General features: G+C 49.5%; 5 protein-coding genes across 8 annotated transcripts; 2 read left to right on the forward strand and 3 right to left on the reverse strand.

Moving 5' to 3' along the window:
* Window positions 1-10,703: 10,703 nt before the first annotated feature.
* On the reverse strand, window positions 10,704-74,980 carry LOC146339171 (leucine-rich repeat-containing protein 36-like). 2 transcript variants are annotated; one of them, XM_084812466.1, is made up of 12 exons: window positions 74,917-74,980; window positions 70,111-70,136; window positions 68,990-69,038; window positions 63,783-63,949; window positions 37,490-37,541; window positions 35,983-36,450; window positions 31,580-31,703; window positions 27,549-27,708; window positions 24,613-24,782; window positions 21,280-21,382; window positions 11,806-11,920; window positions 10,704-10,999 (listed from the first exon to the last, which is right to left on the reverse strand). In XM_084812466.1, the coding sequence occupies exons 7-12, from the start codon at window positions 31,583-31,585 to the stop codon at window positions 10,792-10,794; spliced, it is 762 nt and encodes a 253-aa protein (XP_084668592.1). In that variant the 5' UTR covers window positions 31,586-31,703; window positions 35,983-36,450; window positions 37,490-37,541; window positions 63,783-63,949; window positions 68,990-69,038; window positions 70,111-70,136; window positions 74,917-74,980; the 3' UTR covers window positions 10,704-10,791. The 2 variants fall into 2 exon arrangements, with proteins under 2 accessions (XP_084668592.1, XP_084668591.1); XM_084812465.1 differs by lacking the exons at window positions 35,983-36,450; window positions 37,490-37,541; window positions 63,783-63,949; ... (1 more) ...; window positions 70,111-70,136; window positions 74,917-74,980 and having other exon boundaries at window positions 10,711-10,999; window positions 31,580-31,782.
* On the forward strand, window positions 66,676-160,011 carry KCTD19 (potassium channel tetramerization domain containing 19). The gene is made up of 17 exons (XM_084812900.1): window positions 66,676-66,792; window positions 74,075-74,863; window positions 75,207-75,503; window positions 78,224-78,374; window positions 80,601-80,792; window positions 83,307-83,438; window positions 87,771-87,993; window positions 96,849-97,009; window positions 113,910-114,013; window positions 117,370-117,512; window positions 127,538-127,621; window positions 145,106-145,211; window positions 154,595-155,231; window positions 156,901-157,080; window positions 158,212-158,366; window positions 159,318-159,419; window positions 159,869-160,011. The coding sequence occupies exons 1-17, from the start codon at window positions 66,676-66,678 to the stop codon at window positions 159,980-159,982; spliced, it is 3,687 nt and encodes a 1,228-aa protein (XP_084669026.1). The 3' UTR covers window positions 159,983-160,011.
* A 2,324-nt stretch (window positions 160,012-162,335) lies between these two features.
* Window positions 162,336-297,349, reverse strand: PLEKHG4 (pleckstrin homology and RhoGEF domain containing G4). Its single transcript, XM_084812901.1, has 23 exons — window positions 296,951-297,349; window positions 247,837-248,034; window positions 241,476-243,591; window positions 224,534-224,749; window positions 222,284-222,407; window positions 220,470-220,563; window positions 219,389-219,475; window positions 202,206-202,322; window positions 199,906-200,004; window positions 198,523-198,671; window positions 190,010-190,148; window positions 189,359-189,481; window positions 185,906-186,103; window positions 173,421-174,319; window positions 171,027-171,276; window positions 169,792-169,881; window positions 169,459-169,683; window positions 168,892-169,062; window positions 167,922-168,099; window positions 166,179-166,295; window positions 165,852-166,097; window positions 164,527-164,726; window positions 162,336-164,133 (listed from the first exon to the last, which is right to left on the reverse strand). The coding sequence occupies exons 1-23, from the start codon at window positions 297,347-297,349 to the stop codon at window positions 164,128-164,130; spliced, it is 6,441 nt and encodes a 2,146-aa protein (XP_084669027.1). The 3' UTR covers window positions 162,336-164,127.
* Window positions 297,350-303,281: 5,932 nt separating this feature from the next.
* On the reverse strand, window positions 303,282-318,211 carry LOC146339174 (uncharacterized). The gene is made up of 4 exons (XM_084812902.1): window positions 318,125-318,211; window positions 313,463-315,305; window positions 305,581-305,764; window positions 303,282-304,787 (listed from the first exon to the last, which is right to left on the reverse strand). Exons 1-2 carry the CDS (start codon window positions 318,209-318,211, stop codon window positions 313,524-313,526), a joined length of 1,869 nt encoding a protein of 622 aa, XP_084669028.1. The 3' UTR covers window positions 303,282-304,787; window positions 305,581-305,764; window positions 313,463-313,523.
* Window positions 318,212-340,918: 22,707 nt separating this feature from the next.
* On the forward strand, window positions 340,919-414,259 carry FHOD1 (formin homology 2 domain containing 1). Of its 3 annotated transcripts, XM_084812339.1 has the most exons (25): window positions 340,919-341,204; window positions 360,087-360,193; window positions 360,887-360,951; window positions 362,969-363,145; window positions 375,761-375,828; window positions 376,321-376,426; window positions 380,562-380,656; window positions 381,154-381,265; window positions 383,867-383,961; window positions 384,047-384,190; window positions 384,278-384,486; window positions 384,830-384,943; window positions 386,217-386,240; window positions 387,288-387,341; window positions 396,193-396,308; window positions 396,469-397,325; window positions 398,098-398,250; window positions 398,474-398,656; window positions 399,155-399,274; window positions 400,273-400,434; window positions 401,771-401,961; window positions 406,412-406,604; window positions 406,882-407,038; window positions 407,795-407,965; window positions 408,472-414,259. In XM_084812339.1, exons 1-25 carry the CDS (start codon window positions 341,004-341,006, stop codon window positions 408,552-408,554), a joined length of 3,957 nt encoding a protein of 1,318 aa, XP_084668465.1. In that variant the 5' UTR covers window positions 340,919-341,003; the 3' UTR covers window positions 408,555-414,259. The 3 variants fall into 3 exon arrangements, with proteins under 3 accessions (XP_084668465.1, XP_084668466.1, XP_084668467.1); XM_084812340.1 differs by lacking the exon at window positions 362,969-363,145; XM_084812341.1 differs by lacking the exons at window positions 362,969-363,145; window positions 386,217-386,240; window positions 387,288-387,341.
* The last annotated feature ends 45,459 nt before the right edge of the window (window positions 414,260-459,718 follow it).

Here is a 459,718-nt window from a genome sequence, read left to right on the forward strand (position 1 = left end):
GCACGCCAGGCCTTCCTGTCCTGCGCTCTCTCCCGGAGTGTGCTCAAGTTCATATTCATTGCATCGGTGATGCTATCTAGCCATCTCATCCTCTGCCGTCCCTTTCTCCTTTTGCCTTCAGTCTTTCCCAGCATCACGGTCTTTTCCAGAGAGTTTTCTCTTCGCATTAGGTGGCCAAAATATTTGAGCTTCACCTTCAGTATCTGTCCTTCCAATGAGCAGTCAGGGTTGATTTCCTTTAGGATGGACTGATTTGACCTCCTTGCAGTCCAGGGGACTCGAAAGAGTCTTCTCCAGCACCACAGTTTGAAAGCATCAATTCTACAGCGCTCAGCCTTCCTTATAGTCCAGCTCTCACAGCCATACGTTACTACTGGGAAAACCATAGCTTTGATTAGACGGACCTTTGTCTGCAAGGTGGTGTCTCTGCTTCTTACTATGCTGTCTAGGTTTGCCATAGCTTTCCTCCCAAGGAGCAAGCGTCTTTTAATTTCATGGCTACACTCACCGTCTGCGGTGATCTTGGAGCCCAAGAAAGTAAAATCTGTCACTGCTTCCATTTCTTCCCCTTCTATATGCCAGGAAGTGATAGGGCCAGATGCCATGATCTTCGTTTTTTTAATGTTGAGTTTCAAACCAGCTTTTGCACTCTCCTCTTTCACCCTCAACAAGAGGCTCTTGAGATCCTCTTCGCTTTCTGCCATTAGGGTGGTATCGTCTGCATATCGGAGGTTGTTGATAATTCTCCCAGCAATCTTAATTCCGACCTCTGATTCATCCAACCCGGCGTTTCTCATGATGTACTCTGCATATAAGTTAAATAAGCAGGGTGACAATATGCAGCCTTGTCGTAATCCTCTCCCAATTTTGAACCACTCAGTTGTTCCATGTCTGGTTCTTACTGTTGCTTCTTGACCCTCGTACAGGTTTCTCAGGAGACAGGTAAGGTGGTCTGGTACTCCCATCACTTTAAGAATTTGCCACAGTTTGTTGTGATCCACACAATCAAAGGCTTTAGCGTAGTCAATGAAGCAGAAATAGACGTTTTTCTGGAATTCTCTTGCTTTCTCCATGATGCAGCGAATGTTGGCGATTTGATCTCTAGTTCCTCTGCCTCTTCGAAACCCAGCTTGTACTTCCGGTAGTTCTCGGTTCGCATACTGCTGAAGCCTAGCTTGTAGGATTTTGAGCATCACCTTGCTGGCATGTGAAATGAGGGCAATTGTACGGTAGTTTGAACACTCTTTGGCGTTGCCCTTCTTTGGAATTGTAATGTAAACTGACCTTTTCCAGTCTTGCGGCCATTGTTGAGTGTTCCAAATTTGTTGGCATATTGAATGCAGCACTTTAACAGCATCATCTTTTAGGATTTTAAATAGCTCAGCTGGAATACTGTCATCTCCACTAGCTTTGTTGTTAGTAACGCTTCCTAAGGCCCACTTGACTTCACTCTCTAGGATGTCCGGTTCAAGTTCAGTGACCGCACTATCATGGCTATCAGGGACATTAAGATATTTCCTGTATAGTTCTTCTGTGTATTCTTTCCACCTCTTCTTAATCTCATCTGCTTCTGTTAGGTCCCTGCCTTCATTGTCCTTTATCATGCCCATCTTTGCACAAAACGTTCCCTTGAGATCTCCAATTTTCTTGAAGAGATCTCTAGTCTTTTCCATTCTGTTGTTTTCCTCGATTTCTTTGCATTGTTCATTTAAGAAGGCCTTCTTGTCTCTCCTTGCTGTTCTCTGGAACTCTGCATTCAGTTGGATGTATCTTCCCCTTTCTCCCTTGCTTTTCGCTGCCCTTCTTTCCTCAGCTACTTGTAAAGCCTCATCAGACAGCCACTTTGCTTTCTTGCATTTCTTTTTCTTTGGGATGGATTTCGTTGCTGCCTCCTGAACAATGTTACGGACCACCGTCCATAGTTCCTCAGGCACTCTATCACGTCTAATCCCTTCAATCTATTTCTCACCTCCACTGTATATTCATCAGGGATATGATTTAGGTCATACCTGAATGGTTTAGTGGTTTTCCCTACGTTCTTCAATTTAAGCCGAAATTTTGCAACAAGAAGCTCATGATCTGAGCCACAGTCAGCTCCAGGTCTTGTTTTGACTGACTGTATAGAGCTTCTCCATCTTTGGCTGCAAAGTACATAATCAATCTGATTTCGATATTGACCATCTGGTGATGTCCATGTGTAGAGTCATCTCTTGTGCTGTTGGAAAAGAGTGTTTGCTATGACCAGCGTGTTCTCTTGGCAAAACTCTATTAGCTTTTGTCCTGCTTCATTTTGTACACCAAGGCCATGCCTGCCTGTTATCCTGGTGATTTCTTGACTTCCTACTCTAGCATTCCAATCCCCCATGATGAAGAGGACATCTTTTTTTGGTGTTAGTTCTAGAAGGTGTTGTAGGTCTTCATAGCTGATCAACCTCAGCTTCTTTGGCATCAGTGGTTGGGGCATAGACTTGAATTACTGTGATGTTGAATGGTTTGCCTTGGATTTGTACTGAGATCATTCTGTCGTTTTTGAGATTGTACCCCAGTACTGCTTTCCCCACCCTTTTGTTGACTATGAGCGCTACTCCATTTCTTCTAAGGGATTCTTGCCCACAGTAGTAGATATGATGGTCATCTGAATTAAATTCGCCCATGCCTGTCCATTTGAGTTCGCTGATTCCCAAGGTATCGATGTTCAATCTTGCCATCTCATGTTTGACCACCTCCAGCTTACCTTGATTCATTGATCTTACATTCCAGGTTCCTAAACAATATTGTTCTTTACAGCATCAGATTTTCTTTTCACCACCAGACACATCCACAGCTGAGTGTCCTTTCGGCTTTGGCCCAGCCGCTTCACTCTTTCTGGAGCTACTTGGAAATACCCTCTGCTCTTCCCCAGTAGTATATTGGACACCTTCCGACCTGAGGGGCTCATCTTCCGGCGTCATCTCTTTTAGCCTTGTGATACGTTCCATGGGGTTTTCTTGGCAAGAAAACTGGAGTGGGTTGCCATTTCCTTCTCCAGTGGACCACATTTTGTCAGAACTCTCTGCCATGACCTGTCCGTCTTGGGGGCCCTGCATGGCATAGCTTATGGCTTCACTGAGTTATGCAAGCCCCTTCGCCACAACAAGGCGAAAACAAGTGATCCATGAAGGGGATCAGGGCCCAGAGAAAGGGTCAAAGTGAGTTTGCATATGGAAGGGAACGAAAGAAATGAGTTTTAGAACAGAGAAAGATCAGAGTGGGGAGGTGTAGACTACAAAGAGGACCCCCGCCCCCCGGGTCAGGTCCATCCTTAAATCCTGGGGATCCCCTTGCAAAATTGTTAATGTGAAGCACTTTTCCCTTTTCAAAAAATTTATCCATGGTGTTATAGCATTATTCCAATGGGGGACTGACAGCTGCTGGGGACATTGTGTTGCTGTTTGATTCCCCCCACATTGTACTTGCTTGTACCTGATGTTTTCACTACTTTCCCCATTCTGTCAACGTCTTGGTCAGTTTCATCCCTGCGCTCATCAGCTGCTCCCCCCCCCCCGACTTTAATTTCTTCATAGCACTATTCCGCTATAGCGTAAGACTGACAAAAGAAAAAAAAAGTCCATTTGTGCAAATGGCTGGAACACAAACATTTTTTTAAAGGTGGGAAACCAGTGACAGAGCCTCCAAAATACTGTTTGGGCACTGTTAGGGGGGCTCCACTGGTGAGGGGCAGCCACTCTAGCTCAGCAACTCACTCAGTGCTCCCCTCAACTCACGATGGATTGGGTGTCCTGGGTTTGGATGACACACCAACCCATTATGGTAAAACAAGCCCTAGAACAGGCCATTGGTTGTTGCTGTGGCTTGTTTAAAAAAATTAACCCACCTTGCAGGAAACTGTCTAGGTTCAGATGACATGATAACCCATAGTGGGTTATTTACAACAACAACTCACGAAGGGCTGTCATGTCATGTGAAGCCAGTCAGAAAGAGACGGAGACCTGGTTTGCACAGATGGCTTGGTAGCTGTACCATGCATGATGGTTGTATGCCAGCTGGATTTCCCTAATGACCCTCACTGGCACAGCTTGCCATGTTGTCCAAGCCTGGGCGGCATGGCTTGTTTGAGGAGGCAGCAACCCTCGAATACATGCAGATTGCTTACAGGTAACAGTAGTTCTTTGAGTGGTCATCTGTGCATTCACACATATGGGCCCTGTGCCTGTGCGGAGACTTGTTTGGGAAACTTCTACAGCTGACAAAAAAATGTTTTGGCAGGAACTCTCCCCCACCATCCACTGCACATGTCCCATCAGGTTCCCGCCCATCTCCTCAGTTCCTTGAGACCAACTGACCTCATTCCGAGGAGAATTGATCACTCCAGCATAGACAACAGTAATGACATCAACACCGAAGTGGGGACGGTGGGTGGGTTGTGCGAATACACAGCACTCAAAGAACTACAGTTACAGGTAAGCAACCTGCCTTTCTTCTTCATCGTCTCTGCATCACACATATGGGCAAAGCTGACTTACTGGAGGTGGGTAGGTGCCCTATTGAAGGATGGAAGACAGAACTGAGCGACCACAGTTACAATCCTCTCACATACACACATCGAGCTGATAGTGAAAAATGAATGTCAATGGTCTCAACCATGTTGCAGCTCTGCAGATGTCTGGTAATGATATGCCTCTTCCAAATGCCATTGATCTCGAAACACCTCTGGTCAAGTATGCTCTAACAGGGCCATGTATGCGTAATCCAGCCAACTTGCAAGATAAACTGATGGCATGTACAATCCAAGCTGCAAAACCCTGACAGGACAAAACGCTGAGAGTGTGGATTCCAACTGACATGATGGCAAAGGAAAAAAGGTGGGCAAAACAATATCCTGGTTTATATGAAAACTAGGTAACACCTTAGCAGAAATGCCAGATTTGCATGAAGTACTGCCTTATCTTTTTGAAAAATGAGGTATGGAGGATCAGTCCTTAAAACACAAAGTTCACTAGATCTCTGTGCCATGATCCAAGAAAGAAGTCTCAGATCCACAGTGGCTAATGGCTCAAATGGTTTGGAAGTTAACATTTTTAACACAACCGATAAACTCCACTGTGGTACAAAACGTTTAATTGAAGGCACCTGATTACTGAGTCCTCGTAGAAACATACACACAACAGGGTGTGTAAATGTTGAAAAACCCTCAATGGGTAGATGGAAAGCTGTAATAGCTGCCAGGTATGCCCTGATCGACAGTAGCTTCAGTCCCCTCTCAAACAGCATATGCAGGAAGGTAAGTATAATGTCTAAGGGAGCAGAGTGTGAATCAATGTCCTTTGAGGCCACAAATTTAGAAAATGCCTCCCATTTGTTTCTATAAGAGAGTCTTGTGCTCAGTTTTCGAGCCACCTGTAACACCTCCTGCACCTTCCCAGAAAAAGACACTACGGCGGACTAAGTCTCCAAGCTGTAAGTTTGTGTGTATGCAGGTCAAAGTGATGGACCCGGCTGCTGTCCATTGTCAGTAATGATGGTATTGACTGGAGTCTGTAAAAATGGCCTCTTGACTGTTTGATTAGCATGGTGAACCACAGTTGTCTGGGCCACCACAGCACTATCAGAATGCAGCTCACCCAGTCCCTCCTGATCATTTGTAGAGCTCTTGGTATCAGTGGAAATGGTGGAAACAAGTAAAGGAGGTTCCCTGACCACCAAAGTTGAAAGGCGTCCCCGAGTGACTACTTTCCCAGTCCTCCTCTTGAGCAGTATTTGCGACAAATAGTATTCTGAGCCGTCGTGAACAGGTCTATAACTGGTGTGTCCCATTTGCAAAAGATGTTCTTGAGGGACGATCTCGCCAGCTGCCACTCATGGGATACTCGAGGAGTTTGGCTTAGAGAGTCTGCTAAAAGATTGTCCTTGCCTGGTATATGGAGGGCCATGAGGGTGATGTTCCTTGCAAGAGCCCAGTCTAACAAGTCTTTGTCATTTTCACCACTGTGCTCGATCGGGTGCCACCTCATTTGTTTAGATGCCAGAGGACTGACATATTGTCTGTAAGCACTTGAACATGCCTGTGCGTGAGTTGTGTCTTGAACTGTAGCAGCCATATCGGGGGTCAGACTAAGTAGCCTCATACTTCATGTTCTTGCTGAGCTCTTTCTCCCTTGAATATATTGTTGTAAGCTGACGAGACACAGGAATTTCTTATCTTGTCAGCAAAGGCTAAGGTCATAGTGATATGTATATCATGTTCTCTGCTGTTCTCTGCTTATCATGGCTACCCTGTAACCCATTTCTTGTATTATAAACAATGGTGCTAAGAAAAGAAATGTTGAGGACTGCAACCCCACACGGGAGGGAGAGGAGGAGCCGTTTCCTGTGTGTCACAATATCTATAAAAACAATGTGCTGATGTAAATTGGGGCTTCTGGCTCTTTGGAAATGATTCCAGCCTTAAGCCCGCACGTTAAATAAAGAAACTCTTTTTCCTTCACTCCGTGGTCTCTCTGACTCTGAGTTCTGCAACAGAACAATCTAAGTGCTTTCTTTACAGCTGGTAACTCTTAGGCATTGATGTGTAAACATCTTTCAGTGTCTAGCCAAACCCACAAGTCTGGAGATGGCCACAGTGAGCACCTCACCCCAAGCGAGAGACATCGGTCACCAACCATGTGTCAGTATCGGCGGTGAGAAAGGCATTCCTTGATTCAGATTGAGTGAGTCCATCCACAACAGCAAGCTGTCTGCCACCATTTTGGGGATCATCAATCTGACCCGATGGGCACTGTCTCTTGGATCAAATGTCCAGAAGAACCAACTCTGTAGGCATCTCATCCGGAGCCTCACGTAGGCGACCACATACACTGTTGATGCCATCAGACAGAGGAGCCTCTGAACATGGAATGCCATTGTAACACCATCTCAAAAAAGACTCTTGGTGAGACTTACAAGAGTATGCAGCCTGTTGAGAGGAAGACAAGCCCTTGCTGCCATAGAGTCCAAAATTGCCCCAATGAACGGGATTATCTGTGTAGGTTCAAGGTGTCACTTGTCTTCATTTACTGAAAAACCCAGGGAATCTAGAAGACTTCTGATCACGGAGACATCCCAAGAAAGAAGATTCTTGGACAAGGCCACTGCTAACCAATTGTCCAGGTAAGGACATATTTCTATTACAAGGCGCAAACTACAGCAACACATTTGGTAAAAACTCTCGGAGCCGTCAACAAACCTAATGGGAGCACTGTGGACTGGAACATCTCTGTCCCGATAATGAAACGGAGGTATTGTTGGCAATTTTTCCATATAGCAATATGGAAATATGCGTCTCATAGTTCCACCGCTGTGAACTAGACGCCATGAGCCAGAAGAGGCATTACTGTGGCTAACGTGGTCTTTTGAAATTTTGTGGTGCTGTTCTTCTGGAAGGTAATCACAGAGGAACTGAATCTTTTCCCATATGAAAAGTTGATATCTGGACATCATGGCTTGGTAATTGGCTGCTTTAAGTCCCAAAGCTGCAGAAGAGTAATTCGCCTGCCCAACAGGTCCAAACGCCTTCCCTTTTTATCAGCAGGAGAAGCGTGAATCTTCTGAGACTTACTTTGTGAAGACTCAACAATAATTGAATTAGGGTAAGGAAACGTAAACAAAAAACCTGCATTGTTCTCCTGCAGCTTCCACAGAGATTCCAACCTCTTCAAAGTGGGAGCCATTGAAGAAGGGGACTTCCAGGAATCCTTGACCATCTGCAACAGAGTAGGCAAAAACGGGATAGAAACCAGTACTGACAACTCGGTATACACAATCTCAAAAACTGGGTCTTGTAATTTCTCTATAGATTGTTGGGTCTCAATCCCCAATGGTTGTGCCATCCGGAGAATTTGATCTGAAAAATGAAAAAGATCTTCCGAAGGAGATGCACCTTCCTGTGCACTCTCTACATCATCTGGTGAATATGTCAAGGGAGGAGCTGTTGAAACTGAAGAAGAATCAAATTGGCAGTCCTCTATAGATTGGAGGGATGTCACATCCTTGTGTGTCACTGTACTAGGCTTTTCCCTTTGGAGAGGACCTGGAGACGTATGTCTCGCAGGAACTGATGATTCTCTATTCCCTGCAGGAGAGCAATTTTTCAGAGGAGAAGACTGAGGAGGTACCGGAGGAGGAGGAAATTAATCTTCCTGCGGTGGCCTTTATAGTGATGCCTCTGGTACTCAAGCATAATGTGGAGAAGTGGCCACAAGATAGCGAGTCCATTCTGGAAAAAATCTCTAGGATCTCGCCAATCATCATAAGCATAACGCACTCGAGGTGGATGTAGCCAGTCATAAGGCCTACTATATTCCCTTATAGGTGAACATGACCTATAGCATCTGTCCCTTTTGTAATGGTCAGTATAGGGAAAATCAGACCTAAATGACTCAGGAAAGAAATTCCGTGTAAGGCGTTCCCTTGGTACCGATCATGAAGATGGCTGCGTACGTTGAGGAGAAACTTGAGGTGCTGTCAGGGGAGATAACTCCCTTATTTCCCCTTCAGAGGTCGATGCTGTCAGCAACTGCTCCTGCAACAATACCTATGGGGGTCTCAGTACCAACATCGATATTGATGGAGCTTTCACAATTGGAGAGTCCAGCAATGGCGGTGGTGGCAGAATTTGAGTCGGCTGAGCCATAGTCTCTTCCAAAGTTCGTGCTTCACGTGCTCTAGGCTTCTTCCTTTTCTTCTCCTCAGTAGAAGAAAAGGCTTGGGCTTTCTAGCCTTTTTTGCAATTTTCTTCACTGTTGAAACAGCAAGAGAGTAGCCAGGTGTAGGTGGGTCCATCTGACCTGTGGTTCGATTTGGGGACTTAAGAGAGTGGAGATGAAGATGTCTGTGACTTCCCTGACATAGCCGCAGGCTGCGATTTGTCAGTCTTTGAAGTAGAGTCCACAGCTTCCAGTGCCTTTTTCCACAACAAAGCCTTTAAGCAGTCGGAACAATGGTGCTTAGTTTGCTTTGTGAAATTCATACTTGTGAAATTCATACAATGGCAGGTTTCCACCACATGAGCTTCCCCCAGGCAAGCAAAAACAAAGAATGTCCATCAGTGGGGGGTAGTTTGCTGCTACACTGAATGCATTCGCAAAAGGCGGCCTTAACAGCCATACACACCTTTTGGCAATCCAAGACTGCAAAAAAGAAAAGAAGTCTACAAACAACACTAACAACTTTTTTTTAGGAGAGAAGAGAAAGAGAAGAAAAAGGAAGAAACTACCTAAACTACCTCAGCACTAGCAGATAATTTTTTTACTATGATGAAGTCCCCAGTGACATGTCCTTTCAGAAAGGCAGTCGAAAGGGAACTGAGAAGATGGGCAGGAACCCTCTGGGGCATGCGCAGTGGATGGTGGGGGAGGGTTCCCGCCAAAAAATGTTTTTCCTCAGCTATAGAAGTTTCCTGAACAAGGCTCCGCACAGGCGCAGAGCCCATATGTGTGATACACAGAGACCACGAAGAAGAACCCATGGGTTGTTGTTGGGGTATTTGAGGGTTGTTGCCCGCCCTTGCCCAAGCTATGCCACCTGGGTTCAGACAAGACAGTAAGCCATGCCAGCAAGGGTAATTAGGGAAATCTGGCCAGCATGCGACTGGCAGAAATAAGCCACCATGGCTTCTCTTATTGCAATTGTGTGAACCAGCCTAGAGAGAGCCAAGGAAGGGGACACAGGTATCTCTTTTTCTCTGGGGATCTGATGTGGGACAGTGGATCTGCTGACTGTGTGCTTAAGCTGTGTGCTTCCACACAGCTTCTATAAGTGTAAACACAGTATTACAAAATCCCATCAGTCCCTCTCCAGTGGTGTCTCCTCCAAAAGGAAGTCTGACATTGGCAAGTGCTGCCCCTGGAACTTCTCATCGCTTGGGGAAGCAGGGTGGAGCTGCTGCACATTCCTGCCTTTGGAACGAGGAACACACCTTGCTGCTCTTACACTCCTCTTGATGCGCTTGAGCCTGATCTTGGCCTGTGGACTCAAGGGAAGGTTTGGGAGAGAGGTGCAGGGAGGGGAAGACAGGCCAAACTCTCCAGGACCTGCTGCTGCTGCTGCTACCTCCACTCGCCACTCATTATCTTTTTATTCTCCCCCCCCCCACTGTTTCTACTTGTGGTGGCAAAAGGACGCCAGCCAACGAGGGAGGAGCCTTCTATCTTCTGCACTGCAGCCACCCTTCTGTACCAGTACAGACTGGGATAGGGATGAGAGGCTGGGGAAGTGGGAGGGAGAAGAGGAAAAAGAGACATCTGTACTGATATACCCCAACTGGTTGCCAACTGAAAGGAGCCCCAGCATGTATTAATGTAAGCCACTGGAAAGCTAGTCTGTGGGCTTTGTTCAGGCATGCAGGCCAAATATAGAAATGTGGGCTGAGGCAGGCATCCAGTTCCACATTGCATAGCAATGTGGATAGCAATGTGGAGCTGAATAGCAGTTCCACATTGTCTAGGGAGGCCGTGGAGTCTCCTCTTGCCCAGCAGTGATCCAATAACATGTTTGGGGATTCTTCCCCAAACATATTTTGGGGGTTTAGGGTGTCCTCGGAGGTTTAGGGTGCCCTCAGAGTAATCTTTGGACAGGATGATCCAGTGAGCCCCTCCTAGTGGCACAGTTAATGCACAAAGAAATCACATGAATAAAAGCAGCAAATCGTAGACACATCAACTCCCAATGTGATTTGACATTTCATACTATACTTATGTGAAAACGAAGTGCAATTTATAAGGCCTTCAACATGGGGAAATGATTCTGTGCTTCCTGTCAGAGAGGACAGTTGGTCAAGAGTTCTGGACTGGATAGTGGGCTGCAGCCAAAGGCAGAAGAGAGAGGAGGAGGGGATGTCCTCTCCAAGGAAGAAGAACTGCCAGGAGCGGTGGTCTTCTCCAAAAGAAGGGCTGTTTTGGCCACGGAGGGGCTGTGCTCTCTATTCAGTTGCTGCAGAAGGAAGTTGTTTGTGGAAACAAGAGACCTGGCAAGATGGGCAGAAACAATTAAAATATGCCATGGTTGACTGAGCTGAGCATTTCTGAAGGCGCTGCCCTTCCTTTGACTCCCAAATCAAAGAAAAAACCAAAACAAACAGGAGCTTCTTGCTTTAATATTTGGTATACAAAGGACAAGACTTTGCAAGTCTTTACTACCCTTCAAAGTACACAACTCAATTTGATATTTTCAATTTATATTTCATGAGTTGCCTCAGAAATTAAAAACATACAGAAAATGTGATGCAAGCAGGCTTATACTGAACTCCCTCTGGGTTAGAATATTGACCCAGATAGGATATTCAGCCCCAATCCCGTCAAAACCTGCCAGAGCAGATTACTCAAAACCACTTATTTCTGTTTACACTCATCTTCTTATTGGCTTGAATTAGTACTTTTTAAATTTCACCAATGATGGAAGGTCTGGGCTGGCTGAGTACCCTCCTGAGGCCAGGCCTCAGCCATGCAGAAGGTGCTCCAGCAATTGAATTGGGCCCTCGGGTCTGGACAGGAGGGGTTTCCCAAGACTTGCTGTGGATTTCATGCCCAGGGCTTTCATGCCATTAGAAGTGTGGTGCAGCAATGAGAAGGTCAGAATGTGACCAGGCAGACCGCACTGGAAATCCCCACCCAGCAGCCATGAAACTTGCTGGGTGGCACTGGGCTATTCACTCTCTCACAGGGTTGTTAGGAGAATAACAGGAGGGAACTCTATACACTACTCTGAGCTCCTTGGATGAAGGGCAGGAGAGAAATGGAATGAATGTCACTGAAACACCCAGAGTGAATTTACCTTTGGCTCTCTTGTAGCAAACAGATGGTCTCCTGTTGCTTTTGAAGCTGCTGTAATTCAAAAGTTAAGACGTCCACTTGGGCATTCAGCTGCTCATTTCTACTTATCAATTCATCTAGAATAAAAGATCAGTGCATGAGCAAAGCTAGAGCTGTGCTTGATCAAAGGCAGAGAAGAAAAAGAGAACAAAGTGACCCTTGGAACATCACTTTGTATTCTCACTATTATTATTAAAAAATATTTAAAAGGATTTCCTGGATGATATGGATTACCTCAGTCCACTTCAATCTGACTTCAGTTCCAGTTATGGAATGGGCACAGGCTTGGGGGATGATTTATGGTGGGAACTGGTCTATGTTATCCCAGAAAGATTCGTCTTGTCCTCTACATGAAACTGCTGGGAGAAGCTGTCCAGGGATTTGAAGTGTGGTGTCCCAGCTTTTCCATTTAATTCCAGGGAGGCTGCTGAAGTGGGGAATCCGTGCCTGGGGCAGTAATGGTCTGGATGGGGGCTAATATACTGGCATTTAATCCAAACAAGGTAGCAGTGCTCCTGGCTGCAGGATTGCCAACCAGCAAATAAAAAATCAGCCTGTCTTAGATGGGGTAGCACTCCCGTTGAAAACTCAGGCTTGCAATCCAGGGGTGCTCTTGGATATGGCTCTCCTTCTGGGTTCTCAGGTAGCAGCTGAGAGGAGTGCTCGTGATCAGCTTAGGCTGGTGCGCCAGCTGCATCTGTTCCTAGTGCAGTTACATCTGGCCATGGGGATGCATGCCTGCACTGAATACTACAAGGTGATCTAAAAAGTGGCCAGAAACTTCAGCTGGCTCAGGATGCTACAGTTGGAGTGTCGCTGGAGCGAGTTCTTGGAAGCATGCAACTCCCTTATTAGAACAGCTGCATTCTCTTCCAGTCCATTTCGGAGCCCAAATCAATGTGTTATCAACTCTTAAATGACTCAAGACCAAACAAATAAATAAATAAAATCTTTTTCTGCTGCTTTTAACCACCCACTGAAGGCTCCTCCTCTCTCAGCTGTTGCCATCAGTAGCCATTCCAGCAAGCTGTACTGAGGGAGATGGGAGGGGGAGCAGGGACATTCCACCAGCCCAGCTAACTTATTTTCCCCCCTCTTCCCTCCCCATCCCTTTTCATTTGTATGACATGTCTTCTTAGATTGTAAATCTGTGTGCAAGGACTGTCTTGTTTTATTGACTGATTGCTTTACTGATTGCTGCAGGAACCTTTTTGGCTGATGTGTGGGATAAAAATGTTTTAAACAGCTAATAAATGATTGCTGAATCTGTTGGTTTGGTTTTCTCATGCATTCAGTTTTTAAAAATCTTAAGTTCTTGCTGTCTTGAATATGAAGAAATTTGCAAATTTTGGTAAATTATTATAACAAATCAACCAAAATGAAATCCTCACCCATCTGCACTGGCCAAATTCACTAGGTATATGGAGAGAACCATGTTGTGCCTGCCTGCCTGCCATATAGCTGTTAAACGATGAGCTTGTCAGAAAAAAGAGATGGCAGGCCTAATTCAGCACCAGAAATATAGTTGAATACAACAGGGATTGAAGCCCAGATTTTTAAGAGCAAAGCACTCTAAGCCTTGGGTCTGGATGGATTAATCTGTCACATTCAGTTTCTCCTACATTCAATTTTTTTAAATCTTCAGATATGAAGAAAAATATGAATTTTGGTAAAATCTTATTAAAAACAAACTGAAACAAAATTTTCACCAGTTCTTAAAAGGCACTAGCATGGATGGATGTCATAGTCACACCGTATACCTATCCCCTCTTCTGGTTCTTCCTCCAACCAGATTGTTCTTGATTGCCTTACCAGCTTGCCCTCGGGTCTGGTGGTGCTGTTGCTGAATGCCAGGTCAGTCCAAAACAAAATCTCCCTCATCCATGATTGTGGATGAGAGGTCCAACCTCATGTGCATTACTGAGACCTAGGTGGGGGAACTGGGAGGGGCTAGCCTCTCGCAGCTGTGCCTTCCTGGGTACTTGGTGCAGCACTGACATCAATCTGAAGGTCAGGGAGGGGGGGTTGCTGTGGTCTGTAGGAATTCTATCTCCCTCATATGCTTACTGTCCATTTGAAGGCCAATCTTAAATGTTTGTACCTTGTGTTGAGTACCCAGGTCAGATTAGGGATTCTGCCAATGTACCGCCCACCCCGGTGCCCTTTGGACTCCCTGCCTGAGCTGACGGAGGTGGTCTTGGATTTCATAGACTCATAGAATAGTAGGGTTGGAAGGGGCCTATAAGACCATCAAGTCCAACCCCCTGCTCAATGCAGGAATCCAAGTCAGAGCATCCTGGACAGATGGCTGTCCATCCTGAATGCCTCCAGGGTGGGAGAGCCCACCACCTCCCTAGGTCAATTGATTCCATTGTTGTATTGCTCTAACAGTCAGGACGTTTTTCCTGATGTTTAGCTGGAATCTGGCTTCCTGTCACTTGAGCCCATGATTCCGTGTCCTGCACTCTGGGATGATCAAGAAGAGATCCTGGCCTTCCTCTCTGGGACAACCTTTCAAGTGCTTGAAGAGCACTATCCTATCTCCCCTCAGTCTTCTCTTCTCAAAGCTAAACAGGCACAGTTCTTTCAGTATCTCTTCATAGGGCTTTGTTTCCAGTCCTCTGATCATCTTTGTTGCCCTCCTCTGAACCCTCTCCAGCTTGTCTGCATCCTTCTGCCAGTGCGGAGCCCAGAACTGGACACGGTACTCCAGATGAGGCCTAACCAGTGCAGAGTAGAGGGGAACTAGTACTTCACATGACTTGGAAGCTATACGTCTATTAATGCAGCCCAAAATAGCATTTGCCTTTTTTGCAGCCACATCACATGGTGGGCTCATATTCAGCTTGTGATCAACAACAATTCCAATACTCTCGCTTGTAGTCTTGTTGAGCCAAGTATCACCCATCTTGTAACTGTGTATTTGGTTTCTTTTTCCTAGGTGCAGAACTTGGCACTTATCCCTATTAAATTTCATTCTGTTGTTTTCTGCCCAGCACTCCAGCCTATCAAGATCACTTTGAATTCAGTTTCTGTCTTCCAGGGTCTTAGCTATCCTGCCCAATTTTGTGTCATCTGCAAATCTGATCAGCATTCCCCGCACCTCCTTATTCAAGTCATTAAAAAAATGTTGAAGAGCACTGGGCCCAGGTCTGAGCCCTGTGGTACCCTGCTCGTTACCTCTCCCCAGTTTGAGAAGGTCCCATTAAGAAGCACTCTTTGAGTCCGATTCTGTAGCCAACTGTGGATCCACCGGATTGGTGTTTCATCTAGCTCACTTTGAGCTAGTTTGCTTATCAGGATATCATGGGGCACTTTGTTAAAAGCTTTGCTGAAGTCAAGGTATATTATGTCTACAGCATTCCCACAGTCCACAAGGGAGTTTACTTGATCCAAAAATGAGATCAGATTCGTCTGGCAGGATTTGTTCTTGACAAATCCATGTTGGCTTCGGGTCATCACGGCATTGTTTTCAAGCTGCTTCCAGATGGATTGGCTTATCATCTGCTCCAGAATTTTCCCAGGATTGATGTCAGACTGACTGGTCTGTAGTTCCCAGGTTCCTCCTTTGTGCCCTTTTTGAAGATAGGGACAACATTAGCCCTCCTCCAGTCATCTGGCAGTTCACCTGTCCTCCATGATTTCTCAAAGAGAATAGACAGATTTTAACCCAGATGCTTTCAATTGGGCTACCAAGCTCATCCTCCTGTATTTCTGTGCAGAGATATGTATTTTTCACATATAGTGTGACTCCACCTCCCTTTCTGTTCCCCCTGTTCTTTTTGAACAAGTTATATCCTTCAACTGCTGTATTCCAGTCATGAGAGTCACCCCACCAAGTCTCAGTTATACCTATCAAGTCATAATTTCCCTCCTCTATTAAGAGTTCAAGTTTGTTCTGTTTGTTTCCCATACTCTGGGCATTAGTGTATAGACATCGAAGACCATGTGCTTTATAGTCTGGCTTTCTTCGTACATGTTTCCAAAGACTATTATTGGGTGCTACTAGAGCTGTTCTCTCCATTGTGGTGCATGAGCATTCATCCATTGTTACCCCCAACTGTACGTCTCCCTCCCCCATAGGATTCTGTTTAAAGCCATCCTGATGAAGTTCTTCGCGCTGTGGCCAAACATTCTTCCTAGCCTTTGTGAGGTGCAACCCGTCCCTTGCCAACAGCCCATCTTCCAGGAAGTATAGCCCGTGGTCCCAGAATCTAAATCTCTCGCGCCAGCACCACCTTCGTAACCAGTCATTCACCCGGAGTATTTTTCTTTCCCTTTCTATCTCTCTTCTAACTACTGAAAAGATGGATGAGAAAACTATCTGGGCCCCAAAGTTCTTGAGTTTCCTTCCCAAAGCTTCAAAGTCTGACGTGATTTCTTCGTAGCTCCGCTTGGCAGTATCATTTGTTCCCACGTGGATGAGAAGAAAGGGATACCTGTCAGTGGGCTTTATGAGTGCAGGCAACCCTTCAGTCACGTCTCTGATCTGCCCTCCCGGGAGACAACACACCTGGCAAGTCCACGGGTCTTCACAACATACTTGGGTCTTGATCCCACGCAGCAAGGAGTCTTCCACTACTACTACTCTTCTCTTCTTGTTGTTTTAGGCCTGGGTTTCATTGTCTCTGCTTGACTGACCTTCAGCCTCTTGCTCACTCTCATGCCAGTTCCCCTGTGATTCTTCCTCTGCAAGCTGTCCTCCAGTCTCATCCTCAAGTACCTGGAAGCAGTTCCACAGCTCCACTGCTTCCACTGATACAGAGTGGCTTCTAGTTCTTCTGCTCTGTCACCCTTTTCCAAGGAGTATCCTCTACTTCATTTTTCCTCACCTCAGCAGTTTCCTCTTCTGCCTCAGCTTGCTGTTGCTCTTCAAGCTTCTGTTCTTCACTTTGCTGCTGTAGTTTCACCGTTCTGTCCAAGAACTCTTCGTGTTCTCTTATTCCCTGGAGGGTCGACAGCCGCCACTCCATTCCTCTTACTTTTTCTTCCAACAGCTTGATCAGCTTGCACTTGTTGCACATGTAGGCCATGTTGATCTCAGGCAAGAAAACAAACATGGCACAGAGCTTGCAGGTCACCACCACTGGAGAGTCTTTTCCTTCCTGAGTCTCTATTCCCTTTATGTTCCTAGCTTTCTGATCGTACTGGAATAGCCTGTCAGGAGCGCTCTGGCGGCTTCTCCCAGTAGATTCCAATAGCCAACTCAAGACACAGACGAAAGGATTTCTTTTCAAAGCTTTAATCCTTTTAAATTAGAGCCAGTGTGGTGTAGTGGCAAGAGTGTTGGACTAGGAGCTGGGAGATCCGGGTTCTAGTCCCCACTCGGCCATGGACGCTCACTGGGTGACTTTGGGCCAGTCACAGACTCTCAGCCCAACCCACCTCCCAGGGTTGTTGTTGTGAGGATAAAATGGAGAGGAGGAGGATAATGTAAGCCGCTTTGGGTTCCTTGCAAGAGGAAAAAAGGCGGGGTAGAAATGCAATAAATAAATAAAATAAATACAACTGAATGACTCTTTCAGATGCGAATCACCAGCGACTAAGCAAGGAACAGCAGGGTAGCCTAAGTTTCAAGTAGTCAGTTGATCCCCGTTTGAGTCACTTGAAGACCCAGAACTTATGGGCAAGGGAGAGATCCTCCCTCTTTCCCTTGGGTCCATGGGAGGCAGCCGTTGCTTGCGTGCCAAACGGGCGCTACGTCTCCTTTCTGCGCCCTCCATCGCTCGTCGCTCTTTGCGTCTGCGTCGAGCGTCTAAGAAGCCCCCCTCCCGCATTCCCTCACTACCCAGGTCACTCTCTATCTCTGGAATGCTGGCAGGAGGAATCTCTGCCAGGTGCTGAGCCTGTGAGGGATGAGCTGGCCCCTCTCCCATGGATAGCTGTTCCTCCTCAGAATCCGAACTGCTTTGAGGCTCTCTGGGCTCAGTTTCCACCCTGACATCGCCTGTGCTTTGTCCTCTATTCACTGGAGGTTAAAAACAGAGTCCCACTGGTATGGAAGTGTGTGTTACAAGAAAAAGAAATTTTTAAAAACGAAAACATGAAAAAAAAACATTAGGGGCCTCCTGCTGAACTCCCCTGGCCAACTCCTGTTTGCTCACTCTCTGGGAGCTTGCTTCCTTGTATAGCCCCTAGACCAGTTGGAGCAGCTTCCTCTCCTCTGCTCAGCTAGGAGACAGGAAACAGGAAACAGGATTTGGTGTTGAGGACCCCTAGAATGATGGTTCTGGGGGATCTCAACTTCTATGCTAAGGCTGCTGGATTCACGGTGGCTTCATGGATGCCATGACAACCATGGGGCGGTCTCAACATGTAACTAGGCCATCACATGTAAGAAGAACAAACTTGATTTGGTTTTCTCGACTGGGCAGAAGGATGGTGATCTGAAAGTGGAGGAATTAACATCTATCCCATTGTCATGGACTGATTACTTCCTGTTGAGGTTTAGACTCTCAGAGGCCTTTTCCCTCTGCAAGCATGGGGGACGCACGAAAATGCCCTGCCCACAGCGGCTAATAGATTCCAGAGGGCTCTGGGGGATTTTCGTACTGGTAAGGCTGGTGCTCCTGTCAAAGCCCTGGTCACTCTGTAGAATACAGAGATGACTCGGGCAGGTGACATGATCACTCCAAAGCACCCTCTCCCTCTGAGCAGAGCCCAGGCAGCTCCTTGGTATATGCCTGAGGGCAATGAAGCAAGAGGGAAGAGGGCTAGAACACAGGTGGAGGAAGACTTGCGCTGCATCTGACCGAACACAGGTTAGAATTAGTTATCAAACCTACTCTGTAGCAGTGATGGTGGCAAAAAGGGAGTTCTGTTCCACCACCATTGTATCCTCTCAGTGTCATCCAGTGGAACTTCCCCAAGTGGATCATGGGAAGAGAAGACTGAGGGGAGATAGGAAAGTGCTCTTCAAGTACTTGAAAGGCTGTCCCAGAGAGGAAGGCCAGGATCTCTTCTCCATTAGCCCAGAGTGCAGGACACGGAATCATGGGCTCAAGTGACAGGAAGCCAGATTCCAGCTGAACATCAGGAAAACCTTCCTGACTGTTAGAGCAATACGACAATGGAACCAATGACCTAGGGAGGTGGTGGGCTCTCCCACACTGGAAGCATTCAAGATGAGGCTGAACAGCCGTTTGTCAGGGATGCTCTGACTTGGATTCCTGCACTGAGCAAGGGGTTGAGCTCGATGGTCTTGTAGGCCCTCCAACCCTACTATTCTATGATTCTATGGCCTGCTGCAATCTGGGCCAGGGAGAGAGATGGTGGAACCCTTGATAGCATGCTGAGAGAAAGTTGCACAACACTTTGAAGATAAAATCACTCAAATCAGTCTCAACTTGGACACCACAGTTAATGCAGTTCCAATAGTAGAGGTGTCCAGAGCACTTTCTGCTTCAGTTTTATGGGATGAGTTTCAGTTGCTGAGGCCCGTGGATATGGACAAAGTGCTTGGCCAAGTCCAGTTGACCACCTGTGTGCTTGACCATTGCCTTTCATGGCTTATTACATCTAACTGGGCTTGGACGTCCAGCTGGGTCCAGGAGATAGTAAATTCCTCCTCGAGAGGAGGTGGTACCAGCCTCTTTAAAGGAGGCGTAATCAGGCCACTCCTCAAAAAGCCTGACCTGGATGATACTAACGATAGGCCAGTAGTCAACATCCCCTTCCTGGACAAAGCGCTTGAGCAGGTGGTTGCTCCAGGCACTCTTGAATGAAACTGATTATCCAGACCCATTTCAATTGGGCTTCAGGCCTGTTTTGGAATGGAAGCTGCCTTGGTTGCCGTGGGATGACTTTTGCCGAGAGGGACAGGGGAGTACAATCCTGTTGATTCTCTTGGGACCTCTCAGCAGCTTTCGATACCATCTACTGGAAAGGTTGTCTGGGTTGGGAGTTGGAGATACTCTGCTGCAGTGGTTCCACTCCTACTTGGATGGCTGATTCCAACAATTGGTGCTGGGGGATTGTTCCAGCTATACTATGGGGTTCCACAGGGCTCTGTTCTATCCCCCATGGTGTTCAACATCTACATGAAACCACTGGGGGCAGTTAACTGGAGGAGTGGGCTGAGGTATCATCAACATGGGGATAACACCTAGCTCTACCTCTCCTTTTCTTCAAATCCACATGAGGCAGTGGGTTCTGGATCAGTGTCTGGGCACAGTAATGGACTGGATGAAGGCCAATAAACTGAGAGTCAATCCAGACAAGACAGAGGTACTGTTAGTGGGTGGTTCATCTGCCTGGCTAAGTGATGTTCAACCTGTTCTGAAGGGGGCTGCACTCTCCGTAAAGGATGAGGTTTGTAGTTTGGGGGTGCTCTTGGATCCAGCATAGTCACTAGAGTTACAGGTAGACTTGGTGACACAGAGCAACTTTTATCAGCTTACTGATTTACCAACTACGTCCTTATTCAAAGTAGGACAGCAATATTGTTAACCGACTGGCCAATGTGATCATATTATGCCGGTCCATTTCTGGGCCCAATTCAAAATGCTGGTGTTAACATTAAAAGCCCTAAATGGCTTGGTTCCGGGCTACCTGAAGAACTGTCTCCTCCCATATATATCTCCCCAGGCCCTAATATCATCTTCAGAAGCCCTTCTCTGGGTGTCCCCACCAAGTAAAGTGAGGCTGGTGGCTACTAAGGAGAGGGCCTTTTCTGTTGTGGCACCCCAGTTTGGGAATGCCTTCCCCAGAGAGGCTTGCCTGGAGCCTACATTGTGTCTTTTTGGTGCCAGATGAAGATGTTCTTATTTTCTGAAGCATTTTAGTCTTTCAGTTTCTGGTATTTTTAAATCTGCTAGTGCATTTTAAATCTTTACAGTGCTGCTGGTTTTTATTTTGGTTTTATACTGTAGTTTTACACTTTTAAAGTTTTATATTATATTTTATCATGCTGTATTTAATGGTGTTAATTGTTGTGAACTGCCCAGAGAGCTTCAGCTAATGGGCAGCATAGAAATATAATCAATCAATCAATCAATCAATGGTGCAAGTCTCTCTTCCCCAACTAAGCAGACACAGCTCTTGGCCAAGCTCAGCTACAAGTGGGTTTGGCTTCACGCAAACCCACAGATGCCTTTTTGAGGCATCCGTTTTAGAGGGGCAGGATTTCTTCGTAGTTTAAGCCTGCAATCTGGAAACTCTGAATGGTACCCTGGCCTAAACAGATGTTTGATACTGACTTAACCTGACCCTCTGGGACTAGCCCAAGTCTTCAGCTGGACACACTTTAGTCTTGCAGATGGGGTACATGAGGAAGTGCATGTAAGTAGCAGTTGCAGGCTTTGCTAAATATGTTAGGCTGACTGATGCTAAAACTCCCCTCAAAAGAGGTGTGGGGCAGCTGTGAAGAGTCTGGCAAGAAAAGCCCCTCAAACCAATCCTCCTTACAATGAGCAGGGATCAGTCTGATTAGACTTACTGTAAGAGAGCGAGTATATTCTGCAGGGGGCATGGTTTGAAACAGCAGCAGCAGCTTCCAAGTCTTCTTCCTTGAAAGATGGCACCTGGCCTTTATCCAGCTTCTGTTTGAGAGGGGGGGAGAGCAAGAAGATTGAGCAGTTCTTTGAGCATCTCTACACCATCCTAAAATCCTGCATTTGAAACAGGGCTTTCTGCTTCCATTTTAAATGCAGGATCATGATGGACCCCCTTTACTCATGCAATCTTCCCCCCTCCTTCCCCCTGTCCTTTCCCCCCTTATCTGAATCTTCCATATGCTTCCATCGGTCCAGCTCCTCTTATTGTGGCTTTCGTTTTTCACAGAGGGAACTGAAGCGGAACCCAAGTGCTGTAATTTGATAGCTCATTAACTCAGATCTTTTAAAAAATGGAATAAAGATCATTTAGTGCAGGAGACGCCCTGGAGGTTGCCAACATCATCTAAAGGGCTCGCAAACTTCCGTGAGTAACCAATCTCAATAGCAGGATATAAACTCTGTGTGAAGAAGCCGGAGCCAACCCATTATACACAAATGAATGTAATGATACTGCAACTTACTAATGAAAAGAAATTGCAGGAAGCTGTGATCCTGAGCAGAGGAATGGTGCACTGTTGGTGTGTGTGTGTGTGTGTGTGTGTGTGTGTGTATGCATGTAACTCTCCCTGTTGGCTGGTTTTCTGCTCAAAATCATTCCCCAGCAGTCACCACTAGGGATGTACAGACTGTGTAAAATCCGCTCCGTCTGTGTTTTGCGGATTGCCAGGTGCCTTTTGTTCATCGTCCATCCACAGACGGATGCGAATATTTTTTTCCATTATGCGGAAAAATACGCAAATAATTACGTAAGTATTTATGTAAGTATTTACATAATTTACCTTAGTACGTAACATTTAGCATATTGTCCCCCATTCCATTCAATGTTTCCTCAGCAGAAACTTATGTATTTTCCTACGAATTTATATGCGTAAATTTCAGGAAAGTAAAAAAAAATCTGAAAGTCCACGGACTCTGCACGGCCTGAGGGGGTAATTCTGCAGTGGTCTCTGCAGGATGGATTTTTAGAAATCTGAGCTCATTTTAGTCCATCTCGAATTTCTCCAGCATTCCTAGTCACCACTTGCTCGTTACCTACCTTGTCTCTTCTTTCAGCCCATATCTGCTTGCCCAAGTTAAGTACACATACTTTTATAGTATGTGTGGTTTCTTTAAAAGGAAATTACAATTTGGGGGGGGGGGCGGGAATAAATGTTACTGATGTTCACAAAATAAAAAAAAATGATTTCATTAGAAAACCTTATTTTAATGGAAATAAAACTGCTAGACAGGAAATAGATGGAAAAACAGAAACTAATTATATTTCCTATTAAAAACAAAAACTATGTTCTTATTTATAAAATACAAGCTATTTTAAAAGACTATCAAGAATACTATACTTGGCCACCTGATCTTGATACATTTTCGCAATGAAAATACCTTGGGAGGAAAAAATTAGATTAAACCAATTAAATTCACTGCAAAGAATTTCACATGCAATTAACCATTTGGAAATAAATAAAATTCCAAGCCTACATGTCATTACTGCCATTATGTAAAAGGACACATGACTTTAGCTCCCAAGTTTGGGACTTTGTGAAATGAACATGTAAGGCTAAATCAGAGCTAGGGATGTGCAGATTTTATTAAAACCATTCTGTCTGTGTTTTGCGGATTGTCAGGTGACTTTTGTGCCATCGTCCACTCATTGACGGAATCAGATATTTTAAACCAGAATGTCATTCTACTTGCACCAATGTGCATTAGCGCTAATGTGCACATGTGCAAATGCTCTAATGCATATTAGTTAATGTGAACTAGCACTAATGTGCATTAGCGCAAATCCCCCCAAAGTGAAAAACAGTCCGCAAGTCTGCAGAATCCACATGGATTCTTAGAAATCCAAACTCATTTGAATCCGTTGCAGATTTATCCCTACTCAGAGCCCAGAGGATGGAGAAAAGCGAGCCTGGCTGCCATCTTTTTGGCAGGAAAGGCACTTGAGTTAATGGGTTTTTATAGGAATATCTTAATGGCCATTACAAAAATCTATCCTTTACTACTGTTTAAACCACGTATTAAAATAATGTCATACCTAAATATATTCACTCAGCCACACCAGTTTTATGACTGAATTGTTTTATGAACTCCATATACACAGTAGGGATGACTGAGGCCCATTCTGACTAGATTGGGAAACCCTCCTGTCTACTGGGCCTGCCCAATGTCCTTAATGTAATCTTGGCTCTTGGCAATGGCAGTGGGGATAAGAGGGAGGGCAGGGACACATGAAGCCACCCTGGAAGCAGTAGTGTGAGAGTGTATCTGTCCCAGATTGCAAGGGAGACCTTGCAATGTGTTGAACTAAAGAGGTCTCCCCATTGTTTCAAGTGGCAAACAGATGCCATCTTGCAATCCTATGAAAAGTCTTGCTTTTCAGGGCTCGTTCCCTGGGTCTAACTCCCTGTCAGTAGGAGTCATGTATGGTTTTCTACTCTCTTGTATAGTTTTCTGAGACAACAGGCATTCTGTCTACTGCACACAGGAGCTGCTTCCTTGTGCAATCCCCGAGACTGGTCACCCCGATGGCTCATATATCCCATTCTCTAACTGGCTCCAGACACCTTGCCGCTCTGTCACTTAAGTCTGCCTTTGAAGAGCCAACCTTATTGCTCACAGCTCCAGGATATGGACACGCAGGCGCCTTCATTTGGGGACTGATGTGCTGGATCTCATCTTGTTCCAGGGTTGTACCCCGTCCCCAGATACTCAGGGCTGTGGTGATGACCAAGCATTCCAGTTGGTGTCCCTCTCCTGTGCCCAAATTGTGGTTCCCAGCATGTTAGGTAGGACTTATTTCTCAAGAAACTGCACCTTCAGGTCTACATTGTTCAAAATCAGGCTGTGATACAGCCAAAGTACAGGAAGGAGTGACCTCATATGGAACCTGACCCATGAGAAGGTGTCTGTGCGTGAGATCACGGAACCAAATAATGTTGCTAATATCATGGTGTTTATTTTATGGCAAGACTTGGCATCTCTGAGCTTCGTTATGGGTTTGGCCTCAACAAAGGCCAACAAACCTTTGTTATGGGTTTGGCCAAGCTGATGATGACCCACAGATGTCATAGCCTCTAAGCTGGATGGTCCAAAATCCACCAATCCACCTCAACTATACAAGAGTAAAGATTCTCTCATAAAACAGAGCAAACGTGAGGGGCACCACTAGTTATTTTATCTAATGACAAGAGAAGGGAATCCAGGGTGAAGGCACATACCATAGGTTTGTCCACACTGTTCAAGTGCTGAGAATATTCTGGTTGTTCTCTGGGAATCCTGTAATTGATTCCTGCTGAATTTGGACCTGGAGTGGTTATGCTAGCTGAGTAAATCTCCTGCTGTGAAGGAGCAGCAGCCATCAAATATGTGAGCAAGTCTCGTGCTGGAGCTACAGGACAACATAAATACAAGCAGGGTTCAATATCCAAGTTGATCAGAGATACATTTTAGGAGTTTTAGAAATATGAAGTGAGAGAATGCTGCCATGCCAAGTGCTCCAGCCATGCTCCTCTAACAGGACATTCCATTCCACTCTCCTTCCCATTTTTTTTTTCCACCAACAAGCAACTCACATTCTGTAACTAATGAGCATTCTCAATCCTCAGAGGGCTACTTGAGGCCGGGGGACGGGGGGACAGGATGGGACAGTATTTTTCCTTAAGATTTTTTGCACTTCTGAAAACTTCAGGGTTCTTCCAAACATAATTTTGTTTCTCAGTGGTCCAGGTTTGGCTACAATTACCCCAGGGGTGGGGGTGGTTCTCAATGGAAAATTGCCTTAGGGCATCCTGGAGGAGTGCTCAACTATTTACCCCAATATTGCTGAGACTGGTCACCAGTTATGCCCCTGAGCCAAATAGGACATAGCTGTGTGTTTCTTTGTGAGGACGCACTCAATTAGTTAGGTTGCTTGCTGCCACTGCCGCCACAGTCACTCAGTCCTCAAGGCCAAAGACCACAGGATGTGACCAGGCCACGGGGCTATTTCCACTAGCAATTTACTCTGAGCTGGCTGCGTGTGGAGGGTGTTAGGGATACATGACGTTGTGGCCATCCAGCAGCCGCCCCTGAGCTTATCAGGGAGAAACCGGATTTCCTGAGACTGCTCAAAGTCCAATTCTTTTCCTCAAGCTGGGTTCTCTGCAGTAGAGTTGCTGTGTGCCCCAACCCCTGAATTGACCTCGGGTGTGCTAGCCCTGCCCAGGGGTGTGCCTTTCACCCTGATCCCGGTCAAGGGATGTTTCCTGTTTCCCACCCCTGTAATTCCCAGAACAAACCAATTAGTGTCTCCTCAGAAGTAACATTGTGCTCAATGAGGCTTCTCTCCCAAATGCCCACATCAGAAGTAATTAATCCCCCCCATTACAGTGATCAAGCGCAACAACAGTATAGAAAGACTGGGGCTCGTTGGGAGGCTTCTCTCTCAGTTGCGCACATTGGAAGTAATCCCCCGCCCTGTTACTGTGATCAAGCACAGCAACAGGCTACAAAGGTGTCAGGGTGGACACTGAGCCCATAGAATCCCAGAGTAGTTCTGACTCTGAGGAAGAGCAGTCGCTCCTGGGAGAGGAGCACGCTCCTCTTTCCCAGGACCAACAGCTGACGGAGATTCCTCCCACCCGCATTCCTAGTTTAGTTAGCAGTCCAGGGAGTGACCAGGCACAGATAGCAGACTTGGTGGATGCGCGACGCAGACGCAGAGAGCGGCGCCAGATGGAGGGCGCAGAAAGGAGGCGTAATGCCAGGTTGGCGCGCAAACAACGGCTGTGCCCAGAGGATCCAAGGGGAGGGACTCTCCCTAGTCCTTAAGTTCAGGGGTCTGCCAGTAATTCCCTTTCAAACGGGGACCAACTGTTCCAACGTAGGGCATAGGTACTGTGCTGCTCAGATCTAGTTGCAATCAGTATAGTTGTTAAGTTATAAAAGAAGAATAAAGCTTTGAAAGGAATTCCTTTGTCTGTGTCTGGACTTGGCTACTGGATTAGACTGAGAGAGACCTCCAAGGAGCCCTTGACAAAAGGGGTGTTTCCTCCCATTGTGTTGAATGAGGCTTGCCCTTTTAATGCCCACAGAACTTACAGAGAACCCCCTCAATTGACAAGGCACAGTGTGTTCTCAAGGCTCCAGTTCTCCTTTGTTTGGTTTATTGCATTAGGAAGAAACTACTTCCACCCTTCCTTATAGAGATCCTGCAAGTTAAAATGGGGGCTGGTTTCTGTCTTTGTGTTTACTGCTCTTTCCCAGCACAAGCATATGTGTGTCTACTCAGAAATAACTCCCATTGTGCTCAGTGAGGGCTGCTCCTGAAATGCAAGTGCATCTGGACTTTCAGGGAAAGGAGAAAGGGGGGGGAGAGGGGGAAGCCTCTCTTACTGGTTGAGTAGCCCCTGCCAGTCAGATGACATTCATGCCAATCCCCACACCCACCAGGAAGTATGTTCTGTGAAGCGATTTTTATTGCTCTGGAGAACCTGCTTGTGGAGCCCTGCTCACAGCAAAGCCAATTCCTTTTTAAAAAATCCAGAGCTCCTCTGTTAGCTTCTCCTTCCATTGTCGTGGGAGCACGATCCAGGTATACTGGTGGGAAGCGGCAGCAGGTACAGTGGTTTGTGACTTTTAAGTGTGTGTGTGTGTGTGTGTGTGTGTGTGAGAGAGAGAGAGAGAGAGAGGTGGCCATTTTCCTCTTTACTTTTTTTCTTCTTCATTTACTCTTCCATTTTTGCCCTTCTCCTCCTTTCTTCTTACTCTCCACCCTTAAGAAAGATCCCTAAAGACAAGTATTTGCACGTGAGCGTGAGTGAGAAAGAGCGGTAGGGTGGTCAGAGGCAAAAGAGGCTCTTGCACCTGTAGCAGTTGGTTTTGTGCTGTGGCGATCAGACCCCCACCCCCGCCTTGTATCCAGGATTCTGGTCAAATGACAGGCCTTTTAGCCTGTTTGCCTTCTTGTGGTTCGTTGCCCTTGGCTTCCCCTGCTGATAGCTCAGACTACTCTTGGCTCCACTCGTTGGCTGTCTTGACATCTGCCCTGCCTCCCCAGTGGACCCAGCTGCCACTGGGCCAGGTGGTGGCATGTCTGGTGGAATTTCTCCCCATCTCTGAAAGGCAGGTGGTGTTGGGCACTTTATGAATATGGTGTGAGTCTGAACAAGCATACCGATAAAATCCTTGTTGAGGAGAAGGGAGCCCGATCCATTCCAGTAGCGATCCACTAGTTCCAGGAGTTGCCGCAAGACCACAATGACAAGAGAACCTTTCTCTGTGCTGTTGGGACTTTCTGTCCAGAGCCGGACATTGCTCTGTTCTCTGGAACAATGCTAGAGAGAAAGAGAGAGAAAGAAAGGTAAAGGCAAAAATCTGCCATATCTGTATGAAGGCATTTTGACAAACATCTAAAATGTGTGCATGTTCAAAGATAATGACTCCAGAGTAAAAGGGAATTTCCAACAACGTATGAGATACTGTCTCTCAAACAGGTCATGGACATTCTGTGGATTTTGTTCTGTCAACTTTGTGGCTTGGAATTAAAAGAGAAAGGGAGGGGACATAACCATAACTTTCCCCTGAAATTTCAAGTAAAAACACACACAAAAAGTAGGCATTTAGAAAAAGTGCGTGTGTGTGTGAGAGAGAGAGAGAGAGAGACAGACAGACAGACAGAGAGACAGAGACAGAGAGAATGTAGAATTATCAGAGTTTCAGGCCTACTCTGAGTTGTACACAAGCTTCTCTTAGGTGTTTGCCAGCCTAGACTTTACTCCCAGGAAGGGTCTCTTTGTTTCTTTTCCATACATTTGGGTTGACCTGCTGTTCTGAAGGTGGAGAAGTTACACGTGATTCCACTGTCATGGACGGGTCACTTTCTAGTTAGGTTTAGGGCTTCTTCACACTGAGCTTTTATCCTGCGATTGAGATTGCTCCTTCATGGAAGTTTGCATGATCTTTACATGATGCTGTGAACCTCCAAGGCATCTCCTGCACTAAATGCCCTTTGTTCCGTTTTTAAATAGATCGCAGATAATGAGCTATCAAATTACCCTGTTGTGTTCCGCTTGCGTTCCCTCTGTAAAAAGAGGAAAAGCAGCAAGAAGAGGAGTGAGATCAGTGAAAGATATGGAAGACTCAGATACGGGGAGAAGAAGTGGGGAAGGGGGGGAAAGGAAGCGGGTGAAAAAGGGAGTCGCGATTCTGCATTTAAAATGGAAGCAGAAAGCCCCGTTTTAAATGCAGGATTTTAGGCTGGTGTAGAGATGCCCTTAGACTGGCTGCCAGTATGGGCCTCCACAGGGGTGGTGGATCAATTGAAATGGTTTGCCCCAGGCACTTGATGGATCTGAACTGCTTCCTGAATGTTCTTGGGGAGTTTCCTGCCTTGTTAGTCAGCAGTACTGTTGAAGCCTTGGTTGACCCGTGGAATACGGAAATGGCCAGGGCAGCTGACAGTATTACTCCTAGGCATCATCTCCCCACTGGTGGAGCTCGATCAGCTCTCGTTTAACAGGGAGCTGAGGACAATGAAGTAGGAGGGACAACAACTAAAGCACCAATGGAGGAAAACCTGGACACATCATACTGAACACGGGCTAGAGTCTAATTGGAGACAGACTCTGTGGTGGCAAGGGCAGCAAAGAGAATTTATTTCTCTGCTAGCATCGCATCCCTCCAGCAAAGGAGATCGTTACCTTGTTGTGGTGCTAGACCTTGAGCACCTCAGTGACGTCATGAGCTAAACCGTGAAGGGACACCCAAGATGGGAAGGTCATGGCAGAGAGGTCAGACTAAATACGATCCCTGGGGAAGAAAACGGCAACCCACCCCAGTATTCTTGCCATGAAAACTAAATGGATCAGTACAACCAGAGATATGTCGGTATACCATCGGAAGATGGGACTCCCAGGTTGGAAGATGGTCAAAATGCTACTGGGGAGGAACAGAGGATAAGTTCAACTTGTCCCAGATGTGATGACGCAGCTAGCTCAAAGCCGAAAGGACGGCTAGCAGCCGATGGTGCTGGTGGTGAACGACGAATCCGATGTTCCAAAGATCAACACACCATAGGAACCTGGAATGTAAGATCTGTGAGCCAGGGCAAATTGGATGTGGTTATTGGGGAGATGTCAGGATTAAATATAGACATTTTGGGTGTCAGTGAACTGAAATGGACTGGAATGGACCACTTCACATCAAATGACCACCAGATCTACTACTGTGGACAAGAGGACCACAGAAGAAATGGAGTAGCCTTCATAATGCATAATAAAGTGGCTCAAGCAGTGCTTGGATACAATCCAAAAAATGACAGAATGATCCCTATTCGAATTCAGGGTAAGCCATTTAACATCACAGTGATCCAAATATACGCCCCAACCACAGATGCTGAAGAAGCAGAAGTAGATCAGTTCTATGAGGATCTGCAGCACCTACTGGATAGTATGCCAAACAAAGATGATATTTTCATTACAGGAGACTGGAATGCTAAGGTGGGTAGTCAAACGACACCTGGAATTACAGGCAAGCATGGTCTAGGAGAACAAAATGAAGCAGGACATAGGCTGATAGAATTTTGCCAAGACGACTCACTGTGCATAACAAACACTCTCTTCCAACAACCTAAGAGATGACTTTATACATGGACTTCACCAGACGGTCGACACCAAAATCAGATTGACTACATCCTTTGTAGCCAAAGGTGGCGGACATCTATGCAGTTGGTAAAAACAAGACCTGGAGCTGATTGTAGTTCAGATCATGAACTTCTTATTGCACACTTTAGAATCAGACTAAAGAGAATAGGGAAGACCCGCAGATCAGTTAGATATGAGCTCACTAATATTCCTCATGAATATGCAGTGGAGGTGAAGAATAGATTTAAGGGACTAGATTTAGTAGATAGGGTCCCGGAAGAACTATGGGCAGAAGTTCGCAACATTGTTCAGGAGGCGGCAACAAAAAACGTCCCAAAGAAAAAGAAAACCAAGAAGGCAAGATGGCTGTCTGCTGAGACACTGGAAGCAGCCCAAGAAAGAAGGAAAGCAAAAGGCAACAGTGATAAGGGGAGATATGCCCAATTAAATGCAACATTCCAGAGGTTAGCCAGAAGAGATAAGGAATTATTTTTAAACAAGCAATGTGCGGAAGCGGAAGAAGATAATAGAATAGGAAGGACAAGAGACCTCTTACAGAAAATTAGAAACATCGGAGGTAAATTCCAGGCAAAAATGGGTATGATCAAAAACAAAGATGGCAAGGACCTAACAGAAGCAGAAGAGATCAAGAAAAGGTGGCAAGAATATACGGAAGATCTGTATAGGAAGGATAATAATATTGGGGATAGATTTGACGGTGTGGTCAGTGAGCTAGAGCCAGACATCCTGACGAGTGAGGTTGAATGGGCCTTAAGAAGCATTGCTAATAACAAGGCAGCAGGAGACGACGGTATCCCAGCTGAACTGTTTAAAATCTTGCAAGATGATGCTGTCAAGGTGATGAATGCCATATGCCAGCAAATTTGGAAAACACAAGAATGGCCAACAGATTGAAAAAAATCAACTTATATCCCCATACCAAAAAAGGGGAGCACCAAAGAATGTTCAAACTATCGAACAGTGGCACTTATTTCACATGCCAGTAAGGTAATGTGCAAGATCTTGCAAGGTAGACTCCAGCAAATCATGGAACGAGAATTGCCACATGTACAAGCTGGGTTTAGAAAAGGCAGAGGAACTACAGACCAAATTGCCAATATCCGCTGGACAATGGAGAAAGCCAGGGAGTTTCAGAAAAACATCTATTTCTGTTTTATTGACTATTCTAAAGCCTTTGACTGTGTGGATCATAACAAATTGTGGCAAGTTCTTGGTGGTATGGGGATACCAAGTCATCTTGTCTGCCTCCTGAGGAATCTGTATAACGACCAAGTAGCAACGGTAAGAACAGACCACGGAACAACGGACTGGTTTAAGATTGGGAAAGCAGTACGGCAGGGTTGTATAATCAGATAATCATCTGGATGATACGGATCATCTAGACCCATTTCAATCGACAGTGGTGGCACTTGGAGCATTAAAAATAGTATAGGAATGATTAATAGCCATACAAGAGCTTACATCACTCATACTTCATTATGAGCAGGACCAACCCACAATTGTCCATGTGCCCCCTTCCCCTCATACGGAACACAGTACTCACATTCATGTTTGGCTCTTTGAAGCAATGCTTTATCAGGGTCACTGGAGTCTGTTGGCTGTTGATGTTTTTAAACTCCACTCTTGAAGGGCTAAGAGAGCGGCTGGCTGGAGGGTCTCGCCCTTTCCTAGACACAGACATTAGTGTTGACACTGACTGTGAATTCTCAAGTGGCACCTCGCTCAACCAAGGATGGTGCTTTGACAGGAAATCTGCAGTTTGTGGAAGTTGGATCAGTTAATGGAAGAAAGACAGGCTCATCCTACTCATGAGATACGTTTATGAGCCTAGGCTTTGTAAGCTGCCTTGAGTTCACTTGGTGAAAACAGGCTGGGTATATGGTTTTCAAATAAATACATCAATATATTCCCAACCATGAGCAACCAGCCAGGTTCAACCCCTCCAACATCACAGGAGGGAGTGGAATTATTATAATAAAATGAACATCCAGATACTGTTTGGAGCAAAGAATGTCATGAAGACCCTCTACTGCTTGCCTGCAGGCTTAAGACAGCAGGGCACCTAGCATGAAAAGCACTGTGGGGCTCTGTGCCCACTAACAGGCTTGTGGTCACAAGCTCCCAGCTGGTGGAGAGTGGGCATTTGGGCAGCTGACAGACTTGCAAAGGCTTTTGCTGGGTGGAGACCCAGCACAAGCTCCTGCAAGCAGCTCAGGGCCATCAAGCTCGCTCACTCCCCTACCCTCCCGCCCAGGACTCATTGCATGCTTCAAGTTCCCTGCATGCAAGGCCTGAACACTGCTTTCTACCTTTTGGATACTCAGTGTGCCTGAAGAACCTCAAAGGTCTGCACCATCTCGAGTATTCCACTTACAGTTTTAGTAGCCATAATTCTGAGGAAGGTGACGGGGGGATGAACGCAGATTTACAGGGGGATGAAGGCACACTCCTCTGTTTTATTTGGATACCTCCCAGGTCTGCAACAGCAGAAACCAGTCACCTCAGGCCAAATGGAACACCTAATAAGCAGGTGGGGTGGGGGGTGGGGAGTGGGAGATATGCATCACAGTGGTGGGGGAAGCTCTGAAGTGTCCACATTGCGGTCAGTCTGAATGTATTTATTTGGTTTATTATCCACCCATCTGGCCAGTTACCCGGCTACTCTAGGTGATGTACAATACTAGTAACAAATTTACATAGTCACGTATCTTTCCTTTTCAGGACTGAGCTCTGAAAAAGTGATTCTGCAAGTTTGCAGTGATTCTGTACAGTGACTCTGCACAATGCTGATAGGCTGATGCCCGTGATGCTACCAAGACACCTTGCCCTGCTCAGATAAGTTTTGCACTTTAAAAAAAGGTTTGCTTTATAAGGTGTCAAATGAAGAGATAAATTAAGCAGCACTTGATTTTTTTTTAGAAGGCTGACTGCTCATCCAAAACATGGGTGGAAGTGACAGGACTGGCCGCTGAGCCAGGGTTCCCTTCACTGGTATGAATGAATGCCCGTCATTTCAACACTCTCAGTCAGCCTTCTCCAACCTGGGAGTTGCTGCCTAACACCCCTCAAGGACACCCAACTGGGGAAGGGTGATCTAAATTAGCCAATTTCCCATGGAAACTGCCTAGACTGAAAACAAATTGCCATTTGTTCTTGACTTCCTGCCACCGTTAGAACATAAATGAAACAAAAATGGAATTTAGGCCCACCATATCCTGATTCAAAATTCTGGTGGCCATGTCAAAACCCTCCATATGTTCAATGGATCACCCACATGTTCATTGTGAACCAGGAAGTGGAAAGAAAGCAGCAGCCACAGACAGAAGACTGGAAGACGCTGCCCAGACATGATGGGGCAACTCACTACATGGCAAATATATGGGTCCCTTCAAAATGGGTCCCATGGCTGTTGGAGCCAAGTATTGAAAATGAAGGGGATCCGAGTAACAGTAACTACTCACAGTTCAACAACACTGGACAAAAAGAATGCAATCCTATACTTCTCTTATGCCCGCTAGAGTGGTATGGGTTGCCAAATAAACCTTTTTGCACTTGCAAATCCTGAAGATATGCTGGTGTTGGAGATCTATGCTGGTGTAGCACCAGCACTATACTGGAATCTTCTGTCAGTGGAACCCCAGGGCCAGCACAACTCTGCTGGCGTAGAGGTGAAAATGGGGCAACAAGGCACGGAAGAGGAGGAGGATTTCGCTGGTATTCTGCACTCCCTAAGATTCCCGTCCTGCCCCTCCTGACGAAGTAACTTTATGCTGGCAAAGGAGGTGATGTACATTAAGACACTTCCATGGAACTCAGTGAAGAGCCCCAAACCCTTCCCTTCCCATGTCTGCCTCCAGAGCCACAATCAAGCATTAGGTGATGCCGTTTCCTATGTCGGGTGCCACATTTTTGTTCTGGCAGGGCTGAGTTGTACAAACTGCATGCCAGACACCCTAGCCTACAAACTATCATGATTTAGGGTGGCCCAAGGCTTATTGTGGAGGTCACAGTCCAACTTCCTTACTCATTTATACATTTTTTGGCTATTGTTCACATGGGGGCAATATGGTTCATAGTGTTTTGCACCCAAATGAAGCACTGGGCCAGACATGATGCTGCAGCATCTCATAGAACACACTCTCCTTAAGGCATGGGTATATTATCTGTGGTGGCCCCAAGCTTACTTGTGGGGTGCACACCCCCAGTTTGTTATTCATTTCAACATATACTAGCAATTACTAGCAATTATCGACCAAAAACAACAGTTGTGACTAGAAGTCATTCTTGTGGATCTCAACGGACTTAGTCCCCTGCCCACAGAGATATAGGAGATGGCAGCCGGGGCATCACAACCTTCCCTTTCTTATTGAGGAAGCTCACTCAGTTGTCTGAAATTTTCATGGGAACTTGGAACAAGGAACTAGGAATTCATAACCATCAGCCGCATAGGAACACTGCTAAAACATAAAGACTGTTGCCCCTGTTGATTTGTCTTGCCTTGAGAACTCCCTCCTTTGCTGATGCTGCTCAATGACATCTTTGTCTGCTTCACCACTGGATGGTAATGGAGGTTAATAGGTTAACTGCTCACTTCCGCTGTCTGTCTTCTGGACCTGAGTCCCAGTGGGAGGATTCTGCAGCCCTTGGGTGGTCCTCCACCCCCACCGCCCCGACCAGGGCTTCAAGTCTGTATGTGCTCCCTCATCTGGCCAGTGGGGCTGCAGTAAGGCTAACAGTAAAGCTAACAGGGATGAGGGGTGGGGAACCCCCTCACGGGGGTTAAGCACAGGCAACTGCACAGGGCCATATTGGCCCTCTCAGTCCTGACCTAGATGGCTGGTTAGGAACGGGAGAGAATGCCACAAGCCAAATTAATGTCACCAGGATTAAATCTGTCTGTGCTATACACCAACAAAATAAAGGGAGGCCCTCTCTGCTACCTGTCCTATTGTTAGAGAACTGAAAACTGTCCTGGCCAGCAGTTCACAGAATGGGAGAAAACTTCATGACCGGGTAGTAAGCAAAGCATATTGTATCTATGATATTCAAAAGGGGGCTCAAGCTACATCTGGGGTTCTGTCTCATGGTCCTGAACCTGCCTACCTTGACTGATGTTCTGACTGATGTTCTTGACTGACTTCTCTGCATATTTATAATGTGCCCATCTGCACAGTTAAAAGGGCAGATTCTCATTATTTTTGATGATGAAAGAGTTTCTCTGCAACTTTGGTGTGGCAAAGCAGTCCTTCTGAATGGTCTCACAAGGGTGGTAAGATGCAAAAGAGGATAAGGCTCCTGCACCTTTAATGATGGTGTAGAAGAGAGAATTTCAGCAGGTGGAACTGAATGCCCTCTTCCAGGTGCAAGATAGAGCCTTGTCCTCTTCTGCATCTGGCCACCCCAGCTCCAACATGTAGAGCATTCACAATCATCCCCTTGTGAAAAAATCTTTGAAGCACAGGTTCAGCCAAGGTGCAGTGAACTGCAATCCCACCACCTAACGGTTCAGAAGAATACATCACCATGCCAAAAAGGGCATAAGGGCAGATCAATAAAGTCACCACCATGACAGAACTCTTTTCCTAATTCTCTTTTCTTTTTTTCCATTCATGTCTTTAATTGCTCCAGTTTTTTGCCCTCATGCCTTTCTCTGTACCTGATTTTTTTAGCAACAGTTGTACTGTTGAACATCTGTATGTGAAAAATGACAGGACTAAAAGAAACTCTCAGTATCGTCAGGAAGTTGAAATTTTGGGTGGCTCAGAGAGGGCAAGAGAACAAAGTATTTTTCTCCTTCAGAGAGACTAAGGCAGGATACTTGGAGGAAATGAAGAATGTTTCCATGTACTGCTTACTGATTTGGGAAGTCGCCCCACACAGATATGCAGAATCTTGAGAAGTTAGGCACCAAGAAACAAATGCACTCAGACAGTTGTCAGGCTTTACCTGAATTGTGCTTCAAAGGACTAGTTGCATGATCTGAATCCATTTCCAAGTGCTGTCCCAAGAAATCTCCACAGAAGGACTGGGGAGCAACCAGGACTTCATTAGCAAGCCTCGAGGTGTAATTACAGAGATAATCTGCTGCTTTCCTGTCACTGTAAAGTTTCTTAACCAGCTCCCTGCGATGAGCAGAAGATGGCAGGTGCAGATACTCATAACTATCTGGCCTGTTGTCTCTGGGTAACTCATAGGGGTTGTTCTTCCCAGTATCATTCAGATTCAGTCTCCTAACTGGAGAAACATCCTCGCTGAGGTCAAGAATATCCAGCTTGTGCCCTGTTTCTCTTTGGCCTGGAGAGAAGTCTTCAGAAAAGGACACCCGAAATCTTCCCTTACCAGACCCAGGTCTGCTTTTCACTTGGGAGCGCAAGGAAGCTTGTGCTTGCAAGGCTGAGGAAAGTGGCTTCTGTTCTACAAAGGACAACCAAAGTACATGAATTAACTGACATCATTAACAATACAAATAATGCGTAATTGATTGTTTATAACTATCACAAGATGTTTAATAACACAAGAACATAAGAAGGGCCTTGATGGATCAGAGCAAAGATATATCTACTCCAGAATTCTATTCCCACAGTGGTCAACCAGAGGACCCAATGAGAAGTCCACAAGCAGGACATGTTCCCCAGCAAGTCCTATTCAGAGATGTCCTGCCTCTGATACTGGAGGTAGCATATAGCCATCAAGACTAGTAGCCACTGAGAGCCTTATTCTCCATGAATCCCCTTCTAAAGCCTTTGAAGTTGTTGGCCATCACTACAACTTGTGGTAGCAAATTCCATTGAAGAAGTCCTTTATTTTACCTGTCCTGAATCTCCCACCACTCAGCTTCATGAGATGACCCCATTGGGTTCTATTATTATGAGAGAGGGAGAAAAACTGTTCCCTATTCACTTCCTCCATACCAAGGATAATTTTGTACACCTCCATCATGTCTGCTCTTATTTGCCTTTTTTCTAAGCTAAAATCTCCCAAATGTTGTAACTTTTCTTCATAGGGGAGTTGCTTCATAGAGGAGTTTTGATTGGCCCTTGCAACACCTTTGCAGTTCTATAGCTTGCTTGTAGTTAATAAACTTTGCTGGGAAGAAGTAGATGAGTACTAAATGTAAGAACAAAAAAAGAACCATGCTGGATCAGACCAAGGGTCTATCTAGTCTAGTGCTCAGTTTACACAGCGGCCAACCAGCTGCCTCTAGGAAGCCCACAAGTAGGACATAAGTGTGAGAGGACCATCCCAGTCATGTTCCTCAGCAACTGGAGTGCAGAGGCATATTGCCTCCAGTACTGGAGGTAATGTATAGCCATAATGACTAGCACCACTTCTGCTTTTTGTGAGAAGTGGTGATATAGCAACAACAGGAACTAAAAGGAGAATTCTGACTCCAAATGCTGAGAATGAACATAATTTTTCTCAGGTGGGAAGAGTGAACAAGTGACACACTCACCATTGTCCAAGGAGTTGTGACTCAGAAACTGTCTTGCATTTGCATTGTCTAGCTGTAAAATATTACAAAGTTAGTATTCTATACAATGATCAGAGTTATTAATGTATTTAACCTACTTTCAAATATGAATGAAAATTAATATCCCCAACCTAGAGCATGTCATAGTAGATTTTTGCACAGCTTTGCTATACGTATGTCCTGAGCATCATGCTTTTCAGTGTCTTGCCCCAGGACTTTCCCCATTTTGGTCATAGTGTTTGAGCCAGGAGGGTGTAGATCTCAGGGCAGTCCTAGACATTACAAAAGGCATGAGGTTCCAAAATAATAACTACAAAAGAAACACAAAAACCAGAGACAGCTGCTGAAAACAGCCTCTGTGACCTGGTTCACATATAACACTAAGCAATGGTTTATTTAACCTCTGGGTTGTCATGATATGCAAACCCAGCCATGCCAACAACCTAGAAAGAGAACCCATGGTTTGTTGTTGGGTTGTGAACTTTGTGTTGTTTAAACTATGGGTTGTCATTATATGTGAAGCCAAAACCATGGGTTATTGTGAGTTTTTTCACCAGACTATGTGGCGGGCAAGAGTAGTAACCCCTCCCCCAGCTATTCTATATGCCAATACTACAGTGTCACAAAGGCATACACACCTGCCAAAATGCCTATAATGTAACATGTGTGACAGGTGTATATGAGTATCTTTGATGTACTCATGTTTGAAGCTCTCATATAGACCCACAGCATGTAATTTCTGTAATTCTGGTCATGTAAACCAGTCCAGAGTTTCCTGCCTTTAGTTAGCTGCCTTGTTGTGGCGAAGGGGCTTGCGTAACTCAGTGAAGCCATAAGCTATGCCGTGCAGGGCCACCCAAGACGGACAGGTCATGGCAGAGGGTTCTGACAAAATGTGGTCCACTGGAGAAGGAAATGGCAACCCACTCCAGTATTCTTGCCAAGAAAACCCCATGGAACGTATCACAAGGCTAAAAGAGATGACGCCGGAAGATGAGCCCCTCAGGTCGGAAGGTGTCCAATATGCTACTGGGGAAGAGCAGAGGGTATTTCCAAGTAGCGCCAGAAAGAGTGAAGCGGCTGGGCCAAACCTGAAAGGACACTCAGCTGTGGATGTGTCTGGCGGTGAAAAGAAAATCCGATGCTGTAAAGAACAATATTGTTTAGGAACCTGGAATGTCAGATCAATGAATCAAGGTAAGCTGGAGGTGGTCAAACATGAGATGGCAAGATTGAACATCGACATCTTGGGAATCAGCGAACTAAAATGGACAGGCATGGGCGAATTTAATTCAGGTGACCATCATATCTACTATTGTGGGCAAGAATCCCTTAGAAGATGTCCTCTTCATCATAGGGGATTGGAATGCTAAAGTAGGAAGTCAAGAAATCACCGGGATAACAGGCAGGCATGGCCTTGGTGTACAAAATGAAGCAGGACAAAAGCTAATAGAGTTTTGCCAAGAGAACATGCTGATCATAGCAAACACTCTTTTCCAACAGCACAAGAGGCGACTCTACACATGGACGTCACCAGATGGTCAATATCGAAATCAGATTGATTATGTCCTTTGCAGCCAAAGATGGAGAAGCTCCATACAGTCAGTAAAAACAAGACCTGGAGCTGACTGTGGCTCAGATCATGAGCTGCTTCTTGCAAAATTTCGGCTTAAATTGAAGAACGTCGGGAAAACCACTAAACCGTTCAGGTATGACCTCAGTCATATCCCTTCTGAATATACAGTGGAGGTGAGGAATAGATTTCAGGGATTAGACCTGACAGACAGAGTGCCTGAGGAACTATGGATGGAGGTCCGTAACATTGTTCAGGAGGCAGCAACAAAATCCGTCCCAAAGAAAAAGAAATGCAAGAAAGCCAAGTGGCTGTCTGATGAGGCTTTACAAGTAGCTCACGAAAGAAGGGAAGCGAAAAGCAAGGGAGAAAGGGGAAGATATACCCAACTGAATGCAGAGTTCCAGAGAATAGCAAGGAGAGACAAGAAGGCCTTCTTAAATGAACAATGCAAAGAAATCGAGGAAAACAACGGAATGGGAAAGACTAGAGATCTCTTCAAGAAAATTGGAGATCTCAAGGGAACGTTTTGTGCAAAGATGGGCATGATAAAGGACAAAGAAGGCAGGGACCTAACAGAAGCAGATGAGATTAAGAAGAGGTGGCAAGAATACACAGAAGAACTATACAGGAAAGATCTGAATGTCCCTGATAGCCATGATAGTGCGGTCACTGAACTTGAGCCGGACATCCTCGAGAGTGAAGTCAAGTGGGCCTTAGGAAGCATTAGTAACAACAAAGCTAGCGGAGATGACAGTATTCCAGCTGAGCTATTGAAAATCCTAAAAGATGATGCTGTTAAAGTGCTGCATTCAATATGCCAACAAATCTGGAACACTCAACAGTGGCCACAAGACTGGAAAAGGTCAGTTTACATTCCAATTCCAAAGAAGGGCAACGCCAAAGAGTGTTCAAACTACCGCACAATTGCGCTCATTTCACATGCCAGCAAGGTGATGCTCAAAATCCTACAAGCTAGGCTTCAGCAGTATGCGAACCGAGAACTACCGGAAGTACAAGCTGGGTTTCGAAGAGGCAGAGGAACTAGAGATCAAATCGCCAACATTCGCTGCATCATGGAGAAAGCAAGAGAATTCCAGAAAAACGTCTATTTCTGCTTCATTGACTACGCTAAAGCCTTTGATTGTGTGGATCACAACAAACTGTGGCAAATTCTTAAAGTGATGGGAGTACCAGACCACCTTACCCGTCTCCTGAGAAACCTGTACGAGGGTCAAGAAGCAACAGTAAGAACCAGACATGGAACAACCGATTGGTTCAAAATTGGGAAAGGAGTACGACAAGGCTGCATATTGTCACCCTGCTTATTTAACTTATATGCAGAGTACATCATGAGAAATGCCGGGTTGGATGAATCACAGGTCGGAATTAAGATTGCCGGGAGAATTATCAACGACCTCCGATATGCTGACGATACCACCCTAATGGCAGAAAGCGAAGAGGATCTCAAGAGCCTCTTGTTGAGGGTGAAAGAGGAGAGTGCAAAAGCTGGTTTGAAACTCAACATTAAAAAAACTAAGATCATGTCATCTGGCCCTATCACTTCCTGGCATATAGAAGGGGAAGAAATGGAAGCAGTGACAGATTTTACTTTCTTGGGCTCCAAGATCACCGCAGACGGTGACTGTAGCCATGAAATTAAAAGACGCTTGCTCCTTGGGAGGAAAGCTATGGCAAACCTAGACAGCATAGTAAGAAGCAGAGACATCACCTTGCCGACAAAGGTCCGTCTAATCAAAGCTATGGTTTTCCCAGTAGTAATGTATGGCTGTGAGAGCTGGACTATAAGGAAGGCTGAGCGCCGAAGAATCGATGCTTTCGAACTGTGGTGCTGGAGAAGACTCTTACGAGTCCCCTGGACTGCAAGGAGGTCAAATCAGTCCATCCTAAAGGAAATCAACCCTGAGTGCTCATTGGAAGGACAGATAATGAAGCTGAAGCTCCAATATTTTGGCCACCTAATGCGAAGAGAAAACTCCCTGGAAAAGACCCTGATGCTGGGAAAGATTGAAGGAGAAGGGGACGGCAGAGGATGAGATGGCTAGATAGCATCACGGATGCAATGAATATGAACTTGAGCACGCTCCGGGAGAGAGCGCAGGACAGGAAGGCCTGGCGTGCTATGGTCCATGGGGTCACGAAGAGTCGGACACGACTGAACGACTGAACAACAACAACAACAACAAAACATGACCACATATGTTTCAGTCATATAATGAACCAACCCTAATGGTATTAGCAAAAGGAGCAGGGTTCATGAATATTACACATTTTATATTTACAAACTGATATAAAAAATGGATTGGCATAATGTTGGGAAGGAAAGACCACCTTCTCAATATGAAGACAACTATTGCTAGAGCTAACGCGACTATAAGGGAGAGAGTTCTATCTTAAGCAACAGGAACCTTGTTTACAGAATAAAGCATCTGCCAAAGTCTGCTTACTGGTATGTGCCTTTGGAGATTATGGTGCTTGTTTTCTTTGGCTGACTTGCTGGCCTGCAGCATGGGAACTGATGAAGTGTCTTTCTCATCATGGTATGACATATGGTGAGAAGCTAAATAGCTTGTTCTTGATTCTGCATTAAAAGGAGAAATAACTATTGCCACTCACTGTACTGTTCTGGACGACCTAGAACTAAAAGGCAAGCCATTTGGGTCTTCTACACTGTTGGTGCCTGTCCATTTCTATTCCACTCTTACAAGAGGCTCCTTGTGACATACTGAGTGTCCTTCAGAGACTCCTCGCCCTTCTCCTTACCCTGGCAGCCCAGGGGGTCACTAGGTAAACTGAATTAAACAGGTGTCTAGTTGCTCCTGTTATGCCACTAGATTGTAGGGCTTAGTGGTACAGCCAGAACACCTAGATATACTTTCAAATTAAAACACCCAAAGATTCAACAGCAGCAGCAACCTATTGAGTTAAAGGGCTTCTTCATACAGAGCTTTTATCCTGCTATTGAGATGACTCCCTCATGGAAGTTTGTGGGCTCTTTACATGATGCCATGAACCTCCAGGGCATCTCCTGCCATTTTTCCCAGCCTATCCCATGTTTTCCCCAGACACACACACAAAATGTATTTTTTCCAGCCCATAGAAGAGGAGCGCCATGAAATTCTCTAATAGCGGAAGAAACTGCTGTGTCTGGTTGGTTGTGGGCTGCGCTCTCTCCATGCCTGCCATGTAAATGCTTGAGCACATTTCTCGATTGGAGGGGGAAGAGGGCAATGAAGGGAGACAGATCTGATCCCCCTCCCCACCAAGCTCAGAATTGATGTCCTTCGTTGAGTCAGAGTACCCCATTAAGTTCAATGGGGCTTACTCCCAAGTAAGTGTGCCGAGGGGTGCAGACTTACAGTACAATCTTATGTCTACTCAGAAGTAAGCTGTAGCTTTCCTGGGGGCTGCGAGGAAACAGTAGAGCACAAGTTAAGAGATGAAAACAAGCCCCCCCCCCCGCTCCTTTGCACACATGCCAGGGAGGGAGGCGCTCCTTTGATTCCCTCCACCTTTAAAGTCACTACAACGGCTTCTGACTTCCCTCCGCTGTGGAGGAGTGGAGGGATGGGCGGAGCCATCAATCATGTTACAGGAACCTGTCTTGATTTTTCTGTGCAGCCATGAAAAGGAGGGAAACATTATGAGAGATGCCTGTATACAGGGCCAGTCTAAATCCCAGAAAGGATCCGGAATCAAAAGGATCAGTTTGTAGTGGGATAAAACGCCAGGTGTGAAGAGAGCCAAAGGGTAGTAGGACTCAAGTATTATGGAGAAGAGCTCTAACTGGCAAATTAAGTTACAACTCTGCCAGCTTCCAGTCTCTGCCCACCCAACTCCCCCAGATGGTTAGCACACACTTTTTACAGTAACTTGGTTGATATAAGACTATTTAGAACACATCAGCTTAATTAACCACAGGGTTATTAACAACATCCATAGATCCAGAGAAAAAGACTTGTCCTCGGTGTTAAGACAGGCAGGTAGGTGATATCCTACATGACACGAGAAGTTCCAAGGCATCATGTAGTAGGTTTGGACTAGAAATTAAATGCCCTTCTCTCCACCCTTCTAGCAGAAGATGCAGTGGGCAATCCAGGGTGCATAGCTTCTTGCTAACTCCAACTGAAGACCCTTAATACAAACTTGGTTGTACATCTGGAGGAACTTGCCTACAAAATTGATGCAATGGCACAACCTGCTTTAGGATATCGAGCAGGGGTGAAACAACGATCAACCCATGTACTTTTGCCCCTCAGGAAGAGGGGTTCGGATTTGGGGTGAAAGAAAAGTCAGTCATAGCAAGATGGACTACTGCCCCTTAGGAAGGCCAGTATCTGACAAAGGTAGCTTTCCCCAGCTCTCTGTGACCTTCTTAGACTACCTCCATTATGAGACGCAACATGTTTCTCATGATGTCAATAATCGCTGAGGAACAGAAGTAGAAGGCTGTTACCCTTGTGTCCTGCTTATGACCTTCCTGGAGACATCTGGTTGGCCACTGTGGGAAAGAGGATGCTGCACTAGACGGACCTTTGGTCTGATCCAACTTCAGGGATCTTCTTTTGTTACATCTCATGTCCTTTTGGAAACGTCTTTATTTCTAGAATTGTCATTTCAGCACTCTAAACTGGAATACAAGGTGAGAGATTGGATCTCCTGATGTCTTTTTCTTTGCAGCTCAGAGGGGGGCTGATTTGGATTGGGTCCCTGAAGTTGGGTGAATGGGAGGGGTTAACCTTTTTCCCCTGCACCATTTCCCAGATATATATCCACCCCACACTCATATAACTCTCATATTTACACCAACAGAGGTGAATTAAACTGGTGGGTGGGGCTGGAGTTACATTATTTGACTGTACGGGTGGTGGCAACCTGGAAAGTACATGAAGAACTTCCTTGTTTATTTCTGTTCCCTTCCTTTCTGACATACTCATTGTGTAAACCCTGCTGAAATAATTGCCAACTGAAATAAAATGATTTGTTTCAATGGTGACTGCACAGGGGAAGCTCCCCCTTTGATGATGTTCAATGTCACAGAGTCATACAACCTACCAGCACATGTTCTGTTGCTTTCTGTATCCAAATTGGGTGCTGCAAAGCTCTCTTGAGCTAGCACTTGACTCCTCATTGTATTTTCCCTACAGTGGCAAGCCAAAGAATGAAGACATCCTTGAGTATCGCACGCTCCTCTACCCAAACTGTCTCCCACCCCAAGGAACACCCCCTACCACCAAAACCATGTGGTTGAATCACAGAATGGTAGGGTTGGAAGGGTCCTGCAAGCCCATCGAGTCCAACCCCGTACTCAATGCAAGAATCCAAGTCAGAGCACCCCGACAGATGGCTGTTCAGTTTCATCTTGAATGCTTCCAGTGTGGGAGAGCCCACCACCTCCCTAGATCATTGGTTCCATTGCCATATTGCTCTAACAGTTGGGAAGTTTCTCCTGATGTTCAGCCAGAATCTGGCTTCCTGGAACTTGAGCCCATGATTCCGTGTCCTGCACTCTGGGATGATCAGGAAGAGATCCTGGCCTTCCTCTCTGTGACAACCTTTCAAGTACTTGAAGAGCGCTATCATATCTCCCCTCAGTCTTCTCTTCTCAAGGCTAAACATGCCCAGTTCTTTCAGTCTCTCCTCATAGGGCTTTGTTTCCAGTCCCCTGATCATCTTCGTTGCCCTCCTCTGAACCCTCTCGAGTTTGTCTGCGTCCTTCTTAAAGTGTGGTGCCCAGAACTGGACACAGTACTTCAGATGAGGCCTATTCAGTGCTGAGGGAAATTAGTACTTCCTGGGATTTGGAAGCTATACTTCTATTAATGCAGCCTCAAATAGTGTTTGCCGTTTTTGCATCCACATCACATTGTTGGCTCATGTTCAGCTTGTGATCGACAACAATTCCAAGACCCTTCTCACTTGTAGTGTTGTTGAGCCAAGTATCCCCCAACTTGTAACTGTGCATTTGGTTTCTTTTTCCTATGTGCAGAACTTGGCATTTATCCCTATTAAATGTCATTCTGTTGTTTTCAGCCCAGTGCTCCAGCCTATCCAGATCACTTTGAATTTTCTGTCTTCCAAGGTATTAGCTATCCTGCCCAATTTTATGTCATCTGCAAATTTGATCAGCATTCCCCGCACCTCCTTATCCAAGTCATTAAAAAAATATGGAAGAGCACTGGGCCCAGGACTGAGCTTTGCGGTACCCCACTCGTTACCTCTGCCCAGTTTGAGAAGATCCCATTGATAAGCACTCTTTGCATCCGATTCTGTAGCCAACTGTGGATCTCTCTTCAACCTCTGTTGATTTTGAGTGGGGCAAAGACCAGACTGTGGTTGTGTATTTGTAAATTGCCTCCTAGCCCAAGGCAACTCTGCTTCATGACCACTGTTTTCCAAAGCTGCTTCCACACTAGAACCCTTTAGTGTTCCTGAAGCATTGCTTCGCTACAGTCAGCTGGAAACAGAATTCAAACATTGGTTCCATGCAGCACTTAATACAAGGCTATATTCCCAGTAAAAATCTGGCAGTGTATGTCTGCTGTCAAGAACCTACTATATAATTACTTGGAAGTAATTCCCATTCATCAAGGAGCCCACTTTCCCCTGAAACTGGCCCTTTAATAGTTTTCTCCTTGCCATTTTCTTTTAAAGCATTCTGCTTCTCAGCTATTTGTTTCTTTCTCTTCATCATAGCGTTCCTGAATCAACCCTCAGGGAGCAATCCTATTGGGATAGTAGACTGCCTCCAAAGTCGGAGGCGGCCAACTATCCAATGCAGGGTGGGCGGAGCACTGAGGGAATCCTCTCCTGCACATTCTGTCGATTTTGGCTGTCTAGCTGGGCACTTCAGAGTGGGCGGGGGGAGGCTGCATGGTGCATAAGTGCCGTAACTAGGCTTCCACGGTCTCCTCCCCTCCCCTGAGAACGCCCCCTTTTTGCCTGCTCTGCACTGTGTTTATGTGAGCGCAGACGGGGAAGAACCATGCCACTGCCTCCGAGCTCAGTTCCCAGAAATTGAAAAATCCTATGTCGTCTACACAGTCTACTAGAAGCCATGAGATTTCTCTCCCCATCAGTTCCTGTTCCATGAGGAGGTATGTGGGGGGAGGGGTGGACAGGGGGGAGGTGAACTACTGGATTTCTCTTTGAAGGGTTCCTCTTTGCAGCTAAAACAATTTCTCATTATGTTTTATAAAATAAAAATCTTTAACTTTAAATATCTTTAGCATATCCCTATATCCATAGCGTACAAAATTAAAAATATATACATAAATGCATTAAATAAAAAATACAATCAATAAGCGATTTATTATGATTTCAGGAAATCCAGGTTAAAATTAAAAAATCCACAGTTGGACAATACTTTACATAAAGCCACAAAAGAGTGTGTAAGCTTTCAAGTTCCCCAGAACTCTTCATCAGGCTGGATGGTATAAATAAATAAAAAAAAAAGGGGGGGGGGAGACACACCAACAGAGTAGAAAAAGTAGGCCAGATGTTGTGGCCATCATGAGTTCTGCAGCTTAGACTCAGGGTCAAGATGGAGACTGCAGACTGAATAAATGAGTTTCTGGTAGATGCTGCAGGAATCAGATTATACCTGGCACTCTGGGACAAAGAACCATTCTATTCCTCCATATTATACATATATTATGTCTAGTCTCCAAGTATGTATACTTCCCTGATGTTTTCCTATGGCTCTTTGTCAAACTGTCAAGTTTTACCAGCTTCACTTGTTCGCAGGTTTCCCAGAGCCGTTTTATCTTCTTTGGCCTTTTGTCAGATTTCCAGTATTTGGCAAAGAATAGCAACTGTCAATTCAGGCAAGAGGGGGGTTGGATTTCTTTAGAACAAAATGACTTTATTTTGTTTATTATTCATTTACAAAATTTTACCCTGCCTTTCCTCTCCAAAAAAGGAGTTGCTCAAAGCAGTTTACAAAATAAACATAAAATAAGCAATCATTAAAACACAGAAACACGCTAAGTTTCAGCAAAAACATGAAAAACCAAACTAATAATTATATGGGGTACTGTTACTGAAAAAGCCCTCACGCTCCTTTTGACCAACCATGCCCTTGAAGGCAATGGCACATGCAAGAGGGGCATGCCAGATAAGCAGCAGCTTATCTTAAAGGACAGGCCAGTTCAAATGGAAGAAGAGAGTCCTTCAAGTAGCCAGGTCCCAAGCCATTTAGGGTTGTAAAGGTAGTAACTAACACCATGAATTGCACTCGGAAATGAACCCAGTACAGCTGAGACAATAAGGGGGCCACATGGCCCCAGCACTATGCCTCAGTCAATATTCCAGCAGCAGCAACATTCTACACTAATGGAAAGTTCTGAGCTGTTTTAGCAACGCATAGAGCGCATTACAGTACTCCAGTTGAGATGTAACTAATACATGTAGGGCCACGGTCGGGTCTGGCCGTATCAGGAACACAAGCAGTTGGTGCATCAGCCAAAGCTGAGCAAGGGCATTCTTGGCCACAGCCAATCCTGGAGTATCCCAAGCTACGAACCTAATCTTCTAACGGAAGTAAAAGCCCATCCAGAACAGGACCAGTAGGCTTCCAAACAGATAGCACCCATTTGGCCAGATTTTATTTCAGTTTGTTCACTATTATTGAGTCCATCATCGATTCCAAACACCAATTCAGGACCTCCACTGCCTCCCCAGAATATGATGGAAAGGAGATCTAGAGCTGATAATCATCTCTATACTGATGAAAACCCACTCTGCATCCCTGGATGATCTTTCCCAGCAGTTTCATGTAGATATGGAAAAGCATATGGGGCAAACTCAAACCCTGCAAGACCTCAAGAAATGTGAAGACCTGGAAACTCCCCTGAAAAAATATTGTTTTTCCCCATAGGACCAATTTTTGACCCATCCCACCTCCAAAATGAACAACTTCGGACAATGAAATATTTCTTTAAGAATGTTGAATAAAATGTTTAAGACAAGGTGCTCATATATTGCTACCCTGCCTTTACTCCCCCAAAAATGATTTCTAAAAAACTACATTATAGGACTACTTTTATAAGAAGTCTAGAGATGTAAGCTTCTGGAAATTTTGAAGCCATGGGGGAATTTAAAAAAAAAAATCCCCTTGGTAAGATTCACAACATAGTTACCGTTTCCATTCCTTATTAAAATTATTGATCTAATCATAGACAGAGATGCTCCAAGTCACGCTCAGTTTCCCAACATGTGACAAGAGTCACCATATCATAACGTGTGAAGAAAATATGCATTCTTGAAACTTCGGTGTTTGTTCTATAGACTTCTGTGTTTCTGGGCTTGTTCCAGATAGATGCTGTAGCAGTCAATGAATGTAGTTCTAAAAGCCATGCGTGAGAGAAACACTGTAGGTTATCTTGCCAATGCCACCACATGCGATGGAACAATGTGTGTGGGTTATGCCACCTACGTTTCTTTTTCTAAAACAACTTTTAGATGTGGATCTGTGAGCCTCGCTGCCACACTTAACAGAGTTCTTAATTAGACTCACCATTAGGAAATGCTGCCTCAGCTATAAAACCTTTAACCACTACCACAATAAAACCTCTGTATCTAAAAGAAATTCAGTACCTTGATTCCTGTAGTGTAGGCATAGGGTTAACACCACCACTAGAGACATTTCAAAACGAACAAAAATTAAATGTTTATTAAAGGGAATTATTTACAAAAGGGAGTAAGATGTCATTCTTCAAATAATAAGTTGAGATTGCTTAAAGGTTCTTAAATTAACTATGCTTGGTTACTACATCTCCCCCCCCCCCATGCTTTTTCCAGCAGGTTGGAGAAGCATACAAGGCTGTTTTGTGGGGAGCAGGGTTGGGGAGCTAGAATGCTCCAAATATTGTGATGGGATTTAATATGCCAAAGCAACCTCTATCTCATTAATGGAGTGATCATAGCTCGGTGTTAACAGCATGGGATTTGCACGTGGAAAGTCCCAGCTTCAGTCCCCACTGTAATGATATGTGTTTGTATTTGGCTGTGTTGTATGGGGGGACTCATTTGAGTGTTACACTGATTGGTATAAAAGGATTAATCTGATTCTGTAAGTATGTATTGTGACTCACTCAGTAAAAGCTGTCTTTGCAACCTCGTATTCGAAGTGTTCTGTTTAAGCCCAAGAACACCAAACATTACATTGTGTCAGAAGTGCAAGGAAATTGATCAGTTGAAGTCTCCAGAAAAACTGTTATTTGAAGGTAATGTAGCTGAAAATTGGAGAAAATGGAGGCAAGGATTTGAATTATATTGTATAGCAAGTGGAGCTGACAAAAAAAGTGAGAAGCGTCAAGCTGCTTTATTCCTGCATGATGTGTTTCAGGGATTAGGATGTTTGCCAGGTCAGTATGTAATGAAAACGAATCCACAGATAACACCAGTACTGCCTGCTTCTCGTAAAGTTCCAGTTATGTTAAGGGTAGGGATGGCGGAGAATTCCACCATGGATTTCAGTGAGGCCGAATGCACTGGCAGTCGGCCCCCTGAAATCCGTGGCAGAACGGCCTCCCCCCCCGCCCCCCCCGCGAATTCCCCCTGGGACGAAGCTTACCTGGGGCGGATGTTCCGGACGATGGCGGCTCCGGCGGCTGGTCTTCTTACCGGCTGCTACAGCCATTTGTATCCTGGTCTTTCCTGTGATAGGCTACATAAGTATTTACATAGCCTATCACGACAAGCCAAGGGAAAAAAAAAAAAGGTGTACGCAAATGGCGGTGGCTATGGCGGCCATTTGCGTTCCCTATTTTTCGCCGTTTTAGCCTACGTAAATATTTACGTAGGCTATTACAGCGAAAAAAAGGGGAAACACAAATAGCATAGTGGGCGCTATTTGCGTTCCTTTTTTCCCCACCGTTTTAGCCTACGTAAATATTTACGTAAGCTATTACGGCGGGAAAAAAAGGAACGCAAATAGCGCCCACTACGCTATTTGCGTTCTCCTTTTTTCCGCCGTTTTATCTTACATAAATATTTACGTAAGATAAAATGGAGAAAAATAGGGAATGCAAATGGCGGCCGCCGTAGCCATTTGCGTACGCTGTTGTTGGTTTTTTTTGCCCAGCCGTGATAGGCTACGTAAGTACTTACGTAGCCTATCATGGCAGCCTGACTGGATGCAAATGGCGGCCGCTACGGTGGCCGCCATTTGCGTCCGCAGCAGCCCGTCCGCAGCCGGAACGCCAGCTGCGGACGGCCCTGGCCGGCTACTCCAAGAGCTGCTGCTGGCCGGGCAGAATTCCGGGGGGGAGGACCGGATTGCCTCCCCCCCTGTCAAGGATTCTGAGGGGAGAGACAGAGCACCTCCCCCCCACCGTGAATCAATTCCGCAAAAAGGTGACTTTCGTACATCCTTAGTTAAGGGAGAAGGTAGAAAGAGAACTTAGAAGAATGAAGCAAATGGGTGTGATTGTTGAGGTGGAAGAACCTACAGAATGGGTAAATTCAATAGCGATTGCGGATAACCCTGGTAAAGATCAACTAAGAATTTGTCTGGATCCAAGGGATATGAATAAAGCCATTCATAGAAAGTACTTTTAGTTACCAACAGATGAAATCACTAGCAGATTGGCAGATGCCAAATTGTTTTCTGTGTTGGATGCTAGTAATGGATTTTGGCAGATACAGCCGGACGAGAAGAGTTCCAGATTATGTACTTTTAATACACCTTTTGGTAGATATAGACTTACTAGAATGCCGTTTGGTATTTCATCTGCTTCTGAAGTATATCAAAGAGCAATACAAGAAGTCTTTGAAGGATTAGAAGGAGTTATGTGTTATATTGATGATATCCTGATATGGGGAAGGACACAACAAAAGCATGATGAAAGAGTTATGCAGGTTTTAGAAAGGTGTAAAGCAAGGAATTTAAAACTAAATGGAGAGATATGCAAATTTTCTATGACTGAAAGAAATTACTAGGAACATATCTTAACTGCAGAAGGAATAAAACCTGAAAGAACTAAAATTGAAGCACTAGTTGAAATGCCAAGTCCTCAAAATAAGGGAGAATTACAGAGATTATTGGGTATGATTAATTATTTGGCTAAATGTATGCCAAATCTTGCTAAATTGACAACTAATCTGAGACAACTTTTATACTGGGGAAGCGGGGGGAGTTTGAATGGACAAAGGTCTTTTCCAGGGAGTTTTCTCTTCGCATTAGGTGGCCAAAATATTTGAGCTTCAGCTTCAGTATCTGTCCTTCCAATGAGCAGTCAGGGTTGATTTCCTTTAGGATGGACTGATTTGACCTCCTTGCAGTCCAGGGGACTCGTAAGAGTCTTCTCCAGCACCACAGTTCGAAAGCATCAATTCTTCGGCGCTCAGCCTTCCTTATAGTCCAGCTCTCACAGCCATACATTACTACTGGGAAAACCATAGCTTTGATTAGACGGACCTTTGTCGGCAAGGTGATGTCTCTGCTTCTTACTATGCTGTCTAGGTTGGCCATAGCTTTCCTCCCAAGGAGCAAGCGTCTTTTAATTTCACGGCTACACTCACCGTCTGTGGTGATCTTGGAGCCCAAGAAAGTAAAATCTGTCACTGCTTCCATTTCTTCCCCTTCTATATGCCAGGAAGTGATAGGGCCAGATGACATGATCTTAGTTTTTTTAATGTTGAGTTTCAAACCAGCTTTTGCACTCTCCTCTTTCACCCTCAACAAGAGGCTCTTGAGATCCTCTTCGCTTTCTGCCATTAGGGTGGTATCGTCTGCATATCGGAGGTTGTTGATAATTCTCCCAGCAATCTTAATTCCGACCTCTGATTCATCCAACCCGGCATTTCTCATGATGTACTCTGCATATAAGTTAAATAAGCAGGGTGACAATATGTAGCCTTTTCGTACTCCTTTCCCAATTTTGAACCAATCGGTTGTTCCATCTCTGGTTCTTACTGTTGCTTCTTGACCCTCGTACAGGTTTCTCAGGAGACAGGTAAGGTGGTCTGGTACCCCCATCACTTTAAGAATTTGCCACAGTTTGTTGTGATCCACACAATCAAAGGCTTTAGCGTAGTCAATGAAGCAGAAATAGACGTTTTTCTGGAATTCTCTTGCTTTCTCCATGATGCAGCGAATGTTGGCGATTTGATCTCTAGTTCCTCTGCCTCTTCGAAACCCCGCTTGTACTTCCGGTAGTTCTCGGTTCGCATACTGCTGAAGCCTAGCTTGTAGGATTTTGAGCATCACCTTGCTGGCATGTGAAATGAGCGCAATTGTGCGGTAGTTTGAACACTCTTTGGCGTTGCCCTTCTTTGGAATTGGAATGTAAACTGACCTTTTCCAGTCTTGTGGCCACTGTTGAGTGTTCCAGATTTGTTGGCATATTGAATGCAGCACTTTAACAGCATCATCTTTTAGGATTTTAAATAGCTCGGCTGGAATACTGTCATCTCCGCTGGCTTTGTTGTTACTAATGCTTCCTAAGGCCCACTTGACTTCACTCTCGAGGACGTCCGGCTCAAGTTCAGTGACCGCACTATCATGGCTATCAGGGACATTCAGATCTTTCCTGTATAGTTCTTCTGTGTATTCTTGCCACCTCTTCTTAATCTCTTCTGCTTCTGTTAGGTCCCTGCCTTCTTTGTCCTTTATCATGCCCGTCTTTGCACAAAACATTCCCTTGAGATCTCCAATTTTCTTGAAGAGATCTCCAGTCTTTCCCATTCTGTTGTTTTCCTCGATTTCTTTGCATTGTTCATTTAAGAAGGCCTTCTTGTCTCTCCTTGCTATTCTCTGGAACTCTGTATTCAGTTGGGTATATCTTCCCCTTTCTCCCTTGCTTTTCGCTTCCCTTCTTTCGTGAGCTACTTGTAAAGCCTCATCAGACAGCCACTTTGCTTTCTTGCATTCCTTTTTCTTTGGGATGGATTTCATTGCTGCCTCCTGAACGATGTTACGGACCTCTGTCCATAGTTCCTCAGGCACTCTGTCTATCAGGTCTAATCCCTGAAATCTATTCCTCACCTCCACTGTATATTAATGGATTATAATTGTTGTGGCAAAGGGGCTTGCATAACTCAGGTCAAATCAGTCCATACTAAAGGAAATCAACCCTGACTGCTCATTGGAAGGACAGATACTGAAGCTGAAGCTGAAATGTTTTGGCCACCTAATGCGAAGAGAAAACTCTCTGGAAAAGACCCTGATGCTGAGAAAGACTGAAGGCAAAAGAAGGGGACGGCAGAGGATGAGATGGCTAGATAGCATCACTGATGCAATGAATACGGACTTGAGCACGCTCCGGGAGAGAGCGCAGGACAGGAAGGCCTGGCGTGCTATGGTCCATGGGGTCACAAAGAGTCGGACACGACTGAACAACTGAACAACAACAAGGGTTATATACCGTGCATAAATACACTCTCCAGAACTGAACATGCTATTCCAGTAATGCTACCCCGCTTGTTGTCTTGTACATAGGTCAAATTTTATCTTCATGCAAAATGACAATTATGGTATGAAACAAGACAGAGCCCAATGTAGGGAGCCTCCATAGGGAGAAAACTGCAGTTGATATAAAGGGAAGTTGTTTACTTGTTCTCTAATATTCTGCATTGTACAAAGTGTTCCTCAGTTCTGATCTTACTTATGCATGTTCTTAATTCCTATTCTTCTTGCACAGCAGCAGCCATTTGATATAGAAATATAAACAGATATAATGAACTCATCAAAGGAATTACAGACTAAAAAGGCACTAGACAGCACTATGCTGTCCTAGCTCAGCATAGGGCTCCCAGTGTCTTGCTTCATCTGGGATTCAGTTGTCCGCTCTGGACGATGGCTCAGATGAGGAGGTGTATCATGGCACAGACAACTGGAAAAGGAGCTTTAGTGGCACAACCAGCACCGCAGATACCACCTGGGCCTTTGGGAGTGAATTCCGAACCGTAGGGAACAGCCCTGCAGGCAAAGCACTGACAAGTTATCCCAGCACCCTCTGGGAGCTCTGCATCCTCAAGAGTGGCGAGTTTTCTTTGAAGGGCCAGTGTTCTCTCCTGCCGTCTCTGGCTTCTTCTAGGTGGTGAGGACCTGGGGAGATGGAGGAGCTAGTCCTGTTTCGGTAGGAGAGCTGGAGTCAGTTCCAGAGCTGTCCTACTCTGTAGGAAGGTTGGAGCTGGTCCCAGCGGTTCCTTCACAGAACAACTGACACCACAACACTCAGAACAAGCAGGTGTGCAATTCAGATTGTGCTTTCTACATCTTTTGCTGTCACACAGTCCTTTACATTTGCATCGTATTACTGTGATGATGTGGGCCGGTGCAGGTGACAAGCTCACTGTAAGTGGCTCAAGCCCATTATCTTTACAGATCCATCGAAAGTCCTCTGGCAGGAGGTTTTCCGATTTTCCCATCCAGGTTTGTACTTGGTAATGAACTCACAGCGAGTGGTATTGTGCTGCTGAAGATGCTGGTGGAAGAGTATGCACGGCAACAGTAGAGGTCCCAAATACTGTCTTTCCCCAGAAAGGTATGTATCGTAGTGCATTTAATGTTTCACCTTCTTTTCCTTTGTACAGAGAAGTGCATTTTCTCCTGCTTTGGTAATGTCGTCTTTAGATGATACTTTGCTGAATACTTTGGCCTGTTCTAAAAAGAGGTTATCAGTCTGAAAGTTTCTTTAAAACAATTCCTTTTCCAATGCCAAATAAATGCAATGTGCTGTTGCATCCACCAATTGCATGAATGAAGAATGTGACGAAATCTCTTGCCCTAGTTCTTTCTTTATGAGCTGTATGTCCCATATTTTTTGTGAGTGCTCATGTTGTCTCCTGACATGAAGGCCTGGAGTGCTATGGTCCATGGGGTCACGAAGAGCCAGACACGACTGAACAACAACAAGACCCTGGTGGATGGCTGGAATGCTGCAATCACCGGGACATTGGACTGGGTGGCTCTGAAATGCCCTCTCCCCCTGAACAGGGCTCAGACTGCACCATGGTTCACCCTACGGTTGTGAGCTCTGAAGCAGGAGGCGAGACGGCTAGAGCGCTGGTGGAGGAAAACTGGTAGCTTCAACCTACCACGTGGTGATAGGAGCAGCAAAAAAGACTCTATCGCAGCCGTACAGTGCTATCCCAGGAGGATGTTCCAAGTGGTCCGGAAGCTGGTCAGTCCAGTTGTTTCGGAACCAATGGAGCATTCCAAGGTCTCCTGTGATGAGTTTGCAAAGCACTCATCACGGATCAGGAGTGCTATTCCGTGCACTGTGGATGCAGTTAGTGAAAAAGTGGTCAGTGGCAGACTGGTTGTGTGGAATTGGTTCCAACTTCTTCCTTCTGAGGAAGTGGACAAGGTGCTTTCATCTTTAAGGCCAACCACCTGCTTATTTGATCCCTGCCCATCTTGGCTCATTATGAGCTGCAGGGAGAGACTTAGGGAGGGGATCCAGGCTGTGGTGAATGCCTCCCTTGAGGAAGGGGTGATGCCATCGGCCCTCAAGGAGGTGGTGATAAGACCACTGTTAAAGAATCATAAAATCATAGAATAGTAGGGTTGGAAGGGGCCTACAAGACCATCGAGTCCAACCCCCAAGAAGCCCTCCTTGGTTCCCCAAGACTTGAACAACTTTTGCCCGGTCTCGAATCTGCCATTTTTGAGTGGGTGGCGGCTTTGCAGTTGCAGACACACTTGGAAGAAGCCGATTATCTGGATCCATTTCAATCAGGTTTCAGGCCTGGGCATGGGACAGAAACGGCCTTGGTTACCTTGGTGGATGATGTGGGAAGGACTCTGAATAGGGCCAAATGCTCTTTCCTTGTTCTCCTCGATCTCTCAGCAGCTTTTGATACCATCAACCACGGTATCTTCCTGGACCGCCTGGAGGGGTTGGTCACAGGGGACACTGTATTACTCTGGTTCTGTTCCTTCCTCTCTGGCAGGTACCAGACGGTAGTTCTGGGGGAGGAGACTTCAGACCCTTGGCTGCTCACTTGCGGGGTGCCACAGGGTTCTATTCTCTCCCCGATGTTATTTAACATCTATGTGAAGCCGCTGGGGGCTATCATCAGGAGGTTTGGGGTGCAGTGTCGCCAATATACAGATGACACGCAACTCTGCTTCTCATTTAAATCCTCACCAAGGCTGGCTGTAGAAACCCTGTCCAAGTGTCTGGAGTCGGTGAGTGGCTGGGGAAGGAATAAGCTGAAACTGAACCCCAACAAAACCAAAGTACTTTTTGTGGGAGACAAGGGGAGGTTGGGGGATGTTGACCTGGTGTTCCTCTTTGATGAGCTTCTGCCGGGCTTTGAAAACCTGGCTGTTCAGACGGGCATTTGGGGTGGGTTAGGGTGTTTTTATAGAGCAATGTTGTTTTGTTCAGTTGATTATGTAAATGTGTTGTATTTTGTGTTATTTTATTATATGCCGCCTTGAATGGCCAAGTAGTCAGACAGGTGGGTGGCTAATAAATAAATAATAGATAATAAATAAAACACAATTTACCAGCCGTTCACTGTGCATGTCAATGAAATGTTGCTTGTTTGCTTTGTTTCTTAAAAAGTTATCTTTCTTGGAGAGGAATGGCATATGTTCTATGAAGGCATCAGTCACATCCTCCTTTCCTCTAGATCGTTTGTGATGGCTCTTATCTTTTATTGATGGGTTATTGTTATATCCATCAAAAACTATTACTGGGTGGCAGTAGTTCTTTGTTATGTACTCAACATATTTATCACAGATCACTTTAAATGTTCCTCCTCTGTGCCATGGAAAGTGATAAGGAGTGAACCACCATCCAGAACAATTTTAGCATCTTCTAAAGATTAATCAGGCATTTTACTGTTCACTAAAGCCCAAAGTGTTCCTGCTAGATTGGATTTCTTTGGATCCGCCATGAAACCTGCCGAGTCAAACATTGATGGTGGGCTCTGACAAGTCCTGAATATTTTCTCCTTTAATTTCAGCTGCTAAAAGTAAATATCGAAAGGTTGTTTGGGGATCGATTTGTACACTGTCACCATCTACTGATAGGTCCCTCCTTGGCTTCAGTGTGACAGCTTGTCGAGATTTCTTAAAGGTGTACTCAGAAACATTCTTATCACGTTTGTAATAATTTCTTCTCCAACCTCCTTTGCTTTGTCCACATTAACACCCTTTCCTGCACTAATTCCATTTGCAATATTCCTCAACATCCCATCTTTACTGTTGATAAAAGGGATAAGAGGCTATTGGCACATTGCTTTGTTCAAGAGACAGTCCCAAGGCTAGAATTCATACAGAGTCACAGTCCTAGCAATATATTGCAAGTCAGAGTCTTAAAGATATAAGGTTCAAGGTAGCCAAGAGTTCAAGATTCACGGCAAGTCCATGCAAGAAAGTCTTCTGAGCAATTTAGGGCGCAATCCTATGGGGATAGGTAGCTGCCTCCAAACTCGGAGGTGACTGCCTATCCAATGCAGAGCGGGAGAAGCAGAGGGGACTGTTCCCTCCACACTTCTCCTGCCCTGCATTTGCGGCTAGACAGCCAATTTTGGCTGTCTAGCCATGGGAAGGCAAAGCACGGGAGGAGACTGCCAGACAGCACATAGGATGTGTTGTACCAGCATTTCCACCTTCCCTGCCCCAGAATGCCCCCAGAACACCTGATTTTGGCCACTCCGCGCTCCTCTACCGAGTGCAGAGCATGGGGCCGTTCCGTGCTGCCTGTGAGGCAGCGTGGAAAGGGCGAAGACCAGTTGTCCAGGAACCGACCTTGGAGTGCGGGCTCTGAAGTCAGTTCCTGGAAAACCACATATCCTATGGCTGTCTAGCCGCTGACCAGTAGCCATAGGATTGCTCCCTCCAGACGTTTTTCTCAGCAAAGGCTCTTTAACCTGAGCACTGGCTTAAATACAGGGAAGGCCTGCTAAAGCCCCCCTTCTGACCATCTATCCTGACACGGGAATGTAGCGAGCACTATGTAAGGTAGTACAATGTCGAAGAGGACATCTCTGTTCTGCCCTCTTCACTTGACACCTTAACCTGAGTGACACCAATGAGCACTGCAGAATCTTCCTACTGCTCAGTTCTCACACTCCCAGGCTGTAAATTAGAGGCTTCATTCAAGGCCGACTCTTGCAGCTGTGGCTGATAGGATCATCTTCTTTCAGCCTCAATCAGATGGGATGCTAGGCAAAGCTGAGCTCCCAGGCCCCGAGTTTCTCATAACTGAACTGGGTTCCCAATCATCCTGCTCTAAGTTTGAATCAGATTCTAGCTTTAAAGTCATAGGGCTGGGTCTAGGCTGAAACAAGGTATCGGGTCTCTGTTCTCATCATGCTCGAGGATGATGACCCAAAAGAGGGTCTATGACCCCCCTGGCAAAGGTGAAGTGCAGGCTGAAGGGGCAGGAATGCAGCTTGAGATCGATAGGCATATGGTCAAGGAACACCTAGTGACTTTGAATGAGTGCAAATCTCCAGGGCCAGATGAACTGCATCCTAGAGTAATAAAGGAACTGACAGAAGAACTCTCAGAACCGCTGTCTATTCTCTTTGAGAAATCCTGGAGGACGAGGGAAGTGCCAGATAACTGGAGGAGGGCTAATGTGGTCCCTATCTTCAAAAAGGGTAAAAAGGAAGAACCTGGGAACTACAGACCAGTCAGTCTGACATCAATCCAAGGGAAAATTCTGGAGCAGATGATAAAGCAATCCATCTGGAAGCACCTTGAAAACAATGCCGTGATTACTCGAAGCCAACATGGATTTGTCAAAAACAAGTCCTGCCAGACAAATCTGATCTCATTTTTGGATCAAGTAACCTCCCTTGTGGACCGTGGGAATGCTGTAGACATCATATAACTCGACTTCAGCAAAGCTTTCAACAAGGTGCCCCAGGATATCCTGATGAGCAAACTAGCTCAAAGTGGGCTAGATGAAACAACGATCCGGTGGATCCACAGTTGGCTACAGAATCGGACTCAAGGAGTGCTTATCATTGGGACCTTCTCAAACTGGGGAGGGGTAACGAGTGGGGTACCACAGGCCTCAGTCCTGGGCCCAGTGCTCTTCAACATTTTTATGAATGACTTGGAGGAGGAGGTGCAGGGAATGCTGCTCAGATTTGCAGATGACACAAAATGGGGCGGGATACCTAATACTTTGGAAGACAGAAACAAAATTCAAAGTGATCTGGATAGACTGGAGCGCTGGGCAGAAAACAACAGAATGACACTTAATGGGGATAAATGCCAAGTTCTGCACCGAGGAAAAAGAAAACAAATGCACAGTTACAAGATGGGGGATACGTGGCTCAACAACACGACAAGCAAGAAGGATCTTGGAATTGTTGTCAATCACAAGCTGAATATGAGCCAACCATGTGATGTGGCTGCAAAAAACGCCAATGCTCTTTTGGGCTGCATTCATAGAAGCAGAGCTTCCAAATCCCGGGAAGTACTAGTTCCCCTCTACTCAGCACTGGTTAGGCCTCATCTGGAGTACTGTGTCCAGTTCTGGGCACCACACTTGAAGAAGGATGCAGACAAACTGGAGAGGGTTCAGAGGAGGGCAACAAAGATGATCAGAGGACTGGAAACAAAGCCCTATGAAGAGAGACTGAAAGAACTGGGCATGTTTAGCCTTGAGAAGAGAAGACTGAGGGGAGATATGATAGCACTCTTCAAGTCCTTGAAAGGCTGTCACAGAGAAGGAGGCCAGGATCTCTTCTTGATCATCCCAGAGTGCAGGACACGGAATAATAGGCTCAAGTAACAGGAAGCCAGATTCCGTCTGAACATCAGGAAAAACTTCCTGACTGTTAGAGCAATACGACAATGGAACCAATTACCTATGGAGGTGGTGGGCTCTCCCACACTGGAGGCGTTCAAGATGAAGCTGGACATCCATCTGTCAGGGATGCTCTGACTTGGATTCTTTGCACTGAGCATTGCATTGAGCATTGGACTGCATTGAGCACTGGACTCGATGGCCTTGTAGGCCCCTTCCAACCCTACTATTCTATGATTCTATGATGCTGCAAGGAAGGATCCTTGAAAGTTCAAGTCAGACAAATTCAAGCTAAAAAGAAGGCAATGGTATTTTTTCAGAAGGGTAACTAACCAATGAATCATATAATCACATTGAATCCCACTCCCTCAACACTTTGTAGCCTTTTGTAAAAATATATATTTTGCCAGAAGGTTTTGAAATACAACCTTTTACAAGTTGAAATACAACGGACATTGAGCAGAATTTTGCTGTGATTCACATACAGAATATGGTCTACATCTCCAGTTTACTTCCTAAGTTTTGCATGTTACTATGCAAAAGTAACACTTAGCTATATATTTATCCCTCTGCCCCCAAAAACTTACTCCACAACTTTCAGTCTTCGTAATCAAAACTGGACTTCAAAAAGAGGTACATGCATGGGAGGGAGGATCTGGAGAAAAACACATGTTCTATAGGAGAAGCTCCATCTGACCTTAAAAGTGTAGGGATCTGTGGTTCTCTTTTGATGATATAGGCCAACTGACGAGTCTATCTATCCAAACTGAGCACGAACCGAATAGAAGGTTCAACAATTCATGAGAACAAAACATGCCTCTCCATAGCAACAGCTGGTGAAGCCCTTGAGTTTGCAGTGAAGTCACAATCCCCCTCTCGCTAACACATCCAGAAACACACCACAGGGTCATGAAGGAAGGATGAAGACTTAGATCTACCATCAGTAAAAAAAGAAAAAGGTTCTCACTGTGGGGAGGGTCCCTGGAGGGGCGTGGATGCAAAATTCCAGGGATGGTGTTGTCATGTGTCCTCATTCACATGGGTATGTCAACTTCTGTACATACATGTGTAATGCACAGTTACAAAACAGGGAATACTTGGCTCAAAAATACTACAAGCGAGAAGGATCTTGGAATTGTTGTAGATCACAAGCTGAATATGAGCCAACCATGTGATGTGGCTGCAAAAAAGGCAAATGCTCTTTTGGGTTGCATTAATAGAAGCATAGCTTCCAAATCCCGGGAAGTACTAGTCCCCCTCTACTCAGCACTGGTTAGGCCTCATCTGGAGTACTGTGTCCACTTCTGGGCACCATACTTCAAGAAGGATGCAGACAAGCTGGAGAGGGTTCAGAGGAGGGCAGCAAAGATGATCAGGGGACTGGAAACAAAGCCCTATGAAGAGAGACTGAAAGAACTGGGCATGTTTAGCCTTGAGAAGAGAAGACTGAGGGGAGATAGGATAGCTAGGATAGCGCTCTTCAAGTACTTGAAAGGTTGTCACAGAGAGGAAGGCCAGGATCTCTCCTCGATCATCCCAGAATGCAGGACACGGAATCATGGGCTAAAGTTACAGGAAGACAGATTCCGGCTGAACATCAGGAAAAACTTCCTGTCAGAGCAGTATGACAATGGAGTCAATTACTTAGGGAGGCGGTGGGCTCTCCCACACTGGAGGCATTCAAGACGAGGCTGGACAGCCATCTGTCAGGGATGCTCTGACCTGGATTCCTGCATTGAGCAGGGGGTTGGACTCGACAGTCTTATAGGCCCCTTCCAACCTAGAATTCTATCCTAGAATAGTAGGATTCTATGATTCTATGACCAATGTGGGTCGTGGGCTATTAACTAGAAGTGTGGTGTGCAGACAGGAGACTTATGCATAATGCTCTTAATAAAATGGGGAACAGCTACTTCTAAAATGGGGAAATGGGTTCAAACATGTGTTCAACACTGGCTGACTGGTCTAGAAGGCGGGGGCGCTTCGGCATTAGACCACTTTGCCCGTCATGGCTTTTGACTGGACAATGTAAGGGTACTGTCATGAATCAGTCATCGGAGTGGTGGCATGTTTTCCCTGGACACAGGCAAAGTCTTCTTTAAATTAATGTATATTCTATGGTTTCTTTGCCTCTGTGGCAATTCTAGAGCCTTAACAGCATTCCTGGCAGCTCTCAGGCTTTGGATTCCAGAACAAAATGGATTCGTGGGCCAAGGTGTCAGGGATATGTCAAGTAAATCAATATTGCATGATCCACATAGCAGGAAGCCAGCACATTTGGAGCTCCTCTGTAACAATGTGTAGGATTCACAAGCTTCCTTCTAACCGGGAGAATTTAATGCCCCCTTGCGGAAGATCCTCACGAATTCATGTTATGTTTAAAGCAGTGACTGTACTCTCACCTGCCTCATCTGTTGGTTAAGAAGTAGGAAGAAACCCTGCAAGTGACACCCTGACTTTGGGCAGCATTCCCTGCCCAGGACACCAGAGAGAAGGGTGCTTGCAGACAATGACTGCATGGCTTAGGAGAATAACTGGAAAGACAGGCTCTGTCAGACGGTGAGTGTAGCCATGAAATTAAAAGACGCTTGCTCCTTGGGAGGAAAGCTATGGCAAACTTAGACAGCATAGTAAGAAGCAGAGACATCGCTTTGCCGACAAAGGTCCGTATAATCAAAGCGATGGTTTTCCCAGTAGCAACGTATGGCTGTGAGAGCTGGACTATAAGGAAGGCTGAGTGCCGAAGAATTGATGCTTTCGAACTGTGGTGCTGGAGAAGACTCTTTCGAGTCCCCTGGACTGCAAGGAGGTCAAATCAGTCCATCCTAAAGGAAATCAACCCTGACTGCTCATTGGAAGGACAGATACTGAAGCTGAAGCTCAAATATTTTGGCCACCTAATGTGAAGAGAAAACTCCCTGGAAAAGACCCTGATGCTGGGAAAGGTTGAAGGCAAAAGAAGGGGATGGTAGAGGATGAGATGGCTAGATAGCATCACCAATGCAATGAATATGGATTTGAGCATGCTCCGGGAGAGAGCGCAGGACAGGAAGGCCTGGCGTGCTATGGTCCATGGGGTCACGAAGAGTCAGACATGACTGAACGACTGAACAACAACAATCCCTGAGACATCTGCTCTCTTAAGGATCAGTGACTGCTAATAGATAGCACTGGAAACAACTCTCAGAGGTTTCCACAGACAACAGAGATCCCCGCTTTCACCCAGATCTTTGGTGGAATGTCACCAATGTTTAAAAGTTAGTTTTCCTGTTTCCACTTTTAAAAGGCATCAGAGCAAGCAACAACTACACTTAAATAGACCCTGATCCTCAAAAGCAAATATATGACATGGGGGCATGAAGCAAGTAGGGCACAGAAAAAGACAGATATACATTCTTTAAGGCAGGGGTATTGAAACTCTTTTAGCCTGAAGGCCAAATTCCATTTTGGGGAAGCTCTCAGGGACCACGTTCCAGTCATGGGCGGGGCCAAAGGCAAGAGGGGCGAGGTGAAAAATACAAAAATTAACAGCTTAAAGCTCTTCCTGCCACTTTCTAAGCCTTAGGGGAAGCACTTCAACCTTTTAGAATGGGAAGAAAAACTGCACAAAAACTGGGAGACTGCCAAATGATTGGTGGCTGGGGGGGAAGGGGTGGGTCATCTGGAGAGCCCTGCATGGCCAGAGGGACCCTAGTGGCTGGATCTGGCCCCTAGGCCTGAGCTGTCCACCCTGACCTTAAGGGCCCTCGTAAGTACTCCAAGTGAGCCTCAAAACAGCAAGTGCCCTTCTGCTGCTCCCGTAAGCAGCCACTCACCAGACCAGGTGGCCCCACGCTGAAGCAGCTGGTTGGAACAGAATGGCAATTGCGAACTGCCACTTCAGACAGGGGCCCAGTAGGTGGTGGGGTGCAGACAGAGAGCATCCATCACCGTTCTTTGCTTCTTTTCTCACCTAGGTTTTCCGGAGCTTGTAATCTGCAGTGTGAACAGCCTGACTCCTTCCTGGTATGGAGCCGAACCGCAGGTCTAGAATGCTTGGAGGCAGGCTACTTCCAGCAAAGATGAAACGTGATTATAATACAAATTCAGATGTTGTAATGCCCATAAATATTCAAGACCCTGCATAGAGAAAACACAAGGATGCCATTTTAAAAGGTAATACTGAACTCGGAGACCAGGCTCCTCTTGACTCCTCCACCCGAGTGACCCAGAGGCCTTCTTTCTGTACAGCTCCTCCACAGAATGCATCGGTGTAGAAACCTGTATCATGCCCACCCGCACACATCTTCTATCTACGCTGAATGCTTTGCTTATAGGGAAGATGCTCAATTTTTGTTACTCCTTTTGCACGTTTTCTAGCTCAATAATGTCCTTTTTTGGCACTGTATTCCAGATGGAGCCTCACCACGATGTTATAAACGGGCATTATGTAAGGGCGAGCCAGTGTGGTGGCATGGCTAGCACGCTGGACTCAGACGTCGAAGATCAACGTTCAAATCCTTGCTCAGTTAGAAAGTTTACTAGGTGACTATAGGCCAGTCATCCTCCCTCAACTTAACCTACCTCATAAGGTTGTTATGAAGTTAAAGCGAGAGGGACCATGTACACTAACAAGCTCTTCAGTTATCCCTTTTGGAAGGAATGGGAGGGGGGAAGAGATGATAGATGTTTATACTGACCATTTATTTTTCAGTCTGTTTCTTAATAACCCCCAGCATGGCATTTCCCTTCTTCACCACTGCCCACAGCATGCTGAATCAATACTTTCATTGAACTATCTTCCACAACGCCAAAATCTCTTTTCTGGTCAATCACTGCCAATTTAGAACCCAACAGCATCTACGTGAAATTAGGATTTTTTGCTCCAATATGCATTACCTTGTGCTTGCTTAACTGAATCTCATTTGCCCTTCTGCTGCCCTTTCATTTAGTTTTTAAGAGTCCTTTTGGAGCGTCTCACAATGTGTTTTAATTTTAGACATCCTAAATATTATTAATTACATTTCTATACCACCCCATAGCTAGAGCTCTCTGGGCAGTTTACAAAAGTTAAAACATTAAAATAAAATATACAACATTTAAAAACCATTTACATAAAAGCATACGGACAACATAAACAAACAACAGAAAACTAAAAACAACTTTGAACTATTTTTTTAAAAAATCCAACAATAAAACAACACAGCTTCAAAACAGTATACGAAGGTCAGCAGAAGGAGCAAGAGTTCTCAAGCGGGGAGGCCTGCCGGAATAATGGAGGCTTCAGTGCCTTCTTAAAAACCTTCGAAGAGGCCAGCAAGCGCATCTCAACCGGCAGGTCAGTCCACAACTGAGGGGTGGCAAAGGAAAAGGTCATGTTGCGTATGGCTGCCAATCTCACATTAGGCAGCCACAGCAGAGCCCTCAGAGGACCTTAGGTGGCAGAGTGGGACGCAGGGGAGGAGGCCAATTGCATAGATTAAGTAGCACCTGTCCCAATTCAGGATCTTTGGGGCCACACTACTTACTTCCTACCCCCTCTTGTGAAAGCAATAAATGAATTCCTCCCACCCGCTTCCTGTTATTTAACGAGTTGCTTAACGTAACAGGACCCACCCTTTTCTTGTCCCCAGGGACATGTAAATCAGCTAAATTGTCCTCTCAGGGGGCAGCACCCTCCTCCTTCCCGCGGTTGCTCCTGCCTCACTTCTGAGCAGGGCGCTGGAGCAGCTTCCCAAGCCAGTTAGAGCTGTTTGAATTTTTTTTCTTTTCCATGACTCCTCTTCTGCTCCTCTCGGCCTTTCTCTCTTAGTGTGAATTTTTTAAAAACCCCTCATTTAGGAGCTAACAAGGGGAAAGAGGGTGAACAGGCTTGCACCTGCAATGCCAGGCTTCTCCCCCGAGGAAGACAGCCCTAGAATGTCATGCAACTCCCCCACAGGACTGCCGAAGGGGACCATGGGGGCCTCCATGATGAGTCTGTCTGCCCGGACAAGGCCTCCCTGGAGACAGCCAGCCACCAGCAATGGCCGGTTCTGTTCCCCCGCAGCACAGATGGACGTAACAAGAGCAGGACAGGCCTAGCAGTGTCGTATCCTGACCCTGCTGAGACCAACCCGAGGGCACTGGCAGGGTAAATCTGGGAAGGTCTCCCTTCTCTCCCTGACAAACCTACGCCCGCCCCCAATCACTGAGGGTCAGGCGCTTCACCGAGATAGTTGCGCAGGAGGAGGGGGGAGTCCTGAGCTCTCCCTGCAACAGGCCTGCACCACTTGCAGGGCTTCTGATGTGGCCCAGCCCTAAAGCCAGCAGCATGAACCAGGGATACGAGTCCTCGCCCTCACCACCTTCCCTCCCGCTGTTGGGAGCCACTGTCCCACACGAGAGAGTTGACATTTTCATTCCCACCTTTTCCGGTCACCATTTTAGGCACTCTGCGTGGAACAGTCTGGACAAACAAGCCCACCCCTGCCAAGTCAAAGGGGGCGCCTGAGGAAGGCAGGGACTCGCCCCCCCCAATAAGAAGGGAAAAACGGCTGCCCAGCACCCAGATCCCAAGTGAGAGGCAGCCAAGGCTTCTGTCCCGCAGTTTCCCCAGAAGGGGAAGGGGGGGGGCTTGTCCACAGAGGAGGCTCCAATTCAGACTTCATCTGCCCTCATGCTTTTTCAAACTGAGGATGTTCCAGTCTTGCTTGACAAGGCTGCAAAAACCTTGGCCTCGAGCTCCTCAGGTTTGTATACCAGGTCTACGCCTCTGTTGTTTCTCAGTGAGTAGACCTGGTGTCTGAACAATGTCTTTCCACCCGCCATTGAAATCTTCAACTCTTTCCCTGACTCCTTCCACTCCTGCAATGGCCCTTGGGCCAATGGCCGCTACTGGGGCCATTGGCCCAGTTAATACTGGGGGGCGGGGCGGGGGGGACCTGCTCAGCTTGCAGCCGACTCCTAGGCTCTCCTCTGTAGGCAGCACGCAAGAGATTCAGGTACTTTCACAACAAGGTTTATTTCTACAATACACGAGAAAACACTAATTTCTGAGGAGCTGCTTGATACACTGTCTCAGCTCCAAGGCCTGCACTAAGACAGAGATGGGGAGAGAGTCCACCTGCGACCCCTTCTAGCCCATAATACTTTGCACTGCTGCAACAATCAACCTCCTCTCGACTGAAAAACAGTGGTGGCACCAAGAAAAAAAACTCTGGGGGTGCACAGGTGGGGCAAAGTATATTTGTAGGTGGCTGAGCTGTGTCCCGTGAGTTAAGTTCTCTGAAAGAAAAATAATGATGTATGTCACACTAAAACTGTCATTCTAAACTTTTTTTCTGAAATAAATGGGAAAAAAGTTATTTTGGGCCTACACCACAGAAGGGGAAATTAATTTTAATTTTGAAAAACATTAATTTGTGGTTAATTTTTTTTTACTATGAGTCACCCCATACAAGTTAAGGCAGGCAGGCGGGCAGGCAATAAGCAACATTAGCATTATTTTGTAATTAATCTGAAACGTTATTATGTTAGTATCAGTGAAATGAGCAATTTATGATTGTAATGAAGTCCTATTATAATGTTGCTGTATTACTGTTTTATTAGCTGCTTTGGGCATTTTTTGTGGAAAAGCGGCATATAAACTGAATGATGATGAGCAAGCAGCAACTGGATTATTTTTCGGTGACACAGTTTCCTTAAACTTATACAGGGTGCTGAGCTTTAATTATTCACACACTTTCTTTTCAATGCAAAATTCAGTTGCAAAGGGAGAAGGCACAGACAGCCAAGAGGTCCACAAGTTGGATGAAAGAGCGCGCGCGCGTGTATATATATATATATATAATTTTAGAAATAGAAGCAAGCAGATTTGATCACCATTTGGGCATTCTTAATTGAAAACGCACTTTCTAGTCCATCAGGTAGTAGAGAAAAAGATTTACCCTAAAAATTACAAACCAGGTATGCCCTGGGTGTGTACTCCAGGAGTCACTAAAAACAGCTTTCTGTCAAAGTGCATTGACCCCCCACCTCTTTTGTTAGGGGCCTAATTATCCAGTTTCAAACAAGTGGCAGCCCAGGGTCATTCTGACGACACACACCTCTGTAACCATCTTGAGCCCTCCCATCAAGAGAGGGCCATGAGCCCCTTCACCGCATTATCACCACCGCTACCTTCTTGATAAATCCTCCCAGAGGAAAGCAGAGAAATCCCTTTGTGAGGGTTACAGTGGCTCAGTGATGAAGCTGGAACATTTGGCACATTCTCAGAGACACTTCTTTTGTTCCCTACATCCCACCTCAGAGACCAAGTTCCAAGCTGCAGCCCAGACTGAGCCTTCCCCAAGTGGAACCCCAACACACACGTTAAACCCTACGTCAAAAACACCATGTGAACAAGAAAATTTGGAAATTAGGTACTTCCTTCAGGATGTGGTTATTCAGTGCCGAGACAGTGTTACGAAGTATGCATGGGTGTCCGTATCACATACATGTACCAAACACATACCTGAGGGATCCTTTGGTGTTGAACTCTGGGCACTTAGGAAAATGTGATACCCCCCAAAGCTGAGAGTCAGAGACCACAACAAGATCTTCGAAAGCAATTATTTGTTTTATTAAAGAATTTAAAATGAATTAAAATAACTCATCAGGGGAATTAGAATCATATATTAACATGGGGAAGGTTAAAGATAATCAAGCATTTAAAGTCAATCGTGAATCTAGGTACACTGGGATTTATAGAAAATCATGCGTGTGTGTCCAAAAGAGAACAGTTTTAATTTCTAGTAAGGGGTGTGTGTGTGTGTGTGTTTAAAAGAAGTTTGATAAATGTGCAGCACCTCAAAGAGAAGTTTTAACTCCTAGCAAGGGGTGTGTGTGTGTAGTGATCATGGAGGAAGGCGGAGAAAGTGTGGGGGAGGGGGGGAAAGAAGTTTCAGCTAGGGATAATTTGAATGGGGGGAGAAACAGACTTTTTTTGGGTAATTGTGAGAGTTTGGAGGAGGGGGTTAGAGCAAATGCAGGGGTTTGGGAAGTAAGTAGATGGAGAGGCATAGAAGAGCAGCAGGGAGCTCCAAAGGCAAGGGCTTTTGGAGTTTGGAATGGGATGGAATACTAGGAAACAGGGAGGAAAAGATAATAATTGGAATATGGACTATTTAGAAGGAAACAGAAGATAAAGCAAAGATTTACCTCTCCAAATCTGCTAATTTGTGAAGTGATAGGAAGCTCTGTTGAACTCCTTCTGTGGAAAAGGGCAACAGGAGAAGGGGGGGTTACTCTTCTGAGCAGAAAGGATGGAAGGAGTCCTCTTTCCTTCTCTCCCTCCCTGTGTTCTATGAATTTTGGTTACTGTTTTTATCCTCTTCTCTCAGGATTTAGTAATCAAAATAAAAGCAAGTCTTCCTTCTAAGATTGCTCATGGATGTTGGAAAATGGATTTTTAGGTGGCAGATATTAAAGGGAAGTTGAGCAAGACAGCCAGGGGGATTTTAGTGATTCTCTTAAACATAAGATGACAAAACAGTCATGTAGGCATCATTGTTTACACAATATTGGGTTGTCAGGGTTCCCTTTATGACCTGGACCTGGGTGTTAACCACAACAGTTTACTCATAACTTAAAGCAAGCAAATTACAACTAACGGTATTTACAGAATAGAGCTGAGTGATACAAAAGAGAAAATAAAGGTTGAAAAAAATACAAGTTCCTCTACCCTAGCTGCACCTAAGACTTCTCTAGGATGCTTCTCCCTGCTCTGGTCTTCCTGACTCTCCCCTGGCAATCTCCCCCTTTATATCCCTCCAAACCAAAAGTACTGTTTCAAACTTGAAGAAATGAAACTTAACTCAGGAAAATGAAACTTAACCAGGGAAATGAAACTACTCTTCTCAGGGTTACCCCCCCCCCAACAACCTCCCCCCCAGGCCTCTAGGCCTGACCTTTCTGGAGATAAATGGCTCATCAGGGTGGGGGTGGGGCAACTGCATCCCCATGCAACTTCCTGCGGATGCACATAGCTCAGGTCTCTTGCTCTTTGTCACCCAATACCCAGGAAGCAGCTGAAACCCTTGAATGCTGCCTGGGTTTGATAATAGGCTGGGTAAGGGTGAACAAACTGATGTTAAACCCAGACAAGCAGCAAAAAAGTAAAATAGCAGTAATAACAGTAACAGTCAATTGCTTGTATATAGGTCAACATGGAAACTGAAGAACTCACCTCCAAGCTAACAACCAGGTTGTTTGACAAATCTAAGAAGTGAAGATTTTTAAAGGACTTCAGACTATCTCCAAGGGAGACAATTTTGCCTTACCTGCAGGGAGAGGGACTCCACCTGTTCTGGAAAAAAATAACAACTTGTAAATGTATTTTGGTTTTTCCTACTGTTCTTAAACTTAAAAGTTTATCCCCTGCATATCAGAAATGTCTATCATACCCATTCACAAGAATGGGTCCTATCAGGTTGCCGCTCCCAAGACCCCTTGTGGTATTTATTTTATTTATACCCCGTCTACCAAAAAAAAGTCACTCAAGGTGGCTTACAATCACAAATAAAATTTGATAAATAAAACACAAATACAATATCTGAGCAATGACAGAAAGGAATTCTGTGAACTGGCAATAAACAGACTTTTAAAAAAGAAAAGAATTCTGGAGGGATACGTAGTGTCACTTTGTTGTTGTTCAGTTGTGTCCGACTCTTCATGACCCCATGGACCATAGCACACCAGGCCTTCCTGTCCTGCGCTCTCTCCCGGAGTGTGCTCAAGTCCATATTCACTGCATCGGTGATGCTATCTAGCCATCTCATCCTCTGCCGTCCCCTTCTCCTTTTGCCTTCAGTCTTTCCCAGCATCAGGGTCTTTTCCAGGGAGTTTTCTCTTCGCATTAGGTGGCCAAAATATTTCAGCTTCAGCATCTGTCCTTCCAATGAGCACTCAGGGTTGATTTCCTTTAGGATGGACTGATTTGACCTCCTTGCAGTCCAGGGGACTCGTAAGAGTCTTCTCCAGCACCACAGTTCGAAAGCATCAATTCTTCGGCGCTCAGCCTTCCTTAGAGTCCAGCTCTCACAGACATACGTTGCTACTGGGAAAACCACAGCTTTGATTATATGAACCTTTGTGGCAAGGTGATGTCTCTGCTTCTTACTATGCTGTCTAGGTTTGCCATAGCTTTCCTCCCAAGGATCAAGCGTCTTTTAATTTCATGGCTACACTCACCGTCTGCAGTGATCTTGGAGCCCAAGAAAGTAAAATCTGTCACTGCTTCCATTTCTTCCCCTTCTATATGCCAGGAAGTGATGGGGCCAGATGCCATGATAATGTTGAGTTTCAAACCAGCTCCAGTTTCACCCTCAACAAGAGGCTCTTGAGATCCTCTTCGCTTTCTGCCATTAGGGTGGTATCATCTGCGTATCTGAGGTTGTGGATAATTCTCCTGGCAATCTTAATTCCGACCAGTGATTCATCCAACCTGGCATTTCTCATGATGTACTCTGCATATAAGTTAAATAAGCAGGGCGACAATATACAGCCTTGTCGTACTCCTCTCCCAATTTTGAACCAATCGGTTGTTCCATGTCTGGTTCTTATTGTTGCTTCTTGACCCTTGTACAGGTTTCTCAGGAGACACGTAAGGTGGTCTGGTACTCCCAAACTCTTTATTTGCCAGTTTGCTGTGATCCACACAATCAAAGGCTTTAGCATAGTCAAGGAAACAGAAATAGACGTTTTTCTGGAATTCTCTTGCTTTCTCCATGATCCAGCGAACGTTGGCGATTTGATCTCTAGTTCCTCTGCCTCTTCGAAACCCAGCTTGTACTTCCGGTAGTTCTCCGTTCACATACTGCTGAAGCCTAGCTTGTAGGATTTTGAGCATCACCTTGCTGGCATGTGAAATGAGTGCAATTGTACAGTAATTTGAACACTCTTTGGCATTGCCCTTCTTTGGAATTGGAATGTAAACTGACCTTTTCCAGTCTTGCGGCCATTGTTGAGTGTTCCAAATTTGTTGGCATATTGAATGCAGCACTTTAACAGCATCATCTTTTAGGATTTTAAATAGCTCAGCTGGAATACTGTCATCTCCGCTAGCTTTGTTGTTAGTAATGCTTCCTAAGGCCCACTTGACTTCACTCTCGAGGATGCCCGGCTCAAGTTCCATGACCGCACTATCATGGCTATCAGGGACATTCAAATCTTTCCTGTACAGTTCTGTGTATTCTTTCCACCTCTTCTTAATCTCATCTGCTTCTGTTAGGTGCCTGCCATCTTTGTCCTTTATCATGCCCGTCTTTGCACAAAACGTTCCCTTGATAGCTCCGATTTTCTTGATCTCTAGTCTTTCCCATTCTGTTGTTTTCGATTTCTTTGCATTGTTCATTTAAGAAGGCCTTCTTGTCTCTCCTTGCTATTCTCTGGCAATCTGCATTCAGCTGGGTATATCTTCCCCTTTCTCCCTTGCTTTTTGCTTCCCTTCTTTCCTCAGCTACTTGTAAAGCCTCATCAGACAGCCACTTGGCTTTCTTGCATTTCTTCTTCTTTGGGATGGATTTAGTTGCTGCCTCCTGAACAGTGTTACGGACCTCTGTCCATAGTTCTTCAGGCACTCTATCAGATCTAATCCCTTAAATCTATTCCTCGCCTCCACTATATATTCGTGAGGGATATGATTTGGGTCATACCTGAATGGTTTAGTGGTTTTTCCTACATTCTTCAATTTAAGCCAAAATATTGCAAGAAGCAGCTCATGATCTGAGCCACAGTCAGCTCCAGGTCTTGTTTTTACTGACTGTATAGAGCTTCTCCATCTTTGGCTGCAAAGGACATAATCAATGTGTAGAGTCATCTCTTGTGCTGTTGGAAAAGAGTGTTTGCTATGATCAGCGTGTTTTCTTGGCAAAACTCTATTAGCAAGGCCATGCTTGCCTGTTATCCCGGTGATTTCTTGACTTCCTACTTTGGCATTCCAATCCCCTATGATGAAAAGGACATCTTTTTTGGTGTTAGTTCTAGAAGGTGTTGTAGGTCTTCATAGAACCGATCAACCTCTGCTTCTTCGGCATCAGTGGTTGGGGCACAGACTTGAATTACTGTGATGTTGAATGGTTTGCCTTGGATTCGTACTGAGATCATTCTGTCGTTTTTGAGATTGTACCCCAGTACTGCTTTCCCCACCCTTTTGTTGACTATGAGTGCTACTCCATTTCTTCTAAGGGATTCTTGCCCACAGTAGTAGATATAATGGTCACCTGAATTAAATTTGCCCATGCTTGTCCATTTTAGTTCGCTGATTCCCAAGATGTCGATGTTCAATCTTGCCATCTCATGTTTGACCACCTCCAGCTTACCTTGATTCATTGATCTGACATTCCAGGTTCCTAAACAATATTGTTCTTTACAGCATCGGACTTTTTTTTCACCACCAGACACATCCACAGCTGAGTGTCCTTTCGGCTTTGGTCCAGCCGCTTCACTCTTTCAGGGAATTCCCTCTGCTCTTCCCCAGGAGTATATTGGACACCTTCCGACCTGAGGGGCTCATCTTCCGGCATCATCTCTTTTAGCCTTGTGATACGTTCCATGGGGTTTTCTTGGCAAGAATACTGGAGTGGGTTGTCATATCCTTCTCCAGTGGACCACATTTTGTTCTCCGCCATGACCTGTCTGTCTTGGGTGGCCCTGCACGGCATAGCTTATGGCTTCACTGAGCTATGCAAGCCCCTTCACCACAAGGCAGTGATCCATGAAGGGGTAGTGTCACTAGGAAGGAGGAAAAACTGTTAGGCTAGAGCCAGACGTGGTTTTCAAAGAGTGCTTTGTGGTAGGGATTTCTTCTCATAGTGCACAGACCTAATTATTTTGTCCCACTGTGCCTTTGGTCAAAGTAAAAGAACAAAAACAAGAACCCAAAGAAGCTGTTTACAGGTGAAGATAGAATGAGTATTCATACTATAAGTAGCAGTTCTACTTTCAAATCATGTTCTCTCTGAAGGTAGAGACACAGGTAGATGTTATTGCATTTTTAATGACTGGATTATTTTGTATTGCATGCCTTTGTTGGCTGCCTTGAATATCTCCATCTGGAGAAGAAAATGCAGTGGTACGTTCCATTATAAATAATAAATTAAGATACTATTATGTGCAGGTCAAACATTCCTTTTCCAAGTTGAACTCGGGGGAAAAGGCCTGGAATTTGAAACAGAGGCCTGCTGTGCACGAGACAGGTCGGCTGGGCCCTGCAAGGCCCCCCAGGCCCCCCTCCGATCCCCACAGCTCTCTTGCCGCTTTGAAACGCTCCCCTCTCAGAGTAGCAACGCGACGAAGGCGCGACCCCTCTGCGCGTGGCACTGTCGACCACGGAAGGCGCGGCGCGGGCGCGCGCCAGCGCTCAGGCCCAGGCTGCGCGAGGCCTCCTTTCCTTCGTCCTCCACGGAGGGGGAAGAGACGCGGCAGCGCCGCTGCCTCCCGCGGGGCGCTGCCTCCGGCCAGCCTGCGAGCCCGGGCCGCTCCCCAGCCCCGCGGCCAGCGACCGCAGCCCGCAGCCCCGCGCGCCCCCACGCTCGGCCCGCCGCGCGGCCTCGTCCTGAAGCCCGCGGCCGCGCCGAACGCTCCTTCCCGAAGGCCCGGCTCCGTCCGCGGGCTGCCCCGAGTCTCGGGGGAGGCCGCCGGGCAGCGGCCGCGGTCGTCCCCTTCGGCTCAAGCAGGCTCCCCGCCCGAAGCTCGGGGGGCCCGCCCGGCGCCGCGCCTCCCGGCCCCTCGGGGAGCTGGGCGGCCCGCGCCGTGCTGGGCGGCGCCTGCTCCGCGCGCGAGGGATCCCCGGGGCCTCTCCAGAGGGGCCCGCGGGGGCCGCCCCGCGCGCCCGGGGCCCCCGCGCGGCCCGGCCTCGCTCAGCGCCAGCGCGGCCCGCGCCGTCAGCAGCCGGCGCGTTGCCGGGCAACCCGGCGGCAAACACGCGGCAGGCGCCGGCCGGCCGGGGACGGGCCGCGCGCCGAGGCCGTTGAGCCCCCGCCCCGCCCCGCCCCGCCCCGCAGGAGGGCCCTCCGCCGGCTCCGCGCCAGCATGGTGAGGCGGCGGCGGCCGTCTCCTCGGGGAAGGGCAGCCGAGCAGCCACCCACCCCGGCTCGGGGGGCGGGCTCCCACACGCTCGCCCCCGCCTGATTTCAGCGCCGGCGCGGCTCCGCTGCGTAAAGGGGGAGGCGGGGAAACAGACCGTGCCTCTGAGCATGTGCATGTTGGGTCTGGGCGGCGCGGGTTGTCTGCTGGAGCACGTTCTTGGATGAGATCGTCATCTGTGCCATCCTTTCCCCGGGGAGAGGGAAGGAGAGTGTTCTTTTAAAAAGATCGGGGGGGGGCGCACTTTTCCCTGCTCTTAATCTTCTGATTTAATTTTTCCTTTCTCAATTAGGAAGAACCAGAAATCATCCACGAATCCTCAGAAGAGCTGGTCCACCTCAATGTCGGTGGCTGGTGCTTCTCTGTTCCAAAAAGCAAAATCGCCCAGTTTCCAGACTCTCTGATCTGGAAAGAGGTTTCCGCTCTGACTCAGAATGAAAATGTGAGGTTGTTCATTGACAGAGATGGATACACCTTCAGACACATCCATTATTACCTGCACACATCCAAGTTGTCCTTCTCCAGCTGTGCAGAACTGAACTTGCTGTATGAGCAGGCGGTGCTTTTGCAGCTGACCCCTCTCTTACAGGTACCTCCTCCCTTGGGGTAATGAGAACATGGCTGCTCTCCAGGCATAAGATGTGAGAAGGATAGGGCAGAGCCTAGTCTGCAAGGCAAGGGCCTTAGGCCGACACACACAAGGCACACCTCAGCAGACGTGCCTTCCCGGGCCCCTGAAGAGGCTGGGCTGCCCTGAAACCATACTTCTGGGGGGACAGTAGAGCAATTCGTAGGACCACTCTCAGGGTCAGGCCAAGACTCTTGAGTGGTCTTTCCTAGACCAGGGGCCAGCTTGTGCTGCTCGATCATAGAATCATAGAATAGTAGGGTTGGAAGGGGCCTACAAGGCCATCGAGTCCAACCCCCTGCTCAGTGCAGGAATCCAAGTCAGAGCATCCCTGACAGGTGGCTGTCCAGCCTCGTCTTGAAGGCCTCCAGTGGGGGAGAGCCCACCACCTCCCCAGGTAATTGGTTCCATTGTCATATTGCTCTAACAGGCAGGAAGTTTTTCCTGATGTTCAGACGGAATCTGGCTTCCTGGAACTTGAGCCCATGATTCCGTGTCCTGCACTCTGGGTTGATCAAGAAGAGATCCTGGCCTCCTTCTCTGTGACAGCCTTTCAAGGACTTGAAGAGTGCTATCATATCTCCCCTCAGTCTTCTCTTCTCAAGGCTAAACATGCCCAGTTCTTTCAGTCTCTCCTCACAGGGCTTTGTTTCCAGTCCCCTGATCATCTTTGTTGCCCTCCTCTGAACCCTCTCCAGTTTGTCTGCATCCTTCTTAAAGTGTGGTGCCCAGAACTGGACACAGTACTCCAGATGAGGCCTAACCAGTGCTGAGTAGAGGGCAACTAGTACTTCCCGGGGTTTGGAAGCTATGCTTCTATTAATGCAGCCCAAAAGAGCATTGGCCTTTTTTGCAGCCACATCACATTGTTGGCTCATATTCAGCTTGTGATCGACGACAATTCCAAGATCCTTCTCGCTCGTAGTGTGGTTGAGCCACGTATCCCCCATCTTGTAACTGTGCATTTGGTTTCTTTTTCCTCGGTGCAGAACTTGGCATTTATCCCTATTAAATGTCATTCCATTGTTTTCTGCCCAACGCTCCATTCTATCCAGATCACTTTGAATTTTGTTTCTGTCTTCCAAAGTATTAGCTATCCCGCCCAATTTTGTGTCATCTGCAAATTTGATTAGCATTCCCTGCACTTCCTCCTCCAAGTCATCAATAAAAATGTTGAAGAGCACTGGGCCGAAGACTGAGCCCTGCGGTACCCCACTCGTTACCTCTCCCCAGCTTGAGAAGGTCCCATTGATAAGCACTCTTTGAGTCCGATTCTGTAGCCAACTGTGGATCCACCGGATCGTTGTTTCATCTAGCCCACTTTGAGCTAGTTTGCTCATCAGGATATCATGGGGCACTTTGTCGAAAGCTTTGCTGAAGTCGAGTTATATGATGTCTACAGTATTCCCATGGTCTACAAGGAGGTTACTTGATCAAAAAATGAGATCAGATTTGTCTGGCAGGACTTGTTCTTGACAAATCCATGTTGGCTTCGAGTAATCACGGCATTGTTTTCAAGGTGCTTCCAGATGGATTCCTTTATCATCTCCTCCAGAATTTTCCCAGGGATTGATGTCAGACTGACTGATCAGGCTGAGAAAGCTGAGATCAGGCTGAGAAAGATCAGGCTGAGAAAGGAATGCAGGAAGACAGCACTTGTGCAAATGTGGCGAAAACCTGGGCCAAATGGAAAGCCAGGGCAACACATGACTTCTCAGTTCAGGTGTGACCATAGCTGGCACAGGGGACTGCCTCTGGAAACTCGTGGGCTCCCTACTACCTTTCCCTCATGACCTCTTGCGCAGAGGTCCTCGCTGCTTCTTTTTTGCTAGCCATAATGTGCCGTGGAGAGCCACGTGTGAGAGAGAGCGAGTGGAAGTGGGAAGTGCATGAATCCAAATGGTAAGCTATGGTTAATGCTTTGCTTCCAAATCATGATTCAAACAACAGTACGACGCAAGTTTGCAAGCCCTGGTTTGGAGATCAGCACTAACCATTGTTTGGCAATTCAGATGTCCTGGTAAACTATGATGAGTGCAAACCAGGATGTGAAGAGTGTGCGAGAGGAGGGAGAGCCCGAGTCCTGAGGAGCGCTCCCAGTCTCCAAACCATGCTTCGGTGTTACATATGAGTTGTCAAGTGCCTGCTGCCAGACCATAATGAAGGACTGGTGGGTTGCTTCTGGCTTGGTGGGTCATAGGTTGTGCAAGCCTGGTTTGCCCTGACTTGCAAGCATCTGTGTCAGATGCCTCCCGGGATTTCTTTGAAAATCACCCAAGTGAGTGGGTTCCATGGCCATTGCTGATTAGTTTTGCTCTTCATAGGCGTTGGGACAGTAGAAGCCCCAGTCCAAATCTGGCCTTTTGAGGAGGCCGCCTAGTGCTGGGCCGTCTCAGTCGGCACCCCAGAAAGAGGCAGAGCAGTGTATCAAAGCTTTGCCAAAGTGAAGTAATTCTGTGAAAAAGGGAATGGGATTTTAGCTCAGAATCTTGTTTACGTTTGTGATGATCAATAGTATATTCGCCTTAAAGTTTGTGGTGTCGTTGAGGAGCTCTCCTGTTTCAAGGTTTGTATTGGAGCTGCCATCATTGATAGCAGAACCAAAGCACTGTTACATAGATATATTCCATTACTCTGTTATGAGTATCATGCATGCTAAACAGATGTTTGTCTGTCTTAAGACTTTAGACAATTTGAAGGAAGGGAAACATAATTTGCGCATCCGACCTGCTGATATACCAATAGCTGAAAGAGCATCTATGAATTACTGGAGAACACGAAAATGTATCAGCAAGCCATCCGAATTACCTCTGAAGAGCCCAGCATTTACTGGTAAAAATCCATCATAAGCAACTACTTAAGCTTAGCCAGGACTAATGTGGCAACAATAATGATCATAAGCAAAAATGCTGGATGACTTTTGTAAACTGCCACTGATATTATTAAGCTAATGTGTCCAGACAGAGAGTGATGGTTGGGCCCAGGAGGCTTGGACTCCAAGCCAGTTTCTCATAGTCATTGCAGTGCATTTCCTGGGTCATTTGTTTCTGAATTTTAGGTGCACTTTATTTTTCACTCACCTGAATTATACCAGGGCAATTGGCATGTCCCTGAAAATTCTGCAGGTCTGGAGCACTCATAGACGTACAACAATTTTAAATCTATTTTAAGATGTACAACAATTCTCAGTGGAGAGAAATTAGGTGTTGAATTTGTGAACTCTGCCAAACGGTGTGATTATGACAAACTCTTCATGCAAATGTGTATGACTGTGCAAGGAGCAACCAACAAATTTCATAAACTATGATGGAACCAAGTGGAAACAAGATTCCCTTTCAGGGCCGCCCCTGTCAATCAGCGGAGTGAGGCAGCTGCACCAGGTAGTAGCAGCCCCCTCCAACGGTTCCCCATGACCCCCCTAAGCTAATCTGCTCTGAGCCCACTAGCCCACCACAGTTAGGTGCGGTGGCATTGGAACAACATCTTCCAGTGTTGAAACAATACTCCACTGCCATTCTGGTCAGCTTCTGTATTTCAAATGGGAGTGGGGTAACATCCTTTGCCTCTGGCAACAAAATATATTGGGCCATCCCTGCTCCTTGGCTCTGCACCTCACCTTTGGTACCAGAGGACCAAGACAAAGGCAGCAGGGCAAAAGGACATTTGTCCATCAAGGTGAAAGGCTGAAATCCAGCCTTCCTAGGAAAGTGGGGTCCACTAGATAACAGCAATGTTCCAAGGGAGAGCAGGATCCATACTCAGGCTTTAACTCACCTGGTGGGGCACTTTCCCTTGGCTCAAGTTCTCCAACTGTCAAAAGGCAATAACAGGGTTTATTATGGGGACAGGCTAGACAAATATGACTGCGTTGACTGTGTTTCAGCTAACCTGATTTGAAATTAGAGAAATTGTGCATCATCTTGGGTGCTTTTATAGAAAAGTGATGATATAGTTTGAAAATACGTACAGAAATAAAGAAGTTGTGATTCTAGATATTCGCCAATTGGGAGATAGTTTCCTGGAAGCAAATGCAGGACAAGTATACATTAAATGGAGTACTGTGTCCAGTTCTAGGCACACTTTAAGAAGGATGCAGACAAACTGGAGAGGGTTCAGAGGAGGGCAACGAAGATGATCAGGGGACTGGAAACAAAGCCCTATGAAGAGAGACTGAAAGAACTGGGCATGTTTAGCCTTGAGAAGAGAAGACTGAGGGGAGATAGGATAGTGCTCTTCAAGTCCTTGAAAGGTTGTCACAGAGAGGAAGGCCAGGATCTCTTCTTGATCATCCCAGAGTGCAGGACACGGAATAATGGGCTCAAGTTCCAGGAAGCCAGCTTCCGGCTGAACATCAGGAAAAACTTCCTGACTGTTAGAGCAATACAACAATGGAACCAATTCCCTAGGGAGGTGGTGGGCTCTCCCACACTGGAGGCGTTCAAGACGAGGCTGGACAGCCATTTGTCAGGGATGCTGTGACTTGGATTCCTGCATTGAGCAGGGGGTTGGACTCGATGGCCTTGTAGGCCCCTTCCAACCCTACTATTGTATGATTGTATGAAATATACTTGAAACTAACAATGTCAACTAAACAGAAAATCCCAAATCATGCTGGGGACCAAACTGCACATGGTGTTAAATGCATCTTTGCCTTTAATGTGCAGAGGTTTTTGTTTTGTTTTTTTAAATGCAAATAGCATCAGTTTTTTAAAATTCAAATAGCCACATTTACCTCTGAAAATGGTATTAAGAGGTAATTCCCCATTAGTGCTAATGGGGAATTTCTTTCTATTGCAAATAGCAGCTTCAGAGGAGGAATTTTCCTTAGGAATGCAGAAAGGGAGGAAACAGTTAAACTCCCTTCTACACCTGCAGTGAACCTGATGACTATCAGCCCATTCCCTAAGGTAATTCAATTTGCATTTAAAAAGCCAGCACATTAAATGCAAAGACACATTTATATCACATGTTGTTTGGCCCCTGGATTTAGGTTTCCAATCCTTTGATAGCTCAGACTTTCCTGGTTGCCTACTGACATTCACTTTCCCCCTGTACTAGGATTACATGAGAAAGCTCCTCTAGGATTAATGGACACTCCGTTACTAGATACTGAAGAGGAAGTGCATTACTGCTTTCTGCCCCTAGACCTGATTGATAAATATCCTTCATTGGTCAACGATGATAATTTGTTGTGGCTATCTGACAATGCTGTGCTGATAGAATGTGATGGCAGTGAATTCCGCTTCATAGGTAAGCCTTTTCCTTGGAAAAGAGTGCTGCAGAAGACAAGAAGAGATAATCATTTCCCTGTATCTCTTCCAAATGATTATTACCACCCTTAACTACTATTATTACTTATTACGCTTACTACCCATCATTAGCCTTTAGAGGCAGACTCAGTTATAGGTAGTGGTTGAAGGGTTGGGGTCAGTGGGCTATGTGGGAAGAACAGGTCTGTCTTAGAAGGTAAGAATTGCCCTGCTAGGTCAGATCATGGTCACGCACTTTGGGACAGTAGACAACTAGATGCTCCAGGGAAGCTGAGAAGCAGAACATGATGGAGAAAGCCATCCCAGCATTTGGCCATCTTGAGTTATGCTGCCTCTGAACATGGCCTGACTTGATGCACTTTTAGCGTATCAATCCAAAGTACAACCCAGCAGCAGAATACCAAGATCCTGGAGACAAGTGCTGGGGAGGAGCAGGAGCAGCAGGCAGGAATGAACCAAGGCTCTGAGCTGGTCCATGGCAGCATGTTGCACAGCCAAAGGGACTACTGGGCCAGGGTGCCTCCTCAGAAATTAATACAGGGCAAAAGAGTTCTTAAGTTCGGAGTATTTCAAGTTTATTTTAAAATGTGTACTCCAGATTTAGCCATATAAAACTAGAGTAAATGAAAGACGGAAAGACTTCCCCTTGTTAGGGGAAGGGCATGGAGAATTAGAGTTTTAGCAAAACCAAAACCAATGCATGAACCTGAAGCTGAGCCTCAGGGTCGTGGGCAAGAAAGCCCTTGCACCGGCACCGTTGGGACCAAAAACTCGAAGAAGCTACTACCTGCCCTGTTTTTACCAAGACTATTCATCAGATGGCTCAAGCTGGAACCGCTGTCTTTATTACATTGGGCTGAATGTGATATGTACTCAAAGTACATAGAATCATAGAATAGTAGGGTTGGAAGGGGCCTACAAGGCCATCGAGTCCAACCCCCTGCTCAATGCAGGAATCCCATATACATGGGAATATAGCTTACTTCATATAGTGGAGGAACCAGGAATTTGTTTCCTGGAAAGTTCTCTGATATGGCCTGCACAGGTATAAAGCTTTCTTCTATGTCATCAGCCTCTACATTGACACTCAAGTGATACCTATAATATGTAAAAATCAAAAATATCCATGTTGGCTATAAGAAAAAAGTCCAAAAGTTATATTAGGACAAAATTTTATTAGGCCTTCCAAAAAGTAGAAGCATGTTTAATGATTATTATAACTTTCTGCACAGAGGGGCTTCAGTTTGAAACTGAGCTCAGTTCATAGATACCACCAAACAACAATTGCGCTACGGAAATGAGCCTTGTGGTTTGCTTGCACCTTCCTCCCTGCCCATCCCCTCCCCTCAAACGCTTCACCTCAGTGCACTGCTGCTGCTGTAGTGCACCCCATAGTTTGCTGTTACTCCCAAATTTGCAAGCTGTGCTTTTGCACTTCCCCTCCAAACCAGGATTTTCTCACTGCGCAGCATGGAAGCCAAGGTGGCTGAGTCTGCACACGTGTGAATGGTGGGTGTGTATGCTTTGGCTCCATCCACTGCCCGTATGGTGCCCCCAACCACATTTTGCTGAGGAAATACAGCCTGGGGTGGGAGGTTCCCCACCCCTGACAAAGCATCATTTTGACTTTACATGTGAAACAGACCAAATCCTTTTGGCCCTTTTGGATGAGACATCAGGACCCCCACCCCCTTCAAATTATTGTTTGATAATACTCAAACAATAATTTGAATTGTCTCAGTCTGTCTTCTCAAGACTGAGAAAGACAGTTGCTTGTAGGAAATGAGGGTTGATCTGCTGGGATCTCTCAGCCTTGTCTCTTTTTACCATTTGTTGATTGTAGCAGAAGTGGGAGCAGGAATTTGTTTTTTTTTCTAGTATTATTGTTACAATAAATGTCTGTGCACTCAGAGTACAGAGTGAGTTACAGTTCATATCCTGTATCTACAGAGTCTGTTGCTGGGAAACCCAGACCTTTGGGGGATTGCTGGATTTTTGTGGTGCCTCCAGCTTGGCTTGCATTTGTGAGCCAGGCCACAAGGTTTTCCCAAAATCCGGGAGCATTTTCAGTTTTTTTTTTAATGTAAATAGAAATTTCTGCAAATTGCAGCTGCAATTTGCATCATTCGCACACATTTCTATTTATGCAATTTTTTTAAAAAAATGGAAAATCCACAAACTGGCCTGACTTGATGCAGATTGAGTCAGGCCAGCTTGCAGGAAACGAGCCAAAGTCCGATAAAGCTGACAAAAGCTTAGCAGGTTACACCCTCCTGGATGTATTCCTCCAACATTCTTACCTATGTCCTCCCATCACAGTTTCCTCTCCATTGGTGCCATGTGTCTCTTGGTGTAAATGGGTCCCTAGGGAGCTCCATGTTTGCTTTCGATTGAAACTACCTGAGATGAACATGTTTACAATTAAATATGGTGGCAAGAGCCATAACATCTTGCTTCATTCTGGGTCTTTCTTCTTTTTTTTTTAAACAACTAGCTAATTTTCTTCGCTCAGAGAAGATTCTTTTGCCTGACAATTTCTCCAGCATGGATGTTCTAGAAGCTGAAGCTGAGGCGCTGGGAATCCCTGAAGTCACTGAAGCAGTAAAGATATGTAGGAGTCACCCTGGTGGGTTTTATATTGCATTTTCAGTGTAAACCATCTTTATAGTAATAGATTTCCCAGTAAAACCATGGCTTTCTGCATAAATGTGCAAGAGTATTTTACCCAGAAGCTTAGTGGTATCCACTAGGACAGGAATCCCCAGCCTTTTGGAGCTGATGGGCACAGTTGGAATTTTGAGAGTGTGTCATGGGCACTCTTAGCAAATGGCTGCCATGTGGGTGTCGCCAGTCACAAATCAATCATACATTTCCCAGAAATTGGTAAGGCTAAAAAAAAAGTAACTTGTAGCTCAAAGCCAAAAAGAAGGCACAAGCTGCAAAACACAAAGCTACTCTTTTGAAACTAGTGCTCCAATACCCATTTCACAGAAGGCAAACTTATGAGGCTCAGAGACAAGTAATTTGGCCAAGAAACAGCATAAGGTGGAGTTTGAACCCCAACTTACATAATTGCCCCTACACAGTATAATCAAATACCAGAGACATGCATTGGACTCAGTCAAAGCCTGAGCCAAATTACACCCCTTTGGACCATTTCTAATGCTTCCCGAGGCAAAGCGGGCGTCCCTCTGAAGTGTCAGAACCAAAGCTGGACAATGCGCAAAGCTTCATTTGCAATTCAGCTTTGGAAAGGCAGACAACGTGTCTCCAAAAATAAGCATATTTTGCTTTGATGCCTCTAAATGTCCATGTGGGGGAAAGGGGGAGGGAGTGGAATTGAGTGACTGACAGGTCCACCTTCAAATCATAGGGCACATTTTACCAACGGCTGTCCAATCACTATACTTAGGGGGACGGCAAGGATGGAACTGTAACATGGCCATTCTGCCAACGCAACCAGGCTTCACTGTGAAAACAACCTTACATTGGTTTTCAGTCACCATAACTCCTGACCCAAGCTCTGGGGTGGGGAACCTCTATCAGAGAAGCTCTCGGGCTGCATTTCAGTGGGAAAAGGATTAGGGCTGAAATATAAATAATACCAGCATATTTTAGCTTAAATATGGACCCATGGCCCGGTTGGAGCCCACCAGGAAAAGAGCCTTCAGTGTGGTGGCCCCCTTCCTGTGGAATTCCCTACCTTTAGAGGTCAGGCAGGCACCAACATTGTGTTCCTTCCGGTGCCTCCTGAAGATGTCATTCTTTGAAGAGGCCTTCCTTGCATGACCAGGTGTGGTTTGTTAAACTCCACTTGGTTGGGGTTTGTCTTTTTTAAAGAAATATTTTAACTCTTTTAACCATTGTTTTATTCTTTTGTCATATTGTTCACCACTCCAAGATCTTCTGATGTGGAGTGGTATATAAATATTGTAAGTAAGTAAGTAAATAAATAAATATATCTCTTTCTGCCAGTAACTAAGCCTTAGAAGAGGCATTTCAACCTCTTAGAATGGGGATAAATGTGAAAAAGCTGGAAAACCACCAAATGATTGGCAGTCACAGGAAAGGGTTGTGGTCAGGAAAAGAGGGCATGGCCATTTGGGGGACCCCAGGAGGGCTGAATTTCACACATAGGGCTGAAGTTCCCCACCCCAGCTGTAGCCCCTGCTCCTATCTTTCTGAAAATTTGCAAGTTTCTTGCCTGGAGACACCTCTATGATGTGTTGCCCAACACACAGGGGAAGGGGAAGTCAAATACTCACTCCGCTTCCCAAAGTTGAGGACTCCCGTGCCACATAAATCACTGCACCTATCATTCTGAAACATTGCAGTTCTCTTAGGACCACCTCTGTTCTGTCTGTGATTTTCAGAAGAATGGCTCTGAAGGAACATAGGCAGATAAGCATGTCCTTTTTGGATACCAAACTGGAGATGCTCAGAGAAACACAGGCAAAACAACAACCCAGACCACACACACACAAAACCCAGACGAAACACACACATAGCCCACAAAAAACCCTTAAGTAAGACACACACTACAGCAAAAATAAAAAGCCCAGGCAACGGACACATCACACCAAAAATTAACCACCAAACCGGAAAGCCAAAACAAAAAACAGGCAAAACACAACACCTCCCTCTTGCTCTCTGCTACCTCCTCCAGCCCTCCAGAAGGCTGTCTTCACAGGGGATTTCCTGCCATTTGGGAGCATTTGAGGTTGTTCGCGGCACATAGCATCATGTCCAGTATGCTGCCAATCAGCAGCTTCTGTCTTGAAAAGCCGCATTATCTGAAAGTCCTTTTACTCCGAGGGTTTTTTCATTTAAAGTAGCTCCCATGTAGTTCTGCTGCAGTGTGCCCCATTCCTCTCCATTCACTTGTGGGCGTGCCTTTGTGACATGGCATAGTGGTCAAGGGGAGGGGCTGCCCCTTCCGCCCCTCTCATTCACTCATTTTCCCCGTTGGCACTACTAGCCTCAGGGAGAGTAATTAGGGTAACTGCAGTAACTAGCCTGCCCTTCCAAAGTGCTAGAGCACTCTTTCAGGCCTTCAGAATCACGCTGTACTTCCTTTTCGCCAGTGGGGGTAACTAGTCTCTGTTTCCCTGTCATTATGTGCCTGTCTGCTGTTTGCCTGATGTTGGGTTGATTGGCTTCTCTGATGTGTTAATTCGCCTCTCCAATGTTGCATTACTTTGCTTCTCTAGGTGCTTGTCAGATCCTTGCATTACTTAGCAGCTTCACTGATGTTTGCATTACTTCGCGTTGGCTTTACTTCAGGGTCTGATTCTTGCATGTTGATTCGCTTCCCTGCTTCTTGTTGCGTTGCTTAGCTTCCCTGATGCTTGCAGTAAAAATGGCTTGGAAGCTACAACTCTGAAGTTTGCTGGAGTGGGGTGAAATTGGGGTGGTGGGGTGCTCTCAGGGGGTACCTTCAGATGCTGCACTGGAGAATCGGGGATTTTGGCTTCTTGGAAAACTGAGGGAACAGTGAGCTTATACTCTTTCCTTTGGCATTAAACAAATGCTCCTTAGGGCTTATCGCAGTAGCAATAAGCCAAGGTATTGGGGTCACAGAGCAGAGAAGCCTTTCACTGCGAGCAGGGAGAAAGTGCCCAGAGAAGGAGAAAGGGCATGTGTGGAAGCTATAACTCTGTGACAGTTTGCTGGCATGGGGCAAAATGGTGTGGGGGGGTGCTGCTCTCATAGGCAGCCTTCAGATGCTGTACTGGATAACTGGGTTGTTTCTAGAGAATTGTGGGTTAGTTACTCTCCATTCATAATAATGTAGTAGCGGGGGGCGGGGAGCCTGAACATGGGCCGGGAAACAAGTGTCTCCTAATGGCTGAGCAGCCCCTGCCTGGATGATGTTGTTCAGTTCTACTCCCCACACCCCACCCGGAAGTCTGTTCCTTTCAAGCGCTGTGTGACCCCTGAAAACCAGATTTTAAAGGTATGGTACACTCATGCTTCGTGTGTCCCTGACGGACCAAAGCCGATTCCATGAAAATACAGATAATACTCCAACATGCTTCTCATTCCGTTGTCATGAAGACCCCCCCCCCCCACGATGCTCCCCAGCCATCCTCTGCTCACCTTTTTCTTTTTTCTGGACAGCTGGGAATCTTTCAAAATGAAGTTCTGGGCTGCAGCCACCCACCCTTTTATTTTCTGAGAATGTCTCTAGGGTCCACATGGGGCCCAGAGGCATTCTTAGAAATAAAGATGCTCGCTTTGCATCACACCAGCCCTCCAGTTTTTTTAAAACAATATGTAAGTCAAGAGGAACAGCAGGGAGCCTGGTGCGCGCCAGGTGAGGTGTCTGTGTGAATTTATGTGCAGGTGCACACAGGCCGGTGTTCTTCCACAGGGGCACTGGGAGAGGCACTGATGTGTCAGGCTTCCCTAGAAGCACCTTTGCAGTCATGCGCTCTGATTTCTCCTGTTCTCTGCTTCTGTCCTCTGCAAGTTGGATGACTTGTGCTTTTTTCTTCTGTTTGCAAGGATTAATCTTATTAGGAATGTTTGAATATACACAGTCCTGCTCAGGATGGGACCGGATGACGTTCAGATCTACAAGTCTGTAACTCTGTCAACAGTTAGGGCCAACAAGCAGGCTCAAAGTTAAATGCATTTCAGAATGATTCGGCAAAAGCACCCCCCCCCCCCATACACTAATGGCATACTTGCATTGAAGGAGTGTTGGAGAGGAATTAACCTGGAACGTTAATCTTGTTAGGTGTTTGAGAGTTTTTGTCTTTGTTTCTTTTGTGATATAATATTTAGAGTTTATTTTTATGCTTTGATTTTAAAGATATTGTGACCACCTTGAGTTGGACCATGGCACCTTTCATTGGGTTAGATGAAGATGGAGATAAGTATAATGTGTAATCAGAATTTTTAATTTGTTAATTTTTTAATGTGTTCGTTTCCCATTTGTGCATTTTTCTTCCAGGAGTCTACTTGAAAGAGGCTTCTGATCTTCAAAGCTCTGAGAAAAGCACAATGATAAAGCAGCAGAGTGTTCAGGAAGCGGCACGTCTCCCTTTATACCCGATGGCACTTGGTCTCTTAGTCAAATACCCTGATTCAGCTCTGGGGCAGCTTCACATGGAGAGTACCCTGGATGGGAACAAGCTGTATATATCAGGGAATGGAGTTCTCTTTCAACACATTATGTAGGTCTTTTAGCAAGTTAGTCTGCACTCATTTCTAGAGAGAATTCTCTTTGGAGACAACTTCCTCCTCCTCCTTTCAGAATGAAAAACTCCTTCTATGGTTCCTCCTGAACTGAATATCAGAACACAACATTTCATAAGGGCTTTAGGCAAGGGTGCAGTACCTTCAGCTTGGGGTTCAAATCCAGCTCTCTCGGGTTCCCCAGAGGGCCACACCCCCTTTCCCCTGGCCACTAGCAATTTGATAGTTTCCCAAATTTTGTGCAGTTTTTCCCCCACTCTAAAAGATTGAAATTCCTCTCCTGAGACTTAGTTGCTGGCAGGAAGAGCTGTAAGCTAAAGTATGTGGGTATTTTTAGTCCCATCCCTTTTACCTTTGGCCCCACCCACCATTGGAATGTGGCCCCCTGGGAGGTTTTCCAAAATGGCTGAAAGAGGTTCAACACCCCTGGATTAGAGGAACCATACTACCAATATTATCCTTGCTATTCAGATTTTTATAAATATCGACATAAATATGAGCTAAACAAAATATTTGGATACGCACACAATTTCCTCCCTACTCCTGGCCATGTAGGCTGCCCTTCTGCCAGTAAATTTAGCACTCAGGATCATCTGCCTTTTTCTCCCTCTTTCTGGCCTCCATTGTGTTCCTTCCATTGGACCCAGCTCCTACCAAGTCATGAGTTAGCAAGGTCCTGTGGCAAGACAAGGATGGAAGTGGTGAGGGAAGGAGAAGCAAGGTAGGCCTGTGGCAACGAGATGCAGGACCAGCAACTGAGTCCAACTGTTCCCAGCCGGACTTGGGAGCATTTATAGAGCTCAGGCAGTCCCTCATGCCCTGCTGTTGCCAGTATCTTCACGGATGTAGTTGCTTATCCTTTAGCTCCCTCTTGGGAGTTTGATGGTGGTGTACAAGCCTGTTGTTCTTAAGGCTTCAGGTCCTAGCTCCACAGCAAGCCTGACACCTTCCTGAGAATAACTGCTCGCCTAGAAGGCAGAACATCCATACAACAGGCTTAAGGGTGTTTCCCCCTGATACATACAAGATCCATTTAAAATTAAACTTTAGCATTAATATATTAACAAAATAAAAACATGATCAACGTTCATCAAACATTAAAATAAACTACAATTCCTACAAAGAGAGCTGTTTATCTAAAAATGAATAACAATGGCAGAAGAGTAGCATCAAAAAGATGTCTAGGTTTCAGATTCCAAAAACCTAGCAAAATCAGGTATGTTTTTCCCTGCTTCTTGAAGGGACAGAATAGATCTAATCAGGTGATGACCCCCATAGAGTAAAATATCTCAACAGTGATGATGCCACAACAGAAAAGGCCCTGCTCCTTCGGGATATGAGCCAAATCCCAGATAGTGGGGGTGTCCAAAGTAGGGCCTCACTAGGGTGTGAGAGGACCCTTATGGGAGGACATATTCTCTGAGGTACTTTAAACTCTTGAAAAAGTGTCTTGATTACTCATGTCTGTAAATCTTGTATAGATCTGACAATGCAGTGTCAGTGGGAAGAGGAGGAAAATTTCACATGGAACTTAAAAATAACCCTTTGTTCTTCATGGCCTCTGTGCATCACACATATGGGCTCTGTGCCTGCGTGGAGTCTCGATTTGGGAAGCTTCTATAGCTGAGGAGATCTTTGGTGGGAACCCATCCCCCGCTGTCCAGTGCGCATGTCCACAGAGGGTTCCCACTTATTCTTTTTCAACCTCCATTGCATGCACCTCATAGGGAAAGCTCTCCTGTAGTTTGCATTTCAAAGTGTTTGACAAAAAGCTGAGTTTTTTTTCTTCTTTTCCTTCTTTCTATAAAGTTTTTCTTTCTGCTTCCTTATCATTTTATTTTATTTTTGCAACTCTCACAATCACCGTCCTAGGTGTATGGCCCTCAGGGCACCTTTCCAAAAGTGCATCTGCTGCAGGGCAAAAGTGCCACCCTCAGATGGGCACTCTCTCTGCCTTTTCTGCCTTGGAAGGGCATGTCATTGAGACTTGTCCTCACTAAAGTGTTCTCGAAGCAAGCAAGAAGAAACAGGTGAGATCGGTTGAAAGCTGCCCTTTGGAAAAGGGCGCTGGAATCAGGGGAGCCAGAAGATATGGCAAAGCCACCTGTTTTGTCCTCATGCAATTCACCTGCTGTGCAGGAACCTGCTCCACTAATGGGGTCATCACCCCCTCAGTGCTGTATTCCTCCAAGTACCCAAGATCCCTCTTCCGTGCTTGGTAGATCATTGGTGCTTACACTGGCAAAAAGGCTAACAAAAAAGGCGGAAGTATCTAATCAGGCTGTTCTGTCTTCTTCCCACTCTAAAGAGAAGAAGAGAAAGCCTTCTAACGTTTCGTGTGATTCTGCTCGGGATTCAGCATTGGGACCTTCAGGTCTATTCAACTCTGCGCGAGTGTCCTGTGGCTGGGATCGGTCCATATAGGCGATGTTGGCCAGCACTCGAGATGAAGACCTGACCATACCATTCGCCTCAATACAGATTTCTCGGGATCGACAATGACCAGCAATACTGGCTGCATTGCCTGCTGTTGTCACCCATTCTGACAATGCAATCGATGCAAAGGGTAGAACCCATTCCGATCATGTCTACACTGGAGGGTGAGATACAGGACCTGTCTCCGATGGAGCCGACCCCTCAGCCACCTCATCTTTATGGCCTGGAAGGTCACATTGCAGGCTGTGAACAGCACCAGCCTTCGCCGGAGTCTTTGCAGTCGTGTATCTCCAGTACTAGAGATCATGCCCCTGGTTTTTGCGAGTGAAACTGATACCAGGAATGACCCAGATACCCATTTTCAGACGGGCGGACTTTCAACATGGGATGTGCGGCACAGGAGACCCCAGGGTTGGGTTGACTGCTGTAATGAGCCATATGGCCAGGATCACCATCCTGACCCTCCCTGTTGGGGAGACAGCCGGCACCATCGACACCCATTGGCTGTGGTATCGAGACCTCCAGACCAGCTGGTCAGTACGTGCCCTTCAGCACCACTAGTACCACCATGACTGCAGAAAGAAGTTGAACCTGCTTTACCACCTGCCCAGCAACCACAGACAACCCAGTAACAGAATGTGCTGCTGGTTTTGCTGCAGCCACATGCTGTACAGTTACAGACCAACCTGCTGGTTACTCAGCCACTGTCTGCACTGACTTTTGGTGCACTGCTCGACACGGGTGGCGCTCAGTCACTCTATAGAAGTGAGGGAGAAGCGCCCACCACTTCAAGTCCCTTCAGGGGAGTCTCCAATGTCTGGAACAGAAGATGACCAGTCATATACAGCCTCAGTCTTCAAGCCCTCTCTTCATCTCCTTGCCAGATGCAGTGGTTGGCTCCAGTGAACTCGTATCACTGTTGGAGGGTCTGGGACAATTCTCCAACCAGATTCTCAGAATGGTGTAGGCTTTGGGCTTAGAGACTCATCAAGTAGTTTCCACGGTGCAAGACCCTGTTTTCACCTCTGGAAATGTGGAATCTTTCAGACCTGTGGCCATTCCTCTGCTCCCCGAGTTAGAGGAAACAAACAATCCTGGAAAGCCCGCTCTGCTGTACCCCCAAAATCTAAGTGCCTGGAGGGCATGTACTGCCTGCAAGAGGCAAATACTGAGTGCCCCTTCAAACATTCAGTCCCAAATTCAATGGTCGTTGAAGCTGCGCAGGGCAAGGCCTGTAGGGTGCACTCCTCTCCAGCTGACAAGGAGGGCAGACACCTGGACTTAATCAGAAGGAGACTATATTCTTCCTCATTGATGGGCCTTAAAATATTGAACTATGAGGCGGCAATGTTTGAGTACTAGTTATTGCTTTGGGACAAAGTGAGCCATCTTGAGCATCTTCCAGATGACAAGAAGGAGCTGGGTCGCCTCTTCCAACTGGAGGCTCTGAAGCTGTCCAGGCAGTAAATAAATACATTATTCCACCAAGTCGATTGTGACTAAAAGGTGCAAGTGGGATCCACAGCACTATGTCGCCATGCCTGGTTGAGGTCTTCCACAGGAAATCAGAAACCGTTTAGAAAATCTACCCTTTGATGGGCAAGGCTTGTTTAACACAAAAACCGACGATGCACTTGACTTGGTGCAGAAGGCCTGTACCACAGTGCATCATATGGGATTTATGTATCAGCAACTTCCCAGGCAGTGGCGCTGGTTTCAGTCATCTGCCAGTCAGTACCAACCTCATCAGCAGTCTACAGCGCAACATCAGCAACAGTGGGCTCAAGTGACTCAATTGGGGAAATTGTTTCCATCTTCAAACTTCCGGCACTGTTGAAGGAAACCTGACAGCAGGAGCAAGTGGCCCCTTTGACTCACTTCCTTCTATTTTCTCTTGCCTTGTAGCCCAAGTGCCCATTTTTTGAATGTGCCTGTCTGCTTACCATCCAGTGTGGTGCAACATCACATCGGATTCCTGGGTCCTTGCCATAGTCTGGAGGGGCTAACAGATAGAGTTCAATACCCTCCCTCCAGTTGGTTCCGTGTTGTTGACTACTTCATCCCCAGTCCTCCATATCGAAGTGCAGATCCTCCTCCAGGAGGGGGCGATCAGTCCTGTCCCACGAACTCAACTTTGGGATGGTTTCTATTCATGATACTTGACGATACTGAAAAAGGATGGAAAGCTTCAGCCAATCATGGACCTTTGACAGCTAAATCTGTTCATCTCACTTAGGAAGTTCCACATGGTTTCTCTGGTGTCTATCCTGCCTTTCTCGAGGAGATTGCTTCATCTCTATAGACCTCAAAGATGCCTACTTTCATAACACCATAGACAAATCGCACCAATGTGATGGTACAACTCCTTTGTAAAATATATAGTGAAATTATTTGTAAAATCTGTTCTGATACTGTTGGTTGAACATTTATTTATTAATACTAATTATAATTTGCACAAAAATACTCTGTTAGTCCATTGTATTATGGTTGGTTCCTTGCACTTATAGTGTTTGGTTTGAATCAGTGGTTTCGACTGCAAATCAGAGAAGTTTATCCATACATAGACGATTGGCAGTTGGTGGTGTCAATGAAAGATCATCTTCTTCAACTGATAGAGGTGACCTGCAATCTCATTCAGGAGCTTGGATTTTATATCAATGTGGAGAAATCACATCTTGTACTAGCACAGTGGATCCAATTTATAAGGGCGTTATTGAACTCCCAAGTGGGCTGCACCTTCGTACCTGACACCAATGTAAAGGCACTGACTTCCCTGGCATTGGAACTGCAGATGAGCAGATCTACCTCTGCTTCTCAAGGTCTAACGCCTCCTGGGTTTTATGGCTGCAATGACGGCTGTTGTATGCTATGCTCAGTTGTGTATGAGGACTCCAAAACTGGCTCATACACAACTTTGATACAATCAGGCCACATGTCAAACCAGGCTTTGTCTGCCCTTGGACATCAGAGACTCCCTCTGGTGGTGGTCAATACCAAGCAGTCTAACCTAGGCCATGCTGTTCCTCCAACCCTTGCCATCCAGGGCTGTGACTACGGATGCATTGCTCTCCAGGTGTGGAGCTCACTGTCTAGACCTCATGCTCCATGGACCATGGGCAGCCAATGTGGCCACACAAGAGATCAATCTGCTGGAGAAGGGCAGTGGACAAAGCAATTTCTGCATTCAAACTGGACCTGGTGGGCAGACTAATCCAGGTCATTTCAGACAACATGACTGTTGTCGTGTATTTGAACAAACAGAGAAGTACCAGATCCCTTCCATTGCTCAACCTTGTGCTCCAGATCATCAGGTGTATAGCCTCTTGAATCAGACTTGTGGCAATACATGTGGCCAGTGTTGACAGTGTCCTGGCTGATCAGTTCAGCCTGACCGTGCTGACCTCCCACAAGTGGGAGTTGAACAGAACGGTTCTGAAGATCCTCTTCCAGCTTTGTGGGGTGCCAGAGATCAGCCTCTGCCACAAGAGAGAATGCTGTTTGCACAACGTTTTGCAGCAGAGCGGGCCAAAGCCTGGGCTTGATGGGCGTTGCCTTAATTTTTCAGTGGACAGGGTGCTGTTCTATCTGTTCCCTCCCTTTCCACTGATAATCAGGATCCTAGAGAAAATCATGGCGGACGGCACCAAGTGCATTCTGGTGACACCATGGTGGCCACACCAACTTTGGTTTGCCCCACTCCTCAAATTGGCAAAGGGCCATGATCAACAGCTCCCATCATGTCCGTCTCTCCTCACAAGAGAGAAAGGCAAGATCTGACACTTGGATCTAATGTCTCTCCACATGACAGCATGGAAGATCAGGTGACGGATGGTACTTCCGTTCTGGTAGTGATCCAGGGGATCATTGATGCCATCCATAAGCCATCTACACAGTGTTCCTAATCAAGAAATTGACTGCTGTTGCTCGTGAGCAAGGTTTTCACCCATGTCGGTGCTCTTGCACCAAATTCTCCATTTTCTCCTGTCCCCTTTTGAGAAGGAACTCAAGCTGTCATCTCTAAGAGTTTCTCTTCTGTTTCTGCGTTTCACCCTCCTGTTGAGGGATTTTCCATATTTTCACATCCAACAGCAAAAAGATTCCTAAAAGGGATCAGGAGTCAGGAAGGCACCACCAGTCTGCCCTGTGGTACCAAGCTGGATCCTTTCTGTGGTGCTTCAGGCCCTTTCTTCAAGGTCTTTTTAGCCGCTGGCGACTACAGACTTCTCACTTCCGCTTCTCATGGAAGGTGGCGTTTCTAGTGGCTATCACATCTGTGTGGCATGCGAGTGAGCTTTGTGCTGTCAGAGTAGACCAGCCTTATCTCACCTTTCACCGAGATAAAATGATGCTCAGACCTAACCCTGCTTTTCTACCTAAAGTTGGGTCTGAGTTTCATCTAAATCAGGACATTGTTTTGCCTACTTTCTTCACCTCCCCGTCTACACTTCTAGAGTTGACCCTGCATATGCTCGATGTTCATCATGCTCTGGCCTTTTATAAGTCAAGGACTGAACTATTTCAGTTGTCTTTTTATCAGCCTTTTTATCTGCTGTGGTGCTAAGCCCAAAGGCCAGCCTCTCTCGACCCAACACTTCGCATCATGGGTTGTCAAGACTATCAAGTTATCGTATGAGCTGGCTGGACTCGACCTTTCTGCCCAAGTCTGAGCTCACTCTACTCAAGTGGTAGTGATGTTGGTCTCATTCGACAGGGGGTGGGGGTGCCATCCCTGAACTGTGCCATGTTGCAATCTGGTCGGCACCATCTACTTTTATTAGACATTATACACTGGATGTTCAGGCTAGAGCTGACTGTGAGTGCGTGGCACATGGCCACTTGCTTCCTTGCCAAGCCGCCATTTTGCAGGAAAATGGCAGCTCGTCCTTGTTTGTAAACATCCATTTGTGCAAATGGCAGCCATGAAGTGGCCATTTAGGCGAGATTACAGGCGTAAATGGACCATTTACGCCTGTAATCTTGCGTAAATGGCCGCTTTACAGCCACCATTTGCACAGACGGATGTTTATGAACAAGAACAAGCCACCATGTCTCCACAAAATGGTGGCTTAGTGAGGCAGCGGCTGGCTGCTTACTTGCCCGGCTCAGGGCACACCAAGCTGGGGAAGCGAGGGGATTCGCAGACTGGCATCCAGGGGGCCAAGCCAGCGATTTCTTGCCAGGCTTCAAGCCCTAGCTGGATGCCTGCAGCATCCTAGTCAGATTCATTAGAACACAATGAAAAGGTATCAGTGGCCTGGTTTGCATAGCATGTCAGGCTCACTGTGGGTTATTTATGGTGCATGCTGGATGCCATTTTGAATATGCAACCCCCAATGGGATTGCATCGTGTTGTCCAAACCCACCAATGGTGGTTATGCGAGAGTTAAACAACCCTCACATAACTCCCAATGTACGGGTTCAGACACCACACCACAACTGCATGGGGGGGTTGCATAATCAAAATGACGCCTGTCATGTGCCACGGCTCATTGTGGGTAAATAACCCATCGTGAGCCGGCGTATCATGCGAACTGGGCCAGTGTTTCTAAAAGCCACAAGGGATGTGTGTTCAGACTAGAGGTAACTGCTCTTCAGCTGTGCATAAGCTTGGAAAACAGCTGTTCCCTCCAAAAAGGACATCACAGTAGGAGATGGGCTTCACATTCAAGAGACTTTGGAGCAATTGTCCTGCTCTAAAGAAGTCCTGATAGCTTCAAAACATGTAGGGATTGCAGTCTGATACATTTGACTACACACCAATTTGGTTTTACTTCTCTTTGCATTTATGGTTAGTTTGATTCTTGTCCATATTTGCATTCCAATGAAGAGTCCATATGATTTGGTCTTTAGAAGCACAGTACAAAGGTCATAAAGGCATACATCTGATTTAATGTTGTTTTTAAATCAATAGGAAAAAAAATCCTTGTATAGCCAAGACAGTGGGAAATAGAATCTAATGCAGGGAAGCAGAACCAGGGGCCAAATCCAGCCCTCCTGGTGCCCCAATCCAGCTCTCCAGGGTTCCCCAGGTAGCCATGGCCCCTTCCCCTTGCCTTCCCCCTTCCCCCCAATCACCGCTCAATGGGTGGTTTCCCAGCTTACATGCAATCTCCCCCCTTTCTAAAAGGTTGACATGCCTCTCTAAGGCTTAAGTTACTGGCAAGAAGAGCTTGAATCTTAGATATGCAAGTATTCTTTTAAGACCCCATCCCTTTTGCCTTCAACCTACTACTAGAATGTAGCCCCCAAGAGCTTCTCCCCCCCCCGAAAAAATAATCCCTCATGCTGAAAAAGGTTCTGCACTCCTGATCTAATGGATGTCTTCAAAACAGATCTGTAAAGATAGCTGAAGTGATAGATGAATGTATTGTAAGTCCTCTTCTGTTTCTATGTAAAGGAATTGGCTAGGAAATTGTAAACTGCCACTTACACGGAGTATGTCTGAGCTTCCTGAACTCTGTGCCTATTTGGATCAAATGGACATCATATATGAGCCAATGAAGGATGCTTTAAAAATTTATCTAAAACAAAAGGCACCCAAAGATAACATGGCAAAGGGTAAGTCGGCCATTTCTAGTTTGAGCCTTTTTCTTGAGTGTTAATGGAGTCCGCTGTGTCCTTTGAGTAATGAACAATATGGAATAGTAAAAATTATCCATAAAAGGGAACGTTTGATTTGAACCAATGCTTGTTACAAAATGATTTTTACTTCTCCAGAGGCCCTAGGAATGTTTTCCTTACTTCAGGATGGCACTTCCCTCTGGAGCACATAGGCCCAGTTAATTCAATCTTGAATTATATCCTTCAATTGCTGTATTCCAGTCATGGGAGTCATCCCACTAAGTTTGAGTTACACCTATCAAGTCATAATTTCCCTCCTGTATTAAGAGTTCAAGTTTGTTCTGTTTGTTTCCCATACTCAGGGCATTAGTGTATAGACATTGAAGACCTGCTATTAGAGCTGTTCTCTCCGTTGTGGTGCATGAGCATTTGTCCGTTGTTACCCCCACCTTTACGTCTCCCTCCCCCATAGGATTCAGTTTAAAGCCCTCCTGATGAAGTTCTTCTTGCTGTGGCCAAACATTCTTCCCAGCCTTTGTGAGGTGCAACCCATCCCTTGCCAACAGCCCATCTTCCAGGAAGTATAGCCCATGGTCCCAGAATCCAAATCTCTCTCGTCGGCACCACCTTCATAACCAGTCATTCACCCGGAGTATTTTTCTTTCCCTTTCTATCTCTCTTCTAACTACTGAAAAGATGGATGAGAAAACTATCTGGGCCCCAAAGTTCTTGAGTTTCCTTTCGAAAGCTTCCAAATCTGACGTGATTTCTTCATAGCTCTGCTTGGCAGTATCATTTGTTCCCACATGGATGAGAAGAAAGGGATACCTGTCAGTGGGCTTCATGAGTGCAGGCAACCTTTCAGTCACATCTCTAATCCGTCCTCCTAGGAGACAACATACCTGGCGAGTCCATGGGTCTTCGCGACATACTTGGCTTTTGATCCCACGCAGCAAGGGGTCTCCCACTACTACTCTTGTTGTAGGCCTGGGTTTCATCGCCTCTGTTTGACTGACCTGCAGCCTCTTTCTTGCTTTCATGCTGTAATTCTTCCTCTGCAAGCTGTCCTCCAGTCTCATCCTCAAGTACCTGGAAACGGTTCCATAGCTCCACTGCATCCACTGGTGCCAAGCGGCTTCTAGTTCTTCTGCTCCTAACTGTCACCCTTTTCCAAGGAGTATCCTCTCCTTCATTTTTCCTCACCTCACCATTTTCCTCTTCTGCCTCAGCTTCCTGTTGCTCTTCTAGCTTCTGTTCTTCACTTTGCTGCTGTAGTTCCACCATTCTGTCCAAGAACTCTTTGTGTTCTCTTATTCCCTGGAGGGTTGACAGTCACCACTCCATTCCTCTTACTTTTTCTTCCAGCAGCGTGATCAGCTTGCACTTGTTGCACATGTAGGCCATGCTGATCTCAGGCAAGAAACATGGCACAGAGCTTGCAGGTCACCACCACTGGAGAGTCTTTTCCTTCCATAATCTCTATTCCCTTTATGTTTCTAGCTTTCTGATTGTACTGGAATAGCCTGTGCTTTGACTTCTTTGTTGGCTACAGAATCGGACTCAAAGAATGCTTATCAATGGGACCTTCTCCAACTGGGGAGAGGTAATGAGTGGGGTACCGCAGGGCTCAGTCCTGGGCCCAGTGCTCTTCAACATGTTTATGAATGACTTGGAGGAGGAGGTGCAGGGAATGCCGATCAGATTTGCAGATGACACAAAATTGGGCGGGATAGCTAATACTTTGGAAGACAGAAACAAAATTCAAAGTGATCTGGATAGACTGGAGCGCTGGGCAGAAAACAGCAGCATGACATTTAATCGGGATAAATGCCAAGTTCTGCACTGAGAAAAAAGAAAACAAATGCACAGTTACAAGATGGGGGATACGTGGCTCAACCACACTACAAGCGAGAAGGATCTTGGAATTGTTGTCGATCACAAGCTGAATATGAGCCAACAATGTGATGTGGCTGCAAAAAAGGCCAATGCTCTTTTGGGCTGCATTAATAGAAACATAGCTTCCAAACCCTGGGAAGTACTAGTTGCCCTCTACTCAGCACTGGTTAGGCCTCATCTGGAGTACTGTGTCCAGTTCTGGGCACCACATTTTAAGAAGGATGCAGACAAACTGGAGCAGGTTCAGAGGAGGGCAACAAAGTTGATCGGGGGACTGGAAACAAAGCCCTATGAAGAGAGACTGAAAGAACTGGGTATGTTTAGCCTTGAGAAGAGAAGACTGAGGGGAGATAGGATAGCGCTCTTCAAGTACTTGAAAGATTGTCCCAGAGAGGAAGGCCAGGATCTCTCCTCAATCATCCCTGAATGCAAGACACGGAATCATGGGCTCAAGTTCCAGGAAGCCAGATTCTGGCTGAACATCAGGAAAAACGTCCTGATTGTCAGAGCAGTATGACAATGGAGTCAATTACTTAGGGAGGTGGTGGGCTCTCCCACACTGGAGGCCTTCAAGACGAGGCTGGACAGCCATCTGTCAGGGATGCTCTGACTTGGATTCCTGCATTGAGCAGGGGGTTGGACCCGATGGCCTTGTAGGCCCCTTCCATCCCTACTATTCTATGATTCTATGATTCTGTTCACTGGAGGTTAAAAACAGAGCCCCACTGGTATGGAAGTGTGTGTTACAAGAAAAAGAAATTTTTAAAAAATGGAAAAAAAAAAACACCAGAAAAAAACACACGTTAGGGTCCTCCCCCTTGACCTTCCCTGCTGAACTCCCTTGGCCAACTCCTTTTTGCTCGTGCTGATCACTTGCTCTCTGGGAGCTTGCTTCCTTGTATAGCCCCTAGACCAGCTGGAGCTTCCTCTGCTCTGCTCAGCTAGGAGACAGAAAACAGACTGAAACTTTCTGCCCACACAGCTGCTGGGAGTCCTCAAGCCACACACACTCAATTCAACTGGAGCTCTCAGAAGCACATGGCATGCACATGGCAACTCAGAATGGCAAGGACAGCCCCCTGGGCTTACTCCAGCCCACTCACCGCTTTGCCTTTGTCTCCTGTTCCACTGCAATTCCCCTGGCCAACTCCTGTTTGCTCGCCCTGTTTGCTCGCTCTGATCGCTCACTCTCTGGGAGCTTGCTTCCTTGTATAGGCCCTAGACCAGCTGGAGCAGCTTCCTCTGTTCTGCTCAGCTAGGAGACAGAAAACTTGTTCCTTCTTTGTTGTTGTTGTTGTTCAGTCGTTCAGTCGTGTCCGACTCTTCATGACCCCATGGACCATAGCACGCCAGGCCTTCCTGTCCTGCGTTCTCTCCCAGAGCGTGCTCAATATTCATTGCATCAGTGATGCTATCTAGCCATCTCATCCTCTGCCATCCCCTTCTCCTTTTGCCTTCAGTCTTTCCCAGCATCAGGGTCTTTTCCAGAGAGTTTTCTCTTCACATTAGGTGGCCAAAATATTTCAGCTTCAGCTTCAGTATCTGTCCTTCCAATGAGCACTCAGGGTTGATTTCCTTTAGGATGGACTGATTTGACCTCCTTGCAGTCCAGGGGACTCGTAAGAGTCTTCTCCAGCACCACAGTTCAAAAGCATCAATTCTTCGGCGCTCAGCCTTCCTTATAGTCCAGCTCTCACAGCCATACATTACTACTGGGAAAACCATAGCGTTGATTAGATGGACCTTTGTCGGCAAGGTGATGTCTCTGCTTCTTACTATGCTGTCTAGGTTGGCCATAGCTTTCCTCCCAAGGAGCAAGCGTCTTTTAATGTCATGGCTACAGTCACCGTCTGCGGTGATCTTGGAGCCCAAGAAAGTAAAATCTGTCACTGCTTCCATTTCTTCCCCTTCTTTATGCCAGGAAGTGATGGGGCCAGATGCCATGATCTTCGTTGTTTTAATGTTGAGTTTCAAACCAGCTTTTGCACTCTCCTCTTTCACCCTCAACAAGAGGCTCTTGAGATCCTCTTCGCTTTCTGCCATTAGGGTGGTATCATCTGCATATCTGAGGTTATTGATAATTCTCCCGGCAATCTTAATTCCGACCTGTGATTCATCCAACCCGGCGTTTCTCATGATGTAGTCTGCATATAAGTTAAATAAGCAGGGCGACAGTATGCAGCCTTGTCGTATTCCTTTCCCAATTTGGAACCACTCGGTTGTTCCATGTCTGGTTCTTATTGTTGCTTCTTGACCCTTGTACAGGTTTCTCAGGAGACAGGTAAGGTGGTCTGGTACCCCCATCTCTTTCAGAATTTGCCACAGTTTGTTGTGATCCACACAATCAAAGGCTTTAGCATAGTCAATGAAGCAGAAATATATGTTTTTCTGGAATTCTCTTGCTTTCTCCATGATGCAGCGAATGTTGGCGATTTGATCTCTAGTTCCTCTACCTCTTCGAAACCCAGCTTGTACTTCCGGTAGTTCTCGGTTCGCATACTGCTGAAGCCTAGCTTGTAGGATTTTGAGCATCACCTTGCTGGCATGTGAAATGAGCGCAATTGTACGGTAATTTGAACACTCTTTGGCATTGCCCTTCTTTGAAATTGGAATGTAAACTGACCTTTTCCAGTCTTGTGGCCACTGTTGAGTGTTCCAAATTTGTTGGCATATTGAGTGCAGCACTTTAACAGCATCATCTTCTAGGATTTTAAATAGCTCAGCTGGCAGACTATCATCTCCGCTAGCTTTGTTGTTAGTAATGCTTCCTAAGGCCCACTTGACTTCACTCTCGAGGATGCCCGGCTCAAGTTCAGTGACTGCACTATCATGGCTATCAGGGACATTCATATCTTTCCTGTATAGTTCTTCTGTGTATTCTTACCACCTCATCTTAATCTCATCTGCTTCTGTTAGGTCCCTGCCTTCTTTGTCCTTTATCATGCCCGTCTTTGCACAAAACGTTGTTCCTTCTTAGCTGTTGCTTTTTTATTTTATTTTATATTTTAACATTTCTAATATGTGCCTGGGAAATACATTGAGTAACTCAGGGGGTCGCGGGGGGGTGCAACCATATCTGTGGTCATGGGTAGGGGGTGGTATGGCATTGGGGGATTAACAGGCCAGCTGAGGAGAAGATGGGTGAGATACCTTACGGCTATCCCCTCTTCTGGTTCTTCCCCCAGTCAGATGGTTTCTGGTGGCCTTACCAGCTTGCCCTCGGGTCTGGTGGTGCTGCTGCTGAATGCCACGTCAGTCCAAAATAAAATCTCCCTCATCCATGATTTGATTGTGGATAAGGGGGCTGACCTGGTATGTTTTACTGAGACCTGGGTGGGGGAACTGGGAGGGTTGCTCTCTCCCAGCTGTGCCCTTTTGGGTATCGATGCAGCACCAACACTGTCTTGAGGGGGGGGATGTGGAATTCGATCTCCCTCCCTAGGCTTCCTGTTCATTCTAGTGGATCTTGATTGTCTGTACCTTGTGTTGAGTACCTGAGACAGATTAGGGATTCAGCTGGTGTACTGCCCACCCCGCTGCCCATCAGACTCCCTGCCTGAGCTGACAGGGGTGGTCTTGGACATGGTGTTGAGGACCCCTAGGATCTGGAGGATCTCAACTTCCATGCTGAGGCTGCTGTATCCGGAGTGGCTCAGAACTTCATGGCCACTTCATGGGGCTGCCCCAACATGTCATCGGCCCAACACATGCAAAAGGACACACGCTTGATCTGGTTTTCTTGACTGTGCAAGAGGATGGTGATCTGAAAGTAGGGGAATTAACATCTCTCCCCTTGTCACGGTCAGATCACTTCCTACTGAGGTTTAGACTTTCAGCAGCCTTTCCCCTCTGCAAGGATGGGGGACCTATTAAAGTGGTCCACCCCTAGAGGCTAATGGATTCCAGAGGGCATTTTCCTGCTGGTATGGCTGGTGCTCCTGTCAAAGCCCAAGTCGCTCTGTGGAATGCAGAGATGACTCGGGTGGTTGATGCGGTTGCGCCCAAGCACCCTCTCCCCCTGAGCAGAGCCCTGACAGTTCCTTAGTATACACCTGAGCTGAGGGCAATGAAGCAAGAGGGGAGACAGCTAGAGTGCAGGTGGAGGAAAACTCGTGCTGGGTCTGACCAAACACAAGTTAGAGCTCATTATCAAGCCTACTCTGTGGTGGTGAGGGTGGCAAAGAGACAGTTCTTTTCCACCAGCATTGCATCTTCTCAGTGTCCTCCAGCGGAGCTTTTCCGAGTGGTTCATGGCCTGTTACGTTCTGGGCCAGGGAGAGAGACTGTGGAACCCTCGGAGCACGCTGTGACAAGTTTGCACGGCGCTTTAAAGACAAAGTCGCTCAGATTCGTCATGAATTGGACACTACGATTAATGCAGTTCCATTGGGAGAGGCGTTCAGAGCACCATCTGGTCCAGTTCTATTGGATGAGTTTCAATTATTGAGGCCTGAGGATGCGGACAAGGTGCATGGCCAAGTCCGGTCGACCACTTGTGTGCTCGACCCTTGCCCTTCATGGGTTATTGCTCAAACAAGGAGGGAATCTTTGGCTGGGTCCAGGAGGTTGTAAATTCCTCCTTGAGAGAGGGAGTGGTGCCGGCCTCTTTAAAAGAGGCAGAAATCAGGCCACTCCTGAAAAAGCCTAACCTGGACCTGGAGGACATTAACAACTATAGGCCGATGGCCAACATCCCCTTCCTGGGCAAGGTGCTTGAGCGGGTGGTTGCGGGACAACTCCAGGCACTCTTGAATGAAACAGATTATCTAGATCCATTTCAGCTGGGCTTCAGGCTTGGTTTTTGGATGGAAACTACCTTGGTCACCCTGTACGGTGACCTCTGCTGGGAGAAGGGGGGTGCAATCCTGTTGATTCTCCTGGACCCCTCAGCAGCTTTTGATACCATCGGCCATGGTACGTTCTGGATAGGTTGTCTGGGCTGGGAGTTGGAGGCACTGCACTGCAGTGGTTCTGCTCCTACTTGGATGGCTGATTCCAGAAGGTGGTGCTGGGGGATTATTGCTCTATACCTTGGCAATTATGACATGGGGTTCCACTCCTTGCTGCAAGGGATTGAGACCCAAGCATGTCGCAAAGACCCGTGGACTCGCCAGGTATGTTGTCTCCCGGGAGGACAAATTAGAGACGGGACTGAAAGGTTGCCTGCACTCATAAAGCCCACTGACAGGTCTCCCTTTCTTCTCATCCATGTGGGAACAAATTATACCGGAGCTACAAAGAAATCACGTCAGACTTTGAAGCTTTGGGAAGGAAACTCAAGAACTTTGGGGCCCAGATAGTTTTCTCATCCATCCTTCCAGTGGTTAGAAGAGGGATAAAAAGGGAACAAAAAAAACTCTTGATGAATGATTGGCTACGAAGGTGGTGCCGACGAGAGAGATTTGGATTCTGGGACCACAGGCTATACTTCCTGGAAGATGGGCTGTTGACAAGGGACGGGTTGCACCTCACAAAGGCTGGGAAGAATGTTTGGCTACAGCATGAAGAACTTCATCAGGAGGGCTTTAAACTGAATCCTACGGGGAAGGGAGATGTAAAGTTGGGGGTAACAATGGACGTAGGCTCATACACTGCAATGGAGAGAACAGCTCTAATAGCGCCCAATAATAGTGTTCAGACACATGTAGAAAGAAAGCCAGACTATGAAGCACATGGTCTTCGATGTCTATATACTAATGCCCAGAGTATGGGAAACAAACAGAACGAACTTGAACTCTTAATACAGGAGAGAAATTATGACTTGATAGGTATAACTGAGACTTGGTGGGATGACTCTCATGACTGGAATACAGCAATTGAAGGATATAACTTGTTCAAAAAGAACAGGGGGAACAGAAAGGGAGGTGGGGTTGCACTGTATGTGAAAAATACATATCTCTGCACAGAAATACAGGAGGAGGAGCTTGGTAGCCCCATTGAGAGCATCTGGATCAAAATAAATGGAGCAAAGAATAAAAGGAACCTGATGGTCGGAGTCTACTACCGGCCACCCAATCAAGGAGAAGACGAGGATGAAACTTTTGAAAAGCAAATAGCCAATGTTTTAAAGAAGCATGATGTAGTAGTAATGGGGGACTTCAATTTCCCCGATATTAGTTGGGAGACAAATTCTGCAAAACATGGCCCCTCCAGGAAATGCCTGACTTGTGTGGCGGATAGCTTCCTCCTACAGAAAGTAGAGGAAGGAACTAGAGGATCGGCTATCCTTGACTTGATCCTAACCGACAGAGATGACTTCGTGGATGAAGTAGCAGTTACAGGAACTCTGGGGGAAAGCGACCATGTTGTACTTGTGTTCTTGGTTCTAAGGGAAGCAAAAGCCGAGCGTAGTCAAACCCTGGATTTTAGGAAAGCTGATTTTAATAAACTCAGAACAGTGATCAGTAAGGTCCCATGGCAAGCGACGCTAACGAGAAAAGGAGTCCAAGATGGGTGGGAGTTTTTAAAAAAGGAAATTCTCAAGGCACAATCACAAACAATTCCAACAAGAAAAAAGGTGGAAGACAAAAGAAGAAGCCAATGTGGCTTCACAAAAAGCTTAGAGATGACCTGAAAACAAAAAAGGACACACATAGGAAGCGGAAAGAAGGCCAAGTAACAAAGGAAGAGTACAGGCAGGTAGCACAGAATTACAGGGATGGCGTCAGGAAGGCTAAAGCTGAGAACGAGCTGAGGTTAGCGAGGGATGCTAAATACAACAAAAAGGCTTTCTTCAGCTACGTGCATAGTAAAAGGCAGAGGAAAGAAATGGTTGTTCAGCTATTAAATAAGGATGGCAAAATGATAACAGATGACAAAGAAAAGGCAGAGATGCTCAATTCCTACTTTGGCTCAGTCTTCTCCCCAAAGAGGGTCTAGGAGCCCCCTGGCAAAGGCGAAGTACAGGCTGAAGGGGTAGGATTGCAGCCTGAGATCAATAGGCATATGGTCAAGGAACACATGATTACTTTGAATGAGTTCAAATCTCCAGGGCCAAAGGAACTGCGTCCTAGAGTAATAAAGGAACTGGCAGAAGAACTCTCAGAACTGCTGTCTATTCTCTTTGAGAAATCCTGGAGGACGGGTGAAGTGCCAGATGACTGGAGGAGGGCTAATGTTGTCCCTGTCTTCAAAAAGCGTAAAAAGGAGGAACCTGGGAACGACAGAGCAGTCAGTCTGACATCCATCCCTGGGAAAATTCTGGAGCAGATGATAAAGCAATCCATCTGGAAGCACCTTGAAAACAATGTAGTGATGACTCAAAGCCAACATGGATTTGTCAAGAACAGGACACAGGTCCTGCCAGACGAATCTGATCTCATTTTTTGATCAAGTAACCTCCCTTGTGGGCTGTGGGAATGCTGTAGACATCATATACCTCGACTTCAGCAAAGCTTTCGACAAAGTGCCCCATGATATCCTGATGAGCAAACTAGCTCAAAGTGGGTTGGGTGAAACAACGATCTAGTGGATCCACAGTTGGCTACAGAATCGGACTCAAAGAGTGCTTCTCAATGGGACCTTCTCCAACTGGGGAGAGGTAACGAGTGGGGTACCGCAGGGCTCAGTCCTGGGCCCAGTGCTCTTCAACATGTTTATGAATGACTTGGAGGAGGAGGTGCAGGGAATGCTGATCAAATTTGTAGATGACACCAAATTGGGCGGAATACCTAATACTTTGGAAGACAGAAACAAAATTGAAAGTGATCTTGATAGACTGGAGCGCTGGGCAGAAAACAACAGAACGACATTTAATCGGGATAAATGCCAAGTTCTGCACCGAGGAAAAAGAAACCAAATGCACAGTTACAACTACAAGTGAGAAGAATCTTGGAATTGTTGTCGATCACAAGCTGAATATGAGCCAACCATGTGATGTGGCTGTAAAAAAGGCCATTGCTATTTTGGGCTGCATTAATAGAAGCAGAGCTTCCAAATCCTGGGAAGTCCTAGGTCCCCTCTACTCAGCACTGGTTAGGCCTCATCTGGAGTACTGTGTCCAGTTTTGGGCACCACACTTTAAGAAGGATGCAGAGAAGCTGGAGAGGGTTCAGAGGAGGGCAACAAAGATGATCAGGGGACTGGAAACAAAGCCCTACAAAGAGAGACTGAAAGAACTGAGCATGTTTAGCCTTGAGAAGAGAAGACTGAGGGGAGATATGATAGCACTCTTCAAGTACTTGAAAGGTTGTCCCAGAGAGGAAGGCCAGGATCTCTTCTCGATCATCCCAGAGTGCAGGACACGGAATAATGGGCTCAAGTTACAGGAAGCCGGATTCCGGCTAAACATCAGGAAAAACTTCCTGACGGTTAGAGCAATATGACAATGGAACCAATGACCTAGGGAGGTGGTGGGCTCTCCCACACTGGAGGTGTTCAAGACGAGGCTGGACAGCCATCTGTCAGGGATGCTCTGACTTGGATTCCTGCATTGAGCAGGGGGTTGGACTCGATGGCCTTGTAGGCCCCTTCCAACCCTACTGTTCTATGATTCTATAAGGGCTCTGTTCTATCCCCCATGCTGTTCAACATCTACATTAAACCGCTGGGGGAGGTTATCCGGAGGTGTGGGTTGAGGTGCCATCAATATGCGATTGACACCCAGTCCTACCACTCTTTTTCTTCTAACCCAGCTGAGGCAGTGGCTGTTCTGAATCTGTGCCTGGGCATAGTGATGGACTGGATGAGGGCCAGTAAACTGAAACTCAATCCAGACAAGACAGAGGTACTGTTAGTGGATGTTTAGACTGCCTGGGTAGGTGATGTTCAACCTGTTCTGGAGGGGATTGCGCTCCCCCTAAAGGATCAGGTTCAGAGTCTGGGGGTGCTCTTGGATCCAGAACTGTCACTTGAGGCACAGTTGAATTTAGTGGCATGGAGCACTTTTTATCAGCTTAGGCTGGTATACCAACTATGTCCTTATCTGGACAGAGATAGCCTAGCCACAGTTATCCATGCTCTGATAACCTGTTGTCTGCATTACTGCAATGTGTTATATGTGGGGCTGCCTTTGAAAACAGTCCAGGAACTTTAGCTACTCCAAAATAGGGCAGCAAGATTATTAAGAGGGACTGGCTAATGAGATCACATTACACCAGTACTTTTCCAGCTGCACTGACTGCCAGTCCATTTCCAGGCCCGATTCAAAGTGCTGGTATTAACATTCAAAGCCCTTAACATCTTGGGGACAGGTTATCTGAAGGATCACCTCCTCCCATATGTGCCTGCCCAGACCCTAAGATCATCCTCAGGGGTCCTTGTCCAGGAGCACCCACCAGAGGAAGTGAGGCAGGTGGCTACCAAGAAGAGGGCCTTTTCTGCTGTGGCCCCCCAGTTGTGGAATCAACTCCCTAGAGAGGTTTGTTTGGCGCATATGTTGTTCTCCTTCTGGTGCCAGGTGGAGACCTTTTAATTCTCCCAGTATTTTAGCATTTTAGCTTCTTAATCTTTTAGCTTTTGTGTTTTGAGTCTGTATTTAAATCTCTGCATTGCTGCTAGGAAAATTCTGGTTGTACTGTTATATTGTGGTTTTAAGCTTTCATATTTTATATTGTTTTATGTTGCACTCTGTGGTTTTAATTTTTGTGAACCACGTGGAGAGCTTCAGTTATTGGGCAGTATATAAATAAATAAATAAGCGGTATCTGTCCCATAACCAGGCCTGAAGCCAGATTGAAACAGATCTATATCATCTGTCTCATCCAGAAATCGCCTATGCCAAGGATCCACAATTTGCACCACACCCCCTTTTTCCAAATTCATTGTTTTAGCTTCTGCCAGGGCTGTCTCGCTTTGAGTTGCAATAGTTAAAAGCTTTCTCTAGTGTAAGATCCATCTCTAGGAATAAGCATTCTCGTATAGGAGGCAGTTAAGTTTTCTCAGTTACCTGGTCTCTAATCATCTCATCCACCATATCTCTAAAGCTATATAAGCTCATGGAGGGAGCAATCCTATGGCCACTAGTCAGCAGCTAGACGGCCATAAGATATGTGGTTTTCCGAGAACCGACTTTGGAGCCCACACTCAGCGGTCGGATCCTGGAGAACTGACCTTCCCCCCCTTCCGCGCTGCCTCGCAGGCAGCGTGGAACAGCCCCGCACTCCCCACTTGGAAGAGGAGCACGGAGTGATCATAATGGAGCATTCTGGGGGGCGTTCCGGGGCGGTGAAGGCGGAAATGCCGGTACAACACATCCTATGTGTCGTCCAGCAACCTCCTCCCCCGCTCTGCCTTCCTACGGCTAGACAGCCAAAATCAGCTGTGCTTCCCTCCGTGCTTCTCCTGCCCTGCATTGGATAGGTGGTCACCTCTGAGTTCGGAGGCAGCCGCCTATCCCCGTAGGAGTGTGGTCACACCATAGAGATGTATAAAGGGCATGCTGTTATTGGCAGTTTTATGTTCGAGACCTCTCCTAATTATTCTTAATAGCATAGTTTGCGGTTTTCACAGCAGCCATGGGCTGATATTTTCATCAAGCTGTCCATCATAACCCCAAGGCCCTTTCCTGATCAGCAACCCAAGTCAGCTCAGACCCCATCAGCATACATGTGAAACAATGATTTTTTGCTCCAGTGTGCATCATGTTACACTTGCTGGCATTCAGTTGCATTTTCCATTTTAATTCCAATTCCTCCAGTCGGGAGAGATCCTTTTGGAGTTCTTTGCAATCCCTTTTCATTTTAACCTCCCTCAGTAATTTGGTGTCATCAGCAAACCTGGCCATCTCATTGCCCTAAGTCTCTCAAGGAGCAGTATACTGTAGTATAGACTCCCCCCGTTTCTCCTCATGCTGGCAAAATTTGTCGCAATTAGCTACCACATTCACTTTTGGCACATTCAAAAATGTTCTTTAAAGCAATGCATGCAGTCTCATATTCATCATCAGCAAGGGGAAGTTTGCAGACCTTCAACGCCCAAACAATGGGTAAGCAATGCACATTTTCTTGCTTGAGAGAGCTCCTTATCCCTGTCTGCAAACAAGTAATTTTCAAACATCTAAATCCAAGCGGAATGTAATTGGAGGCTCACCTGGGCTTTGAAGAAAAGATGCAGGTGGGTTCAGTGGTAAAAGAGCTATTCTTCATCACCAAAATGTTCTATCCAGTAAGAGAGGCGAGACAAACCCTTTATCTAAAAGTATATATAACAAAGCTAGCAGCTAGCAACCATACCTATTTCCTCATACAGGCAGCCTCCATTCAGCCAAATATAATCACTGTTCTCCTAAGGGTGCAATGCCCACAAAATCACACTCCCACCGCCATATCTCCCTCTGCACTCTACTGTTCCAGGGTCTGCTCCCTGTATCCCTCCATCTTGCTGTCCATTTTAAAAACATATCTCCTGCCAACAGATAATAACTGCAGGTCTAATCTTATATACAGCAAACTGGCAGATGTGCAGGTAGCTCCCCCCCTCTGTCCAACAGGATGGGCTTTGCCCTCATTTACCACCGAACTGGCTCCCTCAAAGGCAACTGGGGCAACTCTTGCAAGGAGGCAGAAGGTCCCTTGGAGGGAGTGCGGAGTCAGTGGTCTGATCGTGCAAGGTGGCAGCATTCTCTGGCCCCAGAGGTCACCCTGGAGCAGCCCCAGGTAGCAGGCAGGCAGCTCAATGGTGCAGCACGCCAATGGTTTACCTGGGAAGGTGTCTTCATCCTCTCTCAGTAGGGTGTGTGTGCCTGACGCAATCTCTTGCAAGGAGGCAGAAAGTCTCTTGGGGAAAGTCCATAGACTTAACAGATGCTTATTTCCAAATTTTAATAAGACCACATTGCTACATATGCTTTGTTGTAGGTGGCAGGCATTTTCAGTGTTGTGCTTGGCAGCAACTGCATGGAACTTTACCAAGTCTATGGCAGAGGTGGCTGCTCACCGTTGTCTCTTCAAAGTAGGGATGTCGGAGAAATCTGCAATTGAACCAAATTAGTTTGGGTTTTTATGAATCCGACCTGTGGATTCTGCAGTGGACTGGCTTTTCCCCTCTCGGGCGGGTTCCATGGACTTGCGGATCATTTTTCTAACCTTCGGGAATTTTGCACAAGTTTTGTTGTAGAAAAAATACACATTTCTTAAAAAAAAAAAAAAACTGGCTGAAAACACACATTTCCCCCATAGGCTAAAGAGTAAAAATGCTCATTTGGGGGAATTTGTGCATTTGGGGGGAATGTGTGCATTTTTGCGCATGTGAATTTGCACAAATTCGGAGACTGAAAAAAAATCCAATTCCGTCAGTGGGTGGATGACAAAACGAAAGGTGCCTGACAAATCTATGAAGCACAGACAGAACAGATTTTGCACAATCCGTCCATCCCCACTTCAGAGTGGCCTCCTCCTTCCCGTATGTAGACAACCAGCATCAGCTGAGAGAAGTCACAGTTATCCTACGATTCTGCTACATCCTGAAGTCATGATCACCCTCTGTGAGCCTCTGGAGAAAATGGAAATTTTCTTACTGTGAATTTCTGTTCTGAGCCTCATGCACAGGGCCGGCCTAAGACATTTTTGTTGCCTGAGGTGAAGGACTAGATTGTGTCCCTGCCCGTTCTCTGTACAAAAGTCAACTGGAATCTTCCTTCAACACTGGCAGTGGGACAGCACCTTCCATTCCACCTGAAGGTAGCAAGCTACGTTAGGGAGTACAGGGCAGGCCCCTTGGCCTACAGCTCTGTTCTCCAACTAGGGATGGGGGAGAATTTCTCCCCGAAACTTCGGGGGGCCGAGTGCCAACGTATTCGGCCCCCCGAAGTAGTTTCGGGGAGAAATTCTCCGCATCCCCCCGCCCCCCCCCCGGGATGGGACTTACCTTTCCCAAATGTCCCTCCCAGCTGCGGGTCCCGGCGGTGGTTCAGCAGGTCTTCGACAGGGACAGAGGCGGCAGCCGGACTTTCGACCGGCTGCCGCCGCCGCCATTCCAATAAAAGAAAAAAAAAATACGCCCCCGTGATAGCTACGTGATGATTAACGTAGCCTATCACGGCTAGATTTGCAAAGTCAGCCGTGATAGGCTACGTTAATCGTCACGTAGCCTATCACGGGGGTGTTTTTTTTTTTTAAACTTTTTATTTCGTGGCCGGGCGAGGCGAGGCGAGGCGCCTCCTCCCCGGCCTGAATTTCGGCCGGGCGAGGCGGGAAGCCACCCCCCTGGCCTGAACTTCGGGGGGAGCAGCGAAGCGCCTCCCCCCTACCACGAAGCAAGCTGCGAGACCAGGTAAGTGGCTTTCGTGCACCCCTACCTCCAACGCCTTGTGGCCACCTCCCAGCAAATGCTGACCGAGACCACTGCCTCACTCTACCTTGTGAGAAGGCTGGCCCTGCTCACTGAGGGCATTCCACCCACATTGTCTTCTGAGGTCAGTGCACCAACTCCTTCAGGAATCAGGTTTATGGCTTCTGCCATTGCTGCACATGAAGGGTGGCAGATGGGCTATTTTATAGATAGTGTTAATGTTTTGCTGTTAACTTGCTTCTGTAACATGCCAGTTGGTGCAGTTTCTGTTGGCACTTTTTTCTGCAGTGCAGGGCTGAGGGTTTGTTAGTTCTCCAGTCTGGTCTGGGAGGACAGGGTGGTGTTTCCCCCTAGAGAACTTGCCTACATGCTCCAGATGGAGGTGCCATAGAGGTAAGGAATGCCCTCCATGAGGTTCTGAGAACATGGTAAGAAAAATGCTGGTTTCCCCACAAAGTTGTAAATGTTGCAAATAAGTAATATCACAGTTTTAAATAATAAGACTGAAATTATGGATGCACTTATCTGGAGGTATGTGGCACCAAACACATACAGTGTTCTGAAAGAGTTTATTTATGATCATAATACTCTGATTTACTGCACAATCAGAATTCCACACAAAAGTAAGTAATTGTAGCAGTCTTCCAATTCATACTGGTATATACATTTCTTCCTTTTCTGAATATTTATACTTCAGCTGTTACTTTCTTGTGAAACTTAAATTTCAGTTAGATAGAAAGCGTAACTGTAAAAAATGAAAACACACTTACAGAACAAGTATATGGCCCCTAGACAGTGCTTTGGGGGCTATAGGGTATTTCAGATTCCTGGATCCAAGGTTGGAGACAGTGCTCTGACCTCAGACCCAGGCGTTGGAGCTCCCCGCCCCCTGCCCCGCACAGCCAGCGAGGAGAGAACTGCACCAGTTGCCTCTTCAAAGTCACAAAGGCAACCTCAGAGAGGGGGGAAAGGGGGCATGCCAGGAGAGGGGAGGGGACTGGGAGGCTCATTTACGAGGAATCCTCTGGCTTCCCCAGCCTCCTTCCCTGCCCCCCCCAACCCCTCAGCTAGATGGGCGAAAACGCCTATCTAGTGAAAATGCCTGTCTAGCAAAACACCCATCTAGTGAAAATGCAGGGCAGGAAGATCACAGAGCTGAAGATCGCCTCTGCACTCCTCCCGCTCTGCATAGGAGGCCCGCTAGCCTCCGAGTTCAGAGGCTGTCTGGCATCCTGGTAGGATTGCGCCCTTAGCAACTATTGTAACAGCACTAGTATATATTTCCTGCTGTCCTCTCAAAGCAGAGGCTCCCCACCACCACCACCACACACAGACACACACTAACAATTGTTCAGCATGTAAAAAACCAAAAGAAAACACAAACATCTGACAAGACTGAGAATCCACAGGGTGGAGTGTGGGAATAGAAGTCTCCTTTGCTTTTCAGTTGCTGTGATCCTGAACTTCTAGATGAGCTAGCTGAAAACTAAGACCCCCATGAGCTGAGACAAATCAGCCCTGATCTAAGGGCAAAAGGAGGGGAGGAAGAGAAAGAAAGGGAAAGATTAATGCATTGCTCAGTGGAAATGCTGTAGATTCTCTTCTGCTACTTCATAGTTCAAACACTGCACAAGTGCTTGCAGCAGACAGGAATTTTGTGGATCAGGCTGTTAATCATGTATCCGCCCACCCCCATGAACGCACACCGCTGTGCTACAAAAGCATAAATGCATTCAAAATTGTATGCTGTCCAATTTTGAATTGTGTCTTCTAGATGCAGACTGGGAAGCAGAAATAACTGCCTTTTCACTCCATCATATTGTCAAAGTGTATGTAGGAAGTCACTGGTATGCAACTTACTTACAAACTTTATTAAAGGTACCATTCTTAAATTATGTTTATGTTGCCTTTGTGTAGGCTGAACCTTAGGAACTTAAAAAGAGCCCTGCTGGATCAGACCAAAGGCCTCCCTAGTCCAGCATTCTGTTCCCGCTGTGCCAACCAGATGCACCAGTGCGAAGCCTGCAAGCAGCACAGGAGCACAACAGCACCCACCTGCTTGTTTGTGTTCCCTGCCGATTGGCATTTGGAAGCATCCCACCTGTGATACTGGAAGTGATATATGCCTATCGTGACTGAGAGCCTTCTCCAGGAATTTGTCCAACCCCCTTTTAAGGCCATCCCAGTTGGTGGCCATCGCTACATGTTGTGGTAGAAAATTCCATAGTTTGGCTATGTGCTGTGTGAGGAAGCTCTTCCTTTTGTCTGTCCTGAATCTCCCACCAGTCAGCTTCATGGGAGGACCCCCTAGGGTTCTAGCATTTTGAGAGAGTGAGAGAAACAACTCCCTATACACTCTCTCTACACCGTGCATAATTTTGCATACCTCTACCATGTTCCACCCACCCCTGTGCCTTTTTTCTAAGCTGAACAGTCCTGGGGTGGGAGGGATCTTCACAACAGTGGATGGAGGTGTGTTGGCGTATTATCCGGATTTTCATGGAATTGGCTTTGGTCCTTCAGGGACACACGAAGCAAGAAAAGCCGAGTGTACCATACCTTTAAAATCCACTTTTCATAGGTCACACAGCACTTGAAAGCAACATACTTCCAGGTTGGCTGGGGGAAGTAGAACTGAACGTCATCAAGCCAGCAGGTGCTGCTCAACCAATGACAGAGGCCTGTTTCCTGCCCCTGCCCAGGCTTCCCCCCCCCACCCTGCTACCACATTATTATCCCCAACAGCATCTGAAGGCTCCCCATGAGAGCACCCCACCAGCACAATTTTGCTCCATCCCAGCTCCCACCCCTTTCTCCTTTTCCAGGGAGCAAATACAGTGATTTAGCTGCTTCACCCATTCTCAGTCTGCCTCTGTTGCCTTCTTCCCCCTCCCCATTGAGAGGGTTTTTTTACCGTTGAGAAAATGGGAGAAGCGCTGTTTCAAGTACTAGCTATCTAGCGAGAGGAGGTGGCCAGGAGTGGGACTCTGCAGCCTCAGTATTTTGCTATATCAATAGTGATAACTAAAGAATGCAGGAAAGGGAGGAGACAAGGCACCAGGAGAAGCAGCAGCAGCACAGAAGCAGCACCCGTTGAGAATAACAGGCTTGCTTCCCTCCACAGTCCCCCTTTCCATGCTCAGTGATATGTGAGGAGACAACCAGTTACTTCCCCAACCTGGCGCCCTTGGAAAAAAAACGATGTGGAGCAAGTTAAATTAAAAATTAAACTGGGGCAATCAGCTGTTGGCTTACTTCCGAGTAGGGATGCTGAGCTTGTCTTTACCCTTTGGCAGGAGTTCTAGTCTTTGCGCAAGTGCACTTGAGGGCAATGACCCCCAAGCCCCACTGCCGCCATTCCACAAAGCAGGGATGTGGTGGGGAAAAAACCAAGGGGGCAGCCCACGTACACTGATGCAACAGCAGAACACCCCACTCCATTAAAAAACACACACACATAAGAAGTCACATTTAGTTCGGGGATATGGGGCAGACTGCACTGGAAGCGGGTGGAAGTCAGCTTACAGGGAAGATGCAGCACAAATCACCTGTGAAAAAACTCCAGGTTTCAGGCTGGAAACAGCAGCTTTGCTGCAGCATGGCCACAACGCCATGTGTCCCTATTGACTTTAAGCCACAGCAGCATCAGAGAAAACCTCCCATGTAGATGGGCCCAGATGTTCTAACTATTCGTCATAGGGGAGTTGCCTTTTTATAATTTTGGTTGCCCTTTTCTACACTTGGTCTAGTTCTACAATATCCTTCTTGAGGTGTGGTGACCAGAACTGTACACAGTATTCAGAGTGTGGTCACACCATAGAGATGTATAAAGGGCATGCTGTTATTGGCAGTTTTATGTTCGAGACCTCTCCTAATTATTCTTAATAGCATAGTTTGCGGTTTTCACAGCAGCCATGGGCTGATATTTTCATCAAGCTGTCCATCATAACCCCAAGGCCCTTTCCTGATCAGCAACCCAAGTCAGCTCAGACCCCATCAGCATACATGTGAAACGATGATTTTTTGCTCCAATGTGCATCGTGTTACACTTGCTGGCATTCAGTTGCATTTTCCATTTTAATTCCAATTCCCCCAGTCAGGAGAGATCCTTTTGGAGTCCTTTGCAATCCCTTTTCATTTTAACCTCCCTCAGTAATTTGGTGTCATCAGCAAACCTGGCCATCTCATTGCTCACCCTGAACTCCAGATGATTTATGAACAAGTTTAAAAGCTCCAGATCCTTGGTGGCTCCACTGTTTACATCACTCCATCGTGAGAACTGACCACTTATTCTTACTCTCTACTTTCTGTCCTTTAACCAGTTAGCCAGTTTTTAACCTTAGGGCCACCTTTTCTACATCAGTTTTAGAAAAGTGGCTCTAAGCATGGGATAAAAACATCCTTGGATTTGACCCCTTCACAGTGCAAGTCCATCAAAACCAAGCATATCAGGATGAAAGTTTCTTACTGACATGTTAGCTAGAATCTTTTAATGTCAGAGTAAATTCAAATCCCCCCATCCCCCAGAGTTCTGGTGATATAGTTCATATGAACCTATGAAGCTGCCTTTTACTAAGCTAGAGTCTTGGTCCAACTGGCCTGGTACTGCCAACTGGGACAGCAGCTCTCCAACAGCTCAGGCAGAGAGAGGCCTTTCCCTACTTGAGATACCATAAATAAGAAAGAGAGTTGTGGCACCTTAAAAGACTAACTAAATATTATGGCAGAAGCTTTCATGGACCTGCAACTCGGGATAAGCTTCTGTTATACCTGCAGCTCAGGATAATACTTCATGCATCTGATGAAATGGATGAAAGTTTATGCCATAATAAACGCGCTAGTCTTTAAGACAGTTTGCTGGTTTTGCTGCAACAAACATCGCTACCCCTCTGAAAATTGAGATACTATAATGCAGTGGTTGGAGCACATACTTTGCATAGATCTAGGACTTTCTGCATGCAAAGCCAATATGGCACCCACACGGATTATGGACATCATGATAATAGCATGGATGGTACATGGTTGCATATGAGATGGTTGCACTGTGATCCGTATGTTATGCTGGCCAGTTCTTTAACAGAATGCTCTGATCCATCAGCTTTAGTCATTTTCCTTGGCTAGGAGAAGAGCTGGTGGAAAGAGGATGATTTGAAAAAAAAAAACCCTCTTTATTTCAAACAGGTTATGCTTTCATTTCTTCTTAAAGGTCTTGATTTTGTTTCATTTTTTGACAGTTTCCAGAGCTGCTGTCAAATTGCAAAAAGGTTTTTTGGATTGCTTATGGTCAGAGCCTACTCATCCATGGAGATGGACAAATGTTTCGATACATCCTCAACTTTCTTAGGCTTGGCAAGTTGTTCTTACCTTCTGAATTTAAGTAAGTGAAAATGTTATCCTGTGCTATATTCTGTGATTGCCTGTTTGGTGTGCAGTGATATGAATCATATAAGCTCACGCTTACACAGTGGAATATGATTACTTGTAAGTACCAGCACATTTTAAGCAATATATAAAAAGTTAAGTACCAAGGAAACTCATTTGAGTGATCTTTCAGAATTCAGTGTAAGAGATTCCTGCCTACTGCACACTAGCTTTTCAAAGGTGGTACCCAGGTGAAAAGGGTTATCTACCTTTTCAGCAAGTCCCAGCAGACATGCACAGGACACAGCTATCTAGGATTCTGACGATGGCTTAGCGTTTTTGAACTGGAGAAATCAATGCCTCCCCTCTTATGTGGGTTTATGAGAATCAAGATCCCTGGAATTCCTTGAGATCTTCCTTCAGTCAGTTTCCATACAGAGTTGGTGAACAGCTTGTTCAGATACTGTATAGTGGATAGGGTAGGGCCACACTTAGCAAGTAGGCAATATCCTGCACAATAATTTGGACCATTTATTTGAGGAGGGGGCTCTACGGCCCTTCTATCCTTTTTACAGGACATAACTTATCATTCTTTCTTAAATCATGGGCAATCCTGAGGCCTCATCAGGAATTCTGGATTTCATCTCTCTTTCTCTCTCTCTTTCTCCAGTGACCATATAATCAAAACAATGTTAAATATCTGTCCAAAAGAAGTACTGGCAAGGCTTCTTCTGGCTATAAATAGAAAGTTAGCTTGCCTTCTGAAGTCCTCAGATGGCAAAGAGGAAACCAGCCATACTGGGACTAGCTTTGTTTTGCATAGTAGTGCGTTAGTATTAGCTGTGAAACGCTTCATTATTGGTGTGTTGAGTTGTGTTATATTAGGGCTAAACTAAAAGACAAATTCTATTTTAACACAAGGTTGAATGGAGGGGGCGGGGTTAAGAAAGAAGTTTAGGAAGGAGAGTAAAGGGGACGATTCGAAAAAAGGAAGAAGCAGGCTGGTTCGGTGGTGAGGATCAGAGGGAGGCGAAGGATGGAGGAAGGAATGGGCAGCATGGAGAAGGCAGAAGGAGCCTGGAAAGAGAAAGGGGAAGAGACAGCAGAGGCAGGAAGGGGAAGAATGGCTCTCTCCCCTTCTCTGTTCCGCACTTTCTGGAGCTGTCTTTCCATGTGGTCGGGACTTGTGGCTTTTCTCCCCAACACATACGTATAGGGTGTCATCACTTGGTGCAGAAATCCCACGACTGTACCGGGCCTTTCTGACTCCATTTCCTTCGCAGGATCATGACGTGTTCCATTCCCTGCACCCCCCCCCCTTTCTCCCTTTATCCAGAAGTTCTATATGTTTCATTTATGCAGCCACAAGATGGTGCTGTGGACTACCTCTTCTTATTGTGGGTGGTTTTTTCATGGAAAATCCAAAATGGATCTGTTTATTACTAGTTTATTTCTGTTTCAAATTAACCCACAAAATTGCTTGGAAAGGACGAGAGAGGCGCTGGAGGTTGGCAAAGTCATGTGCAGAACCTGCAAACTCTTTGACTGACTAGTCTCAGTCACAGGATAAAAGCCCCGTGTGATGACACCCATAGACACCCACAAAGGAAGACACAAGCAGAGCACACTAGGTACCACCTCCCTATATGCCACAGTATAGGGTAGGGAGACATACAAAGATCAGAAAGAGACCTACCACACACACACATCGTTAGGATCTATCAGACACTTTCCCAGATTCTTACATCTTTTAGGAAGGCAATAAGCATATTTTTCTCTCTTTCTTCCCTACTCCCCTCTCTCTTTCCTTCCTGGAGGAAAATAGCTTCCATTGGCACCAATAGAAGTCCCCCCCCCCCAGTTTATCTCCTGTGTTGTGTGCGTGCGTGTGTCTGTGTTGGGGGGGCACAGTTGTAACCCCCCTGAAAAATTACTCCCCTGCATGGCAATTAAGCTGAAGGGAGGAAAGCTTTCCATTGGCACTGCGAAATAGATCTGGGGCTTCTTGGGATGACGCTTCGCAAGGAAGAGACTAGATTGATGCATAAGCAGCACTGTCAGTGGATTTAACATCTTTCTAAATACTCTGGTGCTCCTAAATATGTTAGCAACCCAGTCCTATGCGTGTTTACTTGGTAGTAAGTCCCACTGGGTTCAGTGGCACACATGTGTCCACAGGGCTGCAGTTTATGCACTGTGCCACTCCAGTCCAGACTGTGGGTGGAGGATGTAATTTCTGAATATCCCCCACCAAAAAAACAACTAGAACCTCAGTGCAAGGGACAAACTAAGTGATTAAAGGCACAATCCTGTGTATGTTAGCTAGAAAAGAGTCCTACAACTCCCAGCATTCCCATATTGGCTCATCCAAATCTGATATTTCAAGACCAGTATTCTCATGTAACAGAAGCAGTAACGATGCATCAGCCTCTTCTTCCCCAGCTCCTGTAGTAGCCTGAGCTTCTTCTGTCTTGTTTGCAAGTCAACTTCAACAACTCTCAGGGGTTCATCCCATGGGGGTAGAAATCCGCCTCTATACCAGGGCTTTCTCCATCCAGTTTCATCGCAGGATTAGGCTCCTTTACACAATTGTTTCTGTCTTGTTATATTCCATTCCTTACCTTTTCACAGGGTGGCTACTTTTCTGTGAAAGGCCATTACACGCACAGGGGGCATCATGAAATTTCCTCCCTGGTTCCTGCCCCTTAAAACATCCCAGGGCCTTAAAACATCCCAGTGTGCACACTAGCATGAAGTGTGTGCATGTGCACACGCGCGTGCACGCACAAACACACATGTGAGTTGTTTTTTTAAAATTTGCAAGTTTAGGATCCAGTAGAGATTGAATTTAGCTTTTCATAGTTATGCCTTTTACATTTATCTTTGAAACATTAAACAGACCTTCACAAATTAATGCAATAATGTTAACTATTTTGTGTTAATGACTAATTCCATGAGTGACTCTATTCTAAATAAAATTCCAGTTCAAGTGATTGAGAGAAGAACTAGTACAGAACTTGAAATGGCATTCCATTAGGAAAGCGGAGAAACATAGGAGCAAGGGGGATGGGGCAAATAACCGAGAAGAAGAGAGCCACATTTACACTATAGACAGCCCCCACCCCACCTTGATTGCTGGTGCTTCTGGTGTGGACTGAAGTTGGATGGTCTGGGCGGAAAGGGATGGGAATGGTTCGTCTGACAAGAAAATCCCAGTGAGAGTGAGTAGAACTAAGTCTGCAACTGCAATCCTATATACCCTTACTTGGGAGGAAGTACCACTGAACTCAGTGGGGCTTACTTCTGAGTAGACATTGAGTTGCTCTGTTAGTTACTGATCATGGGTGGGAGGGACTGGGGAAGAGAGAAGTGATTCTATGAGTTTTCTTGTGCATGCCCCCCCCCGCTGCACTCCCCCCCCGCCGCCACATTCAGCGGAGGTAGCAGTGATTGGCGAAGGACAGGGACAAGGACTGAATGGGGAAGAGAGTCCAGGCAGAGAAAGGGAACCGCAGACAATATCATTCAGCTGAGCTAGCTTCAAGTGACATGATTGGCAAGGAGTGGGGGGCTAAAGGCTTCCATCAGGGGGGCGGGGGAGACAGAGAGAGATTCTGCTTTGGAGACAAAAGGCTCTGTGCCTTCAACAGCCTCATAACAGGCATGCACTCAACAGGTGTACATTTTTCACCCAGCAGGGAAATGAGAGCTGCACCTTGCTGGATTTCTGCCTGTCAGGCAGATGTGAAATACACAGGAACGCTTGCCATGGGAGGACAAAGGGTCGCACCTCCACAACAAGTGCTGGTCGAGGTTGTGCCTCCGTGGGGCCCTCACCTGTCCTGAGAAGGCCCTCCGGGAGGGTGCTTGGACTCAGTGATGGAGGCACCGGCTGGAGAGAGTTGCATGTTGCACCCTGCAGAGCAGGAGAATTTCTCTTGGGGTTTCTCTCCCTTCTGATAATGTTCTCTTTCAGTTTCTTTTCTCTTGGAGTGCAGGAGGAAGGTTGAAAAGAAATCAGGAGAAATCAGGAGAACAGCCCTAAATTTCCTGTAGGCACCTTTGACTGAAGATTCTTGTTCCATTAACTGATATACCCTGGTTGTTCATTCTATATATTCAATAAAATTTTATATACTTGAGATATTTATTTCTTTAGAGAGCAATCCTATGGCTTCTAGACAGAGTCTGGGGAGCCATAGGATATTTCAGATTCCTGGATCCAAGGTCAGAGACAGTGCTCCAACCTCAGACCCAGGAGTCCAAGCTCCCCCTCCCCTTCATAGCCAGTGTGGAGAGAACCATGCCAGCTGGCTATCCGAGGTCACAAAAGTGTGGCAGGGGGCAGAGGAGACTGGGGAGGCTGCCATATGCTGTACCCAGAGGCCTCCCCAACCTCCTTCCCTCCCCCTTCCTGATGCATCAGCTAGACAGGCAAAAACACCCATCTAGCTAAAATGCAGAGCCGGGGCAGTGCGGAGGCAAAGATCACCTCCACACTGCTCCTGCTCTGCATAGGTTTCCCATCAGCCTCCATGTTCGGAGGCTGACAGGAATCCCAACTGGATTGTGCCCCAAGTCTCTCAAATAGAACTTGTTCCAACTAAATCAGTGGTTTGCTATGGCCTTCTTGTTGTCTCATCCAAGCTTGTAAAACATGCTTAATTTGAAAAGACTCAAAAAGAGGCATTCAAATATCACCCATTTCTTCCCGTATTTGCGTTAAAGCTTTTAACGTATCCGTTCTGGATCCAGTATCTACACTGACAAAATCCCTGCCTAGTCCAGCTTTAAAAAGACCCTATTTTTCATCTTTATTAAAATGGGGCTCAAGAAGAGAAGGAAATTGGTGATTTTTCCGGACATAGCTCCTTTTCTATTTCTGTTTTATTGACTATTCTAAAGCCTTTGACTGTGTGGATCATAACAAATTGTGGCAAGTTCTTGGTGGTATGGGGATACCAAGTCATCTTGTCTGCCTCCTGAGGAATCTGTATAATGACCAAGTAGCAACGGTAAGAACAGACCATGGAACAACGGACTGGTTCAAGATTGGGAAAGGAGGACGGCAGGGTTGTATACTCTCACCCTACCTATTCAACCTGTACGCAGAACACATCATGCGACGTGCTGGGCTTGATGAAGCCAAGGCTGGAATTGAAATCGCAGGAAGAAACTAACACTCTCATATGCAGATGATACCACTTTGATGGCTGAAAGCGAGGAGGAGCTGAGGAACCTCATGACGGTGAAAGAAGAAAGTGCAAAAGCTGGGTTGCAGTCAAACCTCAAAAAAACCAAGATTATGGCAACCAGCTTGATTGATAAGTGGCAAATAGAGGGAGAAAACGTGGAGGCAGTGACAGACTTTGCCTTTCTAGGCACAAAGATTACTGCAGACGCTGACTGCAGCCAGGAAATCAGAAGACGTTTACCTTTTGGGAGGAGAGCAATGACAAATCTTGATAAAATAGTTAAGAGCAGAGACATCACACTGACAACAAAGGTCCGCATAGTGAAAGCAATGGTATTCCCCGTAGTAACCTATGGCTGCGAGAGCTGGACCATAAGGAAGTCTGAGCGAAGGAAGATAGATGCTTTTGAACTGTGGTGCTGGATGAAAATTCTGAGAGTGCCTTGGACTGCAAGAAGATCAAACCATACACCAGGAAATAAAGCCAGACTGTTCACTTGAGGGAATGATATTAAAGGCTCATCTGGAGTATTGTGTCCAGTTCTGGGCACCACACTTGAAGAAGGATGCAGACAAACTGGAGAGGGTTCAGAGGAGGGCAACAAAGATGATCAGAGGACTGGAAACAAAGCCCTATGAAGCGAGACTGAAAGAACTCGGCATGTTTAGCCTTGAGAAGAGAAGACTGAGGGGAGATATGATAGCGCTCTTCAAGTACTTGAAAGGTTGTCACAGAGAGGAAGGCTAGGATCTCTTCTCGATCATCCCAGAGTGCAGGACACGGAATAATGGGCTCAAGTTACAGGAAGCTAGATTCCGGCTGAACATCAGGAAAAACTTCCTGACTGTTAGAGCAATACGACAATGGAACCAATTACCTATGGAGGCGGTGGGCTCTCCCCCACTGGAGGCATTGAAGACGAGGCTGGACAGCTATCTGTCAGGGATGCTCTTACTTGGATTCCTGCATTGAGCAGGGGGTTGGACTCGATGGCCTTGTAGGCCCCTTCCAGCCCTACTATTCTATGACTCTATGACTCTATTCTAAGGCAAAACTGAAGTACTTTGGCCACATCATGAGAAGACAGGATACCCTGGAGAAGATGCTGATGCTAGGGAAAGTGGAAGGCAAAAGGAAGAGGGGCCAACCAAGGGCAAGGTGGATGGATGATATTCTGGAGGTGACGGACTCAACCTTGGGGAAGCTGGGGGTGGCGACAGCCGACAGGAAGCTCTGGCATGGGCTGGTCCATGAAGTCACGAAGAGTCGGAAGCGACTGTCCGAATAAACAACAAAGCTCCTTTTCTATAGCTATCCTATATCTCAAAATAACTGGCAGGATTGTACTTCCCCCTCATTACTTTGGGCCTGTTTTTTAGAATGTAATCATAACAATGTATCCACTGTATTTTACTAAAATGTTGTTCCCACCTAATTTTAACCTTCTGGTTACAATATTTTTGTACAACAATATTTTAACAATTTTATACAATTAGCTTGGAAATACCTCATTATATCCAGTACTGCTAATCCACCTTCTCTTTTAGGTTTTGGTTAAGACGCTGAACTGCAGACCAGAAGGTCAGCAGGACAGCAGTTCGAGACCCGAGTGCCGCATGACGGAGTGAGCTCCCGTCTTCAGTCCCAGCTCCTGCCAACCTAGCAGTTCGAAAGCAAGAAATTGCAAGTAGATAAATAGGTACCACTTCGGCGGGAAAGGTAACAGCATTCCGTGCACCTCGGTGTTCAGTCATGCCGGCCAAATGCCCACGGAAGTGTCTTCGGGCAGCGCTGGCTCTTCGGCTTAGAAATGGAGATGAGCACCACACCCTAGAGTCGGACACGACTGGATGGGGACACCTTTACCTTTTTATTATTTGAAAATTGACTCTAGCCTTTTTCTTACCTAAGCTCATTGATCATATGCTGCCAGTCTGTCCTATTAAACTCTGAAGTAGCATTGGAAATACTTTGTAACAAAAAAAAATGTAGTTGTGGAAGTTTAATAATCTTAATGGCTGCAATCTGTCCAAACCAAGAAATGTTTTATCTTTACCACCTATTAAATTCAGCTATGTTTTTCTTTCAGTTTTCTATAATTAAGCATATGTAATTCCTTAAGGTCTTGTAGGAATCTAATCCCCAAATATTGGATAGGTTTATTTTTAATTGCAAAACTAGCAAATATGTTGACTATATCTAATTTATTCCTGAGTTAAATAGAAAAATAACAGTTCTCTTTTAGCTGAGTTAAATACCAGTTTTGCAATTAAAAATAAACCTATTCAATATTTGGGGATTGGGTTCTTATAGGATCTTAGGCAACCCTTTGGTCCCTGGGCAAGCTTTCCAGGGAGCATAAGTGAGGAGGGAAGAAGCACCGTGGACGAACAACCAAGAAGAGGGAGGCAGGCTCTAGTGCTCAAAAGAGAAAAATGTATTGTGCTCTACGCGCTTCGGAATCTCTCCTTCTTCAGGAGCATTTTAAAGCTATTGAGTCTCTTGTTCTAAAATGCACAGTAATTCTTGCCTCTGGATGCTTGCACATGCTCTCACAAGAGCGATGGGCTTTAGGAGTAGCATGTGCAAGCATCCAGAGGCAAGAATTACCGCTCATTTTAGAACAAGAGACTCAATAGCTTTAAAAAGGCTCCTGAAGGAGAGATTCCGAAATGCGTAGAGCACAATACATTTTGCTTTTTCAAGCACCAGCGCCTGCCTCCCCCTTCTTTGCTGTGAAGCTTCCCAGGGACCCTGGGATGGCTCGGAAAACCCCTTCCAAGGTTGGAGACAACACTCCACTCTTAGAAGGGGGAGTCAGGGATCTGAGCCCCACTCCCTCACAGCCAGCACAAAGAGAACTATGCTGGCTGCCTCTCCAAAGCTGGAAATTCGACCTTAGAGAGTGGTAGAAGGGGGTGTTCTGATGGGCAGGAGGAGACTGGAAGAGGAGGAGAGGCCGGGATATGACTTATCCTGACCCTCCTCCAGCCTCCTTCCCTCCCCCTCTGCAACACTCTCGCTAGACAGGCTGAAAAGCCTGTCTGGCAAAACTACAGAAGATTGGAAGACAGGATGGCAAAGATTGTCTCTGCCACTCCTCAGCCCTGCCAGCTCCAGCCTGGCAGGGCATATTAATCTCAGAAGCCCCCAAGTTTGATGAAGCAATTTCACATTTGAGTTCTTTAAGAAGTTTTGGATATAATCTGGACCTATTCATTTGTTTGTTTTCAATTTATCAATAAAGTCTCGAACTTCAGCTCTTGTCACCAATGTTTGCCTCAGTTCCTCAGACCCCCTTCCTGAAAATATCATTTCATGCACAGAGACGTATCCTACATTGTCTGCAGGGAAGACAGACACAGAGAATTCATTAAACTTCACTGCAATCTCGCTGTACTCCTTTCATTCCATTGTCATCCAGAGGTCCAGCCACCTCCCTGGCTCATTTCCAGCTTCTGATATTTTAAAATACATTTCATTTTTGGTCTTAATATTGTTAGTGATTTGCTCCTCATAGTCCTTTTTTTACTTCCCTTAGTGTCTTTTTGCATTTCTTTTGTTCAAGTCTGTGTTCCTTTTTGTTCTCCACATTTGGGCAATCTTCCCAGTTTCTGAAGCTTCTTTTCTCTAATAGCTTTCTTGACACTGCTTGTTAACCATGCTAGGGACCTCTTTGACTTAATACTACCTTTCCTGACATGCGGTATACATTCTAACTGAGCTTCTGTTATTGTGGTTTTGCATAATCTCCAAGCATCTAGCATTTTGCTGGTCCATACTGGACAGGCTAGTACTGCAGTTATATTTTACTTCAGAAAAATTGCCTCAAACCAGGTTTGTAAAAAGATGGCATGACAAAGGGAAAATACTAGATACATGCATTCATAGAATCATAGAATTGATCTTGGAGGTCATTTAGTCCAGTGTTCTGCCTAGTGCAGGATGCAGCTGCAGCATCCCTGACAGATGGCCATCAGCCTTTCTTAAAAGACTTTGTTAAAACATTTTCTAGATTCCCCTGGTAGGAGGAGTGGTTCATGAGGTAGTTGGTGATGTCCCAGTTTCTAAACAGTGCAGTTAATAAACAATGAAGTTATTAGTAGGAGCCAGCATAGATTGGTCAAGAATAAACCCTGCCAAACTAATCTTATCTCTTTTTTAAAATGAGGTTACTATCTTCCTGGATTATGGGAATGCTATGGGTGTAATGTATCTTGATTTCAACAAAGCATTTGATAAAGTTCCCCATTGTTTGGGTTAACAAACTGGTTCTATGCATGCTAGATGGGAGTACTGTCAGATGGATTCACAGTGGTTGGAAAACCATAGTACTCATAAATGGATCCTGTCAAATTTGAGGGAGGTTTTGAGAGAATCGATGCAGGGCCCAGTACTCAGGGTGAGCAGACATTCTGAGACTACGGATGTAATTGTTACAAATGCTTCAGTGAGGTCCTTAATAATAACAAAAAATGAATGGAATAAAGAAAAGAAAAACCCTTGAAAGTACTGGAATACGGTGGTTTGGCAAGGACATCACCTGGATTCTCCAGAAAATGAAGACAATTCTGAAGGAAAGGGCTCTTGGGAAGCAGCCTTTCTCTGGCTCAGTGCCATCTGCTTCTCTCTTGAGTGTGAAGAAGCTTCCTAGCTCTTGAAAGCTCAAGGGCCATCCTGGGGTCCAAAAGTGGCATTGCAGCACACTGTTTAGAGTGCTTGGCTGCACTTAAATGGTGCTGCCATCATGCTTCTAACCAAGATTTTTTAGCATAAAAGCAGAGCTGACCGTCGCAGTGCAGCTGGTTTGGACAAACATGTCTTGCATTTTCTTTCTGGTTGACAGGGAGTGGCCTCTTCTGTGCCAGGAAGTGGTGGAATATCAGATCCCTTCCCTTGCGGAGGCCCTTCATCGAAATGACACGTACAGGTATTCCTGGGGGTTTTCCTTGATTTTTAAAAACCTGCAGATCAGCCAGTGATGCTTGGAGGAAGTGAGGGTGGTGTGGCACTTACCCAGAGGCAGGAGAGCTGAGGAGCGGAAAGGGCCACCAGCCAAGTTGGGCGGAAGAATGACAGAAAACCGGTCAGCCTTTGACGCCCTTGTTCAGCGGCTGCTGGCGACTATTGTGCCTGTTGGGGCAGAGGGCAGAGGGCCACTGGCAGACACGGAGCCAAGGGGGTTGCCGTTGCACTGGAGGGACAAAGGCAGAGGAGCACACAAGTTGGCCATCCATGAGCACAGGGGTTTCTTAAGACAGAACATGGGACGATGAAGAAACAAAAGCAGAGGAGCTTTTAAAGGAATAAACGTTGGCCATCCATGCAGCATAGGCATTCTCTTAAGTCATAGCAGCTGTTAAAAATATGAAATTTGGCCACCCATGCAGCTAAGGCATAAATAAGAAACAGTTGCATAGCAGCTGTGTAAAAACATGGCCACTGAGGCACACACTTCCAAAAGACATAAGCAATGGCTTTGAAAAAGATCACCCAAAATAGCATAGCTGTGTTGACCATAAGCAAAATTCCTAGATTCATATTGTTGCAATTACTTTAATTAGGCCAAACAAAAGACCAGGAAAAAAACACCCGCAAGCTTTTGCGATCTCCAGATTTCTTCATGAAGCAACATGTTGCAAAAAGCAGGTGGGGGTGGGGGGAGGAACAACACTGACCAGATGGTGGAGTCATGTTTTCTGCAAGTTCAGACTAGTCCCAAAGTGGCATGTGCAAGGACTGGTCTGCAGGCATTCACATTAGGGTCAGCATGTCATGTAATGGTCATGGTTATGGCTTGACCTGGAACTGCCCCTAGGTATGCTGGGAAGAAGGAGGGGGAACGTTGTATCCTCCATTTTGGGCAATATTCTCAGAAGCGTTTTCCATCCTGGTTGACGCACACAGGGTCCTTTTACTGGTGGACCACTAAACAACAAAGGGTTTTGTGGCACCTTAAAGACTAACAGATTTATTTATTCTGGCATGAGCTTTCGTGGACACGCCGCACTTCACCATGTGCATGGACAGCGTGCCCAAAAGCATGTGCCGGAATCAATAAATCTGTTAATCATTGAGGTGCCACAAAACCCTTTGTTGCTCTTGCTGCAACAGACTAACACAGCTACCCCTCTGGAGTGAGAAATTAGGCAGTTTTTAGGTTAACAACTCAAGCAAGAGATAATTTTAGATGTTGTTCTAAAAATAATAGAAGAAAATTGAAGCCACCTTTGCTAGTATTATCTAGTAGTTGGAGGAGATGAGCTCCTCCTCCCATGCTGCACCTTGGGACTAGCCTGAACTTGCAGGAAATGTGACTTCACCACCCAGTCAGTTTTCCCTCGCCTACCCACCCCCTACCCCCTGCTTTTTAACGTCTTGCTTGATGAAGACATCTGGAAGGCTTGCACATGTTTTCTGATCTTTTGGTTGGCCTCATCAAGGCATTGTTACAGCAATATGGATTTGTTAAAATTTTGAAAACAATGAAATGCCGCCCCCCCAGCCCAGAAATTATTTTTAAAATATACAAGGACTCCCAAGCACCATAAATTGTTTTTTTTAAATATGCAAGCCACCCCACAAACAAGTTGATTTAAAAAAATATACAAGGACCCCCAAGCACCGTAAGTTGATTTTTAAAAATAGACAAGAACCCCAAGCACCATAAATTGTTTTTTTTAAATATGCAAGCCACCCCACAAATACCATAAGTTGATTTTAAAAAATATACAAGGACTCCCAAGCAGCAAAAGTTGATTTTTTAAAAATATACAGGACCCCAAGCACCATAAATTGTTTTTTTAAATTTGCAAGCCACCCCAAAAACACCATAAGTTGATTTTAAAAAATATACAAGGACTCCCAAGCAGCAAAAGTTGATTTTTAAAAAATATACAGGACCCCGAGGTACCATAAATCATTTTGGGGGGTTTTGGTAATGAACAGGTAAATATATCAGACACCAGTAATTCCGTCATTGGTCCTATATTGAATGATCCAACTGGGGGAACATGTCCAGATTATGTTGTACAATATGTTTCAAGCTATTTCCGCCTAAAAGGTCTCTCCAGAGTTGACTATGGGAAGCTGGTGGGGGTAGGGAAGTTGTAGGCATATTTCCTGATTCAATAAATGACTGCCCGGTCTCATAAAAATGGTCTGATGTTGCCTGACCACTTTGGAGCTTGAGTTGTTTTGTGATTTTTCCATAAGACCAAGGTCCTTTGCTTCCATCTGATAATAGACAGTCCTTCGTCAGACCTCCTAGCCTGGCCGCAGTCCAAGTAAAGGCTAAACAGTTTTTATGTTTTAATTTTGCATGTGTCCTAAGGTATAATGAATGATATTAGCCTGGTAGCTGCAGAGAGCGCTGTGCTTTGTGGAGTCACATCACTAGCATAGCTGAGTATCCCCCCCTGAGTATCTCCCAGCAGCCCCTTTGTGTGTGGGGGGGGTGGCGGAGTGGAATCCCACCAGCTGTGTTTATAAGTTCCTTTAGAATCATCACCCCTGCAACAATGAGGGCTCAAAGCATGGTTGATACAACTTAATTTTAGTGGTGTGACATACCACCTATGTCTTACCCTGAGAACTTTTCCCTCACCCTATAAGAAATGGGCTTCATGGGGCTTTATTGCATAATGACAGCCATGGCTCTATACTAAGAGCTTCTCCACATGACCGGTTTATCCCACCACGGTACTGCTGTTTCTAATACCTGCTCAAGCACAGGCTTTGTACACTGGTTCTTTTATCTCTCTACATTCCGCTTCTTATCTGTTTGTGGGGTGGGGACAGGGGGTAGAGCCTCTTGTAAACATCGCTACTCTTGCATGACAAACTCTTACACATGGTGGGGGTATCGCGCAGCATCCTTTGTGGTACCAGCCCCTTTCCCTCCCCTGATAGGTTACTCGTTGGTGGATGGAAAGCAACCTCACCAAAGCCCCCCCCCCCCCGACATGGCTTTCAGTTCCCTGGCAGACTGCTGGAATGCCACCGTGCTGGCCGTTCCGTGTTGCACTGAGTTTGGCTGTCTCCTGATCCTGGCAGGGTGGCATGCTGCTCTGCCGCTTTTACGGACTCCCACCATGTTGTGCTGTGCAGGCAAACAATACGGAATGACGAGGAGGCAGAAGGACACAGGCGTGGTGGGGTGACACTCCTACCCCATCATCATCACTGCCATCGTCATCATAACCACACACCCCACAACCACCCACCCACAGTGGCTCATTTCGCCCTGGTACAAGTACATGGGGTGGTGCTTTCATGGCATGACCAGAGAAAATACTGTATTTTCCCTGTTCTGAAATAGCAGGGGATAAGCAGGGGGAAAGCACGAGAAAATCACTGGAGGACAACGATGTCATGTAAAGCACCCAGAAAATTCTGTGCTTGAGGAATGATGAACGCACAACAAAACCCAGGTGTAGAGACACCCTAGTAGTAGTATTTCAGTTCCTTTCCCATGCCATTTTAGCTCATTCAGTTTGACCTACGGTAACTGATCTACCCTAGTTTATAAAGGTTGGAGGCTAAACCTTTTACTTCAGAAGTTACAATGCATGTTAATTTTTCAAATTCATTATGTGGGTGGACCACCTGCATCCACACCAGGGGTGTCATTAGAAATGGGCCCACCTGGGCACGGGCCCTGGATCTTTTTTGAGCTGTGCCCAGGATCTTTTGAGCTGTCCTAATTGCCATTTTTTTTACATTTTCCCATTGACTTGCATTGGAAAACCAAAAGGGCCATAACTTTTTGAGTTTGTATGATACATACATGAAATTTGGAGGCTTGGTAGCCCCCATGCAGCAGAGGGAATCTGCCAAATCTCAGGCAGTTAGGTGCATTGAGTTTTGTGCTAATCACAGGTAAAATTTGCTATTTTCAAGAAAATGTGTCAAAGCAAAGAGCTATTTTTTTTTTGTGGTTCCACATATGTGCATGGAATTTGGGGACCTGGCAGCCCCTGTAAAGATGACTGAGCCTGCCAAAGTTCAGATAGTTAGGTCCAGTGGCTTTTGTGCTAGCCACAGGTAAAATTTGCTTTTTCCAAGAAAATGTGTCAAAGTAAAGAGCTATAATTTTTTTGTGCTTCCACATAAATTCATGGAATTTGGAGACCTGGCAGGCCCTATGGAGCTGACTGAACTTATCAAATTTCAGACAGTTAGGTCCAGTCATTTTTGCGCTAGCCATGAGTAAAGTTTCCTTTTCTCAAAGTCTAAAACAAAAAGTAAAAAATGACAAGCCACCCAGGGGATTAGAGATCCTAATCAGAAGGTGTTTAACATGACCATTAGGAGGTCACTATCCCTCATCTCTGGTGTAGGGGTTTTTTTTTGAGGTGCAAAAAAACTCTCCCTACTTTTCTGCTCTTACATGCCCACTGTTGAGAGCTTGCCTGCAATGACATTTTGAAGAGGGGGAAGGAAGAGAAGAAAGAGCTCCATGTGAAATATTGGTATTCACACCACATCTGATTTTACTGCCCCAAATTGGAACCTTTGGATTCTGCAGAAGTTTAGTAGCTTCAGTACAGCAAAGGATCCAATCAGCCTCCACAAACTTCTTTCTCTCCTCCACTTTAATTTCGCCTAAATAGCTGTAGGACTCAAATAATCTCAAAGGGAGGGTTAGGACAATGCAGCGTCATGATTGAGAAACTGCTGCGGCTTTTCAATAGGTTCTACAGTTTTAAAAAAGCTAGAAAAAGCCCTCAGCCACCTCACCTCATAAAGTTCATTTACGTATGTGCAATCGTTGCAAACCCTGTACAGCCTCCTAAATTCCTCTGAAGTACCACCTCTCTGAAAGTAGACACTTGGCTTAGGGAATTCTCTCTACCCCCACCTCTGCACACATTTCCAATTACCATTCTTCTCCCCTCCCCTCCCCTCCCCTATCCTGTTCTTTCTTTCTTCTTTATTCCACCCAGAGCATATCTTGGGGAATTCTTAAAGAGAATTCTCTTTGGTGGGCAACAGAAGTTCTGAACTGTACTTGACTTTATACAAACAGACAAAAGGGTTGGGTTTTCTCCTTCTCACTCAAGCCTTTGAGAAAAGCGGGTTCACATGGTTGCAGAGAAACAAACTGGGGCTGTTTTGTTTGTCAGTTGCCATTATCCAGCAATAGGAAGGGCTGCAGCTCAGTGGTAGGGCACATGCTTGGCCTGCAGAGGTCCCAGGTTCAATCCCCAGCATCTCCAGGTAGGCCTAGGAAAGAATCCTGCCTGAAACCCTGGAGAGCCGCTGCTGCCAGTCAGTGTCAACAATACTGTGCTACTGGGTTTTCTTGGCAAGAATACTGGAGTGGGTTGCCATTTCCTTCTCCAGTGGACCACATTTTGTCAGAACTCTCTGCCATGACCTGTCCGTCTTGGGTGGCCCTGCACGGCATAGCTTATGGCTTCACTGAGTTACGCAAGCCCCTTCGCCACAACAAGGCAGTGATCCATGAAGGGGACAGATATATATAGATACAGATATATATGCACAAATTTTTGTTATGGGCCTGTGCCCCAGATCTTTTAAGAACCTAGCAACGCCTCTGGTCCACACCATCATATTGGATGAGAAGTGGAGAATTTGATGTATATTGAACCATGACAACACCATTTCTTTTTATTGTTCCTTGGGCTGAGCTCCTGATTTAGGTTGTAAACCTACAAACTAGTCATTTAGCCTATATAATCCCATCTTTTTCCAAGAACTAAACTGATGGAATTTATTGGCACTATAAAACTGAGGATGCCTATATCAAACATAGGCAATGGAGAAAGCATTAATTTCTGACTCCATTTCCGCCATGTTTGAATTATGTTTTGTGAGGAAGGGTTCACTACTATCAGTGTTGATTTGGAGATTTTTTTTTGAAATAGCAGTCCCTGTATTCCTTCTTGCTTTTCACCAAAAACCTCCATATTAATCCATGGTTTCATTTGGTCGTCATGGATGATGTCTTATTAATTGCTTCTCTGATATGCATCCTGGTATCAAGATAGATTGGGGACACCTAGGCCCCTCCTTGCCTTTTGTGTATACTTTCATTAATACTGAATCTGGGATTTTTAGTATTGAGAATTAAATTCAAAAGTAAAGTTTGCTATTGTTTTAATCTCTGCTCATCTATGGCAACTGGTAATGTTTGAAAAGGGAAGGTCAGCTAAAGTAACAATTTCATTTAATTGCAATTATTTTTTCCATTCACCTCATATTTAATTAGGCACACTGTTTTAATTTTTGCTTAATGTATTTGATTACTGGGTTGTAATTACATTTTATCAATTTGGACATATCTGTAGGGATGGGAACTCCCAAACATTTTAGCTCTGAAATACCAGTAGGAATCCCTAAGTGTTCCTCCGAGGCTGAGCGTCAGGCAATAGCCACATTCAGGGATAGACTAGTTGACTTCTTCTGACTGATCTGCATCCTGCCGCCTTTCCATGTTCCTTCACCAACTGCATTGCCTTTTCTAAACTGGCTGTTGGTTTAGCCAACATCAAAACAATATCATCTGCAAACATATGGATCTTGTTTATTTGTGAATTAACCCTGACATCTATTACCAATGAGGAATTTTGGATCAAGTTGGCCAGGGGTTGAACTGAAAAGGATAAACATTAGAGGTGATAATGGGTATCCTTGCTTGCTGCCCCTGGTGATTTGGATTGGCGGGGAGTCCAAGCCATGAGTCCTAACTATTGCCTGATTTGGGAAGTATAATTGAATCAAGCAATTAATAATTTTCCCTCCAGGAACATTTTCTTGCTTAATTTGAAAATAAAACTTCATTCTAACCTATCGAAGGCCTTGGTGGCATATAGTGATGTTATGGTACATGGGATATGGCTTTTGTTCTTACAATGATAAATTATATTTAATAATCTCCGAATTAGATTTGCAATATTCCATCTTCTAATAAAAACCAAATTGATCTGAGGCTATATAATACAGGGCTATGTCACCAAGACTTTCAGCCAGAACAGGAGTGAATATTTTAAAGTCCTGATTTAATAATGTGATTGGACAGTACAAGTCTGTTAATTCAGGGTCCTTATCTTCATGACAATGGAATGAGAATCACATTGGAATATTATCTGGATTTTCATGGAGTTGGTTTTGGTCTGTCAGGGACACACGAAGCAAGAAAAGCTGAGTTTACTATACCTTAGAAATCTGCTTTTCATGGGTCACGCAGCACTTGAAAGCAACATACTTCCAGGTTGGGTGGGGGGAGTAGAACTGAACATCATCAACCCAGCAGGGGCTCCTCAACCAATGAGGGAGGTTTGTTTCCAGGATCCCTCCTGCTACAACATTATGATGAGTAGAGAGTAACTAATTCACAATTCTGAAGGCTAGAAACAGCGTTAAAAAGGCAGGCTAGATACTCCCCATTAGAGTCTCCCACCAGCGCAAAGAAGTCCCATTCTAGCAAACAGTCAGCGAGTTCTAGCTCCAACTCCCTTTTCTCCTTCTCTGGCCACTTCTTCCTGCTCACAATAACAGGCTTCTCCATACCTGGGGATCCCGAGACTGCGGTAGGTCACAACTGCAATAAAGCCCTTATGCGGATTTGTTTAATACCAAAGGAAAGAGGAGAATAGGGGGAAATGGGGGGATAGGAGGGAAAAATTCTCACTTTTCCCTGAAGAAGCCAAAATCCCCAATTATCCAGTGCAACATCTGAAGGCTCCCCATGAGAGCATCCCATCACCCCAATTTCACCCCATTCCAGCAAACTGTCACGGACTTATAGCTTTCAAGCCCCCTTTTCTCCTTCTCTGGCCACTACTTCCTGCTCGCAATGACAGGCTTCTCTGGTCCCATGATCTTGGGACTGTGGTAGTTCGCTACTGTGATTAAGCCCTTATGCCCTTAATGCATGCATCATAGAGAAGCAAAGTTAAGAGACATCAGAGAAGTGACTTCACACATCACAGAAGCTACATAATGCAAACATCAGAGAAATGTATAATCATGGAGGCTAGTTACTCCCACTGGCGAAAAGGAAGTGCAGTGTGATTTTGAAGGCTCGAAAGAGTGCTCTAGTGCTTTGATGTGTTGGAAAGGCAGGCTAGTTATTCTAGTTTCCTAGGTTACCAAGGACACGGTCAGGTGAAAGACCCACCCCTAGGAATGCCCCGTTCATACTGATTGTAAAGTGGAGGGATGGGCACACAGCAGCTGAGCCACAGGGTAGCCAAATTAAAGAAAAACAACGGAGTAAAATTACTCTGCAGAAATGCAGCTTCCCCAAAGGTAAACTCCAGGGTGGCTGCAGAGTGACCACAACGTCACAACGTCATGTGTCCCTAATTACTTTAAACCACAGGAGGATTGGAGAACACCTCCCATATAGACAGGCCCCTGATTTCTATATTACTTGATGCAGGATATTTGCCAGGATTGGGGGACTGCACCCTTATTCATTATAGTATTAAATAGTTTTACCTTATAAGGAACTACATGATCAGCATACATTTTATAGAAAGCACCCTGTCCATCTGTCCTTGGAGTTTTTTGTGCTTTGATCTTTTAGGGGACTTTTTGTACCTCTTCTTCTGTTATGTCCTGATTCTCACAGATTTGGTGGTCTGTAGTTATTTTTCCTAATTTGGTTTGAGCAATTTAGACCAACATTTCTAAAACTGGGGTGTCTAGAGGTATATACATCTTTGTAAAAGGGTGCAAAAATGTGGTTTATCACTTTTGAATAAAAAAATCCTTTTCCCATATTGATTTTTTTATAGCGTTGAATTTTGGGTGACTTTGTGTTTCAGTCTATTAGCTAAAAAATTAATATTTCTACTGCCAAATTCATAACACTTTTGTTTTGCATATTGGAGATCATTTGTTATCTTGTTCACTTCTAAAAGTCTCAATTCATTTTGCTTCTTAAGTAAGGCAATTTTACTACTTCATCACCCATCCTCTTATGGGCCATTTTACTGACTTCATCGCCCCAGTTCTTTAATTTCCACTAACACATTGTAATTTGGGGGAGTGTAATTTCTTAATTTAACTTAATTAACTAATAGATTTACCCCAGATTACTACTTTCATTGTCTCCTACAGTGTTCGTATGTTTATGTCTGATATATACTTGTCATGAAAATAATGTTTTATTTCTGATTCAAAAGCTTCTTGTGTTTCTTGCCTATACGCGATAATGGTTCTAATCTCCAGAGTAAGTTTTGTGTTTTTTTGGACCTAGGTGAAAAGATGGTGTTATAGGGCATGGTCTGAGACTATGACAGGCTCCATATTGGCCTCTTTTAAAATCAATCTGGAGTTATGTGAAAATAAAATGTAGTCTATTCTGGAATACCTATTATGTCTTGTGGAATAAAATGAAAAATCTTCTGTTTCCTGGATGTTTGCATCTCCATGCATTCACCAAGTTAAAGTTTTAAAGAATGTTTAAGGGAATTGAGCCTTTTACACTTGTCCCCATCTGTTCTCGCCTCTGTTTATTTTCCCTGGAGTGTCCAGAGTAAGGCCAGCAATCAAATTCAAGTCACCCCCTATTATTGTTGCCCCCATCTCAAACTTACATTTATCTAATAGTGTCAAGGCGCTGCAAAAATATTAACCTGATTCATATTAGAACAGTAAATTGCTCCCGGTGTTAACTTTTCTACCCCAGTAGACCCCTGATAAATATATGTCTTCCCTAGTATCCTTCTTCACATCCAGTATTTTAAAGCCCAAGTTTTTATGTAGGATTATTGCAACTTCTCTTGAATTAGAGGAACCTTTGGCTGCACATACCTCCCCCATGCCTGGAAAGTACAATAATTTGTCTGACTCTTTTTTATTATTTATTATTTATTTTATTTATGTACAAAAATTATATTGCATTTATTTTGCACAAGTACCCTTCATTCTTCTTCGTGGTCTCTGTGCATCACACATACGGGCTCTGCGCCTGCGTGGAACCTCATTCGGGAAACGTCTATAGCTGAGGAACTTTTTGGCGGGAACCTTCCCCCACCATCCCACTGTGCATGACCGAGTGGGTTCCCGCCTATCTCCTCAGTTCCTTTTCGAACGCCATCACAACTGCCTCTTCAGGAACTTTGTCCGCGGTTTTTTTGGACTTTAGTGTTGAGGTTCTTCTTAATCCTTCTTATTCTTGTTATCTAAAAAACAAAAAAAGTAGTAGTTTGTTAGTCTTTAGGTCTTTTATATTTTTTCGTGTTGTACGGCATTAAAAGCCCCCTTCAGAAAGGGTGTCCGCTGTGGCAGCAAGTTGCCGCCCTCTGATGGACATTCTTTATGCCTTCTTGGTCTCAGGGAGGCCCATGTAGTGGAAACTTGTCATCATTGCTAATCGTTTTCCAAACAAGCGTATAGAAATCACTCAGACAGATTGAAAGCGATTTTGTGGAAAAGGGTGCTGGAGGCGGTGGACGCCCAAAAGTCTCATGCTCCTTTGGGTGCCCCGCGGACCACAAGCATGCTGTAAACTGCTTTGGTTTCACCCCCTCAATCAACATCGGAGGTGGGGCACGCAGACGCACCGCTCCTTCCTGCCTGCATGCCACAGCTGCGCTGCTGCCCCCTCCCAGAGCCCTTTGCACATGCCCCAGCGCTGCTTCCCTGCTCTAAGCCCACTCCAGAGATAATTTCTAAGAAAAAGAAAAAGAAAGAGGCAAAAAAGACTCCTCCAAGAGCTTCGGAGTCGGAGATCCCTCCCTTTCCTCCTCTTCTAAATTCTCTGATTCAAACACTTTCATCGATACCAACAGCAGTTCCTCTGATGGAACCACTGTCTACAGCCTCTGAAAGCAAGGTCAGCAAGGCGTCTCCCATTTGACACTGACCTCATTCCAGGCCTTGGGATGGACGGCTCCATTCTCCAGTACCAAGCCTTCAAGACCAAAGATCGGAGTCACCTCGGTACAGATGACATCAATCATCTGCATTTCTCAGGGAGCCTACTGCTCAGTATCGTTCGCCGCCTCGATACTATGATGATGTTTATTCTGACCATCCTCGCTCTCTTCACCGGGAATGGGATTGGTTTGGGATGGTCTATGCCTCCCCCTAGATCTTACCAGTGTGATGACTGGAGACTACAAAGAGACTATGACATATACTTTGATCGTTCCAGGTATTTGAGGGCGACCCTGCCTCGGTATGGACCTACTGCATCGGTCGCACGACCACTGGATGATGATGTCTTTTTACCACCACCACTGGTGCCCCCATGTCTGTCATCATTGGGAAAGCCTCGAGGCCATGTAGATCAGCCTCCTCCCAATTGTCCTCTACCATCTTCTTCTGGGCAAGAGTACAACACTATGACAGGCGGAACTCTCCCAGGACTCTGTGGATGATCATCAATCTGATTCTTCATTGTATTCCTCCATTCCTCCTTCAATTTCATCTCCATGAGGCCGTGGGTACTAGGGACAGAGTGTCTCCTTTCGAAGGAAAAAAGGAAAGGTTCCTCCTGTGCAAGCACTGGGTCATTACTGACCCCTAGAGGGACGCCGCTTACACTGGCGTTTTCATGGCAGACTATAGCGGGGTGGTTTGCCATAGCCTTCCCCGGTCATGACTACCTTTCCCCCAGCAAGACAGGTACGCATTTTACCGACCTCGGAAGGATGGAGGGCTGAGTCGACCTGAGCCAGCTACCCGAGCCCTGGCTTCCGTTGGGGTCGAACTCAGGTCGTGGGGAGAGTTTCGGTTGCAATACTGCCGCCTACCACTCTGCGCCACACAAGACTCTTCTGAAGACATGGGTCATTTTTCAGAACAAATGCTATGAATGGCACAGTCTGTAGGGATAGACTTCCAACAGCCTGCAGAACACATACAAGATCCGGTCTTCAACGCCATGTATATTGAGGCATCGGTGTTGTATTGCCCCGGTCATGAGCGTTGAACTCTTAGGTTAGAAGTACCAAGATAGTGATAAATCATACTCAAAGGTTTGCTTATAAGAGCACTGTTGTTAATATGACAATGGAACCAATTACGTAAGGGAGGTAGTGGGCTCTCCCACACTGGTGGCATTCAAGATGAGGCTGGACAGCCTCTGGGATGCTCTGACTTGGATTCCTGAAATGAGCAGGGGGTTGGACTCGATGGCCTTGTAGGTCCCTTCCAACCCTACTCTTCTATGATTCTGTGACTCCATCCAGTCTTAGATCTGCAGCTCCTAAACGAGTTTATCAAACCCAGGAGATTCAGAATGACCAAATTGGCAACGATCCTTCCCCTCTTGTGAAAAGGCATCTGGTTTCTGCAGTGGACCTCAAAGACGCTTACTTCCACATTGACATAGAAGAAGCATGTCAGAGATTCCTTTGTTTTGTGATCGGTTCCGACATGTTCCAATTTCAGGTGCTACCCTTCGGGCTAGCTACTGCCTCAAGTGTGTTCATGAAATGCATGGCGGTAGTCTGTGCTCCATCTCAAGGGGATCGAAGTTTACCTGTATCTGGATGACTGGCTTCTGGTAGGCCTATCCAAGGAGTCTCTAGATTGTACCATCATAGTTGTCCTGAATCTTTTAGACACTCTGGGTCTGTGTCTCAACAAGGAGAAGTTGACATTATCTCCCACTCAGACTATACAATTAATTGGAGCGGTCTTAGACGTGAAGGCGGGGCGTGCATACCTCCCTCAGAAATGCTTGGACCAGCGAATTACTCTGGCATCCACTCTTTTTTGAGACTGAAATGCATTGGCACATGTCCTACAATGCCTCTTGGGACACATGGCAGCAACTTTGTTGGTAGTGGAGTGGACATGTCTGAGAATGAGACCTTTATAGAACTGGTTTATTCGTGCCTTCCACAATGAGATCGATGCTCGTCAAACCTGACTGCTGATTCCACCCTGCGCTGCTTCCTCTCTTTGCTGGTGAATGAATCCAGTCAGTCTCTGTCAAGGCATCCTGCTTGTACAATCTGCTCCTTCTCAAGTTCTCACCACAGACGCCTCTCTCATTGGTTGGGGTGCCCATTGTGGACCATTGCAGATCCAAGCTCGATGGCTGAGTACAGAAAGAACAGCTCGCATCAATTTTCTGGAGTTATTAGCAGTGTGGAAGGCCTTAAAAGCCTTTGTGAATTACCTATGGGGCAGACATGGCCAGATTTTAACAGACAACACTTCTGTTCTTTGGCACTTAAACAAACTGGGTAATACCCATTCCTTCAGACTGGTGGGCCTCACTATTAAGATCTACGATTGTATCGAGGGGCATCCGCTTGACAGCGATTCATATCTCTGGAGTAGACGACACACTAGCAGCTTCCCTCAGTCGAATTTATCAAGCATCCCACAAGTGGGAAATGCCTCCGATCACCCTACGTCACCTGTTCTGGAGATGGGGACAACCATCAGTGGACCTGCTTGCAAACCAGTCGAATGTGATCTGCAAAATGTTCTGCTTGAGAGCAGGAGTCGATCGAGTGTCATTGGAAGATGCCTTTCTCCTTCAATGGAGCGGAGCGTTGTTCTGTCTCTTTCCTCCATTTCCTTTGCTACAGAAAGTGATTGCGAAGATCAAGGAGGAGAAGACCACCTGTCTGTTGAGCGCACTGTGGTGGCTGAGACAACTGTGGTTCATGATCCTGTCCGACATGGCCAAAGGAAATTTTCTTCATCTTCTGCTCCAACAGAATCTAATCTCATGGAATTGAGGATGGATCCAGCATCTGGATCTGGACACTTTGAAGCTGACTGCATGGAGAATTTGATAGAACGGGCTCGAAGTTCCATGTCATCACAGGTGCAATGGGTTTTGGATGCTGCAAGGAAACCAGCTATCCGAAGGTCGTAGCGGAGGAAATAGATGATGTTTGAGAGTTTTGCCATTTCTAAAGGGTTTTGTCCTACTTCGAGTTCAATTTCAGATATTCTCTCTTCCCTCCATAATTTGTTTGAGAGCGGTCTTAAGTTCTCCTCTATTACAGTGTACGTTGCAGCTGTCTCAGTTACGAGATGACAGATACAGGGATATACAGTCCTCACTCACCCTCTCACCAAGCCATTTCTACATGTGTTACGGAACTTGGTTCCTCCAGTGAAGGATCTGGCTCCACAGTGGAATCTTTCGTTGGTGCTGCAGGGTTTGATGACACAACCCTTTGAACCTATCGTACAACTGATATCCATTTACTTTCCTGGAAAGTGGCATTTTTAGTAGCAATCACATCATCTAGGAGAGCATGTGCCCTCTGTATTGATACTCCATTTACGGTTTAAGACAAAGTTGTCTTTTGTCCCGACCTCACATTTCTTCTTAAAGTGGTCTCGGAGTTTCATATCAGTGAATCTGTTGTGCTCCCAGCCCTTTTTCCTTCACTGTCTTCGGCGCTGGAGAGGCATTTGCACAATCTTGATGTACAAAGAGCCTTAGTATTTTACAAGGCAAGGACTTAATCTTTTCGGAAACGGAAAGATTGTTTGTATCCTGTGCTAGTCCGAACAAGGGATTGCTGGTATCATCCCAGAGGTTGGCTGCTTGGATAGTTCAGACTATTGAATTGGCATACCAGCTTCTTGGCCAAGAGCCTCCTCACCGCATCCGCACGCATTCGACAAGGACCATTGCAACATCGACTGCTTTCGTGAGAGGGGTGACTTTAAAGGACCTATGCAAGGCCGTAATGTGGTCTGCCCCTTTGACTTTTATGAAACATTATACATTGGATGTGCATGCAAGATCGGATTGCACATTTGGGAGAGCGGTTCTTTCATCTGTTTTACAGTATGACATTTACACCCCTCTGGTAAGTTGGCTTGTCAATCGCCCATATGTGTGATGCAGAGACCAAGAAGAAGAAAGGCAGGTTGCTCACCTGTAACTGTAGTTCTTCAAGTGGTCATCTGTGCATTCACACAGCCCATCCACTGTCCCCTCTTCGGTGTCAATATCATCTTGATCTTGATACTGAGGGATCCTCGGATCCGAGACGAATTGTTTTTTGCGGTCTCAAGGAACTGAGGAGATAGGTGGGAACCCACTCGGTCATGCACAGTGGGACGGTGGGGAAGGGTTCCCGCCAAAACCGTTCCTCAGCTATAGAAGTTTCCCAGATGAGGCTCCATGCAGGCACAGAACCCATATGTGTGAATGCACTGATGACCACTTGAAGAACTCCAGTTACAGGTAAGCGACCTGCCTTACTCTCCTCCTTTTGATAAAGGACTAGCCCTTTTACACTGAAAGTCACTGCCTTTATTACCATCATTTCCCAGAAGCATACAGCCTATTTTTTGTTGTCTCCCCTGTAGTCACTGCCTTCTTGCAATTACCTGGGCTGAATTGGTGTCTACCAGTAAACTCAATTTATAATCTACCACCAGATTACTTTTAAATTTCTCCATCTCTGTGGAGTGGAATCAATTGTGGGGCTTGAGAGCAGCATCCAGCCCTTTAACAAAAGCCCCCACTCCACCCCACTCACCCTGAGCCAGAAGCCTAATGACATGAACTTAAAGACAGCAATATGCTAGTTTAAAAAACCCTTTATGAGTCCTTCGGAAGGCAGCTTTTACATTGCTAATGATCCAAATCCCTGGACACTTAGTTGAAATTACTTTTTGGCATTTCCATTCTTCAGGAGTCTTTTTTTCCTTTTTCTTTGATGATTTGAAGGTCCAACCTCGTGGTTTTGGGTCCACTGTGGAATCCATGGTGTTTTCTTCTTCTGCGTCTTCCTGGCTAGACAGGAGTTCTTTACCAGGGTCCATATTCATATGAATTAGAAATTCTTTAGCCTCACAGTGATCTGTGAGCACTGTTGTTGTGCTATCCATGTTGATAATTATTTTGATAGCTCCACCAATATTTTATTAACATCTTGTGAAGTTGGTTTGTGCCTTTCCCACGTTTTTGGACTGATATCTTGAAAGAATGTTTTTGCTAGTTGTTCGTATAAGAATTTATGCCCATTGTGTGTGCCTGTCAGAAGGCTGTTTTAAACTTCAAGGTTGTAAATCTCCCCTGGTTTTGCTCCTTTGCAGTTGTATTCCTGACAACATATGGGCTCTTTCTACATCTGCTCTGGAAAGTGTGAGCTCTGGCAGAGCTTCAGACAGTCATGCAATTATTAAACCGACTGCGCCACTCCCTTCTACCGATTCTGCTGGAGCCCCGAGACTTAGATTGGACCTGCAGCTATAATTCTCTAAGGATTCTATGTGCTGCTGCAGCTCATCATTAGATTTAAGCAGCCTTGTGTTCGCTTTCTTATTGAGGAGGCCTAATTCCATCACTTCATTTGTAGTGTTTCCAATATCATCTAATTTAGCTACAACTCCATCTATTTTGTCCTCAAAAGGCTTTATGGCATTTGCCCATTTCTCTTTGAGGCTTTCTAGGTGGTGAGCTATAAATTGCATAGGTTCCATACCATCTTTAGATGTTTTGGCCATCTTCCATGCCATTGTAGGGTCCTCCTTCTCTCCCTCGTCATCCAGGCCGAGAGCTAGAGCAACATTTCTTGCCCCAAAATATGCCGTGAGATCGTTATTTTTCACCTGTGAAAAATATTTTTCACCCTAGGACATCGCTGTCTTTATTCCACTATTTGTGCCTGGAGTCATTAAGACTGTCGAGCTGTCCTATAAGCTGACTGGGCTCAAACGCTCTGTCCCAGTTCAAGCTCACTCTATTCTTGCAGTAGCGACATCAGTCACATTCAGCAGGGGGTTGCCATCCTTGAACTGTGTCTTGCGGCAACCTGGTCGACCCCGTCTACTTTTGTTAGACACTATAGACTGGATGTCAGGGTTAGAGCTGACTGTACTTTTGGTCGTGCCATCCTCTCCTCTGTATTGTAGTAGGACACCGACCCACCTGTGTTGTAAGTTAGCTTGCTACTCACCCATATGTGTGATGCATAGAGACCACAAAGAAGAAAGACAGGGTGCTACCCATACCTGTAGTTCTTCAAGTGGTGTTATACTCGAACTTGAGCTTGGGTACCAAAGGTATTCTTTTTTTGGGGGGGAATTCTCTCAGTTACAAGGCCACAATGTCGGTCTCAAGCAACTGAAGGAATAAGCAGGAAACCACTGGGGACATGCGCACTGGACAGTGGGGGAGTGGTCCCCACCAAAACTTCCTCAGCTGTAGGAGTTTCCTGAAACCAGGCTCCACGCAAGCGAATGTATGAATGCATAGATGACCACTTGAAGAACTATGGTTACAGGTAGCAACCTGTCTTTCTTTTTCTGTCATAGGGGCAACTCCCCCTTCCCCTTTTTTGGTCTTTACCTCTTAAGAGGAGAAGATCAGCTATGATCTTCTTTCAAAATGCAGACAGTATATGTATGAAGGTGCGCAACTCTCTCTCAAGCCATGGAAAATGCTTCTTGTAAAGGAGGGTTGCTGAATATTGGACATGAAATGTTTGCTTTACAGATTATGGGTGCAACAACAGGAAGCTCAAAGTGAAGGTTTTCCATTTAGAAGTCTTGAGATTGCAGTGTCAGAGAAGGGATGTGAATCCAGTGAAGACCCTCAAGATGTAAGTTTATTTTCCTCTCAGTGTTATTTTATTTTAAATTAAGCGTGTTTGTATTCTCATTGGTGGAGAGAAGTCCCAACCCAGCTTCTCCTCTTCCCAAAATGCTGGAACAAAGTTGCTTCCTCCAAGTGGAGAACACGTCTGGAGTCCCACTCAGACCGTAGATGTGAGGGCCGCTTCTGCTAAAACCTTTCCTGGGCTTCAACTTAGAGGTGTTAGTTAAAGGCATGTTTGAATGCCTTTATGTTTGATTTAAATACTCCCTACACGTGCAAACACACATACACACATGATTTCATAGGGGAGCATTGAACTATACAACACACACACACTAGTTCTAGATCTGTTTTACTCCTTGATTCTGCTGATTGTAAACACTGGCCCTCAGTTACATAACATATTGAAATTTCTGAAGACCTTTCTCTGTTCACATTTCCATTCACTTGGACTTGGACTTGGGCCCCATCTACACAAGCCATTTCCTCCGGGGCCACTGCGATTCGAGGTCCTTCGGGACATATGACATAGTCACCACTTTGCAGCCTAACCGTGGTTTTCACCCGGAAAATGCGAATTTCCAAAGACGCATTTTGCTGCAATGTTTTTGGTTTGCTGCAGGTTTCCCATGGTTGCGATCTGTCTGTTTCTTCCCTGAACTGACTTCACATTTTGTGGCGGGCGTATGCTAGGCATGCCTAGTGCTTGTGTCATCTGTGACGCCCTTCACTCTTCCCTGTTCCTTCACGGCTGTGCAATTACAGAGGCACGGAGAAGCCTGCTCATTTCTTCAAGCACACTTTTGTACACCTTCTCAGCTTCGTATATTCACAAAGACTGCTTTGGAATCAGTGGCCAAGGGCCGGGGGATCTCATGGGAGCAGAAAGTCCAGGACCAACTTCACTCCAGCCACCATTTTGGAATGATGGGTAGACATGTCCCTCACATGGGCACATGCAAATCATTGTGTGAGTCTCAGGCTGGAGAACTGCCAAGCAGTTGTCATGGTAACAAAGGTGCAGACCACCCACATTTTACCTAACAAGAAATGGACAGACACCAAAGAACCCCTAAAATACAGAACAGCCACTAAAACCCAAAGTGTTGCACCCCCACCCTCCTGTGCCTGAGCAGCTGCACATTTAAAAATAATGGTAAAAAAAAGAGCAGTGTAACTGCCACAGTTTACTTTGCTTCAGTGGCCATGTGTCAGGGCACAGTGGTTTTTCCCATTGGAGAAGTCTGCAGTAAATTGCGTGTGTACCGCAGCAGAAGCTAATTCGCAGGAGTGAAGGTTGAAAGCGGTGCCATGTAGATGGCCCCTTGGAGAATTAGGAAGAGTGTGAAAATGGTTAAGTGATAGGGTTTGGTGCAGTAGAAGCAGTAGACTAGGTGTGAATTTCTAGAAAGTTCTTTGCAAGCTGGTACTCTGTCAAGTACAAATGCAGCTTGAACAACAAACCTTGGAGCTGGTTTAGAACTGGCCTGCCTTATAAATGTTCAGTGTCTAACTGCCAGAACTTTCTCCCAAAGCTTTCTGGAAGATGCAATTCTCTCAAGGTGCCAATGTGGAATTATCATCACCTTAAAAAAGCCCCCAGCAGTTTCTGTCATTCCTTGTACAAGAAGCAAAACAGTAGGACTCCATGACCTTTTTATGGCCAATGAAACTTCGGTATTTTTGGAAGATGGAGGAGAAATTGGACCATAGCAAGGCTCCCAATAATTTGAGGGAAATTTGGTAGATGAAATATGCAAGATGACCACTCCCAAACAGTGGGTTGAAATCAGTGGTTCAGTGGGTCTACTCTAAATATGATTAAGCCTGGATCCAACACAATAATTTTAAAGCTACTATTTATTATGAAAATATTGACAAATACACCCTCGAAAGATAAGTACCAACATAAATATGCAAATACAGACATATTGAGAAGTAGCAATAATAACATCACAAGCCTATGCATGTTCTCTCAAAAGTGACTCCCATTCAATTGAGTGGAGCTTAGTCCCCAATAAGAGAAAATAGAGTATATGAATAAAGACGTTATCGTGGCATTTTCTATTCCAATTATTTATCAATAAAATCCATTTCTCTTTGAATCTGTATGTTGTGTTTCCTTAGCTATGTGAGTTTGACTGAAAAGGCCACTGCCCAAACATAGCTGAAGCAGGGGGTTTGTCCCAATTCCCAGCGAGCAGCAGTGGCTTGTTTAGTTGAGATCAGCAGCTTTGTAAGCAGTTCAAAATATTCCATATATTTTAAATAGCCAAGTAAAGCAGGGATATATGGTATATTATAGTTAGTAATTTATTTTATTATATCTGAAGTTTCTTCCCAAAAGAGATGCATCAATGAGTCTTTTTTTAAATGTATAGCATCTTCCTAGAGCCTGATACGTCCAATATTTATCTTCCTGGAGATTATACATTTGTTTCAAAAGGTTTGGAGTCAAAATACCAGTGAGATGTAATCTTATAAAAGCTTTCTTTTGGAGATTACATTTTCGCCACATTTTTGTAAAACAAAGACCAAGACAACCTTCGTTATGCACTCCCCTGTATCCCTTTCCCAGTGGTAATCATAATTAAAGTTAATAACTTCCGTTTTGACAGCAAATAATACCATTAACTGACCAGTCCTTTCAGATTCATGCTAGAGATTAGACATTCTCTAGGGTTTCCTATTCAACAGGGCTCAAAATATATCCCTGGTTTAGAAAAATGGGAGGTCTTCTCCATTCTGTTTGGTTAGCCACCTCTTGAAACAAATTCTTAACCCAAAATATTTGATATTCCCACCCCAAAGAAATGTCTCCTCACAGAGCAATCCAAAAGTTTGCCAAAAGCTGGCTGAGACGCCACAGGATGTGGCAGAGATGGGGTGCTGGAGAAATCCGCAATGGAATCAAAGGAGTTTGGATTTCTGTGGATCTGACCTGTGGATTCCGCAATGGTCCGGCTTTTCCCGACTCGCATGGATTTTGAGGACTTGCACACTGGGCTTTTTTACATTACGGAATTTTATGCAAATGTAGGTGTAGAAAAATATGTAAAATAAAAAAAACACCACCCAAAGATGCACATGTCCCCCATGGACTAAAGCATGAAAATGCGCATTTGGGGGGATTTGTGAATTTGCACAAATTTGGGAAACTGGAAAAAACTCGATTCTGCCAATGAGCAGATGATGGAACAAAAGGCACCTGACAATTTCACAAAATCTGTACCTCCCCAGGCAGAAGTCCTGCTGTGCCAGTGGAAAAGAGCGCTGCCTGTGGGTGGCCTGGAGGTCCCCTGGAAAGCTCTGTGGGGGTCGATGTCCTGCTGGTGGTGTGGCCTGAAAAGGAACATCCCGTGAGTGTGAGGAGTGGCTTTGGATCCATAGGCTCCAAATCTCCAGTGTTTCCATAGCAGGCCCACAGAGCAGGCCTGCAGTTTATGCCAGCCAGGAGCTATTGTTATTTCCCCTGCAATGGTGTCAGTGGGAGGGAAAACATGGCGGAAGCAATGTGAGCGCTGTGAGCCAGCCGGGTCCAGGAAGCGCAGGCTCCTCCACCACATAATCGCCTCCTCCTCCACCCTAGGATTGCTCTGTGCACCATCGAGGGATGAGGACTAGTCCTTATTTAAAAAATGGGTGACGAGCCACTTGTTCACCCAAGCATTCAAAAACATTTCTCCTAAAGTGTTGAAAATTCTCTGGCTTTTAATTAAGCTTGTATCCTCTGGTTGCTTTTGGTGTGTTTTATTGTTCTACCTGTTTTAATTTTTGTAAACCACCTTGAAATAATTGATAAAAGGCAGTATACAAATGCTTTAAATAAAACAAACCAGGACTCAGTTCTATTTTTCAGCTTGTGCCCGACTAGAAGAGTATTCGCAATTGATGTTAATGAGGATATTTCAGTCTTTTGTACTCTTAACTTCAGTGCAAGTCTTGCTGATTTCATATGGGGCCAAAGCCAAATGCACATCGGCCCTTGCTCTCTCTTCCTTTTCTCACTCCCTTCTCTTTCTTCCCATCTCTCTCAGGATGCTTCCTGATGAGGCTTTTTCTTTTCTTTTTTGTTGTTGTCTGCATATTAGTTTGGGAAGTGTGAATTAGATCAATCTGCATTAAATTGTGAACCAAACACATTTATTCAGAATATTTTGGGATCAATGAGTGCTGGATTTCTCCCCCAGTCTTACAAATATGTTGCATAAATCAGTAAATCGAATCAGTCTTCGATGTCTATATACTAATACCCAGAATGGGGAACAAACAGAACGAACTTGAACTCTTTATACAGGAGGGAAATTATGACGTGATAGGTATAACTGAGACTTGGTGGGATGACTAGCAGTTACAGGAACACTGGGGGAAAGCGACCATGTTATATTTGCCCACTGATAGGTATCCCATTCTTCTCATCCATGTGGGAACAAATGATACCACCAAGCAGAGCTACGAAGAAATCATGTCAACTTTGAAGCTTTGGGAAGGAAACTCAAGAACTTTGGGGCCCAGATAGTTTTCTCATCCATCCTTCCAGTAGTTAGAAGAGGGATAGAAAGGGAACGAAAAATACTCTGGGTGAATGACTGTCTACGAAGGTGGTGCCGACGAGAGAGATTTGGATTCTGGGACCATGGGCTATACTTCCTGGAAGATGGGCTGTTGGCAAGGGACGGGTTGCACCTCACAAACGTTGGGAGGAATGTGTTTGGCAACAGCATGAAGAACTTCGTCAGGAGGGCTTTAAACTGAATCCTAAGGGGGAGGAAGATGTAAAGTTGGGGGTAACAATGGATGTAAGCGCATGCACTGCAACGGAGAGAACAGCTGTGATAGCGCCCAATAATAGTCTTCAGACACATGTAGGAAGAAAGCCAGACCATGAAGCACATGGTCTTCGATGTCTATATACTAATGCCCAGAGTATGGGAAACAAACAGAATGAACTTGAACTCTTAATACAGGAGGGAAATTATGGCTTGATAGGTATAACTGAGACTTGGTGGGATGACTCTCATGACTGGAATACAGCAATTGAAGGATATAACTGGTTCAAAAAGAACAGGAGGAACAGAAAGGGAGGTGGGGTTGCACTGTATGTGAAAAATACATATCTCTGCACAGAAATACAGGAGGATGAGCTTGGTAGCCCCATCGAGAGCATCTGGATCAAAATAAATGGAGCAAAGAATAAAAGGAACCTGACTACCGGCCACCCAATCAAGAAGAAGACAAGGATGAAACTTTTGAAAAGCAAATAGCCAATGTTTTAAAGAAGCATGCTGTAGTAGTAATGGGGGACTTCAATTTCCCTGATATTTGTTGGGCGACAAATTCTGCAAAACATGGCCCTTCCAGGAATTTCCTAGATTGTGTGGTGGATAGCTTCCTCCTACAGAAAGTAGAGGAAGGAACTAGAGGATCGGCTATCCTTGACTTGATCCTAACCAACAGAGATGACGTAGTGGATAAAGTAGCAGTTACAGGAACTCTGGGGGAAAGCGACCATGTTGTACTTGTGTTCTTGGTTCTAAAGGAAGCAAAAGCCAAGTGTAGTCAAACGCATACGCTGGATTTTAGGAAAGCTGATTTTAATAAACTCAGAACAATGATCAGTAAGGTCCCATGGCAAGCGATGCTAATGAGAAAAGGAGTCCAAGATGGGTGGGAGTTTTTAAAAAAGGAAATTCTCAAGGCACAATCACAAACAATTCCAACAAGAAGAAAAGGCGGAAGACAACAGAAGAAGCCAATGTGGCTTCACAAAAAGCTTAGAGATGACCTGAAAACAAAAAAGCACACATATAGGAAGTGGAAAGAAGGCCAAGTAACAAAGGAAGAGTACAGGGAGGTAGTACAGAATTGCAGGGATGGCATCAGGAAGGCTAAAGCTGAGAATGAGCTGAAGTTAGTGAGGGATGCTAAAAGCAACAAAGGCTTTGTTCGGATACGTGCAGAGTAAAAGGCAGAGGAAAGAAATGGTGGTTCAGCTATTAAATAAGGATGGCAAAATGATAACAGATGACAAAGAAAAGGCAGAAGTGCTCAATTCCTACTTTGGCTCAGTCTTCTCCCAAAAAAGGGTCTATGACCCCCCTGGCAAAGGTGAAGTACAGGCTGAAGGGGCAGGATTGCAGCTTGAGATCGATAGGCATATGGTCAAAGAATACCTCATTACTTTGAATGAGTTCAGATCTCCAGGGCCAGATGAACTGCATCCTAGAGTAATAAAGGAACTGGCAGAATAGCTCTCAGAACCATTGTCTAATCTCTTTGAGAAATCTTGGAGGACGGGTGAAGTGCCAGATAATTGGAGGAGGGCTAATGTTGTCCCTGTCTTCAAAAAGCGTAAAAAGGAGGAACCTGGGAACGACAGAGCAGTCAGTCTGACATCCATCCCTGGGAAAATTCTGGAGCAGATGATAAAGCAATCCATCTGGAAGCACCTTGAAAACAATGCCGTGATTACACAAAGCCAACGTGGATTTGGCAAGAACCTGCCAGATGAATCTGATCTCATTTTTTGGTCAGGTAACCTCCCTTGTGGACTGTGGGAATGCAGTGGACATAATATACCTCGACTTCAGCAAAGCTTTCGACAAAGTGCCCCATGATATCCTGATGAGCAAACTAGCTAAAGGTGGGCTAGATGAAACAACGATCTAGTGGATCCACAGTTGGCTACAGAATTGGACTCAAAGAGATCAATGGGACCTTCTCCAACTGGGCAGAGGTAACGAGCGGGGTACGGCAGGGCTCAGTCCTGGGCCCAGTGCTCTTCAACATTTTTATGAATGACTTGGAGGAGGAGGTGCAGGGAATGCTGGTCAAATTTGCAGATGACACAAAATGGGGTGGGATAGCTAATACTTTGGAAGACAGAAACAAAATTGAAAGAGATCTTGACAGACTGGAGCACTGGACAGAAAACAACAGCATGAACTTTAATAGGAATAAATGCCAAGTTCTGCACCTAGGAACAAGAAACAAATGCACAGTTACAAGATGGGAGATATGTGGTTCAACAACACTACAAGCGAGAAGGATCTTGGAATTGTTGTCGATCACAAGCTGAATATGGGCCAGCAATGTGATGTGGCTGCAAAAAAGGCCAATGCTTTTTTGGGCTGCATTAATAGAAGCATAGCTTCCAAATCCCGGGAAGTACTAGTTCCCCTCTACTCAGCACTGGTTAGGCCTCATCTGGAGTACTGTGTCCAGTTCTGGGCACCGCAAAGATGCAGACAAGCTGGAGAGGGTTCAGAGGAGGGCAGCAAAGATGATCAGGGGACTGGAAACAAACTAATTCCCACTGGGGGCGGGGGGGCTGTAGGCTGGAATCAAATTTTCCCACTCCTGCTGCATAAGATTGCAGCTGTGATCCATTCTATATGCATCACTGGAGGACCAATGGGCTTCTGGGGCAAGGAGCGCCTATTACCAGCTCCAGTTGGTATATCAGCGACACCCTTTCCTGGACAGGGATTGCCTGGCCACTGCAGACCTTGGCAGCCTTGTGTTTAGATGACAGTAAGGTCCTTTATGTGGGGCTGCCCTCACGCTTGGCCTGGAAGCTGTGGCTGGTGTAGAATGCGGTGGCCAGGATGTGGAGTGCCTGGCTACGCACATATGACACCAGTGCGGATGCAACCGCGCTGCCTGCCTGTTAGTCCCCAAGGTCTTGTCATCGTAACCCTGAATGCAACAATAGGAAAGAACTGCTGGATTTGTCCTGGATGGGTTGTGCTTCCCGAGAGGAACCAGGAAGTAGTTCAGGGCAACATCCAGTGCTTCTGGCCTGAGGAGAGAGTGGCCACTGCTTGAGAGAGCTCTGAATAGAAGCCCTCGTTTAAGTAAAGCTTGGAAGTTGATTTGTAAAGCAGAGACGGTTTGAATCCGTGGGGTGCAGACTTGAAATGCCTGGGACCAGGTTACTGGCAGATCGCCTTCCCCAATGCAGACCTGTGTGATCATTAAGGTCATTGGAGGAGGCTGTGCTGGGTGCACCATGGCCTGCAGGCTGCTGTCCCACAGCAGCCAGGAAGCCTTCTCTGTGGTGGCGCCCACCACATGGAGTGCCCTGCCCGCTGGTATCCAGGAGGCGCAAAGTGTAGCATGCCTTAGGCGCCAGTCAAAGACCCATTTCTTTACCCAGGCCTTGTCTGAGTGAGCATGCCTCCAGCCCGTTTGTTTGTAATTATGGTGTTGTGTTGGTTTTATGTTTTTATTAATGTTATATAAAGGTTTCAACAATTTTATGCATTCTGATCGTATTTTCATATATTTAATTTTCTTGTAAACCACTTAGAGAGATTTTTAAATATAATCAGTGGTATATAGATCTGTTAAACAAACAAACAATTTGTTGATACTGTCAAAGCCCATTTTGCTTTGTGTTATATTCCTCAACTTTTTATATATTATAAAGAATTCATTTCTGAATAAAATGGTATCCAAATAATTTCCTTTGAAACATGTTTAGGGTCACTCTGTATATTGGCTGTACTAGCGAAAATATATGTACAATAAGCCATAAATGTTCAAACATTAGAGGTCTAGAAGTTTTACACTGACAAACATGGATTCCTTCATCCCAAACATTCAAATTTAGACCCCAAAAACATCTTCCTCAGGGCATGTTCTACATGAGCAATTTATTGCACATTTGCGATTGCCCACTCACAGAAGTTTGCAGGTCCTTTACATGAGGTTGCCAACCTCCCGGACGTCTCCCATGCTTTTCTCCCACTTTCAAAAAGGTCAGAGATGAGCTGGAATTAAAAAACAACAATGTGGGATTTCACCAGTGTGTAAACCTGGCATAGCGCCATAATTTGGCCGCTAGATGGTGCTGTTTCACTGAAAATATAGAAAGCCCTGAGAAAGGGCATTTTCAGTTCCATGTCACATGTTTGTCATCTAAAGGAGCCCATCCTAATCATGCCAGGGAAACGGAAGCAGAAAGCCCTGGTAAGGCTGTGGGATTTTTCAATAATGTAGAGAAGCCCTCAGACTCTCTAAGGCAAAATGTGTTAAAATTACTGTTTGATGACAACCATCTTGCATTTTTCATCTAGCAGATTTCCCACAAACTTTGGGGAAGGTTGCCCCAGTCCAATTTATTCCCCACTCTTCAAAAGTACTGAAACAGCTGTCAGACCTTGGTCAGGGAATGCTGTTATTTTGCATCTACTATGCGGGAACCCTGATGGTTAAACCAACTGAAAAACAGTACTACAATTTGGTAGTAAAGCAATGCAGTCCTATACACGTCTACTCAGAAGACATGTAGACTGAGTTCAATGGGGCTTACTCCCAGGAAAGTGGGTATAGGATTGTGCTGATAAATTTTTTTAATCGAAAAATGTATCTTCTTTTTTGGAGCACTCACATATTGCCATGGATTTAGAGCAACACGCCAATAACTGGAGTACAATTAGAGATACACAAGGCATGGAAGAGAGTGAGAGAGAGAATGAAAAGTACATCTGTATTTCACCAACCAAGGCAGCAAAGCGAAGAAATAACTGGGAAGGATATAATCAGTCCACAGATGGGTGGGGTAACGCCTGCTCTTACAGACAGCCAGGAAGCCCGCCAAGGAAAAGAGGAGCAAAAGGCAATTTAACAACCCCCCCAGAAAACCGAGATACTCCTATCCAGAAGCTCATTTCCCTGGTGCAGGAATGGGATATGGTGAATTGCAGATGCTGTGAAGCCCAGCAGGTGCCAATGCCCAGTGGTGTCAAAGCAGAGGAAGAGCCCAAAAGAAAGGCACCGGGCCACTTGTCACCAGCCAGGTGCCTTGGGGTCACCAGTCTTGAACCCTTTAGCAACAGCTTTGCAATCCAAGCTGCAGCGAGAGTGCAAGGAAGCCTGCCAAAACCTAGCCAGTGCATGATGAGCAACCCTGAGGGTTGGCTTGTCAAGATTGGTAGACCCAACAATTTGGAGAAGACGCATCCAGTGGGAGGAACTATTGCAGTTAAGGAACTGAGTGTCCAGACACAGAGAGAGCACAGTGAGTGACCACTCCTTAATTTGCTACTTATAAATGAGCTAGGTAAGTCAACCTTGATAATGTCAACTAAGTCAGGAATAAGGAGTTGCCCTCCGTTCTCCTTCCCTTTCCCCAGAAAGCTGCGGTTGCTGGGACCTTGTGGGTGAAGGTCATGAAGCTTTGCTTCCCCCTTGCTACCTGTTCAGCAGGGCCACATCATTTGTGAGCAACCACCTCTGAAAGGGTGGTGCTTCCAGGTGAGGCTTTAACTGGGCATTCACATTGCCTCATTCACATAAGTTTATGGGGGATCCAAACAACCCCATCTTCACTTTGTAGCTCTCCTGTGTTTTCCCACCGCTGCTTCTGACTTTTCTTACCAGAAAAAAAAAATCTGTTAAGGAATGAAAGATAGAATAGCTGCATGATGCCTTCTCATTGGTAGTGTTTCCTGCATGTGGCCCACTTCTGAGTGGTGAGAAGTTTTGGGGGTTCCAGCACTTACTCAGGGTTCAGTCTCCTTAGAAGGAGGTCACTGAAGACTTGTGGCACTTCTTTCATGTAAGGTTTATTTACATGTATTTAGAGACTGGGCTGAAGATGAGGGTCCTTCACACTCCTGTAGACTCTTGTTTCCCATCAGATGTCTAAGGGATCTCCATATCAGTAGGGAATTTGCCAGGCTAAAAGTGCCCAAGCAGTTTGACCCATTCTAACAATCTCTTTTCCCAACCACAGACTCGTGGGGTTGGGGGGATCCTTGAGAGGTCAGTCTAACCCCAAACCCATAACAGTGGTGCTAAGAGCCGTCCCTCCATATGGAAGCAGCCCTCGCCACTTCATGATCCTTGGAGTGGGGGGAGTATCCCTGTCTAGTCTCTAGTGCTTGACCAGCCCACACTGGAAAGGCTGGTGCCGTCGCGGTGTTTGAAGTGGAGAACAGCAGCCACCAGTTCTACCTGAAACAAGGCAGGAGGACAATACAGAACAAACGTGGAGATGCCACAGGCTGTGGCTTGATTCGCCCTTAAGAAAGGAAGCATATGAGGGATGGCACTGTAGTCACCCTCAGTGGTTCATGTGGGAGCAACACCGGCCCTCAGCTCGTGTGACCTTTGGCGCCCTTGCAACATCCGCAGCGGTGTTCCTCAACTCATCTGTTCTTACACTGTTCAAAAATAGTAACTAAAAATAAACCTTTAAATGGTTCACAAGATGGGGTGGGGGCAGAGTTGTGGTTGGTGATTGTCACAGATCAATATCCAATAAGAACCTGCAGCATTTAGACATCTACATGCTAGCAACTACAAGAGCACCAAGGGATATATTAGGAGAAACCCAGTTGCTTTTTTTCCAGGCACAAAATATCGTGGTTCGAGTCCTGGGAGAAGGGTTTTCCCCACAACAGATGTGTACTCTTGAGGGCCAACGTGCAGAACAAAGTTTTCCTTCACTCTTCAGTAACCCTCATCCCCTACAAAACAATCTTGGATGTGGGACTGGCCATTTAAGGGCCGTTTGCATTCCGTATTCAGTATATCTTACTGAATTGTACTTGGGAGACACAATGAAGATGCAACATATTATAGCTCCTTATTCCACAGGAATACGTGCACTTCCCTATTAAAACTATGCTAACAATTTGTGTTTGTGTGTGTGTGTGTTTTAAACTGAACACATTTCTCCCCAGGGACATGCCCGGAACAAGCCGGTGCAATCCTTGATGAGCCACGTGGCGACACTGGCTTGATTCTTAAAGTTGAACACCCTCCGATTGTGGCTGGTGATGGTTCTTGTGTTTCCCATGAAGGCAGCATCCTCTACAGCACACATCTGGAAGACACTAAGCTGGCACAACCAGTGGCCAAAGGTAGAGTCCCTCATAACTCTGTATGCGTTTGGGCCTGGAAAGAGACCCCAGGAAGTTCCAAGGGGCAGCAAAGCTGAATAGGCTTTGCACCCAAGAAGTGGACAATTCTGTGCCAAAGAAAACCCGGGATTTTGTGTCCAGAGGACTCCTACAACTATCCATAACTGATTTTCCTTTAAAAAACTGGCTTGTTGCAGGAATTTAGCACATTTTGGCAAGGATTGGGGGAGGGGGGTAAAGGGAAAGGCAATGTCTCCCTGGAACCATTCCAGGAACAAAGAACTTCACTGGGTTCGTGATAGAATGGGTTACATTTTGAGGGGAATTTCTACTGCACTTGAGTGGAGTAATGATGTCTCTTTAGCATCAGGAATTGACACAAGTAGAAAGAGACGGGATCTGAGCAGCATGGAGTTGGGGCTGGACAGTTCTGGGAGACATTTCATCTGGATTATCTTGGGCAATTGGTGAGTGAACCTAATGGGGCCTGTGCCTCGGCCATCTTGCTTCGTCCTCGAGATGACCTGCTTTGCTTGCCCTGTCATGATCTTCTGCACGACGCGATTTGGATTGCTTGCAAGAGTCGGGGTGGCCAAGTAATGGCCCAGCCTTTGGGCAGTTGGGTTTGTACTAGATGAGCTGTGATTCCTTCCAACTCTGTGCTGCTGCTGATCTTTCTCCTCCCTCCTCAATGCGCACAGAACATTGAGATGTATCTGTGTGAGCCTAAACTTCACAGCTGAGTCACAGGATCCATTTGGCCTCCTGAGACTGATGCCAAGTGGGATTCACACAGAGTTCAGCACATGCTGAGGACGTTGCGTGCCTGCTTCTCTGCATGTGCTGAGCTTGCAACTCAGGACATGTTTCCTGGGCTGCTACCAACCTGCCTTGGACAGCTGTGCAGCGGCACAACCCTTGTGGGAGCTGGGCCTGTGCTACCTCCTCAGCCACAGTGACGTACGAGCCATGTGAGGAAGGACCAGCAAGGTAAGAACATTACAGGGAGGGAGGGAGGGAGGCAAGGGTGCCATTTCTGTGTTTCATTTCCAGCACCAAAATACCTGAAGAGGATGAGGCAGTCTGGCAAAGGGGCAGTTGATGGAACTCTCCAATTCCTTGCTCCTTTAGATGTTGTCTTTCTGAGCTTTCCATTGTCACAAGAGGAGATCTTTTATGCCCGGAAGTGCCACTGCTTTCTCACCGATGTCATCCTGGATTCCATAAGGCAGGAGGACCCCAAGGAAACAACGGCCAAAGTTGAACTTCTTGTGCAAAGGCTGTGGGTGAGCTGACACAATTGCCTTTGGGCAGGGGAAGGCAACGTGGGGCCCCCAGGCACCTTTCCTGGCTCCTGCCAAGGCACCTGGGCCTCCCACTTAAAAGAACAAGAACACCCCTTTCCTTGCTGGCAGCTGGGATCGCTACGCGGAGTGAGGGCCTCCAGCCGCTGCCGTCTTGATGTCCCATGATGCCAGCTGGGGCCAGTTCTGATGGGGCACAGAGACATTCTGACATAGGAATGAGGACGTGTGCGCGAGAGAGGGTGGACGTGTGTGTGTGAAAGAGAGAGCATGTCTGTGGGGGTGATCTTGAGTGCAGGAGAAAGAGAGAGGGGAAATGAGCGGGGAGAGAAGAGTTCGCCTTCTGTGAAACAGGTTTCTGTTGGCACAGGAAATGGTGAATTCAAAGGAGATGATCAGCATGTTGTGGCCCAGACCCCATGTCCGTCTTGTACACAGTCATGTGGGCAGGTTACTCATCCTTTGTGACTCACTGCTCCTTCCGTGTTACCCATTTTATGATGGTTCCCATGACACCAAATTGCCGAATGTGTCCACAGGGCCAGAAAGGTTGCCTGCCCCTGCTCTTGGGCTTGGGGAAGGGGTCTCTCCAGACTGGGTGGTAAGCTCTTGCCCCCTTACACTCTGCCACAAACTCCGCTGCCCCCCGGCAGCCTAGCAAGGCACGTGGCAAGAGCTTCCTTCCAGGTTCCAAGCTCAAATTCTGATGGCTGGGCCCTGGGCAAGTTTTGAGTACGCCAAAAGGCATGAAGCGTCTGGCCTTTGGTCCCCTTCTGCCAAGACCTCTGCAGCAGAGAGAGGAAGCCCCTGCAGCTCCTCCATGTCTTGTTTCTAACCCGGCCCAGACTATCCCCACTAACTGCTCTGCAAGAAGGAAAAGGCTGCTACGGGCAGCTCTGGAAAGCAGTGGCTGAGCAACCTCCTTTCTTGCAGAGCCTGCAGATCACAGCAAAGGAGTTTGTGGCTGACCTGCTGAAGGTGCCGCCTTTTAAAGCCGATAGTCTTGCTTGCGAGAAGTTACTGAAATGGGTTGAAGTAAGTCTAAACTTCTGATTTGCTTCCATGCATAGCGAATGGCTCTGCTGACCCAGAGCACCAGTGCAGGCCTGCCTGCTTTGTGGCTTTGCTTCTTAGAGGTGTTGGCACCCGCCTTAAACCCTGACCCATTTTTTAAAATGTGGTGGGCCATGTCTAATTTTTAATCCTATATACTGATCTTTCTCCTTGCTCTTCCCCCCTCCTTCTACACCACTCCCTCCTCCCTCTCTTCTAAAAAAACCTTAAGAACAACATGTTAGAAATGGTGGTACCACACCTGTGACCCACTTGTGATGGGGCACATCCCAGGTCTGCGTCATAGCCTTGCAGCTGGACAAACAACTCAGCGTTTGGCTTTTGGTCCACCAGCAAAACCCCAAAGGATGCCTCACAGCTTATTGCCGTACCTTCGATTGGTTGCTAGCATGTTTGCTTTTCTCTTTCAGTTTACCCTGCCATTTGCCTGGAAGTACAGTTGCTGCATTGACCTACTGATAAAAAAAGGATACCTTAAATCACTCTCTCATTTTGTCATAGGGAAATATTTACAGAAGCCTTAATAAAACCAAAGTACTATTTTTCCCCCCTGAGATAACCTGGCAGCATTGTTCCTATGTCTGAACAGGTGCCGTGTGAAAAGCTTGTAGTATGTATTAAATTCGCACATCAGGGACAGGCCTATATTCTCATCCCCGCCCCCTGCCTTCCCCCATTTGCCGGATGCAAGGATCTTTTAAGTGGTCAAAAATACGGTCCCTCCATGTGCAGTCTGAACTGACCCAGTCAGAATTCCACCACCTTGGCCTTCCATCTCTCGCTGTGCAGTGTGTAAAAGGGCTTTGAGAGAGTGAGCGAGCGAGCGAGCACCATTTTTGGAGTAAAAACACAAAGTGAGAGCGTGAGTGTCCTCCGCTCCCATTTGCAGCAGAAGCCTCAAGGCGCACCAAGACCCGCACGGCTTTCTCAAGAAGAGAAAAGATCAATGGCTGTACTTTTGTCTGGGCTGAGCCCGCTGGAAAAAGGCAGCCCCCAGGGAGGGCGTTTTTCTGTCTTTAGGGGGAGCCCAACAGAGCTGCTTCTAGGGCCAGACAGGTGGTTCCTCAAGCTCCCCAGTCGCTCTTGTAGCCCAGTTTCCACACTGTTGCCCGTTTCCTCAGCCTACGTCCTGTTGTCTGTCCACACCAGGGGCGTGGCACAGCTCCTGGCACTGTGGGAGGGGCTATTTGAAGCTCACGCACTACAACCTGTCCTGGTGGGTGCCATTTTATCACCCCATCAACCTTTTAAAAGCAATCTTTTAACTAGAGCTATAACATTTTCCTAGCTATAATACTACAATGCTGCAGTATTAATTTTTGTATTATGGTGTTATGCTATAACACAATACTATTTTTTTTAAAAAAATACTAATTTTAACCCTATTAAAAAGGGGATTACAGAAGAGCAAGGAATGGATAGGCCAGGTGCTGTCTGGTGCCCAGGCTCAACACTTGGCTGCCAGAAAAGAGTAGCCAATTGCCCAAGGTCCAGATCAACTGCACTGGCAGAACTGGACCTCCTCCCCCCGCCCCTCCCAGAGCAGCCCCTCCAGCCCGCTCTGAATGGGGTGGGCAGGGGGATCCCCCAAAATCAGGCAGAGGGAACGTTTTGTCTCATGGAAGGTCCCTTCCTCTCATGGAAGGCAGATCCTGGATCCAACCCTTAGTCTTTGGAGTTTCATTGTCAGGAAAGTGCCTGCATGCAACTTAGCCTGTTGTCAGTGGAGGCATTAGCTCAAGCAGATCCAAATTAAACAGTTATATGCCATCCCAGACTAAGTAATCCAAGAGAATACAACCCTCACCTGGCATCCCTTGCAGGCATCCTCCCTTCATCACAGGAGGCTGAAATCCCACATCCTTACTGGGCCTCCCTGCTTCCAGATTCTTGGCAGGATTAAGACTGTCTTCCTCACATGGGCAGGCACATGCTTTGAATCAAGGACTTTCTTTCTCAGCAAGTTTTACAGCCACTAGATGGCGGTGTGATCATAGCACAATGCTGCCATTACACACAGCTGATAGATTGGATTCACGTCCCTTATTGCACTATCTCCGATCTTTTTAAAAGCAGGATAAAGGTCATGAACTGCAGGAAGGGCCCTGGAGGGCGACAACGTTGTTTAAAGGACTTCTGTGAGTGGCCAATCTCGATTCCATGATATAAGCCCTGTGTGGAGAAGCTCCTTGCTTCTCCCAATGAATGGCCCCCTGGATGGTGATCTGCTGCCTGCTCTGGCCGAGGCCTTGTCTTCTGTTTGCCACCCCCCCCCCCCCAGCAGCTTGCCTTCCATCTCAATCCCCCAAACACACCTACTAGGAGGGAACTGAATGTGGGGGTTTTGAGAGACGCTTTGCACAAGCAGTCGAGCAAGTTGCCTGCCCTTGCACTTCAGTGCCTGTGAGTCCTATAGCCATCAATTCACTGAGACACACAACGGCCTCCAAACGGCTGCCACTGGAGCACACGGGGAGGAGCCTATGTGGACCAGCACTTCCCCGTGGCTGGCTGTCGCGCCAGTGTCCCGTCACCACGGGGCCAGGGCCTTTGCATACAGCCCATCTGCCGAGTGCGCCAGCTCGCCCCAGCCTTGTCTCCGCGCTGGCCTGGCCTGGCCTGGCCGTGGCTCTGCACGCCCTGGAGGCGGTGGCGCATGCTGGAGCAACCTCTCCTTTGGTGTGCCTTCTGCAAACGAGGCCCCCGTAGGTCCAGGCGGGGACAGCTTCTGGATGCGAGAGCAGAAGGAAAGCTGCCATTTGGGTTAGATTTATTTGGCAGTTGTGCCCCAGGCAATAAACAACATCTCTTGTGAAGATTGTATTTTCAAACAGACCAGGTTTCCTCTTAGAAATAACCACACAATCAAGCAACAATGCACTGGAAGTAACAACTTTTATTAAGTAATTCAGTCAAACCTAAAAAATAACATTGGGACAGGCACGCATTGAGGATCCCTGCCCCTCCCAGTTTTGAAAAATATTGCCTACACTGAGGGATGCCAGATATTGGTGAGATAACGGCTCACACAAAATTGCTCCAGGCTGCCTCCAGTTTCCCAGTAAACCCCTTCTCTCCATCAAAGTCAAAGTTAGATTAACCAAGAAATACTAGTAGGCACTTGGAAGCTTCTAGCATAATCCCCATCCAGCTGTTTTCCATACACCATCATATCACGGGGAACTGGCATTCCATTCTCGGGGGGGGGGGAGGCTGAAAAAATCCAGCTTATTTAAATAAAGATGTATAAAAAGTCTCATTCTCAGCACATCAATTTTAAGACTGAAAAAGGAATGCAATTCATAAACAAGAAGCAAGGGAAGCATATCTGAAGAGTAAAGCCGGAACAGGATCAAAACAGCAGAGAACAGTGAATGCATCCTTGAGCGGAGTGTGCGAGGCAAAAGCCTGCAGTGCCTAGAGGCCACAAATGGCATCTGCCAAGTAACTGGCACAAGCTGAGAGCCAGGGTGCCTCCGGTGGCCTGACCTGCATTGACGCGGGATCACAGAAGCGCCCTGCCCCGGCGCCTTGTGCATGACCCCCTAAGGAAGGATCCCAGCTGGGGAGGTGTGAAAGCTGGGGGTCCAGGGCTGCCTCTTCAGTCTGCTGCACATATGGAACAGAATGAGGTAGTAGAATGGACTCTACCACTTCAGGCTACAAGGGGGGCAGAATACTCCCCTATGTGAAAAACTCCCTGAAAGTTAAAAACTAGCACATCAGGGAGAAAGGCTGCCACCTGCCATGCTAGTTTTCTACTTTCAGGAAGGTGTTGTGTGTTTTTTAATGCGAAGGAGCTTTAAAAATATGATTCTTCCATCAGCACTCTGCAAGTGTTCAAGCCACCCTACCCTGCGGTGCCCCTACATGCGTACATCAATCCAAGGTTGGCGTTCTCCCCCCATCCCCTATACAAAATGCCTGTCCAAGAGGTTCATTTAGCTCCCTGATGTTCTGCCAGTCTGAGATGGGGGGCTCTTTGGGTGACAGCTACACAAGAGGGACACCTTGGCACCCATGTGGAATCTGCTAATGAAGTACTTAATAGTAAGAACAAAGCAATAAAGCATCTCCAGACCAGGCAAAACTGAACAGAGAGAACCAGCCCGGATAACAAGGTTTAACATACAGAGAACATCACTCTATTTTTAAAAAATAGTTTGTTTCCTTCTGCACTTCAAAAACTTTAAAATGTGCGGCTTGTGGAACAAAACCAGCCATTTGTAAAGGAACAAGTGACCAGCAAACGCCTCTCAAATCTGTGCTGTTTGTGCAGATGTACGACTGCCCTTATACAGGGAGCCACCCCAGGCCCACCCAATCTCTACCACTAGCCCACTGAGCCCGTGTCTCCCCCACCCCCATGGCTCACACACCTCCCACTGCTGCTCGCTGGCTCCCAGCACCCCCGTCCCAGCCACTGTGCTGCTTTTCTGATGCAGCATCCAAGGGAAACACAGCCCCTGGGGGGAGCTCAACCCACGCCATGATCCAGGAACACTACCAAAATAGCCTTTTCGCGTCCAGTGCTGTGGCCACGTTGAGTCAGCCATGGGCCCCGACAGGCACAGATCTCCCCAGCTGCCACTGTGGGCCCCTGACTGCTGCGTGGGGGGGACACACGAGCTCCATCCTCCGGGCGCCTCAGAAACACGAGAACTGCCATTCAAACCTGCAAGACAGCATCCTCCCCAGTCAGGGACTCTCACCTTGATCCACAGTGCTGGAAGGGAGGGGCTGGCCCCCTTCCTCCCCACATCAGGCACTGGCATGGCCACAAGCAAGTGCAAAGAGGCTGAGGAGCCCAGGGGCCCTGCAGGGGCCAAGCCAGGAAGGGCAGGAGGCACAGCCCGCCCCGCCCCACCAGCTCCCTGGATGATCCAGGGGAAACGCCCCCACCCGCTGATTTCCTCCGGGAGGGGCCTGCACTTCCTGCTGAATGGAGAGGGCTCCGGCCATGGCTTGCCGCGCCTCCCGCTGGGACGCCATGCGCGTGCACAACCGACAGGCCAAGAAGTCCTTGGGTGCAAGACCCAAGAGAACTGACAGGGCCCTGCTCACTTACCGCCGAAACATACTGGCTTTTGGGAAAAGAGGGTTTCCCCTCTGGTGGGGAGGCCGAGGGGGAGCCTGCCGAGGAGAACAGTGGGGGTCCCGGATGGTCACAGGAGCAATCCCGGGGGAGGCTGGAGGCGCGGCCGCTGTCGGAGCCGCTGGAGCCGCTTCCGAACACGCCCTGGGAGGATGACTCAGAGCTCTCCGTTGCTGGGTGGAGAGGAGAGGAGGCGGATCACGTCCCACACTGGGGCCACCCCGGTAGTGCCGGGCAAAGGGTCCGTGAGGCCACGAAGCCTGTCCCCGATCACTGCCCTTGCCAGGGGTGCGAGGAGTGGCGTGGCACCCCTGCTGGCAGAGCCCAGAGGGCCCCCAGAGGGCCCGTCCCGATGGATGGCCAGTGGCAAACCCAGCCCACGGGGACCAAGGCTGGTGGCCAGCAGGCAGGGGCAGGGGAGGCGTCGGCCCTGCTTATTGGGATGTAGTAAGAAGGGGAGAACCACACTCGCGGGGCACGTTGCTGCTGTCTCCCAGGCACTTCATGGGAGCTGGAAAACCCACCTGTAAATGCGTCACTCGCACCTCGAGGGCCATGGTGGCACTCCCTTGGATGGAGCCAGTGCTGAGCGATCAGTGGCCAACAGAACGGCTCACTTCAAGGGACTTCATTCCACGTCCACGTCGCAACCAGGTTTTGCTGTCTGTCCCTGGGCTGCCTATGATCTTCCTCAGACCCACTAGCCTCCCTCTCTTGAGCTGCCCAGGCCCTTTTGCTGCCTTCCCAACTCTGCCTCCATTGCCCCCGCTCAGAACCCACCAGGGCACGCACCTCATCCCAGCCACCACTGAATTTGCTGCTGTTGCTGCAGCCGTTGCAAAAATCGCCACAATCCCAGCAGAGCTGCGCTTCTGGGGGCTTCTGAGAGCACGATGCTCCCCCTGTGCCTGCGTTCCATGCGCAATCACAGCCATTTGCCACTAGCAGATTCAGCCACAGGGAAGCACAGAGGGGATGGGACAAAAAAAGGGCTGTGGGGGCAGACGTTGCCCACCCCTGCACAGTACTAAATGGGGCCGACAGCAGTTGGAACTGTGATGCCCCCGGCCACCACGAACAGCAGGTGCCCTGGGAGATCAGGGCGTGCACGGTGGCCGGCAGGTGAGGGAGCTGGCCTGCCTCCCTGTGGGGGCGGAGTGACAGCAGCACCAAGAACGCCCTTCCCTCTGCTCTATTCTGCCACGCCAAGCAGCCACCGGCAAGCGATCTGGGGGCAGGGTGGGCCACTGCAGAACCATGGTTCCTGGGCTGGGCAGAGGAGAGCAGGTGCTACGTACTGAGGGAAGGCTGGCTGCTGGTCTCATTCTCCATCTCGTCCTCCTCGACGCAAGCCCCAGCATCAACGGGATGGCTGCTGGCCAGCACGCTTGGCAGCAGGGCTTGATCTGGGTACAGGTGCAGGTTGAGAGGCCCAAGCACTGAGCAGGAGGACGGGCCACCGGCAGGCGGGGGAGCTGGCAGCCTCTTGTAGGGCCTGGCATGGTCGAAGAGGGACACAGCAATGGAGGCCCGGGTCCGTGCTCCTGCCACAAAGGAAGAGGACAACTCAGGAGCGCCCCGTGGGTGGCACTGCAGATCCCCGAGCAGGCTGAGGCCATACGTACCTCTGCCTTTCATGATGTAATCGATGGCACGGTCATGGATGGCGGCTTTGCTCGGCTTGATGTCCAGGAAAGGCTTGTTCCCCACGCCCATGGACACCATCTCCTGCATGCGGATTTCTGATGGGGCGACAAGGGCCGTGAGGGCAGTGCCCTCTCTCCCTGGGCCACCTGCCCTCTTACTTCCCAGGGCTCTCAAGCCCAGCTGCCGCCATGGGCAAGACGGGCAGAGTGCTCAGCCCCTCCCGCCATCAGAAGGGTCCCAGCCACAGGGTTCTAGAGCACATGCTGACCCTAATGGGGTGGGTGAGCGGCTCCCTGCTTCGGACCTTCTCCGAGCCACATGGGGGGTAGTGGGGACAAGGTTTGGGATGTGAGGGGGGCCGCAGCAAGCACAGCCTGGCAGTAGCTGCGTGAGGGGACAGAAGTGGAGACTTCACTCAGACTTAGTCCACCAGACCCCAGCTATCCATGGGGAAGCAACGCCCATCAGGCGGAGAAGCCTCTCCCTGGGAGCGGTCCTTGCCAAGAGCGCCCAAAGAGTCCTCAAAAGCTGGGTCCCGAGTAGGGCTGTATGAGAACCTGTGGCATCAACTTGATCTGCAGTGAGTCCATCCAATGCACAGATTTTGGACTCGGGGGAGTGGGAGGAGGCACTGCTGAGTGCCAGCTCGAGGCTTAATAGCCAGAGCACTCCGAGAAGTGGGCTTGTAATGTGAAGCAGCCCCCCTTCAAGCCAAGGGGGGAACGCTGGCAAGGCAAGCCCCAAAGTGGAGGGTGACACCGACAAGTGCTTTGACAAGTGCAGAATATGGCTTTGCGGGGCTAAAGAGAGTAGTGGGGTGGAGAGGATGACACTGACAAGGCTTTTTACAGTGGGAATGTGCAGCAGATAGACGAACTTGGGAAAGAGCACCAACAAAAATCATTTTAAACAATACGACCCCATTCGTGCGAATTTAAAGAGCCGAAAAATTTAAAAAACCCATCCCATTGCACAAAATTAACTCCCCTCCCCAAATGAGCAAATAACATATGGAATTTCTGAAATCGGGGGGAAACACCCCCCCCCCCCCCGCTAGTCTGCCACAGCTTATCGGAACACAAACTCTGTGAAATCCTGTTGGGCTTAAACAGAACGGATTTCCCAGTGTCACATATCTCTAGTTCTGAGGTCCTGGTAGCTATCCAGTGGCTCTCTCAACAAAAGGAGGCCAAGACTGGTGGTTATCAGGGATGTTGGGCGGGGGGGAGCCCCTCCTTCTTGGGACGTGCTGAGAATGGGAGAGCTGCCCTCCAAAGCACTCCATGCGAGCTGGAAAAGCAACTGGTGAATGTTGTGAAGATGTCAATAGCGGTATTGGGGAAGATTACTAAGTGCAACAAGGGACAGGCCAGCTCCTGTGCCTTGGCTCGTTGCGTAGAAGAGGGAACCCTGGCAGGTGCAGCTTTTCTCCCTTCTGAGGCACTAGACAAAGCTTTCTCCCCAGCACCCTGTCCGAAGCACAGGATAGGAACCCTGCCGCCTATTGCCTCAGGCCACCCTAGTTGTGGGGGCTTCCCTGGGGACCCCTGTGATGCCTTCAGCATGGCCCACCTTTCCTGCAGCCTCTGTAGCCACCAGGGGCTATTGTTGTGGGAGACAGGCTTTTCCTGGCAGAGATTTCATGGGCCCTATGTGACCTGTGGTCCCAGGGGAACACGCGCCTCATCCTTCCGTCTGGCAGGTAGGGAGAAAAGGCCAACCTTTGTTCCGGGCAGCTTGTTCCCACAGAATCCTGGTGATGTCACTAGTCCAGGCCTGCTTGGTCTCTGTGCTGCTGGCCTGCAGGATGTAGGTGTCACTTGACTTCCGCCGCCTAAACCAGATCTCAAAGCGCAGCCCACTCTCACCAGAGTTTTCTGTCAGGCCGATGTCTGCCGTCTGCAGAGACGGAGAGGGGAGTCAATGGCCCCAGGAGGGGCAAGTGGGCTGGGAGAGGTTAGGAAGAGGGGGGCTGTGGTTGTCTTGTGGGGCTGTGATCCCCTCCTCTGTTGGCCATGGCTGGATTTAATACTAAGAAAGGGGAAAGAAACAAGTTGGCTCCAAAATGCTCAGTCTTGGTAAGCTGGACAGGAAAGGAGACTCATGTGCTTGTTGCAGTTATCACTTGAAAATATGAAGGTGTAAAACGCCCACCCAGACTGTGACCCCCCAAGGGCCCCATAACCCCCTCCCCTAGCTCCATCGCTTGCTGAGACTGCAAAGACTGTGTGTATGCGTGTGTGGCGCCTGGCCACGATGCACGGTGCTGTGCATGGGCTCGTGGGTTACGGTGACAAGGTGCACAGGCCTGTCCCCATCTATGAGCCGAAGTGCAGCCTGACGACCTGCATGGGTGGACACGGCTCGACTCAGGACCCCCCCTGCCGTTACTTTCCCTTGCAATTCCCCCCATTTTCTCCCCCTGCCAGCTCCTTCGACCAACACAGATGGCCCGTGCCCTGCTGCGAGGTGGTGCCAGGCTGAAGCAGCAGAGGGCGTCCTTGCCTGCATAGAATCCTAGAAGAGTAGGGCTGGAAGGGGCCCGCAAGGCCCTCCAGTCCACCCCCCTGCTCAGTGCAGGAGTCCACGTCAGAGCATCCCCGACAGATGGCTGCCCAGCCTCGTCCTGGACGCCTCCAGTGCGGGAGAGCCCGCCCCCTCCCTGGGTCACGGGTTCCACTGTCGCATTGCCTTAAAGGAGTGCTTGTAGATGTAGACGTCCAGGCCCCCCTCAATGCGCCTGGGCTTGCTGAAAAGGATCAGGTCCTCAAAGAGGAAGACGTGGCGTGGGCATTTCCTGCGGCCGACGGACACGCTGAACTCATCCTGGCGCACCAGCTGTCCCTGCTCCTTGAGGTTCACCTGGGCACAGAAACCAGTGTCAGCTCCATGAGGGGGCACAGGGCCTGTGGGGTGGGCACGTGCCCTGTGGGCAGGGCAGCCAGGCAGACACCCAGTGGGTGTGGCTGGCAAGGACAAGAAGGGCCCTCCGCCTTCCCAGAGCGGCAGCCGCTTCTCAGCCAGGCGGGCAGTCCTGGGTTCCCTCTGCTGTGACCTGAGGCTGCCCCACGAGGGCCGCCCTCTGCTGCCGGCAGGGCTTCTCGGGCAAGGGGGACGTCCTGGCCAGGGCGCGGTGCCCTCACTCCTGCACTGCGGCAGGCGCCCCTGCCCCGCGCCCCCACGGGCCAGGCTGGAGGGGCGGCGGGCAGCAACCCCCACTCTCCCGCCCCGTGTCCCGCCCCCCCGAGCAGCACGCACGTCGCAGTCCCGGATGGCGTCCATGGCCAGGAGGTCGTTGCCGTGCCGCAGCTGGAAGCGCACCATCGCCGCGGCCGCGTGCAAGGAGGCCAGCTCCTGCCCCTGCGCCTCCCCGCAGCACCTGGCGAGGTCCGTGAGGAGGAGGGCGTACTTGCTCACGCGCTGGATGGGCTTCAGCAGGTAGGAGGCCAGGTCCATCTTGTCTCCCAGCTGCACCTGCTTGGACTGAGGGCCAAGGCAGAGGGGGCTGAGAACCCACTGCTGCTCCAGCCTTTCCCTGGGCAGGGAAGCCGGCTCCCGGGGGGGGGGTGGCAGGGGCAGCGCAGGACTTACCCTGAAGAAAGCGCTCCCGTGACTGGCCAGGAGCGAGTCAGACTTGGGCTTGTTTTTGCTGTAGAGTGCGTACATCCCGAACTGGTCCTTCTGCAAACGGGGCAGAAGCACAGCCCAGGTGAGGCTGCAGGCTCTGCCTGGAGGTACACCGCCGTTCCCTGCCCTGCCCTGCCCGGAGTTCTCCTCAGAAGAGGAGCGAGAGGCCCAGAAGCCCCGGGCTCCCCAGGCCAGGGACCACCACCAGCCCCACAGGGGCTTGAGCCCTCGGGGGAGGCGGCGGCAGGGCCATCCCTGTCAGAAGAGAGGGGCCTGCCTCCGAGGCAGACGCCGAGCACCCCCAGCCCCCGGGAGCATGGTCGCCTCACGCGACAGGCTGGCAGGGCTCCTGTGCGAAGGAGTGCTTGCCTCCAGAAAAGGCCTCTTCAGGAGAAAGGGCCTCCTCGGAAGGAGGCTCTGGGGAGGGAGCTCTATTGCTGCAGCTGAGCTCTGAGTGGGGTCTGGTTGGCTTCGGGCTCAAAAGCTCCCCTGGAAACCCAGCCGGCATTGGAACAACTTGGTCCATCCAGCCTCTGCGTGGGCCTGGCCTCCCAAGTCGTGCCTTGTGCCTGGTGCTCTGGTTCCTGACCTTTTGGGCCGCTCGACGACCCTGCTTCGGGACTGCGGAACGTACCTGGCTGAGGTACGGCGCTTGATCTCCTGCTCGTGATCGGGACTGCTCTACTGCATTGCTCCCCCCACTTGCTCACAAACAGCCAGGACTCAATCTAGGGCAGGACTCTCCCCAGGTACGAAACACAGCTGGCTGCCCGCGAGGGAAATGAGGCATCCCCACCATCGGTGCATGCAGATGGCATGCCGCCCACAGGATACCAAGGAAGGCATGTTCCCCGGGCGAGAATGGCTCCGGCAGGACCAGGCTGGGCGGGCAGATGGCCAGCCAGCAGCAGCCCCTCCCCTGCCCACGTCTGACAAGCCTCCGGCACGCCTCTGGGCTCCCGCTGGGTGCGCTCTGCTTCCGTTCTCTCCGCAAGGGCCTTTTCAGTCACAAGGCCTGCGAGGGCCTCTCGCACATCCGCCCAAAGGTGCTCCTGGCCCACGACGCGGCGCTGGGCTCGAGCCACGGGCTCCCCTTCCTGGCCTTCGCCCCGAGGCTGGCCCACGTCTGCATGCCAGGTGCGCCCCCGCCCCCTGGCCTGTTCCCCCTCAAGGGGCCACGAAGCAGCCGAGCGCCATACGTGTCTCAAGAAGCAGTGGCTGAGGCGCAGGGGATGGCTGCAGCAGCTCTCCACCTCTCGCAGGAAGTACTGGCTGTGGAAACCACAGAGCTTCTCCAGATTCCCAAAGATGATGCTCCGCTTCCCCCTCAGGTCTTGGGGCAGATCCGCCCGCTCCATCTCGGGGAAATAGCTCTCCATGACGTAGCGCAAGGATCGCACGTACTCCTGCTCAGTGGTCACCATCTCGTCAATGATATGCCGCAGTTTGCTGCAGGAGAGAAAAGAGGGAGCAAATTCTGCTCTGGATAAAACTGATTGGATATGTGTATGTGTGCTGTCTGTTATCTCAACTGTTTTTATATTATGTACTATATTGCATTTTTAAGGTTTTAAGAGAACTTTGGCTATTGGGAAGTAAAGGAATGCAATGAACGAATGGTGATCCGAAGAAGCTTTCAGTCTGGATTCAAGACATGATTACTTGCAGAAATGCTCCATGAAACACTGTGAAGTTATACGATATATTGTATACAACACCACAATGAATATCCTTTAAAGCTTACAACCTAGAAGCGATTGACCCCAATCTTGCAATGGTAATTTGTAAAGGATACACATTACAGTGTTGGCTACACTTCCGGGGGTCCAGGGGAGGGGCACTGGGAAGCTGTGTTTTGCACACAACAGCACCGACTGGCTGGGGAAGGCTCCGCTCACAGAATCCACTAAGAAAACCAGCCCAGCCCTTGGCCTCTCACCAGCCAGCAATGGTTGCAGCAGAGAATTGCTGGTTTGCACGACAGGACAACTTATGGTGGGTTGTCAGCCTTGTCGGAGTCAGAGGTGCTTGTTGTGACATCTAAACCCAGCACGGTGGCTGAAAGTGGGTGAACCAGGCGCAAGCCACCGGAGGATCCACGGCTTGCTGCTGGGCTGTTCGGGTGGCTCGCTTTCAGAGCGGCTCGTGGGAGAGGGCTGCAGCGCCGCCTGGCAAGAGCGGCAGCAAACCCGGCTGCTCCTCGCAGTGGCCTCCGCCCCCCCGCCTGGCGCTCCATGTCACAGCAACCAGCTTTTTCCTCCTGTGAGCAGAGCTGGCCATGTGTGTGTGCACGACTGACTCGCCTCTGGGCAAGCGTGCACAGCCCCAGTTCAGGACCATGGTGATTCAGGAGGGGGGTTTAATCTTTCCCCCTCCTGTTTTCATGCCAAAATTTGTTAACCACCCCAACAAGCCGCCCTCACCGGGTTTGGACGACACAAGGAGCATGGTGGGGGGGTGAATGGGCAGCCCGGGGCCTGCGGCTGCGGTGACTGCACCAACCCGGTCCATGTGGGAGGCGAGGGCCGGCCACCTCTCGCCCCAAGCTGTCCCGTCCCGTGGGTGGAACCGCTCAGTGGAGCAGCCTCCGTTCTGCGAGGACTTTCTCCCATGATGCTCCCAAACTCTGGAGCGCCTCCCTCCCACTGGAGTTGCGACTGGCCCTGCTGCCTGCATTCAGGAAGGGGGTCGAGAGGCGTCTTCTTAACTTGGCGTTTAAAACTGTTAGGGTGGCTTTTAACGCTGTTTTTAGGGTGTTACGATTATGGTTTTTATGATTTGGGCCTTCTGTAAACTGCCTGGATTGATCTAGAAAGGCAGTATAGAAATACTAGAAATACATATAGAAATAAGGTACTTCTCCGACTGTGGTTCGGGCTGGGCAGGATACGGAAGCTGAGGAGGCAGTGCCCTTCCTTGGAGGGCCACATGCCCAGGCCTGGCGGCACCTCTTTGCAAGCAACTCTGGCAAAGGGGCCTTTCTGTTGCGGTCTTGGCTTGAGCAACCCACCCAAGGGGCTTCCAAGCAGGGGGTTCCTAGCCCCACTAATCAGAAGGTCTTATGCAGCAATTCCATCTTTTTCTCCATACCACATTTTCTGTGTAAGACAAAAGACGGAGGCAGCAGTGGGGAAACCTGGGAGGGTTCTGAGTGGAAGATGGCAACATCCGGACCCCCATTCCATGAGCGGGCTGGGGCGGTGGTGCTGTACAAGCCTTGTCTGGAAGCACCCCATTTCTTCCAACCCCCTTGCATTGTGTTGAGCACACTGGCCTTTCCCCCAGGGTTAAGTTGCCCCCCACACCCAGCCACTGTCCTGCTGGCCAACACCCACTCCCTGCCCTTTCCCCCACCACCCAGAATTAAACAGCCCGGAGATCCAGGGTCTCTCTACACCACAAGCGTACCTTGGCTTTGTGCCACCTTTACTGCTACGGCTTTCCTCAGACTGTCGTTCAGTGGTGTGCTGCGCATGCCTGGCCTCGCCCCGGTCCCCACGCCACAGCCCCTTGGGGAATGACCATGAAGCCAATTCAAGCCTGTCCGATGGGCCTCGAGGGCCTGGGCCCGAGGAGATGGAAGCCAGGCCTACCTGCCCCAGCTTCTGGCCTCCGGCAGGGGGACGCCACTCCGCCGCTCCTCCAGTGCAATGCCGCCGGCAGCCTGGCCAGCCGAGACGAGGCGTTGCTGGGTCCCGCAGGTCCTCTCCACAAGCTCAGTGCTGCTGACTTCCAAGCCTTTGATGAAGACCCCAGTGTGGCCATAGCGGGGCGGCTCACTCAGTGTCCGCTGGCAGCTGGAGTGTGGCCTCTCTGTGCAGGGCAGGTCAAGGCTCTGGGCCTTCCTCAAGGGCCTTCCGGGAGACGGCTTCTGAGAACGGGGGGCGGGGGGGCAGGGCACCGCCTCCAGGGCTTCGGCGATGCTCTCTAGGGCGCCCTCCCCCCTGCGGATGCTGCGCGGGGGCTGCGGCGCTGCGAGGGCAGCCCTGCTGGCCCTGGGCTCAGCCTGCGGCCTGAGCTGCTCCGCAGCCCCGACAGGCTCAGCCCTGCCCACCGCTGCCTCCCCGGCCCACCCGGGGGTGCGACTGGGCCGCTTGTGGCGGGGAGCCGGGCCAGAGCCTGCAGCCTGCGTGGGCCCCTCCACGGGCAGCCGGCCCCCCCGGCCAGGCCCGGGAGACGCTCCCTCTGGCAACGGCTCCCAGGCCACCTGCAGAGACCTCCGGGCAGCCTCCAGCTTCGTCCCAAAGCCCGCCATCATCTCCTGGCACTCGGGCCAGGCAAGCGGCCACTGCACCAAGGCATGGCTGCTCTCCGGCTGGCACGCCAGCTCCTCCATCTCTCGGAGTTGGGCGTCGCTGGTTTTGGGGTGCTGCCCCTCGTAGCTCTCCAGGGAGGTGGAGGTGGCGGTGGCCGAACAGGGTCCCGGGGAGCGGCAGTCCTCCGTGCTGATGCTGGCAAGGTGGCGCGGCGCCTCCAGGGCCCCCTCGCATGCCTGCAGAGGGGGGATAGGGAAAGTGCTCAGTGCCCCAGCGTGCGGGGGGGCCTGACAAGCGAGACAGCATCCGTCTGACACACTGAGCAGGCGGCTGGGCGCGACGGTCTTACAGGCCCCTTCCAACCCCACCGTTCTGCGATTCTGTGGCACAAAGAAAAGCCAGGCCCCACAGCGCCTGGAGAGCTGCTTGCCCCACAGCCCAAGGCCACAGCCACGAGGGAAGCGCAGCCACGAGGCACATGCTCCTCTCTCGGGGGTAGGAGGGGTCTCTGGGAGATGCTCTCCAGTTCTTCTATGATGGATGTGCCGGGGATGTGCTCCTCCACTAGGGAGCCCCGCCACAGAGAGAGTGGGGAGAACCGTGGCAGATTTGGAGAAGCAGTAAGCCACGGGACAGCCGGAGCCTTCCAGGAGGGTGCCGGGTCCCGAAAGGCTGCCACTGCATTGGGACGAGGATCGCTCCGGCAGCCAACTCAAAGGAGAGGCAAAATGGAGGACACATTTTCTCACCTCCTCCCTAAAAGTGACCCCATGTTGGCGGTTTTCAGGGAAGCCAGTTTTGGGGCTTGGAAGTGTTCACGGGGGTGGGAAATGTGTCTGCCTGTTGTTGAGGCAACTGGGCAAACACTGTCTGCTCTGCCACAGTGCAGCAAAAGAGGGAACCGCAGCCGCACCTCCATTCAGAACGGGGGCAAACCTGCTTTGCTTGCCCTGACTACACACATCGCTAGATCTGGCAGGCCACGTGGTGCTGTGAGGTCACCCCATTCGTGCTGTCATCCAGTTGTCGTGAAGAGGTGCTTTCAAGGGCTGCAGACAGCATGCATAAAAGGTGCACCAGAGTGACAGCCGGGGGGGGGGGGCGGGGCTCGTGGTTCTCTGCGCCCCCTCCAAAGCAGGTTTTCTTCCCCCAAATTATCCAGACTCGACACAACACCAGTGATTTGCCCACTCATGTAACTCAGCCCAGGCTGGTTGCCTCTGCCTGTCCAGCTGTTGTACACCAGGGCATTTAGGACAGCTAGCCTAGGTTCCCTGGGGAGCAAAGGTCAGAGGGCAGCCTTCGACGCCCACTTGTGACCCTCCCCAGCCACACAGCTGCTGCAGCAGGGAGGCCTCTGTCTTGCTCACGGTTTCTTGGGGACAGAGGGAGCCAGGAATGCCAAGAAGAATGGAACAGACATCCTCAGAATCTGAGTGGGGTTTTGTTTTGTTGTTACAGGCCATGTTTCTAGCTCTCATGGCCACATATAAAGAACACCAGAAATGACTGAGCAGTTTCTGCTCAAGCCTTACAGCCAATATGCATTCAGTCTTGACAAAAACTTGGCAGTTCTTGCTGTGCTAGCGAATGGTCCATTCTCTCCGGGAGGAGAATGGTCTCCTCCCGGAGAGTTTGGGATGAGGCATCCCGCCCGTGCCACATCCCCATCTGACTCAGTCCCACCACGGAGGCTCTCCCCGGCTCCTGCCAACTGCCGAGGTCCCAGCGGGTGGGTAGCTGTGGACCCAGTAAAACCAGGAAGGCGCAGCTGGGCATGCGTGTGTCAGCCAGCCAGCCAGCCAGGAACAGGGGAAGCTGCCTTTGACTGAGCCAGACCCGGGCCCATCTTGCCCAGTGTTGGCCATGCTGGCTGGCAGCCGTGGCCCTTCAGGGTCCCAGGCAGGGTTCCTTCCCCCTTGACCAACCTGGAGAAGCTGGGAATTGGACCCGGGCCCTTCTGCGTGCAACGCATGTGCTCCACCACACCACTGAGCCACAGCCCTCCCAAGGACCTCTGTCTGCGGGAAGCAGCAGGCAGAGGAACACCCTTGTTCTTGTTATTTATTTTTATCCCATTTACACCCCGCCTTTCTTCCTCTTGCAAGGAACCCCAGGCGGCTTACATTATCCTCTTCCTCTCTGTTTTATCCTCACAACAACCCTGTGAGGTGGGTTGGGCTGAGAGTCTGTGACTGGCCCAAAGTCACCCAGTGAGCTTCCCTGGCCGAGTGGGGCTAGGACCCGGATCTCCCGGCTCCCAGTCCAATGCTCTCGCCACTGCACCACCCTAGAGGGCCGACTGGGGAGCATGTCCAGTGGCCTCCTTGATGGCGGAGGAGACCCCGTGCAGCATGACACGCCGGCCCGAGATGCAGCGTGCTCCCCTGCCCCTTGGCCTCCCCTTGGGAAAGGCCAGAGGAGCCTCTGGTGGGCTGTGGGCTGGCATCAGCAGCAGCGCGCACAAGAGAGAGAAATGCAGACTGCGGGGTGGCCCTGGGCACCCACAGGCAGAGCGCTCCAGGATGCTTGAGGAGTTCACTCATCCCGCACCTTGAAGCGGCTGGCCCACCCACCAAGCAGGGCGCGGTGGGTGTGGGAGGAGCGGCAAACTGCGCCCATCCGCTCCACTTCCAGCTCCTGCCAGGAGGGCCCCCACCGTAGCCTCTAGCGGGGCCTCTGGTGAGCCCCAGCAGCAGCTCTCCTGCCTTGGCACTTGCCACAGCAAAAGCGCAACCAGTGGGCTTTCCTAGAGCGGCCGCTTCTCCTGCCCTCGTCCCACGTGGCCAGAAGTGGCTGTGGAGCTCTCATGAGAGAGCTGTGAGATCTTGCAAGACCCGTGCGAACTCCCGTGACAGCCCCGCAAGGTCTCGTGAGAGTCCAGCGGCCGCTTCTTCCAGCTGTGCAACTCTCGGCAGAGAGTAAGGGGTGTGCGATGCAGTGCCAATGCACCTTCTCTCGCGCCTCGTTGGACTGGAAGCCTTGCACCAGGCCTGCTTTGAAGTGGACCAACTTGACCCCTGCCTTCTGGGCCATGTGTGAATTGGAACATCTCCTTTGCATTTCATACTTCTCTGAATGCAGTTCTCAGCACAAAGAAGTATCAAATGCATATAAAAGATATTTAAAATGCAAACTTTGAGATAAATATCTTTAGAAAGATGTGTTTGGGGGAAAATATAGTCAAAATATGTGTTTAATTATAAAGTTTTGTATAGATATATATATTAAAAATCACAGATTATAATGCAGAAACAGGATGGAACAGACTTATGAATGAACACATGCAAGACTGACACGATCTGGAAAGACAGTAGTTCTTTGAGTGCTCATCTGTGCATTCACACATACGGGCCCTGCGCCTGCGCAGAGCCTTTATTCAGGAAACGTCCCCAGCTGAGGAAGTGTTGGCAGGAACCCCTCCCCCGCGGTCCAGTGCGCCTGTCCCCAGCGGTTTCCTGCTTATTCCCTCAGTTCCTTGAGGCTGACATTGTGGCCTTGTAACTGAGAGAAAAGTTTACAAAAGAATACCTTCGGTACACAGCATCGAACTCGAGTGTGCCGCTGAAAAGGGGCCAGCGGATGGGCTGTGTGAATGCCCAGACGGCCACTCGAAGGACTGCGGTTACAGGTAGCAACCCGCCTTCTCCTTGGTGGTCTCTGTGCATCACGCATATGGGCGGGTAGCAGCTGGCTTACATGGGGGAGGGCCGGTGTCCTACTGCAACAGAGGGGAGGACGGCACAGCCAAAGGCACAGCCAGCTCTCGCCCTGACATCCAGTCTGTGGTGTTCCAGAAAGGGAGATGGTGTCGGCTAGACTGCAGCACGGCACAGCGCGGGGATGGCGCCCCTCTGCTGAATGCAGCTGATGTCGCTGTTGCATGGGTAGAATGAGTTTGGACCGGGACAGACAGTGTGGGTCCAGCCAGCTCGTACCACAGCGTGACATTGTTCATGCCCCAGGAAGCGAAGTGCCGAGTCCAAAGAGGCTGGCCTTTGCTTTTGCCTCCGTAACACACAAAGGGACGGGTGACAGTCTAAACCATTCCGTCCTTGACTTATAAAAGGCCAGAGTGCACCGAACACGGAGCGTATGCAGAGTCGATTCCAAAGGTGTTGCAGGAGCAGCAAGGAAAGCAGGCCAAACAATGTCCTGATTTAGATGAAACTCAGACACAGCTTCTGCTGAAAAGGCAGGGTCAGGTCTGAGCACCACTTTACCTCAGCGAAAGGTGAGATGAGGCTGGTCCGCTCTGAGTGCACAGAGCCCATTAGCCCAGCGTGCAGATGTAACGGCCACCAGAAATGCCGCCTTCCGAGAAAGGAGGCATAGGTCTGCAGTCAGCGCGGTTCAACAGGCTTTGACGTATGGGCCTTCAGCACCACAGAGAGGCCCCAGCTCAGTCCCGCAGAGCGGACTGGCACTGCCAGGTTCCTGATCCATTTAAAAAATCTTTTTGCTGTCTGACTGAAAATCCCTCAAAAGGAGGGGGAAATGCAGAAACAGAGGAAAGGTAGATCCTAAGGGATGACAATCTGAGTCCTTTCTTGAAAGGTATAAAAGAAACTGGAGAATTTGGTGTAAGGAACACTGATGTGGGTGAAAATCATGCTTACGAGCAAAATAAGAAAAAGCAGTGTTCAACAAATCCCCGGTGCTGCATGTAAACTTTTTACGCAGATTTTCTACTCCAGGAAATGGATTGCTTTTTCTTATTTTGCTCGTAAGCAAGATTTTCACCTGCGTCGGTGTCTGTTACCTGAACTTCCATGCTGTCATGCGGAGAGTTAATAGATCCGGGTGTCTGATCCAGCCCCCCTCCCTGGAGGGAAGGGACAGGTGCAGTGGAAGCCGTCAAATGCCGACCTCTTGCCACCTAAAGCAACAGGGCGAACCAAGGCTGGTGGGCCACAGCGTGAGGAGGATACACTCGGTGCCGTCCACAGCAATATTTGCCAGGACTCTTGTCATCAGTGGAAAGGGAGGAAACGGGTAAAGCAGTGCCCCTGTCCATTGAAGCACAAAGGCACTGCCTGTTGATCCCTGGCATTGGCCCATTCTGCTGCAGAAAGTTGTGCAGACTGCATTCTCTGGTGTGGCAAAAAGATCAATCTCTGGTATTCCCAGCACTGGAATGGTTGTGGAGGACAGTCTGCTCAGCTCCCATTCGTGAGAGGTCAGCTTTGTTCGACTGAGCTGGTCTGCCAGCACACTGTTGACACCAGTGACATGGATTGCTACCAGCCTGATTTGATAGGGTATGCGCCAATAAAAAATCTAGAACGTGAGGGCAAGCAGGGGAAGCGACTTGGTACCTCCCTGCTTATTCAGGCAGGCAACAACAGTGGTGTTGTCCGAAGTCACCTGGACCAATCTGCCCACCAGGTTCAGTTGGAACGCACAAAGTGCCTTTTCCACTGCCCTTAGTTCCAGGACATTGGTATGGTGAATGGCTGTGCTGGTCGACCATCGCCCATGCACAATGAGGCCCCAACAATGAGCTCCCCATCCCAAGAGTCTTTCACTTCAGAGGGCAACACGAGCCTGACTTGCCAAGCATTGAGGTCTGTATCGAAACGGTGGATAAACCAGTTCTAAAGGTGTCTCATCCGCAACTGAGCATGTTGTACAACCGCTGTTGTTGCCGCCACGAAACCTAGTAGGTGCTGGATCTTGGATGCCATGGTGGAGTTGCTCATGAGCAAGTCTACTGCCAACCATGTCAGCATTTCCACCCTGGTGTCGGGCAGGAAAGCTCAGCCAAGGAGAGAATCTAATGGTGGCCCTATGAACATTATGTTGGCAGAAGTGAGACTTGTCGGCATTGATATAAAATCCCAGCTCTTGCAGGAGGTTGCAGGTCACCCCAATCGACCGAAGGAGTTGAGTCCTTGTTGCCTGTTGCACAGGTAGACTTCGACGCCTTGCCGTCGCAAATGGGAACACACCACAGCGCTGCACTTGGAGCATGCCTTTGGGGCGGTGGTGAGACTGAAGGGCAGCGCCTGGAACTGGAAGACATCAGTATCATGGCAAAGCACAGATAGTGTTGACGGGACTCTTCTATGGTGAAATGAACTGGATCAGTTATCGAATGTCCATGAATGGCAGAAGCTCTCCGTCCTTTTTGGTACCGTGAAAAATCTCGAGTAAAAACCGTCCTGAAGATGGGTGTGTGGAACATGTCAGATTGCTCCTTTCTCGAGGAGTTTCTGAACCTCGGAATGGAGGACTGTGGATGGAGCAGTCACCCACACAGTACTGAGAGGAGGGAGGGTATCGAACTCAATCTGGTAACCCCTCTGGACTATGGCAAGGACCAAAAGTCTTATCTGACGTTGTGCCAACCAGATGTTATGTGGAGAGATGCATCCCAAAAAGGGGCATTTGAGTCAATAAATGAGGATGGATGACAGGAGGTGACTCAAAGGCTCTGCTTGCTCATATTGTCTGGTTTCCTGCGGTAATCATGGAATTTCAATGATGGGAAAGACTTTCCAGACCTACCCGCTTAAGACCATTGCTGCTGGTATTGTTGAGTTGGCGCTGGCTGGTAAGGCTGGTATTGAGCAGTAGAAGGTTGGAACCAATGGCGTTGCTTGGGCGGCTGCTGCAGCAAGAAGCCCATGCAACATGTGGTGGTATGGGCCTTCTATGCCAAGTCCAAGGCATTGTTGCTCTTAGCATTACACAGACCTTACCTGTTGAACAGCAGGTACTTGATACAGGCTCTAGTTTCCTGAGAAAGCCCAGCCGACCTCAACCAGGCGTGGCGACACAGGGTGACTGAACTCACTAAAACCTTCGAATTACAATCTACTTGATGACGCAATATATTCATCGGCTACCTGGACAGCTTGAGAGCCTCAGATTGAAAAAGGCGGCCACGCAGTGAGCATTCCAAAAGGGCCCAGCTTTTGGGTTAAAAAGCAAGCTTCTAGCCCTCACAGTTGTGGACAAAAGCTCAAAAAGGGGAATGCAGAAAGAAAGGAGGTTGGCCACTGTGCTGGCCAAGGGGCTGAGGTCAGGGTTTTGCTGCTTTGGAGAACTTGTGCCAAGAGACAGGAAAAAAGGCAATCTGAATGCGACCTGAGGAAAAGGAAGAGAGCCCGGGTTGGCACGAAAGAGACTTTGCAAGCTGCAAGGGTGCAATGTTGCTTTTGGGGGACTGAGGCTGCATTAAGGCTGGCAGTGCCTGTCCGAAAGGCTGCCTGCCTCCCCACCCCACAGCAATAATTGTGTACTTGTAAGGAAAGGGTGGCGTGTCTCCAGTGTTCACCCCACCATCCTCACAATATGACACCTGCAAAAGGCTGCCCTGGAGCCCAAAGCAACACCATTCATTTGGCTGCAGTGCTGAACAATGGAGTGTGAAGGCTGGGATGGGCCTCCAAGGGTTGATTCACATGACTAAAGAGTTTCCCTGCCATTCAGACAAGATTGCGGGGGGGGGGGGGGGATAGCTGCTTTGTCACATGGCCAGATCTATTTTCACCCTACTGTGAGGTCTGTGGAAAACTAACCTCGTCATAAGTTAGAAACAAAATAGCCAAGAAACAAGGATGGACTAAACATTAGGTGGCCCTTCCACTCTATGCTCCCCAAAGCAGAAATGCCTCTGCCTCTCATTTGCTTTGATTGTGCACAAGAGACCTCCTGCCACGTGCCATGGGAATGCCTAGCCCTTCCCATCTCTCCCGGTCACTGATGCCCAGACAGAGCAACTCTGCAACCACTCTGAAAGGAACCCGCTGCAAAACAAACAGAGGAACAACGCATGCCTTCCTCCGGGCGTCTCCAGCATGCGGGTGAGTGCAAAGCCACGGCCTGGGCCCTCGCACCCTCTGCAGCCAAACCTGAAGGCAAAGGGAGCCCGCTGGGACCCCAGCCAGAAGCCTGCTATTCGCAAGCAAACGCTGCCGCTGAAATGCCAGATGGACGGTCCCTGGTTGCGAGGGGGGAGGGCTGTTGCTGCTGGCACCGTGACTGGAGAGGAAGGGCGGGGAGCAGAGGGCCCAGCCTGCAAGGGGCAGCACCCTGTCCTCGGACATTCCGCCACAGAGAAGCAAAAGAGCACAGCCACTGCCCTCACAAAGAGAGACACACCGACACTCCTCTCAGGGATACGCCATGCTCTTTCCTCACATGCAGGAGCCGCACCAGAGGATCTTTGTGCATGTCTCAGAATCAAGACTAGCCCAGTTAGTCTCCACAAGTTCACAGCTCTGCATGATCTCCTTCAGCATTTCTGAGTGTGAGCCAGAACAACTCCGGCCTTTTCCAGAGTCAAACACAAACCAATGGACAGACAAAGCTCCCAACCCCAAAGCCTCTCACCCTGCCCTGCCCTACTCTGAGGAAAGCCCATTCCGTGGGATCTCCCACCTCACAATCTCCCACTATTGTTAACGCCCTGGTCCCCACCCCTCTTTCAACACACTCTCTGGGCAGGCATCGTCAGCCATTCTCCAAGTAGGATCGTATCCCTAAATAAGCAATAAAATATATAACTAAATCCCAGCAGACAGGAAACCACTGTGTGCGCTGCTCACTTGTCCTGTCCTGCTGGGTGGTGCCAAGAACCGCATTGCTTCCCAGTTGCTTCCAGTTTCTGGACAGTTCAGAAGCGAGGAGAGGAACTGGCTACCACATGGCTACCTGCCTCCGTGAGTGTATGTAACACAGTGTGGTCCTGAGGACGTCTTCTGAAAGAGAGTTCTTTATGCCCTGAGCAAAGAAGTACTTCTGTTTGTCTTTTCTTTGCTGCCCCTTCATTTCCTGAGGTGGTTCTGAGGTCTTGCACTGAGAGAGAGCCGAGATTCCTTTCCCCTTATTCACCCCCAGAGTATTAGACACCCTGTTCCCCGATTATTTGTTTCGGTTGTGCTCTTGTATCTCCTCCTCCTCCTCTCTTCCTCCTGCTTCAAGAATTCTAACTCTGGGTCCCCACGGCCATGTGGCACGGCACAGGACAGGCTACTATATGGCCGGCGTCACAGGTTGGGGGGGCATGCGCAGTGCGCACCCTTGAGGAAAGCACAGGGCACTTCTGACAAGGGAGAAAGCTTCCCGCACACAGGGGCCTCGTTGCCCTTCTTCAGCCAAGGGCCGAGTGCCATGGCCTGCCGCTGAGAGAAAGGCAGTCCAGCCACGGGCCACTCCAGCCCCTTCGGTGCCCCACCCACACCCTACGCCAGGTTCGCTATGTGACAGCCGAGGGCAGGCTGCGGCTTTGCCCTTGGCCGGAACACGTGAGGTCCACCCACCAAAAGCCAGGGCAAAAACAGGCTCAAGGTGCGTGTGCAGGAGGCACCGCCACTTGTATGCAGCACTCAACGCTCCTCACTGGGATGACCTGCACACAAGGACACATTTATGGGCTCCTTCCCATGGAGCTTTTATCCTGCGATTGCTCCTTCACTGACGGAGTTTGCGGGCTCTTTACATGACCCTGCCGTGACCCTGCAGGGCGTCTCCTGCTCTAAATGTCCTTTGCTCCATTTCTAAATAGATCGCAGATAATGAGCTATCAAATTACCCCTTTGTGTTCCACTTCAGTTCCCTCCATGAAAAGAGTTAAAGCTGCAAGTGGAGAAGCAAGATCAATTAAAGACAATGGAAGGCTCAGATATGGGGGGGAGGAGGGGGAAGGGGGGGGTAAAGGAAGCATGTGAAAAGGGGAGAGTCATTGTGATCCTGCATTTAAAACGGAAGCAGAAAGCCTCGCTTTAAATGCAGGATTTGAGGCTGATGTAGAGATGCCCCGTATCTTTCTACAGATCAGGGACTTGAACAGCCTCATTTTGGGTGGTGGCAAAGTATTTTGTTGCTGTTGTTAAATGGTGTGCGTGTGTGTCATATATATATATAGTCCTGCCAATCTGCTGCAAATCATAGGATCGTAGAACAGTAGGGCTGGAAGGGGCCTGCAAGGCCATCGAGTCCAACCCCTGCTCAGTGCAGGAATCCAGGTCAGAGCAGCCCCGACAGGAGGCTGTCATCCAGCTCTCGCCCAGTAGGCCCCGACTTGCCTTTTGACCGCCCCTCACAGCGCTTCCTCACACAGAGAGAATCATCGGCAGCCAGGAGGGGCACCTTGGAGGGCGCTGCCTGCGGAGGAGCTGGCCCGCTGGCCCTGCCCGTGGAGAGGGCAGCCATCGCCGAGCCGCGGTGCTTGGGTCACGCCGCAGAGCGGGCGCCAGGCACTGGGGACAACAGCAGCAGCAGCTGGAGGGCCTCTGCGTTCAGGATGTGACGGCGGCCATCGCGCAAGCCACAGGACGGGGCCCGCGAGCTGCTTCCAGGACGCCCACCAGATCTCGAGCACCCCGGCTTCTGGCTTACACATGCCTGGAGGGGCTGCGCCCCGCCAAGCCAGATTCACGTGCAGCCGCCAGGAGCCCGTCAGAGCTCAGGTTCACCTGCTTTGGATTTAGCGCCACCAGTTCTGCTAACGAGTATCAAAGTTGTCAAATCAAAATGGACGGATATATGTGGACACTTAGTATTTGTGTAATGTGTGCAGCCTGCATTCTTCATGCTTCATGGTGGGAGCTTGGAAAGTTCTAGGATGAAGAATTTCTCTCTTTGCAAGCCGGGGCGGCTCCACAGACAGCACGAAGACCAGCTTTATGCAGGGGCGGCTGGGGCTGGTGGGGATGCGCATTGCCACGTGTGCAGATCTCATGTGTGTCTCCCTTGTCACCAGGACGCCTGCCTGGAAGCCACAGTGAGGCCAGCAGAATCTCTGGGCTGCTCCTGGCCTTTCAGCCACATCTCCCCAGTCTCCAGAGCCTCCCAGCTTCCCATTCTCCCAGTTCTTATTACTACCCCAATAGGGATGGCGCAGAATTCCGCTGTGGACCCAAATGAGGCAGGATTCTTGGGAATCCGGCCTCTGGAATCCGCAGCAGAATGGCTCACTTACCTCTGCTTCCCGAGGATTTCCGGCAGAATGGCACGCTGGCTCCATATCGCTGGCGATGCAGTAATGACGGCTGCCATTACCATATCGCTGGAATACAGCCGCAAATGGCGTAGTGGACGCCACTTGCGTCCGTAAAGCGCTGTTTTTACCTAAATGGAGCCGTAAACAGCTGCAATTAGGTTAAACAGGGCTTTATGGCCACAAGTGGCATCCAATATGCCATTTGCATCTGTGTTTTTTCCCGTGATATGGTAATGGTGGCTACCATTACCGTATCGCCAGCGATACGGAGCCAGTGTGCGGCTCTGCAGAATCCTCCTGATGTGGAGCCGCACTGGAGGATTCCAGGGGGGAGGAACAGATTGCCTCCCCCCTGGGGCAGATTCTCCCATGGACCGGAAGGTAGGGAATCCACCCACCCCTATACCCCAACCAAGGAGTCTGTTTCCCCCTTGCTGACAGCAGCGCCAAGTGATGGTTTGTATGGGTGAAGGAGCCATTGGAGATCAAACATCAAGGAAAGCACTCAGAGGCCTTTTTCACATTTCAGCCAAGAGAAATCAAGTCCCTGTCAGTGACATGGGTGCTTCTGGGAACCAGCCCTCAAAATCAGAATAAATGGCTGAGAAAGAGTCAAATAGGACCTGCTTAACTGAATGGGAGCCTCTTTGGCAAAGGGCTCTTTGGTGCCCAAAGCCTCCTCCACCCAGCCGCTGCTGTGACATCCAGGCCAAGAGCCAGGGGGCTCTCTTTGGCCAGGGAAGGGTGGCAGCCTCTGACGGCTGCTTGTTCACAGCCAGGCACGCCTGGGGATCTGAGCAGAAGACATGCGAGGGGCACATTCTGTCCTGGGAGGAAAGATGCTGCTTCCTCCTCCCTTGGCAGGGCTCACCTGGTCCAAGAATTCAAAGAGCTTGATGGCCTGGTCTATTCGGCTCCTGCTGGCTTCCACTTGGTTGCAGAACTCCTGCAGCTGGCTCCTGCACATCTGCAGCTTGACCCCACAGCCTGCATGCCGCTCAGTAGAGGGGAAGTCCTTCCACTGACTTTCCATCTTCCTCAGAGCTCCCCAGCCCTTCTGGCAATATTCCTGAAAGCAAAGCCAGACTGGCAATCATGGCATTGTGTGGGAACACCGCTGAGACAGGCATGCAAATTCTTCTAGCATTTCTAGACACTGGCGATTCCAACATGGCCCTGGAGCCTTCATGGGCGTGAGGACCAGCCTGGTGAATGCACCTGCATGCCAGGACTGGGGCTCACCAGCTTCCAGAAAACTGGGGGAATGTGGGCTGAATCCAGAGGGGTGAGCTGAGGCATTCTCAACACCTGACGACGTATTAGAGCAGGGATGTCAAAATCCCTTCAGCCCAAGGGCCAAATTCAAGCCCTCAAAACCGGTGGACGTCTCCAGGGGTGCATTTCAGTGGTTGCTGGGGCAAAAGGCCACAAACAGCAGTGCACTGGAGCTGAAAGCTCTTACTGCCCAGTAACTCGGCCTTAGGAGAGGCACTTCGACCTTTAGAGCGCGGGAGGGGGGCGGTGTGAAAGCCAGGAACCACCAAATGACCGGTGGCCGTGGAAAAGGTGGTGGATAGGGGCAAGGGCAGGGGTCTGTGACTATGTGGGGAGCCCCAGGGGCCGGACTTGACTCATGGGCCTGAGGTTCAACACTCCTATATCAGAGCATATACAGTCAGGGCCAGAAATATCGGAACAAGGATAACTGTTTTGGCAGTTGGCCTCTGTACACCACCACACTGAAGTTGAAAGGAAACACACCCAGATGGGAGCCAAGTCAGGACTTTCAGCTGTAATTCAAGGGGTGTGACAAAAGTGGGGCACTAACCATTCAGGAAGGACAGCCAGTGGCATACACACACCCCCATCGTTGGTGGCTCAGAAGTAATGGAACAAATGGCTGACAAGCAGCTGCATGGCCAGGTGTGGCCTGTTTCCTGGGTACCCCATGACCAATCGAGCAGATAAAAGGCCTGGAGGTGGTTCTGAGAGTTACATTTGCATTTGGTAGCTGTTCACTGGAACTCCCAACATGAGGTCCAAAGAGGTATCCATGTGACTGAAGGAGGCCATCATTAGGCTGAGGAAACAAAATAAACCCATCAGAGAGATTGCAAAAACAGTGGGAGTGGCCAACACAACAGTCTGGAACATCCTGAAACAGAAGGACTCAACTGGCAAGCTCAGCAACAGCAAAAGGCCTGGAAGACCATGGAAGACAAGTGGATGACCGCAGAATTCTGCTCATGGTGAAGAGGAACCCTTTCACAACACCTAGCCAGGTCGTCCTTGCGGAGATAGGCATGTCATTGTCAACATCTGCAGTCAAGAGACGGCTTTATGAATGTAAATACAGAGGCCTCACAACACTGGTAACGCTCAAGAACAGACAGGCCAGATTAGCCTTTGCCAGCAAACACCTAAAAAAGCCTGCCCAGTTCTGGAATAAGATTCTTTGGACTGATGAAACCAAGATTAACTTGTCCCAGAATGATGGGAAGAGAAAAGTATGGAGAAGGAAAGGAACAGCTCATGATCCAAAGCATACCACATCATTTGTCAAACATGGTGGAGGCAGTGTTATGGCATGGGCATGCATGGCTGCCAATGAAACCGGGTCACTGGTGTTTATTGATGACCTGACTGCTGATAAAAGCAGCAAGATGAATTCTGACATGTATAGGGCTATGCTTTGTGCTCAGATTCAGCCGAACGCTGCCAAACTGATAGGACGCCGCTTCGTATTGGAGATGGATAATGACCCAAAACATACAGCAAAAACTACCCCAGAGTTTCTCAAGGCAAAGAAGTGGGATGTTCTTCAATGGCCAAGTCAGTCACCTGATCGCAACCCAACAGAGCACGCTTTTCACTTACTGAAGACAAGACTGAAGGCAGAAAGACCCACAAACAAGCAGCAGCTGAAGGCAGCTGCAGTGAAGGCCTGGCAAAGCATCTCGAGGGAGGAAACTCAGCATTTGGTCATGTCCATGGTTTCCAGACTTCAGGCAGTCATTGACTGCAAAGGATTTTCATCCAGGTATTAAAGGCGATCCTTAAGTTTGAAATGATGTTGGTTTGCTCCATTACTTATGAGCCACCAACGATGGGTGTATGTGTATGCTACTGGCTGTCCTTACTGAATGATTAGTGCCCCACTTTTGTCGAACCCCTTGAATTACAGCTGAAAGTCCTGACTTCTCCCATCTGGGTGTGTTTCCTTTCAACTTCAATGTGGTGGTGTACAGAGGCCAACTGCCCAAACAGTTATCCTTGCTCCAATATTTCTGGCCCTGACTGTACAACTAAATCCATGTAGAAAATGATTTTTACGCAATGAAAGGAATGTAAATATTGAATAAAACCCTCCCAGGACTAGCTTCCGTTCCTTGCCAGGTGAGGGTGGTCCTTCTCAGGAGGGGGTCATGGTGATTAGCCCTGTGGGCCTTCTGCATGTCGGGGTGTGGGTAAGTCAGGGGCCCCCAGATGCCGGTTTATGAGGTGAGAAATGGCACAATGGCAGAGGAAGAAGAGGCCATGCATCTGCCACATGCTCTCCACAGTACGACAGACAAGGAAGCTTCCTTGACTAAAATCTGTCAGCAGAGGCTGAGCCAGAGCGGCAAAAAGCTGGGCTTTGCCAGTGCAAGGAAGACTTGCTGCCCTGGCTGGAAAAGGGGTTTCTTCAGTACCTATTCCATTTCTCTAGGTATCGTGTGCCCACCTACTGGACGCTTTAATCCCTCCCAAACTAGCCTCTCACTTCTGTTACAGAAGACTATTTGCAAATGTTCTGTTGTTGACTGGCTCCTTCTCTCTGGTAAAAATGTCATGATATTGGAGCAGATCTTACAGTTGCTGCAGATGCTACATTGCCACCACAAACGAAGTGTTGTACTACATTACAATGCAGACCAGGGGTGAGGGGGGAGGGATCGTGTCCTCCCAGTTAGATTGCACCTGCACCATCCACGGCTACACCGTGGCTGAAAGCAAAAAGAAGAGTTCTGTGGTTCACTTAATATCAGAACAATCAGGACAATTCAACTCCAGCTGGGAATCCAACCCCAACTGGGGCTCTTTTAGATACAGCACAATTATTGTTCCCTCAGACCGCCAGGTCTGCGGTGCAGATCCCACAGCTCACTTATGTACTGGGGCACAACCAGGGCTTGCTTTGAGCCAAAGGTCACGAAGGCTTTTCATCGCTAGTGCTCAGCCCTGGAACAAAGGATGTATGGGAGCGAAGGCGTGCAGCCATCTGTGGATTTGCATGGAGAGTGACAGATGCAGTGGCAGAGACGCAGGTGGGGACAGGACTTACGCTTGCAACAAGCTCAAAGTCCTGGAACTGCTGCTGGGCTTGAAGCAGGGCCTCCAAGGCACCGTCCACCTCGCTCAGCTCCACGAGGCGTGTTTGGCCAACATCCTCTATCCAGCTGCTGACCTGTGTGAAAAGGAGGCCAAGCAGTTGCCAGTTAGGGATGAATCAAGGCCATGCTGGCCTCTAGCCAGCGCGGCCCGTCAATGCCATGACTGGGAAGAAGGTGCACCAGCTACCCAGCAGGGGAATTGCTTCCCCTCTTTATCTGCTTCGGCTTCTAACTTGCTTTTATCTCTGCCATATACTTGTGTGCTACTTTTATGGTTGATCTGTTTTAGTGTATGTATTTTTAATCTCTTTCATTGTGGTTGGAAGCGGCCCTGAGAATTTTGGTGCAGGCAACATCTAAATCAGGGATGCACAACACGTTTGGCCCCTGAAGAGCCTGCAGGTGCTGTCGTGGGTCAGGACTGCTTGAATTCCTGATGCTGCCAGCGACACCTGTTTCAAAGCTGATGGCACCCACCCACCTCCTCCTTCTCCAAATGCCTTTCCACCCCACAGAGTCTTGGATTCCTCCAGGGGGCAGTGCTTGGCCATGGGATCGGGCTTTAAATAAGCTCAAGTGCTAGCAAAACATCAGCCACAAACCTCCTGAAAGCATCTCTCAAAGGCCTCAAAGGCCATCACCAGCTCCAGGCCCCGGATGCGCTTGTTGGAAGCCAGGACCAGCCGGTGGAGGCCCTCGTCCACTTGGTTGTAGAGGGCACTGGCTGCCTCCAGGGCATCTCTGAAAGGGAAAGCAGAGCCAGTCAGCAGCTGCCACTCCAGTTTCTTACACCCACCTCCAGTGTCTCTCAGTCCCCTTGGTGAGGATCTCCATGTCTCATCATGACACTAAAAATAAAGGCTGGAGATGAGGGGAGACCGGGGTGGGGGAGGCCAAGAGAAAATGGATGACGGGGCTATAAAGGAGGGGGCCAGGGTGAGAGGAGGAGCACGCGGGCTTGTTCCCACTTTGACCAGCAACTGCGGGAGCGCTCTCCTCTGGGCACAGCAGCCCGTGAGGGGGAGAGGAGCTCTTCCCTAGCCAGTGCCTCCTTGAAGCTCATTTAGCATGCGGCTGGCCTGTGGCAGCTGCACTGAGAATATGCGACTACCACTGCTACATTCCCAGTCTTCCTGATGAAGAGTTCTGTGTGGCAGGAAAGCTTACACAGAGACCTTTACTGGTCCAATAAAAGGATTCACCTTCACCAGGGCCAACGCTGCCTTGGCTGCCTGTGCTGTGCCGAGAAGAGGCAGAAGCAACAGTCAGTTGAGCAACGGTCAGCCTTCTGTAGGGCATGCTGGCTCAATGTCTCGGAAGGGGCCTGGCAAAGCAGCGGGAAATGCCTTGGATGCTGGAGCACTGGCGCGTTCTGCTGCCCCCTGCACGCTTTCTCGATCATGTCACTCCCATTAATTGTGCTGTTGTGCAGATCCAGCCAGGCTGCCAACAAAAAGGGGACGGCTGGCATGGGCTCAGCATTCCCTGTGGGTCATCATCACTTTGCGGAGCAGGGGGGAAGCTTCCGTCGGCAAGAGCCGGACTTCTTGTACAATTCCAGGATAATTTTGGACTCATGTGTCTAGAATTTGTTTCTGGCAGGACTTCTTTCTGCAGATTCCCTTTCAGAGCCGATGGCTCTTTCCCCTGTTAAAGTGGGTGGGGGAGGGCTTTAGTTGTGCGTGGGATTGAAATAGGGTGTGTGTGTGGATCTCCCTGCATTTCAGAGAGGAATGAGGCATTCCCAGTGGAGTGAGAAACAACTCCTAAGCCAGAGTCTCAGATATGGGCAGGGACGGGGCAGCCCTTGGAATGGTCACTCCTCATGGCAGGCAGTGCCCCGACCCTGGCCTGGCTGCCTCTGCACAGCTTCTGAGACCAAGAATCCCAGCAAAAGTGCAGCTGTGGTACAGCTACAAGCCGAGACTCGGTCTAGAAGGAGACGCGCCCTCTGAAGCCAGGCCAAACCCAGTGGCTGGCAGGTGGGGGCTGGGCTGGGCTGGGCAGGGCAGGGCAGGGCAGGGCAGGGCAGGGCTGGCACAACCATCAGGGTGAGCCGAGAGCCACTCCAGTGCCCCCTGTCCAGCCCAGGCTGAGCCCAGGCAGGCAGGCAGGCAGGCCGGGCATGGTCTGAACCTCCCTCGAGGACCAGAATCTCCACGACATCATCTGGCCTCCCAGAGGTGTACCTCCTGTCACCTTGACCAAGAGAGAGGGGCCTTTGTGGACCAATGAAATGCCTCCACGAGAAAGCCCCAGCCCTCCAGCGAGGGTGGGAGCCCTGCTCACCCGGCTGGGTGCCAGGGAAGAGATGGCTGTTCCCGTACTTGTATTAGCAGTGCAGGGGCAGTGATCTTCAGTGGGATGGCCAGGGGGTGGGGTGACCTTCCCCCTCAGCAAGCTCACTGCAGCCGTGATCGTCTAAGGAGCCGCTTCCTCCAGACTATGCACCATTTTATACATTTCTATCATGTCCTCCCTCACTTGCCTTTTTCATAGGCTAAAGAGTCCCAAGTGTTGTAACATTTCCTCATAGGGGAATTTGTTTTGGTTGCCCTTTTCTGAGAGGTCAGGCTGTGCCTGCACTTCACACTGCAGATGGGAACTTGCCTGATGGAATGCTCCCCCACAGAAAAGGTTCCCTGCACACAGAATGCTAGCTTGTCAGTGAGAAGGGTGGGCTAGAACTAGGAATGGGCAGTCACCCTGCCATTCTCCCCAAAAGGGGCTCATCTTTTCATGTGTTCCAGCTGAACTCACAAAAAGCACCCAGCACACGTCCCAGAATCCCTGGCAGGAAGCTGAGGCTCCGCTGGGGACTGGGGCACCTGCTGTCCCCTGCCTCCCCAAGGTATGCTTGGGGCACATGGGGGCTGGGCACGTGGGGCTCTGCTCACCGGCATTCAGGGAGGGGTCCTCGCCTAAGCGATTTCTGCTTAGATTTTCGCCATTCCAGCTGGGCCCATTCTTCCTGACATGGGCTGGTCTACGGTCCTGCTTCAGGGACTGTCTGTAGGGAGGAGCATCCGGATGGCCACTGGAGCCCAAGGGCACAGCACGAACACTGGCCAGTTGCCTTGGATCCTCACAGGCACTTCAAGCAGAAGCTTCTACCAGGCTTGGGCACACTTAGGTAAAGTCCTAAACCCAATGTTGCCAATGCCAACATTGTCATCTTTCTGGTGCCAGGTTAAGACTGTCCTCCACTCCCGGGCATTTGAGAGCATATGATAAGGTTCAATAGGTCCTAGGATTTTTATGGTGGATTGTTTAAAATGTTTTTATAAGTTTGTATGTTAATGGTTTTATATTACATTTTTTCATGCTATATTTTAGGGTTTTGATCTTTGTAAACCGCCCAGGGAGCTTTGGCTATTGGGTGGCACAGAAATGAAATGTGCGCGCGCCTGAAGGCCCAACGTCCAGCTCTGAAAGCTCCATTTGCGAGTTTTCTCTGCACCCAGGTTGGTGCTCAATCAACTGCCCCAGTGCTGCTTGGAGGCCTTCTCCTGAGGCGCAGGCTACTTTGAAGCAGGCACAGCAGAAAGCATTTGACCTGGGCAGATGTAGGCACAGAGGAGAACCCCTCAGCGCTGCTCGCCAAACACTGACCAAACGCTCTCCAGATTGCTTGGGGGCAGTGGTGCATCTTGAGACGGGCTGGGGACCTCCCCACCCCGTCCCCCCTCACCATGGTCGGTGTGTTTTGCAAGGACAAGAGTTCTCTACTGTAAGTAGATACCCCCAACTTCCAGGCTTGGGCAGTCTTAACTGTAAAATAGATGCCTTTTCTTCATAACATCTTTTCTTTTTTAAATGTTGTCTCATACTTCCTTCATTATTCTTTAAAAGGTAGGCATATTGAGGATTTTGTAACATGGAAACTTATATTAATGTCTTTAACAAATTCGACGCCAGAAATCAAACAACTAAAACACGTTAAAGTGATATTTTGCATGCAAGCACACACGCGTTTCCCCACCGCACATGCCGGAACTCAGCAGGAGGGCTCCGGGGAGGGCTTCCATGCGCAACACATCAACATCCTGCTAGCCTTGCCCCCTTCCTTCTAGGGTGTGCAAGACACGTTGCAGGCGACAGTGGCCTCTTCAGGAGACTCCTGGCAAAGCAGCACATGGGTCTCCTCCCGTCGCACTGGCCTGCAGCAATTTAAACTCGGATTGTCTGCCTCAAATATAAACATGCAGGCTGGCTGGCCAGTTGGAGAAAATTCCCTCTTACTGCAGTCAAGCATATGAGAATCTCCCTTCTGGATCTCATAGAATCATAGAAGAGTAGGGTTGGAAAGGGCCTGTAAGACCCTCGAGTCCAACCCCCTGCTCAATGCAGGAATCCAAGTCGTATTGCTCTAACAGTCAGGAGGTTTTTCCTGATGTTCAGACGGAATCTGGCTTCCTGGAACTTGAATAATGAGCCCATTTTTCCGTGTCCTGCACTCTGGGATGATCGAGAAGAGATGCTGGCCTTCCTCTCTGGGACAACCTTTCAAGTCCTTGAAAAGCGCTATCTTGTCTCCCCTCAGTCTTCTCTTCTCAAGGCTAAACAGGCCCAGTTCTTTCAGTCTCTCTTCATAGGGCTTTGTTTCCAGTCCCCTGATCATCACCTTTGCTGCCCTCCTCTGAACCCTCTCCAGTTCGTCTGCATCCTTCTTAAAGTGTGGTGCCCAGAACTGGACACAGTACTCCAGGTGAGGCCTAAGCAGTGCTGAGTAGAGGGGAACTAGGACGTCCCAGGATTTGGAAGCTATGCTTCTGTTAACACAGCACAAAGTACATACAAAAAAATCCAGATCCAAGGAGCTCAGTGTAGCTGTTTTGTAAAACTCAGCTTTGCATGAGGCAGAAAGACAAGGTAAACACACCAAACCGGTTCAACAGCAGGGCAACAGGAGCCAGGAGCCAAGACCTTTGAAATATACCTGAGTAAATAAATGGCATGACGCCCAAAGTGCTGCACACCAACCCCTGTATACATGCTCCTCCAACAGGAGACAGTCTGGTGGGTAAGACATCTGTGTAGCTATTCTGCATTACCCACCTAGGGACACGAAACAGAACAACAGTCCCTTTAGTCCAGGACCTGCCAAAGCCGTCCGTAAAAAAATAGACACACAGACAATATTGGAGTCTGCATGTGTTTCAGGCCCATGTAGGAATACATTTAACCTGGGTAGACATGCCCATTTTGGTGACCATGTGTGGGTGCAAAACATGCCACACAAGAATGTGCAAATGCAAGAGGTTCTCACTGATTTGCTGTACTGTATGCAAGTGTGAAAAGCTGTGTCACAATGCATTTAAATAGCAAGCCCAAGTTCAAAAATGTACTTGCATTTATCGTCAGAAATGTCTCTGCTTCAATGTAATTAAACAAATGTTTTACTTCATTTTCATTCCACCCTTCCTCCAAGGAACTCCAAGAGTGGTATACACATTCCCCCTCCTCTTATCCTCACAACTATTCTGCTGGGGTAGGTTAGTCTAAGAGATGGTGACTGGCTGAAATGCATTCAGCCAGCTTCAAAGCAGAGCAGGGATTTGAACCCGTGCCCTCCTGCTCCTAGTCTGGCATTCTATCTACCAGACCATACAGGTGGTAATGGTGACCAGTTCTTCTACCCATCTTGACTATAACGTCCTACAATTTGCCACCAAAATGAGCTTTCTCCATGCATTCGTTCATGAGCACAGCCTCATTCGCAAGTCAGCCATCTTGGAAAATGGCAGCCACAGAATTCGTGCACCAAAATGGGCATGTCTACCCAGGTTAAATGTGTTTCTACGTGGGCCTGAAACACACGCAGACTAATATGTTCTCTGCGCATCTAGTTTTTTATGGAGGGCTTTGGCAGGTCCTGGACTACTGTGTTGTTTGCTAGTCCTGGGTGCGGCAGAAAATAAATACAGGTTCTGTCCCTCTGAATGACCAACATTTCATCCAGGCCAGTGTTCAGCCTGGAACAGTTGCTAGCCCTGGACACTGTGAGGCAATCAGACAAACCCACTGGGAATTTCTCTGGTACCTCCCATTGAAAGGAGTGCAGACATGCATTCCAAAGGGGCTTGCAGAAGAGAGGTTTTTGCCTATCGTGGAAGGGAGAACTCCGGAATGTACTCAGTCTTCTGTCAGAAGGAGGTTCAGGTAAGAATCCACTTGAAACTACCCCAGCCTCCATACACGCGCACCCACACATGAAGGAAGGGCTTGGGAACCAGCAGAAGCAAGAGTGGCCTCAGACTTGAATGGGGTCGTGTCAGCATGCCAGATGTAGAGTTTCCACAGAGGAGCCAATTGTGGCTTTCCAAAACTGGGATTAAAGAACATTTTGCAAAGGCAGATCATGCAGTATGAGTTGTGTATAAGCTGGAGGGGAGCCAAAGAAGGTCATCTTGTTCAGCTTACAAAGGAAGCTTCCGATTCTGTAGGAGGGCAGCTTGTCTTGCATTCCCTTCGTGCCCCATCTGGCTGGAATCCACCCAAGGTCTTCTTGCTTCTCATCCACCCTGCTAAGCTTTACTTGGGTGCTGCACAAGCCCAAGGGCGTTATCCCTAAAGGATCTCCAAGAAACAGCCATTCAAGCCAGGATTCCTCCCCCAAGGAAGAGAGCAGAAAGCAACATCCACATGGCCTTTTCCTGGCCACCCACTCCGTTCCCTTATGACCCTCCTCTGGCCTGGACAGTCTGCTCTGTAAGACCATGCTATTGACTTCAGCCATGCTTGATCCGTCAGGATGTTTAATATCTCAGTGCTGGCACCCTGCTCTGGCATATTAAGCTGAAAGGAGGAATCAGACAGAATCATGGACTGCGCTCAAATTCTAGATGTGCATGTGAAGCAGTGCCTGGCAGCACAATGGGCATGACCCTGCCTTGCCAGAGATGAGGGGGAGGTGCAAAGGCCCTTTCCCCATCCCTCCAGCCAAACTCCAGAGTCCAAGAGGCAGAGCAACTGGAGAGGGTTCAGAGCAGGGCAACAAAGATGATCAGGGGTCTGGAAACAAAGCTTGTTTCAGTCTGAGGAGAGACTGAAAGAACTGGGCATGTTTAGTCTTGAGAAGAGAAGACTGAGGGGAGATAGGATAGTGCTCTCAAAGTACTTGAAAGGTTGTCACAGAGAGGAAGGCCAGGATCTCTTCTCAATCATCCCAGAGTGCAGGACACGGAATAATGGGCTCAAGTTACAGGAAGCCAGATTCCGGCTGAACATCAGGAAAAACATCCTGACTGTTAGAGCAAGACGACAATGGAACCAATGAGCCAGGGAGGTGCTGGGCTCTCCCACACTGGAGGCATTCAAGACGAGGCCGGACAGTCACCTGTCAGGGATGCTCTGACTTGGATTCCTGCATTGAGCAGAGGGTTGGACTCGACAGTCTTGTAGGCCCGTTCCAACCCTACTATTCTATGATTCTATGATTCAACTGCTGTGCTGCAGGCGGGTGGCTGCTGCTGCTGCCCTTTCCAATGACTCTTAGGGCCGGGCGTTTCCCAGTTCGGGGAGGCATGAAGCTCCAGGGTGGGACCAGATCATACAGCAGGCAGAGCCAGAGGCACTTTGTGCGCGTGCGCGCTTCTGTGCGCAGCAGCGCCTCCCTTTCCCTCCCGCTCCCTTTCTTGGGTGGCTAGTTTTAAGTTTTAACAACGGACTGGTTTAAGATTGGGAAAGGAGTGCGGCAGGCCTGTATACGATCACCCTACCTATTCAACCTGTACGCAGAACACATCATGCGACGTGCTGGGCTTGATGAAGCCAAGGCTGGAGTTAAAATCGCTGCAAGAAACTAACACCGTCAGATATGCAGATGATACCACTTTGATGGCTGAAAGCGAGGAGGAGCTGAGGAACCTCATGACGAAGGTGAAAGGAGAAAGTGCGAAAGCTGGGTTGCAGTTAAACCTCAAAAAAACCAAGATTATGGCAACCAGCTTGATTGATAAGTGGCAAATAGAGGGAGAAAACGTGGAGGCAGTGACAGACTTTGTCTTTCTAGGCGTAAAGATTACTGCAGACGCTGACTGCAGCCAGGAAATCAGAAGACGTTTACTTCTTGGGAGGAGAGCAATGACAAATCTTGATGAAATAGTGAAGAGCAGAGACATCACACTGACAACAAAGGTCCACATAGTGAAAGCAATGGTATTCCCCGTAGTAACCTATGGCTGCAAGAGCTGGACCATAAGGAAGGCTGAGTGAAGGAAGATCGATGCTTTTGAACTGTGGTGCTGGAGGAAAATCCTGAGAGTGCCTTGGACTGCAAGAAGATCAAACCAGTCCATACTCCAGGAAATAAAGCCAGACTGCTCACTTGAGGGAAGGATATTAAAGGCAAAACTGAAGTACTTTGGCCACATCATGAGAAGACAGGATACCCTGGAGAAGATGCTGATGCTAGGGAAAGTGGGAGGCAAAAGGAAGAGGGGCCGACCAAGGGCAAGATGGATGGATGACATTTGGAGGTGACGGACTCAACCTTGGGGGAGCTGGGGGTGGCGATGGCTGACAGGAAGCTCTGGCGTGGGCTGGTCCATGAAGTCACGAAGAGTCGGAAGCGACTGACCGAATGAACAACAACAAGTTTTAAGATGCTGAATATATACTGGGCAAACGGAGCCCTTTTAAGCAAATAAGCCAATCCTTTTTCTTTTAATAATTAAAATATGTTACTCATGAGCCAGTATCTTGTCGTGCAGCAGCTGGGGAGACCAACTGCCCTGGAAGCTCTCTGGATGACTTTGTGCAAGTCATTCTCTCTCAGCCTCAGCTACATCACAGGATTGTTAGTAGGAATGGGGACACCACGCATAACATGCTGATCTCCTCAGAGGAAAGGTGGAATAGACATGGGACAATCAGAATAAACTAATCAGAGTCAATATTACTCATGGGCATAATTTGGTTCAATTTGGGTCAGAGTGTGACCTCCCTTAGGGGTGATATTGCCAGAAGCTCCTTGGAAGGCTCAGGTCAGGGAGCCGGGGTTCTGCTTCGCAGCAGCCCTTGTGTATCGGAGCCACCCAACGTGCAATGGCGCTTTCCGCCTCCTTCGCCTGGGCCTCCCCCTCCCTCTGCTTCCCACCAGCAGCAGGCTCACCTGTAGTCCTCTGCCAGAGTCACACAGGACTCTTCCTTCCTCAGGCGGGCCAGGAGCGCCCCACCCTCCAGCTGCAGCCTGACCAGCCGTGCATCATCAAGAACTGTCTTCATTAATTGCCTGTCGCTCTTTAGCAAAGTGTCAGCCTCCTGGGAAGCCAAGGAAACCACATGGTCTCAGCTCGGGGCATTCACAGTTTGACATTTCCCGCTTCATTTGCTTTCCCGTTGTGAAAAGTCTGAGAAAGAGCCTCTGCTCTGCTCTGCCCAAGCCCCTGACATCAACCTGGCTGCTCCAGCACTGCTGGCCTCCTCTCTTTGGCTGGGACGAATTACAAACCTGCTAGCCGGGCACAGACACTTTCTCTGGGGATGGCCAGTGGAGAGCAACTGGTCACTCTGCTGCGCAGTCACCAGCCAGCCAGGAGTGAGGCCAGCGGGCTGCTTTCAAGGAGCATCCCCATTCCTGCACAGCCATCAGAATGAAGATGAGGAAGCATGGCAAAGCCAGGGGCCTTTTCTCCTGCACCCCACTGCAAAGGCAGCTGGGCCTAGTCCTGGGCAAGTTCTGCCTCTGCCTCTCTGCTGCAGATTAGAGACTTCTGCCAAGGACTACCGGGCCCATCTTCCCCAGACACTGGGCAACTGTCCTTTACAACCTTGACTGCCCATTGTTTCTTGCCATGCTGACAATAATCATGATAGGGTTGGGAGTGGTTTTAGAGGGCAACGGTTGTTTCTATTTACCCAGGTGGCATCACCTTTGCTAACAGTTTATTCTGATCACTAGCAAACTGGCAGTGTAAAGTGAGGCTTGGCTCCCCACAGAAACAAAGAGCAAACCCCGATGCTGCACTCAGGCAGAAGTAGTGGGATGCAGGTGATTGTAGGCTGGTGCCCCATCGAGCAGGAAAGAGCTGGATGACTGTGCTCAAGTCTGGTGTTCCTGGCCAAACCATCATTTATTACCTTTTATTCTGCTCTTCATCTGGGAAGCTCATGGTGGCCCCCCTGCCCCACTCCCATTTGTCTTCACAACGACCCTGGGAGGAAGGTTAGGCTGAGAGATGGTTGGACTGGCCCAAGGACACACTTAGTGAGCTTCCTGGCTAAGCAGAGACTTGAACACAAACCTCCCCATTCTCAGTCCAACTTCCTACCCATGGGGTCTGCTACCTCTGCTTTCCAAGGAGTGAAGGACAATCCCTGGGACCCATTTCCAGTTCCGTTCTTGTCTCCTTAACACCCGAACAAGCCTCGCGTGAGACACGCCTGCCTTCTCATCTGACTGTGGTCCTCACAAGGCACCCCAATCCTTCTTGAAACAGGAGACACTTTGCCGCATGTCACGGGTGCCTTCAGAGGTGGGGAGGGGCAGACTCACCTCAGCCTTATTTGGCCATCCGCTGGACTCCACCGCTTGTATGGCCCCCTCGAGGAACACGCGGGCACCTTGGCATCCGTGCAGCAAGTGCTCCAGACGCTGCAAGGACGGCACGACGGCACAATGTTGGCTAGCAACCCCACCGCATAGGGACCAAGGAAGCGGCCATAGACCAAGTCAGAATCCACCCTGCCCAGTCTTATTGGCACTGCCCAGCGGCCATGGCTCTTTCCCCAGGGTTTCCTGCAGGATTCTTTTCCCAGCCCTTCCAGGAGAAGCTGGGGGCTGAACCTGGCGCCTTGTGCATGCAAAGCAGGGGCTCTGTCACGGAGCTCCAGCCACCTCCCTTGGGACTCCCAAGCCAAACAGCTCTTGCCTGGGCTCAGAGGGCAGCTCCTGGCAGGTCCCCGGGGCTCTCTGGGGTGAGTGCAATGTTACGAAGTACCCCCAAATTCTGCTGATCTGGGACAATGTGGCCTGTATCTGGATGGGGACTAGGGTTTTTTGGTCTTGGAGAAGGGCAGAAAAATAGGTCCCGTAGACGTTAAGGCCTTGCACAACCCAAGAGGAGAGGCAGACGTCTTGCATGAACTTTCTAGCCAGCCGCTGTGCTCTGATTGCCTTAATTCTTCAGTTTACACTTGCAAATTTCAGATCATGCCTCAGGACAACTACAGAAGTTCCCATCATGAAAATATTTTATGCTAATTTATAACTTTCCTGTTTAAAAATAAAGAATTCAATGTTTTTTAAGACCCTGAAAACCCAATATTGTGTAAGCAAGCATGCCTTCATGACTCTTTTGTCACCTCTGCTTAAGACCATCACCAAAAAAACCCTGGCTATCTTGCTCACCTGGACCTGTGAAAGCCAGAGATACCCCATCAACTCCCATCCTTTCCTCACATCAGGAAAGAAAGAGAAATCCCACTGTCTTCTTGTCATCCCTTGGTGTATGACACCTAAAAATCCATTTTCCAACATCCTTGAGTAATCTTGGAAAAAAGACTTGTTTTGTTTTATTCTGATTACTACATCCTGAGAGAAAAAGGATAAAAACAGCAACCCAAATTCACAGAACAGGCAGTGAGGGGGAGAAGGAAAGAGGATTCCATCAATCCTTTCTGCTCAGAAGAGCAACCCCCCCTTTCCTCCCTTCTTTCTCGCCTTCTTTCCCAGAGAAGGAAATCAACAGAACTTCCCAGCACTTCACAAGTCAGCAATTAAGGAGAGGTAAATCTTTGCATCATCTTTTATTCTCCTTCTCTCTTTTCCTCCCTTTTCCTAATATTCTACCCAATATCATACTCCAAAACTCCTAGGCTTTAGCTCTTTCTCCAACCACTTTCTTCCCCAAACCCTGCATTTGCTCTAAAACTCTCTTAATCCCCCCAAACAGTCTGTTACTCCCCCATTCAAAAATACCAAGTTGAAAGTTCCTTCTCCCCCCACCTACTTTCTCTCTCTTCCTATAGAAACACACACACACACACACACACAGATTTCCTATGCATCCCAGTTCACTATTGACTTTAAATGCTTGTCTTTAACCTTCTGAGTGTTAATATATGATTCTAATTCCCCAAATGCATGTAAAGTTCTAATTTCCCTGAAGTGTGATTTTAATTCATTTTAAATTCTTCTTTAATAAAACAAAGAATTGCTTTCAAAGACCTTGTTGTGGTCTCTGAGTCTCTCAACTTTGGGGGATATCAGGTTTTCCTAAGCGCCCGGAGTTCAACGCCAAAAGATCCCTCAGGTATGTGTTCGGTTTACATGTTTGTGATATGCATGTCCATGTAAATTAAAGCATACTTCGTAACAGCAAAGTTGCTTAGAGCACCAGGTACAGATTTCATTTTCTAAAACAGCTCAATTCGCTACCCTCATAGTTGTGCATAAGCACATGGAAATATGTGTGCCAAGTGGAACTGCCAAGGGCTGGGAGCTGCTTCCACCACAGGCTCCAAACCATCCCTGTTCTCTCTCTCTCTCTCTCTCTCACACACACACACGCACGCACACACGCCTCTGTACTTCCACACACTGTGCCCCTCCAATACTCCTCCCTTAGTCAATGGCCCAAAATTAGAAAGAAAAAAAAAACACATTTCTGCTCCCAGACTCTTAGTTTCCAAACCAGATGGAGCATGACATTTTAAAAACCTATATACGTTTCCCTGGCTGTTGCCATAATCCCAATCACACAATCTGGGCTTCTTGGACTCAGCACCTGGCGTTTTTAATTGTGGGATTCTGGACCCCTCCAAGGCCGTCCGTCAGACACAAATCTCACTCACCATCCGAAAGCACAGCCAGTCCTGATGGCAATAGGGAACAGCCCCCTCCAGTTCCAGGGGCAGCTGCGTACTCTCGATGTGCTTGTGGAGGGACTTCATGGAGGTCAGAACTTCACACTGAGGAAGAGGAGGAGAAGGGAACGTTTGTGTCAGGGGAGAGGAGAAGGCCTGCAATGTCCATTCACCCTGCTTGCTCACTTTACCCCAGCCACATTTTTCACATGATAGATGACTGCAGCTCTCACACAACAGACTAGTTGTCTGAACTGCCGATTATGTGTACTCTCTTCTGGACAGCATCTTCTGCAACATACAAACTGGAGATGTGACAAGGAACACTGAGCTGGACTGATGGCACAGCGATGCCAAGACTGCCACAACACTTCTGCTTTGTTTCATGAAGAGATGTTTGCAGCTCTGCTTTCTGGAACCCAAGAAATTTACTGAAACAAAAGAGGCAGGTCCTTGTCCTAAGGAGCTTGCCATCTAAATGCCAACAGTTGAGGAGACAACCCGGGGTGGGGAGGTGGGGGAGAAGAGAAAGAGACCAGGATAACAAGAGAAAAAGTGAACAAGTGCAGTTCCATCTCAGCTCTGTTTCTGTTGGGGATACAAAGTTAAAGGAACATGCACATAATTAGTATTTATTGCTTCTCCTTCCACTCCCAGGGTTTGAGCCAAGCCCAAGTGCTAAGCTCCACGTTCTGAGAGAAGCAGTCATGTGACCTTGGCCACATGTGGCAGCCCTTCCTTGGCTTCCACCAGGCAAGGCCCAGTACTGACCCATCACAGGAAGCTCAGGGGGCAATGAGAAATTTGCTCACTCCAGATTTGGCTCTGAGGAGCAAAGTGGAAAAGACCAGGTCACCTGTTAAAGTGCCTCAATGCAACCAGGAGAGCTGGGGGGGAAAGACAGGGTGCCTGCCTGGAACTGTAGTACTTTGAGTGGTCATCTGTGCAGTCACTAGGGATGTGCAATGCTGGAAATGCCATTCTGTTTAAGCCAGACAGGATTTTGCAGTGTTTCCGTTTCAGTAATCGGTGGCAGACTGTAGCTGATTTTTTTTCTGATTCTGGAAAAGATAGGTCGCTACCTGTGACTGTAGTTCTTCGAGTGGTCATCTATGCATTCACACATATGCGCTCTGCCCATGTGTGGAGCCTCAATTCGGGAAGCTTCTATAGTTGAGGAAGTTTTGGTGTGAACCCCCCCACACCGTCCCACTGCGCATGGCCCCAGCAGGTTCCCCCTTATTCCCTCAGTTCCTTGAGACATTGCAGCCTCGTAGCTGAGATAAATTTACAAAAGAATACCTTCAGTACACAACATCGAACTTGAGTATGTCACCGAAGAGGGGATGGTGGGCAGGCTGTGTGAATGCCCAGATGGCCACTCGAAGAACTGCAGTTACAGGTAGCAACATGTCTTTCTCCTTCGTGGTCTCTGTGCATTACGCATATGGGCGAGTAGCAAGCTGCCTTACATGGAGGAGGGTCGGTGTCCTACTGCAATACAGAGGAGAGGAAGGCACAGCCAAAGGCACAGCCAGCTCTCACCCTGACATCCAGTCTGCAATGCTTTACAGAGCTGGAAGGTGTCAGCCAGGTTGTGGCGCAGCGCAGTTCAGGGATGGCGACCCCCCTGTTGAATGCGACCGATGTTGCTATCACATGAGTAGAGTGAGCTCAGACTAGGGATGCACGAAAGTCACTTACCTGGTCTTGCAGCTTGCTTCGCGGTGGGGGGGAGGCGCTTCGCTGCTCCCCCCGAAGTTCAGGCCGGGGGGGGGGAGGCTTCCCTCCTCGCCCGGCCGAAATTCAGGCCAGGGGTAAGGCTTCCCGCCTCGCCCGGCCGAAATTCAGGCCGGGGAGAAGCGCCCCGTCTCCCCGGCCGCGAACTTCAAAAGAAAAAAACAAAAACAAAAAACGCCCCTGTGATAGGCTACGTAACGATTAACATAGCCTATCATGGCTAGATCTGCAAAGTCAGCCATGATAGGCTACGTTAATCGTCACGTAGCCTATCACGGGTGACTTTGGGGAAAAAAAAAAGCGCGTACGCAAATGGCGGCCCCCATAGGGAGCCACCATTCGCGTTCCTTATTTGGTCCCTGTAGTCTACGTAAAGATTTACGTAGACTACGGCAAAAATAAGGGCAACGCTATTTGCATTGTCCTTATTTTCGCCGTAGTCTACGTAAATCTTTACGTAGACTACAGGGACCAAATAAGGAACGCGAATGGCGGCTCCCTATGGGGGCCGCCATTAGCCGTACGCGTTTTTTTTTTTTAAAGTCACCCATGATAGGCTACGTGACGATTAACGTAGCCTATCACAGTTGACTTTGCAAATCTAGCCGTGATAGGCTACGTTAATCGTTACGTAGCCTATCACAGGGGCGTTGTTGTTTTTTTTACTTTTCTTGTAATGGCGGCAGCGGCAGCCGGTCGAAAGCCTGGCTGCTGCCCCCGCCCCTGACGAAGACCTGCCGAACCGCCGCCGGGACCCGCCGCCGGGAGGGACATTCGTGAAAGGTAAGTCTCATCCCGGGGGGGGGGGGGGGCGGAGAATTTCTCCCCGAACAACCTTTGGAGGACCGAATGCGTTGGCACTCGGCCCCCCAAAGTTTCGGGGAGAAATTCTCCCCCATCCCTAGCTCAGACTGGGGCAGACAGTTCAAGCCCAGCCGGCTCATACAACCCAAGACATGACGCGCTGAGCCGAGAGAGGCTGGCCCTTGCGCTTGCCACCATAGCAGGCAAAGAGGTGACAGCCGTAACCATCCAGTCCTCGTCTTAAACCAGGCCAGGGCATGGCAAATATCGAGCGTATGCAGGGCCACCTCCAAAGGTGTTGAAGGAGAAACTAAGAAAGAAGGCAAAACAATGTCCTGATTTAAATGAAACTCAGACACAACTTTCGCTAAAAAGGCGGGGTCAGGTCTGAGCATCACTTCATCTCGATGAAAGGCAAGATGAGGCTGGTCCACTCTGAGCACACAGAGCTCACTGGCGTGGTGTGCAGATGTAATGGCCACCAGAAATGCCACCTTCCAAGAAAGGAGGCATAGGTCTGCAGTCACCAGTGGTTCAACAGGCTTTGAATTATGGGCCTTAAGCACCACAGAAAGAATCCAGCTCAGCACCGTAGGGCGGACAGGTGGTGCTAGATTCCTGGTCCCTTTTAGGAATCTTTTCATGGTTGGATGTGGGAACATGGAAAATCCCTAAACAGGAGGGTGAAATGCAGAAACAGCGGAGAGGTAAACTCTGAAAGACGACAGTTTGAGTCCCTTCTCAAAAAGGGATAGAAGAAACTGGAGAATTTGGTGCAAAGGGCACCAACATGGGTGAAAATTTGGTTCATGAGCAAAGCTGCAAAAAGCAGTCCATTTCCTTGAGTAGGAACACTGCGTAGACAGCTTATGGGTGGCATCCAGGATCCTCTGGATCGCTGCCAGAGCTGAAGTAGCATCCGTCACCCAATCCTCTATGCTGCATGCAGAGAGTTGTCAGGTCTGAGTGTCAGGTTCTGCCTTTCTTTCTCGTGAGGAGAGATGGACACGATGAGAGGCGTTGGTCCCAACCCTTCAGCACTTTGAGGAGCGGGGCGAACCCAGGCTGGTGTGGCCACCACAGTGTCACAGCAATGCACTCGGTGCCATCTGCCTCAATTTTCGCCAGGACCTGGTTATCAGTGGAAAGGGGGAAACAGGTAGCACAGCACCCCTGTCGTTTGAAAAATAAAGGCAATGCCCATCGAGCCCAGGCTTTGGCCTGCTCTGCTGAAGAATGTCGTGCAAAGGGCATTCTCCCTTGTGGCAAAGAGGTCGCTCTCTGGCACCCCACAAAGCTGGAAGAGGCTCTTCAGAACTGATCTGTCCAACTCCCACTCGGGGGGGGGGGGATCAGTCCAGTCCAGCTGAGCTGATCGGCCAGGACATTGTCGACCCCAGCCACATATATTGCCACAAGTCCAATTTGACAGGCTGTGCACTGCAGCATAAAGCTGCAGCATAAAGCTGAGCAATGGGAGAGATCTGGTCCCTCCCTGCTTGTTCAAATACGCGACGACAGTCATGTTGTCCGAAGTGACCTGGACCAGCCTGCCTGCCAGGTCTAGTTCAAACACACAAAGCACTTTGCCCACTGCTCTGAATGCCAGAAGGTTGATGAGCTCTGTGGCTTTGTTGGATGCCCATCATCCACGGACTGTGAAGCCTGGACAATGAGCTCCCCATCCGGGGTGTGACGTATCTGTGGTCACAGCCCTGGATGGCAAGAGCTAGAAGAATGGCATGCCCTGGGTTAGAGTGCTCGGTACTGACCACCATTGGAGAGAGTCTTTGACATCCGGAGGCAGACAGAGTCTGGTTTGCCAGGCATCCTGATCAGTATTGAAGTTGCATATGAGCCAGTTTTTGAGTTGTCTTGTATGCAACCAATTGTGGTAGGCTACAGCCGTCGTCGCAGCCATGAAACCCAGGAGACGTTTGGCTTTGAGCACCGTGGTAGATCTGCTCGTTAACAGTTCTAATGCCAGAGATGTCAGCGCCTTTACTCTGGTGTTAAGAAGGTGTGGCACAGTTGGAAGTTCAGTAAAGCCCTGATGAATTGGATCTGCTGCGTGGGTACAAGATGCGATTTTTCCGCACTGATGTAGAGTCCAAGCTCCCGAAGGAGATTTCAGGTCACCTCTATTGATCACAGAAGTTGATCTTCTGTTGCCACCACCAACAGTCAATCATCTATGTATGGATAGCCCTCTATGATCTGCAGTCACAGGTGGGAGCAGACCACTGCCACGCATTTGGTGAATACCCTCAGGGCAGTGGCAAGACCGAAGGGTAGCACCCAGAATGGGTAGGTGTCAGTACCAATGGCAAAGCAGAGGTAGCGTTGGTATGATTCCTCTGTGGTGATGTGAAAGTTGGCATCTTTGAGGTCGACGGAGATGAACCAATGTCCTCGAGAGAGGAGAGGCAGGATAGACGCCAGAGAAACCATGCAGACGTTCCTGAGCGAGATGAGCAGGTTCAGCTGTTGAAGGTCCATGACTGGTTAAAGTCCTCCTTCCTCCTTCAATACCATGAAGGGCCTTGAATAAAACCCATCCTGAAGATGCATTTAAGGGACAGGCTCAATTGTCCCTTTCTCGAGGAAGAATCTGAACTTTGGTATGGAGGCCCAGGGATGGCGCAGTCACCAGCATGGTACCAAGAGGACGGAGGGTATCGAACGCGATCTGGTAGCCCCTCCGGACTATTGCAAGGAGCCAGGAGTCCAATGAGATGTTGTGTCACACTGGATGGTTGTCAAGGAAGGAGGGAAGGAGGATCCCGGCCGCCAGGACCAGCCCCAACCTCCCTGCGAGGGAGGACCACCCAGGCGGGACCCACTTCCCAAAAACAGGACTGACTAAACCTGGCCTTTCAGTCCCGCAAAATACTCAGTAGCCACCCTCTTAAGCCAAGAGGCACTGACATTAGCACTGAGGTTATGCAGAGAGATCACACCAACTAAAGGCTGAATAAAGGTTTATTACGATCAAAATAAAGGGGTAGAGGGAAAGGGAAGAATGGAAATAGCAAGTTACACAGAGGGCACAAAGCTAAATCACTTAACTATAACAGAAAGCTTCATGAATGCACACCCAAGCAAAATAATAAATCTATCTGGCCTATCCTTGCATACCTAAGTATGGATCTCCCTGGATAGCAACCAGCCGTCTTGCAGGCCCAGGACCACCAGGATGAAGGGAGACTCCATGCCTCGACCTCAGCCCACTTTTAAAGCCCAGCCCTGGCAACCCAGAGCAGATTTTGCTGCAGCCAATCACTGGTTCAGTCGCTGGGTAGGCTGCCCTGGCCTCCGAGAGGCTGGGACTCCCCACCACCTCCAGCTGTTGGCACGTTCTAGTGAGCAGGGGCTGCGTCTGGCCTTGGGAAAAGAGCCGAAGAGCCTCTAGATTACAAACAATTCCAGGTGGTTACATCCGACGTGACAGTCTGACCCGATCTTATGGCGGAAAGTGGCCTGTTATCCTTGACAATGGTAAGTGGACAGGCGTGCTCCAAAAATGTGTGTTTGGGCCACAAGGTGAGGAAGGATGGCAGGAAGTGAGTCAAAGGTGCCACTTAGTTCTGCTGTCGGGTTTCCTGCAATAATTGCAAGATTTTAAAGGTGGGAACGATTTCCCTGACTGATCTGCCTGTAACCGTTTTTGCTGATGTTGTTGTGCTGTAACTTGCTGATCAGGTTGGTGCCGAGTGGCAGGTGACTGAAGCCAGCAGTGTTGCCTGAGAAGCTGCTGCAACATCAAACCTGTATGACGTGCCGTGGTATGGGCCTTCTGCACTGAGTCAAGCGCATCATCAGTTTTTGTGTTGAACAAGCCTTGCCCATTGAAGGGTGAGTCTTCGATACAGCTTCTGGTTTCTTGTGGAAGACTCGATGACCTCAACCAGGCATGGCGACGTAGGGCTACAGATCCAACTAGCACCTCTGAGTCGCAATTGACCTGGCGGCGCAATCTATTTATTTGCTGCCTGGACAGCTTCAGAGCCTCCGATTGGAAGAGGCGACCCAGCTCCTTCTTGTCATCTGGAAGATGCTCAAGAAGATGGCCCACTTTGTCCTAAAGCAATAACTGGTACCCAGTCATTGTTGCCTCACAGTTTGATATTTTAAGGCCCATCACTGCAGAGGAACATAGTCTCCTCCCGAGTAAGTCCAGGCATTTGCCCTCCATGTCAGTTGGAGAAGAATGCACCCTGAGGACCCTACCCTGTGTGGCTTCGATGACCATTGAATCTGGGGCTGGATATTTGAAGAGGTACTCAGTATCTGACTCTTGCAGGGGGTAATACCCTCCAGACATTTAGATATCAGTGGCACAGTGCAGTGGGCTTTCCAGGATTGTTGAATGGTTTTCTCTAATGAGGGGAATAGAGGAATGGCCACTGGTTTGAAAGACTCTGCATTTCTGGAGTCGAAAAAGGGGTCTTGCACTGTGGAACCTACTAGGCCCAAAGCCTGTGCCATTCTGAGAATATGGCTGGGGAATTGTCCCAGATCCTCCAATGTTGATATGGCTTCATTGGAGCCAACAATTGTGTCTGGAGAGGAGATGGAGAGGGCATGAAGATTGTGATGTAGTATCTGACTGACAACCTTCTGTTCCAGACACTGGGGACTGCCCTGAACGGACTTGAAGTGGTGGGAACTTCTCCCTCACTTCTGTAGAGTGACTGAGCGCCACCCATATCAAGTAGTGCACCAAAAGGCAGTGCAGACAGTGGCTCAGTAACCAGCAGGGTGGTCTGCAACTGACAATGTGTGGCTACAGCAAAACTGGCAGCACATTTTGTTGCTGGGTCGTCTGTGGTTGCAGGACAGATGAAGGCAGGCTGCATCTTGTTTTGCTGAGCTGGCACCAGAATGGCACCAAAGGGCAAGGAGTGACCAGCTGGTCTGGAGGTCTCAACACCGCGGCCGACGGGTGTCGATGGTGCCGCCTTTCTCCCCAACAGGGAGGGTCAGGATGGCGATCCTGGCCGTATGGCTCATTACAGCAGTCAACCCAACCCCGAGGTCTCCTGTGCCGCACGTTGCATGATGACTGTCCGCCTTGCTCTGAGAATGGGGATCTGGACCATTCCCAATATTGGCTTTGCTCGCAAAAACTAGGGGCACGAACTCCAGTAGCGGAGGCACTAGGCAAGTGCCCACGCTTGCCCACACTGACCTGGGCAAGCATGAGCGCCATTCACAGCCAGTAACGCGACCTTCTAAGTCATAACGACGAGGGGGTCGAGGGATCGGTTCCATTAGGGACAGGTCCCGGAACTCACCCTCTGATGCACATGTTAGTGGAATGGGTTCTACCCCTTGCACTGGCTGCACCATCGGGATGTGTGAAAGCAGCACTGGCGGAGCATCAGGTAAGACCGTCAGTGCAGGCGACGGCATCCGAGTGGAAGGCACTGGCGGAGCAGCAGGGGATGATGCCGCGTGAACAGCTGCTGCCGATCCCGAGAGGTCTGCACCGAAGCGAGCGGAATGGTTGGCAATTCCTCTCACGCTGGAGACAGAGCCTGCATGGATTGAACTCGGACATGAGGCGCATGCGCAGAGTCTGAGGGACCTGAGGGGCCCAATGCTCGACACCGAGCAGGGTCACGCAGCTCCTTAAGGATCTTTCTCTTCTTCTTTTTTGAGTGTGAAGATGACAGATTGGCCTGCTTAGAGACTTCCGCCTCTTTTGTTAGTCTTTTCACCAGTGTAAGCCTCAGAGATAGGCCCAGTGTGGGGAGATCCTGTGTACTCAGGGAAGCACAGTGCTGAGGGGATGACAACCCCAACACTGGAGCAGGCTCCTGTGCGGCGGGCAGATTGTGTGAAGGCAAGATTGGCAGATCTGCCATATCTTTAGGCTCCTCAACAGATTCCAGTGCCTGTTTCCAAAAGTATGGCTTTCAGCTGATCTGGCCTGTTTCTTCTCGCTTGTTTCGAGAAGGCTTTACAGTGAGGACAAGCCTCAACAATGCGCCCTTCACCAGGGCAGAGCAGGCAGAGGGAGTGCCCGTCTGAGGGCGGCACTTTTGCCCTGCAGCGGGTGCACTTCCGAAATGAGCCCTGAGGGCCATATGCCTGGGAGGGCGATTGCAAACGTCGCCAAAAAAAGAGAAATAAATGAAACTCTAAGGAGACAGAGAGAAACACTTTATAGTAAGGAAGAAAAAAACCTCAGCTTTTTGTCAAAAAACGCTTTGAAACAGCAAAATGGCAAGAGAGCTTTTCCTACAAGGTGCGTGCAATGGTGGTCGACACAGAACTGAGGGAATAAGTGGAACCCCCTGGGGACATGTGCATGGGGACAGTGGTAGAAGGGTTCCTGCCAAAACATCCTCAGCTATAGAAGCTTCCCAAACTGAGGCTCCACACAGGTGCAGAGCCCATATGCATAATGCACAGAGACCATGAAGAAGAATGTTCTTTTTTTTTGTTGCATGGACTTGCAAAGAGCACCGATTAAAAAAATATTTAAAATACTACGACCCCATTTGCGCAAATTTAAAGTTTTGAAAAATAATTTTAAAAAGATCCCATTTGCGTAAATTGCCACTACCATTTTTTAAAAATCTGAAATCTGTGTATTGGATCGACTCGCTACAGATTGAGTCAATGCCAGCGGGAGGAAATGGAACAAAATCCACCAGGGCCAAATTGGTAAAATCCATCGAGATTTCACCTCCAAAACAGAAATCCCATACATCCCTAGCAGCTACACATATGCAATCTGCACGTGTGCTGAGCCTGATTTTGGAAGCTTGTAAAGCTGTAGACGTTTGGCAGACACCCCACCCCACTCTTTGAGGGAATGGCTCCTGCCTACCCAGTCAGTGTCAAATGTCCAACCAACACAGCAGCTATGAAAATGGAAGCCAAGTAGAAAGACAGATGCATAGCAGCATTTGCAAGACAACAAGAGCGGGGGTTGTGTGACTGCACAGGTGACTATTCAAAGAACTACAATTACCGGCAAGCAACCTGTCTTTCTTCTTAGTTGTCTCTGTGCAGCCCCACATGTGGATAGAGTAGCAAGTTCAGTTACTAGAAGCAGGGCAGGTGCTAAGGAGGCAGAAAGCTGAGCACGTCCCATCCCAAAGAGTTGTCTGACCTTGTCTGGACATCCAGATGACAGTGTGCAGAATGGCTTTCATTCTATCTGGAAGCAAACAAAAGTGAGCTGTGCTCTTACCTGTTTGTGGGCCACAGATATTTGCCATAATAAGGTCCCTCACTGCTCCTGCCTCACCCAAAACTAAGGCATTTGATGAACCTCTAGGATTACTGAAGATACATTTCTCACCAAATCCTTCAGTTATTGTACAGAGATTTAAATTTAAATTTAAAATTTAAATTTCACAAACGAATGCAGCAAACTGGAGGGAGCATTGCCACTGATATTGCAGAACTGTGTCATCTTTTGCAACACTGCAACTTTGGGGATTTTCTAGAGGATATGTTGAGGGATCGCCTTGTCTCTGGGGTTTATGATGAAGCACTACAACGCCTCCTGTCCGAGCCAAACTTGACATTTGCACTGGATCGAGAAAAGGCATCAGCCAGTGAGACTGCATAACTATATGTCACAGAACTCAGGAGAGATGCAGATGATGTAAACGCCATCTGGAGCAAGCAGGCTGAGATTTCTGGGCAGCAAGGTCAACAGAACACAAGAAATGCACCCTCCATAAAATCTGCAGATAGGCACTGGCTTAACTGTTCCTGCTCAGTCTGTGGAGACCACATCAGCGCTCTCTGTGCAGATTCAAGGATGCCGAGTGCAGGTTATGCAAGAAGAAGGGTCACCTGGAGCGAGTCTGCCGTTCAAAATCTGCCAGCACAGACCTATAACAAAGGAACTATAGCCAAGAGTCACTCCACCTAGCATCTCATGGGGTTGATTATCCACAGGGTGATGAAACTCAACAGCTATAACACATTCAGAAGGTCTGTGGCAAGGAACCTCATGATTCTGGTTGTACGCAATCAATGGCAGGAAGTGAAAAATGGAAATGGATTCGGGGTCTGGGGTATCCATAATTAACAGAGACCCCTTTTATGCACATATTTTCTGGGACCCTTGCTCCAAAGTTGTCAAGTCCGTCCTGCATTCTGTGCAATTACAATGCAAAGAAGGTCGATATCATTGGATGCTGCACTGTAGGTGTACAGAATGGCTCCTTCCAAGGGAAGCTCCCACTTAGAATTGTGGAGGGGCAGAGGAAAAATGTCTTGGGGAGAAACTGGTTCTCAACAATAGGGAATAGCGTTCAAGGAATTCAGCCATTACTACAGGTCGGTTTGCAGCAATTGTTAATAAATTTCCAAGGGTATTTTCTGAAGAATTGGGAGAATGCAAAGGGAAGGCAGTGTCACTCCATCTGGATGCATTTATTGCATTAATTTGCATGACAGCCAGGAATGTGCCTGTTGTGTTGTGGGTAAAAACTGAAGATCTTGAGCATCTCATCAAGCAAGGTGTGCTAGAACCAGTGACACAGACCCAGTGGGCTACGCCCATTGTGCTGGTCTTAAAGCCTAATGGGAAGGTGAGACTGTGTGGGGGTTACAAGTGCACTGTGAAGAAGGCGCTTAAGCAGCATCCATGCCCAGTGCCTGCTGTCAATCAGCTCCTCGCTGTTCTTGGTGGCGGGAGGGTCTTTGCAAAGCTCAATCCGGCCCCAGCATTTCAACCGTTGGTCGTTGACGATGCTACAGCAGATGCCCAAACAATAATCACTCATCGAGGGCATTCCGAGTAAAGCGTCTGTAATTTGGAATTTCTGTGGCCTCTGGACGTTCCAACAACTCATGGAAACCCTGCTTTCTGGAATTCCATGCATTGCACCCTATTTCAACGATGTCCTGCTCATGGGATCAACAGAGAAAGGGCTTGTGGAACAATTTCAAGAAGTCCGACGTCGTTTTGACACATCTGGCATTTGTGTAATAAAGGAGAAATGTGAAATTGGAACCTCCAGCGCAACGTTTTTGAGCTACCGTATTGATGCTTCTGGCATTTGGCCCACTGGCGAAGAAATATGTGCCATTCACTACGCACCTGCTCCAAAAACAAAGCAGGAACCTCAAGCCTTCTTGGGACTCCTCGGTTTCTGCCCTGTGTTTCTTCCAGGAAGGCTGCCATCTTGACCACTGCAGCGCTTGCTGGGAAGAGGAGTTCCATGGAAATGAGAATGCTTTCCAGAATGCCAAACACTTGTTGAGTTCAAATTCTGTGCTTGTACATTATGATGAAAAAACCCGCTAATCCTTACTACTGATGCTTGTGCTTATGGGTTTGGTGCCGTGCTAAGCCACAAATGTCCAGATGGTACAGAAGCACCAGTTGCTTATTATTCAAGGACTATGTCATCCGCTGAAAGGAACTTTGCACAAATTGGCAGAGAAGCCTTGGCTGTTACTGCAGGAGTCAAAAAGTTCCACAACTATCTCTACGGCCATTCTTCTGAAATACACCTGGATCACAAGCCCCTTCTAGGAATCTTCTCACCTGGTGAGCCTACTCCCTGCATACTGTCACTGCGCATGCAGCGCTGGAGCATCCTGCTCCATGCTTACGATTCTACACTTTCCTACAGACCAGGAAGGCAATAGCTAATGCTGACGGATTGAGTCGGGCACCACTTAAAATTCCAGATTTTGTTGTACCTCCTCCACTGGAAGTCTTGATGCTAGGAGCCCCTCCTGACCCACCACTTCAGACTGATCAAACTGCTCGGCTGACTGCTCCAGATCCTGTACTGGCTCATTTTAAACTGGGTATGGAGGGGATGGCCAGATGAGGAACTGCCAGAGGAATGTAAGCCATTTAAACGCCATCAGCATGGGCTGTCTGCCCAAAAGGGAAGTCTGCTATGGGGAAGCCGTGTTGTTATTCCAGATAAGGGTCGTCAAACCATCTTGACCATGCTGCATGCAGCTCATCCAGGGATTGCATGGAAGCATTGGCCAGGAGCTACGTCTGGTGGCCCGGCATTGACTCAGATATTGAAACAAGTATAAATGAGTGCAGTACTTGTCAAGCCACTGGGCACAATCCTCCAAGGGCACCTATCTTTCCATGGGGAGTGACCAAGAAGCCTTGGTCAAGAATCCATACTGATTTTGCAGGACCATTTTAAGGAAAAGACTTCTTGGCTGTGACAGATTGTTACTCGAAGTGGCTGGACGTCGTCTCAGTACCATCACAAACAGCCGCTGCAACAGCCACAGCACTGCGCCACTTCTTTGCCACCCGCGGCTTGCCTGATACTACACTCTCAGACAGCGGGACTGCTTTTACGTCTGCTGAATTTAAATCATTTGTGGACAAGAACCTTACTCGGGCTGCCACCGTGGCACCTCGTCATCCCCGGGCAAATGGCCAAGCTGAACGGATGGTGCAGACAACTGAAGATGCCCTGGAGCGCGCTGTGGGAGGAGACCGGCCAACATGCCTTGCCAGGCTCCTCGTTGCCGGCATGTTACTCCTTGCGCAACAACAGGAGTCAGTCCTGCAGAGGGACTTATGGAGCGGCGCCTAAAGACTTGCCTTGACCGTCTCCGCCCAGATTTAACGGAAGACTGGCCAAGCAAACGGGAGCAAGCTCTGGATGCTGCCTTCTCAGCTCCTGCGCTCTGCTCATTTGCCCCACAAGGTCAGGTGTTTGCTAGGAACTATGGTGCTGGGCCAAGGCTTCCTCCATCACTGAGGTTGCTGGACCTGTGTCATACAAGGTCCAGCAAGTGCAGGTGCAGGTGGGTCAGTGTGGCATTGCCACGTTGGCCAGTTGTGAAGGTGTTCTGGCCACAGTGGCTTGTCATCGGCAGAGGTCGCTGCTGAAGATCTATCTGGAACCGACGTGTTTCTCTCAGTGCCGGTCGAAGCGCCAGAACCACCAAGAGATGGGAGCAAGACTCCTTCCTTACCCACGGCAGTGGCTGAAAGGAAGTCATCTGAGCAATCTGCGCCTACCAGTCGAGTGCAGGGACCGTGCCGTGAAAGGGTGCCTCCCCCTTGCTTGGAAGACTATGATAGCTAAGGGGGGAGGAATGTTATGTATCCCGGGGGGGGGGGGGAGTACTGTGGCTTAGTTATTGCTTTGAACCTTGGCAGCACCCGTAGAGCTGGGAGTGGCAATGATGAGTGGAGCTTCTGCTAAGTTCTTCCCTTCTGTGTGTGATAAATAAAGGACAGTTGTGTTTGAGGCCTGCTGAGTCTTACAGTCATTCCCTCTACCTATACAACAAAAGCCATCGAGGTTGGTGGCCATCACTACAACTTGTGGTAGCGAATTCCATAGTTTAACTATGCACTGTGTGAAGAAGTCCTTCTTTTTATTTGCCCTGAATCTCCCACCAATCAACTTCATGGGATGACCCCATTGGGTTCCAGTACTATGAGAGAAGGAGGAAAATGTCTCCGCATCCACTTTCTCCACACCATGCATAATTTTGTACCCCTCTATCATGCCTCCCCTTCCTTGCCTTTTTTCTAAGCTAAAAAGTCCCAAATGTTGCGGTCTTTCCTCATAGGGGAATTGCTCCAGTCCCTTGATAATTTTGGATGCTCTTTTCTACATCTTTCCAGCTCTACAACAACCTTTTTTGAGCTGCAGTGACCAGAACTGTACACATCTGCCCATATCTTTGAGGAGATGATGGATAAGAAGACAGCCAGTATTCCAAGTGTTGTCCTCTGTTCCTTTGGTACAGAGGCCAATCTTAGGGACATGTTACATATTTCTGTTAAAAGATCTACAATTTCACATTGGAGTTCTTCAAGAACTCTCGGATGCATACCATTTGAACCAAGTAATTTGTTTGTTTTCAAATTATCAATAGAGTCTAGGACTTTAGCTCTTCTCACCACTAAGAATGTAAGAAGAGCCCTGATGCTGGATCAGACCAAGGGTCCATCTAGTCTAGCATCCTGTTCACACAGTGGCCGGCCAGCTGCCCAGGGGAAGCCCATAAGCAGGATATGAGTGCAACAGCCCCCTCCTGCCCATGTTTCCCAATTTTGCCACTAACTGCCACAGTTCCTCAGACTCTCTGAAAAGATTAGTTTAGGCAGGAGTATCTATCCTACATCTTCTGCAGTGAAGACAAATTGAAAGAATTTATTCAGCCTCTCCGCAGTCTCCATATCCTCCTTTAGTACGCCTCTTTACTTTCCCTTCCAACTTATTTGTTTTATCAACCCCCTCAATTTTTGAGACATTTCCTCTTGTGAAAGTAACATGACTGCATTCGGTGAAGGCACTGTGATCCCCCGCGAGATGAATTGGAACTAGGGTCACTCTGTGTAGGTCACACCTTTCCCAGGAGAGCTCACAAGCACGAAGCCCTGTTTCTTCCAGCTTGCCTTGTGAAGGCCTGTGAGGCCTTATGAAAGCATGAACCCATACTTATGGGACAAAGGGAATGTCCATCCAGTGGAGGAAACTCCCCACCCCCAGAGGTGCCCTTGCAAAAAAAGGTGACCTTTTGGGATGTAAGAACCCATGAAGATTTTTTGTAACACCATGCACCAGAAGTGCTGAGGGAAAAGAAACTGATAAAAGATCAAATCAGAAAACAGACAAAACTGAAAGGCAGAACAGACAATAAAGAAAAATTGTGTTTTTTCCTCTAGCCAAGTACTGAACAGGAATGTGGGAGCCATGCACCCTTGAGTGTGCAACTGGAGGGGGTCCCAACTCTTCTCTAACTTTAAAAGCTATGGAAATTAGGGGATGCACAGGTGTAGAACCTGTATGTGTTGCTGTACACTGACCACGCAGAAGAACTAGAAAGAATCCCAGGTCTCCTTTGGAGCTCAGATTCAAGGGACAGTGACAGAGAGTCAATCTTCCCTGAGTTTTCCTTGTGCCACCTGGCTGGCTGCACAGGACTAGCACAGGCTGCTTGTGGCAAGAAAATGCCCTCGACAAGGGGGAAACTTTTATAGATCCAGGGCAGGAAGGAACAAGGCAGCTTCTGGTGCCAAAGTTGTCTTGTGAAGGAAGAACCAACAATGTTTCAGACTCAGGAGGGCTAAGGGTGGGAAGATGGGCAGGTACGCCCCCAGTATGAAATGCACCCCAGGCCAAGAGGCTACTGAGCAGTTACTTTGGCTGGGGAAGAGGTGGTGTGCGCATACACACGCACGCACACACATGACCCAGTAGCAAAGCTTCAAGTGCCAGACTTGCATAGTGATGAATAAATGCTTCAAATTCCTAGGATTTATCAGGCCCCAATCATTAATCTGATGGTTGCTTGGGAATCATGGATACCTGTCTACCACTTCCATGTCCAGGCCCAAGTCTTTGATCCCACTTAGAACTAGCTATCCATTCGAAAGACAGTAGGACGGCGGGGTTCAGAGTGTTTCTGGGTTTCCTGGTGTAACTATGCTGGGTGAGTGCAACCAAAAAACTTGCCCTGGGAACCAAAGGTTCCACATGACGCTCTGGCTTACAGTCTGCTATTCCTTGGACAGAGGAGGAGTGGATGGAGCACAAAAACCCACAAAGAAAGGCAGGGGAAGGGTTTCTCCTGGCAACAGGAACTGCAGAGTAGTGCATGACACTGGAGAAGCCATTGTTCCCTCCTGCCTCCCCAGCCTCCAGCCCCCACAATCCACTAGGGCCAGACATGCGTTCGGAAAGCACTGCAGCGCCCTTAGGTGCCTGGATTCCCCTTGGGATCATAAAGCATCCCTTATCTGGTTACAGCGATAAATACCCCTTTCGATTTCTTCTACTGATACTTTGTTCTGCTTCTTCCAGAGTCACCTTGGATTCCGCCTCCCTGCTGCACTGATCACACGCCCTCGCCCTCCCATCTTATCCACCTTCTTCTCCTCTTTTGTTACCACCTCCCTTTCCAGTGACCTCCTGACATGACCAGGCTTTCTACTTGTCATCTGGGCTGCTTTTATCTCTGCAGGTGAGAGGCTGGTGGATTTTTTACAGGCTCCAGCCATGTCAAATTTGACTAGATGGTCTTGTAGGCCCCTCCCAACCCCACTACTCTAGGATTCTATGAAATTGGAATCAAGCAGAAGAGATTCAGATTGTCACCATTCAAGAAAACAAGGCCACAGGAAATTAATGGCCACCTTAATTGTTTTGTAATTTATAACAAAGAAATTCAGATCTGCAGCAAGGTAATACCCTTCACTCTGAACCGCTTATATAAACCAAAACTATGACAAGCATGAACTTGATCTGACATAAAGCTGCTCTGTTAGCTTTGTCCTGATCTGCGTATTTGGAGTATTGCACAATTTGGGTTCCTCTATCCTCAGCCAAGGAACTTGCAAAGGGAACACAGAGGAGACTGTGTGTGTGTAAGGGGGGGACAGGGAGCAAATGGCCATCCACACAAACCACAGACGAAATTCCAGCCCCTGAAGGACACAGAGAGACTGCTCTGCCCAACATGTTTTCCAAAGTATCCCAACCTAACTTGGATCAGGAAGCTGCACAAAACAAAAAGAAAGAAATTTGAGATCCCTGCTACATTTCATCCAGATTGTTAAACATAGAACTGCAGAAGTAGACAAGACTGAATAGTTGTAGAAGACAAAGACTGAAGTGTTTAGAGGTGAGCATCTCTCGTACCTGCACAGAAGCCAATTTCTCCATCCGGAAGGTGACATCTTTCTCCACAAGCAGCAGGACTCTGTGGATGCAGTGAGGGACAGTGTCCTGCAACAGAAAGAACAGATTCTAGAGCTCCACGGTTGGCTTTGGCACCAGTCAAAAGTCTTGTGTTACATGCAGCTAAATCAGCATCTCTTCTTTGCACAAGCGTTTCTTGGTTCTCCTTACTGACACTGGCAGCACAAGTCCTGCCTTTTTGAAAAAAGAGACAGACAAATCTGAAGAGCTGCAAAGTGTCTGAAGGCTGTCATTCAGGCAGGCCAGCCACCTAGCATGTACGGACCTTCCAGGCTGTGTGGGGAAGGGCTCATGAAAAAGCCTACCAGCCACTCTTTTTTGTGCATTTTTTACACCTGTTCACAGCCATTGCAAATAAACTGCAAGTGAAGAACTACTGATTTGGGATGATCTGGGGTGGGGTGCAAATTAATTGAGAATGTATTTTATTTGGGTTGATTTGGACAGGAAATTAGTTGGCTGACTTTGCCTTCTGGGAAATTTAAATAAAGCCTAGTAATTATTTCTAAATGTGTACATATTATAAATTAGCACAGGCACATTTTGTGCGGATTTGTGTCTATGTCTTTTAAGTGCCTCATTGCCCCCCACTCCCGTGGCTGCTGGGAACAGACAAACCATGGCCCCTCCCTTATAAGACCGGACACTGAAGGGAAACCCCTCCCCCAGCCACACCCAAGCAGGTCATCTGCATTGCCTGGGGGGGGGAGTGCCCTCCCGCTGGGGGCCCTCGCTGGCCCCTGCACCATCCTGTCCTGCTGGCACCCCCCCCCCCCCCCAGCTGGCACACTGCACTTGCAGTTGCACACACAGTCCCACAACATAGACACAATGGCCAGGACTGAAATGCTGGAAGCTCCTGCAAAGAATGGAGGATGCTGGAGGCAGCCGAGAGAAGAAGAGGCTCAGCAGGCCAGCTGGGTGGGCTCAGTGGGCCCCACCTCCCGCCTGGCTTCCCTGGTCCCCAGGAGATGGGGGCGGGAGAAGAAGTGGGCAGGGGAGTCAGCAGCCACAGTCTCACCTGCAGGATGGCAAAAGCTTTAAAGAGAGCTGGGACTGGAGAACATCGCCGGGCATCTACCAGAATGGTTAGGCCCAAAGCCTGGCACTCAGGCCTGGAAGTCAGGAAATAAAAGAAGACATCAGTTACTAGACACCCATCCACACTGCTCCAGAGGGAGCACCTCCAACAGCCTTGCAGCAGCAGCCGCCCTCAACGCGTCAATCATCTGGCCCTGTATCTTAGGGCACGCAGTTTCTCTCTGCAGCTTCCTCTCCTTACCTTCACATTTACATTCTCGTGACATCCATACCAGGCCTGCCCTATAGCTGAGCCCCAAGCAGAACAACGGGTCCTCCTGTCCCGAAGGGCCACACAAGGCAGCCAGCTTGACCTGTAGAGCAAGCCCCAGCACTGCTGGCACACTGCAGGCAGGCAGGCAGGCAGCTTGACAAGGCGGGGCGCAGAGCGGCCCAGAGGACTTTCACCTAAGACTCCTGAGCAGTCATGGAATAAGAGGCCAGGTCCTCTTATGGATCAGTAACTGGTTGAACAACAGCAGGAATAAATGGTAAACTATCCCAACAGAGGGATGTAAATAGTGGGCTCCCAAAGGGATCTGTATTGGGACCAAAGCTTTTCAGCTTCATATATGATCTGGAATTAGGAGTGAGCAGCGAAGTGGCCAAGTTTGCCGACGAGACCAAATTATTTAGGGTGGTTAAAACAAAAAAGGATTGTGAGGAGCAATAAAAGGATCTCTCCAAACTGGGTGAATGGGCATCCAAATGGCAAATGTGGTTGAATGTAAGCAAGTGTAAAGTGATGCACAGGGCAAAAAAATCCTGATGGCATCTGAGCTAGCGGTGACCGACCAGGAAAGTGATCCTGGGGTTGTGGTGGACAGCTCAATGAAGATGTCAACCCCATGTGCGGCCGCTGTAAAAAAGGCAAACTCCATGATAGGCATAATTAGAGAAGGAACTGAGAATAAAACAGCGAATATCATACTGCCCCTATACAAATCTATGGTGTGACCACACTTGGAATACTGTGTCCAGTTCTGGTCACCACACCTAAAAAAAGATGTTGTAGAGCTGGAAAAAGTGCGGAAAAGGGCAACTAAAATGTTCAAGGTGCTGGAGCATCTCCCCTATGAGGGTAGGTTACAACAGCTGGGATTGTTTAGCCTGGAAAATGTAAGGTGAAGGGAGACATGATCACGGTGTAAAAAAATATGCATGCTATGGAGAATGTTTATAGGGAGACATTTTTTTTCCTCTCTCATAAATACTACAACCTGGGGTCACCCCATGAAGCTGATTGGTGGGAGATTCAGGTTAGATAGAAGGAAGGACTTCTTCACACAGTGCATAGTTAAACTATAGGATTCGCTGCCACAGGGTGTAGTGATGGCCACGACTTTGAATGGCTTTAAAAGGGGGTGGGACAAATTCCTGGAGGAGAAGGCTATCAATGGCTACCAGTCCCGATGGCTACATGCTACCTCCAGTACCAGGGGCAGTGAGCCTATGTACACCAGTTGCTGGGGAACATGAGTGGGAGAGTGCTGTTGCGCTCATGCCCTGCTTGTGGGTCCCCAGTCGACAGCTGGTTGGCCACTGTGTGAGCAGAATGCTGGACTGGGTGGACCCTTGGTGTGATCCAGCAGGGCTCTTCTGATGTTCTTAGCAGTACCAGTAATGACGAAATGAAGCGTGAGCGCAATCCTGCAGCACTGTGCACAGTAGAAGGTCTGTTGATGCTTTATTTTTGTGGCAATATTTCTTCCTGCTCAAGCCGCTCTCCTCCCCCTCCCCCACCGTCCCACGAACCTGAGCGTGCTGCACAAGTACAGGAGGAGGCGCACCAGTTCACTGGCGCTGCAGCGGGGGTTCAGCCAAACGGCATTCCTCGCTGTGATGATGGCCACTGCCCGTCCACATTTGTCTCTGGTGCCTGAGAATAAGGATTTGGTTTAGTTTGGCGAAGTGGCAGGAATGAAGATCAAGTTCTCACCACACACAGGACGTGCCAATGAAATTCCATCCACGGGCCATAAGCAGGCAGAAATACGGATCTCGCTCTGGTCAAGTGCCCTGAGGCTCAGCTTCTAACCCTTCCAGTAAAGAATTAACCAGTGGGACTTTGTTTTGGTTCAGGACCATTTGTTGTTATCAGCCCAAATGCTGATCCAAAAGGGAAGTCTCTAATGAAACGGCATGTCATAGGAGTTTCTTCTTATGACATGAAGGCTCTCTTCTTACAGGACCAACCTCCACTGGTGAAGTGGATGGATGGAACAGAGAAAAATATTAACTTGGGAAAAAGGCAGTTTATAATTTCTCCTCCTTTGTGTCTGCAAGACTTCCATGCAAATGTGGAATCTAGTATTTGGCACACCCTTTAAAAAACCCCAGCTATCTAGCCCTTCAGACTTCAGTGCAAAGATGGAAAACCTAGGCCATCTCTGAAGCCAGAGAGGCCAGCGTGGGACTTGAGGTGGCCGCTGTGTGAGGCTCCAGTGACCTGCGCTGCTCCTTGCTCCTCCCCACACAGCCCTTCTCTCAACAGACCATTCATGCAGTTAAATTCGAATCCCACTTTTTAACCAAATGGTGCTCAAAGTGCCTAACGGCAAAAATACAAAGTAACATACAAAACAACAACCAAAACATAACAATATCAACAGGGCCCAGATCCTCAGATCCCCAAACCCTCCTTGCTCCTCCCTCAGTTCTCTCTCCAGTACTCGTTTATTTGACTTATACCATGCTCGGCCCTAGGCTCTGAAGGGCTTAGAAGTATTGGCATGTTTTACAGTTTTAAAGAACGAGCCTTATGGACTGATTAGAGTCTCTAGCCCATCAACATCTACTCTGTCTGTGGATCTCCTGGGCCTCAAGTGGAGGCCTTTCCACCACCATCTAGGGATGTGCAGATCAGCAAAACTTGAGCTTGCTGAAGTTCTCCAAATTCATCTCAAAGCTTGTTCTGACTCAAGTCTGTATCAGATTGCGAGCTTTGTTTTCTTCTTTTCACACAAAAATCTGTGCGCATTTTCATGTGCATTTTTCAAAGGTATGCATGTTGTCACACGCATTTGGGGGGTTCACAAACGACTCTGCAAGCTCGGAAATGTGCAGACTTCGACCACAGACCGTGCCCAAGTCCGTGTCCGATCCAGATGGTGTGACCTGGGCAAACCTTGATCAAAAACTAAGCGAAACAAATTTCACATGCTTCCCTCCCCCCCTTCTTGGTATCTAAGAGGCTTTTAACTGGAGATGCTGGGATTTAACTAGGTCCTTGTGCATGCAAAGCCATGCCTATTCAGCTATAGACTCCTCCCCTAACAAACAGAGAAGTGGAATTGTCCTAAATATTCCACGAAGGAATGAAAGCCAAAACTATCAAAAAGTCCTAAAATTCTGGATTTTGAAAGTGGAAAATGTTAATCAGAACATGCAGAAACCAATGCAAATTTGCAGTCTGGTCCTTTGTGCAGAATTTGGCCTTTGGGGACACACCCTGAACAGAGGGAAGGGCTTGGGTGCCACTTCACAGTATCGTGGTTGGTCTTGTGGAAGCTCTCACATTTGCACATTTTCAAAACCAGCCACATGTGAATTGGAGCCTGGACATGGAGAGAACACAAACCACCTCAGCAGGAGTCAGCAAGGCCATGGCACCAGACTGGCTAACATGCCACAAAGGTGGTGGTAATCAACCACCACCACCCCCCGCCCTGGGCCCACTCTCAAGTCACACTGGTCCCCTGATGGGAAGCCGTGGCAGCGGGTGCGTGGGTGGGGTGGGGTATAGGCAGGAGCCCTATTTGTGCAGGGACTCCTGCCTCTTGCTCCTGGAGGGCGCCACGGTTTTGTGCTCCTGCTCTTGGCACTAAAACCAAGGGGAAGTGCAGAAAGGTCCAGTCCAAAGTGTGACACCAAAGCACTCTGCACTTGCACACACACAACCTTTTCCCTGCCCACTGACTTTTCAGCAAGAGGAACAGGTGCTTCGGCCATCAGAGAACAGCAACAGCCAACGGCCGGCTGGCCCTCCTCATTCACGCTGCTTACCGGGCAAGCGCGCAACTCCGCTCCTGAGCACCTCCCAGTTCACCTCCTTCATTGACGTGGGGACAGTGCCCAGACTTCTACCAGAGGGGAGGGGGGACAGTTCTTGGGGTGTTGCCAACACTGAGCCTTCTTCCAAACTATAGCCATGATGGGCTGACCCCAGACCAACTTTGCCAGCTCCTCCATTGACCTTCCTTGCCCATTTCAGTGAGGTTTCTGTATAAGGAAAGGGGATGAGCACAATTCAGTGTCGTTGCCTCCGCCTCCTCCACACCTCCATCCAGAGACAAATTAGTTTGTTCATTTGTTCCATTTCTATCTTGTCCCTTCTCAAGGGCTCCAGACTGGTAATGACAGTAAAAATAAAAAAGATAAAATAGACATAATAGAACACAAAATGTACTCAGTTAAACTAAATTAACATTACTCCTCCAAATATCTTATTCCCGAGCACTGAATGCCAGCTCAAAGAGGGAAGTGGCATCTCTTCCAAAAAATATACGGCTCAGATCTTGAAAGCCCTCAAGGGGAAAACTTCCACAACTGTGGGCCAAACTGCATGATCCACAATAGCCCAGGCTTTGTCCTGGGTCGTTTGCTGTGATGTGCAAACCAGGCTTGTCTCTCCCACAACAGCCAGAGTTGGAAACCAGGCTTAAACCCTGGGTTGTTCTGACGTGCAAACCGGGCCACTGTGTTTTAGTTCGAACAGCTGCTAATCTGATTTGGGAACTGGTGCTGGGGGAGGAGGTATTTCACTCTTTCCTCCTCCACCATTTTCTTGATCTAAATGTCCCCCACCCCCAAACTGTTACTTGTCCTGCCTGGGGAAACATTTAGGAGCAAACAGCAGCTTCATGGGCAGGGAGCAATTTAGATTGGGAAAGCAGCACGAAGGAAAGGATTAAATATCACCCCCTTCCTGATCCAATTTGGAGGCTGTTTTAAATTAAAACAATCCCCCCCCCCCCCGCCGCAACTGCATAAATTAAAAAAAAAACCACCCTGTCAGGGGATCTAGTCGCAGAACACCTAGCATCTCATCTAGTTTTGGCCCCAAGAGCACCTCTCAAGGATGCCTCTCTGCGTGACCTTGCTGGTCAAACGCGGTCTGCAGGTGGCACATCCAAGGCAGCACTCTCAGTTGATCGTCACTGTCACGTTGGCACAAGGCTGGTACCATTGCAGCATAGAAGGTATTTAGGGCCTAACCCTTGAAGGGTTTATGCGTCAAAACCTGAAGTTGTAACCAGAAGACAAGAGGGGATGCTGCAGAAGTGATATCATCTGCTCCCTGCTGTAACCCCAGCAGCACTGTGCTCTGTGCCAACTGAAGCTTCTGGAGAGACATCATGGGCAGCCCAATGACAGCAGTTTAGTCTTGGGTTTACCCCAAAGCTGAGAGACCAGGGGAGGAAGAACACCATCTATTCTATGTGCTTCTGTTCCCCAGGTCTCTGGAGAACCTGCTACATGGAACAGAATGGAAGCCTAGCTCAGGAAACGTTTTGGAAAGAAGGCTGGGCCAGGACAGGAGACAGCCTGAAAAATGGAAAAGGGAGTACAGTTCCAGGCCTGGGGAGCAGTGGGGTGGTAGAACTTCCTTTCAGAAAGAATCTTCCTTTCTGAAGGCATGTCACACAAATAATGAAGCTCCTCAACTATTTGGGAAGGGATGTCACAACTGGGCCAGAATTTATTGCAATGCAAGATTGCCATAGCTGCAGCTGGGAGAGGGTGTACCTTTTTACATTTCTTACGGCAGTTACCTGTTATAAGCCATTCAAAGATCCTTCATCAAGCACTCCTGTCTTACCCAGAATATGGGTGCCTCCAGCTTCCCCAACAAACTTTCCTTTTGTCTTGAATTATGCTAGGCAGATGTGAAATCTACCAAACATTAGGAACAACTTGTCAAACTTAGAGGACTTTTGTCTGCTTTTATTGTAGGTGCAAGTTTCCATCTTTTTTCTTCCACAAGAAATCAATTAAGCAAGATGGAAGATATGCACAATGTATTCTGACTGAGTGCTCTTAGTGGCACCAACCCAGAAGCACCCTTGGTCTATTCCTGTATGGTTCCAGTTCCAAACCAGAAGCTGTAAGAGGCCTTCTCTTCCTTCGTGCTACTGAGGGCTTTGGCAGACTCTCAGCTATTTCCTCTTCTAAGCATTCCCATGCAACTATTTGGAAAGCAGAGACTGTGTCATGGAGAATCCCCCTTCTCATCACTAATGCTGACATGGGCATCATATCCCAGGCAACTCCTATTATTAATTGCAGTGATAATTTCATACCACGTAGGGTGGCACATATGGATGATATTCTGGAGGTGACGGACTCGACCTTGGGGGAGCTGGGGGTGGCGACGGCTGACAGGAAGCTCTGGCATGTTCATGAAGTCACGAAGAGTCGGAAGCGACTGACCGAATAAACAACAACAGGGTGGCCCACTGCTCGTCAGTGACTCTTCAACACAGTTGTAGCTGGCAGTATGCTCAAAACAATTAAGAATATTGAACCTATTGCCAGTGATATGTTTCACTGCAACACCAACTTGGAGATGTTTGGTGGCTTCACATGCGCATTTGTTACAACATACACAATATCGTGGGGAAACAATGTTGTGTGAGTCTCCAGCTGGCACCTGTTAATGACATCAGACACGTGCAATCTTGTTGCTGTGGGGTTCCATGGCTCCCTGTCTGGTGACTACTGGTGATTATGCAATCTCCTATTCACAGAAAGCCCAAAAAACAGAAGTACCAACACATCTGTCAGTACCAACACAAAAACAGAAGTACCAACACATCTGACAGAGGACGCTGCTCCAGCTGGTCCAGGGACTACAAAAGCAAGCAAGCTCCCAGACAGCAAGCTACTAGAGCGAGCAAACAGGGGGAGCAAACAGGAGTTGGCCAGGGGAGTTTGGCAGGGGAGGTCAAAGGGGAGGCCCTTAACATTTTTTTAAAAATTATTTTTCTTGTAACACACACTTCCACACCAGTGGGACTCTGCTTTTAACCTCCAGTGAGTAGAGGAGCAGGCACAGGCTACTCTAGAACAATCAGAAAGCTAGACACAAAAAGGGAAAAGAGGCTATGGAAGGGCAACTCTCCAGTGGTGGTGACCTGCAAGGTGTGTGCCATGTTTGTTTTCTTGCCTGAGAACAACATGGCCTACACCTGTAACAAGTGCAAGTTGATAACACTGCTGGAAGAAAAAGTAAGAGGACTGGAGCGGCGACTGTCGACCCTACGGGGAATACGAGAACACAAAGAGTTATTGGACAGAATGGGGGAACTACAGCAGCAAAGGGAAGACCGGAAGCTTGAAGAGCAACAGCAAGCTGAGGCAGAAGTGGGAAATGCTGAGGTGAGGAAAAATGCAATAGATACTCCTTGGAAAAAGGTGACAGTTAAGAGAAGAAGAACTAGATGCCACCCTGCACCAGTGGAAGCAGTGGAGCTGTGGAACCGATTCCAGGTACTTGAGGATGGGACTGGAGGACAGCCTGCACAGGAAGAATTACAGGGGAACCTGCATGAGAGCGAACAAGAGGCTGAAAGTCAGTCAAGCAGAGGCGATGAAACCCAGGCCTACAACAACAAGAAGAGAAGAGTAGTAGTAGTGGAAGACTCCTTGCTGCGTGGGATCGAGACCCAGGTATGTCACGAGGACCCGTGGACTCAACAGGTATGTTGTCTCCCGGGAGGACGAATTAGAGACGTGACTGAAAGGTTGCCTGCACTCATAAAGCCCACTGACAGGTATCCCTTTCTTCTCATCCATGTGGGAACAAATGATACCGCCAAGCGGAGCTACGAAGAAATCACGTCAGACTTTGAAGCTTTGGGAAGGAAACTCAAGAATTTTGGGGCCCAGATAGTTTTCTCATCCATCCTTCCAGTAGTTAGAAGAGGGATAGAAAGGGAACGAAAAATACTCCAGGTGAATGACTGGCTACGAAGGTGGTGCTGGTGAGATAGATTTGGATTCTGGGACCACGGGCTATACTTCCTGGAAGATGGGTTGTTGGCAAGGGATGGGTTGCACCTCACAAAGGCTGGGAAGAATGTGTTTGGCCACAGCATGAAGAACTTCATCTGGAGGGCTTTAAACTGAATCCTACGGGGAAGGGAGATGTAATGTTGGGGGTAACAATGGACGAAGGCTCATGCACCGCAACGGAGAGAACAGCTCTAATAGTGCCGAATAATAGTCTTCACAAATATGTAGGAAGAAAGCCAGACCGTGAAGCACTTGGTCTTCGATGTCTATATACTAATGCCCAGAGTATGGGAAACAAACAGAACAAACCTGAACTCTTAATACAGGAGGGAAATTATGACTTGATAGGTGTAACTGAGACTTGGTGGGATGACTCTCATGGCTGGAATACAGCAATTGAAGGATATAACTTGTTCAAAAAGAACAGGAGGAACAGACAGGGAGGTGGGGTTGCACTGTACGTGAAAAATACATATCTCTGCACAGAAATACAGGAGGAGGAGTTTGGTAGCCCCATCGAGAGCATCTGGATCAAAATAAACGGAGCAAAGAATAAAAGGAACCTGGTGGTCAGAGTCTACTACTGAACACCCAATCAAGGAGAAGACGAGGATGAAACTTTTGAAAAGCAAATAGCCAATGTTTTAAGGAAGGATGATGTAGTAGTAATGGGGGACTTCAATTTCCCCGATTTTTGTTGGGAGACAAATTCTGCAAAACGTGGCCCCTCCAGGAAATTCCTGACTTGTGTGGCGGATAACTTCCTCCTACAGAAAGTAGAGGAAGGAACTAGAGGATCGGCTATCCTTGACTTGATCCTAACCAACAGAGATGACGTAGTGGATAAAGTAGCAGTTACAGGAACTCTGGGGGAAAGCGACCGTGTTGTACTTGAGTTCTTGGTTCCAAGGGAAGCAAAAGCCGAGTGTAGTCAAACGTGTACCCTGGATTTTAGGAAAACTGATTTTAATAAACTCAGAATGATGATCAGTAAGGTCCCATGGCAAGCAACTCTAACGAGAAAAGGACTCCGAGACGGTTGGGAGCTTTTAAAAAAGGAAATTCTCAAGGCACAATCCCATACAATTCCAACAAGAAGAAAAGGTGGAAGACAACAGAAGAAGCCAATGTGGCTTCACAAAAAGCTTAGAGATGACCTGAAAACAAAAAAGGACACATATAGGAAGTGGAAAGAAGGCCAAGCAACAAAGGAAGAGTACAGGCAGGTAGCACAGAATTGCAGGGATGATGTCAGGAAGGCTAAAGCTGAGAACAAGCTGAGGTTAGCGAGGGAGGCTAAAAGCAACAAAAAGGCTTTCTTCAGCTACATGCACAGTAAAAGACAGAGGAAAGAAATGGTGGTTCAGCTATTAAATCAGGATGGCCAAATGATAACAGATGACAAAGAAAAGGCAGAGGTGCTCAATTCCTACTTTGGCTCAGTCTTCTCCCAAAAGAGGGTCTAAGAGCCCCCTGGCAAAGGCGAAGTACAGGCTGAAGGGGCAGGATCACAGCTTGAGATCAATAGGCACATGGACAAAGAACACCTCATTACTTTGAATGAGTTCAAATCTCCAGGGCCAGATGGACTGCACACTAGAGTAATAAAGGAAGTGGCAGAAGAACTCTCAGAACCACTGCCTATTCACTTTGAGCAATCATGGAGGATGGGTGAAGTGCCAGATGACTGGAGGAGGGCTAATGTTGTCCCTGTCTTCAAAAAAGGTAAAAAGGAGGAACCTGGGAACTACAGACCAGTCAGTCTGACATCCATCCCTGGGAAAATTCTGGAGCAGATGATAAAGCAATCCATCTGGAAGCACCTTCAAAACAATGCAGTGATTACGCGAAGCCAACGTGGATTTGTCAAGAACAAATCCTGCCAGATGAATCTGATCTCATTTTTTGATCAGGTCACCTCCCTTGTGGACTGTGGGAATGCTTAGACATCATATACCTCGACTTCAGCAAAGCTTTCGACAAAGTGCCCCACGATCTCCTGATCAGCAAACTAGCTGAAAGTGGGCTAGATGAAACAACGATCCGGTGGATCCACAGTTGGCTACAGAATCGGACTCAAAGAGTGCTTATCAATGGGACCTTCTCAAACTGGGGAGAGGTAACGAGTGGGGTACCACAGGGCTCAGTCCTGGGCCCAGTGCTCTTCCACATTTGTATGAATGACTTGGAGGAGGAGGTGCAGGGAATGCTGATCAAATTTGCAGATGACGCAAGATTGGGCGGGATAGCTAGTACTTTGGAAGACAGAAACAAAATTCAAAGTGATCTGGATAGACTGGAGCGCTGGGCAGAAAACAACAGAATGACATTTAATCAGGATAAATGCCAAGTTCTGCACCGAGGAAAAAGAAACTAAATGCACAGTTACATGATGGGGGATACGTGGCTCAACAACACTACAAGCAAGAAAGATCTTGGAATTGTTGTCGATCACAAGCTGAATATGAGCCAACAATGTGATGTGGCTGCAAAAAAGGCCAATGCTCTTTTGGGCTGCATTAATAGAAGCATAGCTTTCAAATCCCGGGAAGTACTAGTTGCCCTCTACTCAGCACTGGTGAGGCCTCATCTGGAGTACTGTGTCCAGTTCTGGGCACCACACTTTAAAAAGGATGCAGACAAACTGGAGAGGGTTCAGAGGAGGGCAACAAAGATGATCAGGGGACTGGAAACAAAGCGCTATGAGGAGAGACGGAAAGAACTGGGCATGTTTAGCCTTGAGAAGACTGAGGGGAGATAGGATAGCGCTCTTCAAGTACTTGAAAGGTTGTCACAGAGAAGAAGGCCAGGATCTCTTTTCCATCATCCCAGAGTGCAGGACACGGAATAATGGGCTCAAGTGACAGGAAGCCCGATTCTGGATGAACATCAGGAAAAACCTCCTGACTGTTAGAGCAATACGACAATGGAACCAATGACCTGGGGAGGTGGTGGGCTCTCCCACACTGGAGGCGTTAAAGATGAGGCTGGACAGCCATCTGTCAGGGATATTCTGACTTGGATTCCTGCATTGAGCAGGGGGTTGGACTCGATGGCCTTGTAGGCCCCTTCCAACCCTACTATTCTATGATTCTATGATCTCTGGAGCTGCAGTATCAATGCCAACTACACATTACTTCATTCAATACAGTGGAAACTGTTATGGCTCTGATCATATTAAGTGGTCTGGTTTGGGGTTGATCCATGTAAAGTAGTCAGACTGGATATTTGAAGTAGGTAATCTCTACCACCCCTTCATGGATCACTGCCTTGTTGTGGCGAAGGGGCTTGCGTAACTCAGTGAAGCCATAAGCTATGCCATGCAGGGCCACCCAAGACGGATAGGTCATGGCGGAGAGTTCTGACAAAATGTGGTCCACTGGAGAAGGAAATGGCAACCCACTCCAGTATTCTTGCCAAGAAAACCCCATGGAACGTATCACAAGGCTAAAAGAGATGACGCCGGAAGATGAGCCCCTCAGGTTGGAAGATGTCCAATATACTACTGGGGAAGAGCAGAGGGAATTTCCAAGTAGTGCCAGAAAGAGTGAAGGGGCTGGGCCAAAGCCGAAAGGACACTCAGCTGTGGATGTGTCTGGTGGTGAAAAGAAAATCCGATGCTGTAAAGAACAATATTGTTTTGGAACCTGGAATGTAAGTTCAATGAATCAAAGTAACCTGGAGGTGGTCAAACATGAGATGGCAAGATTGAACATCGACATCTTGGGAATCAGCGAACTAAAATGGACAAGCATGGGCGAATTTAATTCAGGTGACCATATCTACTACTGTGGGCAAGAATCCCTTAGAAGAAATGGAGTAGCACTCATAGTCAACAAAAGGGTGGGAAAAGCAGTACTGGGGTACAATCTCAAAAACGACAGAATGATCTCAGTACGAATCCAAGGCAAACCATTCAACATCACAGTAATTCAAGTCTATGCCCCAACCACTGAGGCCGAAGAAGCTGAGGTTGATCGGTTCTATGAAGACCTACAACACCTTCTAGAACTAACACCAAAAAAGATGTCCTCTTTATCATAGGGGATTGGAATGCTAAAGTAGGAAGTCAAGAAATCACCGGGATAACAGGCAGGCAGGCATGGCCTTGGTGTACAAAATGAAGCAGGACAAAAGCTAATAGAGTTTTGCCAAGAGAACACGCTGTTCATAGCAAACAATCTTTTCCAACAGCACAAGAGGAGATTCTACACATGGACATCACCAGATGGTCAATATCAAAATCAGATTGATTATGTACTTTGCAGCCAAAGATGGAGAAGCTCTATACACTCAGTAAAATCAAGACCTGGAGCTGACTGTGGCTCAGATCATGAGCTTCTTATTGCACAATTTCGGCTTAAACTGAAGAACGTAGGGAAAACCACTAAACTATTCAGGTATGACCTAAATCATATCCCTTATGAATATACAGTGGAGGTGACGAATAGATTTCAGGGATTAGACCTGATAGACAAGAGTGCCTGAGGAACTATGGACAGAGGTCCGTAACAATGTTCAGGAGGCAGCAACTCAATCCATCCCAAAGAAGAAGAAATGCAAGAAAGCAAAGCGGCTGTCTGATCATAGAATCATAGAATCATAGAATAGTAGGGTTGGAAGGGGCCTACAAGGCCATCGAGTCCAACCCCCTGCTCAATGCAGGAATCCAAGTCAGAGCATCCCTGACAAATGGCTGTCCAGCCTCGTCTTGAAGGCCTCCAGTGTGGGAGAGCCCACCACCTCCCCAGGTAATTGGTTCCATTGCCGTATTGCTCTGACACTCAGGAAGTTTTTCCTGATGTTCAGTCGGAATCTGGCTTCCTGTAACTTGAGCCCATTATTCCGTGTCCTGCACTCTGGGATGATCAAGAAGAGATCCTGGCCTTCTTCTCTGTGACAACCTTTCAAGTACTTGAAGAGTGCTATCATATCTCCCCTCAGTCTTCTCTTCTCAAGGCTAAACATGCCCAGTTCTTTCAGTCTCTCTTCATAGGGCTTTGTTTCCAGTCCCCTGATCATCTTTGTTGCCCTCCTTTGAACCCTCTCCAGCTTGTCTGCATCCTTCTTAAAGTGTGGTGCCCAGAACTGGACACAGTACTCCAGATGAGGCCTAACCAGTGCTGAGTAGAGGGGAACTAGTACTTCCCGGGATTTGGAAGCGATGCTTCTATGAATGCAGCCCAAAATAGCATTTGCCTTTTTTGCAGCCACATCACATTGTTGGCTCATATTCAGCTTGTGATCGACGACAATTCCAAGATCCTTCTCGCTCGTAGTGTGGTTGAGCCACGTATCCCCCATCTTGTAACTGTGCATTTGGTTTCTTTTTCCTAGGTGCAGAACTTGGCATTTGTCCCTATTAAATGCCATTCTGTTGTTTTCTGCCCAGCACTCCAGTCTATCCAGATCACTTTGAATTTTGTTTCTGTCTTCCAAAGTATTAGCTATCCCTCCCAATTTTGTGTCATCTGCAAATCTGATCAGCATTCCCTGCACCTCCTCCTCCAAGTCATTAATAAAAATGTTGAAGAGCACTGGGCCCAGGACTGAGCCCTGCGGTACCCCACTCGTTACCTCTCCCCAGCTTGAGAAGGTCCCATTGATAAGCACTCTTTGAGTCCGATTCTGTAGCCAACTGTGGATCCACCGGATCGTTGTTTCATCTAGCCCACTTCGAGCTAGTTTGCTCATCAGGATATCATGGGGCACTTTGTCGAAAGCTTTGCTGAAGTCGAGGCTTTACAAGTAGCTGAGGAAAGAAGGGAAGCAAAAAGGAAGGGAGAAAGGGGAAGATATATCCAACTGAATGCTGAGTTCCAGAGAATAGCAAAGAGAGACAAGAAGGCCTTCTTAAATGAACAATGCAACGAAATTGAGGAAAACAATAGAATGGGAAAGACTGGAGATCTTTTCAAGAAAATCTGAGATCTCAAGGGAACGTTTTGTGCAAAGATGGGCATGATAAAGGACAAAGAAGGCAGGGACCTAACAGAAGCAGATGAGATTAAGAAGAGGTGGAAAGAATACACAGAAGAACTATATAGGACAAATCTGAATGTCCCTGATAGCCATGACAGTGCAGTCACGGAACCTGAGCCGCGCATCCTAGAGTGAAATCAAGTGGGCCTTAGGAAGCATTACTAACAACAAAGCTTGCGGAGATGACAGTATTCCAGCTGAGCTATTTAAAATCCTAAAAGATGATGCTGTTAAAGTGCTGCACTCAATATGCCAACAAATTTGGAACACTCAACAGTGGCCACAAGACTGGAAAAGGTCAGTTTACATTCCAATTCCAAAGAAGGGCAACGCCAAAGAGTGTTCAAACTACTGTACAGTTGCGCTCATTTCACATGCCAGCAAGGTGATGCTCAAAATCCTACAAGCTAGGCTTCAGCAGCATGTGAACCGAGAACTACTGGAAGTACAAGCGGGGTTCCGAGGAGGCAGAGGAACTAGAGATCAAATCGCCAGCATTTGCTGGATCATAGAGAAAGCAAGGGAATTCCTGAAAAACGTCTATTTCTGCTTCATTGACTACGCTAAAGCCTTTGATTGTGTGGATCACAACAAACTCTGGCAAATTCTGAAAGAGATGGGAGTACCAGACCACCTTACCTATCTCCTGAGAAACATGTACGAGGGTCAAGAAGCAACAGTAAGAACCAGACATGGAACAACTGATTGGTTCAAAATTGGGAAAGGAGTACGACAAGGCTGCATATTGTCGCCCTGCTTATTTAACTTATATGCAGAGTACATCATGAGAAACGCTGGGTTGGATGAATCATGGGTCGGAATTAAGATTGCCGGGAGAATTATCAACAGCCTCAGATACGCAGATGATACCACCCTAATGGCAGAAAGCGAAGAGTATCTAAACAGCCTCTTGTTGAGGGTGAAAGAGGAGAGTGCAAAAGCTGGTTTGAAATTCAACATTAAAAAAACAAAGATCATGGCATCTGGCCTCATCACTTCCTGGCATATAGAAGGCGAAGAAATGGAAGCAGTGACAGATTTTACTTTCTTGGGCTCCAAGATCACCGCAGACGGTGACTGTAGCCATGAAATTAAAAGACGCTTGCTCCTTGGGAGGAAAGCTATGGCACACCTAGACAGCATAGTAAGAAGCAGAGACATCACCTTGCCGACAAAGGTTCGTATAATCAAAGCTATGGTTTTCCCAGTAGTAATGTATGGCTGTGAGAGCTGGACAATAAAGAAGGCTGAGTGCCGAAGAATTGATGCATAGAATCATAGAATCATAGAATAGTAGGGTTGGAAGGGGCCTACAAGGCCATCGAGTCCAACCCCCTGCTCAATGCAGGAATCCAAGTCCGAGTATCCTAGACACATGGCTGTCCAGCCTCGTCTTGAAGGCCTCCAGTGTGGGAGAGCCCACCACCTCCCTAGGCAATGGGTTCCATTGTCGTATTGCTCTAACAGTCAGGAAGTTTTTCCTGATGTTCAGCCGGAATCTGGCTTCCTCTAACTTGAGCCCATTATTCCGTGTCCTGCACTCTGGGATGATCAAGAAGAGATCCTGGCCTTCTTCTCTGTGACAACCTTTCACGTACTTGAAGAGTGCTATCCTATCTCCCCTCAGTCTTCTCTTCTCAAGGCTAAACATGCCCCGTTCTTTCAGTCTCTCTTCATAGGGCTTTGTTTCCAGTCCCCTGGTCATCTTTGTTGCCCTCCTCTGAACCTCTCCAGTTTGTCTGCCTCCTTCTTAAAGTGTGGTGCCCAGAAGTGGACACAGTACTCCAGATGAGGCCTAACCAGTGCTGAGTAGAGGGGAACTAGTACTTCCCGGGATTTGGAAGCTATGCTTCTATTAATGCATAGAATAATGCATTGATGCTTTCGAACTGTGGTGCTGGAGAAGACTCTTATGAGTCCCCTGGACTGCAAGGAGGTCAAATCAGTCCATCCTAAAGGAAATCAACCCTGACTGCTCATTGGAAGGACAGATGCTGAAGCTGAAGCTCAAATATTTTGGCCACCTAATGCGAAGAGAAAACTCCCTGGAAAAGACCCTGATGCTGGGAAAGATTGAAGGCAAAAGGAGAAGGGGACGGCAGAGGATGAGATGGCTAGATAGCATCACCGATGCAATGAATATGGACTTGAGCACACTCCGGGAGAGAGCGCAGGACAGGAAGGCCTGGCATGCTATGGTCCATGGGGTCACGAAGAGTCGGACACGACTGAACGACTGAACAACAACAACAAACAACAAATCCCTACCGAGTGGTACCAATTTCAGCCATGTACGTCATGACAGCCCCTGTTACCCATGTATCCAGGGACTCTTGGTCAGAATACACAGCCTTGCTATCACCCTCTGAGGTACTCCAGCAAAACTCCCATCTCCCTAGCCTCATAGAAGTCTGGTAAGGGCCCTTTAAGTTCAGCCAGCTCCTCCAAAGAGACTGGAGCCAACCACACTGCAGATCCTGCCTGTCTACATAAGGCTTCCTTTGGTTGTAGCTTGCTGCTGAGACAACATCTTCCTATGTTTCTAGTAAGAGAAAGCTCCAGCTAGGGAAGCTTACTCTGAGCTATCCATGGTCCTGTTGCAGCTTCCTTTTACATAGGAGGACTTCTGCTTTTATCTAGCTTCATGTGTTTGTTTTTTAAACTGGGGAAAAATGCAATTAACATACATGTTTAACACTTTATAAACCATTCATTTTTTCCCTCCATGGCCTCATGGCTCCACTACTCTCCAAGTGTTTTAAAGGCCAACAAAGGAGGGCATACAGAAGGCCCATGAAAAACAGAACTCCCCCACTAGCCCCCAGTGCTGTTACTCAACACCAGACATGGAGGAGTGCCCAGCCTCTCCCTGGTACTCTTGCCTCATGTAACAACTGCCTAAAGCTCCTTAGACAAGTGTGTGTGGTGTGGTGGTGGTGGTTGTGATGGGGGGGTTCAAGGGCATCTTTCCGCTTACAACTTCCTGTCTCCCACTGGTGGTCCTGAGAAAAGGCAGTGACCAATGACAGAATGTGTTCCAGCGATAAAAGGTTTGATTCCATTTCTATCTGGCAAATGTTTTATTCATTCATTCATTACATTTCTATGCTGCCCAATAGCCAAAGCTTCTGTAGCTCACAAATGAGCCTTTAGATCTTTCTGTTTCTGCAATGTCCATCAATGGATAACATTGGGAGGAGGGGCCTCCTTTGGGAATAGCAAAGCCATGGACAAATTCAGCATAATAGCACACATCTTGGTCAGACCCAAATGAAGACCGACAGGGAGCAAACGTTCAAAACCATGCAGGGCAAGATGTTTGGAGCAATGCTCCAGCACTAAGAAATGTCTGCTTGACCACCACCTACCCGCACAGAGATGGTGGTCCCCAGAGCTTGGCTCCCTGGGCTGGCAAATGACCTGCAGCATGCCACACAGCCCTCTGCAGGAATGAAGTGATACCCGGCCTCCCAGCATTAAGACTATCCAAGGTCCCACTCCCCACTCCCTTTGCACAGGTCCCATTCCTTTCAAGGGAACTTGCACAGGACAGGAAGTCCTACTGGGTTGTGCCCACGATCAGCAGACTTTGCAGGTGCAACCTATCCCAGAAGTCAGCCACAAAAATATGGTGCAGAGAGGTAACTAGGGAGACTCACTTTTCAGAATGGCAGGCATTCACCTCTAGTCAACAAGTATGACCTGAAAGGCTAACCTGCTTGACGCGCAGTAAAGACCTTTCCCTAAAACCTCTCGTGTGTTAAGCAACAACAGCGTAGGCAGGCGGGCAGCAGATCCCCTGACTCGGCTCCAGCAAAGTGTGCTTTTCCTGCACACGTGCCACCGTTGGAACAGGCAACTGTACTCACATGGCTGCTCCAATATGCCTGCTCTGTGCCAGCAAGGGCTGTTGCTCTGCACGGCGCAACTTGCCAGAGCCAGCAGCCTTGTCTTGTATTTCTTCCCTGTCCTCTTGTTCTTCTGTTTCCACCCACAGCTGGTTTCTCCTAGCTGTGGAGTTTGTTCATCAGGAGCCGTCTGGCTGGAATGGCGTCTGGCGTCTAGGCAATGGAGGCGCCCCTCATGCCCAAGGGGTAGGTGTCCACTTGAAGTGGGGGCATCAGGGAAGTGGCACACATGCTGCTGGACCTGGGGCATGTCGTAGGAAAACGCATGGGCTTCAGCCTCCAAAATGGCTGTTTCCCGACACGTTCATGCCCAACAGACATGCCCAGGCATAAAGGGTAAAGGGACTCCCGCTCCACAGCACCCTTTACCTGCCACTGTGATTGAAGGAGAACTCAGGCAAAACTGGGCAGTTGAGCTCTAATGTCAGCTCCTAGACAGTCTTTTAGGAGTGGATAATTGTCTCGTATAACAATCCATGATTGCTGATGAGTGACCGAAATTATGACACTCCAGTTAGAAATGGATAGCTGCAATTATCCCAAGCTAAGCTGATCGCATGGTATCATGTATGCAGTATCTATTCGATGATGTATTGTAACATAAAAGTACTATACAGAGGACTAATCATATTTATTTTATTTCTTATATTTCTATACCACCCAGTAACCAAAGCTCTCTGCACAATTTTCTCTCCGCACAGTATTCTACACAAACACTCAAAAGATCAAAATCCTGCAACTAGATAATCAAATTAGGCACCCAGAATAAGTTATGCAATTCAAATGTATGCAAATACACTTCTTAGCATAAAGCTGTACAACGGGATGCTTTATTTTGATTAGGATATTTGAATTACTGGACAATCTAGGAAGTGAGGCATGACTCAGAGGATGTGAGAATTCTGTGCAGGGCTGGCCCAAAACATTTTCCTGCCCCAAGCAGCATCAGCACTGCACAAGAATTGTGGCCCAGCATCCTCTGCAATGCTGCAAGGGAGCTGGGGATGCACCTCCATTTGCTTCTCCTCCCACATCATTGATGCTCCTTCAAAGGCAGCAGCCCCAAGCTCTTGCTGACCTGGATTCTGTGAGTCCTGGGGATTCTCACACTAGTGAAGCCTTCAGCATCTGGAGAACAATTTGGCAACTGCGCTACTTACAAATCAGGTATCAGGCCCTCATGACTAAGGAAACAAACCAGCCTAAATGCATGGTATCTGATGAAATTGCAGCCTCAAGAGAATGCTGGAGATTTCCAGAGGCTGAGAGGGCAGCTAGAGTAGTGTCAGCCCTGTGCAGTGAGCTCCTTGTTGCTCCTTCCTGAGTACTATGTCTTCTTGATTCCAGCTTATACAGCCCATAATCCTCCAGTCCTTGACTAAAAATGCGTCACTCTTTACCAACCTGGAAGCAGAATAAGCAAACAGGGGTGCATTTGCTTTACATTAGCAATTCCTACAGAAGGAGATTTGTTTGGCTGTAAAGTCTGCACAGATCTGGGCGTGGACAACAGGGTATGGGAAGGAGAACGTGGCTGGATGGGGGGAGGGAAGGCCTGGCAGCCTGAGATCTGCACCCCTGGCAGGCAGCTCTAGCTAAAAACAGCACGGCCAAGGAGGGGCCTGCAAACTGGGAGAAGAGCGCAACGTCCCCAGCCCAGACAATTTGTGCAAGCGAGCTAAGTCCTACACCCAATGCTTTTGCTGAAACACTACCTGTCAACCTCTTTGTAGTGCAACTGAACAAGAGTTTCCCTATTCCCTGACCACTGCAGCCCAGAAACATCACACCCGCCTCCCCCATCTACTGAGACCGTAACGTTCCGCATTACTCCGGAATGCCACCCTTGCTCACAGGCACAAACGCAGATCACACTCCGCAGGTCACCCACAGGAAGATAATGAATGTGTTCACTCCCCCACCCCCAATTTGTCAATGTGCTTGTGAGTACAAGAAGGTAGCTCTCGGGAGTTGTGAAACTCACCTACATCATGTGATCCTGAGCAGGTGTTCCTCACTTAAACACACTGCCAGCTATGTGCTACACTGGGCAGAGAAGATCAAAGAGGCCACCCTGCATTCAGTATTTCATATCAATTTCACTCTTCCCTTCTGTGCACAAGAGCCTAACTAGAAGAGATGACAAAGATCGGGGGGGGGGGGGAGGATTAGGATCAAGACTGTGATGCTGAGGGAAAGGGTTAACCCTACCTTCCCCAGGGTCTTTTTCTGTGGTGAAAATCACCCCACCCCTGCCCCCTATTTCCTCTGTTAGGGGAAACATGTGCTGCATATTATATATGTGAGAACGACAGCAAGCGTCAGACTCAATCATTATTACATACGAAGCCAGAAAAACTTCCAGCTTAACAGAGAATTGCCCTGCTCCATCTAAGCCCTGGATTCTTATGGCCCCTGAGGAGATTTTGCAAGCCCAACTACCTGTACAGGCTTCTGTTGCAAAAGTGAAGGCCCTTGGTCCATCTAGCCCAGTACTGTTGACACGCACTGGCTCTCCTTCCAGAGTTTCAGGCAGGATTCCTTCTCAGGCCCACCTGAAGATGCTGCCCATGGCCTCCTTCCACAGGTGCCTATTTGCGGAAGGAGGCCATGACCTGAGCCGAGCCAAACCTCCCCTCTGCCCCCTCCGTTCCTCAGAAGCTGGCTCTGCTCTCTTTCGCGGTTTTGAGCTTTCATGGGACACAAGGGCTAGAAATCCTTCTTTCCCCACCAAAACAAGTTCCTGTTTTAATCTTCACAAGGAGAGAAATCGAAAGCTGTCAGGGCTGTTGCTGTTTTATCACTGAACAGATTGCCCCGATGCTCTGAGGATGAATAATGCTGTGTCCGTTAGCACGTTCCTCCTCCCTGGTGCAGCAAATCACCAGAGAAGCAGGAGGTCTGAACTCTCTCTGCTGACTCACACCCACACCCTTGGGAAATGCCCTTTGTCCCTTCTTGCACAGAAGTCATTGTGCCAAGAACCCCCTTCCCTGATGAGCAAATGAAGGGCAGCAGGTACCCTAATGAAGAATCCTTACCTGTGATTTGGTCCCTGTTTGTACCATTCCTAGCACTGCCTGGCAACCTGACCATCGGTGGTACTGAGGGTGGGGCGGCAGCTGCATCCTCCTTCTCCGGTTCATTGGGCTGATGCTGGTCTGGAGGCTCAAGGGGGCCAGGCTGGTGGCCAGCTTCCAGGAGGGCCCATATGCCCAACTCCGCTGTTGGTGAAGCAGTCTGGTCACTCCCTCCACTTTGCCCTGGCAAACACTCCACCTCCTGGGAGGTTCCCGACAGCCCAGTGCTTGGTTCACTCGGCTGGCCCTCCCAGCATGCTGCTGCAGCCCCTTCCTTGTTCACATGGCTGGAGGTGGCCTCAGTCTGTGCCTCTGCCTCTGCGGAAGGGCTGTCGCTGTTCACCTTCTGCTTTGCTACTGAGCAGTTCTGCATTGCCCCAGAACCGCCAAGCAGAGAAGCACCCTCCGTTAGCTGTTGACCACAATCCACATTCTCTTGCCCAGCCTCCTCGAGCAGGTGTCCCACTGTCTGTCCTTTCAGAGGAAAAGGATTTCCAGAACTGTGCTGCCTCTCGTTCTCGGGGAGACTTCGTTTGGCCAGCCACTGGTGGTTTCCCTCCCCAGCAAGTCCACTGCCCAGTCCTGCTAACTTGTCTGCTTGCCTTGGGTTCATCTTCTCCATCTGCTCTGGAAGGGGGCGCAACACCAGCCACTCAGAACAGTGCCCTCTAACCCCATCTGATGGTTCCTGTGAGGCAGGACTCTGTGCCTCCCTCACATCAGAGGGGCATTCCAGTGGTAATGACTTTGCTGTGGGTGGGGAAAACGCATTTTCCTGCAGGCTCAGTGTGGAGCTGCCAGAGGTCTCCTCACAGCTACAGCAAACTGTCAGACAACCCATGTGAGACCCAGAGGGGAGGTCCTTCCCAGTCCTCACACAGCTGCCGCCTAGTTCCTGTGTTGCCTCTGTGCCAAACACACCAGGGCAGTGCTCAGAGCCCCTGTGGCCATTTTCTAACCCTGAGCTGCTCCCCTGAGCTATTCCTGCTGTTTCAGAAGTTTCCACTGCTGTTGGGGGTTTACATTCAGCATCCTCCTCTCCATCATTGTAACTGCACATGGCATACCTCCAGTCAAGCTCATGCTCCAGATCTGCCTGTAACACCTGTGCGTGGGAAGGCTCCCAGCTGCCAGAGCCTGCAGAGGCCACCGTGGCAAACACAGAGCCTGGCTGCTCCTCAGGCCCTTCAGGAATGTTTAGCACCAATTTGTCACTTCCTGGTTCATTATCGTTCTCCAGACAATTCCCAGCATTACTAGCCTGGGCCTCAGATGTCTCCTGTCGCCTATTGGGCATTGCTGGAGGTGCTAAACAAAGTCCATTCCGCAAGCAAGGTCTGCTGTCTTGACTAGCCACAGGCCTCTTCCCTGCTCTCATCCTGGGCTTAGTGCAATAACTGGGAGCGACTGACTGGGCCACGGATCCCCTTTGGGGCCCACATGTAGGCAGGGAGACATCCGTGAGCGCCACATATTCTCCTTCCAGGTCCCATTCGGGGTCCTCACCAAACACTGGGCTTGTACACCCACTGCCAGAGGCTTCCCTCACAGATTCCTCTGTTATGGCCATGAACAAATTGTCTCCTGGCCCATGAAGAAATGGGGGTCCCACCTCAGGAGAGCTGCTTTGGGGCTGCTCCACTGAAAAGTCCAGAGCAGAGGACCATTCTGTCACAGGGGCAGAACTTACATGTTTTTCCATTGTTTGGGGCTTATCGATAAGCTCTGGATTGACTATTTTGCCCCAGGGCACCCGGAATATGTTACTGTCTGTGGCTAGCAAGCAGTTTTCCAGTGCCGCTCCCGCCCGCTCCTTGTTGATGCAGCTCAGCCATTCTGCGGTGAAGATTGAAGTGTAGGAGACTTCAGGCAGCACAAGCTCCTCGACGTTATGTTTGTCCCTAGCCAAGCATTTCACAAGGACGCATGGGGTCTTTTCCACAGAAGGGGCCACCTGCAGGTAAAAGTCTCCGGGCCTCAGGATCCGCCAATCGAGGGAGGCAAGCTGGACTACAATCTTCTCGTGGATGCAGAGGGGCCAGCCCTCATGCCGGAACAGCAAACCACAATATGGAACCTTCAGGAAAGAGGAAATCCAGGTGAACTCTCTGCCAGCAGGTTCTCAACAAGAAAGCATGCAGCTGACCATGAGAAAATGGGAAGGGGATGCTGTAATCAGAGGCAGAGCACTCATAACTTAGGGAAAGACCTCTACTGTTGATGGCGGCATAATTACTTAATTACGCCAAACAACAACCCTGGCAGAATGAACAACCTGGCCAAACCCGCAGAAGAGGGCAGGGCTGGAACTTCCACTTCCCAACTGTTATTGTTTTCAATATTAATATGATTTACTGCATTTCTGTGGTGGAGACTACAGCACTGCATTGTCCCTGCCCAATCCGTATGTAAGTGGGAAAATGCCAAGGAAGTCCAACATTTGGCATCAAAGGCAGAAACTTCTCAAAAACTGAGGGGATTGATACAGAGGAAGCTGAAAGGGAAACAGCATCAAATCTCTCCAGAATGTTTGGGGGTTTATTTAAAACTACAATAATAGAAGCTCAGCTAGACTGTATACTGCAGGTCAGGAAACATGGCTCCAAGTCCAAGAGGTCACCAGCGTGGTTAATGAGCAATGTCATCCGGGAAAAGAAGGCTTCCTGTGGGGAGGACTAGAACTTAGGGGTGGAAATTGCAGGGAAGTAGATTTCATGAGGAGAAGCATCCTAATGGTGAGGGCTGTTGGGCAAAGGGATGCTGTGGCTGCATCCTGCATCGAGGAGCCTGCATCGAGCAGGGGCTTGGACTAGATCAGAGCTGCGCAACTGTTTTGGCCCTGAGGGCTGCACATGCACAGACATACATTCACATACAACTCTTTCTCACACGCACATGCACACACAGCGCTCACTCCAATTCAACGGCGTTTTCCTAGGCTCAGGCCCCTGGACTTTGTTTTGGTTCCCTCTGTGGCACCAGAATCGATCCGCAGTGAGTCAGGCCAGTTTGCAGATTTTTCAGGAATTTTGCATTTTTTTGGGAGAAGTTTCTGCAATATGGGCAATATGCACAAATTACAGCCAAATGTGCGCAAATTATGGCTGAATTTGTACAAATCACACAAATTACACCTGACGTTCTCTGGGAGGTTCACAACAATTTGGGGCTTTTTAGCTTAGAAAAAAGGCGGGTAAAGGGTGATATTTAAAAGGTGTATACAACTATGCATAGCATGGGAGATACTAGAACCTGGGATTATCCCATAAAGCTGAATGGTGGGAGATTGAGGACAGATGAAAAAGAAAGGACTTCTTCATACAGCGTATAGATAAACTAGAATTCACTACTGCAAGATGTAGTGACAATTCATGGAGGATATCAAAGAATCATAAAATAGTAGGGTTGGAAGGAGCCTATAAGACCATCGAGTCCTGTGCCATATCGCTCTAACAGTCAGGACGTTTTTCCTGATGTTCAGCTGGAACCTGGCTTCCTGGAACTTGAGCCCATTATTCCTTCCGTGTCCTGCACTCTAGGATGATGGAGAAGAGATCCTGGCCTTCCTCTCTGGGACAACCTTTCAAGTATTTGAAGAGCGCTATCCTATCTCCCCTCAGTCTTCTCTTCTCAGGGCTAAATATGCCCAGTTCTTCACTCTCTCCTCGTAAGACTTTGTTTCCAGTCCCCTGATCATCTTTGTTGCCCTCCTCTGAACCCTCTCCAGTTTGTCTGCATCCTTCTTAAGGTGTGGTGCCCATATCAATGGCTGGTAGTCATGATGAGTCATATATTACCTCCAGTACCAAAGGCAGTATGCCTCCAAATAGGAGTTGCCGGGGAACAGGAGCCAAGAGGGTGCTTTTGTGCTTATATCCTACCCATGGGCTTCCCACTGGGTCATCTGGTTGGCCACTGTGGGAACAGATTGGAGGACAAGATAGCCCTTTGGGCTGATCATAACAAAAGCGCTGCTGAATCAGACCAAGGTCCACCTAGTCCAGCATTCTGTTCACACAGAGGCCAAGCAGCTGCCCATGGGAAACCCACAACCAGGACTTGGGTGCAACAGAACCCTCCTGCCCATGTTCCCCAGCAGCATATACCAAAACACTTCCCTGCAAGGCAAGCCTCATCAGCAGTTGTAGAAAACCCTTTTAGTTAGTTTTCTCGTGGGAGAAAACTAACAATTTGATTAGTGCAATGCATTATATCTGTGGCTGCCTCTGAAGACCACTTGGAGATGTCAAATGTCAACTGGCACACAGTACAGCAGCTAGACTGTAAACTGGGACAACCAGAATTGTTCCTATTGTGCCAGGACTTTGTCTTCATTGGCCACCATATGCTTCTGGTTTTGTGCTCCTTTTGAACTATGAAGCCCTAAAGCCTAAATGGTTGGTGACCTGGTGACCTGAAGGATCATTTGCCTGATGGCTAAGATCTTGAGGTGACTGCACCTTTGGAGGTAAGGTGAATGGGTTACTACAGGGACTTTGTCTTCAGTGTTGCCTCATGGAATGCCCTCCCCATTGGCCCAGCACCTGCATCACTAGTATTTAGTCACCAGAAAAAATGCTCTTTTGATGAGGCTGTTCTATGCTTTGCTGTGTTTTAAGTGGGTGCAGTTCTGGCAGGTTTTATATTCCTTTTTTTAATTTGGTTAGGGCATTTCTATACTGCCCTCCATAGTTTGTATCTCAGGGTGGTTTGGGACTAAGGACAGAAGGCAGGGTAGAAATATTTTAAGTACATTAATAAATAGTTGCTCAAGGGAGCCTTTTAGAGGAGAAGAAGTGGTGATGTGGGGGAGACGTTAGCCAGAAGCAAGAGCAAGACTCTGTGGACGTTCAGCAAGCTTCAGCTCTCAGTTACAAGGGGAGCAGAAAGTGGTACTTGTAGCAGGACCCTCTAGTGGACATTTAGCCTCCTCCCCTCCCGTTCCCTCCTGAGGAAAGAGCCTTATCACCTCAAGTGCCTGTGTGCGGTCTTTCAGGTCCTTAGGAAGATCGGAAGCTGCCTTAGACTGGGTCGGACCCTGGGTTCATCTAGCCCAGTACTGTTGACACTGACTGGCAGCAGCGGCTCTCCAGGGTTTCAGGCAGGATTCTTTCCCAGCCCTACCTGAAGAAGCTGGGGATTGAACCTGGGACCTCGGCATGGCAAGCATGTGCCCTACCACTGAGCTGCAGCCCTTCGTTCTCTGATTTGGATATATTCTGCCAGTACAAGTTCCAGCTCTGTGGATCTGCACACATAAGCAGCTGAGGTGGCCACCTCTGGCGGCAGATTTTGGGTGCCGTGAAGGACATGATAGTGGAGGAAAGACCTATCTGACCCACGGGTCACCTCAAGTACCAACAGTTCTTCTATGCAAGTTCTCCTGAAATGAACAAGCAGCAGTAAGGGGTATGAGGAGGGAAGGGGCCATGTGGATCTTCCACCTCAGGCACCTCAGTCTTGGGCCAACTCTACATTTGTACACAGACCAAGGTAAAGCAGAGCCTGACACGCATGCCAGCCAACAGACCAGTCTCAGAGCCACGGTTGCTCCCACGGAAGAAGCCTCCTTAGCAGCCACTGCGCTCTGCAAACATTGTGGCAACTATCAAAGGAGAGCATTGGCAAGATTTCCAAGCAGACTATCATCTGGCACTGTTTCATCAAGAGAATTCCCAGTGCCAGTGAGAGAAACCTAACAAACACCCAACTATCTGCTGCCCAGAGGAGAGCAGCTGCAGAATCCAAGGAAGTGCAGCTCCTACAAGCCTCCCCACTCTTCTTTTTCTTACACTTTTTCTTGGAGTCTCATGTAGCTGTACAGCACATGACTTATACAATGCACATTTTATTGCTAATGCTCAGGCCTCATCCTCAAGCTAATCAGTCAGCATATGGCCTCGGGGTGGGAGGAGACTACTTGACAGGAGAGCAGCTGGACATACAGCACGTAGGTTAAAAAAGGCCATCTGCAAGAGCACTGGCTTTCTTAAATCAGACAGTCACAGAATTGTTCAATATGATAAACCTCTAACAACTTGGTCAATTTAGAGAGTCTAGAACATTACATTTCTGTTCACTGCAGCTTGAGGGAGTTGGGGAATCTGGAACACATCTTATTGCCATGAGGAGGAGGGTTGTGTCCCCTTAGGGATTCCTTGGCTACAGGTGTGATCCTAAGCGACTCCAGGTAGCATTGCCCATCTGCCCCAGTCCCTAGCTGGTGATTATGAGCAAGGTCACAAGCATCACGGGGGCTCAGCTCCAGCCTGCAATGCTAGTAGGATCTTCTGGACCAGTCCAGAGGCAGCAAGATACTCACGCAGGCATCCTGCTGGACACACTGCAAGATGTGCTTGGCTGGAATCAGGAAATCGATGAGGTAATGCAGGCCGTCCCCACGGTACGTCTTCTCCACCACGTCAAAGACCTGACACAGAAGAGTGGTTGCTGTGATCTCGAAAGGAGGGTAGAGCACCGAGAGCGTGCTCTGGATGCACCCGTCCAGGGACTGGGAATCCTGTGGAGAGGAGAGAACATAGAGCTGCTCAGACCAGTGGGTGGAAATCAGGCCTCCCAGGATTCAGGATGCTCTCAGACAGGGGATGTGGAAGAATGCGGCATCCTAGCTCATTTGCGTGTCATTCTGAGTCGCCATCTCTTGAGCCCAGCTCCTGCACTGTTTGAGTGAAGCACTCACCTAGTCTCAACGGAGTGGCAGCAGACAGCTTACACTGCAAAATCCTTCCCCTGACTGAGCAGGGCGGGGCTGCTGTGAAACTTATTATTGTGGCAGGAGTGAATGTGTGTGTGTGTGTGGGGGGGGAGTATGAGAGAAAGAGACAGAGTGCACACTAGGAGGGCTTATGGAACTGCTGGTTCAACCTCACAGCACTGCACGCTTGCAAGGTGTCCCTGGGAATGATTACTGCAAAAGAAGACTCCCAGAAGCGTGCGTGCGTGTGTGTGTGTGTGTGTGCGCGCGCAGGAGAGCCAGTGGCTAAAATGGGGGCGCACAGTTTCACTCAGTCACCTCCAGCTAGAAATGGGATCCCCAAATTGGAAGCCTTGGAAACCAACCATGATCATACGGCACATAGAGAAAGCTCCAAGTCACACCAATAGCACAAATGCTGCTAAACGGAGGGTTTCTAGAGCTATCAAACAGAAGGCCTTTTTCCTTAACAGATTTTCTTTGGTAAGGAAATGATCGAAGAAACAGAATCCCCATGGCCGCTGGAACTCATTTGCTGCTTGGAGTAACCACTCTGCCTGTCTCTTGCTGGAAAAGCCAGTTCAGGCCTGAGAATCCCCCCTTGAGACACCAACCCGGTCCCCCCTTCATTCAAAGCACATATATGCATGAAGCACATTGGGAGAACTGTGCAAACATTTTTAAGGCTGCTAAATATTAAATGTTTGTGTGACTTCTTTTAATTGCATTATTTGCATTTACACAGTGCCTAGATTACTTCAGCAAGAATTAGGATACTACATCTCAAGTAAGTGAAAGACAAAGGAGGGGGTGGGGCTGAGCAGACACAAAAAGATAGGACCTGTGGGGTGGGCAGGAACAGTACAGGACATCTTCTGTCTCCTACCCATTGGAAGCCTTGGCTACACACCACCTTCTGTTGTTGTTTTTGAGAGACTCCAGCAGTTACATCTTGCACATTTTCAACCATCACAAAGGCTAGAAAATGTAACTCCAGTTTAGTGAGATAGCCAAGACTGGAACCCAAATCTGTATTCAAAATCTAAAAGTGGGAAAGTTCATGGGCTCTGGCTTCAAATGTAAGTAAAAGGCAGGCATCTACACATGCTCAGAAGCCCTGATTTGCCGCTGCTGCCCATGCTGGCATGTAGCTGCATGCATGGGAGTGGAGAAAGAACAGCTTCTAGATGTGGCCTGCCTTCTCACAACAGTTTCCTCTACAGTGGCACCAGTGCTGCAGCCCTGAGAGCCAGGATCTGCAGCCTCAGCAGTTCTGCTCTCTGCCAAAACACATACGCTTGACAACAGTTAACTTGCCATCTCCAAATAAATTCAGACGAACCTCCCACATGGCAGAATGTGCTTCAGGCACAAAGCATTGTGTTTCCTCAAGGACTGGGGCTGAGTCGTACATTTGCTTCTAAGGTGATAAAGTCTCAGGAAATCTCCTAAGTTACCAAATTAGAGAAAAAATTCCGTAAGTGGGCTTTCTGACAAAGCCAGCTAGTATGAAAACAGGGAGAGCCATGAAATCAGCATGGTGTAGTGCTGCTGTAGTGGTGTTGAACTAGGGCTGGGGAGATCCAGATTCAAATCCCCACTTGGCCAAAAAGCTCACCCAGTCACTATCTCCCAGCCTAACCTACCTCACAGGGTTGTTGCGAGAATAAATGGAGGAGGGAGAACCTTGAGTTCCTTGGAGTAAAGTCAGGATATAGAAGTAATATATACAATGCAGCAAAATGAAGAAATGGTAATAAAAGTGACCATATGTGGATTTTCTACCAGAGAAACAATTGTATGAACTACACTTTAATAAGAGATGTTGGGCTGAAGGTATCAATGCACCAACCTCTGCCACAAATTCAAGCAAAATGCCTTTGTCTGGATGAGAGTCTAGTTCCCCATGCCTTCTGTTCCCTTGCTAACAATGGCCAGCCTCTCTCAAGGGCAGAAGTGCTGACCTGCTGCTAAAAGAGAACCTCAAGTCCTCAAATTGGATGGATGATTCAGGGCTTCTTCACACAGCTTTTATCCTGCTATTGAGACTGGTTACTCATGGAAGTTTGCGGGTCCTTGAGATGACGACATCAACTCCCAGGGCGTCTCCCACACTAAATGACTTTATTCCATTTTTAAATAGAGCAGAGATAATGAGCTATCAAATTACTGCAGGTGAGTTTCCTCCATGAAAAAGGAAAAGCTGCAAGAGGAGCTAGACCACAGTGCCATCTAAGTGGCTGTATAATGAAACATACTGAAGACTCAGATAAGGGGAGAAAGGAAGGGGAAAGTGGGGGAAGGAAGCGCGTGTAAAGGGAGTCTGTCGTGATCCTGCATTTAAAACGGAAGCAGAAAGCCCCGTTTTAAATGTGGGATTTTAGGATGGTGTAGTGATGCTCTCAGACTTGGGGCCAAACATAGGCAGTCACTGCCATATCTGTCCCAAAGATTAAAGAAACACAAAACAAATAAGGTGGTATATTTTACTGGCCAACTTGCATTAGCAAACGAGTTTGAAACCCTCTAGAGCTACCCAGGTGTTTGTGTCAGGCAGAATGGGAAGGTAGCTAACGCATGACAACTTACTAATGCAGATATTTTACCCATTTCATGCAAAGATTCACAAATCTTTGAACACTAGAAACACGTCGAGACATCACAGGAATCAATCTGGATGGCACCCACACCCACAGAATATATAAGCTGCAAATTGTTGTCAGAGTCTGTAATCCCACGTCCATTGCCAGCTAGCATGTTGTATTTCAAGAATTGTATGAATTGCCCTTTAAAATTCTAGGCCGTAAGGGCACATAAGAGAGAAGTGGCCTCTGCCAGAAATTGGAACAAAATGCTTTTTTAACTTGTCTTTTAAAATTGTTTTTATTATTTTTAATGTTGTTGGTATTGTTTTATTATGCTTTTATCTGATGATTATTGGTTTATTTTCTGCATTTTTTTGTACATCGTCTTGGTGGGTTTCAGACAGGTGGTATGAAAATACCTTAAATAAATAAATTTAATAGTGATTAGATCATTACAGATCTGCAGTAATTAAACCATGTGCATAATTATTTATGCTAGTATTTTTATCCCAATTTATTAGCCCAGCAAAGAACTCTCAAAGTGGGTTGCATTTGAAGAATGAACATTGTTAAATATGTGCATCATGTAATCTGGTCAAAGAATCTTGAGTTCTTTTGCAGAGTTCCTTTGGTGCCCAAAATAGATTATTTTGAGGGTGGGGGGCACTATGCAGTATATATAATCCTCAATTAAGTATTTTAAATTCCACCCCTACCCCTGACCCCTAAACAAGGAAAATTACTATTTCCATGTCACACCAACACTCCAGAAATACCAAGAATGGCCATCCTACACACACACAATAATACCAGGTAAAACACTATATTATATGCACAGAAAAATCCCAAACACTTGTGTACAATTTATGATGGTTCATGTATGTCAGACATGCATACAAATTTATCACTCAACATCATATGCTACAACTAATGAACCAAAAATTGCAGTTATCACAAATATAAAAGTCTCCAAAATTGAATAAAAAATATGAAGTCTTGTCCTACATTGTGAAAGAGAAGCTCTTTGCAATGGGATAGAAAGCAAGCAGAAGAATACCAGCCATATCCTTGGGGTCTAGGACTTCTCTTTGAAAATGTGTAATATAGATCACAAATCTCTGTGATTTACAGATATTCTTCTCAAATCGATGACTTTTCAGAATTTTCAAAGAGGTGGTGGTACATAGCACTAAGCTTTGAAATCAATCTAGCAAAGCAAAGAATAGAATCATAGAATCATAGAATAGTAGGGTTGGAAGGGGCCTACAAGGCCATCGAGTCCAACCCCCTGCTCAATGCAGGAATCCAAGTCAGAGTATCCCTGACAAATGGCTGTCCAGCCTCGTCTTGAAGGCCTCCAGTGTGGGAGAGCCCACCACCTCCCCAGGTATTCTCCCCAGGTAGAAGCAGGTATTCTGCCAGTCAAAGAGGTATATTTGGAGGATATGCCCCGCTCATAGTTACTAATCTGGCGCACAGCAGCAACTGGCACAAAGGCTAAGAAAACAGGTATATTTGGAAGGTGTGGGGTTAACTGGGCGACCAGTCTGATGGCAGAGACCTGTCGGGCAGAGGCCCTGGGTTCCCTGCCTGGGTGCGGGGTCGGTGCTGTGGGGCAGCGGGTGCAGCTAAGGAAAATGGGGAGAGGCCCTTGTGGTGCCCGGGGAAGGAGAAGGCTGGGCTGTGGGGGCAGGCAAGCAGTTCCATGGGGCAAGCCTCAGAGCGCGCCCCGTGGAACCGCTTGGGCTTGCCGAGCTGAGCCTGGGAGGCCTGGGGCGGGGGCTGCCCTTCTCACCTACTGCTGGTCCTGGCCCAGCTGCTTCTCCCTGGCCAGGCAGTGGGGCAGCAGCAGAGCGCAGCCCACTAGGCCGCCGCTGCTGCCTGGCCGGGGCCTCTGGGGGACAGAGAGTCCATGGTGGGCCGGGCCTACCGGCTCCCTCCTTCCCGCCTCCCTCAGCACCGCCACGTGAGGGCACGGAACACGGAAGCGGCCTGCATGCCAGCAGAGCCTTCCCAGCAGTTTAACCGACATCTCTCCACCCCGCAGGCGGGAGCCATCACAAGCAGCAAGTCCGGCCTCCCGCTGCTTGGCACGGCACATTGCTGGAGGCAGCTGCCGTGGAGAAGAGGGCAGGGGCCGTCCCTCCGCCTCCGGGAGCAGGCAACAGGGGCTGCTGCCGGGCGCAGGGGCTGCTGCCGGGCGCAGGGGCTGATGCCGGGCGCAGGGCAGGCTGGGGAGGAGCCCCCTTCGCCCAGGGGCAGCCGGTTGCTCCAGCCCCATTTGCCAAGGCCCTGCCGAAGAGTTATTATATTGTCATCCTTTTTTAAATGGACGTGTCACTTCCCACCTCAAAAGGGGGTCTCAAAGCAACTTACACCCACATAAAAATGCAGAAAGCTATAATTAACATAACAGGAAAAAAACAAAATTGCTAAAGCCAAAAACAGCACAATAGTACAAATAAAAACACCATAAAAACAATACAATTCCCTGATTTAAAAAATCTGCCAGTTCAAGACCAGAGTTGAGGCTATATCTGGTTGGCTCAGGCTCCACCACGGCAGGAAATTGGAAGCTACGGGTTAACTGACATGATCAGTGATGATGTTGTGTTTGCTTACAACTCACCCTCCATGCACACACATTTTTCCTTGGTGAGCAAAGATGCCCCACATTGTCCTGGTCCTGTATTACCTTATGGAGCACCTGGCCCCCCTGTTAGAAGGGGGCTCCCTCGCACTGTTTAACCTGCTTTCTTGCAAGTTGATCTATAATCTTGACTTGATCTTGAGTTGATCTTGACTTGATCCTAACCAACAGAGATGACTTAGTGGATAAAGTAGCAGTTACAGGAACTCTGGGGGAAAGCGACCATGTTGTACTTGAGTTCTTGGTTCTAAGGGAAGCAAAAGCCGAGTGTACTCAAACGCGTACCCTGGATTTTAGGAAAGCTGATTTTAATAAACTCAGAACAATGATCAGTAAGGTCCCATGGCAAACAATGCTAGCGAGAAAAGGAGTCCAAGATGGGTGGGAACTTTTAAAAAAGGAAATTCTCAAGGCACAATCACAAACAATTCCAACAAGAAGAAAAGGTGGAAGACAACAGAAGAAGCCAATGTGGCTTCACAAAAAGCTTAGGGATGACCTGAAAACAAAAAAGGACACATATAGGAAGTGGAAAGAAGGCCAAGTAACAAAGGAAGAGTACAGGCAGGTAGCACAGAATTGCAGGGATGGCGTCAGGAAGGCTAAAGCGGAGAACGAGGTGAGGTTAGCGAGGGATGCTAAAAACAACAAAAAGGCTTTCTTCAGCTACGTGCATAGTAAAAGGCAGAGGAAAGAAATGGTTGTTCAGCTATTAAATAAGGATGGCAAAATGATAACAGATGACAAAGAAAAGGCAGAGGTGCTCAATTCCTACTTTGGCTCAGTCTTCTCCCAAAAGAGGGTCTATGACCCCCCTGGCAAAGGCGAAGTACAGGCTGAAGGGGCAGGATTGCAGCTTGAGATCGATAGGCATATGGTCAAGGAACACCTAATTCCTTTGAATGAGTTCAAATCTCCAGGGCCAGATGAACTGCATCCTAGAGTAATAAAGGAACTGGCAGAAGAACTCTCAGAACCGCTGTCTATTCTCTTTGAGAAATCATGGAGGACAGGGGAAGTGCCAGATGACTGGAGGAGGGCTAACGTTGTCCCTATCTTCAAAAAGGGTAAAAAGGAGGAACCTGGGAACTACAGACCAGTCAGTCTGACATCAATCCCTGGGAAAATTCTGGAGCAGATCATAAAGCAATCCATCTGGAAGCACCTTGACAACAATGCCGTGATTACTCGAAGCCAACATGGATTTGTCAAAAACAAGTCCTGCCAGACAAATCTGATCTCATTTTTTGATCAAGTCACCTCCCTTGTAGACCGTGGGAATGCTGTAGACATCATATACCTCGACTTCAGCAAAGCTTTCGACAAAGTGCCCCATGATCTCCTGATGAGCAAACTAGCTCAAAGTGGGCTAGATGAAACAACGATCTGGTGGATCCACAGTTGGCTACAGAATCGGACTCAAAGAGTGCTTCTCAATGGGACCTTCTCAAGCTGGGGAGAGGTAACGAGTGGGGTACCGCAGGGCTCAGTCCTGGGCCCAGTGCTCTTCAACATTTTTATTAATGACTTGGAGGAGGAGGTGCAGGGAATGCTGATCAAATTTGCAGATGACACAAAATTGGGAGGGATAGCTAATACTTTGGAAGACAGAAACAAAATTCAAAGTGATCTGGATAGACTGGAGTGCTGGGCAGAAAACAACAGAATGGCATTTAATAGGGACAAATGCCAAGTTCTGCACCTAGGAAAAAGAAACCAAATGCACAGTTACAAGATGGGGGATACGTGGCTCAACCACACTACGAGCGAGAAGGATCTTGGAATTGTCGTCGATCACAAGCTGAATATGAGCCAACAATGTGATGTGGCTGCAAAAAAGGCAAATGCTATTTTGGGCTGCATTAATAGAAGCATCGCTTCCAAATCCCGGGAAGTACTAGTTCCCCTCTACTCAGCACTGGTTAGGCCTCATCTGGAGTACTGTGTCCAGTTCTGGGCACCACACTTTAAGAAAGATGCAGACAAGCTGGAGAGGGTTCAAAGGAGGGCAACAAAGATGATCAGGGGACTGGAAACAAAGCCCTATGAAGAGAGACTGAAAGAACTGGGCATGTTTAGCCTTGAGAAGAGAAGACTGAGGGGAGATATGATAGCACTCTTCAAGTACTTGAAAGGTTGTCACAGAGAAGAAGGCCAGGATCTCTTCTTGATCATCCCAGAGTGCAGGACACGGAATAATGGGCTCAAGTTACAGGAAGCCAGATTCCGGCTGAACATCAGGAAAAACTTCCTGAGTGTCAGAGCAATACGGCAATGGAACCAATTACCTGGGGAGGTGGTGGGCTCTCCCACACTGGAGGCCTTTAAGACGAGGCTGGACAGCCATTTGTCAGGGATGCTCTGACTTGGATTCCTGCATTGAGCAGGGGGTTGGACTCGATGGCCTTGTAGGCCCCTTCCAACCCTACTATTCTATGATTCTATGATTCTAATGATCTATACTAGGAGGAGGGCTTTTTCTGCTGTGGCACCCCGGCTCTGGAATGAGCTCCCTAGTGAGGTTCGCCTGGCGCCTACATTGTACTCCTTTCGGCGCCAGGTGAAGACCTTTTTATTTTCCCAGGCATTTTAGCTTTCTAAATTTTTATCTTTGCTGTTTTAAATCTGTATTTTAAACTCCTGTACTGCTGCTAGGTTTTATTGTGGTTGTATTGTTATATTGTGGTTTTAATGTTCTATATATTTTAAATTGTTTTATTGTGTGTTGTTTGGTTTAATTTTTGTGAACCGCCCAGAGAGCTTCGGCTATTGGGCGGTATAGAAATGAAATAAATAAATAAATAAAATAATGATAACTGGGATTATAAATCCTTAACTAACGGTAAGCATGATTTCATTTCAAGAATCAGGATTCTAAAATCTCAGGGAGAACTAACAGTGAGGGAGGCTAGTGACCTCATCCCCACTTCCCTTCCTCATGTGTGGAGCTAACTAGGGATGTTTGAGAAACCTACAACAGATTCAAATGAGATTGGATTTCTGTGGATTCAACCTAAGGATTCCACAGTGAATCAGCTTTTTCTGAGTTGCATGGATTCCGCAGACTTGCAGACGATTTTTAAACAAAATTTCGGGGGATTTTGCACAAATGTGCATTTGCACTAATGTGCATTAGCGCAAATACACATTTGCCAAGGGATAAATTCTTCAGAAAGGTGGTGTGAAACCCTGTTCCTTCTGCTCCTACTGCCCTATGCATTCCACCCCCACCCCTCCCAAATTCTCTGAGAGTTAAACTGCATGTTACTTTAAAGATGCAGCCAAGGTTGGTTTGGGGGTTTTCTTAGCTCAAAAGTAAGCTCATGGGACCTCATATGGATCAGAACCCTAGAATGGTGGGTAGGGGGCTTTAACCTTTTGCCCTATGCCTGCAATCTACATTACAGCTGGATGTAAAGTAAATTGGAGGCATTGGGGGGAGGGTGTGTGATCCCATTGGGAACATTCAACCTCATCCGCAAGTTACTGGAAGGGGCAGTGCGGCAGTTAGTTAGTTCATGGGAATTGAGACCACAGCTAGCCGTAGGACCTCTATAGCCTACAGTGTGTTTTCCTATGATTTCTCCCTTTTGCTCCCCCCTCCCCCCCGCCTGACTTCCACCATTGCTGGGAGCACATACATTTGCTCTCACTCCTGCAGGTGTAATGGAACACAAAATGGACTGAACAAAAACTCTTTTGAAACTGTATGCAGTACCTCTATGAGAGAACACTTGTGACTAAAACGGTTTTCTGTCCTTCACTGAAGAAACATGTGGTCTCCTTTTATTGTCCTAAGCTCATTCTGTTTTACCTTTAAAAATTTTCTCTGTTAATTGCCTTTCTAACAGGAGGCATCATTACTAAATAATCCCATCAGGTTATGGGCCCAGGCACGCAGAGCAGGTTTTACCAGACTGTTTTGCGATTTTTTCCCCTCCGCTTCACATGCATAGAGAAAGCTAGCCGGGGGGGGGGGGGGGTTGCTGCTGAATGGTTAGCAGAATGGCCTCAAACACTAACGGAGTTTTCTTTGGATGATTATCAAAACTGAATAGCCACAATTTTGAGCTATGGAAAACAAGGTTAATTGTTGTATTAGAAGCAAGGTCTCAGAGAGCATTACAAAAGATAAACCAGAAGCTACAGATGAAGCTCAGAAATGGCTGGAGAAAGATGCTAGAGCAAAGGCCTTCACTTATGATGCATTAGATGATCAGCTAATTCATGTAAAAGACTCTAAAACATGCAAAGAGATGTCGGACTGGCTCCAGGCTACATTTGGATTTACAAGTTCTAAGAGTCAGCCCATCTGGATCAGAGAAATGTGTAAACTGAGGCTTGGATCCAAAACAAACTGTGAGAGACATATAACAGATTTGGTCACAATTTTGATAAACTAACTTGATTAGCATTTACTGATGATCAAAAAGTGGGACTTTTATTGGATTTCTAGGACAGAGTTTTGGAAGTGTTATCTCTGTCCAGGATGGGAGAACTGAACTAACTTTTAAAGATGCCATTTCCTTCTTGAGGGAGGAATGCCTAGAACAGAAGCCCCATGTTAATCCCAAGGCATCTGGATCAAATTGCCTAGTGAGTGGAAAGAAAAGGGGAAAAGCCCCACCCAAGGAAAGATTCAAGAACCAATCACAGCGTTCCTTTAACTGTGATGGCAAAGGGCATTTTGCAAAGGAATGCCCTTCACTTAGCAACAAGAGCTCCCGCCCCATGACCAATAGTAGAGCCCCAAATTTTAAACAAAGGGAACAAAAGTTTTTCAAAATGCTGGAATAATTTCCTTTTCAGTCACAACAGCATCATGGCTAGCAGCAATGACCCAAAAACAAGAACTGGATGCACTAGCCACAGTACATTTTCCAGTGAATTTTTTTGGATAAACTTAGTGAAAGTGATTATGGAAGTCCAAACAGCAAATGGGCAAACTATGAAGCCTCAAGGCATAGGGAGTGGAGTATTACAATGCCAATTGCCTAATAAAACTGCTGCAAATATAGGAAATGATGGATTGTTCATTCTTGAGTTGAAGTGCGACATGCTACGTTTGTCTCCATTAGATAAAAGAGGTTTTGCAATACACTTTGAAGACAAAAACTGCACAGTAACCATAAAAATGCTTTATATGCACAAGCATTTGAAAATGGAGGTGTCTATGAGTGAAGTTTTTCAGGTCAGCAAATGAAAATGCCCCAAGTGCGTGGAGATGAAAGCAGCCTGCACCTCTGGCACAGAAGACTGACACCGCGATACAAAGGCGATCTTGGAGCTGCAGAACAGAATCCTTGCTACAGGTATTAAGGTAAAGCGAAGCAATAGCGAAAATACATCTAGGTGCATATGCTGTGTAAAGGCAAAGGGGATCCTCCTTTCCAACTTGAATTTAAAAGGGAAGCACCAAAGTGCTAGATCTTGTACACAGTGACCTCTGTGGTCCAATCAGTGTGCCTTCATTAGGGAAGAATTGATATGTTTCACTATTTGTAGATGATTTTTCAAGATACTGCATAACGTATCTACTGAAGGAAAAGAGTGAAACACACAACATGCTGAAGAAATATGTCATCATAGTCAGCAACACATATGGCAAAAGACCTCAGGCGCTGCAATCAGACAACGGTGGTGAGTACATTTCACACCACACCCAAGCATTCCTGGATGAACAGGGCGCACTACACAGGAGGAGTGTGGCTTGCACTCCTAAGCAGAATGGCACTGCCAAAAGGAAGCAGAAATCTCTCCTGGAGATGCCAAGGTGAATGCTGACAGATGCAGACCTACCTGAATGACTATGGGGAGATGCCATCATGATAGCAACCTATCTCCCAGATTGCCAGCCAAGGGCCCCACACAGACAGCATTTCAGCTATGGCACAATAGAGCCCCAAACATGGAACACACTGGAGTGTTTGGCAGCAAAGCCTATGCTGATATACCAGAGAAAAAGTGGCATAAGTTAGATGCCAAAGCAGAAGAGACCGTGTTAATTGGCTATGCTCCAGGAACCAAAGGGTATAGTGATGAATTTAAAAACAGGTGCAGTCAGCACAAGACACGTGGTCTATTTTGATGAACAAAATAGAGCTGACACGAGAGGAACTGTATTAGACAGCTCAGAGAAGCCTGGTGACAAATACAACTCCCTCACTAGTGCCCTGGAGTTCACAAATGGGACAACAAAACCCTCACTACCAGAAACACGCCCTGAACCAGATACGGAGCAGGAGGCCGAGGTAGGTGATGCAAGAGGTGAACCAGAGGCCGAGGACAGTACAGCTGAAGAAGGGCATGTAGATAGGGATGTCAAGACAGATGTGCTAGAAGATACTGCGACAGTGGATCAGATTCCAGAACCAGCTCTCAGATGCTCATGATGACCCAACAAAGGCATACCAGATCGACGCCTGTCCTACCTCACAAGGGCGGCATCACCCAATGAACCGTCAACTTAGAGGAGGAAATTGAACAAATGCCAAAGGCTGAAGCCAACTCACAGAGGGAAGCAGCCCAAGAGGAAACAGAAGCCCTGCACAAGAACAAGATGTGGATCCTAACCAAACTACTGCCAGGCAAGAAAGCCATAGAATGCAAATGGGTCTTCAAGATAAAGCAAGGTGCAGAAGGTGAAGTGGGGCACTACAAGGTGAAACTAGTGGCCAAAGGTTTTCTACAGAGGTATGGAGAAGACTGCAATGAAACCGTCACCCCTGTTATGAAATACAGCACCATCAGAATACTCCTTAGTCTAGCAGCCTCCAGAAAGATGCAAGAAAGGCACCTAGACACGAAGACTACTTTTCTACATGGAGTGCCCCTTTAATATATTAGAAGCCTGGAGTGCTTCCCTCCCTCCAGTCCTCCCTCCACCTTCTTCATGTGCCTTGCCTAGTCACGCAGGATTCGATTCCCCCAAAATTCAAATTTGACATCATAAAATATCCCCCACATTCCATATTCTGAATAAATTATATAATTGTACAGTTTGGCATAAAAGTATATGATTCATTCTGATAGTAATTATTTGCAGCATTTAAAACATTCTTATGAGAAATAAGGGTATAGGAATAATGTGGACAGATGTAAAATAAGCTGTACAACATTTGGGGCTTTTTAGCTTAGAAAAAGGGCAAGTAAGAGGTGACATGACAGAGATGTATAAAAAGGCATGCATGGTGCAGAGAAAGTGGATGCTACTAGAACCCAAGAGGTTCATCCCATGAAGCTGATTGGTGGGAGATCCAGGATAAACAAACGGGATCCCTTCTTCACACAGGGCAGAGTTCAACTGTGGAATTCGCTACCACAAGATGTAGTGATTGTGGCCACTAATTTGGATGGCTTTAAAAAGGGATTAAACAAATGCATGGAGGAGGAGAAGGCTATCAATGGCTACTAGTCCTGATGGCTGTATAATCCCTGCAGTATCGGAGGCAGGGTGCCCCTCTATGCCAGTTGCTGGGGAACACTCATGTCCTGCATATGGGATTCCCATAGAGACATCTGGTTGGCCACTGTGTAAGCGGAATGCTGGACTACATAGGCCTTTGTCTGATCCAGCCCAGCTCTGCTTATGTTCAGAGATTATGCCTGAGGATATTTATGGAAACATTTCCCCCTGTACCTGTGTACCTATCGTCCAATCTTGTGAGATTTGCTGGAGCCAGTTGGAAGCTGTCTTAGCACAGAAAAAGCAACATCCTGAGCAGTGATTTGCTGGCCCAGGCTCTTCTCTAGAACAAAGAAGGTGTGCTTGTGTAGTTAAAGTAGGATTTGCAGTTTGAGAAAGAGATATTTGTGCTTCCCTCTGTGACATGTTCATTCAAGAACTACTAGTCCCAGAGTTCTTTGTGCATACGCAGGAGGGAAGGACAGCTGGTAGGAGGGACAAAGCACTACAATAATCAGGGACAACGTTCCCAGGGGCAGTGAGGACGAGTGCTAAATATGTGAGTAAAAGGGTGACCTTGCATGAGTTAGCCACTCCAACACCACACTGCATGTGTGCGTGTGTGTGTGTGTGTGTGTGTGTGTGTTGTTTTTGGTGAAAGTCATTTTTGCAGCTGTATGGCAAGGAGGAGTTTGGAGGTTTTGCTTTGCTTTGCTTTGGAGGGAACTGATCATAGAATCATAGAGTATTAGAACTGGAAGGGGCCATTGAGGTCATCAAGTTCAACCCCCTGCTCAGTGCAGGAATCCAGTTGAAAGCATCCCTTATAGATAGCTGAACAGTTTCTGCTTGGATACCTTCAGTGATGGAGAGCCCACCACCTCCCTAGGCAGCTGGTTCCATTGTCTGACTGCTATGGCTGTTAGGAAATTTTTCCTGATGGTCAGCCAAAATCTGCCTTCCTGTTACTTAACCTTGTTATTTCATATCCCTACAGTCTTGGGTGACAGAGAACAGATTGTGGCCCTCTTCTGTGTGACAACCCTTCAGGTACTTGAAGAAAGCTATCATATTCCCACTCAGTCTTCTCTTCTCAAGGTGAAACAGAGCCTTCCATCTTTCCTTGTTGGCCTTAGTTTCTAGTTCCCTGATTATCACTGCTGCCCTTCTCTGAACTCATTCCAATTTACCTGAATCCAAGTGTGGTGACCAGAATGGGTCACAGTATTCAAGGTGAGGTTTGATCAGTGTAGAGTAGTGGAACTATTACTTTCCATGATTTAGAAACTGTATGTCTATTGATGCAACCTGATACGCGTTTGCCTTATAGAGTCATAGAATCATAGAATAGTAGGGTTGGAAGGGGCCTACAAGGCCATCGAGTCCAACCCCCTGCTCAATGCAGGAATCCAAGTCACAGCATCCCTGACAGATGGCTGTCCAGCCTCGTCTTGAATGCCTCCAGTGTGGGAGAGCCCACCACCGCCCTAGGTAACTGGTTCCATTCTTGTATTGCACTGACAGTTGGGAAGTCTCTCCTGATGTTCAGCCGGAATCCGGCTTCCTGTAACTTGAGCCCATGATTCCGTGTCCTGCACTCTGGGATGATGGAAAAGAGATCCTGGCCTTCTTCTCTGTGACAACCTTTCAAGGACTTGAAGAGTGCTATCATATCTCCCCTCAGTCTTCTCTTCTCAAGGCTAAACATGCCCAGTTCTTTCCGTCTCTCTTCAGAGGGCTTTGTTTCCAGGCCTCTGATCATCTTTGTTGCCCTCCTCTGAACCCTCTCCAGTTTGTCTGCATCCTTCTTAAAGTGTGGTGCCCAGAACTGTACACAGTACTCCAGATGAGGCCTAACCAGTGCTGAGTAGAGGGCAACTAGTACTTCCCGGGATTTGGAAGCTACGCTTCTATGAATGCAGCCCAAAAGAGCATTGGCCTTTTTTGCAGCCACATCACATGATTGGCTCATATTCAGCTTGTGATAGACAACAATTCCAAGATCTTTCTCGCTTGTAGTGTTGTTGAGCCGCGTATCCCCCATCTTGTAACTGTGCATTTGGTTTCTTTTTCCTCGGTGCAGAACTTGGCATTTATCCCTATTCAATGTCATTCTGTGGTTTTCTGCCCAGCGCTCCAGTCTCTCAAAATCACATTGACTTTTGTTTCTCTCTTCCAAAGTATTAGCTACCCGCCCAATTTTGTGTCAGATGCAAATTGGATCAGCATTCCCTGCACCTCCTCCTCCAAGTCATTCATAAAAATGTTGAAGAGCACTGGGCCCAGGACTGAGCCCTGCGGTACCCCACTCGTTACCTCTCCCCAGTTTGAGAAGGTCCCATTGATAAGCACTCTTTGAGTCCGATTCTGTAGCCAACTGTGGATCCACCGGATCATTGTTTCATCTAGCCCACTTTGAGCTAGTTTGCTCATCAGGAGATCATGGGGCACTTTGTTGAAAGCTTTGCTGGAGTCGAGGTATATGATGTCTACAGCATTCCCACGGTCCACAAGGGAGGTTACTTGATCAAAAAATGAGAACAGATTTGTCTGGCAGGACTTGATTTTGACAAATCCATGTTGGCTTCGAGTAATCACGGCATTGTTTTGAAGGTGCTTCCAGATGGATTGCTTTATCATCTGCTCCAGAATTTTCCCAGGGATGGATGTCAGACTGACTGGTCTGTAGTTCCCAGGTTCCTCCTTTTTACCCTTTTTGAAGATAGGGACCACATTAGCTCCCCTCCAGTCATCTGGCACTTCACCCTCCATGATTTCTCAAAGAGAATAGACAGCGGTTCTGAGAGTTCTTCTGTTTGCAGCCACATCACACTGCTGCTCAGACTCAGCTTGTGATCAACTACAACTCCTTTTCACACATACTATTGCCAGGCCAGGTAACCGCCATCTTATACTTGTGCATTTGATTTATCTTTCCTAAATGAAGAACTTTCCACTCATCTCTGTTAAATTTCATTCTGTAGTTTTTGCACAAGAGGGGACTCTATACATGGACATCACCAGATGGTCAATATAGAAACCAGACTGATTATGTACTTTGCAGCCAAAGATGGAGAAGCTCTATACACTCAGTAAAAACAAGACCTGGAGCTGACTGTGGCTCAGATCATGAGCTTCTTATTGCACAATTTTGGCTTAAATTGAAGAACGTGGGGAAAACCACTAAACCATTCAGGTATGACCTAAATCATATCCCTTATGAATATACAGTGGAGGTGAGGAATAGATTGAAGGGATTAGACCTGATAGACAGAGTGCCTGAGGAACTATGGACGGAGGTCCGTAAAATTGTTCAGGAGGCAGCAACTCAATCCATCCCAAAGAAGAAGAAATGCAAGAAAGCAAAGTAGCTGTCTGATGAGGCTTTACAACTAGCTGAGGAAAGAAGGGAAGCAAAAAGCAAGGGAGAAAGGGGAAGATATACCCAACTGAATGCAGAGTTCCAGAGAAAAGCAAGGAGAGACAAGAAGGCCTTCTTAAATGAACAATGCAAAGAAATCGAGGAAAACAATAGAATGGGAAAGACTGGAGATCTCTTCAAGAAAATCGGAGATCTCAAGGGAATGTTTTGTGCAAAGACGGGCATGATAAAGGACAAAGAAGGCAGGGACCTAACAGAAGCAGATGAGACTAAGAAGAGGTGGAAAGAATACACAGAAGAACTATACAGGACAGATCTTAATGCCCCTGATAGCCATGATAGTGCGGTCACGGAACTTGAGCCGGACATCCTCGAGAGTGAAATCAAGTGGGCCTTAGGAAGCATTACTAACAACAAAGCTAGCAGAGATGACAGTATTCCAGCTGAGCTATTTAAGATCCTAAAAGATGATGCTGTTGAAGTGCTGCATTCAATATGCCAACAAATTTGGAACACTAAACAGTGGCCACAAGACTGGAAAAGGTCAGTTTACTTTCAAATTCCAAAGAAGGGCAATGCCAAAGAGTGTTCAAACTACCGTACAGTTGCGCTCATTTCACATGCCAGCAAGGTGATCCTCAAAATCCTACAAGCTAGGCTTCAGCAGTATGTGAACCGAGAACTACCGGAAGTACAAGCTGAGTTTCGAAGAGGCAGAGGAACTAGAGATCAAATTGCCAACATTCGCTGCATCATGGAGAAAGCAAGAGAATTCCAGAAAAACATCTATTTCTGCTTCATTGACTACGCTAAAGCCTTTGATTGTGTGGATCACAACAAACTCTGGCAAAAATTCTGAAAGAGATGGGAGTACCAGACCACCTTACCTGTCTCCTGAGAAACCTGTACGAGGGTCAAGAAGCAACAGTAAGAACCAGACATGGAACAACCGATTGGTTCAAAATTGGGAAAGGAGTACGACAAGGCTGTACATTGTCGCCCTACTTATTTAATTTATATGCAGAGTACATCATGAGAAACACCGGGTTGGATGAATCACAGGTCGGAATTAAGACTGCTGGGAGAATTAACACCCTCAGATACGCAGACGATACCACCCTAATGGCAGAAAGCGAAGAGGATCTAAAGAGCCTCTCGTTGAGGGTGAAAGTGGAGAGTGCAAAAGCTGGTTTGAAACTCAACATTAAAAAAATGAAGATCATGGCATCTGGCCCCATCACTTCCTGGCATATAGAAGGGGAAGAAATGCAAGCAGTGACAGATTTTATTTTCTTGGGCTCCAAGATCACCGCAGACGGTGACTGTAGCCATGAAATTAAAAGACGCTTGCTCCTGGGGAGGAAAGCTATGGCCAACCTAGACAGCATAGTAAGAAGCAGAGACATCACCTTGCCGACAAAGGTCCGTCTAATCAAAGCTATGGTTTTCCCAGTAGTAACGTATGGCTGTGAGAGCTGGACTATAAGGAAGGCTGAGCGCCGAAGAATCTATGCTTTTGAACTGTGGTGCTGGAGAAGACTCTTACAAGTCCCCTGGACTGCAAGGAGGTCAAATCAGTCCATCCTAAAGGAAATCAACCCTGACTGCTCATTGGAAGGAAAGATACTGAAGCTGAAGCTCAAATATTTTGGCCACCTAATGAGAAGAGCAACGTTCCCTGATACTGGGAAAGATTGAAAGCAAAAGGAGAAGGGGACAGCAGAGGATGAGATGGCTAGATAGCATCACCGATGCAATGAATATGGACTTGAGCACGCTCTGGGAGAGGGCGGAGGACAGGAAGGCCTGGCGTGCTATGGTCCATGGGGTCAGAAAGAGTCGGACACGACTGAATGACTGAACAACAAAAGTTTTTGCCTCGTTTTTTAACCTTTCAAGATCATTTTGAATTTTGTTTCTGTCTTCTACGGTACTAGCTGTCCCACCCAATTTTGTGTCATCTGCAAATCTGACAGACATTCCCACCGCCTCTTCTTCCGAGTCATTAATTCAAACGTAAAGAGTACACAGCCCAGGACCGAGCCCTGCAGCAACCCACTTGATACCTCCCTACCGTTTGGTGAGGAACCACTGACAAGCGCTCTTTCAGTATCGCTCACTGGCCAGCTGCGGATCCACCTGGCAGCAGCGCCATCCAGCACACACATCACTCGCTTGCGAATCGGAATGTCATGCGGCACTTTGTCAAATGCCGGGCTGAAGTCAAGATATATGATGCCCACAGCATTTCCACAATCTACTAAGGAGGTTGCCTGATCGAAAAATGAAGTAAGATTAGTCTGGCATGACTTGTTCTTGACAAATCCATGCTGGCTTCCGGTGTTCACTGCATTAGTGCCAAGGTGCCTAGAGATCGAGCACTTTCTAATCTGTTCTAGAATCTTCCCAGTTACTGATGTTGGACTGACTGGTGTATAATTCCCCGGATCCTATTTTTGCCCTTTTCGAAGATAGGGACAACATTTGCCCCCCTCCAGTCCTCCGCTACTTCACCCTTTCTCCAGGATCCCTCAGAAATAATAGATAAGAGGTTCTGAGAGTCCATCCTCCAGCTCCCTCAACACCCTAGGATGCGATTCATCCGGGCCTGGGGATAGTTGCGGATGACACATTTACGGTGCTTAGATATGCCCTGACCATCCCCCTGTCAACCTCAAGCTCCACTCCTGCCTCTTTATCACATATGCCAGATGGAACACTCGCCCTCTTTGGGGAGAAGACTGAGCCAAAGCAGGAGTTGAGCAGTTCTGCCCTTTCTTTGTCACCTGTCAGCATTTTGCCACCTTCGCTGAGCACGGTCTACCCTTCCTTTCGCCCTCCTTTTACTTCGAACATGTCCGAAGTACCCTGAGCGTTAGTATATAGGCATCAAAAGCTATGAACTTTATGATCCAATGACCTCCCTGAATTTGTAATAAGTTCATCAGGCCCCACTACCGCTGTTCTTCCAGTTTCTGCTACAGTGTGTGATCCCTTATATGTAGTCCTTACCTGTGGGCTTTCGTCTCCATCTCTCACAAGATTCAGTTTAAAGCTCTCCTGATCACACTTATCATTCTTGATGCAAACACATTCTTCCCAGTCTTTATGAGGTGCAGTCCATCTCCCGCCAGCAACCCTTCATCCAAAAAGCGTAAACCATAGTCCCAGAAATCAAATCTCTCCTGGCAACACCATCTTCACAGTCAGTTGTTCACCTGCAGAATTCTTCTTTCCCTCTCAAGTCCTCTCCATGGAAGGATGGATGAGAATACTTGAGCCTCAAACTCCTTGAGCTTCCTTCCTAGAGCTTCACGGTCTGAAACGATGCAGTCATAGCTGTGCCTGGCAGGGCTGTTCATTCCCACATGGATAAGCTGCAGGGGAGAACCAGAAGTGGACTTGATGAGTTTTGGCAACTATTTCATCACATCTTCAATTTGTGCTCCAGGTACACAACATGCTTCTCGCGCCAATGGGTCTGGCTGGGACACATCCCCTTCTATTCCTTGCAGTAGGGAGTCACCAGCCAGTCACCCGTCTCCTCCTCTTGCTGCAGGGAGCGGTTCCATTTCATCTGTTCCATAGGGATCCAGCATCTTGCTTCCAGTCCTGTGAGGTCTGCTGTAGATCTTCCCACAAAGGCTCAGAGCCACTCTCTTCCACAAGAGCCTCAAAATGTTTTTTTAGTTCCAGTGGTGCCTTCTGAACCTCTTCCTCCTGGGTGTCACTGTTGTCCGTGCAGGTTGCTCCTCCTTTCGTTCATCCTCCTCCTCCTCTTTCTGAGTTGACTTGCCTAGTTGTACTTCCAGCACCTCCTATGTTCTGTCCAAGAACTCTTCACCCTTTCTTATTCCTTGGAAGGTGGCTACTCACTGTTCCAGGCGTTTTATTTACCCAGGTGAAGACCTTTTTATTTTCCCAGGCATTTTAGCTTTCTAAATTTTTATCTTTGCTGTTTTAAATCTGTATTTTAAACTCCTGCACTGCTGCTAGGTTTTATTGTGGTTGTATTGTTATATTGTGGTTTTAATGTTCTATATATTTTAAATTGTTTTATTGTGTGCTGTTTGGTTTTAATTTTTGTGAACCGCCCAGAGAGCTTCGGCTATTGGGCGGTATAGAAATGAAATGAATGAATAAATAAATAAATAAATATTCTAGTAATCCAACCAGCTTGCACTTGCTGCAAAGGTTCACCGTGATGCTGCTTTGAGGACTAGCATGGTCATTCCAGGGGTTTACCAGCTCCCCTCTGCATATCCTGTAAATCTTCAATACGCTCTCCTCCCAAGGAAACTAACCTTGTAAAAAGCTGACCCTGAAACTCCCTACTGCCTGGGGAAATGGGGAGCATGAAAAAAACAAACCTCTAATACACCGGAAGCTGCCTCAAGCTGAGTCAGACCCTGGGTCCATCTAGCCCAGCACTGTCAGCACCGACTGGCAGCAGCGGCTCTCCAGGGTTTCAGGCAGGAGTTTATCCTGCCCTACCTGGAGACGCTGGGGAAGTACACAGACCTATCTGCTGGAGGGAGCTTCTTGCTGCCAAAGTGAGCAACAGCAAATACATGTATCGACAGGAACCTAGAAAGGGACTGGGACTACGGGTCTATAGTTTTCCAGAAAGCAAGCAACAAAAAGGGAATAGAGGCTATGGAAGGGCAAGACACTCCAGTGGTGGCGACCTGCAAGGTCTGTGCCATGTTTCTTTTCTTCCCGAGATCAGCATGGCCTCCACGTGCAACAAGTGCAAGCTGATTATGCTGTTCGAAGAAAAAGTAGAAAAAGTAGGACAGGAGCAGTGGCTGTCAACCCTCAAGGGAATAAGAGAAGAAGACTTCTTGGACAGAACGGTGGAACTACAGCAGCAAAGCAAAGTACAGGAGCTGAGCAACAGACAGCTGAGGCAGAAGAGGAAAATAGTGAGGTGAGGAAAAAAAAAAGGAGAGGATACTCCTTGGAAAAGGGTGACAGAGCAGAAGAACTAGAAGCCACTCTGCACCAGTGGAAGCAGTGGAGCTGTGGCACCGTTTCCAGGTACCTGAGGATGAGACTGGAGGACAGCCTGCAGAGGAAGACTTACAGCATGAGAGCAAGCAAGAGGCTGAAGGTCAGTCAAGCAGAGGCAATGAAACCCAGGCCTACAACAAGAGGAGGAGTAGTGTGAGTCTCCTCGCTGCATGGGATCGAAAGCCAAGTATGTCGCGAAGGCCCATGGCCTCGCCAGGTATGCCGTCTCCCAGGAGGAGGGATTAGAGACGTGACTGAAGGGTTGCCTACACTCATAAAGCCCACTGACAGGTATCCCTTTCTTCTCATCCATGTGGGAACAAATGATACCACCAAGCGGAGCTACAGAGAAATCACATCAGACTTTGAAGCTTTGGGAAGGAAACTGAAGAACTTTAGGGCCCAGATAGTTTTCCCACCCATCCTTCCAGTAGTTAGAAGAGGGACAGAAAGGGAAAGAAAAATACTCCAGGTGAATGACTGGCTACAAAGGTGGTGACAATACAGGAGATTTGGATTCCAGGACCACGGGTTACACTTCCTGGAAGATAGACTGCTGGCAAGGGATGGGTTGCACCGCACAAGGGCTGGGAAGAATGTGTTTGGCCACAGCATGAAGAACTTCATCAGGAAGGCTTTAAACTGAATCCTACGGGGGAGGGAGACATAAAGTTGGGGGTAACAATGTATGAAGGCTTATGCACCACAACGGAGAGAACAGCTTTAATGGCGCCCAATAATAGTCTTCAAAAAAATGTAGGAAGAAAGCCAGACTATACAGCACATGGTTTTCGATGTCTATACACTAATGCCCAAAGTATGGGAAACAAACAGAACAAACTTGAACTCTTAATATGGGAGGGAAATTATGACTTGATAGGTGTAACTGATTTATTTATTTATCGTATGGCACATTCACATCACGTTACAATAAAAACATAGAGCATAATAAATATGAAATGTAAAATACAGACAGGAAGATCACCAACGTACGTCTAGTTTATAGATATAGTTTTTTGCTTCAGTTGTCACAGCCAGGAAATCAGCAAAGTCTCCATTGGAGGCTCGGTTTCAACACTCTGTCGCTATGTGTTGGATAGTTTGTTTTTCAGCCCCATAAACACAATTTGATGATGTTATTTTGCCCCATTTATAAAGGGCATCTGCACATCTACCATGACCTGTGCGAATTCGGTTCAAGGTTGTCCATATCGCACGGGGCTGGTCAAATCCAGGTGCTTTTTCCAAGATGCAGGGCAAGCTTCGGCACTGTGGAGGACAGTTTCCTAGCCAATGTTGTTTCCACGTGTTGTGGATATTAAAATCTTCTTCTAGAAGAGCTTTAGTGGTACAGGTGTACAATGGGGGATGATGACTGTTCGCATCCATGACATTCCTTAAGTCACACGTGTCTCCTGGGTGGTGCTAAAGAACAGTCACTTCGAAGCAAACACCTGAAGCTTTGAAGTTACGGTAGCCAGTTAATCCTACTGATCTCCTGGCTTAATCCTACTGATCTCCTGGCTATATCACATCGCACCAAATTATGCCTCAAGGCATGAATATAAATGGTCCTTTTCAGGACCCCATGACAAAGAATCTTGGTCCTGTTACCAAGATTTGCCAAATCAATATAGAAGGAATAAGTAGGTCTAAGTGCCAAGTCCTACAACGGATTTTAGCAGATAACGACATTGACATAGTTGCAGTTCGGGAAACGCATGCTGAAACTGAGGACCAAATCAGGCAGAGAGGCAGGATCCCTGGCTACGACTTGCTGGGAGCAACATACCACCATGCTTATGGAGTGGCAACGTATGTAAGGTCGTCAACTGAAAATGCCCAACTGTGCTCAGCCTCTAATCTCAACAGTATACATGAGGTAACTGTAAGAATAGGGGAATTAACAATAACTAACATATATAAACCCCCAGCTATTAATTGGCCCCCACAAGTTATACCTCTGTCTCCACATCCAGCTGTTTACCTTGGAGATTTTAATAGTCCTCATACTCAGCGAAGTACAGTGAAACTGACGAAAATGGTGAGGCACTTGTACATTGGGCAGATGTTAACAGCTTATATTTGATATTTGACGCAAAGGACAGAGGAACATATAAATTGGCAGCTTGGAGAAAGGAATACAACCCTGACTTGTGTTTTGTGACCACCAATGAGGAAACATTGGTGTTTCTTCAACATTTGGCCCAGTGCTCTTCCACATTTGTATTAATGACTTGGAGGAGGAGGTGCAGGGAATGCTGATCAAATTTGCAGATGACACAAAATGGGGCGGGATAGCTAATACTTTGGAAGACAGAAACAAAATTCAAAGTGATCTGGATAGACTGGAGCGCTGGGCAGAAAACAACAGAATGACATTGAATAGGGATAAATGCCAAGTTCTGCACCGAGGAAAAAGAAACCAAATGCACAGTTACAAGATGGGGGATACGTGGCTCAAAAATACTACAAGCAAGAAGGATCTTGGAATTGTTGTCGATCACAAGCTGAATATGAGCCAACAAGGTGATGTGGCTGCAAAAAAGGCCAATGCTCTTTTGGGCTGCATTCATAGAAGCATAGCTTCCAAATCCCGGGAAGTACTAGCTCCCCTCTACTCAGCATTGGTGAGGCCTCATCTGGAGTACTGTGTCCAGTTCTGGGCACTGCACTTTGAGAAGGATGTTGCCAAGCTGGAGAGGGTTCAGAGGAGGGCAACAAAGATGATCATGGGACTGGAAACAAAGCCCTGTGAAAAGAGATTGAAAGAACTGGGCATGTTTAGCCTTGAGGAGACTGAGGGGAGATAGGATAGTGCTCTTCAAGTACTTGAAAGCCTGTCAGAGAGAAGAAGGCCAGGATCTCTTCTCCATCATCCCAGAGTGCAGGACACAGAATAATGGGCTGAAGATCCAGGAAGCCAGATTCCGGCTGAACATCAGGAAAAACTTCCTGACTGTTAGAGGAATACGACAGTGGAACCAGTGACCTAGGGAGGCGGTGGGCTCTCCCACACTGGAGGCGTTCAAGACGAGGCTGGACAGCCATCTGTCAGGGATGCTCTGACTTGGATTCCTGCATTGAGCAGGGGGCTGGACTTGATGGTCTCATAGGCCCTTTCCAATCCTACTTTCTATGATTCTACAATTTTAGGAAAGCCAATTTTAATAAACTCAGAACAGTGATAAGAAAGGTCCCATGGCAAGCAACTCTAATGAGAAAAGGAGTCCAAGATGGGTGGGAGTTTTTCAAAAAGGAAATTCTCAAGGCACATTTACAAATAATTCCGATGAGAAAAAAAAGGTGGCAGACAACAGAAGAAGCCAATGTGGCTTCACAAAAAGGACACATACAGAAAGTGGAAGGAAGGCTGAGCTACAAAGGAAAAGTACAGGCAGGTAGCACAGAACTGCAGGGATGGCGACAGGAAGGCTAAAGCTGAGAACGAGCTAAGGTTAGCGAGGGATGCTAAAAGCAATAAAAAGGCTTTCTTCAGATACATGCATAGTAAAAGACAGAGGAAAGAAATGGTGGTTCAGCTATTCAATGAGGATGTCAAAATGATAACAGATGACAAGGAAAAGGCAGAAGTGCCTAATTCCTACTTTGGCTCAGCCTTCTTCCAAAAGAGGGTCTAGGAGCCCCATGGCAAAGGCGAAGTACAGGCTGAAGGGGCAGGATTGCCGCTTGAGATTGACAGGCATTTGGTCAAGGGACACCTAATTACTTTGAATGAGTTCAAATCTCCAGGGCCAGAGGAACTGCATCCTAGAGTAATAAAGGAACTGGCAGAAGAACTCTCAGAGCCGCTGTCTACTATCTTTGAGAAATCATGGAGGATGGGGGAAGTGCCAGATGACTGGAGGAGGGTTAATGTTGTCCCTTTCTTCAAAAAGGGTAAAAAGGAGGAACCTGGGAACTACAGACCAGTCAGTTTGACATCAATCCCTGGGAAAATTCTGGAGCAGATGATAAAGCAATCCACCTGGAAGCACCTTCAAAACAATGCAGTGATTACGTGAAGCCAACATGGATTTGTCAAGAACAAATCCTGCCAGATGAATCTGGTCTCGTTTTTTGATCAAGTAACCTCCCTTGTGGACCGTGGGAATGCTGTGGACATCATATACCTCGACTTCAGCAAAGCTTTTGACAAAGTGCCCCATGATATCCTGATTAGCAAACTAGCTAAAGGTGGGCTAAATGAAACAATTATCAGGTGGATCCACAGTTGGCTACAGAACTGGACTCAAAGAGTGCTTATCAATGGGACCTTCTCAAATGGGGGAGGTAACGAGTGGGGTAGTACAGGACTCAGTCCTGTGCCCAGTGCTCTTCAACATTTTTATTAATGACTTGGAGGAGGAGGTGCAATGAATGCTTATCAAATTTGCAGATGACACAAAATGGGGCAGGATAGCTAATACCCTGGAAGAAAGAAATAGAATTCAAAGTGATCTTGATAGGCTGGAGCACTGGGCTGAAAACAACAGAATGAAATTTAATTGGGATAAATGCCAAGTTCTGCACCGAGGCAAAAGAAACCAAATGCACAGTTACAAGATGGAGGATACATGGCTCAACAACACTACAAGCAAGAAGGATCTTGGAATTGTTGTAGATCATAGATCTCATAGAATCATAGGGTTGGAAGGGGCCTACGAGACCATCGAGTCCAACCCCCTGCTCAATGCAGGCAGCCTGACTCCCAGGCGGTCTTCCATCCAAGTATTAACCAAGGCTGACCCTGCTTAGCTTACGAGATCAGATGAGATCCAGCACTAGCTGAGTATGAGCCAATAATATGATGTGGCTGCAAAAAAGGCCAATGCTATTTTGGGCTGCACTAATAGAAGCACAGCTTCCAAATCCCGTGTAGTCCTAGTTCCCCTCTACTCAGCATTGGTTAGGCCTCCTCTTGAGTACTATGTCCAGTTCTGGGCACCACACTTCAAGAAGGATGCAGGCAAACTGGAGAGGGTTCAGAGGAGGGCAACAAAGATGATCAAAGCACTGGAAACAAAGCCTGTAAGGAGAGACTGAAAGAACTGGGCCTGTTTAGCCTTGAGAAGAGAAGTCTGAGGGGAGATGTCATTTGAAAGGTTGTCACAGACAGGAAGGCCAGGATCTCTTCTCGATCATCCCAGAGTGCAGGACACAGAATCATGGGCTCAAGTTCCAGGAAGCCAGATTCCGGCTGAACATCAGGAAAAACGTCCTGACTGTTAGAGCAACACGACAACAGAGCCAGTGACCTAGGGAGGTGGTGGGCTCTCCCACACTGGAGGCCTTCAAGACGAGGCTGGACAGCCATCTGTCAGGGATGCTGTGACTTGGATTCCTGCACTGAGCAGGGGGTTGGACTCGATGGTCTTGTAGGCCCCTTCCAACCTTACTATTCTATGATTCTATGCCCAACTGGCTCTCTTGGAGGCTGTGTGATGGGGAAAGTGTCCCAGCAGGTGAAGGAAATGAGCAGGGCTACGAGTCTGCCTCTCCCGCTTCCTCTGCTGTGCAGGTAATTCCCTCTTCCCCACTTCTTCTTTGCATGGTGAGGGAATCTGGACGAAGGCCTTCCATGAGACCATAAAGTTTGGGCAGATACATGGGTGGGAGGCGGTCCTTCAGGTCCTCAAATCCCATTCAAGATTTTATAGGCAATTATCAGCACCTTTGATTGTGCCCAGAAATGGACCCGCAACCACCGTAGCTGTTCAAGTCCTGGTGGAATTTGTTCCCTGAAGTTAGTGAGCTCGTAACCCGTCAGTAACCCAGCGTCCGCACTTTGTACCGACGGAAGTTTCCAAGACACCTTCGAAGCCTGCCCTACATGCAGTGCATTGCGACAGTCCAATCTAGGGAGTTGCCTTCCACAAAGCCAGACTGGTCCATCTAGCTCAGTGTGGCCAACTACACTAATCCAGGGCTTCAGGAAGGGGAGTTTCCCAGCCTTACCTGGAGATGCCAGAGATTGAGCCCAAGACCTGTTGCATACGCAGCCTGTGCTCTGCCACTGAGCTGTGGCCTTCATCCAGGGCAATCTAGATGTGACCAAGGCACATCTGTCCAGGAAGTGTTGCAGCTGACACAGTTGGTCTCCATGCCGTGAAGGCCATTTGGGCTCCCTGTGACAGTTGCCCCACACAAAGCCAGAAGCGGCTGCTAATTTCTTCTCGCTGGTTGCCAAGAAAGGCAAAGGGAAGGGGCTTCTTTCCTCATGGGGCCCCAGCAAGCAGGAGCCAACCAGCCTGGGAGATAAACACAAGTTGCCCCAGTGCATCTGCCTGTATCTAACAAAGCCAGTTGCTGGTTCTCCTGACCCCCCCCCCCTCCCAAAGTGCTGGTGCTGCCTTCTTGTGACCTCAAGCCAGGGCCACCCTATCTGCCACCCTTTTTCATCCAACATAAATGGCTTGATGTGGGAGTGATGGAATCATTTCTGCCTCCGGCGTTTCCGCCAAAACAGTCTCTCCAGCTAACGAAACTAGGAAAGGGGGAATCCTCCTGGATGGTGTGCTGCAGCCAACAGAGAGAGCAGATTTCCTATGGGACATAATGAAGTGCTTTGTCTTTGACCGTCCTCTTGCCAACAGCCAGCTTCATTTGTCCTCCAGCAAATGGGAAACCCCCTTTTATGCCAAGGAAACACACACACACAATCCTTCTCTGGAATGGAATGGGCAAAGTATGCTAAAAATGCTATACTCGCTTCATGATCACTTCAAGAAGCCGCTAGGACTTGCCTTCTGCATTGCTGCCCTGCCAGTCCCTTCATAAAAGCTTGTCCTAATGGGACCTCTATACTGAAAAGTGATCCATGGGATTATTATGGGACACTCATTTCCATGCTGAGAAGACCCGGCCAAAAGCGAAAGCAGTGATCCTATCTGGCAGGAATCCTGACTAGGACTGGGTGCATCTCACCCAAGAATTCAGTATCAGCCCAGACTCCAGGAAGAGTCTCACTGGATCACGCCAGAATCCTGCCTAGTCCAAAATCCTGTTTCCCATAGTAGCCAGCCAGATGACCCAATGGGAAACCTACAAGAAGGCATCAGTCCTCTTCCACTGTGACACTGCATAGCATCAGGGGCATGTCAGTTACGGCATCAGCTGAAGCTTCCAGTTTCCTGGCTTTGTGGAGCTTGAGCCAACATGAGATAGCTTTAACTCTGGTCTTACAATGACAGGTTTTTATCATTGAATTTTCCTGGGTTTTAAAAAGGCAATTTATTTATTACAGTGTTCAGGAGAAGGAGAAGAAGAAATACAGACTAAAGAAATAGCACAAACAAGTCATTAGCTGGGTAAATGTGTACAAATGAATAGATATGTCCTTGTATGTTCAGAAAGGCTTACTTCTGAGTAAGCCTGCACAAGATTCCAGCATAACTTTTCTTTTTCCTCCCTCTTCATCAGATCTGTCAGGCAGAATGACTCCCTCAGCCCTCAAATTTACCTCACTTTTATCTCAGTTGACGGTTTCCTGACACCCCTCTCCCACTGTCAGAATGCTGACAGGAGAACTGCACTGGGCATGCTTGACTTATGACAAGCATCAAGATTCTAACATCCTGGGGAGAATTTCCGTGGATAGAGGAGACTCTCCTTTGCAGTAAAAGACAACAAGAACAGTGAGGGAGGGAAACAGGGTTAGTGAATTCATTCTTGCTTCCCCTCCTTGCATGTACAATGACTGAATAGGACTAGATTCTCACCACCATCTTAATAAGCACACCTAGAGCATGTTCAATGTAATGTGTGAATACGCCTAACATGAGACACAATTTTTACTCATTCTTTTCCTACCACGCAGAAAAGAACAGCAAATATTGGGGCCCTCAATCTGTCTTTCTGCCTTCAGAAACATGGGCCCCAATCCACATTTCCTTTACCTACCACATGGAAAGGATGGTCAGGGATCAGACCTTTTATGCTGCATTTCTGCTTTCAGAAAGGTGGCATGAGGTCCTGATCCTTCTGTTTCTCCCACCTGTGCATCCCTCTTCTCTGAAGATCAAATTACATGTTACTTTAAATGCCTCTTTAGTAACTCAAAGGATGCACCCCTCAGTCTTCTTACCTGCTGATCAAGAACTGCCAGGGCTAAAAACCAGGAAGCCCCAAAGCCGGTGAAGCCCCAGGGCTACGGGTGGAAGGGTCTCCTGAATGTCAAAGCATCCCCAGGCTGCAGAGTGCCCCACCCTCCTAGGCTGCCCTTGATTCCCCCTGACCCGGAAGGACTAGACAGGCTTTGATCTTGCCCCCTCCCTCTTGCTTAAGGGCTGCTTGCAGTCCAGCACTAACACTGCCTCCCCCATTCAAGGTTACCACCTTCTTCACGAGCTGCTGTCCCTTGTACAGCAGCTCAGTCTGCAGACATGATCAGGACATGATCATGCTGATCCCTGTGCTGCGAAAAGAACAAAGAGACTCTTGGTTGCATTTTGCTGCGACGTACTTACGCAGCTGCCCTCTGGGTGCTGTGAAAAGCTTCCCTTGCTGATGATTCCTGCAGACCAAACTGCCGTTAAAGGCACAAGAGCAGACCAAATCAAGGTTCTTTTGGCTGGTTAGTTGGCAACTCTGCCCCAGTCATCGCCAAGGACATTTCCTTGCAATCCATTTGAAAGCACAAGCAAGTATGTAAGAAAAACAGATTCGGTCACAGAATGTAATTGTTTCAGAATTGTGAAGGGTTTGGGGGTGCATGACAGAGAATATACACCACCCTCATCCACATTGGCTTAGGACACGGATGTGCAGTTTCTTCTTCAGCCTGGATTCCCCTTGCAAGCAGTTTGCCTAGGTGGAGTCTCCCTGTCCCCGCCCCGCCCCGCATATTCCCAGCTGAAGAACCTGGCAGGTACCCCTCTTGGCAGGAAAGGAGAGCTCACCCCAGGGGGTGGATATATCCATGGGGCCACATGGCGGCATTAAGAGACAAATGGGAGAGTCCCGACTGAATGATTCTCCCCAGTGCAAGGATGCAGATGAACCGTGTTGCATCCAGAGCAGCCACGTTTCTAAGGCACCTGAGAATTGGAGGAAAACTGCTGGAACCTGACATAACTGCTGGGCTACGGTGTGCCACAGAGCAAAATAAATACAACAAACATGTTACAAAAAGACAAAAAAACGACCTGGCTGTGGTGTCAAACCACTGTCAGTATACTGCACTTTTGGTAGCATAGAGCAGCTGTCCCCAGCATGGGGCCCTCCCCATGTGTTGGCTTACAACTCTCATCATCCTTAGCAAGCATGCCCACTGGTCATGCTGGCTGCAAGGATGGGAGCTGCAGCCCAACACACGGGGAGGGGCCCACGTTGGGGAGGGCTAGCACGGAGGGGGGCCAGCAGGACCACATGCCAAAGCCACCTGGCTGCAACAGTTCCAGGGGTGCTGATGAAGCCGGATGGGCCACACATGGCCTCGGAGGGCCTTCCCAGCATCCTCTGTGGCATCGCAAGAGAACCTGCGATGCACCTGTCAGACCATGCTGCTGGCAAAAGTACCTTAAGCTTGATGTTGTGAACCGCCCAGAGAGTTCTGGCTGTTTGGGGCGGTACAGAAATGTAATCAGTGGATAAACAAGGCCCTGAGCCACCCCTGGCGAGGCTGAGGACACAAGGAGAGGTTCCTTACCCTGTTGGTTGTGGCGTCCCAACATTCCAGGTGGCCTGCAGGAACCTCACCCCAAAGCAGCAGCAAACGCTCCTGAGGACGAACAAACACAGACACCTTGGAACTGCTTCCAGGGCCCTTGCCCTGATTTCTTCTCCCAGGCAGAGTAGCAGTTTTGCATGCAGAAGGAGGACGTGGGCTCAGTCCCCAGCAACTTCAGTGAAATGATTGCAGGGAGCAGAGCTAGGGAGCAGAGCTGGGAAGCGCCCCCCCCCCCCCGAGCCTGGGAGAGCAGCGGCAGCCGCTGAGCAAGGCAGGCAGACGTGCAGGCTCCATTAGGCAGCGCCCTTTTCAAGGCAACACCTCCTCCTCCTCTGCAGAAAAGCCCCCGCCCCCAGCCACAGCCCACACAGAGGCCGATGCACCTGTGCATTTCCCTGCACATCAGACACGTGGCTTGTCAAAGGCACCCCTGTGCATGGAGGGAGATGTGGCAGAATATGGGCATTTATGGGGCTAACACACAGCGGGGGGCGGGGGACATGTCCACAGTGTTCCTCTGTGCTCTTCTGATCAGCTCTGCAGAGCGGGAGACAAACCTCAATCAAAACAGTGCAATGCTTTCCCAGAGATGGTCCAGGGAACCACGAATCCACAGCCACCAGCCAGGTACTGAGATAAGCAGCCCTGGCAAGGAGCTCTAGTTGCCTCCAGGCCGTTTCCTCCTGTTCTGTCTCTTGCTTTGAAGAAGGTGGGGAGAAACAACCCCTCATCTTTTCCACACACACCCTTTCCACTTCTTTCTCCTCCTTCTGTCAGGATGAAACTGCATGTTAACAGTAACTATGCAAGTATTTGCACACTTAAGTCTTTTCACACACACGCTCCTCAAATCTGTGGCTGATGTCTTCTCTTCCACACCTGAAATACATTGTGTGTTCCCTGCCAAAGGTCCAATCCCGCTTCTCCCATGGAGTTCCTGGATGCTGTCCCAGGAGTGCTTCTTCCACCAGCAACAGGAAAGGCGGGTGGGGGGCGTGTCCGCGCGCAGAGCCAGCCCTACCGGTCCAGAGTGAGCGGGCTGCCTCAGTCAGGCGGCAGATGCAGAGAGGTGCGGGACGCATGGAGCTGTGCTTGCCATTTATTCATTTATTAAATTTCTCTCTGCCCAATAGCCCAAGCTCTCTAGTAACTGGCCCTGCAGCCCCTAGGCTACCTTGATGCCCTCACGTGCAGTGGAGGGCGCTGTCCTGTTGCCAGTGTGTGGAAACAGGATTCAGCTGCCAGTCTGATCAGCTTTTGTAAATGGGGGGGGGGGTCATCTTGGCCTTTTTTTTCAAGCAGCAAAATATTTCGAACTGGCTGTGCCAGGCAGTGGGCACCTCCACTCAGCTGTATCCAAAGAGTCTCCCTCCCATCATCCACGGTTGGTTCAAGGTGGGGGGCGCATGCTCAGCAACATGCCTTTGGTGGGTCCCTATCCCGCCCACAGGGTCAAATGTCCCCCCACCACACCACCAAATGAGTGGTGGGCATGAGGCGCAGTGGATCGCACATGCTTCCTCTCTCTGAGCAGCAGCATGGGAATGAGGATTGGGCCCAGCAAGCCAAATCTCCCCTGACATGCCGAGAGCGGGTGAGCGAGGAGGCCGGGAGGCCTGGGCTGCCGCCACCCATTGCTCTGCCGCTCTCCCTGCTGCGGGAAGGCTCTGCTAGGTCTGCCTGCTCATGTGGCCTCTCTCTTTAGGCCGCACCGAAGGAAGGGCCAGGCCCAGGTAGGGTGGAGAAGTGGGCCCCTCTCCGTCTCCCTCTGGGAGCCGCTCTACTACACGGAATCACAGGCCCAAGATCCAGGAAGCCCGGCTCCGGCTGAACGTCAGGAGAAACCTCCTGACGGGGAGAGCAACACAGCAATGGACCCCATGACCCGGGGAAGCGGTGGGCTCTCCCACCCTGGGGGCCTTCAAGACGAGGCTGGGCAGCCACCTGCCGGGGCTGCTCTGACTTGGGCTCCTGCACTTAGTGGGCCGGGCTCGATGGCCTCGCAGGCCCCTCCCAGCCCTGCTATCCTGCGCTTCTGCCCAGAGCGCAGGCGAGAGGAGGTGGCGGCTCTGCGGAGCCATTGTCCCTGCAGGCGTGCGCTCCCCCTCTGGATGGGGGGCAGGAGGCCCAGCTCGCCCTCTAGGCGGCGGGCCCAATCCAGCGGCAGGTAAGCCACTGGAGGCTAAAGAAGCAAGTGGGAGTCCCTTGCTCTCATCACCTCTCGAGAGCTTTCACAGCTGCCTAGTGGGCCTGCCCGCCCTGTCCGCCTGCAGCACTGGAGGGCGAGGAGGGCGTGTTCCGGGGCGGGGGGGCCCTCCCAGGCACCGCTGCACTTCAGCCCTAGCTGGTCGGCAACCAGAGTTGGCGGGCCTCCAAGGCGCGGAGGCCCTGTGCAGCAAGGCGGGGAGCATGCTAGATGGAGCGCTCATGCGATTGTTCACACAGCACGACTGGTGTGGAAGGAGGTGGAGCACACGCAAGCGTGCAGAACGGAAGGGGGAGCCGGGCCAGGGCAACCAGGCAGTTCTGCGTTCAAGCTGAGCGAGGCCGCCAAGGGCCGCGCAGGTCCCAGGCAAACATGGGACCTGCAATTCCTGCCTTTCCTTCAGGCAGTTGCTTCATTTATTTCCATTGATAATCCCCCCAAATGCCAAAGTTCACTGCATATAGCTTACCTGATTAAAATCCTATGAGTCATTTCTGCTTCCCTGAAATCTGCTCTTTTCTCTCTACTGCTGAGCAAAACCCCTTTCCCACCCACCCACCCTCTGGAGAAGCACAACCACCTCCTCACCAGCATCCCTTTTTATTTCCTCTTATTCACAAGTCATGAAAACTCTCTCCCTCCCTCCTTGCATGATCATCTCACCCCTTCTGCTTAAGGCTCCTTGGCATTACTAAACGAAACATGCCCCAGCCAAATTTTATTCTTTGCGCATGTTCTTGCAAGCCTGATCCTATCCCCACATAATGTGCATGCTGCTGTTTGTCCCTCTCTTTAAAATGGACCTAGATGTGCATCCCAGCACAGGAGAGGGAAAGCACATACAATGTCCAAGTGATTGCATTCTGTGCAAGGGTGCAATGCCAATGAGCGAGCCAACCTTAATTTAAAAGTGAAAATGCCAAAAAAGAGAGACCCTGACACCATCAAGCCCGGTGGAAATACTTTTGAAAGCAAAATGCTGAGACTGCGCAGCAGCATCTGTTACACACGCATGCTGCTGTGGCGTTGCACCGGCATTTACTTTCTTTTTACATATGTTTTATTTATTATTACATTTCTCTACTGCCCAATAGCTAAAGCTCTCTGGGCACTTCCCAAAAGAGAGTTTTAAATCATAAAAACATAGTAAAACATACTGTAAAAACCTAAAAAAGAATTAGAAACAACTGCAAAATAAAGCCAAAGTAAAGCCCACACCAGTAGAAAGATCTGAAAACCATGAATGCAGTTGTAGAAACAGAAGGACTAAAAAGTCTGGGAGAATAAAACGTTCTTCACCTGGTGCTGAAGAAGTCACAATGTAGGTGCCACATGCACCTCTCTAGAGAGGCATTCCAGAGACAGGGTGCCACCACTGAAAAGGCCCTCTCCTTAGTAGCCACTCACCTCCCCTCATTTGGCAGGGGCACCTAGAGGAGGGGCTCTGAAGCTGATCTTAGGATCCAGGCAAGTATAAATGGAAGGAGATACTCCTTCAGGTAACCTGACCCGAGGCCGTGTATGGCTTTGAAGGCTAAAAGCAACACTCTGAACTGGGCCAAGAAATGGACTTGGAAGCCAGTACAGACCATAAAGCACCAGTATATGATTTTAGTGTTCAGGCAATTTAAGCAACCTTTTTGCCCTATTTTGGGCCAACTGAAGTTTTCAGACTACTTTCAAAGGCAGCCCCATGTATAACACATTGCCATAATCTAAAACAAGACATTACCAGAGTGTGGATAATGGTAGCCAGACTGTCTATGTCGGGTCATAGTTGGTATATCAGCCTCTGCTAAAAGGTGCCTCCGGTGACAATGCTGGATCCAAGAGCACTCCCAAACTACGAAGCTCATCCATTAGGGGGAGTGCAGCCCCCTCCAGAACAGCAGGAACGCCACTTGGCTGGGCACCTAGAAATGCCTCTGCCTTGTCTGCATTGAGTCTCAGTTCATCGGCCTCCATCCAGGCCCTTACCTTAACAGCCATGCTGGACCAGACCAAAGGCCTTTTGTCCCGGATGTGCCTCTGTCCTTCTTGCGGGCTTGTCTTGGGCAACAGCGCCCTCTCACTTGTGTTCCCCAACAACTGGTGTTCAGGGGCACAGCCATAACAACCAAGAGCCATTGACAGCTTTCTCCTCCACGAATTTGTCCAATCCCTTTTAAAGCTCTCAGCTGTACCCATCTCGTGGAATTGAATTCCATAGTCTGCCTACGTGCTGTGCGAACAAGTGCTTCCTTTTACCTGTCCTAAATCTCCCACTATTCAAATCCGCTAGATGTCCAATCGTAATCACTACTTCAGAACACCCCATGCTTCACCTGGATTTGATTAAAAAGGGGAGACAAACCTGGGTGTCACTGCTGATACAGATCAGGGATAATTTCTCCCAGTGGTTTCACACAGATGTTGAACGTAACAGCATGAGGGTCAAATACAGCCCTGTGGAGCCCCAGAGTGTAACCGCCAAGGGGCAAAGCATAATCCCACAGCACCACCTTCCGGAATTGGTGATCAAAGTAGGAGCAGAACCACTGCAACGCTGTGCTGAGAACACCCCACCCAGATAACCTATCCAGAAGGAAGCCATTGCTGACGGTAGTAACAGCCCCTGACGGTAGCCCAAGGGGGTCAACAGGACTCTCCCTGTCCTGCTCTGGGCAAATCCAAGGGCAGTCCCACCCCACTCACGAGCACCTTGACCTTGTCTCAGTCTGTCCCCGCTGTAGGAAGGTGATGGCCCAGGCAAGATAGCAGGAGGCAAAGCTGTGAATTGGAGCCATCCAGCAGGGAGGACACTCGCAGGACAGAAGGCTCAGAACCGTGGCTGACAATGTTGCGGTTGCAGCAAGCAGGCAAGTGACCTCAGCACAGGTCCGGGGCAACTGCCACGGTCTTATGTTCCAGCCAAGAGAGGCAGCCTCTAAGCTCTCCTCCCTGCACCCTGCCCCAGTTCTGTTTCTGCCACCTGCAAGGGTCACTACCCTTTAAGGGGCTGTAACCTCTTTGCGTTCGGCTTCAAGTGGAGGCGACTTAGGTGGGGGATGCTCCTCAGCGCCTTCCTGCTCCTTGGTCCACCTCTCAGAGTCCAATGGCAGTGGCACCTCCTGGGATTCAGGAACAGGGTGCAGGATCTAGGGCAGAGGGCCCTATGTGGGAAGGACCCGGGAGTGATCCTGCCTCCCCCAAGGGGCCAGCCAGCGTATCCCCAGCACTAGCCAGTGACTACACGCTCAGCCTTGTCCTTTGGTTCCAACACTGCTCATGTGGGAATGACCTCCCCGCCCCACGCAACCCCCTAACCCCAAATCTAATCCAAGCGTCCCAGGTTAACCATCTCTACAGCTGGACGAATGTCTCCATGCTGGCTCTCCAAGGACGTTGTCCCTTCAGATCGCTAATGTTAAGTCAGGTGTGTGATCCCTGCAGCTGGGCCCCTGGCTCTGCGCAGTGGGCGCCATCCCCGCGGGGGCAGAATGTGCCTTGCAAAAGGACTCAGCCGGCGCCGGGAAGAGCGGCTGCTTCTCCCAGCACCAGCCACTCAGAGGCCGCATACGGAGATGTGGAGGCCGGGGGGGGGGGGACAGGCAAATTGCGGGGGAGACATGTGTGGGGGGTGTTTTTCTGAAGGATCATTTTTGTTTTTTTCTGAAAAACTGAACAGCTCTGGATTATGAAATATTTTCTCTTAAAATTTAAGGCAAGGTGTTTATATATTGCTACCAAGCTTTTCCTCTCCCCTCCCCCGCAAATGATTTCTAAAAACGATGTAATACAAAGACTTTTATAGAAAGACTAGAGATGTAAAATGTCTGGAAATAATGAAGCCATGGGGGGAAATGTCTCTTAATCCCCTCTGTTAAGAATCTCAGCACAGTTCTTTCTTCAATTTCTTATTAAAATTATTGATCCAATGTATCTTTTACTGATGGACACTTATGGATGCTCCAAGTCATGCTCAGTTTCCCAACCTGTACGTAGAGTCACTATATCCTAATATGGAAGAAAACGCGCATTCTTGGCAGTTTGGGTTTTGTCCTACAGAGTCCTGTGTTTCTGGATTTGTCTCCCTCTGCCCCCAGTTCTTCTGCCTTCTAGGATGATTCAGATGTTTCAGGGACTACTTGCTGAAGCTTCCTCTGGTCAGACATAAACTAGGAATCTAAAATATGTGATGCTCATAAAATTAGGGCACAATCCTGTTAGATCTGCCCCTGATACTCGTACACCTGAGAACTCGGATTCGCAGTACCCAAGCAGAGTGGGGGCGTGCCGCACCTCCCACTAGGCCAGCTAGCCAGCTGGGCATTTCCGCCCCTCCAGCTGAGGCACCAGGGAGGGGGAGGGGCGGAGGCCGGGGAGGCGGCATACAGCGCCCGCTCCCCCCACCCACCAGCACATCCTTTTCCCTGCCCTGAGGCCACCTGTGCAGCCTCAGAGGGCAGCAGGTGCGGTTCTCTCCATGCCAGTTGTGGGGGGGGGGGCGCAGACCTCTGGGTCAGAGGCCAGAGTGCTGTCTCTGGCTTCGGACCCAGGGTTCCAGAATATCCTATGGCCCACCAGGCTCTGTCCAGGGGCGATAGGATTGCTCTCTTAATCAAGTTTGGTATATTACATTTCAAAAGTAGAGTTTATCCAGACAATAATTACAAATTGACTGAGTTCACTTTTTAAAGTTTTCAAATATAATGATAATTTTATGAGCAAAGCAAGTTATACATAATATAACTTTGGGACCATAAAGGCTGCTTTCCAGTCCTAAAGCAGCCTTCCTCAGTCTGGTGCCCTGCAGATGTTTTGGACTACAATGCCCAGCATTCCTGACCATTGGCCATCCAGCTTGAGGCTGACAGGAGCTGAAGTCCAAAATATCTGGAGGGCACCAGAGCGGGATCTTCATGACAACAGAAGGGTCTTGGAGTATTACCCGGATTTTCATGGAATCGGCTTTGGTCTGTCAGGGACACACAAAGCAAGATAAGCCAAGTGTAGCTCCCCTTTAAAATCCAGTTTTCAGTGCTTAAAAGCATACTTCTGGGGGTGGGGGGTAGAACTGAACATCATTAAACTGGCAGGGGCTGCTCAACCCATGAGAGAGGCTTGTTTCCCACCCCTACCCAGGCTCCCCGCTGCTACTACATTATGGAGAGCAACCAATTTCCCCATTTTCCCGAAGAAACCAAAATCTCCAGTTCTCCAGTGCAGCATCTGAAAGCTCCAGAGAGCTCCCCCCGCCCCAATTTTGCTGCATCCCAGCAATCTGCCGCGGAGTTATTGCTCCCCCCATTTACCCATGTGGGCACTTTTGCCCACTGCTTCCAACCTGCAGTGTACTGCCATGAGGCGAGAAGGGACTTTACAGAACAACAGAGAAACTACAGAACATCAAAGAAGCACAACACGGGGTGCGTTACTATCCTTAGCCTTTAGCCCTTTCCTGCAGGGGAGCGAGATGTTATGTCCTACTTCTGAGTAAACATGCACAGAAGGGGGGATCTGTTAAAGATTGAAAGCAGGCTAGCTAAGGTGAACGAGTGTCCCCAGGAATGCGGTAGTGTGAGGGGTCACTGCTGCACTCTGGGGGATTTTCTCAATGGGAAAACTACTTCCGTTGAGGAAACAAGAGGGAATGGGGCGGCTCACCCCCTTGACCACGTCACTGCTGGGTCGCAGAGGCGTGCCCAGGATTTAATGCGGGGGGGGGGGGCATGGCACACTGTGGTAAAACTGCCAGGGAGTCACTTTCAGTTAAAAAAAAAAAGTCGGAGTAAACGGAGTTTCAGAAAATGCGGCTTTTCAAGAGGGAAGCAGCTGGTTGGCAGCGGATCGGTGGTCACGAAGGAATTCAGGCTGCTCTAACTTCGCACCAAATCGCTCGTGAAGACAGCCCCCGGGTTGGGGAAGGCTGTCCTAAAGCAACAAAGTGACTTAGATCTGTAAAGAGTGCCTAAAAAATACATATTGCTTATTTTGCAATTTTCCTCCAAATGTACATCCCCCCCCCCCAAAAAAAAAGCAGGGAAAAACCAGTTTTTCTCCCTGGCTTCAAAATTTCCAGAAATTTTACATCCCTAGCCATACACCCATGGTTATCTCCGATCTTGCTTCAGAGAGAGTAGCAGGATTCCTCCATGGGGCTCCACAGGCCGGATGTGGGACCTTCAAAGGCCGCATTAGGCCTACATCCCTGATTTAAAGGGAACAGGCACCACCTCTAGGCAAAGACCCGGCAACCCTCTGTTGATATGCATTTTAGGATTTCACTTTATTCCTTTCTTATTGAGGGGTGCAACTTTGAGGAAGAAGCATGAGTACAGATTCTTTTTCTACTGAAAAGAGAGCAAGAATCCCTACTCCTTCTGTGTTTGCTCATGAGGATGTTACCAGGTCATAGACTTCTTCAGTCTTTCCCAGCATCGGGGGGGGGGGGGAACAGTTTTCTTGCTCTGGAAAGAAGTCTGGGACATTGCCACACAAACACAGCAGGGGCCAAGTGTGAAATAGAGTGTTGCTGTTACTAGTACTGCTGCTTGCATTGTAATAAATGTATGTGTGTTATTAAAAGATAGTGAGCACACATAATGGGGCTAAAGTTGCCATGTCTTTGCACTGGACTGGCTCCTGTGCCTTGAACAGTGACACAGGGAAATTTAGCAGGTGAAGCTTTTCTTGACATGGAGTAAAGCTGAAGGGAGAAGCTGCCATGCTTCATTCAAGGCACAAGGCGGAGGGCAACAAGAGGTGGCCATCTTAAGCCCCGGCCTCTCTTCCTCCCAAGTACCTCACATGATCGTTGTTCTTATAAATGTAGTCAAAGCTGATGGGGGAGGTGTTCTTACCTCCCCCTCCCCAGGCTCTAAGGCAGATGGGGACCTCCTGTTCATAGAGCTGTTCTTTACAAGCTGGACTCTGCCTGTGCACTCTCCCTAGGTCCCAGCCTACCCTTTGGGGCAAATGGTCGGTATGGCATCAGACCTGCTCCTGGCAGAACTCACTGTTGGGCCCAGTCCTGTAAAGCCTTTCCATGCCACAATGCCCACAAATGGGGTGGTCTTTCCCCAGGGCATTTCAGGCTTTCCATGGGGCAGGGAGCTGCCACCATCCCCAAAGGTTCTTCACCCCCGTCAGAAATGCCACAGTACCCAATACCTCTCGCATGCTACTGCAGTAAACGCTTGTTCCCTCCGTTCCCATGACAGCTGCGGCCGGGTCCTCTTGGTTCCAGTCACTGGCCACCTGGCCCCGAAAGCACCAGCTCACCCCACTCTGGCCATAAGGACTCATCTCCCCTCTCACAACATCTGGTCACTGCTACATCTGCGCTGTTGCCTCTTTTCCCAGAGCCTGGAAGTAGAGCATCCTGCGAGGAATGCTGGAAGGCCTCTTGTCCCAGGAGTGGCAGCACTCAGCTTGAGAGCCCTGGGTACAAGCAGCAGCTAGCGCTCAGAACGAGCAGCCCTCAAGGGCCCCCAGCTCTCCCAGGGACCTGCCCAGATCTTGAGACTGTCTTTAGAAGCCCTTTGCTGGCTACCTCACCCTCTGAGGTGCGGTAAAGTAGGAGGAGGCCTGCGACCAGGCCTTCTCAGTGGTGGTGCCATCTCTGGAATAGCACCCCCACCCCATTGGCCCAAGAGGGTCACAGGACATTGACTCTGTGATCTTTTCAATGTCAGCTTGAAGATCTTTTATTTACCCAGGCCTTTAGATGCTCTTGATTATGGTTCTACTCTACTGCCAGTTTTAAGCAGCTTTAACTGCTGCTGGTACTGCTTCTACTAAGGTCCTGCTGTTTTAATAGTTTTTCTGTGTTGAATTGTTGTTATAGTTTGACGACTGTAATTGGTAGCCACTCTGGAAAATCTTTTAGGGTTGAAGGCCAGTAAATACATTTATGTATGTAAATAACATAACCAATCCCATCACCCCTGCATTACACTCCACGGGTGCTTACACAGATGGAGGCCCCATTTACATGAACAGCTTACCTGGAATCTTAGAGGTGAGGTCAGAGCTAGGCAGATATGCCAGCTTCCTTCCCTCATGCGCGCACATTTTTAATCCAAAGCCAGCAACTGCATAAACGGTTGCCAGCTACGACCCAGCGATCTGCCCTGTGCCTTTAAATCCCCAGAATGCACCAGAACATGAGACAGCCACAACATGAGACAGCCACATGGACTCCATGGCCTTGTAGGCCCCTTCCAACCCTACTATTCTATGACTCTCCTGCCTGTTCCTTCCCTGGTCCTGTCACCCAGGCCCTTCCCACAACCACTGCCGTTCTGCACAGCACATGGAGGAGAGGAGGGGGCAACAGGACCACAGCAGGGTCACAGAGTCACAGATGGGGTGGAAGGGGCCTGCAAGGCCATCGAGCCCAGCCCCCTGCTCAGTGCAGGAGTCCAAGTCAGAGCAGCCCCGACAGGCAGCTGTCCAGCCTTGTCTTGGATGCCTCCAGGGTGGGAGAGCCCACCGCCTCCCCAGGTCATGGGGTCCATTGGTCAGTGGCACAAGAGCAGTCCAAGGAGAAGTAAGATAAAAGAAGCACGGGTTGAAGGTACTGGGAGCTGAAATAAAGACGTTATTCCAGCAAGCGGCAGGTCTCAACTGATCTTATAAGCTGGGGTTTCCAGAGTCCCACCCAGGACCCAGCTGCAGCACATCAGAGGCTTTTGGAAGTCCTCCTCATCAGGAGGGCCCTATTCATGAGGAGGCCCTTACTCATGAGGAGTCTTCCTCTGTAAACAGGCACTCCTTCTCACAGGGGGTTCTTCTGGCCTGCCTCTTGAGACACCACTGCGCTAGGGAGTCACTCGGCCTTTGTTTCAGAGGAAGAGTTCCACTCCTCTTGTGGAGGCAGACCCACAGCCATCTCCCCAGAGAACCCAGGCTCCTCCCTCCTATTATCCCTCCTGAAAAGGGCCTGCTTTTGCACTGTCCTGGATTTGTAATACTGCTCTTGACCCTTTGCCTGCTGACTTTGCTAAGTGGAGAGCCCCTAATTTGCCCCTGGGTGGAGCCCAACCCAGCCAAAGCAGGACAGAAATAGTTCTGATGGTTTTTTGTCATCCAAATCAAGGCAACTTAAAGTAGATGGCTTTTTCAGTACCACTAATTTGCCTTTAAAAACTACCGGGTCTGCAGTTCCTGGGGCTGACAGGTAGGAATGTTTAAATGTAGACAAATGGGAGTTGCAGGGTTCAGACACAAGGAAAAGTAATTGTGAAGCCCCTCATGATAAGGGATAATATTGATAAGCTGGTGGACCTTGCTTTAAAGACTGGGGTTGTGTTGGCAGAAAACTTTCAAACTGGTAGCAAAAACAGTACAAATTGTATTTGGCTTGATGCATACAATCAACAACAGAGGGTGCCTTTGATAACTTAACTACAAGTGGGACACTAAATTTAAAAGAAGAAAAACACCTTAAATACAAAGATCATACAAGCCCTTTCACAAAACAACTCTTGGTCTTTAGGGTGTATCGTTCCTCCCAAGTTCAGCCTCATATAGCAAGAAGCTAAGGACCCTGGTTATAACACAGTGCACAGCAAGGAATCTTGTGTAAGCACGACAGGGCTGCAGCCTACGAAGGAGTACTGCAACTGCTTCGTGCTGGCTGGGAAGGGAAACGAGAGAAAGCCAGCTTTTCTCCATTAGGCCTGGGCCAAAGTCGCTGAGGCACAGCCCAGTTCAGGGTCCCAACCAGAAACACCCACACCCATCTATGGGGCGGGGTCTGGCTTTATGCCATGTTTGGATGGTCAGATCAGAAGTTGGACCTCCGTCAAGTCAGAGTGGGGACCTGGGGACTCTTTCCCAGTCCACGTGCCCCTCCATGCTCTTCCTCTCCTCACTCAGCACACCACACTCTTACGCAGACCCTTGCTTGGGGGAGAGAAAACCTGGAGCTATTCCTTCAGACCTGCTGAAAACCTCCAGAAAGACGCCGCTGAACCCTCCCTTCCCTCCAAGAGGAGCCCTCTCGGCAAGAGTCATCCGAAGGCGGCCATCTAGCATCAGCAGGACTGCGTCATGCGAAGTGCCCCTGGCATGCACAGCTCCTGTCCAAATCCCCTGGAAAGGAGCCGTCCAGGCACGGTTGGGCAAGACCTAACTCCCACAAATTCCTGTCTCAGATCCCGATTCCTGAACCTGTTTTGAAAGCACTCAAAGACAGTAGGAGCCACATGGAGCTGGGCCCCCCCCAAGCCTCCCCCAACAGTGCTCAGGCTCATGGGGCAGCCCCCCCACCTCCATGGCCGGCAGCAGACAGCACTCTGTGTTGCCAGGAGCTCCCCCCCAGCTTTGGGAGACGAGGCCCCTCCCAGCAAATGCTCCTTTGTGGCTCTGGTCCTCAGATGCCATCAGTCACCCAGACAAGGGTGTGTTTCTGGAGGAAGTCCCATCCCTCCAGTCCAAGCAAGTGCAGAGTCCCCCTGGGCAGAAAGAAGGAGCCGATCAGGGCCACAGAGCGTCCCAGCCAGGCCAAACTCCCGGGTGTGTGCCTCAAGGGGAGAGGGGTCAGGGAGAGGTCAAGAGATCTCACTTCCTGGGGGCTTCTGGGAGCATCTAGACGGCAGATCCTCCAGCCCCCAACACAGGAGGTTGGAATAACTTCCCAGGAGTTACTTTCTAGTGCCATCAGTCATCTACAGCCCATCCTGGACAGCTGCCCGACCTAACAAGGGAGCTGTCAGAGGCAAGAGGGCTCCCTTCAGAACATGGAAGCCTTGCCCAAGTGAGGAAGACAAAAGGCAGCGCAAGCTTGCCCAAAGGCGATGCAGGCAGACAATAGGAGCTGCAAAAAAGCATTCTGAAGAGCGTATGGCTAGCAACATCAAGGACAACAATAAAGAATTCTTTAAATATTTCAGAAGCAGAAAACCAGCTAGGGAGGCAGCTGGACCATTGGATGACAATGGAGTTAAAGGAGGACTGAAGGAGGACAAGGAGATTGCAGAGAAGCTGGATGAATTCTTCTAATCCATCTTCACTGCAGAAGATATAGCACAGATATCTGTGCCTGAACTGATGTTTTCAGGAAGGGAGACTGAAGAACTGAGGCAAATAGAGGTGACAAAAATGAAGTTCATAACCTTACTGATAAATTGAAAGCAAATCACCAGGCCCAGATGGTATCTAGCCTAGAGTTCTCAAAGAACTCAAATATGAAATTGCTGATGTTCTAACCAAAATATGCAACGTGTCCCCAAGGTCAGCCAGAGGACTAAAGAATTGCCCACGTAACACCAATTTTCAAAAAGGAATCCAGGAAATTACAGGTCAGTTAGCTTAACGTCTGGTCTGGGTAAATTGGTTGAAGGCATTATTAAAGATAAAATTAATAGGCATATAGAAGGACAAGCCCTGCTGAAAAAGAACCAACATGGCTTCCGCAAAGGTAAGTCCTGTCTCACTAATCTTTTAGAGTTCTTGGAGAGTGTCAATAAACATGTAGACGGGGTGATCCGGTAGACATTGTTTACTTGGACTTCCAAAAGGCTTCTGACAAACTCCCTCACCAAAGACTTCTGAGCAAACTTAGCAGTCATGGAATAAGAGGACAGGTCCTCCTATGGATCAGTAACTGGTTAAAGAACAGAAAGCAGAGAGTGGGAATAAATGGTAAATTCTCCCAATGGAGGGAAGTAAATAGTGGGCTCCCGCAGGGATCTGTATTAGGACCAGTGCTTTTCAACCTGTTCGTAAATGATCTGGAATTAGGAGTGAGCAGTGAAGTGGGCAAGTTTGCAGATGACACCAAATTATTTAGGGTGGTTAAAACAAAAAGGGATTGGGAAGAGCTCCAAAAGGATCTCTCCAAACAAGGAGAATGGGCATCTAAATGGCAAATGTGGTTCAATGTAAGCAAGCGTAAAGTGATGGATGTGGGGGCAAAAAATCCCAACTTCAAGTACAGACTGATGGGATCTGAGCTAGCGGTGACTGACTGAGAATGAGATCTTGGGGTTGTGGTGTACAGCTCAAGGAAAATGTCAACCCAGTGTGTGGCTGTTGTGAAAAAGAGAAATTCCATGTTAGGCAGAATTAGGGAAGACATTGAAAACAGAACTGCCAAGATCGTACTCCCCTCATACATATCTATGGTGTGACCACACTTGGAAAACTGTGTACAGTTCTGGTCACCACACCTAGAAAAAGATATTGTAGAGCTGGAAAAAGTGCAGAAAAGCGCCATTAAAATGATCAAGGGGCTGGAGCATCTCCCCTATGAGGGAAGGTTACAACAGCAGGGATTGTTTAGCTTGGAAAAAAGGAGGGTAAGGGGAGGCATGATAGAGGTGTACAAAATTATGCCTGGTGTGGAGAATGTGGACAGGGAGACATTTTTCTCCCTCTCTCAAAATCCTAGAAGAGGGGGTCATCCCATGAAGCTGATTGGAGGGAGATTCAGGACAGATCAAAGGAAGGACTTCCTCACACAGCGCATGGTTAAACTATGGAATTCACTACCACAGGTGTAGTGATGGCCACGCATTTGTATGGCTTTAAAAGGGAGTTGGACAAATTCCTGGAGGAGAAGGCTATCAATGGCTACTAATCCCGATGGCTACATGCTACCTCCAGTACCAAGGGCAGTGAGCCTATGTACAGCAGTTGCTGGGGAACATGGGTGGGAGGGTGCTGTTGCGCTCATGCCCTGCTTGTGGGTTCCTGGTCGACAGCTGGCTGGCCACTGTGTGAGCAGAATGCTGGACTAGATGGACCCTTGGTCTGATCCAGCAGGGCTCTTCTGATGTTCTTATATCCTTAAAAAGGATACTCACCAGCAGCAACAGACCTCGCAATGGAGACACAGCAACCAGGCCCAGATGCCAACTCTGTCCCCGTATCTACTCTGGCAACATGATTACAGGACCTAATACTGCCTCCACAACATCAGGGGTTCAAGCATCTGCTCAACTCCCAAAGTGATACATGCCATCGTTTGTGCTATATGCCATCACAAAGATGACATCAGGAATGGCAATGTTCAGAAACCAGTGGGGGGACATTTCACACCCCCCCCCAGGACACTCTGTGGATGAGCTTAAGATGACCATTTTGAACAAAGGAATTTCAAAGACAGATGCCGATGCGGAACTGCGATTCATCAAGCGTTTCAACTCTACTTCCTGTGGCATGAATAAGGACAAAGGGTCGGGTTGTTTTTTAATCACACCACATATGTTAATCGGCTCACCACTGTAGAGATGCCTGTATTATCGCAAACATTTTGTGAAGGCGACTAAGGTGATCCTCACTGTCTGCACTTTCTACATTGCAGTCCCCTCTGACGGCCAGCTTTATGCCCCCCACCTCAGCCTGCACACAGATGCTCCAATCTGAGGCCAACACCTCATGTAGCAGGTGAAGCGCCCGCAAAGCACACAGCGGAATGCCCTTGCCAGTCTGTTCTGTGCCACGAGGCTCCCTGGCGTGTGCTTCCCTGCGCCAGGTTCTGGGGCCAGCGGCGCTGGCTCTGCCCCCCCCCCGGTGGCTGTGTGGGAGCCCCTCAGCTAGCTTTGGGGGGGAGTTTTCAGGCGGGGCATCAAAGCAGCAGAGCCCTGCCCCGGAGCCCCGTCCAGGGCCCTTCACAGCGATTTCTTCATGAACAAGTTGTATTATTATTAAAAATCACCGGAGGCATGCTGAAGATGTTGCAGGGCAGCCCTTGCAAGGGATGGCTGGGAGCCCCTCTTGGTCTGTGTGGGTCCCTAGCATACGTGGGCCAGCGACAAGCGAGTCCTCAGCTCATGGGCCACCTTTGCCAGTCCAGAAGGAGGGTCAGCCCCCCGCCCAGCACATGCCCAGAGGCCCATTCGTACACATGCATCTCCTCCTCTGCTCCACCTCAGTGGGTGCAGCCCAGGGCAAGCACTCACACGGAGCAGGGGGTTGGAGTCAATGTGACCAGCTACTGTTAAAAGCCAGTGGGGGAAAAAATCCAGCTGGGAAGGCTCAGCTGCACTCTGGAGGGTGGACACAGCATTCCACTGAGACTGTAACTCCAGCTCATGTCCGTGGGTGAAAAGAAAGGAGCACATTGCTTGCACAGGCAAAGTATATGCTTTGTGATGGCTAGGGAGCATGTGCGAGCTGTTCTGCAGATGCCTTCTGCCCTGTGCTCAAAGGCCAAGCATTCCCAGAGTGGCATGACTGGCGCATTGTGCTGCTCACGCCTCCAGCCCATATGTGGGGCGCAGCATGAAAGGGCTTCCTCCTCTTATCCACACTGGTGCTCTTGAGAGGCCACGCCAGAGTGGAATCGGAACAAGGCAACCTCCGAGCAGCATCTCCACCACTTCCCACGTTTGAACCGCCCTGTGCAGGCAGCAGGAGGCTAAAAGAGCACCATGAAGGGGCGCATTTGTTTGCTCTGCTCCTTGCAGAAGGGCCATTGGGACTTCAGCATGACCTTTAGCAGGCGGCTTCTTGGGGAGCTCAAGATTGGTCAGACCAACCCCAGGCAGGGGTCAGGGTTCACTCGAGCTCCTTGCCTTGACGAAGTCACTCAATGTCAGGACTTTGAAGGAAGAGCCTGGTGTGAAACAGCTGAATTAGAACTTGTCAAGAGGTTTCATTCTATCCGTCTGAGCTTGAATAAAGACAATGGTTCCTGTCCCACTACAGATACGAATTAACTTACACTGCCAGGCGGATTGTGTTATCACCAGTCACTGCGGTTGTGAATGGTCACTGTGCTTTTTTTAAAAATGTGAGCTTTAACTGAATGCTCCGTTTTTGCTTTTTCCATCCCATTGCCATCTGACCTCCAGTGTTTATATTTCTCCCTCTACACCATGTATGAATATTCCTGCCAACTGAGGCCAACACTACATGCATCTGATAAAGCAGACCCTATGGCACAAAAACGTATGCCATAAGAAGTCTGCTCGTCTTTAAGGTGCCACAAGGCTCTGTTGTTCTAGCCAGCAGGAATGCAGAATAGCCATGCCAAATAACCTTAGAAAATAGGAATAATTTTGTTTTAATAAGAGAGATTAGGTATAACCAAAGGCTGGCTGCGGTCCCACAGAGAGCCTGCTGCACATAAAGGCAGCCGAGGCTGGGGAATAGCATCTAGCGCCCAAGGCCCGGGGAAAGCAAGGCGAAGAAAAGGCCGCCCGCTCTCCGCGCGGAACTCACGCGCTCTCCTGCCCGCCGGCCGCTGCTGCCAGCCAGCCGAAAGGCGCCGGGGTGCCAGGCTCCCTGGAAGCGCCACCCAAGGACGCTGCCCTAGCCCCAGGAGTGGGGGGCAGGCTCTGGCTCTCTAGCAGCGTGGGGCCGCTACTCTGCACATGGCCAGAGGCCCACACGGCCTTCGTTCTCACTCCACACCTTCCGTGCCGCTGAACAAGGCTCCGGACCCGAGCCTGGCTCACTCTCCGCCAGGGGCCCCATGGCGAGGGCCCTGAGCTCCGGGGAACCGGGCCTCCGCGCAGCCCCCTCCGCACATCTGCCACGGAGCACGAGGCCCAAGGCGCTCGAGAGCCAGCCGCAGCAGCCGGCAGCCCCGTCCGTCGGCACAGCAGCCTGCGCCCGCAGCGAGGGAGCCGCCCTGCTAGGCAGGCGGGAGGCCCCCGGCGGCATCTCCGCGAGCGCCTCCCCCACGCCCCACGGCCCCGCCGCCGAGGAACGCGCGCACGTGGGCAACCACTCGGCGCGCCCCGTTGGGGCGCGCAGCCGCGCCGCTCCTTTCTGCCAGCATGCCGCAGCCGCAGCCGCCTCCCGAGGCCCTCTGCACATGCTCAGCGGCACGACGAGCCGCGGCTCCAGCCCCGGCGCGATGGGACGACTCACCATGGCTGCCCCAGCGCCAGCCGCGTCTCGGCGCCTTCCACGCCGCCGCCCGGCCGGTGGCGCCCGGCCCGGCGCTCCCTCCCCGCAGCCGCAGAGCGAGCGAGCGGGCGCTGTAACCCGAGCCGAGCCCTGCCCTGCCGCCCCCGCGCCGGCCAGGGGGAGTTGCAGGCTGCTCGGACAACCGACGCCCGGCGGCGGCCTCCCGGCCCAAGACGGAGCTCGCGCGCGGCCCCCGGCCAGCTCGGCCTCTGCGCCCAAGGGGCGCCTGTAGCAGCACCAGAGCGGCGAGCAAAAGTTGGGCCCTGCCCCCGCGCACGTCCACTCCAGGTTTGTTTGCAGTTTTCCCAGGCTGGGGAATGACGGTCGTTTTCGAGGTAAGTTGGAAGGGTTGTGTGCCATAATGCTCACATATTTCCTTTATTCCCCTGTAACCTCCAGTCAAACAGGTTGTGCAGGTTTTTGCGATGCTCCAAAACCTGCAGGCCCTGTTCGACCAGAGGTTGCAGTGGGATGAGTGCATAGACTGTGCACAGTGATGCCCATCTGAAATGGCCTTCAATAGCTTTGCCGCTGTAGCCAGCCACACAAACCAGGTATTGCTCTGGATTTCCAATGAACTGGACATTCAATACTACTGAAGCTTTGGATTCCCAAGTGATTCAATAAATACTTCTTTTCAGTTCGTTTTTTAAAAAGGCTGTCAGCTGAGGGTGCCACTCCCCCACCCCCACCCCCACCCCAAGCCATTCTCCTGCACAAGCCCCACTGAAATGAAAGGATTCTTGAGCAGTCCCCACACATTTCAGTGAGGCCAAAGGTTGTCCCTGTGGACTGTCCCCTCAGACTGTCACCAAGCGCACAAACAATTCCACCTTTGTCTCCTGTGCGCGCGCGTGTGTGCGCACACCCTGCCATTCCCCAGCCCTTCCTTGTGACTATGGACCTCTCAGATAGCTAATGGCTGGTTGGTTACACAGGGGCCGGTGAACCAAGAATGCCCAGAAATACAGAGAGGAGAGTTCAGCTCCATACATTTTGGGAGGGAAACGTACTGGAAAGGCCTATTTCAGGCCATGGCGCCATCATCGCAACCCTCTCACCTGAGGAAGAAGACCGCCTCCTCTCGGGGAGGAAGCAGTTTCATATGGCAAATTCCTTCACCTGGTGACAGCTGATTGTTTCCAATGTCCGGGGCCAAAAGACCGGGGGGGGGGGGGGTGTCATAGCAACTTCGCAATGGTCTGTTCAGTTGGGAGAAGGGAAGTGTGTGGGGGAGGGGGATACCGGTGGAGCCTCAGGACTCCCCGTTAGACACAGGAAGGAGAAGGGAGGTGGCGCTGGGTGTTGCCTCCATGGCCAGAGGCCGGCCAGGCTGGGCTGGGCAGAATTCGAAATGTCCCAGAGTTGGGGCGGAGATGTCAAGCACCTGCTGGTTCTCCCGGGAAGGCCCCTCAGCCCACACAGGAGCACTGGGATGACAAAATGCTCCTTTTGGAAGTGCGCGATTCCCTCGCAGCATCTGTGGCCAGTGGCGGGAGCTGGAAGGCCGGGCAAATGCAGAAAGCTTGACCAGCCCCGGGCAGTGGGGTCCAGGGGGCCACCTGTCATCCCAGGGCTCAGCCATGCACACCAAGGGTGGCATCACAAAAGCAGGGCGCAGATTTGCATCAAATTTGCATACACTAATCTGCATGCATACATGCAAATATAGAAATAATTACTGTAATTGAAATAGCAATGCAGTTTCACCATAATGGGGAAGAGGTGGCCAGGTGAGCTGTGTGCCTGCAGCTCAGTCTGCTGCCCAGGTGCTGCCGATGGTGGACGGCCACTTCCAGCAGGGGGCTGCTCCCTGTGAAAGGGCCACCTGGCTGCCCAAAGCAGCTGCAGGGCCAGGGCAGCCCTGAAGGGGCTTGGGGTGGGCCACACGGGACACGGGGCCATTGTGTCTGGTTTGGCCAGCAGGTCCCCGCCAAAGGGCTGGAGGAGAGGGTGCCCTGCCCGGCGGGGGCCAGACACCTCTCCTCAGCCCTGTTCCAGCTGTTGATGCCCCCCCCCTGCATTTAATCGGAGAGCAAAGGGTGCGCTTCCTCCCTCCAAATGGGGGGGGGGATTGGTGAGCTGGCAAAGGAGGAGGAGCTGCCTCTGATGCCCAGCAGGCCCAGGACTCCCTTTCCAAGCATGCAGCACGGGACAGGTTTCATTCCTTCGTTTGCACACCCTGGCCAATAGAAAATTATCCAGCGATGTTTGCAGGAAGCAATTTGAAACCAAATAATCAGCTGTCTCCTGCTGAAATGAGTGGGAGTTTGTGCAACAGCCCGTTAGCTAACTCCAGGACAGCACGTGCAGGAGCAGCTCTCGCTCAGCAGACAATGTATGCCCAGAAGCTCTCTCCTTGGGCATTTCTCTGCCCTGCCAGATCAAAAAGCTCTTATGAACAGAAGAAGAGCCCTAATACTGGGACGGACTGCTCCCTCTAGTCCAGCATTCTGTTCACACAGTGGCCAACCAACTGCCCATGGGAAGCCCACAAGCAGGATGGGAGCGCAACAGCACCCTCCCACCCAGGTTCCCCAGCATGTTCCGCATGTTGTTGATCTGGTTAATGAAATCTCCATCCTTTGCGGACTATTGGCCTATGCTGAGCAGCTTTGCAGACCAGTTGCCAGCAGGGGTGGGGGGATTCACGCAGCAGGCTACCAAGAGACAGATGCTGTCTGCGGAACCACTAAGGCTTTAGAATGGCATTAGCTGCTGTTCCAAATTTAGGGTGTGCTGCACTTGGTTTGTTTTTCAGGCAGCCTGGGGCCATCTTCCCTTTCAGGTCAAATGTTTGCGGCTTGTGGCAAATGGCTGCTCCCACACGACAGCCCATTAGCGCCACTGGGGCTGAGGTGTTGTTTTCCCAGCGTGAACTGGAAGCGGAATGAAAACGGTGGTTCCACTCACGCACTTAATATAATGCAATATTATCCAGCAATGCCCTTCCCCATGGCCAAGATCCCCCTCATAATGTTAACTCGCGAGTAAGTACTTTTCAGCAAAGGTTTCCAGCAACATCCGTGTAGACGCAACCTGTTCTAGCTTCGGCTATTGAGCAGTATAGAAATGTAATTTAAAGATCTATTAAAATATTGCTTCCTGAAAAACAATTAATGATGAAGAACCTATTAATTGCCCCATGAATTCTCTCTACCCTGCCTTTTTCTAAGAACCTCCAGGTAGTATACATGATCCCCTCTTTGATCCTTACAACAGCCATGCAAGGTAGGCCAGGCTGAAATTTAGTGACCAGCCCTGGCCTAACCCCACCACACCACACTGACCCAATATCAGTTTCTGTTCCAGGTGTGTGTGGGGGTTAATTACTGGTTTCCTCTCAACCCTCCCCAGCCTTATTTTTACTAGAGAAGTACAGCTGTTTTGGCCTTTAAAAATGCTGCTGCAGCAGCAGCAAGAATATTAGTGATTAAAATCCCCCTTTTGAGAAAGAGAAAGTGACCCTGGGGCAATTAAGAGAGGTTATTCAAGGGGCAATTAATAGGCTATTCATCACTGATCCCCCACCCTCATTCATCAGGAAATTAATCAAGAACCACCAAGGAGGAAATTTGCAATGGACCTTGCCATGTTGGCCATTGGGGGTGGGAGAGAGATGCAGCACACAGGCGGCATGGTTTTGTCATCGCCCAACAGCATGACTGACCTTCAGAATCCCCCCGCTCCACGCCCTTCCCTTTCCATGGGTGAGGGCCACGTTGCTTGCTGGCGTGTTCTTCACTGGATCCACAGCGACTGCTGTAGGCCTGGAAGCAGTAAGGCCCTGTTTCCTTTAGAGCAAGTGGATTTATTTGGTTGGGTGAAAGGTAGCAGGGCTTTTGCCTTTCAATGAATTTTTTGGGAAACTTCTCAGAACAGCCGTGAACAACATTCAGAAATGCTGATTCTATCCCATAAAAGTACAGATATCCCATGGCAGGTAACTGATGCAACATCACAGCCACTGCAAATTAGATCATAGAATGGTAGGGTTGGCAGGGGCCTATAAGACCATTGCATCCAACCCCCAATCCTCAAAATCAGGCTGCAATCCTACACACTTACCTCAGAATAAGTCTCATGAAACTTAGTGGGGCTTGCCTCTGAGTAGCCATGTATAAGCTTGCTCTGATCTAGCCAATCGCAGCAGGAGGGCCACCCGAGAGAGGGACCCTCGATGGTTCTCTTCAGGCAAGCACAACCCCAGCAGTCAAAGATTCTCTGAAGGAGCAGATGCGGCCTCCTTTCAAGCAGCCTAAAATGGCTTTCTCTTTGCTTGAGGCTTTATTCCCCACCCCCCACCTGCCCAGGTGAACAATGCATACATTGTAGGGATGTCAGAGAATTCCGCCACGGATCTGGGTGAGGCCAAATGCCAGTGCATTCGGCCCCCTGAAATCCGTGGTGGAACGAAGCCCCCCCACCCCACGAAAGGCGCATGAAACAGAGCACTTACCTGCTGCCATTCGCGCTGCTTTGCAAATGGCTTTGCGTCCATGTGCAGGCTGACCAGCGGCCGGATGTCCGGCTGTGGGCAGCCCTGGCTGGCGGCTCCGCGGAGTTGCCGCGGAGCAGAGCCGGCCGGGGAGAATTTCGGGGGGAGGGACGGAGCGCCTCCCCCCCCCACCGCGAATGTCACCCTTCGAAAAGGTAAGTGACTTTCGTACATCCCTAATGCATTGACAAATTGGGATTGTTGCTGGTTGACAGCACTCAGACAGCCACTGGTGCTGACCCGTGGCAATTGCAGCTCAGCCTGGAGCCTTGGGATTAGCCCCTCTGCCCACCTCCTCAGGAACTGAGCCCCTCATTCAGGAGACAGAAATCAGGAGTTTTGCCTGGCTTGCCACTCTCAAGGCGAAGGCGTCCTCTGAGGACTCCTGCTGCTTGTAGTAAAAGCATCAGAGATGAGTGCAGGACACCGGTGTGGTCCCAGTGGCCCAATCCCTATTCTAGGTACAGTGGCTGCCCAGTTTGGGGGGGGGCTTTGCAGGGTCCCTACCACGTCACTACACTACCAGCAGGCAATATTCACAGAAAGGCACTCCCCCACTGTCTAAGCTACCTTGCAGGGTTGTGGGAAAGATAAAAGGGAGGGGAGAAATAAATACCATACATAACCATTTTTTAAAAACTGGGTTGGGAAAACACAGCATGAGGCTGGAGGTCAGATTTCCAAATGCACCTTGTTCTTCTCTTGTATTGACACAACATGCGTTATGATGGAGAATTCTCCAGACTGAAGCATTCCCACTTTCACCCAGGGGTTTCCCCTTCCCCTTAGAACAAACAAACAAAAATAACTACTGGTTTGTAGCCATATTTGAAGTTTCCATCACATTCCTTTTAGATGTGACCTGACATCGCGATACTGTCTTACCTGGCTTGACAATGGGATTTGTGATGGTGGATGTGTTATCATGGCTTTCCTTTAACTGGTTGGTGACACTGTGGACCCCTTACCTGCCTTTACCTGTTCCACAAATAAGATGAATCTCCTCCCCCTTGCACAGAGCGGCAGCAGCAGAATTAGGAGTTTGGGCAGGGAAAGGGAGAGGCAGGAACAGTTCCCCCAGCATCTGCAGCTGGAAGGATTCAGGGTGCAGGGAGAAAGAACTCCCCCAAAGCAGCAGCAACAGTCGTGGCAGCTCTTTGGGGGGAAGAGGGGAGCAGGGGAACTTCCCCAGCAGCAGCGGGTGATCTGTGAAGTGGAATCGAGATATTGCCCCTGGTTTACCCTGAACAGAGTTCACTCAAGTGAAATGTTAGCAAGAAACCAAACACCTGGAACAAAGCCCCTTTCTTGGCCAGCTCATCCCACTGGAGGTGATCCCATTGGAGGCTCATCCCACTGGACGGCGAGCCTCCATGGATGCCAGTTCCAGTGAGCAGCCAGGGTGGGCAGGAAGAATCTCTTCAGAGACCAGAGGAAGGAAAGCTGCTGGCTTTTAATCTGATTTTATTTTGTTTAAAACTTTTAAAGGTTTTATATTATGTTTTATTGTGTTGTATTTTGAGGTTTTAATTTTTGGCTTTGGCCTTTGGGGTGGTATGGAAATGTAGAAAATAAGGGCACAATCCTATGCATGTTTAGACGGGAGAAAATCCTCCAGCTCCCAGCATTCCCCTGCCAGCCATGGGGAATTGCGCCCCAAGCAAGTAAAACGTCAGGCCATTGGCACCAAGAAGGCTCCACTGAAAGCACCATGGGACAGGAAGCCTCTGGCCGTGTGTGCCAGCCAGCAAGGTTTGATAGCTGTGAGAAGCTGTCATGTGCTCCCCCCGAGCAATCAGGAGTTAAGGAAGGGGATGTAAACATATTCTGCTGCTCTGTGCTGCCTTCTCTCCACCAGTATTCGGGAGCTTCAGCAGGAGGCAATTATTGTGGAACGACCAGGCGTAGTTCACTCACATTTTATAGGACATGATGTCACCACCACGTTGCTGTCCTGGGGGACTTCCAGGCAGAGGGAGGGCTCCTAGCGCTGCCCGTCCAAAGGCAGGTGCACCTAGTCTGTCTTTCCCTTAATGGATTTTCTGTGGAACGGGAAAAGCTGCAGGAAGACACCGTGGGAAAAAAATGAGCAGGCTACAAATGGAAGATGACACAGTCTGCACCCTCCACAACATTCTATGAATGAGGCAGGGTGGGCCCCCGCCTGTGTTTTCTCCCTGCTCTTTCCATCACTTTTCGGAATGTAGAAAATTGGACTTTTACGTGTGGAAAGGACAGAACGGTAGCATGATCACCTTACTGCTTCTCTTTTGTCTTGTTTTTTTTAAGGTGTGTTGTTGTTATTATTTACATTTCTATACTGCCCAATAGCCAGAGCTCTCTGGGCAGTTTATAAAGACTAAAAACATTAAAATACAATATACAGAGATTAAAAACCATTTACATAAAAAACACATGAACAGACAATATACACAAAAGAAACATATCTAAAACAACTTCAAACAAACAATCTCAAAAACAAACAACCATAACCATAAGACATTCCAGGATCGATTAAACACTTATCATATACTGCCGAATGCCTGGGAGAAGAGAAAGGTCTTAACCTGGCGCTGAAAGATAACAATATTAGCGCCAGGCGGGGGGCCACCACTGAAAAGGCCCTCTCCCTTGTCGCCATCTCTCGAGCTTCCCTCACTGTGGGCAGCTGGAGGAGGTCCTTAGGTGTTGAGCATAGTATACGGGTAGGTTCTTGTCGGGAGAGGCACTCCATCAGGCATTGTGGTCCCAAGCCGTGTAAGGCTTTATAGGTTAAAACCAGCACCTTGAATTGGGCTCAGAAAAATACAGGCAGCCAGTGCAAGCAAGCCAGAGTTAGTCTTATATGTTCGAACCTTCTGGTCTCTGTTATCAATCTGGCTGCCACATTTTGCACAAGCTGCATTTTCTGAACCGTCTTCAAAGGCAGCCCCATGTAGACTGCATTGCAGTAATCTAACTTGGAGATTGCCAGAGCACAGACAACTGAAGCCAGGTTATCCCTGTCCAGATAGGGGCGTAGCTGGGCCACCAACCAAAGTTGGTAGAAGGCACTCCATGCCATTGAGGCCACCTGAGCCTCAAGTGACAAAGATGGCTCAAGGAGAACCCCCAAGCGACGAACCTGCTCCTTCAGGAGGAGTGCAACCTCATCTAGTACAGGTTGAGCACCCTCCTTCTGGTAAGAAGAACCACCCACCAACAGCATCTCAGTCTTGTCTGGATTGATCTTCAGTGTATTAGCCCTCATCCAGTCCATTGTCGCAGCCAGGCACCGACTGAGCACATCCACAGCCTCACCTGAAGAAGATGAGAGGAGAAATAGAGCTGCATGTCATCAGCATGCTGATGACAACGCGCCTCAAAACTCCGGATGCCCGCACTCAACCCTTTCATGTAGATGTTAAATAGCAAACCTGGCCTAAACCCCAACAGAAATGGATCTAGATATGTACACCATATCATCCAAGAGTGTCTGGAGCTAGTTGGCAACCACCCACTCAAGAACCTTGCCCAGGAAAGGAACATTTGCCACTGGCCTAAAATTACTACGATTTTCTGGGTCCAGGGAGGATTTCTTTAGGAGTGGTCTCACTACTGCCTCTTTGAGGCGGCCCGGGACCACCCCCTCTCGCAAAGAGGCATTAATCACCTCCCGGCCCAGCCAGCTGTTCCTTCCCTGCTGATTTTTATCAGCCAAGAGGGGCAAGGATCCAGTACGGAAGGGGTTGCACGAACCTGTCCAAGCACCTTGTCAACGTCCTCAAGGTGTACCAACTGAAACTCATCCAGGAGAATAGGACAAGGTTGTGCACAAATGCAAGGTTGTGGATACCTCACCAGATTCACCTGCTATAACACTGGAGTCTAAGTCCCGGCGGATTCAAAGAGATCTTATCCTGGAAGTGCCTAGCAAATACGTTACAGCAGGCCACAGAGGGGCTACAGTGTCCTTGTGCCTGGCATGTAATAGCCCCTGGACAACTCTGAACAGCTCCGCTGGGTGGCGGACAGAAGATTCAATAGAGGCAGCAAGATGATGGTTTTTTGCCGCCCTCACTGCCCCTGAATATACTTTACCATAGGCACATACCAGCATTCGATTGCATCCGCCAGGAGTTCTTCTCCATCTGTACTCAAGCTGTCTCCTGTTTTGTTTCATCGCTCTCAGTTCCACGGTATACCAGGGAGCAGTATGAGCTCTACTCAGGAGAGGGCGCTCAGGAGCAATCACGTCAACCGCCCAGGTGTGTCGCCCTGGCCGTGGGCGTTGAACTCTTAGGTTAGAAGTGCCAAGATAGTGATAAATCAGACTCAAAGGCTTACTTACAAGGAGTATTTTACTGGGTAACATACAGCACACAGGCGTACCCAATGGTTGATCAGACAGCTTCTCTGAACACCAAGCCACTGGGTTCAATGGGTCTTATACTCTACAGGTTAGCAATAAGCAGCGTTTCAGCAGCACGCACCCCTCGCGCTCATTCTCAGCATAGGCTAGAAGTGTTTGGTTCTCAGGCACAGCCACCTGTAAACAGACTTTGCTTCCCAGGCACATCAGAGGTAAAGACTCTCCTCATTAGCAAGGAATGCACCAAGAAGACTGTTGTCGGCCTTTTGACTCATCTGCACATGCTCAGAGGCTTACTAGCATAGGAATTGCACCAAGTACCTGGTGGGCAGAGCTAGGAGAGACTGACTCCTCCCTGCTCACCCACCCAGGTCTCAGTTATTAGGGGTGTACGAAAGTCACTTACCTTTTCACAGATTATGTTGATGGTGGGGGGGGGGGAGGCGTTCCGTCCCTCCCCCCGGAATCCTCGACAGGGGGGGGAGGTGATCCATTCCTCCTCCCCGGAATCCTCAATGGCCGGCTGTGCCCTACGGCAGCTCTGCAGAGCAGCCGGCCAGGCCACAGCCGTCCACAGCCGGATTTCCGGCCGCGGAGGGCTCGGGGGGGGACGGACCGCGTACGCAAATGGCGGCGGCTACAGCTGCCGCTATTTGCATTCCTTATTTTTGGCCATCTTAAACTACGTAAATATTTACGTAGACTATGACAGCGAAAACAAAAGGGGAACGCAAATAGCGTAGTGGGCGCTATTTGCGTCCCTTTTTGATTCACCGTTTTAGCCTACGTAAATATTTACGTAGGCTAAAACGGTGAATCAAAAAGGGACGCAAATAGCGCCCGCTACGCTATTTGCGTTCCCCTTTATTTTCGCCGTCATAGTCTACGTAAATATTTACGTAGACGAAGATGGCCAAAAATAAGGAATGCAAATGGCGGCGGCCATAGCTGCCACCATTTGCGTACGCAGTTTTGTTTTATTTTTTAAACACAGCCATGATAGGCTATGTAAATCTTTACGTAGCCTATCACGTCGTCGTTTTTTTTTTTAAACCCAGGCGCGATAGGCTACGTAAATCTTTACGTAGCCTATCATGTCGTTGTTTTTTTTAAACCCAGCCATGATAGGCTACGTAAATCTTTACGTAGCCTATCACGTCGTGTGTGTGTGGTTTTTTTTTACAAGACTGGAAATGGCGGTGGCAGCAGCCGGTCAGAAGACCAGCCGCCACTGCCAAAGCCGCCGCCGGAGCCACCACCTGGCATATCCGCCCCAGGTAAGTCTCGTCCTGGGGGGGATCTGCGGGGGGGCGGGAGGGGTGGCAGGCCATTCCGCCACGGAGTTCGGGGGGCCGAATGCACTGGCATTTGGCCTCACCGAGATCCATGGCGGAATCGGTTATACGTGCCAGATCGGCCGCCTCATCCACTATTAAGTCATGGATGAGGGAGAACTTACTTTGAACCGATCTGGCATTTAAAAGCAGCATCCGGAGACCCAAGGGCAGGCCGATAGGGTAACCATCATGCCTGCGGTTGCGGGGAGGGCCGGAACATGGCACAGCCATTAAGTGTCTGGGCCATGTTCCTCTAACCTGGCTAGCCCTCCTCCCAATGCCATATCTCCCTTGACCCATAACCACACTAATTGGGCCCCCCTCAAGTGCCCCGACTTGGCCATATATCCTCTCACCCAGGCACATAACAGGATCCTAGCAAACAGACACAAAACAACACAACAACACCCAACACCCACACATAGAAGCCACAAGAACCAGTCAACCCAGTGTTAGGGGGGTGGCCCTTGCGTCTCCGCCGAAGTGGCTCCCCCAAAGGGGGGACCTCGCTTTCGGCGTCGCTGCCGCTGGGGCATTACCACCCCACGTGAGAGCTGGGCAGATAAGAGTCTTCCCAGGGAGCTTGGGCCCAGCCTGGCGAATCAGCCGTAATTAGCCCAGGGAAGTTTTTTCTTTCCTTCTTCAGCTCCAGCCAGGGGGGTGGCTTCTCACTGGCAGTCCCAAGCAGGAGCCAATAAGGTGGTAAGTTGGCCCATGATGTGTGCAATGATATATCAGACAAGTGAACCATCCATCAGGTTGGTATATCAGGTTTTGATGTGTCTAGTGATATATCATACAGGTGAACCATCCATCACATGTCTATACTTTGTCACAGTTTTAGCATTAATTTTCCAGTTGGCATAAGAACATCAGAAGAGCCCTGCTGGATCAGACCAAGGGTCCATCTAGTCCAGCATTCTGCTCACACAGTGGCCAGCCAGCTGTCGACCAGGAACCCACAAGCAGGGCATGAGCGCAACAGCACCCTCCCACCCATGTTCCCCAGCAACTGCTGTACATAGGCTCACTGCCCTTGGTACTGGAGGTAGCATGTAGCCATCGGGATTAGTAGCCATTGATAGCCTTCTCCTCCAGGAATTTGTCCAACTCCCTTTTAAAGCCATACAAATGCGTGGCCATCACTACACCTGTGGTAGTGAATTCCATAGTTTAACCATGCGCTGTGTGAGGAAGTCCTTCCTTTGATCTGTCCTGAATCTCCCTCCAATCAGCTTCATGGGATGACCCCCTCTTCTAGGATTTTGAGAGAGGGAGAAAAATGTCTCCCTGTCCACATTCTCCACACCAGGCATAATTTTGTACACCTCTATCATGTCTCCCCTTACCCTCCTTTTTTCCAAGCTAAACAATCCCTGCTGTTGTAACCTTCCCTCATAGGGGAGATGCTCCAGCCCCTTGATCATTTTAATGGCGCTTTTCTGCACTTTTTCCAGCTCTACAATATCTTTTTCTAGGTGTGGTGACCAGAACTGTACACAGTTTTCCAAGTGTGGTCACACCATAGATATGTATGAGGGGAGTACGATCTTGGCAGTTCTGTTTTCAATGTCTTCCCTAATTCTGCCTAACATGGAATTTCTCTTTTTCACAACAGCCACACACTGGGTTGACATTTTCCTTGAGCTGTACACCACAACCCCAAGATCTCATTCTCAGTCAGTCACCGCTAGCTCAGATCCCATCAGTCTGTACTTGAAGTTGGGATTTTTTGCCCCCACATCCATCACTTTACGCTTGCTTACATTGAACCACATTTGCCATTTAGATGCCCATTCTCCTTGTTTGGAGAGATCCTTTTGGAGCTCTTCCCAATCCCTTTTTGTTTTAACCACCCTAAATAATTTGGTGTCATCTGCAAACTTGCCCACTTCACTGCTCACTCCTAATTCCAGATCATTTACGAACAGGTTGAAAAGCACTGGTCCTAATACAGATCCCTGCGGGAGCCCACTATTTACTTCCCTCCATTGGGAGAATTTACCATTTATTCCCACTCTCTGCTTTCTGTTCTTTAACCAGTTACTGATCCATAGGAGGACCTGTCCTCTTATTCCATGACTGCTAAGTTTGCTCAGAAGTCTTTGGTGAGGGAGTTTATCAGAAGCCTTTTGGAAGTCCAAGTAAACAATGTCTACCGGATCACCTGGACAGGTCCTCTTATGGATCAGTAACTGGTTAAAGAACAGAAAGCAGAAAGTACTTCTGTTCTATTAAGCTGAACATGAGCCAACAATGTGATGTGGCTGCAAAAAAGGCAAATGCTATTTGAGGCTGCATTAATAGAAGCTTAGCTTCCAAATCCCAGGAGGTACTAGTTCCCCTCTACTCAGCACTGCTTAGGCATCATCTGGAGTACTGTGTCCAGTTCTGGGCACCACACTTTAAGAAGGATGCAGACAAACTGGAGAGGGTTCAGATGATGATCAGGGGACTGGAAACAAAGCCCTATGAAGAGAGACTGAAAGAACTGGGCATGTTTAGCCTTGAGAAGACTCAGGGGATATATGATAGTGCTCTTCAAGTACTTGAAAGGTTGTCCCAGAGAGGAAGGCCAGGATCTCTTCTAGATCATCCCAGAGTGCATATAGTGCATATCATCCCATGGAATAATGGGCTCAAGTTAAAGGAAGCCAGATTCCGTCTGAACATCAGGAAAAACTTCCTGACTGTTAGAGCAATATGACAACAGAACCTGTTCCCTAGGGAGGTGGCGGGGTCTCCCACACTGCAGGCATTCAAGACGAGGCTGGACAGCCATCTGTCAGGGATGCTCTGACTTGGATTCCTGCATTGAGCAGGGGGTTGGACTCGATGGCCTTGTAGGCCCCTTCCAACCCTACTATTCTATGATTCTATGACCCCTGTCTACATGTTTATTGACACTCTCCAAGAACTCTAAAAGGTTAGTGAGACAGGACTTACCTTTCCCATGTTGGTTCTTTTTCAGCAGGGCTTGTCCTTCTATATGCCTATTAATTTTATCTTTAATAATGCCTTCAACGAATTTACCCAGAACAGACATTAAGCTAACCAGCCTGTAATTTCCCGGATCCCCCCTGGATCCCTTTTTGAAAATTGGTGTTACATGGGCAATCTTCCAGTCCGCTGGTATAGAGGCTGATCTTAGGGATATGTTGCATCATTTTATCTGCATTTTCAATTGATCCAGATTGCCCTTTTGCCCATATTTGTTTAAAACATATTAAAGTATTGGTACAATAGCACTAAAATGATGTTTCAGTGCAAATTCAAAAACTGACTTTAAAAAACAACATGCTATCAATCCAGTCAGCACCCTTTTAGCACTGTGTTAATTTCCCCCCAATGATTTAACTAGCACTGAAACATTGTTTAACATTTAAAACAGAGATTAAAGTAATTCCATAAAAGTACATACAAAAGTGCTTTTATGAAAATATGAATACTGATTGGAAAATGGGGAACAGATTGGTGCTCAGGTGGATTGTCCCCTCCCTACATCAGACGCCTACCAGCACGGACAGAAGACACAGGATGGACAGACGCGCAAAGCACTCCTCCCTCTCCTCCACCCTAGACTGTGGAAACTCACTGGCACTCCCACCTGTCACTTGCAGAAGACCACCAATGGCTGGGACAGCTAGAAGCTGGCAGCGTGGGGAGGCACCCTGTGATCTTCACAGGGGTTATTTTGGTGTGGAGTAGTTGCATGCCAGATTACTGCAGGGTGCAAGGATCTCCTTCGGTTTTTTGTTTCTTTATTGTTGTTGTTTAAACATAGTGGGTTTCAAGCATCCATGCATTTGTGCACCTCTCAGAACCAAAAGAAGAACCCCAAACATCTGATTTTAAAAAGACCACAAAAGCTAAAACCGCAGGCTATGCCTGGGGCCTCCAATGTGCCCTAGACACCCCTCTTGCCGCCAGGCAGGCTCCCGGCTTGTTTTATTTCATAAGGTTTTTTAAAAATTAAAACTGTTTTTTAAAACAGGGCGGGGGCTGCCCTCCAGCACCATCTTTATTTGGCTTCAAAAGATGTTTTGTGTTCTGGAGCCGAGAGCCCTCCCCTGCCTTGGGCTAAGGTTCTTGGGCAAGTTATTTTTCTTTTAGACTCACCCATTTGCCTTCTGGGAAATGAGCGTCTTGTGACTGGCCATGCCCACCATGGCATTTGGCCACCTGGGTGGCCTTGCCCATTTGAGGAATGGGCAAGGCCCCTAGCAGCTATTTTGTGAGACACCCACAGCACTCTCGAAATCCTGAATGTGCCCACCGGTCCCAAAAGGGTAACATCAGTCTTCCCCAAGCTGGTGCCCTCCACGTGTTGAGCTACAACCCCCAGCATCCCTCAGCCAGCATGCTGGGAGCTGTAGTCCAACACCTCTGGGGGGCACCACTTTGGGGAAGGCTGGGCTACATGGACAGGGTGGCATTCTAAACCAAGAGAACACATGTGGACTCTGAGTCATCAGACTCTTTGGGAAACCATGGAGGACCCGCGAGCCGGGCCTTGGGAGCATCTCCCGCGAAACTGTGTTGGACCTCCTTCTTGGGAGCTGTGCATAGGACTGGCAATGTGTAGGTGTGCCGCTGAGCAGGACTCAAGATCCACAGGAAAGTCACAGAAGACATACAGTACAGCCTGCAAAAGTACAGTACACTGGGCTCCAACATTTTTTTAAAACCTCCTCTGAAAATATGCTTCTTTGGCAAGAAATATTCCACACATAAACTCTTCTGCATGTCTTTAGCATGGGAGCTTTTGAGGGGAACCCACTTCCTCCGAGAATTCTGTATAGGATGATTCATTCATTTTATTCAGTGTTTTTGGACTGAATTTTATTCAATGGCTTTGCTCAAGGCAGGGATGAGGAATTCCCTCAACCTATCATTGCAGTCCTCAGGATATAAGGGGCATTTACCGATTTGTATTACTGTTATTACACAGGAGCAAAACTCTTCCTGATCCTCTGTCTGAACAGAGGTGTTTCCTTGAGCAAGGCATAGAAGGCCAGGTAAAAGAAGGTTCCCAGTGTAGATAAATTTTAAGCATTAGAGGTCATCCTTGGGACATATTTGTGGGACATATTTTTCAGAGAGCAACATGACAGACTTCAGTATTGTCAAAACACTCAGGCTAACTTTACAGACTGATCTCTTGCAGCTCATGTTTTTTCAAAGCATAACTTACAAAGAAACAGAACTTGCAAGGAGCTCTGTTCTGATCCAGCAGCTTAATGTTTACATAATTTATGTTAGTTAGCTTACAGACAAGCTGCCTTGCAAAGTCCTTTGCTCAAGTTCAGGTCTTGCAAAGGTTATGTAACCCCGCCTGAAATGGATCTAGATAATCAGTCTCATCCAAGAGTGTCTGTAGCTGATTAGCAACCACCCGCTCAAAACCTTGCCCAGGAAAGGAATATTTGCCACTGGCCAACAATTATTAAGATTTTCCAGGTCCAGGGAGGGTTTCTTCAGGAGTGGTCTCACCACCACCTCTTTGAGGTGGCCCAGGACCACTCCCTCTCACGAGGCATTTAGCGCCTCCCTGGCCCGGCCAGCTGTTCCTTCCCTGCCAGCTTTTATTAGCCAAGAGGAGCAAGGATCCAATACGAAAGTGGCTGCACGGACCTGTCCAAGCACATTGTCAACATCCTTGCTCTGTACCAACTGAAACTCATCCAAGAAAACTGGAGAAGGCTGTGCTCTGGGTACCTCACCTGATTCCCCTGCTGCAACACTGGAGTCCCGGTGGATGCAAGAGATTTTATCCTGGAAGTGCCTGGCAAATGTATTACAGTGGCCTCAGATGGGGCTACAGCGTCCTTAGGGCCGGCATATGATAGCCCCCGGACAACCAAAAAGTTCTGCTGAGCGGCAGATAAAGGATTCAACGAAGGCAGCGAGGTGTTGTTTCTTTGCTGCTCTCGCTGCCCCTGAATAAACCTTGCCAGTGTTCTCCTGCATCCACTAGTTCTCCAGCTGCACTCGCGCCGTCCCCTATTTTGTGTCATCACTCCCGGTGCGAGCTCTACTCTGGAGAGGGCACTCAGGAGCAATTGTGTCAATCGCCCGGGTCACTTCTGCATCCCACAGATCAGCCAGGGTTTCCACAGCAGCACCAGATGGAAAGCTCCCCGGAGCCCTCTGGATGTCTGGTCCACAACACACGTCCACCCTCCTGACACAAGTCCCCAGGAGCTCTCATGGAATGAGAGAGGGAGAAGCCTGGCTAGAGAGCTGGCCAGGTGGCTTCTCATGCATCCCTTGCAAAGTTTACTCACCTGGCAACGATGTGATCCAGCAGCCTTGCCGGGTTGCTTTGTCCAGATCCTACAGTGGAGCTCAGTTCTGCTTGCCTGATCCTTCAAGCACAGCATGTGATAAGAAAAGGCCTGGTGCAGCACTCCCAGCCAGGAACAGTGACCCCTTGGGGGTCATCACCAATATGGTTAAGTTCAGGGTCCAGAAATCAGAGCAACATCTCCCAAAGCAGCTCCTGTTGTCCGGAGAAGTCCTTTTCAGCACTGGAAGACCCCAAATAACATCTTGAAGCGTGGGCCTCCTCCCTTGAATGGAGTCAGGATGGCCCCGGGACCAGTCAGCCCAGGGGAGAAGACACCACACTGCCTCTCGACGGAGTTGTGTCACGCTGGGCCCAGGGAAGAAAGGCTGCTGCTGCGCCAGCCCTCTCGCTGCTGCTGGACACCCTCTCCTGCCCAGCGCACTCCCTCCCTCGCAAAAGAGGGATCGCCAGCCCCCAGCCTCCTGGAAAGACTGGGGGAAGGGGAGCACGACGTGCACGCAAGGCCCTGGGCGAAGCAAGCAGTGCCCGAAAAGCCCACGGCAGGGGAGCGTGCTCAGGGCGGCCTCTGCCTTGGGCTCCAAGTGCTGAGGAACGGGCTTTCCTTGTGGCTGGAATGCCGCGCTCCAGCTTCTGAGACAGTGAGCGTGACCACAGCTCCGGCAGGAGGATGCCAGGGTCTTGGTGGGGAGCGGAGGGCAGAGCTGCCAAAACCCAGCAGGCTTCGAAAGGGGGAGGCCTGATTTCGGAAACCCCACAATTAGGAAGCTGTGGCCAGAGAAGCAGCGCCCTCCCCGCACCCACGGGGTGAAAGGAGCGCTCAGGTTGCCATCGTCCTTGACTAAGGGTGGGAGGCCTCGGGCTCGCTCCGGGGCTTCCCCGTCCTCGCTGACTGTCGCAGCCCTCCGGGCCCCGACGGATCCGTTAGGCCTGCTTAGAGCCAGCGCTGTCCCCGGCGTGACAACTTGCGGGGCGAGCAAGCCAGAGGCAGCCGGCCTGAGGCTCCCGGGAAAGGCGGGGGGCGACCCGGCGTGGGCCACTGGGCTCCCCCTGCCCTCGCACGGCCCCCAGCAGAGGAGCGCCCTCGGGCGCAGGACGCCGCGGCGCTGCTCCTGCGGAGCGCGCCTGCGAGAAGCGCCCCGGCCCGCTTCTGAGGGAGGCGCGCCGGCTGAGGAGAGGCTTCTGGGCCGGCGGGGTCGCGCCTCCGCACGCCGAGGGCCCCAAAGGCCCGGGGGCCGCGCCTCGCGGCTGGGTGAACTCCCGGGCCCCATGGGCAGGCGTGGCACGGGGCCAGCGAAGCGAAGCGAAGCGAAGCGCCCAAGGGCGTCCGGCCCGCCGGACCTTTCGTGAGCCGTTTGGGGGGCGCGGGCGGCACGTCCGCAGGCGTGGGCCCGCCCCGCGGGCCAGGGAAGCTCCCGGGCGGGCGGGCGGCGCGGGGCCGCCAGCCGGGCCCCCTCCCCCTCCGGCGCGGGGCGCCGGGCGGATGCGGAACGGCGCCGCCAGAGGCGGCTCCCGCGCTGCGGCGGCGCGGCCCGCGGGTGCACGAGGCAGCCGCGGCGCCAGCGCTCCCCGCGGCCGGGACCGGCTCTCCTCAGGAGCCGGCGCCGCCCGGGCGCCCGCCGCTGTCTCTGCAGGCGCCGTTGCGGGGCGGCACCCCGGCAGGCGCACGTGGGCTTCCGCTGCGCTCCCGCCCCGCCGAGGCCCTCCGGGCGGCCCACGAGGCAGGCGGGCGGGCGGCGGGCCTTCCTGCTCGACGCAAAGCCCGGCGAGCTCAGCTGCTCGCTCGGGAACCAGACCAGAGCAGCCCCCCCCCCCGTCTCTGCCTGAACAGATAACGCGGGGCGCCCCTAGAGCTTTGCAAGCACGTCGTGACGCGTCCCCCCGAATTCTGCTGACCGGGGGGAGTGCGGCCTGTGCCTGGGCAGGGCCTGGGGTTTGTGGTCTTGGAGAAGGGCAGAAAAGCAGGCCCCGCAGGACGTTAAGGCCTTGCACCAGCCAAGAGGAGAGGCAGACTTCTTGCGTGAACTTTCTGGCCAGCCGCAGCACTGTGATTGCCTTATTCCCTCAGTTTACACTTGCGAATTTCAGACCGTGCCTCAGGACAACTGCAGAAGTCCCCACCCTGAAAATATTTTATGCTGATTTCTAACCTTCCTGTTAAGTTAAATAGAAGGAAAAATAAAGAATTCAGTGCCTTTTAAAGCTGCAAGACCCAGAAAACCCAATATTGTGTAAGCACGCACGCCTACATGACTCTTTTGTCAGCTTTGTTTGAGACCATCACCAAAATCCCACACACACACACACACACACACACACTCTTGCTCACCTGGACCTGTGAAAGCCAGAGATATGCACCCATCAACTCCCACCTTTTCCACACATCAAGAAAGTAAGAGAATCCCATTGTCTTCTTTCTTCCCTTAATGTATGACACCTAAAAATCCATTTTCCCGCATCCTCCAGTAATCTTGTAAGAAAGACTTGTTTTATTCTGATTACTACATCCTGAGAGAAAAAGGATAAAAACAGCAACCCAAATTCATAGAAGGACCAGCAAGGGGGAGAAGGAAAGAGGACTCCTTCCATCCTTTCTGCTCAGAAGAGCAACCCCCCCTTCCTCCCCACTTTCTCGCCTTCTTTCCCAGAGAAGGAACTCAACAGAGCTTCCCATCACTTCACAAGGGAGCAGATACGGAGAGGTAAATCCTTGCATCATCTTTTCTTCCCCTTCTCTTTTCTTCCCCTTTCCTAATATTCCACCCAATACCAAACTCCAGAACTCCTAGGCTTTAGCTCTTTCTCCATCCACTTTCTCCCAAAACCCTGCATTTGCTCTCACCTCTCCTCTAAACTCTCTCATAACTCCCCCAAAGAGTCAGTTTCTCCCCTAGTAAAAATATCAAGTAGAAAAGTTCCTTCTCTCCCCCGACTTTCTCCCCCTTTCCACACATACAAACAGACACACACGATTTCCTATGCATCCCATCGTACTTCACTACTGACTTCAAATGCTTGTCTCTAACCTTCTGGGGGTTAACGTATGATTCCGATTCCCCAGATGTATGTATAGTTCTAATTCCCCTGATGTGTGATTTTAATTCATTTTAAATTCCTCTTTAATAAATCAAAGAATTACTTTCAAAGACCTTGTTGTGGTCTCTGACTCTCTCAACTTTGGAGGGGGGGGGGGCAATCAGGTTTTTCTAAGCTCCCAGAGTTCAATGCCAAAAGATCCCTCAGGTATGTGTTTGGTTTACATGTATGTGATATGCATGTCCATGTAAATTAAAGCGTACTTCGTAACAACGTAAAAGTGTTTCGGTTGCAACAACCACTACTCTGACTCTAGCACTACTCTGTGTGTGTGTGTGACACAGCCACACAGCAAACTGTCCACACAAGTGGGGTGTTTTATAAACACCTCACACCTGAATGGCTCTCCTTGCACTATAAAGGGTGCACAAGCTCTTTAATACACGCGTTCATTTATTCTCTCAGCTAGGTGCCATCCTTCCACCAAGGATGATACACTGAAAGTGTCTGTCACTTTGGTGCTGTCAATTAAGCAGAAAACAAAACACCCCCCCACAAAAAAACCTTCATTCATCATAATTCCCTAACCCCTGAACCTATCCTTCTGAAATTTTGCAGGTTTCTCACTTAGGGGCAGCTCTTATCGTCCACAGAATACAAAAGGAAACAAATCCCTTTTCAGTTCACCCCAGTCAACATGCCCAAAGCAAAACCTCCTGAAATGATCTGTCAGGTTCCTGGCTGTGGTGCCTGACCCAGGCCAGGATAACTCATCAGATGATGGTTTGGAGACGGCAGAGTCCAACAACCCTGGTGCACTATCCTGACACTGACACTCCAGGGAAGCTACACTGGGCCCTCCAGTACTGCTGGAACCTGGGGAACCCCTGGACAGGACTCCTGAGGACCAAACATCCCCCAGAGAGTCTGAGGAGGAGGCCAAGCGTCAACTTGGTCCTAGAGTGGGCTGGTGCCAGAAGTTCGAGGAACAGGCTTGCTACTAAAAGGTGAAGCTTGCACCTCAAGAACCACAGCAAGTGCGCTCTTCGTGAGTAAAGGGCTCCTCATGAGGAGGGCCCTTCTCATGAGGAAGACTTCTTACACAAGCCACTGATAGGATGCAGCTGAGGCCTGGTGGGGGCTCTGGCAGTTCCAGCATTCAAGCCTTCAGTTTATTTATTTGATTTATACCCTGCCTTTCTACCAAAAAATGCAGTGGAGGCTGGTGGCTTCGATGTCAGTGGAGCAGTGAATCTGCTTGGGTTTCAGTCAGAATTCTAAAGGAGCTATCCAAGGTCCTTTAGAGTTCTGACTGAAACTCAGTGCTGATTCACTGCCCCACTAACATTGGAGCCACCAGCCTCCACTGGAAAAAATGGCACTCAAGGTAGCCTTAGATCTACTCGCTGCTGGAAACACCACCTGGCCTCAGCTGCTTGTGCCACAAACCCCGCTTCTCTGGCCATGCTGAGACTGGACCGTCATGCGACTGACCTTTGGACCCTTGCATGACTCTGCTTATAGGACTGTGGGCTTCTGAAATGTTTCAGGTTTCTTCCCTCCAGGCACCTCTATGGTGAATGTTGTTTTCATACAGATTGCTCACCCAAACCCTGCGACCCCTGGACCTATCCGCCTGAGATGTGTCAGGCTCCAGCTCCTCAGGAAGGGCAACTATGCTTGCATATTTCATCCAATTATGCTGAGAAATAAAAATGCAGTTGGCAATTCCATACTAGAATAGTAGGGTTGGAAGGGGCCTATAAGACCATTGAGTCCATAAATATATATATTTAATGGTGGCCAGCAATCCCCCCGCCCCAAAACTTATTTGTATGAAAATTGTCCATCTTCATTCCCTCAGAATGGGCTGTTATGGTAATCTGATTCTGTCAAAAAGCAAAACAGGTACATCCATTTGTTCATTTCAAATGACAGTCAAATGGTGAGGGACAACATTTCAGATTTCCAAAGCAAAATTCTGATTCCCTCCAGAGTCAGATCAGATGACCGCCCAAGTAGCCCAAGCTAAACGAAATTGTTTTCTGAATTGCTGAATCAGGGTCCAACTGAACTGACTTGTGGTCAGTGCATAACCTTGGTCCAAAGTGCATGTGAGGAGGTGTTGCAAGCCGTTCCTGGCTGCTGGGAACAGTGGCTTTTCTTTGTCAGCAGGTATTACTTTAGGCAAAGCTGGAAATGATGGCAAGGGGCAATATCATTAGTGTCGGGTTTGGCTTCCCATAGGCTGCTTGGAAACCACGGAAACTTGTTGTCACAGAAATCCACCTCCTGACTAGTGGTTTTGATCCTGCTCCTGGGATGATTGTTTCATGGACTGCAGCTCAAAGTGGGCCTGACAACTCACAGGATGACTCAGTGGATCTGAGAGAGTTTCCGGCTGTGGCAACAGAGGCTGGTCATTAGCAAACCCCAAATCATTGTGGCATCTGACGGCTTTTGTTCCATCTCTGGAAAGAACAGTTGCTGTAGAAAAGAAGAGCAAGTATTCCCCGCCTGTAAAGAAATGTCCAGCGCCTTGTACCAAACGGTTATGAAAGAGGAATATGAGGAGGAGGAGGCAACAGTGGGCTCCTGAACTGAGGGGGGGCATCTCTCCCCCAAATGGGTGTGGCTACTTCTCCTTCCTAAACCTTAAAAAAGGTAAAGGTGTCCGACTCTAGGGTGCGGCGCTCATCCCCGTTTCTAAGCTGAAGAGCCAGCGCTGTCCGAAGACGCTTCCGTGGCCATGTGGCCGGCATGACTGAACACCGAGGTGCACGGAACGCTGTCGCCTTTCCCGCCGAGGCGGTGCCTATTTATCTACTTGCCATTTCTTGCTTTCGAACTGCTAGGTTGGCAGGAGCTGGGACTGAAGACGGGAGCTCACCCCGTCACGCGGCACTCGGGTCTCGAACCGCTGTCCTGCCGACCTTCCGGTCTGCAGTTCAGCGTCTTAACCACTAAGCCACCGCGGCCCTATCCTAAACCTTACTTCCATCTATATGACGCCCATCGCTGAGTAATGTAGGCAAAAGAATCCTAATGTGACTCAGGGGGAGAAGGATGCTTCAGATTTGAAAACAAAGGCTGCCCCCCCCCCCCGGTTCTGAGGGAAATTGAGGCTGCACAGGACGGCCAGATGGGTGTGCTCAGAACTGGGGAGGACTGACCCAGGGCCCACCAACATAGCAGCCCTCCCCCACCCCCAAACACGTCTTGGTTTTTTGAGTGGGGGGGATTTATACATGCTGAACGAGGCTCGCGAAAGGATGAGCTTCCACCTAGATCACTGAACATGCTTTGATTCAACCCACCGTTTAAGCCTTTTTTTAGGGACGCGTGCCAAGGGCCGAACCATTCGCAAGACCTGTTTTAGCGTCTGCAAGCCAGTGGGAAAAAAGTCAGCTCAGGGGGTGTCAACATGCCCCCAGCGACCCCGCGCCTCAGCCCCAGTCGTCCAACGGCTGGACTGAGCGGCGCATGAAGCGGAGGAGCGGCGGCGGCGGCATCTGCTCGGTCCCTGCCGCGGGGGGGTGCTGAGCAGGCCGGGGTCGCGCCAGACAGGTGGGGTGGGAGCCCGGCGGCGGCAGCAGCAGCAGCAGCAGCACCCCGCTCTCGCTGCTCGGCGGCCTCCGCGTTGCTGTGAGGAGGGGGCGCAGCGCAGGCTCCTCCCCGGAGCCCAGGAGCGCGGAAATGCGCGGAGAGGCTTTGCTTCCCCGGCCCTGGCGCGGGTCTGCTCTGCTCTGGCTAGGTTCGCATCCCACCCGCTCCGTGTCACGCCAGGCGAGCCTCCCTGCGGATGTCGGGGAAACCGTGGTCACACGTGTTCGGAGGATTTGGTGAAGCACTTCGCTCATGCACGAGGCTGCTCTCCTGAAAGCAGAACAGCGCCTCCACAGCGGCGGCACCCATAGGAGGCGGCCTCTGGGCGGGGCGGCCCCGCCCTGAAGGCGGCCTCCATGCGAGGGTTACACAGCCAATAGCAACATTTGGCGGCAACTTACAACCAATCATATTAAGATAACGCAGCAAAGGTTCTGCACATGCTCAGTGATGCCTTCCCCACGAGCTCATCGTGAGTCTTGGCACAGGCGCAGCGGTTTCTGTTGTCAGTGTCCCGAGTACTTCGAGGCGCTTCCTTGCACGGACGCGACAGAACCGCGGATGTGCTGTGTCCGTCTCCAGCTACTGGAGATGGGCTCTCACTGTTCACCCGAAGGGGCTTGTTTGCTTCCTGGCCCTCCGCCAAAAAGGTTTCCAGAGTGGCTTGCATATAATCAGCAAAACAAGATAGTCCCTGCCCACAGGCTGACAATCTAATCTTTAGCTAACATGATCTGGAGAAGTCAGCAAGGTGAAGCTTTCCAGGGCATGGAGATGAGCATTACCACTTGCTGCAAACTATAGATCATCAAGCTGCTTTTAAGGGCACAAGAGCCAGTTGAGAAATTGGCAACCCCTGGTTTTCTAGGCCCTTCTAGCTTTTACTGCTTCCCCCACACAGAGATTCCAGAAATGGCGTGAAAAGGCTGTTTCCCTGGTCACCTGATCTCTGATGTCACCTGGCTCAGGGCCTCTGGCGATGACCGTAGTCATGGGTACGGAAACACAAGAATTTCAGTTCAGTTCACAAATCATTGAACTTGCTTTGTTTGCAACTCCGAATATGAACAGGAGTTCTTTTTCTTTTCTTTTTAAAGAAATGTTTGCAGATTCCCAAACTTGCAATTGCGTTCAAAATGCATTTTAAAAATGCACACTTTGAAATGTGCATTTTTTGAAAAATAAGCATTTCCACTCTTTAGTCAATGGGGGAAGTGTGCACTTTTGAAAAATGCACACAGAAATGCACACTTTTACCATTTCAAATGTGCACTTTTCCCATTTGAATGATCCAAAAACAGGTTGCAAACTAAAACTGGAGGGAGCCGAACCAAACACTGAAGTGATGGTTAGAGAATTTTGGTGAGCTCAGACATCTCTGCTTCTTCCATCCCTAGTCATGCGCAGGTTTGAACTGGACAAGCCAATCAGGTTTCCACCCAAGCCATCTATGGCTTCAAAGGATAGAACCTACTCTGTGGACAGAGCTTCCAAACAGACTGGACGGCAGTGCAGCTGTTGAGATACGTGCGTTATTTATCTGACAGAGCGCCTCTCCTGGTCTGAACTCACCTGTATGCTGCAGTCATCACCTGAGGCCCTTCTCCAGGGGCCTCCTCCAAGGGAGGTGTGGAGGGTGGCGGACCCTGATGGTGGAATGGTCTCCCCGGTGAGGTCCGCCTGGTGCCAGCGTTGTCATCTTTTTGGTGCCAGGTTAAGGCTTCGTCTACTCTCAGGCATTTGACAGCATATGATAAGGTTTTTAAGGGGTCTTGGGATTTATGGTTGATTGTTTAGAACTGTTATATTTTTGTACGTAACTGGTTTTATATTATGTTATTATAGTGTATATTTAGGTTTTAATCTTTGTAAACCGCCCAGAGAGCTTTGGCTATTTGGTGGTATAGAACTGTAATAAATGAATGAAATGAAATTATTTATTTAAAATATACCTAATGTTCTATTAGAATGGTCAACAACACTCAACCAACTGAAGGCAGCCCAATGTACAACATGCGGCGTTCTGGCTCTATGACTGAAAAACATGCTGCATACAAAAAGGCTGTACAGAACTACTTCTGGGATAGGGGCTGTACGTGGATTATGATTTGCCAAGTCTAGGGATGGGGTTTGGCAACCAAGGTCACACGCTCACTGTACAATTCATCAGATTCTAGAACACCACCGGTCCAAAGCGCACAGGCCTGTACCAGCCTTACATCCATAGTGTTTGTTTCCTCTTGTTGGGTCAGTTGTACTTTTCCCTGAGCTTTATTGAGCTTGGTGACTGTGTTTTGCAGAATAGCAGGATGAGAGGAATGTGGGAGTGTTTTTGGTAGCTGAGATCTTTCTAGAGTGGTGCCTAAAGGAAAATGGATGAACTTTGATGGAGCTGCTTGAATTTCTGAGGCATTTACCGATGGGTTGATTGGCAGGTAAGACAAAATCTTGGAAAATGGGCCTGTTTGTACAACATTAGAAAACTGATTTCAAGCAAACAATACAATATTAAACCCTTAAAATGTTGAATAAAATCAGTAGAAACCAGCCCAATATGCCAGTACTCATAATCATAATAGTAATAATACTGAAAATTTTCTAAAAGTGCTGTCATTAGCTTAATGAAGAGGTTTATGTGGATACAACTTAGAGTTAGAGCCCTCTTTATCTTAGAATCATAGAATCATAGAATAGTAGGGCTGGAAGGGGCCTACAAGGCCATCGAGTCCAACCCCCTGCTCAATGCAGGAATCCAAGTCAGAGCATCCCTGACAGATGGCTGTCCAGCCTTGTCTTGAAGGCCTCCAGTGTGGGAGAGCCCACCGACTCCCCAGGTCACTGGTTCAATTGCTGTATTGCTCTAACAGTCACGAGGTTTTTCCTGATGTTTCTTTTTCCTCAGTGCAGAACTTTGCATTTATCCATAATAAATTTCATGCTGTTGTTTTCGGCCCAGCGCTCCAGCCTATCAAGATCACTTTGAATGTTGTTTCTGTCTTCCAGGGTATTAGCTATCCCGCCCCATTTTGTGTCATCTTTGAATTTGATCAGCATTCCCTGCACCTCCTCCTCCAAGCCATTAATACAAATGTTGACGAGCACTGGGCCCAGGACTGAGCCCTGCGGTACTCCACTTGTTACCTCTCCCCAGTTTGAGAACATCCCATTGATAAGCACTCTTTGAGTCCAATTCTGTAGCCAACTGTAAAGTCCACAGCATTATGTCCACAGCATTCCCACAGTCCACAAGGGAGGTTACTTGATCAAAGAATGAGATCAGATTAGTCTGGCAGGATTTGTTCTTGACAAATCCATGTTGGCTTCGAGTCATCACGGCATTTTTTTCAAGGTGCTTCCAGACTGATTGCATTACCATCTGCTCCAGAATTTTCCCAGGGATGGATGTCAGACTGACTGGTCTATAGTTCCCAGGTTCCTCCTTTTTACCCTTTTTGAAGACAGGGACAACATTAGCCCTCCTCCAGTCATCTGGCACTTCACACGTCCTCCATGATTTCTAAAAGAGAATAGACAGCGGTTCTGAGAGTTCTTCTGCCAGTTCCTTTATTACTCTAGGATGCAGTTCATCTGGCCCTGGAGATTTGAACTCATCCAAAGTCATTAGGTGTTCCTTGACCATATGGCTATCAATCTCAAGCTGCAATCCTGCCCCTTCAGCCTGTACTTCACCTTTGCCTGTACTTCACCTAGGGGGATCCTAGACCCTCTTTTGGGAGAAGACTGAGCCAAAGTAGGAATTGAGCACCTCTGCCTTTTCTTTGTCATCTGTTATCGTTTTGCCATCCTTATTTAATAGCTGAACCACCATTTCTTTCCTCTGCCTGTTACTATGCACGTAGCTGAAAAAAGCCTTTTTGCTGCTTTTAGCCTCCCTCGCTAACCTCAGCTCATTCTCAGCTTTAGCCTTCCAGACGCCATCCCTGCAATTTTGTGCTACCTGCCTGTACTCTTCCTTTGTTGCTTGGCCTTCCTTCCACTTCCTATATGTGTCCTTTGTTGTTTTCAGGTCATCTCTAAGCTTTTTGTGAAGCCACATTGGCTTCTTCTGTTGTCTTCCACCTTTTTTCTTGTTGGAATTGTTTGTAATTGTGCCTTGAGAATTTCCTGTTTTAATTCCTTTTCCTTTTATCTTGATAACCAGCACAAAGACAAAGAGACAGAGACTGGTTTTGGACAACATGATAACCCGCAATGGTTTAAATAAGCCACAGTGGCTTATTTAACCCATCATTGGCTATCATGTCATCTGTTGAGAATTTTTTAATTCACGATGGCTTATTTGGTTGAAATAAGCCACTCTGATAACCCATGGTTAGCAGTAAGGGTTACTTAACCCACCATGGGTTATGTTGTCTGGCGTTCACTGTGGCTTTTTCCAGTCACCTACAGAGTTGGCTGGCAAAAGCAGTCAAAGCCGTTGTGGCTGCTGTGCTCCAGCCTGCAGAGCCCTTTCTCTGAGATCTGACACGCAGCCCAGGGACAACTGCAGCCGAGCAAGCACAGCCTTCCCTGAGACCACGGTGAAGTTCCAAAATGACAGCTTTCCCCGCGTACAATGGCGGCCTTGCACTATCCCACTACAGTGAAGTTACACAATGACAGGCTTTCCTGATCACTACTTTCAAACTGTGCAACTTGAGAAATAAGGGAAAATGGGGGAATAGGGGAAGAACTGCTCATTTTTCCATGAAGAAGCGCAGTTCCGTGTCAGGAGGCCCTGGCCAGCCTCTCTCAGTCTACTCCAGTAGCCAACTCCAGACACAGGCAAAGGATTCTTTTCAAGGCTTTATTCCTTTTACAACTTAATAACTCTATCATCAGCAACTAAGCTATGAACAGCAGAGTGACCTATGCCCCAGGTTGGAAACAGTTGGTCCCCGTTTGAACGAGAATCACTTGCAGACCCTGAACTTATGGGCTAGGGAGAGTCCCTCCCCTTTTCCCTTGGATCCTCTGGACGCGACCGTTGCTTGTGCACCAAATGGGCGCTACGCCTCCTTTCCGCACCCTCCATAGCTCGTCGTTCTTTGCGTCTGCGTCAAGCATCTAGCCAGCCCTCCTCCCGTGCTCTTTCACTCCCGGGACCACTATCTATCTCTGGAATGCCGGCAGGAGGAATCTCTGCCAGCTGCAGGGCCTGAGAGGGATGAGCGCGCTCCTCTCCCACGGACGGCTGTTCCTCCTCAGAATTAGAACTGCTCTGAGGTTCTATGGGCTCAGTGTCCACCCTGACATCCCGCAATTATCCACTGCAGCATCTGAAGGCTCCCCGTGAAGGAACTCCACCTGTGCAATTTCACCCCAGTGACAGGGGTGAAACTGCAGTTCCAGCAAACTGTCAGCAAACTGTCAGGGAATTATAGCTCCCTCCTCCTTTCTTTCTCTGGTCACTTTTCCATGAAGAGGCAAAATGGCTGTGTGTGTGTGTGTGAGAGAGAGAGAGGAAACGCGACTCCACGTTATTGTCATCAATTTTGATAAGAATGAAGGCATCCATGTCAGCAACGGCTATGGGGGGAAATGCGCAAGGGAGGGTTTTGTCCTGATCCTGCAAACCCACAAGGGTTTATTTGTGCCACCCCTTTTTTGTTGCACTTGGGTTTTTCCCTCCTCTGGGGTAATTGCACAGGGTCTTGATGGTGCATTCGGTGCCTCCCAATTAGGAAAGGCTGTATGTGAGGCCTGGTCCCGATCCTGCAAACCCCCAAGGTTTTATAGCCACCACCTCCTTTTTGGTGCACTCGGGACTTTTTGCTCCATGGAGAGTAGTTGCATGGGGTTTTGTTGTTGGATCAGGTGCCTCCCGACTGGGGGAGGCTGTGTGTGAAGTGTTGTCCCAGTCCTGCAAACCTCCAAGGTTCAATAGCCACCCCCCTGCACTTGGGATTTTTGCTCCTTGGTGGGTAGTTGTGTGTGTTTTGATGTTGGATCAGGTGCCTTCCGACTGCAAACTTCCAGCACTTCAGAGGTGAAAGAGCAGGACTGCTTGGGCAGGAGGTCTGCAGCAGGACAGGGGGCAGCAGGGCGGGGGGTTGAGTCAAATTACACACAGTAGCTTATTACCCTGGATGTGTGGTGGGGCATCACGGACTTTTTAAAAAATAAGCTACTGTGTATAGCTTATTAACCCATCATGGGTTATTGTGATGTCCGAAGGCAGCCAGAGAAATGTTCGCTTGCATGACGACACCAGCCAGAGTTCTCTATGCAAAATATCGAAAACAGAAAAGATCCTTCCATGAGGGCATGGAACATGGAGGAGGACACCACCCACACCCAAGGCACAGCAAGAGATGTTGCCACAGGTGAAGCAACTGGTTTGAGCAAAGGCGACATGGGTGATCCGCTGCGTGCCCTTGTGGGGGGCCGGAATGTGCACAGGCGGGGCGGCCGTTAAGCCGCCTCACCTCTCCCAGCCTCCTGAGACTACAAACTCTCAGGGCACTTAACTTCTGGGGTTTGAGCCCAGAACCGGGGGGCGGGGGGTTGAGTGAAGGAGGGTGGGACTCTGGGGCCAGAGTCTGCCCCCCCAGTGATGACCCAGAAAGAGGCAGCTGCAGAAGCACACTGTCTTTCAGTCCTGTAGTCACAGCGGTGCTATGATTTTAGTGAGTTTTTAAAAATGCAAAACGCTCAGAGTATTATTTTTTTTTTAATCAGAGTTGGCAAATATTTTTATTGTTTTGTTGTTCTGTCATGTCAGGAATGTAGAAGCATGGAATGGCGGCTGTGCGGGGGTGGGGAAAGAAAGGTGAGCTGCGTGTGACTTCAGCTGTGATGCGCACATGGCCATCACAGGGGACCCCTATAAAACCATCCCGTCCAGGGTCTAAAACGACCGAGCTGCGCCACTGACTGCGTCCCACGGAGATGTGCAGGGCCCTCGCCTCCAGGGCTTCTCACAGTCTTCTGCCTTTGCTCCTAAAAGGGGCCTCCTCAGCTCTGCTGCAGGGTGTGAACGGGGGGCACCCAGCTGGGGGAGGCTGGGAAGGCCCTGCTGCCGCCCTGCGGCTCCATGGCGCCTGCCTGACCTCCCGCTCTGCCGGGCTTAGGGCACTCCACCTCTCAGTGGCTGCCTCTGCACCAGGTACAAAGGGAAGTCCCCCAATACGCATGTATAAAATCCTTAAATGTTGGCAAAATTGGTCTGGTAGATCTCAGGTAAGAAGCCTTATACTACGGTTGCACAAAATGCCAGTTTCGCCCCCTGGAGGCTAGTCCAATTTGCCCCAAAGAGGAGAGTCAACTTCAGGCTGGGTCCAACTCGATTTTATTGTTTGCAAACAGTTCGACAGAGGAGCTCACGCTCAAAGCAGAGTCGACCCTGGGCGACCCCCGCGCTCCAGTTTTATCACTTAGCTTGCATTCCTCAGCCAGCGTGTCACTTTTGATTGGTTGCCAGCGGTTTGCCTGGCTACCCTATCTTAGGGTTACTGTCTGCTCATTCCAGGCATGCGCAGCTCTTACAATGCTACGTGCTGCTTAAGACACATACAGTGGCTTTTAGGTTACAATTTTACTACACTACTGTATTCTTATGTAAGAGAAGATCCTTAACTTGATCCTTAAATGAGAGAACATGCCCAGCGGATAGGGGGCTTAGAAGGAGATGTGCAGAAGCCAGACAGAAACCTTTGCATCCAGCTTAAAGTGTATTACTGAGGTCTGAGCTGAGCATAACTCATAACCCATCTACCATTTTTACATGAAAGTGTTCTGCAGTGCAATCCTGCTTGTGTCTACTCAGAAGTAACCCACTGAGTTAAACGGGACTTTCTCCCAGCTAATTGTATACGATGCAGTCTAAGGCTGCAATCCTATACAGGTTTACTTGGGAGTAAGTTTCCATTTAATACAATGGAATCAACTTCAAGAGTAAGCATACTCAGATTTGCATGGTAAATCTGGATCTGGAGAAATAGAGACAAAAACATAAGAAAAAGCTCTGCCAGAGACTTTGGCTGTTAAAAGCGTTATATGAGGGAACAATATCAAACCCAAGGAACTTGCTCATTCAGTTCCGAAGTATGAGTTTGAATGTGTAGCGAGTGGATCTCAAGGATGGTGGGACCTGCTTAATAAGATTAAAATGTTGCAGGTATTCATATTACATGTGAAAGATCTTGAGAAGGTATTAGAAATGGGGTAAACAGGTGACAGGTTAAAGAATTCGAGAAACAACAACAATATGCCCATGCTATAAATTTGCGGAAGAAAGTAAAATAAGGATCCATGAAATCAAAAAGGGATCCTCATGATTTCATATGATTTTTGAAAAGCAAATCCCTACAAGCCACCATCCAATCACAGAGCATATCTGCCTCCACGGACTGAAACAGAAAAATTACAGATCCGCCACTCATGGGTGCAGCCACAGTGCAAAAACATGGATCCAAGGCAGGGATCCTCATGATTTTTTAAAGGAACATACCCCAGGACACCATCATATCACAGAGCAAATCTGCCTCCATGGACTGAACCAGAAAAATCATGGCTCCGCCACTCCTTGGCACAGCCACGGTGCAAAAAACATGGATTTGAGGCAGGGATTCTCATGATTTCGTATGATTTTTATAGAGCCCAGTGCTCTTCAACATGTTTATTAATGACTTGGAGGAAGAGGTGCAGGGAACGCTTACCAAATTTGCAGGTGACACAAAATGGGGCAGGATAGCTAATACCTTGGAAGACAGAAATAGAATTCAAAGTGATCTTGATAGGCTGGAGTGCTGGGCAGAAAAAAACAGAATGAAATTTAATAAGTATAAAAACACCTAGGAAAAAGTTCTGCACCTAGGAAAAAGAAACCAAATGCACAGTTACAAGGTGGGGGATACGTGGCTCAACAATACTACAAGTGAGAAGGACCTTGGAATTGTTGTAGATCACAAGCTGAATATGAGCCAACAATGTGATGCGGCTGCAAAAAAGGCCAATGCTAATTTGGGCTGCAGTAATAGAAGCATAGCTTCCAAATCCCAGGAAGTACCAGTTCCCGTCTACTCAGCAGTGGTGAGGCCTCATCTGGAGTACTGTGTCCAGTTCTGGGAACCACACTTTAGGAAGGATGCAGACAAATTGGAGAGGGTTCAGAGAAGGGCAAAAAAGATGATCAGGGGACTGGAAACAAAGCCCTATTAGGAGAGACTGAAAGAACTGGGCATGTTTAGCCTTGAGAAGACTGAGGGGAGATAGCATAGTGCTCTTCAAGGACTTGAAAGGCCGTCACAGAGAGGAAGGCCAGAATCCCTTCTCAATCAACCCAGAATGCAGGACACGGAACAATGGGCTCAAGTGACAGGAATCCAGATTCTGGCTGAACATCAGGAAAAACTTCCTGCCTGTTAGAACAACACGACAATGGAACCAATGACTTAGGGTGGGCTCTCCCACACTGGAGGCCTTCAAGACGAGGCTGGACAGCCATCTGTCAGGGATGCTCTGACCTGGATTCCTGCACTGAGCAGGGAGTTGGACTTGGTGGTCTTATAGGCCCCTTCCAACCCTACTATTCTATGATTCACATCCACCTGCAGGTAATCCAGTACAAGCAAGGATGTACAGATTTTGTTAGATCCTTTCTGTCTGTGTTTGTCAGGTGACTTTAATTCCGTTGGCCACTAATTGACGATATTGGATTACTTTCTACAAATATTATCTTCTACTTGTGCAAATGCACATTCTCACTAATGCTCATGAGCACTAATGTGCATTAACACATTATTGCAAGGATGCATTAGTGCTAATGAGCAGTGATGCAAATCTCCCACAAAAGTAAAAGAATGGTCTGGAAGTCCACAGAATCCACGCAGAAGAAGCTGGTTTGCAGCAGAATCCACAGGTTAGAGAAATAGAAATCTGAACTCATTTGAATCTATGGCAGATTTTGCCAACATCCCGAACTAAAACTGTATTTTTTTTCCGCTTTTTTCCTGCTAAGAAGTGGTCAGTTAGCAACACAACATAAATTAGCAATACAACATCAACAATTACAAAATAAAATAATATACAAAAAAGTGCCAATATATTATTGTATAACAATATACAAAACAGCACCGATGTCTTTAAAGAGAGCAAATATAGAGATGCAGGGGGATAAAACTGCAGTTTCAATTATCATTAAAAGCCTGGTGAAGAAGGATGCTCTTTGCTGTTTCTTGGAAGTTGGAATGAGAGAAGGCCAGGCACATCTCCCATCTCCCACGGGAGACAGTTTCAAAGCTTTGTTGCCAACACAGAGAAGGTCCTGTCGGTTGTACCAATGGAAGAACCTCAGACAGTGGCGGAATGTGAAGCGGAACCCTCCCTCCAGATTTTAAACAGGTGGGCTTGATCACATAGAGACACAAGGTCCTTCACATACTATTGGTTGAGGCTGGTAATGCTTCAGAGATCAAGACCAGCATTTTGAATTTGGCATGGAAACACAGTGGGAGCCAGTTGGCTCCTGACAGTGGCCTGGGAGCTGTCCACCAGTATAACTGGGTGGCTACTAGTTCAACCACAATATGAGAGGAAGAAGAAAAAAATCAACTGACTATTTGGCATGCTGCATCTTCTAATTTCTACATGACCAGGGACAGAAACCAATGCAGCCCTTGTGTGTGCGGCCAGCCCTGCCGCTTCTGTTCTGCAAGTGGCTGCCACCGGTGATTTAGCCAACCCAAAACGAAGGGGTCAACCCAAAATGAGCGGAAACACTCACTTCTGGAAGGGGGCAGGCCAACAACCAGCCCCCTTCCAGAAATGAGTGTTCCCACTTGCTTTGGAACTTACCCCTGGAAGTCCTGAATTGCTGGTCTGCAAGCAGCAGGGGCTGCTTGTGCGACAGAATTGGCGGGCTGGGCCACGTGCGACCCAGAATCGGCAGCCAGGTCCACTAGTGGATGGGCAGCATTGGATTCTGCCTGTAGACACCACAGTTTAGGAAGCTCAATCACTGAAGGGATCCAGGGCACTGTATATTGTCAGAGGACTTCCAGTTTTTATGAGCCAAGGATGTGGACAAGGTGCTTGTTTAAGGGAGCAATCCCATGGCCACCAGTCAGTGGCTAGACGGCCATAGGATATGTGGGTTTCTGGGAGCTGACCTTGGAGCCCCAATTGTAGGCCAGCAGCTAACATCCCTTTCCTGGGCAAGTCGCTTGAGAGGGTGGTGGCAGATCAAATCCGATCACCCTCTTCCTCATCTGATCCAGGTGGGGAAGTGGCTGTGCTTCATCGGTGCCTGGCCATGATAATGGACATGAGGACAAACAAACTGAAGTTCAATCCAACTGTATGTTGCTTTTGCTGCAGCAGACCAATACAGTGATCCCCCTGGGTTGGATTCTGACTCTGGGTGCTTCTGGCTCCTAGCACTACCAAAACATTGTGCATCCATTACATCTGCTTCTCCCTCTCAGATTGTTATTCCGGTAAGAAAAAAGACAGAAGAAATGGTGGGATAACATGGGAGAATTATAAAGGGAGATGTTGCCATCTGGAAAACGCCCCCCCCCCTTAAATTATGCATTTGAGGCAGGGAGATTGCAGAATAAAAGCATTATGTGGAAGCACCTTTAGTAATACATAAAGGAGACCCACTGATATTAATGAGATATAAATTAGTAATTAGTAACTTAATTCACATCGATCAGTATCCAATGTTAGTCCTATGTAGACCAGACCAGTTGAAATGAATGGGACTTGAGTCTCCTGCATTTCAATGGATCTAGTCTCCAAGGGTCTACTCTATGTAGGACTAACACTAGATACTACCCATTGACTTCAATAGGTCTACTCTAAATATGACTAGATCTGTATCAAAAACCAAAGTATTGTGGCAACTTAAAAACACTGGGTGCTTCCTCATAAGGCTTCCATTATGCAATAAACAAGCCTCATTAACAGAACTTTAGAGAGGATCCAGATGACATTGTTGTCCATGTAGAAACACTCATGTTTGCACACCAGATATCCCACATTTTTTTCTAACCAGAAAAAAAAACTGAGGAAAAGAGGAAATAGCCATCAGGAACCCCTCATTCAGAAGCATACACAGATGCACTGGAATTCATTTCATCAGATGCATTACATGCTTTCCTCAGCTGGAAGATATATCTTATATGCATAACTTAGAGGAAAGACAAAAACCTGTAAATAGTTGGGTCACATGACAATGAAAAGTACATAGTATAAGCTGTGCTAATTCAGGCTGTGCTAATTCAATTAAGTGACCATTCACAACAGCAGTAACTATGGATAATTACACTGTCACCTTAACAATGCAAAAATAGGCTGTGCAGGTGAGGAAATCATTGTCCTTATTCATACACAAATGGTTAAATCAAAAGTTTTGGTAAGTTACTATACAGTGGTTTCCTGCTGGTCTGTTTGAAAATCCTTTGGTGGAGAAGGGCAGCTGTCAGGTCAGTTTCAATTGGAGAATAAAGCAACATCTCTTATGCTGAAATCTATGACACTTACAGCACAATCCTATACACACTTCCCTGGGATCAAAGCCCATTCATACAACACAGTGTGATTTACTTCAGAGTAAACGTGAATAAGAATGCACAGTTACAAGTTTGATCATACCACAGGATATCTGAGCCAATTTCATGGCCAGAAAAAAATGGTTGGCTGTATGAGTTTGTTGGCTGCAGTTATACATTAATGTTAATGAAATAATTAATTGAAAATGTGTCTATTATGTTGTTGTTGTTCATTCGGTCAGTTGCTTCCGACTCTTCGTGACTTCATGGACCAGCCCACGCCAGAGCTTCCTGTCGGCCGTCGCCACCCCCAGCTCCCCCAAGGTCGAGTCCGTCACCTCCAGAATATCATCCCTCCATCTTGCCCTTGGTCGGCCCCTCTTCCTTTGGCCTTCCACTTTCCCTAGCATCAGCATCTTTTCCAGGGTATCCTGTCTTCTCATGATGTGGCCAAAGTACTTCAGTTTTGCCTTTAATATCATTCCCTCAAGTGAGCAGTCTGGCTTTATTTCCTGGAGTATGGACTGGTTTGATCTTCTTGCAGCCGAAGGCACTCTCAGAATTTTCCTCCAGCACCACAGTTCAAAAGCATCGATTTTCCTTTGCTCAGCCTTCCTTAAGATCCAGCTCTTGCAGCCATAGGTTACTACGGGGAATACCATTGCTTTCACTATGCGGACCTTTGTTGTCAGTGTGATGTCTCTGCTCTTCACTATTTCATCAAGATTTGTCATTGCTCTCCTCCCAAGTAAACGTCTTCTGATTTCCTGGCTGCAGTCAGCGTCTGCAGTAATCTTTGTGCCTAGAAAGACAAAGTCTGTCACTGCCTCCACATTTTCTCCCTCTATTTGCCAGTTATCAATCAAGCTGGTTGCCATAATCTTGGTGTTTTTTTTTAGGTTTAACTGCAACCCAGCTTTTGCACTTTCTTCTTTCGCCTTCGTCAGAAGGTTCCTCAGCTCTGAACTTATCCTCTGTTCCTCCCCAGTAGCATTTTGACCATCTTCCGACCTGGGAGTCCCATCTTCCGATGGTATACCGACATATCTCTGGTTGTACTGATCCATTTAGTTTTCATGGCAAGAATGGGTTGCCATTTCCTTCCCCAGGGATCGTATTTAGTCCGACCTCTCTGCTGTGACCTTCCCGTCTTGGGTGTCCCTTCACGGTTTAGCTCATGAAGTCATTGAGGTGCTCAAGCTCCAGCACCACGACAAGGTAACGATCTCCTTTGCTGGAGGTCTATTATAACAACATGAAATAAATGATTTCAGAACATTTTTGTTCCCATAATCAATACAATCTTTCAAAATTTGCATGTTAAACTACAAACCCACACACATTACCATTGACTGTAAAAAAGAAAAGGACTGCTGTCATACTGCTTTTACTGTAATCTGATTCTATGAATGTTCCCAGAAGTAAGTCCCACCAAGTCCAATATGGCTCATGCAATAGAAAGGACGGGGCCAGCAAGCATCCTTGATTTCCTCCTCTTATGATTGCATTCACCTGAGAGACAATCCCCAAACAGGGCTCATCCATTTGCACCCTTAATAAACAAATAATAAACAACTAGCATTTGCAGAATAAGTTTCTCCTAGAAAAAAACTCCTTACATCTTTACATGACTAAGGGCCAAAACAGACATGATGGTACATGAAACTTTATCAACCATGTCTGGGTTTTTGATAGGGATGTACACTGCTGGGAAATCTGGTTCTTTTTTGTCTTGATGAACTGAACGTTTGCGGTGGCGGGGTGAGCGTGTGTGTGTGTATGCCTTTGTGATGAGCCAGTATCCTTTGCTTATTCAATCAGTACTCCATTGCTTTTTGAATGAAAGAAGATAACCACCCACTGCTCAAACATTCATGCAGCATAGAATCATAGAATAGTAGGGTTGGAAGGGGCTTACAAGGCCATCGAGTCCAACTCCCTGCTCAATGCAGGAATCCAAGTCAGAGCATCCCTGACAGATGGCTGTCCAGCCTTGTCTTCAATGCCTCCAGTGTGGGAGAGCCCACCGCTTCCCTAGGTCATGGGTTCCATTGTCTTATTGCTCTAACAGTCAGGAAGTTTTTCCTGATGGTCAGCCGGAATCCGGCTTCCTGGAACTTGAGCCCATGATTCCATGTCCTGCACTCTGGGAGGATCGAGGAGAGATCCTGGCCTTCTTCTCTGTGACAACCTTTCAAGTCCTTGAAGAGCACTATCATATCTCCCCTCAGTCTTCTCTTCTCAAGGCTAAACATGCCCAGTTCTTTCAGTCTCTCCTCATAGGGCTTTGTTTCCAGTCCCCTGGTCATCTTTGCTGCCCTCCTCTGAACTCTCTCCAGTTTGTCTGCATCCTTCTTCAAATGTGGTGCCCAGAACTGGACACAGTACTCCAGATGAGGCCTAAGCAGTGCTGAGTTGTTGTTGTTCAGTCGTTCAGTCGTGTCCGACTCTTCGTGACCCCACAGGCCTTCCTGTCCTGCACTCTCTCCCGGAGCGTGCTCAAGTCCATATTCATTGCATCGGTGATGCTATCTAGCCATCTCATCCTCTGCCGTCCCCTTCTCCTTTCGCCTTCAGTCTTTCCCAGCATCAGGGTCTTTTCCAGAGAGTTTTCCCTTCGCATTAGGTGGCCAAAATATTTGAGCTTCAGCTTCAGTATCTGTCCTTCCAATGAGCATAGAATCATATAATAGTAGGGTTGGAAGGGGCCTACAAGGCCATCGAGTCCAACCCCCTGCACAATGCAGGAATGCCCAGTTCTTTCAGTCTCTCTTCATAGGGCTTTGTTTCCAGTCCCCTGATCATCTTTGTTGCCTTCCTCTGAACCCTCTCCAGTTTGTCTGCATCCTTCTTAAAGTGTGGTGCCCAGAACTGGACACAGTACTCCAGATGAGGCCTAACCAGTGCTGAGTAGAGGGGAACTAGTACTTCCCGGGATTTGGAAGCTATGCTTCTATGAATGCAGCCCAAAAGAGCATTTGCCTTTTTTGCAGCCACATCACATTGTTGGCTAATATTCAGCTTGTAGCAGTCAGGGTTGATTTCCTTTAGGATGGACTGATTTGACCTCCTTGCAGTCCAGGGGACTCATAAGAGTCTTCTCCAGCACCACAGTTCAAAAGCATCAATTCTTCGGCGCCCAGCCTTCCTTATAGTCCAGCTCTCACAGCCATACGTTACTACTGGGAACACCATAGCTTTGATTAGACGGACCTTTGTCAGCAAGGTGATGTCTCTGCTTCTTACTATGCTATCTAGGTTTGCCATAGCTTTCCTCCCAAGGAGCAAGCGTCTTTTAATTTCATGGCTACAGTCACCGTCTGCGGTGATCTTGGAGCCCAAGAAAATAAAATCTGTCACTGCTTCCATTTCTTCCCCTTCCATATGCCAGGAAGTGATGGGGCCAGATGCCATGATCTTCATTTTTTTAATGTTGAGTTTCAAACCAGCTTTTGCACTCTCCTCTTTCACCCTCAACAAGAGGCTCTTTAGTTCCTCCTCGCTTTCTGCCACTAGGGTGGTATCATCTGCATAGCTGAGGTTGTTGATAATTCTCCCGGCAGTCTTAATTCCGACCTGTGATTCATCCAACCCGGCGTTTCTCATGATGTACTCTGCATATAAATTAAGTAAGCACGGCGACAATATACAGCCTTGTCGTACTCCTTTCCCAATTTTGAACCAATCGGTTGTTCCATGTCTGGTTCTTACTGTTGCTTCCTGACCCTTGTACAGGTTTCTCAGGAGACACGTAAGGTGGTCTGGTACCCCCATCTCTTTCAGAATTTGCCACAGTTTGTTGTGATCCACACAATCAAAGGCTTTAGCGTAGTCAATGAAGCAGAAATAGATGTTTTTTCTGGAATTCTCTTGCTTTCTCCATGATCCAGTGAATGTTGGCGATTTGATCTCTAGTTCCTCTGCCTCTTCGAAACCCATCTTGTACTTCCGGTAGTTCTCCGTTCACATACTGCTGAAGCCTAGCTTGTAGGATTTTGAGCATCACCTTGCTGGCATGTGAAATGAGCGCAATTGTACGGTAGTTTGAACACTCTTTGGCGTTGCCCTTCTTTGGAATTGGAATGTAAATTGACCTTTTCCAGTCTTGGGGCCACTGTTGAGTGTTCCAAATTTGTTGGCATATTGAGTGCAGCACTTGAACAGCATCATCTTTTAGGATTTTAAATAGCTCAGTTGGAATACTGTCATCTCCGCTAGCTTTGTTGTTAGTAATGCTTCCTAAGGCCCACTTGACTTCACTCTCTAGGATGTCCGGCTCAAGTTCCGTGACCGCACTATCATGGCTATCAGGGACATTCAGATCTTTCCTGTATAGTTCTTCTGTGTATTCTTTCCACCTCTTCTTAATCTCATCTGCTTCTGCTAGGTCCCTGCCTTCTTTGTCCTTTATCATGCCCGTCTTTGCACAAAACGTTCCCTTGAGATCTCCGATTTTCTTGAAGAGATCTCTAGTTTTTCCCATTCTGTTGTTTTCCTCGATTTCTTTGCATTGTTCATTTAAGAAGGCCTTCTTGTCTCTCCTTGCTTTTCTCTGGAACTCTGCATTCAGTTGGGTATATCTTCCCCTTTCTCCCTTGCTTTTTGCTTCCCTTCTTTCCTCAGTTACTTGTAAAGCCTCCTCAGACAGCCACTTTGCTTTCTTGCATTTCTTTTTCTTTGGGATGGACTGAGTTGCTGCCTCCTGAACAATGTTACGGACCTCTGTCCATAGTTCCTCAGGCACTCTTGTCTATCAGGTCTAATCCCTTAAATCTATTCCTCACCTTCACTGTATATTCATAAGGGATATGATTTAGGTCATACCAGAATGGTTTAGTGGTTTTCCCTACGTTCTTCAATTTAAGCCGAAATTCTGCAATAAGAAGCTCATGATCTGAGCCACAGTCAGCTCCAGGTCTTGTTTTTACTGAGTGTATAGAGCTTCTCCATCTTTGGCTGCAAAGAACATAATCAGTGTGATTTCCATATTGACCATCTGGTGATGTCCATATGTAGAGTTGCCTCTTGTGCTGTTGGAAAAGCGTGTTTGCTATGATCAGCGTGTTCTCTTGGCAAAACTCTATTAGCCTTTGTCCTGCTTCATTTTGTACACCAAGGCCATGCTTGCCTGTTATCCCCGTGATTTCTTGACTTCCTACTTTAGCATTCCAATCCCCTATGATGAAGAGGACATCTTTTTTTGGTGTTAGTTCTAGAAGGTGTTGTAGGTCTTCATAGAACCAATCAACCTCAGCTACTTCGGCCTCAGTGGTTGGGGCATAGACTTGAATTACTGTGATGTTGAATGGTTTGCCTTGGATTCGTACTGAGATCATTCTGTCGTTTTTGAGATTGTACCCCAGTACTGCTTTTCCCATCCTTCTGTTGACTATGAGTGCTACTCCATTTCTTCTAAGGGATTCTTGCCCACAGTAGTAGATATGATGGTCACCTGAATTACATTCGCCCATGCTTGTCCATTTTAGTTCGCTGATTCCCAAGATGTCGATGTTCAATCTTGCCATCTCAAGTTTGACCACCTCCAGCTTCCCTTGATTCATTGATCTTACATTCCAGGTTCCTAAACAATATTGTTCTTTACAGCATCGGATTTTCTTTTCACCACCAGACACATCCACAGCTGAGTGTCCTTTCGGCTTTGGCTCAGCCGCTTCACTCTTTCTGGTGCTACTTGGAAATTCCCTCTGCTCTTCCCCAGTAGTATACTGGACACCTTCTGACCTGAGGGGCTCATCTTCCAGCGTCATCTCTTTTAGCCTTCTGATACGATCCATGGGGTTTTCTTGGCAAGAGTACTGCAGTGGGTTACCATTTCCTTCTCCAGTGGACTCTCTGAGAGTTTGTCAGAACTCTCTGCCATGACCTGTCCGTCTTGGGTGGCCCTGCACGGCATAGCTTATGTCTTCACTGAGTTACGCAAGCCCCTTCACCACAACAAGGTAGAGGGGGACTAGTACCTCCGGGGATTTGGAAGCTATACTTCTATTAATGCAGCCACATCATGTTGTTGGCTCATATTCAGCTTGTGATCTACCACAATTCCAAGATCCTTCTCGCTTGTAGTGTGGTTGAGCCACGTATCCCCCATCTTGTAACTGTGCATTTGGTTTCTTTTTCCTAGGTGTAGAACTTGGCATTCATCCCTATTAAATTTCATGCTGTTGTTTTCTGCCCAGCGTTCTAGTCTATCAAGATCACTTTTAATTTTGTTTCTGTCTTCCAGGGTATTAGCTATCCCGCCCAATTTTGTGTCATCTGCAAATTTGATCAGCATTCCCTGCACCTCCTCCTCCAAGTCATTAATACAAACGTTGAAGAGCACTGGGCCCAGGACTGAGCCCTGTGGTACCCCGTGCGTTACCTCTCCCCAGTTTGAGAAGATCCCATTGATAAGCACTCTTTGAGTCCGATTCTGTAGCCAACTCTGGATCCACGTTGTTTCATCTAGCCCACTTTGAGCTACTTTGCTCATCAGGATATCATGGAGCACTTTGTCGAAAGCTTTGCTGAAGTCGAGGTGTATTATGTCCACAGCATTCTCACAGTCCATAAGGGAGGTGACCTGATCAAAAAATGAGATTGGATTCATCTGGCAGGATTTGTTCTTGACAAATCTATGTTGGCTTCGTGTAATCACGGCATTGTTGTCAAGGTGCTTTCAGATGGATTGCTTTATCATCTGCTCCAGAATTTTCCCAGGGATTGATGTCAGACTGACTGGTCTGTAGTTCCCAGGTTCCTCCTTGTTGCCCTTTCTGAAGATAGGGACAACATTAGCCCTCCTCCAGTCATCGGGCACTTCCCCCGTCCTCCATGATTTCTCAAAGAGAATAGACAGCAGTTCTGAGAGTTCTTCTGCCAGTTCCTTTATTACTCTAGGATGCAGTTCATCTGGTCCTGCAGAGTTGAGCTCATTCAAAGTAAGTAGGTGTCCCTTGACCATATCCCTTTCGATCTCAAGCGGCGATCCTGCCCCTTCAGCCTGTACTTCCCCTGTGAGCTGTAATTAGATGGTGGGCATGCCTCCAAAACCATGAAGATCCATTAGATCTCATGCCTCAGAGACAGGTTTTTATATCATTATGATTACCAGCTCTCTTGTTTTGCTAATGTACCACCAATTGTCAAAACTGAGATTTTTTGTTGTTCTTTTTATACTTGAGATACAAATGGGAGTGGTTATTTTACTACTTCCCTCCACAGTTCATGGGGAGGGATTAACCCATTCCTCCCCAGCAAGAATCCTGATCTAAATTAGATCTTGCAGGCACCTCCCTTTGATATCAGTGAGACATATTTTCCAAGGTGTAACTGCTGTGTGCAGAACAGCCTATTTGTATCAAGCCAAAGTTGTTTTTCAAAAATTTTTTAGAAAAAAGACAGTGGTAATTGAGTAGAGGTTTTAGGAATGAGAAGATAGTGAAGGAAGAGAATGCTGGGAGTTGGAAATTTTATGGCTTAGTTCAATGAGATGGTTTAGAAAAGATTTTTGTGGTCTGTGTATAAAAACCTTTAGAGTCTGTACATCAAACTGAAGAGTAGTATCCATAATTTTTTCAGTACAATCTTGTGACTGTAATGTAACCGGTTATCATGTGGTTAATTTGTGACCCTGTGAGGGTCACATGAGTCAACGCTCTTGTGCTCTGGAGGACCGGTGAAAGATCCATGGTTTTCATGGTGAGCTTCGCAGACATAGATGTGATCTGTGATTCGATGGTGGGGGATCTCATGTATACATCCAGAACATCCATGAGGTTCCAGAATTCGGACCCGCGCTTTTCACCATAGCTGCACTGGATCAGTGACTTCTATGGGCCAGTCCCTGGCCGCAGGCATGAGCTGTGACCTGGCGGTGCGCAGCCCAGAGGGATCGCGAGCATCCGGGGCGGGGCCGCGTCCGGCCAAGGCGAGAAGCCCGCTGGGCCCCGCCGATTCCCGGCGGGCTGAAGCAGGTGCTTCCGGGCAGCTTGCTGGGCCGCCTCGGCCGCCTCTTCCCCGCCACAGGGCCGCCGCCGCCCAGCCTCGTCCCCGGAAGGCGACGCGGGAGCCGCGGGCGCCGCCTGCTCGCCGGCTGCCCGCGCCTGCCGCAGAAGAGCCGCCGAGAGGGGAGCCGGGCGGCGCCCGCAGCACCCGCTCCGCCGGCAAGCGGCCTGCCGGGGGACGCGCGGGGTGGCGCTCGCGGCCCGCCCGCGGGGCGAGGGGGGCGGCCCGGAGGGGAGCGCGCCCGCCCGCCCGGGGGCTCACGCGGCGCCGGCGGGGTCGCCCCGCCCAGGGGCTGCTCCCGGCCCGGAAGGGGCCGGCAGCCAGGCGGGCGAGGCAGGCCAGGCGCGGCCGCCCCGCTCGCCCCGCGCCGCGGCCATGGTCGAGCCGCCCCTGGCGCCGCCGGCTGCCGCGGGCGCGGCGCTGCCGTGCCGGCTGCAATACCTGGAGGACGGGGACCCCTTCTCGTGCGCCGCCTTCCCGGAGCCGCGCCGCCCGCCCGCCCAGGCCGTCCTGGAGGCGCTGCCGCTCGCCGCCCAGGTGCCCGCCTTCCATCGCCTGCTGGGCGCGCCGCTGCCGGTGAGCGGGGCGGGGCGGGGCGGGGCGCGGGGCTGCCTTGCGGCGCTCGCGGCACTGGCCGGCCCGGCCCGGCCCGGCCGCCCCGCGCGGCGCCAGCCCTCCTCGCCCACGGGGCGCCCGGAGGGGTCCCGGGCCGAGGCGCGCGGCGCAGCGCGGAGTTCCGCCAGCCGTCCCTGGCGGGGCGCCAGGCGCTCTTGTGTCGCCGTTGCCCTGCCGGCCCGGGGGACGAGGGCTCCCGCTCCCAGCCTGCCGGCCCCCCGGATCGCCCCTTCCTCGCCACGGGGGGCCTCCGGGGCTGCCGCGAGGCGCCCCGGCCTGGAAGCGCCCGGCCTCGGGCGCAATCGCGCGGAGACCAGAAGCCGGCCGGCCGCGCCGCGCCTCGGCGGACGCGCTCGCGATGGCCCAAGGCGCGCGGCCGTAGGAGCGCCTCCCGTGACGCACGCGCTGCCCCGGAAGGCCACGAGGCCCCTCCGCTCGACGGACGCGCCCCGCCTGCTCCGCGGAAGAACGGGCCGGTCTGTCGGCGGCCGGTGCCGGAGCTCCGCGGCCTCTTGAGCGCCGGGCGCCGCAGGGCAGCGGGGGCGGCGGGCTGTCCGGAGCGCGAGCGGCTGCTCGGCCGGGGCGCGCGGCGCGCGTGATGGCTGGGCGGGGGCGCGAGCGGAGGGCCTGGCGCGGGCGCGGGCTGGGGCTCGCCGGCAGCGCCGCCAGCGCCGGCCCCCAGCGCCGGCCTGCGGGGGCTCGCGGCTCGGCCTTGGCGTGACGCAGCGGCGCGCCTGCGCTCGACCCGGTCGTGGCGTGTTCGTTGGCCGGGCTGAGAGCGGGTGGGGCGAGGCGGGGAAGCGGGCCCAGCCGAGCCGCTTGGGGTCCGGCCCGGGCTCTGCGCCGGCCGAGCCGCCTCCGTGGCAGCTGTTCTCGTGGCCTGGCTCAGGCCTCCCCAGCCGGGCGCTGCTGCCCCCAGATGGGCTGGGCTACGACCCCTGTAGTCCCCCGGCCACCTGGAGGGCGTCGGGCTGGGCGAGGCCGGGCGGGCGGGTGTGGCAGCCAGGGAAGCCGAACGAGGCTTCCCCCGAATGCATCTTTGTGCGGAATGTGGTGCTTTGTGAAATGGCGGATGGGGCCAGGAGGGCTGGTATTCGGGGGTCCCAGCAGGTGTGGGGGGGCGTTAAGCTGTTAGCAGCTCCAGCCCCCCCCCCCCCGCCCCAGCTGGGAAGTGGGGGAGCGGGAGCATGGCGCTCGAGCCCTGGCGCTGGGCTTCCCGTTAGCAACGTGCTGCGTTGCTTGCGCTGAGGAAGAAAAGCCCCCATCTCCGAGGCCAGCACGGAGGTACCTTTCTCGGGTATGGAGTTACCACGTGCCCCTGATTACATGCACGCATGTGACCAACCGACACATGTAATGTTGGATTTTGGGCTTAGTGCCAGGGCGCACAACACAGAGCAACGCTGCGCTTACGGGAAATGAGTGACCGCACAAGACTGAAAAGCATGTATGTCGAGAACATCAGAAGAGCCATGCTGGATCACACCAAGGTGCATGTAGTCCAGCACTCGGTTCACACAGTGGCCAACCAGCTGGCCTGATGGGAAGCCTACAAACAGGACACAAGGGGAATAGCACCTCCCACCCATGTTCCCCAGCACCTGGTATACATAGGCTACTGCCTGTGTGCTGGAGGTCCTGTACAGCCACGAGGGCTAGCAGCTGCTGATAGCCTTCCCGTCCATGCTGTGATGCAGAATTGTAAGTTACCCTGCAGTTTTGTAGAAGTTACTCTACAATGCAGTTTTACTCCAGAATGGAAGAGTTGATTAGATGAACACAAGCTCAGACCAGAAGCTACTCTTATACTGAATTTCTGGAGTGAAGAAGGGAGGTCGTGGCAGGGGAGCATCTGGTGCCAAGAAAGGACACGCGAGGGGGTGGGGGGCATCTGCTGGGAGGCGCTGGAGGCCGAGCTGCCACGGGGCAAACTCAAAAGGCCAAGGGCCTGAGGATGGGCAACCTGAGCAGGAGAAGGAACGGTGATGGAGAGCGCTTGGGGGAAATGAGAGAGGAAGGAGGCGGCGAAGGGGTCCAGCGAGGGCTCTTCCCAAGGGCGCGCAGTTATGCCAGCATTTTTCAGGTGAACAGGATACCAGGGCTTGTGGGGTTGCTGTTCAAGAATTAATGGTGGAGTCCCCCCCATGCCTCTATGGAAACAATCACCCACTTGTATTCATTCTTGACGTTCCCCAAGGGAACACCTCTCCCGACGCGGAGTGGAGGCGCCTGTCCCAAGTGGCTGCCAAAGTGGCTGCTTGCGCTGGTGGCAGGGCCTCCGTCATTCCTCCCGCCGTTGGAGTTCCAGATTGGCCAGCTCAGGATGTGCCTGGGATGCTCTGGTTGGAATAGTGACTCGGTGGTAGGGATATCAGAGAAATCCGCCACGGACCCCAGTGAGGGCGGATTCAATAGAATCCGGCCTCCAGAGGCGGAAAGGATCCCTTACCTACGCCTCCCTGTGGAATCCTCTCCAGCCGGATCCTCCCCACCGGCAGCTCCGGAGCACCAGCGATACAGCTGCCATTGCCATGGCGCATCGCTGGCTGAGGCTGACTCCAGACGCAAATGGCATCCACTACGCCATTTGTGGCCATAAAGCTCTTAGGTTAAGCTAAATGCAGCTGTAAATGGCTGCCTTTAGCTTAAACTAAGGGCTTTACGGCCGCAAATGGTGTCTGCTAGCCTATTGTGTGAAAAACCACAGATGCAAATGGTGTAGCAGCCATTTATGGCTGCATTTAGCTTAATCTAAGGGCTTTACAGCCGCAAATGGCATAGTGGACGCCATTTGCATCTGGAGTCAGCCTCAGCCAGCGATGCGGCACGCCAGTGGCGGCCGAATCACTGACGCTCCGGAGCTGGCCGGCGGCTCTGCGAAATCACTGTGGAGTGGAGCTGGCCGGCGAGGATTCTGGGGGGAGGGACGGACCACCTCCCCCCAAGGGCGGATTCCCCAGCAGAGAAGCGTCTCCCTAACCTACTCGGTGGTCAGGGAGACGCTTGCAGGTTCCAGATGCGGCGAGGGCTGCTTCTGGCCGTCGGCGCCCACTGCTCCTGCCTTGCCCTGGCTGACCCTGAGCCCCGCTTGATCAGCCTCAGGGGACGAAATGGAGATTCTGGAGTCGGGGTCTGTGAGGCGCATTTCAAAATGAGCTCAAGAGTAATGGCTGTGTGTGGAGGGCATGTGAATGAGGCGGGACCGTGGCCTTAACCCTGCCCGCTGCTGGCCCATGGCGCCCAGAAGGTGACTCTGAGGTAGGGATGTCAGAGAACTCTGCCAGGGATCTTGGTGAGGCTGAATGCCAGTGCATTTGGCCCCCCGAAATCCATGGCGGAACGAAGCCCCCCCCCCCCCCGCCCCGTGAAAGGTGCGCGAAATGGGACACCTTCCTGCTGCCGTTCGCGCTGACTTGCGAATGGTGGCCGTATCTGCAGCCTATCCGCAGCCGTAAATATTTACGTAGCCTATCACAGCAAAATACGGGGATGCAAATTTGCATCCCTGCAGGCTGCCCAGCAGGTGGTTGTCCGGCTGCAGGCGGCCCCGGCCGGCGGCTCTGTGGAATCTCCGCCGAGCTGAGCCGGCTGGAGAGAATTTCGGGGGGAGGGATGGAGCACCTTCCTCCCACCGCGAATGTCACCCTTCAAAAAGGTGACTTTCGTACATCCCTACTCTGAGGGAGTGAGGCCCTTGAACTGGAAAACACCCCGGGATGCGAGAGGCTGCCTTGTCCCGAGCCAGACAGACCCTTTCCCATCTAGGCCAGCATTGCCAAGACCGATAGCAGCAACGGCCCGCCCTCCCGGGTTTCAGGCAGGACCCTCCTCTAGTGCTACCTCGAATTGCCACTGGGGGTTGAACCGGGGCCTTCCACAGGCCGAGCCAGGGCCCTGCTGCGCAGCCACGATCCCCCCCGCTCTGCTGCCTTCGAAGACCATCAGGGAAAGTGCCCACGAGTGTGGCGTTGGTCATGATTCCTCACACCCTTTCACGTAACTTGAAGTTGTTTTCCAAGACTTGCACAACAACTCCGGATCCCCTCCCCTCACGTTTCCTGGCTGCCGACTCCGCTGCCAGTATACTTCCTCTCCCCCACACAGTCAACCCACCTCTCTGCTTGGGCTCCTTCCCAAGTGTATTCAAACATGTTGTTTCCCTTTTCAGAAATGCACATCTCCCTGCCCTGCCCCATTGCCGTTCTGCCCATTGCCTCTGAACTCCTAGCTCATGCTGTTCCCTCCTGCTGTTCAGACTCTCCTCCAGCTCCCCTCTTGACGTCCTTCAGTCTGGTTTTCACTGGGGATGAGAAGAAGAGTGTTGTGTACTTTTTTCCCCAAGGGTTTCCTGCAATTTTTTTAAAGGAAATTTTGGGGAACAATGAAAAAAACCTCCAATGAAACACTTTCTCTTGGAATGAGTGAAATGCTTTTTAAGACAAGGTTTGTACTAAAAATGCTGTGAAATTTTTCATGTAAATCAATATGCAGCATTAGAGAATGATAATTCCTGAGCATACTGTAGAGTTCAGTGTTTTCAGTTACAAAGTTTAACTTCCTGTTCTCATACCGTGTGACTCGGAGTCTGTTTTCTTTTGTTTACAATGTGTGGTTTGTATTTTCAATTTCTAGTTTTCCTATTTCTCAGACGACAATGACCTGCTTTGCATATAATGCTAAACCATGGTTTATTTAACCTATGGTTTATTGTTCTGTCCAGGGATTGTCTGGCAGATGATCAAACAATTTGTTTTCTCAATTCTTGGATTGTTGGTTTCCCTCTTCCTTCACCTGCTGCCTTCTTGTATCCCAAATGCCTTTGTGGCACTGTACTACTGATATGTGGAGTGGCTGGGTTTTTTTTTAACCACTCTCACTCCCTGCCTCTGTAACCTGGCGAAACAACCCATGAACAACCCATGATTCTGGGTTGACATGTAATGACGACCTATGGTTTAAAAGAGCCATGGGTTCTCTTTCAGGACTGTTTGTGGTTTAAAAAAAAGTGGTTTGTTAGTGCGGCTGGGTTGTTAGTGTCACTCATCATGACAACCCAGAATTCAATAATAAATTCAACAACAATTAAATAAACCATAGATTTGCATTATGTGTGAACAAGATCAAAAAAGAAGATACATGTTCTTAGGCAGCATAGGGTGCAGCAGTTTATAGCATGTGTACTCCCTCTAGTATTGAGTATATTTACAATTTTGCTTGTAGAAAACTTAAAGAGTGCAATCCTATATACACTTTCCTGGGATGATATGCCATTGAACGCAATAGCACTTACTTCTGAGTAGGCTGTATAGGATTGCACTGTAAGGCATTATACTTTTGAGGCTGGAGTCCTATGCATGCTTACCTGCAAGTCAGCTTCACTAAACAGAATGGGTCTTACTTCTTAGTAAAAGTGCATAGGGTTCTTTTATGTAAACTGCCTTAGTAGAGTTTTTTACTCTAAAATGTGACCTAAAAATGTGTCATAGAAATGCTCTGTATATTTCATCAACATTCCAAATTTTATATGCTTAGTTATATAGTATAGTTATAATACGATTATAAAATGATGCATTTTATGGTTAATGTTAGCACTTTTTCACTTAGAGAAGTTTTGATTTTACTGTCTTTCTGAATGGATTGTTCCTGTTTTAGTTTTTGTTTGTACTTGTGAGCCTTATTTTTTCTATTTTTAAAACTTGTGTCTTACTGCTTTGTTAGCCACCCTGGGAACATAAATTTGTGTTGAATCAGCAGGATATAAATAATGTAAGTAAATAAAAATTAAAAAAAATTAGGTTTGATAAGAAAGGAAGCATATTTCATACCCCCCCCCCCAAATCCTCCCCATCATGGCTTTCAGATTCCTGAAATTTTACATCTTTAGTTTCCGCCTGCTGCACTCCATTGAAACCGCCCTCGGAAAAGCAGTTGATAAGCTCCCCCCTCAGTGCAAAAACTTAACATCTCTGTTGGTCCTCATGCTTCTTGACCTTTCTGCTGCCTCTGCTACAGCTGATCACGCTGTCGGCTCCGTTCCCTTTATGCCTGAGGCCGCCGTGGTTATGCCCTTAGCTGGTTCTCCTCCTGCCTGTCTGGATGTTCTTTCCACATTTCCATAGGAAGAAGCTCCTCCTCTGTGTTCGCTCTCTATGTCCTTAGCCCTCTGCTCTTCCCTCTCTGCATACTGCCTCTGGGTGGTCTCATCACATCTGAGGGCTTTCAGTGTCCCCTGTACGCAGGTGACACCCAGCTCCATCTCTTTGCCCCTCACTTCAGTCTGCATCTCCACCTGCAATATCCCTGCTTGGATGCTTCGTTGTCTCAAGCTTCATATGTCCTGGGATGCTTCCAGATGGAGGGCTCCCAGCCCTAACCCTCAGAGGCCTTGTGCAGCTATTCCCTCCCTTAGCGGATATTTCCTGGTAAGAAAAGAGATGAAAGAAGCATTGGGAATACATGGGAGGGCTACCAGTTGAAGATGTCGTTGTGTGGACCTTCTGTGAATGAGGCAAGGCCATTGCTCAATAAGAGCCTCCTCTGGAAGCACTCTTGAGTCAGAACCTCCCAAGCTCCGCTCTCCTTGTATGCTTCCCGTATGCATTGACAGAGTTGCCATCATCCACCCTGCAGACTGCATACCAGGAGGGAAGGAGGGGCCACAAATCAAGCCAGATTGTGCTGTTTCTCCCTTTATAATGTTCCCACGTGCATCCCTCCCTATCTGCCCCCTTGGCAGAAGTGATGAGAGAGGTGAATGACTTTAACAACGCAGGTTGAGAATGGTGCATATTTGCTTTGGTGTGTGAGTGAGAGAGAGAGAGAAGGGGGCATCACCAAGTGCTACCCATCTCCTCGTTCCAGAGGAGCATGAACCTATTGCGGCATGGCTTGATGCCCCCTGGTCAGGTTGGCGCCCATGGGATGGTGGTGCTGCCTGCCTGCATAACTGCTGTCTTGCTTGAATCATCTGGAGCTGTCTCCAGGATGGGCTCCCCAATTGCTCCCACTGCTTTCATGTGGCATTGTGTGATCTGCATTACATGAGTTCAAGGTAAAGATGATGTGCAGAAGAGGATCCTACACCAGGGCAGTGTTGGCCTGATGATTTCCCACTCCTGTAAGCTTTTCTAAACGCATCACTGTTAGAATAGGTCTCTATGGTGTTTGTAGTACTTGATGACCTGCCTGCTTCTCTGGCCTGTCTGAGGATATGCAGGATGGGGTAGAGATGTGAGGGCCTGCAAAATGCTAGAAAACATTCACAAATTCAGGGGGGAAACAACCATTCCCCCCACCCTGGATTTCCCAAAAATCCTTGGGGCAAAAATGGAAAGCCCATTTCCACCCAAATTTCCTCATTTTCCCCATTTTTCTGGCCTTCACATCTTTAGGTGGAGATAGGGGAGAGTGCAAGGTGGTGCACATTGTTCAGAAGTGTTTGAATTGGTGTTGGAAAGACGAGTTGCGCACGCACTCTTTCTCAACGCGTTCTGCACCAGTCGCAGATAAGTGGGTGTTCCGCAGGCCCATTTAGCCTTGTGCCTTGGAACGTGGGCTTTGTCACCCGCGTGGCCTTTAGTGGCATTCGGAGCTGAGCAGCTCCCTCGCCCTTCACACTGGTGGCAAAGGAGAGGCCCGGCCTTGGGACTACTCCACCACTTAACTCAGCAGGCCTTGCTTTCCATGAAGCATGCCCAGGGTCAGAGTGAACTTTTAATATGTAATTTTATAATCTCTGTGATGTGTTTATGTTAGTCAGTGTTTCAAACTTAAGTGCAACTCTCATTAAAAATGTAAAAAAGCATCAACAGGCTTGGGTTGTATCTGAGCTGAAATCTCTGTTTTTTATTGGGGTTTCCAGAAAATTACTTTAACTAGAGGAGTAGGTTCATAACTATCTTTGCCTACCACCCTCTTGTTGCCTTTACAAGAATAATCAGTTTCTGAAGTGCGTGTGCTAGGCTGGCCGTCAGAGTACAAAAGATACTTTCGGGAGATGAGCCACACCCCAGCTTCCGACACAAGGCTGTTTGCCCATAGCCGTTTCAAGCGTTTGCAGAACCTACCCCTGTTGCAATGACGAGGGAGTGTCGCCCCCACAATTCCGTTGGCCCCATGGAGAAGCGCCCCATCCTGGTGGTGGGTGCACCTGATGGAACTGCCTACGACCCCGGGGCCCCGTGTGGTGCTCGAGGACACCTCTTGACCCGGCCCCTCCCCCGCCCCTCCCGATCCTTCTCTGGTTAAGAGGTTTCCGTGTGCCTTTTTAGGCTGGGTGGCTGGCTTGCAGCCAGGTGGAGGGCGGCCTTCCGGCACCATCCTCGCTTGCCTTGGGAAGAGGGCTTTCGTGCTTTAGAGCTCAGACCTCTGCCTTGGACTTGGGCTCTCGGCCAGCTTTTCTTTCCGTCTCCCCAGGTGCCCTTTGGGAAAAGAGTATTTTTTAACCAGCCTTGCCCCCTATGGTGCCCATTTTATGAATGGGCAAGTCCCGCAGCAGCCATCTTGCGAGAGAGCCTATGATGCTCTCAGAATTCCAAATGTGTCCGTGGCCCCCAAAGGCTGGGGGTCCTGCCCTAGCAGCGGGCTTTGTGCTGGTGTGGTAGCAGCAACGCAATTGCATAATGAACGCCAGTCCTTTCAGGACGGTTCTTCTTTGCTAGGCAGCGGCCAGCATTCAGAGGTTAACTTCTGTGTCCAGAGGAGTCAGATTTTCCTTGGGAGCATGTCCCAATCACTTCATCTGGGAATATCAAATATAAACCTTCCAAGTACACCCAGTGCCATCCCCTTATATGCACTTTTCCCTCTGTGTGTGTGTCGGGGGGCTGTTCCTGATCCTCGGCCCCTGCTGTGTGCTGTTCTTGGCACGAGGACTGGCCACCTGGCTTTGTGTCGTCTCCTCTCCTGCCATCTGCCCGAAGAGAAGTATGAGCCTTGTGCTGCAAGCATGAACTTGAGCAGTCCCCCCCCCCCCCAACCCACGGAGTCTATTCTGGAATGCTTCTGCCTGGGCTGCGAATCCCAGGGGAGGCTCTGAGTCTGTGCCAGGAGGCCAAGTGCTGCGCAGGGGCCCAGAATAGCTGTGGCGGCGTGAGCCCTGGGGAGCCCTGCCGCTGAGCAGGCAGCCCTTTCTGAGACAGCCTGGCGTGACTGCCTCAAGCCCGCTCCCCCCTTGCCATCATGTAGGGCGCCCCTCTTCCTCCCTACCGCCTGCCTGCCACGACGGGGCCTGGGCCGCCCTTGCGGAGGGGCTCTGTGGCATGGGCGTCGTCTCCCCGGAGGGCCTGTCCCGGCCCACAGCTGCATGTGGGGGATGAGGCGCGCCCTGCCTCCCGTGCCAATGCGCGGGCCTCTGGGGAGCCCTGCCTGTGCATGCCGCGCCCCTGGGTGCTGCTGACCTCCGTGCTCGTGGCCCGAGGTGCCGGCTGCACTCCCAGCGCCCCTTGGCCTCTGGGTGGTGAGCAGCCAGGGGCATGAGGTGCCTGGCCTGGGACCAGGCTCTGTGGGGCCCACGTGCTGAATCAGCAGGCGTGTTTGTCCCGGGGTGGGCGCTGAACCCTTCTGGCCACGTGGTGGGGGGTGAGGGCTACCTGTGGCGTAGAGGGGCAAGATGGAGCAGCAGTGCAGACAAGGAAGAGATGGGCTCGATTTGTGACCCAAGGCTGGCTAGGGGGGGCAGCGGGGAAGTACCCACAGGAGGTCTTAGAGCAGCCTCCTCTAACCTGGTGCCCTTCAGATGTGCTGGACTACAACTCCCATCATTACCCGGTTTGGAATGATGGGAGTGGCAGTCCAACACATCTGGAGGGCACCAGGCTGGGTAAAGAGTGTTGGACTCCCTGCCCACCTAGACATCTTTGGCAGGTGAGCTTTTATCAGATACTGTCTGTGTTGCTCTGCAAACATGAGGACGAGAAACCTGCTGCTTCTATGAACAGAATGCCCAAATCCCTATGAGAGATTCTCTGTTTCTGATTGCAGGTGGGGGGTTCGTTTGTACCCATGATGCTCGCTTTTGTCTGATGGACTATGGAGGAGGAGGAAGGTGTGTTGCTGCTTGTGGAAGAAACCCTGAAGGGGATCAGGCCATGACCCCAGCAGCCCCCAAAGAGGAGGCTGCCCTCCTGGCCCAGCCTGCAGTATGTCCTCCCGCCTTCCCTTGAAGCCACCCAGAGACTGAGCTCCCCGGCTGGTCAGTGGCTTGACTGGGACCGCCTGTGCCTACCCCCAAAGGTGGGGTGGGGCTGGAGAGGGCTGGCAGCAGCCTTGGAAGCTGCCCTGGCCCTGGCTGGACCCTGGCCACCCCGCCCCCCCCCCCGGTCTGAGCAGCATTTCTGCCAAGAACGTGGCTGGAGGGGAGCAGCCGCCCCTTGGCGCGACAGGCCTGCCTCCTGGCCTGCCTCTGCATTGCCTGAGCTTGGAGGGAGGCCCAGGCCAGCGAGCCCTGGGGTTGAAACCTAGATCTCCCGCTTGCCTTCCTGCGCGGCTTGGGCACCTTCCCTGCCCCAGTTCTCCTTTGCGCGCGTGCCCCTGGATGCATCCAGCCACCCAGGGGCCTGGCGAGGGACCGACCCCTGTGGAGAAGCGCCGCCCCCCCTTTCTTGCCCTGAGCCACGTCGTGTTGTGTGTGATGGGAGGTGTCCCATCCAGACCTGCGCTTTGGAAATGGAGCTAAAGTCTGTAGTTTAGAGCTGCCAGATGTACTTGAATTTTACTCCCCCGCCGCTCGCTGGCATTTAGTCTGTGGGGGGGGGGTGCTGAAGTACATGCTCCCCTCACTGCATGGTTCTCGTTATTGGCCCCGGCATTCCCCTGGAGGCTGTCATGGATCTGGAAATGGCTGGGAGCTGCCGCATCCTGTGATGAGCCAGCGCAGCGGAGAGAGCGCACTCGGCCCAGCGAGCCAGCTGCTGCTCCGGCCAGGGGCTGCGCCCGCTCCCCCTCCCCTGCGCCCAGGGCAGCTGTGGCGGGTGGCACCCTCTGGCGGGCAGGTGCCCCCTTTGCCCACTCCGTTGTGGGAAGCGCTGCCTCCCCCCCCCCCGGTGGCTCGCAGCGATGCCAACACCTGCCCCGCCCCCAGCAGCAGCGGCCTGTGTGGCTTATGCCAGGGAAGTGGCTGTTACTGGGGAGGCAGATCCTAGGATTGTCGCTCTCCCAGAGAGGCCCCCACCCGGTGCTTTGTTTAGAGAACGAGAACTCTTAGGACAAAGGCAAACGTCGACCAGTGCTTCCAGCCGCAGCTGCTATGTGCAATTGCCCTGCCTCATTCACAGAATCTCACAAGGGTGGGGTCCGGACGACAGCGTTCTGCACTTGTAACCCTCCTGTATGCCCCCTTCCATTTTTCTGCCTCTTCTTACAGCACAAAGAGTCCAGGGAAAGTTGAACCAGCTGTGCAGTGTCTATTCTTTGGTAGTGCCAAGAGTGGTCCGTCTGGAAGCCCCCCAGCACCGATGGCCCTGGCAAGATGGTCTATAAGTCTGTGCTGCCATTAGAGAGACAGCAAATGAACGAGGGGGATGTGTGGGGAGCAAGTTAGTCTTTGTGCCAGGAGGAACTGGGGGAGAGGTGGTGGCCCAGGCCCAGGTCCACCTGTCCTGCGGCCATGATGGATTTCCCTTTGCCGTAGGACTTGCCTGCTTCAGTGGTCTAGGTTTGATTGTGGGCAGACAGAGGCGGCTCCCACCACTCCCTGGCTGGCAGGCAGGAGGCTTCAGTGGAGATGCTGCCGCTCGTCCGTGGTGGTGAATCACCTTCGACTTGATATTGGCCCGGTGTGCAAGCAGCGTGAGCATCCCTTGACCCGTCTGTCTCGTCCTGGGAGGAATTGGGTGCAGCATGGGGGCAGGGGAGGGCCCCTGCTCTGCCTGCAGGTGGTCTCTGGGATTTTCAAGGGCTCCTGGCTGGGGACGTTTGCTCTCCAGAGGCCTCGAGAGCCACAGACAGACAGTATTGTGTTAGAACTATGGTCTGACTCTGCAGGACAGCCACATATTTATTGGTTTGAAGTATTTTCATTCTGCCCCCAGCGAAAAATGCTCCCACAGCGGCTCACATGCTGTAAGTAAAGAAGGCAGCCCCTGCCCACAGGCTTGCAGTCTACAGGCACGACGCACAAGGGAAACGGGATGAATAGCATAGAATCATAGAATCGTAGAATAGTAGGGTTGGAAGGGCCCCACAAGGCCAACGAGTCCAACCCTCCGCTCAGTGCAGGAATCTAAGTCAGAGCATCCCTGACAGATGGCTGTCCAGCCTCGTCTTGAATGCCTCCAGTGTGGGAGAGCCCACCACCTCCCTAGGTCCTGGGTTCCATCGTCGTATTGCTCCAACAGTCAGGAAGTTTTTCCCGATGTTCAGCCGGAATCTGGCTTCCTGTCACTTGAGCCCATGATTCCGTGTCCTGCACTTTGGGCTGGGCCAGGATGGAGAAGAGATCCTGGCCTTCCTCTCTGTGACAGCCTTTCAGGTACTTGAAGAGTGCTATCATATCTCCCCTCAGTCTTCTCTTCTCAAGGCTAAACAGGCCCAGTTCTTTCAGTCTCTCTTCATAGGGCTTTGTGTCCAGTCCCCTGATCATCTTCGTTGCCCTCCTCTGAACCCTCTCCGGCTTGCCTGCATCCTTCTTGAACTGTGGTACCCAGAACGGGACACAGTACTCCAGATGAGGCCTAACCAGTGCTGAGTAGAGGGGAACTAGGACGTCCCGGGATTTGGAAGCTCTGCTTCTAGGATGGGGAGGGATGAGAGGAATGGAGGGGCCTTTCAGCAGGGCTGGTGGGATGTGCCTCGTCCCTCTTCAGCCTGCCGGAATGGCTGCAGGCAGCGACAGTTGAGGGAGGGACGAAGAGTCTTCATGGTTGCATGCGTTGCTCTCCTCTGTGCGGGCCTTTAAAAACATAACCCCTTTGTGGCTATTTGTATCCCACGAGCATGAGGTGATCCAGACCTTTGCCCTGGGCGTGGCTTTTTGAGTATCTCTCTGCATTCATGATGTTTCCCAGCAGTGTATTTCTAGCCCTCTTAGAGTCAAAAGACTTTCTGAAAACGGGATCCCGGTACGCTGCTGCGTGTCTGTGCGCATGCACGAATCTGGAAATTGGGACGCTTACTCAACACTTCCATTGAGAGTGTAATGTTTTAGGTCTTTTTGGCATCTGCTACCCAGCTAGCTCTTCGACCCACAGGATTCTCAGAGCAGCTTACAACACCGTTAAAATGTACAAATCATAAAATCAGTATAAACAGGACAAGACACCTGCATCTGGGGGTCAAACCTCTTTCAGTCCAAAGACCAAATTCCACTTTGGAGAAGTTCTTCAGGGGCAGGGCCAAAAATACCCCCACGCCCCTCCCCCAGCGTAAAGCTCTTGCTGCCTGGAACTAAGCCTCAAGAGAGCCATTTTGGGATGGAGAAGCTATGCAAAAGCTGGGAAGCCACCAAAGGACTGGCAGTGGGGGGAGGGGTGTGGCCAGGGAAAGGGTGTGGCTTTCTGGTGAGACACGGGGGGGCTTCCTGGAGGGCTGGATTTGGGCTGAGCTTCCCCCACCCTGCCTTCCTTATTTGAGTTCAGCGGTAGGTCGCCTCCGGCCCATCACATGGTTTTGCTTCTCACCTATGGAGAATCGTCCCCAAGTGTGGATATGATCCCCCAGGCTCCAAGGGCCTGGGCCATGCAAGCATAGAAGAGGGAACTGTGGAAGCCACCCGGCCAGTGGCAGAGACTTGAACAGAGAAGAGGTTGGATGCTGTGGGCACCTTTTGTAGGACCTCCAAGACATTTTTAAGTAATAGTTGTGTGTCCAAATGGACACCCCGTGGACATTGATTACAAAATGTAATCAGTGAACCAAGAACTCAAATTCACATTGGAAGCTGCTGAAACACAGACCAGAGGTACGAAGTGTTAACAGAATGGAATAGAAACTGTAGAACATATGGGGCACATAACACAATAATTCTCAGGGTTCTTACAAACCACCAGTCTTTCTGAAACACTTCTTAACAAAATCTCTCTCCCGCTACACTGCGATGTCTGGCTATCTTCATTCTTTTTTTGGTAAGAATTCCGCTATAGCGGGGCATGGATGATAAGCAGCAGCACCTCTGCCATTCAGTGAAACAACAGTCTTGCATTCATAGATTCTTCTACCAAGGAGGAGACTTGGTGGAGGAGTGAGGAGACTTTATTTGATTGTCATGAGGAACTGCTCTCTCTGTTGTCATAGAGTGGGGAGACAGTACCAAATTTGAAGCAAGCAATTTCTGTAGTAAACTTGAAGTGCAAACAAGCTTCTGCAGCTTATTAGAATATTTTATGCCACAGTCTGGAGTGTCTATTTCTGGTATTTCCTGAACTGCTGGCCAGTTATCGCAGACACTTGAAAAAAATTCTGCCATAGCCTCCTTACCAAAAATGGGCTCAACCAGTGGAGATTATTTCTTTAGGTGTCAGCACAGTCAAAATGGAAGACATCTTTGAGATAGTATTGTAGTTCTTCTACTTACAGTCTGATGTGGCGAAAGTTCATGAATGGTGACAGGACCTCTACTTTACAGCAGACCATGAACATCTTCCAGTCGTAACATGCGGCACGTTTTGCGTACTACTACACCGCTGCTCTTCCTCTTCTTTATCTACAGATATGTCAATCTCATTACTGTTTTTTGAGAAGATGAATAGGGCTGTGCACTGCTTTGGCCCAAGTCCCAAAGCAGATCAGGGTGATGCAGGCCAAAGTGGTCCAGTTCCAGAGCAGGTTGGGAGTTGCCTGAAGCAGGTGGGACTGCTCCGAAGCACCTTGGGCTGCTTCAGCCCGATCCAGACAGCTGCCTACCCTGCTGCCAAGCCCCTTGCTCCTGGGGAGTGTGGGTTTAGACCCATTTGCACCTGTAATATTGCATAGATGGCCACTTTACAGCTGCAGTCTGCACACCATTTACTTACCGGAAGAAGACGAGTCACAGTTTTAAAGGAAAATGGGAACGCACCCCAAGATGGTGATGGCTACAGGCACTGCCCACGGGTCCAGGTAAAGAAGAGCAGGGGGCTCACACAGGGGGCGCCTTGGCTATCCAGACCCCACTTTGGATCTGGAGGCTGAAGCGGGTTGGCCTGGCTCCAGATTGGCCTGAGGCAGTTGGGGTCAATTTGGAAGCTCCAAATCTGCCTCCAGAGCAAGTCCGGGGGGTCCCAGCACAGCCCCAGAAATTCTCTTCCTCACCATCTGGCGCAGGGCCACCACTAATGATGTCAAGTTTTCGAAGGACATTGTCTCTTGCAGTCGGGATATGGGGTAGAATGAAGGTGGTCCTCTGCAATGCTTTTTGCAGGTCTTGGAATGCAAGTGTTACGCATTCCATCAGTCCTGCTAACGGAACTTGCTGTGACTTTGAGGTCCAGGTCTTCAGCAGTCCAGTAGTAGTATATTTTTCATTTTGCTCTTTAGAATCAGACAGCTGTTCCCAGACACCTCTCCATCCTGGAAGATTATGTAAAACGGCATTGATGAGATTTCTTGCATGCTCTGCAAAATGTACTTCAAAGTATGAAGGAAATGTGTGGCGTTCAGGGAAAACGTATGGTATTCGGTGTAGGAATTTAAATTTGTTCGAAAGTATGTTGCTAGGCCAGTAAGCATACTTAGCTGTATTTTCAGTGTTCAGTTTCATTTACTCTGTAGCGTAAAGCTGGACCATAGGGCTGAAGAGGATCAAGCCGGACATCCCAGTTGTTGGCACTCAGCTGTGCTTGCACTGATTGTGCTCACCATGCTGCCAATGAATGCGCTCGCCATGAACGAGCCGTCGATGTTTCCAATAGCGAATATCACACACACCAATGCGTAGGGCAATCAGGTGACTCCCTACACCTGCTCCATGCTGTGTCGGACTTTCCAACCAAGGGCGCTTGTCCGGCAGTCACGCAGGTTCACTTGCTTCTGATGCAGCTTTGTGCGCCTTGAATCCCAGATGTTCAATTCGTGTTCCAAGTTTCTGCTTGCTTTCAACTTGGATCTCATTGACCCATTTTTAGAAAATTTAGCAGCTTCTGTTTCATGTTTTGCATGTAATGCAGCAGACGTAAGGCCTTTTGCGCTTTCCATCTACTTCAGCTGACTTATTTAGAAAACTGCATTTCTTCATGGGTTCCATTTCTTCTTCTCCAGGTCCATTTTATGACCCCTATACCAACATGATGCTGTGCTTGAAGTCTGACGCGCAAGATTACTAGAATAATCTACCTTTGTCATTGTGCGGGGCTGTGACTCTTCTGTTTCTTCCTTTTGTGTTTGCGTGCCCATGTGCTTGTGCAGCAACAGCAGACTGAGACTTAGGACCGATCTCAGTAGATTCTGCACAGATCAACTCCTTACGCTGAACTGCTACAGGTTCAGGTACAGCTGGTGGCTGCAGATCATAAGAAATTGCAGCAATGGTGTTTTTCTCTGCAGTGGGTTCTGGAGAAATAGATGGCCGTACTGCTGATTTGGGGCCTGATTTTGACTTAGGTGCTGCAGAGGCGGCAGCAGTGCAGGTGAATAATGCTATTTTCTGCTGAGTTGTTTGTTGAACACCTTTCCACAGTGTTTTTTCCTCTTGTCCAAGCTACTCATATTTGGATGCTTCATGTTGTCAATATTGTTCTTTAGATGCAGAATCATAGAATAGTAGGGTTGGAAGGGGCCTGTAAGACCCTCGAGTCCAACCCCCGCTCAGTGCAGGAATCCAAGGCAGAGCATCCCTGACAGGTGGCTGTCCAGCCTCGTCTTGAAGGCCTCCAGTGGGGGAGAGCCCACCGCCTCCCCAGGGAACAGGTTCTGTTGTCATATTGCTCTAACAGTCAGGAAGCTTTTCCTGATGTTCAGCCGGAATCTGGCCTCCTGTCACTTGAGCCCATGATTCCGTGTCCTGCACTCTGGGCTGATGGAGAAGAGATCCTGGCCTTCCTCTCTGTGACAACCTTTCAAGTACTTGAAGAGCACTACTCTATCTCCCCTCAGTCTTCTCTTCTCAAGGCTAAACCTGCCCAGTTCTTTCCGTCTCTCCTTATAAGCTCACTGGGTGACTTTGGGCCAGTCACACACTCTCAGCCCAACCTGCCTCACAGGGTTGTTGTTGTGAGGATAAAATGGAGAGGAGGAGGATAATGTAAGCCGCCTTGGGTTCCTTGCAAGAGGAAAAAAGGTGGGATATAAATGCAATAATAAATAAAATAAATAAATAAAAATGGGGCTTTGTTTCTAGTGCCTTGATCATCTTTGTTGCCCTCCTCTGAACCCTCTCCAGCCTGTCTGCATCCTTCTTAAAGTGTGGTGCCCAGAACTGGATTACATTACAAGCTGTAATAACATTACAAACTATGGCTGCCTGGTGGATTCTTGGGAGCAAAGGGATGTTTGTGCCAGAGAGGGAGCCGGAGGAGTCAGAAGAGAAGAGTCGAGGCCTCCTTCATCCAGGGGGCAGATGAGAAGCAAATCCTCCTTTGTGCGGCACGAGAGAGCGACTAGTGCCGTCTTTCGGCCGTGGGGGGCACTCGGGGACAGGAGACGGGACTTGAGCAGCAGCAGATGGGGCCTGTATCTCTCTTAGGGCAGGCGCTGGTTCTCTGGGCCGGATGGTCTCTTGGGTGGTCGCCCTCCCAAGTTGTAAGGGACTGTTTGTTTAACCAACGAGTGATTGTCTGATCTGTGAAAAGTGGGCCAGGATATGGGAAGCAAATTCTGTATATGCTCAGAGGCCAGGCCTTAATTTCCAGGAAAAGTAATTTGATCTAATATATACGTCTGTGGCTGTTTACTTGGGGGTGGGCCTGCCCTTCAAATATTCTTAGTGGGTTCTGTGGGATTTTGTTATTAGTGACTCAATTTGGTATTGAAATTGTGGTTGGCCTGGGGGGAGAGAAAACCTTCATTGCAGAAAGGTAAAGCATTGTTGTTTACCACAAAATATAAAAATAACAAATATTTTATTTTCAGTCCTGTCTAATCCCAGAACAATTCTTCTGTGATCTTAAAGTTTTGGCATTGGAGAATTCAGTGTTTTTAGCTTCTAGTGTGGGCTATGCAGTTTTTTTGTAATGCCTTCTTTAAGTTACTGCAAAACAGATATAAAAATAATCCTCAAATATATATATTTTTGTAGTATGAGTACAGTTTTGTTTTCAACCAATTTTTCTGAGTTCTGAAATTAGAGTTTTAGGGATGATGGTGATGATGCTTTTTAATTCATGTATTTACAGGTGGGTGGGCGGGCGGGTGGGCAGGCTAGTTAGAATTCTGCTAGGCTAGTAACTTGTATAAATGCATTTGCAAGGCTGTATTCACTCCCAGGCTTTTTTGTTCTGGTTTTAACCACTTTCGCCTCAATCCAAGTATCAGGGCTTATACATGTTAGAGAGGCCTCCATGTGCAAGCCCTCTGAATGATAACATGGACACCCAGTAACAATTCCTTAAAATATGCCCCGAGGGCCTCTCTTTTACTGCTGCCGCTGTGATGATGCCAGCATCTTGCTTGGCTATTAGTAGTGCCTGGTTAGCTGCAGGGGGCCAGATGTGACTGCCTAGCTTGGGCGGGGCTGATGCTGCTCCGGCGACAGGTGTTTTGTCACTGTGCCACGCAGCATCTTGCCTTGGATACGTGGCTTCCTGAGGCTGCTGGAAGTCCAGGGGCAACCCACCTGCAGCAGGGAGCCTTGGCAGAGCTCAGCCTGCTGGTCCTCTGGCCTGGTGTTCTCTGGGCTGTTCCCTGGCTGAGCTACACATGCTGTTCTCCCCTGTTGCTGCCTGGGCAAGCGGGTGAGTGGCTCTTGTGATGTCTGGATGTGCTTATCTTTTGCAGCTGGAGGATTGCACCTTGCAAGTCTTGCCTTCTGGGCATTATTTGGACCTTGAACTTTCGCTGCTGGAGCAGAAAGATGAGCTGGAAGGGTTCTATGAAGACATCAGGTGAATTGCTGTGGCAGGACTTCTCTTTTAGGGCATGCAAACCACCCCTGGGGGGGAGCTTAGTCCAAGCCTGCCTGGAGTCTTAGTCTAGGAGGACAGTCCTGTCCCTAATTTTCTGGTGTGAGAGGTCACAGTCTAACATCTAGTCAAGCAGATCCAGAAGTGTAGTTATGCACAGTCTGTAGCTATGCTGGCTAGGGGATTATGGGAATTGTAGTCCATCAGGTTGGGGAAGGCCCCTGCATGTTTTCTGTTTTCTTTAGATGCCCCCTTTATGGCCTGCTTGTGGAATGTAGAGAGAGAGACGTTGGGGGTGGCTCTTAAGCAGATGGCTCTGAGTTGGGGTGCTTCTAGATGAGGCTTTTCTGGCACTATTGCCCTGCATGATTCGTGGAGTTTTGTGTGGGGGGGGTCCAGATGATGATATCTTCCACTCATAACCCTCCAGTGTTTTCCCACTTCTTCTTCCATACTTTTTCTTAGTACTGGACATCCGTTCAGGAAGAAAGGATGGAATAGCTGCGGGGCCTTTTGGGTGGTGGCCCTCAGAGCCCGCCCTCTGTCTGGGAGCGCCCCAAGTGGGGTTATGTTAAGGAGGGGAGTGGTTCTCAGTGCTTGCAGGGGTCATTGGGACGCTGCTGGGGCTGAGCCTTCCAGCGCTGACTGAGTCCTGTTGGTTTCTTGTCATTGCAGCAAGGGGAGGCGGCCCATCCTGCTCCTGCGCACGCAGCTCTCCGTCCGGGTGCACGCCATCCTTGGTGAGTCCCAGCCCTGATCTTGCCTGGCCCCGGCCCTGGAAGCCTTGGCTCTGCTTGGCTCGGGAGGCCTTGGCTGGTCAGCCCTTGCCTCCCGAGGCGGGGATGAGCGCGAGGCTCTGGGTCTTGCTGAGGCTCCCATCTGCCTCTCGGGAGCTCCAGTGCAGGACTTTGCACTGGAGAAAATGCCTTTGCAGAAGGACTGAGCAGAGGCTGCTGCCTCCTCTGAGCCACCGCTTGGCACCTCCACAGATTCCCTTCCTCTTGGCCAGGCTACTGTGGACAAAGTGAACAAGTTCTGTTGGTTCCCAGACTCTTCTTAAGGGGTGCACAAACGGAACGTTGTCTTTCTCTGGGACCATCTGGCTGTTCCAAGCCTTGACATGGAAGAGGAACCCTTTCAGCGACTTGCATGTTGAGTCCGGGTACCTCCCCCAGGGCATGCCCATTTATGTGAAAGGCGAGAACTGGATGATTGAAACTACACCTCTGAAACGATGGTCAGAGGCAGATCTTTCTCAGCATTTATAGGAAAGCTTGAGTGACCAGCAGTCCCTGTGAGCCTTGTCTTGTTGTGTGTGCTGAGCACCCACCCCGGCAGGGCTTCTGCCATCACCTGGCAGTCTCGGGCCTTGCGCATCGATGGCACATCTCCATGGTGGCTCTTGAGATGCCACCAGGCGTTCATTCCAAATGCATTCAGACTTGTCTTCACAACCATAAGAACTAGAAACGTTTACATGGTGGTGTGGGGGGGCCAGGGAGATTAAAATCAAGGGGCCAGATCCAGGATCTGCAAGAGGAAGGGCTCTGCTCAAGGAAGGTCCCTGTGCCTGATTTTTGGGTATTCCCCCCCACACGCATACCACAGCTCGCCCCATTCTGCAGGGTCTTCTGACTCTGTGTAGCACTTTCAGGGGGCTGGGAGGGCAGGGAAGTCCAGAGGAGGGGGGAGTAGAACGGCATGTCCTCAAACTGGCAGGGGCTCCTCAACCAATGAGAGGCTTGCTTCCTGCCCCTGTCCAGGCTCCCCTGCTACTAAATTATTATGAATGGAGAGCAGCTAATTTTCCCCATGTGGGCACTTGTGCCTTGAGGAGCCAAAATCCCCAAATCTCGAGTGCAGCATCTGAAGACACCCCCTAAGAGCAGCCCAGCCCTCAATTTTGCCACATTCCAGAACTCTGCCATGGAGTTATTGCTTCCAACCCCACCATTCTCCTTCTCCCTGCTCACAATGAGAAGCTCCCATAAACTCAAAATTACTGTGATAAAGCGGAGAAGGGACTTTACATAACAACAGAGAAATGACTTTACATCAGAGGAACTACAGAATGTCAAAGCACAGCATTGCAATAGCAATTTAAGAGAGCGTTGGAGAAGCAAAAGAGTGCTTTAGGGGAGTTGCTAAAGTTAGCTTTTAACCCTTTCACTGCAGGGGAGTGAAATTTATTTCTTACTTCTGAGTAAACATGCACAGAAGGGCGGATCTGTTAAAAGATTAAAAGCAGGCTAGCTAAGGTGAATGACTGCCCCCACTACTGCGATAGTGTGAGGGGTCGCCGCTGTGTTCCTGGGGATTTTCTCAATGGGAAAACTACTTCTGTTGGGGAAACAAGAGGGAATGGGGCATCCACCCCCTTGACCATGTCACTGCCAGGTCACAGAGGCACAGAGGATTTAATGTGGGGGGGACGGGACGTGGCATACTGTGGCAAAACCACCAGGGAGCTACTTTCAGTTAAAAAAAAAAAAAAGTGGAGTAAAAGGAGTTTCAGAAAATGCAGCTTTTCAAGAGGGGAGTGGCTGGTTGGCAGCAGATCGGTGATGACATCATCTGTCACAAAGGAATTCAGGCTGCTCTAACTTCGCACCAAATGGCTCATGAAGACAGCCCCGGGTTTAAAATAAGTAAGACTCTCATTTTGGCCCAGCCCATAGATGACATATGCCCCCCAAGTCCTTTCCTAGATTGGATGTCCGCCATTGGGTTGAAGAATGTTCCCTGCTCCTGATGTAGAAAGAAAAAATCCAAGGAGAACCTTGAGGAATGCTTATAAGGACCAGGAAGCAACCCTTTCAGGAAGAAAGGTTCGTGTCTTGCTGTGGCTCTTCGCAGCCCTTTCGGGTTTGGCTCTGAATATTCAGCCAGGGCCCTCGCTTTCCGCTCCACGGCCCGAAAGGTCGGGAAGCCAAGGTGATCACCTTTCTTTTCCTGCCCTGCCATCTTGGTTGCATAGGCCCTCCTGTGTCAAGTCTTCCAGACAAAGCTACTAGCTTTGCCTGGGGAGAAACGGAGGGCCCCTGCCAGTCTCCAGTCTCTGCAGCCTTAAGGCAGATTGTGCAACAGAAGGAACTAGCGGCCCACCCCGTTGCTTGGCTTCAGGCACTGGAGAATTCGGTTCCTTGACTGAGCCGGCAGCTGCCGCCTCTTCCCTCACTCCCCTGTCTGCAGCCGTTCTGCACGCTCTCTCCTGTGCGCGGCTGCGGCTGTCTCCCTGTGGCTCCGCATTGGCCCCTGGGGCCGTCCCGCACCTCCCGCCGTGTCTGTGCCGACCAGTGTTGTGAGCATTTCCTCTGCTGGAGAGAGGAGCGCAAGACGGCACTGAGTGCTGCGGGGCTCCCCCTCGTGGGGGTGGGCAGCCACCCAGCGTTTCTGGGAGGGGCAATGCTGGTGTGAGGAGTGGCTGGAGCGTCAGCTCTGCCCATGCGGCTTGAATTTCTAGGAAGGAGCCACGCCGCCAGTGGAACAGAAGAGGGCGGGGCTCTGTGTGGTGTCTCCTGAATGGCCCTAGCTTTACAGCCAGGGAAACGGGACAGTGTGAGGATGGAGACGAGGCCCGCGCTGCTACCCCTGTTGCTTCCCTATCTTCAGTTTGCAGAGTAACGTTCTGGAACTGTGGGTCTGCTTCAGTTCTCGCTTCACTAGTGAAGTGTTGTACAACAGGGCTGGTGGACACGGCCATGAAACGGTGCCACGCTCACAGTGTGCTCTTTGACCTGGTTGCTCCTGGCAGGCTGGTCTCTGGGGGTCCAAGCAGGGAAGGCGACAGAGCAGGTTAGGGATCGACGGTAGTTCCCCATTGGCCATCCCCTTCCGGTGTCTTACAGTCGTGATCTAAACGCTCCTCCACAGATACTTCCAGGCACTTACTTTGTGTGACTCTCTACATTGCATGCAAGGACCGCTCTGCAGGATGTGCTCTCTGTCATTGGGCCTCTCTGTTCATGGTCATTCATGGGGTCTGGGATCTGCAGGACAGGGGAGAGATCCAGGAAGGCCAGAGCTCCTCTTAATGCCGTGTAATTGCAAAAGTGCCAGGAGCATCCCGGCCTCTTCCCTGTTGCAATGCAAATAACTTTGTGGTGGGTTGGCGTCTGTTGGGCAGGTCAGACCCAACCATTTTGTATAAGACCTGGTTCTGGCAGGGATGGGAACTGCTAGAATGGCTTTGCTTCCTGATTTGGGGGCTCTCTGGGGGGCGTGGCTCTGGGGACTGTCCCGATGCGTGCTGCTCCACAGGCCATGACTGCTCCACATCACCTTCCCCCGTGCTGTCGAGCCCTTCCCCGCACTTCCCTGGGGACCTGCGTCCAGCCAAGCAGGCAGGGCAACAGCCACAGTGCCCATCTCAGCAAGTGCCGTGGACCTCCATGGGGCTAACCGGGATGGGGGGATCCAGTCTCCCCTGTTGAGAGCGTGATTCCCTTCTGGACACCCCAGCAGCAGGTGGGGTAGAGTCCTTCTGTGGTGGGGGGCAACCGAGCGTAAGGCCCATTCCAGCAGCTGTGCAAGAGCCCCACTCCAGCCTCTTCCCTGCTGGCAGCAGTGAGCAGCTCTTCCCCTGGAGACTCTCGCTCACCCTGAGGATCCGGTGCGGCCGATCTTCTCAGGCGGCTGTTGGCCACCTTGCTTGCAGCCGAAGTGGATGCCCACCATGCCTCGATGGCATCAGGCCCTCCAGGGGCTTTGGATTTCAGTTCCCATGAGTCTCGCCCATTCAGCAACGGTCTGGGAAGGTCTGCTCAGTTGCTTGCCCGAGGTGGGCGGCCGCTCCCCATAAGGCCCGGCTCTGTCCGCCAGCCTTCCGCAGCCACAGCCCCCAGCGTTCCTGCCCGTTGGCTGTGCTGGCTACGGCCGATGGGCGCTGCAGCCCGAGGCACCCGGTGGGCCCCGGGCTAGCTGACTACCCTGCCTGCTGTGTGCAAGGGCCTCCTGGCACAGGAGCAGTCTGCCTCTGCGGGCCACGCCCCCGCGCAAGACGCAGCTGGGACCTGGAGGTGGTGGGCTTCTGCACGGAGCTCCTGCTTCTCGGCGGCTGTGGCCAAGCCTCCTGCACTCAGCGGCTGTGAAATGGGGGCCGGTGACCTGCTGTGCAACGTTCTTGTGAAGGCAACTGAAACGGCGCCCTGCGTAGCCCTGGACGCCTGGGCCTGTGCTTCTTCCCCACTTTCCTTCCTCTCCCTGCCCCAGCGCTGCTTCCTTTCCTCTCGGTGCGGTCCGCCAGCTGCTGTCCTCGGGCAGCTCTTGCCGGCAAGCCCCGTTCCAGCAGGCCCTTGGCCAGCGGTGCCTCCCTTGTGGCGTTCAGATGGGGTGATGTGGGCAGGAAACCCTCCGTGGGCTGGTGGAGGAGCATCCTCCCGAGTGCTTGGGCGCCCTTCCGCAGCGCCTCCTGGTCGTCTCTCCCCGTGCCCCTCGAAGGCGCTCTCCGCGTGAGGTGACCGAGTGACGCCGACGTCTGGACTGCTGTGGCAGCTTCTGTGCTTAGAGTGACGCACAAAGGAACGGAGGCCCAGAGTGGCCTGGGGCCCAGCGCTCTGCTGGAAAGAGGGCAGCCCAGAGCCAGGCACCCACCCACCATCTGGCCAGCACTTGGTGTCAGCTTAGACCCTGTCTTCCTTCCCCACCAGCTCATCCCAGACGCTGCTGCAGAAATGGCAGCCAGGCCTCCATCCACCCAGTCTGCCATCTGTGTCCCACCTCTTTGCAGACAAGCAGCAATTACTGCGAATGCCGCGGCTTGAAGGAAGGGGAAGTGAAATAGGGGGGCCTCTTTGGCATCCCTTCTGCAATTGGCCTGTGCCCGCTCCCCCCCCTCCCCCCAGTTTTCTGCAGTTGAAGGTCCCAAAGCAGTGGGGCTGACGGCGCATCCCCCTTGTGAAGGGCTGGCCTGGGTGATGGGGCGAGAAGTTCCGTGCAGGGCTGCAAACATCCAGGCATCCTGTAGCTGCTGGCACCTGGGGACAGGAAGCACCATTCTCTGGCTCCCCGGCGGTCTCTGGCTCCTGCATCCTGCAACAATTGCTGCTTGCCTGGATTCTTACACCCAGCTGAGGTGTAAAACCTGCCTGGCAGGAGGAAGGTTAGTCTGAGAAGGAAGCAGCAGCGTCTTGGGGTGGAGCCCATTTGAGCAGAAGGGGATCTTCTGTCTGACAAAAGCCTTTGGGATGGGAGGGATGTAGGAAAGGGAGGAAATGTTACACTCCAGTAAGGCAGCGGGCCCTACGAGGCGGGGGGCCGTGGCCCTGAGACCAAGCGTGCCGTGGCGGGTTGCGGCCTCCTCTCTGCAGCGCTAGTTGTGTCCTTTTCCTGCCTCACACCAGGGGCCTGTGGCAGGTGGCGAGATGCTGTCCATCTCGGGTTGGTTTGCCCCAACGTGGTCAGGCCGAGCTGTTGGCCACCGAGGGATCTTCATGCCTGGGAAAGCAGCTGTGTTTGCACCGTCTGGGCCCCAGGAGCCACTGGCCTCTTCTGGCCACGCACACGCCTGGCTCGGGCCAGCCAGGGAGAGGAGCCTCCCTTGCCTCTGTGTTCTGAGGTCAATCCTGTGATTGTCTGGCTCCAGACGCAGGGAAGGAAGAGAAGCCCCCTCCCTCCCTCCCTCCCTCCCTCCCTCCTGCTTTTGTCGGAGTTCTTCTCTGCGCAGGAAGCTGTTGGGGTATTTATATAATGCAGGAAACCAGAAGGCAGCCAGCCTTGTCTGGGCTGCAGCAGCTCCCAGGCGCTTGGCAGCAGGCCCCAAGGCCCACGCAGGAGAAGCGCCACCTGGGCACCGTGGGAGGAGGGAGCGTGCCAGAGCTGTGCTCTGGCTGCAGGTTGGATGTCTGGCTTTTGCTGTTGTGGGTGGCTCACAGTGTGCAAATGATCCATTGGCCCCAAATGCGGCCCTTCACCCTCCCCGCGGCGCTGGAGTGCTTTGCCCCAGCGTCCACCTGGGCCCCTTGGCAGAGGCTGGTCCCCCTTCGCTTTCTTTGCCTTCCCCCACTTTCCGTTACTGTCCGCCTGCCCGCATCGGCATGCATGCGCTGTCTGCCTTGGCTCGGGCCCTTCGTGTGCGTTCAGCATGGCTCTGTGTGAGGGCCCTGGAGGGGGGGGGAGTCTTGAGAGAAGAGTCGCCAGAGGCTGCCCTGGAGACCCTGCAGCCGTTCTTGGGACCCCTCCCCATGAGGCCGCTGTGGCTGGGCTGCTTCAGACGGCAGGGAGGGAGGGGCTGAATCCGGAACGCTCCCCACACACAGAAGATCAGCATCTCAAGAGCAACCTTCTCCCGCTTGGGCTGCATCTAAATACTGTGGTGGGTGAGGGGAGAGGGGGAGCGCCTGTGCCCGTGCCCTCCCGGACCGCCTGGAGACATGCTTCTGCGGCAGGGCTGCGTCGCCAGAGACTCTTATTCCTGGGTTTTCTCGGCCTCTGATGGTTGAGTGGCCGGGTTGGGGGGGGCAGACAAAGGGCCCCTCCTCGCTGGTGCGTTTACCTGGTGGTGGACAACAGAGAGTCGCTGCTCTGGCCCCATTTCAGTTTCCCACAATGCCCTGGAGTGATGCCGGGGGCATTGAGGGAAAATTAAATGGTGGCTAGAGCCAGCTGCCCGGAATCGCTCTGCCCACAAAGAGAAAGAAGAAAGGAATTGTCAGGGGGGGGGTGCAGGGCAGCCCCCCTCAGCTGCATGGCCCTGGCGTTGCCTGTTGCTTCTGGGTGCTGATGCTGCCCTGGGCAGAGACTGCAGTTAAATCCAGCAGTGACACCCGCTCCCCTGCGCTGCTTCGGCCAGCATGCCAGGATCAGGGTGGTGGGGCTGTTCAGCCACGGCTGAAAGAGAAGGTCCCGAGACCCTTGGCCTCCCGTGTCAGGAGCAGATTGGCAGGAAGTAAACTGCATTGCTCGGGCGGGGTCCTGGGAGACAAGTGTGGGTAGTTGCATTGCAGTGGGCTAGCTGAGAGGCTACCAGACCACAGATGCCGTGGCAAGGCTGCGTCTGTCCAGAAAGAGCTGCAGGTGGTGCCTTCACCAAGGGGGGGCAAAGCCACCCAGCCCATGCATGCCTCTGAAGAGGAAGCTGGGCCCATGAGCCCCTGCTTGAGCAGCGTCCTGGACCCTGGCCAGGACCGCCTGAACACCAGTGTCCTGGGCAGAAGAAACACCTTCCTTCAGGACCAAGAGAATAAGCAGGACTGCATCCCCCTGCGTTTGCCTCAGTTGCCCCAGTATAAATGGTCCAACAGGGCAACTCAGGCAGCTTCGAGGTCTAAAGCGGACCCTGGACTGACAGGGCTCCTGGTGATCTGAGTCCTCCAAGAGGTGCTGCGGTGGCCACCTGCTTGAGCCCCTGGCCCAGGAGGGCGCCTGAGTAATGGCCTCGATGCTCTTCTGGGCCCGGGGGGCTTTCCCAGGAGTGGGATCGGCCCTTCACAAGGTGGCGCTCGCTGCCCCTGGGCCCAGGCTGCCCCTTCCTTCCTGTCTGACTGAATGAGCCCAGAGGGAGAAGCAGGTCAAGCAGGCTGGTGGTCCAAACTCTTGCCCACGTCCCCCGCTCTGCGGCGACATTCATCCGGTGGCACACGGCAGACAGGGCTCCGAGCTTGCCTACAGGCTGGTCGGTCCAGATGGGCAAGTGGCGGTCCAGTGCCATCGAGCTGGGAGTGTCTCAGCAGGGGCCAGCATCTGCGTGCTGTGGAACTGTTGGGACGCGCAAGAGGGTATTGGCTGGCCTGTCAAAAGGGAAGAAATAGCACAGCGCTCCAGTAGTCCTCCGGGGATTCCGCTCAGCGCCTTCCAGTGCCTGTGGAGAGGGAGGGCAGCTGAGCCACGCCGAGGGGTCGGGAGGAGAGAGAGCGAAGTGACGGGGGGGGGGGAACCAGCCGGCTGAGGCAGTCCTCTGAGGGAGAGGTCAAGGTCTCCCCGCGGGACACATCCCACAAAGCAAAAAGCCGAGGAACGTTTCCGAAGCTGCCACCCCCAATTAAATGCCCAGGTTCAGTCGCAAGCAAGCCCTCTTTAGTGCTGTGGGGCACGGGGTCTGAGAGGGGAAGAATCGTAGAATAGTAGGGCTGGAAGGGGCCTACAAGGCCATCAAGTCCAACCCCCTGCTCTGAACTCTTTAACTCCATTGTCATCCAATGGTCTACCTGCCTCCCTAGCTGTTTTTCTGCTTCTGATATATTTAAAGAATTCTTTATTTTTGGCCTTCATAGAATCATAGAATAGTGGGGTTGGAAGGAGCATTCCTGCTCAGTGCAGGAATCCAAGTCAGAGCATCCCTGACAGGTGGCTGTCCAGTCTTGTCTTGAATGCCTCCAGTGTCCAGAGCCCACCACCTCCCTAGGTCACGGGTTCCATTGTGTTGTTCTAACAGGCAGGAAGTTTTTTCTGATGGTTAGCTGGAATCCGGCTTCCTGTAACTTGAGCCCATTATTCCATGTCCTGCACTCTGGGATGATCAAGAAGAGATCCTGGCCTTCCTCTCTGGGACAACCTTTCAAGTCCTTGAGGAGCGCTATCCTATCTCCCCTCAGTCTTCTCTTCTCAAGGCTAAACATGCCCAGTTCTTCAGTCTCTCTTCATAGGGCTTTGTTTCCAGTCCCCTGATCATCTTCGTTGCCCTCCTCTGAACCCTCTCCAGCTTGTCTGCATCCTTCTTCAAGTGTGGTGCCCAGAACTGGACACAGTACTCCAGGTGAGGCCTGACCAGTGCTGAGTAGAGGGCAACTAGTACTTCCTGGGATTTGGAAGCTATGCTTCTATGAATGCAGCCCAAAAGAGCATTGGCCTTTTTTGCAGCCACATCACATTGTTGGCTCATATTCAGCTTGTGATCGACAACAATTCCAAGATCCTTCTCGCTCGTAGTGTGGTTGAGCCACGTATCCCCCATCTTGTAACTGTGCATTTGGTTTCTTTTTCCTAGGTGCAGAACTTGGCATTTGTCCCTATTAAATGCCATTCTGTTGTTTTCTGCCCAGCACTCCAGTCTATCCAGATCACTTTGAATTTTGTTTCTGTCTTCCAAAGTATTAGCTATCCCTCCCAATTTTGTGTCATCTGCAAATTTGATCAGCATTCCCTGCACCTCCTCCTCCAAGTCATTAATAAAAATATTGAAGAGCACTGGGCCCAGGACTGAGCCCTGCGGTACCCCACTCGTTACCTCTCCCCAGCTTGAGAAGGTCCCATTGATAAGCACTCTTTGAGTCCGATTCTGTAGCCAACTGTGGATCCACCAGATCGTTGTTTCATCTAGCCCACTTTGAGCTAGTTTGCTCATCAGGATATCATGGGGCACTTTGTCGAAAGCTTTGCTGAAGTCGAGGTATATGATGTCCACAGTATTCCTACAGTCCACAAGGGAGGTTACTTGATCCAAAAATGAGATCAGATTTGTCTGGCAGGACTTGTTTTTGACAAATCCGTGTTGGCTTCAAGTAATCACGGCATTGTTTTCAAGGTGCTTCCAGATGGATTGCTTTATCATCTGCTCCAGAATTTTCCCAGGGATGGATGTCAGACTGACTACTCTGTCGTTCCCAGGTTCCTCCTTTTTGCCGTTTTTGAAGATAGGGACATTAGCCCTCCTCCAGTCATCTGGCACTTCACCTGTCCTCCAGGATTTCTCAAAGAGAATAGACAGCGGTTCTGAGAGTTCTTCTGCCAGTTCCTTTATTACTCTAGGATGCAGTTCATCTGGCCCTGGAGATTTGAACTCTTTCAAAGTCATTAGGTGTTCCTTGACCATATGCCTATCTATCTCAGGCTGCAATCCTGCCCCTTTAGCCTGTACTTCGCCTTTGCCAGGGGGCTCCTAGACCCTCTTTTGGAAGAAGACTGAGCCAAAGTAGGAATTGAGCACCTCTGCCTTTTCTTTGTCATCTGTTATTGTTTTGCCATCCTTATTTAGTAGCTGAACCACCATTTCTTTCCTCTGCCTTTTACTATGCACGTAGCTGAAAAAAGCCTTTTTGCTGCTTTTAGCCTCCCTCGCTAACCTCAGCTCGTTCTCAGTTTTAGCCTTCCTGACGCCATCCCTGCAATTCTGTGCTACCTTCCTGTACTCTTCCTTTGTTACTTGGCCTTCTCTCCGCTTCCTATATGTGTTCTTTTTTGTTTTCAGGTCATCCTTAAGCTCTTTGTGAAACCACATTGGCTTCTTCTGTTGTCTTCCACCTTTTCTTTTTACAGATTGGCGTGAGGGGGTTGTCTTTCTTTTTCCAGCCCCCAGAGCCTCTGCCCACTGTTTTTAGAGGCCTTTGCAAGGCCTGCCAGCCTCATGCTGCCTCAGGCTGGGTGAAGCCCTGAACGAGCACACACCTGGTAGGGCCTCAGGGGGCGTAGCCACATGTTTTGAGCCTCCCTCCACCCCCACTTGAATATGTTTTATATAATTTACTCCCCCACCCCATTACCCAGGGCAAGGGGTTTCTTCAGAGAACTCAGACTAGAGGCGCGCCCCAGCATGGATCACGGATGGGCCACTTGGCCAGCAGAGGCTCTGCCCCTGGAATCTCGGGGGCCAGCAGCCCTGGCCTGCTCCTTTGGCGCTGGATTTCTGGTCAACTGCAGCTGCTGAACCAGTTTACTCTGGCTTGCTTTGTTCTGCGTGCTCCATTGTTGTGAGGACCAGACTGGGGGCTTGGTTCTGTCCCACGGCCTAGGCAGGGGCTGGTTCCACTTCACCCCTCCTGAAGCCAGCCAGCTGGGGCAGGGCTCAGCTGGGAGTGCTCTGGCTCAAGGCTGCTGGTGTGGAATCCGCAGATCTGCTCAGGGTCCAGCTGAATGCTGAGTGGCATTTGGTCCTAGGGAAACGGACTGGCAGTAAGTTCAGGACTGAGCAAAGGAAGGAGATGGATTCTTGGTCTGATTCTGCAAAGCAGTTTGCAGGGGGGCCCTGGCTTTGTGAGGCACCCCAACACCTGTTTGGGCAAGTCAGGCATTATGGTGCTGCCTTGGGACCATCCTTTTTATTTTATTGGAAGAGCTTTTGCTCTGACTCCGGGCATGAATCTCCCAGTTGTGTGTTTTTGGTATATTCCCACTTTTGTTCTAGAAGTTTTACACATTGAACCTAATATGTCACTAAGCTTCCACCTCATGGCCTATCTGTGGGCTGTGTTTGGGGGAAGACCACCACGGGAGGAGGAGGCGTAAGGGGGGACAACATGAAACAGCCCTGAAGGCATGACCAGAGGTTCTCAGAATCGCTGGTTTTGCTGCTTGCTCCAGCCTGGCTGGCAAACGTCAGAGCCTGGGTGATCCTGCCTTGGTGCGTTGGGAGCCCCTGCTTACCTCTCTTGGCTTCCCTCTGCCAGTTGCTGGCCTGGACTCTTTCCAGCCCCCAGAGAACCAGTTAGCCAGGGCTTCCATTTTGCAAGGAGGCTGCCTCTCTGATGCGACCTCCTGGTCTCAGGGTAGGGCCAGGCTGGGCCAGGGTTGCTTGTTCCTGCAGACTCAAAGGGGGTCTCCCTTTTGTGGGAAAGTCTGGTATGGCATACAGCAGAGTTGCTTTATGCAGAGAAAGCCTGGCAACCCAGCATTTAGTATTGGAGGCAATAAATGCAGGCTAGAGCCAGTTTCAAAGAAGTTCAGATCAACTGTCTTTATTAGTGCTTTCATACACATTGTCAGAGAAGGCTGTCTAACGCTCTTTAACTGCAAGCACCCCCTAATGCTGGGTGTGTGAGTGAGAGAAGGCATGCGATACGGTGATTTCCTCCTGGGAGAGACCGCAACCGCGTGGCGCTCCCTGCTGCAGAGGCAAAGAGAAGAGGAAGGAGAGACGGCACTGATCCGCTGCAGGCCATTCTCTGTTGCCCCCCAGTGTCTGGAAGCATGTGGAGTTGCTCCTATTATCCAACATTCCCCTTCTCAATTCTGCATGCTTCAGAGTCTACAAGACTTAGTTTCCCTCGCAGACCCTGGTATCTGTCTTTGGTTAATCGTTTGGTGAGTATATCTGCAGTCATGCTTCCCGTGCGACAATAGCGTACCTCAACAAGCCCCTGTTGTTGTAGATCTTTTATTATACAGTGCTTAACATCAGCGTGTTTGGTGTGTGTGCAGGTTTTCTCCGATAGTCTCATGCCACTTTGGTTGTCCTCATAAGTCTGTAGAGGCTCATCAACTCCCAAGCTCTCAAGTACTAGCTTAAGCCATCAGACCTCTCTGCATGCTTCTCCAGCTGGCATATATTCAGCTTCAGCAGATGACTGGGCGACCGTGGCCTGCTTGTGGCTGCCCAAGTTATAGCTCCATCCCCATGGAAAAATATATGTCCACTTGTGGATTTGTGGCCTGAAATGTCCTCAGCCCAATCTCCATCCATGTCTCCCACGAGTTTAGGGCTGTTGGTGGCTGGTGGTCTCAGCTTTAAGCATGCAGTCCCCTTCAGACAGCTTTCTACGCTCTTGACTGCAGTCCGATCCCTGGCTGGGTAAGCTGGTTTTCCTGCATCGGATGCCCGCTGCGGTGGCTGTGCCAGGCCTGGGGCTGTGGCGAAGCACAGACACTTCCCTGTGGCCTCCCTGTAGCCGTTGTTTTCTGGTAGTGGCTCGCTGTGGCTTGTGGAAACCTTGTCCACTGGGGTAGGTGCTGTGTTAGCATCTTTTAGTCCTAGGCTCTCTTCCAACTCTAGGGTCTTTTGTTTCTAAGAAGGTAACTGCCATCTTCTACGCCCAATAATAGTCTTCAGACACATGTAGGAAGAAAGCCAGACTATGAAACACATGGTCCTCGATGTCTATATACCAGTGCCCAGAGTATGGGAAACAAACCGAATTAACTTGAACTCTTAATACAGGAGGGAAATTATGACTTGATAGGTATAACTGAGACTTGGTGGGATGACTCTCATGACTGGAATACAGCAATTGAAGGATATAACTTGTTCAAAAAGAACAGGAGGAAGAGAAAGGGAGGTGGGGTTGCACTGTATGTGAAAAATACATATCCCTGCACGGAAATACAGGAGGATGAGCTTGGTAGCCCCATCGAGAGCATCTGGATCAAAATAAATGGAGCAAAGAACAAAAGGAACCTGGTGGTCGGAGTCTACTACCGGCCACCCAATCAAGGAGAAGACGAGGATGAAACTTTTGAAAAGCAAATAGCCAATGTTTTAAGGAAGCATGATGAAGTAGTAATGGGGGACTTCAATTTCCCCGATATTTGTTGGGAGACAAATTCTGCAAAACATGGCCCCTCCCGGAAATTCCTAACTTGTGTCGTGGATAACTTCCTCCTACAGAAAGTAGAGGAAGGAACTAGCGGATCAGCTATCCGTGACTTGATCCTAACCAACAGACATGACGGAGTGGATAAAGTAGCAGTTACAGGAACTCTGGGGGCAAGCGACCACGTTGTGCTTTAGTAAAGGCTAAACATGCCCAGTTCCTTCAGTCCCTCCTCATAGGGCTTTGTTTCCAGTCCCCTGATCGTCTTTGCTGCCCTCCTCTGAACCCTCTCCAGTTTGTCTGCATCCTTCTTCAAGTGTGGTGCCCAGAACTGGACACAGTACTCCAGATGAGGCCTAACCAGCTTCGGCTATTGGGCGGTATAGAAATGAAATAAATAAATAAATAAATAACCAGTGCTGAGTAGAGAGGAGCTAGTACTTCCCTGGATTTGGAAGCTATGGTTCTATGAATGCAGCCCAAAAGAGCATTGGCCTTTTTTGCAGCCACATCACATTGTTGGCTCATATTCAGCTTGTGATTGACAACAATTCCAAGATCCTTCTCGCTTGTGGTGTTGTTGAGCCACGTATCCCCCATCTTGTAACTGCATTTGGTTTCTTTTTCCTCGGTGCAGAACTTGGCACTTATCCCTATTAAATGTCATTCTGTTGTTTTCTGCCCAGCACTCCAGTCTATCCAGATCACTTTGAATTTTGTTTCTGTCTTCCAAAGTATTAGCTATCCAACCCCATTTTGTGTCATCTGCAAATTTGTTCAGCATTCCCTGCACCTCCTCCTCCAAGTCATTAATAAAATGACTTTTTCTTCTTGGCAGTCTAATTTGAAGACTCTATCCTTCTCAAAGCCTCTGGCGTATAGTTGACTTTCAAAAGAAACTGGATCGCCTTTCTTATTAAAATGTACATTTTCTTGTCAGCGTGGATATGCTCAGCAGATTTGTCTTCAGTTCAAGAAAGAACTGTACTTCCTCTGCTGTGATGCCATTGCATGCATTCTTGGCCTTGCATCTTAGAACTATCTTTCCTTTACCCTTTATGTAAAAGGATTTTTTTTTTTTTGTATTAGTGCTTCTCCTTTCACTTCTTACCTACAAGCACCCCCTAGAGCTGGGTGTGTGAGTGTAATAAGCGAGGCATGAGATGCAGTGGCTTGCTTCCTTCGGGAGAGAGCAGCATGGCGCTTGCTGCAGAGATTAGAGGGAGGAGGAAGAGCGAGGGGAGGGGGCAGGAAGGAAGCGCTGCTCCGACAACCGGGGCGAGCGAGGCGCTCTCTGTCGCCCCCCAGCGTCTGGAACCATGCGGAGCTGTTCCCGTTCTCCAGCCCCTTTGGCGCTTGTTTTGTTTTTCAGAGAAGCTGTACGGCTCCAAGGGCCCCGAGCTGAGACGCTCCCTCTTCTCCTTGAAGCAGCTCTTTCAGGTGAGCCCCGCCCTCCTCATCCGGCAGTGTGTCTCGGAGAGGCACTCGGCCCGCCTCCAGCCCCTCAGCCTGCTCCAGAGCACTTGGGCCGTGGGCTTGGATCCAGCCAGCCCACGCGTGTGCATGTGAACGTGCTAGATGGGCTTGGGCCCACCGAGTGCCTCTTCCTTTTCCTTCGGGTCCCCTTTGCCCCTTGCCCCTGTAGCCTCCTCTCTTCTCTTGCAATGTTTAGACATGCACACCCGGGGAGGAGGGAGGCTGGCGTCCACCTCCTCATCTGCTGCAGTTCTCCAGGCTGGGTGTGGCTGAGCACCAGCCACTGGAGCAATGCTGCTCCAGACCGTGGCTTTCAGCCCCCAGCCCCCTCCTCACCCTGATTCCTCGGCCTGGCCCTCTGTCTGCCCCGCCTCCTCTGCTGTGCAAGGGGCAAAGGGGCCTCTGGCACGTCTGCAGCCTGGATGGAGGCGTCCCATCTCTGGATTTCTGCTGCAGGAAGATAAGGACCTGGTGCCGGAGTTTGTGAACTCAGAAGGGCTGACCTGCCTCATCACGGTGGGAGCTGAGGCTGACCAGAACTACCAGAACTACATTCTCAGAGGTGGGTGGCCGCCCAAGGGGGGGCGCTGAGTCTGGGCCCTTTGAGTTTCCGTGGCGAGTCTGGTGCCTGGACCCTCCCGCCAATTCAAGGCCATGTGCAGGACAGCCAGTACGTCGTGGAGATTTGTGGGTAGAGCAGCTTCCCCATTTCGCACGCTGCTCTTGCCCCCAGACGGTGCTGATCCGCTGGTCACTGAGAGCACAGGCTGGGTGCAACTCTGGTCTCTGTCTGCCTCTCTGCCACCCACAACGCGTCATCACACTGAGTGGGTAGACCCCGTTGGGCCCTGGCCGACACTGGCAGAGACAAACATCACAGGACCTTTTTTTTTAGTTTGTTTTGTGTCTTGCTGACATTGCTGACCGCATTTAAACTGCTGCTGAGGGATTTTAACTGATACTTTCATCTTGGAAATAGCGGCAGTGTGAGATGGGGAGAACTGTGAGGGAGTTTTGTTTACAGGGTGTTGCTTTTAAATGATTTTGACCCATTCCTGAGCCTTCAGAATGAGGCAGTATTTCTGTCTCACTAGCAACTCAGTTCAGAGTGTGCAGCTAGGGAAAGCCCAGCATGTAAAGTTTTGCCTGTGATCCGTGAGCCATCTTGGTGAGACCACTTCCACTTTATTGACCGCTCTGGACTGAATAGAGAAGTCAGGAGAGACCCGTGTTGAGGTCTCACACTTCTCTTAATTTATTTTAAAAGCATCTAGGTGGGGCAAGGGGGGAGATTGGATCAAGACCAGGGCACTGTGGGAGGGAAGGTTTACTGCAGGGGTGTTGCTCCTCAGGCCTCTGGGCCAAATCTGGCCTCCTGGGGGCCAGAACTGGCCCTCTGGGCATCCCCAGATGACCCCAGCCCCTTTCCCCCGATGCTTGATGGTTTCCCGAGTTTTGTCTCGTGCAGTTTTTCTGCCTTTCCGGAAGGTTGAGATGGCTGTCTGGAGGCTTTGTTGCTCCAGGCAGGCCTTTCTGGCCCTGCCCTGCTTGCCTCGGCCCCCGAGAGCTTCTCCAGAATGGAGCTCAGCCCTCAGGCTGGCTGCAGGTTGCCGCCCTGGTTGAACTCTTTCCTCCCATGTGGTTTTCCTGATCTGCGTTGCACACCACTGCTATTTGCCCGGTTGCAGGGAAAGCGTGGGCACATGGATATGTTTTCCCCACTTGGAGGTGTGGGATCTTGATTGGGAAAGCAGCGGGAGGATCAACCCACGGCCTTTCCCCCAAGGCCACGGTCCTGACCACCTCAGCGGATGATTTTAAAAGGGTGTTGAGTGGGGCTGGGGCTGCTTGCGCTCAGGCCTCAGTGTCTCTGGGTGCCAGAGGACTGGCATATGTGGGCCATGTTGACAAATGAACCCAGCCATGCTCAGCCCGGTGCCCTCCAGATGTGGGGACTCCCATCGTCCCCAGCGTTGAGGAGGGCTGGGCTGACCTAAGTGGGCTCTCACGGAAGCAGCGTAATGGCGGCGGGAGGGTGCATCTCGGCGGGGGAAAGGGCCAAGGGGCGTGTGCTGCAAGGAGGACTCCTGTGGCAGTCGCTCCGCCCCAAGCCCGAATCGCCACTCCCGGCTCTCCCACCAGGCAGACGCTCGGAGCTGCTACCTTTTGCCTGCCGCTGGCAGATGAGCGACAGCTCCCACCACAGCCCCGCCTGGGCATTTATTTATTTTATTAATTTATTGCATTTATACCCCGCCTTTTTTCCTCTTGCAAGGAACCCAAGGCGGCTTACATGATCCGCCTCCTCTCCCTTTTATCCTCACAACAACAACCCTGTGAGGTAGGTTGGGCTGAGAGTCTGACTGGCCCAAAGTCACCCAGTGAGCTTCCATGGCTGAGTGGGGACGAGAACCCGGATCTCTGGGCTCCCAGTCCAACGCTCTCGCCACTACGCCACACCGGCTCTGTCACACTGGCAAGCTGCAGTGGAATTGCAGCAGACGTTCCACGCTTTAGGGGGCGTTGCGCTCTTCCTCCATGTGGCTCTGGAGCAGTCATGTTCAAGATGGTTGCAATTATTTATGCATTTTTGACATTTTTATCCCACTTCTCTCCAGGGAGCTCAAGGAGGCAGCTGTGGCTGTTCCCCTCCCCCACCCTGTTCTCACAACAACCCTGTGAGGTGGTTTAGGCTGAGAGCTAGTGACTAGCTCCTGGCCACCCACTGAGTTTCATGTCTGAGTTGGGATTTGAACTCAGGGATCCTAGACCAACATCACAATGGGCTCCTTCTCTCTCTCTCTCTTTCTCTCTCTCTCTCTCTCTCCCCCCCCCTGCCCCCCTCCGCCCCAGTCACTGTGCCTGCTGTATTGCACGGGGGGAAAGAGGCTGCGTGCTCAAAACCCACTGGCAAGGACAAACATCCGCCCCACAAAACAACCCCTTTTCCCCAAGGGTCTTTACTGGGTGGTGGGCTTTGCCCCCACTAACCATTTTTGGAGGCACAGTCTTCTCACAAACATCCCTTTGCAAACAAATGGAGACATTGCTGTTTGCATTGACTTGTATGGGGGGAAGAAAGGCTTCACCCTCGGAACTGGCTGGTGAGGGGCAGCCCCACAAAGGACCCATCAAGGAGGAATGGGAAGTTTGCCCCTCTGCAGCCCCATTGCTAATATGGCAGTCACAGAAACATAAGGTTTTTAAAAATTATTTTTAAAAATTAATACTATCACATTATTGCATTTAACTGCTATTGTGCAAATTAATTTTTAAATAAAATACATAATTGGAAAAGCGTTTTAGCGCTAATTGAAAGACTAACTCAACCCCCAAGAAACATGGTGGTAAAATGGCACCGGCCAGAGATCCGAGGGAGGGTGTGCTGGCACGGTGGCTGCCCACATCCAGGCCGTGACGTGTCCAAGAGGCAGTGCAGCCACAGGGCATGGGGCATGGGGCTCGTCTTCTATAGGGATGTCAGAGAATTCGGCCAGGGATCTCGGTGAGGCCGAATGCCAGTGCATTCGGCCCCCCAAAATCCATGGCGGAACGAAGCCCCCCCACCCCACGAAAGGCGCACGAAATGGAGCACTTACCTGCTGCTGTCCACACTGACTTGCAAATGGCAGCTGCCCTGCGGCCGTCATTCGCTTCCTGATCATAGCCGTGACAGGCTACGTAAATACTTACGTAGCCTATCACGGCTAATGCAGGGATGCCTTTTGCGTCCTTGCAGAGGACGTGATAGGCTACGGAAGTATTTACGTAGCCTATCACGACAAGCCAAAAAAAAAGCACCCAGCGTACACAAATGGCGGCGGCTGCGGCAGCCGCCGTTCGCATTCCCTGTTTTGAGCCATTTTAGCTACGTAAATATTTTAAAAAGCTAAAGGTGTCCCCAACCAGTCGTGTCCGACTCTAGGGTGTGGTGCTCATCTCCATTTCTAAGCCGAAGAGCCAGCGCTGTCCGAAGACGCTTCCGTGGTCATGTGGCCGGCATGACTGAACACCGAGGTGCACGGAACGCTGTTATGTAGGCTAAAACGGAGGGGGGGGGGGAAAGAACGCAAATGGCGCCCACTATGCTATTTGCGTTCCCTTTTTTTCGCTGTAATAGCCTACGTAAATATTTACGTAGGCTAAAACGGCTCAAAATAGGGAACGCAAATGGCGGCCGCCACAGCCACCGCCATTTGTATACGCTGTTGTGTTTTTTTTGGCTTGCCATGATATGCTACGTAAATAGTTACGTAGCCTATCACGGCAGCTTCACAGGATGCAAATGGCAGCCGCTATGGCGGCCGCCATTTGCGTCCGCAGCAGCCCGTCCGCGGCTAGAACTCTGGCTGCGGATGGCCCTGGCCAGCGGCTCCATGGAGTTGCCGCGGAGCGGAGCCGAACAGGTTAGGATTTTGGGGGGAGGCGTGGAGCACCTCCCCCCCACCACGAATCACCTCATCGAGAAGGTAAATGGCTTTCGTACTTCCCTAGTCTTCCACCCTCAAAGAGTCAGGCTTTCTCCAGTCCGAGGAAAGTTGAGTGGCCGTGTCATGTGGCTGCCCCACAAGCCGTAAGCCGCCGTGAGTGAGCGGAGCGTGGCGATTGCCCAGGAGCCCCATGTTTCGTGGCTGGCCTGCCCTGTCTGCCAGGGCCTGCCTTGACTTCCACGGGGCCTCTGCCACTCTCTCTTGCAGCCCTCAGCCAGCTCATGCTCTTTGTGGATGGGATGCTGGGAGTGATCCACCACAACGCAACGGTGCAGTGGCTCTACTCGCTCTGTGGCAGCATGGTGAGTAGGTCCCTTGGGCTCTTCGGCCTGCCCTCTGGGCCGGCAATGCTGCCAGGCCAGTCAGTGCGGGGCTCAGCCTTCCCCCTCAGATTGGCCATGCCGGGCAGGGGGGCTCCCCACACATGCCTCTCCGCCAGGGCCTGTGCAGACGTGGCAGCTGTCCAGCTGTGGGAGTGAGCCCAGGGAGGGGGGGTCTCCTCCCTGCTGTTAGCCAGCAGACATCTTCCAAGGATGAAGCATCTCCCAGAGGGAAGTCAGGAGAGCTCCTTAGCAGGGTCTGGAGCAGGCCTGGAGGCAGCTGGCCCAGCCCTTGCGCCATTGGGAGGCCTGGCTGAGACACAGTGTGCAGCCCCAGGCTTTGCCCCACCCTGGACGGCCGCCGCTTTGCCTGCAGAAGGCCCCGGGCAGGGCAGCTGGCCAAGACACCCCCCGCCTCCACCCGTCCCTGCCAAAGCAGCTGGCCACGCTCTGAGGTGGTTCCCATGCTTCTGTGCTAGTACCGCCTGGTGGCGAAGACGGCCCTGAAGCTGCTGCTCGTCTTCGTGGAGTACGCGGAATCGAACGCCCCGCTGCTCATCCAGGCCGTCCTGGCCGCGGAGCAGACCAGAGGTGAGTGGGCTGCCCGGACACCGTGGCCCCCGGGTGCTTCTGGCTCAGCTCCAATCCCCCTCGCCACCGGCCAGGCCGGTGAGCAGTTGGCGGCCAAAGCACCTTAGAATCATAGAATAGAATAGTAGGGTTGGAAGGGGCCTACAAGGCCATCAAGTCCAACCCCCCGCTCAATGCAGGAATCCAAGTCAGAGCACCCCTGACAGATGGCTGTCCAGCCTCATCTTCAATGCCTCCAGTGGGGGAGAGCCTACCACCTCCCTAGGTCATTGGTTCCATTGTCGTATTGCTCTAACAGGAAGTTTTTCCTGATGTTCAGCTGGAATCTGGCTTCCTGTAACTTGAGCCCATTATTCCTTGTTCTGCACTCTGGGATGATCGAGGAGAGATCCTGGCCTTCCTCTCTGGGACAACCTTTCAAGTCCTTGAGGAGCGCTATCCTATCTCCCCTCAGTCTTCTCAAGGCTAAACATGCCCAGTTCTTTCAGTCTCTCTTCATAGGGCTTTGTTTCCAGTCCCCTGATCATCTTTGTTGCCCTTCTCTGAACCCTCTCCAGTTTGTCTGCATCTTTCTTCAAGTGTGGTGCCCAGAACCGGACACAGTACTCCAGGTGAGGCCTAAGCAGTGCTGAGTAGAGGGGAACTAATACTTCCCTGGATTTGGAAGCTATGCTTCTATGAATGCAGCCCACAAGAGCATTGGCCTTTTTTGCAGCCACATCACATTGTTGGCTCATATTCAGCTTGTGATCGACAACAATTCCAAGATCCTTCTCGCTTGAGGTGTTGTTGACCCACGTATCCCCCATCTTGTAACTGTGCATTTGGTTTCTTCTTCCTCGGTGCAGAACTTGGCATTTATCCCTATTAAATGTCATTCTGTTGTTTTCTGCCCAGCACTCCAGTCTATCCAGATCACTTTGAATTTTGTTTCTGTCTTCCAAAGTATTAGCTATCCCACCCCATTTTGTGTCATCTGCAAATTTGGTCAGCGTTCCCTGCACCTCCTCCTCCAAGACATTAATACAAATGTGGAAGAGCACTGGGCCCAGGACTGAGCCCTGCGGTACCCCACTCGTTACCTCTCCCCAGTTTGAGAAGGTCCCACTGAGAAGCACTCTTTGAGTCTAATTCTGTAGCCAACTGTGGATCCACCGGATCGTTGTTTCATCTAGCCCACTTTGAGCTAGTTTGCTCATCAGGATATCATGGAGCACTTTCTTGAAAGCTTTGCTGAAGTCGAGATATATGATGTCTACAGCATTCCCACAGTCCACAAGGGAGGTTACTTGATCCAAAAATGAGATCAGATTTGTCTGGCGGGACTTGTTTTTGACAAATCCATGTTGGCTTCGAGTCATCACTGCATTGTTGTCAAGGTACTTCCAGATGGATTGCTTTATCACCTGCTCCAGAATTTTCCCAGGGATTGATGTCAGACTGACTGCTCTGTAGTTCCCAGGTTCCTCCTTTTTACGCTTTTTGAAGAGGAGCTCCTAGACCCTCTTTTGGGAGAAGACTGAGCCAAAGTAGGAATTGAGCACCTCTGCCTTTTCTTTGTCATCTGTTATCATTTTGCCATCCTGATTTAATAACTGAACAACCATTTCTTTCCTCTGCCTTTTACTGTGCACGTAGCTGAAGAAAGCCTTTTTGTTGCTTTCATGTTTAGGCATGTTTAGCCTTTACTAAAGCACAACGTAGTCGCTTGCCCCCAGAGTTCCTGTAACTGCTACTTTATCCACTCAGTCATGTCTGTTGGTTAGGATCAAGTCAAGGATAGCTGATCCTCTAGTTCCTTCCTCTACTTTCTGTAGGAGGAAGTTATCCGCGACACAAGTCAGGAATTTCCTGGAGGGGTCATGTTTTGCAGAATTTGTCTCCCAACAAATATCGGGGAAATTGAAGTCCCCCATTACTACTTCATCATGCTTCCTTAAAACATTGGCTATTTGCTTTTCAAAAGTTTCATAGTAGTAGTATACTTACATAGTAGACTCCGACCACCAGGTTCCTTTTATTCTTTGCTCCATTTATTTTAACCCAGATGCTCTCGATGGGGCTACCAAGCTCCTCCACCTGTAGTTCTGTGCAGAGAAATGTATTTTTCACATACAGTGCAACCCCACCTCCCTTTCTGTTCCCCACCTCCCTTTCTGCAACCCCACCTGGAGGGCCGCATGCCCTGTGCTGTGCTTGTTGCGGGCGCTGTGCTTTCCGTAAGCAGGAGCAGCCCCACTGCCAAGGGGTGCACACCTCTGGTGGCCAGAGGCTGGGGGTCTCTCTTCCTCTTGCCTGCCTGGCGACGTTCCCGGGAGGCCCCCAGTGGGGCAGTGGTCTTCCCAGGGAGCTGCTCTTGGGTGCTGTCTGCACAGCGAGAGCACAGGGGGCCCCCGCTGGATTTGGGCATGCCAAAAAGGTCGGCCCTGCCCTGGCCGCCTTGCTTGTGGCCAGGCCTGTGGATGAGCAGAGCAGGCCTGCCTGTCAGGACCCCCGGTGGGGACTGGACAGCAGGGGTGAGGAGAGTGGGGGTGGTGGGCGAATGGCCGCTTCTCCAGGTTTTCCCTGACTGGTCTGGTCGCCCGCCTTCCTTGCTTCCAGGTGGACTCCCGTGGTCTCGCCTCATGGCTCTCCTGGAGCAGAGGAGCGGGGCGGACACAGAGTTGCAGGTGTTTGCAATGACGCTCATCAACAAGGTGACTGCTGCGGGCCGGGCGGGGTGGGGCCGGGCGGGGCGGGGCCAGGCTCCTGGCCTGACCGGTGCCCGCTGGTGTTGCGCAGACGCTGGCTGCCCTCCCGGACCAGGACTCCTTCTATGACATGACGGACTGCCTGGAGCAGCAGGGCATGGAGAAGGCCATCGAGTGGCTCATGGGCCAGAAGAGCGCCGACCCGGACCTGAAGCAGCAGCTGGCCATTTACGAGGTGGGGCCCGGCTGGGAGCGGGGAGGGAGGGGCAGCTCCCACCCACCTCTTGCTGTCGCTCTGCCTGAGCACCTCTGTGCCCTGCAGAATGCCCTCAAGCACGAGGACGGCATGGAAGAGCCCCCGTCCGGCGCCCGTGGCAAGGAGCGCAGAAGGGGGGACGAGGGCCGGCGGGGACCGCGGCGCTCGCTGGGCTGCCTCACCGCCCTGGACAGCTGGGACCCCGGGGCTGCCGAAGTTGTGCGGCCTGGCCCTGCTCCGGCGCTGGGCCTGGCTGGGGAAAGCCATGAAGACTGGTGAGTTGGCCAGCAGGGCGGGCATGGCCCCCACCCCAGAGGCTGGTGAGAGGCGGTCTGGACTGGGGGAGAAGGGCTTGAGCCCAAGAGGACAGTGTGTGGGGCAGTGGGCCGGCCTTCTCCTCTGTAGCCCTTGCGCTGAACCCATCCATGCCTGCCTGCCTGTCCATCTCAGCCTGGAAGGGCTCATCCAGCATGGGGCGGGCACTGAGCGCCAGGGAGCAGCTTTCTGTACTCCCTCGCGGAGCGTCGCCTGCATATGCTCTGTGGCCCTGCCTGCCTGCCTGCCTGCCGGCCAGCCAGCCGCACCAATCCTGCTCTTCCCATCTCACTGCCTTTCCAGGCCCAACATCCAGAGTACATACAGTAGTGCCTCCGAGGTGTGCCTGTCCGCACCGTCTGCCCTGGTGGAAAGAGGAGAGCAGCCAGGTGACCTGGGCGAGAGGAGCGTCTTCAAGTAGGTCCCTCTCTGAGTGGGGGCATGATGGGGGGCTGTTGAGGAGGCTGGCCGAGGGCTGTCCCCGTTCTCGCCTTCCCTTGCTGCTGGCTTCGGGGCTCTCAGAGCCGATAGGCAGCCCTGGTATGGCTGCACTGGGGGTGGAAGACAGCGGCCTTGCTGTCCGTTGAGGCATCTGAAGGAGCTGTCCTGCCGATGGCCCAGGGCACCTCCTCCTTTCTGCAGGGAGCTGCTGAGATCAGGGGGAGGCCGCCAGGCGCCCTCTGGGTGTTCTGGACTGCATCCCATCATCTCTGATCATTGGCCATGCTGGCTGGGGCCTGGTCCAAAACATTTGGTAGGCGCCAGGTTGCTCACCCCTGCTCCTTGCACCTGTACAGGGAAACACCCCCCCCCCCCGGTAGCTCTTAAGTGGGCCGGTGTCTCCGGCAGCCTTGTGTCCCGGCTGTGGGCTGAGCTGAGGGTGCAGCGCAGGAGTGAGAGGGGCAAGCAGGGTGCGGCACCAGCAGGAGTGTCCTGAGAGCCGGGGTGGGTCTTTGTCGCTCGTCCCCTAAAGCGGGTGGAGTCCATGGGCAAGGATTTTCCTCCCCGGTGTCCTGTGGTGCAACTTGAGGAGGGTTTCTGCCATCCTCCCCACATCAGGGGGCCCACCTGGAAAAGTCCCTGCTGTGGATGGGGCATCAGGGCGTGTGCATGCGCCTGCACAGGTGTAATTTGTCTCCCCCCCCCCATGTAAGCTGTCCTGAAAACCTGCCCTCTTCCTAGCAGTCTTCTCCCAGGGACTTGTGGGCAAAGGAGAAGGCGGTGACCCCAGGGAGTCCAGAGCAGCAGTGTTGGGGGATGCCAGTGACACTGTGTCTTGCTGGGAGGGCAGCCTAAAGAGTGGGGGGAAGAGGCAGCTGTGGCAAGAGGAGGGCCCTGGTCCTTGCTGCCCAGGGAGACCACCAGGCGATCTGCTGCGTCTCTTTCCTCGTCTTTCCTCCTCCCGCTCCAAGCTTTCCGCCTCTCCTCTCTCCTCTTGATGCCCCCCATCTCTTGTCCGGGACCCAGCCCAGTTTCCAGGCTTGTCGGGCAGCATCCTCGGCAACCTGGCCACCGACGGCCCACTGGAAGATGCTTGTCAGCACAGCGCGAGCAGCGCGTGGCCTTGCACGCCGCCCGCGCTGATGCCTGGGGGGCGGGAGGGGGCTCCTTTCCTTGCGGCAGCTGCACTCCACTGTCCTGCCCTCTTCAATGCTTTTGTCTCCTGCTCAGACTGCCTTTCCTTTTCCAGACTTCACGAAACTGCTTCTGCTTGGTAAGTGATGCTGCAGCCGGTGTCTGTGTGTGGTTCCCGTGGCCCAGGCAGCTTTCTTCCTGGGGGGCTGGCCCCAGAGGAGGGGTGTGTTTGCCGGGCTTGGGGCCGGTGCTTCTTGGCATGTGGTTTCGCATTGCAGAGACCTTCCGGTCCTGCCCGTGTGGTGTTCCGGGTCTGGATGAGCTCCTTGCCGGGGAACAGCTGTGCCAGGAAGCATGAGGCTGGCTGCCCTGGAGCTCCATTGATGTGTGGGGGGGCCTTGTGCTGGGCCTGCCATTAGCAACCCTCCTCCTGGAGGAGACGCCCCCGCCCCGTTGGAGGCCACCTGGGAGAGAGCTGTGCAGCCCCACCAAGCCACGAGGGGGCGCCACGGCCTAGCAGCTGCCCTCCTCTCGGCCGGCGGGATGCCCAGCCCAGCCGCCTCCCCTTCGAGAAGCGAGCGGGGAGATGCCCATCTCTGCTGCTGGCAAGCGCGCACGCGCACCCCCACATTTCCACTTTGTCCCCCTGGCAGAGTAACTGCTGTGCGTGCCTGCCGGCAAAGGGCAGCGTTGTCTTCAATCTACCCTTGGGCCCTTTCAGAACCTACGGTCAAAACGCTCAACGAACCCCCCCCACGCCTAAACGCACCCACGTCCAGCCAGCCGCTGGGATCATTTCAGGCGCAGAAGGGGGCCGGGCGGGGGCTTGTCTGGCTTCGGCCTCCGTGGCGGTGCCAGAGCTCTGCTCCGGCTGCCCTGCTCGGCTGGCACGAGCGCGGGCTTGTGGGGCGGCTGCCAGAGGCCGGAGCGTTGCGAGGGCCTCCTGCGGAGGCTGTGCTCCTGCGCTTGAGGCATGCTGGTGTGGCCTCCGGGAGCTTGGCGCGAGGGTGGCTGCCAGTCGTGGGGAGGCTGGGGTGCCGGGCCTCCAGCCAAGGCGGGCGGGCTCTCTGACGGAGGCGCTCCCCCGCTGCCTCCCCGCTGCATGCGCCTCTCGCTCTGGGGCTGGCGCTGCCTTGGCAGAGTCTGGCTCCTCTGGCCACTGGTGCTAACTGATCTTTTCTCCCAGGCGAGAGGAAAGCCCCCCAGTGTGTGGGGACAAGCCTGTTCTGAGGCGGTTTGAGTAAGTACAGACCCGCGTGCCCCTCCTCGGGGCGAGGCCCTGAGTCCTCGGGGGCGTCTGGCGAGAAGGAGTCTCTCTGGCTGACTTCTCCTTCCCCACCGCCACCCGTCCTGCAGCCGGAGGAGAGGTGCTCGCCTTGGCTCAGTCCACACACGGGTGCTGCACAGGCGTCGGGGGCTTCGGAACACCCAGAGCGGCCTTCTCCTGAGCCAGCCCCGGGGCCAGCCAGCCCCGCCTGGTCGACACTGCCTGGCAGCAGCAGCTCTCTGGGGCTTTGGGAGGGTTTTGGCCAGCCCCGCCTGGGGATGCTGCCGAGGATGGGTCTTCTGCCTGCCCAGCGGGGGCTCCCCCACAGGGCCACGGCCCCTCCTGGCGTCTTGTGCAAAGGGCACCGGGAGCACGTGGCCCGTGGGCAGGCCTTTGGCCCCTGCTGGGCTGCAGGTCGCAGGCAGCGGCTCCAGGGCCTCCCAAAGGAGGCAGCTTGCCGGTCTCTCCCGGCCAGTGGCGCTCCTTGCCCACTCGCCCTTTCCTAGCACCGTGCCTCCTCGTCGGACAGAGCCTGGGTGACTGCAGGCTGCTTGCCCCATGGAAGGGTCAGGCCGGCGCCATCTAGGGAGCTCTGTGGGGCCGTTGACGGTGTGGGCTGTGGGGCTCCCTTCAGCCCAAAACCACCTCTGTCTTCTGTGCCTCCAGAGCAGGGTTGAGTATCCAACTAGTCAGCAGTCCACAGTGGCTTGGCCAGGCCACGGCAAAGGGGGCTCCCAGCGTCTCCTTGGCCTGTTAGCCCCCGCCATCCGGAGCGCTGGCGAAGCAGGGCGTGTGGAGGGCGCTCTGGAAGGGGCGAGGCGGGACTTGCGTGACGGCACGCTCCCAAGTGCTGAGCGGCTTGGGACCAGGTCGCTGGAAGGAGTGACTCCTCCCCGGTCTGCCTGCCCAGGCCCTGAGGTGTCGCCCTTCTCCAGGTGCCCCCCATTAGGTGAGGGGGGGTGGCCACCAAAGGGGGGTGGGAGGCCTCCCCAGAGAGGCTCCCTGGCGCCTACTTTGTGGGGGGGGGGGGGTTGACACCAGGCAAATACCTTTTTATTTCCCAGGCATTTTAGGAACAGTTTTTTGTGCTCATGGATCTTAGCACTCTCTTATTTTGCTGCTGGTTTTACCTTAGTTTTATGTGATGTAGCATTTTTACTCCTTGTTGCTGGTTTTATCTTGGCTTATGTCCTGTATTATTCATTATTTCGATGTAAAATAAAATCATAAATATGTGAGGGCTCTGGTGAGGTGGGCTGGGCCATGTGTGGGGCAGAATCCAGTGGGATTTCAGTAGAAATAGAATTGAAGCAGTTCTGTTTACCCAAGACTCCCAAAGGAGATCACTTCCTGGTTGGTCATGAATACTTGGAGACCTGCAGTAGGCCCGTAGGCCCTTGGCTTTTGGTTAACAGTGTGTGTGTGTGTGTGGTGCATGCAGTGTGCTCGCATGTGTGTATAGGGTACATACATACATGCCTAAGAAGTGAGCACTGACCCCCCACCCCACTTCAACTCACACCCCGATTCAGCGTTTTGGAAAACATCCTGCTTCTGCTCAGGCCAATTTGTAGTCGGACCACTTCAGCCCAGCACCAGATCTGAGTCAGTGTTTGGAAAAATGAGTCTTTATGCTTCCTGTTAACTACCACGGGAAATTAGAAAAAAATGTAACTTTTTTCTCTTGGTCAAAACTGGATGATAATTTCAGGCACAGCAGCCCCCTAGAAGCCCAATGTCAGAAAAATAGGTGCAGGGTTTATATTTTGAGTGTCTTTTAAAGGGAACGGCCAATTGTAATTCCTTGGAAGAATTGGATAAAATTTTCAGGATTCATTGCCCCAACAGAGGAGGTCATGTCTGCCAAATTTCAGAATACTAGCCACAAGGGTTTTTGTGTAAGGGTGGCCTTGACATTTTGAGGTCTCCAAAAGAGGACATACTTACCTCCCCATTTTCCCTGTGGACCATTGTTCTGAAAATTACGCACAGCCTATGTAAGAAACCAGCAAAGTTTCAGAAGGACAGGTGCAGCAGTTCATGTGGAAGGGGAGTTCTCCAGTTTGGGGGAGGGAGTGATTTGCTTTCCCTTCCCTTCACCTCTTCCCCAATAGTTTTTGGGTTTGTATGAAAATGCACAGGTCATTAGAGGTGTCCCTCAGGCAAGAAACCTGCAGAGTTTCTAAAGCATATACATGCATGCAATTTAGAATTACTATAATTTATTTACATTTCACCAATGTTAGCAGCAGGGGAACATGGGTGGGAAGGTACTATTGCACTCATGTCCTGCTTGTTGGTTTCCTTTCACACCTAGTTGGCCACTGTGTGAACAGAATGCTGGACTAGATGGACCTTGGTCTGATGCAGCAAGGCTCTTCTTATGTTCTTAAATATAGAGTGCCTCTGAGCATGTGCAGAATGCTTTTCTTTCACCACTGAACACTTACATTCTCCCCCTACCAATTCTCTTCCCCTCCATGCAACCATCCCTCCTCATCCTACCATCCTCCAGCAACTCTTCATCAAAACAGATGTCTTGTTTTGTGCAACTTTCCTCTACCTCCTCCTTGTTATGCACAAGCTCTCATTGTACCTTCCTCCCCATAGCTTCATTTGTGCCAAGACTTCACCAGGATTCAGCCAATGAGTCTGTTTTCAGACCTAGGGCTAAGTTATGGAGAAACTCTGAGCATGTACTATGTGCCTTTCCCTCACCACTGAAGCTAGAGTTCATGCAACCCCCCGTCCCCCGCCCAACCCACAAAAGACTGAACATGCATAGGACTGAACTGAAAGGGTAGTCAATTCATTAGACGGAATTGGGCAGGCACTGTATTAAGCTTGCAGTACCACGCTCACAACTCAGGGCTTTTTTCTGAGTAAACATACAGAACATCAAGGTGCAAACCTCCCTGCAAAAGTAACTTGTGCTGGAATCCTATGCACACTTTTCTGAGGGTAAGACTCATTAAAAATAAATTAAGTTTATGAGGTGAGGTGACTGAGGACTTTTTCTAGCTTTTTTTAAAACTGTAGAACCTTTTTAAAAGCCTCAGCAGTTCCTTGATCATGATGCCACATAGTCCTAACCCTTCTTTTGGAATAATTTGTTAAACACCTTCTGATTAGGATCTCTAATCCCCTGTGTGGCTTGGCAGTTTTTACTTTTTGTTTTAGTCTTTGAGAAAAGGAAACTTTACGCATGGCTAGCACAAAAGCCACTGGACCTAACTGATTGAAATGTGGCACGTTTAGTCAGCTCCATAGGGGCTGCCAGGTCCCCAAATTCCATGCATTTATGCAGAAGAAGAAATTATAGCTCTTTGTTTTGACAGATTTACTTGAAAATAGCATTATTTACCTCTGACTAGCACAAAAGCAACTGGACCTAACTGGTTGAAATTGGGCAGGTTCAATCAGCTCCATGGGGGCTATCAGTTCTCCAAATTTAATTTATCATACAAACTAAAAAAGTTATGGCTGTTTCTGTTTTCCAATGCAAGTCAATGGGAAAATGTTAAAAAAAAAGGCAGTCAAGACAGCTCAAAAAGATCCGGGGCTTGTGCCCAGGTGGGCTCCTCTCTAACGATGCCCCTGCTTGGCTCTTGGATGGAGGAGAAGCTAGCTGACTGGGCATTGCTACAGCCAGGCAGCTGGGCACAAAAGGCATCAGCAGAGGCGCCCAGGTGAGGGGGGCATAATTCAGGATGTTCCCTGCCGAGGGCCTGGCCTGGCCTGGGGTTGTCTCGCTGTGGTGGGGACTTGGTGGTCAGGTAGGCATGTGCCTGCATCCAACGTTGCATGTGCTGGATACAGCCCTTATAACTCATAGAATAGCAGGGTTGGAAGAGGCCTGTAAGACCCTCAAGCCCAACCCCCTGCTAAGTGCAGGAATCCAGGTCAGAGCATCCCTGACAGATGGCTGTCCAGCCTCGTCTTGAACGTCTCCAGTGTGGGAGAGCCCACCGCCTCCCTAGGTCATTGGCTCCATTGTCGTATTGCTCTAACAGTCAGGACGTTTCTCCTGATGTTCAGCCGGAATCCGGCTTCCTGAAGCTTGAGCCCATGATTCCGTGTCCTGCACTCCGGGATGATCGAGGAGAGATCCTGGCCTTCCCTCTCTGGGACAACCTTTCGAGTACTTGAAGAGCACTATCCTGTCTCCCCTCAGTCTTCTCAAGGCTAAACAGGCCCAGTTCTTTCAGTCTCCCTTCATAGGGCTTTGTTTCCAGTCCCCTGATCATCTTGGTTGCCCTCCTCTGAACCCTCTTGAGTTTGTCTGCATCCTTCTTCAAGTGTGGTGCCCAGAACTGGACACAGTACTCCAGGTGAGGCCTAACCTGTGCTGAGTGGAGGGGAACTAGCTGGTTCAAGAAACAGGCAAAGAGGCACCGGACCCCTCAGAACAAAATGGATAGTTTAATCAAGGTCCCTGGGGATGCCAACCCAAACTACAAAACATGGACTGCACATGTACGGAATGCCATCATGGCTGAGCTTCTCTGTAACAAAAGGGCTGACTGACCAGGAAAGGGGGCCTCTTGACAATTTTCATCCCCTAACTTTTATCTCAGAAATTGTCATCCTGAAAATGGTGAGCCTGAGTCCCACGGATTTTTAAAATAAAGCCAGCATGGAAAAGATATAGAAGGGGTTGGTTTCTGAGTGCTGTTCTGATCTCTGTAGATTTCACTTCAGTGAACCTGCACCAGCTTCAGCTTTGAACAAACATGGCCACTCGATGCAGTCAGGCGCTTCTGCTGATGCTCTCTTGACTCTTGCTTGTGCCCACAGGGCAGGCCTCTTAGCATCCTGCGCCCCACAGGCAGGCCGGCCAGCCCAGGGCCTCAGCCAGACTTTGGCTCCCTGTTCTCCCAGCCTGGTGCTGAGGTGTCTAGGGCAGCAAGGGGGACCCACATGTGGCCTGCAGCGTCTCTGGCAGGCTCTGCTGGAGCCTTCCCTGTCCAGGTGGGGAGGGAGCTCCCCAGGCAGGGAGAGATGGGATTTGCAAAGCCTGGGCCCTGCTGCCTCTGCCCCTCCCAAAGCCTTTCCTGTGAAAAGCAGATCGCCCATGTTTCAAGGAAGCATGACGTAGTAGTAATGGGGGACTTCAATTTCCCCGATATTTGTTGGGAGACCAGTGCTGCAAAACATGGCCCCTCCCGGAAATTCCTGACTTCTGTGGCAGATAACTTTCTCCTACAGAAAGTAGAGGAAGGAACTAGTGGATCGGCTATCCTTGCCTTGATCCTAACCAACAGAGATGACTTAGTGGATAAAGCAGCAGTTATAGGAACTCTGGGGGAAAGCGACCATGTTGTGCTTGAGTTGTTGGTTCTAAGGGAAGCAAAAGCCAAGTGTAGTCAAACGTGTACGCTGGATTTTAGGAAAGCTGATTTTAATAAACTCAGAACAATGATCAGTAAGGTCCCATGGCAAACAACGCTAACGAGAAAAGGAGTCCAAGATGGGTGGGAGCTTTTAAAAAAGGAAACTCTCAAGGCACAAACAACTCCAACAAGAAAAAAGGTGGGAGACAACAGAAGAAGCCAATGTGGCTTCACAAAAAGTTTAGAGATAACCTGAAAACAAAAAAGGTCACATATAGGAAGTGGAAAGAAGGCCAAGCAACAAAGGAAGAGTACAGGCAGGTGGCACAGAATTGCAGGGATGGCGTCAGGAAGGCTAAAGCAGAGAACGAGGTGAGGTTAGCAAGGGATGCTAAAAACAACAAAAAGGCTTTCTTCAGCTACGTGCATAGTAAAAGGCAGAGGAAAGAAATGGTTGTTCAGCTATTAAGTAAGAATGTCAAAACAACAGATGACAAAGAAAAGGCAGAGGTGCTCAATTCCTACTTTGGCTCAGTCTTCTCCCAAAAGAGGGTCTATGACCCCCCTGGCAAAGGCAAAGTACAGGCTGAAGGGGCAGGATTGCAGCCTGAGAACGATAGGAACACCTAATTACTTTGAATGAGTTCAAATCTCCAGGGCCAGACGAACTGCATCCTAGAGTACTACAGGAACCGGCTGAAGAACTCTCAGAACCGCTGCCTATTCTCTTTGAGAAATCCTGGAGGACGTGTGAAGTGCCAGATGACTGGAGGAGGGCTAATGTTGTCCCTGTCTTCAAAAAGGGTAAAAAGGAGGAACCTGGGAACTACAGACCAGTCAGTCTGACATCCATCCCTGGGAAAATTCTGGAGCAGATGATAAAGCAATCCATCTGGAAGCACCTTGACAAATGCCGTGATTACTCGAAGTCAACATGGATTTGTCAAAAACAAGTCCTGCCAGACAAATCTGATCTCATTTTTTGATCACGTAACCTCCCTTGTGGACCGTGAGAATGCTGTAGACATCATAAAACTCGACTTCAGCAAAGCTTTTGACAAAGTGCCCCATGATCTCTTGATGAGCAAACTAGCTCAAAGTGGGCTACATGAAACAACGATCCGGTGGATCCACAGTTGGCTACAGAATCGGACTCGGAGTGCTTATCAATGGGACCTTCTCAAACTGAGGAGAGGTAATGAGTGGGGTACCGCAGGGCTCAGTCCTGGGCCCAGTGCTCTTCCACATTTTTATGAATGACTTGGAGGAGGAGGTGCAGGGAATGCTGATCAAATTTGCAGATGACACAAAATTGGGTGGGATAGCTAATATGGAAGACAGAAACAAAATTCAAAGTGATCTTGATAGACTGGAGCGCTGGGCAGAAAACAACAACATGAACTTTATTAGGGATAAATGCCAAGTTCTGCACCTAGGAAAAAGAAACCAAATGCACAGTTACAAGATGGGGGATACGTGGCTCAACAACACTACAAGCGAGAAGGAGCTTGGCATTGTTGTCGATCACAAGCTGAATATGAGCCAACCATGTGATGTGGCTGCAAAAAAGGCCAATGCTCTTTTGGGCTGCATTCATAGAAGCAGAGCTTCCAAATCCCGGGAAGTACTAGTTCCCCTCTACTCAGCACTGGTTAGGCCTCATCTGGACTTCTGTGTTCAATTTTGGGCACCGCACTTTAAGAAGGATGCAGACAAGCTGGAGAAGGTTCAGAGGAGGGCAGCGAAGATGATCAGGGGACTGCAAACCAAGCCCTATGAAGAGAGACTGAAAGAACTGGGCATGTTTAGCCTTGAGAAGAGAAGACTGAGGGGAGATATGATAGCGCTCTTCAAGTACTTGAAAGGTTGTCCCAGAGAGGAAGGCCAGGATCTCTTCTTGATCATCCCAGAGTGCAGGACATGGAATAATGGGCTCAAGTGACAGGAAGCCAGATTCCGGCTGAACATCAGGAAAAACCTCCTGACTGTTAGAGCAATATGACAATGGAACCAATTCCCTGGGGAGGTGGTGGGCTCTCCCACACTGGAGGCGTTCAAGACGAGGCTGGACAGCCATCTGCCAGGAATGCTCTGACCTGGATTCCTGCATTGAGCAGGGGGTGGGACTCAAAGGTCTTGTTAGGCCCCTTCCAACCCTGTTGTTGTTGTTCAGTCGTTCAGTCGTGTCCGACTCTTTGTGACCCCATGGACCAGAGCACGCCAGGCCTTCCTGTCCTCCGCTCTCTCCCAGAGCGTGCTCAAGTTCAACCCTGCTATGCTATGTTTCTATGATTCGGTGAGTGTGGTGAGTGCTGGGAGAGCAGGGGTGTGTGTGTTGTGAATGGGGTGTGTGTGTGACTGAAGTGAGCCCCAACCAGAAAGTGAGCTTTTGGAAGGGGGGGATCCAGAGAGAGCCATCAAATGCACTCCATTAAGATCTTTAGGGGATCAGCAAAAGCCCCTCTGCCGCTACCCTTCCATGCTGAGGCTTTTTTCTGGCAATTGGGGTTGTTTCTTTGGAGCATTTTCATTTTCTGCTTTGAATGGCTGATTCTATCGAAAGCCGCTTGGCGGGCTTTGGTTGTGCAGAGCGGCCTCTGGCCCTGACTCTGAGGAACGCCAGTGCCTGGCCCAGATGCAGGCGGCAGGCTGGCCTTGGGGCCTGGCCGGAGCACACATTGCGTGGAGCGGCAGGGCCCTGGCCCATTCCCGCTGGGAAAGTGCTCCGTGAGCCCTGCAGCCTGCTGTGGCCCCAGGAGGAGGGGCCTGAGGTGCGGGGACTCAGAGCCTCTTGGGTCGCCGGGGGGGCTCAGGCCTGCTGCCGGTGCTTCCGCCAGCAGCACTGTGCTGGCGGCCGTTCGTGCTCCCCTTTGGAGGCATGCTGGGGACTGGGAGGGGCAGCGGATGGAAGACCCTCATTCTGAGATCTGGCGGGTGGCAGCAAGGGAGGGCTGTTTGGTGGTGCCCCCCAGCTCTGGAATGCCCTCCCAAGGGAAGCTGGTCTGGCCACGCATGCTGCTACCCCTGGCTTTTTTATCTCTTAAAAGTTTCAAAAGTATTTTTAAAGCCATTTAGAATCTTGGTGTTTTAGTATTTGCAGTACACCTGATGCTGCATCCTATTCCTGGGCCAGCTGGAGTGTTGTTCTGGTGCAGCTCTGTGTTGATGAAACCTGCCAGAGAGTGGGGCGGGATGGCCAGCGGTTTCCTGGGTGGGAGGGGGGCTGTGTTGCCCTTGGCGCTGCTCGGGGTCTTTGCACTCCCAAGGATGGCCAGCCGTCTGGGTCTCTTGAAGCGGCACACAGGGAGCTTTGGGCCCTGCAGGATCTGCTGCGGAGGTGTGCCAGTGTGAGTGGGGTGGCCGGGGGGCTGCTGTGGCGTGTGATGAGGCCTGACCTGCTTGTGAGCTGCGCAAGCCCCTGCGAGGGGTGTCTGCGATGCACTGGGCTGTCGTGTCCTGGCTGCTGAGTGCCGCGGGCTTTCCTCTTGTAGAGCCCGTTTCCTGGAAAACCTGGCTGCCTCCCAGAAGGAGAAGATGGTGGCCATCTCCAAGGGGCGAGCAGAGGTCCTTGCAGAAGCGATTTTGGGTGCTGAGCCGGTTGCCCCAGGTAAGGCAGGGAGGAGCTGAAGGGGCCGGCCAGCCCTGGCCAAAGGCTCGGGCCGCCTTGCAGCCATTGCTGGGAGCATTGGCTCTCCGGCCCTGTCATGCCTCTGAGTTCCTGGCTCTGCGTGAGGTGCCAAGCTTACGGCCCCCTTTCTGCCCCCTAGGGAGGTGGAGCGAGGAGGGCCAGAATGGAAGTGGTGCTGGGACGGAGACGGGCCCTGCCTGGGCCGGCGGCGACACGCCAGGCCACACCTTTGGTCCCACCGGCACCTCAGGGAGCCCTCGGCCTTGCGGCAGTCCAGATCCGTGCAGTGGTGGCGTGGCTTCCGGGAGGAGGCTGCTGCTTGACACACTCTTCAGCAAGAGCCCGGCAGGGCTGGAGGGGCCGCCTTTGCTGCCGGCGGAGGCATGGCTGGCCGAGGCCTGGAGCCCGGCGAGCCCGGAAGGGGAGGGCAGCCCGCTGGGCAAGGGGGCCGGGGGCCAGGCTGACATGCGGGCCCGGCCATTGCGGGCCCAGCTCAGTGTTGAGGCTGAGGCCAGCCTGCAGCGCCTGGAGCAGGCCCTTGTGACGCCCTTCCGGAAAGGCTCTGAGGTGACGCGGGGTCCCTGGCAGCCCAGCCCCCAGCTCCTGAAGATCCGAGATCTGGACTTCTCCGACCTGGGCGAGGAGGAGGACTTTGATATCCTCGACACGGGGCCGGTGGAGGAGACCCCTTCTCTCGGGGCTGCGGCCCCTGATGGGCCTGTGGCTCCTCCCCCCCCGCCAGGCTGCCCCCCTCCGCCCCCCCCGCCAGGCTGCCCCCTTCCCGGCACACTCGGCTCCTCCAGGGAAGAGGCCCGCTCCCCTGCCAAGAAAAAGACAGTCAAGCTCTTCTGGAAGGCGCTCAAGGGCGCGGCCAGCGGGAGGGGCGGCCGATTTGGGCCGGCCACTCTGTGGGCATCCCTGGAGATGGTTGAGATCGACACGGCCAGGATGGAGCATCTGTTTGAGTCCAAGGCAAAGGAGGTGCTGAGCGCCAAGGTAGGCTGCCAGGCAGGATGCAGCTGAGCATGGTGGGGCGCTGCCTGTGGGCATCCCAGCCTTCAGCTGGGAGCGCTGCCCCAGCTCTCAGAAGGGCCCACGTGGACCTGGGGGTGGCAGCGCTGTTTCTGCATGGCTGACGGTGCTGGAGCAGCCCTGGAAGCAGCCTCATGCCCATCTGTCCCTTCGCGGCCAGCGGGAGCCCTCGGGCAGGCGCCTGCCTCCCTCCGAAGTGGGGTGGAGCCCAGAGGCTTCCGCATGCGGGGCCCGCCCCTGGAGCGGTCCCCCAGGCGGCACGCCCCACTGTCCATCTGCTCTTCACCCCCACAAGTCTGGGCAGCCTGGTCCCAGGGGACAGCGTTCTCCCGCTTCCGTTCCGGAGTGGTGTTGAGACAGGAGCAGCACAGACACACTAGGAAGGGTGTTGCCGGCGGGTGCCTCAGGGTGGCCTTGCAGGGGTCTCCTGGGCAGAGGATTGTCCCGCCAAGACAAAGACACCTTTCTTTTCTGAGGCACAGAGCAGCTCTCGGGCCGTTTGGTGTATCCTAAGAGTGGCTAGCCCACAGTGGAGGGAAGAGTTTGGGAAGCCTGGGTCCATGTCCCTGCTCACTGGTTGACCTGTGGGGCAGCTGTCATTTCTCAGCTGAATCAACCTCATGCTCAAACGGTAGAAGCCCCATGTATGCCGCCAAGGTACAACACAAAGGTAATATAGATGGATAGATGAAGAAATGTCAGCCTCCTATTTTTAACCCCCCCCCCCATCTACAAGAAAGCTGTTGATGGGAAGAAGCTCGTGGTGGTCTTGGATCCCAAGAGGAGCAACGCCATCAACATTGGCCTGACTGTGCTGCCTCCTGTTCACATCATCAAGATGGCCATTCTCAACTTCGATGAATTTGCCATTAACAAGGAAGGGATTGAGGTGAGGGGTTTTGCACATCTGAGCAAGATGAGTTAACGTCATGTAATTAAACGCGCACACAGCCTTCGAGACTCTCCCATTGCACCCTTGTCAGAGTTGTGTGGGGAATAGCTGGGGTCTTCCAGTATCTCTGTATCGGCCTTGGCCATGAAGGGTCAGAAGGGAAACATCACGTTCTGGCTAACCTCAATCCCGCTGGTCTCCCCCCCCCCCCCAATTATAGAAAATCATGGCCATGGTTCCAACTCAGGAAGAAAAGCAGAAGATCCAGGAAGCCCAACTGGCCCATCCCAGTGTCCCTCTGGGGTCAGCTGAGCAGTTCCTCCTGGCCCTCTCCTCCATCACGGAGCTCGGCGCCCGGCTCCAGTTGTGGGCTTTCAAGCTGGACTATGAGACCATGGAGCAGGTAGGCTCTCACCACCCCCGTTGGCGGGGCACGAGGCTCCTGCGAAAGGCAGAGAAACTTCCGCTTCGATAGAGGGAGGGGGGCTCTGCCGGTGGTCCAGTCCTGCAGCAAATCGACCCTGGGCAGTGCTGGGCATCTCGGGCGGCCCTGGCTCCCTGCTGCTGCTGCTGTCGCTGCTGCCGCAGCAGCGCATTGCAGTGCTCGCTGGATCCCTCGCGTTTCCTTTGGGCTTGTGAGCAGGCGACAAGGGGGGGTGAGTGAGCAGTCTTCCCCGGGACGTTTCCCAGGAGAACTCGCTCGCTTTCCATCAGCAATGGGCAAGTGGCCCCACGTGAACGGCTTAATTATATCATTTATTGACTGCTCCATGTCAAGAGATATCAGAGTGATGTATGACAGACTAAAATACAAAATGGAGAACATTTCCAGTAACAGCTGAAACATCAGTAAACACGCCAAAGACCTCCATCATGGGTTGTCTTTTATTTTCTTCTTGAGGAAATTGCAGAGCCTCTGTTCGACCTGAAACTCGGGATGGAGCAGCTGGTCAAAAACCAGACCTTCAAGCGTGTCCTTGCCACTCTCCTGGCCATGGGCAACTTCCTGAATGGATCCCAGGTGAAAGAAACTGGGAGGGATAGAGCCTTCTGAGGCCAGCAGGGAAGGGCAGTATTAGCTCAGGCCTGAGGGGCTGTATTTGAGCCAGGAATTTGCCCAGGTCCCAGCATCTGAAGAAAAGTGCCTTTGAACATGTGCAGAGTACTCATTCTTTCAGCACGTAGAGCCCAGTCGTACAAGTGGGATCAGAGCTTGGATTTTTTGTTTGCAGGGTCAGGCAGCTCGTGGCCTTCCAGATGTTGGACTGTAATGCCTATCAGACCTAGCCAGCATAACCAGTGGTGAGGATGATGGGAGTTGCAGTCCAACACAAGTTACCCACCTGTTCTGGGCCAAAGCACACTTTGCAAGAATAAGGAATTAGACTTTGTTCATGTCTACTGCAGACACCATTGGTCTGTCCAGCCAGTGTTGTTTGCGCAGAGCAGCAGAGAAAGGCCTTTCCGTCGCCAGCTTTCCCGGCCTTCGCCAGCAGGCCGTGCTGCCTGGGAATTACGGGAGTCGCAGTCCTACACAGCTGGAAGGCACCGCATTGCTCCCTGTCCCTCTTTCTGACTGGAGATACCAGGCTTGGACCTGGGGCCTTCTGCAGGCAGACCTAGCGATGTTCTCATGGAATTGGCCTGGGCTGCTGTGGCTCCTTTGCAGACATGTGGGGACTGGCTGGTCATTACGTGGGCTTCTTAACTGGTAGCTGTCGCCGTCTCCAAGGGCAGTTGCTGTCCGCAAGCAAGACAGCCTCCTGCCGGGCGTTTTTTGTGGAGAGGGTATGATGTGGGGCATATCCAGACATTCAGAAACAGTGGTGCATTCACTGTCAGCAGGGAGTAACAGCTGAATTGGTGTTCCTCCCCTGTACAAGAGCTGAGGCCCAGGGCAGCTCCCATGTCTGATGGAGCAGGTCAGCAGTCCCTCTTCCTGGGTTGCCTCCACGCCCTGACAGCTCTGCTTCTGCTGCAAATAAAGGAATTGCAGCTGAGTGTGGTCTTGGCTTTCAGAGCCACGGGTTCGAGCTGAGCTACCTGGCAAAAGTTTCTGAGGTGAAGGACACCGCGCACCGGCAGACGCTGCTGCACCACTTATGCCACACTGTGGTGGAGAAGTTCCCGGGCACCACAGACCTCTACTCGGAGATGGCTGCCATCACGCGCTCTGCCAAGGTGGGAGGCGCTTGTGCCGCGGGAGGCCTTGCCTGGAGTGCAGGAGAAGGTGACCAGTGGCCACTGTGGGGAAGCCGCTTCCCTTAATCTCACTTTTCCCTAATGAGGTGTTTGGACGTTTTCATTTTTAGAATAGTTTCTGTTTCAGAGCCTAAGGAACTTCTTGCCACGATAACCCGGAATTGCACAAATTGACACTCTTCCGTTGCCGCCGGTTCTGCTGGAATGCTTTAGCACCTCCTTGCAGCTTGATATAAGAGGCTTAGGCTTGAGATGGACACCAACACTGAAGACAAATGATTCTTAAAGGGATACTGTGTACATGAGGGAATACTGTTATCAACTTTGGGGCTTTAAAAAATGCCTACATTTTTTAAGCACTCAAGAGACGCTGTTGCTGGTCCGAAACTAATTGGCTTTTTACCTCGGGTAACCTGGAGGTTTAGGGAATCTGACCTGAGGTAAAAAGCCACATTCACTCACAACCAGCGCCAGGTCCTTGGCACAGTCTTCCTCTGACACCAAAGCTCCTCCTGTTGTACTCCTGGCTGCTTGGACAGTTTATCTGTTTTTAAGGTCTGCTTGTGTAACCTCCTCCTGGTAAGATATGAGCACAGGGCAGCCTCCTGGCATGACTCAGCCACCGGCTCCTCTTCATCGGATCTTCACCAGCAACAGATGGTTATCATGCAGGGAAGGAATACCTCAGTATTCCGTTGCTCACCTCCTCCTCCGTTTACTCTGGTCCTCGCCTTCCCCACCATCCCCAGCCAGCTTCCCCACCAATTGTCTTCTCCATCCGCCAGTTAACTGCCCTTCTCCCACACATGCGAGAACCCCCAGCGATCAGAGTCAGATCTTTCCCAGCAGAACAAGAAATGAACTGACCCGACGGTTACAAAGATTAAAAGCAACCACCACCCTTCTCTCCCCTTTCAGAATCTGCTCCTAAGTAGCTGCTACTAAACAGGCCACAGTGTAGTAACAAGGCCTCGGGCTCTGACAGTTACAGTCGAACGTCACCCCTTTTTCCAAACTCAGAACTAACAGTTATGCATGCAACATTTCTCCACAGCTGTACATCCCTTTCAGTAGTGTTGGAGGCAGCATGGCAATGTGCACCAGCTGCTGGGGCCACGAGTGGGAGGTCGCATTTGCCCTCCTGTCCTGCTTGTGGGTCTCTTGCAGGCAGCTGATTGGCCACTGTGTGGACAGGATGCTGGGCTAAAGAGGGCTTTGGTCCAATCCAGCACAGCTCTGTGTGTGCTCTGAAGAGTGCCAGATCCCTTAGCAGCATCCCTAAGAATTGCTCTGAGGCCTTGCACTCCCTTTTTAGGTTGACTTTGATGCGCTCGCCGAAAGCCTGCTCCAGCTAGAGCAACGGTGCAAAGCATCCTGGGATAGCCTGAAGGCCATCATGAAGCATGACACCAAACCAACACTGAAGAGCAAGCTGATGGACTTCCTCCAGACCAGCACCCAGAAGATCGTTATCCTCAAAGTTGTGCACAGGCGTGTCTTGAACAGGTTTGTGTCCTGCAGAAGGATGGGGCCCTTTGGACTATGCTGTGTTTGTGAGCTGAGCAGTGCCCGGCCAGCCATGTAGAGCCTGGCTACTGTCCTGAGTCTGTGTATGTGCTCTGCATCCGGGAATCTACATGTTCTTCCAGGGAGCCCTGGGTGTGAAGAAACCCAGATACAGAATGGATTTTGTGGCATATGTTGCTGTTCAGAGCCAGACTTCCAAAGGATTCAGCATGTTTGGGTTGGGGGTGGGCCAAGGGGATGGCAATAGGAGAGATGGAGGATGGGGTCCCAGGAGCGAGGGCCATGGGAGAGGTCAAGGGGCTGGCTAGCATGTCAGAGCACCTCCCCAAAGTCAGCTGTTCTCAAATCATGCTGCAGTATGTTTGTGTGGAGCACATCAGTGTCTGAGATAATCAGTGCAAGTCCTTCCCTCCCTCCCCTCTCTCTTGTCGAAGACTGAGCAAGCAATGCCCATTAGTTTTGACACCTTGCCCCCCCCCCCCCCCCGGTTGGCCACTTTATTTCAGACAAGATGGAAGCTCAAATTCACAAGCATGCAATTCTCTGCCAGGCAATACATGCCGTAGTTCCACAGTATGTATTTATTTGGCTTGTGCCTGTCTTTCCACCAAGAAAATGGCACTCAGGTGGTAATCCCGTCTGGCTGCGCGCACTCTATATGCCTACTTTCCAGTGGGTGACTGTGTGTGTGTATGTCTCTGTCTTTGTGTCTGTCAGCTGTGACTTCCTGCCCTGAGCTTGGAACGATCCAGATGCTGGCCTTCTGGATTTGCAGGGCGGCCTTTTCTCTGCCTCATGCTGTCCAGCAGAGGTCACTGGCTCAAACTGAACTGCTTCTTCCGGTGAGGAGGCTGCATGCAGCCGCCTGCTGCAGGGGTGCCCTCACTTGGGCCCTTCCTGGGCTAGCTGGGCAGAGGAGGGCAGAGCACGGCGGCAGAGTCCCGAGCAGTTGAGCCTCGCATCGAGTCAGGCGCAGTGTGTCCAGAGGTCTGGTGGCCGCCACTCAAAAAGAGGCGCAAGGCCACAAGAGGCATCTTGGCTGAGCTGCCAAAAGACTTCCACCATTTGGCCCTTCCAAATGTGTGAACCTAATGGGCTAAGGACTCAGGGATTTTTCACAAGAACCCTGGGAATTGTAGTTCTTTGAGCATGCTGGGAGAGGCTCATTTTTCAAGATCTTAATCACCTGATAGAAGAGCACTTCATCTGTTTTCTGTTACCTTTGTATCTCACCTTTCTTCCAAATGGCCCAAGACAATGTACACTGAGTTTCTCCCATTTTTAGCATTGCCCCAACGCTGTGAGTTTGTTTCGCGTCTCTCTGATCCATTATACCTCCTTTCTAAACCAGGGGAAGGCAACGTGGGGCACCCAGGCAGCTTTCCTGGCGCCTGCCAAGGCACCTGGGCCTCCCACTTAAAAGAATAAGAACACCCCTTTCCTTGCTGGCAGCTGGGATCGCTTCTACGTGGAGTGAGGGCCTTCAGCCGCTGCCGTCTTGATGTCCCATGATGCCAGCTGGGGCCAGTTCTGATGGGGCACAGAGACATTCTGACATAGGAATGAGGACGTGTGCGCGAGAGAGGGTGGACGTGTGTGTGTGAAAGAGAGAGCACGTCTGTGGGGGTGATCCTGAGTGCAGGAGAAAGAGAGAGGGGAAATGAGCGGGGAGAGAAGAAGAGTTCGCCTTCTGTGAAACAGGTTTTTGTTGGCACAGGAAATTGTGGATTCAGGGGAGTTAATCAGTGTGTTGTGGCTATGGATGTAAGAATTGCATCTTTGCTCACAACACACACAAGCATGCCCCATCTGAAGCTCTGAGCACAAACACACAGCCTATGGAAATATTTGCAAATTCATACACACCTGCTCGTGTTCATCTTGTTCCCAATTCCCAGGTGTATTTGCGCAAATCTAATTTGAGCAAATTTTCTCTGTAGACTAAATCAGCCCCGCTTTAGTCTATGGAGGAGATTCACGCAAATTAGGAGATGTGTGCAGATTTGGGGGAGATTTGCACAAATCTCACACTTGATTGCTGCTCACTTTGCACAGTTTTCCCATTTACACAAAAAGAGCAAGTATCGGACATGAGCTGAATGGTCAGATGCTGGTTGAAGCATTCTGGGATCTCTAAGAGCACTCATCCGCCCATCCCTAGTTGCGCCTTGTGCACTGTCATCCTTCGTGACTAGCTGCGCCTCCCATGGCACCATTTTGTGATGGTGCCCATAGAATCATAGAATAGTAGGGTTGGAAGGAGCCTGCAAGACCATTGAGTCCAACCCCCTGCTCAGTGCAGGAATCCAAGTCAGAGCATCCCTGGCAGGTGGCTGTCCAATTTCATCTTGAATGCCTCCAGTGTGGGGAGCCCACCACCTCCCCAGGTAATGGGTTCCATTGTCATATTGCTCTAACAGTCGGGAAGTTTTTCCTGATGCTCAGCCGAAATCCAGCTTCCTGTAACTTGAGCCCATTCCATGTCCTGCACTCTGGGATGATCGAGAAGAGATCCTGGCCTTTCTCTCTGTGACTACCTTTCAGGTACTTGAAGGGCACTATCCTATCTCCCCTCAGTCTTCTCTTCTCAAGGCTAAACATGCCCAGTTCTTTCATTCTCTCCTCAGAGGGCTTTGTTTCCAGTCCCCTGATCATCTTCGTTGCCCTCCACTGGACCCTGTCTAGTTTGCCTGCATCCATTTTAAAGCATGGTGCCCAGAACTGGACACAGTACTCCAGATGAGGCCTAACCAGTGCTGAGTAGAAGGGAATTTCATGTGATTTGGAAGCTATACTTCTATTACTGCAGCCCAAACTAGCATTTGCCTTTTTTGCAGTCACATCACATTGTTGGCTCATATTCAGCTTGCAATCGACAACAGTTCCAAGATCCTTCTCGCTTGTAGTATTGTTGAGCCAAGTATTGTAACTGTGCATTTGGTTTCTTTTTCCTGGGTGCAGAACTTGGCATTTATTCCAATTAAATTTCATTCTGTTGTTTTCCACCCAGCACTCCAGCCTATCAAGATCACTTTCAATTTTGTTTCTGTCTTCCAAGGTATTTGCTATCCCTCTGCAAATTTGATGAGCATTTCCTGCGCTTCTTCATCCACATCATTAATAAAAATGTGGAAGAGCACTGGGCCCAGGACTGAGCCCTGGGTACCCCACTCGTTACCTCTCCCCAGTTGGAGAAGATCCCATTGATAAGCACTCTTTGAGTCCGATTCTGTAGCCAACTGCGGATCCACCGGACCGTTGTTTCATCTAGCCCACTTTCAGCTAGTTTGCTCATCAGGATATCCTGGGGCACTTTGTCGAAAGCTTTGCTGAAGTCGAGGTATATGATGTCTACAGCATTCCCACGGTCTACAAGGGAGGTGACCTGATCAAGAAATGAGATCAGTTTCGTCTGGCAGGACTTGTTCTTGACAAATCCAGGTTGGCTTCGAGTAATCATGACACTTCCTCAAATTGCCAAATGTGCCCATTTTGGATGGTGTTGCACTCCCCCACATGTGGCCTCCAGATGTTTTGACCTACAACTCCTCTCAGCTCAACCTAAAGGGGGGGAGGTTCTTTGGTGGCCTGAGTGGCTTCAATGGCAGGAAGCTCGTTCCTTCAGCCGAGGCTGGTGTGCCATTCCCCCCAGCCCCCGGGCAGAGAGAGCCCGGCCACCGTCATTTTTGCCCTGGCAGCACAGAGCTGCCTTTGAAGACTTGGGAGCGGCACTTGGGTCAAACTGCAGATGCTGCTGGAGTGTCTCTTGCCTGCTTGGAAATGGGCTCCCAGACTCTTTCCAGCTGTTGCCTTTTGCCAGTGAATCAGCTCAGTTTGGCTCGAAGAGGAGCTGATAGCAAAGGAGGAGGGAAAGAAAGGAGTGGGTAGGGTTGGTGGTTAAGGAAGTTCTCAGTTAAAAATACCCCTGATATCATCTATTTGTAAGAGGAGCAGGTGACAAAGCTTGCGAAGGGGTACAGTTGGAAGTGCTGTCCGCCTTTGAACCCCCGAACAGCCTATGAGCGGGGCCTCTTCAGACGCACCTCCAGCAGGATCTTGCCTGAGCATGCACCCAGCCTCGGAGGGCCTTCTTTGAGCCCCACCACTGGGAGGGGAGCCAGGTGGTCCTTCTCTGTGGTGGTGGTGCACGAGCTCTGGGTTCGTGCCGTGCCGAGTTTGAGGTCAAGTGAAAACATTTCCCGCCCCAGCCCCTGTTTCGACTCTGCTTTTACAGATTGCGGTGTTGCTGTGGCTTCATAGTCTGTAGTCCTATGGACGGACGCTCTTGCTCTGTTCTTAGCCTTTCCTGTGGGCTGCCTTGGGAGTTCCTCTTTGGCAGAGCGAGGTGCTGTGCCAAAAGAGAAGCAGCAGCAGGGAGGCAGGGAGGGGCTTGCGACCCCTGCCCACTTCCTGGGTGCTTTCTGGGCAGGTTCCACGCCTTCCTCTTGTACCTGGGCTATGACACGCACTCAGCGCAGGACATCAAGGTCACGGCCTTCTGCCGGACCCTGCGGGAGTTTGCCCTGGAGTACCGCACGTGCCGAGAACGAGTCCTGCAGCAGCGGAAGAAACGGGCAGCATGTCGGGAGAGGAACAAGACCCGTGGCAGGATGATCACGGAGGTGAGCCGCTGTAGGGTCCTTCCCCACCCGCTGCCCCAAATCTGGCTGGACTCACTAATGTCGGTCATGTCCCAGGGGCAGTTTCCTACATCAAGGGCTTGGTGCCTCCAGCCCGCTCGAAAAGTGTAGGAAGCCGGCCCCCTCGTGCCTGGCATAGCGGTCTCTGTGGACGGGAAGGGAACTCCGGCGGGAGGAGGCCAGCAGGCGTGTGTGTGCGAGCACGGGGGCACGCTGCCCCGCTTCAGGCGCCCCCTCGCTGCCGCTTCTCTCCTTGCAGATGGAGAGGTTTGCCACCGCCACCCAGAGCGACGACTGCTCCAGCTGCACCCCAGCTGTGCCCTCTGCCAGCCCAGTGCGGCGGGGCGACACAGGCCACGGGGACATGGCCAGCGTGCTCACAGAGCCCTCCAGTCACCGCTCCCGGGCCAGCAGAGGTAGGGAGAGGCGGGCCTTGTCCCCAGAAAGGATCGGGGCGTTCGTCTGGCTCCTTCCTGCCCCATTCAGCTTCTTGACCCCTTTGGGCTGAGGGCCCGTCTCTGGGCATGCACTTGCCATCCATTGGCCTCGGAACTTTGATGGCCAATGGCTCGATCTCGGGACAGCTGTTCCAAGGTCTTTGGGGCTGGGTGCCATGGGGCTGCCACCCCAGCAGGGCTCCTGGGGCCGATCCTGCTGGCCTTGGGTGCTGCGCCAGCCCCTGCGCCCTGTCCACAGCACGAAGGACCTGCCAGCATGGGTCTTGCTGCGCGGTCACGAAACGGGGTCGGCACAGAGGGGCGCACTCCCGGTGTCTGCTCTGCACCTCCTCCTGGAGAGGGGCTGAAGACTGAGCGCCTTTCTAGCTTGTGCTGGGCACCGCCGTTTGCTCCAGGCTGCCTGGGGTGATGGGCAGCATGGCTTACGAGGCGCGGTGGCATCTGGGCAGTGTGCCAGTGACCACCATGGGGGCGGAGGGGCTGCTGGGACGTGGGCTTGGCAGGCGGGCTCAGTGGCCCTGGAGTGCACAGGGCTGGGGCCGGGCTCTGCTTTCTTCTGTTGCTGCTCGCCTCGGGTTGCCCCCGGGCCCTGGAAGTGGCCCCCACGCCTGTTGTCTTGAGCAAGTCCCTCCTTGTGAGCAGGTTGTCGATGCCCGTGTGCCAGGGTTTGCGGGGGGGCGCGTGTCGTGGTCCTCACTGTGGCCTTTGTTCCAGGTGGTGGCCAGTCCAGCCCACCCAGTGTGCCCCCCACCCCCCTGGACGAGGCATCTGGCTCTCCCGACGAGGAGATCATGGACCGCCTGGTGAAGTCAGTGACGCAGAGCACTCTGCCGCGGCTGGGCGCCGGGAAGGAGCGCAGGCGCTCCCGAGTGCACAGGAAGTCTCGTAAGTCCCGCCCTTTCTGCCGCTCCCCTCCCCGTCACGCATTCTGCACCCAGAAGAGCCGCCCGCATGGTATGAACGCACCAAGTGGCGTGCCGTTTTAATTTTGAAGATATCGCCATGTTTTGCATTTTGTATAATTTCTTCTGGCTTTGCTACTCAAGGAGAAGGACTGAGAGGCCTTCAGGGCACAGAACCTTCCCTCCCCACCCAGAAAATCCCCCCCCCCGCCAGCCACTTAGTGCCTCTTCTGAGTTTATCTTTGCAACAAGGAGGGCTAGAAACCTGCTCTTAAATGGATGGCTTCAGAGCGTGTTCTGTGTTAGGCCCGGCAGGACTGAGCTGAGCTCGGCTGAGGGGAGTTCCTCAGTGCTGCCCTGTCATGGGGACGTTGGCTGCTGGGGTGGGAGCTGCTGGCCTTGGGGGCAGGGAGGGGGCTGCGCCTGTCTTCGGGCAGGCCCTGGTTGCTCCGCCCTCCGTGACTCCTTTGCGCTTTGCCTTCTTCCCAGTGAGGCGGACCCTGAAGAGCGGCCTGAGCGACGAGCTGGCGCAGGCCTTGGGCCTGGCACAGGCAGCTGGAGTGGCTGTGTGAGAGCGAGGAGCTGCCCCTGCGCCATGCGCCGCCTGAGGTGCAGGCCGCTGGAAGGAGCGGGGCCGGAGTGTGTGCATGCCCAGCGCAGAGCCCTGCCGGCACTGCCCTCCTCAGGCTGCCCCACCAGCAAAGGGCCAGGAAGCGGCCTGGATGCCCTGCTCACCCCGACGGAATCCTGCCAGCGTGTGCCACTTGGGTCGCAGCCTCTCTGGCCGGGGGCGGGTGCAGCCATCTCGGACCCACCCTTTCTCACGGAGCCAGCCGTACCCGGCCAGGAGCAGCACTGTGTGTGCGTGTGCTGGACTTCCACCCAGCGCCTGGCTCGGCCTGCGTGCCTCAGGAATCGAGAGCGCCGATCCATGGCTAGGAGCCTGGACACGCTCTCTCTGCCCCCCCCCCTTCAGCAGGTTAAATTGTCCCCGGCCAGCTCTGCATGCCGCCCCCTCCAGCCTGGGCCAGGGCCTCACTCCTGGCGCAGCCCTCCGCCTCGCTTGCCCAGAGGAAAGGCGCCCCCCGGCCCCTGTGAAGCACTGCCTCTCCCACAGATGGTGCCTGAAGGCATCCGCTTCCTGTCGGCCCGCCTGGCCCAGCCACAGCCCGAGAGAGGAGCGGCACACCAGCCCTTCTCGCCCCCCTGCTGCGGAGAAGCAAGGCGCCCGGCTCCTGCGCAGCTCTGGGTGGAGCGGTCCTGCACACGGGTGCCTCTCACTAGCTGCAGACTCTGGTGGGGGTGGGGGGTTAAAGGCTGGGGGCCAGCTTTCCCATTACATAGAGCTCCTATTTTAAATGTTGGTGTTTGAAGTGAGAAATAAAAACAGCTGCAATACAGGCTGATGTTAGTCTGGTAAAGTTTATTTGTAGCATTTATATGCTGCTGTCCATATTCAGTTCCACATCCATTTGAAATAGCAGTACCAAAAACATAAAGCGGAGCATGAAAGAGAGCACACAGCGTAGCAGCAGCCCGTCACCCGTTATTTCTGAAGGCTTCCGTGAAAAGAACCGTTTCACCCAGCTCCAGAGAGAGGACAGGGAGGCGGCCATGCCGGCCTCTCTCGGAAGGGATTCTAGAGCATCGCGCACACTCTGCGGCGGGAGAGCACTGGAGCTGGCCCCCGTGGAGGCGGGGTGAGCAAGTCCCAGTGTGGCCTGCAGCCTCAGCACTGCCTGCTGCTCGTTGCGCTGCTGCCGGTGGTGCGGGAGCCCCAGAGCTGAGCGCCCTGGGCCAGGTGACTGTGGCAGCGCCTGTGGGGCTGTGGCGGCAGGTAGCTGAAGGCCGCCCCACCTGCCTGTGGGGGACTTCTCATCGTGGCCACATTTTCTCTTGGTTTCACCCCCCTCCCCAAGCTGCCACCCAATCCTGCTTGGAGGAAACATCTGTATGGATTCCAAGAGAAGTGAGAAAAAGTTATTCACGGTGGCTGGGCTTTTGCACATCCACATTAAAGGCTAACATAATTATTGTGGCATAAACCATTTTGGCCAAAGCTATTCATAAAAAGCTGACAGAGTGGACTAACACAAGCAATCACCCCCACCCCTGAATTTTTTGTTACTCTTACCAAGATTTCATTTAACTAAAAATTCTAAAATCCCAAAAAGGAAAATACTACGAAGCTCAAACCACCACAGAGCAAAAAAAGCTTCAATAATTCATGGAAAAGAGAAGAAAAAACACTAGTGTTACTGGGTGTGTGTTTTTTTAATGCCACCGACCAATCTATAGGATCAATAAATTAGGATACAGTATATACCCTAATTTGGCCTCTGTAAGGTGCATATGAAATCCATCTACATCTATCAAGGTAGGCCATATGTAGCCAGATAATAAGCACCATCAATATTCCAGAATTACATGTTACTATAAAAATCTCTAAAGATACCCTGTGTGCATTTTGCATACCTTTCCTTCTCACTCTGCAGATGTAAGTGGACTTCATAGCAAAACACAATATCATTTATTTCATTTCTTTATCACACCAACCTGTATTTAGAAAAGCGCGAACATGCACAACGATATGCAAAAATACTCTGCAAAACTGGACATGTACCTACAAACTGTACAAAGTACACAAATGAGTACACATAGACAGAGTGCCAATGTTACCTCTGTTTTGGAATCTTCGGTAAAAGAAAAGTAGCCAGTACAAGTTAGCATAAATGATTACAAATGGCACAAAACATATGTAGTGGTAAATAATTCTATAGACCACTTACATTACCTTTGAACATACATGTCAATTTTTACAAAATATGTTAACATATATTGCTTATGTTTGGGCACTTAAAAATACACTTTGGTGTGATACTGTCTTGCTGCTATTGATGAGATTGTTTACTCATCATGTGGGATCTGGCATGTAGAATCTACTTTGGGATTTTTACTAAATCATCAAGATCCACCAGCCAGAGCCAAGTGCAAAATTAAACCACCCACTTCTTTGGGTTGGCCAAACAGAGGCCTCTTGTATCCCATTTGGAGCAGTTAACTGGCACGATTACTGCAAGAAGGAGCCTCGAAAAATGATCACCCTTTTCTGGAGTAGCTGGACACTTGGGGAAGGGTTGAATGGAAGCAGGACACTGACAAGTGTTAGTTCAACACTTTAAAAACCCTGAAGGTCACCTTGCTACGTGGCCGGCCTTGTGCACTTACCTTTCCAACCTGTCACTGTCAACAGTGTGCAAAGTAGCCTATATGCAGTCTCATAGAATCAGAATAGTAGGGTTGGAAGGGGCTTGTAAGACCATCGACTCCAACCCCCTGCTCAATGCAGGTACCCCAGTCAAAGCATCCCTGACAGGGTGGCTGTCCAGCTTCCTCTTGAGGCTGGAGGTCAAGGCTGAGTTAACACAAATCCTTTATTCATGCATGAAGGTTGGTGGCCAACAAAGGGGAAACAACAACCCTCCTTCCAGAACAACACATTCGTGTATCTGAGGAAAAACTGGCCAGAGGACCAATCACAGTATATCACCATATATGGCACCCAATATCCGTTATTCACAGCAGTTTCTTAATCATATGATTATTCCAAATTAGGACTGCTTTATTGCAAAGCTTTTATAGACTCAACAATTGGCAAAGTCAGAAAGCGACAGTTGGCAAAGTGAGAGAGTATGTTCCAGGAAACGTCTGGCACATTACGGAAGCCTTCCAAGTTTCTTAAGGCCCATTGCTAGGGTGTGTCTGACCCTTGCTCTTCATTATAGCAGACAAGCTAAAAATGATCTTTAGCAAAATAAAAATGATTCTCATCAATCACCCTTTTGATGCCTCTATATTAAAGGAAGCATCACACTTTGATCTGGCCTATTTGCTTCTTCAATTAAGATATTACTTCTATCTCCCTCTGTCCCTTCAATAGTATGCATTTCTTCATATTTAACCTGTAATTCTGCATATTCAGGTTCCTTTTCTATAGCTACCATACTGAGGTATTGATGTTGAGGGACTATCTGCATCTTCTTTGCTTTTTGGCAGAGACAGAAGGACTTTCTACAAGAGGATTGCAAAGACAACAGAGTAATTCTTCTCCTGGACTGACTTGGCTAGGTCCTCACCCTGTGAATTTATGTCTCCCTTCCACCCATCTTTTTGGGGAGCTGGAATACCCCCACCTGTGGGGGGTTCTTGTGCTACCAACTTCTCACATATCCAACAGTTTTTCAACATTGCACCTTCTGCTAATACTTTCAGGGGCTTCTGATGAGGGTGTGTAGGCAAGGTCTTGACAGCTGGACTTATCTAACTCAGCCCCACCAGAATATAGACCCACATTTTCTGTGGTCAGATTACTCTAATGCAGAATAAAATTTATATGCAAAAGAAAAGAATTGCTAAGCAAAAGGTATAATACTCTAACATCTTAAGATCCGCTACTGCTATTAAAAGAGCTGTGCTTGGTGTTAATGTTATCAAAAAGACAATAGACACCACAGCAGTATTTGTTAGTTCTGACATACACAAAAGATATATTAACAGTAAGTGATAAGCAAAATACAGACACAAGAAGAAGAATATAAAACATCTCAAAAATATTTGGAAGTTGAATTTTCCAAAATCTAGGGGTTTGGCTTTTGGTTTTTTTCTTTTAGCCACTGGGGACCACTTTAATTTCTAAAAGGTAGCATTTCTGGGCACTCAAGTTCAAAAATATTATTCCGCTAGATATTCTTCGAGACTGCATTGGCAAGGCTTCACTCGGCAGGTGTGCTTCAAGGAATTTTACATTTCAGGACTTGTCCTGGAATTGGCTCTGCTTTCCACTGGCTGGAGGAATCTCTCTTTACATGGGAAGCATGCATCCATGTAGGCCTCTCGGCAACTCTAACAGCTGCACGTGAAGCGGCCAAGACTTGGCATGGACCTTCCCGCCAGGGCTGGAGACGCGTGGCTCTTTATCCACACCCAGTCACCAGCACCAGTCTCGTGGCACAGCTCTTCAGGCAGCTCACTCCACGATTTCTGGGTCTGTTGGTGGAAGCTTGACAAAGTTTTAGTGAGAGCTTTTACATATCCCATCTGCAGGTCCATTAGTTTCCTCAGTGCTGGGGCTGCTTGCAACTCTGATGGCCTGGGCCTGCCCAAGAAAATTTTAAAGGGGTGAGACCTGTTCGTTGATTTGGAGTGTTTCTAACCTTCCTTAAGGCTAGAGGCAATGCTTGGAGCCATTTTAGGCCTGTGGACTGTCCAATTTTTGCTAAGGTGTTTTTCAGAGGATTATTCATGCATTCTACCATAGCTGAGGGCTGTGGATGATACGGAGTGTGAAATTTTTAACTCTATGCACAGTACTTTACACAATACCACATTAGTGGTGAAGTGACTGCCCTGATCAGATTCTAAATGTTCAGACAGGCTAAATCTCGGGATAATTGCATTCAATAGGATTTTCTTTACTGTGGCGGCATCCGCCCTTCGACTGGGAAAGGCCTCTGTCCACTTTGAGAACATGCACACTAGTACCAAACAGTACTTCTTCCCTTCTGCTGGGGGCAGCTCCATATCATCCATTTGCCATGTCATTCTTGGCATTTCAGGTCGGGGCGCAATTCCAGGGTGTGCACGGGTGCACTGGCCCACATTGTGAGCAGCACAGGCGGCACCCCTCCGAGTTCATAGAATCATAGAATAGAATCATAGAATAGTAGGGTTGGAAGGGGCCTACAAGGCCATCGAGTCCAACCCCCTGCTCAGTGCAGGAATCCAAGTCAGAGCATCCCTGACAGATGGCTGTCCAGCCTCGTCTTGAATGCCTCCAGTGTGGGAGAGCCCACCGCCTCCCTAGGTCATTGGTTCCATTGTCGTATTGCTCTAACAGTCAGGAAGTTTTTCCTGGTGTTCAGACGGAATCTGGCTTCCTGTAACTTGAGCCCATTATTCCGTGTCCTGCACTCTGGGATGATCAAGAAGAGATCCTGGCCTTCTTCTCTGTGACAACCTTTCAAGTACTTGAAGAGTGCTATCCTATCTCCCCTCAGTCTTCTCTTCTCAAGGCTAAACATGCCCAGTTCTTTCAGTCTCTCTTCATAGGGCTTTGTTTCCAGTCCCCTGATAATCTTTGTTGCCCTCCTCTGAACCCTCTCCAGTTTGTCTGCATCCTTCAAGTGTGGTGCCCAGAACTGGACACAGTACTCCAGATGAGGCCTAAGCAGTGCTGAGTAGAGGGGAACTAGTACTTCCCGGGATTTGGAAGCTATGCTTCTATGAATGCAGCCCAAAAGAGCATTGGCCTTTTTTGCAGCCACATCACATTGTTGCCTCATATTCAGCTTGTGATCGACAACAATTCCAAGATCCTTCTCGCTTGTAGTGTGGTTGAGCCACGTATCCCCCATCTTGTCACTGTGCATTTGGTTTCTTTTTCCTAGGTGCAGGACTTGGCATTTATCCCTATTAAATGTCATTCTGTTGTTTTCTGCCCAGCGCTCCAGTCTATCCAGATCACTTTGAATTTTGTTTCTGTCTTCCAAAATATTAGCTATCCCGCCCCATTTTGTGTCATCTGCAAATGTGATCAGCATTCCCTGCACCTCCTCCTCCAAGTCATTCATACAAATGTGGAAGAGCACTGGGCCCAGGACTGAGCCCTGCGGTACCCCACTCGTTACCTCTGCCCAGTTGGAGAAGGTCCCATCGAGAAGCACTCTTTGAGTCCGATTCTGTAGCCAACTGTGGATCCACCGGATCGTTGTTTCATCTAGCCCACTTTGAGCTAGTTTGCTCATCAGGAGATCATGGGGCACTTTGTCGAAAGCTTTGCTGAAGTCGAGGTATATGATGTCTACAGCATTCCCACGGTCTACAAGGGAGGTGACTTGATCAAAAAATGAGATCGGATTTGTCTGGCAGGACTTGTTCTTGACAAACCCATGTTGGCTTCGAGTAATCACGGCATTGTTGTCATTATTATGTTAGTTATTTTGTCTGTGCTTGAATGGATGCCTGGAATAGACCAGTGCTTAAGAAGGTTAGCGACCCCCCCCCTCAGCACATGTGTCCTTGCTGATGAGACACATGAGCCAGCCAATAGGCAAGAATACGGGGTGCAACAGGTCGGCCATCTGTAAACAAAATAGTCCATTAGGGTGTTCTGTGGTTCCTGCAAGATTCTATGCTTTCTGCTCCTCCAGTGAGGCTTGTGACTGGAAAAGGGAAATTTCAGAAACAGTCAGAGGGGTTAGCAGAGGTACTTGATCAAAAAATGAGATTGGATTTGTCTGGCAGGACTTGTTCTTGACAAATCCATGTTGGCTTCGAAAAGGAAAAGGAGGGGCGCACTGCGCTTTCAAGGCCGCCTTTGCTGCCGCATCTGCATGCGCGTGGGGTCTGACAAGCCCTGTGGGCTTTGCAGTGGATGACACCGATGCCTCGAGGCACGTGGATAACGTCTGATAAGTCAGCAATCAATGTTCCGTGTGCTACTCCACTGCCACTCGAAGTTCTGAAGCCACGATTTTTCCAAATTTGCTCAGTTGCGTGGCACACGCTGAAGGCATATCTTGAGTCTGTAAAAACAGTTACCGTCTGGCCGGCGGCTAAAACACAGGCCCGAGTCAAAGCAATTACTTCAGCTGCTTGTGCAGATCGAATTTCTCAAAGAAAGAAAGCTTCTGGAGTGTCAGAATCAGTCACAACCGCATAGGCAGTGAAGGGCACATTATCAGTCTTTTTGCAGGATCCATCAGTATACAAGGCTTGGTTTCTAATTCAACTATATCTTCACAGTTATGGCAACAATCATCATAAGTTTCAAGAAAAGGTAACAGAATAGCTGGATTAAGAACCTTGCAGCGCACAATAGTGATGGCAGGATTAGAAAGTAAAGCTTTTTCATAAGTAGTTTGCCTCCTGACAGAAAGGTGCTGAGTTCGATGCACAGTTAGGAGAGCAGAAACAGAGTGAGGCACCAATAGGTAAGGAGAAACACAATAGACTAATACACCTAGTTCTAATAGGGAGTCAGTAACAGGAGCAATCCCTCCCACAGCATCCCGTGACAATGGATACTGCTCAACTCTGGGCCATGGGTTGTTTTTCTGATACTTTATGTGCGCAAGTTGAGCATTCTTCAGCAAACCCACCTCATTTGTATGGGTTGCCCACCAATGAGGAGGCACAGCCCCCAATGATGGGTGATCGGACACTTCAGCAGCTGCTGGTTCCTCTGTCAAAGCTGCTATGCGCGCAGGGGCAGCCGCACTAGGCAACTCTACCCACACTCCATCTGGAGCACATTTAATCATAGCCTGAAATTTACACAACAAATCACAACCCAATAAATTCACAGGAGTAGGAGACGACAAAAAGGCATGCTCTTCAGTAAGGGGCCCCAGGGAAACAGTGACGGGCTGAGACATGGGACACATAACAGAGTGCCAGAAATGCCAATAGCTGAAATGGAAGACCTAGAGAGGGGCCAGGACAGAGTCTGGGGAGAAACAGTAGAGTAGCTCCAGTATCTACGAAAACAAGGTTGAGTGGACCCATTTACAGAAAGAGAGAAAAGGTTCAGAAAGTGTTTTCCCAGAGCCATGCCCGAGCCTGGGCTTGCTGGGCGTGCTGCCCTGGCAGCCAGCAGGAGCCTGGGGATTCATGGGGAGAGGGGCCGTGGAGGCGGTGGCCAAGCGCGAGGTGGCAATGCGTTGCTGAGGCTGCTATTCTCTTTCAGTCTCACGGCGATCACTCTTCCAGCGTCCAGGCTTCTTGCAGTGATGGCACAAGCCGGCGGTCGCTTTCCTGGTCTTGCCTGAGCAGACGGCACGGTGGAGACGGCACAGCAGACGCAGTAGTAGGATATTGCAGCTGAGCTAACTGCATGGCAGCTAATTGGGTCTTCTGGTCCTTCTTCTCTCGTTCTTTCTGGTCATTCTCCCAGAACTGGGTAACTGCTGCAAGGATGGCAGCTGGAGTTGGTCCTTTCCACCCGATCACTTTTCCTTTACTTGTTTGGCCATGTCGGGGGTGATGCCATCTATCCAGCAGGTCACACACAACTGTTGGTTAGGGTCTTCTGTGATGTCTAGGCGGGTTGCTTGCTTGAAGTTTTCTGAGAATCGGGACCAAAAGGCTGCAGGATGTTCATCTGGCTTCTGCTTGCACGCCTGGACTTTAGACTAATCTGCAGTTACTGGAAATACTTCACGGACTGCATTCAGTAAACTCTGTCATTTTGGAGTGCTTGTAGTTGCAGCTCAGTCTGGGAAGTGGGTCTGGCCATCTAGCTCCATGATGCGCAAGCTGGTCGCCGGCCCATCTGGCTTGCTGGAGGATGAGGGCGGCTTCCTCAGCCTGCACGCTGCTCTCAGAAGCCACTCGACATCCTGGCTGAGAGGCACGGGGCTCTTCAGGGGGAAGCCATGAGGCATCTGGGGGGACTGCTGCTGTTCGATTATGCTCTGTTTTCAGATCTATCAGTTGTAGAACAGCTTTTGTCGTCCCCCCCCCCCCCCGCCGCCCATTCTTCAGCAAGACCTGTTACAGCCCACCCTTTTTTCTGGCTTTCTCCCGAAGGCGGGTTTTAAGCTCTGGGAGAGCCAGCTTCTCAAGCTTGCCAGCTGAAGCAGTAAGGGATGGATTGCGGGGGGAGAGGGGGGAGGGCGAGAGTGCACCCAGCGAACAGGGTGAAGAGTCAGGGGGAGAAACTTCCAAGGTTGAACTGAGAGGGTGAGCAGCAGGAGATGTTGCATGAGTTTTCTCATAGTAGCTTGCTCTACTGGAGAAGGTACAGGAGGAGGAACAGAAGAATCAACAGAAGGAGTCCACGGATCAGGGAGATCTTCAGGCTCAGGGGGGCAACTAGGCAGAGAGGGATACTGAGGGACCTATGGGGGAACAGACCCTGTAAGTGTTTGCTGGCATTTCTGGACTATTCCTTTTTGAAAACTTTCAGTCATGTCTTTCACCTGTTGTTCTAACTTCTCTACTTTTTCAGACTGACTGGCTATGTGGCGGTCTGATTTTTGTTTGTCAGCAACATCTCTCCACAAATACCAATAATCTATTTGACTAGGCTTGGGGTCCTCTAAGAACCCTTTTAAATAATTTAATTTTGCTAAATCAAAAGAACCTAATTCAGGCCACTGCAATGCTGGCTTTTCATACACAAACCCATTCCAAACATAGAGAAAACCATTCATTTTATGGGCTGTCCAGCTAGCAATTTTCCTGGCTGACTATAAGTGTTTATGGTGCGTGCCAACGAGCACTGGGTGGCCGTCCCTCTGGCTGCGCAGCCCCCACGGCGGAGTTCCAGCCTCGCAGCTCTCCACAGCCGACAACGCAGCCGAGCCATCAGGCCAGGGCCGCCAAAGAGGAGGACGCGCCCCGCCGGGCTTTCACGCAAGCCCGCGCCCCGCCCCTCCGCCGGCGTAGGAGCCTGCTCTCGAGGGGGGCGGCTCCTCGGCCGGCCTCTTTCACCGCGGGCCGCAGCCTCGCGGGGCTCGCCACAGCAGCGTTCCGTACTGCGGGCACACGCACAGTCACTCACACGCACGCCCGAAAGCCGAACACCGGACGGCAGCACAGCCAGCCCCAGGGCCGGAATGCGCGTAACTCGACCCTTTCCCAAGTATTACGGGGAAATGGCTCCTCCTGCCTGCGGCAGCCCACGCTGCACGCGGGGCGCTGAAGCGCCAGGGGACGGTCCCAGGGGGCCTCTCGCCTCCAGGTGGCGCGGGCGCTGCCTGGCGCTCGGACCCCACGCGCAGGCAGGCGCCCCGCAGGGGCCGCCATCCCGCCGCTCACGCCGCGCCGTTGGCTTCTCCGCTCAGCAAAGAGCGGGGCTGGAGGTCAAGGCCGAGTCAACGCGAGTCCTTTACGCATGCAGCCCGGCCGCTCCCGGGGGGCCACGGCCCGCCCTCCGGAACGGCGCGGGCGCGGGCGCCGTTTTGCCCGAAGCGCGCGCGCGGGGAGCCCGCTGTGATCCGGCATTTGAAGCAGAAGCGGAGCGCCCTGCTTCGAGCAGGGACCCCAGGCGGGTGCAGCGGCACGCCTAGTCTCACACCCCGTGTCGGAGAGCGGGAGGCGCCGTTCGGGGACGGAGGAAAGCCCTCGTCGCGCAGCCGGGGAGCGCCGCTTCCGAGGCCGGGGAAGTAGCCGCGCCGCCTCGCTCCGGGCTGGAGCGCGGGCGCTGGGCCGGGAGGGGCGCAGAGGAGCGTTTCAAGCCAAGCTCTCCGCCCGAGGGAGGCCCGGGCTCGCGCGGGCCGCGGCGGCACACGCCCCGGGCGCCTCCGCCCCTGCCCAGCGCCCCGCCGGGGGGCTTGCGGGAGCGCGCAGGCCCGGGCCGAGCTGTCCGGGAGCAGCAGCCTCCCCACGCGAGTGCAGCGCGCGGACGGGGGCCCCGGAGGCTTCGCAGGCCACGCCGGCGCCACTGGGCTCCGGCCCGGCCCGGCCCGAACCGGCCGCCGCCAGACTGCCGCCGCCCGCAGCAGGAGGCCGGCCGGGGTGGGCGGAGCAGGCCTGGCGCCGCCGGCTCCTGCGCGGGGCGGGGCGGGGCGGAGCAGCGTCCGCCCCAGGGGGCGAGGCGGGGGCTGAGGGGCGCCGGCCGCGTGCGGCCAGCTGCTGCCGGAAGGCGCCGAGCGCGGACGCCCCCCCGCCCCGGGAGTGGCGACGCGGGAAGGCGCCGAGCGCGGCAGCCCCGCGTGGGCCTGTCGAGACGGCAGCTGCACCCAGCCCTGGAGGGCTGCCGTCTGGAAGGCGCCCCCGGGAGCGCGGGTGATGCAGGCCAGGCCAGGCCGCTCCCGGGCAGGCGGCATGGCGGAGGGACGGGTTTTGAGACGGGGCGCGGGCTGGGGCCGGGCTGCAGCCGCCGTTCGTCTGGCAAAAGGCGCCCCTCCGCTCCCCTGGGGCTGCGCTCTTGCTTCTCTGCCTCGCGCCGCGCGGAATTTTCCCCGTGTTGACAAGCCTTTTGGAGCCAGACGTGGGCAAAGGCGTGTCCGGGGCACACAAAAGCAGCCGATGCAAATGCGGACAAGCAGTTCGCACCACGCGCCCCTTTGGCGCTTTCTGTTGAACTCTGTTCTTTGCAAAAAATGAACTTGCTCTCCCTTTCTCTCATGATCTATACCAAGGGCTCAAAACTGGGCTGATGCTCCATTAAAGAAATGTCAGGCAATTAATCGGATGAATCTCAGTTGATCAATTATTATATTTGCATGGAGCTCCATGTGGGTATGTCCAATAGTTCTGATGGCACATTGCACAACCGCAGAGTAAGAAGGTTCATAAGTCTTAAGAACAGAATCCAGAGGTTGAAAACTCTCCAAGCGGAGTTGATTTATCCTTGACTTGATTCTGAGCAAAAGGAAGAGTTAGTTGCTCAGGTGAAAGAAGCAGGAAGTTTGCAGGAAGGAAAGGTTCCTCCTGCGCAAGCACCGGGTCATTGCTGACCCCTAGAGGGACGCCTGCTTGCGCTGGCGTTTTCCTGGCAGACTGTGGCGGGGTGGTTTGCCATGGCCTTCCCCAGTCGTGACTCCCTTTCCCCCAGCAAGCCGGGTGCTCGTTTTACCGACCTCGGAAGGATGGAGGGCTGAGTCGACCTGAGCCGGCTGCCCGAGCCCTGGCTTCCGCTGGGATCGAACTCGGGTCGTGGGGAGAGTTTCGGTTGCAATGCTGCTGCCTACCCCTCTGCGCCACACGAGGCTCTTAACTTTGCAGGAAAGCACCACGTAATCCTCGAGTTCTTGAATTTAAGCTAAGTGCAGTCAAACGCATACCTTGGACTTCAGGAAAGCCGATTTTAATAAAATCAGGTTTTATGTTTTAATAAAAACAGAGCAATGGTAAGTCAGCTGCTCAACAAAGATGGCAGAATGCTGGCAACTGAGAAAGGGCGGAACCGCTCAACTCCTGCTTTGGCTCAGTCTTCTCCCAAAAGAGGATGAGCGTTCCATTATATGTGATAAGCAGGCTGGAGAGGTAGGAGTGGAGCTTGAGGTTGACAGGGGGATGGTCAGGGCATGTCTAAGAACTCATCTGAACTCAAATCAGCTATGAAGAGAGAAAGCCAGCAGGGCACGGGGGCTATCCGGTCTATTGCACTGAGTGTCACATTAGGTGCAACGCACCCACAACTTTCTGCCAGCTGGACAGAAGTTGTAAGTTTCCGCTCAGTGTAATGAGCTCTTGGCTCTCAGGAAAAAAATGTGTTCCCTTGACCTGGAGAAGCTAAGAGAGGCAAAGAGGTTGGTGGCTAGCACCTTCGGGGACTCAATAGCAGTGCCGCACTCCCTGGGTGACAGCTCCTCTGCTGTCACGGAGAATGCAGGTCTCGGGAAAGGAGGGTGTCATTTTCAGGAAGAGAGAAATGATCCCTTAGAAGGGACCTATTCCTCAGAAGATGAGCAAATATCCTCTCACATTGAGGATGCCCTGTGGGGGTGGGGGGGAATTGTGGTAGTGGCAGATTTGATCATTAGACACTTAGGCAGCTGGGTTTGTTGGTTTCCTGCCTCCCCCCTGGGCCAGACAGAGCAGAGGAAGCTGCTCCAGCTGGTCTAGGGACTATAGAAGCAAGCCAGCTCTCAGAGCCTCGTGTGGCGCAGAGGGGTAGGCAGCAGCATTGCAACCGAAACTCTCCCCACGACCCGAGTTCGATCCCAGCGGAAGCCAGGGCTCGGGCAGCCGGCTCAGGTCGACTCAGCCCTCCATCCTTCCGAGGTCGGTAAAACGAGCACCCGGCTTGCTGGGGGAAAGGGAGTCACGACTGGGGAAGGCCATGGCAAACCACCCCGCCACAGTCTGCCTGGAAAACGCCAGCGCAAGCGGCGTCCCTCTAGGGGTCAGCAGTGACCCGGTGCTTGCGCAGGAGGAACCTTTCCTACAACGCTCCCAGAGAGCGAGCGAGCAGAGCGAGCAGACACAGACGGGGGGGGGGGGGCAAGCATGGGGAGGAGCCACAAAGGGGAGTCGGACCAGAAGTGTTCCCAAAGCATCAGCGTGTGCAATCCGAAGCAGGGAAGCGTGGGTGCTTGCGCGCGCCTGCCGGCCCACCTCCTTCTCTGCAATGGGTTGCGTGGAGCTGCCAGGGGTCAGGCTTTGCCGCGGAGGGGCAGGATGCCAAAGGAAGGTTCGTGGGGCTTTGCGAGAGGGGAGGAGGAGCCGGGGTGGGGGAAGGGGCCCCGGCCGCCCCGGCCCCCGCCTAGTGGGGGCGCTTGTAGCCCCAGGGCCCCCCTGCCTGCTCCCAGGTCTGCCTTCACAGCCGCAGTGGCGAGGCGTTGGGCCTGAGAGGACGAAAGCAGGGAGCCTTCAGAGTGCAAATGGGACAACAGCTATGTGGTCTCGTGCAGAGTGCGGGCCGTGCCGAGGTCGAGTCGAGGACGCGGAAGACGGAAGGCGCGCCCCCCTCGGCACCGCCGCAGGCCTGGCTGGCTCCGAGGAGCGCCCCCGCCAGGGGTGCTGCGGATGGGGGCTGGGCGTGGGGGGCCGTCGTGAGAGGGCGTGCCTGGAGGCGAACGGCGCGTGCGCGAGCGCCGGGGGAGGCCGGGGCGCTTGGCGCTGCTGGGGCGGGCGACCCGGGCGGGGGGCAGCGCTCCCGCCGCTTGGCGGGGCACAGGAAGGGCAGCTGAGGGTCCTTCTGGCACACCCGCGGCCCGTATTTTCCAACAAAACAAACTTCTTGGGCATTAAGCAAAACTAAAATTTTGCTTCATGCCAAAGAAGTTTATTTTGGTGCACCTTGCTAGGTTCTGCAAATACGCATAGGGTTGCTTATACTGCAACATTTGTTCCAGTGCTTGAATTTGGGGAGGTGGAAGTAAAAGGGCTCCTAATGAGAGTCACAAGCCCCGCCCACTGATGCCTCCCATTGTAGCCAAACCGTTCCGCTCCCGTAGCCTTTTAGGATGATTCGCGAGCACAGATTTGACTTCTGCTGCGCGCGCGCGCACACGTGCAAGGAGATGTGCTCCACGCAGATGGCTGCCCTTTAAGCCACAGAAATACTCCTGGCACGTTTGCCAGGCCAGCGGGGTCCCTTTTTCTACTTTGATAGATGGGTTTGCAGTTGAACTTAACCACAATTAGTGACACAGCATCTACAGTCTTGGAGCTCAATCTAAAAAAAAAAGTTAAACATGGCAATTTAGAGAGACTTCCAGCGCCATACTGAATCCGTTGAAAATAACAGTAGACACCCCAATTTAATTCAGGGGCATAGAGGAACCAGCAGAGAGGCTGCTCATGGAAGGATTCTTAGTTAAGTGCCTTCCTGAGTTATTCCCAGGGCTACATATTGGGGGGAAAACTGTCACAGAGCAGGCGCATAGGGCACTGCAGGCAAAACCTCCAGAATGGAGTGAACCCAGGGACACGATCTCCCATTTTCACAGGATGGAGGGTGCCATTCAGGTTGCCGCCTGTGCAGACACTTAAGCTTTTGTTCAACAACCAAGGAGTTAAACTTTACCAAGATGTTAGTCCTGAATGAATCACAACGAATTTGGATATTTCACAAAGAAACTGCAGCAAAAAAGAATTAACTACAGATGGGTTAAGATATTGGTCTGGCTAGACTACATGACAACAATCATTGCTGATCACGGGGAAGCCAAGAGGTTTCTGATACATATGAATCCAGACCCAGGGGACCAGACAAGGAGAAGAAAGAGTCCTACCTGATGAGGATTCTTCAAGAGCATCCAAAACAAAACCCTGGAAGTCTATTCCCAGAAGGCAAAGAAGTGCTGGATTTCGACACTGACCACGTTTCAAATAACTTTGCCATGCTTTGAACAACTGGAGAGGAGTGCTAGGGGTATGGAGTATGAAGCACAGGGACATACCTTGATTAACATGTTTTGGAAAATAGTTAATTGATGCTAACATAAAAGTAAAAGGCACAACTGTTGCAGGGGGAGGGATGGTATTATGCTGTCATGTTGCCCCCCGACAGAAGCTGAGCCACTGGACAGCCACAGGTGAAGCACACAGGCAGGATCTCTCTGGGTGTGGGTGGGGGTTGCGGGTGGGCCCTGTAGGGAATGTTAAGGCTCACTGTTAGTTTAAAGACTTGTTTGTGTGAGTCAGAGCACAGGGACACACTCGTGGATGTTACTGCAAACACGGAAGCACAAAGGTAGGTTAACAAACAAGCGCCTTACGTTAATTGTTTTGGTCATTTAATGAACAGCGTTGGGGATGCCTGTGAAACTACAGAGACAACAAAATGTTATATAAAAAAGAAAGACCCGGTGCCACCTTTCTTCAGGAAACACATCACAAAAGAGACACTAACTGACTAATCTTTTATTCAGGGATAAGCAAAACATTTGCTGCCAAAGGGTCACCAAACTCCAGGGGTGTGACAATAGTACTGGATAGGAGTTTTGATTCTAAAGAGTGTTGTGAGATGACAGAGGCAGATACATCTTTGCAGCGGGAAAGCAAGGTGCAGAAAAGCTGACCTAACAAAGATCTGATTCCTTTTCTCAGAAATGGCCTGGCTCATTTGGAAGCGTTCGCAGAAGGGAAGATGTTACGTGTGTGACTTGAATATCACCAGTGACCCAGCACCAGATAAAAACAAATCCCCCCCCCCCCCGCAACAGGTAGGGTCAAAGAGCAGTCCATTCAAGTGGAAAGACGGGAGAGGGTCTTGAACAAATTTTACCGGAAAGAGAAGGTCTTCTCCTTCTATTCGACTAGACATCAATGCTATACTAGACTATATTTTAATGTCAGATACAGACAGTATCGAGTTCTGGAAGGCAAATATAGGTGACTTTACTGTCTCGGGCCCTATCTACATCAGGGATTTGCTCTGGTGCTACTGCACCTCACAGACAATCAGGGCACATGATGTTCCCCCCTCCCCGCAGCTATTGTGCATTTTCATGCTGTAAAACCCACATTTTTGCAAAGTCGTTTTGTGAGAGGTTTTCCCTTTGCGCCAGCTTCAGTGTGGTGAAGCTTCAGTCTGTGTGACCTCAACTGGTGGCACTGCCTTCGGCACCAGCCGGGCGGTGCAGCGTTGATAGGAGGAAGGGAAAAGATGCTTTCCATGAATTTCAGTTTTCTGAGTCCCACAGAGGGCACTCTCCACCTCGGGAAGGTGCCTCCTCCTGGAGTTTGTAGGCAGGGTCCACATCTAAACTTTATCTCTCCAGAGGGAGGAGCCGTCTGCTCTCCCAGACCAGGCTGGAAAAATCGAACACTCCTCATTAACGTAGTAAAAAGAGAGAAAAAATACATACGACCCACACTGGTGGCACATGTCAGACTACAAACAGACACTCAAGGTAGTCAAAGAAACAGAGGTTAAGCAGAACTCCCAGAAGCTTCCTACCACCCACATGTATGGCAATGGCAGAAGCCTCTAAACTATCAATAATTTAAATATTTTACATTTAACTATCCACATTCTGTTCCTTGCATGCCTGACAGGAAGTAGAGACAGGCCGAATGTCTTCCATGGGACTCAGAAAACTGAAATTCAGAGTAAGAATTTCCTCTTTTTCCTGAGTCACACGTAGGACATTGTCCACCTTGGGTTATTTCAGAGCTGTGTAAACTATGGGTGGTAGGCTTCCAAGAATGACAATGGTAAAGAGAATAAAAATGATTTTACTATCACCTTCTGAAGCACACGCCTCCCAAAAGCTGCCGATGCAGAAGCATACCTATCAACTTTATAATGTTTTGCAAAGGTATGTATCTTGGGAAGCCCAAGAGGCTGCCCAACAAATCTCTTCAGTAGAATAACTTCCTCTAAGGGCTGATGAGGTAGCTGCTCCCCTAAGAGAATGGGCTGTGATTCCCCCTGGAGGTGGTTTTCCCAAAGCCTTATACACCTCCAACAATACATTCCCTCAACCACTGGGAAATGGTGGACTTGGAAACCTTATTCCCCATGGAGTTTCCCTGAAAGGACAAGAATAAGGCTTCTGATTTTCTAAAGTTCGAAGTCCTGTCCAAGTAAAATCGAAGTGCCTGGCACACATCTAACCTGTGCCACCTTTTCTCCTGAGGGTGAACAGGATTTGGACAGAAGGAAGGTAAGGAAACTTCTTGCGCTCTATGGAACAGGGAATTGACTTTAGGAATAAAAGAGGGGTCTGGCCTAAGAACTACCTTGTCTGAATGAAAAATACACAGTTGTAGATCTCCTGAAGGAGCCCTCAACTCAGATGCCCGCCTGGTGGAGGTAATAGCCACCAGAAAAACCACTTTTAATGTGAGAAGGTTCAAAGAACATGTGGCCATCGACTCAAATGGAACCCCCATCAATGCCGTCAATACCCAATTCAAATTCCAAGTGGGGAATCTGTGCACTGTAAGTGGATTTAACAATGCCACGCCTCTTAGGAAGCGCTTATACTGAGGATGAGAAGATAGTGACGTCTCTCCCACACAACCCAGGATGCTGCTGAGGGCTGCCTCCTGCCTCCTGACGGTGTTACTGCTCAGGCCCTTGTTTGGATCACCTTTATCTTTCCTAATGACAGGGACTTCCCTGTCTTTCTGCATCACATTAAGACTGTCTTCCAAGAACTGCTGTAAACCTTATTGGAGGAGGTTTTTTGTGGTGACAGCATAGTCTTCAGTACCTCATCTGTATATCCCATCTTCCTCAGACACAAGTGTTCAACTTCCAGGCTGACAGACAGAAGAGTCCTGGCTGTCGATGACATATTGGTCCCTGAGTCAACAAGTCCTTCCTGACAGGGAGTCTCCAGTAATTTGTCCCTGCCAATTCCAGGAGGTCCGAGAACCACAGTGAGGAGTGATTAGAATGACTGTCACCCTTGTGTGTTTGATCTTCTTGAGCACCTGAGGAAGGATCAGTATAGGGGGGAAGGCATAGAGTAGACCCCCCCCAGCCATTGAAATGTGAGGGCGTCCATCCCCTTGGCACCAGGATCAGGAAGCCTTGTAATATACTTGGGTACTTGGGCATTCTGTCTGGTAGCAAACAGATCCATGATCGGAACCTTGAACCGGAATGTGATTGACTTGAAAATATGTGGACTGAGTGTCCATTCCAATTCCCTGATGGATGTCCTGCTGAGCCAATCTGCCACCTTGCTGGAACTCCCTGCTAAGTGTCCTGCTTTGATGGATCGAAGATGTTTCTCCACCCACATCAGTAGCTTGTGGGCCTCCTTGTTGAGAGTTTTTGAAAGAGTTCCTCCCTGCTTGTTCACATAGGCTTTGGCCAACACATTGTCTGTTCTGATGAGGATGTGCACCCTGCTTAACTCCTGACTGAAGTTCTTAAGCCTAGCCAGATGGCTCTTAGTTCAAGCCAGTTGATGCTGCACCGTTGTTCCCTTTGGTTCCAGACCCCCTGAGCCACTCTGTGTCCCAGATGCCCCCCCCCCCAACCCAGGAGGCTGGCATCTGTTGTTATGGTGACTCTCTCTGGATCTTCTAGGCTCATTCCTTCTTGGAACCTCGTCTGGTCCAGCCACCATTCCAGTTCCTGATGTACTTGTTCCAGAATGTCGATTTGTGGGAGGCAATATGGTTCTAGAATGGAAGGAACAAGTTCTGCGGTTGGGGTGAGTGAAATCTTGACCAACGCACCAAGCCCTGACATGACACCATCATCCGCAACAGTTGAGCCAGGGCCATCAGGTCTGCTGTTTTCCAAGAGTGAATGGACATTGCCAGTTGAGATATTTTCCCAATTTGTTCTTGTGTGAGAAACATCTTGAACTCAGCGGTATCCAGTATCACCCCAGGTGTTAGTTGCTGGGTGGGGCATAAGGCACTCTTGTTCATGTTCACCAGAAATCCATGGTCCTTGAGGCATTGCAGTGTGAGTTGGGTGCTGTCGGTACACTGCTGCTCCCATGACACTCTGATTAAAATGTCATCTAAGTGTGGGTAGAGGTACACCTTGCTCATCCTCAGATGTGCCACGACAGCTACCAGGAGCTTGGTAAACACTTGAGCAGCCAAGATGAGCCCAAACAGCAGAGCCCTGTATGGAAAATGTTGGTTGTTGTAGCAAAACCACAGATGCTTCCGGTGTTTTCTCCTGACTGGAACATGCAAGCACGCCTCAGACAAGTCTATGGCTGCTAGGAAATCCTGCTTGCTCAGAGTTGCCGCAATTGTTTTCAGAGTCTCCATTCTGAAATGTCTTTTGATTATGTGTTGCTTTAACCATTTTAGGTCCAAAATGGCTCTTCTATCCCCATTCTTTTTGGGAACTAAGAAAAAGATGGAATAAACACCTGTTTTGATTTTTCTTGCTGGGACTGGTTCTATAGCTTGTATTTCCAATAGATGATTGATAGCTTTGAGAAAGCTCTGGTGTTTGGAACATTTGAACGTGGGGAAGCTAAAAACGTCTCTCTGGGAAGATGGGCAAATTCTTAGGCATAACCCTTGGTTGCTGTGCCTCTCACCCACTTATCTGAAGTAGTCTGGAGCCAAGTGGGAGCCACGTTCAGCAGGCGCCTTCCCAAGGTGCCCACTGTTGGACTGGCATCAGGGGGATGAGATCTTCTTTTGCCCTTTGCTGTACTTTGAGGCATAGTCTGAGGATGCCGACTGTGTCTTGGACTTGTCAGCAGATCTGTAGGTTCTTTGCCACTTTGGCTTGTAACTACCCTGTTGGTTTGGTCTGTGCATGAATCTATTAGGACGAAAGGACTGCGGTTTTCCATTCTTCCTTCATTGAAGGAAGCACCTTTTCTTTTTCCTTATTTTCAACCAAGACCTTGTCAAGAGGTTCCCTAAAAAGTCGGGCACCTGCGAAGGGTGAAGTGGCCAGCTTAATCTGGGAGCCTGGGTCCACATCCCAATTCCTAAGCCATGTATTACGTCTCACGGCTGTATTAGCTGCCATGGCTCTGGCTCCAAACTGGACTGCATCCAAGGAAATGTCAGCAAGCAGGGCTGCTGAATAAGAGATTTTCTTCAACCCATCCTTAATGGGGTTGGGAATCAAATCCGAGCCTGCCAATTCCTCTGCCCACAAGTAAGTTGCCTAGCAAAAAAGGAATTGGCTGCTGATGCCCTGAAGGCAGCAGCGGTTGCCTCAGAACCTCTGCGTAGAGCTGCTTCTGCTCACTGATCGCAAGGATCTTTCAGTCCACCTTCCCCATCTGGGGCAGGGCTGCTGAGGAGGTCAGTGCAGCAATAGGGGCATCAACCACCTGGACTTTCAGGTGATCCATGCTCTTAGCTGGCAGAGAGTAAAGTTTATTAGCCAATTTGTACTTGTCCAGTTGCTTGATTTTCCCTGGTGAGCCCCGCTTTGCCTTCCAGACTTCTGAGATGGCATCAGGGAAGGGGACTGTCAAGGGTTTGGGTGGTCCAGATGGAAAGGCTGTCTGAGCCCCTGCAAAGGTATGTAGAATCCTCTATGCTGTAGAGGGGGATGTAGAATCCTCTGGTTAGGTGCCTTCTCCTTAATTTGAAGAATTCTGTTTACTTCAGTTAACAGGGCTGGAAAAAATTCTATTGAAAACAAACATCTCTGAGCAGCAGGGGAATCCAGTTCTTCCTCTGACAATTCTCCTTCCTCCTCATTATTTGAACCAGAGGAATCCTGATCGTCATTTGAGGAGGGACATGGGGCTCTGTGTTCTTTCCTTACTATTTGGGTGGTTTACATGCCTTAGAACCCTCCCTTTCCCCCTCATCTGAGGCCTTTAGGGCTTGGGGGAGGGGCTACCCCTATGGCATCTGTGGGAAGAAGGTGGGGAGGAGGTGGAGGGTGACGAAGATGGGCAGGAAGATCTGGAATCTGAGGAAGGCTCCCTGACCCCCTTCCTTCCCCTTTTTTCCTTGTGTTTAGTGGAGCTGCTTGACTTGTGTCTGCTCCTCTTTCTTTTCCCTTTGTGCTTCTTACGGGGAGGGAGGGGGATTTATTCCTGGTAGGCCCCTTCCTTTGAAGTAACTCCTGGGATATAATCTGTCTCACCCACTGGTGAAATTGCACCTCCTCCTGGGGCATCTCTGTGCTCACCCCCACCTCGCTCTGGCGCTCCATCTTGCTTGGCGCTGAGAAGCTGTCTCCCTCTTGTGGCTGGTCTCTGGCCCTCTCCATGTTTTTCTGAACAGGTCAAGCCAGGACCACAATTTCTTCCCCTTTGTTCCCCCCTAACCCTGTATGTAAGGGAAAGGAGTTGGAACTGGGTGTGGTGGTGGTGGCAGCGGTGGCCTGGGCCTTCTGTGGCCTTGTGAAGTGTGAAGGAATGCCCTTGGGTCTTTGAGATCTTCCAGCCACGTCATGCCTAAAGCTGAGTGCAGGCCGTGCCCAGCCCTGGAGCCTTGCAAATGCTGCCGCCGCTCATCCTTCTCTCCTGCCGACAAAGTGCCCACGCCTTAGTGGAGCGTTCATTGCAGTCTGTCTCTAGGGGCTCCACACTGGGCTTTTATCCTGCGAATGAGATTGCTCCGTCACGGACATTTGTGGGCTCTTTACATGATGCCGTGATGATTCAAGGCATCTCCTGCACTAAATGCCCTTTGTTCCATTTTTAAATAGATCGCAGATAACGAGATATCAAATTACCCCCTTGTGTTCCGCTTCAGTTTCCTCTGTGAAAAGAGAAAAAGCAGCAAGAAGAGGAGCGAGATCAATGGAACACAATGGAAGACTCTGATACGAGGAGAAGGAGGGGGGAAGGGAAGAGGAGGGGGGAAGGGAAGGGGAGGGGGAAAAGGAAGCACTGTGAAAAAGGGAGTCGTTGTGATCCTGCATTTAAAACGGAAGCAGAAAGCCCCACTTTAAATGCAGGATTTTAGGCTGGTGTGGAGATCATAGAATCATAGAATAGTGGGGTTGGAAGGGGCCTACAAGACCATCGAGTCCAACCCCCTGCTCAATGCAGGAATCCAAGTCAGAGCATCCCTGACAGATGGCTGTCCAGCCTCATCTTGAAGGCCTCCAGTGTGGGAGAGCCCACCGCCTCCCTAGGTCACTGGCTCTGTTGTCGTGTTGCTCTAACAGTCAGGAAGTTTTTCCTGATGGTCAGCCGGAATCCAGCTTCCTGGAACTTGAGCCCATGATTCCGTGTCCCGCACTCTGGGATGATTGAAAAGAGATCCTGGCCTTCCTCTCTGTAACAGCCTTTCAAGTACTTGAGGAGCACTATCCTGTCTCCCCTCAGTCTTCTCTTCTCAAGGCTAAACATGCCCAGTACTTTCAGTCTCTCCTCCTAGGGCTTTGTTTCCAGTCCCCTGATCATCTTTGTTGCCCTCCTCTGAACCCTCTCCAATTTGTCTGCATCCTTCTTCAAGTGTGGTGCCCAGAACTGGACACAGTACTCCAGATGAGGCCTAACCAGTGCTGAGTAGAGGGGAACTCGTACTTCCCTGGATTTGGAAGCTATGCTTCTATGAATGCAGCCCCAAAGAGCATTGGCCTTTTTTGCAGCCACATCACATTGTTGGCTCATATTCAGCTTGTGATCGACAACAATTCCAAGGTCCTTCTCGCTTGTAGTGTTGTTGAGCCACGTATCCCCCATCTTGTAACTGTGCATTTGGTTTCTTTTTCCTAGGTGCAGAACTTGGCATTTATCCCTATTAAATGTCATTCTGTTGTTTTCCGTCCAGCGCTTCAGTCTGTCAAGATCACTTTGAATTTTGTTTCTGTCTTCCAAAGTATTAGCTATCCCGCCCCATTTTGTGTCATCTGCAAATCTGATCAGCATTCCCTGCACCTCCTCCGAGTCATAAATAAAAATTAATATATTTCTATATACTAATGCCCAGAGTATGGGAAACAAACAGAACAAACTTGAACTCTTAATACAGGAGGGAAATTATGACTTGATAGGTGTAACTGAGACTCGGTGGGATGACTCCCATACAGCAATTGAAGGATATAACTTGTTCAAAAAGAACAGGAGGAACAGAAAGGGAGGTGGGGTTGCGCTATACAGAGTGGCCCAAAAGTAGGTATACAGTATAGTTTATTTGCATTTTATTACATTGTTTATTACATTTACATTTGTTTAGCATGATGTCAGGGTGGAAACTGAGCCCATAGAGCCCCAGAGCAGTTCTGATTCTGAGGAAGAGCAATAACCCATGGGAGAGGAGCTCGTTCATCTCTCACAAGCACAGCAGCTGGCAGAGATTCCTCCTGCCAGCATTCCTGGGAGAGATAGTGACCTGGCAGTGAGAGAGCGCTGGGGGGGGGCTTGCTGGACGCTCGGCGCAGACGCAGGGAGCGACAACAGATGGAGTGCGCTGAAAGGAGGCGCTCCGCTCGTTTGGCGCTAAAACAACGGTTGCGTCCCGAGGACCCAAGGGAAAGAGGGAGGATCTCTCCATAGCCCATAAGTTCAGAGTCTTCCTGCGGTTCTCCTTCAAACGGGTACCAACTGCCTTACCTGGAGCTTAGGCTACTCTGCTATCTATCCCTAGTGCAGTTCCTTGCTTAGTTGCTAGTGATTAGTATCTGTAAGACTCATAAAGTAATAAAGGAAGAAAGCCTTGGAAAGAATCCTCGTTGTCTGTGTCCTGAGTTGGCTATTGGAGGGGACTGCAAGAGGCAGCTAGGGCGCTCCTGACACACTGTTTAATCACGTAAGTGGTCAAAATATATTCCATCAATGTTGCAACATTCCTCGAACCTGTCCAGAACACTGTGACACACAGTATGACACAAATTCCGGTCCGCATCAATGTCCATAAATGCTTCCGAGATGAACTCATGGATTTGTCAAAAACAAGTCCTGCCAGACAAATCTGATCTCATTTTTTGATCAAGTAACCTCCCTTGTGGACCGTGGGAATGCTGTAGACATCATATACCTCGACTTCAGCAAAGCTTTCGATGAAGTGCCCCATGATCTCCTGATGAGCAAACTAGCTCAAAGTGGGCTAGATGAAACAACGATCCGGTGGATCCACAGTTGGCTACAGAATCGGACTCAAAGAGTGCTTATCAATGGGATCTTCTCTAACTGGGGAGAGGTAACGAGTGGAGTACCGCAGGGTTCAGTCCTGTGCCCAGTGCTCTTCAACATTTTTATGAATGACTTGGACGAGGAGGTGCAGGGAATGCTGATCAGATTTGCAGATGACACAAAATGGGGCGGGATAGCTAATACTTTGGAAGACAGAAACAAAATTCAAAGTGATCTGGATAGACTGGAGCGCTGGGCAGAAAACAATAGAATGACATTTAATAGGGATAAATGCCAAGTTCTGCACCTAGGTAAAAGAAACCAAATGCACAGTTATATGATGGGGGATACCTTGCAGGTTACCACCTTGCAGGTTACCACCACTGGAGAGTCTTGTCCTTCCATAGCCTCTATTCCCTTTTTGTGTCTAGCTTTCTGATTGTTCTAGAGTAGCTGTGCTTGGTCCTCTATTCACTGGAGGTTAAAAACAGAGTCCCACTGGTATGGAAGTGTGTGTTACAAGACAAATAACTAAGTTTTTAAAAAAATGTCAGAGGCCTGCCCCTTGCCCTCCCCTGCCAAACTCCCCTGGCCAACTCCTGTTTGCTCCCCGTTTGCTCGCTCTGGTCGCTTGCTCTCTGGGAGCTTGCTTGCTTCTATAGGCCCCAGACCAGCTGGAGCAGCTTCCCCTGCTCTGCTGTGCTCAGCTGGGAGGCGGGAAACAGACTGAACCTTCCTGCCCACACAGCTACTGGGAGTACTCAGGCCACTCACCCCAAATTCAGTTGGAGCTCTCAGGAGCCACTCTGAAGGAAAAGAACAGCCCCCTGGGCTTCCTCCAGCCCACTTACCTCTTTGCCTTTGTCCCCTTTGTCTCTTCTGCCACTGCAGCTACCCTGGCCAACTCCTGTTTGCTCCCTGTTTGCTCACTCTGATCACTCGCTCTCTGGGAGCTTGCTTGCTTCTATAGTTGCTAGACCAGCTGGAGCAGCTTCCTCTGCTCTGCAGAAAAGCTGAGGAAGTTAGACCCTTCCCCCCCTGCTAACTTGTTTTCCCTGGCTCTAGCTACTGCTAGATGGGGGAAGGGGTAGAAAGGGAGAAAAGAGAAAGAGAGAGAGAGAGATAAATGAGAACAGAGAAGGCTAAAGGGAGAGAAAGGAATTTTCCTATCTGGGAAATGAAAGTGAAACTAAGATGTAGGCCAAAGCTCTGTAGAGCTTCAGCAGGACCCAACCGCTCTGCTCGCAAGGCAGGGCTGGTCTGGGAGATAGGATGGCTTTTTCCCCCGGAGAGATAAAGTTTAGATGTGGACCCTGCCTACAAGTTTCAGGAGAAGGCGCCTTCCCAAGGTAGAGAATGCCCTCCGTGGGACTCAGGAGAGGTTGCATCATATCCAGAGGAACAGACCTGCCCATGATCGTGCTTTGTTTTCCCCCAAATGAGCCTTAAAACCAGCAGGTTGCTGTGGGATTACTTTTGTTCTTTTGAATTCTCCACGTCTGCCCTGAAAACAGCCCACTATACATGTCTACTCAGAAGTAATTCCCATTGACTTCTACTACACTTACTCAGCATGGAGCTGAGTTTTTTTTTAGAAAAGGAAGCTTGTTGATGCCACGAGACTCCACCCACACACACCCGAATTAATGCCACTTCTCATGCAGTCTGCCATGCAAAAGCAATCCTTTTTCTTTTGTATACACTGCTTTGGTTGGCTGCATGTGCCATGGGAGGAGCAAGTCTGGTTTTATGAAAATGTGATTTTTAACTGAATCGCATTGGAAAGCATCTCTGCCTAGATGGGCCCTTGGATCATGCACCCATCTCAGCCACTCCTCAAATTGGAAAACTAAATTATACAACACATGTATGGCAATTAAATCCCCTCCTCCTGCAAAGGCAGGAGACGAGAGCATTTAAAGAATAAAGTGGAACATTATTTTAAAGACAGTGCCACTCTGGGCATGTCATCAAGCATGTCTGAAAGTATCTGGAGCAGGGGTGTTGTTGGCAGAGGCCCAACTGGGCCCAGGCCCTGGATCTTTTGTGCTGTCCTAAACATTGGGAAACAAAAATGGCCATAACGTTTTTAGTTTTTATGATAAATATATGATATTTGGAGGTGTAGTAGCCCCCATGGAGGTGACTGAGCCTACCAAATTTCAGGCAGTTAGGCTTAGTGGCTTTTGTGCTAGCCATGGGTAAAATTTGCTTTCTTCAAGAAAATGTGTCAAAGCAAAGAGCTATAATGTCTTTGTTCTTCCACATAAGTGTATGGAATTGAGAAACCTGGCAGCCCCCATGGAGTTATGTCCAGTGACGTTTGTGCTAATCACAGGTGAAGTTTGCTTTTTTCAAGAAAATGTGTCAAAGCAAAGAGCTATATATTTTTTGTGCTTCCACATAAATTCATGGAATTTGGGGACCTAGCAGGCCCTATGGAGCTGACTGAACCTACCAAATTTCAGACAGACAAATTTCAGACAAATTCTAAAACAAAAAGTAAAAACTGTCAAGTCAACCAGGGAATTAGAGATCCCAATCAGAAGGTGTTTAAGGTGACCATTAGGAGAAAAACCAACCCTCTTATTTGTTTGTATAAAGTTAAATACAGTTCAGAACTTCTCTTGCCCACTGAAGAGAATTCTCTTTAAGAATTCCCCAAGATATGCTCTGAGTAGAATAAAGAAGAGAAAGGAAGGGCAGGATAGGGGAAGGAAGAAGAAAGAAGAATGGTGATTGGAAATGTGCATGGGGGTGGGGGGGTAGAGAGAATTCCCTAAGCCAAGTGGCTTCTTTCAGTATCACTATTCCTAATCTCTGGTACAAGGTTTCTTTGAGGTGCAAAAAATCCTCCCTCCCCTTACTTTTCTTTTCTGCTCTTACATGCCCACTGTTGGGAGCTTGCCTGCAATTAAGTTTTGAAGAGGGAGAAGGAAGGAAAGAAAGAGCTCCATGTGAAATACTGATATTTCACACAGCATCTGATTTTACTGCCCCAAACTGGAACCTTTGGATTCTGGAGAAGTTTAGTAGCTTCAGTATAGCAAAGGATCCAATCAGCCTCCACAAACTTCTTTCTCCCCCTCCACTTTAATTTCTCCAAAATAGTTGTAGGACTCAAATAATCCCAAAGGGAGGGTTAGGACTATGCAGCGTCATGATTGAGAAACTGCTGGGGCTTTTAAATAGATTCTTGGCGTGCTATGGTCCATGGGGTCATGAAGTCGGACACGACTGAACGACTGAACAACAACAGTTTTTAAAAAACTAGGAAAAGCCCTCAGCTACCTCACCTCATAAAGTCCATTTAAGTATGTGCAATCCTGGCAAACCCTGCACAGCCTCCTAAATTCCTCTGAAGTACCACCTCTCTGAAAGGAGCCACTTGGCTTAGGGAATGCTCTCTACCCCCCACCCCTGCGTACATTTCCAATCACCATTCTTCTTTCTTCTTCCTTCCCCTATCCTGCCCTCCCTCCCTTCCTTCCTTCCTTCCTTCCTTCCTTCCTTCCTTCCTTCCTTCCTTTCTCTTCTTTATTCCACCCAGAGCATATCTTGGGGAATTCTTAAACAGAATTCTCTTTGGTGGCAAGAGAAGCTTTGAACTGTATTTGACTTTATACAAACAGACAAGAGGGTTGGTTTTTCTCCTCCTCCTCACTCAAGTCTTTGAGGAAAGTGGGCTCATGTGGTCGCAGAGAAACAAAACTGGGGGCTGTTTTGTTTGTCAGTTGCCACTATCCAGCAATAGGAAGGGCTGCAGCTCAGTGGTAGGGCACATGCTTGGCCTGCAGAGGCCACCCTTGCACAAAAACCCTTGTGGCTAGTATTCTGAAATTTGGCTGACATGACCTCCTCTGTTGGGGCAATGAATCCTGAAATTTTTATCCAATTCTTCCAAGGAATTAAAATTGGCAGTTCCCTTTAAAAGACAATCAAAATATAAACCCTGCACCTATTTTTCTGACATTGGGCTTCTAGAGGGATGCTGTGCCTGAAATTATCATCCAGTTCTGACCAAGAGAAAAAAGTTACATGTTTTTCTAATTTCCCGTGGTAGTTAACAGGAAGCATAAACACTCATTTTTCCAAACACTGACTCAGATCTGGTGCTGGGCTGAAGTGGTCCGACTACAAATCGGCCTGAGCAGAAGCAGGATGTTTTCCAAAACGCTGAATCGGGGTGTGAGTTGAAGTGGGGTGGGGGGGTCAGTGCACACTTCTTAGGTATGTATGTATGTACCCTATACACACATGCGAGCACACTGCATGCACACATACCACAGACACATATATATGTGCACATATATATATATATATATATGCAAATTTGTGTTATGGGCCTGTGTCCTGGATCTTTTAAGAACCTAGCAATGTCCCTGATCTGGGGACATTGTAAAAAAGAATATATATATATATATATATATAAATAATATATGATAGAAAGACTAACTACAGAGTATTAAAATATATTTTAAGCTAAACATTTTGGCTTCTGGCTTCATCAGTACCTGTGCTGTTAACTGGGTATCAGGAGTGGCAGTTTGGGATGCCTGGAGATGAAAGTTCCTTCGGAGAAAAAACAGAGGTATGCTTGGTGCAATGCTAGCGAATTGTCCTCCAGATTAAGGCCAGTTGGATGAAGAGTTCTCAGTATCTGGAGCCAGACATTTTGTCAAGCGTATCGGGGTCTTTTATTTGTTCTGTTGGAACCAACTGTAACTCTGAGGGCCGGCGTGCAGGAGAGCTGAAATGTCTTGCAACAGGCTGCTCCGGTTTTTTTGGTGAGAATTGCGGATTTGTGGTTACTGAATCTTGTTCTTGGGTCTTTGTTTGTTTGCTTATTATTAAATTTATTAGTCGCCCGTCCGGCCGGTCACCCGCATATTGCCCACGACGCCCTTCTTTTCTGACGCTCAGCTACACGGCCCGCGTAAGCGGAGGAGCCCGTTGAAGGCGGCCGCTGCAGCGCGCTCCGCTCCGCGAGCAACGGCGCCCCTGCCCGAGGGGGTCTCTCGGCGGGGACTGCGGGGCCGCCACGCGCTGACCCGCCCCGGCGCTCCCGGCCTTCGCGGGCGACCGCGGGGGCGGCGCGGCGCGTCCTCGCGCCGACAGCGGCAGCCCAGCCCAGCCCTGCGCGGGCCGGGCCGGGCCGGGGCGTTCAGCGCACGCGAGCCGGGCGCGAGCAGCCTGCGGGAGGCCTCCCGAGCGGCGCCCTCCCCGCGCCGAGCGGGGCCGCTCGAGGGCCCAGCGCCGCCGCGCTGCGCTTCCGCGTAGGCGAGCTCCGGCAGGGCCCGGCCCGGCCCGGCCCGGCCCGGCGGGGGGACGGCAGGCCGCGCCTCGCGAGGCCGCAGCCGGCAAGGGCCCGGCGCCGCGGCGGGCGCTCCCGGACTACCCGGGCGAGGACGCCGCCCTCGCCGCCGCGCCCGCCCCGCCACGTGCGCCGCAGCGGCTCTCCGCGGAGCGCCGCGGGATGCCGCCCGCCGCCCCGGCGGTGGGACGCGGGCGGGCGACCGGCGTGCGCACCGTGAGGCCGCCGCTGCTGCCGGGACGGGGCGGAGGGGCGCGCTGGGCTGCGGCGAGCTCCCGGCCCCTGCGGAGGCGACAGGCCGCGTGTGCGCCTCGCGGGACCGGGGCGCGGCGAGGGGGCCCGCGGGGCGACTCAGGCGCTGCTGGCTGGCGCTCGCGGAGCCAGCGGGCCGCGCGGCCGCCGCGCGGAGGCCCCTCGCCTCTCCCCGCCCTTCGGCGCGGGTATTCCCCGTCTGGCCGCCGTGGCCGCTCCCCGCAGGGCCGGAGGCCAACGGTGATCAGCAACCAGGACTTCCAGTATTGTGCGTTTTGCCAAGTTTCATTAGCGTAAGATACCCACAACACAATATTTTTCTGATGTTTTTAGTTTCATGGTGATTTTTGTTTTGATGTTTTTAGGATGGTAAAATCTGAATGTTTTTATTGTTGGCCACTTTGATTTGCTTGCAAGAAAGCAAGCAAGATCACTTCAAAGTGACCCTGATAGGCTGGAGCTCTGGCCAGAAAACAACAGAATGAATTTTAATAGGGATAAATGACAAGTTCTGCACCTAGGAAAAAGAAAGCAAATGCACCATTACAAGATGCAGATATGTGGCTCAACCACACTACAAGCGAGAAGGATCTTGGAATTGTTGTCAATCACAAGGTGAATATGAGCCAGCCATGTGATGTGGCTGCCAAAAAGGCCAATGCTCTTTTGGGATGCATTCATAGAAGCATAGCTTCCAAACCCCGGGAAGTACTAGTCCCCCTCTACTCAGCACTGCTTAGGCCTCATCTGGAGTACTGTGTCCAGTCCTGGGCACCACACTTGAAGAAGGATGCAGACAAACTGGAGAGGGTTCAGAGGAGGGCAGCAAAGATGATCAGGGGACTGGAAACAAAGCCCTGTGAGGAGAGACTGAAAGAACTGGGCATGTTTAGCCTTGAGAAGAGAAGACTGAGGGGAGATCTGATAGCGCTCTTCAAGGACTTGAAAGGTCATCACAGAGAGGAAGGCCAGGCTCTCCTCGATCAGCCCAGAGTGCAGGACACGGAATAATGGGCTCAAGTGACAGGAAGCCCGATTCCAGCTGAACATCAGGAGAAACTTCGTGACTGTTAGAGCAATACGACAATGGAACCAATGACCTGGGGAGGCGGTGGGCTCTCCCGCACTGGAGGCCTTCAAGACGAGGCTGGACAGCCATCTGTCAGGGATGCTCTGACTTGGATTCCTGCACTGAGCAGGGGGTTGGACTCTAGGGTCTTGTTAGTCCCCTTCCAACCCTACTATTCTATAATTCTATGAAAACATGTGATATAAAAATAAGTTCTTATTTGATTTGGAACGTATGCAGTATTTTCCCTTTTTGTTTCAGTGACCTGGTTCACACAACATAACAGCCCAACATGGCTTAATTTACCCATGGGGGCTGTTGCACTGTGCTGAGTGTCTGCCAGTGCCATTTTTGCATGGCTTGTGTCATATGAACTTAGGCAACAGGGGTTGTTCGTGGGTTAGACAACCCTCAAATAACCCATGGCATTTTAAGGGGCATTTGAGGGCTATCTAACCCTCAAATAACCCCTGCCACCTGGATTCCCATGATGTGGCAAGTCAGGTGCCCATGGGTACCATGCAAAAATGACACTCATGGGTGCCCAGCTCAGTGCAACAGCCCCAGCCATGGTGGGCAGTTGTGATATGCAAACAGGCCCGGTGTGGTTCTGTGAAATCTTCATTTTCTTTGGTTTCTATTGAGATGAATCTTTTGTGAATCAGGTCAACGCAGTGATTTATACTGATCGCTGAGCTGTTGAATTTCAGATCGTATTTATTATTTTGTCATTCCTATTTATTTTATATTTCTGCTCAACCATGAAGATGATAATAACATAGATAGCTATGCATAGATGATCTGAAGACTGCTGAGTATCAACTTCTGCAAAGGACGTCTGTAGGGGAATGGCGAGAAGGCGGATCCAAGTGGGCCTGGCGGGCAGTGTGGGATCCCCGCAGTTGGCCTCTCCCTCATCCCTTGGTCCCGTAAGTAGCTCTTGCAGGGAAAAGGCTCCAACCAGGCCTGAGCCGGGGTCAGGTGGCCTCATGGCCTGGATTCAACCAGAGCGAGCTCTCTTCAGAGTAACGGTGGGCTCAGCGTGTCAGAAATGGTCTTTGGAACACTGCTGCCCTGTTTCCCAAGTTCCCATAACCCCTTTCTCCAGTGTGAAGAGGACTGCATGCATACCTCTGGTTTCAGTTTACTGTCAGGTGTGAGCTGTGAGAACAAAGCTAGACATAAGAGGGCAAAGGTGTTTTCAGATGGGCCACTAAAGCCCCACGTGGAAGGCTCTGCTTCAGCATGTGGTTGTGGCTCTTTGGAGGGTTCATGCTGAAGGGATGGCTTGTGTTGTACTGCAACAGGTTGGCTGTTTAAAAGCATGCTGATGTGACGTTTTATGGTTTACACTGCCCTGGGCATCTCTGGAAAGCAGGTTATAAAGGCAGGTTATAAAGACAGGGTGCAGCCTGCCAGGCATATCTTGTGCAGGGGCCTGAATTTCACAGGGGGGGGGGAGGCAGGGGGAGTCCATACGAGCACAAGATGAAAAGCAAGCTCTGTGGGCCCAGCTGGCAGGGCAGGAGTCACACATCCGGTCTCTCCCTCAGTCTCTTGTTCCGCAGGTAGCACATTGGGCAGCAGCAGGAAAGAGAAATGGAGCAGGGCAGATCATTTCCTCTCTCCGTCCCTCCCTGTCACGCAGCTGTGAGTAAAGCCTCATAAGGGGAGGGAGGGTCTGCAGTCCTGATGACCTCAGGCCCAGGTAGGGCTCCCAGCATTTAAAATCTTCTGAGGAGTCCCCGCTTTAGGTTCCTTTTCATAGGGAACTTAGCAGGGCCTTCTCCTTGGCAGCCCTGTTGCTCCGGAACTCCCTAGCACAGGAGGTCTCCAGTGCCTCCTCCCTTGTGGGTTTCCACAGACAGTGGGGAAATCCTCTATTTGTTCCAGTTTGCCTTTTAAAACTCGAGTTGACAGCTGTAACCCTCATTTTATGCCGGTTTTCCACCGACTTTTGCAGGGTGTGTGTATGTGGGGGGGCTTTGATGAAGTGTCATTTTATTGTATTCTTTTATTGAGCTGTTTTAAATTTTTCAGCTGCCATTTAAATTTTAAGGTATAAAGAACAAGGGCATATAAGAGCTTAATGATACATACTCAGCATCATTTGGCAGGGGCCCAGCCACCCTTGCTGCCTCTAGCTCCAGTGATGTTTCAGGCTGCACAGCCTGAGGTGTCCCAGGTGATTCTGTAGCCCTGGCACATGGTGGACTACCTGGTGCCTTCCAGACGTTTTCCACAGGAAGGGGGTTCCCTTCATCCCCAGCGAGCACGGCCATTTGGGTCAGGCATTTGGAGAGGTGTTGTCCAGAACACCTGGAGGGCGCCAGGTTGCTTTCTTGCCTCTGCTCTGGAGCATCACTGAGCTGACCCAGCATCCGCCTGCCCTCTGGCCTCATGCTGAGTTCTGGAGGTGGGAGCCCTCCGTGCATGCAACTGACCCCCCACACACACACACACCCTCAGGTCTTCTGCTTAGTCTGAGAGCGTGAAAGACCTCTGGCTCTTTGGCCAGACTGCCAGCTGCCTGTCCCGAGAGAGGGCCAGTGCTGGGCTTGCCAGACGCTTCCAGGTGGCCCCTCACTGCTCCGGCCTCTGGGCATCCCCACTGCCGTGAGCGGAGGAAGCCCTGGGGCAGAGGAGCAGCTGGCCCCTGGCCGGCTCTTGCCTTCTCTGCCAGGAGGAGGCCGGCCAGCCCAGCCGTGGGAAAGGCAGAGAAGGGCAGGTCAGTGGACGTGCGGCGAGCTTCTGCCCCGGGGGCAGGGCGGGGGCAGGAGCCGGGACGTGCTCTGCCGGTGTGTGCATCTGGCTGCCCAGAGCCGGAGAGAGGCTTGGACTTCTTCTCCCATTGGCAGCAGCCGCAGCCGCAGGGCAGGGGCAGCTCCTCCCCCTTCCTTCTCTGCACTTTTATAACTCGTGTGCAGCTAGCTGGCTTTCTCCCAGGTGCACACGCTGGGCACACAACTGCTCAGGCCACTGCTGCTTCCGCCCCTCTCCTCTGCCATCCAGGAGGCTCCCCCCAGCCCTCCCCCAGGCCATGGAGCTGGGCTGGGCGTGCAGCTCCTCGGTGTGGCTGCTGCTTGTCTGCAGCCTGGCCGTGAAACTCCTGCGCTCGGACCTGTTGCTGACTCCCAGGCGGCTGCTGCACGTGGGACTGGTGCTGCTGCTGCTGCAGGGCTTCGGCCGCGCCTTCCTGCCTCTGCCTCTCAGCACAGCCCTCACTGGCGTGGCCTGCTGGCTCACCCTGGCAGGTGCCATGCGCAGGAAGAGGATCCCTGCCCCAGGGAAAGCCGTTCTCATCACAGGTGAGTCCGGCCAGCATGCTGGCGGTGCACTGGTCACCATCCCTGCGCGGTTCGTGTTCACTGGGCCGGCATGGCAGGTTTGTGGTGACACCGGTGGAGGAGGGACCCAAGCAGGGCTGGAGAGGGCTTGCTCAGGCAAGCGCCTGTGCGTGTGTCTCGCTGAGAGTGACCCAAGCGGAAATGAAAGTGGCCCAAGACCCTGAGAGAAGGGGCTCCTCTTCCCCTGCACGCATGGTGTGTCTGGGCTGCCTTGCACGCGCCTCCCGAGAGCCTGCCTGCCTGCTTGTTGCGTAGACAGACCCCTCCTTGCAGACCACCTGCTCTTGGCCTTTGCCCACCTGTGGCCTGATGGGTGGCTGGAGCCAGACCTTGTGACCTTTCAAAGGGGTCCGTGGGCACGGGTGGCCCATGGGCAGGATCCAGCCCAAGGACAATTCTGTCCAGCCCTTACTGACCCTGCCCAACTTTGATCCACCTTGATCGAACATTTGCCCACAGTTCTACTTGTACGGGAGAGAGAGAGTCGCTCCACTCTTGACCGTGACATCTCTCCTTTACCTGGGAGCATGATGTGCCCGTGGCATGGTGACGACCCATGGCAAGAAGGAGTTCGAGGAGCACTCGTGGGGGCGGCCGTTGGGGTGGCAGAGCCCTGGAGCACCTTCTAGAGCACCGGGTGTCCTCCAGGAGTTGCCCACCTCTAAGGAGATGTTCAGAGAGGGCTAGAGTTGTGAACGGCGCCCCCCCCCCCCATTATGCGAGGCATTTGGGGGACGAAGGCCAACACATTCTTGCCAGGGTGACTGTCTTGCGGAGGCCACGAGGCCTGCTCCATTCCATGCTGTGCAGTCACCAAGGGCACAGAGAGACCTCCTTCAGCCCCAGCCGCAGTCTGCAAGTTTGGGGAAGGAATTTAGGACCAAGGCTGGCAGATTTGAAGTGAGTCATTGTTCCAAAATCTTCCTCCGGCCATGTGACCGGGATGAGGGCAGAGATCAATTGCCTTCCACCCCAGTAGGCCTCTGCCTGAGGCTACTGCAGTTACAACCTTTTCTTGAAGGGCAACATAAAAATCACTAATCAAAACAAATGAAGTTCCACCGGACGTGTCCAGAATTACTTCCAAGTGAGCCTGCACTGGATTTGGGGCTTTGAGACGGTCACTTTTTGAGTCAGCAGGGGTGGTGAAGAAGATTGCCTCATCAAGAACGGAGCAATGCGTGGCGGTTGGAAAGAGCTCTCTGGGGCTGGGGCTGGCTATGAAGGGGGGGGCATGGGGGGAGCAGCAGCAATATGCCTGCTAGAGGACGGGGAGGCAGTCTGTAAAGCTGGCCACTCTTGAAGGGGAACTGGCAGGGCCCACCATGGGAAAGCATGTGGGGAGGAATGGGGAAGAAGTCCTCACTGGCACACAGGTGTGGGGTTGGCTGGCTGGATGACGGGGGATGTAGGATCTTGTGTGTAGGGTGGAAAGAAGGGCCAGCGAGAGGAGGCAGACACACTGGAGCACATATTGAAGGGAAGTCTTCAAACTCAGTTGAAACCACCGTCTCTACCCATTACAGCCCAGAACAATCTGCTGGCATCCATTTGCACAGTTCCTTAAGACCCTGCTGGGTTCTGTCAATGTGGGTCAGAAATACTAAGCTGGTGACCGGCTGCTTGTGGTGGGGGCAAAAGAAGATAGAGCTGTTCTCCTGTTAGTCATGACAGTGCCATGGAAGCTCCATGTTCTAAGGTGGGGGGGGTCCTCCCCTTGCATGTCTGCTTTTGAGCTTCCTGAAGGCTTTTCGGGTTGGCCCTTCTTGGGAACACAATGCTGGGCGTAGTGAGACCGACCCGCCGTGGTCTGGCCCAGCTGACACGTCTCCTTGTCTTCACATGGCCTGGAAGGAAGAAAACACGGCAGATCCGGGGCTGAACTTAAATAGGTTCCTTGTCCTGCGTCTGTTGATTCCTTCACTCTGCTCCCATCCAGAGCTGGGATGCGTTTTACTTGCTGCTTTTACAGGAAAGCCAAGCAGGAAAAGGGGGGGAAAGGCGCTCCTTGCATGAAGGTAGCAGAAGAAAGGCAGCCCCCTCGAAGGCTGCCTGCTCACCTCTCCCAGAAGCCCTGCCCTGGGGCAAGCAGGCCCCCTTCAGTCCCGCCGCACCCCACCCTCCCTGCACAGCCTGGGGGTCTGCTTCTCTGGCCATGGCAGCAGAGTGTCACGTGACATGGGGGCTTCCAATCCGGAGGGGGCTCCTAGCACCACTCATTCGAAGGCCTCGTGCTGTTATTTCAGTCCCCCCCCCAACAGATTTTATGCGATAAGAAATACGTGGCGGGAAGACATGGCAGGGTGACGAGTGGGCGAGGAGGGTGTCTGCCCCCTGGCATTCTGCGGCTGAGGCGGGGCAGAGACGGCCCTGGGAAAGCCTCGCCTGCACTGGCCCATGCGAGCAACGCGCTCCGGGGCTCGTAGGGCTGGGGAGACTTGCGGCCGCCAGACGAGGGCTCCTAGTGGCAGCAATCCAAAGCCTTGAGTGGCTGCTCTGTCTTTTTCTCCTTATCTAATTTTCTGTGACAAGGTAAAAGATGGAAGAAGCTGTACGAAAACACATGGGGGCTGTGAGTACAAGGGGGTGTCGTCTGGACACTCCAGGAACCTCTGTGAACAAGGCAAGAGGACCGTCAGCAGGCTGTGAAAACAACAGAGTCTTGTGGCACCTTTAACACTTAACAGATGTATTCTGACAAGCTTTTGTGGACTATGGTTCAGCATCACATGCATGGAGTATCGTGGAGAGTTTCAGGGTGTTTTTTAGTACATACGATGGAGAAGGACTGTGAGGTCAGAAGGAAACACAATGCAGAAAGTAATGCTGGAGGCCATCACATGAACAGTGCGGCTGTTGCTGATAGCAAACCTCCTGGCACTGGGTAAGCCAATTGGAGGGTCAGCAGACAGCGGGATGGGGGGCGCCTGGGCAAGTGGCCGTCAAGGGCCCCTTATCCTGCAGAGGACATGGCCTGTACAAGAGAAATGTGGACCACAGTAAGACAACACAGACTCGCCGTGCATTTGGAACTCAGCTTTATGGGAAGAACATTTAGAGAGGAAACCTAGGGATTGTCTTCCAAGATAATATGTTATCCAGCAAACTGAATGTTTTTGCAATGGGGTCATAGATGGTGTTTGCATTTCTGTGACTTGGAATAGCGTGATTTTCTTCTGGAGGTCTACAGCTGCTTTGAACTGAAGGCATCGGCCACCCAACCGAAGAGCCAAGTTCTGCCTGATCGCATTTCCTTGCGGTGGTTCAGTGGGAGGGTTTCTCAGGCTCTGGCCCAACTGGCTGTTGTGTGGGGCTTAGGGAGGAATGTCCTCCCAAGTCAGGCCGGTCTGTGGGTTGGTTTCTCATAGCTTGGCTGGCTCACACGAGTCCGCATGCTCTCTCTGCTCTTTCCGCTCCCTGGTTCACTGAGCCCCTGATTTTCTGAGGGCAGCCCTCGCAGCGGAGACCTGATCAGGAGCATGAGTGCAGGCAGGCGGCACATGCCGAAGGCTCCGGCCGAGGCACCAGTGGCGGCAGATCTTCCCTGAGAATGCAGCAGTCCCCTTTCCAGCCGGCCAGCAGTCTGGCAGACTCAGGCCAGCAGAGGTGCTAATGAGTTTTTGGGTGGGACTGCGCAGGCATCTCCTGGTCTCTGGGAATTCAGGATTGGGTCTGCAAACAAGTGTGAGGCACTTCTCCTTCAGCACGGCCCATTCGGGTTAGAGAGGGACTTGCTGTGGCTCATGGCGTTCTCCGACCACTTGAATCCTCCCAGAATAAGTGAGAACAGGCATCTGTTAAAAAAAGGAGTGGCTTTTGCCAGGTTTGCCGGCATTAGCCCCTCTCTGCTTCAGGAATCCCACAGGCCCTGCTGCTGCCCTATACCTCACTCCCGGGAGTTTTCAGAGCGAGGCATGGGGCAGGCGGCCGCTCCAGAAAGCCCTGGCAGGCACGCCCCTGCTGTGGGAGATGGCCAGCAGGGCTCCCCAGAGCAGCCATCGCCACCCACCCTCTGCTTCACAGTGAGGCCCTCCCAGAGTAAAGCATCAGGTGCGCAGTTGCTCTTTCGCCCGTCTACATGGCACCGCTTTCACTCCCCACCCCGTCACAACTGCACCGCACTGCAGCTTCGAACCAGCTTCTGCTGCGACACATGCGTGATTTACTGTGTGCTTCCCTAACAGACTCCACCATGCCCCCCTTTTCATAGAATCATAGAATAGTAGGGTTGGAAGGGGCCTACAAGGCCATCGAGTCCAACCCCCTGCTCAATGCAGGAATCCAAGTCAGAGCATCCCTGACAGATGGCTGTCCAGCCTCATCTTGAACACCTCCAGTGTGGGGGAGCCCACCACCGCCCTAGGTAACTGGTTCCATTGCCGTATTGCTCTGACACTCAGGAAGTTTTTCCTGATGTTCAGCCGGAATCTGGCTTCCTGTAACTTGAGCCCATTATTCCGTGTCCTGCACTCTGGGATGATCAAGAAGAGATCCTGGCCTTCTTCTCTGTGACAACCTTTCAAGTACTTGAAAAGTGCTATCATATCTCCCCTCAGTCTTCTCTTCTCAAGGCTAAACATGCCCAGTTCTTTCAGTCTCTCTTCATAGGGCTTTGTTTCCAGTCCCCTGATCATCTTTGTTGCCCTCCTTTGAACCCTCTCCAGCTTGTCTGCATCCTTCTTAAAGTGTGGTGCCCAGAACTGGACACAGTACTCCAGATGAGGCCTAACCAGTGCTGAGTAGAGGGGAACTAGTACTTCCCGGGATTTGGAAGCGATGCTTCTATTAATGCAGCCCAAAATAGCATTTGCCTTTTTTGCAGCCACATCACATTGTTGGCTCATATTCAGCTTGTGATCGACGACAATTCCAAGATCCTTCTCGCTCGTAGTGTGGTTGAGCCACGTATCCCCCATCTTGTAACTGTGCATTTGGTTTCTTTTTCCTAGGTGCAGAACTTGGCATTTGTCCCTATTAAATGCCATTCTGTTGTTTTCTGCCCAGCACTCCAGTCTATCCAGATCACTTTGAATTTTGTTTCTGTCTTCCAAAGTATTAGCTATCCCGCCCAATTTTGTGTCATCTGCAAATTTGATCAGCATTCCCTGCACCTCCTCCTCCAAGTCATTCATAAAAATGTTGAAGAGCACTGGGCCCAGGACTGAGCCCTGCGGTACCCCACTCGTTACCTCTCCCCAGTTAGAGAAGGTCCCATCGAGAAGCACTCTTTGAGTCCGATTCTGTAGCCAACTGTGGATCCACCGGATCGTTGTTTCATCTAGCCCACTTTGAGCTAGTTTGCTCATCAGGAGATCATGGGGCACTTTGTCGAAAGCTTTGCTGAAGTAGAGGTATATGATGTCTACAGCATTCCCACGGTCTACAAGGGAGGTGACTTGATCAAAAAATGAGATCAGATTTGTCTGGCAGGACTTGTTTTTGACAAATCCATGTTGGCTTCGAGTAATCAGTGTATTGTTTTGAAGGTGCTTCCAGATGGATTGCTTTATGATCTGCTCCAGAATTTTCCCAGGGATTGATGTCAGACTGACTGGTCTGTAGTTCCCAGGTTCCTCCTTTTTACCCTTTTTGAAGATAGGGACAACGTTAGCCCTCCTCCAGTCATCTGGCACTTCCCCGGTCCTCCATGATTTCTCAAAGAGAATAGACAGCGGTTCTGAGAGTTCTTCTGCCAGTTCCTTTATTACTCTAGGATGCAGTTCATCTGGCCCTGGAGATTTGAACTCATTCAAAGTAGTGAGGTGTTCCTTGACCATATGCCTGTCGATCTCAAGCTGCAATCCTGCCCCTTCAGCCTGTACTTCGCCTTTGCCAGGGGGGTCATAGACCCTCTTTTGGGAGAAGACTGAGCCAAAGTAGGAATTGAGCACCTCTGCCTTTTCTTTGTCATCTGTTATCATTTTGCCATCCTTATTTAATAGCTGAACAACCATTTCTTTCCTCTGCCTTTTACTATGCACGTAGCTGAAGAAAGCCTTTTTGTTGTTTTTAGCATCCCTCGCTAACCTCACCTCGTTCTCCGCTTTAGCCTTCCTGACGCCATCCCTGCAATTCTGTGCTACCTGCCTGTACTCTTCCTTTGTTACTTGGCCTTCTTTCCACTTCCTATATGTGTCCTTTTTTGTTTTCAGGTCATCCCTAAGCTTTTTGTGAAGCCACACTGGCTTCTTCTGTTGTCTTCCACCTTTTCTTCTTGTTGGAATTGTTTGTGATTGTGCCTTGAGAATTTCCTTTTTTAAAAGTTCCCACCCATCTTGGACTCCTTTTCTCGCTAGCATTGTTTGCCATGGGACCTTACTGATCATTGTTCTGAGTTTATTAAAATCAGCTTTCCTAAAATCCAGGGTACGCGTTTGAGTACACTCGGCTTTTGCTTCCCTTAGAACCAAGAACTCAAGTACAACATGGTCGCTTTCCCCCAGAGTTCCTGTAACTGCTACTTTATCCACTAAGTCATCTCTGTTGGTTAGGATCAAGTCAAGGATAGCCGATCCTCTAGTTCCTTCCTCTACTTTCTGTAGGAGGAAGTTATCCGCCACACAAGTCAGGAATTTCCTGGAGGGGCCATGTTTTGCAGAATTTGTCTCCCAACAAATATCGGGGAAATTGAAGTCCCCCATTACTACTACATCATGCTTCCTTAAAACATTGGCTATTTGCTTTTCAAAAGTTTCATCCTTGGCTTCTCCTTGATTGGGTGGCCGGTAGTAGACTCCGACCACCAGGTTCCTTTTATTCTTTGCTCCATTTATTTCAACCCAGATGCTCTCGATGGGGCTACCAAGCTCCTCCTCCTGTATTTCTGTGCAGAGATATGTATTTTTCACATACAGTGCAACCCCGCCTCCCTTTCTGTTCCTCCTGTTCTTTTTGAACAAGTTATATCCTTCAACTGCTGTATTCCAGTCATGAGAGTCATCCCACCAAGTCTCAGTTATACCTATCAAGTCATAATTTCCCTCCTGTATTAAGAGTTCAAGTTGGTTCTGTTTGTTTCCCATACTCTGGGCATTAGTATATAGACATCGAAGACCATGTGCTTCATAGTCTGGCTTTCTTCCTACATGTGTCTGAAGACTATTATTGGGCACTATCAGCGCTGTTCTCTCCATTGCAGTGCATGCGCCTACGTGCGCATGCACTGCAATGCCGTTATACTTTAATGTGCAGCTTTTTTTTGCCGTTATACTTTAATGTGCAGCTGTGCAGGCCCGTGAGCATGGGGGTGTGACACCGCAGTGGCTGTTTTGTCTTTTATAGGTTCTGTGTTGTGTCTTTCCATCCCTCGTTAGGTAAAAAGTGGGTGTTCTCTGTCCCTTCATTTCCATGCCATCCGTTTGTCAGTTCCCTAGCCTGAGACTCTTATGATGGTTTGCATGAGTGGTACGTGCCTACCCATCACTCTGAAATGGTGGCCTTAGCAAGGTTGGTCCTCCCCCAAGACCTCCGGCCCTTGGGCACCTCGTCTGAGAGCAACCGTTGCAAAGATACGAAGCTGCAAAAATTTGCAAAAGTGTGATTAAATAAATGAAAATGCCTCTCTGTTCCTCTGTAACTGTGCAGCTGTGAAGGGATGGGGGGAGTAAAGTGGTGTCACAGAGTGATGCAAGCATTATGCACGCCTACAGCACACCCACTGCAAAATGCAAAGTCGGTTTGGGGAAGGGACAAACGGCTCACAACCGTGGGAAACCCACAGCAAACAAAAAAGTCGCAGCAAAACGCCTCCTTGGAAATCCGCATTTTTTAGGAGAAAACTCAGATGGCTGTGAAGTGGCGACTGTGTCATCTGTCTCGAGGGACCTCGACTCGCAGCCGCCCTGGAGTAAAAGGCTCGTGCAGACTGGGCCCTGGTGAGTCATGCTGGACTCTGCTGCAGCAAGAGGGGCTGGCTCCATTCTCCAGAGTGGCGGGCTGATGCCTTGCTCTGAGGGATTGCGGAGCTGGTGTCGGACAGGTTCAAGCTTGGAATAAGCGGAGGCTGGCAAGGGATGCTGAGAATAACAAAGAGCATCTTCGGACATGTTCGAAGTAAAAGGAGGGCGAAAGGAAGGGTAGACCGTGCTCAGCGAAGGTGGCAAAATGCTGACAGGTGACAAAGAAAGGGTGGAACTGCTCAACTCCTGCTTTGGCTCAGTCTTCTCCCCAAAGAGGGCGAGTGTTCCATCTGGCATATGTGATAAAGAGGCAGGAGTGGAGCTTGAGGTTGACAGGGGGATGGTCAGGGCATATCTAAGCACCGTAAATGTGTCATCCGCAACTATCCCCAGGCCCGGATGAATCGCATCCTAGGGTGTTGAGGGAGCTGGAGGATGGACTCTCAGAACCTCTTATCTATTATTTCTGAGGGATCCTGGAGAAAGGGTGAAGTAGCGGAGGACTGGAGGGGGGCAAATGTTGTCCCTATCTTCGAAAAGGGCAAAAATAGGATCCGGGGAATTATACACCAGTCAGTCCAACATCAGTAACTGGGAAGATTCTAGAACAGATTAGAAAGTGCTCGATCTCTAGGCACCTTGGCACTAATGCAGTGAACACCGGAAGCCAGCATGGATTTGTCAAGAACAAGTCATGCCAGACTAATCTTACTTCATTTTTCGATCAGGCAACCTCCTTAGTAGATTGTGGAAATGCTGTGGGCATCATATATCTTGACTTCAGCCCGGCATTTGACAAAGTGCCGCATGACATTCCGATTCGCAAGCGAGTGATGTGTGTGCTGGATGGCGCTGCTGCCAGGTGGATCCGCAGCTGGCCAGTGAGCGATACTGAAAGAGCGCTTGTCAGTGGTTCCTCACCAAACGGTAGGGAGGTATCAAGTGGGTTGCTGCAGGGCTCGGTCCTGGGCTGTGTACTCTTTACGTTTGAATTAATGACTCGGAAGAAGAGGCGGTGGGAATGTCTGTCAGATTTGCAGATGACACAAAATTGGGTGGGACAGCTAGTACCGTAGAAGACAGAAACAAAATTCAAAATGATCTTGAAAGGTTAAAAAACGAGGCAAAAACTACAGAATGAAATTTAACAGATGAGTGGAAAGTTCTTCATTTAGGAAAGAAATCAAATGCACAAGTATAAGATGGGCCAGTGTGTTGTAGTGGCTAGAGTGTTGGACTGGGAGTCAAGAAACCCGGGTTCTAGTCCCCACTCGGCCATGGAAGCTCACTGGGTGACTTTGGGCCAGTCACAGACTCTCAGCCCAACCTACCTCACAGGGTGGTTGTTGTGAGGGTAAAATGGCGAGGAGGAGGATTATGTACGCCACCTTGGGTTCCTTAAAGAGGAAAAAAAGATGGGATATAAATCAATAAATCAAATCATGGTGGTTACCTGGCCTGGCAATAGTATGTGTGAAAAGGTCTTGAGTTGTAGTCGATCACAAGCTGAATCTGAGCAGCAGCGCGATGTGGCTGCAAACAAGGCAAACACAATGTCAGGCTGCATCAATAGATGTACAGTTTCTAAATCATGGAAAGTAATAGTTCCGCTCTACTCTGCACTGATCAAACCTCACCTTGAATACTGTGACCCGTTCTGGTCACCACACTTGGATTCAGGTAAATTGGAACGAGTTCAGAGAAGGGCAGCAGTGATAATTGGGGGACTAGAAACTAAAGCCAACAAGGAAAGATGGAAGGAGCTGGCTCTGTTTCACCTTGAGAAAGCTGAATGGGGATGCAGTGGCGCTCCAGGTACTTAAAGGGTTGTTTGAGCCCTACTTTGCATGCTGGGTGACCTCTGGCGCTGCGTAGCTGGAGCAGCTCTCAGCTGTGGTGCCCACAGCTGCAGCAGTGAGTCCGCGCTCTAGCCCAGGGGATGCCATGGCCTGTTTAGTCAGCAACAAGGACAGGGAATTGCAGTTAGTCTGGTGCGATGAAGCTGGTAGCACGGCAGTAAGAACTGGCGGAGATGAAAGGAAGGAGGCACTGAGAGCTTGTTGCACGATGAACTGTGGTGGGCCAGGCCTGCCTGTCAATATGTCAGAAGTGGAGTGTGGTAGTGGGGTCTTCTCTTTCTTTCTCATGCCCCTCCTCAGCACCTCACCAAATATCTGGCAGTTCAGAACCTGAAAGTTGTTTCTTGTTCCTCCTCCTCGTGCTGCACGCCTTTCAGTAGGATCTTGACGTGCACATTGAGATGGCAGCTTTCTATCTCGCTGCAAAGCACCTCCCCCAGCTGCCCGCCTGCCCACCTCTGCCAGGCTCCTCCTCGTTTGCCATGGCGAGTGAGCTCTGCAAAGCTGGCGCTGGCCTTGAGCCAGCCCTGGTCAGCTGAGGGAGGCCGTCTTGATTGCACCAGTAACCCGAGCGATCATTGGGGATGGCAAGATCCTTGAGCAGGGCAGGGCAGAGCAGCAGGATGCTGTGGGTGGCTGGAGGCCAGGACAGGTGGAAGGCTGTGTGGAACAGAAATACTGAGCCAGTGTGCTCAGTCACCCACACCAGCGTACATGGATGTCGGTGTGCATGCCCCAACACACGCACTCCCCGGTGCGCCTTCACTCTGCATGGGCCGGGCCCGCTGCAGAAGGAAGCTCTCAGTGGCTGCTAGAGAACAGCTTTCCCCTGAGGACTTGCCAGCCCCAGCTCAGATCCTCTTCCAGATGTTCCAGAGTAAAACCAGCTTGTACCAGCTGGTTTGGGAAGCTGAGGGGAATCTGCTGCTTTCCAAGATGTATGGCAAACTGACACTAGATTCCTTTTGGAATTCTTATTTGCATGGTTATGATTGAGCTGACGGTGGCATGTGCAGTTGGGTGCTCTGCCACAGGCTTTCATGAACAGGCACAAAATGCAAAGAGAAGCAAGCAAACGTGCCCAAAGACACCCGGGCGGGAGGGGGGGGGGACCTCTCTCCTCAAAAGCTCTCCCTCACTCTCTTGGATGTACACAGCAGCTGGCGTCGGCAGAGAGGTTGTGGGCTTCTGACTGCTTTGAGTGTAACATAGTCTAGAGGTAAATATCCCTCTTGTAAAGTCTTGGCAGGAAATTCAGGCAATGAAAACTTAAGGAGGAACACAATCTCCCCTCCCCTACTTTGCTTCTGAAACGGAACTCCTGAGGCTGGCAATATGGGAGGGTGGAGATGATTCTGGGCTCCCTGGACTAGCCTTGTATAATTCTCCAAACCTCTAAAAGCCAAAGGAATTCCCTTTCTACCTGGACGCAAGGTGTTTCTTGCAGCACTCAAGAAACAGATGGTGTTGGAAGGGGGCAGCCCTATTTAAGCCAGAAGCTCATCATGACATAAAAGGATTTTGTTGCTCCAAAGCACACTAAAATGTTTTCCTCTCCCCAGTTCTGTCTATACATTAACTTTGAAAAACATTTGACAGCACCTACCAGTCCTGGGCCCGGTGCTCTTCAACATTTTTATTAATGACTTGGAGGAGGAGGTGCAGGGAACGCTGATCAGATTTGCAGATGACACAAAATGGGGCGGGATAGCTAATACTTTGGAAGACAGAAACAAAATTCAAAGTGATCTGGATAGACTGGAGCGCTGGGCAGAAAACAACAGAATGACATTTAATAGGGATAAATGCCAAGTTCTGCACCTAGGAAAAAGAAACCCAATGCACAGTTACAAGATGGGGGATACGTGGCTCAACAACACTACAAGCGAGAAGGAGCTTGGCATTGTTGTCGATCACAAGCTGAATATGAGCCAACCATGTGATGTGGCTGCAAAAAAGGCCAATGCTATTTTGGGCTGCATTCATAGAAGCATAGCTTCCAAATCCCGGAAGTCCTAGTTTGCCTCTACTCAGCACTGGTTAGGCCTCATCTGGAGTACTGTGTCCGGTTCTGGGCACCACACTTTAAGAAGGATGTAGACAAATGAGGGTTCAGAGGAGGGCAACAAAGATGAACAGGGGACTGGAAACAAAGCCCTATGAGGAGAGACGGAAAGAAGTAGGCATGTTTAGCCTTGAGAAGAGAAGACTGAGGGGAGATAGGATAGCGCTCCTCAAGTACTTGAAAGGTCGTCACAGAGAAGAAGGCCAGGATCTCTCCTCCATCATCCCAGAGTGTAGGACACGGAATAATGGGCTCAAATTACAGGAAGCCCCATTCCAGCTGAACATCAGGAAAAACTTCCTGACTGTTACAGCAACATGGCAATGGAACCAATTATCTGAGGAGGCGGTGGGCTGTCCCCCACTGGAGGTGGACAGCCATCTGTCAGGGATGCTCTGACTTGGATCAGAGCATTGAGCAGGGGGTTGGACTCGAGGGTCTTACAGGCCCCTTCCAACCCTCCTATGATTCTTGCAGATGGAATTTTGGTAGGAAACTGTTACAGGGCTCTGATCCAGATTAGGAACATGTTCTGGATTGGGGTCCATGTGGCTGCTTTCTTCCCAAATAAAGGTAGCCATCTTAAGCAGGCTTTTAAAAAAATGTGAATACCGCCATGTGTTGTCTGAGCAGGACTGTGCACAGCACACTGAAGGGTCAAGAGGTGGCTGGGGTACCCTTTTCTCATTTTCATCATTAGCAGCTATCTGGCCTGCTGATGGAGATCAAGGACTAATCTACACAGTCATTTTATCCCAGTACTCTTAATATCTGGCTCACGTGCAGGACACATATATACAATCCAGCCTGTTGTGGTGACACTATTTCTCTCTCAATATTCTGTTGTTTCCCAAACCACTTTTATGGCAGTGGTGCATGCTGTTTCCATGTGCAGCAAAGACATGTATGTTCCAACCTAGCTGTAATATAACTCCTATCCATAGGAGTAGCTTTAAAACTGTAGAACCTGTTTTGCAACATTTTTCCCCACCTTCCTCCTTGCATCTCATGTCTTTCTCCTCCGCCTTTTGTTCCCTGCTGTTTCCTCAGACTGATTTTTATGGGATTTGTGGGCAGGAAAAAAAACAACGAACACCAAAACCAGACCAGGACCTCCCACCTTCTTCCCCACCCCATATCTTCCTCCTCTGTGATTCCCCCCCCTCCCCCGGTGTGGCAGCTCCACTGCTGTGAATCACCACACCATTTATTCAGTCTCCACTGCTGTGCACCATCAAAGGTGTGTGTGCAGTCTGTGGGCCCAGAGGGGGAGGGGGAGGGAGCTGCAACGACCCCTCCCCGTTTCCTCAGCAGCTGGGAACATCAGGAGCTGCCTTACACCGAGTCAGACCCTGGCCCTCTAGCTTGGCATTATCTCCCCCGACCGGCAGCAATGGCTCTCCAGGGCTTCTGGCAGGAATGTGTCCAGCCCTGCCCAGACATGCTGCCAGGGATCGAGCGTGGGACCGTCTGCATTCCAAGCAGGGGCTCTGCCACTGAGCCGTGGCCCCTCCTGCAATTCAGCGCCATGCTGAGGTTTGTGTCACGCACTCGTGCTACAAACGTGTGGCCTTCTGACCTCCTCTTTTCCCACAATTTCAACACTGTACTGATGCCCCCAGAGCAACGACCGCCTTTTGAAAAAAATACCGGCACAGCGGGGCCTTGCGCACAAAAGGGGCTGCGGTATAGATCTTCTCCAGAAGGCTCTTCCTTGTGCCTCTTGGAATAATGCCCCCATGAGAGTATCACTGGCCGGCCCAGGAGCTGCTCAGCTCCTCTCCGCATGTCCCAGTCTCCGGTTACTGGGGGTGGGGGGCAGGGAGGGTGCCCTCCACCTTTTGTGATGGCTTCCTGAGCTCCTGTTTTGGGAGGCTACACTGTGACTAAAATTTGGGGGACTCTGGGCAAGTCTTGTGGATTTGATTAAGGGCTGCTCCCTTCCTCTCCCCCATAATTCAAGCACTGCTTCCTCCAAAGTGTGAGTGCTCCCCTTGAGAGCACAGCTGGCGCTGGAACCCCTGGGGTCTCGGTGCTCTCCCCACCTGCCTTGCCTCTCAGGCCGGGATGGTCCTGCACAAGCCTCCATGCAAAACAGCTGCTATTCTGCAGAACCTCAAAAGAGACCCTCATCCTCGACACACCTTCTAATGGGTCTTTCTGAACTAAGCTTGACCCTGTGAGTACTGGGAGTACATACTGCCCCTTGTTACACTTTTGAACACCAGAGATATTAACCTGGATTATTTTAAATAGTGCTAATAAAGGACCTAGGTCTAAACACGATCCTAAAATTCATGAAATTGTATCAGTTATTTGTCTCCAATAATCTTGGGAATCTCCATCACATAGGGGGCAAATAAGGCTGTCTCTACATTAAGCTAAAAAAAACCCCTCATCCTTTCCAGGGCTTTCTGCTTTTGGTTTCTTTGTGGGGTTATGATGGGCTCCTTTTCCCAGCAGACACATGGTTTGAATCAAGGGAGCACCTCCCTCCTTCCCTAGCATGTGTGCAAAGGAGTGGGCGGGGGGGGGAGAGCCTTGGTTTGGTCACTTGTGCTGTATTGTTTCCTTGCAGCCCCTAGGAAAGCCACAACTTACTTCTGAGTAGACATAAGATTGTGCTGTAAATCTTCAATCCTAGGCACAGTTACTTGGGAGTAATCCCCACTGAACTCAATGGGTCTTACTTCTAAGGGCACAGTGTAAGTCTGAGACCCACAGCACACTTACGTGGCAGGAAGCCCCACTGACCTTAATGGGGTGCTCTGAATCAATAGAGGACGTTGCTTCTGAGCTTGTGGGGTGGGGGATCAGATGTGTCTCCCTTTGTTGCAGGGAGGCATTTTACCCTCTTCTCCCTCCGATTGGTCTGTGATCGGAAAATATGCTCAAGCATTTACAATGGCAGACATGTGGTTTGAATCGAGGAAAGTCCTTCCTCAGCAAGTTCATTGCGCTATGCCGGCATCACACACTGCCGATATGGCACCATTAACTTTTATTACTAGCTTATCTGTGATCTTTTTGAAAGCAGGGTAAAGGGAGAAATGTGCGAGAGATGTCCTGGAGGTTGACAATGTCATGTAAAGGACCTGCAAACTTCTGTGAGTGACCAATCATGAGTGTGAAATACATCAGATTCCCAACATTTGGATACACTCCTGTTAAGTCATGAAATCAGTGAAACTTAAGTGAAACTCTTGATTAACACAAGTCCAGTTGATTTCAATAGATCTGCTCTAAGTATGGCTAAGGCTGGATCCACCCAAGTGTATTTTCTAAACCGAAAGTCTTAGTGAGGCTGACTAACAGTGCAATCCTATATGTGTCTACTCAGAAATAATCCCCGTTGAGTTTAATGAGACCTGCTCCCAGGTAAGTGTATAAGGGATTGTAGCTTTCATTGATGTATATATTTTAGACCATTTTTGTCCTGATATTACTATGCCTAAATCCTTTCCCCAGTACTCCTTAAAATCTATGCATGTTATGATAAAGGCCTTTGTTGGTTTATAGGATGCTATAATTCTGTGCCAGCAGCCCTTTATGTTCCCATTCAAACAATTATTCCCAAATGTTAATTTCCTTAATAAGTAAGAAAGTCTCCATTTATCCTATAGACTCTTCTTTAAGTATAGGAAGCACAGGCGTTGATGCCAGCAACTTGTCTGGTCAATATTTTCCCTTTTAGACTCTACCTATGTATTTTAATTTACAATTTTGAAATGCACTTGTACGTTCATTAATATTTTTAAGAAGTCCCCTTTCACAGATGCTAATGAGGATAAATTAGGCTTAGAACCCCTTTCTCTTATCCCAGCTTTTAAGAAGTTGTTGTGGGGTTAGTTTTGTATCCAACTGTTCCTCCTTTTTGAAATCTATTCAAAGATGCACTTATATGAAGTTGTTCTAATTCACAGACATCATCATCCATATCATGGGAGCTCCATGATGGTAACCAAACCAGCTGCGCAACCTCATAATATGACATCAAATTGTGCTGATATTATTTGCAATGATGAAAGCGTTGTATTGGCCTCTTCCTCGGGTCTTTTATTCCAGATCAATTATCCCGTGTCTTTTGCTGTCCTTTCAGTTCATGGTAACCAATTAGCAGTGGCAAAGACAAGGAATTTAACCATGATAATTTCAGTTATTTCCAGCCTCCAGCCTCTTGCTTCACTTTTTGTATAAGAGGATCATAGTTTATCTTTGCAATGTTATTTATTTCCAGAATTAACTTTATTCCAAGATATCTTGCAGTTTATGAGTCAAATTTAGTCCACATTTCAGAGTGATTATGGTAAAAATTCTGATATCTGTGGTTCTTTTAATATGCTGAAATGACATAATATTTATCTATAATTTGAAATAATAATATAGGTAAGGACAATTCTGGCTGTTCTAAGGATAGCATATCATTGTCAGCAGGTAGATATTTTAATTTGTAACTATTTGCTGGAACACCACACCTTTGAGCCAGAGGCTCAATTGTTAAAGCAAAGAAAATAGATGGCCATGAGCATTCTTGCTTGGTGGAAAAGGCACCACTCGAGTGGAAAAGGCACCACTCAGGAGCAAAGGTGGGTGCCTGCAGGAGCACAGCCAGGCCAGCATCCCCGAGATGCGAGAATGGCCCAGGACAAAAGCACCTTTTGAGGTTTTAGACCCTTGGCACGTCTGAGCTCTGGCAGTGGAAGGCATCCGATTTTACCGTCATCCTATTTCTTCCCAGGATCTCTGGTTTTTCTTGAGAAGTGCACACTCTCCCTGCCTAGCCCTGCTTTCTGTGTGTAGACCTCCATGCAACTGCCTCTGCTTTGGCATTGGGCATCTCTGTGCCTGCAATTTATCGCACATTCAGGATTGGCCACTCACACAAGTTTGCGGGTCGATTACGTGACGTCGTAATCCTTCCTGCCATTTCCCCCGGCAGAAAAAATGCGGTATTTTTCAGCCCATGCAACAGGTGCGCCTGACCTCCCCATATATTTCTCCCATAGCATGAAGAAACTACTGTGTGCACGCGGCTGTGG

This window comes from Heloderma suspectum, chromosome 8 (genome assembly GCF_057233095.1).
Source record: "Heloderma suspectum isolate Gila_16-S chromosome 8, 16-S_ref, whole genome shotgun sequence".
In the NCBI taxonomy this organism is placed as follows: domain Eukaryota; kingdom Metazoa; phylum Chordata; class Lepidosauria; order Squamata; family Helodermatidae; genus Heloderma; species Heloderma suspectum.

What these genes read in the sequence shown, in the direction of transcription:
- LOC146339171 (XM_084812465.1), bottom strand. Translation starts at nt 31,717, where the DNA reads ATGTCTGTGTCTAGGAAAGGGCGAGACCCTCCAGCCAGCCGCTCTCTT. An exon ending in ACAGTGTGGACAAACCTATG is followed by an intron (nt 21,383 to 24,612) that starts GTATGTGCCTTC and finishes CCTCTCAAACAG; the next exon opens with AAGCTGGATAAAGGCCAGGT. An exon ending in AATATACTCGCTCTCTTACA is followed by an intron (nt 11,921 to 21,279) that starts GTAAGTCTAATC and finishes CTTTTATTCTAG; the next exon opens with ATGAATTGATAAGTAGAAAT.
- KCTD19 (XM_084812900.1), top strand. Translation starts at nt 66,676, where the DNA reads ATGGCCGCTACTGGGGCCATTGGCCCAGTTAATACTGGGGGGCGGGGC. An exon ending in CCAGACACAGAGAGAGCACA is followed by an intron (nt 155,232 to 156,900) that starts GTGAGTGACCAC and finishes ATTTCTCCCCAG; the next exon opens with GGACATGCCCGGAACAAGCC. An exon ending in TTCTTGTGCAAAGGCTGTGG is followed by an intron (nt 158,367 to 159,317) that starts GTGAGCTGACAC and finishes CCTTTCTTGCAG; the next exon opens with AGCCTGCAGATCACAGCAAA.
- PLEKHG4 (XM_084812901.1), bottom strand. Translation starts at nt 297,349, where the DNA reads ATGGCACACAACCCTTCCAACTTACCTCGAAAACGACCGTCATTCCCC. An exon ending in ACTTTGAGCTTGTTGCAAGC is followed by an intron (nt 186,104 to 189,358) that starts GTAAGTCCTGTC and finishes CTTTGCTTTCAG; the next exon opens with GAATATTGCCAGAAGGGCTG. An exon ending in ACGCCATCCGGGACTGCGAC is followed by an intron (nt 169,063 to 169,458) that starts GTGCGTGCTGCT and finishes TTCTGTGCCCAG; the next exon opens with GTGAACCTCAAGGAGCAGGG.
- LOC146339174 (XM_084812902.1), bottom strand. Translation starts at nt 318,211, where the DNA reads ATGAAATATGCAAGCATAGTTGCCCTTCCTGAGGAGCTGGAGCCTGAC. An exon ending in CCAGGGGTCGCAGGGTTTGG is followed by an intron (nt 315,306 to 318,124) that starts GTGAGCAATCTG and finishes TTATCTGTTCAG; the next exon opens with GCAGAGACGGGGGGGGGGGC.
- FHOD1 (XM_084812339.1), top strand. Translation starts at nt 341,004, where the DNA reads ATGGTCGAGCCGCCCCTGGCGCCGCCGGCTGCCGCGGGCGCGGCGCTG. An exon ending in CCATCACGCGCTCTGCCAAG is followed by an intron (nt 400,435 to 401,770) that starts GTGGGAGGCGCT and finishes CTCCCTTTTTAG; the next exon opens with GTTGACTTTGATGCGCTCGC. An exon ending in GTGGCAGGATGATCACGGAG is followed by an intron (nt 406,605 to 406,881) that starts GTGAGCCGCTGT and finishes CTCTCCTTGCAG; the next exon opens with ATGGAGAGGTTTGCCACCGC.